This window comes from Bufo bufo, chromosome 1 (genome assembly GCF_905171765.1).
Source record: "Bufo bufo chromosome 1, aBufBuf1.1, whole genome shotgun sequence".
In the NCBI taxonomy this organism is placed as follows: Eukaryota; Metazoa; Chordata; class Amphibia; order Anura; family Bufonidae; genus Bufo; species Bufo bufo.
In genome coordinates, this window is record NC_053389.1 from 315213115 (window position 1) to 315789830 (window position 576716).

General features: G+C 40.9%; 24 protein-coding genes across 39 annotated transcripts; all 24 read right to left on the minus strand.

Annotated features, from left to right (window-relative positions):
• Positions 1-70954: 70954 nt before the first annotated feature.
• LOC121008577 (protocadherin gamma-C5-like) lies at positions 70955-463093 on the minus strand. 16 transcript variants are annotated; one of them, XM_040441320.1, is made up of 5 exons: positions 426045-427183; positions 424720-425861; positions 115979-116037; positions 86002-86090; positions 70955-73613 (listed from the first exon to the last, which is right to left on the minus strand). In XM_040441320.1, the coding sequence occupies exons 1-5, from the start codon at positions 427135-427137 to the stop codon at positions 73399-73401; spliced, it is 2598 nt and encodes an 865-aa protein (XP_040297254.1). In that variant the 5' UTR covers positions 427138-427183; the 3' UTR covers positions 70955-73398. The 16 variants fall into 16 exon arrangements, with proteins under 16 accessions (XP_040297254.1, XP_040297264.1, XP_040297237.1 ...); XM_040441330.1 differs by lacking the exons at positions 424720-425861; positions 426045-427183 and adding exons at positions 131590-131651; positions 131730-133768; XM_040441303.1 differs by lacking the exons at positions 424720-425861; positions 426045-427183 and adding an exon at positions 460667-463093.
• Positions 86027-231037, minus strand: LOC121008669 (protocadherin gamma-C5-like). Its single transcript, XM_040441367.1, is given in 4 exon segments — positions 86027-86090; positions 115979-116034; positions 228449-228632; positions 228635-231037. Coding segments are annotated over 2 exon segments (2373 nt in total). The 5' UTR covers positions 230882-231037; the 3' UTR covers positions 86027-86090; positions 115979-116034; positions 228449-228506.
• Positions 86043-322482, minus strand: LOC121008655 (protocadherin gamma-C5-like). The gene is given in 4 exon segments (XM_040441342.1): positions 86043-86090; positions 115979-116037; positions 319932-320115; positions 320118-322482. Coding segments are annotated over 2 exon segments (2412 nt in total). The 5' UTR covers positions 322368-322482; the 3' UTR covers positions 86043-86090; positions 115979-116037; positions 319932-319953.
• Positions 115979-187805, minus strand: LOC121008678 (protocadherin gamma-C5-like). The gene is given in 3 exon segments (XM_040441379.1): positions 115979-116037; positions 185219-185414; positions 185417-187805. Coding segments are annotated over 2 exon segments (2358 nt in total). The 5' UTR covers positions 187664-187805; the 3' UTR covers positions 115979-116037; positions 185219-185303.
• On the minus strand, positions 115979-214569 carry LOC121008696 (protocadherin gamma-C5-like). The gene is given in 3 exon segments (XM_040441396.1): positions 115979-116034; positions 211987-212167; positions 212170-214569. Coding segments are annotated over 2 exon segments (2334 nt in total). The 5' UTR covers positions 214417-214569; the 3' UTR covers positions 115979-116034; positions 211987-212080.
• Positions 115979-238063, minus strand: LOC121008687 (protocadherin gamma-C5-like). The gene is given in 3 exon segments (XM_040441387.1): positions 115979-116037; positions 235480-235672; positions 235675-238063. Coding segments are annotated over 2 exon segments (2355 nt in total). The 5' UTR covers positions 237919-238063; the 3' UTR covers positions 115979-116037; positions 235480-235561.
• Positions 115988-276831, minus strand: LOC121008664 (protocadherin gamma-C5-like). The gene is given in 3 exon segments (XM_040441353.1): positions 115988-116034; positions 274238-274427; positions 274430-276831. Coding segments are annotated over 2 exon segments (2397 nt in total). The 5' UTR covers positions 276680-276831; the 3' UTR covers positions 115988-116034; positions 274238-274280.
• On the minus strand, positions 146898-149657 carry LOC121008751 (protocadherin gamma-C5-like). Its single transcript, XM_040441449.1, is given in 2 exon segments — positions 146898-147015; positions 147018-149657. Coding segments are annotated over 2 exon segments (2274 nt in total). The 5' UTR covers positions 149265-149657; the 3' UTR covers positions 146898-146988.
• LOC121008708 (protocadherin gamma-C5-like) lies at positions 204437-207049 on the minus strand. Its single transcript, XM_040441406.1, is given in 2 exon segments — positions 204437-204626; positions 204629-207049. Coding segments are annotated over 2 exon segments (2328 nt in total). The 5' UTR covers positions 206870-207049; the 3' UTR covers positions 204437-204539.
• LOC121008717 (protocadherin gamma-C5-like) lies at positions 242045-244715 on the minus strand. The gene is given in 2 exon segments (XM_040441415.1): positions 242045-242232; positions 242235-244715. Coding segments are annotated over 2 exon segments (2325 nt in total). The 5' UTR covers positions 244476-244715; the 3' UTR covers positions 242045-242148.
• On the minus strand, positions 249861-252439 carry LOC121008744 (protocadherin gamma-C5-like). The gene is given in 2 exon segments (XM_040441443.1): positions 249861-250041; positions 250044-252439. Coding segments are annotated over 2 exon segments (2292 nt in total). The 5' UTR covers positions 252294-252439; the 3' UTR covers positions 249861-249999.
• LOC121008727 (protocadherin gamma-C5-like) lies at positions 257439-260060 on the minus strand. The gene is given in 2 exon segments (XM_040441425.1): positions 257439-257635; positions 257638-260060. Coding segments are annotated over 2 exon segments (2319 nt in total). The 5' UTR covers positions 259888-260060; the 3' UTR covers positions 257439-257566.
• LOC120986753 (protocadherin gamma-C5-like) lies at positions 263184-276803 on the minus strand. Its single transcript, XM_040415465.1, is given in 3 exon segments — positions 263184-263282; positions 263285-265555; positions 276701-276803. Coding segments are annotated over 2 exon segments (2349 nt in total). The 5' UTR covers positions 265535-265555; positions 276701-276803.
• On the minus strand, positions 310422-312996 carry LOC121008736 (protocadherin gamma-C5-like). The gene is given in 2 exon segments (XM_040441434.1): positions 310422-310590; positions 310593-312996. Coding segments are annotated over 2 exon segments (2319 nt in total). The 5' UTR covers positions 312843-312996; the 3' UTR covers positions 310422-310521.
• Positions 326180-328642, minus strand: LOC120986754 (protocadherin gamma-C5-like). The gene has a single exon (XM_040415466.1). It carries the CDS (start codon positions 328640-328642, stop codon positions 326180-326182), a length of 2463 nt encoding a protein of 820 aa, XP_040271400.1.
• Positions 337351-339845, minus strand: LOC120986755 (protocadherin gamma-C5-like). Its single transcript, XM_040415467.1, is given in 3 exon segments — positions 337351-337437; positions 337440-337712; positions 337714-339845. Coding segments are annotated over 3 exon segments (2337 nt in total). The 5' UTR covers positions 339691-339845.
• Positions 351233-353741, minus strand: LOC120986756 (protocadherin gamma-C5-like). The gene is given in 2 exon segments (XM_040415468.1): positions 351233-351394; positions 351397-353741. Coding segments are annotated over 2 exon segments (2409 nt in total). The 5' UTR covers positions 353644-353741.
• On the minus strand, positions 358022-360509 carry LOC120986757 (protocadherin gamma-C5-like). Its single transcript, XM_040415469.1, is given in 2 exon segments — positions 358022-358183; positions 358186-360509. Coding segments are annotated over 2 exon segments (2412 nt in total). The 5' UTR covers positions 360436-360509.
• Positions 381218-383680, minus strand: LOC120986758 (protocadherin gamma-C5-like). Its single transcript, XM_040415470.1, has one exon. It carries the CDS (start codon positions 383678-383680, stop codon positions 381218-381220), a length of 2463 nt encoding a protein of 820 aa, XP_040271404.1.
• On the minus strand, positions 442800-445208 carry LOC120986760 (protocadherin gamma-B1-like). Its single transcript, XM_040415471.1, has one exon. It carries the CDS (start codon positions 445206-445208, stop codon positions 442800-442802), a length of 2409 nt encoding a protein of 802 aa, XP_040271405.1.
• An 18050-nt stretch (positions 463094-481143) lies between the features above and the next one.
• Positions 481144-483447, minus strand: LOC121007451 (protocadherin gamma-B5-like). Its single transcript, XM_040439418.1, has one exon. The coding sequence runs from the start codon at positions 483445-483447 to the stop codon at positions 481144-481146; it is 2304 nt and encodes a 767-aa protein (XP_040295352.1).
• Positions 483448-498467: 15020 nt separating this feature from the next.
• On the minus strand, positions 498468-500906 carry LOC121007520 (protocadherin gamma-B1-like). Its single transcript, XM_040439541.1, has one exon. The coding sequence runs from the start codon at positions 500904-500906 to the stop codon at positions 498468-498470; it is 2439 nt and encodes an 812-aa protein (XP_040295475.1).
• An 18472-nt stretch (positions 500907-519378) lies between these two features.
• LOC121007584 (protocadherin gamma-B1-like) lies at positions 519379-521796 on the minus strand. Its single transcript, XM_040439655.1, has one exon. The coding sequence runs from the start codon at positions 521794-521796 to the stop codon at positions 519379-519381; it is 2418 nt and encodes an 805-aa protein (XP_040295589.1).
• A 14172-nt stretch (positions 521797-535968) lies between these two features.
• LOC121007653 (protocadherin gamma-B2-like) lies at positions 535969-538401 on the minus strand. The gene has a single exon (XM_040439781.1). The coding sequence runs from the start codon at positions 538399-538401 to the stop codon at positions 535969-535971; it is 2433 nt and encodes an 810-aa protein (XP_040295715.1).
• Between the last annotated feature and the right edge of the window lie 38315 nt (positions 538402-576716).

The following is a 576716-nucleotide window of genomic DNA, read 5'->3' on the forward strand; positions in this document are numbered from 1 at the left end:
GTCTTCTGTGTTTTGTACCCACTCATGCTTTTGGCTACCAAATCATAAGCCAATTCTGATGCAAAATATGGAGCATGTCATGCAGGCCTTACAGCGGTTACATAGACAGGATCCATTGTGCGTTTCAATTTTCCTTCCTTCTGACAGATCAGAAGAAGGGTCAAATAAATGATGATGTCAGCCAGGCCAACAGGCAAAATAGTGGCCCAGTCTTGAAGTGGAGAGGGTGGGAACAGCATGAAAAGTCTACAGAGTGGCCCTATGACATAGTTGTGAGTTGGAAGCAACATGAGGACAGAGTGGCACAATGACAGAGTCTGGAGGTGGCAGCAGCATCAGGAGGAGGCTAGAGAGTGGCACAATGACAGTGTGGAGGTGGCGGCAGCATCAGGAGGAGGCCACAGGGTAGCACAATGACAGTGTGGAGGTGGCGGCAGCAGCAGCATCAGGAGGAGGCCACAGGGTGGCACAATGACAGTGTGGAGGTGGCAGCAGCAGCATCAGGAGACCTGAGTGGTGAGGTGGCAGCAGCATCAGGAGACTGACCTGTTGACAGAGTGGGGAGGTGGGTGGCAATACCAGTACCAGCTGAAGATGGTGGGTGAAAGAAGGAGCACTTGGCATCAGATGTGTGGCATCAGGCAGGTGGCAGCATCAGAATAGTAGCTGAGGCAGGTAGCCAGAAGAAACTGGTCTCTTTCGTCAAAGTGTTAGTGTGGCACCATGGATGATCTATTCTGATGAATGAGGCATTGGTGGGTGGAAATCCTGGCTGATCCACGCCTGATTCATCTTGACAAAGGTCAGTCTCTCCACATTTTGGGTGGACAGGCGAGTTCTTCTTGGGGTAACTATGGCCCCCACCGCACTAAACACCCGCTCTGATGCCCAGTAGTCCAGCGGATCTTTAATGTGGGGTGGAAGGGTGCTGTCCAAGTATGCCACCACCTGCTGGTTCAGGTACTGCTCCAGGTGTACCTGCTGCTGCTGCTGGTGAATAGTTTCTTCACTAGGCAGGTGAAGAAAGCTGCTCATCAGCGACTCAAGACTCAAGTTGCTGCTTATGGAGCTGGAACCGTTCCTACCCCCAACCCTGCCTCAGCAGCCATAGCAGAGGAACGTGAGTGCAAAGGGCCCCCCCGGTCAGGCCTGCGAGAGGATGGATGATGGTGCAGATAGGCAGCGGACAACTGACTTCATAGGATGTCTCTATAGTAGTTCAGTTTGTTCATCCCGTAGTCCTGGCGACTGACAAATAACATGGCCTCCTCAAAGGGCCTGAGCAAACGGCAGTTGTCACGCATGAGCTGACACTGGCTGACATCTAAGTTACACAGGGGAATACTCCTGTCCACTTGGATCATCAAGAAATCATTTATGGCCTTTCTCTGTTCGTACAGTTGGTCCAACATATGGAGGGTGGAATTCCAACTGGTGTAAACGTTGCATATCAGCCTATGTTGGGGGATGCTGTTTTGCCGATGCAGCTCCAGGAGGGTGTGCTTTGTGGTGTACGAGTGGCTGAAGTGCATGCAAAGTTTCCTGGACATTTTTAGGATGTCTTGCAGATGGGTGGAAGACTTCAGGAACCGCTTGACAACCAGATTGAACACGTGTGCCATGCAGGGTGCATGGCTCAGCCCTCCTTGCCGCAGCACCGACACCATGTGATTCCTGTTGTCGGTTACCATGGTTCCGATTTTGAGTTGTGGCGGAGAAAGCCAGGATTCGATTTCTTGATGAAGGACACAGAGCAGTTCCTCCCCTGTGTGACTCCATTCGCCCAGGCAAACGAGGTGCAGGACAGCATGACACCACCATGCCCTGCATGGAGGGGCACTGTGAATTGTCCCTGCAGTGGAGGCTGAGGACATGGTGGATGATGAGGAGGCAGAAGCGGACATTGTCGCAGGACCAACGGTGCAAGAACGTGGAGGCAAAAGCGGCATCACCTGGCCAAGTTAATGGTGTGGCTGTGCAGGAACCACATTCACCGAGTGGGACGTTAAGGACTTGTATTGTCCCTGACCGTAGTTACAGCTCCACACATTGGCGCTGCTGTGCACTTTGGCAAACACCGACTCAAGGACTGGCCCACCTTCTGTTCTACATACGTGTGCAGAGCTGGTACTGCCTTTATGGCAAAGAAATTAAGGCTTGGGACTCTCCACCTCGGCTCGGCACAAGCTATCAGTTCTCTGAAAGGTGCAGAGACCTCTTGAAAAGGGAGGGACTGCAGCACCAGCAACTTGGCCAGGAGCACAGTCAGCTTCTGCTCCGTTAGATGAGTGCACGCATATTGTTGTCTCTTGGCAATCGCTTCAGTGATCGATTGCTGACGGAATGACTGACGAGGAGCAGCAGCATCAGGACCAGCAGATGATAGGAAGGACAGACAGCTCCCTTCGGCTGAGGTGGTAGAGCCTTGACTGCCTAAATTGGGTGCGTGCCACTGGGTGACGCAGTGGTTACTGTGGCAGGCTGGACCACCACATCGGAGCCACGGTTCTCCCAGGCCACTTTATGGTGATGCTGCATATGTTGACGCAGGGCCATGGTGCCAACATTTGCACTCTGGCCACGCTTCACTTTCTGCCCACAGATTATACAAATGGCCATGTTCCTCTCCTCTGGTGGCTTAACAAAAAACTGCTACACTGCCGAGTAGGTGATTTTACCCCCAACAATGCACACTGACTTACTGCTACCGCCGCTGTTTCCGTGAACTCCTGCACCACTACTTTCTGGGCAGGTAGGCTCCTGTGAAGTGGGTAGTCTACCCCGGGCACATTTGGCTCCCTAACTCCCACTGCTGCCACCCTTCTGACTCCCTGCCACGCTAGCGATTTGCTGGCTCCGCCACTGCCTAACAGGCAAACTGCCACCATCTTCTCCTGATGATGATGAAGCCCCTATTTCACCCGGCTCCCAAGTGCGATCAGCTACATCATCATCATTGAGTACTGTCTGCACGTCACTGATGTCCTCCTCAATGGTCTCTGGGTCAGGAGCCTGACCGCTCGCAACACCAGCTCCTACGGCACTCTCGTCATCACTACTTGCCCGCCTACCGGAGGAAGCGGCGGATGTCTCCTCCACATCTTGGCTGGCCAGTAGCTGCTGACTGTCCTCTAGTAGCTCATCCTCACTGTATAGTGGAGCTGAGCCCACAGCATATAATACTTGTCTGGCTGGGGGAACAGAAAAGGACAGAGGCAGGTTGAGGACAGGTGAGGGCACAGGGCCTGCTCCCAGGCCATGCCAACTAAGGGTTGTGTCTGACGAACCCATCAACTCTTGGCTGGAGGTGTCTGATGTCACTTGGGACAAAGTGGATGACTGAGTCAACTATTCAAGAACCGCTGGGTTGCTGGTCAATACACAACCACTAGATGACACCGGGAGCTCAGGCCTCTCACTGCGACTTCTGCTGCCACGCCCCCTTACTCTGCTGCGACCTGTGCCTGCGCCAGAAACATTTAAGCCTCTGCCTCTCCCCCTTCTCTGTCTGACATACTGTTAGATCAAATAAATGAATAAAAAGGAAACACCCCAAAAAAGTCTGTAATTTTTTCACTTCACCACACAACGGCTAATAAGCCCCTTTTTTCCCACTAATACACACCAAAGAAGGCTTTACAACATATAACTGCACCACTGAACGACAAATAGGCCCTTATTCTTTTCCACTTATACAAGGCCAAAAGGCTTTAGAACATATAACTGCACCGCAGAACGGCAAATAATATATATTTTTGCCACTAATACATGCCAAAAAGGGCTTTAGAACATATAACTGCACTGCTGAACGGCAAATATATATATTTTTGCCATTAATACGCGCAAAAAAAGTGCTTTAGAACATATAACTGCACCGCTGAACTGCAAATATATTTTTGTGCCACTAATACACGCCAAAAAGGGCTTTAGAACATACACTCACCTAAAGAAATATTAGGAACACCTGTTCTATTTCTCATTAATGCAATTATCTAGTCAACCAAACACATGGCAGTTGCTTCAATGCATTTAGGCGTGTGGTCCTGGTCAAGACAATCTCCTGAACTCCAAACTGAATGTCAGAATGGGAAAGAAAGGTGATTTAAGCAATTTTGAGCGTGGCATGGTTGTTGGTGCCAGACGGGCCGGTCTGAGTATTTCACAATCTGCTCAGTTACTGGGATTTTCACGCACAACCATTTCTAGGGTTTACAAAGAATGGTGTGAAAAGGGAAAAACATCCAGTATGCGGCAGTCCTGTGGGCAAAAATGCCTTGTGGATGCTAGAGGTCAGAGGACAATGGGCCGACTGATTCAAGCTGATAGAAGAGCAACGTTGACTGAAATAACCACTCGTTACAACCGAGGTATGCAGCAAAGCATTTGTGAAGCCACGACACGCACAACCTTGAGGCGGATGGGCTACAACAGCAGAAGACCCCACCGGGTACCACTCATCTCCACTACAAATAGGAAAAAGAGGCTACAATTTGCACGAGCTCACCAAAATTGGACTGTTGAAGACTGGAAAAATGTTGCCTGGTCTGATGAGTCTCAATTTCTGTTGAGACATTCAAATGGTAGAGTCCGAATTTGGCGTAAACAGAATGAGAACATGTATCCATCCTCTGATGGCTACTTCCAGCAGGATAATGCACCATGTCACAAAGCTCAAATCATTTCAAATTAGTTTCTTGAACATGACAATGAGTTCACTGTACTAAAATGGCCCCCACAGTCACCAGATCTCAACCCAATAGAACATCTTTGGGATGTGGTGGAACGGGAGCTTTGTGCCCTGGATGTGCATCCCTCAAATCTCCATCAACTGCAAGATGTTATCCTATCAATATGGGCCAACATTTCTAAAGAATGCTATCAGCACCTTGTTGAATCAATGCCACGTAGAATTAAGGCAGTTCTGAAGGCAAAAGGGGGTCCAACACCGTATTAGTATGGTGTTCCTAATAATTCTTTAGGTGAGTGTATAACTGCACTGCTGAGCAGCAAATAATATATATTTTTTTGCCACTAATACACTCCAAAAAGGGCTTTAGAACATTTAATTGCACAGCTGAACGGCAAATATATATTTTTTGCCACTAATATACGCCAAAAAGGGCTGTAATTTTCTCACTTCACCAAACAATGGCAAATACTTTTTTTGTGCCACTAATACATTTCAAAAAGGGTTTTAGAAAATAAAACTGCACCGCTGAACGGCAAATAATATATATTTTTGTGCCACTAATACATTCCAAAAAGGGCTTTAGAACATATAACTGCACCGCTGAACGGCAAATATATATTTTTTTCCCACTAATACACGCCAAAAATGGCTGTAATTTTCTCACTTCACCACACAATGGCAAATACTTTTTTTGTGCCACTTATACATTCCAAAAAGGGCTTTAGAAAAAAAAAATGTGATTCGTTACCGATAAGGTTGAGCGAACCCAAACTGTAAAGTTCGGGTTCGTACCGAACTTTAGGATTTTTGGGCCCCGGACCCGAACATTTCCGTAAAAGTTCAGGTTCGGTGTTCGGCGCTTACTTGGCGCTTTTTGAAAGGCTGCAGAGCAGCCAATCAACAAGCGGTTAACTGTCTGACCTCAGAAGCCATCACAGCCATGCCAACTAATGGCATGGCTGTGATTGGCCAGAGCAGCATGTGACCCAGGCTCTATATAAGCTTGAGTCACGTAGCGCTGCACGTCACTCTGCTGTTACAAGTGTAGGGAGAGGATGCTGTTGGACCTGTGATTTCAGGGAGAGAATAGGAGAGAATCTAACTCAGCGATGAACAGAGAAATAGTTGTGTGGGTGCAGGGCACAATCGTTTTACCCTGCCCTGAGCCCATTGACCAAAAAAAAATAACTTTTATAATTCTGTTAGTTAGGTGGACGGTGGCGGCAGCCATTTTATGCATGCTCAGTGCACCAGCACTGCATCTGAGCTTTTGGGACATTGCAAATCACAATTTTTTTTGGCACACTACAACATCTGGATTAGTCAGTGTGCAATTTAAGGTAGAAATACACCCATCATTTTCTGGGGTTTTAAAAACACACTTTTTTGCCAAAAAACTGTATTTTCCAGATCTGCAAGTGTTAAATTCAAGTTTAATATATACAGCTTTCATATTCTGTTACCAAAAAAAACATTTTTTGGGCAATCTGCAATATCTGGATTAGTCAGTGTGCAATTTAAGCTAGAAATACACCCATCATTTTCTGGGGTTTTAAAAAGCAAAACACTATTTTGACAAAAAACACTATTTTCAGGCCTTGCAGCAGCAGCACGTGCGAAATTACAAGCCTATATACTGCTGTCAAATTCAGTTGTTAAATAAACACTCGATTGGGCACAATTTTTTTTTGTTGGCAGCCTTTTATTCAGATGTCATTGTGAGATACACCATTAATACATTTGGGTTACATTCAGAGATTTTAAATACCGCCATTTGGTGCACCAATATTGAATTCAGGCCTACACTGGTTCAGGCCGTGTGAGATACACCCTCTACATACAGGGGTTTGATTCAGGCATTTGAAATACAGCCATTTTATGCAGAGAAATATTTAATTTAGGCCTACACTGGTTCAGGCCCTGTGAGATACATCCTCTACATACAGGGGTTTGATTCAGACATTTGAAATACAGCCATTTGAAATACAGCCATTTTGGGCAAAGAAATCTTTAATTCAGGCATACACTGGTTCAGACCGTGTGAGATACATCCTCTACATACAGGGGTTTGATTCAGGCATTTGAAATACAGCCATTTTGGGCAAAGAAATCTTTAATTCAGGCATACACTGGTTCAGACCGTGAGAGATACATCCTCTACATACTGTCGTTCTATTCTACTATTAATTAAACACCCATTAAGGGCAAGATCATAAATACGAAAAATATGAGGAGAGCATCAAATAAGGGACGTGGCCCAGGTCGTGGTGCTGCTGGTGGAGCTCTTGTTGCAGGGAGAGGACGTGGTCGATCTGTGCCAGCTACAAGCACAAGTGAAACCCCTTCCTCAGGTGCAAGTAGGCGACAAACCTGCAGCGGTATTTGGTCGGGCCTAATGCTGCTCTACGAATGGTGAGGCCTGAACAAGTACAGGCGATAGTAGATTGGGTTGCTGACAGTGGATCCAGTTCCTTCACATTGTCTCCCACCCAGTCTCCTGCTGAAAGACCACAGTTGGCACCTGCAGCTGATGTCCCTCAGTCTTTCACTTCACCCCCTTGCAAATCAGCCAAGCAGTTTGAGCCCCAAGTCATGCAGCAGTCTCTTATGCTTTTTGATGACTCTGTTAGCAGGGTTTCCCAGGGCCATCCACCTAGCCCTGCCCCAGAAGTGGAAGAGATTGAGTGCACCAATGCCCAACCACTTGTCTTTCAAGATGAGTACATGGGAGGACCATCGCAGCACGTCTCGGATGATGACGAAACACAGGTGCCAACTGCTGGGGCTTTCGAAAGTGTGCAGACCGACAAGGAAGGTAGGGGTGAAGACTGGGTGGAAATGATGTGGTGGACGATGAGATCCTCGACCCCACATGGAATCAAGGTCATTTCGAGTGACCTTTGTAGTTCAGAAGAAGAGGTGGTGGTCGCACAGAGCCACCAGCACAGCAGAAGAGGGAGCAGGGTGCAAAAGAGGAGCGGCCATCCTATAGACAGTACGCCTGCTACTGCAGTGCCCACCGCAGCAAGGGACCGAGCACACCAAAGCCAGCTCCAAGGAGTTCCCTGGCGTGGCAGTTCTTCAGACAATGTGCTGACGACAAGACACGAGTGGTTTGCACGCTGTGCAATCAGAGCCTGAAGTGAGGCATAAACATTCTCAACCTGAGCACAACCTGCATGACCAGGCATTTAAGTGCTAAGCACGAGCTGCAGTGGAGTAGACACCTCAAAAACCAAGAAAGGTCTCTGGCTCCTCCTGCTTCCTCTTCTGCTGCAGTCTCGGCCTCTTCATTCACCTCTGGAGTGACAGTGCCACCTGCCACCCCGCAAACAGAGGATCTGCCAGCAACACCAACACCTGGATCACAAAGCATCTCCACAATGTCCCAAGGAAGCGTTCAGCTCTCCATCTCCCAAACGCTGGAGAGGAAGAGGAAGTACCCCCCTACCCACTGGCAATCCCTAGCCCTTAATGCCAGCATTTCGAAATTACTGGCCTTTGAAATGCTGTCATTCCGTCTGATGGAGACGGATAGTTTTAAAGGCCTCCTACTCTGCTTCGTCATCCTCTACCAGCATCTCATCCGGTCAGCGTAACACCTTCACCACCAACTTCAGCACAGCCAGGGGTAAACGACAGCAGGCAGTTTTAAAACTTATCTGTTTGGGGGACAAACCCCACACCGCACAGGAGCTGTTGGAGGGCCTTGAACAACAGACCAATGAGTGGTTAGTGCCAGTCAGCCTCAAGCCCAGCCTGGTGGTGTGCGATAATGGGCGAAATCTCGTAGCAGCTCTGGGACTAGCCGGTTTGATGCACAGCCCTTGCCTGGCGCATGTGCTGAATTTGGTGGTGCAGAGATTCCTTAAAAATTACCCCGATATGTCAGAGCTGCTGCATAAAGTGCGGGCCGTCTGTGTGCGCTTTCGGCGTTCTCACCCTGCTGCTGCTCGCCTGTCAGCGCTGCAGCGTAACTTCGGCCTTCCCGCTCACCGCCTCATATGCGACATGCCCACAAGGTGAAACTCCACCTTGCACATGCTGGCCAGACTGTGCGAGCAGCAGCAGGCTATAGTGCAGTTTCAGCTGCAGCACGCTCGGGTGAGTCGCTCTGCGGAACAGCCCCACTTCACCACCAATGACTGGGCCTCCATGCGAGACCTGTGTTCCTTGTTGCGCTGTTTTAAGTACTCCACCAACATGGCCAGTGCCGATAACGCCGTTCTCAGCGTTACTATCCCACTTCTATGCCTCCTTGAAAAAACGCTCCTGGTGATGATGGAAGAGGATGTGGCACAGGAGGAGGATGAGGAAGAGGGATCATTTCGAAGGGTTTCCAGCCAGTCATTCCCAAGTGGCTCCGAGGTTGGGTTCCTGCACCCACAAACCCAAGGTACACAATTGTCCAGCCAGGGCACAGTTCTGGAGGATGAGGAGGTAAAGGATAAGGAGGAGGAGATGGAGGAGGAGGAACCATGTTCACAGCAGGGTGGCACACAGACCAGCTCATGGCCATCACTGGTGCGTGGATGGGGGGATACAGAGGACACAGACGATACACCTCCCACAGAGGACAGCTTTTCGTTGCCTCTGAGCAGCCTGGCACACATGAGCGATTACATGCTGCAGTGTCTCCGCAACGACCGCCGAGTTGCCCACATTCTAACTTGTGCTGATTACTGGGTGGCCACGCTGCTGGATACCCGTTACAAGGACAATGTACCATCCTTAATTCCGTCACTGGAGCGTGATCGTAAGATGCTGGTAGACGCGCTGCTGGTGGCATTCCCACCTGACAGCAGGGGCACAGTGGAAGCACAAGGGGAAGGCATAGGTCGAGGAAGAGGTCGCCAACGCAGCTGGGGCACAGCCAGCACCTCAGATGGCAGGGTTAGCATGGCCGAAATGTGGAAAAGCTTTGTCAGCACGCCACAACAACCAGCTGATATGGAACGTCTTAGCAGGAGGCAGCATTTCACCAACATGGTGGAGCAGTATGTGTGCACACGCCTACACGTACTGAATGATGGGTCTGCCCCCTTCAACTTCTGGGTCGACAAATTGGGTACATGGCCTGAGCTTGCCCTTTATGCCTTGGAGGTGCTGGCCTGCCCTGCAGCCATTGTATTATCTGAACGTGTGTTTTGCACGGCAGGGGGCGTCATCACAGACAAGCGCAGCCGCCTGTCCACAGCCAATGTGGACAAGCTCACATTCATTAAAATGAACCAGGCATGGATCCCTCAGGACTTGTCCATACCTTGTCCAGAATAGACATGTATACCGGCACTAACCAGCCATTGTTATACTGCAGCTCAATTGCTCATACTTGTATTTTGGATATTTCACACTCTTTTGGAGTTTACCTTAATTTTTTAAAATTTAATTAAAACCAAAAACCTGTGTTGGCTATCTCGTCCTCCTCCACTGCCGCTTCCACCTACACCGCTACGTCCACTGCCTCCTCAAACTCCTACTCCATATGGAACTCCACCTCATAAATCCAATTATTTTTTTGTACGTGTTTTATTTTATATAATTTCACTACTTTTTCATTTACATTTTCGGCTGAATTTCACAAATTTTTGGTGTATAGTAGAACTGCTATACCCAGTAGGCCGGTAAAATAAATAAATAAAATTATCTGTTACATTTTTTGGTGAAATTCCCCAATTTTTGGGCGTATGGTACCACTTCTATACCTAGTAGGCCGGTTAAAAAAAAAATAATTGTCATTTACATTTTCGGATGAAATTCACCAATTTTTGGGTGTATAGTACCACTGCTATACCTAGTAGGCCGGTTAAACAATAAAAAAATATTGTATGTTACATTTTCTGGTGAAATTAACTAATTTTTGGGTGTGAAGTACCACTGCTATACCTAGTAAATTTCAAGAATTTTTATTTTACATTTTCGGGTGACAAACAATTGTTTTCTGTCATAGACCCCTGCTCTACCAGGTAGACAGGTTAATAAATTTCTGTAATTTTTCTGTTACATTCTTGGGTTGACATTATACAATTTTAGATGTGAATAAACCCATGCTCTGCATAGGTGACAGGGAATACAATTTCTGAAATGCTTCTTTAATTGATGCGCGCCACCTCCTTTGATTCAATGCTTAAACTTAAACAAGTTGTACCACATTTGCACTTCAATAATTTGTCCCACATTTCCACTATACTCTTTTGGCCAACATTTGCGCCTCAATAGCTTTTCCCACATTTCCGCTTGACTCTTTTGGCCCACATTTGGGCTTCTAATATTTGTCCCACATTTGCGCCTCAATAACTTTTCCCACATTTCTGCTCGATCCCAATTAAAAAAAATTTTTTTTAATCTCCCTTAAATTTGGCCTATTTATCTCACGCTCCCTCTCCGGCCTGGAACCCTGATTCCCCGCCGTGATCACCATGGTAGGCGCATAAAAGAACATCGAAAGTTGATAGAGCAGATATCAAATTGGATGGTGAACATCACAGGGACGTGCGACATGGTGGGGCAGTAAGTATGCACACGTCTACACGAACTAACTGACAGGGGTCCCCCCCTGCAACATCTGGGTCTCCAAATTGGGCACATGGTCTGAGCTTGCCCTTTACGCCTTGGAGGTGCTGGCCTGCCCTGCAGCCAGTGTATTGTCTGAACATGTGTTTAGCACGACTGGAGGGTTATATTTCCCAATGTTTTGGGGTGAACCCTAATTTAAAAAAAATATATAAATATTTAAACCAAAAAGCAGTGTAGGCTACCTCCTTCTCCTCCACCGCCACTTCCACCTACACTGCCACATCCACCGCCTCCTCAACCTCCTACTCCATATGGACCTGGTCCTCCTAGATCAAGATTATTATTTTTAATTTTTACGTATTTTATGTTATTTAAAGTCATTTCCCTATCCACAATTGTTTGCAGAGCACTTGTCATGCTCTTAACCACATTTTGACGACATTTGCAGCCCTCTAGCCCTTTCCATTACATTTTTACAACCATTTTAGTGCTCAAAAGTTCGGGTCCCCATTGACTTCAATGGGGTTCGGGGTCAAGTTCGGGTCCCGAACTCAAACTTTTTTCCGAAGTTCGCCCGAACCCGTCGAACCCGAACATCCAGGTGTCCGCTCAACTCTAGTTACCGAGAAGCGTGAGGATATTCGGATTCGGTGCAAATCTAATTTTTTTCTGAAATTCGGATCGTCAACTTCGATTCGCTTATCTCTAGTGTACTTCTTCATTTTCATGTGCTCTGTAGGAAAAAATCTGCCTTTAAATTTACACTTTTTTAACCTGCTTAGCATTAATTTCTACAAAAAACTAGGGGGTCTAAAAGCTCACTCCACCCCTAGATGAATACCTTAGGGGGTCTAGTTTTCAAAATGGGGTCATTTATGGGGGTTTCTATCATTTTGGCAGCTCAACGCCACTACAACTGTGCAATGGGGACTGAACCATTTTCAATTTATTATCTGAAAGCCACTGGGTGTTCCTTTATGTTCGGGCTCTGCCGTATGTCAAGACATAAGATTAGGGCCACAATGGGGATATTTCTAAAGACAGGAGAAATGGGGTGATACATTTTAGGGTGTACTTCTTCATTTTCATGTGCTTTGTAGAAAGATTTGTCTTTGTCTTTATATTGACACTTTTGGGTAAAAAATGAAAAAATAATTTTTTTCACCTGCTTAGCATTAATTTCTACAAAAAACTAGTGGGTCTAAAAGCTCACTACACCCCTAGATAAATACCTTAGGGGGTCTAGTTTTCAAAATGGGGTCACTTTTGAGGGGGTTATATTATTCTGACACTTATAAGCATCTGCAAGCTTATTGTAGGAAAAAATATGTACTTCAAAAATTTGAAAATTTATGTTAAAATGGCAAGTCTCCTAAATAAAAATCAAAAAAGTAAAAGTTTTTTGTAAGTGCAGCCAAAATTAAGTAAAGATGTGGAAATATATTTCTGATAAAAATATTGAATAGTATTTATGTATGTATGGGAAATATTGCAATTTCGAAACTACATGATCATCTCCAAATATCAAATATCATGATCAAACATAATTAATAATAGTAAATTACCAATAATCAATTAAAACCATGATCATAATAGTAATTGAAGTAAATTCATAATAATTAGGTGCATAATCATGAATTCTAAAACTCTCAGAACACAAATACCTAATCATGTAAAAAAAGAGAATTATTTACTTTCTAACTAAGGTGTTGTCATTGTATATAAACTGCTCTCTCTGTGATTGCTTCAATTGTGAAGAAGGCCCAATCGTAGGGCCAGTGTATAAGGATTATCATGTGAAATATAAGTTGTGAAAATTAAAGAAAAAATTATTAAATACAAATAATAAATAATAAATAAATAAAAAATAATAAAAATATATATAAAAGACAAAAAATAAATAAATATATATATATATATATATATATATATATGTAAAAATAGCCAATTCATAATTCATAAGGTGAATGCATGTTAACAGTGCATAATTAATACATGTGTTATATAGATGACACATGTGAGATCTACCATGTGACATCTGACAATGATCCCTAAAGTGCAAAAATAATGAAAGGGCCAAAAGGTCATCTCGGGATGCATTGTTAGTGAATAAAAGAAAAAGAAAGACTGATGATTCTACAGTGAGATTTATTACTCCGTTTAATAAGGAATGGTGTTCCATTCAGAAGGTTTTTCGCAAACACTGGTCAGTATTTCACACACTTTTGGCATCATTACCGCCATATCCACAGATTACATGGAAAAGATTACCAAATTTACGTGATCTGTTAACCAACAGCCACTACACTGTAGATACATCAAAGGGGATGTTTGGCAGTAAAGGCCCTTAATGGGGATCCTTTTCGTGTGATACATGTGCATTTTGCAAATACTTGGTTCGTTCCACCACATTCTGGGACTCCTCCAAGGAGAAAGAATATAAAATTGTATATAACATTACGTGCAATACGGAAACCATTATATATTTGATCACTTGCCCATGTGACCTAATATATATTGGAATGACCACAAGAGCATTAAAAGTACATGTTTTGGAACATGTCAACAAAATTCAAGTTGCTTTGGATACCCTTGAAAGGGATGTGGATGATTTGCAGTCTATCCCTCGTCATTTTCGTAAGTACCATGCTTGCGACCAAAGGGGTTTGAAAGTAAGAGGAATAGACAGGGTTAAATTGGGATTTAGAGGCGGGGATATTAAACATGCTCTATTGCGTAAAGAAACAAAGTGGATTGTATTGTTAGATACCATGACCCCAGGAGGTCTAAACGAATCAAATTGCTTCAAGTCCTTTTTGTAATGTACGTGAATTTCAATTACTGGGGTATATATTTGGTTTTAATTATGTTGTCATGTGTTTAGGTTGTTTCTTGTTCTTTGTATGGTGGCGGATGACCTTTAATGATGTACAAGCGGAAGTCTATGTGATCTAAAGAAGTAAAAGAATATGGAGTAATGGATCCAGAATTCTAAAGATATTGAGTCTCCTTATCATTTAATTATTAATATTATTTGATTACGATGGGGTTCGATCTGTTTCATTACATTTTGCACTTTGAGGTTTTTACAGCTAATGGGGGGATGTACTTACCTATTAGTCCTAGGTTTCCCGACTTCTTATGGGTTGACTCCATCCTCCATAATTTGGGTTATTTTGGGTATGGAGTTGATCATGAATTATGAGGAGATTATTTTTGCACTTGCACTTTAGGGATCATTGTCAGATGTCACATGGTAGATGTACTTTGCCCGTTCGTCCTTGTTCTCTCAATGTCTGATGTGCTGACTTCATCTCACATTTGTCATCTACACTCAGGGCCGTCTTTGCCACAGGGCAAAAGGGGCAGCTGCCCCGGGCCCAGTTGCTCCTGGGGGCCCAAGGGAGCTCTGTTTCCCGACTCCCATTCATTAGTGACTGCGTCGCTAGGTTAAAACATTCAGGGCCTGGGCCCCTGATGTTTTGTCCCAGGCCCCGAATGTCCTGCCTGCCTGCTAGAATCGAATACACTGGGTGTAGAGGTGAAGGACCTGTGGTGACATCACAGGTCATGTGATCAGCAAAACAGGCTGTGATAGGATGACCTGGATGATGTCACCATCATGTGACCAGTGCAGGGTTGGACGGAGTGAAGAGGAGGAGGAGCCTAATGCTGATGTCTGATGAGGACTGGAGAGGTAAGTGAAGGGACAGGGAGAGGCAGAGCAATGCTGGGAGTTGTAGTTATTTAACTGGGATGTATGTTAGGGCTGAAGGGAGGGATGTTATTGACATGGAACTGTGTGCTTGAGGTGGCTGGGGGAGGGAGTGATGTTATTTACATGGGACTGTATGTTGAAAGTGGATGGTGGGGGGGAATGATGTTTATGTACATGGGACTTAATGTTTAGGCTACGTTCACACTTGCGTTTGGGGATCCGCTTGTGAGATCCGTTTCAAGGCTCTCACAAGCAGCCCAAATGCATCAGTTTAACCCCAATGCATTCTGAATGGATGCGGATCCATTCAGAATGCATTCGTTCGGCTCCGTACAGCCCCCCGTTCCGTTTTGGAGGCGGACCCCAAAATGCTGCAAGCAGCGTTTTTGTGTCCGCATGGCCTTGCGGAGCCAAACGGATCCGTCCTGACAATGTAAGTAAATGGGGACGGATCCCTTTGCATTGACTCAAAATGGTGCAATTGTAAACGGATCCGTCCCCCATTGACTTTCAATGTAAGTCAGGACGGTTCCGTATTGGGACTTAGAAATTCAAATCTAATACAAACGAATCGGTCCTGAACGGATGCATTAGTTTGTATTATCGGTGCGGATCCGTCCTGTACAAGTACAGGACAGATCCGCACGAACGCAAGTGTGAAAGTAGCCTTAGGGGGTGATGTTTACATGGGACTGTGTGTTGGAGGCGGCTGGGGAGGAGATGATGTTATTTACATGGGACTGTATGGTGGCGGGAGGATTATAACTGCAGGGGTCACTGCAGATTCAGGGGACATTATAGGCGGTCTTATTACTACTGGGGGCTCTATAGGTGGGTCTTATAGATCCGCCTTATTTCTACTAAGCGCACTATGGGGGCCTTATTACTACTGAGGAGTCTGTAGGGAGCTTTATTACCACTGGGGGAACAATAGGGGGCCTTATTTCTACTGGGGACTCTGTGAGGGTATTATTAATATGAGAGGGCTCTTCTAATAATGGGGGCGTTGTTGAGGAGCATTATCACGGTTGGGGCAGTGTTACTATTGAGGACATTCTAGAAGGGAATTACTATTGGTGGAACTATGAGGAGCACTATTACTATGGGGGGCAGTAATGTTTCTTCAGGATAGTATTTGGGGGGGGGGGGGGGGGGCGTAACTAAAGGCTTATGGGCTCCGGTGCAAGAGTTCAGCTTGGGCCCCCCTTCCCTCAGTGCTTTGTGTGTCTTCTTATGCGGCACAAGTGTCTTTGGGCCCCTTCATGCTCCTGGGCCCGGTAGCGACTGCTACCTCTGCACCCCCTATAGCTACACCCCTGGGGGGGGCACAGCAAGCAGCAGGATAACACTGTGGGGACTCCAGTTGGGGGATAATGATAGAATGTGAGGAAGCTAAGATGTCTGTGTGTCACACTCTGCAGAGACGAGGCGGCTGAGAGAAGTTGTCCAGACCGAGTGGAGAAGATGATGAGAGAGAAGATCTACAGAGAAGATGATGACAGAGAGGAGACGTCACCTGGAGGCTCTGGACGTGACAGGTAAGTGCTGCTGTATAGCAAGTACAGCAAAGTGCGGGGGGGGGGGGGGCGGGATCCAGGGGGCCCAAGTAAATTCTTGCCCAGGGTCCAATCAATATTAAAGACGGCCCTGTCTACACTCACCTAAAGAATTATTAGGAACACCTGTTCTATTTCTCATTAATGCAATTATCTAGTCAACCAATCACATGGCAGTTGCTTCAATGCATTTAGTGGTGTGGTCCTGGTCAAGACAATCTCCTGAACTCCAAACTGAATGTCAGAATGGGAAAGAAAGGTGATTTAAGCAATTTTGAGAGTGGCATGGTTGTTGGTGCCAGACGGGCCGGTCTAAGTATTTCACAATCTGCTCAGTTACTGGGATTTTCACGCACAACCATTTCTAGGGTTTACAAAGAATGGTGTGAAAAGGGAAAAACATCCAGTATGCGGCAGCAGTCCTGTGGGCAATAATGCCTTGTGGATGCTAGAGGTCAGAGGAGAATGGGCCGACTGATTCAAGCTGATAGAAGAGCAACGTTGACTGAAATAACCACTCGTTACAACCGAGGTATGCAGCAAAGCATTTATGAAGCCACAACACGCACAACCTTGAGGCGGATGGGCTACAAAAGCAGAAGACCCTACCGGGTACCAGTCATCTCCACTACAAATAGGAAAAAGAGACTACAATTTGCACGAGCTCACCAAAATTGGACTGTTGAAGACTGGAAAAATGTTGCCTGGTCTGATGAGTCTCGATTTCTGTTGAGATATTCAAATGGTAGAGTCCGAATTTGGCGTAAACAGAATGAGAACATGTATCTATCCTCTGATGGCTACTTCCAGCAGGATAATGCACCATGTGACAAAGCTCGAATCATTTCAAATTGGTTTCTTGAACATGACAATGAGTTCACTGTACTAAAATGGCCCCCACAGTCACCAGATCTCAACCCAATAGAACATCTTTGGGATGTGGTGGAATGGGAGCTTCGTGCCCTGGATGTGCATCCCTCAAATCTCCATCAAGTGCAAGATGCTATCCTATCAATATGGGCCAACATTTCTAAAGAATGCTATCAGCACCTTGTTGAATCAATGCCACGTAGAATTAAGGCAGTTCTGAAGGCAAAAGGGGGTCCAACACCGTATTAGTATGGTGTTCCTAATAATTCTTTAGGTGAGTGTATATAACACATGTATTCATTATGCACTGTTAGCATGCATTCACCTTATATGAATTGGTTATTTTTACATAATATATATATTTTTTTATTTTTTTGTCTTTTATATATATATTTTTATTTTTTTATTTTATTATTATTTTTAATTTGTATTTATTAATTTTTTCTTTCATTTTCACAACTTATATTTCACATGATAATCTTTATACACTGATCCTACGATTGGGCCTTCTTCACAATTGAAGCAATCACAGTGAGAGTAGTTTATATACAATGACAACCCCTTAGTTCAGGGGTGGCCAACCTTACAGGCACAAAAAGCCAAAAAAATTAAAATAAAGTATGACTACGAGGAGCCACAAAAAAAAAAATATATTTTTTTTTCATCAGACCTCAGATCAGACTCCTAAATCAGATCCCCAATCCTCATCTGACCTAAAATAAGATCCCCAAACCTCATCAGACCTCCAAATCAGACCCCCAAAATAAGACCCCCAATGCTCGGATCAGACAACACAAATCAGACTCCCAATTTCAGACCCTCAGTGCTCAGATCTCCCTCACCAAGGTTCATATCTCTCCCCCCCCCCAAGGTTAAGATCTCCCCTCCATGCTCAGATCTCCCCCCCCATGTTCAGATCTCCCCCCATGCTCAGATCTCCCCCTTCTCAGATCTGACCCCCCCATGCCCAGACCTGACCAACCCATGCTTAAACAAGACACCCCATGCTCAGATCTGCCCCCCATGCTCAGATCAGACCCCCATGCTCAGATAAGACCCCCATTGCTCAGATCAGGACCCCGCATGCTCAGATCAGACCCCCATTGCCCAGAACAGGAGACCCCCCCATGCTCAGATCAGAACCTCCCATGCTTAGATCAGACCCCCATGCTCAGTTCTATAATTTAAAAAAATCTCTTCCTTCTCCTGATCAGGCACTGGGCTCTCACTCGGGCACCTGCTACTCTGCAGGTCTGACACGCTCTCCACTGTGAACTGATGAGCACAACGTCAGGTCATAGTGCGTGTCTCCAGGTACTACGTTCTCACACTGCGTGCATCAGGACGTAGTGAAGAGTGAGCTGGAGCTGCAAAGTAGCAACAGTGCCCGATCAAGAAAAGAGATCTGAGCATGGGGTGGAGAGTGAGCAGGCCTGACTGCTTCCCAGTTCCACAGCTAGAGCCGCACTTGAAGAAGCAAAGAGCCACAGGTTGGCCACCTCTACCTTAGTTAGAAAGTAAATAATTCTCTTTTTTTACATGATTGGGTATTTGTGTTCTGAGAGTTTTAGAATTCCTGATTATACACCTAATTATTATGGATTTACTTAAATTACTATTATGATAATGGTTTCAATTGATTGTTGGTAATTTACTATCATTAATTATGTTTGATCATGATATTTGATATTTGGAGATGATCATGTAGTTTAAAAATTGTGATGTCACTTATAGTTAATTATGCTTGGCCGCGCTGCCGCTGGTACGTCTCAGGTGATTATACTTATAGATTAAGTTACTGCCCGCCTCTTTCCTCTATATATACCCCTATTTTATCATATATTATCACCTCCTGATGAAGCCTGGTGAAGCGAAACACGTGTTGAGGTGTTAGTATGTGGGGTCACATTCCAGCTTCTGCGAACCATGTCCCTGGGTATGATTTAGACCTATTTTAGGTTATGTTATATCTATGATGGACATATTAGGGCATGATGTGTATTTATGCTGTGAAATTGGAGTGTCTATTGATATTATATGCTTTTATTACACCAGATATATATCTAGGTGTGATTTAGTGTGTGCTATTTAAAACACACCTGCTTGTTATTGATCACAATTTTAGTAGCTACTGAGATCTATGGTCTTTTGGCACTATTTATAAAAAAAAAATATTGGATTGATAGTGAGGGATAATTCCTTCATAGGGATAGTATATTCTCTTAACAGTGCAATATTAGAGCCATATTTGTATGATTTCTGATTGATGATTATTACGCTGTCTGGTAATGTGCCCCGTGTATGTTTCCAGTGTTAGTGTCTGCCTGCCCAGAAGTCCATGGTGTCAGGGAACACTATATGCACCAGGGGAAAGCCAGAGTCCAGGTAGGACTGAACCTGGGTGTTGGCGATATATCTCTGTTTGCTGATTTGCCTCAGTCTGGTATGGCACATGAAAGATTTGTTTCATCATGTTGACGATACTAAACTTGCTGCTGCTGGGGCTTCTGATGCTTTTGGTAGATGAGATGGTGGGAGGTTGGTGAATGTTCAGGGGATGGAAATGGACCTCAGACACATGGGTGACAGGCGCTTGCTCCCTGCAGCAAATTGCATACACAGTGTTCCCTGGTAATAAAGTAATTTGGTCTCCCTTTTGGACAGACGAAAACATTCTCTCATTTTGCTTTGATAGCAAGGATCTAAAAGCATTACTATCCAGTAATCATTAGACTCCTTCATATGAATGTTACATCTGTCATTACGGTCTGGTGCATGATAAAAACATTCACCACTTCACACTGCTCATACAGATGCTCTGGCATCTGCAAGGTGGAATTCTAGCGAGTTCAAATATTGCAGATTAGGCTTTGAACGGAAGACCATTCTATTGCTGTAAGTCCAGGAGGGAATTCCACGTCAAATAATAATTGCTAAAATGTGAGGACAGTCTCCTGGATATTTCCAACACCTTCTGTCAGCCAGTGTACATTTTAAAAAGTGTGGAAGTTGCACAACTAAGTTTATAATTTGCACCATGCAAGGAGCATGTGTTATTTCTCCCAAATGCCAAGATGTTCCTGCCATTGTTGTTAACCAACTTACCTAGTTGGAGTTGGCAGGGAGACAGCCAGTGGGGTGTTTGCTGCTTGATGTAGTTTAGCAAGTGATCGACTGTGTGGCTACTTTTTCCCAAGGCATGGCAACACTACACTTTACATGTGATATGAGGGTGGGGGAGTGGGTGGGAGCCATGCTGTGCTCTGCTGCTGTTGGAGATGGGAGTATGTCCATGGAGGAGGAGGAGGATAAATGGCTAGTGTGGAAACCAGGCCAACACAAATGAAGTGTCAATAGAACTTGACCTTCTTGCTGCAGTGCTGTCTTGCCATGAAAACCATTGAACCAGCGGGCCGTGAAAGACATGTACTATCCCTGCCCATAACAGCTGCTTCAGGTGTCCACCATTCACACACCTTGTCATACAGCAAGAATTACAAGGAGCAACCCACTTTCTACATCACATGCAAATACAAGGCAGGATGGCTTTATAGGAGAAATATGTGTAATGCCAGCTAGATATCTTCCAGCGAGACTGAGTGTACACTATCAGCTCCCTAAAGACAGCAGAATCCACTAAGTGGTATGGCAAAGACTGCACTGCCAGCAACTAGGCCACGTGGAAAATAAGCTTGTGCACCAACAGATTGCTGGGCACATACAGTTGATTCTTGGCCATGCATCACGTTATCAATGGCTGACGACAGAGCAGAGGAATAGAAGAGTTAGTCTGAGCGGGTGAAGCAGTAAGTGATGATGATGATGACAAGGACACTACTGCATGTGGATGTGGCCTGCCAAAGTAGACTGGGAGAAGGAGGACACTCTTGTTTTGCTAGCTAGGAGCCAGTTCAATTTTCCTACTGGATTAGGCGATAGTGCTGCAACAGACCTATAGTGCCTATGTAGGTGCCAGACTGGAGTAACTAGCACACTCCACTTCAGTCTGGCACATTTTGAACCAGCAACCACAGTATCAGCAGCATCATCAGTTCCTAAACTGATCATAATAGAAGCGGGTCTGTTTGTTAGAAGTTCTTGCCATACATTGCCTCTTCTCTTTATTGCTACTGATGCCACCACCCTCCCCTCATATGTTGCCTCCTCCTCAGCATCCTGATTCTTCTCCCAGATCCTGTCCAACACACAATCATTGTTATAGTCCTAACCCTCCTGTTGGGGCAAAGACCCCAATGCCGGATGAACGGTGGACTCCGAATTAGAAGTTATGGACATCCATAGAGAAAATCCAACACAGGCATAGAGCCGTTAATAAAGCGATTTTCTGGATCATTGCCAACTGAAGACGTAGTTAAACCTTTACGTCATTAACTCATTAAAAACACAATCTGAAATGAGCATCTTCTTGGCTATATGCCTAGAACGTCTCCTTAATCTTAACTGTGGGTGCTAGCCACATACTAGTACTCCTGACACTTGTTAAGATTCCTTTCTAACAAGCGTTGGTGGGGGCTAGGAGTGACCTTGAAGTTACAGTAACTTTCCACAAGAAGCTCAAAGTTCATTACACAAAAAATGGCAGTTTGAAATACAAACATGGAGGCTCTTTTCGATACCTGCTCTTACTTGAAGGTTACCTTGTGAATCTATATAATGACAACAAGCAGATCCTATTTGACACATTCCTCCTTCCTTAGCAGTAAGATAGTCTAATACTAGAGTATGCTGTTTAGTAATTATGATTAACTGAGATTGTACATCATTAGTTTGGTTTACAAGGCCTAACACATGCCATATTTGGTCATCTAGGTAGTCAGTGGAGTTAAACCTAAAACTTTTATTTTCTGGTCTTCACATAGATAAGAAGTCTCTACAATTTATGTCAGCAAGTTCTAACCATGGTACCGGAATCGCTAAATAAGGCATAGTTTTTGAACTCACAGGACTGTAAGTGCAGATCCAACAGTTTTTATAATTGTCTGCATCTGTAATTTTTTTTTTAACATGACCTGATGATGCCTAATAAGGGCATTGTCCCAGTCACTTTTAAGGTTCAGATGTAGAGCTTGAATGCTCAGACCCAGGAGTTGCAGTGCAAAGATCTCCATCCTCAAGGTTGGACTTTCTTTACACCTTTACAGAGGTTGCAGTTTTCAACAGGACTTGGCAGGGACCATCAAACCTGGGCTCAAAGGTTTTCCTCACGTGCCTCTTTATCACCACCCAATCTCCAGGCTCAAGACTGTATGTGCCTTCTACTTAATCAGGGTCTGGAATGGAAGCAAACACTTGTTTATGAGTGTGATCTAACCTTTCAGTAAGGGCCTTCTTGTAACCTACCATACTATCAGTCTGCAACTGCAACTGTTGAGGAAAATACAATCCTATCCTTGGGGCACTGCCAAACAATACCTCAAATGGGGATAACCCTGTCTTCTTGTTTGGAGTGGTTCTTATGGAATATAAGGCTAGAGGCAAACACTCTGTCCAGGGCCTCTGGGTCTCCCGCATGGCCTTCTGTATTTTCAGTTTCAATGTGCCACTCAGGCGCTCAACTCGGCCACTGCTGGGGATGGTAAGCTGTATGAAAGGTTTGGGTCACCCCTAATGCTTGTATAACCTCTCTCATCACTTCACCTGTAAAGTGGGAACCTTTGTCTGACTAAATAACTTCAGGAACACCATACCTGCATATCAGTTCACTAACCAGTTTCTTTGCAGTGTTCTTGGCAGTGTTCTTGGCACTGGCTTTGGCTATTGGGAAGGCTTCCAGCCAAACAGAAAAGAGATCAACACACAGGAAAACAAACTCATACACTCCTACCTTTGGTAGTTGTATGTAGTCTATCAGCAGTCTCTGAAATGGCTAAAGTGGCCTAGGGGTGTGCTTGCTTGGAGTCTTCACCACTTGCCCTGGATTATTCAAAGCACGGACCATACATCCTTGCACAAAATGGCTGCAACTGTAGAGAACCCTGGAGCAATCCAGCCAATATTTACCACACCACTTACCATGGCACCTTATGACAGATGTGTAGGCCCATGGGCCTCCTGAGCCATAACCGGGTACAGAGGGCATGGCAGGCAGATTCTATCTTTGTTTCTCCATAGTCCTTGCTCATCTGGCTCAGCCCTTTGTTTAGTCCATAGTTCTTTTACTTCAGGTGGGGCCTGCTCAGACAATTTGATCAGAGTGTCTTTGGATATATTCACAGGATTTAAGGCTCTTACCGGGGTGGCATCAGCACTCAGTAGCCGGAGCACAGCTAGCTTGGCTGCCTTATCAGCTCTGTCATTGCCTTTTACCTCTGCCGTGGTACACCTTCTGTGAGCCTTTACTTTCACAATAGCAACTTCTTCTGGTAACAGTAAAGAGTTCATTAGTTCAAGCACAGAGTCTTTGTATTTAATGGGCTGACCTGCAGAAGTCAAAAAGTCTCTAGCCTGCCATATGGGTCCATAGTCATGTGCAATCCCAAAAGCATTCCTGGAGTCCGTGTAGATGTTCACCTTCTTCCCTTTGGCCAATTTGCACCCCTCAGTGAGTGCTTTCAACTCTGTATCCTGCTCAGACATGTGCGGAGGAAGTGGTTCAGCAACAGCTACCTCATGCTGTGTGACCACTGCATATCCAGTGTGGAAGCGGCCATCTTCTCTCATAAACCTGCTTCCATCTACAAAATACTCAACATCAAGGTTATCAAGAGGTTTTTCATGCACATGAGAAAATCCAGAAGTTTCTTGTTGCATCAACTGTATACAATCATGAGGATCATTTTCAGCTAAATCAGACAAAAGGCTACCTGTACTACCCTCCCCCATCTTGTGAAATAAATAATGTCTGACATCAGTTGTCTAACCATAAAAATATGTCTTGGTTACACCTGTGTGAGAATGCCCTGTATGTCATGGGGAGTTTTCACAATCACCGGGTAGTTCAACACTACTTCTGAGGCGTTTTCAATCATTGCCTGCACTGCTCTGACTGCCCTGATGCAGGAGGGGGCGCCTCGAGCAACAGTATCTAATCTAGCTGAGAAGTATGCCACTGGGCGTTGACGTTCACCATGAGTCACCGCCAGTTCTGTGAGAAGGTCTGACAGACGTCCTTCTCTACCTCTTGCATGATGTTCTTTGTTTTGGTTTCACTTTCTCATCTCATTTCCTTCTCCCGGGTGTCACCAATTTAGACCTATCCTCTTTCCTTTATATTCCCTCCCATACTGCCTCACTTTGCGGTTTATACTACTTCCTGGATTGAAGTGTTCACTGCTGGAAGCTTCTGTTGCTGCTTGTTCAGATAAGTCCTTTCATGTATTGTGTTTCCTTGCTGGCTTGATTCTAGATGACCCTGACTCCCTCCGTATGAAGTGATGAAGTGCAGGGAGCCAGTGGTCGTGTCCCCTCACTATTATAGGGTTTTCAGGTGTCATACAATCTTAGGTACGTGGGCATACAATTGTTTACCTTTGAGACCCTTGTATGTGCTTAGCAGTCAGGGTGAGCTCTTAGGGTTTTATAGGGGTCCCCTATATGCTCCTTAGTTTGGGATCAAGCCAGTCGGACGTTTATTCATAACTTCCAGCTATCTGCAACATCATCCGTAACATTATAAACCGCCTTTACCATCTTAAGCATGGATCTGGTTTCAGCCTTGATTGACCGCATGCAAGGTCTTTCACTGGAGGTAGCAGATCTCCGTAAAAGTTTCAGGTGACCGGTTCTGCTTGCGTTCATGGAGTTTATTCCGAGCCTAAGATCTCGCTTCCGGATACGTTCTCCGGGGGTAGTGAGAATTTTGTTCGCTTTAGAGAGGCTTGCAAACTCCATTTTTGCCTACTTCCCCATTCCTCTGGTGATGAGGAGCAGAGGGTGGGGATCATCATCTCGCTGCTCAGGGATAATGCTCAGTCTTGGGCCTTTATTGATGCCGGTGGGGGCACGGCCCCTCCGATCGGTGGATGAATTTTTTGTAGCCCTGGGGCAGATATATGATGACCCGGATCGTATTGCTCTGGCTGAATCTAAACTGCGTCTTTTATGCCAGGGTAAACAGTCCGCAGAGATATATTGTTCTGAATTTCGAAGATGGGCAGCTGATACTGGTTGGAACGATGCTGCACTCCGAAGTCAATTTTGCCATGGTCTTTTGGAGGGATTGAAAGATGCATTTGCTTTTCATGAGAGACCAGCGTCGTTGGAGTCTTCCATGTCTCTAGCTGTTCGTATTGACAGGTGTCTTAGAGAGAGAGGAAAGACCACTCCTTCCTGTCATATTCAGCCCAAGGACAGTGGGGCTATCTCATTCAGTACGCTGGGGTCTCAGTCTCTCTCAATCCCCTCTGAGCAGGAGGCCATGCAGCTGGGTTTGCTTGCCTCTGATAGTAGAGGATTCAGCTCTCAGAGGAGGGTTTGTTTCTGTTGTGGGGGTATAAATCATTTGGCTAATGTTTTCCTCTAGGAGATTCATGGAGTTTTCTGAGGGTAATAAAAAAGAAACAAAAATAAAAAAAAACTTTCCATTTGCTACTATTGGCAAGGTTGATGCGGAAATTGAAGGTTTGCCGTTTGCTTGTAGTTCCCGTTTTCTCCTACCTGCCAGGGTGGCGCTAGACAGCAAGAACATTGTTTGTGAGATTTTTTTAGATAGTGGAGCAGCTGTCAACCTCATTGATAATCATTTTTCTCTAACGCATGGTTTCCAGGTATGCACTTTGGAAAAGGATATACCTGTTTTTTTTATCGATTCCGCTCTATTTTCTCAAAGATCGTTAAAGGGCATAGTTCACAATATCCATTTGACTGTGGGTGATGCTCATGTTGAGGATATGTCATGTTTCGTCCTAAGCGGATTACCTACTCCTCTAGCCACCATTGATTGGCAAGCAAGGCAAATAAATGGTTGGAATGACTTTTGCAGAGAGAATTGCCTAACGGCGTCTCGTTCAGAGGTTTCTACCAAGACTGTACTATCTTTTCTCTCTGAATTTTCAGATGTGTTTTCCGAGAGTGGTGTCCAGGAGCTGCCCCCTCACCGGGAGTACGATTGCCCTATTAATCTCATCCCAGGCGCCAAGCTGCCAAAATCACGTTTATACAATCTCTCCCAACCTGAAAGAGTCGCTATGCGTACTTATATCTCTGAGAGCCTGAGAAAGGGACACATCCGACCCTCGAAGTCACCTGTTGCCGCTGTTTGTTTTTTTTGTTAAGAAAAAAGATGGTTCTTTAAGACCTTGTCTGGATTTCAGGGAGCTGAACCGTATCACAATTCGTGACCCATATCCGCTTCCTCTGATCCCGGACCTGTTTAACCAGATTGTTGGGGCTAAAGTTTTTTATAAGTTGGATTTAAGAGGGGCATACAACCTAGTCATGGTCAGGGAAGGGGACGAATGGAAGACGGCCTTCAATACCCCTGAGGGTCATTTCGAGAATTTGGTTATGCCCTTTGGTTTGATGAATGCTCCGGCCGTCTTCCATTTTGTGAACAGCATTTTTTATCATTTAATGGGGAAATTTGTACTGGTGTATCTAGATGACATTTAGATTTTTTCTCCTGATTTCAAAACTCATAGGGACCACCTACGTCAGGTCTTGCTCATTCTGCGGGAGAATAAATTTTACACTAAACATGAAAAATGTGTGTTTGCGGTTCCGGAGATTCAATTTCTTGGTTTTCTTCTCTCCGCTTCTGGTTTTCGCATGTACCCTGAGAAGGTCCGCGCTGTGCTTGATTGGGAGCTTCCTGAGAATCAGAAGGAGCTGATGCGGTTTTTGGGTTTTGCCAATTATTACAGAAAGTTCATTTTGAATTATTCCTCTGTTGTTAAGCCACTCACTGATATGACTAAAAAGGGTAGATTTTTCCTCCTGGTCGGTAGATGCGCTTAAGGCCTTTTCTAGTATCAAAGAGAGTTTTGCTTCCACTCCAATTTTGGTACAACCTGATGTCTCTCTACCTTTTATTGTTGAGGTGGACGCTTCTGAGGTGGGTATGGGTGCGGTCTTATCTCAGGGTCCCTCTCCTGCCAAATGGCGACCGTGTGCTTTTTTCTCAAGGAAACTCTCCTCTGCAGAGAGAAATTACAATGTGGGAGATAGGGAGTTGTTGGCCATCAAATTAGCTTTTGAGGAATGGCGCCATTGGCTAGAGGGAGCCAGACACCCTATTACTGTGTTTACCGACCATAAGAATCTGGCCTACTTGGAATCAGCCAATCGTCTGAACCTGAGACAGGCCATATGGTCTTTGTTCTTTTCTAGGTTTAATTTTGTTTTCACGTTCTGCCCTGGGGTTAAAAATGTGAAGGCGGATGCCCTGTCACGTTGTTTTCCGGGAGGGGGGAACGTTGAAGACCCGGGTCCCATTTTGGCTGAAGGGGTGGTCGTCTCTGCTCTTTATCCTGATTTGGAGGCAGAGGTTCAGGCAGCCCAGGCAGAGGCTCCAGATCTTTGTCCTCCTGGGAGGTTGTTTGTGTCTCTCGCTTTATGACACAAGGTTTTAAAGGAGCACCACCATACTGTCCTTGCTGGGCACCCAGGGAGTAGAGCCACAGTAGATCTCATTGCTCGGAGATTCTGGTGGCCGGCTCTTCGTAAGATGGTTGAGGGTTTTGTGGCAGCCTGCGAGACCTGCACTCGTGCCAAGGTCAATCATTCACGGCCATCGGGTTCTCTCCTCCCGTTACCCATTCCTTCCCGTCCTTGGACGCATCTGTCCATGGACTTCATTACGGACCTGCCTTGTTCCTCGGGGAAGACTGTGATTCTGGTGGTAGTGGACCATTTTAGCAAAATGGCACATTTCATTCCCTTTCCTGGGTTACCCAATGCTAAGACGTTGGCGCAAGCGTTTGTTGATCACATTGTTAATTTGCATGGCATTCCTTCAGACATTGTTTCTGATAGGGGCACGCAATTTGTTTCCAGATTCTGGAAGGCCTTCTGTTCTCGCTTGGGGATTCAGTTGTCATTTTCCTCTGCTTTTCACCCGCAGTCGAATGGTCAGACCGAACGTGTCAATCAGAATCTGGAGACATACCTGTGCTGTTTTGTGGCGGAGAATCAGGAGGATTGTTTTTTTTTTTTTGTTTCTTGCTGAGTTTGCTTTAAATAACCGTCGCCAGGAGTCCTCTGATAAGTCACCATTTTTTGGTGCATATGGGTTTCATCCACAGTTTGGGATATTCTCTGGAGAAGGGTCTTCTGGTTTACATGATGACGAGAGATTTTCCTCATCTTTGTCATTTATTTGGCAAAAGATTCAGGGTATTCTGAAGAGGATGAGTGAGAGATATAAGCGTGTGGTGGATAAGAGACCTGTGCCTGGTCCGGACCTGAATGTGGGTGATCTGGTGTGGTTGTCTACAAAGAATATCAAACTGAAGGTTCTCTCCTGGAAGTTGGGTCCTAAGTTTATTGGGCCTTACAAGATCTTGTCCGTCATCAATCCCGTTGCCTTCCGTCTTGATCTTCCTCAGACTAGGAAGATCCATAATGTTTTTCACAGGTCCCTAATGAAACCTTATGTCCAACCCACTGTACCCTCCTCTTTGCCGCCTCCTCCGATTTTTTTTGATGGTAATCTTGAATTCCAGGTCTCTAGGATTGTGGATTCTCGCATTATCCGCGGTTCTCTCCAATACCTTGTTCATTGGAAGGGTTATGGTCCTGAAGAGAGGATGTGGGTCCCAGTGGCGGACATTAAGGCCACTCGTCTCATCAAGGCTTTCCATAGGTCTCATCCTGAGAAGGTGGGTTCTGAGTGTCCGGAGTCCACCCGTAGAGGGAGGGGTACTGTCACCGCCAGTTCTGTGAGAAGGTCTGACAGACGTCCTTCTCTACCTCTTGCATGATGTTCTTTGTTTTGGTTTCACTTTAACATCTCATTTCCTTCTCCCAGGTGTCACCATTTTAGACTAATCCTCTTTCCTTTATATTCCCTCCCATATTGCCTCACTTTGCGGTTTATACTACTTCCTGGATTGAAGTGTTCACTGCTGGAGACTTCTGCTGTTGCTTGTTCAGATAAGTCCTTTCATGTATTGTGTTTCCTTGCTGGCTTGATTCTAGGTGACCCTGACTCCCTCCATATGAAGTGCAGGGAGCCGGTGGTCGTTTCCCCTCACTATTATAGGGTTTGCAGGTGTCACACAGTCTTAGGTACGTGGGCATACAATCGTCTACCTTTGAGACCCTTGTATGTACTTAGCAGTCAGGGTGAGCTCTTAGGGTTTTATAGGGGTCACCTATATGCTCCTTAGTTTGGGATCAAGCCAGTCGGATGTTTATTCATAACTTCCAGCTATCTGCAACATCATCCGTGACACCGTGCTTCTGAGTAAGCACAGCAATACTGTGACCCTGCATTTCTGAACAGAACAGGTTAAATTCCTCATGATGCTTTGGAATACCCAGGGCTGGAGAAAAGCATTAATTTGATTGGCCACTGCTCTCTCCTGGGCATGACTAAGGTGGGAGGGTTACTGCTTCACTCGAGGAGGCTGACATCCTGACTTAAGATACACAGTAACAGGAGACATAGTGAGTTTCCCTATGTCTGTTCATCTTTTTTTTTTTTATAATATCCAGAATAAAGTAATTTCACTCCATTTTTTTTTTACCTAAAACCAGAGCACACACCTCCCTGTGTTTCTGTGATGATTCCATCAGTAAAGCTGATTTTGCTCACACAGACATAAAGAAACATTTCCCATACATTAACACACACACACAAGTCTTTGAACTTATTAACAAATACAATTTTCTGGAGCTCCATACACTCACACCTCACATACATTGCCTTGTTATTTTCTCTTAAAATTGCAGACAGTGTTCTCGCTATCACACATTCCAATGCCGTGACGTCACTACCCCGCAGCTGCAAGTAGCCCCTGCATTCTCCCCTCTGTCTCACTCTTCATACTCAGCTTTATGTCTCCATATGTTCTCTATCTCAGCTAACAGAGTTCCTACGGGTTCTGTGACATATTCACTGGGCAACAGGTCACACAGATACATGGACAGGCAAGACATAATGCTTCCTCTGTGCAACACTGAGCAAGTTTCCACACTCAGTTCTCCATTTGAATCACATCCTGTAATCATCCGCAGTCCAGCTGCATACGTCTCTACAGTCTATTTTCTACTCTCTCTCTCTCTCTCTCTCTCTCACACTATTTGTCTGGCAGTTTTCCCCTTTTTCTCCCCGAACTTACTTGGTATGGTCCCCATGGTCTGTCTCAGTCCAATCCCAGGATTTGGGTCTGGCTCACAAGGTACTTTAACACCCCAAATCCTAAATTAAGTCTTTCCATGAAGGCAGACGTGAGAAGTTTTTCTCCCATTTGTGCCGCGGCATCTCACCCCATGTCAGTCCAGACAGTTCTTAGTCTTGACTCAAAGGAGACTACATCCTCTTTTACCTCCTGGACTATGTCCTTCAGGCTCCGTGAACTCTCATCCTCCTTTGTCCTGGCCCATATACCAAAAGTCCTGCAGTACTCTGTCCCTGACTGTTCTGTCTTCACCCAATCCCTCCAGGCCACAGTGGGTCATTTTTCACTCTGTCTCCCTCTTAACCGAGCTATCCTGTGCCTCCCCTAACTTTAGGGCTGCCAAATCATTTAAGTCTGCCCATGTTGCTCTGTATCTGTTGTAACATTCGGAATGTAGGCATGGGTTGCTTCAGTGGGTCAGGTATCCTTGACAGTGGTCCCAGTTGGTCCTTAGGGCTCCATGGAACATACTGTATGAGGTGCTGTTGAAAATAATGAGGAGCCTAAGGAGGTAGTGCTGCCTGTTGGCCATCTTAGCCATCTCCACCACCAGCTCTATCAGTGGTGGGTGCCTGTGGTATCATCCCTGTTCTCATAGTACTGGATATAATCCAGTGCTGTATCAGGGGGCACCACACACTCTGCAGGTTTCAGTCCAATCTGGATTCTGATTCCCACAGGTCCTCCATATCCATCCCTCTGGTCCCCGTGCAGGGGCCGTGGGAGAGGCATGCGCCCTTGAAGGATTATAAGGTGGTGGACCTCCAGATAGAACCTTTTCAGTTTCCTCTTCAGGGGGTTTGAAGTACAACTTCCCCTGTAAACTTGTGGCTTCCAACCTTCGGTTTCTATCTCTCTTGCTACCTTAATCCAGATGCTGACTACAACTTCACATGCATGATCCTTAATCCACCCACTGTGGGTGTGCTTGAAACTTTCCTAAAACTCTAAATCTAGGTTTCTATGCTTCATACCTGCTTTTTCCAACACTTTGTCAACTTTCTTTTTAACGTATCTTTGCCAAGTTGTTTAGCTGTCTCATACTCTTCGGGAACGCTGTTCTTATTGCACATTGTCTATTCCTGAATCGGTGCTTACTAGGGGGAACCGTAGATGTCTATTTTCTCCCACAGTGGCTTCCCCACCCTGTCCTTCCAGGTGTACCTACTGTGTTACTTTAAAGCAAAGCCTCTCTGTGATTCTGGCCCCTTCCTCTAGCTTCCTGCCAGATTCTACACACACAATAAAGAATGACAAATACTTAAACAGTTACTCCCAGAACAACCCCAAGCAATTCCCAGCTAAAATCCTGGTTTAAATCCATCCATCACTCATGCGGATATCTGCTAGCCCTTTATCATTGTCACGGATTCTTAAACATAAATTAGGCACGACTGTAAAGTTACCTTATACTATGACGGACCTTCGAACAAGACAAATGTCAGACAGGGAGGTACAGACTACTTGTAAGAAAAAGCTCTTACCTCAGCGCTGATTTTCATCTGTTTGTCCCAGTGTGGCAAGTCCAGGCATCGGGGGTCTCAGCAGGAAGGACTTAGTCGTGCCCCACATGTTGGGCGCCAGTTCCTATTGGGGCAAAGACCCCAATGTCGGATGAGCGGTGGACTCCGAATTAAAAGTTATGGATATCCATAGAGAAAAAGCAACACAGGCATAGAGTCGTATATCAAGAGTTTCTAAACTTTATTAAAGAAAGCAGAGGTTAATAAAGCGATTTTCTGGATCATTCCCAACTGAAGACGTAGTCAAACATTTATGTCATTAACTCATTAAAAACACAATCTGAAATGAGCATCTTCTTGGCTATACGCCTAGAACATCTCCTTAATCTTAACTGTGGGTGCTAGCCATGTACTAGTACTCCCGACGCTTGTTAAGATTCCTTTCTAACAAGCGTTGGTGGGGGCTAGGAGTGACCTTGAAGTTACAGAAACTTTCCAAAAGAAGCTCACAGTTCATTACACAAAAAATGGCAGTATGACATACAAACATGGAGGCTGATGACACAATATGGAGTCTTAACCCTCACACTCCCCACCTCTTTTATTAGACTATGTTTTGCCATTGTGGGCACCTTGGCCCCTTTCTACTACTCCCACCACCACCATAACACAGCTATTAGTTTTGAACGAATTGAGCTTCGGATCAGAGATCCAAAGTCGATTTGTTCAAATGATTTGGTTTTAATACTGTCTCTGCTTACAGCATTAAAATGTATTGCCTTTGTTTAGACAAATTTCCTTTCGGCCGAAGTCGCAGAGACTTTGTTGAAATAATTTGGTAATCACTTTTGCATCTTTAAAAACATTTTAAAATAGCAATTAGAAGTCGGTTTGGTACCGAGGTACCAGCCAGTACTTAACCCAACTTCGGATTGCTATATTAAAATGTTTTTAAAGACGCAGAAGTGATTACCGATTGAATTCACCAAAGTCTTGCGCGACTTCGGCTGAAACAAATTTTGCCTACACGGAGGAAATACATTTTAATGCTATACGCAGAAACAGCAGTCTCTGATCCGAAGCTTGATTCGCTCAACACTAACAGCTATACATGGTTTTCCCTTGACTCCCCTCTTATGGCAATCCAAATGCTGACTAATCTCTCTCACCACTCATCCACATGAAGACTAACTTGATTAAGTTCCGTCGCACATGGTGGGGTTTTGTTGCCTCTTATTAGGAAAAAACTCTGCAGTCCATAAGCGGTGGCTGTGCTTGCACACTATAGGAAGAATTGCACTATGCTCTGCTACCATTTGACTAGTGAAGAGCTCTGCTACCATCTGACTAAGACATTTATTTCAGGTTTCTGTTTAAAAGGGTTTTGCGCTAGGATATGCTCCCATTGTCTGAAAGGTGCGGTTCCCACCTCTGGGACCTACACCTACAACAAGAATGGAGCGGGGAAATGAATAGAGGGTGCACTGCGCATGCGCAGCTGCCGTCCATTCATTTCAATGGGGCCGCCGAAAATAGCAGAGCGCTGGCCCAGCTATTTCCATCTGCCCCATAGAAATAAATGAGAGCAGGGGCTGCGTGTGCACTCCCATTCACTTGTATGGGAGCAGCAGGGAGCAACGCTTGGTGGACAGACCCTGCACCTATCAGACAATGGGGGCATATCCTAGCGATATGCCCCCATTGTATGTAATGGGAATATCCCTTAAAGCTATTATTTTAAGCAGCCATATAGGTAAGTAATGTCACTCACTGGTTATCTCCTGATGTCTCCTCCTCTCGCTGGGATACATAATACACTGTATTGTATTACGTGGCTGATAAAAGACTAATATTCTGTATGAAGTAAACATGGGGAGGATGCTAGCAAGATCTCAGCATATATGCTCTGTTCACATATTGTTTTTTAGATTATTCAGTTTGCCAGGCCTAGGCTCAATGGCTTGTTGTTACCCCCAGCACACAGAGTACATGCTATACTTCTAGTTTATTGTTGTAGTGGTCAGAGGTTCTCTGCTGCTTGCTTTGTGGCATAAAGCTGGAATCTTTCCCTACAGTTTTATTTATTTGTTAGTACTGCTAACTGGAACACAGAAGGGGAAGTGTCTAGGCAAGTGTTGAGTATAGTTTTGGAAATTTTGATTCGGCTGCTTTCACAAAGAAATTCACTTTGTGATGAATTACTTTGTCACAAAACTCATTTCTTTGTAAGTAGCGGGTGCAATGACGAGGAACGGCTATTGTGTGGCCTCCCGTCATTGAACCCCTCTGATGCCGCTATCATCGCTGATCGTGGCATCTGAAAATAATAATAAAGGGTTCATCCATTAAAATAAAATACTCAACTTATCCATTTAAGCATGAAGAGGTTGCCGCAGCCACCTTGATTGACGGCACCTTGCAAAATCTCTTGTGGTGCGTGATGATGTCATTACGCTGGGCGGTGTGGTGATGACATTTGTCTCTTCACCCTCATGTGCCGTATCTTCAATCAAGATGGCAGTGGCGGCCTCTTCGCGCTTAAAAGGATGTGGTGAGGATGTTTTTGTTTGTTTTTACCGCTATTTCATGGAAAATGTATTCGTTACCACGAAGCACAAGGAAATTCTATTTTATTTCCCTGAAATTCATATCAAAGTCCACTTTGGATACTTTGATTTGCTCAACCCTAGTCAAGACATATTATTGTCAAAAATTCTTAGGGGTTATTTGGGGCATTCCTAAGTGAGATGAGAATAGTGCTTAAAGAGGACCTTTCACTAGAATAAAAAATCTAAACTAACTATACAGACATGGAGAGCGGCGTCCAGGGATCTCCCTGCACTTACTATTATCCCTGGGCGCCACTCCGTTCGTCCGGTATAGCCTCCGGTATCTTCATATGTTAGGCTCCACCCAGTGGAACCTGCCGGGGTCTCCTTCTCCCTGGCTGTAGCGCTGGCCAATCGCAGCGCTCAGCTCGTAGCCTGAGAGTTTTCTTTTTCTCTCAGGCTATGAGCTGAGCGTTGCAATTGGCCAGCGCTACAGCATAGGAGAAGGAGACGCCGGCAGGTTCCACTGGGTGGAGCCTAACATATGAAGATACCGGAGCCTATACCGGGCGAACGGAGCGGCGCCCAGGGATAATAGTAAGTGCAGGGGGATCCCTGTGCACCGCTCTCCATGTCTGTATAGTTAGTTTAGATTTTTTATTCTAGTGAAAGGTCCTCTTTAACTCCTTAAGGACCGGGCTCATTTTCACCTTAAGGACCAGGCCATTTTTTGCAAATCTGACCAGTGTCACTTTATGTGGCGATAACTTTAAAACGCTTCGACTTATCCAGGCCATTCTGAGATCGTTTTTTCGGCACATATTTGCCCAAAATTTGGAAAACTTTTCAAATTTCCAAGTTTCAATTTCTCTACTTCTATAATACATAGTAATACCTTCAAAAAAAGTTATTACTTTACATTCCCCATATGTCTACTTCATGTTTGGATCATTTTGGGAATGACATTTTATTTTTTGGGGATGTTACAAGGCTTAGAAGTTTAGAAGCAAATCTTGAAATTTTCAAAAACCCACTTTTCAAGGACCAGTTCAGGTCAGAAGTCACTTTGTGAGGCTTACATAATAGAAACCACACAAAAATGACCCCCTTCTAGAAACTACAACCCTCAAGGTATTCAGAACTGATTTTACAAAATTTGGTAACCCTTTAGGTGTTCCACAAGAATTAATGGAAAATAGAGATACAATTAAAAAATGTCACTTTTTTGGCAGATTTTCCATTTTAATAATTTTTTTCCAGTTACAAAGCAAGAGTTAACAGCCAAACAAAATTCAATATTTATAGCTCTGATTCTGTAGTTTACAGAAACACCCCATATGTGGTCGTAAACCGCTGTACGTGCACACGGCAGAGTGCAGAACGAAAGGAATGCCATACGGTTTTTGGAAGGCAGATTTTGCTGGACTGGTTTTTTGACACCATGTCCCATTTGAAGTCCCCCTGATGCACCCCTAGAGTAGAAACTCCAAAAAAGTGATCCCATTTTAGAAACTACAGGATAGGGTGGCAGTTTTGCTGGTACTATGATTTTTGGTTGCTTTTTATTACACTTTTTGTGAGGCAAGGTAACAAGAAATAGCTTTTTTGGCACAGTTTTTATTTTTTGTTATTTACAACATTCATCTGACAGGTTAGATCATGTGGTATTTTTATAGACCAGGTTGTTACGGATGCGGTGATACCTAATATATCTATTTTTTTTAATTTATGTAAGTTTTACACAATGATTTCTTTTTCGAAACAAAAAAATCATGTTTTAGTGTTTCCATAGTCTGAAAGCCATAATTTTTTCAGTTTTTGGGCGATTATCTTGGGTAGGGTACGATTTTTGCGAGATGAGATGACGGTTTTTTGATTGGCACTATTTTGGGGTGCGTGTGACTTTTTGATCGCTTGTTATTACATTTTTTGTGATGTAAGGTGACAAAAAATGGCTTTTTTTACACCGTTTTTATTTAAATTTTTTTACGGTATTCACCTGAGAGGTTAGGTCATGTGATATTTTTATAGAGCAAGTTATTAAAGACGCTGCGATATCTAATATGTATACTTTTTATTTATTTATGTAAGTTTTACACATTGATTTCATTTTTGAAGCCCAAAAAATCATGTTTTAGTGTTTCCATAGTCTGAGAGCCATAATTTTTTCAGTTTTTGGGCGATTATCTTGGGTAGGGTATAATTTTTGCAGGATGAGATGACGTTTTGATTGGAACTATTTTGGGGTGCGTGTGACTTTTTGATCACTTGCTATTACACTTTTTGTGATGTAAGGTGACAAAAAATGGTTTATTTAGCACAGTTTTTATTTTTTATTTTTACGGTGTTCATCTGAGGGGTTAGGTCATGTGATATTTTTATAGAGCCGGTCAATACGGACACGGCGATACCTAATATGTATACTTTTTATTTATTTATGTAAGTTTTACACAAGCTGGTGCATAGCCACTTCTCCTCCAACATGACGCAATCCACCTGGCTGCGGTCTAACATTGTATGGTGTCACAGATGCGGCAATTGTGTAGCGTGTAAACACATACAGACAACCAAATTTTTGATTAGTGCAGTCACAGGTAAACATTACTCCATTTCACAATTCATCAATTGCAGGTCCAAGGGAGTGATATACTGCATCCAATGTGAATGTGGGATGTACATAGGTAAAACCATACGTGAGTTCAGAAGGAGGGTAGGTGAACACCTGGGAGATATCGCACACAAATGAGATACCCCAGTGTCTAAATATGTACATACAGTTCATAATGGTAGAGCCCAATTGATGTTTATGGGCATTGATTTAGTCAAACCCCCATTTAGGGGAGGGGATTGGGACAGGAGTCTCCTCTAGCGCGAAGCTCGCTGGATATTCTCCCTTAAGACATCTGCCCCTTTGGGCCTCAATGAAAGGCTTGATTATGGCTGTTTTATCTGAAAGAAAAAAAAAATCCTCCCTCTCCCTTCTTCTTTGAGGGGATAGAACATAATCGGATGGTGCGTTACTTCATGTATCTAGATCTCTCTTCTGTGAGCCCCGTTCTTAATTGTCTTGCAAGAAATGTCAATATAATCATGCTGCGATTCTATTTGCAGCATTACTAGGGACGCGTTAGATCCAGCGCGCCCTGTGTGGTTTCCTGTTGGCCTGTCTCTAGGCAACCACCATAGCCGCCTCCCCGCATCTGAGATTGGCCGCCTGTATCATGTGATCGCGGCGCCTGAGTCTGACGTCGCGCGGCGCTTGCGTGTGACGTCAGACGCTGGAGCCGACGATCGAAGGGCGGTCCCTCCAGGAAAGAAGCGCTTAGGTACTATTTAAATCCCACAGATGAATGTATCGTCGCGGCTGGTAGATTGTTATGTTATCTCCCCAAACTAGGGACACTACATAATTGAGGATTATCATACCCTTATAGACCGACGAGTAGTGGAGTATCATCTCCTCTGCAGAATTACATCCCAATATCGTTGGGTGACAGTATACAAGATTTTTTACTTGTACCAGTTATTCCTGCGTTTTTTTACCTGCGGTTATCTGTTTTACTTTTTCCTCTTTGTACCATCTTTTTTTCCCCTGAAGAGTCGTCACGGACAGAAACGTGCCACGTCGGGAGGTCTGAAGGAATTGTAACTGGCATGCTTTGTTATTTTTTAGCACTAGGGATCAGGTCCTGGATAGGGACAGGTATCCAGATGGGGTCGCCCTTTTCGGGGCAAGTGCTCTGTATAAGTAGGCAGAATGGAAACAGCCCCCTTCACCTCATCATAGGGTCAGATAGGGTACAGCTTCACATCGCCTCTGCAGACGCCACACCCCCACAGGACAACCTCCAATTCGATTTATACCTGACTGAAGCGGATAGTCTCTCCGTGTCGATCCCAGTAGCTTGCATGGTCTAGTAAGACTGCTTGCACCTCCACAGGTGGAGCAGATTTTTTCTATTCACTACCAGCATTGGGGTACCAGGCTTGGACCCCTTTTTATGTTTGTTTTGTCGATGCATCTTTGTGGTGTGTTTTAACTGCACATTTGAATTAAAAGTTATATTTTATTAAGCCTATTCCCCCCCCCCCCCTTCTTAGTGGGCCCTTTGGTAAGTTTTACACAATAACAGCTTTTTTAAAACAAAAAAAAAATTATGTTTTAGTGTCTCCATATTCTGAGCCATAGTTTTTTTTATTTCTTGGTCGATTGTCTCAGGTAGGGGCTCATTTTTTGCGGGATGATGTGATGGTTAGATTGGTTCTATTTTGGTGGGCAAACGCCTTTTTGACCGCTTGCTGTTGTACTTTTTGTGATGTAAGGTGACAAAAAATGGTTTATTTAACACAGTTTTCTAGAGCGTAATAATATTACAGGCTATAGCTACTAGAGAGGGGTCGTTGATCCAGGGAGTTATTCTGATTGCATGATTGGAGTCGGGAAGGAATTTTTTATTCCCCTAAAGTGGAGAAAATTGGCTTCTACCTCACAGGGTTTTTTGCCTTCCTCTGGATCAACTTGCAGGATAACAGGCCGAACTGGATGGACAAATGTCTTTTTTCGGCCTTATGTACTATGTTACTATGTTACTATGTTACTATGTTTTAATATTTTTTTTTTGACGGTGTTCATCTCAGGGGTTAGGTCATGTGATATGTTTATAGAGCCGGTCGATATGGACACGACGATACCTAATATGTATACTTTTTCCCCCCCTATTTTTTACCAATTTTTTTTAACTTTATTTGGGGAAAATTACGTTTTTGTTTATTTTTACTTGAAACTTTTAATTTTTTGGGGGGAAAACTTTCTTTTTTCAACTTTTTTGGGGGTCTAATCCTTTACAATGCATTTCAATACTTCTGTATTGGAATGCATTGGCTGTATGCCATCGGGTCCGCCCTACAGCCCCACGAGGACCCGATGGCACCGCCGCCCACAACCGCCGCCGCATGTAAAAGCCGCAAACCGCAGGTCGCGATCGCCGACACGGGGTGGTCACGGGACCCCCCCGCGCATTTAGCCAAAGTGCCTGCTCAATGTTTTGAGCAGTTACCTGCGGCGGGCGGCGGTGATCGGAAATACACATGACATACCGGTACGTCCTGTGTACTTAAGTACCGGGACAACATGCCGTACCGGTACGTCATGTGTCCGGAACAGGTTAATGTGTTCCTCCATTTTGGGTTCAAATGTTGACTGAAAATAACTACAGGTATCAAGTGTAGTACAGGGGTCAACAACTCCTGACACGCCAGCTGTTGTGAAACTACAGCTCCCAGCATGCTCCATTCAGTTCTGTGTTAGCTCGGAGAGCAGTCCAGTAAGTGCGCATCCCCCGTCCATTGTAAACAACTGCATAGTGCCACCTCAGAACACCTTGCTTCTATACATGTAATCTTATTCCTGACAACAGGTCTGTTTTGTGTGAACCTTAGTGTATAACTGGTGAACCATCATGAAGGAATTTTTATGAAGGCATAGAGAAGATGAATTTAAGCAGAATCCTTCACAAAATGTCCTCCTTGACTCCACATCTTCTCACTTGACATCTCTGTTCAGTCATGACTCATGACAGGTATTCTTTTCCCTCCAAATTTAGCATTTCTGTATTCCCCTGATAAAGAACTAAACTTACAGACGACAAATGCCATGAATATAAAAGCTGGCTCATGGTTAAATTGATTTGTGGATTTATTCTGGGGTTTTATATGCCATGACAGTGATGGAATGTAAGAATAGATTAATGAGAACAGATCGTGTGCCAGCGTAGCTCTGCTACATAATGACTGGAGCAGCCATTCCTAATACTGTGCAGCTTCTGCTTCTCCTGTCTCATTGCTTCTGCCTTTGGCAACATAATTCACCGCTCACATTTCCCTCCCTCTCCTCCTCCTATTCAACCCTTTTTGGACCATTTATTTCTTTCCTTGTTTTTTCCACATAATTTGTTTTCCTCGCGTCTGTGACATGGCATAATAGCAGTTGAAGACGGAAGGCTTGGCCAGCAGTTGAGCAATAGGTGTAGGCATTATGAATGGCATAGGATAGTTGCTCAGGGGGATGTTGCTGAGGAAACATAGTCAGAGGTGGAGTCAACTTCCTATTTGTCTGTGGCGTGCAGCCCGCTTACGCTTGTCATACATATAATTCATGCCGAGGAGCATCTATTAATATCAATACAAGCTGTGTGTTGATATAGTAAATGTGCAGTATGCAGCTGTCCTCCATTTCTCTCTGCTATGTTTTGTGTGCATGCCCTAAGCCCTCTGAGTCCACGGCACGCTCCCCCTCCCTTCCCTGGCGCTGTTACCAGCCAGATTTCTAATTTCATAAGCGTGGCTGCAGCTGCTGTTCTTAAGCCAGACAGGCTCTCTGTCTAATAAAATTAAATTAGCTCCACAAGCTTTCGCCTCCGATGGATCAATCGTGATTTCGGAAACAAAGACACACATTTGATGTCAAATATTGAGGCACATGACAAGCCTTGGGATGAGAGGATTTTTGTAGGAAAATCTGTAAACCACCATTAAATGGATCTTTTCATACTGTGATTTCTATATTAAGATATCTTAACCATGAAACATTGCTAATGCCATTTCATACAGTGTGTCAGATGGATCCCTATTGTGCAGATTGGACTTGGAGCGGTACATGATGTGGAAACAAGACCCTCATTCCTTTTTTGTAATGTCCTATTTTCTATTCTTGATTGCATATTTTACTTTGCTTTTTATAACCTTTCATAACCTTTTGTCTGTTCCTGGTTAAAATGTCTTCGGCATGACTATGTCTGTGCATGCCATTATTTTCCCTCCCGTTCTGCGGCTTTTTCTGTTCTCACCTCCCCCCCATTTTGGCAGTGTGTTCTCAGCTCTGAATCACACAGCTCCCTTGATGCTTAACGTGCTTTGCTGCAAAACTGCTGATGGGTTTTCAGAGAACACACATACTGTGCTCTGAATATTATTAACAACGCACTAAGGCCTCATGCACATGACCATATGTATTTTACGGTCTGCAAAAAACGGATCCGCCGTCCGTGTGCATTCCGTATTTTGCGGAACGGAACAGCTGACCTCTAGTAGAACAGTATTATCCTTGTCCGTAATGCGGACAATGATAGGACATGTTCTATTTTTTTGCAGAACGGAAATACGGACATGCGGAAACGCAATGCACACGGAGTAACTTCAGTTTTTTTGTGGACCCATTGAAATGAATGGTTCCGTATACGGTTCGCAAAAAAAATGAAATGGACACGGAAAGAAAACATGTTTGTGTGCATGAGCCCTAAATGTGATGTCAGTTTGAAATAAACATGTCAAAAAATCAAGGTTAGTTATCGGGGTCTTTGCCTATAAGATGGCACTGGGTTTGTATACATTGCCTGCCCATGTACAGTCAGGTCCATAAATATTGGGACATTGACACAATTCTAACATTTTTGGCTCTATACACCAACACAATGGATTTGAAATGAAATGAACAAGATGTGCTTTAACTGCAGACTGTCAGCTTTAATTTGAGGGTATTTACAGTACAGACCAAAAGTTTGGACACACCTTCTCATTCAAAGAGTTTTCTTTTTTTTCATGACTATGAAAATTGTAGATTCACACTGAAGGCATCAAAACTATGAATTAACACATGTGGAATTATATACATAACAAACAAGTGTGAAACAACTGAAAATATGTCATATTCTAGGTTCTTCAAAGTAGCCACCTTTTGCTTTGATTACTGCTTTGCACACTCTTGGCATTCTCTTGATGAGCTTCAAGAGGTAGTCCCCTGAAATGGTTTTCACTTCACAGGTGTGCCCTGTCAGGTTTAATAAGTGGGATTTCTTGCCTTATAAATGGGGTTGGGACCATCAGTTGCGTTGAGGAGAAGTCAGGTGGATACACAGCTGATAGTCCTACTGAATAGACTGTTAGAATTGGTATTATGGCAAGAAAAAAGCAGCTAAGTAAAGAAAAACGAGTGGCCATCATTACTTTAAGAAATGAAGGTCAGTCAGTCAGCCAAAAAATTGGGAAAACTTTGAAAGTAAGGGCTATTTGACCATGAAGGAGAGTGATGTGGTGCTGGCCAGATGACCTGGCCTCCACAGTCACCGGACCTGAACCCAATCGAGATGGTTTGGGGTGAGCTGGACCGCAGAGTGAAGGCAAAAGGGCCAACAAGTGCTAAGCATCTCTGGGAACTCCTTCAAGACTGTTTGAAGACCATTTCAGGGGACTACCTCTTGAAGCTCATCAAGAGAATGCCAAGAGTGTGCAAAGCAGTAATCAAAGCAAAAGGTGGCTACTTTGAAGAACCTAGAATATGACATATTTTCAGTTGTTTCACAGTTGTTTGTTATGTATATAATTCCACATGTGTTAATTCATAGTTTTGATGCCTTCATAGTCATGAAAATAAAGAAAACTCTTTGAATGAGAAGGTGTGTCCAAACTTTTGGTCTGTACTGTACATCCAAATCAGGTGAACGGTGTAGGAATTACAACAGTTTGAATATGTGCCTCCCACTTGTTAAGGGACCAAAAGTAATGGGACAACTGGCTTCTCAGCTGTTCCATGGCCAGGTGTGTGTCATTTTCTCATTATCCCAATTACAATGAGCAGATAAAAGGTCCAGAGTTCATTTCAAGTGTGCTATTTGCATTTGGAATCTGTTGCTGTCAACTCTCAAGATGAGATCCAAAGAGCTGTCACTATCAGTGAAGCAAGCCATCATTAGGCTGAAAAAACTAAACAAACCCATCAGAGATATAGCAAAAACATTAGGCATGGCCAAAACAACTGTTTGGAACATTCTTAAAAAGAAGGAACGCACCAGTGAGCTCAGCAACACCAAAGGACCCGGAAGACCACGGGAAACAACTGTGGTGGATGACCGAATAATTCTTTCTTTGGTGAAGAAAACACCCTTCACAACAGTTGGCCAGATCAAGAACACTCTCCAGGAGGTAGGTGTATGTGTGTCAAAGTCAACAATCAAGAGAAAACTTCACCAGAGTGAATACAGAGGGTTCACCACAAGATGTAAACCATTGGTGGGCCTCAAAAACAGGAAGGCCAGAATAGAGTTTGCCAAACGACATCTAAAAAGCCTTCACAGTTCTAGAACAACATCCTATGGACAGATGAGACCAAGATCAAATTGTACCAGAGTGATTGGAAGAGAAGAGTCTGAAGAAGGAAAGGAACTGCTCATAATCCTAAGCATACCACATCATCAGTAAAGCATAGTGGTGGTAGTGTCATGGCGTGGGCATGCATGGCTGCCAATGGAACTGGTTCTCTTGTATTTATTGATGATGTGACTGCTGACAAAAGCAGCAGGATGAATTCTGAAGTGTTTCGGGCAATATTATCTGCTCATATTCAGCCAAATGCTTCAGAAATCATTGGACGGCGCTTCACAGTGCAGATGGACAATAACCCAAAGCATACTGCAAAAGCAACCAAAGAGTTTTTTTTATGGAAATAAGTGGAATGTTATGCAATGGCCAAGTCAATCACCTGACCTGAATCCGATTGAGCATGCATTTCACTTGCTGAAGACAAAACTGATGGGAAAATGTTACAAGAACAAGCAGGAACAGAATACAGTTGCAGTAGAGGCCTGGCAGAGCATCACCAGGGATGAAACCCAGCGTCTGGGGATGTCTATGCGTTCCAGACTTTAGGCTGTAATTGACCGCAAAGGATTTGCAACCAAATATTAAAAAGTGAAAGTTTGATTTATGATTATTCTGTCCCATTACTTTTGGTCCCTTAACAAGTGGGAGGCACATATGCAAACTGTTGTAATTCCTACACCGTTAACCTGATTTGGATGTAAATACCCTCAAATTAAAGCTGACAGTCTACAGTTAAAGCCCATCTTGTTCGTTTCACTTCAAATCCATTGTGGTGGTATATAGAGCCAAAAAATTTAGAATTGTGTCGATGTCCCAATATTTATGGACCTGGCTGTAGCTGTGAATTGGACTAGCGATTAGCGAATCTAAGTCCACAAAGTGGACTCCTATCTCCGATCCGAATTTCAGGATAAATTTGATTTGCAGCGCAGCCGAATTTCCTTGTGCTTTGGCCTAGTGAATTGAGTTAACCTGAAATAGTGTAAAAAAAACCTAAAAAAATCATACTTACCTGATCCATTTGTTCGTGACGGGCCGACCGCGGCCTTCTTGCTTGAAGATCTAGGACGAAATCCCATGCACGGTGATGACATCATCTCGGCCATGCAAGGTTTTGTGCTAGACCTTCAAGCAAGATGGCGGCCCGTTGTGAGCGAATGGATCAGGTAAGTATTTTTTAGTTTTTTTTCTTATATTTTACACTGTGTTATTCCTATAAGATGCCGCGATCAGCTATAAATGCGGCATCTGAGAGGTACAATGATAGTGAGCGGCGCTCCCTGTCATTGCACGTACTTACAAAGAAATTTGCTTCGTGACTAAGTAATTTGTCACAAAGAGGATTTTGTTGTAAAATTCATTAAAGTAGCGCAAATCGAATTTTACAAAGCTTCGCTCATCTCTGATTGGGACCTTGCATAGTGTACATTGAGCTAAATGTATACTGTATAGTACATTCAAATGGGTTATATATGAATGTGTGTGTGTGAATTATCACAGCATCAATCTGCGTGCCTGATGGGCTGGGTTGCCAACAAGAATTTTTCTTTTTTCTGGATAAATTATCCCAAAATCAAGGATAGCCAACATTTTGTATGGAGAAATTAGAATACCATAATGAATGATACAAATTATAATACATGTCTGTAGCTCAATATACTGATAGGAACTCATTACCAGCATTTACTGAGCTGTAAAATGCTGAGAATTACACCCAAAATAATCTCAAGTACCACCAGCCTCAAAAAAATCATGGACACATCAATTTTTTTTCACAGACACAGGAAAGAAGTCAGCTATTTTTATGGACTGTCTGGAAATTTCTGGATGGTTGGCAACACTGCTGATGGTTGAGATTTTGTGGATCACATTTTGCAACACTCATGGTGCTATTTGAAAGCGCTTTCTATGCTAAATGCAATGAACGGACATATTTAGGAAGGAGATAAACTTGCTCACAGTTAGTTGGGATTTTCTGCATAATTCTTAAATGAACAGTCATGTGGAATCATGGGTATTCTGGTATTAATTTCCTCTTGATAACTTGTATTTTCAGTGGCAGATGGCTGAATGGTCTGGTTCCCAGATGGGTTGGGATTTGTAAGCCTTGTCTTCTATTGCAGGGGAAGGGCTGCTACTGCAGCCAGTTGACTTACAGCCAAAGACAGTTTGATCTGAGGAAGAGTGATCTAATCTCCTTGGATACATAATAATTCTTTAGTGGTTTTCCAAGGGGTAGTTTGGTTACAAAAGAACCCTATGTATATGAATTCTGTGAGAGCATAGAGATTAGTGTTGAGCGCATATATTTGAAAAGCAAATTTTTATCGCGAATGTCGGCAATTCGAGAATTCGCAATTTTTTTTTATATAGTGCTATATATTCGTAATGCCGAATATAATTTATTTGGGATTTTTTTAACACAGTAGGTGATCATCCCTCCCTTCTTCTAGCTTGTGGGCCAATGAGAAGGCTTTGTCACAGCTTAGCAACATCCCTAGCAACCAATAGAAAAGTTGTCTACCCCTTACTATATAAGAACCTCCCTAGCAGTGTCATTGCTGTGCTCTGTGCTTTGTTGTATTACATTAAACAGTTAACTTATATATACAGTTGCAAGAAAAATTATGTGAACCCTTTGGAATGATATGGATTTCTGCACAAATTGGTCATAAAATGTGATCTGATCTTCATCTAAGTCACAACAATAGACAATCACAGTCTGCTTAAACTAATAACACACAAATAATTTAATGTTACCATGTTTTTATTGAACACACCATGTAAACATTCACAGTGCAGGTGGAAAAAGTATGTGAACCCTTGGATTTAATAACTGGTTGAACCTCCTTTGGCAGCAATAACTTCAACCAAACGTTTCCTGTAGTTGCAGATCAGACGTGCACAACGGTCAGGAGTAATTCTTGACCATTCCTCTTTACTAGAGTTGAGCGAACACCTGGATGTTCGGGTTCGACGAGTTCGGCCGAACTTTCGAAAAATGTTCGGGTTCGGGATCCGAACTCGACCCGAACTTCATCCCGAACCCGAACCCCATAGAAGTCAATGGGGACCCGAACTTTTGGGCACTAAAAAGGCTGTAAAACACACCCGGAAAGGGCTAGAGGGCTGCAAAAGGCAGCAAAATGTAGTTAAATCCCCTGCAAACAAATGTAGATAGCGAAATGATCAGTTAACATAAAATAAATAAAAATTAAACAATATTAATTGGAGTGAGGTCCCATAGCACAGAATCAGGCTTCAAGTCACCCACCAATGGAGAAGGTCACTTACTATTATTTTGACCACAGCACCCAGACAAAGGAGAGAGGTCCCACAGCAGAGAACCAGGCATCATATCACCCACCACAGGAGTAGGCCACCATTTAGTTACTTTGACCCCTACACCCAGACGGAGGAGAGAGGTTACACAGCAGAGAATCAGGCATTTAGATCACCCACCACAGGAGTAGGCCACCATTGAATCAGACCCCGGCAACCATGTCAGATGGCACAAGCATAAGCTTTATATCAATCAGCACAGGAGAAGGCGACTTTGACAGACTTTGACCCCTACACCCGGACGGAGGAGAGAGGTTTCAAAGCAGAGAATCAGGCATTTAGATCACCCACCACAGGAGTAGCCCCCAATTTAATGGGACCCCGGCAACCATGTCAGATGGCACAACCATCAGCTTCATATCAATCAGCACAGGAGAAGGCGACTTTGAAAGACTTTGACCCCTACACCCAGACGGAGGAGAGAGGTTTCACAGCAGAGAATCAGGCATTTAGATCACCCACCACAGGAGTAGGCCCCCATTGAATCAGACCCTGGCAACCATGTCAGATGGCACAACCATCAGCTTTATATCAATCAGCACAGGAGAAGGCGACTTTGAAAGACTTTGACCCCTACACCCAGATGGAGGAGAGAGGTTTCACAGCAGAGAATCAGGCATCATATCAACCACCACAGGAGAAGCCACCATTTAGTTACTTTGACCCCTGCACCCAGGAAGAGGAGAGAGGCACCACAGCACATATTCTGGCATCATATCAGCCACCACAGGAGAAGCCACCATTGAGTTACTTTGACCCCCGCACCCAGGAAGAGGAGAGAGGCACCACAGCACATATTCTGGCATCATATCAGCCACCACAGGAGAAGCCACCATTGAGTTACTTTGACCCCGCACCCAGGAAGAGGAGAGAGGCACCACAGCACATATTCTGGCATCATATCAGCCACCACAGGAGAAGCCACCATTTAGTTACTTTGACCCCTTCACCCAAACAGAGGAGAGAGGTTCCACATCAGAGAATCAGGCATCATATCAACCACCACAGGAGTAGGCCACAATTTAGTTTATTTGACCCCTGCACCCAGGAAGAGGAGAGAGGCCCCACAGCACATATTCTGGCATCATATCACACACCACAGGAGAAGGCCTCTTTCAGTGATTTAGGCCTTTGGACCCAGACAGAGGAGAGAGGTCAGAGATTAGCTTCATATCCCCCAGCACAGCAGAAGACCGCTTTATTTGACTTAGGCCTCAGCACCCAGACAGAAGACAGAGGTAGCATGGCAGAGGTTATGGCTTCATGTCACCCGTTAGTTTAACCGGCCACTTTCATCTGGTTAGGCCCCGGCGCCCAGACAGAGAAGAGTTTCATTCAACTGTGGGTTTCATAAAATTTGTATCAAATAAAGAAGTGGCCCGTAGCACAACAAGACATGTTTTAGGCAGTTAATAAGGACTACTCTGCACAAGGGAGGGACAGGTCCTGTGGGATCCATGCCTGGTTCATCTTTATGAAGGTCAGCTTGTCCACGTTGGCTGTGGACAGGCGGCTGCGCTTGTCAGTAATGACGCCCCCTGCCGTGCTGAATACGCGTTCAGATAAAACGCTGGCCGCCGGGCAGGAAAGCACCTCCAAGGCATAACATGCTAACTCTGGCCACGTGGACAATTTCGAAACCCAGTAGTTGAATGGGGCCGAACCATCCGTCAGGATGTGGAGGGGTGTGCAGACATACTGTTCAACCATGTTAGTGAAATGCTGCCTCCTGCTAACACGTTCCGTATCAGGTGTCGGTGCAGATAGCTGTGGCGTGGAGACAAAACTTTTCCAAATTTCTGCCATGCTAACCCTGCCCTCAGATGAGCTGGCCGTGACACAGCTGCGTTGGCGACCTCTTGCCACTCCTCTGCCTTCACCTTCCACCTGTTCCCCTGTGACATGTGGGAATGCTCTCAAGAGCGCCTCTATCAGCGTGCGCTTGTACTCGCGCATCTTACGGTCGCGCTCCAGTTCAGGAATTAAAGTGGGCACATTGTCTTTATACCGGGGATCCAGCAGGGTGGCCACCCAGTAGTCTGCACACGTTAAAACGTGGGCAACTCTGCTGTCGTTGCGCAGGCATTGGAGCATATATTCGCTCATGTGGGCCAGGCTACCCATGGGTAAGGACAAGCTGTCCTCTGTGGGAGGCGTATCGTCATCGTCCACCGTATCCCCCCAGCCACGCACCATAGATGGGCCTGGGCTGCCACCCCGCTGTGAACTTGCGTCATCCTCGTCCCCCTCCACCTCCTCCTCCTCATCCTCCTCGTCCTCCAGTACAGTGCCTTGGCTGGCGACTTGTGAACCTGTCCTCTGCTGCTTAAACAAACCTCCCTCTGAGCCACTTCGAACAGACTGGCCCGAAAGTGTTAGAAACGAGCCCTCATCCTCCTCCTCCTCCTCCACCTGGGCCACCTCCTCTAACATCATTGCCCTAAGTGTTTTCTCAAGGAGACATAGAAGTGGTATTGTAACGCTGATAACAGTGTCATCGCCACTGGCCATGTTGGTGGAGTACTCGAAACAGCGCAGCAGGGCACACAGGTCTCGCATGGAGGCCCAATCATTGGTGGTGAAGTGGTGCTGTTCGGCAGTACGACTGACGCGAGCGTGCTGCAGCTGAAACTCCACTATGGCCTGCTGCTGCTCGCACAGTCTCTCCAGCATGTGCAAGGTGGAGTTCCACCGGGTGGGCACGTCGCATATGAGGCGGTGAGCGGGAAGGCCGAAGTTCCGCTGTAGCGCAGACAGGCGAGCAGCGGCAGGATGTGAACGGCGGAAGCGCGCACAGACGGCCCGCACTTTATGCAGCAGCTCTGACATGTTGGGGTAGTGGTGAATGAACCTCTGCACCACCAAGTTCAGCACATGCGCCAGGCAAGGGATGTGCGTCAAACCGGCTAGTCCCAGAGCTGCCACGAGATTTCGCCCATTATCGCATACCACCAGGCCTGGCTTGAGGCCCACCGGCAGAAACCACTCGTCGGTCTGTTGTTCAATACCCCGCCACAACTCCTGTGCGGTGTGGGGCCTGTCCCCCAAACATATGAGTTTCAGAATGGCCTGCTGACGTTTACCCCGGGCTGTGCTGAAGTTGGTGGTGAAGGTGTGTGGCTGACCGGATGAGCTGGTGGAAGCAGTGGAGGAGGAAGCCGAGTAGGAGGAGGAGGCTACAGGAGGCAGAGAATGATGCCCTGCGATCCTAGGGGGCGGAAGGACGTGCGCAAAGGAACTGTCCGCCGGGGGCCCAGCCGCCACTACATTCATCCAGTGTGCAGTTAGTGAGATATAGCGTCCCTGGCCGTGCTTACTGGTCCACGTATCTGTGGTTAGGTGGACCTTGCCACAAATGGCGTTGCACAGTGCACACTTGATTTTATCGGACACTTGCATGTGCAGGGAAGGCACGGCTGTCTTGGAGAAGTAGTGGCGGCTGGGAACCACATACTGCGGGACAGCCATGGCCATCAGCTGTTTGAAGCTGTCTGTGTCCACCAGCCGGAATGACAGCATTTCAAAGGCCAGCAGTTTAGAAATGCTGGCGTTCAGGCCAAGGGCTCGAGGGTGACTCGGGGGGAATTTGCGCTTCCTCTCTAAGGTTTGAGATATTGAGAGCTGAACGCTGCTGTGTGATATAGTGGAGACGCTAGTTGACGGTGGCGGTGGTGGTGGTGTCGGTGGCACATCCTCTGTTTGCTGCTCGGCAGGTGGCAACATTCCTCTTGAGGCGGAAGCCGAGGCAGCAGCGGTAGAGGGAGCAGGGGGAGCCTCAGCGAGTGCCTGGTTTTTAAGGTGTGTACCCCACTGCAGTTCATGCTTTGCATGTAGATGCCTGGTCATGCAGGTTGTGCTGAGGTTCAGAACGTTAATGCCTCGCCTCAGGCTCTGATGGCAGAGCGTGCAAGTCACTCGGGTCTTGTCGGTAGGACATTGTTTAAAGAAGTGCCATGCCAGGGAACTCTTTGAAGCTGCCTTTGTGGGGCTGGGTCCCTGTTGGCGATGTCCAGTAGCAGGCGAACTCTGGGGGCGGCGGCTCGTCTGCTTTGGCCCCCTGCTCCCTCTTTGGCTTCGCTGTTGTCTCGGTCTCACCACTACCTCTTCCTCTGAACTGTGAAAGTCATCGCCACGACCTTCAGTCCATGTGGGGTCTAAGACCTCATCGTCCTCTGCATCGTCTTCCACCCAGTCTCCCTCCCTGACCTCCTCCTGTTCAGTCTGCACACTGCAAAAAGGCGCGGCAGTGGGCACCTGTGTTTCGTCATCATCAGAGAGTCGGTGACTCTGCTGTGGTGGTATTCCCATGTCCTCTTCATCTGGAGACATAAGTGGTTGTGCGTCAGTGCATGGTATGTCTTCCTCCACTGGGGAAGGGCTAGGTGGACGCCCCTGGGAAACCCTGGAAGCAGAGTCTTCAAACAGAAGAAGAGACTGCTGCATAACTTGTGGCTCAGACCGTTTCCCTGATATGCTTGGGGGTGATGTGACAGACTGATGGGCTTGGTTTTCAGGTGCCACCTGTGCGCTTTCCGCAGAAGACTGGGTGGAAGACCATATGGTGAACGTGCTGGAAGCACTGTCGGCCACCCAATCGATTAATGCCTGTACCTGCTCAGGCCTTACCATCCTAAGAGCGTCATTGGGCCCCACGAGATATTGCGGTACATTCTGCCGGCTAGTTGAGGGAGTTCGTTCCCTACTGTGTGCGCCTGGGGCCGAACGGCCACGTCCTCTACCAGCAACAGAGGCTCCACGGACACCACCACGACCGCGTCCTCGTCCCTTAATAGTATTTTTCTTCATTGTTGCGATTCAACTCGCACCACAATGAAATAAATTATTTTTTATAAGCAAAATCCCCTCACTGGAATACTTTCAGTCTTTTGACTGTATGGATTACAGATGGAATGACTGTTATATGTGAGTACCGCTTTCTTTGACAGATTCTAGTATGGGTACATATATGTTTTCCCAACCCCAGCACATTAGTTTGCTAATTCCAGATGTATGAAACGCAGGCCTAACTGTATCTAGTATATTGAACGCCAGATAAACTAACTTGGCCTTTTTTAAATAAAAAAAATTCCCTCACTGGAATACTTTCAGTCTTTTGACTGTATGGATTACAGATGGAATGACTGTTATATGTGAGTACCGCTTTCTTTGACAGATTCTAGTATGGGTACATATATGTTTTCCCAACCCCAGCACATTAGTTTGCTAATTCCAGATGTATGAAACGCAGGCCTAACTGTATCTAGTATATTGAACGCCAGATAAACTAACTTGGCCTTTTTTAAATAAAAAAAATTCCCTCACTGGAATACTTTCAGTCTTTTGACTGTATGGATTACAGATGGAATGACTGTTATATGTGAGTACCGCTTTCTTTGACAGATTCTAGTATGGGTACATATATGTTTTCCCAACCCCAGCACATTAGTTTGCTAATTCCAGATGTATGAAACGCAGGCCTAACTGTATCTAGTATATTGAACGCCAGATAAACTAACTTGGCCTTTTTTAAATAAAAAAAATTCCCTCACTGGAATACTTTCAGTCTTTTGACTGTATGGATTACAGATGGAATGACTGTTATATGTGAGTACCGCTTTCTTTGACAGATTCTAGTATGGGTACATATATGTTTTCCCAACCCCAGCACATTAGTTTGCTAATTCCAGATGTATGAAACGCAGGCCTAACTGTATCTAGTATATTGAACGCCAGATAAACTAACTTGGCCTTTTTTAAATAAAAAAAAAATCCCTCACTGGAATACTTTCAGTCTTTTGACTGTATGGATTACAGATGGAATGACTGTTATATGTGAGTACCGCTTTCTTTGACAGATTCTAGTATGGGTACATATATGTTTTCCCAACCCCAGCACATTAGTTTGCTAATTCCAGATGTATGAAACGCAGGCCTAACTGTATCTAGTATATTGAACGCCAGATAAACTAACTTGGCCTTTTTTAAATAAAAAAAAAATTCCCTCACTGGAATACTTTATGGCTTTTCACTGTATGGATTACAGGTGGACTGGTATTAGTAGGGGTGACACAAGCACACCCAAGTCCCTGATGTAGGATTTCTATGGCACAGACCACTATTACAAGTGATTAATGGACGTTGGGAGAGATTGTGCTGCAGCACTAGTCCCAAGATGGCCGCCGCCTATCAGCCCAGTAACATGTGCCACAAAATGGTCTGCACAACCTTTAAAAAAAATAGCCTTGGACTGTGCTGCTAAATCGCTATTGGTCTGAATCCCAGGTGTAGATGTCTGACTTGTTTGGAGCTTTGGAATGCACACTGTGGCAGCTTCTGCTGCAGCACTACAAGTCGCAAAATGGCGGCCGGCGGTCAGCCCAGGTACATGTGGATGGAAAAATCACTCTGGCCACTCTAAAAATAGCCAATCCCTATCAAAAAAGCAGCTCAGCTGCAGTTGTTCAGATGAATCACAGGTGGAGGAGAGAAATTTGCTTCCAGTTATTCAATTATCCCTGCCTATTCTCGCCCTAGCATCAGCTGCGTCTATCCCTGTTCTATTCACATCGGGAGTGAGCACGTCCCGACGTGCGCACAAGCTTATAAAGAGGCTGAGTCACATGCTGCACTTGGCCAATCACAGCCTTGCCAATAGTAGGCATGGCTGCGATGGCATCTTAGGGCAAGTAGTATGATGCATGTTGATTGGCTGCTTTGCAGCCTTTCAAAATGCGCCAAAATACATGCCGAACGACGAACCCGAACCCGAACTTTTACGAAAAAGTTCGGGTTCGGGTCCGTGTCACGAACACCCCAAAATTCGGTACGGACCCGAACTATGCTCGAACTGTTCGCTCAACACTACTCTTTACAGAACTGTTTCAGTTCAGCAATATTCTTGGGATGTCTGGTGTGAATCGCTTTCTTGAGGTCATACCACAGCATCTCAATCGGGTTGAGGTCAGGACTCTGACTGGGCCACTCCAGAAGGCGTATTTTCTTCTGTTTAAGCCATTCTGTTGTTGATTTACTTCTATACTTTGAGTCGTTGTCCTTTTGCAACACCCATCTTCTGTTGAGCTTTAGCTGGTGGACAGATGGCCTTAAGTTCTCCTGCAAAATGTCTTGATAAACTTGGGAATTCATTTTTCCTTCGATGATAGAAATCCATCCAGGCTCTGACGCAGCAAAGCAGCCCCAAACCATGATGCCCCCACCACCATACTTCACAATTGGGATAAGGTTTTGATGTTGGTGTGCTGTGCCTCTTATTCTCCACACATAGTGTTGTGCGTTTCTTCCAAACGACTCAACTTTGGTTTCATCTGTCCACAGAATATTTTGCCAGTACTGCTGTGGAACATCCAGGTGCTCTTGTGCAAACTGTAAATGTGCAGCAATGATTTTTTTTACAGCAGTGGCTTCCTCTGTGGTATCCTTCCATGAAATCCATTCTTGTTTAGTGTTTTACGTATCGTAGATTCGCTAACAGGGATGTTAGCATATGCCAGAGACTTTTGTAAGTCTTTAGCTGACACTCTAGGATTCTTCTTCACCTCATTGAGCAGTCTGCGCTGTGCTCTTGCAGTCATCTTTACAGGACGGCCACTCCTAGGGAGAGTAGCAGCAGTGCTGAACTTTCTCCATTTATAGACAATTTGTCTTACCGTGGACTGATGAACAGCAACGCTTTTGGAGATACTTTTATAACCCTTTCCAGCTTTATGCAAGTCAACAATTCTTAATTGTAGGTCATCTGAGACCTCTTTTGTGCGAGGCATCATTCACATCAAGCAATGCTTCTTGTGAAAAGCAAATCCAGAACTGGTGTGTGTATTTTATAGGGCATGGCAGCTGTAACCAACACCTCCAATCTCATCTCATTGATTGGACTCCAGTTGGCTGACACCTAACTCCAATTAGCTCTTGGAGATGTCATTAGTCTAGGGGTTCACATACTTTTTCCACCTGCACTGTGAATGTTTACATGGTGTGTTCAATAAAAACATGGTAACATTAAATTCTTTGTGTGTTATTAGTTTAAGCAGACTGTGATTGTCTATTGTTGTGACTTAGATGAAGATCAGATCACATTTTATGACCAATTTGTGCATAAATCTATATAATTTCAAAGGGTTCACATACTTTTTCTTGCAACTGTATAATTCAGATAGTTAGGGGGAGATAGTCAGTGTAGGTTAGATTGATCTATAGTGTAGCTCATAAGTTCTGCTGTCCATACATAATTGCTACAGACATAGTGTTGTGATGTAACAAGTTGCACGTATTGCGAAAAAATATGCGCATCATTAATTGCCGAAAATTCACAAGCGCAAATATATTGGAGCACTCTATCTGCATATAAAGCTATTCTAATGTTCTGCCATGCCAACCATTTTCTCCAGTCTCAGGAAACTTATACCAGATTGAAAAATGTAGCATGTGACCCACATCGGTATTTTGCGCGCATTACGTGAATAATACATTGCCGATTTTCGCAATTAAGAATATAATCTCGAATTCTCAAATTGGCGACTATATGACAAATATTTGACATATTTGCGAAATATCGCAAATTCTAATATTGCCCCTGCCGCTCATCACTAATAGAGATCAGTGTGCAGTACTATGATGCTGTAGCCAATTCCGGCTGGTGTGGTCCTTGTCATTGGTCAAGGGCCAAGTTTCAATGTATTGCACAAATTAGATCACATTTTTGTTTAAATGAGACAGTCCATAAGTTATCAAAGAGGAAAGAATGAGCTTTGTTTGCATCTGTTGTGTTCAGGTACACAGTATGTCCACATTTTAGTTTATTCTGTGATGATTCACTTTTTATTCTATCTTTACTGACATCAAAAAATATCCTGCATTTAGAAAAGAGCAACTACACTTTTGATATGTCATAGTGACATATCAAAGGTTTAGATCTATGGGGGGGTCTGAATAATAATAATAATAACAACATTTATTTATATACCATATTCCGCAGCGCTTTACAAATTCGTAGGGTTCATGTACGAAACAAAACTAACTGGCTAATATGCAACTGAAACACTAGGAGTCAGGGCCTTGCTCGCAAGAGCTTACAATCTATGAGGAATTGGGGGTGACACATAAGGTAGTTGATTGTGATAAGTAGGATTTGAGCCATTATTGAACTGACAGGAGTGGTGCCGGCCGATCTGCTTCGGGTTTGGGACTACTAGAGGATCGAGTTCAGGCCAGAGGAGTTGGTGGGGGGGGGAGGTTTAGTCAGGGAATAGTCAGTTTAGGTAGCTTGATAAGCCTGCCTGAAAAGATGTGTTTTTAAGGCACGTTTGAAGGTGGAGAAGTTGTGAATTGACCTAGTATTCCGGGGCAGAGTATTCCAGAGAGTAGGTGCAGCTCGAGAAAAATCTTGAAGACGGGAGTGAGAGGTACGAATTATGGAGGTTATTAATCTTAGGTCGCTAACAGAACGGAGAGCACGAGTAGGGTGGTAGATGGAGATGAGGGAGGAGATGTATGAAGGTGCAGCACTGTGGAGAGCTTTGTGGGTGAGGGTGAGAAGTTTCAACTGTATTCTGTGGTGGATGGGCAACCAGTGAAGTGACTGGCACAGACTAGTAGCATCAGTGTAGCGGTTGGATGGATGGATAGATGAGCCTGGCTGCAGCATGTAGGACAGACTGAAGGGGGGAGAGTTTAGTGAGAGGGAGACCGATTAGTAATGCGTTGCAGTAGTCAAGACGAGAATGAATCAAGGCAACAACAAGAGTTTTTGCCAAGACAACAAGTTCAGTTTTTGAGAGGTTCAGTCTTAGATACAGAGAGGACATGTTGTTAGAGACAGCTGCCAGACAATTACTGGTGTTTTGGAGTAAAGCAGGGGTGATATCAGGGAATGAAGTGTATAGTATGAATGCTGAGATCCGCCTATTTCTAAAATCTCAGCCACACTTGGAATCCAAACATAACTTGACATGCAATCTGCAGCATAACTGCACCAGAATCTGCAGCAAAACCACCTCAACAGATCTGATACATGTGGCTGCAGCTGCATCTAAGGTTCTGTTCACAATTATATTGTGGCTTTCGTTTACAGTGGGAAGCACAACACTTTGCTGAATCCATTGCATGATGGACTCCATAAGATAGATCTATACATCACAATAGATCCTAATTACTTATACACTATAATGGGGTCCATCAGGTTTTGTCAAGGTCTGTCATTTAAATATCTGAATCAATGAATAATAGAGCCTCTGAAGTCCCGTTGAACACGTTTCACTCAGAGAATTGTATATAAGCATATACAAACCGGATTCCCAAAAAGTTGGGACACTATACAAATCGTGAATAAAAACTGAATGCAATGATGTGGAGGTGCCAACTTCTAATATTTTATTCAGAATAGAACATAAATCACGGAACAAAAGTTTAAACTGAGAAAATGTACCATTTTAAGGGAAAAATATGTTGAATCAGAATTTCATGGTGTCAACAAATCCCCAAAAAGTTGGGACAAGGCCATTTTCACCACTGTGTGGCATCTCCCCTTCTTCTTACAACACTCAACAGACGTCTGGGGACCGAGGAGACCAGTTTCTCAAGTTTAGAAATAGGAATGCTCTCCCATTCTTGTCTAATACAGGCCTCTAACTGTTCAATCGTCTTGGGCCTTCTTTGTTTTACCTTCCTCTTTATGATGCGCCAAATGTTCTCTATAGGTGAAAGATCTGGACTGCAGACTGGCCATTTCAGTACCCGGATCCTTCTCCTACGCAGCCATGATGTTGTGATTGATGCAGAATGTGGTCTGGCATTATCTTGTTGAAAAATGCAGGGTCTTCCCTGAAAGAGATGACGTCTGGATGGGAGCATATGTTGTTCTAGAACCTGAATATATTTTTCTGCATTGATGGTGCCTTTCCAGACATGCAAGCTGCCCATGCCACACGCACTCATGCAACCCCATACCATCAGAGATGCAGGCTTCTGAACTGAGCGTTGATAGCAACTTGGGTTGTCCTTGTCCTCTTTGGTCCGGGTGACATGGCGTCCCAGATTTCCAAAAAGAACTTCGAATCGTGACTCGTCTGACCACAGAACAGTCTTCCATTTTGCCACACTCTATTTTAAATGATCCCTGGCCCAGTGAAAATTCCTGAGCTTGTGGATCTTGCTTAGAAATGGCTTCTTCTTTGCACTGTAGAGTTTCAGCTGGCAACGGCGGATGGCACGGTGGATTGTGTTCACTGACAATGGTTTCTGGAAGTATTCCTGAGCCCATTCTGTGATTTCCTTTACAGTAGCATTCCTGTTTGTGGTGCAGTGTCGTTTAAGGGCCCGGAGATCACGGGCATCCAGTATGGTTTTACGGCCTTGACCCTTACGCACAGAGATTGTTCCAGATTCTCTGAATCTTCGGATGATGTTATGCACAGTTGATGATGATAGATGCAAAGTCTTTGCAATTTTTCGCTGGGTAACACCTTTCTGATATTGCTCCACTATCTTTCTGCGCAACATTGTGGGAATTAGTGATCCTCTACCCATCTTGGCTTCAGAAAGAGACACTGCCACTCTGAGAAGCTCTTTTTATACCCAATCATGTTGCCAATTGACCTAATTAGTGTTAATTGGTCTTCCAGCTCTTCGTTATGCTCAAATTTACTTTTTCCAGACTCTTACTGCTACTTGTCCCAACTTTTTGGGGATTTGTTGACACCGTGAAAATTGGAATCAACGTATTTTTCCTTTAAAATGATACATTTACTCGGATTAAACGTTTGATCTGTCATCTACGTTCTATTACAAATAAAATATTGACATTTGCCATCTCCACATCATTGCATTCAGTTTTTATTCACAATTTGTTTAGTGTCCCAACTTTTTTGGAATCCGGTTTGTACAAGTGAAACTCAAAAAATTTGAATATCGTGCAAAAGTTCATTTATTTCAGCAATACAACTTACAAGGAGTTGCATTAATGCAACTTAAAATTAAAATATTGTGAAAATGTTCAATATTCTAGGCTCAAAGTGTCACACTCTAGTCAGCTAATTAATCCATACCCCCTGAGCAAAGGGTACCTGAGATTATGACTTTGGGGTTTTCATAAGCGGTAAGCCATAATCATCCAAATTATAACAAATAAAGGCTTGAAATATCTCGCTTTGCATGTAATGAGTCTATCTCATATATTAGTTTCACCTTTTGCATTACTGAAATAAATGAACTTTGCATGATATTCTAATTTTTCGAGTTTCACCTGTAATATAATGGAAACACATTTTCAAAAAAAATTTATCGAGTTGACACCTGTTTTCTGCTAGACTAAATTAAGGCTATGGACACCTTTTGTGCACTAAAAATCAATAAACCTATATCTTACTGTAATGCAGCACATTGCACTTGTTTGTTTACTGGTATCAGCTTTGCTTCACATGCACTCAAATGCTCTTCTGTGAGATTCACTCAATGTTCGGATGTCTCATCAGGCTCTGTGGGCGTTCCTGTTGATTTCACATGCACCAGCACAAGCTCTGCTGCCCCGCCCCCACATCCTGTTACATAGCACAGCTACCAGCCACTTACATACAGACTGCTGGAACTACCAAGTGACTTGGTAGTAAGATTTCATTCCAATCCACAACATGGTGAGTCTTACAATATGCTCCAACCTGTAATCAGCAGATCAATTTCTCACTTTCCATTCTGTAGAAAGTCCATTATTTGTAGACACAATAGATATTTCTGCTGGTAATGTTAGTGCAGCGATCTATAGACAGAACCATGGCATTTTAAGCAGGATATATATCTCATTACTGACAGCTCTCACTACATGCACTCTCTTCTGAATACAGTATTGTGTGTGCAATGTCCGACAGCGGCAAAGGGTCCCTTCAAGAAATATTTGTGACGCCAGTTGCAGTGAAGCAACAACGGGACAGAGTCCCTTTAAGAAATGTTGGTGGTGATGGTACACAGATGTAGGAATGGCTAAGTGGTATAGGGTGGCCTACAATGTCCCCCACTGTTTTGTATCTGCAACGGTGCTCCTACCTGGATATGCTGGACCCCAGGCGTTGTTTTCCGAAGCAGCAAAAATGGGGGTAGTTAACTTGGGGATGAAGATTTGTCTTGGTTCCAGCAAACTTTTGCATTAAAACTCTGGCAGGCAAACTCGTCTCAGCTACATCTGTTGCTCTCTGGCTCTGCTGTACTAACAGGGTAGCTGTGTAACTTAGCTTCCTCTGGATGCTGCAACTTCTCTCTTGGTAGTCTGTCTCTTAAGTAGTACCAGGGAACTCTACTTCCTGGCTTCTGAGGTTTCAGGCTGTGGCCTCCATATCCAGCAGAGATGAAGGTGCTTTAGCTGGCTTGGGCACGTCCAGCAGGGTCGTGGCCCCGCACAACCTCCCTTAGCAGGGAGTAAGCTGGAACTAACTCTAACTAGAACTCCACCCTTCTTGCAGCAAGTGGGATACGCCCACCACACCACAGAGGGGGGGTTGGAATGGAAACGAAGATTCCACTCTATGTAACTATAGCTTTGCCTTGTTTGCTGGCAACTGCTGGTGAACTAGGCACATTACACGTGAACATAACAGTTGCAAAATAGGAAATGCACAGTGTATGGACCTGGAATAAATACACAGGATGACATGAGGTTAAACAGTAAAGACAGTAGCAGGGTGCAGAAGTGGTAACACGGTGAGCGGTCACTTTTCCCACACAGATTAGTACAGTGTGACACACAATTCTATGTACACATAGAAGTAAACAGTGGGGGCAATTTATCAAAACTGGTGTAAAGTAGAACTGCACATAGCAACCAATCAGGTTCCTGAAAAATGAAAGGTGAAATCTGATTGGTTGCAGTGGACAACTAAGCCAGTCCTACTTTTCATCAGTTTGTTAAATGACATATATATATATATATATATATATATATATATATAAATGAATGAATATTCCACAGCACTCCAAAAAAGTTAAATAAATGTGACTTTTATTCACCAACGCCACGTTTCGGTCCACACACTGGAACCTTCCTCATGCAGTGACAGCACTCTCAAACACTTTATTCACTCCTGTCGTCGCAATGTTTTTAGCTCATTTAGTCTCTGTTCAAGCTATGAGCTAAAACGTTGCGACTAGTGTTGAGTGAACTTGTGTTTCAAGTTTGGCATACAAGGTTCAGGTTATCTAAGAATTCCGTTATGTATTCTGCTACCACGGACCATAAGGTCCATTCGCACGTCCACAACTGTTTTGCGGGCCACAAATTGCGCATCCGCAAAACACACATTTTGCAGACCGCACATGGCAGCACTATGATAGAAATGCCTATTCTTGTCTGTGACTGCGGACAAGAATAGGACATGCTCTATTTTTTTTGCGGGGCCACAGAACGGAAGTGCGGATGCCGACAGCACATGGTGCTGTCCGCATCTTGTGCAGCCCCATTGAAAATTAATGGGTCCGCACCCCTTCTGCAAAATTGAGGAATGGATGCGGACTCATTATGCGGACGTTTGAATGGACCCTTAGTTATGGTCCGTGGTAGCAGAATCCATAACGGAATTCTTACATAACCCGAACCTGAACCTTGTACGCCAAACTTGAAACACAAGTTCGCTCATCCCAAGTTGTGACCGCAGGGCTGAATAAAGTGTTTTTCTTTTCACTCATTTTTTTTAAAGTGCTGCCATTTTTTTAAATTCTTATATTGTCCTAGATTTGTTGGCCTGTACCTCCATATTGATATTTGTATATATTTGGCCTGCTGTGCTGCCATTGTTATATTAGGGTTACTCCAGCAGTATATACCGTATATGCCGGCGTATAAGACGACTGGGCGTATAAGACGACCCCCAACTTTTACACTGAAAATATAGAGTTTGGGATATACTCGCCGTATAAGACTACCCCTTTTTCAACACACAGCAGTACATTACTGCATCCCACCACCATCCCTGGGTACCTCTGCCATCCCTGCATCCCACCACCATCCCTAGATACCACTGCCATCCCTGCATCCCACCATCATCCCTAGGTACCACCGCCATCCCATGGTATCACCACCATCCCTGCATCCCACCACCTTCCTTGTCCTCCCTCCCTGCCTCCCAGACCCTAAACATGTGCCACCTATACCCTGAACATGTTTTTGTTATGTTATTCTTCATATTCACATTCACATATGCACATCTGCGCCGCACTTAGATACGCCGCACGGAGATCTCGCACATGCGCAGGAGCGAGATGCGACAGGCCGTGAGGATCCCGTGTATCCACGCTCGCCGCATGAAATCTCGCACATGCGTAGGAGCGAGATGCGAGCGGCCGGGAGGATGGCAGTACAAGGAGCATACAAGGTACAGAGCAGGGGGGAGGCATACAAGGTACAGAGCAGGGGGCGGTATACAAGGTACAGCGCAGGGGGGGCATATGCCGTGGGTTACATCGCAGCTCTCAGCTGCTGGGGATACAAGGCAATAGCCCGGACTCTCTCTGTTGATAATTCGGGCGTCCCGGCACTGCAGCGCCCGCCATACCCGGCGTATAAGACGACCCCCCGACTTTTGAGAAGATTTTCATGTGTTAAAAAGTAGTCTTATACGCAGGAATATACAGTAAATCTTTTGCTAGAGGTAGTTGTGCATTGTGTTTGTGCGTATATATATTATTTGTATTTTTTTGTTTTTTGCAATGTTTACCTGACAGAGTAGATAATGTGATATTTTTTATAGAGCAGGTCTTAACAACGTGGCAATACCTAATATGTCAATTTTTTTCCATTTTCTTTTGGATTTACACAAAAAAAATATATATTTTTAAAAATCATGTTTTTGTGTTTCCATTTTCTGAAAGCCATATTTTTTTTATTTTTTGGGCGATTGTCTTAGGTAGGGTCTCATTTTTTGTTGAAATAGATGATGGTTTGATTGGTACCATTTTGGGGCACATATGAATTTTTGATCACTTGGTATTACACTTTTTGTGATGTAAGGTGCTAAAAATTAGCTTTTTGTGGCAAATTATATATTTTTTTTTATGGCGTTCACCAGACGGGTTGGATCACTTGCTATTTTTTTAGAGCAGGTTGTTACGGACACAGTAATTCCTAATATGTGCTTTTTTTAAATTTTATTTTGCACAATAAAAGCATTTTTGAAAAAAAAAAAAACATATTTTTGTATTTCCATTGTCTAAAAGCCATATTTTTTTATTTTTTGGGCGATTGTCTTAGGCAGGGTTTTATTTTTTGCGGGATGAGATGATGGTTTGATTGCTACCATTTTCTGGCTTATATGAATTTTTGATCGCTTGGTAATACACTTTTTGTGGTGCAAGGTGATAAAAAAATGCTTTTTTTTTACACAATAAAAACATTTTTAAAGGCTACTTTCACATTAGCGTTTTCAATTCCGCTATTGAGATCCGTCATAGGATCTCAATAGCGGAAGAACATTATTCAGTTTTGTCCGCATTCATTGTCAATGGGGACAAAACTGAACTGAACGAAACGGAATGCACCAAAATGCATTCCGTTCCGTTTGGTTGCGTCCCCATCACGGACAGAAAAACGCTGCAAGCACTGACCCGTCCCCATTGACTTACATGGGGACTTTCTCTGATACAATCTGGCACAATAGAAAGCGGATCCATCCCCCATTGACTTTCAATGGTGTTCAAGATGGATCCGTCATTGCTATAGAAGACATAATACAACTGGATCCGTTCATGATGGATGCATGCGGTTGTATGATTGTAACGGAAGCAATTTTTGCAGATCCATGACGGATCCTCAAAAAAATGCTAATGTGAAAGTAGCCAAACAAAAATATCAGTGTCTCTATTTTCTGAAAGCCATATTTTTTTTATTTTTTGGACGATGGTCTTATGTAGGGGCTCATTTTTTGCAGGGTGAGATGATGGTTTGATTGGTACTATTTTGGGGTACATATGACTCTTTTGATCATTTCTTATACCATTTTGTAAGGTGGTAAAAATGACTTTTTTGGGACGTTTTTTATTAAAAAAAAATTATGGCGTTCACCAGACGGGTGATATTTTTAGACGGACGTGGCGATACCTAATATGTCTGTTTATTTTAAATATATTTTGGTTTTACACAATAAGAGCATTTTTGAAACGAAAAAAATCATGTTTTAGTGTCTCCATTTTCTGAAAGCCATATCTTTTTTATTGTTGGGGGCGATTGTTTTAGGTAGGGGCTAATTTTTTGCGGGGTGAGATGACGGTTTGATAGGTACTATTTTGGTGTACATATGACTCTTTTGATCACTTTTTATACCATTTTGTGGGAAGGGCGGTGGGTAAAATTTATCAGGCTTTGCTATACTATGGCAATCCGGATGCCTGTGAAGGTTCCGGTTGCCATGGTAACCATCGGGACGCAGCCACAGCAGCGCAGCAGTCCAATGGGGGAGGGAGCTCCCTCCCTCAGTTTACAGTTCAAGCATTGGGCCACTGCCACAGCAGAGCACTGGCCCGATTTGGTTATCCCCTTCATGCAGCAGTCCTTAAGGACCGCAGCATGGAAGGGGTTAAACTGCCAGCACCGATGTCGGCCATTTCAAGCAGAGAGTCAGCTGTATTTTACAGCTAACACTCTGCCCCGCTGCCAATTGCAAACATTGACTTCGGGGGGGGGGGGGGGGTGACGAGGGGGGCTTGTTGCATTGCCGTCCATCTTGAAGGGAGGGCGGGGGGCTTGTTGCGTTGTCAGCCATCCTGGAGGAAGGTTAGCCCCAATGGTTAGCCCCTTCCATACAGTGGTCCCTAAGGACTGCATGGAAGAGGTTATTTCTGCAGTTTGAAGCAGACTGTCAGCTATATGTTACAGCTGACAGCAGAGGTCGCACTACATTTTGTCCAGAAGAGTAAAAATACTCCTCTTAACAATTTTGAGGAGTATTTTTGTAGCCGAGGAGGAGAACAAATTTTGTGGTAATTCATATATATAATGCATAGGCCCACATAACGTTATGAGGCTGATATTTCTGCAGGGAAACCATTGCTAGTCTCCCATGCAGAAATAAATGTAGACAATTTGACATTTATCCAACATTGTACACTAAACATAAGACCACTGCTGGCATACATGGCGCCCACCTGACACTGCCATACACAGCACCCACCTGACACTGCCATATACAGTGCCCATCTGACAGTGCCATACACAGCGCCCACCTTATGCTGCCATACACAGCGATCACCTGACACTGCCATACACAGCGCCCACCTGAAGCTGCCATAAACAGTGCCCACCTGATGCTGCCATACACCGCACCCACCTGGCACCGCCATACAGAGCGCCCATCTGACCCCCCCATAAACAGTGCCCACCTGACACAGCCATACACAGCGCCCACCTTATTCCGCCATACACAGCGCCCACATGACGCTGCCATACACAGTGCCCACCCAACGCCGCCATAAACTGCGCCCACCTGGCGCTGCCATACACAGCGCCCTTCTGACGCTGCTATACACTGCGCCCACCTGACAGTGCCATACACAGCGCCCACCTGATGATGCAATACACAGCGATCACCTGACACTGCCATACACAGCGCCCACCTGAAGCTGCTATACACAGTGCCCATCTGACGCCGCGATACACAGCGCCCACCTGGCACCGCCATACACAGCGCCCATCTGACGCCCCCATACACAGCGCCCACCTGATGCTGCCATACACAGTGCCCACCAGCCACTGCCATAAACTGCGCCCACCCGACGCTGTCATACACAGCGCCCCCTCCTGACGCTGCTATACACAGCGCCCTCCTGACGCTGCTATACACAGCGCCCACCTGACAGTGCCATACACAGCGCCCACCTGATGATTCAATTCACAGCGCCCACCTGGCACCGCCATACACAGCGCCCACCTGACGCTGTCATACACAGTGCCCACCCGCCACCGCCATAAACTGCGCCCACCTGATGATGCAATACACAGTGCCCACCTGACGCTGCCATACACAGCGCCCACCTGGCACCGCCATACAGAGCGCCCATCTGACCCCCTCATAAACAGTTTCCACCTGACACAGCCATACACAGCGCCCACCTTATTCCACCATACACAGCGCCCACATGACGCTGCCATACACAGTGCTCACCCGACGCCGCTATAAACTGCACCCACCCAGCATACACAGTGCCCTCCTGACAGTGCCATACACAGCGCCCACCTGATGATGCAATACACAGCGATCACCTGACACTGCCATACACAGCGCCCACCAAAAGCTGCCATACACAGTGCCCATCTGATGCCGCCATACACAGCGCCCATCTGATGCCCCATACACAGCGCCCACCTGACGCTGCCATACACAGTGCCCACCCGCCGCCGCCATAAACTGCGCCCACCCGACGCTGTCATACACAGCGCCCACCTGAAGCTGCTATACACAGTGCCCACCTGATGCTGCCATACACAGCGCCCACCTGATGATGCAATACACAGCACCCACCTGACACTGCCATACACTGCTCCCACCTGACACTACTATATACTTATTACATACACAGCTTTACCACATGCCCATTACACAGATAGTTTACTATATACACATTGCACACACAGCTCTGCTACATGTCTATTACACAGATAGAACTGTGCACATTAAACACAGAAAACTGTACAATAGACTGGTTACACTGACATAGCCCTGCTTTATACACACCTTCCATACATAAAGTACCTTAGCATTCTCCACCAGCACAGTCATACACGGAGCCTGTGTTCCCCTAACTCCTCCCACACACATGGCTGATCACATGACTGTGACATCACCACAGGTCCTGTAACCACAATGTAGTCTGGAGCTGCTCCAGGTGAGAGAGATGTCTGTGAGGGTCCGGGCTTCTGATACAGTGCTCCTGACTGAGGGGGGGAATTATAGAAAATCTGTCAGATGACGGATTCTCTGTAAACTCACTAAGAGCAGCCTGCTGTGCATAGGAAGCACAGCAGGTTGTAGAACAAAAACAACAAAAGATAGATAAATAAAGCCAATTGGAGAAACGATTTTCTCCACAAAATAAATTTGTGTAAACATTCTTTTTTTACAAAGGTGTCCATATCCTTTAAATATTTAATCAGCCTTTCTATCAGATTTTTAATGGATAACAGTATCTTTTTCATCCATATTATTGATGGATGGTTTCATGGATGCAGGAAATTGTATCATCTGTTTTATTACTGAGTGCTAAGTAAGTCTACTGTCTAGAACGCTATCACAGGTTGCAGACATACAAAAGACCCAGCAGTGTAAAGTTCTTTTATGTAAAAAAATAAGTCCCCAAACATACCCAAAGGCTTATCAGATATATCTTCTTGGCTGCAAATGTAACCATTGCAAACTCATGGAAATCACCTGTCCCTGCTATCCCCTTTGATCACAATAGAATTAAACTGACATGGAGGATGACATTTGCCACAAGCCCTGGAGGAGTGGAGTGGAGGAGGGGAATGGAAGTGGCTCTAGCTGTAACAGTCAGTGGCAATCCTCACATAAGTGCTCCCTAGTTCCAGGGCAGTGTTAGAAGGGCACACGCTTTCTTCAGTGTTAGGATGCATATTCTAATGTTGGGGCTCCTGCCTGATGGTTTTTGGGGTGTCCTTGATTTGGGTGCAATGGCCGGCATATGGTGCTGGAGTCAGTAACCAGGCCAGATGTAAAAAATAAACATCTCCCTTTACTAAAGTGCAAGATGGGAGTTGTAGTACATCTTATGGTATCAGAACACAGTTCCATATAGAATCTATGGCTGGCAATATTACTCTTGCAACTGAGGGATACAGGGCTTAAGATACAGCTGGCCAGAAGGTGAGAAGGGTATTTTAGTATTGTCCCTCTCATTGCAGTAAAGCCTTTATCATCCTTAAACGCTAAATACCTTACTGAGTGACTCCAAAGCTCGGCCATGCAGATTTGGATCTTCTAAATTTCTTTATTTTATCTCTCTTTAAGGAGTACTTTAAAAATGGTGAGGTCTACCTGTTAGTAGATAATCCTTTGGGTCTGGAGTGATGAGGAGTGAGACAATATAGCAACCTCTCACTTCCTCTGCTAACTCATAACTCACTAGACTTCACTGAGCTAGGGGCAGCATAGTTAGGATAGTTAACCCTGACCAATTCATACAAAAGCCATTTTGGGTGTATGTTATAATACATCAATACATAAAAAACATTAAATTAGAATTAAATAACAAGTAAAAGTTTGCAAATACCTAGTACTGCACATATTATAAAATTTGAAAATCCTGAGTTCCAGGAACATTTTTATAAAGTATGGGCAGCTGGACTTATTATTTGCAAGGTGGCAACAATGGTGGTGGTGGTGGAGGGGGGAAGTGGGGTAAGAAGTATACTATTTGTTTACTTGTATAAGTTATTAATCCAAGATATTACTATGATATACTTGAGTGGGAAAGGAAATGTAGTTGTAAAAACACATTATGTTGACATGTATGTATGTAGACATTATTCCATATCCATTTCATTGGCGATTATTGTATGGATTTTTTTATTCATATTGCATACTGAATAATGTCTGTGTTACAGCTACAACACCCAGGTCTCAGCAGTTCTACTGGACTCAAATTGTCTCAGAACCTAATAGTAATGTAGGGTCTGTTCAATAAAACCTAGGGATTACGGTTTGGGGTTCTAGGGCCTGAATATATACATTAAAGGGAGTTGTAGGCCCAGTATTTTTAAAGGTCCACTTTGTGTTAAAAATAAAAGAAGAAATAGTCACCTCAATGATCCCTTGCTAATTCTATTCTGGTGCTTTCCTGGTTTCCTGTTGGTCTCTCTTTCCTTGCCCCTTTCAACACAGAAATTAAAGGAGTTTTCCCCAAAAATTTCCCTGATTACCTATCCTTTGGCCTTTTGCCGATCAGCTGTTTGAGAAGGCACCAGTGCTCGCAGTAGCTCCATAGCCTTCTCTCTGTCCCCAAGCACAGCGCCGTACATTGTACGGCAGCTATGTTTGGTATCAAAACTCAGACCCATTCAATTCAGTGGGGCTCAGCTGAGCCTAGGCCATGTGAATGATGAACATCATTCTACCACAAGCACTGGTACCTACTCAAACAGCTGATCGGTGGGGGTCTCTGGTGTCGAACCCCTCTAGGATAAGTCATCAATTTAAAAATCTCAGAAATTCCCTTTAACTGATCAGTCAGTCATTTGCTAAGCCTGTTGCAAGTGGAACCAGAAAATAGAGACCATCGGGTTATCACTGTGGTCAGTAGGACTTATTTTATTGTTCTATGTTATGTCATTCTGATCCTTTAAGAAAATGTTACCTGGTGGAAAACACATTATATACAGTAGGGATGCTCAACCTGCGGCCCTCCAGCTGTTGTAAAACTACAACTCCCACAATGCCCTTCTGTAGGATGATAGCTGTAGGCTGTCAGGGAATGATGGGAGTTGTAGTTTTGCAACATCTGGAGGGCCGCAGGTTGAGCATGCCTGATATACAGTATGCCATCATATTACTGCTGTCTGAAATTAATCTAACTCCAGTTTTCCTTTGCTTTTCTTCCTGCAGATGTTTGGCTGTCAACACTAGAGCTCATAGACTGTTTTCCATCCTCTGAATATTCAGAGGGAATATCTTACTACAACCTGGATATTAAATGGAGTGGTGTATTATTTGCAGTATTGCAGACACTGTTAGGGAGATTTATCAAGACTGGCATTTACTATGCCAGTGTTGATCCTCTCTGCACTAGAGTTAAATGCATCTGTGTTAAGAGACAGATGGCTCTCAATAAATCATGTACATCTTGCCCTCTGGACCTCAGAAAGTGAAAATGGAAGGAGGTATGGCCCCATTAGCCTTGCAAATTTACTATCTTTTAAACAGAACTTAATTTGCTTTGCCACACTCCCTTTCGCTAAGCCCCAGCCCTTTCCTGGCCACTTTTTGGGAAAGTGGTGTAAGCAGCATAAAATGGACAAAAGACAATTTTCTGCGCAAATGATGCATGTGTCAAAATTTGAGAATTTTTTACGTCAGTTTTCAGCCAATGATTAATCTCCCCTCATTAGACCCAGAGCCATATATTTTCATAAGATGTGAAGCATAGTAGTAATAATGATATATGAGTAATACTGTACCTTTGGTGCCTCTGCAGGAGGTTGGAGCTGTTATATAAGTCAAAGTATCACTCACTTTTTTGTAAAGTCCTTTGGACACGTCACATTTGTGGAAATTTCCACATGTCTAATTGGTTGGCTTATGATGTAGGCCAACAATATTTCTTTGTGTAGTTCTATGCTTCTTGTAGATCTAGTGTCTAACCATAGTTATTGAATTATGTATATGGGTGGCACCCAAACCAATGGCTCTCTAGAAATGCACATGGAAACTGAATTTTGCCAGAGCAGCCAACAGTTAAATAGTTGTCTCTGGTCCATCCAACAAAGCAATCAACCATTCAATATGTCTCATTATAATGGTTCTATCAGTAGTAGGGAATGTTATTTGTATAGTGTACGTAGAATATTGAAATAAAGAAGAATGCTGCTTTCCCTTCCTGCTTTCTATCAGATTTCATCAAGAAGCAGCTATGGTGTCATCAGCAGAAGGCACTAAAACCTTAAGAAAATATGGGTCAACTCTAACAAGCTTTACCAGACGGCAATCTCTCTAAGAATATAAGACTTCTTATCTGTACTTTGCGTAATACAAAGCAAGCCATAGAGTCAGCCACACAATTAAAACCCCCACACGCCAACAATTTGAAGAAAACATTTTATTTTTTTTATTTTTTTCCCAAAGAAAGAAAGCAATATAAAAACAGAGTATAAAACTTGCATGTGATACAGTGACATGGGTCTATATGGATACAGGGAGGGAAAGAAGCATATATATTTTTATATAATATGTAAGTATTATTCAGTATTAGACACATTGAAAAGGACAGATGCATTTCAACTCATGTACATTGATATCACAAACCACACAGAAAGATAGGAGAATATTAAAATACTGCTGTCCACAAGTTAGCTACTGGGATGAGATAAGCACTTAATTGTTACAAGACAATAGCATCTCTACAATGACATAACCTTCTGTTTCTTCAAGAGAAAGAAAAAATAGCAAAAATGTATCTACTGCTAAAAGACTCACGTGACTGCATTAGTTAATAGTATTACAAGCAGCGGGAATGGTTACTATTACAAGCGATCAGGGGGAGGGTCATGAGTAATTCTATTTGTTCCCAAAAAATCTAGCTTTATATGGATTTACATAGGTAACTGTTGACGTATATAGACTTAGTGATGAAGATCCTGGCTAAAAAAAACTTCATTGCTTCTGAATGATGTATTATTAAATCAGAGGAGAAATGTCATCATCATCAGTGGTCCAAAAAGTAGAACATCATGAGTGCTTTATGACTTGCTAAACTTGCAACTACAACTGATTGCCCATGATGTCTGATGGTGCTAAGTACATATCAAATATATGGGCCACCATATAGAATGATACTGTAAGCCATAATAAATAGTCTAATCTACATTCAACTTCTGAATTGCACTTGAATAGTGCATTTTTGATGGGGTTGTGACTGTCGAACATTTTGGACTGGTTTGATCCAACATTAAAATTTTGGGCAGGATTACATTTAGGCCAAGGGGGTGGTTATAAAGAATGGCCTAATATCTACTATTCCTAACGTATGAAAATACTACATAACAGTTTTATTGGAAAAATATGGTTTCTCCTCCAATAATTCATATTTTTGTAACTGTACAAACTGAAATAAAATTGTTGTCAAACTTGACTGGTTTCTAAACATATCTCACCTTGTATTTTATCTGGATAATATGATACTTTAATGATGCCTAACATTTTATCATGATTGACTCCAGCCTTGATTCATTTTACAGTATATCATTGTGAATAAAATGAAGAAAAATGTAATTTATGTACGGGTTAGAATTTGACTATTCCTGGCAAATATTTATCATAATCTCCTCCCCCTGCTGAATCTACCCTAGCCATTTCGACCTGCACTAGACAGGTTTACTTTTCCCATTCTATATAAAGAATGAATTACCCCATGCTAGTTACATGCAACAATTTCCCTATGTCTGGTGGAGTTGCAGACAATTTGCAAAAATTAGACATGCATTTCTTTGTGCACAAGTGTAAAGAGTCCATCTTGCCACTCTGGAGGAGCAAAACAAAATGGAACTTTCCATTAGTGTTTCATGTACATTAAATTAGGTGAATATTCTAAATCCATAACTGGGGGAAACAAAAATCTCCAACATAGTCTTCTCATAGAAAATAAACAAAAACATCAATAAGTACAGTATTAAAAGAAGTACTGCACAAGACCATTGACACTCTTTATAAGTAGTTGTTGTACGATCACTACATATATATAGCATTTTTTACATACTTCAGGAAAAAAAAGTTGCACAATTTGTTTACGTCTCACTGCCATTTTATGAACCAAAACAATATCCATAAGAATTTGACCCATTAATTAACATCAGTAGTTTTTGCCCCATGCTTTCGTACATTCTTACTCCTTTTAAATCCCTGCCCATATTCCAATGAATAGTGTGTAGAGTCAATAAAATGGCTGCTTCTACTGTGTTTATAATCTTACTATCCAGTTTTTAGACTCAATTAATATTTTGTTGAATTCAGGTCACTTATTTCCAGATACCCACATTTTGATGCCAAACAAATCTCTTTGATTTCTGCCAATAGTTAAACAAAATAGAAATGGGTATAAAGCCAAGAATCACCCTTGAATACCTGAATGTTTCATAAATTAAAATAATCACTTTACTGGAATTATATACAATGGAAGAAGTTCCACAAGGTGTCTATGTGGAAGCAAATCAAATTTAAAAGCTTGTAAAAAGAGTGCATATCATCATGAAATTATCTTGCACTAATACAAAATCTTAGCTGATATTGACAGGGCACTTGTTTCCGAAGTTAGGAATAATGTTTTCATCATCAGAGCTGGAAGCAGAAAAAGCCACCAGTGGAGGGGATGTTCTGCATCCAGCTCTAATAATGACACATTCTAACTATTGATTTTCTTATGTGTCCATAGATGAAATTTAACTTTGCCCTAACATTTTTTTGTTTTTCAAATCAGGAACTGCTCCAATTATTTTGCCCTGTTGATGTAAGCAAACTCTTTAATAAAGATTATTACTTCTTTTCCTTCTTGCCAGATTTCTTCTTGTTGCCTCCTCCTTTTCCATCACGTTTTCCTCCAGCGTTAGTTGGTGTCAAAGTACTTCCTGGTATGTAGACGTTTTGTCGGTAGTCAGGAACATGCTGCAGGGTGAACTGAGGTCCGTAACGAGCACTGAGGCCCATGGTTCCTGTTCCTCCTCCAAGTCCAGAAGTTCCCTCAGCAGCCTCTGTAATGTAAAGTCAAAAGCATAGATGTTAATTTATGATTGCATCATGTTTTTCCAGTTATTTTGTGAAGAATATTTATGTACATTAATAGCAACATATTAGGAAAAATATTACATCAGAATTAATTGGTTTTCATGAAAGCATGTGATATTTGGAGATCTTTATACACCTTCAAAGAGCTATTTCACCCTTCTACCTCTCTGAGTCTGAGTCTCAACCAAACACCCATACAATACAGTCCCAAGTGGGTCTCTGCAATCTCAGGGTAAAAATTTCATATTAAAAGTGCACCTTTTGTTTTGGATGAAATATGCTAATTGAGGTAAATCTGCTAGAGTTTATTAAACATTTATGACTATTATTTAAGCTACAGTTGGCAGATCAGTTGGTCTCTTTCTGTAGTTCATGTAAATCTTAAAAGAACCTCTACTCTGCTTTCTAAACCCTTAGTTAAAGCTGTCTACAGTAGTTATAATGTTGACATGCAAGTGTTAGCAATTGCTACTTCCTTGCGGATTTTGTCACAGGTTTGCCTTGATTTTCCTCCTATGAATCACAGTGAGTGAATGGTACCATGAAAATCTGCAGCAGTCCCACAACATAATGGACATTCCACTGGTTTAAAAAGGCATAGCATTCAGTGATTTATGTGCTGTTTATGTCCACTGCCTATTCATTTTTTTTTCACATATATGCAGGAGCTCAGTATATGTGGTGCATACAAGTTTGGAGTAAAGCGGAGTACATAATATATTACAAAGTTCAAGCGACAAGGTAGAGATTTGTTAGCAGATGTCTACAGAAACCAGTCAATCCTATGTTCACAATATTCACAACAGAAAAGGAACTTTTACCAGTCTGAATGACTGAAAATAGGTTTTATTACTTTAGACATTTCTGATAATTATAGAATACAGTGGGACACATAAAAGGGGTTCTATAGTTATTTTCAAAATTAAACCCCCATTATGAAGCCAAGGCTTTGTGTTTGTGTCCCCCCCATGCTCTTATTTTGACCCTTGGACAGATTCTTCACCCGCTTGGCTGTTTATATTGTATTTCCTCTGGAGAAGATTATTGCTTAGGGATGAAACCGGCTACGACTGGATCACTCTCTCTAAAGGCACTAAAGTCTGGCTCTATGGTACAAACATTGCTAAAATATTAAATACTAGACTAAAAAGCAAAGTAATTTCTAATGTTTGTAGGATAAAATGAAGCATAATGACGAGGCTTGTGGTTTTGATCCTGGTCAATTTTGAGAACCAACATATTTTTGAAAATAATTTTTTGAAAATTTTTATAGTATAATGATGTACACTGCATGCAACATACACAAGCACTTGGCAAAAACTCTGATAAAATTCTTGTCAATGGGAAAACATCTTATCTCAAAGAGCCAACGAACAGATGGCAGTGTTTCCATGCAATGTAAGCAGTAATGTCACACTTTACAGTATTAGTCAAACATGATCCAACACAGAAGTTAAATCATTTGCTTGCTAATTTATAGAGGGGTTGTCAAGATCATATTCTAGAAACTAGATTCCTGGATTTTAATATACAGTAGCTGATTTGTATACTTAAAAAAGAAAATTGGAAACTAAATCAGTTTGTGAGTTGTAAGTCTTTAATTTTCCGCTCATATCTCCTATTTGAACTGTATGCTATATTTTAGGTGGGATGGAAACAATGGCAGTGCATAATAAATATATTGTTATAGAGGTGCCCATATATCTATTATGAGGTGTATAAGACCTTGTCTGGTTCAAACAAACCTTTTAAAGGGGTTGACCAATTTATAAGAATGTATCCTAAATGGCCATACAGTGCATACTATGGCACAATAAATTCATAGCAAGCGATTGGCTCACCTGAGCTGCTGTTAAGAGGACCTCTGGCTGCTCATCTATGTGTGACATTGCAACCTATGGTAATCATTATGGCCGGCATGTGTGGCCGCCCTCCATTCATTTCTATGAGGCCGCCGAAAATACGGCTATTTCTGTCAGCCCCATAGAAGTGAATGGAAGTGGTGGCCGTGCAAGTGCAGTGTGTTCCCATTCCTTTCTATGGGGATTCCAAAAATAGCCGAGCACCAAGCATTCCAATAGGAATGCTTGGTGGTAGCTGGACCCTGGGATCCTAGTTTGAATCCAACCAAGGACAACATCTGCATGGAGTTTGTATGTTCTCCCTGTGACTGTGTGGGTTTCCTCCGGGTGCTCTGGTTTCCTCCCACACTCCAAAGACATACTGATAAGGAACTTAGATTGTGAGCACCACTGGGGACAGCTTGATGCTAATGTCTGTAAGCACAGCAGAATATGTCAGCGCTATATAAGTGCATAAAATAAATAAATGATAAATAAAAAGGGACCCAAGGAGCAGTAAAGGAGCTACAGAGAGCAGGTGAGTTATATTTTTTTCAACAAGTACAATAGGCTGAACTTGAAATAAAATAAAAAGTTCATAAAGCTGAAACTCCTCTTTAAGGTTACTTTTATGTATTTAGAGATGCACTGTGAGTCATTTATTATACTTTCTAGGGTGTTGCAGATGTCACCCAATGTCACAACCAAAGGGCATAGCGTTCAAAGGCTATTGTATAACTGTACAGGTGAAACTCGAAAAATTAGAATATCGTGCAAAGTTCATTTATTTCAGTAATGCAACTTAAAAGGTGAAACTAACATATGAGATAGACTCATTACATGCAAAGCGAGATATTTCAAGCCTTTATTTGTTATAATTTGGATGATTATGGCTTACAGCTTATGAAACCCCAAAATCACAATTTTAAGGTACCCTTTGCTTAGGGGGTATGGATTAATTAGCTGACTAGAGTGTGACACTTTGATCCTAGAATATTGAACCTTTTCACAAAATTTTAATTTTAAGCTGCATTAATGCAATTTCTTTTAATTTGCATTACTGAAATAAATGGACTTTTGCACGATATTCTAATTTTTTCAAGTTTCACCTGTATAATGAACTATAGCTGACTAATGTGATATAGTAAATTTGTTAATTCAGTCTATGAATATCCTTACAACAAGAGATGAGCGAATCGAAGCTGATGAAGTGGAATTCTATCCGAATTTCAGGAATGGTAACGAATCACATTTTTTTCCTAAAATGGCTGCTGCACATGTTAAGACATGGAGCAATGAACTCTGGGAACGAGGGATCACCCACAATGCCATGCATGCAGCCAATCAGCAGCCAACCAGCCCTGTGATGTCACACCCCTATAAATAGCCTCAGCCACCTTGGATTCAGTTATTTTCCAGTGTACTTAGTGCAGGGAGAGAAAATAGGCGCTAGGGATAGTGCTAGGAAAGACTTGAAAACTTATATTTTGCTCAGTAGAAGTTCAGGGAAAGAGCATTAGAAGTGTAGGGAAAGGATAGAGAGAAATTATTCCACAGTATTGAATCAGAACAGGGTTTAATAGGGGAGTTTACAGCCAGGGCAACAGGAACAGTCCTATTACACCTTGCTGCACTGACTGAGAATCCAAATTGCCATTATACTGCTGCTCATTTCAGCATGTGGTGAAGTGAGAAAATTACAGCACTTTTTGGCGTGTATATATTATTTGCCATTCACGGGCTCAGTTATATGTTCTAAAGCCTTTTTTTGGCATGTATTAGTGGGGAAAAAGAAAAAGGGCTTATTAGCAATTGTGTGGTGAAGTGGAAAAATTAAAACCCTTTTTGGCATGTATTAGTGGCAAAAAAACAACTTTATTTGACGTTCACGGCCTCAGTTATATGCTCTAAAGACTTTTTTTTAGCGTGTATTAGTTGGGGGGGGGGAAAGGGGCTTATTAGCTGATGTGTAGTGAAGTGAGAAAATGTAAGCTCTTTTTGGCATGTATTAGTGGGAGGAAAAATGGGCTTATTAGCCGTTGTGTGGTGAAATGGGAAAATTACAGCCCTTTTGGGCATATATTAATTTCCTTTCTATTTACTTATTTGATTTAACAGTATGTCAGACAGAGAAGTGACAGGCCCTTCACAGGGGAAGGGCACAGGCCTAAATGTTTCTGGCGCAGGGACAGGTCACAGCATAGTAAGGGGCGTGGCAGCAGGGGTCACTTCGAGAGGCCTGAGCTCCCAGTGTCAGCTAGCGGTCGTGTCTTGACCAGCAACCCAGCGGTTCTTGAATGATTGACTCGATCTTTGACTTCTTCGCAAAGGACATCAGACACCCCAAGCCAAGAGTCGTGGGTTCATCAGACACAACCCTTAGTTAGCAGGGCCCAGGAGCAGGCCCTGTGCCCTCACCTGTCCTCAACATGCCTCGGTCCTTTTCTGTTCCCTCAGCCAGAGAAGTACTATAAGCTGTGGGCTCAGCTCCACTATACAGCAAGGATGAGCTACTGGAGGACAGTCAGCAGCTATTGCCCATCCAAGATCTGGAGGAGACATCCGCTGCTTCCTGCGGTAGGCGGGCAAGTAGTGATGATAAAAGTGGCGTGGGAGCTGGTGTTGCGAGCGGTCAGGCTCCTGGCTCAGAGACTGTTGAGGAGGAAATCAGTGACGTGCAGACAGTACTCGATGATGATATAGCCTATCGCAATTGGGAGCCGGGTGATGAAGGGGCTTCATCATCATCATGAGAAGAGGGTGGCAGCTCGCCCGGGGTAGACCACCCACTTTGCAGGAGCATACTGGCCCGGAAAGTAGTGGTGCAGAGGTTTCCGGAATCAGCAGCGGTAGCAGTCAGTCAGTGCGGAGTGTTGGGGGTAAAATCACCTAATCGGCGGTGTGGCAGTTTTTTGTTAAGCCGCCAGAGGAGGTGAAAATGGCCATTTGTAGAATCTGTGGGCAGAAGGTGAAGCATATTCAGGGTGCCAATGTTGGCACCATGGCCCTGCGTCAACATATGCAGCGTCACCATAAAGTGGCCTGGGAAAACCGTGGCTCCCGATGTGGTGGTCCAGCCTGCTGCAGCAACCGCTGCAGCAACCAGTGGCAGGCATCCGATTTCAGGCAGTCAAGGATCCACCACCTCAGCTGAAGGGAGCTATCTGTCCTTCCCTGTCCTGATGCTTCTGGTACTCCTCCTACTCCTTGTCAGTCATTCCATCAGCAATCGATCATCGAAGCGATTGCCAAGAGACAACAGTATGTGTGCACTCATCCAACGGCACAGAAGCTGAATGTGCACCTGGCTAAGTTGCTAGTGCTGCAGTCCCTCCCTTTCCAAGTGGTGGACTCTGCACCTTTCAGAGAACTGATGGCTTGTGCCGAGCCAAGGTGGAGAGTCCCAAACCGTTATTTATTTGCCAAAAAGGCAGTACCAGCTCTGCACACGTATGTAGAACAGAAGGTGGGCCATTCCTTGAGCTTGTCGGTGTCTGCCAAAGTGCACGGCAGCGCCGACGTGTGAAGCTGTAACTACGGTCAGGGACAATACATGTCCTTTACGGCCCACTGGGTGAATATGGTTCCTGCACAGCCACACCAGCAACTTGGCCAGGTGACGCCTATTCTGCCTCCAAGTTCTCACGCCATTGGTCCTGCGACAATGTCCGCCTCTGCCTCCTCATCGGTGGAGTGTCTTCAGTCTCCACTGCAGGGACAATTCACAGTGCCCCTCCAGCATACCACATGTGAGTCCACGGCGGTGTCATGCTGTTCTGCCTGGGCAAATGGAGTCACACAGGGGAGGAACTGCTCCACATCCTTCATCAAGAAATCGAATTCTGGCTTTCTCCGTGACAACCTTAAAATCGGAACCATGGTGACCGACAAAGGGAAGAACATGGTGTCAGCGCTGCGTCAAGGAGGGCTGAGCCATGTGCCCTGCATGGCGCACATGTTTAATCTGGTTGTCAAGCGTTTTTCTGAAGTCTTCCACCCATCTGCAAGACATCCTAAAAATGGCCTGGAAACTTTGCATGCACTTCAGCCACTTGTACACCGCCAAGCACACCCTCCTTGAGCTACAGCGGAAGAACGGCGTCCCGCAACATAGGCTGATATGCGACGATTCCACCCGTTGGAATTCCACCCTCCATATGTTGGACCGATTGTATTAACAGAAAAAGGCCATAAAGGATTTCTTGATGATACAGGTGGATAAAGGTACTCCCCTGTGTAACTTCGATGTTAGCCAGTGGCAGCTCATGCGTGACACCTGCTGTTTGCTCGTGCCCTTTTGAGGAGGCCACTTTATTTGTCAGTCGCCAGGACTACGGGATGAACAATGTCATATCCTGGAAAAGATGCTAGTAAATCTGGCTGGTCAGAAGACTGGAGACGTTGCTCCTACATCTCAAGGTCACATGAGCCCTGTAGGGGCTGAACTGGAGGAGGAGGACATTGGAGCACAAGCAATGTGTAGCGAAATGGGTAGTTTTTCTACACAGGTGACAGAAGAGGAGATGCAGGAGCAGCCGGAGGAGCAAGAGGGAGATGAGGAAGACGAGGCAGATGACCCAGACACACCGTGGCAGTATGAGGTGGAGATGGAGACAGGGAGTCCCTCCGAGTCACTTGCGCAAATTCTTGCTTGCGTAGTGACAGCCAAATTGTCACCACTTGGCAGAGGGATGACTATTGGCTCTCCACTATGTTAGACCCTCGCTACCAGTCCAAAATGGGGTCCTTTTTTCCACCCGCTGAGAGGGAGAACAAACTTAACTACTATAGAGACATTCTATGTAGTAAGTTGGCTGCTGCCTATCTGCGCCATCGTCCATCCTCTCACAGGTATGACCAGGGGGCCCTCTGCACTCACATTATACTGCCATGGCTGCTGGGGGGGGGGGGGTGGCAGGAGCAGTACCAGCTCCATCAGCAGCAGCCTGAGTCTAGAGTCGCTGATGACCAGCTTTCTTCACCCGCATAGTGAAGAAACTACTCACCAGTAGCTAGACATAGAGCAGAACCTGAACCAGCAGGTGGTGGCATACTTGGAGTGCACCCTGCCAGCCGTCATTGACGATCCGCTGGATTTGTGGCCACAACTGGCCAACTTTGACCTGGAAAAGCTTTCCTGCCCGGCCAATAGTGTGGCATCAGAGCGGGTGTTTTGTGCGGCGGGGGCCATAGTTACCCCAAGGAGAACTCGCCTGTCCACCAAAAATGTGGAGAGACTGACCTTTGTCAAGATGAATTAGACATGGATCAGCCTGGATTTCCACCCACCAATGCCTGATACATCAGATTAGATCATCCATGCTGCCTCAAATCTTGACAAAAGAGTCCGGTTTCTTCTGGCTACCTGCCTCAGCTACTATTCTGATGCTGCCACCCGCCTGATGCCACACATCTGATGCCAAGTGCTCCTTCCTACATCCACCATCTTCAGCAGGTACTGTTAGTGCCACCCACCTCCCCCCTTTGTCACCAGGTCACTCTGTGGTATCCTGATGCTGCTGCCACCTCCACACTATGTCTACACCTCCATGCCTCCTCATGCTGCTGCTGCCACCTCTACATCTGTCATTGTGCCACTCTGTGGCCTCCTCATGCTTCTGCCACCTCCATACTATGTCACCTTGCCACTCTGTGGTCTCCTGATGTTGCTGCCACCTCGACAGTCTGTCACCTTGCCACTCATGCTGTTCCCACCCTCCCCACTTCATGACTGGGCCACTATTTTTCCCTTTTGGCTTGGTTGACATCAAAATTTATTTGACCCTTCTTCTGATCTGTCAGAAGGAAAGAAAAATGAGACACACAACGGATCCTGTCTGTGTAGCAGCTGTAAGGTCTGTATGATCCCATCAGAATTGGCTTATAATTTGGTAGCCAAATTCAGGAGTGGGTACAAAACACATAAGACATGCAAATATTCCATTCACATGTCATCTGATATACTGGGTAACTACCTGTCTGCTGACATCCTGGGTAACTTCTACCGCTCTGTGATAGAGAGCATCCTGACCAATTGTGTTACAGTTTGGTATGGGAATTGCTCTGTTGCTGACCGTAAGGCACTGCAGCAGGTGGTGAAAACTGCCCAACGCATCACAGGGACTCCACTTTCTGCCATTGAGGATGTTCACAAGAAGAGATGTCTACGCCGGGCACGCATCATTCTTAGGGACTCCACTCATCCTGCCAATAAATTATTTCAGCTCCTTCCCTCTAGAAGGCGCTACAGGACCCTTCAGACTAAAACCAGCAGGTTTAGGAACAGCTTATTTCCCACAGCTGTCACTCTACTGAACTCAGTCCCCCGATGAACCTTTCCATCCACGCTCATTTAACCTTCTACACTCCTTCTCCCATGACCATGATCATGACTGTCATTCATTCTCAATATTCACTGTATGTTCACATTGGTTACTGCTATAGTTTGGGAGACTGTCATAGCATAAGTATCTGTTATATACATATACATTAGCACATCTGCATATCTGTATATACAGGGAGTGCAGAATTATTAGGCAAGTTGTATTTTTGAGGATTAATTTTATTATTGAACAACAACCATGTTCTCAATGAACCCAAAAAACTCATTAATATCAAAGCTGAATATTTTTTGAAGTAGTTTTTAGTTTGTTTTTAGTTTTAGCTATTTTAGGGGGATATCTGTGTGTGCAGGTGACTATTACTGTGCATAATTATTAGGCAACTTAACAAAAAACAAATATATACCCATTTCAATTATTTATTTTTACCAGTGAAACCAATATAACATCTCAACATTCACAAATATACATTTCTGACATTCAAAAACAAAACAAAAACAAATCAGTGACCAATATAGCCACCTTTCTTTGCAAGGACACTGAAAAGCCTGCCATCCATGGATTCTGTCAGTGTTTTGATCTGTTCACCATCAACATTGCGTGCAGCAGCAACCACAGCCTCCCAAACACTGTTCAGAGAGGTGTACTGTTTTCCCTCCTTGTAAATCTCACATTTGATGATGGACCACAGGTTCTCAATGGGGTTCAGATCAGGTGAACAAGGAGGCCATGTCATTAGATTTTCTTCTTTTATACCCTTTCTTGCCAGCCACGCTGTTGAGTACTTGGACGCGTGTGATGGAGCATTGTCCTGCATGAAAATCATGTTTTTCTTGAAGGATGCAGACTTCTTCCTGTACCACTGCTTGAAGAAGGTGTCTTCCAGAAACTGGCAGTAGGACTGGGAGTTGAGCTTGACTCCATCCTCAACCCGAAAAGGCCCCACAAGCTCATTTTTGATGATACCAGCCCAAACCAGTACTCCACCTCCACCTTGCTGGCGTCTGAGTCGGACTGGAGCTCTCTGCCGTTTACCAATCCAGCCACGGGCCCATCCATCTGGCCCATCAAGACTCACTCTCATTTCATCAGTCCATAAAACCTTAGAAAAATCAGTCTTGAGATATTTCTTGGCCCAGTCTTGACGTTTCAGCTTGTGTGTCTTGTTCAGTGGTGGTCGTCTTTCAGCCTTTCTTACCTTAGCCATGTCTCTGAGTATTGCACACCTTGTGCTTTTGGGCACTCCAGTGATGTTGCAGCTCTGAAATATGGCCAAACTGGTGGCAAGTGGCATCTTGGCAGCTGCACGCTTGACTTTTCTCAGTTCATGGGCAGTTATTTTGCGCCTTGGTTTTTCCACACGCTTCTTGCGACCCTGTTGACTATTTTGAATGAAACGCTTGATTGTTCTATGATCACGCTTCAGAAGCTTTGCAATTTTAAGAGTGCTGCATCCCTCTGCAAGATATCTCACTATTTTTGACTTTTCTGAGCCTGTCAAGTCCTTCTTTTGACCCATTTTGCCAAAGGAAAGGAAGTTGCCTAATAATTATGCACACCTAATATAGGGTGTTGATGTCATTAGACCACACCCCTTCTCATTACAGAGATGCACATCACCTAATATGCTTAATTGGTAGTAGGCTTTCGAGCCTATACAGCTTGGAGTAAGACAACATGCATAAAGAGGATGATGTGGTCAAAATACTCATTTGCCTAATAATTCTGCACGCAGTGTATGTATACATCAGTACATCTGTATATTTGCTCTCTGTATAGCAATATAAACACCTGTATACTTAACTTATTTGTACATAATCTGTACATAACTATTCCTACCTTCTACACTAGATTCAGGAGGTGGGTAATCTAAAATGTAACATTTATTGATAATGCAGATAAAATAATTCCTAAATTAAGAGTGCAATAACAGACCTTGGGATATAACAGATGAATGTACACTGGCTGACAGCCTAGGTGTCCATCCCAATTGAAAGATACATATAAACACTAAAAATAGTGCACGGCGGCACCAGAAACCAGTTGTCCTACCGGTACCGTGAGACAGGAAACGGAACGTTCACCCTTGACAATGCTCCAATGGCAGCTTCTCCATAGATGTTGAAAAAATGAAAAAGATGATGTCAGGCAGTGATACACAAGAGTGTAGGGTCCCTGTATAGGCCCTATGGCTAACTAGCAAGCATGACCCTGATTCTAAGATATGGGTAGCAGCCTCACCACAGGGCACTCGTCCTTACAAGGACGACCCCGTCCGGAACCTGTCCCTGAAGATAAGACTAGAAGTCCCTAAAAGGATCTAGAAAAAAAGCTCCCTACACGCATGTTTCACTGCCTGCAAGCAGATGTGTATATACCGCAGGTAGTTCATCAGGGGAGATAGAGAAAAGAACACCAGGGATAAGTATTAGGTAAGTACTAAATCCCTAGAAACCAGCCTGAACAAATTCGTCCCAGTTGTAGCTTTGTGCGCATTATTTAGCTGCATATCCATAGTCTCTCCATCTATAGAGACCGCCCCAGGAGTTGTCCACCATCTGGGCAAACCTCCATCACTGGCTGACGAATTTGTTCAGGCTGGTTTCTAGGGATTTAGTACTTACCTAATACTTATCCCTGGTGTTCTTTTCTCTATCTCCCCTGATGAACTACCTGCGGTATATACACATCTGTTTGCAGGCAGTGAAACATGCGTGTAGGGAGCTTTTTTTCTAGATCCTTTTACGGACTTCTAGTCTTATCTTCAGGGACAGGTTCCGGACGGGGTCGTCCTTGTAAGGACGAGTGCCCTGTGGTGAGGCTGCTACCCATATCTTAGAATCAGGGTCATGCTTGCTAGTTAGCCATAGGGCCTATACTGGGACCCTACACTCTTGTGTATCACTGCCTGACATCATCTTTTTCATTTTTTCAACATCTATGGAGAAGCTGCCATTGGAGCATTGTCAAGGGTGAACGTTCCGTTTCCTGTCTCACGGTACCGGTAGGACAACTGGTTTCTGGTGCCGCCGTGCACTATTTTTAGTGTTTATATGTATCTTTCAATTGGGATGGACACCTAGGCTGTCAGCCAGTGTACATTCATCTGTTCTATCCCAAGGTCTGTTATTGCACTCTTTATTTAGGAATTATTTTATCTGCATTATCAATAAATGTTACATTTTAGATTACCCACCTCTTGAATCTTGCCTTACCTCTGGTAATCTGGAGCGCAGACCTCTACCTCGGTTTGACCTCCCTAATCAGTGATTGTAGTTCTACCTTCTACACTACCCTTATCTGTATATTACCTGTTTTTATTGCACTTGCTACTCTTTGCACTTCTGATTAGATGCAAACTGTATCTCGTTACTCTGTATTTATATATGTGTAATGACAATAAAGTTGAATCAAATCAAATCTCTGTTTTGGATCCACTCCTGTTTTTTTTGGGCATTAGCAATACTTATGGATTACTGACAAAATGCTGACTGAGTGAAGGCGGATGCTCAACAGTCAGGATTCGTTTTTGTGGGTGTTATTGTTCTGACAGATCAGAGGAAGGGCAAAATAATCGGTGACGTCAACGCAAACTTAATGCTGACACCCTCTCCACTCTGTCAGGGGGACTCTACTTGTATACGCGTTTAATAGAACAGGTTCTGTAGACATCTATGTGGAATCAGCTGACGACGGTGTAAAAGAAGTGCACTCTTTCACGCTATAGTAGGATCTTGGGCCTCTGCACGGTTCTTTTTACCTGACGCTAACATCGACCTGTAAGGCTGAGTTCATACTTAAGTTATTTGGTCAGTTTTGGCCCCGTAACTACCCAAATAAGTGAAGTGTGCATTGATTCTAAGAGCTACGCCTGTTATCTGCGTGTCATACTGGCTCACAGTATTGTTTCACTACCACAGCGGACTCATTATGTGTGTTGCTGCAAGGCACAGTGTTCTACACCACTATAGAGACTCTCTGCAAATTACTTCGGATTGAATCAGATCTTTTTGGAAAATTCGGCGAACTGACGGAATCAAATTTTTTTGAAATTCGCTCATCTCTACTTATACATTGGCATTTTCACCTAACAAGTAATCTCCAGTGACATTTCATAAGTCATTAGTATTATGATGAAATACACTCCATTGTTTCCACATATGAAGACTGACCATTAGCAGATGCCAGAATCATCGCCTGAAGTCTCTCAGTTTCAAACTGGTTGTTTGGCCACACTCCAGCCTCCTCTGCGGGTTGTGCTCTAAAGAGATTACAATGACACAACATGGTTACTGTTAAATATCAGACATAATTAAAGCAAGCCACAACAAACAGAACCTGAGATTTATTTGACTGCACCACAATGGGATATTTGTTCTTTATTGTCAAGCAAACGAAAACGGGCTCATTTTGAAAACAACCTAGCATTTGTCAGCAAAACAAGTCCAATATATGAATTAAGATAAAACAATAAAAGCCAATGATATTACAGACTTTATAAAAACTAGTGCAGAAAAAAACCAAAGGGGTTGATAACAAGGTGCTCATTATGCCGGGATCTCTAGTGGTCAGCTGTAATCTAGGGGGAATGTGTCAGCAAGTGTTCACTTTCCCTGCAGCGCCACTATAGGTGAAATGGAGAATTACATGCTTCCACTGTAATCAATGGGCTGTCCATGAAATGCAGATATGCTGATTCCTCCAGCACAAGAGAAGCTGTTTGTAGCTATTCCCTCCTCTGTCTAATAAAACGGGGTCCTCAGTGGTAGACATCCTCCTTCATTTAACATGAAAGGGAATGTGCCATCAGAAAATGACATATTGTTTATTATGTTTAGAATATTTATTTTTATTTTTTGGTGAGGCTATTTTTAATTTTTCATGTCAATATCTATATTTAAAAATGTAGCCATTAAGGCCACTATGCCTAAAAATAGGCGTCACTTCTTGGTCTGTACAGATCTCTTTACTGCAGTTACCTGCTTATCTATACACAGAGGTGATATAATTACAGGCAGGATTAGAGTCACAGATAAGACAGGATCCACCATTTACAATAGGTGATTGTCAAAGCTTAGCTATTTTTCCCTGTAAAATCACCTCTGCACAGCAATACTCCTTTTTACAGTGGTCACTAAACAAGCACAGGGGAATCACCAGGTATCGGCACTCTGATAAGGGAGGGGCGGCAGAGGACACAAGGTAACAAAGACTTTGAGAGGAAAGGGCCTGCACAGTGGACACAATGAGGGTGGGAGACATGAGATGGCAGGGGCTTTGTGTGCTGAGGGGAAACATAATCTGCAACAGGCAGAGGGTAGAGTTTATTGGAGGGTGAGAAAAGCGGCTGTGGGGAAATTTTAAAAACAGCAAAGATCACTTCTGGTGGTCAAACAATAACTCTCCACAAGAAAAGTGATTCTTAGCCCATGAATCCATGTAGGCTTGAGTGAATTGAGCTTCCGATCACAGATCCGAAGTTGATTTGTTCAAAAACGTCATTGTTAATGCGGTTTCCGTACAGCATTAAAATGTATTGGCTCCGTGTAGCCAAACTTCATTTCGACCAAAGTTGAGCAAGAATTCGGTAAATTTCTACGGTATTCTTATATGCGTGGCCTTCTATACAGACTGGCACCTCGGTACCAAAGCAGACTTCGTATTTCTTATTTTAAAATGTTTTTAAATACACAGATATGAATACCGTACTCATTCATCGAAGTATCGCACAACTTTGGTCGATTTGAAGTTTGGCTACACGGAGCCAATACATTTTAATGTTGTATGGAAACAGCATTAACAACAAAGTTTTCGAATGAATTGATATATGATCTGAAGCTCGATTTTCTCAAGCCTAAATAGGTGGTAGGTGAGAGAAGAATATTATCCAAGTTGATCTCCATGCAAATAGACTGTGCTCATTGCCTACCGGGTTCCTGCATATATCACTACATCTAGAGACTTTTTACCTCTACCCTACTCACTGTAATGCCTTTATTTTGCAGTTTGTGTACTCTCTGTGCTGCTGTAACACCGTGAATTTCCCCATGGTGGGATTATTAAAGGATTATCTTATTTTATGAATCACATGAATAAAACTATGGCACCACAATCTACTGTGATGTAAGTGAAAATCAGGTTTACAAAATTGTGCTAACTGACCCATCACATAAAGTGAAATAGCTGAAGTCTGCATGATATATACTCATCGACACTGCACAATATTGTATTGCATTTTAAAATCATTAGAATATGAAGAAGTTGTATTTCCATGTGTGTGAAACCTTTCTTTTCTATTGTTTTACCCCAATTACTGAGTCAGCTTGAAGTTGTCTGGACACCAACCAGGCAAAATAAAGTAGTTCCCCAAAATTGCATAATTTATTAGAAATGTTATTCAGTTTATTAGATTGTACATATTATTAGATTTCTTTCTATTCACTTACAAGTAATTTATCTCAAGAAATCTGTCACAAGTTGGATGCTGCCTGAGACCCTGGTGAAACTGTTCAGTCATTTGACCTAGTCATTTTGCTAAAATTAGTATTGATCTGTTCCAGTGTGAGTCGATAGACGGCTCATGCTCGGAAAGTCCTCATATTCAAAAACACACAGCTCTCCTGACCCCCTGCTGCAGACTACGATAGGAAGAGAGATGTCAATCAGCGGTTGGATGGGCAGATCTGGATGCTCATGAACATGAGGAGTACTGAGCGCATTTAGTCTATTGAGATGACTCCAGCTGCTAGATAATGGAAAAAGATAGGTTCAGGAGCAGCACTGCATGCGGCTTATGCAGAGCAATGGTGTAGACTATGCAACAGTTGGGCAAGAGACCACAGATCCAACGCGGTCCACATAGTGTGTAGGCACGGCCACGGCTGCTGGACTGCAGGGTGGTTGTAACCATGGAAACGAGCAGTGTATAATGTGATAGAAGAATGAATCCAGCAAAGGAGGCAATATGGACAATCACAATATGTCAGTAAGTGTTTTGTATTAATTTTATCTACATGATAAATGTCATTTGACGAAGTGAGCAGGGGCATAGCTACAGGTGGTGCAGAGGTAGCAGTTACTACCGGGCCCAGGAGCCTGAGGGGGCTCAAAGACCCACATAAGAAGACATCCGTATTATAGAAAGTGCAAGATGGTCAAGTTACACCTTTGGCTGGAGGGAAGGGATTAGGTCAAGAATTTTGCATGGGGGTGAGTTGCTGTTTCAATTTTTGCAGCAGGAAGCACGAAAGCTATGTGCTTCCCTGCTCCTGGCCACAAAGCACTGAGGGAAAGGGGGGCCCAAGCTGAACTCTTTCACCAGGGCCCATGAGCCTTTAGCTACGCGCCTGGAAGTGAGACAACCACTTTAACTAACAATAGTTACATATAAATGTAAATCATCTAAATCTAAGTGCAAAATATATTTTTTTTACACAATATAAGTTATCATTGTGTCCATAGTTGAAGGATCTGCAAATAATGGCGAGAGCGTACAAAAGAATTAAGTAAAATGCATAGAGAAATGTGTAAAAATGCTCACATAAAGTGAAATGCACACAATATAACCAAATAAAGGCTATTGATCTCAGTTCATCTGACTGAGAAATTTAGGACCTTAGGCAAAAAAGCAAAGCATGTAGAACCTTATTGTTACTCCACAGCTTGTAGTACAAAGTTAACAAAACCCCTATTCAACATCAGATCAAAAGAAATTCATTCTTAACAAATATTATATTGTTAAAATAAGTGTGGGTCCTTTATAGCTCTAAGGCCCCATGGTAATAGGGCAATAGTGTCAGTCGCCATTGAACCAAATTCATTTGTATAGAAGATTAATTATCTCTATCTTGACAGCTTTATTTGAACAATGAGTAACTATAACAGTATTTATGATTGCTCATTAAATTATACACATTTCAGCCCTTCATTTTAAAGGCTAGGATTAGATTTTATGAAAATTGTGGGTATATGCATGATGTAGATCACGGGTGTCAAACACAAGGCCCGCGGGCCGAATCCGGCCCGCCAGACCTCGTCATGTGGCCCGCGCAGCGAGCGAGCTGGCGGAGGCGGCTGGGCACAGGGAGATGAGCGCTTCCATTGTGGAAGCGCTCATCTCCAGTCATCTGTATCGCCGTCCTCAGGACAGCGATACAGATGCCTGCCTGTGCTGCGGTAGGGGAGGGAGAGGTGTGTCCCTTTCCCTTCCTCTGATAGGCTGCCGGCCTAGTGCCTGCAGCCTATCAGAGGCCGGCGACGTCATCGCGCTGCCTGAGCCATACAGCGTGGGACACAGGCCAGAAGAGGCCTGCATCGCATCACTGACATGGAGGTAAGTATGTGTTTTTTTTTTGTTTTTTTTTATTATGTACAATACTTTTACTGGCGGGGGCTGTTATTACTGGCAAAGGGGGGGCTGTTTGTTATTACTGGCAAAGGGGGGGCTGTTATTACTGGCGGGGGCTGTTATTACTGGCAAAGGGGGGGGCTGTTATTACTGGCAAAGGGGGGGGGGCTGTTATTACTGGCAAAGGGGGGGCTGTTATTACTGGCGGGGGCTGTTATTACTGGCACAGAGGGGCTGTTATTACTGACACAGAGGGGCTGTTATTACTGGGGGCTGTTATTACTGGCACAGAGGGGCTGTTATTACTGGGGGCTGTTATTACTGACACAGAGGGGCTCTTATTACTAGGGGCTGTTATTACTGGCACAGAGGGGCTCTTATTACTGGGGGCTGTTATTACTGACACAGAGGGGCTCTTATTACTGGGGGCTGTTATTACTGGCACAGAGGGGCTCTTATTACTGGGGGCTGTTATTACTGGCACAGAGGGGCTGTTATTACTGGGGGCTGTTATTACTGACACAGAGGGGCTCTTATTACTGGGGGCTGTTATTACTGGCACAGAGGGGCTGTTATTACTGGGGGCTGTTATTACTGACACAGAGGGGCTCTTATTACTGGGGGCTGTTATTACTGGCACAGAGGGGCTGTTATTACTGGGGGCTGTTATTACTGGCACAGAGGGGCTCTTATTACTGGGGGCTGTTATTACTGGCACAGAGGGGCTGTTATTACTGGGGGCTGTTATTACTGGCACAGAGGGGCTCTTATTACTGGGGGCTGTTATTACTAGCACAGAGGGGCTCTTATTACTGGGGGCTGTTATTACTGGCACAGAGGGGCTCTTATTACTGGGGGCTGTTATTACTGGGGGCTGTTATCACTGACACAGAGGGGCTCTTATTACTGGGGGCTGTTATTACTTGCACAGAGGGGCTCTTATTACTGGGGGCTGTTATTACTGGGGGCTGCTATTACTGGCACAGGGGGCTGCTATTACTGGCATAGGGGGCTATTATTACTGGCACAGGGGGGGCTGTTAATACTGGCACATGATTGGGGGCACTATAGGGGCATCTAATGAGGCCACAAAGAAGGGGTATTTTATATGGGCTCTCTGTACAGTACAATTTTATACTGGGACACATGGTGGGTACTATGGGGAAGGGGGGAGAGGAGTACTATGGGGTCATCTACGGGGGACACTAAGAAGGGGTATTTTATACTGGCACATTATGGGGGCACTATGAGGACATTAGCTCAAATGGGGGCATTACAAGGGGGTATTTTTTGTACTGTCACATTATAAGGAGAATTATTACTACTGGGGGGGGCATTATGGTGGGCTTTATTACTCCCCCATGGTATGACCCCCTAGTAGCAGCACCAGCCTCTCCCTGCTCTGCTATCCCTCTGCACCTTCTCCAAATACTTATTATGAAATCTTTCTCATTAGGATAAAACACCTCATCAGCTCCACTGAGCCCCCGGCCAAAGTGTGGAAGTGGCGTCCGAGATCCCCAAGGGCCAAGCCAAGTAATTGTAAGTTTTCCGGCCCTTTGAGGGTGACCAAACTGCTGATGCGGCCCCCGATGAATTTGAGTTTGACACCCCTGATGTAGATGCAGTGGCGTACATAGAGATGTAAGGTCCCCATAGCACAGGACAGAAGGGTTTCTGCCTAAACCCTTTTCAATGACCCTTGGGCAATTTTTCCATTGCTTCATTTGCTAAATGATTTAACTTTAGAGGGTAGAGTCCTGACCAAGTTTTCACCCCCAGTAGAAGAGGGGATAATCCCAACTACGACTGGGCCCCCTCTTGCTCTGAGCCCCATAGCAGTCCCCAGGTCTGCCGCTATAGTAGTTACGCTCCTGTGTAGATGTATCTGGCCACCTAATGTAACTTTTGTTGTAATTTTTTATACCCTTTAACCCCTTCACTACCGAGCCACTTTTCACCTTAAATCCCAGGCCGATTTTTGCAAATCTGACATGTGTCATTTTATGTGGTAATTACTTTAAAACACTTTTACGTATGCAGGCCATTCAGAGATTGTTTTCTTGTCACATATTGTACTTCATGATAGTGGTAAAATTGAGTAAAAAAATGTCATTATTATTTATAAAAGAAAATACCAAATTTACAAAAAAATTTGAAAAATTAGCAAATTTACAAATTTCTATTTCTCTACTCCAAAAATAGTTACTACTTTACATTCCCCATATGTCTACTTCATGTTTGGATAAGTTTGTGAATGGCATTTTTTTTTTTTTTTTTGGGGGGGACATTAGAAGGCTTAGAAGTTTAGAAACAGAAAATTTCCAAAACCCACTTTTTAATGACCATTTCAGGTCTGAAGTCACTTTGTGAGGCTTACATAATAGAAACCACCCTAAAATTACCACATTTTAGAAACTACACCCCTTTAAGGTATTCAAAACTGATTTTACAAATGTTGTTAACCCTTTAGGTGTTCCTCAAGAATTAATGGAAAATGGAGATGACATTTCAGAATTAAACTTTTTTGGCAGATTTCCCATTTTAATAAAATTAATTCCCACTAATAAAGCAAGGGTTAACAGCCAAACAAAACTCAATATTTATTGCCCTGATTCTGTAGTTTCCAGAAACACCCCATATGTGGTTGTAAACTGCTGTACTGGCACATGGCAGGGTGCAGAAGGAAAGGAACGCCATATGGTTTTTGGAAGGCAGATTTCAATAAGAAAATTTTAAGTTGCCATGTCACATTTGAAGACCCCCTGATGCACCCCTAGAGTAGAAACTCCCCAAAAATTACCCCATTTTGGAAGCAACGGGATAAGGTAGCAGTTTTGTTGGTACTATTTTAGGGTACATATGATTTTTGGTTGCTCTAAATGACACTTTTTGTGAGGCAAGGTAACAAAAAATAGCTGTTTTGGCACCGTTTTTATTTTTTGTTATTTATAGTGTTCATCTGACAGGTTAGATCATGTACTATTTTTATAGAGCAGGTTGTTACGGATGCAACAATACCAAATATGGTTGTTTGTTTCAGTTTTACATAATAAAGCATTTTCGAAAAAAAATATTTTTTAGTGTCTCCATATTCTGAAAGCCATAGTTTTCTCTTTTTTAGGTGACTGTCTTAGGCTACTTTCACACTTGCGTTCGGGGTTCAAACGGAACTCACAAGCCTTCAAATGGAACTCACAAGCGGCCCCGAACAGATCCGTACAGCCCCAATGCATTCTGAGTGGATGCGGATCCGCTCAGAATGCGTCAGTTTGGCACCGTTTGGCCTCCGTTACGCTCAGCAGGCGGACACCCGAACGCAGCTTGCAGCGTTTTCGTGTCCGCCAGGCCGTGCGGAGCCAAACGGATCCGTCCAGACTTATAATGCAAGTCAATGGGGACGGATCCTTTTGACGTTGGCACAATATGGTGCAATTGCAAACGGATCCGTCCCCCATTGACTTTCAATGTAAAGTCAGGAGTCCCTATTAATATACCATCAGATCGGAGTTTTCTCCAATCCGATGGTATATTTTAACTTGAAGCGTCCCCATCACCATGGGAACGCCTCTATGTTAGAATATACCATCGGATTTGAGTTAGATCGTGAACCTCAGATCCGACAGTATATTCTAACACAGAGGCGTTCCCATGGTGATGGGGACGCTTCAAATTAGAATATACTGAGAACTGTGTACATGACTGCCCCCTGCTGCCTGGCAGGTGATGCCAGGCAGCAGGGGGCAGACCCCTCCTCCCTCCCCTGTATTTAACTCATTGGTGGCCAGTGCGGTGGCCCCCCTCCCCCCCTGTATTTAACTCATTGGTGGCCAGTGCGGCCGGCCCCCTCTCCCTCCCGCCCCTATATTTAACTCATTGTTGGCCATTGCGGCCGCCCCCCCATTTTTAACTCATTGGTGGCCAGTGCGGCCGGCTCCCCCCTCCCCCCCCTGTTTTTAACTCATTGGTGGCCAGTGCGGCCAGCCCACCTCCCTGTTTTTAACTCATTGGTGGCCAGTGCGGCCTCCCCTCTCCCCCCTCCTAATTAAAATGACCGACCCCCCATCATCGCTGGGACTCCGATCGGTAACCATGGCAACCAGGACACTACTGCAGTCCTGGCTGCTATGGTTACTTAGCAATTTTAGAAGCATTATACTTACCTGCGATGTCTGTGACCGGCCCGGCGCTCCTCCTACTGGTAAGTGAAAGGTCTGTGCGGCGCATTGCTTATAGCACAGACCTTCCACTTACCAGTAGGAGGAGCGCCCGGCCGGTCACAGACATCGCAGGTAAGTATAATGCTTCTATTGCTAAGTAACCATGGCAGCCAGGAATGCAGTAGCGTCCTGGTTGCCATGGTTACTGATCGGAGTCCCAGCGATTAAACTGGGACTCCGATCGGAACTCTCCACTGCCACCAATGATGGAGGGGGGGCCGGCCGCACTGGGCACCAATGAGTTAAAAACAGGGGGGGAGGGGGGGCCGGCCGCACTGGCCACCAATGAGTTAAAAACAGGGGGGGAGGGAGGGGGGGCCGGCCGCACTGGCCACCAATGAGTTAAAAACAGGGGGGGCTGGCCGCACTGGCCACCAATGAGTTAAAAACGGGGGGGGCGGCCGCACTGGCCACCAATGAGTTAAAAACAGGGGGGGCCGGCCGCACTGGCCACCAATGAGTTAAATATAAGGGAGGGAGGGGGGGGCGGCCCGAACTGGCCACCAATGAGTTAAATACAGGGGAGGGAGGGGGGGCCGCACTGGCCACCAATGAGTGGAAGCACCTGCCAGGCAGCAGGGGGCAGTCATGTACACAGTTCTTTTAGTATATTCTAACTTGAAGCGTCCCCATCACCATGGGAACGCCTCTGTGTTATAATATACTGTCGGATCTGAGTTTTCACAAAGTGAAAAATCAGATCTGAAAAAAACTGTTATGCAGACGGATCCGTTCTGAACGGATGCAAGCGTTTGCATTATAGGAGCGGATCCGTCTGTACAGACACCAGACGGATCCGCTCCGAATGCAAGTGTGAAAGTAACCTTATGTAGGGGCTCATTTTTTTCGGGATGAGATGACGGTTTGATTGGTACAATTTTAGAGTGCATATGAATTTTTGATTGCTTGCTATTGCACTTTTTGTGATGTAAGGTGACAAAAAATTGCTTTTTCTACACCATTTTTCCTGTGGTCTTACGGACGCGGCAATGCCTAATATGTATACTTTTTTTTATTTATTTATGTTTTACACAATAACAGCATTTTTTTATTTAAAAAAAATCATGTTTCAGTGTCTCCATGTTCTGAGAGGAATAGTTTTTTTATTTTTTGGGTGATTGTCTTAGGTAGGGTCTCATTTTTTGTGAGATGAGATGACGGTTTGATTGGTACTATTTTGGGGTGCGTATGACTTTTTGATCGCTTGGTATTCAATTTTTTGTGATGTAAGGTGACAAAAAAATTCTTTTTTCACACCGTTTTTATTTCTAAGGGTTAGGTCATATGGTATTTTATAGAGCAGGATGTTATGGACGCGGAAATACCTAATATGTCTACCTTTTTATTTTATTTTTTACATTTAACACAATAAAAGCATTTTTGAAACAAAAAAATCATGTTTTAGTGTCTCCATAGTCTGAGAGCCATATATATATATATTTTTTGGGGTATTGTCTTAGGTAGCGGCTAATTTTTTGTGGGATAAGGTGACGGTTAGATTGGTACTATTTTGGGGGGGCATATGCCTTTTTGATTGCTTGGTGTTGCACTTTTAGTGATGTAAGGTGACAAAAAATTTATTTTTTAGCAGTTTTTTTTTATGGTGTTCACCTGAGGGATTGGGTCATGTGATATTTTTATAGAGCGTATCGATACGGACGCGGCGATACCTAATATGTCCACTTTTCCTTTTTTCCCTATTATTTACAATTTTTTTGTCATGCAAAAAACACATTCGCAGAGTCGGACGCAAACACCGGCGAGGGAAGGAGAATACTTTATTCCTCGAGGAGTCACAAATACACAATGTTCTCAATCTTTCTGCCCAGATATTGAGTGATGATCATATCTCACTCTTGAGCAGGCATCCTCAAACTGCGGCCCTCCAGCTGTTGTAAAACTACAACACCCACAATGCCCTGCTGTAGGCTGATACCTGTAGGCTGTTTGGGCATGCTGGGAGTTGTAGTTTTGCAACAGCTGGAGGGCCGCAGTTTGAGGATGCCTGCTCTTGAGCAAAGGACTGGGCTTTTCACCTAGTTGTCATTTTGATTTGTTTGGGACTATCGTGGATGTCAATCGTTTCTCCCATTTATTAACTGTTAAGAGACATTTTTCTTTAATGGATATGGCAGATGAATCCAAGGAAATAAGCGTGACATAGTTTGTCTCCTGAAAATAAATTGCATACTTCTATGGGACAGCCCTCTTTGTTATATCAGGATGAATTGTCCAGTGCTATTTTGAGGCATTTGGAGTCTGAATCCATGAGGGAATATGTCAGAGAACCAGTAATTGCTATTCCGAATCCTGACTTTTATTCAGTCCAGTCCCGGACTTCAGTGCTGGATAATTTTCAGGATTTGGTGGAGTCTGAATTAGTTTGTCTTCATAAAACCTCTTTGAATAATGAGCATGTTAATAACCTAACAAAAAATGAGAAATCAGCCCTTTATGACATGAAGAATAATGAAAGGATAGTAGTGCGTGCAGCAGATAAGGGGGGTATGGCTGTTGTTCTGGATTCTGCACTTTATAAGAAGCTGAACCTAGAACTTTTATGCAATACTTCCACCTATCGCAAATTACCTTGTGACCCTACCCTTCAATTCAGAGACTCCCTTGCCACATTTTTGGCTGAGTGTAAGTCTCTAGGAGTTTTGAATGAAGAAATGAGAGACCAATTGTTCCGATATTCCACTCACTGCTCAAAGTCCACAAGGAGGTATTTCCCCCTCCCACGAGACCTATAGTTGCATGTATAGGCTCTTTGAATGAAAGAATAGGTCAGTGGGTGGATCAGATCTTGCAGTCTTTACTACTACAGGTCCCAGGTTATCTTCTTGATAGCAAGCATGTTTTGCAGTCTCTTCAGGGCATTCAGTGGAAATCCAGTTATTATTGGGTAACTTGTGATGTTGCCTCTCTGTATTCCAGCATACCGATAGAATTGGCACTACAGGCTCTGTCGCATCACCTGAACAGTTACAGTTCTTACAATAATGAAGTAAAACAGTTTATTTTGTCCTCAGTTGATTTTTTGCTAAAACACAATTATTTAGTTTTTGATAAAAAGTTCTTTTTACAGGTGCAAGGTGCATCTATGGGAGCCAAATCCTCGCCTTCTTTAGCCAACCTTTTTGTGGCGTGGTGGGAGGAGTCTTATATTTTTTCAGAAGATAATCCCTTCTTACCACATCTAATATGGTAAGGCAGATTTATAGATGACCTCCTCCTTATATGTGGGGGTTGCCAAGAAGACATAATTTCTTTTGGAACTTTTATCAATAACAATAATTGTAACTTGAGCTTCACTTTAACCACCTCCCGACCGCCTAACGCACGGATGCGTCCGGAAGGTGGTTGATTCATTCCTCCTGGACACATCCGTGCGTCATCTCGCGAGACGCGAGATCTCCTGTGAACGCGCGCACACAGGCGCGCGCGCTCACAGGAACGGAAGGTAAGAGAGTGGATCTCCAGCCTGCCAGCGGCGATCGTTCGCTGGCAGGCTGGAGATGTGATTTTTTTAACCCCTAACAGGTATATTAGACGCTGTTATGATAACAGCGTCTAATATACCTGCTACCTGGTCCTCTGGTGGTCCCCATTGTTTGGATCGACCACCAGAGGACACAGGTAGCTCAGTAAAGTAGCACCAACCACCACTACACTACACTACACCCCCCCCGTCACTTATTAACCCCTTATTCACCCCTGATCACCCCAGATCACCCCATATAGACTCCCTGATCACCCCCCTGTCATTGATCACCCCCCTGTCATTGATAACCCCCTGTAAGGCTCCATTCAGAGGTCCATATGAATTTTACGGATCCACTGATAGATGGATCGGATCCGCAAAACACATACGGACGTCTGAATGGAGCCTTACAGGGGAGTGATCAATGACTGTGGTGATCACCCCATATAGACTCCCTGATCACCCCCCTGTCATTGATCACCCCCCTGTAAGGCTGCATTCAGACGTCCGTATGAATTTTACGGATCCACTGATAGATGGATCGGATCCGCAAAACACATACGGACATCTGAATGGAGCTTTACAGGGGGGTGATCACCCCATATAGACTCCCTGATCACCCCCCTGTCATTGATCACCCCCCTGTCATTGATCACCCCCCTGTCATTGATCACCCCCCTGTCAGGCTGCATTCAGATGTCCGTATGATTTTTACGGATCCACTGATACATGGATTGGATCCGCAAAACACATACGGACATCTGAATGGAGCCTTATAGGGGGGTGATCAATGACAGGGGGGTGATCACCCCATATAGACTCCCTGATCACCCCCCTGTCATTGATCACCCCCCTGTAAGGCTGCATTCAGATGTCCGTATGATTTTTACGGATCCACTGATACATGGATCGGATCCGCAAAACACGGACATCTGAATGGAGCCTGACAGGGGGGGTGATCAATGACAGGGGGGTGATCACCCCATATAGACTCCCTGATCACCCCCCTGTCATTGATCACCCCCCTGTCATTGATCACCCCCCTGTCATTGATCACCCCCCTGTCAGGCTGCATTCAGATGTCCGTATGATTTTTACAGATCCACTGATACATGGATCGGATCCGCAAAACACATACGGACATCTGAATGGAGCCTTATAGGGGGGTGATCAATGACAGGGGGGTGATCACCCCATATAGACTCCCTGATCACCCCCTGTCATTGATCACCCCCCTGTCATTGATCACCCCCCTGTCAGGCTGCATTCAGATGTCCGTATGATTTTTACGGATCCACTGATACATGGATCGGATCCGCAAAACACGGACATCTGAATGGAGCCTTATGGGGGGTGATCAATGACAGGGGGGTGATCACCCCATATAGACTCCCTGATCACCCCCTGTCATTGATCACCCCCCTGTCATTGATCACCCCCCTGTCAGGCTGCATTCAGATGTCCGTATGATTTTTACGGATCCACTGATACATGGATCGGATCCGCAAAACACATACGGACATCTGAATGGAGCCTTATAGGGGGGTGATCAATGACAGGGGGGTGATCAATGACAGGGGGGTGATCACCCCATATAGACTCCCTGATCACCCCCCTGTCATTGATCACCCCCCTGTCATTGATCACCCCCCTGTAAGGCTCCATTCAGACATTTTTTTGGCCCAAGTTAGCGGAAATTTTTTTTTCTTACAAAGTCTCATATTCCACTAACTTGTGTCAAAAAATAAAATCTCACATGAACTCACCATACCCCTCACGGAATCCAAATGCGTAAAAATTTTTAGACATTTATATTCCAGACTTCTTCTCACGCTTTAGGGCCCCTAGAATGCCAGGGCAGTATAAATACCCCACATGTGACCCCATTTCGGAAAGAAGACACCCCAAGGTATTCCGTGAGGGGCATATTGAGTCCATGAAAGATTGAAATTTTTGTCCCAAGTTAGCGGAAAGGGAGACTTTGTGAGAAAAAAATAAAAAATATCAATTTCCGCTAACTTGTGCCAAAAAAATTTTTCTATGAACTCGCCATGCCCCTCATTGAATACCTTGGGGTGTCTTCTTTCCAAAATGGGGTCACATGTGGGGTATTTATACTGCCCTGGCATTTTAGGGGCCCCAAAGCGTGAGAAGAAGTCTGGTATCCAAATGTCTAAAAATGCCCTCCTAAAAGGAATTTGGGCCCCTTTGTGCATCTAGGCTGCATGGTATCTCCGTATTCACGGGGAATGTGTTTTGGGGTGTCATTTTACATATACCCATGCTGGGTGAGAGAAATATCTTGGTCAAATGCCTACTTTGTATAAAAAAAATGGGAAAAGTTGTCTTTTGCCAAGATATTTCTCTCACCCAGCATGGGTATATGTAAAATGACACCCCAAAACACATTCCCCAACTTCTCCTGAATACGGAGATACCACATGTGTGACACTTTTTTGCAGCCTAGGTGGGCAAAGGGGCCCACATTCCAAAGAGCACCTTTAGGATTTCACAGGTCATTTACCTACTTACCACACATTAGGGCCCCTGGAAAATGCCAGGGCAGTATAACTACCCCACAAGTGACCCCATTTTGGAAAGAAGACACCCCAAGGTATTCCGTGAGGGGCATGGCGAGTTCCTAGAATTTTTATTTTTTGTCACAAGTTAGTGGAAAATGATGATTTTTTTTTTTTTTCTTACAAAGTCTCATATTCCACTAACTTGTGACAAAAAATAAAAACTTCCATGAACTCACTATGCCCATCAGCGAATACCTTGGGGTGTCTTCTTTGCAATATGGGGTCACTTGTGGGGTAGTTATACTTCCCTGGCATTCTAGGGGCCCAAATGTGTGGTAAGGAGTTTGAAATCAAATTCTGTAAAAAATGGCACCTTTCGGTGAAATCCGAAAGGTGCTCTTTGGAATGTGGGCCCCTTTGCCCACCTAGGCTGCAAAAAAGTGCCACACATGTGGTATCTCCGTATTCAGGAGAAGTTGGGGAATGTGTTTTGGGGTGTCATTTTACATATACCCATGCTGGGTGAGAGAAATATCTTGGCAAAAGACAACTTTGTATAAAAAAATGGGAAAAGTTGTCTTTTGCCAAGATATTTCTCTCAACCAGCATGGGTATATGTAAAATGACACCCCAAAACACATTCCCCAACTTCTCCTGAATACGGAGATACCACATGTGTGACACTTTTTTGCAGCCTAGGTGGGCAAAGGGGCCCACATTCCAATGAGCACCTTTCGGATTTCACCAGCCATTTTTTACAGAATTTGATTTCAAACTCCTTACCACACATTTGGGCCCATAGAATGCCAGGGCAGTATAACTACCCCACAAGTGACCCCATTTTGGAAAGAAGACACCCCAAGGTATTCGCTGATGGGCATAGTGAGTTCATAATTATATAGGATAAACCAGGCACTCAAGTATGGAGTAAATTGATAAGGATATTTATTCCCACAATGACAATAGAATATAACAATAAAATTCACCAATAAAATACTATAAAATATTATAAAACACTTTAAACCGTAATAGCAGCAATATTAGACATATACACTAAAAATCAATGCGTTGATTGAATAGCAGCAGCATATATGTTAAAATCAATACATAAATTGATAAGCAGCAGCAATGGACATATGCATTAATTGATAAGTAGCGGCATTGGACATATGCGGCTTAATGATACTGAAGTCATTGGGTTCAGAAGACAAGGAAAACGCAGGAAAAACGCAATTGGTAACAGAGTCTTATAAGCGCTTTTTTGGTTTCGGTAATACTGATTTGCACAGCGGTGGCGTCCCACCGATTTGAGCAACTGTGTTGCTTAGTTTTACCTGGCCAGTAGGTCTTTATCCTACGTCCGGATCTGTGGAAATTTGCTGTGGGCGCGGTGTCACCTGGATATCCTGCTCACGGAAGCAATGTCTGTGGCTATGTTTGGATTCCTCCGGTGTTCGTCGCTCTCAGTCACAGCTAGTCGATTCTTAGAAGTCCAGGGGAGCTATTTTTCCAGCATGCCGGTACAGGGTATTTAACCATACGCGTTTCGGGGTTCTCTGAATGACCCCTTCCTCAGTGACCCCTTCCATAGTGAGTTCATGGAAGTTTTTATTTTTTGTCACAAGTTAGTGTAAGAGAAAAAAAGTTAGACTTTGTAAGAAAAAAAAAAAAAAATCATCATTTTCCGCTAACTTGTGACAAAAAATAAAAAGTTCTATGAACTCACTATGCCCATCAGCGAATACCTTAGGGTGTCTACTTTCCGAAATGGGGTCATTTGTGGGGTGTTTGTACTGTCTGGGCATTGTAGAACCTCAGGAAACATGACAGGTGCTCAGAAAGTCAGAGCTGCTTCAAAAAGCGTAAATTCACATTTTTGTACCATAGTTTGTAAACGCTATAACTTTTACCCAAACCATTTTTTTTGCGACTTTTCAGAGTGAATGCCAAAGAATCTCTAGTCATTTTTTAGCGAGAGAAAATTCCACCTGGTCATTGGATGGAGGCGTTGAATATGCCTCCAGAACTAGGAGGAGGGACTTATTGGCCTCATCTTCTAGGAGTACACGTATGAGCCAGGCCGAAAAGAAAGGTGTTGTTTTTTTTACAGTATGTAGCTTGGAGTACAGACAGGTTGTCAACATCATAAATAAATATATTCCCATACTGTACCAAGATGAGATTTATTCAAGAATTGTACAGGGAGGTATTAAATGTGTTGCTAAAAGGGCCCCTACTGTAGGTTCTATACTATCCCCTAGCATGTTCCTCTCTGAAAAACCATCATGTGGACACAAAATTTGCCGGTGTTGTTATCAGTTATAAGATATCCTCTTATATTAATTGCAACACGAAATACGTTGTGTACCTTATCTGCTGCACCTCTTGTAGACTGCAGTACGTGGGATGCACGACTAATACCTTAAAAACAAAGATTCGGAAACATTTATCCGATGCAAACAATGAAAAGGCATTGAATGCTTCTGCAGTTTCTCGACATTTTCTTGATGTCCACGGGGGTGATTTATCTTTTTTTACCTTCTGTGGAAATGAGAGGGTCTCTAAACCATACAGAGGGGACCATCACAGGAAAAAGTTATATTGGCAAGGAAAACATTTTGGATTTTTATACTTGAGACTAGATTTCCAACAGATTTAAATAGGAGACAGGATGATATTTATTATTATTGATGCTGAAAATTATACATATATTAATTTACCATCTTTTTTTCTAGTATCTTTTTAATAGTGTTGATAATGCATCCTGTGTGTGTCTGAACAAGGTTCTATTCACTTGTGCTGATGAATTGTTGAAGCACATTCCATCCACAGATGCCTGTTACCCTGCAGCTAATTTAAAGAGGACATTTCATGTTTTTTATTAATTGAGATAAATACCTTTACTTGGGGGGTACTTGCTGCCACCCTGCCTGATTTTTTAAATATCGCTTCTACGCCCCACTGTGCCCCCCTGCAGTTTTCCCGCTCAGTATGATAATACTGAGCATCGGTACAGGGAGGAGGAGACGCCAGGGTTTTTCAATGGGCGTCTCCTCCCTGGCTGTGCCGTCATCCGTCACAAGCCAGGGAGAAAAAGAAAGCTCACCTTCTCCCTGGCTGTGACGCTCTCTGCTGTGATTGGATAGTGGCACAGCCAGGGAGAAGGAGAAGCCTGTTGATGACTAGTGTTGATCGCGAAAATTCTAATGGCAAATTTTTATCGCGAATATTGGCACTTCGAGAATTCGCGAATATTTAGAATATAATGCTATATCTTCGTAATCGTGAATATTCTAGATTTTTTTTCATCAGTACCCGTGATCCCTCACTGCTTCTTGCTTGTGGCCCAATGAGAAGGCTGCAATATCTTTGACTTAAGGAGTAGTGTTGATCGCAAATTTTCTTTTCGCAAAATTTTTATGTGAATTTTTATCACGAATTTCCCGATTGCCGATTTTTGCAATCAATAAAATAATGACTGGAAATCACGAATTCTCGAATAATCGGGAAATATTACGAATTCGAATATTGCCCCTGCCGCTCATCACTGTTGATGACGTGTCTTCTCTTGATGGGTAAATCTATTTTCCAACATGTATTTTAACTCCAGTTTTTGATGATCATACCATTCTTTTGGCAAAGGGCCTGGGTGCCCGAAAACTCGTCAAGAAGGTTATGTTTTTTATTGCTTGGGTGTTTTTTTCTTCCAATAAAGTGACCAGTTTGGAATACGGCAATGCTGGGGTTTTTTCTCACTTTGATTCAAGAGTCTCTGCTCACTGTGACACGCCGTCAGCCTTGTGGATATTGTGGTTCTCTGATTGAGCTGGTAAGGGGCAGGTTCCCCGTATCGTGTTTCTTTGTTTAAATCCTATTCATGAATACTGGTTTATCGACCAGAGAAACTGCATTTGGAAGATCAAGTTAGGGTTAATCCAATGATTCAATGGGGCTTAAGACCCCTTAACATGGGCAGACTGACCAGGCAATTATCGAAAATGAACCATTTGTTCCCAATAATTGCCTGATCGTGATCGGAGATGAGAACATTTACATGCAGCAATCATCTCCTCTGTATGGGGAGGATTGATCGCTACTGCAATCACTTATACCTCTACAAATTTGGTGTTAACACAAGAAAATCTGCGGCCCAGAAATGATTATTTTGGTGTCCACTTCAACAATGCTTTCACCCAATGAACGAGTGTTTGCTTATTCATCCAGGTCATCTGTGACACCTTTATACATGGCAATTATTAGGAAAAAGAGTTTGTATGAAAGCCCATTCACAATAATTGGCTTGATAATTGGCCAGTGTAAACAAGCCTTAAAGAGGTTATCCCTTAAAGATATTCTACAGTTTTCAAACCAACACCTGGAGATGAATACTTTTGTAATTGCATGTAATTAAAAATGTATCATAGCTATTGAGTTATTCTATCTGTATAGCGCCACCTCCTGTTTGCTCTTTTTCTCATTTCTTTGTCCCGCTCACTGAGACGGAAGCACATGCTCAGTTCCATCCTTTAACTGTCAGCAGCTGCAGCAAAAAGGAAACACCCTTGAGAATGGACATGCCCCCTAAGCTGAAAGCTTAAAATAAATCTAGCAGGACAATTGGAGAAATGAAAGAGGATATCTCTGGGTCCATTTGAGGTACAAAGCTGGTTCTAGCTAGAGATTGTCATGTACTAGATTATGTATGATTTTCATTTTTTTACATTAATCATGGGATAACCCCTTTCATTTGGGGCCCCCCCGCGAGCCTCCACCCACTATACTATACTCTCTCTCACCGTATATATTTTATTTTGCCCCCTCTGTAAATATATATTTTGCCCCCTCTGTATATATATCCATTTTGCCCCTCTGTATATATTTCATTTTTTGCCCCCACTGTATATATTTCATTGTTTGCCCTTATATATTTCATGATTTTGCACCCGGGGCCGAGCCCCTATGAAGGATTTGCTGCCATTGCCGTGCCCTGCCCTTATATGGCCTGGGGCAGGGCACAACGGTGCTCATGATTATTATTGCCAAAGTTTTGTCAGTGGTTGCCCCCACTCCCTCTCTATATTTCATTTTTTGCCTCTCTTTATATATTTCATAATCATTTTCATTTTTCCCCTTCATTATTTTCTGCCCCTGCCCTCATATGGTCGGCGCGGGCCCCCCCTTTCTGAATTCAGACATTAGTGCCGGGCCGGCCACACCACAGATCACCCCCAATCACCCCAAATCCCCCCCTCGCTATGAAGCCGGTGTGTGCATACAAAAAAAAAAAAAAAGACTTAACTACCTCTAAGTACTTGTTTCACTGATCCTCTCCGTACTTGCAGGCTGCGCGGGCATGAGTTCGATCACTTTGGTGCACAATCCCGTCCTGATCCCACGAGACCCGTGACCTCCTGCGGCGGGTCTCGTGCTGACACGAGTAGAATAGAGCACACTCAGCACAGCGCAGCTGCACTTAAAATATAGGGAGGGCCCGGCCGCCGCACTTAAAAAAAGGCACCTGCGGCCCCCTCTGCGACAGAAATCGTTATGCCCCTGCTTTATACTGTTTTTAAGGATATTATTCAGATATCTTAACAATACCTACAGGTACTGAAGATATAAATGTACCATAACTTAAGCCTCATTCACATGTCATTTTTTTGGTCAGTGATTTCCATCAGTGATTGTGAGGCAAAACCAGGATTGGAGCCTCCACAGACATAAGGTATAAGGGAAAGGTCTGTTACTGTTCTGTGTCTAGAGCCGCTTCTGGTTTTGGCACACAATCACTGATGGAAATCCCTGACCGAACACTGACATCTGAATGAGGCATTAGTGATAGGGACCTACTACTTTGCTCTCTTAATATCCACATGGCAGTGAAATAAAAAATACAGCTGTAAGGTCTCAAGGTCAAGCAGGCTAATTGAGGTTTGCAGCCTCCACATGATTGATATTGGTGATCCATGTAGTGTTTTTAGTTATTTGTATTGCCTATATTGGCTATCAGCTGTCCCTGTCATATTTTTAATGATCATTGTGATTTTGGCTTTTTCTGATTTTTAGCATTTTCAGTGAAAGATTTTAAGGGACATTTTTTCAGTGGATTGCAATACAATTGTCCTATGCCACGTGAGTTGTCCTATGAGTTGTATTGTGTTCTGTTTATGCACTTGTTTTACCTGTTTTAATTCCAAGATGGTGGTGGTTACTTCTGTTATATTTTAGTTATTGAAAGGCATTCACTATTGACTGCAACCTCATTCTGCTTGGTCTGATATATGTAAAATCTTGATTTCCTGTACTCAAGCACCCATGCATAATGAACTCCTTCCCACATATAGGTATAAGTGTACTTTCAGATTGCAGGATAGTTTCCTCAATTTGGCGTACAGTTACACCCAAACACTTACCGGAGCTTCAGTATTTGGTCTAAACTGGCTTCTGCTGGAAGGGGTTAAACAGAACCTACAGGATCAGTACCAAGTAGAGGTATAGATGCAAGACCCTGTGAATACTTACAATGACCTAAATTCATAGCTCAGTAAACAGTACTAAATTAGTTCTGCATACGCATATTGGCAACTTCGCCCAATCTATTGACTATATACAAACTAAGAGAACAGAACATGCAGTATCCATAATTAGCAGCTCAATTATCCTGTTTTCTGTATCTGAACCTCCATCATAGGGTCTATTGCACCTTGTATATTGTATATGTTCAGATATATTCAGAAAGAGGTGAGTGAAAGGTTGGCCATACACATACATGAGATATCTGTAGGTTAAATGCTTGTTTGGCTGTCAGCTATTTTTTCCAATGCTCCCTAACACATGCCTTCTTGTCTGCATGTGTTATGAATTGAGAGAAATTTGCTGCCATACTCCCAAACATCAAAAAGATCAGACAATTTGAGTCCAATTGCCAGATCCTTATCTCCCTTGCATTCTGACCCCCTGACTTCCAAAATTGGCTCAACTACCATTTATTTAATGTATATGGCCTGCTTAAAGAGGTTATCCCATGATTAATGTTAAAAATTAAAATCATACACAATCTAGTACATGACAATCTCTTTCTATTAAAGCTAGAACCAGTCCTGTACCTCACATGGATCTAGAGATCTCCCTATTCATTGATCTAATTGTTCTGCTAGATTTATTTCAAGCTGGCAGCTCATGGGGCATGTCCTTTATCAGAGGATATGTCCTTCTGCTGCAGCTGGTGGCAGTTGAAGGATGGAACTGAGCATGTGCTTCCATGTCAATGTGTCACGAGGGTATCAAGAGCCACGTCTGACTCCGTTATACCCGGGGTCAGGAAGTCGCAGCGGGTGGCTGCGCGCTCTATAGCTAAAGATCATGGTGTTTCTTAGTTATTGTTTTCTGTGTTTGCCTTGCTATCCTTTTTGTCTCTCTCAGGGATCCATAGCTTCTCCTCCTCAGCTGTTTCGTGTCTGCCACTCCCTACCTCCTTATATTCTCCCCTCACACTTCTCTAGTTGCCAGTTATAGAGCTTCCTGCCTGGACATCTATACTGACCCACTGGAGTGGTTAATCCTGGTTGTTGTTCCTGTGTGCTACCCTCCGGATCCCTGTTGGGCTTATTGTTGTCTCCTGTTGTCACCCACCTGGGATTATATGTTGAGTCTGTGTTGTCTGTCCTTCCCTTGGTGTTTTCCCTTAGAGCTAGTGGTGCGGACTAGTGTTCCCATCGCCCTGTTCACTACCTAGGGCTCAGCTCAGGGAAAGCCAGGGCTTTAGGCACGTGATCGGCGTACGGGTGAGGAACCCGTCTAGGGACGTCAGGGCAGCCAGGTGCCAGCCGCCAGGTGAGTCAGGGGTCACCATCTTCCCTCTCACTTGGGCAGGGCCTTCCTTGTTCCCTCCCTCTGTGTCACGTATGTGATAGCCACGCCGACCGTGATATTATAACTGGCCATTACTTTTTGAGAAAAAAAAAAAAATTATATAATTTTTTATTTGTTGTTTTTTTTTCTCTACTTACAGTGAGTGCAGAATTATTAGGCAAATGAGTATTTTGACCACATCATCCTCTTTATGCATGTTGTCTTACTCCAAGCTGTATAGGCTCGAAAGCCTACTACCAATTAAGCATATTAGGTGATGTGCATCTCTGTAATGAGAAGGGGTGTGGTCTAATGACATCAACACCCTATATCAGGTGTGCATAATTATTAGGCAACTTCCTTTCCTTTGGCAAAATGGGTCAAAAGAAGGACTTGACAGGCTCAGAAAAGTCAAAAATAGTGAGATATCTTGCAGAGGGATGCAGCACTCTTAAAATTGCAAAGCTTCTGAAGCGTGATCATCGAACAATCAAGCGTTTCATTCAAAATAGTCAACAGGGTCACAAGAAGCGTGTGGAAAAACCAAGGCGCAAAATAACTGCCCATGAACTGAGAAAAGTCAAGCGTGCAGCTACCAAGATGCCACTTGCCACCAGTTTGGCCATATTTCAGAGCTGCAACATCACTGTAGTGCCCAAAAGCACAAGGTGTGCAATACTCAGAGACATGGCCAAGGTAAGAAAGGCTGAAAGACGACCACCACTGAACAAGACACACAAGCTGAAACGTCAAGACTGGGCCAAGAAATATCTCAAGACTGATTTTTCTAAGGTTTTATGGACTGATGAAATGAGAGTGAGTCTTGATGGGCCAGATGGATGGGCCCGTGGCTGGATTGGTAAAGGGCAGAGAGCTCCAGTCCGACTCAGACGCCAGCAAGGTGGAGGTGGAGTACTGGTTTGGGCTGGTATCATCAAAGATGAGCTTGTGGGGCCTTTTCGGGTTGAGGATGGAGTCAAGCTCAACTCCCAGTCCTACTGCCAGTTTCTGGAAGACACCTTCTTCAAGCAGTGGTACAGGAAGAAGTCTGCATCCTTCAAGAAAAACATGATTTTCATGCAGGACAATGCTCCATCACATGCCTCCAAGTACTCCACAGTGTGGCTGGCAAGAAATGGTATAAAAGAGGAAAATCTAATGACATGGCCTCCTTGTTCACCTGATCTGAACCCCATTGAGAACCTGTGGTCCATCATCAAATGTGAGATTTACAAGGAGGGAAAACAGTACACCTCTCTGAACAGTGTCTGGGAGGCTGTGGTTGCTGCTGCACGCAATGTTGATGGTGAACAGATCAAAACACTGACAGAATCCATGGATGGCAGGCTTTTGAGTGTCCTTGCAAAGAAAGGTGGCTATATTGGTCACTGATTTGTTTTTGTTTTGTTTTTGAATGTCAGAAATGTATATTTGTGAATGTTGAGATGTTATATTGGTTTCACTGGTAAAAATAAATAATTGAAATGGGTATATATTTGTTTTTTGTTAAGTTGCCTAATAATTATGCACAGTAATAGTCACCTGCACACACAGATATCCCCCTAAAATAGCTAAAACTAAAAACAAACTAAAAACTACTTCCAAAAATATTCAGCTTTGATATTAATGAGTTTTTTGGGTTCATTGAGAACATGGTTGTTGTTCAATAATAAAATTAATCCTCAAAAATACAACTTGCCTAATAATTCTGCACTCCCTGTAGAATCCAATATGGATCCTATTGATGCCTTGGCAGAACAGCTTCAAAGCCTGTCTTTGGAGGTGGCAGGATTGAAGGCGTCTGTTCTCCAACAACAGCAGCAAATGCAGCAGACCGCACCCCCAGCGGTTGCTATGGGTAACCAGGTTGTCACTGAACCCAAGGTTGCTCTTCCCGACAGATTTTCTGGGGGAAGGGACAAATTTGCAACGTTCCGTGAGGCCTGCAAATTATATTTTAAGTTGCGCCCTTACTCCTCAGGTCATGAAGAACAGCGGGTTGGGATTGTCATTTCCCTGCTTCAGGGGGATCCGCAATCCTGGGCGTTCTCGTTACCCCCTGGTTCTCAGGCTCTTCGGTCAGTGGAGGGATTTTTTGGGGCTTTGGGTCTCATATATGATGACCCTGACCGAGTCGCCCTGGCTGAGTCAAAGTTACGGAGACTCCTACAGGGAGATCGGTCAGCAGAGGAATATTGCTCAGAGTTCCGTAGGTGGGCTACGGATACTCAGTGGAACGACCCGGCTCTCAGGAGTCAGTTCTGCTCTGGGTTATCTGAAAGGGTTAAGGATGCACTGGCGCTGTATGAGACCCCCCTTTCCCTTGATGCTGTTATGTCCCTCTCTATCAGAATAGATAGACGTCTTAGGGAGAGATCGAAAATTCCGGAGCAATTGGTTACCTCTCCCAAGCAACAGTCAGTCTGTACTGACTTAGATGAGCCTATGCAGCTAGGCGGAACTTCTCGTCAGGTCCGTCCTCCCGAGGTTCGCCGTAGGGGGGGGGGCTTGTTTTTTCTGTGGGGGGAGGGGTCATTTCATTAATGTCTGTCCCTCCTTTCTCAAAAACAAAAGACCGTCGGAAAACTACTAACCCCGGGCTGTGCGGAGGATGTCAGCCGGGGGGTATACGTTTCCTCCATACGAACATCTCAATTTGTGTTACCAGCGGTCATTGTTTTTGGTGTTAAGACGGAGTCTATTTCTGTTTTTCTAGACAGTGGAGCAGGGGTAAACTTGATTGATGCCCATTTTGCCCGCACTATGGGTTTGTCTCTCTGTACGCTGCAGAGACCTATTCCCGTATTCGCTATAGATTCTGCTCCTCTGTCTCAGAGAAACCTCACCCACATTGTTCGTAATTTACACCTTCGGGTAGGGGACCACCATAATGAGTGTCTTTCATGTTACGTTCTGGAGGGCCTTCCCTCTCCGGTGGTATTGGGTCTTCCCTGGTTGGTAGCGCACAATCCAGTGGTGGATTGGCAGGCCAGGGAGATATTGGAGTGGAGTGAGCATTGCAGAGAGAATTGCTTAAATAACAATTGCTTAATCGCCTCCATAGCTTCCCTACCTACATTTATTTCGGACTTTGAGGACGTTTTTTCTGAAAAGGGTTGTCAGAAACTACCACCTCATCGTCCTTATGATTGCCCGGTTAACCTGATTCCCGGGGCAAAATTACCCAAGTCCAGGTTGTATAATCTTTCGGGTCCCGAGAGACAAGCCATGAAAGATTATATCTCCGAGAGTCTGGCTAAGGGACACATCAGACCCTCTTCTTCACCCGTGGCTGCAGGGTTTTTCTTTGTTAAAAAGAAAGATGGGGGCCTGCGTCCTTGCTTAGATTTCCGTGAGTTAAACCAGATAACCATCCGTGACCCATACCCTCTTCCTCTCATTCCTGACCTTTTTAATCAGATTGCGGGTGCTAAGTGGTTCTCCAAACTTGATCTTAGGGGGGCCTACAATCTGATTCGTATCAGGGAAGGGGATGAGTGGAAGACAGCTTTTAACACCCCTGAGGGGCATTATGAAAATCTTGTTATGCCTTTCGGTCTGACCAATGCCCCTGCTGTCTTCCAACATTTCGTTAATGATATTTTTAGTCATCTCATCGGCAGGTTTGTAGTCATATACCTAGATGATATCTTAATTTATTCGGCTGATCTGAAAACACATGAGGTGCATGTCAGGCAAGTACTGCAGGTCCTACGGACGAATAAATTATATGCGAAAATTGAAAAATGTGTCTTCGCTGTTCAGGAATTACAGTTCCTGGGAAATCTATTATCTGCTTCAGGTTTCCGCATGGATCCTGGGAAGGTCCAAGCAATTTTAGATTGGGATCTTCCTGAGAACCTTAAAGCCCTACAACGGTTTTTGGGTTTCGCTAATTTCTATAGAAAGTTCATTAAAAATTATTCAGTGATCGTTAAACCCCTTACCGACATGACTAGGAAGGGGACGGATTTTTCCAAATGGTCTGACGCCGCTAAAGATGCATTTTCCTCTCTAAAGGAGAGGTTTACCTCGGCACCTGTTCTAATTCAACCTGATGTCTCCCAGCCTTTTATTGTCGAGGTAGATGCGTCAGAGGTGGGAGTGGGAGCTGTATTGTCTCAGGGTCCGTCTCCTGGCAAATGGCGTCCTTGCGCTTTCTTTTCCAAAAAATTATCTTCTGCAGAGAAGAATTATGATATTGGAAATAGGGAACTGTTGGCGATTAAACTGGCGCTTGAAGAGTTGCGTCACTTCTTAGAGGGAGCAGTCCACCCCGTCACGGTGATTACGGATCACAAGAACCTTCTGTACCTAGAATCGGCTAAACGTCTCACCCCTAGACAAGCTAGGTGGTCGCTATTCTTTACCAGATTTAACTTTGTAATCACCTATCGTCCTGGGGCAAAAAATACCAAGGCAGACGCATTATCTCGTAGTTTCCCTGGAGGGGGTAATGTTTGTGATCCGGTACCTATTTTACAAAGAGGAGTGGTTGTCTCTGCTGTACACTCTGTTCTAGAGGGAAAGGTGTTAGAGGCTCAGGGGGACGCCCCGGCCTCTTGCCCCTCAGAGAAATTGTTTGTACCGTTAAACCTGCGTCTTGAATTATTAAAAGAACATCATAATTCGGCACTTGCTGGACACCCGGGTAGTAAAGCAACCTTGGAGCTTTTATCTCGTCGTTTTTGGTGGCCAAGGTTGCGTCAGGATGTAATGTATTTCGTGTCTACTTGTTCTACTTGTGCACGCGCGAAAGTCTCTCATACACGTCCAGCAGGGTCTTTATTGCCACTTTTCATTCCCAATAGGCCATGGACACATCTGTCTATGGATTTCATCACTGACTTACCGTTGTCGGCGGGTAAAACAGTTATCTTGGTAGTAGTAGACAGGTTTAGCAAAATGGTACACTTTATTGCGTTACCCGCACTTCCTAATGCTAAAACTCTTGCTCAGGTGTTTATCAGTGAAATCGTGAAGCTTCACGGGGTCCCTTCCGATGTGGTTTCGGATCGGGGAACCCAGTTTATTTCTAAGTTTTGGAAAGCTTTTTGTTCCCGTTTGGGGGTTCACTTGTCGTTTTCCTCAGCTTTCCATCCTCAGTCGAATGGACAGACTGAGCGTACCAACCAAAACCTAGAAACATATTTAAGGTGTTTTGTGTCTGAAAACCAAGAGTTGTGGTCATCATACTTACCGTTAGCTGAGTTTGCCATAAATAATCATTATCAGGAGTCCACCGGCAAGTCACCATTCCTTGGTGCATACGGTTTTCATCCCCAATTTTGTACTTTCAAAGAGGGGGGGTCTTCTGGGGTTCCCGAAGAGGAAAGGTTTTCTTCATCTCTTTCATCGGTATGGCAGAAGGTGCAAGTTAACTTGAAAAAGATGAGTGGTAAATATAAATGCATGGCCGATAAGAAACGGTCGCCAGGTCCGGACCTAGGAGTGAATGACTATGTGTGGTTGTCTACTAGGAATATTAAGTTGAAGGTTCCTTCTTGGAAACTGGGTCCTAGGTTCATTGGTCCCTATAAAATAGTAACCGTCATTAACCCTGTGGCTTTTCGCCTGGAGCTACCTCAGACTTTTAAGATCCATAACGTCTTCCATAAATCGTTACTCAAGAAGTATGTTCCACCTCTAGAACCATCGCCGCTGCCACCTCCTCCTGTTATTGTGGATGGTAATCTGGAGTTTCAAATAGCCAGAATTGTTGATTCTCGTCGGGTCCGCCGCTCTCTTCAGTATCTTGTGCATTGGAGGGGTTACGGTCCCGAGGAAAGAATGTGGGTTCCAGCGTCAGAGGTAAACGCCAACAGGTTAATTCAGACTTTCCATGCCTCTCATCCGGAGAGACCTGGTCCTGAGTGTCCGGAGGCCCCTCGTGAAAGGGGGGGGTACTGTCACGAGGGTATCAAGAGCCACGTCTGACTCCGTTATACCCGGGGTCAGGAAGTCGCAGCGGGTGGCTGCGCGCTCTATAGCTAAAGATTATGGTGTTTCTTAGTTATTGTTTTCTGTGTTTGCCTTGCTATCCTTTTTGTCTCTCTCAGGGATCCGTAGCTTCTCCTCCTCAGCTGTTTCGTGTCTGCCACTCCCTACCTCCTTATATTCTCCCCTCACACTTCTCTAGTTGCCAGTTATAGAGCTTCCTGCCTGGACATCTATACTGACCCACTGGAGTGGTTAATCCTGGTTGTTGTTCCTGTGTGCTACCCTCCGGATCCCTGTTGGGCTTATTGTTGTCTCCTGTTGTCACCCACCTGGGATTATATGTTGAGTCTGTGTTGTCTGTCCTTCCCTTGGTGTTTTCCCTTAGAGCTAGTGGTGCGGACTAGTGTTCCCATCGCCCTGTTCACTACCTAGGGCTCAGCTCAGGGAAAGCCAGGGCTTTAGGCACGTGATCGGCGTACGGGTGAGGAACCCGTCTAGGGACGTCAGGGCAGCCAGGTGCCAGCCGCCAGGTGAGTCAGGGGTCACCATCTTCCCTCTCACTTGGGCAGGGCCTTCCTTGTTCCCTCCCTCTGTGTCACGTATGTGATAGCCACGCCGACCGTGATACAATGAGCAGGACAGAGAAATTAGAAAAAGAGCAAACAGCAGGTGGCGCTATACTGATAGATTTCATTCACCTCAGCAGCTACAATACATTTTTAATTATATGCAATTACAAAAGTATTCAGATCCAGGTGCTGGTTTGAAAGCTGTAGAATATTATTTGTGGGAGAACCCGTTTTAATTGCAAGTAAATACATGCTATTTTTTTACAGATTCTGTTGCAGGTTTTCCACAATTTTGCAGCTGATTTTTCCGTCCTATGTGGAAATACCCTTACAGAGAATATTCTGGTGTGCTGAGTCTCTGACAAAATAATCCCACCTGGAGCTCATTTTGGAGCCAGTCACTTCCCCGAGGGTATATTTTTTACAAGTCATTTCATAGTGAACCCAGTTGACCTTAGTGTCAATATGTCATGCATGTGCAATGATAAAAATACCATGATGCAATTGAGAGTGAATGTGGAGGGAAGCTCTGTTAGATCCAGAGAGCCCAAGCCCAATTGTCGGTGTATTCATAAGCTTCCATGAGGAATAATAATAAAATGGCACAATGAAGAGAACTCATGATCATATTTTCATCTTAATGCCTCTCTGCAGTATTATTCAGTACAAGAAGTCCTATTTTGAGAAGGTTTGGGACATTTTACATGGGCTGACGCTGAGGGCAATGATCAACAACAACCTGAGCATTATCACTGCTATTCCAGCTGCACTCACATGCAGCAATCATCCCTTTTGCATGAGGATGAACGATTGTTACTGTAATCATTCATTCCCATGCAGATTCATAGTTTGTTGGTAGCACATTCCTGCTACATAAGGCAATATGCTACCCACAAATGATTTTAGATGTTTCACAAAAGATGCGATCACCCGAGTGTTAGCTTGGTTGACTGGCAGTAGGTTTTTGGGGACCAGTTATCAGCAATAAGCATTCCTCCCCAATAATTGTCCTGATTGTTGTCACTTGCAATAGAACCCTTATGTAAAATTTGACTTCCTTGGAATTATCAGTAGGCTGTAGAGGTAATAAAGAATAAAATGGCAGCACCTAGACTGTCTACACTGTCTTCATTGATCAATGAAATTCACCCCCTGGAAATTCAGCAATCATAAATCATTTCTATATATTAACACCCACACGTGAAGATCTACTCACCCGCTTGGTCCGGGTCTCTGAGCCTGTGAGAAGCGCCATTCTGCACCAGGTTGTGCCTGCTGGGAAAAAAAAACACGAAAGTGCTTGTAATTGCTACACACTTACAATGTAAGGAAACAACAGTATATAAAACACATTCAATTATTTTATATTCTTTTGTCTTCAGCCTAGGCTAAAAGAAAGGAACAAATTATGGTGTTAGAAAACACAGCACATATCACAGTTTTACCTTGAACTTTAAAGCAAACATTGGAATGCAAACTTAGAATTTATCTTGAAAACAAACAAAAAAACAAGACCGAAAAAAAGCAAAAAAAAAATAAATGAAAAAACAATAGTTATAGTCCATTCTATTTCTTTACTAGGGACATTATAATAATGGATAAATAGTGCAGTACATTACATATAAGAAAATCCATTCATTTCATATACATCCAAATACTTGGACCACTGTGGTCTTAAATGGTGGAGAACATTCCCATCTGTAATTATGGTGGAGGTCACTTAAAGGGCTTCTGTCACCCCCCTAAAGTCATTTTTCATTTTTTGGCTACTTAAAATCCTTATACTGCGATTTATCAATATATAGTGCTCTTACTCTTTTTCGTTCAGTAGTTTCTTCAAAAAACGGACTTTTATCATATGTAAATTACCCCTCAATGCGCCTGCGCCGATGACGTCACATCTACACCCGATGCAGGAGCACTGAGGAAGGAGCGTCCGAGCGAGAGTCCTCCTATCAGTGCGCCTGCGCCGACTGAAGACGCAGGCGCGAGATTTAGAACGCAGACAGGGCCAGCCAGAGGACGAGAGCGCTCGCTGGCCCTGTCAATCAACATGAGGAGGGGGCGTCTTTATGAAAGGAGGATGCGGCTGCTACCAGCAAGTAGCCGCCCTACTTGCTGGTAGAGAGGTAATTTACATATTATAAAAGTCCGTTTTTTTAAGAAATTACTGAACGAAAAAGAGTAAGAGCACTATATATTGATAAATCGCAGTATAAGGATTATAAGTAGCCAAAAAATGAAAAATGACTTTAGGGGGGTGACAGAAGCCCTTTAAGAAGGATGAAACCTTTGCTTTTAGAAATCAAAAGTGTGAATTAATAGTCATTGATACAGAGTTGCCAATTGTCCCAAATTTGCTCGGACTTTCAGAATTTGGCGAAGCTTGTGTAAACCTCACACATAAGTGGGTGCTCCGCCACTGGGTCTGGGCATTCCCAGAGGGGGAGCTTAGATGCCCTGATTTTTCCAGCTGAAACATTGGTAAGTATGCTGCTATAGTCAATTCTGTTGTAGTATGCAACCCAATGTTCCCTAACTGGCTTGGACCCCCTTCATGTAGATCTGTTGTATTTGGTGGTCCTATATACTACTGTGCTTTAGTTGCACTAGCTTATAGCATTACTAGAACTTTGCACTAACACTTGGGTAGGAGTCAAATCACTTTGTCATATCTTTAATAGACTTTTAATATAATTTGACATATGACCTAAAAAAAGATTGGGAGCTTCTGCTGTAACCTATAGAATGCATGGAGAAGAAAATATACATTATACATCGCATTGGTACACTCAAGTGGAACAGACTCAGTTAGTTATATACCGATGAGCAAACCATTAATCAAAAGAACAAATCAATGTACTGTATGGTCCATTTAGTGACATAGTATAAAATATACATGGCCTCAAGATTTCAAAAGCCCCAGATGAAATACAATATCAACAGCATTATTATACAATAATATAAATGAAACTGAATGCTTAGTTTACCAACGGAAAGCTCACATTATAGCAGCTTCCGGGTAGTTGTGCCAACTTTTATACATTCGTTCCACTTAGAAAAGACTTGCTTTTTACAGTAAAGAAGGTCCTTAGAGAATTGTAGTATGACAAGGCGTCTATGAGGAATACCCTCATTAAAAATAAACATGCAATGATGGCATCCTCCCAGCTGGATAGACCCCAGCTGAGAGTCTACGATTCTTAAAATGAAATTGTAAGGGACACATGTACGGCTCACAGTACAGTAAGAAGTTCAGATCTACAGTTTATATAAATTGTAGGGGATGGAAATATTACAGAAGAAGACTATCAGTGGTCTTTTATTGTTGCAGAATACATTGATACAGAATGTTTTTCACATGGTTCCTTCTCCAGAAAGCCTTTAGTCTCTCAGTAGAAGAAACAGATCAAACCCATATGGACCATGCCCAGGTCTGAATTGTTCTTCAGGCTCATGAAATAAACCGGACAACTAACCAATGTCAGTTTACGGGTCTACATGTAATAGCTATTATGGTATAAATGTGTTTTTCCACAACTGGAAATAGTGACTCCTCCATGACCTCCTCCAGGCTCTTAATGGACCTCAGCTGTTATCCTTATGGATCATGATTAATGTCATCGTTAATGGTAAATGGAAGACTATGACTCACTATATACAAAGAACAGCCAACATCATATAATATTGTGTGGAAAATTAAATCTTATTTTATGAATGACCATAACATGTTACAACAACTTTGTGCATAAAAAAGCACTTTATTGAAGACACTCGGTCACATCTGTAAGTAATGAATCACTGCTGAGGCTACTTCCTCTAATGAATGATTTTAGACTTTGATGCTACATTTTATAAGTCTATCTTATGGTCCTCTCACACCTTGAGGTCAACAGGCACTGGTCAGAATGCCACTAGATTTCCTTTTTTAATTACACCCATCTGGCCTGAGTAATTGATGTTTCTTCAAACAAACCCTCATCTATTAATTATCTTATATAAATCACTGCGACCACTATTATCCCTGATGAATGGCAAGAGACAAGTTAAATCAAATGCTCTTTGTGTTCAAAGATTGCATATCCCATAGCTGTGGTAATATGCGACTTCAGAGAGTTCAGATAATTTGCTTAATCAATTTCACATGCATGTGTAAAAACAAATGATATCACATCATCAGTAACTCTGTCATGTTATGCTAGGTCTATAGAAATACCGATTTGATGAATTAAAGCATGACAGATCTCTATGGACTAAAAAAGAAAGAGGCTAGAGAGAGGGTAAAACTAAAAGAACCGCAGAAAGTGATCCAGGTCTTGGTACAGATGATTTATGGCAGACATAAGCCACTTAGTATGTTATTCTTCAGTTATTCCTTCTAGACATATATGAATAAATTGACAACTTAGTTTTGAGTATGTCCCTAAACACTCAGAGACTATCCAATCAGTGCTGACAGTGTTAAATTGTGTAGGGCAGTGTTCCTCAACTCCAGTCCTCAGGGCCAACCTGCTGGTCACATTTTCAGGATTTCCTTAGTATTGAGAAGGTGATATAATTAGTGTCAATGCATCAGGATTTAGAACAGTTATTCATTCTGTAGGATATTCTCGAATCATGACCAACAGGTGGGACCTGAGGCCTGGAGTTAGGCTATCACTAGTTGATCGATAGAACTACACACCACCGTCAACCTTGTAATAGACAGAGCTTAAATGGGAGGAGCGAATTAGTATTGAGCTTTCTCCACTACATGGTTGATGGTGATGAGTACTTCCAGTGCTGACCTCTGGCGACAGAGCTACAGCTAAACAACTGATCAGCCGGGTCCAACACCCCGCACCAATAAGTTAGTGATGGCTCATTGTGAAGACAGGCCATCACTTAGTAAAGGCCGGACAACCCCTTTAATGAGCACTATTAATATATATAGGCCATTTTGTCATTAAGTCACACATGAGACCCCAGCAGTAAGGGATAAGCCAAATACTTTCCCATTTATAACAAACCATGTGTTCTTTTTCTCAGTGTTTGTTTGCACACTGCATTCTGTGGATAATTCACAAATGTGTAGTTTTGGACAAAGAAATTGGCTTCAATTCAATCTCTCCAGTGCTGAAAGTTGAATGTCTAATACCTTTTTCCACATAAAAGTGCAGAGTATAATTATCTGATTGCTGAGTAAGCCTGTGAACCACATAATGGAAACTGTCAGGAATAACACAAAAGTAACATCAATACATAAAAGCTCTGTTAGGTAGAGTCAGTGCACCTGCCTAGAGAAACAGCCGTCTAATTTACACATCAATAAAATTCTGCCAGGTTACTGTAGAAACCTGACGGAGGGCTTTGAGGAAAGGCCTAAGAGACCCTAGCATAATTCTTTTTTCTTGTGCTCATCAAAAATAACCATGCCCTAGATGGTTTTAGCTCATTTAATAGAACTACCTATTAATAATGACAATTATGTTTTGCAAGTCTGTCTGCCGATCTATCCATCTATCTACTGCTCAATCTCACATCTTGCTACAGAATTTAGTAGCAATTTATCTATTATCTGGTATCTACAGGTATCTATCTATCTATCTATCTGTCTATCTATCCTAATAGCAAGCATGTTTCTAATTTGATAGTTTTTTCCATGGTCAACAGATGACCTGCCATCTTCTGCATGTTCCTCAGCTAAATGTCCTGAGCTACATATGAGGAGCAGAGTAGTAGCGATCATTTTACATGATAAATCTTTGTACTGTATGGCTGTGATGTACCTCATGTATATACATTATATTGTAGTAATAAAAAGATAGTGCTCAGGAGTAAGCTGATCCATACATTATTGACCACTAGCTCTTACAGAGCTGATATATTGATTAACTGAATAATTTATCACATTATTCGCATCCCTGACAAATGACTAAACCAATAAATGACTGTTGGTGACCTCAGTCTATGGTTATTAGTGAGTAGAAAAACTGCTAGTCATTTGTTTAAAATGGAATGTATCTATTTAAAGAAAATTAGCACAATGAAACAGATATCATGGGCGTCATAGAAGGAGCCCCTCTGATTGGCACACACTCACGAGAGTGAAGATGAATGACATCGCAACCATAAATTACATAGTGCCTGCTACAGGTTTCTCATGTTCAGAAATATTAACATTTATATTGTGCATGTATAGTGATTTATATCAGCACCTCTAGTTTTTCTTTAGCTTTATGGACATTGTTTTTCAGGTTTGGCAGCCCTTTGTGAAGATACAAATTGAGGTTTTATCTTCTAAAGGTAGCCATACACATGAGATATGGTAACTATTGTCCGAACCCTCATTCAGTTGACATCTGTCTCTTCTGATTCTGTAATATGTCTGCATGCTTGACTGAGCATGCATACAGTGCCTTGCAAAAGTATTCAACCCCTTGACTTTTTTCATGTGTTTGTTACATTACAGCCTTAAGTTCAATGTTTTGTTAATCTGAATTTTATGTGATGGATCAGAACGCAATAGTCTAAGGGTACTTTCACACTAGTGTTGTTCAGATCCGGCAGGCAGCTCTGGCGACGGAACTGGCTGCCGGATCCGGCAATCTGTATACAAACGGAAAGGTTTTTTTTTTCCAAATCCGTTAGACGGATCCGGTGAAATACCGGATCCATCTCATCCAGTATCATCCGGAATAACGGATCCAGTATTAAAATGTTTTCAAAGATCAAAAGAGAAACCCGCTCCTCCTATATCCCAGCGCATGCACAGCCTGGAAAACCGGATTCGGCAATGCGGCAATTTACAGAACACTTGGTACCGGATCTGGCATTAATACATCTCTATGGAAATGTCCGATCCGGCAAGTGCGGTATTGTTCCGGGATTTGGCTGGAAAAAATACTGCAGCATGCTGTGGTATTTTGTCCGGTCAAATACCGTACAAGGGACAGAACAGAAGACATCCTGATGCATACTAAACGGATTGCTTTCCATTCAGAATGCATTAGGACAAACTGATGCGTTTTTTCCCGGTATTGAGACCCTTTACCGGATTTCAATACCGGAAAAGAATAATGCTAGTGTGAAAGTACCCTTAGTTGGTGAAGTGAAATGAGAAAAATATATAAATAAAACTATTGCATAGAAATAGAAAACAGAAAATGCAACCAATTACCTTCAGAAGTCACATAATTAGTGAAATGATGTCCACCTGTGTGAAATCTAAGTGTCACATGATCTGTCATTACATTTACACACACCTTTTTTGAAAGGCCCCAGAGGCTGCAACACCTAAGCAAGAGGCATCACTAACCAAACACTGCCATGAAGACCAAGGAACTCTCCAAGCAAGTAAGGGACAATGTTATTGAGAAGTACAAGTTAGGGTTAGGTTATAAAAAAATATCCAAATATTTTATGATCCCCAGGAGCACCATCAAATCTATCATAACAAAATGGAAAGAACATGGCACAACAGCAAACCTGCCAAAAGACGGCCGCCCAACAAAACTTACAGACCGGGCAAGGATGGTATTAATCAGAGAGGCAGCACAGAAACCTGGAGTTGCTGGAGAGTTCCACAGCAGAGACTGGAGTATCTGTACATAGGACGACAATAAGCCGTACGCTCCATAGAGTTGGGCTTTATGGCAGAGTGGCCAGAAGAAAGCCATTACTTTCAGCAAAAAACAAAAAGGCACATTGTGAGTTTGCAAAAAGGCATGTGGGAGACTCTCAAAATGTATGGAGGAAGGTGCTCTGGTCTGATGAGGCTAAAAGTGAACTTTTCGGCCATCAAAGAAAACGCTATGTCTGGCGCAAACGCAGCACATCACATCAACCTAAGAACACCATCCCCACAGTGAAACATGGTGGTGGCAGAATCATGCTGTGGGGATGTTTTTCAGCAGCCGGGACAGGGAAACTAGTCAGAGTTGAGGGAAAGATAGATGGTGCTAAATACAGGGATATTCTTGAGGAAAAAACTGTACCACTCTGTGCGTGATTTGAGGCTAGGTCGGAGGTTCACCTTCCAGCAGGACAATCACCCCAAACACACAGCTAAAGCAACACTTGAGTGGTTTAAGGGGAAATATTAATGTGTTGGAATGGCCTAGTTAAAGCCCAGATCTCAATCCAATAGAAAATCTGTGGTCAGACTTAAAGATTATTGTTCACAAGCGCAAGCCATCCAACTTGAAGGAGCTGGAGCAGTTTTGCAAGGAGGAATAGGCAAAAATCCCAGTGGTAAGATGTGGCAAGCTCATAGAGACTTATCCAAAGAGACTTGGAGCTGTGATTGCCGCAAAAGGTGGCTCTACAAAGTACTGACTTTAGGGGGGTGAATAGTTATGCACATTGCCTTTTTCTGATATTTTGTCCTATTTGCTGTTTGCTTCACAATAAAAAAAAAACATCTTCAAAGTTGTGGGCATGTTCTGTAAATTAAATTATGCAAATCATCAAACAATCCATGTTAATTCCAGGTTGTGAGGTACCAAAATACGAAAAAAGTCAAGGGGGTGAATACTTTTGCAAGGCACTGTATGTAGTGAAGGGGGAGACAGTTCTTGCAGTTGCTTAGCTCCCCAAGAACAAAAGAAACGGGCGGCTGAGATCTAACATGCTTGAACCTTAACTGGAGGAGTTGAGAGGATGCCATATATATTAGATGTTCAGCCGAACTCACAAAAGTTGGCATGTTTGGCCTGCATTTATGTAATGTATATGGCCAGCTTAAAACCCCAGATGATCAGTCACTATCCTTGGGGAAAGTTTCAGCCAAACATACATTGTATGGAAATGTAGCACTTCATGAGCCAACCCTTCAATATGTAATGGAACAAACTGAGCAAATTAACATCAGTAGACACTAACACATTTCACAGCTAGTCTATCAGTAATGCCTGGAGAGTAGACTTTGCCCTATCTCCCTTCCCCCACCCCTTGCCAGTATATCATCATCATTACTCCCTAAATGACTATACAGCAATATAACAATAGAACAAATGACCCACGGATTTCTGCAATTAGTAGATGGAAATGACGTAGACAGTAAACCATGTTGAAATCCAAAATCCTGAGGATTCTAATTGCAGCACAAATCCACATTTCACAATCATTTCTGGCTTTTTTCTTCACAAGCACTCCAATGCTCTAATCAAATCCATAAAATACACAGTTCTTAATATAACACATTTGACCTTCATAAGCTGAATCCTATGTGCAAAACAGAGGTTCAACAAAGAAAAGCTATGAGCAAATTGATAGATACATCAGACTCCACAATATATTGTTCACAAAATGTTCCCTACAAGACAGCTATGCAAGTCAGCCAAAGTTCAGGGTCACGGCAAGAAGACATTGCCTAATATTCCAGGAATGCAATGAGAACCGGAAAATATACTGTCGCTGAGAGTTGCTTACATATAGATATACTAGAGGTCATAGTATAAAAAAAATTGGATTTATAATGTTCTTGCTTCATTTGTGTATTTGGACAATTCTCGCCAGGGGCGGACTGGAAACTTAAAGTGGCTTTGTTAAAAATACTAAAAGTGGTCCCGTTTTGTAATAGAGTCCAAATGATGGGAGGTAGGGCCAGTAATACCATATTGTGGCCCATTAAACCACCCAACACAGCCAAATACCAAAGTCCATCACAAAATATTGCTAGCAGCACAAAATACAGCCACTGGCTGGCAGGGAGGAGGGCTCAGGTGGCCCTCTGGGCATCGGCCCACCAGGTAATTTCCCTGTAAGGTCTATGGCCAATCCGCCCCTTATTCTCGCTGGGTGAAATTCACTAACAAATCTATGGCAAAATCTACAGGTAGCTCATGTGAATGTTACTGTAGGCTTGTCAACTATTTTACCATGGATCCAGGGTGGATTGTACACTGAAAAATATGGCCCATAAGTACATACCCTTAAGTTCACAGAACTATTGCAATGAGAGTAAAGCATTAGCCACAGGCATTTCTTGCCAGTCATTGCCTTCACAAAATCCACAGGTACTGGAGATACCGTATGACGTTCATCATTCCTGTATGGCCATATCAAGTAATCTCCTTACAATTGTCCTTCACATAATCCTGCATGAACTCACCACATGATTAACAAAGCTTGAATATAATCAAACACATTATTGATTTTTTTTCTTTCCGATGAGTCATCTAAACCAAATATAGCTTTTCTGCAGGCTATCGAATTCAGCTCAGAAAAGGCTTTGATGCTACCAACAATGGCAAATTGCTGAAATTTATAAATACTCTTGATATAAAAAGCAGCACAGAAAACCATGAAACAGAAGTGTTCTTAACATATAAGCCACTGTTTCCTTGCGGTAAACCACTGCAGCCAATCAAAACCTGGTATCTACTATATGGGCAATAATGCAATCATCTGATTGGCTGTAGTTGTTTTTTTTTTTTTTTTAGTAAATAAAAGGTAACTCATCATGGGCAGAGGTGAGAGCTACATTTCCTGGCAGCAATCCTTTGTATGCGGAGGACTGATCACTACTGTTGTCACTTGTCTCCATACAGATTAATTGTTTTTGGGCAGCACATCTATGTTTACACAACATGTTCTATTTTGCCCAGAAACAATGATTTTAGTGTCTCCATCAACAATACGTCCACCTGATGAACAATTGTTTATTGGAACCTTTACACAGGGCAATCATCAGGAACGAATGTCCCTAGGGACACTTCGTCTTGATAGTTGACCTGATCTTTGACCCTTATAATGGAGCCATAATATATAATTCTCGCAGTTGTTGCAGTAGAAAACATTTAATAGTATGACCATTTTCGCCATCAGGGTGGAGAGCACCTGCTTCTGGAGGGCCCAGTACTACCATGTTTATTGATTTTAGTGACCACTTTGTAATACTTCATTCCTCCTTGCTGCCAGGTTCCCACATAGATTACAGTTGATTACTGAGGGTTCTAGTATTGAAAAGCTCTGTTATCAGCTTCTAAAAAACTTGGAACTGAAAAAAGCCAAAAGCCCCTTTAACTGTTTAAATGGCTTATGATGGCTGAAGTTTATATATACTTGCATAAGTGGATCTGTAAAAAAAAATATATAGAGCTGTGAAAACCGGCGAGGCAAAACTAAACACGATCAAGTCTCCACATGCAAAACACAAAACCAGAAATAGACAAACCCTCTGGACGCCTGCCAGTGTGATCTCTATGAGTGCAAGGAAGCAGACTATTAAATAGCACAACCACAATCAAATATAAAATAAGGACATCATTATCATAAAAACGTAGGGGTTCATTTACTAAGGCCTCTTTCACACGGGCGTTGCGGAAAAATGTGCGGGTGCGTTGCGGGAACACCCGCGATTTTTCCGCGCGAGTGCAAAACATTGTAATGCGTTTTGCACTCGCGTGAAAAAAATCGTGCGTGTTTGGTACCCAAACCCGAACTTCTTCACAGAAGTTCGGGCTTGGGATCGGTGTTCTGTAAATAGTATTATTTTCCCTTATAACATGGTTATAAGGGAAAATAATAGCATTCTGAATACAGAATGCATAGTAAAACAGCACTGGAGGGGTTAAAAAAAAAAAAAAATCATTCAACTCACCTTAATCCATTTGCTTGCGTAGCCGGCATCTCCGTTTGTCTCTTTTACTGTATAGGACCTGTGGTGAGCATTAACTATAGTTCAAGGACCTGGGATGACGTCACTCTGGTCATCACATGGTACGTCACATGATCCTTTACCATGGTGAATCACCGCTGTTAGACCGCTATAGCTAGCGGTGGATCTGCTGAAGTTATGAAGAGGCTCCGTCCTCTACATAACTTCGGCTCATCCAGCGCCAGCTTCCTTGCTGTCTTACATTTAGACCATTTTCTATGCCTAATACAGGCGTAGAAAATTATGAATGAGATGGGCCTGCCACCCTGCGACGCAAATACCCTTTGAGCAGCAATCTGCACCAGAAATACATATTTCTGGATAGTAAATGACTCCCTTATTGTAAAAACCATTTTCATTACATATTTTAATGTTTTAAATCTACTTACTGATTTTTTTCATATGATTTATTATTATGCTCCATTCAAAACCAAAGAGTAATGAAAAAAATCTTTAAAAATCTCAAGTTTATCAGCACTCTACAGAAAAGCATGATACCTTACAATGCATTGCTCCTACTGTAATCCCACATGTTCTGAATTATACTAATAGTAAGAAGCAGAATTCTGAATTCAGCTTCACGTGTGAATACAGAAGAAAACACATTTTAACTTTAAAATCAGAACAAGATAAGTAAAACAAACTTTTTTTCCTACAGAGGTCATCTTAGTAGGCATCTCAGGAGCAACTAAGATCTTGTTCCATCTGTCACTGGACAGTGGCCACTATGGTTGTAGAATAAGCACTAGTATCTGATGCACAAAAGCAGCCTACAAATCTCAGGCACAGGGTACAAATAGTTCACGGCACAGTTCCATATAATGCAATCTCCTGGAGTAATGACAGAAGTGCTGCAGCCTAATTTCTAGATGGGCTCAGAATAGATGTTCATTAAGAGCGAGGTCTCTGGGGATATGAGTGACAATACAGAGATCATTGTCACTATATATAGCATGCACCTGTGTTCAGTCTGGCATGTCAATACTGTAAGAAAATACCTACTGAGCTCTGAAACATTCCCCATTTAAAGCAGTACTAATACAGATCACAAGAAAATGATACGCTTGTGTTATATCGAAAACTTTTTGCTCTCATCGTGGCCTTTTGTGCTGTCGCTGAATCATATCTGGCATCATTAATATAATCACATTTAGTGTATGATGCCTGATACTAAAAAGGGCTCTTTACACAGGCCGAGAACCTGCCAGATTATCTGGCGGTGTAAAGGTACCGCTGATTACCAGATGAATGAGTGAAATGCTCGTTCATCGGGTTATTGGATCGTTTGTGTAGACACCTAAATCTCTGTTTGCCGGCAGCAGATCGCTCTGTCTGAACACAGTCTGCTGCTGGCAAACAATGATTCTGTATGGGGACGAGCGAAGGCATTAGTGACGACGCCTCACAATACTGTGGAGGAGATCGCTGCATGTAAACCTCATTCACTGATGAGTAGGCGATTGCCGGGAAGGAACGCAATCGCCTGCTGAATTGGCTTGTGTAAAGGAACCTTAAGATATAGGGGGATATTTATTAAGACCAGCGTTTTAGACTGAATGCACACAACCAAATGAAAGGGGTTTTCCAAGTTTATTAATCTTGGAAAAAACTCTTTCTTATGACCACAGTACAAACCTACATTCCAGTATACTGTTGGAAGTAACTATGCTCCAATTTACCACTGCGGCTCCTTTTGTGTTCCTTTCCATAGAGACTTTTCATCACATGGCCACAGCCATCAACCATAACCCATTGGTGGCCCTAGTCATGTGCCAATTAAATGTTAGGATACAAACTTACTGGGGCTTACTTATAGATGACCTATCCTCAGGATAGACCATCAATATCTGATAGTGAGGGTCCGGCACAACGCACCCCTGTTGATCAGCAATTATGGGGTAGCTCCAAACTTCAATGGGAGGAGCACTGCAGTAACCTGCTCTGTCCACTACACTATGAATGGGGCTGTATAGTTCCAGCACTGGAGATTGTCAGGGGTGAGGGTTTGTCCTATTTTGAGGATAGGCAATCAATAGAAACATTTTGGACAATCCCTTTAACAATTACCAGTTTAGGGCATAGCTACTCTTTGATGTCAAACCTTCAGCTATGATGATTGAGCATAGGACCTTTGGCCCATAGAAAGCCACATCACCATTCCCATGCTGATGTGGTTATATAAATTGTATCACATGACTTCATTTTTTAATGTGGTTTTAACATTGTTCATAAAATGGCGTCTATGGTGTCATTTGTAAAAAGCAAAAAGCAAAACAAAAATGTCATTTTTGGATTACACCATTGACAGCATTCCTGCATCTCATCATTCCGTTTATTTACAGAGTACCAAGATCATGATAATTATCATTGTCTGGAACATTTTACTGTTTACTTAACCATTTAACTAAGAAAGCATTTGTATCTGGAGCAGATCCAAGTAGATTTGCATTAGGATGCTAATAAAGCTGGTTTACCCATAGTGAATGGTAGACGATGCTTCGGCAGATTCCTGCTGTACGCTATCTATGCAATATAAAGCATATAATTGCTTACAGAGCGGCCTCTGTGTGACATCCGGCAGATAATTCTATGTATCTACACATCTGTATGTATACAATGCATTTGCTTGAATCTACCGCACATTAAGATTGTTCATTATCCCCCCCCCCCCCCCCCCCCCACAAGGCAAAGCTCTACATCCAGGAAACGCTCAGGAAGTCATCATGATACATTCCCTGACGCCAAGAAACATAAGCAATTGTATATATTTCCTTTAGATGTGGATTTCATCAAGCAGTTGCTTGACTATGGCAACTATTGTATTCTAAGGCTGCTCTTCTGTATACTATTGAATACCATGAAATGACGTATGGCATAGATGCAAAAATCTTTTCAAATTCAAATCTCCCTCAGCACATGATTTTACATACTTAGAATGATTCAACCACCATAGTATCTGGTTTTATTATCTAAGATATGGTATCAGTGGGGGTCTGTCAGGTCGCAATGAGGGGCCTCTGTGGAGCACTGTGGCCAGTGGCATAACTAGAACAGATTGGGTCCTATGGCAAATTTTTTAATGAACCCCCCCCAGTCCCCTTTATGCAGACCAAAGACCGGACCAAAGACAAAAAACCTCTCTTCTTCTCTTACGGGCACCTCCATTCTTTGTGTAGACTGTGTCTAGGCACCCAATACACTGTGACCTGATGTTGCACAGTGTCAGGTCATAGTGCTCTACTAGGCACACTACATCCCGTCCTGAAGCTGTGCGCTGCCAGGACTTAGTGCAGCATAGGCAACCAGAGAAAAAGAACAGGGAGTAGTGAGCAATAGCAGTGATAGGACTAGGAGAACTATACTCACCACTCCCTGGGCCCTGAAAATAAATCCATTTGTTCTCCTCCGCCTTTCTAAGTTTAGGCCCAGTAGCAGTAGCTTCCCCTGCTTTCAGAGTAGCTATGCCCCTGACTGCGGCCCCTTCTTTACTGCACAGTACCACTTTTATTTAGGCATTGAGCATGAGGTAATTTATTAAAACTGGTCCAAAGGAAATTGGCTTAGTTGTTCATAGCAATCAGTCGCATTCCCCCTTTAATTTTTCAGAGCCCCTTTGGAAATTAAAGGATACTTCCCGTAAAACAGAATACATATTTGGGACAGGAGTAACATTGATCTGTCAGCTTAATATTCTGCCATATGTAAGGCTGCATATTATTGCTACAGGTCAGAACTACTAGTAAACAAAAGGATAAAAAAAATGCTACTAATAGTGAGCGGAGTGCCCCCCACCTCTTGCCAACATTTTCAAGAATCTTCGTATACACATAATTCATAATACACCAAAGCCAGCCAAGGCAAATGTAAGAAACTGGCATGAAAAATATATGACTAATTACTGATGTCAATATCCATGCTCTGGCTATCATTTTCACGCACAGCATACTGAAAATCTACACACATTCGCTCGTTTACTACAGATAAATGGACTTATACAAAGTCCTTAGCTGGTTCTAACAGTGTCACATCAGGGAATAGGGCACTTTATATGAATACTGTAGAATTGTGGCAAAAATATCTAAAATGTGAAATTTATTGAATGCTGCACTGGTGTTTCAACTAACACTAAAAATTCTAATACAGTACCCTATAGTAACTTTTACTATTTTGTTAAATTAATAATTCAATACAAGAAAGAGAGGCACATATAGTATAGGTCTGTCACATGGTAATTTAAGTAACCAAAAGCTACTTAAAGCCATGGAAACCTCATGATGTCATTTATTTGCAGACCAACCACTGTTTTATTGCATATCCTTCCTTTTCAGCTATGGCATGTTCATTTGCCTATCCAATTACAAAATCTAAGACATTATCCCAGCAGGATGAATTACACATGGATGTTAACTGAGGAAATATATAATGTTGACTTGCACATAATTATCCACTCGTTAGGTTTGAGTTACACATAGATTTGTGCAATTCTTTAAAGCACAGTTGTTCATGATTTTTACCCATAAATCGATTGAGCCATCAGAACAACCCATCTCCATAAAGCCAATTAGAACATATGGACTTCACATATGGACTTCACCTATTAGCTAGAGTGAATAACCTCAGCCAAGAGTGACACTTGAGGACTTGGCAAGTCTATGTATTAAAATGCTACATTCATAGAGTCACATTTTATTTCAAACCAGTTTCATGTAACTCATGCTACTCTATTGTAAAAAACAAAAATAAAAAACAAAGTACACACAATTATGTAAAATATCAGAAAATCCTACTTAAAATTGATTCACCGCATACTATTCATGTGGGGTACACCAAATGATACATCCCCCGCAAAGCTATGTTCTACTGCCTTTTACAAATCTGTAAAAACTGATAAAGCTCTATCAAAAATTGCAATGTATTCAAAGCTTACACTCCAACCTTTACCTTCTATGCTAGCTTGCTCATTTTGAATTAACCTAAGAAGTAATTTAATTGACCATACCTTTGACAGACCATTTAGGGAATCATCTGTTGCTCAGTAATTTTTAAGTTTTGCTACATATTGGCAGTCTTCTACGGTTCTAGATTACTTCACTTGCCTCAATACAGGAAATAGGAACAAATGTCTAGATTCAGCTCACTAAATACTGTTAAAAAGAGTTATTGTATAGCAAATAATGATGTCTCACCTGCTGAGGACCATTTAAATGAGGGAATAAAACCTCAGTTTCACCAACCAAGCTTTTCAGTTCTGGAAAATTTAACGGCTTCATGAAGGTGAAATCATTTTTATCAGACACGGTAGAAAAACAGGACTTGTAACACTGACCCTGTGGTTCCATAGGACCCATTCTAACTTCCATGTATTTCAGAGTACCATCTGGATTCAGACGCAAAGTCGGAAACTGCCCTGTATGATGGATTGGAGTGGATGTATCTTTACAGCACCACCCAGAACCTCCATGATCCTTTTTCAGACATTTTATGAGCAATATTGTAAAAGTGATAAATGACACACAGCTTATAGTCACAAGAGAAATAATTAAATACATGGTCATGTCAGACTTGCTAGATGTATTCTGAAATAAATCCTTGGACTTTATGTTTTCTTGGACCATACTATCTTCTAACATGACAATAATTGTGACTGTGGTGGATAAAGGTGGTTCACCATGGTCTTTGACTAAAATTAATAAACTGTGTTCTAGATTTTCATTTTCCTGAAAACTGCGACTTGTTCTGATCTCCCCATTTTGTGAAGATATAGAAAATAAAGATAGGTCAGTGGCTTTAGCAATTTCATAAGATAACCATGCATTGTGGCCAGAATCTAGATCCATAGCAGTAACTTTTGTGACAAAATAACCACCAGGAGACGATTTTGGAATCTTCTGTTGTGCAATGAACTCATTAGTATGTTCTGGATAGAATATTTTTGGAGCATTATCATTTGTATCCAAAATGAAGATAAAAATAGTTGCATTGGAAACTTGTTTTGGAGATCCAGAATCTTCTACTTTTACTGGGACTTCTAAAACTTGGACTTCTTCAAAGTCAAAAGAACGTTGTGCATAAATACTACCAGTTTTTGAATTGATGTATACAAAGGAAGAAATTGAAGAAGATCCTACAACTTGGCTGTCTAGGATTGAGTAAACTAAGTTTGCATTCTCTCCTTCATCTGGATCAGAGGCCGATACCTCTAAAAGTAATTGCCCAGGTGTGTTGTTTTCTTGTATGCCAGCAGTATACATCGCTTGTGAAAATGTAGGTTGGTTATCATTGATGTCTGAAATTTTCAAAGTAATTGTTTGCTGCGTCCTTAGAGGAGGAGAACCCATATCACTGGCAGTCAGATCAATTACATAGTGAGATATTGTTTCTCTGTCAAGAACATCATTAGTAACCAAGGAGTAATGGTCATGTGAAAACATGAGCTTAAATGGTAAATTAGATGGTAACTCCAGAATCACTTTGCCATTTTGCCCAGAATCTTTATCTTTCATTCTGAAAAGGCCAACAACAGTGCCCACTGCAGTATCTTCTGGAACATCTGTCATTATGGAGGTCACAAGGATCTCTGGAGCATTATCATTGACATCATCAATTTCTACTTGGATGATACAATTACCTTCCATTTCAGGTACTCCTCTGTCTTTAGCTCTAACAGGCAACTCAAATGACCTTGATTCCTCATGATCTATAGGTCCAATAATAGAAATAACACCTGTGTTTGGGTTTAAGGCAAACATTTTTTTGATGGAATCTGACAAGTGTTCTTCAAATGAATACTCTATTTCACCATTAACTCCTTCATCCAGATCAGTGGCATTAAGTTGTAACAACACAGTATTAGGAGGGCAATTTTCTTTTACATTAATTTTGTATAATCCTTTATCAAATGTTGGTGCATTGTCATTTAAATCCATAACAATTATATTTATCTGGGAGGTTCCTGATCGAGGGGGGTCCCCGCCATCTACAGCTGTGAGGATCAGATGATGTCTATTTACGTCTTCCCTGTCTAAAACTTTCTCTAACACTAATTCAGGAATGAGTGTTCCATCAGTACGCTTCTTTACAGAAAGGGAAAAGTAAGGGTTTGGGTCGAGTCTATACTGTTTAATTCCATTTGATCCTACATCTAAATCGTGTGCACTTTCCAAGGCAAATCTAGCTCCTGGACTTGCTACAAGTTCTGTAATTTTTATAGTCCTTTCAGAATTAGAAAACATAGGAGAGTTGTCATTGATATCCAGAATTTCTACGATGACTCGGTGTAGCTGTAGAGGACTGTCTATAACTACCTCCACCGGTAGCAAGCAGCTTGTACTAGTTCCACACAGGTTCTCCCTGTCTATTTGTTCATTCACGATCAAAGCTCCATCTTCCCAGTTCACAGTAAAGTATTTTCTGCTTCCCTCCGTTCCCATTCTAAGCCTGCGCTTAGAGAGATCTGTAATTTTCAGCCCCAGATCCTGAGCTACATTTCCCACAACTGTCCCTGGATCAGACTCCTCAACAATAGAGTAGCGAAGCTGTCCGGAGACCCAGCCCCAGCTATAAAGTAAAAAGAAGCACTTTACTTGCCATTTCCAAGTCTCTGCTGAGTTGTGAATGTCCATAACTTAAACCTTTCCTCCAAGCAGTGTAACTTCAGGCACAGAATCCACATGTAAACCCTGGAATTAAGTCACTCCATAGTGTAGAATTTTAGCTCCAAACCATAGAACAGTTGTATCCAACTGATTAAATAATCCACGGGCGGGATTCTTCTCAGAGCCAGAGCTCTCCTAACTGTGCTGGTGGAGGAACATTTCACAAAACCAGAGGGGAGAGAGAGGATGACAGCACAATGTCTGTTATGTGCAGCAGCAGAGGATCAGATGTCAATTCTGCCCTCTACTGGCCAATGCTATTAATTAGGAGATGAGGATAATTTCCCTTAGTGCCAAAATACATAATTGGATTTCTGTGATATACAGTAGATAAACATTTTACACAATATAATATGTATATAAACACCTCCTTCTGCATATTAATTTCTTTATTACAACTGTCTTTGTATTTGAAAGTATTCTAACTGCAATCTCAGTAGAAACCTAATAATTTTAAAATTCTACATTTTTTTTGTATTTTAAATGGTACATGCAGTTTATAGTGTATTTACAGTATGTGGTTCATGATCTGAATGGTGAAATTGATCAACTTGAAAAACTTGAAGTTTACCTTGTGTATCTCCAAAAATCAAACTTTAAAAGCTCATACCAGTAGTCTAAATGTCTTCACATGCACACAATGTCCTCCATAGCTGGACCAATTAGATAGCTTGAAAGCCTATTTTGTGTTCACATGCATACATATTACACTATTTACAGCAATACAGCCACAATATATAAGCACAGCCTGACAGTCAATCACATTTCACAGTCACAATTTTCTGATATTGGCTGCTTGTAGATCACGGACAGAACAAATGACCCTGACTGACCTCTTTTGGTAGTTCAGTCCTTTGTGTTAGCTTTTTAAGTTATATGTACATAAGAGAAAATACTTATGCTATGCAATATTTAATGAAGAGAGATATATAGCTATAGTTAGATAGATAGATCTATAAACATATACATGCATAGATCCATATGTAGATCCACAGATAGATGAATAAATCAATAAATAGGAGATTGATTGATCTAGTAGATAGATAGATAGATAGATAGATAGATAGATAGATAGATAGATAGATAGATAGATAGATAGATAGATAGACAAATAAAGTATATAACATCATGTAGCAGGTTTTTGGAATTTTGCCCTTACTGTGTATATAATACTGTTACTGATATACATAGAATTCTTTCTTTTGCTGATTTTTTTCTCAGCCAGAGCCTCACAAGAACACAAAATACAATGCATAATTAAATGTGCCTTTGACTTTCTTTAAACCTGAAATCCCCACAACATAGAAAGCATTTCAACATCTAATTACAATACAATCTGTGGTAACCTCATCTAATTGCATGTTATATCAGTCAGGGATAAATTGAGAAATGTAAGGTTTTAATATTGCTCTAAGAACCTCCAGATGAGTATAGGGCATGGAAAAAAATAAAATAATAATAATAATAATAATCAGTTATTTCATTCATGTAGCCCTATTTTGTAGTTTTCTAAGAAATACATTCATTAATAACGGTATTAATATCTATTATCTAATTGCCATTGATTTGTTCTGATTTCCATAGTGAACAGCTGTTATCACTGGGCGATTATGCAGCCAAAAATGCTTTTCCCTTGCAGTGCAGTTACTTAAAGGTAAACTAGAATCAGAAAGTGGTATTTGCTACTCTATATAAATAGAAAACTATATATATATATATATATATATATATATATATATAGAAGATGAGAAAACGGACAGCACTCCAGGTAAAAGTAAGTGGTGTTTTATTCACCCATGTGGATGGCAACGTTTCAGCTCATACAAGAGCCTTTGTCAAAGGCTCTTGTATGAGCTGAAACGTTGCCATCCACATGGGTGAATAAAACACCACTTACTTTTACCTGGAGTGCTGTCCGTTTTCTCATCTTCCATTGACGGGGTAAGCTACTACATCCCTGGACATAGCACCCTTCTTGTGTTATTCTTCCGGTGCCGCCATTATTTTCCTTTTTTTATATATATATATATATATATATATATTAATTTTTTTAAAGAATTTTAGTTTTATAAGTTACGCTTTTTAAAATGTAATGTTTAAAAAAAAATAGATTCAGGTACATAAGGAAGCATATAATTTTCATAATTCCCATGCTGCTAAGCATACGGAAGCCATTACTATACCAGATTGAATTTGTTACGCTACTTACAATGCATTTATGATACAAGCTCTGTGAGGGCATAGCTCACAAAGAATATTTCCAAGCTACCATAGAGAAATTACACCAAATGATTTATTTCATCTGTTATAGACTTTTTCCTGATATAAGAGTAACATGTGAAGGGCAGCACAACACCGCTTAAAGCTTTACAAATTAAAAGGGTTTTATGGGACTCAGCGGGACACATTAATCCATATTAATTAATCATGACTTGCAGAAGAAAATTTCCAATATAATTACTATCATGTAGTAGCATGTATCAGCTGATCTGAAAACCCAGTGATTTATTGTGTGTTTCTTCAAAAATCCTACATCCGCTGATGTCATGTCCTTCAGTCTGAATACCAGGTTTCCTGTCTTGTGTATGGATGGGAGCATCTGTTCTGTTCCCAGAAGAGGGTTCAAGAGATATTTGTCTCCCTGGCGCAGGCACAAATGAGCTGGGTTCAGGATTTTGTGCACGTGCCAAGGAAATGAATAGCTCTGGACCTGTCCACAACAACTCCTCAGTTCTTCGCCATGGAAGTGCACATCCACAAACTTCCTGGAAACCTTGTATTGTGACAGATGGACATGACATCGACGGATGAATAATTTCCAAAGAGCACTATGTCACGTGACCGGGATCCAAAGTAGCTGATCCAAGCAACTTTGAGAAAGTAAGTGATTGAAAAGCTTTTTTGGCAGGTAAGTTATGAATAATTAAGGTGGGGTGCTGGGTCCTGGAAAACCCCTTTAATTTAATATTCTTTTTCAATGATGCTTTTCTGACAAAATTGTCCATAATCAGGCACCTATCCCATCTCAAATGGAGTTTTGAAAAATTAACAAAACCCTTAATCATTCAAATACTCCACACATGAAAAAGTCGCAAACTGCACGTTTGCAAGTTTTCCAACACCACTTGCGCAAACTTTTTTGCCTAAGTGGTGTTTATCCACTAGTCTTGCCACTTTCCCCGAAAACAGACATGGCAAGGGTGGGAAGATTGCAGGGCTGGCAGTCCCACCACATTTATCATCTTTATCACCTGTTTTCTGGCATGATGAGGCATACGGCAACCCCTTTAAAAATATGTTAATAGGTTACTGTGGGTTAAAATGCTATGTGTCGGGTTTCATTCTCCTTCTTCAGAGTGGGAGATGTTCTTCCTACTAAGTGTTGCCATTAATTGACTGTCAGGTTACACTGGCATCTTAATGTCTGCTCATGTTTAGCGGAACTTTAAGTAATTCTGACCACACAACATGAATGTCTTCACATACTAAATGTCTTTCCTACTATTGTACTTCTTCTTACTACCAGTAAAAAGTCAAGCTGTTGGTGTTCTTACTGGGGAAGCTGCTGGTGTGTTCACCATATGTGCTATGGCATCTATTAATGTCAATTATATGGGTCCAAAGTTAAGTTGGCCATGCATGTCCATTCACACATCCGTAGTGCATTGCGGATCCGCAATACACCCGGCCGTCACCCCCATAGAACTGCCTATTCTTGTCCGCAATTGGGGACAAGAATAGGACATGTTCTATTTTCTTGCTGAGCTGCGGACCGGAAGATCGGGGCCTGCTCCGGAAATGCGGATGGGGAGAGTACACTGTGTGCTCTGCGCATCCATTCCTGCCCCATTGAGAATGAATGGGTCTGCACCAGTTCCGGATATTGCGGAACGGATGCGGACCCATTCCACGAATGTGTGAATGGAGCCTTAGATAGAAGTTGGTTGATGGTTGAACAGCAGTTGAACAAGCAATCATCTGGTAAATGTTTGTTTCACAGATATTGCCACAGTCCACATTTGCCATTACAGTTTAAACTGCCAATACATGTTCAAGGTAAAACAGTCTTTCTGGGAATGTTCTTTCAAAATTAGTGTTTTGCTTTGCAGTATCTCTCTGGCTAGAAGCAAGTCGGAGACTGCCTTCTATGACTTCCATATTTCCAAAAAGGTCATATGAGGAAACCCCTTTAACTGCTTATGTTCAACTGCAGACAATTTATACGAAAATTGTACAAATGTTAGAACTACATACAAGAAATTACAGTATCTATTTCTGCCTATGACAAATATTGGCATTTGATGCCTAAATATGATTTACTTATTGCAGAGCAGTAGATGTGCTCACAGCTTCCACAGTATGCTATGTTAAAATCCAAACACATGCACTGATCTAGGAGACAGAAGTAGTTTGGTTACTTATCTCTTCTACTTATAGATGGGATGTGTGCATAGCTCCCAATGGACATACAGTATCATTTATGTCACTGGCCAACAATGGCTATAAATAAGCAATTAATCCATCAACCTATGCACACAGAGCTACCATCTACATTTGTATATACACGGTAATAGAAGAAAAAAGTCCAGCGGGAGCACCAACCCAGATGCGGGTGCAAGGTCCAACGTAGGGTAATGGCAGCACCCGATAATATAAAGACGAAAAAGTAGGACTGCACTCCGGAGTAGTAGTGAAGTGAAGGTTTTTATTCACCCATAGTATGGCAAACTTGCGACGTTTCAGCTCTAATTATTGCACCATATAGATTTTCCCAAGGTGACAGCAGACATAAAGGCAGTAGTAGTGTTTTACTTTACATGATACATCAAATTTAATACTGTTTGACAGCAGTTTCATGTAGAATTGAAAACAGCCCTTTATAGCCTGACTGCTTGGTAATGATATAAACAAGTCTACCGTGAAAACTCTTCAAAGACCACCTCTTTGTGAAAACCGTCCCTTAATAATACAGATTACCTGTGACACCAAATATTATATCATATACTATGCATTCCACTATATATTATAATATATATAATGCATTCTACTTTAAATATGACCGCCCCACTAGAATGGTGAAAGATATATGTATAGAAATTCCTTCTTGGCAATACGTTCTTAAATTTGAGAAGAAACTACAATGCATCAAAACTAATATAAATACAATCATATGACCTAAGTGGCTTTGCAATTAAAACACATTTGCCAAGAAAGGTAAAAAAAAGCAAGAATATATCTATTTCCAACTTTACATGTTACAAGTCCAAATGTGGTTAATTTGACAGTATGTGGTTAATTATACAACTGCTTTTTAGGCTAATGATCAGTATAATGTGTATTTAGAAAATATTAAGTAATAAAAATGTTAAGTTGTCTATTTGTTACCTCACCTGATTGGTTCCCTTCAACCCATTAATACCAGAGACTATATCAGTTTCATTGATTGTCATTTTCAGGGTGGGGAAATTAAGAGGTCTTGGAAATGTGAAATTGTCTATATCAGTTGAAAGAAAACAGGCTCAGTAGCATTGCCTTTGGGGGTCTGAGGGCACCATCCTAACCTCCATGTATTTTAAGGTCCCATCCATATTCAAATGAAGTATTGGCTTATACTGTTCTGTGTAATATTTGGGTTGAGGTTGTTTTGCACAGCACAAATAGCCACCAGAATCTTTCCTTAGACATCTAACTATCAATATAATGAATGTAACAAAAGAAACCACACTAATGGCTGCCAAGGCAATGATTAAGTACAGGATCATGTTTTTGTTAGGGGTATTGGAAAGAAATGTTTGAGACTTATGCTCCTGTAGAGCTTTGTCTTCAACTGTAAAGATTATAGTGATCGAGGAGGACAAGCAAGGTTCACCATGATCCTTAACCAAAATAACGAGCCTTTGTTCGACCTGATCAGCATCCTGGAAAGGCCGAAGACTTCTGATTTCCACAGTATGAGCAGATATTTGAAACAAAGATGGATCTGTGGCATTTTGTATATTATAAAGTAGCCATGCATTACAACCTGAATCTGAATCCAAAGCAGACACTTTTGTAATCTATACTCCAGAAGAAGTAAATTTCGATATACTTTTATGGGAGGTATAATCTGCAGAATATTCAGGATACAATATTTTCAGAAAAATATCATTTTTATCTTGAACAAAGATAAAAACATTAGTGGTTGAAGAGCGTTTTGGAGAACCTGAATCTTCCATTTTGACGGTTACCTTAATCACCTGGGTGATCTAATAATCAAAGGAATGTTGTACATAAATATTTCCATGTCTACAAGTGAGTAAACCAAATATGAGTTTAATTCCTCATCTAGATCTACAGCAGACACTCTAGAGAGTAAACTACCAGGGTCATTATTTTCATCTATGAAGGCATTAAAATGCTATTGAGAAAATATAGGAGAGATATTTTTGAAGATAGAAGTCTGGGTGCTTAATGACGGCGATGTCTGATCAGTGTGGGGGGAAAACTCCACACTGAACACAGGATGGAAGGGGAACAGTAACTGGGCCTGGAAACTAGGGAAGGAACAGGTCACCTCCTAAACAACCCTAATCCGGGCCCTAACTACCTATCAATATGAATAGACCTTGAAGGTAGGAATATTCATAAGCTGGATACCTAGGCCCTTATATCCCTATAAGGCCCTGAAATGAGGTTAGGACCAGAGACAACCCATTCCTCCCCAGATGGACGAATGGAAGTCTCTGTCTCAGGCCCAGATACAAACAACAGGGAATATAACAAACACAATACAATAAGAAAAGACAAGACTTAGCTGAAAGTAGAAAACTGTCAACTCCAGAAACACCACATAGTACGACTAAGCAGCTAGTTAAAAGACAGGAAGAAAATCTATAAACCGCACCTCCAAGAGTGAGAAGCGGCTACTTATGGAAAAGGTAATTTACCAACAAGCAACACCTGAAGCAAGGGGTGTGGCATTCACCAAAACACAGACACAATAAGATCCACAGGGAACTTGTCAATTTAACCCATGAGTTGCCAGTCTCTCTGATCTCCTGGTATCTGCCACGGGAACGTCAATGACAGGCGAACCATGATCTTTGGCAATTAGCTTGAGAGTGTAAAGAGATACTTTTTCTCTGTCAAGAAGTCCATCTGTTATTATTGAAAATTGGTTATTAAATTGCTTGATTTTAAATGGCAAGTTAGGTGATAATTCCAACTTCACTTCACCATTTGTTCCAGAATCTTTATCTTTTACACTTAGAAATCCAACAGCTGTTCCAATTGCAGCATTTTCAGGCACTGAATTGACCAGATATGTTAGAAAGATCTCTGGAGAGTTATCGTTAATATATTTTATTTCAATAATTACTAGGCAACCATTGTCCATTTCTGGTATACCTCTGTCCTTTGCTCTAATATTCATAATTAACCACACCCTTGACAGAGATTTCTCCTGTTTGTTGGTTTAAGTAAAATAATTGCTTTACAGAATCCAATGTATTGTAGTCAAAAAATATCCAATTTCTCCATTGAGACCTTCATCTAAGTCTGTGAATGACTAAGGAAGTCCCATATTTTGGAGGTTTTCCATCATCAACAGCAGTGATGAGAAGTTTATGGCTTCTTTGGTCTTCTCTGTCTAAGGTCTTCTCTATAATTAATTCTGAAATCATAGTCCTATCTTTTTTTTTTTCTTACAGACAATTTGAAATAGGGACTTGAACTTAATATGTATTGAGATACTCCATACATGCCTGTATCTAGATCCTGTGCACTTTGCAAGGGAAATCGAGTGCCTGGACTTGCAAGAGCTTCCAAAAATCTAATGGTTTGTACATTTGTTGAGATTTTGGGAGAATTATCATTTATGTCAATGATTTCTATCTCCAAACTAAACAGCTCCAGAGGCTGTTCAATTATTATTTCTAGAGTCACAAAGCATCTTATCCCAGACACACACAAGGTTTCTCTGGCCAATCTCTCTTTAACTATTAAATGTCCATTGTCCTGGCTCACAGAAAAATAGCTTGAGATCTCTTCAGAACCTAATCTCGTCATTCACATAAAAATATCTGCAATATTGAACTTGAGATCCTGAGCTATATTGCCTACACATGTCCCAGGCTCTGACCCTTCAGTAATGGAATAATGAAGCTGCCCAGAGCACCAGCCCCATTTATAAAGAAAGAGGAGAAACAGTATTTGCCATTCCCAAAGCTTGCACACGAACGTTCTGCATCCGTTCCGTGCATTGGGGACCGCAATTTTTGGTCCTCAATGCACGGTCAACTTGAATCGGTCCGTGATCCGTCCACACTAAAAAAAAAATAGAACAAGTTCTATTTTTTTGCGGTGCGGAGGCACGGACAGAAACACCACGGAAGCACTCCGTAGTGCTTCCGTGGGGCTCCGTTCCGTGCTTCCGTTCCGCATCTCTGTGATTGCAGACCCATTCAAGTGAATGCGTCCGCATCCGTGATGCGGAGTGCACAGGGGCCGGTGCCCGTGTATTGGGAACCCGCCTTATGCGGGCCACAATACGGCCATGGGCAGACAACATTCGTGTGCAAGAGGCCTTAAGATGAGGGTGCCCATAATGTAAATCCTTGAAGGGTTTCTGTCACTAGAATTTTCAGTATTAAACTGGCTGACATTAGAGAGGTGCTAATGTCAGCTGCATCTAACTCTGCTATTCTAATAATTACCCGTGCCCCCGTTACTTTAGAATTCTTACTTTTATAATATGTAAGGAGCAGGGGGGGCATTGCTCCTGCACCTAGAGGCTCCCGTCTCCTACCTCAAGTCACACCTTCCAAGTGTTGATTGACAGGGCCAGGCATCGTTTGCATCCTTCTGCCTGCCCTGTGCCCTGGGAAAATCTCGCGACGTTCGGTATTCTGCGCAGACACGGTGAGGATGAGCAGTAACGGGGGCACGGATAATCAATAGAATAGCAGAGTTAGATGCAGCTGGCATTAGCACATCGCTAATGTCAGCCAGTTTAATACTGAAAATGAAATAAATAAATAGATGATCCATATCATCTATTTACCCAGGATTTTGTATCGGCGCAACAGCTGTAAATTATGTGCTACTGAAGAGCTAGGAAGGAGATTCACTGAGACAGGGGGAGGAGATTATATATATAAGATGGGCAGATTCTTTTGCTAGAAATAAGGTGACTGGTTGGTACCAGTGCCCTCTGCTGGCCATGTTTAATTATTGCATTTTACAACTTTAAACAATTAGGCCACAGAAAGCATTTTAAATTTTAAGATCAATATTACATTTTGTACTAGTTAAAGAATTATAGTTATCTGATTATATTTTAAAAGAGTTCTACATCTATATGGAGATGAGGTAAAAGGAAGCATTCTAATATACTTTTCAGTTCCTTTATACATACATTGCCCTTATGACTGTGTGTTAGCAAACTGGGATTAAATTTTTTGCCACTCGAAAGGATATTTTTCATTTCTTAAAAATGTATACAGTAAAAGAGAAGAGGCCATTTTATATCTAGACCATAATAACATTAATTAAGCTCTGCAAGAATCAGTATGTTCTACATTATGCATATACAATAAAAAGAAATCAAAATGATCAAAGTTGGAAAAAAGTCTAAAAATCTATATTTTCCTATATTTCCACTAGAGGACGCCATTAGCGATGAGTGAATTTCCTGAAATTCAATTCAGATTTGATTTAGCCGAATTGGTGGCCTGATTCAATTCAGCGCTGAAGAAATATGAACTAATTCTAAAGTGCTCCAATCGCCCTGAAATGTTATGGATCCTATACAACTCCTTCCAGGCTCTTTAACATATGACATAATTAATAATGTCAGAGTGACAACAACATACTGTATATGGCTATGGGTAAATGGATAGTAGCAGGTGGAAGTAAATAGCCTATTTAAAAGCACACTGCAGCACTGTTAGACTTCTTACTTTTTTGTTTTATAGTCCAAAACTTTTAGTTTTTTTGGTTGCAAATGCCTTTTGGTGTCTATACACAGACACCTCCTGGGGTCATATGATCTTCCTTCATCTTTCCTGTCTTATGATCTAAAAAAAAGGCTGACACCATTTTGCAAATTACGACCAAAATGAATCGCCAAAAATTAGGATTCTGTTTCAATTCAGTATGAACCAAATCGATTAGCTCATCTCTCACTGCCATGTTTGGAGTCCGGGAGCAGTCATTAAATATCCACAGATGTACAAGACCTAAATTGGCATATTACCCACAAATCTGGTTGCACTCTCAATAGAATTCAACCCTAGCTTATGCCTTATTTGATCTTCTTAGACTAAGGTCTGCTGTATAATTAATTCTGGGCTCATAGTCTCTTGTTTTATTTTCTTAACAGACCTGAATTCGGCATGTATTGAGATACTCCATATATGACCATACCTAGATCCTGTGCACTTTCGAGGGGAAATCAGCTGCTTAGACTGGCAATTCAAACATTATAATGGTTTGTGCATCGGTGAAGAACTTTGGAAAAACGAAACTTAACCCTTGTCCTAATGTTTATTAGGACATGTGAATGTGACAAAGCAGATAGATGCTACTTTCCTGCCTGGCAAATGTGAACCTAAACTTAGCAGCTAGACAAGCAACAAGATCAGTGGTGCCAGATTATCACCAAGAAGACTTCATTTTGAGAAGGAGTTCTATACTGTACCTATATATGAGACTTTCGTTTAGGATAAAGAAGGGATTTGGGGATGATTACTTGTTTTTTACTTTTGCTCGCACACAACATACAATTATAATGTCCTCCTAGCAGATACAATGTAAATACACAAGATAATGATGCAACTGTCTGTATGGCTTTCTCAATAAGAACCAGCATGTAAAACTCTGACTAATGAGGCCTGTTGGGTTTATAAGCAGTCAGTGAAACAATTACCATAATAGAAATACTATAGTAATCCCCAGGAAGTGGCAGCAAGTGCTCCTTTTAACAGTACCAATACCACAGGTTACATTAAGTATTATATGATGGCCATTGAAATTTATGAGCATAGATGTGCTGCATTGCCCAACATTTTAACCATCCTTCCCTGGACATTTTTAAGATCTGGCACAATTAGATCACAAATACACAGTTTTGGCACATTTCCATAAGCCTTGTCCACCTATAAGGTCCAAATCAAGGATCTTTGGAAGGGATGTAACATTTTTGCAGCCCCTCTAAACTATTTTGGGAGATCCCAAATGAGGAACATCTCTCAATATCTTAATAAGGTATTTGAAAATGAGTTTTCAAAACCAGATTACCCCCTTAACTGTAATCCCTTTACATTTTGGCAGATTATACAAACAGTATAAAATATAGGGTTAAAATTATTTTACACAAAAGATTTTAGCGGTAAAAAATTCTGTATCTAGCACCATCAGGAAAGGGTAAATAAAATATTTGGTGCAATGTGAATGGAAGCCATGCATTACATATTTTCTGTGTTAAAGAGAGTCTGTCACCAGAAAATTAACTGGTAAACCAGGCACAATGTCATGTAGGGCTAGCTCTTCTGAATTTAATGATACCATTCACTTAGCGATTTGTTTCTTTATTCTCAGGAGAACATACTTATACTCAAAATGAGCAGTTAAGTGCACTGAGGGTGGGCCCCAGCCACTCTGTACACCTTGCTTCTCCTGCTTCCTCTGCCCTCCCCTCCATCTTCCCCTTGTTTGACATGGCCAAGGGAGAAGACTAGATTAGTGTCATCAAGATGTGTATTTTTCTATGACAGCTCTGAAAATCGACTGAAAAACTGAATTCTGTATGCCTGTATGCTATTGGGTCTCAAGCCAACCAGCTGTATCTGACTTCTAGATTGTGGCCATCTTATCTGACAGGCTTCTATAGCATAAACTAAACCCAGGAAAGTTTTGTTAGTATTTCAGCATTTGGTCCCAAACATTATATAGATCCAGCTGTTCATATGTTAAGGGAGTTTTCTCACTTCACCAAATGACATATATCATGTAGACAAAGTTAATACAAGGCACTTACCAATGTATTGTGATTGTCCATATTGCTTCCTTTGATTCATTTTTCCATCACATTATACACTGCTCCTTTCCAGGGGTTATGGTCACTGCTGCAATCTAGCCATAGTGGCCATGCTTCCTCACTGAGGAAAAAGTGCCAGCCTCTCTGGGGGCGAGGACCATGGGAGCCCGCATAGGCACGTATGTGCAGCAGTTCCAGTCCCGGCCACCTTGTATCTGTGCTACAGCGGTGGCTGTAATCCCTGGAAACGTGATGGAAATGTGATGGAAAAATTAAATCAAGCCAGCAAAGGAGGCAATATGGATAATAACAATACATTAGTAAGTGTCTTGTATTAACTTTGTCTTCATGATAAATGTCTCAAGTGAGACAACCCTTCAATAGCAGTAGTGAACGGCAAGCACCTTTGTCAGCAAAAGGCTGACACCTAAATGCAATACTGTCATCTCACTAAAATATGCTAATGTTAGCCTAAAGGATATTTTTGACATGATTTTGACATGTATAAATTAAGCACACTTTTGTTCCTAAAACGTTATATCATTTTTATGTAATTAGTAGAGACCACTTATTAATATAGAATTGCTGTACATAATACTACCAATAACAGAATATGACCATTACAACATATATGACCAACATGTCTGTTTAATCCACCTAATCATTTCTTCATGCTTCTTGTCTTGATTAAGGGAAGCATGTCAAATAAAAAAAAACATAAAAAAGTACATTTGTAATGTGTGTATTGTCTCACCTGATTGCCTACCAAGGTGTTAGAAGATGAAGCATTAGCCTCACTCATCAAATCCTTTAACTGAGGAAAATTTTGATGTTTCATGAATGCAAGGTCATTGTCTGTTGCTGAAGGAAAACATGTAGGATAACATGGTCCCTGAGCTTCTGGTGGAACCATTCTAACCTCCATGTACTTTAATGTTCCATCATTGTTCAAGAAAAGAGTTGGTTGATATTGATCCACATATTGTTTAGAATGTGATTTGTTTGGTAGGCAAACCCCACAACTGCTGCTGCCATTCTCCTGTTTTAAACATTTCCAAATCAAAATGAAAAAAGTCACAAGTGAAACCAAACTAATTGCAACCAAGGAAATTATAAGATACAACGTCATGTCATTAGTTATCTTGTAATTTGTAAGGTCTTGGGATTTAGGACTTTCATTCATCACACTGTCTAATATGTTGACAAGCAAAGTTACTGTAGCTGACAAAGAAGGTTCTCCATGATCACTTACTGAAATCACAAGTTTCTGTTCTAAAATATCCACTTCTTCTAGTCCTTGAACAGTTCTTATTTCTCCGCTAGCTTCAGAAATTCTAAATAATTGAGGATTTGTGGAATCAACAATCTTATAATGTAACCAAGCATTGTGACCTGAATCTACATCCACTGCAGACACCTTTGTGACCAGATAACCAGCTGCTGCTGATTTTGGAAGTTTCTGTTGAGGAATATGCTCTCCTGAATTATCCGGATACAGCACAGTTGGGTGGTTGTCATTTGTATCCAAAACAAAAATAAAAACTGAAGCATTAGAAGATAACCTTGGAGATCCAGAATCTTCAACCTTCACTGTAATTTTTAATACTTGAGTTTGCTCATAATCAAAGGAACGTTGGGCAAAGATCTCACCACTTTCTGAGTTTATGTACACAAAAGATGATATGGAGAAACCATCTACCTGTCTTTCTAGTATAGAATATGTTAATTCTGAATTAACCCCTTCATCTAAATCCGAGGCAAACAGTGTACATAATAAACTGCCAGCCTTATTATTCTCTTTAATGAAAGCATTGTAAGCTGACTGATGAAATACTGGTGGATTATCATTGACATCTGAAATGTTAAGGGTTATTTTAGTTTCTGTGTGCAAAGGAGGAGAACCGAGATCAGATGCCATTACAATGATTTCATATTGAGCATGTTTTTCTCTATCTAGCCAACCATCAGTTACCAGTGAGTAACGATTATTGAGATTGCGAAATTTAAATGGAAGGTTTGGAGATGTCGCTAATTGTATTTCTCCATTCTTACCGGAATCCTTGTCTTGTGCAACCAGAAATCCAATCAGTGTACCCAGGGCAGTATTTTCAGGGACAGCATTTGTGGCAGAAGTGAATATAATCTTGGGTGGGTTATCGTTTACATCTTGTATTTCCACTTGAACAATACAGCGTCCTTCTAGTTCTGGTATTCCTTTGTCTACTGCTCTGATAGATAACTCCCAGAAATGACTGTCTTCATAGTCCACAAGTCCCTGAACAAAAACCTCCCCAGTTTTTGTGTTTATATCAAACAAAGCTTTAGCAGATTCTGATGTATGATCATCAAAGGAATATTCAATTTCTGAGTTTGCTCCTTCATCAAGATCTATAGCATTCATTTTTATGATGACTGTTTTTGGAGGAGCATTTTCTAATAAATTGACCCTATATATAGATTCATCAAACAATGGTGCATTATCATTTATATCTAAAACAATTATAGTTATCTGAGTAGACCCAGACCTCGCTGGTTCTCCACTGTCTATAGCTGTAAGATCAAGCTTATGTTCCTTTTTTTCTTCTCTGTCTAATATTTTTTCCAGTATCAATTCAGGTATTAGAATTCCATCTTTCCGAGTTTTTACAGACAAAGAAAAGAATGGGTTTGCATTTATCCTATACTGGGTAACACTATTCATACCGATATCTGGATCCTGTGCAATTTCTAGTGGGAATCGGACACCAGGAATTGTCACCAATTCTGTTATCCTCAAAATACGATTAATGTTAGAAAAAGCTGGGGCATTATCATTTATATCCAATATTTCTATTTCTACACTAAAGAGCTGCACAGGGTTCTCAGTTATAGCCTCCAAATGCAGGAAGCAGCTATGGCTGGATCCACACAAGCTTTCTCTGTCAATTTTATTTTTCACAGTCAGAACTCCACTCCCTTGATCCACATCAAAATATCTGCTCTTGCTTTCAGGTCTTAGATGCAATCTCTGTTTATTAGTGCCTGAAACACTAATTCCTAGATCCTGTATTATATTCCCTACAAATGTTCCTGGCTCCAACTCCTCATAGATGGAATAATATAGCTGTCCAGAGACCCAGCCCCAGTTACAACATATAAAGAGAAACGCCACTTGCCATTTCCAAGCCTTTGCTGAGCTTCGGATGTTCATTACTTAAATCTCTTTCTTCTTATAACAAGAAATGCAGGTCCTTTTACAATCCCATGAGGTTCTAGACTGTTCTTAAATACATCCAGAAAGAGAAACGTCATCCAGGGCATTTAAAAATATCCAGAGAGTACCCAACAAAGCAGCAGCTCTGCTTTGTGTGTCGGTGAGAAGATGGAGGTTGATTCACTGAGCCAGGAGGAGGGCAGAGCTTGAATGACATGAGCAGATCCCCTTATATTTAGCAGCTCAGATAAAGATTAGAAGACAGGCTTGCCCTCTTCTGGCCAAAGGTATGAACTACATTTATTACTACGATTATCTATTATTTAAAGTGAAAAATAAAAGAAGACAAACGTAACAAAAAAAAAAACACAAAAAAGCAGCTGCTTGTGCTATGATTTTATACTCCTTCTATTCTGTAAGTAGATAATGTGTAGCATATTGAAACACATTAATAAGCATATATTTTCCTAGCAAAACATTAAAATCACTTAATAATGTCTAAAAAGTATTGGCTGCAACCAGTCTTCCTAGTAGTTCTTAGTTTTCACTGTAATCAGAGAAAACAATTTTATAAACAACAGCACAACTTCAATCCCACCAAAATTAAAACCCACCATAGTTTTTTTTACCCTGACCCAAGATAAATCTAAGTATTTTCATGACTGCTTCACTGTAGCCAGACTCATGTTGCTGAGGAAGGTCACCTTAGACCAAAACGCCACTATTAATGGGTGGTTATATTCTGTTATCATATGTAATATTCTGGTAGAAAACCTATTGATTCAAGCTTCCATTGAGTCCCGCAGTATCTTCTATTTTAATTGTTTGACCTTACATCTGGCACCACTTAACACAAGGAGTGCTGGTAACAATACAATAATATTAAAAATTTGAAGCCACATTTCTTACAGAAATCACACTTCATGAAACAGTAAGTTAGTACATAGTTACATAGTTAATATGGTTGTAAAAGACAAACGTCCATCAAGTTCAGCCAAGGGATAGGTGGGGACGCGATTCCCAGAAGTTAGTGAGACTCAGATTTCTACACGTTTTCATAAGCATTTATATTTTTTACTTTTTGAAACTGTCCACTGTTTCTGCTGTAACCACGTCCTGAGGAAGTCTATTCCACAGCTTCTCAGTTCTTGCAGTAAAGAAGCTTTGAAGCTTCCGGAGACTGAACTTTTTCCTCTCCAATCGGAGGCATTGCCCCCTTGTCTTTTGAGCACATTTTACAGCTTTTCGCCATATTTTTTGTACGGCCCATTAATATACTTGTATAGGTTAATCATGTCCCCCCCTTAGACGTCTCTTCTCAAGACTAAATAAATTCAATTCTTTTAATCTTTCTTCATAACTAAGACCCTCCATGCCCCTTATCAGTTTAGTCGCTCTCCTCTGTACTTTTTCCAGCTGCAGTGCATCCTTTCTATGCCCAGAACTGGACTGCGTATTCCAGATGAGGCCGCACCAGCGCTTTGTAAAGTGGTAGTATTACATCCTTTCCCCGTGAGTCCATGCCTCGTTTAATGCATGACAATATCCTGGTGGCCTTAGAAGGAGCTGATTGACATTGTGTGCTGTAATTTAATCTACCATCCACAAGGACACCCAAATCCTTCTCTTTAAGTGACTCTCCCAGTGCTACATCACCTAGGACATATGAAGCACAGCGATTATTACTACCAAGATGCATAACTTTACATTTGTCCACATTGAACCTCATTTGCCAAGTTGATGCCCAATCACTCAGAGTGTTCAAGTCAGCTTGTAGTTTGTGGACATCTTCCATGGACCATACAGTTCTATACAGCTTAGTGTCATCTGCAAAAATAAATATGGTGCTATTAATCCCGTCCTCAATATCATTAATAAATAAATTAAATAATAGAGGACCCAGCACTGAACCTTGGGGTACACCACTTCTAACCTGGGACCATTCTGAAAAGGAATCATTGACCACAACTCTCCGGACACGGTCCTTCAGCCAGTTTTCAATCCAATTACAAACTATACTTTCCAAGCCAATAGACCTTACTTTACTTATTAAGCATCTATGAGGGACAGTATCAAAAGCATTTGCAAAATCCAGAAACACTAAATCCACAGCCGCCCCTCTGTCCAGGCTACTACTCACCTCCTCATAAAAACAAATCAGGTTTGTCTGACAACTTCTGTCCTTGGTAAACCCATGCTGTTTATCACTTATAATATTATTTATAGTCACATACTCCTGTATATAGTCCCTTAAGATTCCTTCAAACATTTTTCCCACAACAGAAGTTAAACTAACTGGTCTATAATTACCTGTGGAGGACCTTGATCCTTTTTTTAATATGGGCACCACATTTGCCTTGTAAAAATATATGATGGCAAGCCACAGCTATGAAGGGGACAAGCTCTGTGAAGGAACTGTGGCCTTTGGCATACATCTTCTATAGGTTAAATGAAATAGCCCAGTGAATCTCTAAAGGCAGATTTACACTGCACAATTTTCAGGCCTATTAACATGAATAAAAATTACTATCAGCACAGATTTTTTTATAGTAGACCCATATAAATGTGCCGCAGATTATCCTTGATGTGTACACAGAAAACAAAGTTTCTAAGCAGCAGATCAAGCTGTGTACAGTGACCTGCTGCCCAGAAACAATGGCCCTAATTTATCATACCTTCACTCCAGAATTCTGGCGTCAAAAAGTAAAAAAAAATAGAGCTTTTGCGACTTTTTGCACTCTCTTGCGCAAACTTTTGCGACTTTTTGCATTTTTACACCACTCACTCCAGTTTTGTATTAAACCGTCAAAAATGGTGTGTGGTTAGCTATGTTAATGAGTTTCACTCTAGATTTATCAATGATATTATTTTTTTAAGTCGCAAAAAAGTCACAATCTCACTTCAGGAGGAGGGTGGAGTAGGAAAACTGGAGTAGCTTCTCTAGACAAAAGTGTCAGGTCTAATTATAAGATAAATTTATTAAGGAACATGAGACATTTGATAAATGTGACATAAAGTACTCCAATGCAGACTTTAGCAAAACTGACTTCAAATTTTCCCCTCATGATAAATTCCCCCCAATGAATCTGTAGGAAGACAAGTGACAACAGTAGCGATAACTTGTTCCCATAAAGGAGAAGAGATTGCCGCATGTAACTGCAGCTCTTTCCTCCACTGACAAGCAGGAAGTTATCAGGAAGGAACAATCCGCATGCGCAGACCGAAAAAAATGTGAAAAAAATAAATGTCGGATCCGTTCTTCCGGATGACACCGAAAAGATGGTTCCAGCATTTAAATGCATTTGAAAGACAGATCAGGATCCTGATCAGTCTTACAAATGCCATCAGTTGGCATACGTTTTGACGAATCCGGCAGGTAGTTCCTGTGGAGGAACTGCTTGCCGGATCACTCTGCCGCAAGTGTGAAAGTACCCTTACCCAAACTATTTTCATCCGACTGGAGGATCGGGGAAATTATCAGGCACTTACCACAATAAATCACCATCGCGGAAATTCCTCAAGAAGCGCAGGTAGGTGTGATTTTATCATGAATTGCTAACATTAGTAACAAGAGGACGGTCATGTGGTAGAATTCCAGTTCCAGTACTACCGATATTAAAGGGATTCTGTCACCAGTTTTTTACCCCCCCATTTAAAAATATGGTTATGTTCATGGAGCACTAGCGATTCCTAATGGGGTCTTATAACCGAAATCTGTAGGCTCATTTTGTCTAAAAAACGTTATAACTAACCTGTCATTCATCTCACAAAGGTGCCCAAGGGGATGCTCATGTCTTCCAGATGCCGCCCGCACCCGCCGCCGTTCGTGCCCAGGTCCTCCTTTGCTGTCATCAGCGCCGCCTCAGAATCCTTTGCTACGCCTCCGGCTCTCGCTCACTCCCCCCTCCTTCTTCTCTAACATCCTGCGTGCGCACAGGCCTCTGACAGGCTGGCGCCAGTGTTCAGGTCATGGGGAGGTTGAGCGAAGTGCCGGCGTATGCGCACTTCGCTCCATGAAGCCGAATGGAGAAGTCTGCACGTGCGCATCAGGCACAGGCCTGTGCGCACGCGCGGGATGTTAGAGAAGAAGGAGGGGGGAGTGAGGGAGAGCCGGAGGCGTAGCAAAGGATTCTGAGGCGGCGCTGATGACAGCAAAGGAGGAGCTGGGCACGAACAGCGGCGGGTGCGGGCGGCATCTGGAAGACATGAGCATCCCCTTGGGCACCTTTGTGAGATGAATGACAGGTTAGTTATAACGTTTTTTAGACAAAATGAGCCTACAGATTTCGGTTATAAGACCACATTAGGAATCGCTAGAGCTCCATGAACATAACCATATTTTTAAATAGGGGGGGAAAAACTGGTGACAGAATCCCTTTAAGGTTTTAGAGTAAGTGCATGAATTCTCATTTTGGTTAAAAAAAAGTCACCTAGCAGTCAATAGTGCCCTTCAGTCCATAGTTATTGCAACAATCAGTAATTGTATCAGAAGCTCATACAGATGTAGCAGTGAAACAAATGTCTTGAGATGCTGCCTAGGTAAAATTTTGTGAAAGAGAGATGTTAATCTGTGTTCCTCAAAAATATATATGCGTTGTCTGGGGGTACTCTTTCTCATTATGGAGACCGCCAACTATGCAAAGTATGTGTGCGTAGTATTGCTGATTATCTTTCCCAGAAACCCAGAGGGGCATTGCCTGGAATATAATACTGAGCACACGTACTCTGCATAATAGGCACTCTCACCTGAGACAACACATATATTTTGACGAGAAATACAGAGTAGCATACTGGTCTCTCACTCCTCTGCTTTGTGTCAAGCCGAACTCTTTGAGAAATTTGGAACAAATCACAAACTGGTATAATCGATTTGCTCATCCTTAATCCTAGCCATTTATCTCCCTTTGTGAACCCCGAATCAAAGAATCTTGACAGAGGGAGATACCTCTCTTTTTCCATCACTGTATTACATTATCAATGGCACAGCTGCTGATTTATTTGCTCCTCTATAAAAAATAAAAATAAAAAGTTAAACTTATCCTGCAAAATGCAAGTCATGATATGGCTATGTCAATGGGAAAATAACTTCTCAAAGCCCAAAAATAGGCCAGTCCTTAAAGAAGACCCATCACTGTTCCTGACATGTCTGTTTTAACAAATAACTATAATACACAAGTTGCCAGTGTCAGGTTGTGTAGTGGCACACCACTTTGACAAAGGAAATTATAAACCTCAATCTATTGAAAAAAATATTCAGGAGAAATCGCTCTATTCAATTTATTACTGCGCTATGTAAGCATATTTGTTTTCTGAGTACTTTTTGTGAGTGACCATTTTAAATCACTTAAATATATAGGGTCCTATGAGAAGGAGCAGAGTATAGGCTGATAATGTAGTAGCAACATAAGACAGGAGCACCCGGTACAGTACTGTGTGTATGACAGCACCATGCAATGTAGCCCAGAAGCGAAACCGCCAAGAAAGTAAAACTTTATATTTCCAGCTTTTTACTGGTCACCCATATGGAACAATTCTGCTGTACAGTACTTCAACTTAAAAAAGGCAGACATACAGACAAGACTTCGCACATGGGGACCAATCAAAGATATTGAAAGTAACGATGCTGTGGACGTCTTTTTAATCGCCCCTTTAATGTACTGTATGTGTTATTAAGTGCCATAAATAAAGAATAAAAATATGGGCAATCCATTTGCTATTCCCTTGATTGATCATTGTATATAATATTTGTACATTAAAATTAGTAGTCAGGGAATTTCTTCAGATTGGATTTGGTCGACTTGGTCAGGAGAATCTATTTGGGTCTGACCTGAATCAGTTGCCCTAAAAAGTTGTGGATGACATCTCCTAGGACTGTATGCAACTCATTTTAGGCTCTTTTATGCCAAGCCAGTATCCCAAAGTGACAGCATGATATATGGCTATGGGTAAATTGGTGACTACTGGTGGTGACAAACAGCGTCTTCAAAAACAAACTACACGGTAGAATTTTAATGTTTTAAAAAAATGCTCAGAAAAATGTTTGCTTTTTGTCTGTACACACATTTCACCTGGGGTCATGTAAATCTCCTTCCTCTTTACTGCCTTCAGATCTGTAAAAATGATGCTATTTTAAAAAATTTTATCATAAAGAATTGCCAAAAATTATTCTTCAGTGCATGCACCAAGACAGTTTACTTCAGCACTCTCCTGGTACTTCAGACCAGGGCACACTGCATGTCCAGATCTGTGGGCGAGGAGAGTATAGCCTCAGTTTGTACTATGTGGTGTAACACTTCCATGTTATTTCATCAGGCAGCTACATAGTATAATTCTTTACTGGTTATAATGGAAAAACACTGTACACATCAGACATTAGAATGTCAAGTAAGAATGATTGTACTGCATCTACAAAGAGCGGCTATCATACATCATAAAGTAGTGGTGATGTCCATGGTATCATTACCTGGAGCTTTCACAAGATAATTATACTATGAAGATTGAAAACACTGAGCAGCAGACTCTTTCTGCATCTGCCAGAGGACAGCTATTATAACTTTACAGTGCCTGCTGGTACATGGAAGCAATCCTGATTTATAATGTTATACCAGCCACATGTGCTCTGCATCTCCAAACCACCGACACATGTCCCAATAGGTTCTACAAGTTATCTCACATTACACACAATATACAGAACGGACTGTTTGCTTCTTTACACCTAAGACTGTGCTTACTAAAAGCTTGAAGGAAAAAAATGTTGCCAAACCCTTCTGCATGCAGAAATTCAATTACCTGATACCTCTGCTAAGTAAATTTAGCATTTAGGCCCAGGAGCATAAAGTAACAATTTTTTTTTATATTATTGTCATTTAAATAAGGATTAGCTTATTCTCCAACCTGCTATACACATCATAATGAACATTGCAAAATTTTTAGCTAGAGCACATTGTACTTTTTATTATTACCATGTTATATAATGGAAGAATTTTCTCTAAATTTAGGGCTTATGTAAAAGTCAGTGAACATACCCATCAAGAGTAAAAAAAAATCATGATGTTTACAGCATTTACTGATATCTCACCTGATTTACCTCACTCATACTGTTCATAGTAGAAGATTCTGCTTCATTAACCTTCTGCTGAGGGGCACCTAATGGTTTCCTAAAGGTAAAGTCATTTTCTGTATAAGGTGGGAAGCACGCTGTGTAACATGGTTCCTGTGCATTTGGAGGAGCCATTCTCACCTCCATGTATTTTAAGGTCCCATCTGTATTCAGATAAAGTGTTGGTTTATACTGGTCTATATAGTGATTAGAATGTGATCTGGATGTAAGGCAAGAACCACAACTGCTTCCATAAGTTTCTTTTCTAAGGCACCTGACAATCAATATAGTAAAAGTTACAAGGGAAACCACACTGATGGCCACAAGAGAAATAATAAGATACAGTGTCATATCTGCTGCAGGCTTTATATTGGTCAAAAAGTCCTGAGGTCTGGGATTGGTATGCACAATATTTTCCATTATATTTACAATCAATGTGACTGTAGTGGTCATAGAAGGTTCTCCATGGTCACTGACTGCAATCATAAGTCGATGCTCCATGTTATCTGTCTCATGTAAACCTCGGAGAGTCCTGACTTCTCCTGAGTATTCAGAGATGTGGAATAAAGCAGGACTAGCAGACTCAACAAGACTATAGAGGAGCCAGGCATTGTGCCCAGAATCTACATCCACTGCAGACACCTTACTGACTAAATAGCCAGCAGTAGCAGATCTTGGAATGGTCTCTTGAGCAGTGGTCTCTCCTGTATACTCTGGGTATAAGATGGTAGGAGAGTTGTCATTTGTATCCAGAATAAATATGAAGACAGAAACATTGGAGGATAATTTTGGAGATCCAGAATCTTCCACGCTTGCTGTGATCTGCAGAACCTGGAATTGCTCATAGTCAAAAGACCTTTGTGCATAAATATTCCCGGTGTCGGAGTTAATGTAGACAAATGAAGAGACAGGAGAACCATGGATATGGCTCTCAGTGATGGAGTAAATGAGGTTTGCATTAGCTCCCTCATCCGGATCCGTAGCAGATACTGTACATAACAGTCTGCCGGCCTCATTGTTTTCTTCTATGAAGGCATTGTAGACATTGTGTAGAAATGCTGGACGATTATCATTAACATCAGAGATATTAAGGCTGATTGTAATCTGGCTGCTGAGAGATGGAGAACCCAGATCAGATGCAGTCAGCTTAATAGTGTATTGTGAGAGCTTCTCCCTGTCCAGATGTCCACTAGTGACCAGAGCATAACGCTGTGACATGGGCTGGCATGTGAAGGGTAAACCTTTGGAGACTTGTAATGTAATCTCTCCATTTTTGCCAGAATCTCTATCTCTAACTGTGATGAAACCAACAACAGTACCTATAGGAGCATTCTCGGGAACCTCATTATTTTTAGATATAAAATTAATTTCTGGGGAGTTATCATTTACATCTTCTATCTCTATCTGAACAACACATCGTCCCTCTAATTTAGGGGAGCCTTTGTCAACTGCTTTAACAGAAAGCTCATAAAATTTAGCTTCCTCAAAATCCACAGTTCCCTTGATGAATATTTCACCCGTTTGTGGATTTAAATCAAATATTTGTTTTTCCGACTCTAAAGTATGATGATTAAATGAATATAATATTTCCCCATTTGATCCCTCATCTAAATCTGTAGCATTAAGTTTTATCACAACTGTTTGCAAAGGAACATTTTCTGATAAATTTACTTTATATCTTGACTGATGAAACACTGGTGCATTGTCATTGATATCTAATACATGGACTGTTATCTGTGTAGATCCTGATCTGGCTGGTTGTCCTCCATCTATAGCAGTGAGAATAAGCTTGTGCTCTGCTATTTCCTCTCTGTCTAGAGATTTTTCTAATACTAATTCAGGAATTAGCGTTCCATCCTTACGATTTGTAACAGACAATGCAAAATATGGATTTGGATTCAAACTATATTGTTTAATATCATTAATGCCAACATCTGCATCCTTTGCCATTTCTAATTGGAACTGCACTCCGGGAGTTGTTACTAGCTCAAAGATCTTTATCATCTGGTTAGTGCTAGTAAAAATGGGTGAATTATCATTAATATCCAAAACCTCTATTTCCAGACTGTGAAGCTCCAGAGGATTCTCAGCCACAACCTCTAAATGCAGCAAACAGCTCAGGCTGGATCCACACAGACTCTCCCTATCAACCCTCTCATGTACAACCAGAGCTCCATTCTTCTGCTCTATAGAGAATAATCTGCTGCTTCCATCTGATCCCAAACTCAGCCTCCTTCTACTAATATCAGCCAGATTCACCCCCAGATCCTGAGCCACATTCCCCACAACAGTTCCTGGATGAGACTCCTCAGCAATAGAATAACGAAGCTGCCCAGAGACCCAGCCCCAGCTACAAAGGAAGAGGGAGAAAGCTACTTGCCATTTCCAAGCCCTTGGAAAACTTTGGTTGTCCATATCTTAAATCCTTCTATTGAAAATGTATAAGATGCATATCCTCTTTATAATCCCAAATAGATTGTTACGTCAATAAAATATTTTCCAGGAAAATGTATTCCTTTTGTTCCCTGGGAAACATCCATGGCGTTCACATAGGAGCAGCAGCTCTTCTTTGTGTGAGAGGAAAGATGGGAGGGTGAATCACTGAGCCAGGGGGAGGAGAGCGCAGGACTGACATGAGCAGACCCACTAATGTTGCCAAATATCAGATCGGAAGACAGGCACTCCCTCTTCTGGACAAAAGCAATTATTGCACTTAAAAAGCAAAGTTACTGTTTAAAGTGTTTTTACTATTTCCGAATAATAATATTTATATAGTACCAACATATTCTGCAACACTTTTACAAATGCATAAAGGGAAAAAAATGAAAAATATGTTTTTCTAGAGATATATGAAACTATGTTATGTATTAGTATTTCTAGAGATATATGAAACTAGATTTAGTGCAGACCACTAAAAAGGATAAAGTATAGTGAAATTTGGCACATTTATAAATTTGCATTAGTGCAAATATATTCCTCATATACTTCAGACTGTTCATATTCATGTATATATATGTAGATTATTGAAACTTTCCAAGTGACAATGAATGTTTACTTTTTTGATAATTAGTATACCTCCAAGTAAGGAAAGAATGGCAAATTATATACCATATATAATTTGCCATTCTTTCACACAAATGTTCACTGAATTGAACTTAGAACTTATATAACCTACATACAGTACAGACCAAAAGTTTGGACACACCTTCTCATTCAAAGAGTTTTCTTTATTTTCATGACTATAAAAATTGTAGATTCACACTGAATGCATCAAAACTATGAATTAACACATGTGGAATTATATACATAACAAACAAGTGTGAAACAACTGAAAATATGTCATATTCTAGGTTCTTCAAAGTAGCCACCTTTTGCTTTGATTACTGCTTTGCACACTCTTGGCATTCTCTTGATGAGCTTCAAGAGGTAGTCCCCTGAAATGGTTTTCACTTCACAGGTGTGCCCTGTCAGGTTTAATAAGTGGGATTTCTTGCCTTATAAATGGGGTTGGGACCGTCAGTTGCGTTGAGGAGAAGTCAGGTGGATACACAGCTGATAGTCCTACTGAATAGACTGTTAGAATTTGTATTATGGCAAGAAAAAAGTAGCTAAGTAAAGAAAAACGAGTGGCCATCATTACTTTAAGAAATTAAGGTCAGTCAGTCAGCCGAAAAATTGGGAAAACTTTGAAAGTAAGGGCTATTTGACCATGAAGGAGAGTGATGGGGTGCTGCACCAGATGACCTGGCCTCCACAGTCACCGGACCTGAACCCAATAGAGATGGTTTGGGGTGAGCTGGACCGCAGAGTGAAGGCAAAAGGGCCAACAAGTGCAAAGCATCTCTGGGAACTCCTTCAAGACTGTTGGAAGACCATTTCAGGGGACTACCTTTTGAAGCTCATCAAGAGAATGCCAAGAGTGTGCAAAGCAGTAATCAAAGCAAAAGGTGGCTACTTTGAAGAACCTAGAATATGACATATTTTCAGTTGTTTCACACTTGTTTGTTATGTATATAATTCAACGTGTTAATTCATAGTTTTGATGCCTTCATAGTCATGAAAATAAAGAAAACTCTTTGAATGAGAAGGTGTGTCCAAACTTTTGGTCTGTACTGTATATAGAGGTTATATTAATTATACTCCTTCCATCAATATTCAACTCTATTTAATTAACTCATTTTAAATTATATTTAATCACTGACCTGTCCTTAGGCTAATATGTAAGCTATATTCTAAGATATATATAATATATTATTAGTTTTGTTTATGGAGCTGTATGAGGGATCTTTTATGCAGGGAGACCTGGAATTTTCACTGATACCATTTTGGAGTGTGTGACTTTTTGATAATGTTTTTGCTAAATTTTTTTTCGGAAGATGAAGTGATGTGGTGAATCGGCCATTTTGATTTTATTTTCCATTATGCCGTTCACCATATGGGATAAATATTTCTATATTTTAATCGTACAGGTATTTTCAAATACGGTGATGCCTATAATGGTTAATTTTTTGTTTAATTTTTTATATTCTTGAAAACTTTAATTTTCTTAAAAAAATGTTAAGCCACCTTAGGTGACGATAGCGTGCAATCATTAGATTGCATCTTGTATTCTGTGATGAATATCTATCTATTACAGAATTCTGAGTTCAGTATATTCCATTGCAGTGCTTTCACGTTTACGCCTGTATTGGTATATACTAGTAATTTACCTAGCAATTACTTTTGTACAGGCTTAGGCCTATTACTGGTATGGGCCGCTTTCTCTAATCTAAGCCTGAGAAAGGCAGTCTGAGGCAGGAAGGGGGCGGCTCCCAATTTTAGTGCTCCCAGATGCTGTGGTAACATTTAACCATGGCATCTGATGGGGTTAAATTTCAGCAAATGGCATTATAGCCGATAGTACACATTAGCCTCAGGCCTCTGCTGTCTAAAACAGTAAAAACCTGGCATCTTTAAAGACCAGACATTTGCCTTACATTTACGGCAGAGGTCCAGCAAGGGTTAAAAATAACATAAATTTGTAAATTTAGTAAGTGGTAATTTAACATATATGGTACCAAATGTGTGACTCTTTATCAAACACCCTATCAAACAACGCAATAATCTTCTGTCTTTCTGAGTTACAAATGTAATAATGAAGAATCAGCTATGAGCAAGAAGACCTTCTGACAAGGATAAATATTACAGCTGATAACAGTGATAATGGTGAAAAATTGTACCGCAATATAGAATGTCAAAGAGTTGATATTCCATGTTGCTAGGACATAATATGCTGGCCATTGACATGCTTTATCTGCCTGTTAAATAGTTGACAACGCGCAATCCCCTAAGAACTGCACCACATGCATATTATCCCAACACAAGAAGGTGATAGACATTTTTGGTGTCCCACACAGCCAACATTTGATTATCTGCCAGTCCATATAGACACAAGAATATTGACAGATCCTGATTATATGTCTTTGCCAAGCTTCCATAAAAATTTGATTATCAGTGGATCCCATTCCTTATAGGAGCATTCAATAACAAAAATAGCATATATATATATATATGGACGCTTTATACTCCATTGAAAGAAGAATTACCCTTTATAGGGGTTGTCCAAGTTATTTTTATTGATGACCTATCCTCAGGGTGGATCATCAATATCAGTTACTATTCAAGTGTATAGGAACGAGCCATCCCATTGAAGTGAATGGGATGGCTTCTTTTAATAACCCATACTCACCGCTGTGGATACAACAGTGAGCAGGTAAACAATGAAGAGAAGGCTGCTCTGGCACGGCGCGCACCTTCTCTTCAGCCAGCTGATTGATGGGGGTGCAGGGTGTCGGACCCCTGCTGATCTTATATTGATGAGCTATCCTCAGGATAGGTCATCAATAAAAATAACTTGGACAACCCCTTTAACTGCCTACTTGATATGGTTTTTAAATTGTATGCTTTGTCCAACTGGCATAGACACAGAGTTCATTTGTACTAGGGCTTTCATACACTTGCCTGGGTGTCAATTGTACATGATCAGGAAAGTTTCATAACCTCTCTAGATGTTTATAAAAACGTTTCTGCTCATAAGCAGTGATTTTGAAAATAATGAAGAAAGTATATTAGAAAGTTTTATAGCATTTCATTATACAGGGTGGCCCACAAAAAAGTAACCCGCCTCCAGTGATAGTATAACAAGATGACAAGCAAATGTACACTAACAATCCAAATACCCTGGATGAACTCAAGGAGAACATCACAAACAGCATCCGCAGCATCACAAGCAGTATCAGCCAACATAATCCGACGTGCCCAAATATGCATAGACGTCAACAAGACCACTTTCAGCTTTTTTGACTTGTGGGTAATAAAAAAAAAATCAATCCACTTACTCGTTCATCTTTTTATACTATCACTAGAGGCAGGCTACTTTTTGTGGGTTCCCCTGTACAAGGCATAAGTATAACTTAAAAGTATTGTCCCATGTGGACATTTATGGCATAGCCATATAGCAGTGGTTGTAGAAAGTTGCACATGTTCAATGTGTTCTCCATTAACAGTGGGGCCCTATTTTTGAGATACGAACAGGTCCTAGAGGATTATATCCCATCTCTATACCATAAATATTCCTATTAAATAAATCCAAGGAAACCCCTTCAATGACGTAGAGTAAATGACGTATAGTAAATGGAGAGAAACTAAAATAATAATCGAATTATATGGAAAGCCCAAAGGGTTCATCTCATAGAGAGTGATTCCCTGTTCTTGACTCAGTTCTTGCTTTGATGGACTTACTCTTTCTATGTATTACTTGGATAGCCATTTATTTGACAGCATGTACTACAAAATGTCCCTGTAAGGGGATGCTTCGAAGGACATAAGCAGTTGATGACAACTTCTCATGGCAAACTTGGCAGATGTGAGTTGAATTATGCAGTGATTGCTGAGGTGATTCTTGTATTCATAGGGTTACATCATGTGAGGAGATAACTTTAATCAAAAGATTCTGGAAACATTTTATAATGTTGCTATGTATGTAGAAAATCTATATAAAAGAGCAAGCATTGTTCTCATTATGATTAGTTGCAGTACCTGGAAGTTCATACCATACATATACTGTTAGTATAGAATACTGGGCTGACAGGCCAACTCCACAGGAATGGAGTGCACTTGGTGGGGAATATTATTACTTTCTTACCATTAAAAATGTATGCACATGGAATAGAATTGGATGCAAAGATTCAGTATTGTCAACTGGCTTGTTTAATGCTGTCTTGACAACATTCTGATGACAGTGTTTCCAGGTTGCATATTCCTGGTCATGCTGGAGACTGATTACTTTTGAATAATCCACTTATGTTGATATTGGTTACAAATAATGAGTTTATTAGGAGCACCAGGAAGACATTTCAGTCATAATACTCAAAATCTTCATGGACAATTTGGTGACTACTCTGATTCCAGCTTATTATAATGGGATATATTATATAAACCCCTTTTTAACAGAATTAATTGTTTTCAGAAAGCACTCTGTAACTTAAGAAGAGAATGTATCACCGAAAATAGTTTCAGCCACTTAAAACCAGACAGCAACGCATATCCTTTTTTCCAATCTGCTTTTTTTTTTCGGATTGTAGATTTTTTTATTCTGTATACTGAACATGATTATGGGGGACTGCTATATTGCCCAAGATGCATTTAGAGAGACATTTAGAAAACAGCTTTACAGCAGCCACATGGGCCATAGAAACAGTGGACAGGAGGAGACCTCATTGACGTCTATGGGAGAGTTTTCTAGGCATGCTCTGTGACCTGTGACAAGTTTAGGAGAGAGTAGATAAGCTTTGACAATCACCTATTGTGAATGGAGGATCCTGTGTTATCTATACACAGAGATGATATCTCATTCCAATCCTGCCTAATGATGCAGGTAACTGTAATAAAGTGATCTTTACTTACTAAGAAGTGACAACTGTTATTAGGCTTAGCATCCAGTGCAAAAACTGAAGGATTTTATGTTTTTTGTTTAAATATAGATATTGATATGGGAAATTTAAAATAACATCATCAAAAATTCTTAAAAAATATGTTTACCATAAAAACATGATTTAAATAATAGGTCATTTGCTGATGACACATTTTCAGACTACTACAAGTCTGAATAACTCCTATCTCTGCTATGGCCCTCAAAAACTAATCAAAAAGAAATCTTTGTAATCAGCTTTTCCCTCACAAAGAACAACCTCAGTTTAGGTTCAGAAAAACCATCTAACCTTTTCGATGCCAGGGGTGTTTGGACATTTTGCACCTCTGGTAGCCAGGAAAATGTTCACAGTTTTGACATGTATGAATTAAAGCTAAATTACAAAATAAAAAATCATACTTCCCCCCTGACTCATGTATTTTATAAAAGTAGACACCCGACGCATTGTCAAAAATTACATAAAAGTTTGTACTAGTGGATAAAAGTGTGACCCATAAAGTTATATGGACCATGCTTCCTAAAAATAAAAGTTCAATATGTGCAGAGCTGATATATACAACTTAGGCCTAAGTTTATATACACATATCTTCATAAAATGACCAAAGCTAGAAAGACAAAAAATAGTTTTTAAGGTAGAAATTTTAAAAAGTAGCAAATTACCAACCTCTAAAATACAGGGAGTACAGTTTTAAAAAGTAAGTGAATCCCCAAAACCTATATATTTCTTGAAAGCAGACAGCCTTATGATTGACAATTATGTCTATCTTTATATAACTTTGTGATAAACACTATTAAAAAAAATGCATGAAAACAAACATTTGCGCCTAAAACACACATGCAAGCAGAAGTTTTCACATTCACACGACCAAGCACAGATACATAAAATACGGGCATTGGGCTTGTGCACCCCGCTTCACGGTGCAGACCCATTGACTTCAATGAGTTAATGATCTACAAAATGTGGCCAAATATAGGATATGTCCTATCCTTTATGGCGTGGAAGCATAGACCCGGAAACACAAGGAAACACACAGCAGCCCTTCCGTAGGCTTCTAAATCCATGCCTCTGCACTGCATAAGATGAGACATGTCCTAGGTTGGCTGCCTCTTGTGGATTCATTGAAGTGAAAGGGTCTACACCGTGATGTAAGGTGCACATGACTGATGCCCGTGTTTTGGTGATCTGCAGATTGCGGTCCCAAAAACTAACACAGCCGTCAGATGGTCGGGTGAATGCGACCTAAATGTAATATATTGATGCGTACAAATCTCATATATGCCACAAGCATATACACCACGAGCTTGTGCTCTTTAAAACACTGAAACCGAGGCCATGCATGGCAGATGTGTTTGTTTAACATATATATTGTATACTATACAACAAGCAGCTTCAATGTTACCAAATTGTCTGATAGGTGCGTGTCCCACCTCTGGGACCTGCATCTACAATGAGAATGGAGCGGGGAAATTAATGGAGGGCGCACTGCGCATGTACAGCTGCCCTCTATTCATTTCAGTGGGGCCGCCGAAAATAGCCGAGTGCTGGCTCAGCTATTTCCGTCTGCCCCATAGAAATTAATGGGAGCAGGGGCCGCACGTGCGCATTGCGCTCCCATTCACTTGTATGGGAGCAGCGGGGAGCAGTGCTTTGTGCTGGACAGACCCCGGGGTCCTTTAGCCCAAGCTTTTCCCGCTCCGTCACCTCTGGGACCCGCACCTATCAGACAATAGGGGCATATCCTAGCGATATGCCACTATTGTATGTGATAGGAATACACCTTTAAAATACACTGCCATCTTCATGCAACTTTGACTATTAGCAAAATGTAGACAAAATGTATAATTTCTTCATAAGGGATCACACACAGAATATAACTGTTGTTAATATTAAATATTTAATGTCTTCACTGCAAATGACAATACCAATAGGCAATCCCTAAAATAAAAGATAAAATAGTAAAATATAATATGTTCACATAAAATAGAAGATTCGAAATTAAGGTCCAGCTATCCTTAAGAAGGAGGTATATATACACAGTGGAATAGTATTTTATTTTATTTGTCTTCCACATATTGGCTGATTTTATAGTGTAAATTGAATTGAAGTGATTTTATTCTATTTTATGTGAACATATTATATTTTACTATTTTATCATTTATTTTAGGGATTGCCTATTGGTATTGTCATTTGCAGCTAAGACATTAAATATTTAATATTAACAACAGTTATATTCTGTGTGTGATCCCTTATGAAGAGAGTGCCCCTCATAATTCTACACAAAACCTTTCTGTTTATATAGGCCTAGGGTGAGGCCTTTAGAGGTGAGCACCTCGTATCCTAAACCGATTGGTGGGTGTAGCCGCTGTTTGTTATTATAAAATGTATAATTTATGACTAAAATGCACACTCTAGCACAGACCTTATGCAAATAAAATAAACTCTGCAAAAACTGTAAGATGTGAAGAGTTTGTGCATACTAAATGTCTATATTCATTGCTGCATGTGTTAAAGAAATGCAAAAAAGTCCAGAAATGTATCAAACAACTTTTGCATGCAAATATAGAATTTCTATCCCCCTATATAAACTGTAATCATAATTAAAAATTATAAATTCCTAAACCTATTATGATGCATTAACTAAAGCCACTTTCAGTCTGGTATAATAGTTAATCAGAAAATGAGTTAGACTGCCATGCCACTGGTTCTGATGATACGGGTGAGCTCTGGGTGTTGTAACCAAAACATGGGCAAAAAAAGCTCTTTATAGAAACATAGAATGTGTCGGCAGATAAGAACCATTTGGCCCATCTAGTCTGCCCAATATACTGAATACTATGGATAGCCCCTGGCCCTATCTTATATGAAGGATGGCCTTATGCCTATCCCATGCATGCTTAAACTCCTTCACTGTATTTGCAGCTACCACTCATGCAGGAAGGCTATTCCATGCATCCACCTTTGCCCCTCTAATTTAAAACTATGTCCTCTTGTAGCAGTTTTTCTTCTTTTAAATATTCTCTCCTCTTTTAACTTGTTGATTCCCTTTATGTATTTAAAAGTTTCTATCATATCCCCTCTGTCTCGTCTTCATTCCAAGCTATACATGTTAAGGTCCTTTAATCTTTCCTGGTAAGTTTTATCCTGCAATCCATGTACCAGTTTAGTAGCTCTTCTCTGAACTCTCTCCAAAGTATCAATATCCTTCTGGAGATATGGTCTCCAGTACTGAGCACAATACTCCAAATGAGGTCTCACTAGTGCTCTGTAGAGCGACATGAGCACCTCCCTCTTTCTACTGGTAATTCCTCTCCCTATACACCTAAGCATTCTGCTAACATTTCCTGCTGCTCTATGACATTGTCTGCCTACCTTTAAGTCTTCTGAAATAATGACCCCTAAATCCCTTTCCTCAGATACTGAGGTTAGGACTGTATCACTGATTTTATATTCTGCTCTTGGGTTTTTACGCCCCAGGTGCATTATCTTGCACTTATCAACATTAAATTTTAGTTGCCAGATTTTTGACCATTCCTCTAGTTTTCCTAAATCCTTTTCCATTTGGTGTATCCCTCCAGGAACATCAACCCTGTTACAAATCTTTGTGTCATCAGCAAAAAGAGACACCTTACCATCGAGGCCTTCTGCAATGTCGCTGATAAAGATATTAAACAATATGGGTTCCAGAACAAATCCCTGAGGTACCCCACTGGTAAAAAGACGTTGGTCTGAATAAAATCCATTGACTACTACCCTCTGTTGCCTGTCCCTCAGCCACTGCCTAATCCATTCAACAATATGGGAGTCCAAGCCCAAAGACTGCAATTTATTGATAAGCCTTCTATGTGGGACAGTATCAAAAGCCTTACTTAAGTCTAGATAAGCGATGTCTACTGCACCTCCTCCATCTATTATTTTAGTCACCCAATCAAAAAAATCAATAAGATTAGTTTGACATGATCTCCCTAAAGTAAACCCATGCTGTTTTTAATCTTTCAATCCATGGGATTTTAGATGTTCCACAATCCTCTCCTTAAGTATGGTTTCCATTAATTTCACCACTATTGATGTCAGGCTTACTGGCCTATAGTTGCCCGATTCCTCCCTACTACCTTTCTTGTGAATGGGCACAACATTTGCTCATTTCCAATCTTCTGGGACGACTCCTGTTGCCAGTGATTGGTTAAATAAATCTGTTAATTTTTTACGCTCATCTGGCAAGCATATAAATACTGTTGTTTAAAAATAAAAAAAACATATGGTAGCTGAGAACAATTGTTTATTGCGACAGTCAATGAGTGAAAATGTATTTTCTGACTGATATAAACTTTATTGATGCTTGTGTGTTTGGGGTGTGTTTGGTATAACTTATTTGGTACTATTATCCAGACTTTCTTAAACAGGTCATGGCATCAATAAATGATCTAATTAGCTAGAGATTCATGCCAGGTTGTGTTTTAAAGCTGAACAAGACCGAAATCAAGGTTAAAATATACATTGCAAGTTAGAGCACTTATAAATCAGATGAGAGCTGGTTTGGAATATCTTATAGTGCACAAGGCTGCCATTGTAAGGTAAGCTGTCTGTTATCTGTCTCATGGATAGATGGATGGCTTGTACATACCTGGCTTTTGGCATATAGCCTTTGTGTGGTTGCCTATTGTATGTCGTACATAATAGGAGTCTAAGACGCATCGAGCTATCCTCTTAATGCTGTTTCCAAACCATTTTGATAGGGTTTCCATCAATTTCTGACCTTTTCTTGTGAACCAGACACCCTCTTTTCTTTAGAGCAGGGGATGCCTGGTTTGATGCTCAGGTCTCCCATTGACTTTCATTGTATTAAATTGTACTCGAACACCTGAAGTATTTGGCCGAGCACTCGGATCTGCGGAGCATAGCGATGCTCCAGCCGAACAGCAGTTTATATGTTAAGTATATATTTAAAATCATTTTTCGTGATATTTTTAATTTACCATGTCAATATCTATATTTTATTAAATCTAAAGTCTTTATAGTTTTTGCACTTCACAGCTTCCTAATCTATACAGATCAATTGTTAGCAGTTATCTAATTATCATCAAAGGCAGGATTACAATAAAAGATAATGCCTCTATATATAGATAACACAGGATCTACCATTCACAATAAGTGACACATCCAGTTTAAATGCTAACCATTTGCTAATTTATATTTGATCAGTAAAGGATCAATCTATGGAATCCTCACAAAAAGGAAAAAATGTTGCCAGAAGCCTGGGTTGTACTTTTCACATAACTCATATCAATTACTTTTATAATCCTTTATTTTACCTGAATTTTTTTATATATATATATATATATATATATATATATATATTTTTTTTTTGCTTCACTGTAAGAACAACTTTTCTGTATATTATTGGTATACAGAAAAATGCATGAATGGTGAAAACAGAAAAAATATATATTTGCTTATTTTATAAAATCTTTTATACCTTTAAAACTCCAATTATGACCATCTGATACTATAAATGGTTTAAACAATCACACACACTAGATACTGCAAACAAAGAAAATATACATAAAGTAGTAATATTATCTCACCTGGTTTAGTTCATTAAACCAGCTTGAATTAGATACCGGTGCTATTTCTTTCTCCATATCAGTTACATTAACAGGTTTTGTTAATGTCAAATTTGGAATGTTTGCTGGAGGGAAGCAAGCTGAATAACAGGGAGCCGCTTGTTCTGGTGGAGCCATCCTCACCTCCATATACTTTAATGTTCCATCTGTATTCAGGTAAAGGGTTGGTTTATACTGATCCAAATAGTTCTCAGAATGGGTTTTATAGGGAAGACAGGAATCACAATTAGTATAATGATCCTTCCTAAGGCACCTAACAAGTAATATAGTAAATGTGACCAGAAAAACTGCACTGATGGCCACAAGGGAGACAATAAGATATAAAGTCAGGTCTGGAGTAGATTTGGCATTTATAAGAAAGTCTTGAGATTTAGGACTCTCCTGAGCAATAGTGTCTAATATATTCACAATGATAGCAGTTGTAGTGGTCATAGAAGGTTCTCCATGGTCTCTGACAGAAATCACAAGTCGATGCTCTGTGTTATCTGTCTCATGTAAACCTCGGAGAGTCCTGACTTCTCCTGAGTATTCAGAGATGTGGAATAAAGCAGGACTGGCTGACTGAACAAGACTATAGAGGAGCCAGGCATTATGCCCAGAATCTGTATCCACTGCAGACACCTTACTGACTAAATAGCCAGCAGCAGCAGATCTTGGAATGGTCTCTTCAGCAATGGTCTCTCCTGTATTCTCTGGGTATAAGATGGTAGGAGAGTTGTCATTTGTATCCAGAATAAATATGAAGACAGAAACATTGGAGGATAATTTTGGAGATCCAGAATCTTCCACGCTTGCTGTGATCTGCAGAACCTGGAATTGCTCATAGTCAAAAGACCTTTGTGCATAAATATTCCCAGTGTCGGAGTTAATGTAGACAAATGATGAGACAGGAGAGCCATGGATATGGCTCTCAGTGATGGAGTAAATGAGGTTTGCATTAGCTCCCTCATCCGGATCCGTAGCAGATACTGTACATAACAGTCTGCCGGCCTCATTGTTTTCTGCTATGAAGGCGTTGTAGACATTGTGTAGAAATGCTGGAGTATTATCATTAACATCGGAGATATTAAGGCTGATTGTAATCTGGCTGCTGAGAGATGGAGAACCTAGATCAGATGCCGTCAGTTTGATAGTGTATTGTGAAAGCTTCTCCCTGTCTAGATGTCCACTAGTGACCAGAGCATAACGCTGTGACATGGGCTGAATTTTAAAAGGTAAATATGGTGAAACATCCAGTCTGATTTCTCCATTTTTGCCAGAATCCTTATCTTTAATTGTGATGAATCCCACCACAGTTCCTATGGGGGCATTCTCAGGAACCTCAGTATATTTAGAGTTAAAGCTAATTTCTGGGGTGTTATCATTGACATCTTCTACTTCCACCTTAATTACACATCTCCCTTCTAGTTTTGGTGATCCTTTGTCTACTGCCTTGACAAATAATTCATAGGATTTTGAAGTTTCATAATCCACCACTTTTTTCAAATATATATCCCCAGTATACAAATTTATTTGAAATATTTCTTTCACAGAATCTGAAGTATGGTGATCAAATAAATATATTATTTCACCATTTAAACCTTCATCCAAGTCTGTGGCATTAACTCTTAAAATAGTTGTGTTTAACTGGATATTTTCGGGAACACTGATCTTATACCTTGACTGATAAAACACTGGTGAGTTGTCATTTATATCTAATACAAGGACACTTATCTGTGTAGATCCTGATCTGGCTGGTTCTCCTCCATCTATGGCACTGAGAATAAGCTTGTGCTCTGCAATCTCTTCCCTGTCTAGAGTCTTTTCAAGGACTAATTCTGCAATGAGAGTTCCATCATTGCGATTAATTACAGATAATGAAAAATATGGATTTGGAGTCAATTTGTACTGATTAACAGTATTTATACCTACATCAATGTCCTGTGCAGCCGGTAAGGGAAAATGATCCCCAGGACTAGATACAAGCTCTATAACCCGGATAATCTGGCTATTAGTTCTAAAAATGGGTGAATTATCATTAATATCCAAAACCTCTATTTCCAGACTGTGAAGCTCCAGAGGATTCTCAGCCACAACCTCTAGATGCAGCAAACAGCTCAGGCTGGATCCACACAGGCTATCCCTATCAATCCTCTCATGTACAACCAGAGCTCCATTCTTCTGCTCTATAGAGAATAATCTGCTGCTTCCATCTGATCCCAAACTCAGCCTCCTTCTACTAATATCAGCCAGATTCACCCCCAGATCCTGAGCCACATTCCCCACAACAGTCCCTGGATGAGACTCCTCAGCAATAGAATAACGAAGCTGCCCAGAGACCCAGCCCCAGCTACAAAGGAAGAGGGAGAAAGCTACTTGCCATTTCCAAGCCTTTACAAAGCTCTGATTGTCCATATCTTAAATCCTTCTTCTAAAATGTGTAGAAAATAATCATTATCCCATCAATCCAAGAGTATGAGGATCAAAAATATAAATCCAATGGAAGGTAAAATCGTGTTTTTCCTGCATTGAAATCATCCACAGGGCTCTCATCGGAGCAGCAGCTCTTCTTTGTGTGAGAAGAAAGATGGGAGGGTGAATCACTGAGCCAGGGGGAGGAGAGCGCAGGGCTTATAGAAGTAGGTCTAGAAAACCAGTCTCAAACTAGACTGGATGACAAGAGTGCCCTCTTCTGGTCAATAATGATTAGTACAGGTTGAACTCTTTTAAGGATTAACAAAAATTGATTATTTTATGATTTTTGGTTTTTAAGATTTTATATATTAATTGATAAAAAATAATTCAGAACATTAATTATAATTCTCCTGGTAAAGCATGGAAATCTGATTATTGTTATTTCAAATCACAGCAAGAGTATACTGACTTTAAAAGAGGAATACATAAGAAATAATAAGGTGTAATAAAGTGTATTGTACTAACTATAAACATTGAGCAGAAAAACATAAACTGAATACTTAGTAATAATTTCACGAGTCCTTTTTAATACCCAACCTATAATTCTTGAAAATGACTGAGCAGCAGAAGTAATACTAATGATAGAGCTATAGTAAAGAAACATGTCATATACAGTACAGACCAAAAGTTTGGACACACCTTCTCATTCAAAGAGTTTTCTTTATTTTCATGATTATGAAAATTGTAGATTCACACTGAAGGCATCAAAACTATGAATTAACACATGTGGAATTATATACATAGCAAACAAGTGTGAAACAACTGAAAATATGTCATATTCTAGGTTCTTCAAAGTAGCCACCTTTTGCTTTGATTACTGCTTTGCACACTCTTGGCATTCTCTTGATGAGCTTCAAGAGGTAGTCCCCTGAAATGTTTTTCACTTCATAGGTGTGCCCTGTCAGGTTTAATAAGTCGGATTTCTTGCCTTATAAATGGGGTTGGGATCATCAGTGGCGTTGATGAGAAGTCAGGTGAATACACAGCTGATAGTCCTACTGAATAGACTGTTAGAATTTGTATTATGGCAAGAAAAAAGCAGCTAAGTAAAGAAAAACGAGTGGCCATCATTACTTTAAGAAATTAAGGTCAGTCAGTCAGCCGAAAAATTGGGAAAACTTTGAAAGTAAGGGCTATTTGACCATGAAGGAGAGTGATGGGGTGCTGCGCCAGATGACCTGGCCTCCACAGTCACCGGACCTGAACCCAATAGAGATGGTTTGGGGTGAGCTGGACCGCAGAGTGAAGGCAAAAGGGCCAACAAGTGCTAAGCATCTCTGGGAACTCCTTCAAGACTGTTGGAAGACCATTTCAGGGGACTACCTCTTGAAGCTCATCAAGAGAATGCCAAGAGTGTGCAAAGCAGTATTCAAAGCAAAAGGTGGCTACTTTGAAGAACCTAGAATATGACATATTTTCAGTTGTTTCACACTTGTTTGTTATGTATATAATTCCACATGTGTTAATTCAAAGTTTTGATGCCTTAATAGTCATGAAAATAAAGAAAACTCTTTGAATGAGAAGGTGTGTCCAAACTTTTGGTCTGTACTGTATGTTATACTTTTGGGATTTCTTACTCAAATAATCTAACACCAAAATGTTGGCTGGCAGATTCATTATATGCATTGGTGAGCACTGGCGGTACCTCCAATAGAGGCAGACCACATAGCTTCAATGGGGCCCCTGGGGAAAAGGGGCACACAGTGAACCAAAGGCCTTGCACCCTAATTACACTTATTACTGTCCAGCACCAGTATAGAATCCCTATCATCTGTGGGGAAAGCTTAAGGAACTGTATTGATGTCATGTAATAAAGGAACTGCATAATGAATGGTGTAGTTACCAGGTTAGATATGAGCATCTGCCAGGATCTGTGATAACATCATCATCATCATCATAGCTCCAGTACATCTAGTAAAGGAACTGCACAGCACATCCTCACAGTTCCTTGAACCCCCAACAGCATGGAGAAGAACTGCAGGATGAGCTCTCTGCTGAGACTAGAATTGAGTGGTAAGAAGAGGTCCTCCTTCTTTCTCTTCATTTGCTCCCATTCACTATTTTTTTTACTCATATCTCCCTATCTTACTCAAATTTTTGATAACTTCGCTCATCTCTGCTATATGTATACATGATGCAGCAGAGCTAAACTTGATGGGTAATGTTTTAAGTAAAAAAATGGCAAGAAAATTCTAACTGACTTTTCAATGGATTACAATGGCTTTTGTCACAAGATAACAAAAATAACACTGTGATGTGTTATCAGAGTATTATATATATATTTATTATAAAGATGCAATGTGTACAAATATACAGTATATATAGCAGTGTACTGATATGTAAGGTACAAGCCATAATTTATACTTCATACCTGACATATTAGTATACTGCTGTATATACTGGCCAGGAATGAGTATCAGGATGTGCTATAAATGGGACATGGGGGCCCAATTTAGATTTTTGCTATGGTGCCCAGTGATTTCTATGTATGCCCCTGTTGGTGAGAAAAGTCAAATGCAGTTAATGTTTTAAATGTTTACCCAGATAGTTGAATTTGAAGATCATCTCCCATAATGATGTTTTCCTATTTATGCACTATACAACACTGAGGGTATACATGTACACAGCTTATTTCTGTAGTGTAGGATATGTGTCTACATCTGTGTATCCAAAAGTGAATGCAAAAGTTTAATCCTTTGGAGGAATCCTAATTAGCTATCAATTGTCTGCTGCGGCTTTTTGCTCCACTGCGACACTTTACTTGGCAAATTATCATTGATATCATTACCATCTATTATTTTTATTTTCTATTTTATTTTTTTTTCTTAAGGTATAGTATCACGATCCCACTACTAAGGGGAGAGCACTGATATCCGCTTGGACCATCTACACAGGGATCCATAGTAGGGTCTCCCTGAAATAGGATACAAGCACTGTATTGAGATCACAGTCTAGTGTTTTATAAGGACCATTTAGTCCTACTTTGTATTATAATAAACAAGGTTTTTTAAATATATCCAAACTCAATTTGACTTCCTGATATTTTGAGTGGCCTCCAATTTTACTTCTATTTGTTTTATACACTTTTTTTACGTGCTTGGGGTGTTGCCCCTGGAGTGAGCACCATCTCACGGTAGTACATGCAGGTGAGCCACTGTCACTTAGTGTATTCCCAAAAGTTTAAATAACATTTTAAAAACATGATCGGTCTGTCAATAATTGCTTTATAATAATAGAAAAAACTCCTTATATGCTAGATATGCGGGTCTTTATAAAGAAGTCAAGGAGGAACTGGAAAAGTAAAGGGAAGTCCATTCATGATTATTCACTGTGTGGGGAGAAAACTGTAATAGATTCTAAGAAAGACCAAGAGTGAACTGGTCTTTCCTACAGACAATATATACCAACACCAAAACTTAGGCTCCAACACTCAGAGAGAAGCAGGCCATCAGGCAGTAAAGGTTATGGGCCCTATATTTGTCAAGGAGGAACTGGAAAAGTAAAGGGAAGTCCATTCATGATTATTCACTGTGTGGGGAGAAAACTGTAATAGATTCTAAGAAAGACCAAGAGTGAACTGGTCTTTCCTACAGACAATATATACCAACACCAAAACTTAGGCTCCAACACTCAGAGAGAAGCAGGCCATCAGGCAGTAAAGGTTATGGGCCCTATATTTTAAGAGACATTAATATCATTCCATGGTTTTTATCTTAGTAGATATGGACAATAGGAACTTCCACAGACAACAATATAAACCAACTTGAAAAGTTAGGCACCAGCAAAAAACTAACAGACATGTCTTCCACTGAACTTTTGGGAATTTGTCTATAAAAATATGGTAAATTAATATATAAACCCTAGCATGTACTGTATATAACAACTATAAAGATTTTATACTTTAGCATCCTGTATACTATATTTTATTATCATAAAAAGTTTGATATCTTACAAAAGTGTTCTGTCACCATACTCTATACAGTTTCTAACTATGCAAAACAATATAGTGGTAAAGATGTGTCCTTCCGTACATAATCTCTTGCCAGAAAATATCCCAAGGTAAGTGGCACAAGATGACCACCTTTAGAAAAAAAAAAACTTTTATGTTGTTAGTTGCACAAAAGGGTTATTTTTGAATCTGGTCATCTCGCCCCACTAATTGCTGAATATCTCGAGCCAGTAAGCAAAATAGCTAGCCATACAGTAGCTGCATAGAAGCCAATGTCAGCTCTGTAGAAACTCTATGACTGCTATGATAAAGACCTTATGAATAAAGGAGTCATCCACATGGTCGCTCCATGCAGTAAGTCAATATATTACAATGGAGATAATTTTTCAAAACATTTTTTTTTTACATTGGTATGATATCCCTCTGTGGTGCCGCAGGATGAGCTTAATTTATGATGAGGGGCATGTCTTACCACAAAGTAAGCGCATTCCCTGGCAGTCCATGTGAATAAACTGAAATCTTACGCTAGCTGGTATAGATTTTAGTCATCAATTACACCAAAAAACTGCCAAAAATTATGATAAATCTGAAAGGGCCAGTGTCCCTGCCCTCAACATGCCATGCACTCTGAAAAATGGTGACAGTTTCTAGCATAGTGGTAATAAAAAATGACCGCCTAGATACAGATTATAATATGGTGCCTTCTATCTATATACATATACCAGGTATTACAAGTATTAACCATTTATATGCAGGGATCTATGGTACTGTACACTCAAACAATAAGTTTCAGCATCTCACCTGATTACTTTCATTTAACAAACTTGAGTCAGAAGAAGGATTTGTATGCTCAACTACATTAGTTATATGTGGACCATTCAGTAATTTAGTCAAAGTAAAATTTGGGATATCTGTAGCTGGGGGGAAACAAGCCGGATAACAAGACCCTGGAGCTTCTGGTGGAGCCATCCGCACCTCCATGTACTTTAAGGTTCCATCTGTGTTCAGGTAAAGGGTTGGTTTGTACTGATCCATATATGTAGTAGAAAGTGATTTGTCAGTAAAGCAGAATCCACACCCAGAATAATAATTCTTTCTAAGGCACCTGACAAGTAAGATAGTAAATGTGACCAGAAAAACTGCACTGATGGCCACAAGGGAGACAATAAGATACAAAGTAAGGTCTGGAGTAGATTTGGCATTTGTAAGAAAGTCTTGAGATTTAGGACTTTCCTGGGCAACAGTGTCCAATATATTCACAATGATAGTAGTTGTAGTGGTCATAGAAGGTTCCCCATGGTCACTGACTGAAATCACAAGTCGTTGCTCTGTATTATCTGTCTCATGTAAACCCCGGAGAGTCCTGATTTCTCCTGAATATTCAGAGATGTGGAATAAAGCAGGGCTTACAGACTGAACAAGACTATAGAGGAGCCAGGCATTGTGCCCAGAATCTGTATCCACTGCAGATACCTTGGTGACTAAATAGCCAGCAGCAGCAGATCTTGGAATGGTCTCTTCAGCAATGGTCTCTCCTGTACTCTCTGGGTATAAGATGGTGGGAGAGTTGTCATTTGTATCCAGAATGAATATGAAGACAGAAACATTGGAGGATAATTTTGGAGATCCAGAATCTTCCACTCTTGCTGTGATCTGCAGAACCTGGAATTGTTCATAGTCAAAAGACCTTTGTGCATAAATATTCCCGGTGTCAGAGTTAATGTAGACAAATGAAGAGACAGGAGAACCATGGATATGGCTCTCAGTGATGGAGTAAATGAGGTTTGCGTTAGCTCCCTCATCCGGATCCGTAGCAGATACTGTACATAACAGTTTGCCTGCCTCATTGTTTTCTTCTATGAAGGCATTGTAGACATTGTGTAGAAATGCTGGACGATTATCATTAACATCAGAGATATTAAGGCTGATTGTAATCTGGCTGCTCAGCGATGGAGAACCCAGATCAGATGCTGTGAGCTTAATAGTGTATTGTGAGAGCTTCTCCCTGTCCAGATGTCCACTAGTGACCAGAGCATAACGCTGTGACATGGGCTGGCATGTAAACGGTAAACCTGGTGGCACACTTAATCTAATATCTCCATTTTTGCCAGAATCTCTGTCTCTCACTGTGATGAAGCCAACAACAGTACCTATGGGAGCATTTTCAGGAACCTCATTACTTTTAGAGTTAAAGCTAATTTCTGGGGTGTTATCATTGACATCTTCTACTTCCACCTTAACTACACATCTCCCTTCTAGTTTTGGTGATCCTTTGTCTGCTGCCTTGACAAATAATTCATAAGATTTTGAGATTTCATAATCTAACTCTTTTATTACATAAATTTCACCAGTTTGTGGATTTATTTGAAATATTGTTTTTGCAGAATCCAACGTTAGTTGATCAAAGGAATATAAAATGGCTCCATTTGCACCTTCATCCAAATCTGTAGCATTTAATTTCAAAATAGTTTCATTTAATGGGCTGTCTTCTGGAATGCTGATTTTATATTTTGTCTTATCAAACACTGGTGCATTGTCATTAATATCTAATACAAGGACTGTTATCTGAGTGGATCCATATCTAGCTGTTTGTCCTCCATCTATAGCACTGAGAATAAGCTTGTGCTCTGCGATCTCTTCCCTGTCTAGAGTCTTTTCCAATACTAATTCAGCAATGAGAGTTCCATCATTTCGATTTGTTATGGATAGTGAAAAAAAAGGATTTGGAGTCAATTTGTACTGATTAACACCATTTATACCTACATCTAAGTCCTGTGCAGTTGGTAAGGAAAAATGAACCCCCGGACTTGACACAAGCTCTGTAATTTTAATAACTTGGTCACTGGTAGTAAAAACTGGTGAATTATCATTAATATCCAGAACCTCTATTTCCAGACTGTGCAGTTCCAAAGGATTCTCAGCCACAACCTCTAAATGCAGCAAACAGCTCAGGCTGGATCCACATAGGCTCTCCCTATCAATCCTCTCATGTACAACCAGAGCTCCATTCTTCTGCTCTATAGAGAATAATCTGCTGCTTCCATCTGATCCCAAACTCAGCCTCCTTCTACTAATATCAGCCAGATTCACCCCCAGATCCTGAGCCACATTCCCCACAACAGTCCCTGGATGAGACTCCTCAGCAAAAGAATAACGCAGCTGCCCAGAGACCCAGCCCCAGTTACAAAGGAAGAGGGAGAAAGCTACTTGCCATTTCCAAGCCTTTACAAAGCTCTGATTGTCCATATCTCAAATCCTTCTTCTAAAATATGTAGAAAATAATCATCATCCCATTAATCCAAGAGTGTGAGGAGCAAAAATATAAATCCAATGAATGGTAAAATCCTGTTTTTCCTGCATTGAAATCATCCACAGGGCTCTCATCGGAGCTACAGCTCTTCTTTGTGTGAGAAGAAAGATGGGAGGGTGAATCACTGAGCCAGGGGGAGGAGAGCGCAGAGCTCATAGAACTAGGTCTAGGAAACCAGTCTCAAAGCTTGACAGGATGACAAGAGTGCCCTCTTCTGGTCCATTCTGGTAAGTACAGTTTGAAATCCTTACAGGCTAAATAAAATTGTTGATTTTGTGATTTTTTTTACTTGAAGATTTTATGTCTAAATTGATAATAACGATTACCTTGTTATATAATTTTCCTGGTAGTTCACATCAATATAAAAAATCTGAGCATTGTTATTAGCGATAACTTCATAAGTGGTGATTTTAATAGAGAGATATATAGAAGCAAAGTTACAATACTTCAAACCAGATAAAAAGTTCTTCCATGTAATAAAGTGTATTATGCATACTAGTTATAAACAACAAATAGATTACCATAACTATTTGGTGATAATTTTACTTATTGTGAATATTCAATGTCTCAGATTAAAATCTCTGAAATGACTGAACAGCAAGATTGAAGACTGATGGCATAACTATATTAAAGAAGCATGCTCTTTAGGGTCCATTCAGATGTCTGTAAGTGTTTTGCGGTCCATACATTGCAGATCCGCAAAACACGGGTACCGGCCATGTGCGTTCAGCATTTTGCGGACCACACTTGACCAGCCCTGTGATAGAAGTGCCTATTCTTGTCCATGATTGCAGGCAAAAATAGGACATGCTCTATCTTTTTTCCGGGGCGCGAAACACCTGTTCTGCAAAATTGTGGAACAGATGCAGACCATAAACTACGGACATCTGAATGGACCCTTATCCAATTATATACTATATTTTAGGGACCCCTTACTTAAATAAATCTTCACCAAAGGTGTCTACTGACAGGTTAATTGTATGCATTAATATAAACATCAATGCAATAAACAATTATAAAGTTAATAGATTTTTATGGATTCACTACCATAACATAACTATTGTTTTTCCCATTTTTGCACTGTATAATGCTCAGAGTATACATGTATAGTTGTACATCACTTATTTCTTTAGCACAAATTAAAAGCACATATGAAATATTCTGCTAATAATTAATTTATAACTGTAGAAGAAAACTGCATTCTTTAGACGTGTGGGGGAACTGTACGAGTAAAGGAAATTCCATGTATTACAAATCACTTTATGGTCAATAAAGTTTACAAAAGACTAAAGGTGGCAATATTCAATAGCTGTCTGCCAAACAATCATTTGTCCAACAGCTATTTCTCCCAACTCTCTCCCAGCTTATCCACACACACATATTTTGTCGAACTCATATGTGCTTTCAGCGGGGAGACGGGAGTAAACTGTTGTCAGACACTTCTGGTGGCATCTTTTCTCCTAGGAGAACAAAAGGATCGGACAAAAATATAAATTTTGCCTGATTCTACATCATTAGTCTTGAGCTCCCCATACACATTGACCTGCCAGTCAAAAATACACTAATGTATATGGGGTCCTTAAGAAATCTGAGCTGGTCAGCACTAAAGGGCTTGGGCTCCATATCTTAGAATACATTAATTCCATTTCTCTGAATAGTTTGGTTTTGTTCTAATAGATAAGATTAGAAACATTAGGAACTTCAGAAAAACATGTAAATCAACAAAAAAAGTTAGCACCAGCAGCCAGGGGCAGACACATGAATCATTGAGCTCCATAGCAAGAATCTGAATTGGGCCCATTTACTGCCCTCCCACTAACTTCCCCTGGCCCCAGCTACTACCTTCCCTTGCTCCTGCCCTATCCTGCCCCCTATTGTTTATTATTTATTTTACTCACTTATTCACCAGCAAAAAAATATGAAAAATAAAAAATACCCCTGGCAGTAGTATACTACATAATAAAAAAAATGGTACAATGAGGGGTATGGCTGTGGCATACTATTTATGGTCAGTGAGGAAGTGGCACACTATATAATAAGTGGCAGCAAACACAGTTCATGGTGGGGGTATGGCATTGGCACACTGTATAATAAGTAGCAGGCATAGTTCATAGAAGTTATGGCAGTGGCACACTATACAATAAGCAGCAGAAGGCATAGGTCATGCCCCACCCACATAAACTGTATCGGCTGCTGTTGCTCTTTTCTATTGTGTCATGTCCCATTTACAGCCTCCTAGGACCCAGACAGGCTCCCATGATCTTTATTTTTTTTAATTCAATGTGCCGTTGCGGTGTAGAGCTTGCTGTCAATGTGGCAGAGTGGCAAGGGTAGATTTTCATAGAGCGGGGGCCTGGAGTCACTCTGGTGATGCTGATCCCCAGTCAGGCTACAGGCAAACCCGAAATGAAGTATCAGCGGAGGCACGGCTCAGGGTACTTTCACACTAGCGTTAGAAGAATCTGGCATGCAGTTCTGTTGCCCGAACTGCCTGCCGGACTCGGAAATTTGCATGCAAATGGATAGCATTTGTTTCCGGATCCAGATGCGGATCTGTCTGATAAATGCATTGCAATACCGGATCCATCTCTCTGGTGTCATCTGGAAAAATGGATCCGGTATTTATCTTTTTTACAGATTTAAAGGTTTGCGCATGCGCAGACCCGGAAACCGGATCCGTTTTTCCGGAACACTTGGACCGGATCCGACATTAATACATTTCAATGGAAATTAATGCCGGATCTGGCAATCCGGCAAGTGTTCCGTCATTTTGGCCAGAGAAAATACCGCAGCATGCTGCGGTATTTTCTCAGACCAAATACCGTAAAAGGACGGAACTGAAGACATCCTGAAGCATACTGAATGGATTGTTTTCCATTCAGAAAGCATCAGGATAAAACTGAAGCGTTTTTTTCGGTATTGAGCCCCTATGACGGAACTAAATACCAGAAAACTTTTACGCTAGTGTGAAAGTACCCTGGGTAAAGTTTCTCTGATGGGCATTAATCAAGCCACTCAGCAACAGGCCCTGCAAACATTGCTAATGCTGATTATCCAGCCCAGAACTCCTGGGATTAGTCCATGTCTACCTTACCATCCTCCATAGTCATTATACATTTTATCTAAGTTTATATACTACATTTTATAAACTACATCTCAGCAATATTTATTTTTTGCATTTTTTCTTTTTCAAGATACTATACTGACGCTTTAAAAGAGCTATTTTGACCTATACTTGACTGAACTCTCTCTGCTCACGTGTCCTTCTGCACTGCTTTCAGTTTTTCCAGAGTAATGTATATATTAATCCTAGCATGTACAGCAGCTACTATACAGAGGAGTCAAATAAAGTTGAAAGATCTTGATTTAGTTTTACATAGACAATACATACTTATGAATAGATACGTTCCATCATCTTTTCTATATCATTGCCACAATATAAATCAATGAATCTCTGCCATTATCATGTTGGTATTGGGTTTAAACTTTTGGTGGCCATGATCTACCAAGAGCTTACATCTAATGGATGACATGAAATAAATATTGCCACAAATGTCTGATAGATGTTGGACCTGCTCATATCTCTAGAATGCTTCTCTAACAAAAGTAATGCATTGCAGAGGGGATCAGACCCCAGAAGTTGAAGTCCCAGAGTGGGAAAAAAAATGTCTTTTTCATAATAATACAAAGTTTCAAGTAGAAAAAATAAAATAAAAACTGTGCTAAAACAATCATTTTTTTTCACCTTATATCACAAAAACTGCAACACCAAGCGATCAAAAAGACATAATCACCCCAAAATAGTACCAATCAAACCGTCATCTCATCCTGCAAAAAATGAGTCCCTACATAAGACAGTCGCCCAAAAAATAAAAAAAACTATGGCTCGCAGAATATGGAGACACTAAAACATTATATTTTTTTTTTAAATGCTTTTATTGTTAAAACCTAAATAAATAAAAAAAAGTATACATATTAGGTATCGGTGGGTCCGTAACAACCTGCTATATAAAAATATCACATGAACTAACTCCTCAGGAGAACACAGTAAACAAAATAAAATTAAAACTGTTTTAAAAAATCCATATTTTGTCACCTTACATCACAAAAAGTGTAATACCAAGCGATCAAAAAGTCATGTGCGCCCTAAAGTAGTACCAATCCAAAAGTACCAAAAATGAGCCCCTACATAGGACAGTCATCCAAAATATATATATATATATATATATATATATAGTTTTCAGAATATAGAGACACTAATTTTTTTTTTTCAAAAATGCCTTATTATTTAAACTGAAACAAACAAGCAGAAAAGGTAGTCATATTTGGTATTGTTGCATCCGTAACAACCTGCTCTATAAAAATTCACATAATCTAACCTGTCAAATGAACATTGTAGATAATAAAAAATTTTAATGGTGCCAAAAGCTATTTTCTGTTACCTTGCCTCAAAAAAAGTGTAATATAGAGAAACGAAAAATCATATGTACCCTAAAATAGTACAAACAAAACTACCACTTTATCCCGTAGTTTCAAAAATGGGGTAACTTTTTTGGAGTTTCTACTCTAGGGGTGCTTCAAACGTAACATGGCAAATTAAAATTATCCCAGTGAAATCTGCCCTCCAAAAACCACATGGCGCTCCTTTCCTTCTGTGCCCTGCCACGTGCCTGTACAGCAGTTTACAATCACAAATCGGGTGTTTCTGAAAACTAAAGAATCAGGGTAATAAATATTGAGTTTTGTTTGGCTGTTAACCCTTGCTTTATTACCGGAAAAATATGGATTAAAATGGAAAATCTGCCAAAAAAGTGAAATTCTGAAATTTTATCTACATTTTCCTTTAATACTTGTGGAACACCTAAAGAGTTACCAAAGTTTTGAAAACCACAAGGGATGTAGTTTCTAAAATGGGGCCATTTATGGGTGGTTTCTATTATGTAATCCCCACAGTGACCTCATAACTGAACTGGTCCTTAAAAAAAGGGTGTTTTGTAAATTTTCGTAAAAATTTTAAGATTTGCTTCTAAACTTCTAAGCCTTCTAGCACCCCCAATAAATAAAATGGCATTCACAAAATGATCCAAACATAAAGTAGACATATAGGAAATGTAAAGTAATAACTATTATATGACGTATCGCTATCAGTTTTAAAAGCAGAGAAATTGAAATTTGGAAAGTGGCAAATGTTTTAATTTTTTTTGTAAATTTGGATTTTTTTTTATAAAAATAAAAAATATTGACTGAAATTTTCCACTATCATGAAGGACAATGTGTCACGAGAAAACAATCTCAGAATGGCTTGGATAAGTAAAAGCGTTCCAAAGTTATTACCACATAAAGTGACAAAAGTCAAATTTCAAAACAATGGCCTGGTCCTTAAGATGAAAAATGGCAGGGTCCTGAAGGGGTTAATGCACATGAAAACAGAAAAAAATGAATTCTCAAAAACATTATCACAGGTTGTGTGTGGGTTTAATGCCTAGTTTATGCACGTCACATTAAAGCATATAGAAAAAAAAAGGAAATGGTATGTTTATAAACTCACCTGGTTAATTTCATTTACCCAACGTGAGTCAGCAGAAGGATTTGCATGTTCAACTATATCACCTATATGTGGCTCATTTATAGATTTACTCAAAGTTAAATTTGGAATATCTGTAGTAGGTGGAAAACAAACAGGATAACAAGACCCTGGAGCTTCTGGTGGAGCCATCCGCACCTCCATATATTTTAATGTTCCATCTGTGTTCAGGTAAAGGGTTGGTTTGTACTGATCCATATAGGTGGAAGAAAGCGATTTGTCAGTAAAGCAGAATTCACAACCAGAATCATAATTCTTTCTAAGGCACCTAACAAGTAATATAGTAAATGTGACCAGAAAAACTGCACTGATGGCCACAAGGGAGACAATAAGATACAGAGTGAGGTCTGGAGTAGATTTGGCATTTGTAAGAAAGTTTTGAGATTTAGGACTTTCTTGGGAAACAGTGTCCAATATATTCACAATGATAGTAGTTGTAGTGGTCATAGAAGGTTCCCCATGATCACTGACTGAAATCACAAGTCGATGCTCTGTGTTATCTGTCTCATGTAAACCTCGGAGAGTCCTGACTTCTCCTGAGTATTCAGAGATTTGAAATAAAGCAGGGCTGGCAGACTGAACAAGACTATAGAGGAGCCAGGCATTGTGCCCAGAATCTACATCCACTGCAGACACCTTACTGACTAAATAGCCAGCAGCAGCAGATCTTGGAATGGACTCTTCAAGAACGGTCTCTCCTATATTCTCTGGGTATAAAATGGTAGGAGAGTTGTCATTTGTATCCAGAACAAATATGAAAACAGAAACATTGGAGGATAATTTTGGAGATCCAGAATCTTCCACTCTTGCTGTGATCTGCAGAACCTGGAATTGTTCATAGTTAAAAGACCTTTGTGCATAAATATTCCCGGTGTTGGAGTTAATGTAGACAAATGAAGAGACAGGAGAACCATGGATATGTCTCTCATTGATGGAGTAAATTAGGTTTGCATTAGATCCCTCATCCGGATCCGTAGCAGATACTGAACATAACAGTCTGCCGGCCTCATTGTTTTCTGCTATGAAGGCATTGTAGACATTGTGTAGAAATGCTGGAGGATTATCATTAACATCAGAGATATTAAGACTGATTGTAATCTGACTGCTGAGAGATGGAGAACCCAGATCAGACGCTGTCAGTTTAATCGTGTATTGTGAGAGCTTCTCCCTGTCCAGATGTCCACTAGTGACCAGAGCGTAACGCTGTGACATGGGCTGAATCTTAAAGTGTGAATTTGGTGACACATTCAGTGTAATTTCTCCATTTTTGCCAGAATCCTTATCCTTAACTGTGATAAATCCCAACACAGTTCCTATGGGGGAATTCTCAGGAACTTCATTAGCTTTGGAGGTGAAAATAATTTCTGGTATGTTGTCATTAATATCCTTTACCTCAACTTGGATTACACAATGACCCTCTAATTTAGGTGACCCCTTATCTGTAGCTTTGATATATAATTCATAAAAACCTGACTCTTCAAAATCCAAAGTATCTATAGTCACTATTTCATTGGTCTTTGAATTTATTTTAAATATTCTTTTTGCAGAATGCAAAGTATGGTGGTCAAAGGAATATAAGATTTCACCATTTGAACCATCATCCAAATCTGTAGCATTTAAATGTATAATAATGGAGTTCAATGGAATATTTTCTAAAACACTGATCTTATAATGGGACAGATCAAACACTGGGGCATTATCATTAATATCTAAAACATTCACTGTTATCTGTGTAGTTCCTGATCTAGGAGGGTCTCCCCCATCCAAAGCTGTAAGAATTAGCTTATGTTCAGCTTTCTCCTCCCTATCCAGGCTCTTTTCTAACACTAGCTCAGCAATCAAGGTTCCATCCATACGATGTTTCGTAAGCAGGGAAAAATATAGATTTGGGTTTAATTTGTATTCATTAATACCATTTTTACCCACATCTAAATCCTTTGCTGTTTCTAATTGAAATCTTACTCCTGGACTAGATAATAGTTCTGTAACATTTATTAATTGATTTAAACTTATAAATAAGGGTAAATTATCATTTATATCCAATATTTCTATTTCCAGACTATGAAGCTCCAGAGGATTCTCAGCCACAACCTCTAAATGCAGAAAACAGCTCAGGCTGGATCCACACAGGCTCTCCCTATCAATCCTCTCACTTACAACCAGAGCTCCATTCTTCTGCTCTATAGAGAATAATCTGCTGCTTCCATCGGATCCCAAACTCAGCCTCCTTCTACTAATATCAGCCAGATTCACCCCCAGATCCTGAGCCACATTCCCCACAACAGTCCCTGGATAAGACTCCTCAGCAATAGAATAACGCAGCTGCCCAGAGACCCAGCCCCAGCTACAAAGGAAGAGGGAGAAAGCTACTTGCCATTTCCAAGCCTTTACAAGGCTCTGATTGTCCATATCTTAAATCCTTCTTCTAAAATGTGTAGAAAATAATCATCATCCCATCAATCCAAGAGTGTGAGGAGCAAAAATATAAATCCAATGGAAGGGTAACTCCTGTTTTTTCTGCATTGAAATCATCCACAGGGCTCTCATCGGAGCTACAGCTCTTCTTTGTGTGAGAAGAAAGATGGGAGGGTGAATCACTGAGCCAGGGGGAGGAGAGCGCAGAGCTCATAGAAGTAGGTCTCCTATCTCCTAACATTTCTAAATATGATTCTGAGATGACTTGTCTGCCCTCTTCTGGCAATTTATGGTAACTACAGCTGTTTTGAAAGTATATTAATGAAGCTATTATCGCAACTATAGCAAAAGTAGTATGGTATTGTGTTAACCAGAAGAGACTAGGGTAACTTGCAGAGTTAATATTAGCCAATAATGTTATCAGTGCTAAAAATAAATTTGTCCTTTTAACACAAAAAGTATTTAACATTATATGTGGCCTTTAGTAATGATTAGATATTCATAAACAAAATCATACAATTTTTTTAAAAGATGCCAAGATTTTGGTGCTTGATCAATGTATAAGAACATCTAGTTTAAAAAATATATATAAATAGCAACAAAGCTTAGTTTCCTATGAAAAAATTAATTTGATTGCCATAAAAGAAGTACATATCCAAAGCTACTTTAGAAAGAAATAGTTACATTACTTTATTCTGTTTATTCTTTATTACTGGAATTTTACTGGAAAGTGATTGTTATTAAGAGCTCCCACCCAATTTAACAAATATTTGTTGGGCTAAAGGAATCTTTTAAATATTCCCTTATGTTCTATTTTTAACATGTTGACCATATCTTACTTAAAAATTAATAAGCAATAAAATGTTTTAAATAGTATTGGCAAGACATTGAATATCTATCTATATTACATATAATTAAAAAAATTTCAGTCTGTTGCAAAATAATACACTATGTAAAAGTGGCCATATCAGTAGTACTATATGACTTCATATTTCTTTTATCCCTTCGGTCTGCTCTTATCCCAAACTAAAAAGGCATATTATTTCACATTGATTTCTTCAAATACCACAAGCTCTGATAAGGCATCATGAAAGGCACAATTCATTGCACTACATTTTATATCAAGACCTCTGAGTATATATCACCATACATAGTATGGTTCTTTATCAACAATAAAAGGCAATCTTAACCCCTTCTGAACCCTGCCATATTTCAGCTTAAGGACGGGGTCATTTTTTTCAAATCTGACATGTGTCACTTTATGTGGTAATAACTTTAAAACGCTTTTACTTATCCAGGCCATTCTGAGACTGTTTTCTCATCACATATTGTACTTTATGACGGTAAAATTGAGTAAAAAAAATTAATAAATCATTTTTATTTATAAAAAAATATAAAATTTACCCAAAATTTAGAAAAATTTGCAAATTTCCAAATTTCAATTTCTCTACTTTTATAATAGATAGTAATATCTCCAAAAATAGTTATTACTTTACATTCCCCATATGTCTACTTCATGTTTGGATCATTCAGTGAATGCCATTTTATTTTTTGGGGACGTTAGAAGGCTTGGAAGTTTAGAAGCAAATATTCTAAGAAAATTTCCAAAACGCACTTTTTAACCGCCTCACGTCCGCCCATAGGATATAAACGTCCTATGGGTGGACGTCTATTTCTGACAGCACGTTTTAAAACGTCCTGTCAGAAATAGCAGCTGCACGCTAATCGTGCAGCTGCTGATCGGGTTGCCCGCTGTCAGTGACAGCAGGGCAACCCTAAGACAAGGCAGGGACAGTGCCCAGGTGTCCCTGCCTTCACGATCGCTGCAGACACAGCGCTCACCGAGCGCTGTGTCTGCAGAGCAGGAAGCGCTGTGCGCTTCCTGTTCCGGCCCGGCGGTCATGTGACCGCCGTGACCGGAGTGTGCAGGAGCTGTGTGAGGTCTCTCAGAGACCTCGATCAGCCCTGCTGTGAGGCTGTACAGCGCTGGATTGCTGCTGTACAGCCTCTATAGGGGTGCATTTGTCCTGTAACTGGGGCTACTATGTCAGCCCCAGTTACAGGAGAAATCAACTGTGAAAAAAAAAAAAAAAAGTGAAGTAAATGTCCCCAAGAGGTCTTGTATGACCTTATGAGGGACGAAAAGTGTAAAATAAAATAAAAATAAAATAAAGGGTTGAAAAAATAAAATAAAAAAAAGTTTCACATGTAAAAAAAAAAAAAATCCCAAGTAAGGAATAAAAAAAAAAATTAAAAATAGAAAAAATAAAATAAAATAGACATATTAAGTATTGCCGCGTCCGTAAAAACCAGCTCTATAAAAATATCACATGACCTAACCCCTCGGGTGAACACCGTAAAAAATAAATTAAAAAAACTGTGTCAAAACAAGCAATTTTTGTCACCTTGCATCACAAAAGGTGCAACACCAAGTGATCAAAAACGTGTATGTCCTACAAAATGGTACCAATAAAACCGTCACCTCATCCCGCAAAAAATGAGCCCCTACATAAGAAAATCTCTCAAAAAATAAAAAAACTATAGCTCTTAGAACATGGAGACACTAAAACATCATTTTTTTGGTTTCAAAAATGCTATTATTGTGTTAAAGTGAAACAAATAAAAAAAAGTATACATATTAGGTATTGCCGCATCCGTAAAAACCAGCTCTATAAAAATATCACATGACCTAACCCCTCGGGTGAACACCGTAAAAAAAAAAAAAAAAAACTGTGTCAAAACAAGCAATTTTTGTCACCTTGCATCACAAAAGGTGCAACACCAAGTGATCAAAAATGCGTATGTCCCACAAAATGGTACCAATAAAGCCGTCACCTCATCCCGCAAAAAATGAGCCCCTACATAAGAAAATCTCTCAAAAAATAAAAAAACTATAGCTCTCAGAACATGGACACATTAAAACAATTTTTTGGTTTCAAAAATGCTATTATTGTGTAAAACTTTAATAAATGAGAAAAAGTATACATATTAGGTATCGCCACGTCCGTAACAATCTGCTCTATAAAAATTTCACTTGACTGAACCCCTCAGGTGAACGCTGTAAAAATAAATAAATAGAAACTGTGCTAAAACAACCAATTTTTTGGTCACCTTGCCCCATAAAGTGTTATAATGAATGATCAAAAAATCATATGTACCCAAAAATAGTACTAATAAAACTGGCACCTTATCCCCTAATTTCCAAAATGGGGTCACTTCTTGGGAGTTTCTACTGTAAGGGTGCATCAGGGGGCTTCAAATGGGACATGGCATCTAAAAACCATGTGGAGTTCCTTTCCTTCTGCGCCCTGCCGTGTGCCCATACAGCAGTTTATGACCACATGTGGGGTGTTTCTGTAAACCGCAGAATCTGGGTAATAAATATTGAGTTTTGTTTGGCTGTTAACCATCGATGTGTTAAAGAAAAAAATTGATTAAAATGGAAAATCTGCCAAAAAAGTGAAATTTAAAAATTTGATCTCCATTTTCCTTTAATTCTTGTGGAACGCCTAAAGGGTTAACAAAGTTTGTAAAATCGGTTTTAAATACCTTGAGGGGTGTAGTTTCTACAATGGGGTCATTTATGGGGGTATCCACTATGTAGGCCCCACAAAGTGACTTCAGACCTGAACTGGTCCTTATAAAGTGGGTTTTGGCAATTTTCTTAAAAATTTGAAGAATTGCTTCTAAACTTCTAAGCCTTCTAACGTCCTAAAAAAATAAAATGACATTTCCAAAATGATGCCAACATAAAGTAGACATATGGGGAATGTTAAATAATAAATATTTTATGAGGTATCACTTTCTGTTTTAAAAGCAGAGAAATTGAAATTTAGAAAATTGCGAATTTTTCAAATTTTTGGGTAAATTTGGGATTTTTTCATAAATAAACGTGAAATATTTTGACTCAAATTTATGACTATCATGAAGTACAATGTGTCACGAGAAAACAATCTCTGAATGACTTGGATAAATAAAGGCGTTCCAAAGTTATTACCACATAAAGTGAGATATGTCAGTTTTGCAAAATTTGGCCTGGTCAGGAAGGGGGCAAAGGGCCCAGATGGGAAGTGGTTAAGGACCAGTTCAGGTCTGAAGTCACTTTGTGAGGCTTACTGTCACGAGGGTATCAAGAGCCACGTCTGACTCCGTTATACCCGAGGTCAGGAAGTCGCAGCGGGTGGCTGCGTGCTCTATATCTAAAGATCACGTTGTTTCTTAGTGATTGTTTTCTGTGTTTGCCTTGCTATCCTTTTTGTCTCACTCAGGGATCCGTAGCTTCTCCTCCTCAGCTGTTTTTTGTCTGCCACTCCCAACCTCCTTATATTCTCCCCTCACACTTCTCTAGTTGCCAGTTATAGAGCTTCCTGCCTGGACATCTATACTGACCCACTGGAGTTGTGAATCCTGGTTGTCGTTCCAGAGTGCTACCCTCCGGATCCCTGTTGGGCTTATTGTTGTCTCCTGTTGTCGCCCACCTGGGATTATATGTTGAGTCTGTGTTGTCTGTCCTCCCCTTGGTGTTTTCCCTTAGAGCTAGTGGTGCGGACTAGTGTTCCCACCGCCCTGTTCACTATCTAGGGCTCAGCTCAGGGAAAGCCAGGGCTTTAGGCACGTGATCGGCGTACGGGTGAGGAACCCGTCTAGGGACGTCAGGGCAGCCAGGTGCCAGCCGCAAGGTGAGTCAGGGGTCACCACCTTCCCTCTCACTTGGGCAGGGCCTTCCTCGTTCCCTCCCTCTGTGTCACGTATGTGATAGTCACGCCGACCGTGATATTATAACTGGCCCTTACTTTTTGAGAAAAAAAAAAAAAGAAATATATATAATTTTTTTTTTGTTGTTTTTTTTTCTCTACTTAGAATCCAATATGGATCCTATTGCTGCCTTGGCAAAACAGCTTCAAGGCCTGTCTTTGGAGGTGGCAGGATTGAAGGCGTCTGTTCTCCAACAACAGCAGCAAATTCAGCAGACCGCACCCCCAGCGGTTGCTATGTGTAACCAGGTTGTTACAGAACCCAAGGTTGTTCTTCCTGACAGATTTTCTGGGGGAAGGGACAAATTTGCGACGTTCCGTGAGGCCTGCAAATTATATTTTAAGTTGCGCCCTTACTCCTCAGGTAATGAAGAACAGCGGGTAGGGATTGTCATTTCCCTGCTTCAGGGGGATCCGCAATCCTGGGCGTTCTCGTTACCCCCTGGTTCTCAGGCTCTTCGGTCAGTGGAGGGATTTTTTGGGGCTTTGGGTCTCATATATGATGACCCTGACCGAGTCGCCCTGGCTGAGTCGAAGTTACGGAGACTCCTACAGGGAGATTGGTCAGCAGAGGAATATTGCTCAGAGTTCCGTAGGTGGGCTACGGATACTCAGTGGAACGACCCGGCTCTCAGGAGTCAGTTCTGCTCTGGGTTATCTGAAAGGGTTAAGGATGCACTGGCGCTGTATGAGACCCCCCTTTCCCTTGATGCTGTTATGTCCCTCTCTATCAGAATAGATAGACGTCTTAGGGAGAGATCGAAAATTCCTGAGCAATTGGTTACCTCTCCCAAGCAACAGTCAGTCTGTACTGACTTAGATGAGCCTATGCAGCTAGGCGGAACTTCTCGTCAGGTCCGTCCTCCCGAGGTTTGCCGTAGGGGGGGGGCTTATTTTTTCTGTGGGGGGAAGGGTCATTTCATTAATGTCTGTCCCTCCTTTCTCAAAAACAAAAGACCGTCGGAAAACTACTAACCCCGGGCTGTGCGGAGGATGTCAGCCGGGGGGTATACGTTTCCTCCATACGAACATCTCAATTTGTGTTACCAGCGGTCATTGTTTTTGGTGTTAAGACGGAGTCTATTTCTTTTTTTCTAGACAGTGGAGCAGGGGTAAACTTGATTGATGCCCATTTTGCCCGCACTATGGGTTTGTCTCTCTGTACGCTGCAGAGACCTATTCCCGTATTCGCTATAGATTCTGCTCCTCTGTCTCAGAGAAACCTCACCCACATTGTTCATAATTTACACCTTCGGGTAGGGGACCACCATAATGAGTGTCTTTCATGTTACGTTCTGGAGGGCCTTCCCTCTCCGGTGGTATTGGGTCTTCCCTGGTTGGTAGCGCACAATCCAGTGGTGGATTGGCAGGCCAGGGAGATATTGGAGTGGAGTGAGCATTGCAGAGAGAATTGCTTAAATAACAATTGCTTAATCGCCTCCATAGCTCCCCTACCTACATTTATTTCGGACTTTGAGGACGTTTTTTCTGAAAAGGGTTGTCAGAAGCTACCACCTCATCGTCCTTATGATTGCCCGGTTAACCTGATTCCCGGTGCAAAATTACCCAAGTCCAGGTTGTATAATCTTTTAGGTCCCGAGAGACAAGCCATGAAAGATTATATCTCCGAGAGTCTGGCTAAGGGACACATCAGACCCTCTTCTTCACCCGTGGCTGCAGGGTTTTTCTTTGTTAAAAAGAAAGATGGGGGCCTGCGTCCTTGCCTAGATTTCCGTGAGTTAAACCAGATAACCATCCGAGACCCATACCCTCTTCCTCTCATTCCTGACCTTTTTAATCAGATTGCGGGTGCTAGGTGGTTCTCCAAACTTGATCTTAGGGGGGCCTACAATCTGATTCGTATCAAGGAAAGGGATGAGTGGAAGACAGCTTTTAACACCCCTGAGGGGCATTATGAAAATCTAGTTATGCCTTTCGGTCTGACCAATGCCCCTGCTGTCTTCCAAAATTTCGTTAATGATATTTTTAGTCATCTCATCGGCAGGTTTGTAGTCATATACCTAGATGATATCTTAATTTATTCGGCTGATCTGAAAACACATGAGGTGCATGTCAGGCAAGTACTGCAGGTCCTACGGACGAATAAATTATATGCAAAAATTGAAAAATGTGTCTTCGCCGTTCAGGAATTACAGTTCCTGGGATATCTATTATCTGCTTCAGGTTTCCGCATGGATCCTGGGAAGGTCCAGGCAATTTTAGATTGGGATCTTCCTGAGAACCTTAAAGCCCTACAACGGTTTTTGGGTTTCGCAAATTTCTATAGAAAGTTCATTAAAAATTATTCAGTGATCGTTAAACCCCTTACCGACATGACTAGGAAGGGGACTGATTTTTCCAAATGGTCTGACGCCGCTAAAAATGCATTTTCCTCTCTAAAGGAGAGGTTTACCTCGGCACCTGTTCTAATTCAACCTGATGTCTCCCAGCCTTTTATTGTCGAGGTAGATGCGTCAGAGGTGGGAGTGGGGGCTGTATTGTCTCAGGGTCCGTCTCCTGGCAAATGGCGTCCTTGCGCTTTCTTTTCCAAAAAATTATCTTCTGCAGAGAAGAATTATGATATTGGAAATAGGGAACTGTTGGCGATTAAACTGGCGCTTGAAGAGTGGCGTCACTTCTTAGAGGGAGCAATCCACCCTGTCACGGTGATTACGGATCACAAAAACCTTCTGTACCTAGAATCGGCTAAGCGTCTCACCCCTAGACAAGCTAGGTGGTCGCTATTCTTTACCAGATTTAACTTTGTAATCACCTATCGTCCTGGGGCAAAAAATACCAAGGCAGACGCATTATCTCGTAGTTTCCCTGGAGGGGGTAATGTTAGTGATCCGGTACCTATTTTACAAAGAGGAGTGGTTGTCTCTGCTGTACACTCTGTTCTAGAGGGAAAGGTGTTAGAGGCCCAGGGGGACGCCCCGGCCTCTTGCCCCTCAGAGAAATTGTTTGTACCGTTAAACCTGCGTCTTGAATTATTAAAAGAACATCATAATTCGGCACTTGCTGGGCACCCGGGTAGTAAAGCAACCTTGGAGCGATTATCTCGTCGTTTTTGGTGGCCAAGGTTGCGTCAGGATGTAATGGATTTCGTGTCTACTTGCTCTACTTGTGCACGCGCGAAAGTCTCTCATACACGTCCAGCAGGGTCTTTATTGCCACTTTTCATCCCCAATAGGCCATGGACACATCTGTCAATGGATTTCATCACTGACTTACCGTTGTCGGCGGGTAAAACAGTTATCTTGGTAGTAGTAGACAGGTTTAGCAAAATGGTACACTTTATTGCGCTACCCGCACTTCCTAATGCTAAAACTCTTGCTCAGGTGTTTATCAGTGAAATCGTGAAGCTTCACGGGGTCCCTTCCGATGTGGTTTCGGATCGGGGAACCCAGTTTATTTCTAAGTTTTGGAAAGCTTTTTGTTCCCGTTTGGGGGTTCACTTGTCCTTTTCCTCAGCTTTCCATCCTCAGTCGAATGGACAGACTGAGCGTACCAACCAAAACCTAGAAACATATTTAAGGTGTTTTGTGTCTGAAAACCAAGAGTTGTGGTCATCATATTTACCGTTAGCTGAGTTTGCCATAAATAATCATTATCAGGAGTCCACTGGCAAGTCACCATTCCTTGGTGCATACGGTTTTCATCCCCAATTTTGTACTTTCAAAGAGGGGGGGGCTTCTGGGGTTCCCGAAGAGGAAAGGTTTTCTTCATCTCTTTCATCGGTATGGCAGAAGGTGCAAGTTAACTTGAAAAAGATGAGTGGTAAATATAAATGCATGGCCGATAAGAAACGGTCGCCAGGTCCGGACCTAGGAGTGAATGACTATGTGTGGTTGTCTACTAGGAATATTAAGTTGAAGGTTCCTTCTTGGAAACTGGGCCCTAGGTTCATTGGTCCCTATAAAATAGTAGCCGTCATTAACCCTGTGGCTTTTCGCCTGGAGCTACCTCAGACTTTTAAGATCCATAACGTCTTCCATAAATCGTTACTCAAGAAGTATGTTCCACCTCTAGAACCATCACCGCTGCCACCTCCTCCTGTTATTGTGGCTGGTAATCTGGAGTTTCAAATAGCCAGAATTGTTGATTCTCGTCGGGTCCGCCGCTCTCTTCAGTATCTGGTGCATTGGAGGGGTTACGGTCCCGAGGAAAGAATGTGGGTTCCAGCGTCAGAGGTAAACGCCAACAGGTTAATTCAGGCTTTCCATGCCTCTCATCCGGAGAGACCTGGTCCTGAGTGTCCGGAGGCCCCTCGTGAAAGGGGGGGTACTGTCACGAGGGTATCAAGAGCCACGTCTGACTCCGTTATACCCGGGGTCAGGAAGTCGCAGCGGTTGGCTGCGCGCTCTATATCTAAAGATCACGTTGTTTCTTAGTGATTGTTTTCTGTGTTTGCCTTGCTATCCTTTTTGTCTCACTCAGGGATCCGTAGCTTCTCCTCCTCAGCTGTTTCTTGTCTGCCACTCCCAACCTCCTTATATTCTCCCCTCACACTTCTCTAGTTGCCAGTTATAGAGCTTCCTGCCTGGACATCTATACTGACCCACTGGAGTTGTGAATCCTGGTTGTCGTTCCAGAGTGCTACCCTCCGGATCCCTGTTGGGCTTATTGTTGTCTCCTGTTGTCGCCCACCTGGGATTATATGTTGAGTCTGTGTTGTCTGTCCTCCCCTTGGTGTTTTCCCTTAGAGCTAGTGGTGCGGACTAGTGTTCCCACCGCCCTGTTCACTATCTAGGGCTCAGCTCAGGGAAAGCCAGGGCTTTAGGCACGTGATCGGCGTACGGGTGAGGAACCCGTCTAGGGACGTCAGGGCAGCCAGGTGCCAGCCGCAAGGTGAGTCAGGGGTCACCACCTTCCCTCTCACTTGGGCAGGGCCTTCCTCGTTCCCTCCCTCTGTGTCACGTATGTGATAGTCACGCCGACCGTGATACTTACATAATAGAAACCACCCAAAAATGACCCCATTTTACAAACTACACCTTTCAAGGTATTCAAAACTAATTTTACAAACTTAATAGAATTAATGAAAAATGTAGATGAAATTTCAGAATTTCACTTTTTTGGCAGATTTTCCACTTTAATCCATTTTTACAAAGCAAGGGTTAATGGCCAACAAAACTCAATATTTATGGCCCTGATTCTGTAGTTTACAGACATACCCCATATGTGGTCGTAAACTTCTGTACAGGCACACGGCATTACGCAGAAGGAAAGTTACGCCATATGGTTTTTGGAAATCAGATTTCATTGGGATAATTTTAAGCTGCCATGTCCTATTTGAAGCCCCCCTGATGCACCCCTAGAGTAGAAACTCCAAAAAAGTGACCCCATTTTAGAAACTACACCTCTCAAGGTATACAACACTGATTTTACAAACTAGTGCAGGTCCTTTACGGGTTAAATAAACCATTATCTATTCATTGAATGAATGTATAAGTCATAATTGGTGCCTTTAAGCCTCATACACATAGCAAAATATTACACAGAGACTGTATGGTAACACATAGTCCCTACAATTTCATAGTACAGATCTGTAGATACTGATTGTGTCTCTATTAAGCAATCTTTTTCTCCACCAGAACCAATGCTTCCAGTGGTTTATACTGTAGCTCACTAGTAAGGTTTGTGCTTTGGCAGCTATACGCATGGGGACTCTGTCCACACTGTTAACAGCAACCAACAAGACTTGTTTTCGGTATTTTTGATATGGTACTGTTACTTTGCTCTAAATTCATTTTGCTTTTGATATTGCATTATAAAGGATTTCCAGACTGTTCTATATTTCTTGGCTATGCAATGAACTTTGTGATTATATATTAATGTCCTGTTTTGGGGTCATTCATTTCATATATTTTCATATCATGTAGGGGTCTTTTGACTTTGTTAAAAGTTTACTATTCTAAATATTTTCTGTGGTTTTAGTTGCTTTTAACCCCTTAAGGATTCAGCCCTATTTCACCTTAAGGACTTGGCCATTTTTTGCAAATCTGACCAGTGTCACTTTAAGTGCTGATAACTTTAAAACGCTTTGACTTATCCAGGCCATTCTGAGATAGTTTTTTCGTCACATATTGTACTTCATGACACTGGTAAAATGAAGTTAAAAAAAAATCATTTTTATTTATAAAAAAAATACCAAATTTACCCAAAATTTGTAAAAAATTGCAAATTTCCAAGTTTCAATTTCTCTACTTCTATAATACATAGTAATACCTCCGAAAATAGTTATTACTTTACATTCCCCATATGTCTACTTCATGTTTGGATCATTTTGGGAATGATATTTTATTTTTTGGGGATGTTACAAGGCTTAAAAGTTTAGAAGCAAATCTTGAAATTTTTCAGAAATTTTCAAAAATCCAATTTTTAGGGACCAGTTCAGGTCTGAAGTCACTTTGCGAGGCTTACATAATAGAAACCACCCAAAAATTGCCCCATTCTATAAACTACACCCCTCAAGGTATTCAAAACTGATTTTACAAACTTTGTTAACCCTTTAGGTGTTCCACAAGAGTTAATGGCAAATGGTGTTAAAATTTCAGAATTTAGATTTTTTGGCAAATTTTCCATTTTAATCCATTTTTTCTAGTAACAAAGCAAGGCTTAACAGCTAAACAAAACTCTATATTTATTGCCCCGATTCTGTAGTTTGGAGAAACACCCCATATGTGGCCGTAAACTTCTGTACGGGCACACAGTAGGCTGTAGAGGGAAAGGTGCACCGTATGGTTTTTAGAAGGCAGATTTTGCTGGACTGTTTTTTTTTTACACCATGTCCCATTTGAAGACCCCCTGATGCACCCCTAGAGTAGAAACTCCATAAAAGTGACCCCATCTAAGAAACTACATCCCTCAAGGTATTCAAAACTGATTTTACAAACTTTGTTAACCCTTTAGGTGTTGCACAAGATTTGATGAAAAATAGAGATACAATTTCAAAATTTAACTTTTTGGGCAGATTTTCCATTTTAATATTTTTTTCCAGTTACAAAGCAAGGGTTAACAGCCAAACAAAACTCATTATTTATGGCGCTGAATCTGTAGTTTACAGAAACACCCCATATGTGGTCGCAAACTGCTGTACGGGCACATGGCAGGGGGCAGAAGGAAAGGAATGCCATACGGTTTTTGAAAGGCAGTTTTGATGGACTGTTTTTTTTTACACCATGTCCCATTTGAAGCCCCCCTGATGCACCCCTAGAGTAGAAACTCCATAAAAGTGACCCCATCTAAGAAACTACACCCCTCAAGGTATTCAAAACTGATTTTACAAACTTTGTTAACCCTTTAGGTGTTGCACAAGATTTAATGGAAAATAGAGATGCAATTTCAAAATTTCACATTTTTGGCAGATATTCCATTTTAATATTTTTTTTCCAGTTACAAAGCATTGGTTAACAGCCAAACAAAACTCATTATTTATGGCCCTGACTCTGTAGTTTACAGTAACACCCCATATGTGGTCGTAAACTGATGTACGGGCACACGGCAGGGCACAGAAGGAAAGGAATGCCATATGGTTTTTGGAAGGCAGATTTTGCTGGACTGGTTTTTTTGACACTATGTCCCATTTGAAGCCCCCCTGATGCACCCCTAGAGTAGAAACTCCAAAAAAGTTACCCCATTTTAGAAACTACGGGATAGGGTGGCAGTTTTGTTGGTACTAGTTTAGGGTACATATGATTTTTGGTTGCTCTATATTACACTTTTTTTGAGGCAAGATAACAAGAAATAGCTTTTTTGGCACCGTTTTTTTTTGTTATTTACAACATTCATCTGACAGGTTAGATCATGTGGTATTTTTATAGAGCAGGTTGTCATGGACGCGGCGATACCTAATATGTATACAAATTTTTTATTTATGTACGTTTTACACAATGATTTCATTTTTGAAACAAAAGAAATCATGTTTTAGTGTTTCCATAGTCTGAGAGCCATAGTTTTTTCAGTTTTTGGGCGATTATCTTAGGTAGGGTCTCATTTTTTGTGGGATGAGATGATGGTTTGATTGGCAGTATTTTGGGGTGCATATGACTTTTTGATCGCTTGCTATTACACTTTTTGTGACGTAAGATGACCAAAAATAGCTTTTTTTACACCGTTTTTATTTTTATTTTTCTACGGTGGTCACCTGAGGGGTTAGTTCATGTGATATTTTTATAGAGCCGGTGGATACGGACGCGGCAATACTTAATATGTATACTTTATTTTTATTTATGTAAGTTTTACATAATGATTTCATTTTTGAAACAAAAAAAATCATGTTTTAGTGTTTCCATAGTCTAAGAGCCATAGTTTTTTCAGTTTTTGGGCGATTATCTTGGGTAGGGTATGATTTTTGAGGGATGAGATGACGGTTTGATTGGTACTATTTTGGCATACATGGAAATTTTTTTATCACTTTTATTACCTTTTTTGGGAAGTAAGGTGGGCAAAATTTCAATTTTGTCATAGTTTTTATTTTTTTATTTTTATGGCGTTCTCCGTGCGGGGAAAGTAACATGATCGTTTTATAGGTTTTATTTTTTTCTTAACTTTTTTCACTTTTTTTTTTGACCCAGACCCACTTGGTTCTTGAAGATCCAGTGGGTATGATGTCTGTATAATACAGTACAGTACACTATATAGTCTACTGTACTGTATTTTACTTACACTTTGTCTGAACAGATCTATGCCTTTAGCACAGATCTGTTCAGCACCATGGACAGCAGTCCTGTTGCCATGGGAACCTTCCCCATCTGCTCAGTTGTGGCCACAACTTCGCAGACGGGGAAGGGTAAGGAGGGGGGCTCCCTACCTCTGTGATCCCATCCTGTCTGGGGGCTGCAAAGGCACAGCAGCCCCCCGATGGGAGAGGGAGGGAGCTCCCTGACCCTGACAGTTAACCTTTTCCATACAGCGGTCCGTACGGACCGCGGTAGGGAAAGGGTTAAACGGCTGACATCTGCACAGATGTCAGCCGTTTATACCAGAGTGTCAGCAATGTGCTGACACTCTGGTATAACCACTGGACGCCAACGAATTTTCAAGAGGAGGCTGGCGGGGGATCGCGATCCCGCCTGCCGCACCGCCTGCCTCCCGCACCGCCCGCACCGTCCACAACCCCCCCCCCTCTCCTGCACCACCCGCCATCAAAAAAATCATGCAGGGTTGGGTGAAAAATCAACATTTTGGGCATTTTAAAGTTTCTGATCCCCGCGGTCAGGGACCGCGGGGATCAGAAACTGCAGAAAGCGCAGCAAACCGCAGGTCTGAATTGACCTGCGGTTTGCGGCGATCGCCGATACGGGGGTCACATGACCCCACCTGGCGTTGTGACAGGATGCCGGCTGAATGATTTCAGCCGGCATCCTGTTCGGATTAACCCCCGCGGCGCCGCAATCGCGATTTAAACTTAGGACGTACCGGTACGCCCTGAGTCCTTAAGGATTCGGGAAATAGGGCGTACCGCTACGCCCTAAGTACTTAAGGGGTTAAATATATACCTACTGTATTTTCTGGCGTATAAGACGACTGGGCCTAAAATATAGGGTTTGGGCTATACTCGCCATATAAGACTACCCCTGAATGCCCAGCCCTACCTGTCTTCAAGACGATCTTCTCCAGTCCAGGGAACTGACTGGGATCTGTGGATGGCACTGTTATGAGGAGGGGGATCTGTGAATGGCACTGTTATGGGGAGGGGGATCTGTGGATGGCATTGTTATGGGGAGGGGGATCAGTGGATGACACTATATAGCATCTTATGCTATATGTGTCATCCACAGATCCACCCCATGACAGTGTCATCCACAGATCCCGCTCCCTATAACAGTGTCATCCACAGATCCCCCTAAACAGTGCCATCCACAGATCCCCCCTCCCCATAACAGTGCCATCCACAGATCCCCCTCTCCATAACAGTGCATCCACAGATCCCCCCATGACAGTGCCATCCACTGATCCCCCTCCCCGACGCTCAGAGGAATATACATTTATTAACTGTAATCCGTAACTTTAACTTTAAATCAGCGCTAATTTCAGTTAATAAATGTATACTGAGATTGTGAAAACTCAGATCCGATGGTATGTATATTCTAACCCCCAGGCAAGCGTCCCCGTCACCATGGGAACACCTGGGAGTTAGAATATACCATCGGATCTGAGTATACCCGGTGTATAAGACGACCCTCGACTTTTGTAAAGAATTTCTAGTGTTAGAAAGTCGTCTTATATGCCGGAAAGTACGGTATTTGCAATAAAGATGGATTGTGTTTAAATCTCAAAGGTGCAATCTGTTATGTGTCTGTATTTTCCTGTTTTCTGTTTGCATTTTCACATATGTTGATGTGCCCTCTATTGGTATTTATGGATGCCGCTTCATTGCCCTGATGTATAACTACTTCAATACAGAATTTTGTTTTAAAAAATTCACTAAATTGGACTTAATTTCGCGACTTTTTGCATTGTTACACCACTCACTCCAGTTTTGAAATGTCTGGAAAGGTGGATATGGTTAGCCATGTAAATGATTTTCACACCATATTTATCAATGAGCCTATAAAAAAAAAGTCGCAAAACAAATTTGTAATCTCACTTTAGCAGGAAAGTGGAGTGAGAAAACTTTTGTAAAGTGTTAGGTTTAATAATGAGACAAATTTATCAAACATACGACATTTGATAAATGTAGCATAAAGTACGCAAACACAGAGTGAACCAAAACTGACTTCAACTCTTCCCCTTATGACAAATCTCCCTCCCCTCAATATTTGTATCTCATGAGGTGCGTGATAGAGCATGGTACATTTTTTGAAGAAGCATATACCAGCTGATGTAGACTTCAAGTATAATTTATGCCACTTTCCTTGTGTACATTAGTATACACCAGACTTTACACCGCCTACTCCGTGCCCCACTTTGCCCACTTTTAAAATAACTGGCAAACAGGGTGCAAAACTACCAGTTTTACTTAAACATGGCATTTGTCAAACTTTGCAACTTTTTGACACCAGATTATTGCTGTACAGGGGTAGATACCTGTCTTCCTATTATTAAGGCCTCATGCACATGACCGTTGTTTGGGTCTGCATCCGAGCCGCCGTTTTGGCGGCTCGGATGCGGACCCATTCATTTCACTGGGGCCGCAAAAGATGCGGCCAGCACTCCGAGTGCTGTCCGAATCCATGGCTCTGTTCCGCGCCCCGCCAAAAAAATATAACATGTCCTATTCTTGTCCGCGCTTTGCAGACAAGAATAGGCATTTATATTGCCGGCGCCCGTTCCGTAAATTGCGGAAGGCAACACCGGAGCACGGTCATGTGCATGAGGCCTTACTTTGATGTCCAACATGTGGCCTACAGATAATAAGCAGCCCTTTATGTGCCTAGTGTGCAGACAGTACGGGAGTTCAAATACATAAACTGCCTTCCCAGGATAATGATCAGGCTTAAACACTCTGCTCAAATACATATTAGATTTATGTATGGGCTTTTTATATGACCGTGGTCAATGTTCTCATATGTATTTCCTATATACAAGAATAAAACTCAGAATGTCTATTTCAAAAAGTCCAGATATGCACCAACTTCAAAAATATGCACTTATTTAAAGCACCATTACATAAAACACCATTCACATACCATTTAGCTTTTAAAAAACACATACGTTATTATTTAGACCAACTTCTTTACCTGGCCCTAGGACAAGAATCATGACAGAGACCTCTACAATTTGTCAGGTTGACAATTACTGGGTAGGATCTCGCTATATATAACAGATGCTCAGTCTACACTATGGAATTTATCTGTTAACTTTAGATAAATTGTAAATACCAGAACACTAGATAAGTGATATATATTTAAAATTATATCAATCATTACTGCTATAGCTAATCCCTATAGGGACAATAAATTTGTCTCCAAAAGTTCAAGAAATGACCAAGATAAAATATTATATACTTTAACTACAGAATAATAGAAGTGGTATAATATATAAAAAATACAATTCTCACCTGATTATAATTATTACACCAATCTGAGTCTGCTGAAGATTTAGGCTCCATAAATGATTCAGTTATTTGAGGGACATTTTGGGTTTTACTTAATGTAAAACCTTGAACATCAGCTACAGGAGGGAAACAAGCTGGATAGCAAGACCCTGAAGTTTCTGGTGGAGCCATCCTCACCTCCATATACTTTAATGTTCCATCTGTGTTCAGGTAAAGGGTTGGTTTGTACTGATCCATATAGGTTGTAGAAATGGATTTGTCAGAAAAGCAGAATCCACACCCAGAATAATAATTCTTTCTAAGGCACCTGACAAGTAAGATAGTAAATGTGACCAGAAAAACTGCACTGATGGCCACAAGGGAGACAATAAGATACAAAGTCAGGTCTGGAGTAGATTTGGCATTTGTAAGAAAGTCTTGAGATTTAAGACTTTCCTTAGCTATAGTGTCTAATATATTCACAATGATAGTAGTTGTAGTGGTCATTGAAGGTTCTCCATGGTCTCTGACTGTAATCACAAGTCGATGCTCCGTATTATCTGTTTCATGTAAACCTCGGAGAGTCCTGACTTCGCCTGTGTATTCAGAGATATGAAATAAGGCAGGACTGGCAGACTGACCAAGACTATAGAGGAGCCAGGCATTGTGCCCAGAATCCATATCCACTGCAGACACCTTACTGACTAAATATCCAGGAGAAGAAGATCTTGGAATGGTCTCTTCAGCAATGGTCTCTCCTGTATTCTCTGGATATAAGATGGTGGGAGAGTTGTCATTTGTGTCCAGAATAAATATGAAGACAGAAACATTAGAGGATAATTTTGGAGATCCAGAATCTTCCACTCTTGCTGTGATCTGCAGAACCTGGAATTGTTCATAGTCAAAAGACCTTTGTGCATAAATATTTCCAGTGTCAGAGTTAATGTAGGCAAATGAAGAGACAGGAGAACCATGGATATGGCTCTCAGTGATGGAGTAAATGAGTTTTGCATTAGCTCCCTCATCCAGATCTACAGCAGATACTGTACATAACAATCTGCCGGCCTCATTGTTTTCTGCTATGAAGGCATTGTAGACATTGTGTAGAAATGCTGGAGTATTATCATTAACATCAGAGATATTAAGGCTGATTGTAATCTGGCTGCTGAGAGATGGAGAACCCAGATCAGATGCCATCAGTTTGATAGTGTATTGTGAGAGCTTCTCCCTGTCCAGATGTCCACTAGTGACCAGAGCGTAACGCTGTGATATGAGCTGAATTTTAAAAGGTAAATTTTGCGACACATCCAGTCTAATTTCACCATTTTTACCAGAATCCTTATCTTTAACTGTGATGAATCCGACCACAGTTCCTAATGGGGCATTCTCATGAACCTCATTGGTTTTATGGGTGAAAATAATTTCTGGAGTGTTATCATTTACATCCTTTATCTCAACCTGGATTACACAATAACCCTCTAATTTAGGTGACCCTTTATCTGTAGCTTTGACATACAATTCATAAAAACCCGAAGCTTCAAAATCTATTGTAGCTTTATTAATTATTTCACCAGTGTTTGCATTCATTTCAAATATTTCCCTTGCAAAATCCAAAGTATGCTGATCAAAGGAATATAAGATTTCACAATTTCCTCCTTCGTCTAAATCTGTAGCATTTAACTTCATCACAACTGTGTTCAATGGAATATTTTCTAAAACACTGATCTTATAAATGGACTCTTGAAACACTGGGGCATTATCATTAATATCTGAAACAATCACATTTATCTGTGTAGTTCCTGATTTAGGAGGGTCTCCCCCATCCAAAGCTGTAAGAATTAGCTTATGTTCAGCTTTTTCCTCCCTATCCAGGCTCTTTTCTAAAACTAGCTCAGCAATCAGGGTTCCATCCATACGATGTTTCGTAAGCAGGGAAAAATACGGATTTGGGTTTAATTTGTATTCATTAATACCATTTTTACCCACATCTAAATCTTTTGCTGTTTCCAACTGAAATTTTACATTAGGAATAGTTTCAGTAATATTTATAATTTTTTTAAATCTTGGAAATATTGGTGAATTATCATTAATATCCAGAACCTCTATTTCCAGACTGTGCAGCTCTAGAGGATTCTCAGCCACAACCTCTAAATGCAGCAAACAGCTCAGGCTGGATCCACACAGGCTCTCCCTATCAATCCTCTCATGTACAACCAGAGCTCCATTCTTCTGCTCTATAGAGAATAATCTGCTGCTTCCATCGGATCCCAAACTCAGTCTCCTTCTACTAATATCAGCCAGATTCACCCCCAGATCCTGAGCCACATTCCCCACAACTGTCCCTGGATGAGACTCCTCAGCAATAGAATAACGCAGCTGCCCAGAGACCCAGCCCCAGCTACAAAGGAAGAGGGAGAAAGCTACTTGCCATTTCCAAGCCTTTACAAAGCTCTGATTGTCCATATCTTAAATCCTTCTTCTAAAATATGCAGAAAATAATCATCATCCCATCAATCCAAGAGTGTGAGGAGCAAAAATATAAATCCAATGGAAGGGAAACTCCTGTTTTTCCTGCATTGAAATCATCCACAGGGCTCTGATCGAAGCTACAGCTCTTCTTTGTGTGAGAAGAAAGATGGGAGGGTGAATCACTGAGCCAGGGGGAGGAGAGCGCAGAGCTGACATGAACAGATTAACTGGTATAGCAGAAAATTTTGACTAGATGACTCTTCTGCCCTCTTCTGGCCAATAGAGCTAATTTCAATTTTCAGTTTTTTTATGTAGTATTGAAATACTTATTACACCTTTAGTAATAGCTCTAAACAAAATGTAATTGAAAATTGTTTTTGCTTCATGATAAAAATGGCAACATATTAATATTATAATACAATATTACAATAATACTATGACTATATTGAAGTTATAGGTAAAAAATTATGCTAATAATGTTTACTATTTAATTGCAAAATGTAATAAACGCATTTAAATAAAAGGAAATCTAATATGCAATATATAGGAAAATCTTTTGACTCAGTATAATATATCAACTAGTTTATGGGACAAACACAGTCCCTGTGGCATCTATCTGCAGAACCATAGGAGTTCTCGGTATTGTCATATGGTACTTTGTAGCATATCTTGACTATCAAGGTACACACATATTCATATCATATTATAAGTATTAGCAGGTACTGGTATTTATGTTGACATATAGTAGTGTAGTGTATTGAGATATAACTTTATATATCGACTAGAAATCTATTGATAAAATGTGTAGCTATGTCTAGAACAATTGCTATTTTTAGTAGAGAGCATGTATATTAGACTATCAATATTCATGGTTTATATGGGAAGCAATTATCTTAGCTGTTAAAAACAGTTTCTATTGTTGCATATCTGATACATGGGGCTGGTACCTACATACTATAGACTTTGTATATCTGAACTATTGAGCCATCTTCATGACAGGAAATTGTATTATAGATTTCCTGCAAACATGTTGCCTCACACCATCTAATATGTCCATATGTAGGTCGCTAAGTATTATAAAAAATCATAAATGCTTTACATTGGTTAGATTACTGTAAACCATACAATAGACAACAGGTTAAATTGTTTGCCTCTTAACTACTTTGTAATGTTGAGAATGGTTGTTTATGTTCTAACGGTTTTTAACAAAAATAGACATTTTGTATGTTCAGTACATACCAAGAGCATATACAACATTGATGTATGGAGCACTATATATCTTGTAATAAAAAATATACATAAACCTTTAGCAATATAAATAACCCACTCTACTAACCCTCCCAGAACTCTAGGTTTGAGTATTATAGAATTAGCTATGGATCTAATTTTGCCTCCTCCATGTTACTTTAAGTACCACTAGAGTTTCCTTTAGATCCTCCGCTATGTGCTAGGTGGTCAGCCTAAATGAGTAACCAATTAGTTTTCTTGGCTGATACCAATTAAAATATATCAGTGCTGACTCAGAGAAATCACAAACTTGTTCCATTTTATACAGGAAGAATCAATAATTTTTTGGATGACAAACATCTTTTTGTTAAAGAGGTTGTCCTATGACCTTTGTCCATATGTTCTATTAGAAAATACTGACATTATAAAGGGCAGTCCTTCTTTAAGCACCCCATCTATGAGCTAGAAAGCAGAATCATTTAAAAGGCCTGATCTCTCTATGAGCTACATAGATGGCTATCCATGAAGATCATTGCAGAGGAAATGTTTGACGAAAAGCAGTTTTACCCTGGGCAAAACAGCTGGTCACTGGGGAGTAGAGAACCCAGACCTGCACTTGTAGATTCTTTTCATTGAAAATGGTCTGTCTTCAATTTTTTTTTCCGGCCAGTTATAACCAGATAGTAACATATATCCCTTTTTTTCTAATCTCTTTTTAATTTCTGATTGCAGATTATTATTTTTTTTATTCTATTTCTTTAAAATGATTATGGGGGCAACCATCTTGCCTAAGCTGAGCATATAGAAAACATTAAGAATATTGCTTTATGGCAGCCACATGGACCATAGATACAATAGACTGAGGGGGACCTCATTGACTTCTATGGGAGAGTTATCTGTGTGATCTGTGCAGAGGTCACTGTAGAAGGAAATAATAGATACAGTAAGCTTTGGCGATCACCTATTGTGTCTAGTGGACCCTGTCTTATCATTCTAATCCTGCCTGTAATGATATCACCTCTGTGTATAGATAGACAGGTACAGTGCCTTGCAAAAGTTTTCACCCCCCTTGAGTTTTTTATTATTTTGGTGCCTCACAACATGGAATTAACATGGATTGTTTGAGGATTTGCATCATTTAATTTACAGAACATGCCCACAACTTTGAAGATGTTTTTTCTTTTTTTTATTGTGAAGAAAACAACAAATAGGACAAAATAACAGAAAAGTCAATGTGCATAACTATTCACCCCCTAAAGTCAATACTTTGTAGAGCCACCTTTTGCGGCAATCACAGCTCTAAGTCACTTTGGATAAGTCTCTTTGAGCTTGCCACATCTTACCACTGGGATTTTTGCCCATTCCTCCTTGCAAAACTGCTCCAGCTCCTTCAAGTTGGATGGTTTGCGCTTGTGAACAGTAATCTTTAAGTCTGAACACAGATTTTCTATTGGATTGAGATCTGGGCTTTGACTAGGCTTTCCAACACATTTACATGTCTCCCCTTAAACCACTCAAATGTTGCTTTAGCAGTGTGTTTGGGTTCATTGTCCTGCTGGAAGGTGAACCTCTGTCCTAGCCTCAAATCACACACAGAGTGGTACAGGTTTTGCTTAAGAATATCTCTGTATTTAGCACCATCCATCTTTCCCTCAACTCTGACCAGTTTCCCAGTCCCGGCTGCTGAAAAACATCCCTACAGCATGATGATGCCACCACCATGTTTCACTGTAGGGATGGTGTTATTTGGGTGATGTGATGTGTTGGGTTTTTGCCAGACATAGCATTTTCTTTGATAGATGAAACGTTCTCATCAGACCAGGGCACCTTTCTCCATACATTTTGGGAGTCTCCCACATGCCTTTTCACAAACTCACAACGTGCCTTTTTGTTCCTAGCTCAAAGTAATGGTTTTCTTCTGGCCACTTTGCCATAATGCCCAACTCTATGGAGCGTACAGCTTATTGTCGTCCTATGTACAGATACTACAGTCTCTGCTGTGGAACTCTGCAGCTCCTCCAGGGTTACCTTAGGTCTCTGTGCTGCCTCTCTGATTAATGCCCTCCTTGCCCGGTCCGGGTGTTTTGTTGGGCGTCCGTCTCTTGGCAGGTTTGCTGTTGTGCCATGTTCTTTCCATTTGGTTATGATAGATTTGATGGTGCTCCTGGGGATCATCAAAGATTTGGATATTTTTTTTATAACCTAACCCTGACTTGTACTTCTCAACAACATTGTCCCTTACTTGTTTGGAGAGTTCCTTGGTCTTCAAAGCAGTGTTTGGTTAGTGATGCCTCTTGCTTAGGTGTTTCAGCCTCTGGGGACTTTCAAACAGATCATGTGACACTTAGATTGCACAAAGGTGGACATCATTTCACTAATTATGTGACTTCTAAAGGTAATTGGTTGCACCAAAGCTTTTTATGGGCTTCCTAACAAAGGGGATAAATACATACGCACATGCCAGTTTTCTGTTTTCTATTTCTAAACAATAGTTTTATTTATATATTTTTCTCATTTCACTTCACCAACTTAGACTATTGTGTTCTGATCCATCACATAAAATTCATATTAACAAAACATTGAACTTAAGGCTGTAACGTATATGAAAAAAGTCAAGGGGGGTGAATACTTTTGTAAGGCACTGTAATTGCAGTAAAGTGATCTGTACAGACCAGGAAGTGATGCCAATAATTAGGCTTTGTGGTCAGTGGGAAAACTGTAGGATTTTTGTTTTTTTTTTGTTCGAATATAGATATTGACATGAAAAATTAAAAAGAACATCATCAAACATATTTAAAAATAGGTTAAACGTAAAAATATGATTTAAACAATAGGTCATTTTCTGAAGACATATTTCCTTTAAGGCTACTTTCACATCTGGGTTTTTGATATCCGGTTTTGAGATCTGGTAGGGGATTTCAAAACCACAGCAAAACACTTCTGTTATAATAATATAACCAGCTTTATCCGTTCAGAAATCCGGTTGTATTTTCTTGAAAATGAAGAAAGCGGATCTGGCACTAAAACCATTGTAAGTCAATAGGTACCAGATCTTTTTTATTTTCGTGTCCGACAAAAATGGATCCAGCTCCATTGACTTACATGTTTTGCTGCCGGATCCAGTTTCTTCAGTTTCCCATGCTACACACAAAAACGCTGCTTGCAGCAGTTTTGTGTCCAGCATGGAAACACAACAACCAGAAAGGAATGCATTCTAATGCACTCTGTTCCCGTTTGTTCTGTTTTTTCCCTATTGACAATGAATGGGAACAAAACTGAAGGGTTATGCTGCTGTCTTAAGACTGTGTGCCAAATCTCAAAACCAGACAGCACAACGCAGATGTGAAAGAAACCTAAGTCTCATGCATATCACAAAGCCTTCTTGTTGGTATGAGTATATATGTTTCTGTATTGCTAAGCCTTGGGCATGTTTTCATCCCTATGATTTCTCTGTGAGCAACCATGTTCTCGCCTAGAGGGAATGCTTGTAGGGAAAAAAATCTGTATGGATAGAGATGTAATAAACATTAAACTTAAAAGAGTTGTTTAATTACTAGAAAGTTATAGCCTATCTCCAGGATAGGCATTCTTTTCATAAAAGGTGGATGACTTCTTTAATCATGATATTATAATTCATAGTTTCCATCGAGAGTAAAGCTTTTCTTAATGCGTGTTTTAATTTACTGGGTTATGATTTTTTCACCCGTACATTAGAATTAACTTTATAAGACTTTGTAACTATTATAATGTCAAACCACTAATCAATTACTGCATCTCTAAACTTTTGAAAACCAGTGTTAGTACACCATAAAACACATTATAAACCCCAACCAAATTAAAAACAGAGGCACAAAATATCAGAAAATGTGTCACTGATACCTTACCTGAGTAGTGCCATTACATAAGGCATTAGGTTCCCGAACAGGTTCAGTTAATTGCGGAACATTTTCCACTTTACTCAGTGTAAACCCTGGAATATCAGCTGGAGGTGGAAAACAAGCCGGATAGCATGACCCTGGAGCTTCCGGTGGAGCCATCCGCACCTCCATGTATTTTAATGTTCCATCTGTGTTCAGGTAAAGGGTTGGTTTGTACTGATCCATATAGGTGGTAGAAAGTGATTTGTCAGAAAAGCAGAATCCACAACCAGAATCATAATTCTTTCTAAGGCACCTGACAAGTAAGATCGTAAATGTGACCAGAAAAACTGCACTGATGGCCACAAGGGAGACAATAAGATACAGAGTGAGGTCTGGAGTAGATTTGGCATTTGTAAGAAAGTCTTGAGATTTAGAACTTTCCTGGGCAACAGTGTCTAATATATTCACAATGATAGTAGCTGTAGTGGTCATAGAAGGTTCTCCATGGTCTCTGACAGAAATCACAATTTGATGCTCTGTGTTATCTGTCTCAAGTACACCTCGGAGAGTCCTGACTTCTCCAGAGTATTCAGAGATATGGAATAAAGCAGGGCTGGCAGACTGAACAAGACTATAGAGGAGCCAGGCATTGTGCCCAGAATCTGTATCCACTGCAGACACCTTACTGACTAAATAGCCAGCAGCAGCAGATCTTGGAATGGACTCTTGAGCAATGGTCTCTTCTGCATTCTCTGGATATAAGATGGTAGGAGAGTTGTCATTTGAATCCAGAATAAATATGAAGACAGTAACATTGGAGGATAATTTTGGAGATCCAGAATCTTCCACTCTTACTGTGATCTGCAGAACCTGGAATTGTTCATAGTCAAAAGACCTTTGTGCATAAATATTCCCGGTGTCAGAGTTAATGTAGACAAATGAAGAGACAGGAGAACCATGGATATGGCTCTCAGTGATAGAGTAAATGAGGTTTGCATTAGCTCCCTCATCCGGATCTACAGCAGATACTGTACATAACAGTCTGCCCGGCTCATTGTTTTCTGCAATGAATGCATTGTAGACATTGTGTAGAAATGCTGGACGATTATCATTAACATCAGAGATATTAAGGCTGATTGTAATCTGGCTGCTTAGAGATGGAGAACCCAGATCAGATGCCGTCAGTTTTATAGTGTATTGTGAGAGCTTCTCCCTGTCTAGATGCCCATTGGTGACCAGAGCATAACGCTGTGACATGGGCTGGCATGTGAAGGGTAAACCTGGGGACACTTGTAATTCAATTTGCCCATTTTTGCCAGAATCCTTATCTCTAACTGTGATGAATCCAATCACAGTTCCTATGGGGGCATTCTCAGGAACTTCATTAGTCTTAGAGGTGAAAATTATTTCTGGTGTGTTGTCATTTACATCTTTTACCTCAACCTGGATTATACAATGACCCTCTAATTTAGGTGACCCTTTATCTGTAGCTTTTACATACAATTCATAAAAACCTGTAGCTTCAAAATCCACATTTGCTTTATTCACTATTTCACCAGTATATAAATTTATTTCAAATATTGTCTTTGCCGAATCCAAAGTATGATGATCAAAAGAATATAAGATTTTACCATTTTCACCTTCATCTAAATCTGTAGCATTTAACTTCATAATGACTGTGTTCAACTGAATATTTTCCAAGATATTGATCTTGTAATTGGGCTGATCAAACACTGGTGCATTATCATTAAAATCTAAAACAATCACAGTTATCTGCGTGGACCCTGATTTAGGAGGGTCTCCCCCATCAAGAGCTGTCAGAAGTAGCTTATGTTCAGCTTTTTCCTCCCTATCCAGATTCCTTTCTAATACTAGCTCAGTAATAAGGGTCCCATCCTTCCGTTTTTTTAAAAGCAAGGAAAAATATGGATTTGGGTTTAATTGGTACTGACTGATACTGTTCCTGCCTATATCTAAATCCTTTGCTGTTTCTAACTGAAATTTGACACCAGAAATTGCTAATAATTCAGTTATATTTATGACTTGATTAGTCTTTAAAAATGATGGTGAATTATCATTAATATCCAGAACCTCTATTTCCAGACTGTGAAGCTCCAGAGGATTCTCAGCCACAACCTCTAAATGCAGCAAACAGCTCAGGCTGGATCCACATAGGCTCTCCCTATCAATCCTCTCATGTACAAATAGAGCTCCATTCTTCTGCTCTATAGAGAATAATCTGCTGCTTCCATCTGATCCCAAACTCAGCCTCCTTCTACTAATATCAGCCAGATTCACCCCCAGATCCTGAGCCACATTCCCCACAACAGTCCCTAGATGAGACTCCTCAGCAATAGAATAACGCAGCTGCCCAGAGACCCAGCCCCAGCTACAAAGGAAGAGGGAGAAAGCTACTTGCCATTTCCAAGCCTTTACAAAGCTCTGATTGTCCATATCTTAAATCCTTCTTCTAAAATGTGTAGAAAATAATCATCATCCCATTAATCCAAGAGTGTGAGGAGCAAAAATATAAATCCAATGGAAGGGAAACTTCTGTTTTTCCTGCATTAAAATCATCCACAGGGCTCTCATCGGAGCTACAGCTCTTCTTTGTGTGAGAAGAAAGATGGGAGGGTGAATCACTGAGCCAGGGGGAGGAGTGCGCAGAGCTGACATGAGCAGATAAACTGGTATAGCTAAAAATCTTGACTGGATGACTCTTCTGCCCTCTTCTGGCCAATTGTCCTAACTGCAATTACTGATTTTTTTATGTAACATCGAAAAGTTGAAGGAATACAATAGTCCTATATAATCTATGATATATTTAGTAGGTAGGTCAAATAAAATGTCATTTAAACAGTGTAATTGTGAGGAAAATCTAGTAGTAGTAATGAATATTATTTAAAATTACCAGATTAAGATATTACCAAATTATTGAATTGTTTTTTTTCTGCTGTTTGTTAGATACAGTAAGCACACACATTTTAATAATTATGACGCCAATCATATTAAAGCTCAAATTAATAGTAGGTAAAACAAAATTCATACTAAAAATTGGAGCAATAATGTATTGCTAATCCCTTTGTTCTCTCATACCTATCCCTTACTTTATTATATGATAGCATTTTTTTTATAATTGCAAAATAAATAAAATAAATGTAATAGAAAATGAAATATATGAGATCAGTTGACTCAGTCTAATAGCCCATCATGTATAAAAGCTTATATACAGATAGTCTCTGTGGTATCATACTGTAGACCAGGCATGCTCAACCTGCGGCCCTCCAGCTGTTGCAAAACTACAACTCCCAGCATGCCCGAACAGCCTACAGCTATCAGCGTACAGCAGGGCATAGTGGGAGTTGTAGTTTTACAACAGCTGGAGGGCCGCAGGTTGAGCATCCCTGCTGTAGAGCCATAGGTACATTACTAGATATTCTCATACAATAATGTACCATATGTGGATGTAGAAAGCTATTGTAAAGTGGTCTGTAATTGTCTAGATAAGTAGCTGTACTACAATGGTGAGAATTAGTGTAATTCTCCTACTTTTTTAAACATTTTATCTTATTTTTAATGATATAAGGCCAGTCCTTACAAATATCATTATACATATTCTTGTATACATAGTAATGAACTTTGCTGTTGAATATCATTAAATTAGTTATGGATCTAGAATGTTTTCTGAGTCTAGTTATTACCAACAGCACTTTCTCCCCTCTCTTCTGTTATTCCTATGACTAGTAATTTTCTTCCTCCAATGTTTCTTTAGAACCCCTGTAGTTCCCTTTAGATCCCCTGAGAGCTCCCTGGTAGTCAACCTAAATGGTTTAATGAACAAATCTCCTTTGTTTTTTTGTGTTTGCATTTTTTTCGTAATTGCAAAATGCAATAAAAACCTTTACCAAACAATACATCTGACAATGAAATATATAATAAGATCAGCTGAGCCTAAGATACTGTGCTGTATATAGGCAAGCATACAGGTAGTTCCTGTGGCCTCATACTGCAGAGCCTAGTTTCATGTAGAACACAAGGTACAGGTAGCATTTGCTGAAAAAGTTTAGTATATTATCATAGAGTAATGTACCATATGCCTTGATATACACATTAGTAAAAGAAAAGATATGCAGCACTCCAAACCCACCTATGTGGAGATTATAATCAGACAGCTAAAGGTTCCAAAGTGATGGTGCACGCAGACAAGGATCCAGGCTTGAGGGTCCCTTGTAGTAGCAATTAGTATAGAGATCCCCAGCACTCTCCATTTAAAACATCTGTTGTTTTATTCAATGGGCAGCAAAATAGTTTTTGTTGCTAATTGAATAAAACAACAGATTATTTAAATAGACGAGTGCTGCAGATCTCTATACCAATTGATATACACATTAGAAATCTATTGGTCATTGATCTGCATTTGTCTAGAAGTATGTTTAGTAGATGTTACATATTTCAAACTATCACAATTCATGGTTTATGTGGGCAGCAATTATCTGAGGAATTTCTATTGTAATATGCCTATGTATACTCTATGCACACAAAAACAATCCCATGTTTTACCACTTCTAGAATATACACTATAATAGGCCATAGATTAAACTATTTGCCCCCTTCTACTTGGTAAGGATTAGAAGTTTTTTTTCCTATTTTTTAAATATCTTTTTATTACATTATTTTTTCCATTATATAGGCCCATTCTATAAAAGTATTATATACAACATTGATGTACAGTGAAAAGCATACAATGGTCTTTAGCTATATACCGTACATAGTCCCCTTTACAATCTTTACATCCTTCCCTCCCAAAACTTTGTCCTTGAATATCAGCAGATCTAATATTTTCTAAGTTACATCTAATTATTACCAACAACACTCTCCCCCTCCCCCTTTTTTAAAATAAAAAAAATAATGTTTTTACCTGTGTTAACTCTAGCAATCCCTATAGTTCCCTTTAGCTCCCCTCTGATGTACCAGGTCGTGAGCCAAAATCTCAGTAGATATACGATAGTATGTTCCTGCTTTTAGCATTCATTTGCCTTGATGCAATGTGAAATGCAAACAAGAGTTAGGCCTCAGGCACATCACAAAGCCTGCTTGGTGTTATATGTTTTTGAATTACTGAGCCACGGGCTCTATGTGGTTTCTCTGTGAGAAATGCCCACACGGTCAGGTTTTCTGATGCAGTTTTGGAAGCCAAAGCCAGCTGTGAATTTAAAAAAGAGGAGCAGCTGTATCTGCCCTTTATACTTTCTCTCCTTTTATGATTCACTCTTAATTTTGGCATTTAAAACTGCATCAGGAAACCTGGCTGTATGGCTCTACCCATATGGGGAAAAATACTTCTATAATACAACATGAGAATGGAACATGTTACAAATATGTCTTGGTGTTCTTCTATATGAAATTAAATGTCAACGGATGTAATGTAGTATGTGTTTACAGATTTCTAATGGGTACTATATTTGTATAGCAAGGATCTATTCTATATTAGGGTCATGGGCATGAGACCGAATAGATTAACTTAAAAAATCCACACAAAAAAACGATGGCAAACACTTTAGATTCCTGCAACTGAAAATACTTAAATTATCCCGGAACAGTAGTGTTTTATGTTGTCTTTCTGAAAGATGTTGGAGGTTATTTAACAACTCTCCATCTATTGCCATGAAATGAGTTTTCTAACAGTAACATATTATATGGTAGATCAAAAGATATAAAAAACACAAAGGGATGGAGATATAATGAATAGTGTTGGGCGTGAATATTCGAATCGCTAATTTTAATCGCGAATATTGCCATTTTGAGAATTTGCAAAGATTTAGAATATAGTGCTATATATTCATATTCGAGAATATTCTAGATTTTATTTCATCAGTAACCTCCCTTCTTGCTTGTGGGCCAATGAGAAGGCTGCAATGTCTTTGTCTGAGCTTAGCAACATCCAGGGGCATAGCTATAGGGGGTTCAGAGGTAGCAGACACTACCGGACCCAGGAGCCTGAGGGGCTCAAAGACCCTTGTGCCACATAAGACACTGGCATTATAGAAAGTGTATGCTGGTCAATTTACACCTCTGGCTGGTGGGAAGGGGTTAGGTCAAGAATTTGGCATGAGGGGGTGCCCTTTCAATGTTTGCCTCAGGCAGCAGGAAGGATATGGGCTCCCCTGCCCCTTTCCAACAAGCACTGAGGGAAGGGGGGCCCTAGCTGAACTCTTGCACTATGGCCCATGAGCTTTTAGCTACGCCCCTGGCAACATCCCTAGCAACCAATAGGAAAGTTGCCTGCAGCCTACCCCTTACTATATAAGAACCTCCCCAGCAGCCATTTTCTGTAGTTGTATGGAGTTCTGAGAGAGAGAGCAGTGTTATTGCTGTGCTCTGTGCTTTACTATTTAATTACATTAGATAGTTAGTTAGCTTATATATATAATACAGATAGTTAGTGGGAGATCGTCAGTGTAGGTTAGATAGTGATATAGTGTAGCTGATAGGTTCCAGTGCAGGGTGTTAGGCAGTGTGATAGGTTCTGCTGTCCATACATACATGCTACAGACATAGTGCTGTGATGTCACAAGTTCACAACAATACTTAGTGCACTAATCAGTAGTATGTAGTCAGACCTGCTAAAATGTGAAGTTGCACGTATTGCACAAAAATATGCGCGTCATTGATTGCCGATTTGTGCAATTGTGAATATATTGGAGCACTCTATCTGCATATAAAGCTATTGTAATGTTCTGCCATGCCAACCATTTTCTCCAGTCTCAAGAAACTTCTATCAGCTTTAGAAATGTAGCAAAAGTGACCCACGCCTGTATTGTGCGCGTATTTTACGTGAATATTACATTGGCGATTTTTGCAATCAAGAAAGTAATGGTAAATTTGTGAATTTATGATGAATATTCGACCAAATATTCGTGAAATATCACAAATTCGAATATTGCCCCCGCCGATCATCACTAATAATGAATATTAAAGGAAATGTGTCACCAAAAATGTTATCTGCCAGTTAAAACCAGATAGTAACACCTATCCTTTTTTTTAAACTGATTTGATTTTCTAATTACATATTTTTAGATTCTGTTTTCTGAACATGATTATGGGGGCAGTCATCTTGCCTGAGCTGTTCTTTAACAGCATTTACAAAATATAAAAAAAAAATTGCTTTACGTCAGCCATGTGGACCATAGACACAATGTTCACGAGGTGACCTCAATGATTCATATGGAAGAGTTGTCTAGGCATGCTGTGTGCCCTGTGCAGAGGACATTGTACAAGGAAAGAATAGATAAGCTCTGACAATCACCTATTAGGATTAGTGGATCATGTCTTATTTATACAGAAAGATGATATCATTACAGGCAGGATTAGAATGGTATATAACTGCAGTAAAGTGATCTGTATAGACAAGAAGTTGTGTCTATTATTAGTAAAAACTGCAGGAATTTATGTTTTTTGTTTAACTATAGACAGTGACATGGAAAATTAAAAATAACATCACCAAAAATTATTTTAAAATATGTAAAAACATAAAAATGTGATTTAAACAATAGGTCATTTTCAGATGACACATTCCCTTTAAACGTTCTATTGATGACCTATCCTCACAATAGGTAATCAATATCAGATCGGCGGGGGCCCAACACCCAGCACCCCTGCCGATCAGCTGTATGAGGAGAGGGCGCACGCAGTGTGCACCTGCTGTATCCCTTCTATCTTCCTGTCCATTGCAGTTGTGCCATATACATATAACAAAGAGCAGAAAGAGAGATTGGAGACGGCACGTGCACAGTGTGCGCGCCATCTCCTCAAACAGCTGATCAGTGGGGGTGTCGGGTGTCGGACCCCCGCCGACCCTAAGCATAGGTCATTAATAGAAAAAGACCGGACAACCTCTTTAAACTTGATTTTATCATGCACATCCATCCAGAAAAAAGAATTTATTATTGTGATTTCATTTATTTGGTTATGACTTGTAAACTGTATATTATAACAGACTTTATATAACGTAAATATTCAGAATTCTTATTAGTTTATTGCCATATTATATATAATATAATAACAGGTTTTATACAACAAACCATTTTCAAACATGCATATGTTATAACCAAAACATGTCGCATATTATTGTATAATGTGCCAATAAACTAAGAAGAATTGCAAGCGATAGTGAGTGGAGGAATTTCCTTCCAACTATTGTATGGGATGCCTTGCCTAGGCACAAGCACCATATGACCTACACCGGTGTACCGACTTACTTTCACACAACTGCACTAATCAATTATGCCAATCTCTCGAAACATTTGAAAACCAATGATAGTACACCCTAAAATACATTATTAAGCCGCATTTGAATGAAAACAAAGGCACAAAAATGTGTCATTGATACCTCACCTGATTAGTATCATTACATAAAGGATTAGGATCCTGAATTGGTTCTGTTAACTGAGGAAAATTTTCCGTTTTACTCAATGTAGAACCTGGAAAATCAGCTGAGGGAGGAAAGCAAGCCGGATAACAAGACAGTGGAGCTTCTGGTGGAGCCATCCGCACCTCCATATATTTTAATGTTCCATCTGTGTTCAGGTAAAGGGTTGGTTTGTACTGATCCATATAGGTGGTAGAAAGTGATTTGTCAGAAAAGCAGAATCCACAACCAGAATCATAATTCTTTCTAAGACACCTGACAAGTAATATAGTAAATGTGACCAGAAAAACTGCACTAATGGCCACAAGGGAGACAATAAGATACAAAGTCAGGTCTGGAGTAGATTTGGCATTTGTAAGAAAGTCTTGAGATTTAGGACTTTCCTGGGCAATACTGTCTAATATATTTACAATGATAGTAGCTGAAGTGGTCATAGAAGGTTCCCCATGGTCACTGACTGCAATCACAAGTCGATGCTCTGTGTTATCTGTCTCATGTAAACCTCGGAGAGTCCTGACTTCTCCTGAGTATTCAGAGATGTGGAATAAGGCAGGACTAGCAGACTGAACAAGACTATAGAGGAGCCAGGCATTGTGCCCAGAATCTATATCCACTGCAGACACCTTACTGACTAAATAGCCAGGAACAGCAGATCTTGGAATTGTCTCTTCAGCAATGGTCTCTCCTGTATACTCTGGGTATAAGATGGCGGGAGAGTTGTCATTTGTATCCAGAATAAATATGAAGACAGTAACATTGGAGGATAATTTTGGAGATCCAGAATCTTCCACTCTTGCTGTGATCTGCAGAACCTGGAATTGTTCATAGTCAAAAGACCTTTGTGCATAAATATTCCCGGTGTCGGAGTTAATGTAGACAAATGAAGAGACAGGAGAACCATGGATATGGCTGTCAGTGATGGAGTAAATGAGGTTTGCATTAGCTCCCTCATCCAGATCCGTAGCAGATACTGTACATAACAGTCTGCCGGCCTCATTGTTTTCTTCTATGAAGGCGCTGTAGACATTGTGTAGAAATGCTGGACGATTATCATTAACATCAGAGATATTAAGGCTGATTGTAATCTGGCTGCTGAGAGATGGAGAACCCAGATCAGATGCCGTCAGTTTGATAGTATATTGGGAGAGCTTCTCCCTGTCCAGATGTCCACTAGTGACCAGAGCATAACGCTGTGACATGGGCTGGGATGTGAACGGTATATCTGGAGACACTACAAGCTTTGTTTCTCCATTCTTGTATGAGTCTTTGTCTCGTATGGTGATGAAACCCACAACCGTTCCTATGGGGGCATTCTCAGGTATTTCATTAATTTTGGATATAAAAATAATTTCAGGAATATTATCATTCACATCTTCTATTTCAATCTGGATACGACACCTACCCTCAAGCTTTGGGGATCCCTTATCTATTGTTTTTATTAAAAGCTCATAAATATTAGATGCTTCAAAATCCACCAGTCCTTTAATAAATACTTCACCTGTGACTGGGTTTATATCAAATATTTCCTTTGCAGACCTTGCTGTACGTTGGTCTATAGAATATGTGAACTCACTATTTACGCCCTCATCTGCATCTGTAGCATTGAGTTTTAGTACTACTGTTTTTAAAGGCACATTTTCCAGTATATTTTTCTTATAACGTGACTGATTGAACACTGGAGCGTTATCATTGATATCTAGCACAATGACTGTTATCTCAGTGGATCCTGACCTGGCTGGTTCTCCTCCGTCTATCGCAGTGAGAGTAAGCTTGTGCTCTGACTTCTCTTCTCTATCTAGAATTTTTTCCAATACTAATTCTGCAATTAGAGTTCCAGAATCTTTAGTTAAAGATAATGAAAAATATGGATTTGGGTTTAGTCTGTATTGACTGACACCATTAATACCTACATCAAGATCCTGAGCATTCTCCAAAGGAAATTGTTCACCTTGTAGTGTTAACAGTTCTGTAATTTTTATAACCTGATTGGTCGTTGAAAAAAATGGTGAATTATCATTTATGTCCAATATTTCAATTTCTAGGCTGTGCAGCTCTTGAGGATTCTCAGCCACAACCTCTAAATGCAGCAAACAGCTCAGGCTGGATCCACACAGACTCTCCCTATCAATCCTCTCATGTACAACCAGAGCTCCATTCTTCTGCTCTATAGAGAATAATCTGCTGCTTCCATCTGATCCCAAACTCAGTCTCCTTCTACTAATATCAGCCAGATTCACCCCCAGATCCTGAGCCACATTCCCCACAACAGTCCCTGGATGAGACTCCTCAGCAATAGAATAACGCAGCTGCCCAGAGACCCAGCCCCAGCTACAAAGGAAGAGGGAGAAAGCTACTTGCCATTTCCAAGCCTTTACAAAGCTCTGATTGTCCATATCTTAAATCCTTCTTTTAAAATGTGTAGAAAATAATCATCATCCCATTAATCCAAGTGTGTAGACAGCACAAATATAAATCCAATGAAAGGGTAATAAAGGTTTTCCTGCATTGAAATCATCCACAGGGCTCTCCTCGGAGCAGCAGCTCTTCTTTGTGTGAGAAGAAAGATGGGAGGGTGAATCACTGAGCCAGGGGGAGGAGAGCGCAGAGCATATTTGAGCAAATTTAGTAGTAGAGCTGAAAAATCTAAGTGGATGACAAGTCTGCCCTCTACTGGACAATACTGTGAATTATTTCTATCAGCACAATAAAAATAAGGTAAAATTAGTATACCGTTGTTTTTAAATATAGGTTACAATATATCACAATTCTGTGTAGAAGACTCAAATCACTGCAATCACAGTGGAAATTCTTATATATAAGTGCATCCAAACTCATACACTGTTTATGTAGACACTTTGGGTTAATACAATATGTAAAATGTGGAGGTTCTTTTTCCCTTTGTACTGACTGACAAATAACAACTGTTTTTTTTTATTCTAGGTACTTATTTGTTTCTGTGCAAAATTGTACCCTTTACCCTAATAAATGTATAGTAGGTAAACAATGTTAGACTCTTATATACAGTAAGATTACCAAACAGATTTTCCAATTTTCTGAAGTGCATGTGCAAACTTCTCACATTCACAAGCTACTGAGTGGAATAGTATTATGCATCTGGAGATATAGGTGGTTTAATGGAGGTTAGTAGAGGTAACATTTCTTTAATGATAATGCACATGCCTGTCACTAGTGTTTCCTATCAGGCAAAAACGTGAATATTGATACTTAAGATAGAAAGGTATCAAGCATTTAGAGCCAACATTGCAATAGTTATTTTTAATGTGGTATGAATTCACTGTATCTACAATAACTAAGGATGTGCTGGTAAACAGCTGATCAATATTAGGTTAGCATTTAAAGCCCCTTTGAATTAACTGGTACCACAAAGCCGTAGGCTGCTATAAGCTGTAAATCAGGGGTGCACAACCTGCGGCCCGGGGGCCACATGCGGCCCTTGATACCATTCTGTGCGGCCCCCAACCATCTGGTAACAGACATGTATGCCTATGTCTTGTGGCTGCTCACATGTATTTTTCATGTATTTCTCCCATTAGATGGGAGTCCTGGAAGTGTAACTAGACATTAATGGTATATAATAATGTGTCTTCAATATGCCATAAGTACAATATTTCAGTTGTTAATACATCTTTAAATTTTAATTTCGGCCCTCGTCATTGGTTCAGTCTGGCAATGTGGCCCCCAACCAAGAAACGTTGTGCACCCCTGGTGTAAATGGTACAATTTAAAAAATTCAGATGAGTCCTCTAGAACAGATGTCATAGTCATTTTTCTCTCTGCCATCTGTATGATATGCCTAATAGGGCATATGAATTTTATTTATCCCAGTGCGACAACCCCTTTAAGTGTTTTTTTTTTTTGGGACAAGTAGCCTGCAGCTACCTTTTATTTAATAATGAAGACCACACTGTATAGCCCTTCTTCATTGTTAATGGCCGCGTAGCAGCATTAAACAGGGGTTGTTTCTGGTATGGGGTTCAGCTGGTTAGGTGGGGGGATAATATGTATATTATTACTATTCTGGCCTGCAATCTCCTGTCGGTTATTTGACAACAGAATATTAATCAGCTCTGGCATACCCACTAGCGCTCTCCAGCCCTTATTCTGCCTTCTGCTTTTCCTTCTTTTCCACATCGTCTAATATCGCTGAGACTATATCATGAGGATAATTCAGCTCCTCCTCTCTCTGCATCTTGCTACTTTTCTAGGACATGGAGACCAAGAAGAAAGATTTAGAAAAAGTAAAAAATTAGGATGGTCATCATTAAGAACTGGTACCCCTAAGTAGTGCAGACTGGATGGTATAGGTTGTTCCGCTGGCAGTGGAATAATAAAGGCATCCATCTTATTGGTATTGAATTACATTTATAGCTGATGTGGGGATAAGTAACTGTAGGAATAAACTAATAAAACTGAAGAAGAATAAGATTCCCTGCAGTCTTCCTGCACTCTCTGGGCAGTCTCCTTCTCCAATATTCGTATACTATTTGTTTTCAGCAGGACTGTCTGTAGCGCATGAACACTTGCCATGTCTGTTCCTATGCTCAGCTCACAGGACAATGGCAGAGAATGCACAGGATGAGAATTTTATAGAGCTGTGATATCACAAGGAATGGTTGGCTATCTGCAGATTGGCTGGCTGCATTGCATTATGGGTGATCTCGTGTTCCCGGCCTTCTTACTTTCACTTTGTAACACGTACATCAGCCATTTTAGGAAAAACTAATTCGCTATCACAAAGCGTGAGGAAATTCGGCTTTGTTTTGAATCAAACTTTTCCTAAACTTGGAATTAATTGCGCTTCAAATTATTCACTCAGCACTACATGTGTGCTTCTTTCTCTATGTGCATACTTTACAACAGTCCCTATTTTTTCCATACTTCTTTTTAATGTCCCTCTTTTTGCCTTGATGAATATAGTTGTATTCTTACATTTACTATATGAATAAAAAAAAAAATTACTGTTAGGTTTGCAACTGTAAACTAGAATATATTTCATGTTTTGTTGCTAATCTAAACTAACCATTTCTTCATTTGGTGTCATAATGTCTAAAATAGAGCTCCTAAAGATTACTGATACGTACACATATCTATCATACAATTAATCATCACTGTTTCTCTGTAACCGTTCAAGTATTTGTGAGGTATGTACCATATGTGTGACATCGGAATGCATTTATGCATCAATATGTGTATCTGCTTAGGGTGCATATGCATATGCATCCAAGTATATGTGGGATTACATTGGTGTACAGTCGTGGCCAAAAGTTTTGAGAATTACATAAATATTGGAAATTGGAAAAGTTGCTGCTTAAGTTTTTATAATAACAATTTGCTTATACTCCAGAATGTTATGAAGAGTGATCAGATGAATTGCATAGTCCTTCTTTGCCATGAAAATTAACTTAATCCCAAAAACACCTTTCCACTGCATTTCATTGCTGTCATTAAAGGACCTGCTGAGATCATTTCAGTAATCATCTTGTTAACTCAGGTGAGAATGTTGACTAGCACAAGGCTGGAGATCATTATGTCAGGCTGATTGGGTTTAAATTGCAGACTTGACATGTTAAAAGGAGGGTGATGCTTGAAATCATTGTTCTTCCATTGTTAACCATAGTGACCTGCCAAGAAACGCGTGCAGCCATCATTGCGTTGCATAAAAATGGCTTCACAGGCAAGGATATTGTGGATACTAAGATTGCACCTCAATCAACAATTTATAGGATCATCAATAACTTCAAGGAAAGAGGTTCAATTCTTGTTAAGAAGGCTTCAGGGCGTCCAAGAAAGTTCAGCAAGCACCAGGATCGTCTCCTAAAGAGGATTCAGCTGCGGGATCGGAGTGCCACCAGTGCAGAGCTTGCTCAGGAATGGCAGCAGGCAGGTGTGAGCGCATCTGCACGCACAGTGAGGCGAAGACTTTTGGAAGATGGCCTGGTGTCAAGAAGGGCAGCAAAGAAGCCACTTCTCTCCAAAAAAAACATCAGGGACAGATTGATCTTCTGCAGAGAGTTTGGTGAATGGACTGCTGAGGACTGGGGCAAAGTCATATTCTCCGATGAAGCCTCTTTCCGATTGTTTGTGGCATCTGGAAAAAGGCTTGTCCGGAGAAGAAAAGATGAGCGCTACCATTAGTCCTGTGTCATGCCAACAGTAAAGCATCCTGAGACCATTCATGTGTGGGGTTGCTTCTCATCCAAGGGAGTGGGCTGACTCACAATTTTGCCCAAAAACACAGCCATGAATAAAGAATGGTACCAAAACACCCTCCAACAGCAACTTCTTCCAACAATCTAACAACAGTTTGGTGAAGAACAATGCATTGTCCAGCACGATGGAGCACCGTGCCATAAGGCAAAAGTGATAACTAAGTGGCTCGAGGACCAAAACGTTGACATTTTGGGTCCATGGCCTGGAAACTCCCCAGATCTTAATCCCATTGAGAGCTTGTGGTCAATCCTCAAGAGACGGGTGGACAAACAAAAACCCACTAATTCTGACAAACTCCAAGAAGTGAATATGAAAGAATGGGTTGCTATCAGTCAGGAATTGGCCCAGAAGTTGATTGAGAGCATGCCCAGTCGAATTGCAGAGGTCCTGAAAAAGAAGGGCCAACACTGCAAATACTGACTCTTTGCATAAATGTCATGTAATTGTCGATAAAAGGTATGAAGTGCGTGTAATTATATTTCACTACATCACAGAAACAACTGAAACAAAGATCTAAAAGCAGTTTAGCAGCAAACTTTGTGAAAATTTATATTTGTGTCATTCTCAAAACTTTTGGCCACGACTGTAAGTGCTCAAAAGTTTATATATAAAATTCTATACTATACTATTTTTAAAAGATACATACATATGTGTGAGCATGTCTATGTAGGTGCATTTAAATATGTGTTTTTATATTAATATGTTGAAAATTACACTTTTTTAAACTGTATATAAACATACATAGCAGAAATATTGAATGTGCATCCTTTGTATACTTTTTATTCTCATGACATAATCCTTCATCATTATGATGTAATAAACTTTTTGGATATGTTTGGGTTCAGACAAATAATCTAATGGCCTGTAGATTATATATGTAAAGGTTATATTGCATGCTGGTATAGAGTCCCACAGTCTCCATGTACTGCCAAAAACATTATTTTGGATAAGATACAGAACAGAGGTATTTTCCACAAAAACAAAGCTTCATAGATAAGGCATCAGATGAAACATGTCATAATTTGTTTTCTGTCATCACTGCATCCCATTCAATGGCCACATGACATGCTGGGTGTAACATGACCAACACCATGTTTAGTTCTGTTTAGTTAGTCTGTGGATGCACTGCAAATGACGAATCTATAGGCTTTACTCAGTGCCATTCCACTGTGCTACCATAGGACAAATGTACTGAAATAATAAAGTTACAGTGTGTGGGTAGAGTTAGATATACAGATATATTCTAAAATTTAATTGTATGATTATTCTATAGACAAAGAAAAACTGGAAAACCCCTTAAGAGTCCTTTAACAAACTATAATAAAGTTGTGTGCATGAGGCCTTGCTTGTATTTATGATGTATGGACTGTACCGATACCTGTGTTTTTTTTTATCACATATGCATTACTAAGTCTACACAATGATCACACAGATCTGCAAGATCTATGCACATCATGTTGGAGATATTCTTTATCCTCTGCCCATTACTGTCGTATAAACTGAAATATCCTGGACAGTAAACACAACATGGACCTGTGAACCTATTCAAACATCCGACATTCTAATATACTGCCAACACTGATAAGTTCATGCAACTACATTTGCAGAAACAATAAATAACATAATAGCAACATCCCATAGAAGCTCCTACTGGATAAATAAGCCAATGAAAACATCCAAACTATTCAAATAAATCAAAGTATGGACTATATATGAGAAAAAAAATTATGAAAATGCAGGAATAATATATAAAAATATCTAAACATTATTATAAAAACTGTACATTACAGTACTCAAATACTTCATGATACAGAAAATAGATCTCACCTGAGGAGGTTCACTAAACCAGCTGGAATCTGAAATATGTTCTGGTTCCCTGACCAAATCAGTTAACTGAGTCTTTGGTAATGTAGAATGAGAAATATCTGTTACAGGAGGAAAACAAGCTGGATAACAAGACCCTGGAGCTTCTGGTGGAGCCATCCGCACCTCCATGTACTTTAATGTTCCATCTGAGTTCAGGTAAAGGGTTGGTTTGTACTGATCCATATAGGTGGTAGAAAGTGATTTGTCAGAAAAGCAGAATCCACACCCAGAATCATAATTCTTTCTAAGGCACCTGACAAGTAAGATAGCAAATGTGACCAGAAAAACTGCACTGATGGCCACAAGGGAGACAATAAGATACAGAGTGAGGTCTGGAGTAGATTTGGCATTTGCAAGAAAGTCATGAGATTTAGGACTTTCCTGAGCAACAGTGTCCAATATATTCACAATGATAGTAGTTGTAGTGGTCATAGAAGGTTCCCCATGGTCACTGACTGTAATCACAAGTCGATGCTCCGTGTTATCTATTTCATGTAAACCTCGGAGAGTCCTGACTTCTCCAGAGTATTCAGAGATGTGGAATAAAGCAGGGCTTACAGACTGAACAAGACTATAGAGGAGCCAGGCATTGTGCCCAGAATCTATATCCACTGCAGACACCTTACTGACTAAATAGCCAGCAGCAGCAGATCTTGGAATGGACTCTTCAGCAATGGTCTCTCCTGCATTCTCTGGGTATAAGATTGTGGGAAAGTTGTCATTTGCATCTACAATAAATATGAAGACAGAAACATTGGAGGATAATTTTGGAGATCCGGAATCTTCCACTCTTGCTATGATCTGCAGAACCTGGAATTGTTCATAGTCAAAAGACCTTTGTGCATAAATATCCCCGGTGTTGGAGTTAATGTAGACAAATGAAGAGACAGGAGAACCATGGATATGGCTCTCAGTGATGGAGTAAATGAGGTTTGCATTAGCTCCCTCATCCGGATCTACAGCAGATACTGTACATAACAGTCTGCCGGCCTCATTGTTTTCTGCTATAAAGGAGTTGTAGACATTGTGTAGAAATGCTGGAGGATTATCATTAACATCAGAGATATTAAGGCTGATTGTAATCTGGCTGCTGAGAGATGGAGAACCCAGATCAGATGCCGTCAGTTTAATCGTGTATTGTGAGAGCTTCTCCCTGTCCAGATGTCCACTAGTGACAAGAGCGTAACGCTGTGACATGGGCTGGCATTTAAATGGTAAACCCAGTGATACATCCAGTCTAACTTCTCCATTTTTACCTGAATCCTTGTCTCTTACTGTGATGAGTCCAACAACAGTTCCTATAGGGACATTTTCTGTAATTGCATTATTTTTAGATATAAAATTAATTTCTGGGCTATTATCATTTACATCTTCTATTTCCACTTGGACAACACAGTGTCCCTCTTGTTTAGGAGAACCCTTATCTACAGCTTTAATAAAAAGCTCAAAAAAGTTGATGCCTTCATAATCTACAATGTCCTTATTATATATTTCCCCTGTTGTAGGATTTAAATCAAATGTTACCTTTGCAGCTTCTAAAGTACGATGATCAAATGAAAAGATGAATTCACTGTTTACGCCTTCATCTAAATCAGTAGCATTGACTTTCAAAATGGTCGTTTTCAGAGGGATATTTTCTAGGACACTAGTTTTATAGAAGGACTGATGAAACACTGGTGCATTGTCATTGATATCTAATACAAGGACTGTTATCTGTGTAGATCCTGATCTGGCTGGTTCTCCTCCATCTATAGCACTGAGAATAAGCCTGTGCTCTGCGATCTCTTCCCTGTCTAGAGTCTTTTCCAGCACTAATTCAGCAATGAGCGTTCCATCGTTATGCTTTTTTGTGGACAATGAAAAATATGGATTTGATTTCATTGTGTAGTGACTGACACTATTAATCCCTACATCTAAATCTTGAGCATTCTCTAACGGAAATTGTTTACCTACACTTGTAAGTAACTCTGTCACCTTTATAATCTGGTTAGCACTTGGAAATACTGGTGAATTATCATTAATATCCAGAACCTCTATTTCCAGACTGTGAAGCTCCAGAGGATTCTCGGCCACAACCTCTAGATGCAGCAAACAGCTCAGGCTGGATCCACACAGACTCTCCCTATCAATCCTCTCATGTACAACCAGAGCTCCATTCTTCTGCTCTATAGAGAATAATCTGCTGCTTCCATCTGATCCCAAACTCAGTCTCCTTCTACTAATATCAGCCAGATTCACCCCCAGATCCTGAGCCACATTCCCCACAACAGTCCCTGGATGAGACTCCTCAGCAATAGAATAACGCAGCTGCCCAGAGACCCAGCCCCAGCTACAAAGGAAGAGGGAGAAAGCTACTTGCCATTTCCAAGCCTTTACAAATCTCTGATTGTCCATATCTTAAATCCTTCTTCTAAAATGTGTAGAAAACAATCATTATCCCCTCAATCCAAGTGTGTGAGGATCAAAAATATAAATCCAATGGAAGGGAAACTCCTGTTTTTCCTGCATTGAAATCATCCACAGGGCTCTCATCGGAGCTACAGCTCTTCTTTGTGTGAGAAGAAAGATGGGAGGGTGAATCACTGAGCCAGGGGGAGGAGAGCGCAGAGCTGGTTTGAGCAGCCTCACTGCTGTAGCTCTGTAATGTGGATGACGTGTCTGCCCTCTGCTGGTCAATAATGTTTATTACATTTATATATTATTCAACTGATACTTTAGTGAAGAACAGTTTTATACTATAGTGAAGAGAAACACTTTCTTCTTGTAATTGTCTCCAGGATTCATATTTATACCCATAATCTTCTGGTATAAAAAAAATCTTGATTTTATTCTACTACGTGTCAAAGAAATGCGACTACAGAAAAATGCAGTGGAAGCTATAATATTATATGCTGCAAGCAATTTTCTTTTGCAAAAATACTACTTGTTAATATAATCAAATAATATTTTGCAACATTTCTAGCCTTCTACGGAAAGTCAGACAATAAATATAGCATATAAATTTTGAACGTTCACTGCCACTTCCCCAAATATGCTGCAAGGTGAACCATTACATTATTGTACAGTGTACAAAATATTGCAGTTACAATGCCTCTACCCCAGTAAAAAGATGATATAAAATAACCTTTCAAATAAAAGGCATCTGTTATCAAATATACCTCAATAAAACCAGCTGACCTAAGAAATGTGCACTTGTCTGCTGAATTTAATGGTGTTGTTCCCATCATTGCTGAGAAATTCACACTTTACGAATATGCTAATGAGCCCCTGGGTGCAACGAGGGCGGTGATGATGCTATTATTGAATTATATAGCAGAAGAGGAGAGGGGAGAAAGCCACTGCCAGACACCTTGACTTATCTCTCCGGAGAACCAAAGGACAGTGTGTCTATCCACTGACATAAACTGTAGGGGGAGAGTCGGGAGTTCCCCATACATATTAGACAGTTGGCTAAACAGACCAGCAATACACTAATGTGTATAGGGCCTTAAATTACACAGTAACTGTAGATCCCATTCCATGCAAGTAATTATAATCCCCTTGATAGAGGCCTGTGTATAGTCAAGACAATAAAGAAATTTAAATGGTTAATGCATAAATTATGCAAGCAAATTTGACCAAAAACATTGAGTAGACTGCATAAGATTTCTAGGAACTTAAATTCTTACTCATTGTAAAAAGCCCATGATGACACCTGTGTGACAGCTTGGTGCTTGCCTATTAATATAAAACATACATAGCCAAATGTATATACTTTGGGGGAAATATATTCCCCTACAACACAGATTTAGCACTGAAAGATCACAAAACCTGGTTTAGTGACTTTTTAAATACAATTGCAAATAGATTTAGTTGCAACTAGCATTTTCATGCTGCCCTCTCCAGTGGGCATGACAAGTGCGGTATATGGGCTACGTGCCCCAGCACTTTCTTCAACATTTACACCAAAAACTGGCATAATTGATTAGTGAAATCTATGCCACCTATGAGCTGGGGTAGATTTTAGTCTGGCACATGAGCTGCTGGAGGAGCAATTTAATTTATGATGAGATATGCTATTTCATAAAAGAAATGCACAGGGCGCATCAAGGCTGGCGTAACACATGCTGGTCTTGATAAATAAGGGCCTATATGTATAAAATAAATATGCAGCAAACAAAACTAGCAATACAGATTGTACATTTCTATTAAGACAATATGATTTATTGGCTTGATATAATAGAAAAAAAAGTTTTCCAATGCAGATCTTTAAGAACTGCAATTTCTCATGAAACTCATTCAACACAATATTATAATATGTTAACAAAACCCTTGACAGACATTAGATGGCTGCACAAAGACAGATATAGCATAGATATCTTGTGATAGCATAGCAGCAGCTGTGGTTTAAGGAAACAAGCAGTGTACAGAAATGGAAAACAACAGCTCCTTACACTATGTAGCGGCTGTTGTCAGATACTAAAGATCAGCTCCCATTCACTTGAATGGACGCTGAATTGCAGTACCCAACAATGGCTCCTGTTCAATGGAATAGGAGCAGAGCTGCATTACCCGAGAAAGGTTCCTATTAAAGTAAATGGGAGCTGAGCTGCAGTACCCCAAACAGCCACTATACATTGTGCAGAGCTGTGGTGTTCTAGTTCCATACACTGTTTACTTCCTGCAGCCAGGACTGTAGATAACTGCTAATCGCTGGGGCTACTGGGTATTAGACTCCCACCATTCTGATATTCTTGAGGATCAATCCTATAGACAGGTCATTCATATGTTAGTTGCTGAAAGCCCCCTTTAATTTGGTCACCCACATGACAAATATTTCATCCCATTCTGTTAATGTTGTTGTAATGTTTTGTTTCCTGATTGTTCCCCAATATTTGTCATGGGAAAAACAAGAAAAGCGCATCTTGGATTTCCACATTACTGATCATTTTCCAAGTAGTCAAGCAGCACCAAAGAATGTGCATGTTTACGGACCAGGAGCCAGCAGCTTATTTGTATGGCCAGCATTAGTATAAGCATTAAAGAAAAAAAAATCTATTTTCTGATAGATTTCAGCATTATTTATCCATAAATATAATACAGTACCTTGTACACAATAATCAAAACCTCAGTTATAATGTTCTTCTATTCTACAGTTACTGAACAGCACTGCTTATATACACTATAAAAGACTATAATAAATATATAATTTCTGTTATTTATAGTATTTGGGAGAGTGTTAATGCTCCTTAAGGTCCCTTTACATTGTTCAATTGAGCAGAGGATTGTTGGGAAGGAAGCATTCCTTCCTGACAATCGCCAGCTCTGCATTTATATGCAGTGATCTCCTCCACAGTATAGGGAGGAACGATAGCTAATGCCATCGCTCATGTCCATACAGAATCATTGTTGATTTAGCTGTCCACACCAAATATCCTATTACCCGATGAGCAAGCTTGGAGGCCTAGAGGTGTAAGGAGTCTTACAGGCCAGGCAGTGCTCTTCTGTGTAAAAGGAATGCAAACAAGCTCTCTTTCCATTTGGGCTCTTTACTGGCTTAACTGGGTGACAGGCCTTCATTAGGATTTGGGCAGTAATATTTCTCATTACATTTACAGTAAAATGTGGCACTTAATCCAGACAATTAATCACTAAAATATAGCACGTATAGCATGGAAATTTCTAGAAAAAAAAAAGTATACTGTAATTACACAGGCAGCGGACACAAGCTAACAATACAAGTGATAGCTAAAAGCAGATATTTGAAAAAAGAGGATAAAGAAGAGTAATCCCACAAGAGACAACAAAGTAAATGATTCAATATTGGTTATGAATTAAAAGGGAGTTAAAGGGAAAGTGGCCTAGCTTTCATTCACAAAAAGCTCTCTAAAACATAAGAGCTGACATCTAATTGGACGATATTAGCAACCTCTTACTTTTTATTTTGTACCATTTTTAATAAATCTCCGCCAAATATGTGGTTGCTGTTATGAAATATAAAGGTATTATAAAGAGTGATATTCCATAAAATTGATCTCAATAAGAGATCTGCAAGCTAGTACAGTATTTAAAGAATATAACCAAAGAAGTAAAATTCAACAGAATTTAGTATCTAAAAGATATTAAAAATAATAAACATCACCTGCTAACAAAGAGTTTTTATAATAAATGTGTCTATTAAATAATATGCTTCTTTTAATATATACACTGCAGTCTAGTAGGGTTTATCAATCCATATCAAGTATAAAATTGTGTTCTGATATGTATTGCAATACAAAGTTTTAACACTTTAATACTAGAGCAGCCGTGCAGAATCTATACCTCGACCTACTATGTAAACAGGTTGTAAACAGACTTGATCTGCAGTGTGCTATTAACATGACATTTCGTTGTTGCATTCTACAGTTCAATTATATCAGATGCTAAAAGTCTTGTTCTGACTACAACCACTACAAGTCTAATAGCCAGTATTTGACTGAGGGGCCTAGGACCCACCAGTAAAATTCATTCTGGGGGCTCACTGCTTAGCTACATATAAGTATTACCTACTCACATAGTGCCAGACTGCAGCAAGATGGTCAAGATGAGTCATTATGGGGTCCCTGCAGTAACTTTGACAAGGAGTTGCCCAGGGAAAAGAATATACTTGGCTAACCTGACTCTGCACCTAGAAGTAATCTCCTCATCCATCTATAATAATAAACTGGGTAGTTTGTTAAATAATGTATCCAGTATTTTATATGAATATAGGCTGGCTAAGATGCTGTACACTGACTATCTGTATGTAGAATGGTCAATCAATAGTGCCATGTGCCACATATGCAGAGAGTAGGGACTGGAGGCTCACTCTGCTCAGGGGCCCACCAGGAGATTTCACTCTTCCCCTGTAAGCCAGTTCAAGCCTGCCTTTAATTAATATTGTATTGTTATCCCTGATTTCAATAAAAATTATAGTAAATAAAATAAAAATCTTTACCAAATGTCATTATGGAAACATAATGAGAGATCCTCACCTGATCAAGATCACCAAACCAACTTGAATCAATTTTATCAGGCTCCCTAGCTACTTGAGTTACCTCAGAATTTTTCTGGGGATTAGATAATGTTGAATGAAGAATATCTGCAGTAGGGGGGAAACAAGCTGGATAACAAGACAGTGGAGCTTCTGGTGGAGCCATCCGCACCTCCATATATTTTAATGTTCCATCTGTGTTCAGGTAAAGGGTTGGTTTGTACTGATCCATATAGGTGGTAGAAAGTGATTTGTCAGTAAAGCAGAATCCACACCCAGAATCATAATTCCTTCTAAGGCACCTGACAAGTAAGATAGCAAATGTGACCAGAAAAACTGCACTGATGGCCACAAGGGAGACAATAAGATATAGAGTGAGGTCTGGAGTAGATTTGGCATTTGAAAAGTCTTGAGATTTAGGACTTTCCTGGGCAACAGTGTCCAATATATTCACAATGACAGTAGTTGTAGTGGTCATAGAAGGTTCCCCATGGTCTCTGATTGCTATCACAAGTCGATGCTCCGTATTATCTGTCTCATGTAAACCCCGGAGAGTCCTGACTTCTCCAGAGTATTCAGAGATTTGGAATAAAGCAGGACTGGCTGACTGAACAAGACTATAGAGGAGCCAGGCATTGTGCCCAGAATCTATATCCACTGCAGACACCTTACTGACTAAATAGCCAGCAGTAGCAGATCTTGGAATGGTCTCTTCAGCAATGGTCTCTCCTGTATTCTCTGGGTATAAGATGGTAGGAGAGTTGTCATTTGTATCCAGAACAAAGATGAAGACAGAAACATTGGAGGATAATTTTGGAGATCCAGAATCTTCCACTCTTGCTGTGATCTGTAGAACCTGATATTGTTCATAGTCAAAGGACCTTTGTGCATAAATATTTCCGGTGTCAGAGTTAATGTAGACAAATGAAGAGACAGGAGAACCATGGATATGACTCTCAGTGATGGAGTAAATGAGGTTTGCATTAGCTCCCTCATCCGGATCTAGAGCAGATACTGTACATAACAGTCTGCCGGCCTCATTGTTTTCTGCTATGAAGGCGTTGTAGACATTATGTAGAAATGCTGGAGTATTATCATTAACATCAGAGATATTAAGGCTGATTGTAATCTGGCTGCTGAGAGATGGAGAACCCAGATCAGATGCTGTCAGTTTTATAGTGTATTGTGAGAGCTTCTCCCTGTCCAGATGTCCACTAGTGACCAGAACATAACGCTGTGACATGGGCTGGCATGTGAAGGGCAAACCTGGAGACACTTGTAAGCTAATTTCTCCATTTTTTCCAGAATCTCTATCTCTGACCATGACAAATCCAACTAAAGTTCCCAAGGGTGCATCCTCAGGGACCTCATTATTTTTGGAGCTGAAAAATATTTCTGGGGTGTTATCATTTACATCTCTCACATCCACCAGAACAACACATCGTCCTTCAAGTTTAGGTGACCCTTTGTCCACTGCCTTGATAAATAATTCATATGATTGTGATACCTCAAAATCCACATATGCTTTTATGAAAATGTCACCAGTTTGTGACTTTATATCAAATATGTTCTTTGCAGATACCAATGTATGGTGATCAAAGGAATAGAAAATGTCACCATTTGCACCGTCATCCAGATCAGTGGCATTTAGTTTTATAATAACTGTGTTTAGAGGTACATTTTCCAGTACTTCTATGTGATAACTTGGCTGCTGGAAAACAGGAGGATTGTCATTAATGTCTAAAACTATAATTGTTATCTGTGTGGATCCAGATCTGGCTGGTTCTCCCCCATCTATAGCAGTGAGAATAAGCTTGTGTTCTGTTTTTTCTTCTCTATCTAGAATTTTTTCCAGCACCAGCTCACAAATAAGAGTTCCATCATTGCGCTTCTTTACTAATAAAGAAAAATATGGATTTTGATTCAATATATACTGACTAACACCATTTTTACCTGTATCCAAATCATTAGCAGCTTCCAGAGGGACCTGAACTCCAGGAATTGTAATCAGTTCTGTTATTTTTATAACTTGATCAGAAATTGAGAAAAGGGGTGAATTATCGTTAATATCCAAAACCTCTATTTCCAGACTGTGCAGCTCCAGAGGATTCTCAGCCACAACCTCTAAATGCAGCAAACAGCTCAGGCTGGATCCACACAGGCTCTCCCTATCAATCCTCTCATGTACAACCAGAGCTCCATTCTTCTGCTCTAGAGAGAATAATCTGCTGCTTCCATCTGATCCAAAACTCAGTCTCCTTCTACTAATATCAGCCAGATTCACCCCCAGATCCTGAGCCACATTCCCCACAACAGTTCCTGGATGAGACTCCTCAGCAATAGAATAACTAAGCTGCCCAGAGACCCAGCCCCAGCTACAAAGGAAGAGGGAGAAAGCTACTTGCCATTTCCAAGCCTTTACAAAGCTCTGATTGTCCATATCTTAAATCCTTCTTTTAAATTGTGTAGAAATAATCATCATCCCATCAATTCAAGAGTGTGAGAGTGTGAGGAGCAAAAATATAAATCCAACTGAAGGGAAACTCCTGTTTTTCCTGCATTGAAATCATCCACAGGGCTCTCGTCGGAGCTACAGCTCTTCTTTGTGTGAGAAGAAAGATGGGAGGGTGAATCACTGAGCCAGGGGGAGGAGTGCGCAGAGCTGACATGAACCAGTTGACTGCTGTTCCTCTGTAATTTGGAAGACATGTCCGCCCTCTGCTGGTCAATAATTACAAGTGCAACATTTTTAGAAAAGAAGAAAAAAATATATATATGTATATATATATTTTATGATTTTTTAAGCACTGATATAAAAGTTATTTTGTTTATGGTCAGATGTTACTTTAACATCTATATTAAAATATAAAATGCAATACATACATTGCATTTTGGTTTGTGGCGTTTTTGTTGCATTTAGGGGGTCAGTGTTTTTTATTTTCACATTACAGCATTATGTGGGAATGGTGTGTTTTTATGGTATTTGTCCTCTTTAAATTCTATATAGGACTTGAAAACACAATGAAAAACACATGCACAAAATGGTGCTAAATAAAAAAATCATCAGAAATGCCACTTACGCATTTTTAATAAAGAAATTCATACTAAGTGGAAGAGCCCTAAAACATGCCATTAGAACCCGATCTATCTGGTACCATTTGGTCCAAAATTCATTTCCATGTGATATAGAAGATATATGGTGTCATTTATCAAACTGGTGTAAAGTTGAACTGGCTTAGTTGCCCATAGCAACCAATCAGAGTCTACCTTTTATTTTCCAAAGGAGCTGCCAAAAAATAAAGGTGGAATCTGATTGGTTTCTATGGGCATCTAAGCCAGTTCTACGTTACACCAGTTTGATAAATAGCCACAATAGTCTCTATTATCATCAGAAGTGATGAGCGAATCGACTTCGGATGAAACATCCGAAGTCGATTCGCTTAAAACTTTGCTAGAATACTGAATAGCGAGCTCTCTGTACAATATTAGAATGTATTGGCTCCGATGAGCCGACGTTATTACTTTGCTAAGTCTCGCAAGACTTTGGGTAATAACTTTAGAAATTAATTTGTACTGTAAAAAAACATTTCCCGAACTCGGGTATCGTTCCAAGGTACCACTATGAAACATCCAAAGTCGATTCACTCATCCCTAATCATCAGTCACAAAATATCTACCAGTCTGTTTATAAAAGCGGATGCAAATCACATTTAAAGGGGTTGTCCCATAGTGAACAATTTTAATCTGGGATAAATGTCTGATCATTGGGACCCCACTGCTGGCTAAAATTGGGTTCTATATCCCCATTCCTCCTCCGTGTGCAACTGTAGTGATGAGGAGTTTGAGTTCAGTGGTAGTTGTGCATGCACACTACTAATTTCTGTGGGGAAGAAGGAAAAGGCCGATCCCTGACTGTTAAATGTTGCAGCAGTGGGACCACCAGCAAGCGAACAGACATATATTACCTGTCCTGTAGATATGTGATAAGTGTCTGTTGTGAGTCATCTTTTTTTGTAAAGTGAAAATATAACAATTGATGCATTTTAAAGACATTAAGGTTCATTACTGTGAAAGTCTGGGCAACTGTCCACTGACTACTTCAATACTGTTTGATTTAGTTTAATAGCCCTATCATGGGTTAACATTTCTCAAAACTGTAATAATAGGAATAGATAACAGATATCAACATGTCTTAAAATCCAGTATTCACAAAAAAGTGTGAAGATGGGCATCTCTAATCAATATAAGAATCATGACTGAGTGAAACGGAAAGCAATGTCTAAATGACAAGATAACATACAAGGAAAAATGGTCCACACCATAAATGATTAATTATCATAAAATCTAACTTCATTGGAAACACATACATAAACTCAATTAAAACCACACAATAAACCAGGGAGGTATCTAACAATCGTTAAACTTCCTCCAAAACATTGCCTTAGTATGGCAAAACTATCAAATAGGTGAAGTAAATGCCCAAAAATAAATAACATAAAACATGTAGTAAATGTAATACATTTATTTATTTTACTCACTTATATAGCACAGCTCTTTACAGACATTAGCATCACACTGTCCTAATGGGGCTCATAATATAAGTTCCCTATCAGTATGTCTTTGGAGTGTGGGAGGAAACCGGAATACCTGGAGAAAATCCATGCAAACATGGGAAAAACATACACACTCCATGCAGATATGGTCCCTGGTCAGATTCAAACCTATGACGCCAGCGTTGCAAGGGACCAGTGCAAACCACTAAGCCATCGTGCAGCCCTGCATTCAATTATCCACATCCAAGTAGCAAAATATATGAAAACAATACATATATATTCACCAAAGTAAGAGCTATCCATAAGCGAACACAACTATATACCACTGTGAAGACAATAGAGAAGAGATATAGATAATATATCTAGGGGCTCAAGTTAAAATGGAGCTACCCTACAAATACCATAACAATATAGCAACACATAAATCATAAAACTACCTAAAAATACTTCAAGCGCAAGGTCCAATATGTATAGATAATTGTTATAATTATAAAGAAAGAAGTGAACATACGACCTAAAAAATTTATTTCAGAAAACAATCTTTAAGCGGTTGTCCTATCTTGGCATTTTAGGCATATGGATAGGATTCTGGGACCAGTCCTTTTTCAAGAATAGGACACCATCATGAATGGAAATCAAGCTATGCATGAGCGCTTTTTCCTGTTCACAGCTATGGGACTTTGGAATATAACCGAGCACTGCCTAATTTTGGAAGTCCCATAGCAACGAATGGAGAGGTGGTGGCCCATGCACTTCTCCATTCACTGCTTAGGAACAGCTCACTCTGCTATTTGTCATAGCCAGGAATGTATAGGACACTGAACATTTGTAGTGTCCTCTCTTCTCGAGATAGGAGTAGGTCCAACAGGTGGGACCTGCATCTATTGGACATTAATAGCATATCTTCTTGATATGTCAATACCAAAATCATAGCATTCTCTTGAGAACAAGGGAAGATATTGCTGTTAGAAATAAAGGTACAGTGAACGTAGCTGAAAGTGAAATTAAAAGCAGGTTTTACTGACATTTATTCCTGACAGTGATATCTCCTGCTTATAATATGCTAATGCCAGCTTTCAAACAAGACCAGGCCCATGTCTCTAGCTACTACCAATCAGGAGGTCCTGGTACACCTTCATATATTTCAGATTTTATATGAAGATATATGAAAGTTTATTTTTTGGCTCGGTCATGTCATATAAGTTAGTATTCTACTATTCTCCTCTATTAAAATTGCTTATATGGGACAATATCTCTGTACTACTATGCAATATGGTACTGTACCAGAGAGGACCTATCTTGAAGACTACCTTCATATGGCTCTTCTATTACTAACTTTTCTATTATTCTAAAGAAAATATTAAGCAACTTAAGCCTTATGCATGCAACCGTATCTGTTTTGTGGTCCGCAAATTGCAGATCTTCAAAATACAGATGCAGTCCATGTGCCTTTTTTGCAGACCCATTGACCTAAATGGGTCTGTGGTCCACATTTTATGGACATATTCAATCTTTTTGCGGAACAGACATACAGATGCAGAAAACACACTGATGATCCATGTGCTTTCTGCATCCATATATCAGTTCTGCAAAACAATAGAATATGTCCTATACTTGGGTAAAAAATGTGAGGACTACAAACCTATTGAAGTCAAATAGTCAGCAAAAAACATGCAATTCGGACAGTATCCATATTTTACGGATCTGTAATTTAAGGAAAGCAAAACTATATCAACAAAATATGGTCGCAGGTAAGTGACCTTAAAATATAAAAATAAAGTTAGGAAAGTGTATAATAGGTAAATTGAGCAAACAGAGTATGAAACTGAGTACCTGCTGCCATAGTCTGTATATAACATTTAGAGGGCTGGAGGGAGACCCATTTAAGAGAATGTGCAGGGCTGGTATCAACATGAATATTTCTTAAAAGGCATATTGGTTTCTATAAAAAATCCACCTAGTATAAATGATATACAAAAAGGAGGGGAATTATATGAAGTCATCATACCTGATTTTGTTCATTAACATTGTCTGATCCTGTGGCTGTCATTGTCTCTCTGCATATGTCAGTAATCTGAGAAAAATTGGACGGTGTTGTAAATGTAAAATCAGCAACTTCAGCTGAAGGAAAACATCCAGGGTAACACTGTGAGGGTGGATCTGGTGGAGCCATCCGCACCTCCATGTACTTTAATGTTCCATCTGTGTTCAGGTAAAGGGTTGGTTTGTACTGATCCATATATGTAGTAGAAAGTGATTTGTCAGAAAAGCAGAATCCACAACCAGAATCATAATTCTTTCTAAGGCACCTGACAAGTAAGATAGTAAATGTGACCAGAAAAACTGCACTGATGGCCACAAGGGAGACAATAAGATACAGAGTGAGGTCTGGAGTAGATTTGGCATTTGTAAGAAAGTCTTGAGATTTAGGACTTTCCTGGGCAATATTGTCTAATATATTGATAATGATAGTAGTTGTAGTGGTCATAGAAGGTTCTCCATGGTCTCTGACTGCTATCACAAGTCTATGCTCTGTATTATCTGTGTCATGTAAACCTCGGAGAGTCCTGACTTCTCCAGAGTATTCAGAGATGTGGAATAAAGCAGGGCTGGCAGACTGAACAAGACTATAGAGGAGCCAGGCATTGTGCCCAGAATCTACATCCACTGCAGATACCTTACTGACTAAATAGCCAGCAGCAGCAGATCTTGGAATGGTCTCTTCAGCAATGGTCTCTCCTGTATACTCTGGGTATAAGATGGTAGGAGAGTTGTCATTTGTATCCAGAATAAATATGAAGACAGAAACATTAGAGAATAATTTTGGAGATCCAGAATCTTCCACGCTTGCTGTGATCTGCAGAACCTGGAATTGTTCATAGTCAAAAGACCTTTGTGCATAAATATTTCCGGTGTCAGAGTTAATGTAGACAAATGAAGAGACAGGAGAACCATGGATATGGCTCTCAGTGATGGAGTAAATGAGGTTTGCGTTAGCTCCCTCATCCAGATCCGTAGCAGATACTGTACATAACAGTCTGCCGGCCTCATTGTTTTCTGCTATGAAGGCATTGTAGACATTGTGTAGAAATGCTGGAGGATTATCATTAACATCAGAGATATTAAGGCTGATTGTAATCTGGCTGCTGAGAGATGGAGAACCCAGATCAGATGCTGTCAGTTTGATAGTATATTGTGAGAGCTTCTCCCTGTCCAGATGTCCACTAGTGACCAGAGCGTAACGCTGTGACATGGGCTGGCATTTAAATGGTAAACCTGGTGATACCTCTAAATGAACCTCTCCATTTTTACCAGAGTCCTTATCCTTCACTGTTATTAAACCAATCACAGTTCCTTCTTGAGCATTTTCAGGAACTGTGTAAGAATTTGATGTATACATAATTTCTGGGATGTTATCGTTCACATCCACTACTTCTACCTGCACAGTACATCGCCCTTCCATTTCTGGAACACCTTTATCGACTGCCCTTATAGATAACTCATAATAATGTGCTTCTTCATAGTCCACATTTCCTTTAATGAATATTTCACCTTCCTTTGCATTTAAGCCAAATATGTTCCTTGCTGCATCTAGAGTATTACGATGAAATGAATATTCAATTTCTCCATTGAGTCCTTCATCTATATCTGTTGCATTTAGTTTTAGAATGACAGTTTTTAAAGGCAGATTTTCTGGGACCTGAAGGCTATAAATGGATTGAGCAAACACTGGTGCATTGTCATTAATGTCATATATTGTAACTGTGATCTGCAAAGTCCCTGAATTAGGCTTTTCTCCACCATCAAAGGCAGTAAGGAGAAGCCTATGCTCTTTCTTTTCTTCCCTGTCTAGAATCTTTTGTAATACCAGTTCTGGAATAATTCCATCATTATGATTAGTGATAGAAAGAGAAAAGTATGGATTTGAATTCAGTTTATACTGGTATACACTGTTTTCCCCCACATCGGGGTCTTGTGCCGTTTCTAATGGAAATCGAGCACCAGGGATAGAAAGTTGCTCTATAATTTTTATTTCTTGTTTATCAATTGGAAATACTGGAAAATTATCATTGATATCTAATATTGTGATCTCCAGATTAAACAGCTCTAGTGGGTCTTCTACCATAATCTCTATATGCATCACACAGGTTACAATAGAGCCACATAGCTCCTCTCTATCAATTCTTTGTCTTACAAGGAGAAGTCTATTTTGGTCAATTATAAAATATCTGCCTCCTGCTTCTGTACCTAAATGAAGCCTACGCTTAATCAAATCCACACGATTAAACCCCAGATCCTGGGCAATATTCCCTACCACAGTCCCTGGATCTGATTCTTCAGCAATAGAATAACGTAGCTGTCCAGAGACCCAGCCCCAGCTACACAGGAGAAAGGAGCAGATTACTTGCCGTGCCCAAGCCTTTGAAGATCTTTGGTAGTCCATATCTTAAGTCCTGATTGTATAGATTCTGAATAAAATCCCTTTTCTCTGGTCCCATCAATGTTTGGTGCTGCTGGTAATCCTTTTTATGAAATAAATCTTTTATCTCTCCGCCATAATGTCCTCTGGTCTGTCATTGTTGCAACAGCTCTCCTTTGTGTGTGAGAGGAAAGATGGGAGGGTGAATCACTGAGCCAGGGGGAGGAGAGTGGTGATGCAGAATGAACAGATATAGTGGTGAAGCTAAAATGATATTAGATGACATGTCTGCCCTCTGCTGGCCAAGTCTTTAAACTACATATTGAGTTTTCTTTCATATTCACAGCATTATTACTTATCAAATAGATAGCCATACAACTGTTAGATTTGCGACTGCGTATTTGTGAAGTTGATGTATTCATATAACGCCAGCTAATTAAGCTATTTAAGAAGTGAATTTTTACTCCATGAATAAACTAGTGTTCATATAGAATAAGAAATAATTAGTTTAGTTTAATAATGTCCACTGGTTAAAAAAGGAAATTAGCTGACTTGCTGATGATTTTATGGAACGTTATTCACAAATTCATAATCATGACTTAGAATATATTAAATAATATTTTATATTATACTATGTTTATTATAATTCAGTTTATGTTAGGACCATGTAGAATATATAGTACAGTATAGCAAACCTGAGAAATAGTATTAACAGAAGTAGAGTTTATCCAAAACCAACTACATATACTGATGAATGTCAGCGCTCAGGATTGTGAACTGTCTGGAAATTTCTGGACAATCTGTAAAAATAGGTGACTTTTTTCCTGTGTCCGTGAAAAAAAATAGAGATGTCTCATGATTTTTTTGAGGCTGGTGGTACTTGACTAAATTATTTTGGTAATAATTATCATCATTTTTCAGCTCACAGTAAATGCACAATAAATCCTGGTAATGAGTTCTTATCAGTATGTTGTGCTATGGACCTGTATTACTTATAGGGGGTTATTTATGAATCAGAAATACACCTAAATTAGGCGTATTTCTGGCGCAGATTGTGGCGCGTAGGTCCTTTGCCTAACAGAACATGAAACCAATAAAGATTCCATGCATATACTGTACATACTGTACATTAGTATCGATATAGGGTATTGTCTTATTTTTAGTTTTCTGGTGATTACTCAGGTTTTTAATAGATATAATAGATACCATATAAACAAATCACTCTGGTTGGTTTACATCCTGTAGGTAGCACTTCCTGTTGCTGCTCCAACCAAACCCACAATGCTCTTCTCCTTTCTCTGCCACAGCACTGCCTCTAACAATGCCTAGCTATTTTATAGCTCCTCCCATGGCTGGAATGACAGGTAGGTGAAGGTAGACGCTCACCTTTAGGTTAGTTTTTTTTTTAAAGTCAAGGAGCTGTGAATGTATCACTTTCACAGCTGTTCCCTGGTCTTCCTCCAGCTGCTGCATACACTTGTACAATCAGGTACACATAGATGTGCCTTCAGACCTGATGCTGTGGAGGTTTAGTGCAGAGATGCAAGAAGAGCCAAGCTGCAGAGTGGATGAGCTGTCTAGAGCTGGAGAGGTGAGTTGTCTTATTTTGTCTGATCTGAGGTATGCAGGGATCTGATAATTTAGGGGGCCACATGAATATGGAGTCTGATCTGAGATCTGATTTAAAGGAATGGTGGTTATAGGTAGCCATATTAATTTGGGGTCTCATTTGAGGTCTACATTTAAGGGAATGAGGATATAGGGGGCCACATCAATTTGGGATCTGGTCCTAGGGTCTGTATACATTTGGGATCTGTATAAACTTGGGGTTTTATCTGGAATTTGTATGAATGTGGGTTTAAGCTGGAGTCTGTATTAATTTTAGGGTCTGTCAGGAGATCTGTATTAATTTGGGGGATTGGTCTAGGGTTTGATGCCTAAAGTTTGCTTTGGGTACCATCATTTTCTAGCTCTGTAGCCATGTTCTTTGGCTCTTTTATTTTGGCAGTACAGTAATTGGGGGGCATTGGGGAGCACTGCCGATACAGTAATGTGGGCACACAGGGCAGCGATGGGCACAGTATTGGTGGTGGTTACAAGATGGCAGTGTTATAGGGGCAGCTGGATAGGGGGGTTCTTTGCTATAGCAGGTGGGGATGGACTGCAGAAGCAATGAGTGAAGGCAGAGGTGTAACCTAATCTTCTGAGCCCTAATGTAAAACATGTAACAGTCCCCCTATCTACAGTGGGCCATTTATTAATTCTGGTATCTTCTTATATAGCAAATGTGGTAGTACACCCCTAGCTAAACACATGTGCACATGAGGGTCTTGACCTAATGGAGAAGAAAAGGAAATTGAACAACTGAAATCTGTGGAGACGTCACCCTTAAGTCACTGGATTTACATTGGGTATGCTTGTGGCTTGTGACTTCTTATAAAATGTGTTTGAATCTGTTTATTAAGAAAGTAGTGTCAGGGTGAATTGATTTGGGTGGGAGAAGGGGGTACACTTTGCCTGCTCTGCCTCTGCGGCCCTGGCTCCACACACTCAGCTATTTATATGAACATTATCACTGCCCCTGTTGCTGCTTTGACATGCCCATGGCAATAACATCCCAGGAAATAAGAAAGAGCTGCATGGACAGCACAAAATGGAAGAAAGAAGTTATAAAAGTAATACATTACCAAGTTACAGCTTCTTTTATAAATGATCATTTTAAAAGATGTTGATGCAAACTAGCACTGTACTACTACTTTAATCCTCTTCATTTCACTAGATCTATTTGGATCTTTTTTTTTTATTGTAGTTACAATAATTCTCATAAAATATGGGTGAATATATATTAATAAGTAAAACACAAATGCTCCTCCTGACCCCCTTCACGCAGTGCGGATTATTCACGGCTTTTCTGCGTGGATTTCGTGCAGAAATACTGCAGTGTAATACAGTAGTAGCAAAGTAAATGAGATTTAAAAAACCTTATGTGCAGATATTGATCTGTTATGTAGATTTAAAAATTTGCAGCATGTCAATGTTAAAATAAACTTAAAAAACACATGACTATCCACACCAAATACCGCACCAAATCCACAAAAAATAGTGACTAGTGAAGCTAAAATATCTGTAAGGGCTTTTTTACATAGACTGAGGATCAGTACAATTTTCAGGAATTAATATTAATACAAATGCTTGTTTACGATGCCAATCACCTCAGGAATGAGCGACCTCTTCTTTGTCCGGTAATATGTTATGCAACACCTTAATTCTTTGTTGGCAGCACAACTTCTTGTGTAAGCAGCAATGTGCCCCTGACTGAACCTGTGTTGGCATGAACGATCACAGTAACGATTGTTCATCCCCATACAGAGAGGATGATTGCTGCATGTAAATGCAGCTGCACTGCAGCTGAATGATCAATTCCTGACCTTTACCCTGTTCAATTATTATGTAGAGAAAGTTAATACAAGCCACTTTGTAATGTATTGTTATTATCGATATTACTTCCTTTGCTGGCTGGATTCTTTTTTCCATCACTATGCACTGCTTCTTTTGATAGTTACGACCATCCTGCAGTCCATCAGTGGTGGTTGTGTTTGTATTCTATTGGAAAAAGCACCAGCCTCTCTGTTGGTCGGGACCATGGGAGCGCACATTGGCTAGCTCTTTTTCCTATAGTGTGCAAGCAGGGTGGTCGTAACCATGGAAACTAACAGTATTGGGAAAAATGATGGGGAAATTAATGCAGCCAGCAAAGGAAGCAATATGGATAATAACAATACATTAGTAACTGACTCGTATTAACTTCCTCTACATCATAAATGTTATTTGCTGACATGAGACAACCACTTTAAAGGAGTTCTCTGGGAATTAAGAAAATGAAAATACTTAAATATTACTTCATCATAAATATATTCCCAAATACCTTTCATTAGTTGTAATGACTAATCTTGTCCGGGGAGCAATCATTAGAAGAAATAAAATGGCCGCCATCCTACTAGTCCACACAAAACCCGTCCTAATTACTCAGGAGGACAAGTTAAAGAGCTCCGCCATCTTCCTTTTTTACTTGTTAGGGATTATGATCCTGAATACAGTTTAATATGATCTTCAGCTGAATCTCTGTAGGAATGGAGTTAATTAGGAGACATCAAATACAGAGAGGATAGTGAGGGTGTAGATAATGAGCAGCAGTTCTTCTATGCAGTCTCCATTACCACAGTCTGTCCTGTCCATCCACTCAGTTCTTCATGTCTCCTCATGAACTCCAATCCTACAGAGATTGAACTGAAGAGCTTATTATCTGTATTCAGGATCATAATCCCTGACAAGCAGAGCAGAAAGGATGATGAGGCAGCTCTTTACCTCAGTGTTATAAAGTAACTTGTCCTGCTGTGTGATTAGGACAGGTTTTGTGTGTACTAATAGGACAGCATCCATTTTATTTCTCCTAATGATTTCTCCCCAGGCAAAATGAACAATTATAGCTAATGAAATGTATTTTGGAATATATTTATACTAAAGTAATATTTAAGTATTTTAATTTTCTTAATTCCCGGAGAACCCCTTTAAGTGCAAGATCTTTTACCATAAAATTAAAGATTATTCATCACGCAGCTGTTTTTTTATAAAAGTTATTAAAAAAAATATAGTTAGTTCTATCAGTAGATAATTGTGAAGTAAAATTTATGATCAAAGATTGATAATTCAGTAGGTTAACAGATTGTATGTTATATGATATTAACACCTCAGCCATACAAGTGTCATAACATTTTTCCTTTTCCATTTAAATAGTCTTATAAGAGCTTGCTTATAAGGGCAGTGTACATGTTAAATTACTTTTCTGATATATTTTGCAGCGTATTCTGATCATCAGTGTCTGATTGGTGGGGGTCTGACACCTGGGAACCCCACTGATCAGATGTTTGAGAAGGCACCGGTGCTTGCAGTAGCACCACAACCTGCTCATAAGTTTGACTAGGCCATGTGTCATCACATTCATCAGTCAGGGGGCCCAGGTGCAGCTCACTTCAATGTTGTGATACCAGGCACAGCTGCTATACTATGTACACTGTTGTGCTTGGTGTGCTGTTAAAATATCTCAGAAAACCCCTTTAAGGGGTTCAATTTTGCAATATAGTTTTCATTAATAAAGGAACTAAGCTAAATAATTACCAGGCAAGACAATTAATCTAAATACTGGAACCTTCTGGAACCTTTAATTTATGCCTGTCATGCTAAGTAAAAAGAAAAGAAAAACTTTAGAAAATAAAATTTTTCATTTACAATGGGGACAAGACAAAAACTGCCAAAATCATCTAAAAAATTGTCATCAATGGTTTCTAGTGATTGCTCAGAGGTTAGATTATCCTGTTGTATGGAGCTCTACAATCTCACCTGGTTTCCATTTAGGCAACCTATGTCAGATGAAGAATCAGTCACCCCATTCATGTCTTTCAACTGAGCAGAATTAAGTGGCTTCATAGAACGAAAGTCCAGTTTGTCATTTCCTTGGGGAAAACAAGCTGTATAACATTGTCCTTGAGGTTCAGGAGGAACCATCCTCACCTCCATATACTTCAATGTTCCATCTGTGTTCAAGTAAAGAGCTGGCTGATACTGGTCTGTAAAGGATTTAGTTCGATATCTCTCTAGAAAGCAGCAACTATTGAAGCTTTCACTGCCCTCCTTTCTTAAACATTTCACAATTAAAATAATGAAAGTGATAAGGGAAACCGCACTAATAGCCACCAGAGAAATAATCAAATATAAGGTGACATCTGACGATGTCTTGGAATTTGAGAGGAAATCATGATACTTTGTATTTTCCACTATAACCTCATCTGCTATAGTGACGAGTACAGTCACAGTGGTGGATAATGGAGGATTCCCCTGATCACTAATAGAAATAACAAGTTGTTGTTCCATGTTCTCGGTTTCCTGTAATCCTCTCACAGTTCTCACCTCTCCTGTGTGTTTAGACACTTGAAACCATGAATAATTGATGGGATCAGTAAGAGTAAAAACCAACCAGGCATTGTGGCCAGAGTCCAGATCCACTGCAGATAGTTTTGTCACCAGATATCCAGCACTTGTAGATTTTGGGATCCTCTCTTGGACAATAAGATCTTCAGAAAGCTCTGGATACAGCAGAATGGGAACATTGTCATTTGTATCCAGAATGAAGATAAAGGCAGGAACAGTGGAAGATAACTGTGGAGATCCTGAGTCTTCTACCTTTATGGTGATCTGTAGAACCTGGATCTGCTCATAGTCAAAGGAACGCTGAGCATATATATTCCCATCATTAGAATGAATGTAGACAAAGGAGGATACAGAGGAACCATCAATCTGACTCTCCACTATGGAGTAAACCAGATCAGAATTAACCCCCTCATCTAGGTCAGTAGCAGATACTGTACATAGAAGAGTCCCAGGGTCGCTGTTCTCATTAATGAAAGCATTATAGGTAGATTGTGTGAAGACTGGAGCATTATCATTAATATCTGACACACTAAGGGTGACACTTGTTTTACTGTATAGAGAAGGAGACCCTAAATCAGAGGCTGTCAGCTCTATAGTGTAGTGGGAGGTTTCCTCTCTATCTAGATTCCCATCTACAACCAGAGAATGTTTACTTTTAGTAGGCCTAATTTTAAATGGGATCTTGGGGGACATATTTAATATTACTTCTCCATTTTTTCCAGAATCCTTGTCTATCACAGTAATAAATCCAACAACAGTTCCCATATGAGAATTTTCTGGAATGTCATTTATGATTGAGATAAAAGAAATTTCTGGTGAATTGTCATTAACATCTTCTATTTCCACCTGAATGAGGCAATTCCCTGTGAGTTTTGGTGATCCTTTGTCGACTGCTTTAATTGTCAGTTCATGAAAATTCAGCTCCTCAAAATCAGCAATTCCTATTACAAAAATTTCTCCACTGTGTTGATTTAAATCAAATATTTCTCTTGAAGATTCAGATATGTGACCACCAAAATAATACAGAATCTCCCCATTTGCTCCATCATCCTGATCTGTTGCATTCAATGTTAATATTACAGATTTCAATGGCAGATTTTCCCTGATACTGACTTTATAAACTGACTGATTAAAGACTGGAGGATTATCATTAATATCTAATACAACTATTGTTATCCTGCAGGTCCCTGATCTGGCTGGTTCTCCTCCATCAATAGCTGTGAGAATCAGGTCATGTTCTTGTTTTTCTTCTCTATCTAAAACCTTTTCTAGTATCAGCTGAGGGATGAGCGTTCCATCCTTACGAGTCTTCACAGACAGTGAAAAATAAGGATTTGTATTCAATGTATACTGACTGACACCATTCACACCAACATCTAAATCCTGTGCAATTTCTAATTCAAACTGAGCACCAAGACTTGTTAAAACCTCAGTTATTTCAATATTATGTTGATTAACTGAAAATATAGGTGAATTATCATTAATATCCAAAATCTCTATTTCCAGACTGAAAAGCTCAACAGGATTCTCAGCCACAACCTCTAACTGCAGTAAACAGCGGGGACTGGATCCACACAGGTTCTCCCTATCAATCCTGTCCTTCACAGCCAACCCTCCATTTGCCTGATTTACACTGAAATATTTTTGGTATTTTTCCGATCTCAGATGTATCCTGCGCTGAGAGATCTCTGCACGTTTTATCCCCAGATCCTGAGCTACATTTCCCACCAATGTCCCTGGATCAGACTCCTCAACAATAGAATAGCGAAGCTGCCCAAAGACCCAGCCCCAGCTACACAGGAGAAAGAAGCAGACTACTTGCCATTTCCAGCACTGACAAAAGCCTCTGATGTCCATATCTTAAATGGTTGTCTTGATATTTGATGTCATGTAGATTCTTTGTAATCCAAGCTGCATGAGGGATATGAATTTATAGTTCTATCCAGGAAAAAAAACATTAAATCCAAGGAAAAATGTCATCCACACAGCTCTCATCGGAGAAGCAGCCCTTCTTTGTGTGAGAATAAAGATGGGAGGGTGAATCACTGAGCCAGGGGGAGGAGAACACAGAGCTGATCCAAGCAAATTTACTAGTATGGCTGAAAAATTTCAGTGGATGACAAGTCTGTCCTCTGCTGGACAATACTGTGAATTACTTCTACCAGTACAATATAATAAGGTAAAATAAGTATAGCTTTCTAACAGTAATAAATAAATGGAAATGATATAAAAATGATCACATATTGCTATGAGAAAGCATATAACCCATTTCAAAATATAAATTTCTTAAGTCTTCTTAAATCTACAAGTCTTAACTAATATACATAAATATATAGTATAACTAAAAGATCAATGTAATATTAGTGGAGTAGCACAGAATGTCACACTGTCAATTTATAGTGACTTGTATACTGTATGTACATTTTGATTTTTGAATTCTATTTTTATATATGGGCTGTTTATTTAGAGTATGCTGTCATGGAAAATAGTTTTACCATGTAATTCTACATATATCTTGGTCATGTAAACAGGCCATATTTTAAGCAAGCAGTGCGGGGATAAGATATGATTGTGAACAATGAGTTAACTTGATTAAATGAAAATATGGTAGCATAATATATTTCATATTGAGCCTTAGTGTCCCCGGTAGTGAATGCGAGGTCCTTCAATAAACAAAAATAAATCTAAATAATAAAGCATTTCTGAAACTAGAAATATCCTTATGTTTTATAGATAGATGCTCTACATTTATAAATAAATTTTATTTATATGCCTTATTTTTTGCCCTGTAAGATGCACCTGCCCATAAGATGAACCTAGGGGAAAAAAAGAGCCCCAGTCAGATCCCCAGTGTTAATCAGACTTCAGCTTAGAGCCCCAATAAAACCACCAATGTTAATCAGACTTCAGCTCAGACCCCCAATGTTAATAAGACCCCCAATCAGACCTCAGATCAGACTCCCAATGTTCATAAGACCCGCAAACAGACCTCAGAACAGACCCCAATTTGAAAAAGACCCCCATTCAGACCTCAGAACCCAGCCCCAATATGAATAAGATCCTTCCATTCAGACCACCAATGTGAATGACCCCTAAGCAGACCTCAGACCCCCAATGTGAAAACCCTCCAAGCAGACCTCAGATCGGATCCGCAATGTGAATGACCCCCTAAGCAGACCTCATATCAGAGACCCATTCTAAATGATCCCTCAGGCAGACCTTAGATCAGACCTCCATGCTCAGAGCAGACTAAAAATCAACTTACCTGCATTCACCGCTTCTTGGTCCTCCTGTACTAATGAGCACTCCGTAATGGAAGTGCTCATTACTATTCACCTCATAAGACCCACTGACATTTCCCCCTCACTTCAATATATTCCATTCAGCAGCACTACATCAAAGGTGAGTAGGGTGCTCATCTTACAGGACCCTTGATCTTAGACCCCAGTCCATACTTAGCAATAGAAGGACTGACTAAAGAAAGTGTTTATCGACCCAAGCAGCAACATTCATCTAATTTAACATTATATTTAGTGATGTTTTCAAAAATTATATTCGGCTGCTTCGCCAAACTTCAACAAGCAATTTCATTTGTTATGAATTATTTAGTAACAAATCGCATTCCATTGTATGGATTAGGCGTAATGACGGGGAACAGAGATCGCGCCGCCATCATTTAACCCCTCAGATGTCACGTTTAAAGCTGATCAGGGCATTTGAGAGTCACATTCAGCCTATCAGGGTTTAAAACAAAAAAATACATACTCACATAATCCATTTGACTGCAGAGAGGCCGTCACAGCCCTCTTGATTGAAGAAAATGCGCCAATTCTCATGCACACTGATGTGATGACATCACCGTGCCCACCCAGTAGCGAGTTTTCTTCAATCAAGATGGCCACGATGGCCTCTCCATGATCAAATGAATGAGGTGAGTATGTTTTCTTTTACCACCATTTCAAGGAAAATTGATTCGTTACCACGAAGCGCCAAGAAAATTGGATTGGTGAATAAAAATTTTCCTGAAATTCTGATTGAATTCCACTTTGTTAACTTCTTTTTGCTAAATACTTGCTATATTATTAAATCACAGCTAATCCCTAGGCACGAGCTGCATATTATTACTTGTATAATCAGGGCAAAACATTCTGCGTGTGCATTTGAAATCAAACAACATTTTAGGCAGACCCACCATTGGTCCACTTGGTAAAACAATTGTGAGAATTTTCCTATCAATCAGTACAGAACATGTAAACAACCTAAATTATGCTGTTATGATTGAATACCATTCTTACAGGTCATACTGTATATATTCTAACAAGTTATTTATTAGTAAAGAAATGTTCCCTTAAATAAGGAATGTACCCAAAAATGATGACCTCCAGGTCAGATTCAAATGTGGTTGTCTGCAGCACTTACTAGTCAAACACAGGTCACACACATCTTGAGATTAACAAATCATACTTATTAATAAATGCAAGCTATGTTGCCAACAACACTTAGGGTCTGTATGAATGGTCCGGATCCGTTCCGCAATTATGTGGAAAGGGTGCGGCCCCATTCATCTTCAACACTTCCGTTCCACAGCCCCGAACTTCCAGTCTGCGGCAACACAAGAAATAGAACATGTCCTATTCTTGTCCGCAATAGCGGACAAAAATAGGCATTTTGTATTATGGTGCCAGCCATGTGCACATGGCCGGTGTCAGTGTTTTGCGGATCCGCAAAACACTTACAGACGTGTGAATGGACCCTTATTGTCTGATTGGGTGCAGCAGTCAAATGGTGAAATAACTTCAGTCAATCAGCAGCAAGTTGAAGCAGACGCAAATACTGTAGTACTAACTGTAACTGCTGAGGCATGACCTCACAGCCTTCCTCTCATCTCCCTGCAAGGAGAATTCTAAAATAAATTCTCTGTTTTACATGTAGACTGTATTTATTGGAGCAGATTTAGCAAAACTGTTTAATAAAAGGAAAACTGGGTTATGATTGGTTGCTATGGCCATGACAACTACTCCCCCTAGATACAAAAAGCAATGTAAGAAGCAATACAAGGAGGGGAAACCCTTGAGTGGGTTATTGTCCTGTAAATGCTTCCACATTTACAGTAAATAAAAATTATGTCCAATAAGAGTCTTCTAGACTCCATCATATTTTTTGCACAAAGGGCATACAGGAGGCAAAGTGGTGACACACAAAGGATTGCGATGGAATATAAAAGACAGGAATGACAAACCCAGGGAATAGAGTGGTGATATCTAGGTGGGAGAGTGATGACATATTAGGGGGCACATGACAATCTACAGTATATTGCCAGTTACAGAATATATTGTTTTGTTTTGTGTAGTATTTAAGTACTTTAGTCTGAAATATATTGCTATTATAAATATGGCATTGATAGTTATATCAACATAGCTTTCCATTATATTCAGGCAGTGTGTATCTACAGCAGAATCAATGCCATATACATATTTCCCCAAACACATTGGGGGTCATTTAACAAATTGCTGTAAAGTAGAACTGGCTTAGTTGCCCATAACAACCAATCCAATTGCTCCTTTCATTTTCCAAAGGAGCTATTCAAAATGAAAGGGGGGATGTAATTGGTTCCTATGGGCAACTAAGCCAGTTCTACTTTACACCAGTTTGAAAAATGACCCCCTTTATCTTGTATTTATCTATACTAATATACATTAGACTTATAACACAAACTATATAGCCATATAACACTATATTTTTGTGCCTTTGCTACTGCTGAAATCTCAGAGATCCTGCAATACTACGCTTTCCAACCTCCATATACAGTATTTAACCGTTAATACATTGATAAATTCAATCAAACAACATAAGAGAAAAATCTGATCCAGTTGCTGGTTTAAAAATTTTTGAATATGCTTCGTGACACAACCTCTTTAAGGGGAGTAATATATGCAGAGACACATATAAATGTTAGGAGGCAGTTGAATATACCTGTATATACCAGAAATCAATACAAATAGTAACTAGCTGTCTGGAAAGGACAACTGAATATTCTAATGTATTCCAACCCCTGTTTTTGAGAGTTGTCTGGATGTTAAAACACTGGTTGTAAAGTATTATTGATAGGAGAAGCTTTTTGTGTAAATGCGGTGTTTCATTTACATGGCCCCTTTCATTTACTGACAGCATTAACTAACCATGAGAAGACCACAGCCTAAAAGAAACATGGTCTTTGCAGTGACTCTCTGTTTTGGCTCTATAACCTCTTATTATATGTACTAATATTACACATGCCTAAGGATTGTCCTCAATGGACAGCCTCTTTACTGACAGAAAAGAAATACAAGAGATAAACACTATAGATTGCCAATTGTAATGGGCACCTACGGAACCTGCAATGTTCAAGAACGTAGATGTTCCCATAAAAAAGGTATAAAAGATTTCACTTAAATGAATGACCATACATCATTAAAAACTAAACTAGACAAACATATGCCCTCTATGCCCTTTGATGGCTTTTCCCTGAGACCGTGCTTCCTCCCATTCCATACAACACCATTGTAAAGATACTATATATACATCTTCAAAATCCCAAACTTTTTTCCATTTGATTTTTTTAAAATCTTTTTTTGTAATATATACTTCTTTATGTTTATGCCATATTTTAAATTTTATTTTCTTGGTTTCATATTTTATTAGCACACATTAAAATACTTGTTTATATTATGCAAGGAAATGTATTTTTCACTTACATTTTAAATATGATTTTTATGAGTCATGTTTTGTTTAGGGGTTTTGATTAGAGCAGAGAACATTACAAAGATAATTGCAATCAGAGGAGGAAATGTCATGTTACATTTTCTTATTTTGACATTGTGAGAGGTAAAGGACATGCTCCTAGGATCGGTGACATTTCATATTCTGGTTATGTACTGCATCCGTAAAACAGTAATTGTATCAGCACAGAAGGTATACAAGAGAGGAACATACCACATTATGTAAAGCCATTTCTCACCTTGTCTAGGTCAGGAATTGCACTCATATTTGAGTTATCAGAAGATAAAGTGATATCTTTAACCATATTATTCATCTGAGGAACATCCAGAGGCCTTATAGCACTGGAATCTTGTTCCAGGGCTGGAGTTAAATTAGTTTGGTAACTCTGCACCTGGGATCCTGGAGGAACCATCCTGACCTCCATGTATTTTAAGGTCCCATCTGTGTTCAGGTACAAGGCTGGCTGATACTGATCTGTGTAGGGCTTGGATTGGCATCCACCAAGAAAACAGCAATTATTGCTGTAATCATAAGTGTCCTTCCTCAGGCATCTCACCAGTAATATCATGAATGTAACAAGTGAAACTAAGCTGATGGCTACTAGGGAAATTATTAAATACAGCGTCATATCTGATGGAGGTTTGGAATTTGTCAGTAAGTCACCAGATTTTGGTCTTTCCACTATAACCTCATCTACTATAGTGACAAGTACAGTCACTGTGGTGGATAATGGAGGATTCCCCTGATCACTGATGGAAATGACAAGTTGTTGCTCCACATTCTCGATATCCTGCAATCCTCTCACAGTTCTCACCTCTCCAGTGTGTTTAGACACTTGAAACCATGAATAATTGGTGGGGTCAATAAGATTAAACACCAACCAGGCATTGTGACCAGAGTCCAGATCCACTGCAGACAGTTTTGTCACCAGATAGCCTGCACTTGTAGACTTTGGCATCCTCTCTTGGACAATGAGGTATTCAGAATGTTCTGGATAGAGCAGAGTGGGGGCATTGTCATTTGTATCCATAATAAAGATAAACACGAAAACAGTGGAAGATAACTGTGGAGATCCTGAGTCTTCTACATTTATGGTGATTTGTAAAACCTGGATCTGCTCATAGTCAAAGGAACGCTGAGCATATATATTCCCATCACTAGAATGAATGTAGACAAAGGAGGATACAGAGGAACCATCAATCTGATTCTCCACTAGGGAGTACACCAGATCAGAATTAACCCCCTCATCTAGGTCAGTAGCAGATACTGTACATAGAAGAGTCCCAGGGTCACTGTTCTCATTAATGAAAGCATTATAGGGGGATTGTGTGAAGACTGGAGCATTATCATTAATATCTGACACACTGAGGGAGATGCTTGTTTTACTGTATAGCGGAGGAGACCCTAAATCAGAGGCTGTCAGCTCTATAGTGTATTGGGAGGTTTCCTCTCGATCCAAATTTGCATCTGTGACTAATGCATAACCGTTCTGGTTGGATCCTATCTTAAAAGGCACATTTGGTGATATGTTCAGTCGAATTTCTCCATTCTTTCCAGAATCATCATCTTTTACATTTATTAACCCAACAACTGTTCCTATTGGAGCATTTTCTGGGATATTATTAGTCACTGTAGAAAACGTAATTTCAGGAGGATTATCATTGACATCTTCTACCTCCACATGAACTATGCAGTTTCCCATTAATTTGGGAGATCCTTTGTCCTCTGCCTTAACAGATAATTCATAAAAATGTACTGTTTCAAAATCAACTGTTCCATTAATGTAAATTTCCCCATTTTGCTTATTCAAAGCAAATGATCTTTTCACAGATTTAAATGTGTGGTCATCAAAAGAGAACTGAATCTTCCCATTTGCTCCATCATCCTGATCTGTGGCATTCAATGTTAATATGACAGTTTTCAATGGCAGATTTTCCCTGATACTGACTTTATAAACTGACTGATTAAAGACTGGAGGATTATCATTAATATCTAATACAACTACTGTTATCCTGCAGGTCCCTGACCTGGCTGGTTCTCCTCCATCAATTGCTGTGAGAACCAGTTTATGTTCTTGTTTTTCTTCTCTATCTAAAACCTTTTCTAGTATCAGCTGAGGGATAAGTGTTCCATCTTTATAAGTCTTTACAGTCAGTGAGAAATAAGGATTTGTATTCAATGTATACTGACTAATACCATTCACACCAACATCTAAATCCTCTGCAATCTCTAATGCAAATTGAACACCAGGACCTGCAAATATTTCTGTGATCTCTATAATGCGATCATTAGATGAAAATATAGGAGAATTATCATTAATATCCAGAATCTCTATTTCCAGACTGTGCAGCTCCACAGGATTCTCAGCCACAACCTCTAACTGCAGTAAACAGCGGGGACTGGATCCACACAGGTTCTCCCTATCAATCCTGTCCTTCACAGCCAACCCTCCATTTGCCTGATTTACACTAAAATATTTTTGGTATTTTTCAGATCTCAGATGTATCTTGCGCTGAGAAATCTCTGCACGTTTTATCCCCAGATCCTGAGCCACATTTCCCACCAATGTCCCTGGATCAGACTCCTCAACAATAGAATAACGAAGCTGCCCAGAGACCCAGCCCCAGCTACACAGGAGAAAGGAGCAAACTACTTGCCATTTCCAGCATTGATAAAAGCCTCTGATGTCCATATCTTAAATGATTGTCTTTATACTTGGTGTCATGTAGATCCTGTGTAATCCAAGCTGCATGAGGGATCTGAATTTATCTCTCCATGTTCCCAAAAATACAATCCATTTCAGGAAAATAATCATCCACAGGTCTTTCCTCAGATCTGCAGCTCTTCTTTGTGTGAGAGCAACGATGGGAGGGTGAATCACTGAGCCAGGGGGAGGAGAGCGCAGAGCTGACAAGAGCAGATTCTCCAGCTAAAAGAACTGACTGATGGACAAGTCTACCCTCTACTGGCCAAAACAAAGAAGTACAACTGCTAAAAGCAACTCTGACAGATATACGGTAGAAATATAATATATTATGATTACTAGCATCTAATATTTTCAGTCTGTTTTCTAGAGTTTATTATCTGTATATATTGTTGGAGTTAGCTTTATAAATGGTAGGCAACTAGCAGGATTGGATGCAGCATAAGGGTTTTATAAAAAAAAAAAAAAGAACAAAAGTGTCCCAACTGGATGGCTTAACGTCAGCTGTTTAAAGTTAAATCACATAAAGTACTTATCTTCAGCCAAAACAATAGTACGTTTTCCTACCGCCATGTGTCTTATAACAGTCCATTTGCAAACAGGCAGAAATGCTAGAGTCACCTTGTGCAGAGTCTTGTCTCTCTCTCTCTCTGGTGCACTGTGGAGAGGAATGCTCCCAAAACCTCTCAATTAGAGTCTTTCTCATTCTGAAATTTATTTCAAAATGTTTAGAGCAGGGATCAACAATCTTTGGCACTCCAGCTGCTATGAAACTACAACTCCCAGCATGTACATTTACTCCGCTTTTTTTGCAACTCCCATACAATTGAAAGAAGGATTCTGGGAGTTGTAGTTTCAGAACAGCTGGAGTAGCAGAGGTTGCTGATCCTTGATTTAGAGTATTGTAAGTAGCCCAGAAGACAGGTGTCACCATTTGGCGATATATATACCAAGTCGAGCAATATATCCACACTAGACTATAGAGACAGGTGCAATTTAAGCCTAGAGCCATCTATAACTTGCTGTTTGATCTGTGTTTTCTATGTATATGAAGAATGAGAGCTTCTAAGAGTAGACATGGGTAGCAGTAAAAGACAAAGCCACCTTCACCTAGCTTTTAAAGAAGCAGCTTGTTCTGGCACAGGAAAATAATGCGCAGTGGTACAATACAGGAAGCACAGGTAGAGAGCAGTACAGTTATAGTAGAGAGCAGTACAGCACATGTAGCAGAGATAAACACAATGCATGTAGTATAAGTAGAGAGCAGTAAAGAACATGTAGTAAAGGTAGAAGGTAATACTGTACATGAAATATAGGTACAGTATAGATAATGTAGTAGAAGTATTGCAGGATGATCACTGTATATCACATACAGTATATAAATATAGTAAGCACCATATGTATGGATTGGGCTCTACTCTGTTAGAGTATTGCACCATGGTATGCTATTCATGCAAAGTGGCATTCTAATACACTTACAGTTAGAAATGCTCCTTACACAAATATTGTAGTGCATTGTAATGCAATGCTCAAATACAATAGTGCATCCCCCAGACAAATGGTGTTTGTTAGATTGCGCCTGTTTCAAAGGTAGACACGGAATATTACACATAGTACATGCGGAGAGCATTAAGCTTCATATAGTGAAGGTAAAGAGGAGAACAGTGCACATAGTAGGTAGAAAGTCTACAGAAGTAAAAGTACTACAGAAAATGACTCTATAATACATATAGTATAGGCAGTTAGCAGGATAGTTATTCAGTAGCTAGGAAGCAGTACAGGACCTATAGCATAGCCAGATGACTGTGGAGTACATATATTATAGGAAGAGACCAATTATATTTGTAGTACAAATATAGGCGAGGTGCTAGGAGACAATCAATCATCTGCTCTTCAAGCCAATCTAACATGACAAGGATTAACACTTTTGGTGGCATTATTAATAAACTATGGTGTTAAGTTATGAAGGCTCAGAAATGGCCAGTAGACGTGTAAAGTATTGTAACCAGAGGTCACTGTAATATGCAGGATCACGGTGTATATACTGTGTATGTACTCAAAGGTACAAATAAAACTTGAAATTATTGGCAATTTGTGGTTTAATATGATGTATCCGATGTTAGGTCATTGAGGATTTTTTCCACTAATCCTATAGTGCAGACCTGTATCTAGACATAGTCATTTAGTCATTTTTAGCATTTGTGTTCTATAAATCAATGATGATTACCATTTAAATACAAAAGACTAAATACGAATGTAATATTTTAGAAAGAAGTGTTGTTAAAAGTTTTCCAATCTAATGGAGTGATAGCATGTCACTAGGATATGTCACCACTTTCTGATTGTTGAAGGTTGATCTGAAGAATTAAGGGAGTCGTAGAGGAAAGTCATACATCAGAGATTATTACCAAGTATAGTTAACTCTAGGACCAAGATGATGATACAACCACGGCAGAAAGAAACGTTACTTTTTACAGTTCTGAAAAATCCTATGCAGAAACACGACAAAAATAGTTGAATCACGTATCACCACAATTTTGATGGCAAACATCTATAAAAATTGCTGTCATAACTATTACATACTAAGAGACTGTGTGCATATCCAGCATACATCTTCCATGATGCTATCTTCACTTTGCTTCTCATTAAAGATACACAGAGATGTCAGTTGCAATACTTAAAAACCTCAGTCAGCAAATTAACAGATCCAAATAGTCTGAAGTCTTACAGCAGCACAGTGCGTCTCATGTCTATAGACCAGCAATGGAAAAAATGGAGTTGGATTTTTTTTTAAATCAATTAACGTATTATGTTTTGTAACCTACAATATAAAATGGAGTCTGGAAACTAACTGGCAGCTGTGAGTAACTACTCCATTTTTTTTAGCTAAAACTACTCATACATAAAACATTATGTGCTTGTTATCAACTGAGATTTTAAAAACATTTATTAGTATTACAAAAGCAGATACATACACTGACTACTAAAACAGTGTCCCCAATAACGCTATAAACACAACCAATATTGAAAAAAAGCATATGGAACATTATTAATCCTATTAGCTTCCTCTTAATCCAGCATATTCTCTGTATATCTTAAAAAATAACTCTGTATTACAAAAAAACACCAAAATAAAAATAACATACATGCTAAAACTTTCCACAAAAAGAGATAACTAGATAAAACTTCCACTTACATTCTTGGGGTCATTTGAGCAACTCCTCTCTGCAGAACCATCATTAACCATATCCTTTAAATTTGGAAAATCCAGAGGGTTCATAAAACTAAAATCTTGATGTCCTGGGGGTGTAGGTAAATGAGTTTGGTAACTCTGCCCCTGGGATCCTGGAACCATCCTGACCTCCATGTATTTTAATGTCCCATCAGTGTTCAGGTACAGAGCTGGCTGATACTGATCTGTGTAGGCCTTGGATTGGGATCCACCAAGAAAACAGCAACTACTGCTATAATCATAAGTGTCATTCCTCAGACATCTCACCAATAATATCATGAAGGTAACCAGTGAGACTAAGCTGATGGCCACTAGGAAAATGATTAAATACAGAGTCATATCTGATGGGGGTTTGGAATTTGTCAGGAGGTCCCCAGATTTTGGTGTTTCCACTATAACCTCATCTGCTATAGTGACAAGTACAGTCACTGTGGTGGATAATGGAGGATTCCCCTGATCACTGATAGAAATGACAAGTTGTTGCTCAATGTTCTCGATATCATGTACTCCTCTTACAGTTCTGACCTCTCCTGTGTGTTTAGACACTTGAAACCATGAATAATGAATGGGGTCAATAAGAGTAAACACCAACCAGGCATTGTGACCAGAATCCAGATCCACTGCAGACAGTTTTGTCACCAGATATCCAGCACTTGTAGACTTTGGGACCCTCTCTTGGACAATGAGTTCTTCAGAGTGCTCTGGATACAACAGAGCTGGAGGATTGTCATTTGTATCCAGAATAAAGATAAAGACAGGAACAGTGGAAGATAACTGTGGAGATCCTGAGTCTTCTACTTTTATGATGATTTGTAAAACCTGGATCTGCTCATAGTCAAAGGAACGCTGAGCATATATATTCCCATCAGTAGAATGAATGTAGACAAAGGAGGATACAGATGAACCATCAATCTGACTCTCCACTAAGGAGTACACCAGATCAGAGTTCACCCCCTCATCTAGGTCAGTAGCAGATACTGTACATAGAAGAGTCCCAGGGTCACTGTTCTCATTAATGAAAGCATTATAGGTGGATTGTGTGAAGACTGGAACATTATCATTAATATCTGACACACTGAGGGAGATGCTTATTTTACTGTATAGCGGAGGAGACCCTAAATCAGAGGCTGTCAGTTCTATAGTGTATTGGGAGGTTTCCTCTCGATCCAGATTTGCATCTGTGACTAATGCATAACGGTTCTGGTTGGATCTTATTTTAAAAGGCACATTTGGTGATAAGTTCAATTTTATTTCTCCATTTTTCCCAGAATCTTTGTCTCCTACATTAATAAATCCCACAATATCCCCAGATGGTGCATTTTCTGGAATATCATTAGCTACTGAAGTAAATATAATTTCAGGGTGATTGTCATTCATATCTTCTATTTCCACATGAACTATGCAGTTTCCCTGCAACTTGGGAAATCCTTTGTCTGTGGCCTTAACAAATAATTCATAAAAATTCTGTTCTTCAAAATCCAGAATTCCTTTAGTATAGATCTCCCCATTTTGAACATTTAGCAGAAATATTTCTCTAGCAGATTTAGATGTGTGGTCATCAAAGAAAAACTGAACTTCACCGTTTGCTCCAGCATCCTGATCTGTTGCATTTAATGTTAATATGACAGTTTTCAATGGCAGATTTTCCCTGATACTGACTTTATAAATCGACTGATTAAAGACTGGAGGATTATCATTAATATCTAATACAACCATTGTTATCCTGCAGGTCCCTGACCTGGCTGGTTCTCCTCCATCAATAGCTGTGAGAATCAGGTCATGTTCTTGTTTTTCTTCTCTATCTAAAACCTTTTCTAGTATCAGCTGAGGGATGAGCGTTCCGTCCTTACGACTCTTCACAGTCAGTGAGAAATAAGGATTTGTATTTAATGTATACTGACTGACACCATTCACACCAACATCTAAATCCTCTGCAATGTCTAAAGCAAATTGAACACCAGGACCTGCAAATATTTCTGTGATCTCTATAATGCGATCATCAGATGAGAATGTGGGAGAGTTATCATTAATATCTAGAATCTCTATTTCTAGACTGAAAAGCTCCACAGGATTCTCAGGCACAACCTCTAACTGCAGTAAACAGCGGGGACTGGATCCACACAGGCTCTCTCTATCAATCCTGTCCTTCACAGCCAACCCTCCATTTGCCTGATTTACACTGAAATATTTTTGGTATTTTTCAGATTTTAGATGTATCCTGCGCTGAGAGATCTCTGAACGTTTTATCCCCAGATCCTGAGCTACATTTCCCACCAATGTCCCTGGATCAGACTCCTCAACAATAGAATAACGAAGCTGCCCAGAGACCCAGCCCCAGCTACACAGGAGAAAGGAGCAGACTACTTGCCATTTCCTGCACTGACAAAAGCCTCTGATGTCCATATCTTAAATGATTGTCTTGATATTTGATGTCATATAGATTATGTGTAATCCAAGCTGCATGAGGCATATGAATATACAGTTTCACCAAGGAAAAAAAAAATCATTAAATCCAAGGAAATATAGCATCCACACAGCTCTGATCAGGGCAGCAGCTCTTCTTTGTGTGAGAGAAACGATGGGAGGGTAAATCACTGAGCCAGGGGGAGGAGAGCGCAAAGCTGATATGAGCCAATTCTCTAGTATTGCGTAAATAAGGTAGTGGATGACAAGTCTACCATCTGCTGGACAATAGTGAGAATGCAGCAAAAAAGGAAAACAGAAAAAAAGAATATAAAGTTTGAAATAACCCTTTCTTACATTGAGTTACAACTGTAGGTTATATTGAATTACTATACAAAATGTAATAAAACAATATATGCTAAGAAAGCATACAAATACATACATACGTACACATAGCACAGTAAAAGTATAATATTTTCTACAACTATTAACATCTTTCCATATTTATGAATTTACAGTTTTTTTTTGTATACCGTAGTTTATTTGATGTACCCTGTATTGGTCTTCAGGACACAAGGTTTTTTCTTTTTATATCCACATGTTGTTAGAACCATAACTTTTGTATCGACTTATGACAAGTGTTGATCGAGCATGCTCGGCACATGGCAAGTCTCCTCCCCGCACGTTTGTAGGCTGCTGCGGCTGCGGTAAGTGATGCCTTTCACTGTAATGCCGTAGCCATGTTGGTTACTGGCATTACAGTGATTGGCTGGCCAGAACGCGTCATCGGTTGCTATATTGCACCCGATGACACATGTTCCGCTCAGTGTTAGTCAGGGAGAGCTGTTCTGAAGAAGGGAAAGATAGTGTAGGGAGCAAATTATTATTTTTTAAGTTGAAAAACTTGTCCGAGACCCAAAAGTCTTTTTAAGGACTATTGTTGTGTGTGGCAGCAGCAATATATATTTTTGGCGCAACCTGTGCTAAATTGCTAAAGACCCAAATGTCCTTTTAAGAACTATTGTGTGTGGCAGCAATATCTATTGTTAGCGCATCCTGCGCTAAATAGCATGGCCGTTGCAGACAGCGGCATTATCTGTGCTACATCTCCTGTGTAACGTGTGCGCATCCCAAAAATATCTGTGCCATCCCGTGTACTTTTTCTGTAGACGGTGTCTGCTGCGGACAGTGACATTAGTTGCACTACATTTCCTGTGTAACGTGTGCACATCCCAAAAATATCAGTGACATCCAGTGTACTTTTTCCGCAGAGAGTGTCCGCTGCGGACAGTGTTATTACCTGGGGTACATCTCCTGTGTAACGTTTACACATCACCAAAGACCTTTGACATTCCCTGTAATTTTTTCTTAGCCGCTGGTGACATCAGCGACATTATCTGCAGTATTTCTCCTGTGTATCGTTTCCATATCCCAAATATCTTTGACATTCCCTGTAATTTTATATTCGCCGCTGCTGACAACAGCGACATTATCTGCGGTATATCTCCTATGTGACGTTTCCACATGCCAAATACCTGTAACATTCCCTATAATTTTTTATTAGCCGCTGTTGACAGCATTGACATTATCTGCGATATATCTCCTGTGTGACATTTCCATATCCCAAATACCTGTGACATTCCCTATAATTTTTTATTAGCCGCTGTTGACAGCATTGACATTATCTGCGATATATCTCCTGTGTGACATTTCCACATCCCAAATACCTGTGACATTCCCTGTAATTTTTTTATTAACCGCTGCTGACATCAGCGACGTTATCTGCGGTATATCTCCTGTGTAACATTTCCATATCCCAAATACCTTTTTAATTTTTTGGGCGCAGACACTTACAAATCCTACGCTACTGTACGAGTGACATACTTTCAAGCATATAAAACAATTAATATGAAGAAGGCGAGCAGTAAGGGACAGGGAAGTGCCCGTGATGCTGATGGTGCACGCAGAGGCTGTGACCCTGGGCGTGGTGAAACTGTGCCTGGTGCCATAGCACAAGAAAAACAATCATCCACGATACCTAGCTTCCCCAGTTTGCAGGGCGGTGCAGGACAATGCTTTTGAAGTCAGACCAGTGCGAGCATATGGTCGGTTGGATTGCAGCAGATAATGCTTCCAGTTGGTTAAGCACCACCCTGTCTTCCACCAAGTCCAGTCTCAGTAGCCAAGAGTCTGGTCAACACAATCCTCACCCTGATCCTCCTTCCTTCCACCATGGTGAGTCTTGCCAAACAAGTGATCCCACACTCGGATATTCAAAGGAGCTCTTTTCAGCACCATTTCTTCATTTGGGCCTCGCGACAAGCCTGCTTGATGAGGAAAATGAGATCTTGTGCCCTGATTCCCAAACTCTTGAGCATCCACAGTCACAATAAGATGACGGTGGGGAATGGCAATTCGTTTTTTACGAGGTGGATGATGATGATGAAACACAGTTGCCAATAAGTCAAAGGCAATTAGTGTCTCAAGAGGTTGATGATGAGGATGAGACACAGTTGTCAATAACTGAGGTTGTTGTTAGGTCAACAAGTCAGGCGGATGAGCAGAGTGAGGAAGTGGAAGAGGAGGTGGTGGACGATAAAGTGGCAAGCCGAGCGAGGACAGCAGTAAAAAGGGGGAGGGATCCGCAGCACTGCAACAGGCTGGAAGAGGCAGTGTGGTGGCAAAAGGAAGAAGGCGGGCCACAGCAAACAGGCCCGCAACTGTTCCCTGGAGCACACCCTTGCAGAAATCTCCCTTGCCAAGGTGTAGGCATTCCGTAGTCTGGCGCTTTTTTGAGGAAAGTGCAGAATTGTAATTTTCAACCTGTGCCATACAAAAATGAGCAGGGGCATGAACACTAGCAACCTCACCACCACCACCATGATCCACCACATGGCATCAAAGCACCGTAATTGGTGAGCCGAACGCCTTGGTCCACAATCTGTGTCTGCGGGTAACACCACTGCCTCCTCTTCCCCTGTGTTACATGCTGGCCAATCCCCTGTCGAAGGCGCAGGCCCGGATGCCTCCCGTCCTGCACCTGGACCTTCGCAAACACCATCAGCGACCACATCCACCTTCGTTTCCCAGCGCAGCATACAAATGTCCTTACCCCAGGAATTTAAACGCAAGCGCAAATACCCAGCCACCCACCCACACGCCATAGCACTAAATGCGCAATTTTCCAAATTACTGGCCCTGGAAATGTTGCCATTTAGGCTTGTGGACACTGAGGCCTTCCGTAGCCTGATGTCTGCGGCCATCCCTCGTTACGCAGTCCCCAGCCGCCACTATTTTTCACGGTGTGCCATGCCCGCCTTACACCAGCATGTGTCCCATAACATCACCCATGCCCTGACCAACACAGTTACTGGGAAGGTCCACTCAACCACTGAAACATGGACAAGTGCTTTCGGCCAGGGACGCTATATTTCCCTGACGGCACTCTAGGTGAACGCTGTGGAGGCCGGGAGCTAGTAGTACCCTGGGATGATGGCACAGGTGCTACCGACACCAAGGATTGTGGGCCCTAAGTCATCGACAGCTTCCACTGGTCTGTCAACGCTGCAGCAGCGCTTACAATTGCCAGCTCAAAGACTGCTGTGCGACGTGAGCACGCGCTGGAATTTGACGTTCCACATTGTTGGCCAGGCTTTGTGAGCAGCAGACGGCAGTAGTGGAGTAGTCAGCTTCCACTCTTCACAAGCGAGGTGTGGGCATTGATGTCTGACCTCTGTGAGGTTTTAGGAAACTTTAAGGAATCAACACAGATGGTAAGCGGCGATAACGCTATTATCAGCATCACCATCCCACTTCTGTGTCTACTCAAACGCTCGCTGCTCACAATTAAGGCCGACGCTTTGCATGTGGAAGAGGTGGAAATGGGGGAAGATATTACACAGGGTGATAGCCAGACCACCCTCAGTTTGTCTTCTCAGCGTAATTTGGATGATGATGAGGAGGAGAAGCAGGAGACGGTTGCCTCCGCTACAGAGGATAGTACCCATGGAAATTTAATTCTATCTGTTCAGCATGGATAGGCTGAAGAGGAGGAAGAGGATGAGGATATTGAGAGTCATCCTCCTGATGACGACAGCGAAGTCTTGCCTGTTAGTACTCTGGCACACATGGCTGACTTCTTGTTAGGCTGCCTTTCCCGTGACCTACGCGTTTTATGTATTTTTGACAACACCGATTACTGAAACAACAGAGAAAAAGCTCCAGTACATTGCCTCAATTGTCAACCTCCGCGAGTCCTATGAGTGAAGTGGGCTCAATTTACAGTATCGATATATATAGATGCAGGTTTTGAAAGTAAGGTAACTTCTTCAAACAGAATACTTCAATTCTTCAAAAGCAGGCAAACCACCAGGTTTAAAATACCTTTCTCCCACCCTTGTTCCTGTGAGACATCAGAAACCACACATAGTGAAGTATTGCAGGTAACTTCAACACGCAGTATTCATTACTATACTCACAAGAGCAGGTGGGATATAGGCATTTCACAGAAATATACAGTCTTGTAATTCCTCCGTATTTCCTCTTTCCTTCTGCTTCCTATAAGGCATTAGGAATAGCTCCCATAATGAAGCACCGTCATCCAAATCAGTATAAAAGTATTTATTATACTCACATGTGGTAATAAAAATCTATGCAGTTTAAAACAGATCACAGCTCAATGCTCCTGCCCGACCTGGGTTTTGCTCCTGATGAAGCTTCCAAATCATCAGTGATGACGTCACTGTGCGTGATCATGTGGTGACGTCATGATGTCACTGCATGCAGCCTGCTCGATCACGTGGTGATATCGTCACTCTCACCACAGGTTCTTTAGCAGGTTTTCTTCAATCAAGATGGGAGCTTCAGAAAGACCAAGGCTTTTACATAGAACCAACAGCTTCTCAATCTCTACTTGGCTGTACAAGCCCAGGGAGGGCAGGGGTCCTGGGAAAAGCCATGTCAGATGCCATAGTCACAAATGACTACGGCATTTGAGTGGTAAATGTCCGCAACTGGCATTATCAGCAATCATAGAAATTAACCCTGGTTCTCTGCTGTTTAAAACAAAAACAAAACTGATGGCTATGGCGCACGCTGCACTCGCAAGCGTGTGCTAGATTTAAAGTTCTGACTTCTGCCTTACATATAAGGCGCCAGTCAGGAAGAGGTTAACAATGAAACATGAAAATATAGATTTAAAAATATTTTAATTGTTAATTATTTGAGCTATGTAAGGGCGCTTTCTATAGGAAAAACTGCAACTTTAATTTGTACCATTTTGGGTAAATATGGCCTTTGATTGCTTTAGTACAGTTCAGTAACTGTTTTTTTTTTTTACTCTTATGGGGTTATCTGTGTGGTAAAAATAACATGTTAATTTTATTCTTTGGATTGATATAATTATGGTGATAACACTTTTTATAGTATATTTTATGGTTAATTACTTATAAAAATAATATTGTATTAATATTGTATTTGTATTTGTGTGCACCATATTCCAAGAACCATAACATTAGTATTTTTCCATGTATTTAACTGTGTGAAGGTTTGCTTTTGAGGGATAGGCTATAGTTTGTCTTAGTACTATTTTGGGGTACATTTATTTATTGCTTTTTATGGCTTTATATTTCATTATTTGTGAGGTGAAATGAACAAAGAACAGCTATTCTGTGAGTGATTCTTTTATTTTTATTTTTTGGGAACGTTCACTGTGCAGTATAAATAATATGCTAAGTGTATTGTTTTTGTTTAAACTATCATTACGAAATTCATATGTGTTTTATTACTTTTCATGATTTTTATATTTATATAGTATTTTTTATGTTTTATTACTTTTACACCATATTATCAAAATCAGTTTTTTTTAATTATTCATATTTTGTGTTGCCATGTTCTAGGAACCATAACTTATTTTAGGTGTATTCCTTAGGTACATATGAGCTTTTGATCACTTTTTATTCTATTTTTGGTAGGTAAGGTGGCCAAACAATAACCATTCTGCCATTTTTTCATGGGTATAATTTTGGGTACATGATACATTTTGATGTGATATTTTACACTATTTTTGGAGGAAGTTAGATAACCAAAAACAGCACTTTTGGAACAGTGCTTTTTTTATTTTATTTTTTTAACAGCATTCACAGTTCAGGATACCTAATAATATAATTTTGTAAACTGGGTTGTGCATTTAATTTAATTATTTTCATTAATTGGATAAGGGAAAACAGGGCAACTTTTTCAGTTTTTTTAATATTTTTTAACTTTACTAAAAAGCTTACTTTAATCTGTTGTTAAAAAAACTAATACTTATGTATTGTTATGCCTTTTACTTGTCAGATCTACACTAACAGTTCTCCAAATTAGACCCTGCTTCTAGCACCACCATCAGGACCCTGCAATTACCATTAAACAACCATGATGGTCCTGAGCCTACACCATTACTGTGTCTTAAATGCATGGCATAGTGTGCACATTACCATTTCTACCTCCCTGTGGTGCGTGCAGCAGAACTCCATACATACCTCTTTTTCTCAATATCTGTGCAATGTATCAAATAGAGGGAGACGATAAAAAGACATAAGCGCTGCTACTCTGTTAAAATGTAGTAATGCTAGAATCATCAGGGGCCCTCTCATTTATATTGTAAAAGACCCCATGCATATGCCGAATTTTATCAGCTACACTGAAAAGTTTTTCTGTCTTATTTAAGTGGCCACGGATTATTTCCAAGTAGATAAAATGGGGCTAAAGCCCAAGGCGCATTCATTTTGCAAAAATATAAGAGGCATTAGATGGTCAAAATTGGAAAAATCGACTATGTGAAAGTACTCTAAAAAAGCTTAATAAAATTGAAAAGGTATATAAACCATCAAACTCCTTTAGGATGTTCAAAAATATAATTATATATAAGATGAATGATATATTAACACCTTCGCTACCAGCGCTGTACTTATAAATCGCTGGAGCAATGGGCAAACATGGAGCCCGCTTATGCGTGCAGTGGGCATCATGGCCAGTGAGTCTCCGCTGTTTCAAACTGCAGAGACCTGTGGCTAAACACCGTAACTGGCAACAATGCCGATCGCATTCATTGCAGCCTTTAGATGCCGTGATCAAATGAGATCACGGCATCTAAAGAGTGAAAAAAACAGAAGCGTGTGCTTCCAGGCTTCTTACCAGCATCCTCTGTGGCCAATGAGGATGCTGGTAATTGGTTTCAATGTGTTGGATCTCGCTGAAGAGACCCAGAGTATTGAAGCTGCAATTCTGAACAATTATTGGATTTTAAAAATCCATGATTGTACAGTTTTAAAAAAATGTTGATTTTGTAGGCTTAAATATGAGCTTCAAAACCATAAAAAAGTTTAAAAAAGTTAAAAAAAAATATAATCACCTCCCTTTCCGTAGAATAAAAAAATAAATACATAAATAATAAAAAATATTAACATTATGGGTACCAACGTGACTGAATTTTTTTTTTTACAATATGGCAAATGGCATAACGGGAAAAAAGGGTCAAAATGGCCAATTTGCCATTTTTTCAGTGCTTCTCTTACCCAAAAAAATGTAAAAGAAGGTAATCAAAAAGTCACACATACTCCAAAAGGGTATCAATAAAAACTACAGATTGTCCCACAAAAATTGAGCCCTCACAAAGGTCAGTAGATATAACTATAAAAAAGTTATGGAGTTCAGAATATAGTGATATAAAAAAATATTTTCTCAAAGTTAAAATTTTCATGAAGCAAATAGATACCTACATAAAAGATGATATTTCATCACTAAATCCCAATCAACCAAATCAATAAAATGTTACTATTATGTCATATTCATATGCAGTTTAACATAAAGATCGAAACTCACAATAAATGCCTTAAACGTGGAACAGTATCATTAAAGTTGCACAGCAGAAATACATTTACAGAAATACATAAACTGAAATGTAATATAATGCCGATTATATTATCAGACTCCATCTCTTATTTTCACAATTCCAACCATAAATAATATAATTTATAGCATGCAAGGGGCATAACTATATGGACTGTAGGATTACAAAGGTAGTAATCCTTATCTGGGCCATAGGTGAGCTACACTAAATCATCCTTCAATATGTGTGTTTTCTGGTCTCATATAAAGTAAATGAGTTTTATGCTGCACAAATAAAATAGGCACACTACGTTAATGGCAAAGAGCACCATGGAGGACAAGATAGGGAATGCTACATATGTAACAGTAGTCTCTGGAAACTGAAGCTTAAAGGCCACTCTACTTAGCAAGAAAACACTGGCAATCTAAATGACAGATGGCACACATAGGCTGGTACTCTGTTACAGATTTAGCATTAGGGCAAGGAGCGTAAAGTTCTGCCAATGCAGGTTATAGATAACAGAATATGACTTCAAATTTTATGTTGCATGCTGTCTAAATGAAAAGGCCATAACCAATTATATACCATTTTTAGTACTGACATGCTCCTATATGGCAGCAAGGGCTGTGACAATGTAAAGTAGTGTGACCTCAGTTGTAACTATTTGCTTTGTGCCACAATAGTTATATGTAAATCAGGGTTAACTAATTTTTTTTTTTTTTTTACCAACTTACTATAACAATATTTCAAAGTTGTTAAAAAAACTTTTAACAATCAGAAAATGCCTTTAAACTAGTCAATATGTATATCATACTATATGTTTTATGACTTACATTGTTTGGATCATTCAGTAAATTTCCTTGAGATGAGTCTTCTTCAGATACATCCTTTAAATGAGGAAAATGTAATGGCTGAACAATATTGAAATCCTTTTGTTCTAGGGCTGGAGGTAGATGAGTTTGGTAACTCTGCACCTGGGATCCTGGAGGAACCATCCTGACCTCCATGTATTTTAAGGTCCCATCTGTGTTCAGGTACAAGGCTGGCTGATACTGATCTTTGTAGGGTTTGGTTTGGAATCCACCGAGAACACAACAACTACTGTTATAATCATAAGTGTCCTTCCTCAGACATCTCACCAATAATATCATGAAGGTAACCAGTGAGACTAAGCTAATGGCCACTAGGGAAATGATTAAATAAAGCGTCATATCTGAAAGGGGTTTGGAATTTGTCAGGAAGTCGCCAGATTTTGGTCTTTCCACTACTACCTCATCTGCTATAGTAACAAGTACAGTCACAGTGGTGGATAATGGAGGGTTTCCCTGATCACTGATAGAAATGACAAGTTGTTGCTCAATGTTCTCAGTTTCCTGTAAACCTCTTACAGTTCTCACCTCTCCTGTGTGTGTAGACACTTGAAACCATAAATAATTGACAGGGTCAATAGGAGCAAATACCAACCAGGCATTGTGACCAGAGTCCAGATCCACTGCAGACAGTTTTGTCACCAAATATCCAGCATTTGCAGACTTTGGAATCCTCTCATGGACAATGAGGTCTTCAGAGTGCTCTGGATACAGTAGAGCTGGAGCATTGTCATTTGTATCCAGAATAAAGATAAAGACGGGAACAGTGGAAGATAACTGTGGAGATCCGGAGTCTTCTACCATTATGGTGATTTGTAAAACCTGGATCTGCTCATAGTCAAAGGAACGCTGAGCATATATGTTCCCATCAGTAGAATGAATGTAGACAAAGGAGGATACAGAGGAACCATCAATCTGACTCTCCACTATAGAGTACACCAAATCAGAATTAACCCCCTCATCTCGGTCAGTAGCAGATACTGTACATAGAAGAATCCCAGGGTCACTGTTCTCATTAATGAAAGCATTATAGGTGGATTGTGTGAAGACTGGAGCATTATCATTAATATCTGACACACTGAGGGTGATGCTTATTTTACTATATAGAGGAGGAGACCCTAAATCAGAGGCTGTCAGCTCTATAGTGTATTGGGAGGTTTCCTCTCTGTCCAGATTCCCATCTGTCACCAATGCATAACGGTTCTGGTTGGATCCTATTTTAAAAGGCACATTTGGTGATATGTTCAGTCGTATTTCTCCATTCTTTCCAGAATCATCATCCTTTACATTTACAAACCCAACAACTGTTCCTATTGGAGCATTTTCTGGGATATTATTAGTCACTGTAGAAAACGTAATTTCAGGAGGATTATCATTAACATCTTCTACCTCCACATGAACTATGCAGTTACCCTCTAATATAGGAGATCCTTTGTCCTCTGCCTTAACAGATAATTCATAAAAATTTAACTCTTCAAAATCCACTAGTCCATTAATGTAAATATCACCATTTTTCTTATTCAAAGCAAATAATCTTTTGGCAGATTCATATGTGTGGTCATCAAAGGAAAACTGAATCTCCCCATTTGCTCCATCATCCTGATCTGTTGCATTCAATGTTAATATGACAGTTTTCAATGGCAAATTTTCCCTGATACTGACTTTATAAACTGACTGATTAAAGACTGGAGGATTATCATTAATATCTAATACAACTACTGTTATCCTGCAGGTCCCTGACCTGGCTGGTTCTCCTCCATCAATAGCTGTGAGAATCAGGTCATGTTCTTGTTTTTCTTCTCTATCTAAAACCTTTTCTAGTATGAGCTGAGGGATGAGTGTTCCATCTTTATGAGTCTTCACAGATAGTGAGAAATAAGGATTTGTATTCAATGTATACTGACTGACACCATTCACACCGACATCTAAATCCTGTGCAATTTCTAAGGCAAATCGAGCACCAGGACTTGCTAATAATTCTGTAATCTTAATAATGCGATCATTAGATGAGAACGTGGGAGAATTATCATTAATATCCAGAATCTCTATATCCAGACTGTGCAGCTCCACAGGATTCTCAGCCACAACCTCTAACTGCAGTAAACATCTGGGACTGGATCCACACAGGCTCTCCCTATCAATCCTGTCCTTCACAGCCAACCCTCCATTTGCCTGATTTACACTGAAATATTTTTTGTATTTTTCAGATTTCAGATGTATCTTACGCTGAGAGATCTCTGCACGTTTTATCCCCAGATTCTGAGCTACATTCCCCACCAATGTCACTGGATCAGACTCCTCAACAATAGAATAACGAAGCTGCCCAGAGACCCAGCCCCAGCTACACAGGAGAAAGGAGCAGACTACTTGCCATTTCCAGCACTGAAAAAAGCCTCTGATGTCCATATCTTAAATAATTGTCTTTATAGTTGATGTCATGTAGATCCTGTGTAATCCAAGCTACATGAGGGATCTGAATTTATCTCTCCATGTTCCAAAAAATACAATCCATTTCAGGAAAATAATCATCCACAGTGCTCTCCTTAGAGCAGCAGCTATCCTTTGTGTGAGAGCAACGATGGGAGGGTGAATCACTGAGCCAGGGGGAGGAGAACGCAGAGCTGACAAGAGTAGATTCTCCAGTATTGCTAAAATAATGGACTGGATGACAAGTCTACCCTCTACTGGCCAATAGTAAGAACTGCACATGCTAAAGGTAATTCAATGCACCAATTTAGTAATGATCTATTTTTTTATTATTATCTAATATTTTCAGTCAGTCTGTTTTCTAAAGTTTTTAGTTTAGAATTTTTATAGAAAAGAAATCTCCATGCAAATTAACTTTTCTAATGATGATATTTTAGGTATGATTCATAATTAAATTGGTGGATAAAATCACCAAATATCAAAAGGAATCATATTAATGTTATGAAAGTAGTCATAATTTATTTTAGAATGTTTGGAGAATTGTGAGTAGCCCAGAAGACAGGTGTCACTATTTGGCGATATACTGCAGACCAGTATCTAGATATAGTCATTTAGTCATTTTTTTTACATTTGTGTTTTATAGCTCATTGCTGATTAAAATTAAAAAGTGCTAGATTATAGAGATATGTCATGCCATCTTAAAGAGTTTTCAAACTAATAAAGGGATAGGATGTCACTAGGATATTTTATCAACTTATGATTGTTATGGGTCTGAACCCTTGAACCCCTAACAATCCTGAGAATGAATGGGCTGTATCGATCAGAAGAAACAAGAGGGTCTTGGAGGAAACATTTATAAAAGACTAGTTATAGTGATAGTTGACTCTATGACTCTAAGATGATGATGAAGCAATGGTAGAAATAAGTTCTATTTTTTTTTTATTATAAAAAATATCCTAAGCAGAAACAAAACAAGAATAGTTGAATCTAACATATCACAATTTTGACAACAAACATCACTTAAAGAGGCTCTCTTGCCAGGATCAACCCTATTACACCAGACATACGGCCTGGTAGGGCTCATCGTGCTGATTAAAACAATACCTTTCTTTTGTCTGTACGATAAATAGCTGCAGAGATATCTGTTTTTATTTAAAAGGAAATCAGCATGTTGGAGCACCAGCAGGCGGGGCTGAATCTTTTGAGCACTGCTTTGTAACACCCCCTGAGCTCTTCACACTCCCCCTACTATTAATTCTTAGGAAGTGGACGAATCTAAATTCCCCTCCAAAGGATGGGGGGAATAGAGAAAGGGAGAAAAGGGGGGGGTGGGAGGGCGCACAATAGGGTAGTATGTTCATACAATTAAACGAATAAAGTGAGGAGTTTGGCGGCTCACCTTATGGGGTTGTGCTAATATAGGCACAACCCTACTGTAAGCTTATATAAAAATGAGACCTTCACGCCGGGTTGTCTTTTGGATAGGATATCTAGTCCCCCAAAGGTTTCTTGCAGTGGAAAGAGAGAGGTTCTGCTTCGGCGCAAAATCACCGGTGGAGACGGTCTTAATGGATGAAATTCTTCTTGTTTAATTGAAACAACGCGTTTCGGGGATTACTACTTCCCCTTCATCAGGTTTCACAATAATACAATAGGTACAATACATAGGTGGGTATTTATAGGTGAAAAACACAAAAAGACACAAAAAAACCACCAAATGATGTACCTGGGAGACTCCCCCTAGGGGAGGGGCCGCCCCCAGGTGTCATCCAAAGGGCAGGATTGGTTCCATAAATCAAAAAGCTACTGCAAATGTAAAATAGATTCTATTGTTTATATACACATAATCGCATATATATTTCTAAAAAAAACTAGCATTATGGGCTTTGAAACAGCTGTGATTACTTTTGTGTATATACACACACCCATCTGTCATGTGACCACAAAGCTAAGCGGCCTTTGAAAGGCCAGTCACTGTAGTTCGTTACCCGCAGGTCAGCGCACACGCGGTTGTCACCCAGACACCAGCGTCGTCAGTAGGTGAGTGCGCCTGCGTGTGACGTGGAGGTTACGTGATTGCAACTGTGCGGTCATGTGATCCGTTGTCTTGGGAGCGAGGATGCCGATAGTCACGAACCACAGCTCTGAAAGATCGAGTTCATAGGTGGCTTTACCGGGTTTATCAGAAGATTCAATAAGCTGATGCAAATGTACAAATATATATATGCATGAGTACACTGCTGACTTAGAGTAGCATAAAAATGGTTTAAATTGTATATTAAATCCTAAGGGACATTAATAAAAATAAAACATTAGTTCAATGAGACTACAATTCCATTGGTACCATAGATAAAAATTAAGTTACAAAATAAAAAGATAAAAAGTATATGAAAATAAAAAATGTTGTTCATAGTGTCTTATTTTGCTCTCCTACTATATACTAGAAAGGAGTATGTAGATGCTAGCACATCTCATTTATATCTGAAGCTCTTTATCATACAGACAAAAGAAAGATATTGTTTCAATCAGCACGATGAGCCCTACTAGGCAGTATGTCTGGTTTAATAGGGTTGATCCTGGTGACAGAGCCACTTTAAAATTGTTATTATAGCTATTACATACAAAAAGACTATATGCACATCTAGCATATATCTTCCATGAAGCTACCTTTACTTCTCTTCTCATTACACAGGGACAATTTAAGTGTTTTGTTAATGCTTTGCTATGCCTTCAATGTTCCCTTTGAGCAGATGACCAAAGACACCTTAGTTTCTATGTCTTTTATCGGTATCTAAAAGAAGTGTGGTTGTTACACACAGAGAATATTCCAACTCCATACTCGAAGTTGGAGGGGAAAGTGCTAAAATATCCAAACATCTAGCTAGATATATTGCCCATTAGTACATTTGGACAAGCAAGCCCAATTCACCCTACTCTCTCTTCTTTGTTTCCAATATCTCTTTCTCTCTCTTTTTTTAATATGTTTTTATTGATGTTTGCATTTAAATTGACCAAAAAAACAACAATCACAAAATAAACACAGTGACAACTAGGGGTGATGGATCAATCTCTATAGCAATAAGTAACAAAAGCAGCAATACAATACACTCTAGAGGTCAAAGAAAAATTTCCTTCGAAGGGCAATGCGACCTAACATATATGTCAAAATAATTAAAGGCTATTTGTAGAAGTAGTCATCTCATCATATGCTTGAGGATAGGGAAAGGGGTTAGGGGATAGGGAGGTTAGGGAAGAGAGTAGGAAAACATTTGCGGCACATGCAGCCAACACTGAGAGGTGTGAATAGTTGTCAGACACCAAATATCATCTACAAAATATACTGTATAATAGGACACTCATACTGATTAACCAGAGGAAAGCGTCTGTTGCAGATACCAGGTAGTGAACTGAAATTAGGCACGTAATTTATGTTTAATACTTGAGGGGAGTGTCTGTATGAAAGATTCCCATAATGTAAAAAAGGCCTTGACTTTACGTTATTTTTAAAATGTGGCAATAATCCAGCCCATGTGGAACACAAACAGCAATTTCTGAAAAAAAGAGTCTAAGAGGAGGTGGGTTAGGGAATTACTATTTTTGTAGAATAGATTTCCTTGCTGCAATATTATAAAAAGCACTATTCTGGCTCTGTTCATACTCGGATATGCAGCATGGTCAACACAATCAAATATTGCCCATTCAGTGGTTAAGGAAAGAAAGTTCAACAAGACACCTGTGCGAAAAAGAACATATAGAAAAACAATCCCCTCTTTCCCTCTTTCTATGCAACCACGTTTCTATATGTGCAATTACAGTTTCCATTGCTATCGTATATTTCAAGCTCTTCCTTGTATTTCTTAAGAGTTGTATGATAGAGCTGGAAAACTGTGGATCACTTTAGCTTTTACATATGTATCTCTGCATTTAAGATTGTTTACTTTAGCTGTATTTCTGAAAACTAATAAAATGTAACAAAGAAAACAGGGATGTCAAAAAACCTCTAAAGCCCAACAAGTAACTTAATACACAGATGTAACCGAGCTAATCCTGATGGGTTAATGCGTTAAGTAAAAAGTGGCACAAAAAGTTTAACTAACTCTTTCAATGTAAATGTTTTTTGTCAAAAGATGGCATAAGATAAAACTGTGACATGTGTCATCAGAGTTATCAGAGTCAATTTTAACTCAGCTACATCTGTATCCAAATACTGCAGTCTGAAAACCTACAACAACAAAGTGAACCTCATGTATAGAGAATAGCAAAGGAAATAGTGCAAACAAAAAGTGGATAGATTGATTTTAAAACAGGTAACATATTGTAAGCGATTATAAAAATCACATCTGGAACCCCATTGGTTTTTGTAACTGCATCATTTTTAGCTGTAGCAACACTTATCAATAAAATCAAATGTGTTTATTTTTTATTTAAAACATTAGAAAGTATAAAAAAGCTGATCCTAAGGGGTCATTTATCAAACTGGTGTAAAGTAGAACTGGCTTAGTTTCCCATAGCAACCAATCAGCTTTCTCCTTTCATTTTTGAAAGGAGCTGTCCAAAATGAAAGGTGGAATCTGATTGGTTGCTATGGGCAACTAAGGCTGTTCGACTTTACACCAGTTTGATAAATGCCCCCCCCAAAAAAAATAAAAATAATTTAATACACTGTCCACAATATCACTATGAATATGGCTAATATAAAAAATATATGGAAAATATTTATTCCTATTAGTTTCATTTTTTGGTAGTTTCTCAAAATGCTGATTTACTATATTCCCCAAGTGATAAAAAAACAAAACCAAGAGGAAACTAGATAAAACTTCCACTTACATTGCTGGGATCATTTGAGCAACTCCCCTCAGATGAGGCTTCTTGATATATATCCTTTAACTGAGGGAAGTTTAAAGGCTGCACAATACTGAATTCTTGTTGTTCAGGGGCTGGAGGTAAATGAGTTTGGTAACTCTGCCCCTCAGATCCTGGAGGAACCATCCTGACCTCCATGTATTTTAAGGTCCCGTCTGTGTTCAGGTAAAGAGCTGGTTGATACTGATCTGTGTAGCCTTTGGATTGAGATCCACCACGAAAACAGCAACTACTGCTGTAATCAGTGTCATTCCTCAGACATCTCACCAATAATATCATGAACGTAACAAGTGAGACTAAGCTGATGGCCACTAGAGAAATTATTAAATACAGAGTCATATCTGATGGGGGTTTGGAATTTGTCAGGAGGTCCCCAGATTTTGGTTTTTCCACTATAACCTCATCTACTATAGTGACAAGTACAGTCACTGTGGTAGATAATGGAGGATTCCCCTGATCACTGATAGAAATGACAAGTTGTTGCTCCATATTCTCAGTTTCCTGTAATCCTCTAAGAGTTCTGACCTCTCCTGTGTGTTTAGACACTTGAAACCATGAATAATGAATGGGGTCAATAAGAGTAAACACCAACCAGGCATTGTGACCAGAGTCCAGATCCACTGCAGACAGTTTTGTCACCAGATATCCAGCACTTGTAGACTTTGGCATCCTCTCTTGGACAATGAGTTCTTCAGAGTGCTCTGGATACAACAGAGCTGGGGGATTGTCATTTGTATCCAGAATAAAGATAAAGACAGGAACAGTGGAAGATAACTGTGGAGATCCTGAGTCTTCTACCTTTATAGTAATATGTAAAACTTGAATCTGCTCATAGTCAAAGGAACGCTGAGCATATATATTCCCATCAGTAGAATGAATGTAGACAAAGGAGGATACAGATGAACCATCAATATGATTCTCCACTATGGAGTAAACCAGATCAGAGTTCACCCCCTCATCTAGGTCAGTAGCATATACTATACATAGAAGAGTCCCAGAGTCACTGTTCTCATTAATGAAAGCATTATAGGTGGATTGTGTGAAGACTGGAGCATTATCATTAATATCTGTCACACTGAGGGTGATGCTTATTTTACTGTATAGCGGAGGAGACCCTAAATCAGAGGCTGTCAGTTCTATAGTGTATTGGGAGGTTTCCTCTCGATCCAAATTTGCATCTGTGACTAATGCATAACGGTTTTGGTTGGATCTTATTTTAAAAGGCACATTTGGTGATAAGTTCAATTTTATTTCTCCATTTTTCCCAGAATCTTTGTCTCCTACATTAATAAATCCCACAATAACCCCAGATGGTGCATTTTCTGGAATACCATTAGCTACTGAAGTGAATATAATTTCAGGATGATTGTCATTCATATCTTCTATTTCCACATGAACTATGCAGTTTCCCTGCAACTTGGGAAATCCTTTGTCTGTGGCCTTAACAAATAATTCATAAAAATTCTGTTCTTCAAAATCCAGAATTCCTTTAGTATAGATCTCCCCATTTTGCTCATTTAGCAAAAATATTTCTCTAGCAGATTTAGATGTGTGGTCATCAAAGGAGAAATGAATCTCCCCATTTGCTCCATCATCCTGATCTGTGGCATTTAATGTTAATATGACAGTTTTCAATGGCAGATTTTCCCTGATACTGACTTTATAAACTGACTGATTAAAGACTGGAGGATTATCATTGATATCTAACACAACTACTGTTATCCTGCAGGTCCCTGACCTGGCTGGTTCTCCTCCATCAATAGCTGTGAGAATCAGGTCATGTTCTTTCTTTTCTTCTCTATCTAAAACCTTTTCTAGTATCAGCTGAGGGATGAGCGTTCCGTCCTTACGACTCTTCACAGACAGTGAAAAATAAGGATTTGTATTTAATGTATACTGACTGACACCATTCACACCAACATCTAAATCCTCTGCAATCTCTAATGAAAATTGAGTACCAGGACTTGCTAATAATTCTGTGATCTCTATAATGCGATAATTTGATGAAAATGTGGGAGAATTATCATTATTATCCCAAATCTCTATTTCCAGACTAAAAAGCTCCACAGGATTCTCAGACACAACCTCTAACTGCAGTAAACAGATGGGACTGGATCCACACAGGCTCTCCCTATCAATCCTGTCCTTCACAGCCAACCCTCCATTTGCCTGATTTACACTGAAATATTTTTGATATTTTTCAGATCTCAGATGTATCCTGCGCTGAGAGATCTCTACACGTTTTATCCCCAGATCCTGAGCTACATTCCCCACCAATGTCCCTGGATCAGACTCCTCAACAATAGAATAACGAAGCTGCCCAGAGACCCAGCCCCAGCTACACAGGAGAAAGGAGCAGACTACTTGCCATTTCCAGCACTGACAAAAGCCTTTGATGTCCATATCTTAAATGATTGTCTTGTTATTTGATGTCATGTAGATCCTGTGTAATCCAAGCTACATGAGAGATATTAATTTATATCTCCATATTCTTAAAAAGATAATCCATTTGAAGAAAATAATCATCCACAGGGCTCTCCTCGGAGCAGCAGCTCTTCTTTGTGTGAGAAGAAAGATGGGAGGGTGAATCACTGAGCCAGGGGGAGGAGAGCGCAGAGCTGGTTTAAGCATGTTTTCTAATATTGCTTAAACAAAGCAATAAAGGACAGGTCTGCCCTCTACTGGCTAGTGGAGAGGATGCAGCAAAAGAAGCAAAACAGGAAACCAAAATGTAAACTTTAGAATAATCCACTGAACATTGAGTTAAAGCTGCAAGTTATTTTAAAGTGCTACAAAGAATGTGCTAAAATAATATACGTATATAAAGCAATTACACACATACAAAAACATGCCATATGCACACAGCACTCTTAGTTGAATGTCTTGGAACAAGGGCTTTATTTTTTGCTAGACAAGTTATGTATGTACTATATACTGTATATATATTGTGACACAGTGAGGGGTTGTGTCTGGCAAGGCAGGTATTTTCCTCCCAGCAGGTTTTGGGAGCACCTGGCTGTCCTTAAATTGGCAGCTGGGCACAGCAGAGATGTCTCTCTTTTTAGGATCTGAGGCTTTGTGCCGTGCGGGAGGGCTGAGAGCCGCACGCTGGGGAAACAGGCCCCCTAAAGCCTGCTGTGGACTACTGGAGGCAGAACTGCCAGCAAGGTGACTTGTGTTATATGTACTTTCCATTGTGCGTGAATTAACACCAAGACTGCAAAGTTACGTTCTGTGTTGTTCAATTGCCTCAAGTGTGAATAAACACTGACGTTAAGAACTTTTATTTTGCCTCTGTACTGCACCCGCTTACCCTATCTACCAGAACGAAACCCCACACTTGGTGGAGGATGCGGGCAAGAGCAGTGAGGCTGGCGTGAACACCAACATTTTTGGTTTCTGCATTTTTCAGGCACGGTTGTATGTCGTACATTAAAACAGCTATATTACAACCAGTGTCCCACAACAAAATGGAGGCTGTTGTCAAGGCCCTCATGGAGGCTAATCTGCAGCAGCAAGAGGAAAACCTGCAGAAACGCAAGGCTAATAAGCAGCAGCATAAGACTAACCAGTTGCTGCTACAACACGTGATGGCTTTGCTGACAGCAGGAGCAACCCCGAGCATCCACGATGCCCGGAAAGCAGTCCGTGCCATGATTGCTAAGATGACCACCATTGACGACATCGAAACTTGCGATGTATGAGAAAGTGGCCATCAGGGAAAAGCTACCCCATGACCAGTGGGCTGAGGTCGTCGCTCCATTCCTGGCATCCGATTCCCAGCGGGTGTATGATCAAGCGGCTGACTACCAAAAAGTAAAGGGTGAGATTTTGGCAAGACTGGGGGTGAATGTGTTGGTCCGGCCCCAGCGGGTACATCAGTGGAGGTTTAAGCCGACGGAGCCTGCAAGGACCCAGTATGACTTACTCCACCTCTTGCAAAAGTGGCTACAGCCAAATGGCTATGCTGGATAGACTATTGCCTGATATGTTCTGGAGGGCTCTGCCACCCCCTCTCCAGCACTGGATCGGCCAGGTGTCTCCTGGCAATGCGCTAGAAATAGTGGACCTGGTGGAGCACTACCAGGCTACTAAGACTGTTACAGGGGGTTCTTTTGGGAGTGGAGCAGTCAAACACCGTAAATCTCCATCCCAGACCCGGCAACTTGTACCAACCAAACCCACCCGGGGTGTACCCTCTACGGACCAGGCTCCGATAGTCTGCTGGCAGTGTCAGGAGCTGGGCCATATAAGAGCTGACTGTCCCCATCAGGTAAAACCCATGGATACTAACTATGGCTTTCGTCAGTCGCTATATGCCAGAAAGCTGTGTGCAGCAGGTACCCCTGGTGGAGGTAGGAGACATTCCAGTGGAGTTTGGTGTCCCTACTAAGGTCTCCCCTGGTATGGTCAGCAGAGTATACTGGCCAGAAAGTGAGGGTCATGTGCATCCATGGAGACCTAAAAGACTATCCCACCACCCTGGTGTCTCTAAGCACAGGGGCTGGCAGATGGACTCACGAAGTGGCAGTTGTCCCAAATTTACACTACGAACTTATAATAGGGAGAGACTTCCCAGAACTGTGGCCTGCTATGAGAGTGACTGATACCCAGGGCCGGTGCTATAATAAGGCAGACCAAATTTATTTATTTTTTAAATACCCTGTATTTTTCGCCCCTGGGTATTATGGGGCGAATACTAATGAAGCGCTTCCATTTTGGAAGCGCTTCATTAGTACCGGAGGATCGGGAAGCAGTGAAGGATCTGTACTCACCGCTTCCTGGTCCTCCGCTCGGTTGCCTGCTGTAAAGGGCTGCGCACCATGTGACAGCTGACAGCCGAGAACCAAGAAGAAGAGAGAGAGAGCGCTGGTGGTAAGAAGCAGCGGCGTCCAGGAGCAGGAGAAGTAAGTTTTTTTTATTTTTTTATTTGCGCTGATGGCTGACATGGGCAGGCCTGATGGCTGACATGGGGGCATGACGGCTGACATGGGGGCATGATGGCTGACATGGGGGGCTGATCTGAGCCATTGGGGGTCTGATCTGAAGTCTGATTAACATTCGGGGTCTGATTGCTGGTCTGACCTTAGGTGCAATGGAAAATATTTTTTTCTTATTATCCTCCTCTAAAACCTAGGTGCGTCTTATAGGCTGGTGCATCTTAGAGGGTGAAAAATACGGTCCTCAAACCAGCGATTGTCTGAAGCAGAGAGAAGATACCAGGACCACACAGAGGAGAAGCCAGCTGCTGCAGACGGGACCAGGGTCAAGTGAGCTGCGAGGAGCGGTGCAAAAATGTAGCTTCGCTTGTGTTGGCAAAAATCCTAGCACCGGCCCTGCTGATACCCATGAGACAGGGGTAACCCTAGCAGAGTGGCCTGGCTCAGGGAGGAGACTATAACCCTGGGAAACTGAGGTTGAAGGGCCGGCGGTAGGGGGGACCGTCACTTTGGTGGAAGAGGTGGATACACACCTGAGGGGCTGTATCAATATCTTACCCTTTGGTCTGCATGGCGCCTCCTCCACTTTTTAGCGACTAATGGACATTGTGCTTTGTCCACATCGTCGGTACGCTTCGGTTTACCTGGTCGATATTGTCATCCACAGTACCGACTGAGAAAGTCACCTACCCAAAGTGCAGGCTGTAGTGGGCTCCCTTCGGAAAGCTGACCTAACCGCTAACCCAAAAAAGTGTGATAGGGTTAGAAGAGACCAAGTACCTGGGGTATGTCATTGGGCGAGGAGTCATCAAACCCCAAGTGAACAAAATAGAGGCGATACAGAATTGTCCCCAACCTGTCACCACTAGGCAAATAAAGTCATTCCTGGGAATGGTGGGATATTACATGAGGTTTGTTCCCCACTTTGCTACTCTAGCCGCGCCCTTCACAGGGCTCTTGAAGGGACGAAAATCAGTGATGGTTCGCTGGGATGATCAGGCGGAAGAGGCTTTTGCTGCTTTGAAGTCGGCCCTGTGTGGGTCACCGATTTTGGGAGTTCGTGATACAAACGGATGCCTCCGAAGTAGGCCTCGGTGCTGTACTGTCTCAGGAAGTCAACGGAGAGGAGCATCCCATTGTCTTACTATGCTGCAAATGACAATGCCCCAGCTCACTGGAGAATCACGGTCTCCTTAAACCACTGATTGACAGTTGTGCCAAGAGTCTGACTACCTCCAATCTTATATTGATGACCTACTGATGACTAGTCGGGCGCTATGGAGGTTACTTTTAAGGGGGGGCGGGATGCTGTGGAAGTCACAGTTGAGGAGGTGGGATGCTGTGGAGATCATAGATAATGGGGGACACTGTGGATATCTTTTCACCACACACAAACATTAAATGAGATGGATGAAATATAACCATATGAAGCAGGGTCATTCTGGTAAGAGATTTTAAAATGCGATTAAAAAATCTCCTTGAAACTATATTTACATTACATACTTTACATTTTGTAGAAAAAGAGTACTGTAACGAGCCCCTGCTCGCTCTATTCTGCTCTCACGGCACTCCCTGATATGACCACAATATCTGCTGGTTCCGCCGTCGATGATCCGGCCTCAAACGACCGCTCGTATCGTTTTAATTCTCACAGAACTAACACCAGCCAGGCTGTATGTGAGTTCAAACTGACAAAATTCTTTATTGAATGCATCACATATATTTATATTGACAGTTGGAACACCTCTTTCAATTGGTAAATTGTAAAACCCCCTCTGATTGGCTATGCAAATGAGGTAAGCAGGGATTAGAGCTTGGCTGGAAGGCAGATGGGTGTGGCCATTGTCACAGAGAGATTCAAACCATGATAAATACATTTCAAATAATTTTACAATTTCACTTCAATTCCAGAATTATTACCTAAAATAGTCAAAATGTTATCACACTATAGTTTTAAGACTTACATTATTTGGATCATTCATTGCATCCCCTTCAGATGAGGCTTCTTGATACATATCCTTTAACTGAGGAAAATGTAAAGGCTGCACAATACTGAAATCCTGTTGCTCTAGGGCTGGAGGAAAATGAGTTTGGTAACTCTGCCCCTGGCATCCTGGAGGGACCATCCTGACCTCCATGTATTTTAATGTCCCGTCAGTGTTCAGGTACAGAGCTGGCTGATACTGATCTGTGAAGGCTTTGGATTGGGATCCACCAAGAAAACAGCAACTACTGCTATAATCATAGCTGTTCTTCCTTAGACACCTCACCATTAATATCATGAAGGTAACAAGTGACACTAAACTTATGGCCACTAGAGAAATTATTAAATACAGAGTCATATCTGATGGGGGTTTGGAATTTTTCAGGAAGTCACCAGATTTTGGTCTTTCCACTATAACCTCATCTGCTGTAGTGACAACAACAGTCACTGTGGTGGATAATGGAGGATTCCCCTGATCACTGATAGAGATGACAAGCTGTTGCTCCATAATCTCAGTTTCCTGTAATCCTCTAAAAATTCTCACCTCTCCAGTGTGTTTAGACACTTGACACCATGAATAATTAATGGATTCAATCAGAGTAAACACCAACCAGGCATTGTGACCAGAGTCCAGATCCACTGCAGACAGTTTTGTCACCAGATATCCAGCACTTGCCGACTTTGGAATCCTCTCTTGGACAATGAGGTCTTCAGAGTGCTCTGGATACAGTAGAGCTGGAGGATTGTCATTTGTATCCAGAATAAAGACAAAGACAGGAACAGTAGAGGATAACTGTGGAGATCCTGAGTCTTCTACCTTTATGGTGATTTGTAGAACCTGGATCTGCTCATAGTCAAAGGAACGCTGAGCATATATATTCCCATCATTAGAATGAATGTAGACAAAGGAGGATACAGAGGAGCCATCAATCTGACTCTCCACTATGGAGTAAACCAGATCAGAATTAACCCCCTCATCTAGGTCAGTAGCAGATACTGCACATAGAAGAGTCCCAGGGTCACTGTTCTCATTAATGAAAGCATTATAGGTGGATTGTGTGAAGACTGGAGCATTATCATTAATATCTGACACAATGAGGGTGACACTTGTTTTACTGTATAGAGGAGGAGACCCTAAATCAGAGGCTGTCAGCTCTATAGTGTATTGGAAGGTTTCCTCTCTATCTAGATTTCCATCTGTCACCAATGCATAACGGTTCTGGTTTGATTTAATCTTAAAAGGCACATTTGGTGTTATGTTTAGTCGTATTTCCCCATTCTTTCCAGAATCATCATCTTTTACATCTATAAACCCCACAACTGTTCCTATTGGGACATTTTCTGGGATATTATTATTTACTGTAGAAAATGTAATATCAGGAGGATTATCATTGACATCTTCCACCTCCACATGCACTATGCAGTTCCCCTCTAATATGGGAGATCCTTTGTCCTCTGCCTTAATAGATAACTCATAAAAATTTAAATCTTCAAAATTCACCATTCCGTTAATATAAATCTCACCATTTTGTTCATTTAAAGCAAATAAACGTTTGGCAGATTCATATGTGTGGTCATCATATGAAAACTGAATCTCCCCATTTGCTCCATCGTCTTGATCGGTTGCATTCAATGTTAATATGACAGTTTTCAATGGCAGATTCTCCTTAATACTAACTTTATAAACTGACTGATTAAAGACTGGAGGATTATCATTAGTATCTAATACAACTATTGTTATCCTGCAGGTCCCTGATCTGGCTGGTTCTCCTCCATCAATAGCTGTGAGAATCAGGTTATGGTCTTGTTTTTCTTCTCTATCTAAAACCTTTTCTAGTATGAGCTGAGGGATCAGCGTTCCATCTTTATGAGTCTTCACAGATAGTGAGAAATAAGGATTTATATTCACTGTATACTGACTAATACCATTCGCACCAACATCTAAATCCTGTGCAATTTCTAAGGCAAATCGAGCACCAGGACCTGCAAATACTTCTGTAACCTTTATAACGCGATTATGAGATGAGAATGTTGGAGAATTATCATTAATATCCCGAATCTCTATTTCCAGACTGAAAAGCTCCACAGGATTCTCAGCCACAACCTCTAAATGCAGTAAACAGCGGGGACTGGATCCACACAGGTTCTCCCTATCAATCCTGTCCTTCACAGCCAACCCTCCATTTGCCTGATTTACACTGAAATATTTTTGATATTTTTCAGATCTCAGATGTATCCTGCGCTGAGAGATCTCTGAACGTTTTATCCCCAGATCCTGAGCTACATTTCCCACCAATGTCCCTGGATCAGACTCCTCAACAATAGAATAATGAAGCTGCCCAGAGACCCAGCCCCAGCTACAGAGGAGAAAGGAGCAGACTACTTGCCATTTCCAGCACTGAAAAAAGCCTCTGATGTCCATATCTTAAAGAATTGTCTTGATATTTGATGTCATGTAGATGCTATGTAATCCAAGCTGCATGGAGTATATGAATTTATCTGCCAATATTCCTCAAAATATAATCCATTTGAAGAAAATTCTCATCCACAGGGCTCTCCTCGGAGCAGCAGCTCTTTTTTGTGTAAGAATAAAGATGGGAGGGTGAATCACTGAGCCAGGGGGAGGAGTGTGCAGAGCTGACAAGAGCAGATTCTGTAGAATTTCTAAAATACGGAGAGGATGACAAGTCTACCCTCTACTGGCTAAGAATGAGAATGCAACAAATAAGTAGAAAAGTAAAAAAGAGAATAGAACTATTGGAAGAATTTTCACTATGCTTCAGTTATATGTTATATATGTTACTGTACTTTACAATATTATTATTATTATTATTATTAGTAGTAGTAGTAGTAGTAGTAGTAGTAGTGATGGTAATAATTGTGTATTATTATTTTTCTTATTATCATCATTATTTTCAGTTTTGCTTAGTAAATAGGATGTGGCCTATATTGTCCTTTAGAGTATGTGTTTCAGTATTTTTTAGGTGACATACTGGTTTTAGGGTATGTGTTTTGTCTGACAAGTTATGTTCTTTAGTGGTACAAATTTGGGGCACATACAGTTGCAAGAAAAAGTATGTGAACCCTTTGGAATGATATGGATTTCTGCACAAATTGGTCCTAAAATGTTATCTGATCTTCATCTAAGTCACAACAATAGACAATCACAGTCTGCTTAAACTAATAAGACACAAAGAATTAAAAGTTACCATGTTTTTATTGAACACACCATGTAAACATTCACAGTGCAGGTGGAAAAAGTATGTGAACCCTTGGATTAAATAACTGGTTGAACCTACTTTGGCAGCAATAACTTCTACCAAACATTTCCTGTAGTTGCAGATCAGACGTGCACAACTGTCAGGAGTAATTCTTGACCATTCCTCTTTACAGAACTATTTCAGTTCAGCAATATTCTTAGGATGTCTGGTGTGAATCACTTTCTTGAGGTCATGCAACAGCATCTCAATCAGGTTGAGGTCAGGACTCTGACTGGGCCAGTTCAGAAGGCGTATTTTCTTCTGTTTAAGCCATTCTGTTGTTGATTTACTTTTATGCTTTGGGTCGTTGTCCTGTTGCAACACCCATCTTCTGTTGAGCTTCAGCTGGTGGACAGATGGCTTTAAGTTCTCCTGCAAAATGTCTTGATAAACTTGGGAATTCATTTTTCCTTCGATGATAGCAATCCGTCCAGGCCCTGATGCAGCCAAGCAGCCCCAAACTATGATGCCTCCACCACCATACTTCACAGTTGGGATGAGGTTTTGATGTTCGTGTGCTGTGTCTCTTTTTCTCCACACATAGTGTTGTGTGTTTCTTCCAAACAAATCAACTTTGGTTTCATCTGTCCACAGAATATTTTGCCAGTACTGCTGTGGAACATCTAGGTGCTCTTGTGCAAACTGTAAACGTTCAGCAATGTTTTATTTGGACAACAGTGGCTTCCTCTGTGGTATCCTCCCGTGAAATCCATTCTTGTTTAGTGTTTTATGTATCGTAGATTCGCTAACAGGGATGTTAGCATATGCCGGAGACTTTTGTAAGTCTGTAGCTGACACTCTAGGATTCTTCTTCACCTCATTGAGCAGTCTGCGCTGTGCTCTTGCAGTCATCTTTCCAGGATGAATAAACTAAAGGGGGCAGTAACTAGTTACTACCCCCTTTAGTTTATTGATATTGTTTATTGAGCAGTAATCAGGGAGACACTCCTGTCTTCTCCTGACTGACCACCTTTAGTCTATCTTTACAGGATGGCCACTCCTAGGGAAAGTAGCAGCAGTGCTGAACTTTCTCCATTTATAGACAATTTGTCTTACTGTGGACATGATGAACAGCAAGGCTTTTGGAGATACTTTTATAACCCTTTCCAGCTTTATGCAAGTCCACAATTTTTAATCGTAGGTCTTTTGAGAGCTCTTTTGTGCGAGGCATCATTCACATCAGGCAATGCTTCTTGTGAAAAGCAAACCCAGAACTGGTGTGTGTTTTTTATAGGGCAGGGCATCTGTAACCAACACCTCCAATCTCATCTCATTGATTGGACTCCAGTTGGCTGACACCTCACTCCAATTAGCTCTTGGAGATGTCATTAGTCTAGGGGTTCACATACTTTTTCTACCTGCACTGTGAATGTTTACATGGTGTGTTCAATAAAAACATGGTAACATTTAATTCTTTGTGTGTTATTATTTTAAGCAGACCCTGATTTTCTATTGTTGTGACTTAGATGAAGATCAGATCACATTTTATGACCAATTTGTGCAGAAATCCATATCATTGCAAAGGGTTCACATACTTTTTCTTGCAACTGTATATAACTTATTGGTTAGCCTTTTTGCACTATATGTGAAATTTTAATTGGAAATGTTTTTTATATACTTTTTATAGTTTATAAAAACGACACTTTTTTTTTACAATACTTCTTTAAAGGGAACCTGTCACCTGGATTTTGGGTATAGAGCTGAGGACATGGGTTGCTAGATGGCCGCTAGCACATCCGCAATACCCAGTCCCCATAGCTCTGTGTGCTTTTATTGTGTAAAAAAAAAACGATTTGATACATATGCAAATTAACCTGAGATGAGTCAGAGCTTGAAAATATGACTCTTCTCTGGTCACACAAGTAAGATATGACTTGTTTATGTTAATTTGCATAAAAGGCGGGAAGTACAAAAATGCATAATACTTATTGAATTTGTCTGCAAATGAAATTTAAAGTGTAATTTATATGTTTAGGGTAACACAATGAAAATTTAGAAACGCTCAGTGAGGGTAGCATAGTAGAGGTGACAGGTTCCCTTTAAGCCTTCTGTTACTGTTCAATCCTTTGATTGCTTCAGTAACACACTGCTTTATATCTTGGTTCTACGATAGCTAAGACACAGGAAAATCCAAAGGGTTTCTACCTCATTATTCCAGAATGCTATGCCATCACATCACGTGTGCACATTCTATAGTCGCCATGTGCCTGCTGTCATACAAACCACGGCTAAAGTTTGATACCAGTGGTAATAACGATTGTGGACTTTTAACACTTTGAATGCTGTGGTCAAACGTGACCATGGCATCTAAATGCTTTAAAACCCGGATGCCACGCTATTCCGGGTATGTTCTGCCTCCCCACGGCAGACATCAGGGGTGCTGGAGGCATTGTGCCACAGCTGCAGTCCTCTGGAATGGACTGAAACTGCCACATATTAGTTCCTCCATAGAAATACATAGTAATTCTCATATACTCCAATGCTAATGCATTGGCATGTATGAGAGAAGCAATCTGATGATTGCTTGTTATAGTTCCCTATGGGAACAATAAAATACTTTTTTTTAAAGTTTTTAAAAATAAAAAATTCAAATCATTTCTCCTTCCCCAAAGCGTAAATAAGAAAATGTAAACAATAAAAAAAATATATCATGAGTATTGTCTTGTGTGAAAATGCTCGTACTATTAAAATATAAAAATATTTTTCTAATATGGAAAACATCAAAATGGAAAGAAAAAATAAAATGGCAAATTTGTCGTTTTTTTAGTTGCTTTACCTCACACAAATTTTTTTTAATTAAAAGTGATCAAAAAGTCTTACACACCGCATTATGATATCAATGAAACTTACAGATCCATCCACAAAAAATGAGCCCTATACAGCTCCTTACACATAACTACAAAAAAGTTATAGGGATCCGAATATGGCGATGAAAATAAAAAAATATTTTTTTTCAAAGATTTCATTTTTTTCAGTATTTAAGCGGAAAAAAAACTATACATAAGTGGCATCGCCGTAATCATGCTGACCTGGAGAAGTAAAGTAACAGGTCAGTTTTACTGTATACGGAACGCCATAAAAACAAAACCCATAAAACTGTTGTGGTATGACTTTTTTTCCAGTTTCACCCCATTTGGAATATTTTTCCAGCTCCCCACTACATTGTATGCAGTGGTGGAATTGGTGGATTTTGAAAGTGCAACTTTTCCTCTAAAAAAACAAGCCCTCATACGGCTATGTAAATGGAAAAAAGACAGTTCCAGAAAGGAAGGGAGTGAAAGACGAAAATGCATAAACCAAAAACCCTCCGGGGTTGAAAGGGTTAAGTAAAGACTCATTTGCATGGAGCAGTGCACAGGGGAATGAATCATTTGCTAGCAAACATTGCCCACTTCTTTAGCTACATTTACTTGCAGCATCCATCACTTTATGATCGTTTGTTTACTTATAGCTTAATTATGGCATATCTCTGTTTACATAGGACAATGTGCCGATGACAAACAAAGGTTGCATATGCCACATAATTGATCAGAAAATCTGACAAGCTAGCATTTTTGCTCATTTGTCTTGAGACCAGTGGCACATTAGGAAAGAATGTATGGAGAAAATTCATTCCTGATAATTCATTCAAATTCAATAATCTCACATAACAGGGTCCTAAAATGTTCACAAATATCATGATATGAGGGATCATACTGTATGTTGATGCACACCCATAATATACTATATACAATAGGTTATGTTTCTTGGTATACGGTTCTATACAATAAAAAATAACAAATCTGAACTAATGAAATAAAATAAATAAGTGCAGTATATCATGTGATCTATTTCTCATGAAGCATCCAAACACTTTTATAAGAAAAATCCATGACATTCTAACACTTAATACCACATCATCAACCAAACATAATAAAGGTTATACTATTATATATTATATAAAGGTCTAATAATCCATAAAAATACCTTACAGGGAGTTGTCCAGAATTTTAATATCGATTGGCTATTCTCAGGAAAGGCCAATATCTGATTGTCTGGCACCCCCACACCTCCATTGATCAGCTGTATAGTGGAGGAATGAATCAGCTCCATCCATTGTGCAGCAGAAAGAGCTGGAGGCTACAGCACTGCTTCCATTAAAGTGAATGGGAGCAGTGCTGCAATTACCAGGTTTATAAGCTACACAGAAGACAAAGCTGTGTAGTATCGGTGCTGAACGATGGGGGTGCTGTCTATTGGAGATCTCTGATTAGATACTGATAGCTTGTCAATAGTAAAATCCTGGAAACATCTGTAAGAGTTTTCAGGACTAAGATATTAATAAGTTATCCATAGGATAGCTCATCAATATCAGATTGGTGGAGATATGACACCTAGCACCACCACCATGAGCTGTTAGTGGCAAAAATTGTTCTGACAGTAAACAGTATAATGTCCATTCTCAGGTACTGCAGCTCAGCAGTGAATGGGAGCAGATTTGGCCACTACACTGTGTACAGAGCTGTCATGTTTTGGCTCCACATCCATTGTTAACTAGTGTTGAGCGTGAATATTCTAATCGCAAATTTTTATCGGTGTTTTTTTTTTGTATCCTTATTATGCTATCTATCTTACATATCTTTTTTATATGTATTATTTTATCTATTATTAATAAATTTTTATTAGAAGCGTTTTTTACCTGTCATTAATAATTTCTTTTTATAAACGTTATATTATTAAATCATTACATACAAGCACACAAAGGCTGTATGTCAAAAGCCAGGTATGTGCAAGCCAACAACCTATCCATGAGACTGGTACAGTCAGCATACCTTAGAATAGCAGCCTTATGCACTATGATACAACTAACAATAATCACACCTCGGCTAAATCTCATGGGCTATGATATTGCCAGGACCAGCTGTCATCTAACTAAGAGCCAGTAAGCCTCAAAGTTGCTTGATTTAAGTTAGATGGCTTGGGGGACCTGTGCACCTAGATCATTATCATTAGGGTGACAAAAATTGTAATTTATTTATTTTTTGGATGCCAGTTAACTCTTCTCTTGCTGCTTAGGAGGGCTGCATAAAAATTTTCAGTTTTCTAATTGTCCTAATATTATATTCAATAACCTTTCTATACTATTTTGTCATGTAAACTCATTTGCATAAACTTGAATATGGGAAAGAATGCAAATAGTGTTTCAGCTGAAAAACAAGGCAGAATCTGCTAATTTGCATTTTTTCCCATATTCAAGTTTATGCAAATATTTTTACATAACAAACAGTATAGAAAGGTTATTGAATATAATATTAGAACAATTAGAAAATGAAAACATTTTATTCAGCCCTCTTAAGCAGTGAGAGAGCAGTTAGCTGGCATAAAAAAAATATATATATAATTTTTGTCACCCTAATGATAATGATCTAGGTGCACAGGTCCCCCCAAGCCATCCAACTTTGAGGCTTACTGGCTCTCAGTCAGATGAGAGCTGGATTGGAATGTCTCATAGTGCACAAGGCTGCCATTATCTTATGGATAGGTTATTGGTATATAGTGTTCGCGTAATTATTTGTTTATTATATGTTATAGGTAATTAAGTAGAGATATAACCTCCTGGCACTCTGGAAGTGATCAATTGGAGTCGGGTTCCCACCCCGTACAATAATAATAGAAAAACTCCAGTTGTTTTGTGAATCAAAAGGTTTTCTGTTTATTTAGACATGCGGCTTCAAAGTGACGTTTCGGCCTAGATGGCCTTTATCAAACTGTGACAATATCAATAGAAAAGTGACAATTACAATTTAGTGGACATATAAACCAACATCTGGTTACATATTTATATATGTTATTAATAAGACAATTACTCATACGCTATTAGCATTATATATACGTATTCATTGCCATACAGTATTGGTGTTCAGCAGAACCAAAGCAAAATAAAAGCAAAATAAAAGGGAGAAGTTAAAGAGGGACATAGGAAAGAAACATAGCATTATACTTAAATCATAGCATTATACTTTAAATCATCATCGCCAGTTAGAGCAGTATATATGGAAACCTCTATGTTAAGGAGAAGCAATAGATGTTGTGGACCAAGATCTAAAGGTGATAGGTCTAAACTCTGGGTAACACTTGGAAGAGAGAAGAGATAAGGTTATATATTAACCTCATAAAAGTAGTTGATATCGTGCCCAGGGGGGTTGGGTAGAATAAGCCTGATGGACCTATAAGTAATCCTATTAGTAGTGTACATATGGAGAGACTTACCCAATGCCGCTGTGGGAGGCTGTGTCAATAGATCCTGCGCTGAGTAGGTGATGGCGTGTGTCCACACGCCTCTCTGGGGATGCGCTCTGTTAGATGCTAAGCGCGCCTCTAAGTAGCGTGGGGAAGCGTGTCGCTGTGTGCCGGGAGCGTGCGGTCCACCATGCGTTCCACTGGTCACATGGTGGGGCGGATGTGGCGTCACGTGTAACCGGAAATGCACTGCGTTCCAGGGGAATCCGGAAGTGGTGCGTTCCACTACTAGTGTCCTGATCTATCAGTCGGAGGCTAAGCTAGATAACTGTTATTTAACAGTATGTGCACACCTAGCGATTTGATCTATCTTAGATAATAGAATATGTCTAGTGTGGATGGAGGTGTATATTATAGAGACAATCCCAGGATCTATTACCACATTAAAGGGAGGCTTTTGATTCAATACCAGAGAAAAGGATATCAGAGAAAAGCATATCAGAGAAAAGGATATCTGGTCATATGTTTTACATGAAATCCTGATCTGTCCCATGGTTATGATATAACAAGAGTTATTATGCATCTCTAATCATTTATAATCAATGTCGGACTGCGACATATGACCAGATATCCTTTTCTCTGATATCCTTTTCTCTGATATCCTTTTCTCTGGTATTGAATCAAAAGCCTCCCTTTAATGTGGTAATAGATCCTGGGATTGTCTCTATAATATACACCTCCATCCACACTAGACATATTCTATTATCTAAGATAGATCAAATCGCTAGGTGTGCACATACTGTTAAATAACAGTTATCTAGCTTAGCCTCCGACTGATAGATCAGGACACTAGTAGTGGAACGCACCACTTCCGGATTCCCCTGGAACGCAGGGCATTTCCGGTTACACGTGACGCCACATCCGCCCCACCATGTGACCAGTGGAACGCATGGTGGACCGCACGCTCCCGGCACACAGCGACACGCTTCCCCACGCTACTTAGAGGCGCGCTTAGCATCTAACAGAGCGCATCCCCAGAGAGGCGTGTGGACACACGCCATCACCTACTCAGCGCAGGATCTATTGACACAGCCTCCCACAGCGGCATTGGGTAAGTCTCTCCATATGTACACTACTAATAGGATTACTTATAGGTCCATCAGGCTTATTCTACCCACCCCCCCTGGGCACGATATCAACTACTTTTATGAGGTTAATATATAACCTTATCTCTTCTCTCTTCCAAGTGTTACCCAGAGTTTAGACCTATCACCTTTAGATCTTGGTCCACAACATCTATTGCTTCTCCTTAACATAGAGGTTTCCATATATACTGCTCTAACTGGCGATGATGATTTAAAGTATAATGCTATGATTTAAGTATAATGTTATGTTTCTTTCCTATGTCCCTCTTTAACTTCTCCCTTTTATTTTGCTTTTATTTTGCTTTGGTTCTGCTGAACACCAATACTGTATGGCAATGAATACGTATATATAATGCTAATAGCGTATGAGTAATTGTCTTATTAATAACATATATAAATATGTAACCAGATGTTGGTTTATATGTCCACTAAATTGTAATTGTCACTTTTCTATTGATATTGTCACAGTTTGATAAAGGCCATCTAGGCCGAAACGTCACTTTGAAGCCGCATGTCTAAATAAACAGAAAACCTTTTGATTCACAAAACAACTGGAGTTTTTCTATTATTATTGTACGGGGTGGGAACCCGACTCCAATTGATCACTTCCAGAGTGCCAGGAGGTTATATCTCTACTTGATTTTCCCTTACTGGACTGAGCACCTGAGACCAACATCATGGCAAGTGAAACTCTTTCCTTTGAACAGGACGAGATTACACATATGCTATCACAAGTCAACATCTCAAGTGATTTTCTACAAACATCACCTTCAGAATTGAAGTCCAGGGACCTCGAGAGGGAATCCCGGAGACTACTGAACTATGAACTTCACTGCGTTACATTAGCGGAATACCTTAAAGTACAGAGAATCCCTCGCGGCCTGAGAATCCGCACGAGACCGACATTCTTTAAGGACGACGCCGAATTTTGTAACAAGTTCGAACGCATTTTAAATAAATGCTCCTTTGACCTTATTGCCTTAACTTTATCATACCTCCAAGAAGCAATCACCAAAACTAAAGGTGAAATCAAGACCATAGAGGATCAATTAACCTTGGTACTACCGGCAGATGAATTCCAGCAGCTACACACTAGGATTGAATCTTCTCTACAGAACCACAAGAAGGAAGTCGAGTCCACGAAACGTAACAAGTTTCTACGCGATACCGAGGATTACAGACTCAACAGGGTATACAAATGGCCCGACCCCACCAATTCCACCAACAGCCGCTACAGATACCGCTCCCAATCAAGGGACCCATCACACTCAGGCTCAGAAGGTGACCCCCACTCTCAACAGGACAACTATACTCAACATTCCTTCAGAGGCCGACGCAGAAACCAGGGAAGAACGGCAACAACAACACGGAGACCACCCAACATGACGACTAGATCTCAGGTACCGTCTTTAGTCGTAAATATCTCATCACACTCACTAGGACCTGCTGAGATATCCCTTCTTGAGATGGGATTATCGTTCTGTCCGTCTAACCAAGTGGACACTTTCCAATTGGATTTAGACCTACACAGACTTTACAGGAACATTCGCCTAAAGGCACATTTCTCTGAATTACAGGAACGCAACAAGACCATCTCTTGTAATCCTAGCCCACAAGTTTCCATCGGTGACTTGGGACTAAGAAACAAGAGTCATTTCATGCCACCTAAGACAAAACCGGCCATAGAGACCTTTATTGCCCTGGTCCAAAAAGACATGACCCAATTTAGGAAAGATCTCCACATGGGCAAATATAAATACCAAAATAACCTTAACAATGTCCAAAAACAGGCCCTCCTCTCCTTAACAAAAAGAAAAGACCTTATCATAAAACCAGCAGATAAAGGGGGTGCACTGGTACTAATGGATAAAGCCCAATACACAACAGAGATTCACCGCCAATTACAAGATACAACCATTTACTGCAAACTCACCTCAGACCCCACCCCACAGATTAGGGACAAAATACGCAAGATTTTACAGCAATATCAGATGCTAAACATCATTGACAACACTACGGCCACCTTCCTATCCAATAGCCATCCGGTCATCCCTGTTCTATATACACTACCCAAAATCCATAAAGACCTACATAAACCACCCGGGAGACCAATCGTGGCCTCGACTAACTCGATATTGTCACCACTTTCCATTCTACTAGAAAAATCACTCACCCCCTTGATCAAACAGACTAAATCATTTATACTCGATACAACAGATTTCTTAAAGATTATCCACAATCTCCCACCACTACCACAAGAAACACTACTGGTCACTTGGGACGTCTCGAGCCTATACACATCAATCCAACACAACAAAGGACTACAGGCCGTCTCTAAATGCCTTACAGTCAACTTCAACAATCCTGACACTATATCATTCTATATGGACATACTGGAACTTGTTCTCACCAATAATTTTTTTCTTTTTGAAGACACCTTCTATTTACAGTGCCAGGGGACCGCGATGGGGTCCAACGTAGCCCCTCCATATGCAAATTGCTACATGGCCGAGTTCGAGGAATCCTTCATCTATCCAGACAGTCGTTTTTCTGAACATGTCCTCGTTTGGAAACGCTATATCGATGACATTTTTTGCATATGGAGGGGTTCGTTGGAGTCCCTGAACGACTTCCACTCATACCTCAACAGTATAGATCAAGAATTACAGTTCACTATTCATTCTGACCCGACATCCATCAGCTTCCTAGATACAACAGTCATCAAAACTCCATCAGACACCCTCTCCACAGACCTGTATCGAAAACCAACAGACCGCAACAACCTACTACACTTTAAAAGTTTCCATGCATTGAATACCAAGAAATCCCTCCCCACCTCCCAGTACACAAGAATCAAACGTATTGTTACATCTAGCAATCAACTACAAACACGCCTCACGGAGATGAAAGATAGATTCATAGAGAGAGGATATCCAGAACAATTCCTTAGAGATGAGACATCCACCGCCATCAGGAAACCAAAAACCAAACTCAGTCGCATACCATTTGTTCATACCTACCATCCCACCAATAAAAAGATGCTGAACAGTATCAGAAATCATTGGTCCATCCTACACAAAGCTTTCCCCACAGTTGAAGAATTTAGGAATCCCATTCTAGCTTGTACACGGAGACCCAAGAACTTAAGAGATCTTCTAGTCAAGGCGGACATTGGCCCCACACAAACCATTCCTAGACAGAGGTTCCTCACAACACAAAAAACAGGGACCTTCCCATGCATTCACTGCCAACAATGTAGCAATGTACAAAAAGGTACCCATTTTCATCACCCCCAATCAGGAAAAAGCTTTCCCGTGAAAGGCTTTTTCACATGCGACTCGGCCTTTGTAGTGTACTTACTCAAATGCCCGTGCGGCAAAATTTACATAGGTGAAACGACCCAAAAAATACGTGACCGCATATGCCAACACAAGTCTTCGGTTAGACGCAAAAATCTGTTACTCCCAGTACCGTCCCATTTTGAAACAGCCGGGCACCATTTATCACAACTTAAATACCAGGTCATAGAACAGATTTTACCCCATAGGAGAGGATATGATCGCATTACGCAACTAAAAAAACGGGAAGCATTTTGGATCCACAAAATGGACTGCTTGGAACCTAAGGGACTCAACAGAGACTACGAAATACAATGTTTTACATGAAATCCTGATCTGTCCCATGGTTATGATATAACAAGAGTTATTATGCATCTCTAATCATTTATCTTCTCCTTTCTCGTAGGCTATATAATCAATGTCGGACTGCGACATATGACCAGATATCCTTTTCTCTGATATCCTTTTCTCTGATATCCTTTTCTCTGGTATTGAATCAAAAGCCTCCCTTTAATGTGGTAATAGATCCTGGGATTGTCTCTATAATATACACCTCCATCCACACTAGACATATTCTATTATCTAAGATAGATCAAATCGCTAGGTGTGCACATACTGTTAAATAACAGTTATCTAGCTTAGCCTCCGACTGATAGATCAGGACACTAGTAGTGGAACGCACCACTTCCGGATTCCCCTGGAACGCAGGGCATTTCCGGTTACACGTGACGCCACATCCGCCCCACCATGTGACCAGTGGAACGCATGGTGGACCGCACGCTCCCGGCACACAGCGACACGCTTCCCCACGCTACTTAGAGGCGCGCTTAGCATCTAACAGAGCGCATCCCCAGAGAGGCGTGTGGACACACGCCATCACCTACTCAGCGCAGGATCTATTGACACAGCCTCCCACAGCGGCATTGGGTAAGTCTCTCCATATGTACACTACTAATAGGATTACTTATAGGTCCATCAGGCTTATTCTACCCACCCCCCCTGGGCACGATATCAACTACTTTTATGAGGTTAATATATAACCTTATCTCTTCTCTCTTCCAAGTGTTACCCAGAGTTTAGACCCATCACCTTTAGATCTTGGTCCACAACATCTATTGCTTCTCCTTAACATAGAGGTTTCCATATATACTGCTCTAACTGGCGATGATGATTTAAAGTATAATGCTATGATTTAAGTATAATGCTATGTTTCTTTCCTATGTCCCTCTTTAACTTCTCCCTTTTATTTTGCTTTTATTTTGCTTTGGTTCTGCTGAACACCAATACTGTATGGCAATGAATACGTATATATAATGCTAATAGCGTATGAGTAATTGTCTTATTAATAACATATATAAATATGTAACCAGATGTTGGTTTATATGTCCACTAAATTGTAATTGTCACTTTTCTATTGATATTCTATTGATTCACAAAACAACTGGAGTTTTTCTATTATTAATGTTATAGGTAATGAAATTGTGTGTGCAATATGTGCATATTACATTACTGATTTTTGCGAATTCTCAAATTTGCAAACTTATGGCAAATATGTGGCCAAAATTTTTTGAAATATCGCAAATTCAAATATTGCCTATGCCGCTCATCACTATTGTTAACTTCCTGGTACTAGAGCTGCAGGCAACAGCTGATTGGTTGGGGTGCTGGGTGTTTGACAATTTGATATTGATAACTTATCCTGAGGATAGTTAATTAGTATCTTAGTTCTAAAAAGTTGGAACCCCTTTTAAACATTCAAGACATTCTTGATCATGAGTTGCATAGCAGCAAAAGAGCAATTAAATATCATTAATTTAAAAATTACGATCATATATTCCTAAGACTTCAACTCCTTTTTTTCCCACATTCATAGGTTACAAATAACTCTTGGTACAGATATACTGCTCAAATGTAAAGGCTCCCTTATAACATAAAAAGACACTGGCCTTGCTACATTGAGGCCAGGAAACTAAACCTTATTGCCAGCGACACCAGCGGGCACTATGAAGCAGAATGACTTAGGTTCCATTTAAAACCTTTGAATCCCAAAAGCTATGTGTAAGCCAGGGGAAATTCATTTTTATCAATGAAAACGTGATATAACAACATTTCAAAGTTATGGTAGAACTGCACCTTTCAATAGTTCTATAATTTCACTTATTTTTTCAGAACTGGCACTGAAAATAGTCAAATTGTTATCATACTACAATATAAACATAATGGGCCTCACAGCGTACAAAAACGCCTGTAATATTAAAATATGAAAATAATTTTCAACTATGGCGAATGGTGTATTGGAAAAAAGGGTCAAAATAGCCTATTCACCATTTTTTTTAATCTCTTCTAACAACTACAGATCATCCCGCAAAAAATGAGCCCACCCACACAGCTCACTTATGGCTCAAGGAAGATAGGAAATAAAAATGACTATGCAGAAACAAAAAAAAACTCTGGTGTCCTAAGGGTTAAATATATATATATATATATAAATGAGTGTGTATGAGCAATAGGTGCACTGCCAATATTCCTGTTAGCGGCCCCTGCACTGTGATAGACAAGGCCAGTAAGAGTAAACTTCTGACCCTGAATTCTCCTGTTCTTGCACCTTTACCATGTGCTTCAAACGCCTGGGCAAGGGCAGTAGGAAAACTGCTGACAAGCCTCTCTTCTGTACTCCATTAAGCTGCCATCCACTACTAAAGAAGAAATTACATTTTATAGCTGAGTCAAAATCCTATATCAAATAGTTAAAAATGTTATATTACTATGTCAGAGAAAACCAATCATCTATAAAAAAAAAAACACCTCACAAATTTCTCTCTTCTAATGGTTACATTTGTAGCATTGAACAAATTATTTTAAAAAAGAATACTTAACTTTAATTATATTTCAATGGTTGGAAAAGTAACCACTGTTATAATATTATGACTTACATTGTTTGGAGCATTCAATGAATCGCTCACAGATGAGGCTTCTTGAGATAGTTCTGTTAATGGAGGGAAATTTATGGGCTGCACAATACTGAAATCCTGTTGCTCTGGGGCTGTGGTAAAATGAGTTTGGTAACTCTGCCCCTGAGATCCTGGAGGGACCATCCTGACCTCCATGTATTTTAATGTCCCGTCAGTGTTCAGGTACAGAGCTGGCTGATACTGATCTGTGAAGGCTTTGGTTTGGGATCCACCAAGAAAACAGCAACTACTGCTATAATCATAGCTGTCCTTCCTTAGACACCTTACCAATAATATCATGAAGGTAACAAGTGACACTAAACTTATGGCCACTAGGGAAATTATTAAATACAGAGTCATATCTGATGGGGGTTTGGAATTTTTCAGGAAGTCACCAGATTTAGGTCTTTCCACTATAACCTCATCTGCTGTAGTGACAACAACAGTCACAGTGGTGGATAATGGAGGATTCCCCTGATCACTGATAGAAATGACAAGTTGTTGCTCCATGTTCTCGGTTTCCTGTAATCCTCTCACAGTTCTCACCTCTCCTGTGTGTTTAGACACTTGAAACCATGAATAATTGATGGGGTCAATGAGAGTAAACACCAACCAGGCATTGTGACCAGAGTCCAGATCCACTGCAGACAGTTTTGTCACCAGATATCCAGCACTTGCAGACTTTGGAATCCTCTCTTGGACAATGAGGTCTTCAGAGTGCTCTGGATACAGCAGAGCTGGGGCATTGTCATTTGTATCCAGAATAAAGACAAAGACAGGAACAGTAGAGGATAACTGTGGAGATCCAGAGTCTTCTACCTTTATGGTGATTTGTAAAACCTGGATCTGCTCATAGTCAAAGGAACGCTGAGCATATATATTCCCATCATTAGAATGAATGTAGACAAAGGAGGATACAGAGGAGCCATCAATGTGACTCTCCACTATGGAGTAAACCAGGTCAGAATTAACCCCCTCATCTAGGTCAGTAGCAGATACTATACATAGAAGAGTCCCAGGGTCACTATTCTCATTAATGAAAGCATTATAGGTGGATTGTGTGAAGACTGGAGCATTATCATTAATATCTGACACACTGAGGGTGACACTTGTTTTACTATATAGAGGAGGAGACCCTAAATCAGAGGCAATCAGCTCTATAGTGTATTGGGAGGTTTCCTCTCTATCTAGATTTCCATCGGTCACTAATGCATAACGGTTCTGATAGGATCTTATTTTGAAAGGCACATTTGGTGAAACAGTCAGGCCTATTTCTCCATTTTTTCCAGAGTCTTTGTCTTTTACACTAATAAAACCAACAACTGTATCTGTTGGGGAATTTTCAGGGATATTATTATTATTTTTTACTGTTGAAAATGACATTTCAGGGGGATTGTCATTGACATCTTCAACTTCTACCTGAATTATGCAGTTCCCCTCTAATTTGGGGAATCCTTTGTCTTCTGCCTTAATGGATAACTCAAAAAAATGAGAATCTTCAAAATCCACAACTCTATTAATGTAAATCTCTCCACTTTGTTTATTTACCGAAAATATTTCTCTAGCAGATTCAGAGGTATGATCATCAAACGAAAACTCAATTAGACCATTTGCTCCATCATCCTGATCTGTGGCATTCAGTGTTAATATGACAGTTTTCAATGACAGATTTTCCTTAATACTGACTTTATAAACTGTCTGATTAAAAACTGGAGGATTATCATTAATATCTAATACAACTATTGTTATCCTGCAGGTCCCTGATCTGGCTGGTTCTCCTCCATCAATAGCTGTGAGAACAAGGTCATGTTCTTGTTTTTCTTCTCTATCTAAAACCTTTTCTAGTATCAGCTGAGGGATGAGCGTTCCGTCCTTACGAGTCTTCACAGACAGTGAGAAATAAGGATTTGTATTCAATGTATACTGACTGACACCATTTACACCAACATCTAAATCTTTTGCAATCTCTAAGGCAAATCGAGCACCAGGACCTGCAAATATTTCTGTGATCTCTATAATGCGATCATCAGATGAGAATGTGGGAGAATTATCATTAATATCCAGAACCACTATTTCCAGACTGAAAAGCTCCACAGGATTCTCAGCCACAACCTCTAACTGCAGTAAACAGCGAGGACTGGATCCACACAGGCTCTCCCTATCAATCCTGTCCTTCGCAGCCAACCCTCCATTTGCCTGATTTACACTGAAATACGTTTGGTATTTTTCAGATCTCAGATCTATCCTGCGCTGAGAGATCTCTGAACGTTTTATCCCCAGATCCTGAGCTACATTTCCCACCAATGTCCCTGGATCAGATTCCTCAACAATAGAATAACGAAGCTGCCCAGAGACCCAGCCCCAGCTACACAGGAGAAAGGAGCAGACTACTTGCCATTTCCAGCACTGACAAAAGCCTCTGATGTCCATATCTTAAATGATTGTCTTTATACTTGATGTCATATAGATCCTGTGTAATCCAAGCTTCATAAGGGATATGAATTTATCTGTTCATGTTCCCAAAAATATCCATTTGAAAGAAATAAAAATCCATAGGACTCTCATCAGGGCAGCAGCTCTTCTTTGTGTGAGAGAAACGATGGGAGGGTGAATCACTGAGCCAGGGGGAGGAGAGCGCAGAGCTGACAAACGCAGATTCTCCTGTATTGCTAAAATAGGACTGGATGACAAGACTACCCTCTACTGGACAATATTAAGAATGCAGCAAATAAGCAGAACATAAAAGTGTTGGATAAATAACGGAAGGATTTCAGAATTATAGAAGTTATGCTATGCTATATTATAAAATAGAAGAAAGAAAGAAAAACATATTTCAAAGTATGAGTCAAATTCATTGAATGATTATCCTTGTATGGAATTTTTATGCTGTAAAGTATTTTAAAGTATGAAGACAAAAATACCTTTTAAGTTTTATAGTTGTGGTAATTTAAAAGTAATAATTAAAAACAATTAAGACGTCCTTAAAGTAATTTCCTTCGCCCTCTAATTGCTCCCTCTTAAATACACAGCACTAAGGTATAATATATAATAAAACATAATTCACTATTTAGATCTCACAACTACAAAATGCATTATGTTTAATAAAAGTAATTGTACACAAATAAAATATCAAATACATACAGTATTTAATAAAATATGATATAAAATAAATGCTATGTTAATGTAAATTGTATGATGAAAGTCACTTAATACATAATCATATATGTGAGTGCTACTCATCTAAAATGTTTAATACTTTGTCTTAAAAAGGGAACACAAATGAGGAATTTTTGTTTATTGGCAACCTTGGATAATATGAAGTAACCACCATTATATGATCATTCCAGATTGGTATATAGTTGGAGATCATACTTAGGCTACTTTCATATCTCTGTTTTCCTTTCCCGTTTTGAGATCTAGTTTTGTCCCAAATTCATTGTCAATGGGGACAAATGCATTCCATTCCATATTGTTGCGTTCCCATGCCGGACACAAATCCGCTGCAAGAAGCGTTTTTGTGTGCGTCATGGCATTCTGATCAAGAAGGATCTGGCTTGAAACACAATGTAAGTTGAAGGTGCCGGATCTGTATTTTTTTTGGACACAATAGTTTTAGTGCCGTATCTGTGTGGTTCATTTTGGAGATGATACAACTGGATCTGTTCTACACAGATACAGACGGTTGTATTATTGACCGGATGCGTAAAGAAGCTGTGAGACAGTGACAGAAAGAGTGATTGATGGCAGGTACTTTTCCCCCAGAATCCTGTCCTATGTAGCTTAAGGGAGTGCTCAGTATGTAGTGGAAAGTCTAAGCTTTCCTGAGGGGGCTTTGTGTAAAAGCCGGTATAGGGCCTGGAGTTTTAGATTGGGGAAGAGTTGGGTGGGCTCCTCAATCCACAGTCCACTTCTGGTAGAGATCTAGCCTGCTGTCTCTGATTAGCTGCGCCTGCAGCATTTGTATAAAAAGAACCCGGGCAGAGAGCCTGGGCCTGAGAACTGGCTGATATCTGTAACTGGCACACTGGTGCTTGTGAGTAATCTTCACAGCTGACAGTATGGTACCTAGTACAGCCAGGGAAATAATGTCTAGTTAGTGCTCAGACGAGCAGGATTTGTTTTGTGTTTTGCCTGAAATGTAAGGCCCCTTGCAGATAAGCATGTGTCACACTGCGGGTCTGTATCGCGGCTCCCGGCGTGATCTCCCAGTACTGACGTGGTCACATAGCATTATATTGATTTATGATGCTATGTAACCCCTACAGTTTTGGAATGTATTGAATAACACTGGCAGCATTATGTCAGTGTTATCCAATACATTTCAGAACTGTAAGGGTTATATAGCATCATAAATCAATATAATTAGGGATGAGTGAATCGACTTCGGATGAAATATCCAAAGTAGATTTGCATAAAATTTAGTTCCAATACTGCACGGAGCTGGAGCTCCGTACAGTATTAGAATGTATTGGCTCCGATGAGCCGAAGTAATGAGCCGAAGTAATTGTAAAAAAAACATTTCCCGAACTTCGGTTCCAAGGTATCACTTTTTTGTAAGAAGCGGGTGCAATGACAGGGAGCTGCGATAGCGCCTCAGATGCCCCGTTCATACATGATCGTTGCATTTGAGTGTAAAAACTGTGTAAAATTAACATAAAAAAAATTAATCAAACTTACAGCCTCCATTTGCTCGTGACGGACTCGCTACTGCCATTTTGTTTGAAGATATTGCGCAAAATCTTGTGCGGTGCAAGATGACGTTAACACGCACAGGATTTCAGCCAATATCTTCAATCAAGATGGCACCTGGTGGCCGTCGTGAGCAAATGGAGGCGGTAAGTTAGATTTTTTTTGTTTTTTTTTTACACTATTTCAGGTTAAATCTTGAATTTATCCTGAAATTTTTCGCTCATCTCTAGTAATAATAAATTAAATATTTTCACTTTATTTTTAACGTTGCCACAAAAAACATGTTATTATACTATAATTTGATAACTTACATTATTTGGATCATTCAGCAATTCCCCCTCAGACGAGGCTTCTTGAGATAAATCATTTAATGGAGAACATTTTAAAGGCTGCACAATAGTAAAATCCTGTTGCTCTGGGGCTGGGGTAAAATTAGTTTGGTACCTCTGCCCCTCGGATCCTGGAGGAACCATCCTGACCTCCATGTATTTTAAGGTCCCATCAGTGTTCAGGTACAGAGCTGGCTGATACTGATCTGTGTATGTTTTGGATTGGGATCCACCAAGAACACAACAGCTACTGTTATAATCATAATTTTCCTTCCTCAGACATCTCACCAATAATATCATGAAGGTAACAAGTGAGACTAAACTGATGGCCACTAGGGAAATGATTAAATACAGTGTCATATCTGAAGAGGGTTTGGAATTTGTCAGGAAGTCGCCAGATTTTGGTCTTTCCACTACAACCGCATCTTCTATAGTGACAAGTACAGTCACTGTGGTGGATAATGGAGGATTCCCCTGATCACTGATAGAAATGACAAGTTGTTGCTCCATGTTCTCGGTTTCTTGTAATCCTCTAAGAGTTCTCACCTCTCCTGTGTGTGTAGACACTTGAAACCATGAATAATTGATGGGGTCAATGAGAGTAAACACCAACCAGGCATTGTGACCAGAGTCCAGATCCACTGCAGACAATTTTGTCACCAGATATCCAGCACTTGTAGACTTTGGGATTCTTCCTTGGACAATGAGGTCTTCAGAGTGTTCTGGATACAGCAAAGCTGGTGCATTGTCATTTGTATCCAGAATGAAGATAAAGACGGGAACAGTGGAAGATAACTGTGGAGATCCTGAGTCTTCTACTTTTATGGTGATTTGTACAACCTGGATCTGCTCATAGTCAAAGGAACGCTGAGCATATATATTCCCATCATTAGAATGAATGTAGACAAAGGAGGATACAGAGGAGCCATCAATCTGACTCTCCACCATGGAGTAAACCAGATCAGAATTAACCCCCTCATCTAGGTCAGTAGCAGATACTGTACATAGAAGAATCCCAGGGTCACTGTTCTCATTAATAAAAGCATTATAGGTGGATTGTGTGAAGACTGGAGCATTATCATTAATATCTGACACACTGAGGGTGATGCTTATTTTACTGTATAGAGGAGGAGACCCTAAATCAGAGGCTGTCAGCTCTATAGTGTATTGGGAGGTTTCCTCTCTATCTAGATTTCCATCTGTCACCAATGCATAACCGTTCTGAGTGGATTTTATTTTAAAAGGCACATTTGGTGATATGTTCAGTCGTATTTCTCCATACTTTCCAGAATCATCATCCTTTACATTTACAAACCCAACAATTGTTCCTACTGGAGCATTTTCGACAATAAATTTTGTCACTGTAGAAAACGTAATTTCAGGAGGATTATCATTAACATCTTCTACTTCCACATGCACTATGCAGTTCCCCTCTAATATGGGAGATCCTTTGTCTTCTGCTTTAATAGATAACTCATAAAAGCTTTTTTCTTCAAAATCCACATAACCATTAATATAAATCTCTCCAGTTTGTTCATTTAGAGAAAATATTTTTCTAGCGGATTCAAATGTGTGTCCATCAAAAGAAAAATGAATCTCCCCATTTGCTCCATCATCCTGATCTGTGGCATTCAATGTTAATATGACAGTTTTCAATGGCAGATTTTCCCTGATACTGACTTTATAAACTGACTGATTAAAGACTGGAGGATTATCATTAATATCTAATACAACTACTGTTATCCTGCAGGTCCCTGACCTGGCTGGTTCTCCTCCATCAATTGCTGTGAGAATCAGGTCGTGTTCTTGTTTTTCTTCTCTATCTAAAACCTTTTCTAGTATCAGCTGAGGGATGAGCGTTCCGTCCTTACGAGTCTTCACAGTCAATGAGAAATAAGGATTTGTATTCAATGTATACTGACTGACACCATTCACACCGACATCTAAATCTTTTGCAATGTCTAAAGCAAATCGAGCACCAGGACTTGCTAATAATTCTGTGATTTTAATAATATAATCATGAGATGAGAATGTGGGAGAATTATCATTAATATCCAAAATCTCTATTTCCAGACTGAAAAGCTCAACAGGATTCTCAGCCACAACCTCTAACTGCAGTAAACAGCGGGGACTGGATCCACACAGGTTCTCCCTATCAATCCTGTCCTTCACAGCCAACCCTCCATTTGCCTGATTTACACTGAAATATTTTTGGTATTTTTCAGATCTCAGATCTATCCTGCGCTGAGAGATCTCTGAACGTTTTATCCTCAGATCCTGAGCTACATTTCCTACCAATGTCCGTGGATCAGATTCCTCAACAATAGAATAACGAAGCTGCCCAGAGACCCAGCCCCAGCTACAAAGGAGAAAGGAGCAGACTACTTGCCATTTGCAGCACTGACAAAAGCCTCTGATGTCCATATCTTAAATGATTGTCTTGTTATTTGATGTCATGTAGATCATGTGTAATCCAAGCTGCATGAGGAATATGAATTTATCTGTCCATGTTCCCAAAAATTCAATCCAATGATGAAAATAATCATCCACAGGGCTCTCCTCGGAGCAGCAGCTCTTCTTTGTGTGAAAGCAACGATGGGCGGGTGAATCACTGAGCCAGGGGGAGGAGAGCGCAGAGCTGATATGAGAATGTTGTCTAGTGTAGCTAAAATAATGGACTGGAGGACAAGTCTACCCTCTACTGACCAACAGTGAGAATGCAGCAAATTGAAGGAGAAAACAGTAAAATAGAAATATTGGAAATATAGACTCACTGAATATTTGGGAATAATATATATATATATATATATATATATATATATTACAGATTAATCTATTATTATTATTATTATTTACTGCCATATATAGTTTTCTGATACTAATCTCATAACTGATATAATATTGTTGCATTTTCAGCATTAAATTGTCTGCTTTATAGGATTTGTATTTCCATTTGAATCTTTTTCTTTGAGATGCAAAAGACATGAATAAGGGAGTTTCGCAGCCTTTCAGAAGTCCTGTAGCATAAGGGTTATGCATAGGGAGTTTTGTTAAAAGGTATCATACCTGCAAGGCTCTTCTTTTGTTACTCTTAGTGAAAGCACTAAACAAGCTTTCTACTGGCTAACATGGTACCAGATGTTTTCCTTTTTTTTTTTTATATTACCATTATCACACACTGTTTCTTTTCCATCAAAGGTATTCTCCAGAAATTTCTTATAATGGCTACCAGCAACCCCTCTTAGAATTTGAATGGAATGGTTTGTTTACTGATATAGTGTAAGGGGTGGGCAGCTGGAACCCCACTGTATCCATCATACATTGCTAAGTCTGATGGCATATTGCAGGCATGGATCACACCACTTCTTTTGAATTGTAGAGCTGAGTTTCTGCTCTACAATCTTATAAAACAAAATAAAAACCGGAAATCAGAAACAAAATATAAAAAGTACACAGTCTGTGTTAGTTAAACATAAAATTGTTCATGAACACCAATTTAATTACTTCAATCATGGTTTTACAACTCGAGGATTAACTAATTATAAGGTTTACTGGGGTACCCTTTTTATATCACTATTAGCAATGTGTAATGCACTTGTATGTTCACATCACATTACATTTAACATATGTTTGGCATGTACACTGGGAAAAGTTCCTTGTAGACATGAACATATAGCCTATGCACCATGTTCAGCTGTACAGATGGCCACTGTGGCAAGCAGGCATACTGCATCTATTGCAAGTAAGAAAATTGCCAACATTCAATAATCTGAGTGTATGTATGAGCACTCTACACACCTCACCACCCTAGACCAAAAGGGATGTTACCACTAATTCCTTTAATGCCCTAAGCCAACAAGGGTGAACAGTTCACAAGATTTACAGGAATATTACCCATTTCTGCAGGTGAAAAAAAGATTGTACATAGTAACTCTCCTCTGAACCCTCTCCAGCTCTGCTATGTCTGCCTTGTTCATAGGAGCCCAGAACTGTACACAATACTCCATGTATGGTCTGACTAGTGATTTGTAAAGTGGTAGGACTATGTTCTTATCACGGGCATCTCTGCCCCTTTTGATGCAACCCATTATCTTATTGGCCTTGGCAGCAGCTGCCTAACACTGGTTTCTACAGCTTGGTTTGCTGTTCACTAAAATTTCTAGGTCCTTTTCCATGTCAGTGTTACCCAGTGTTTTACCATTTAGTATGTACTGGTGACTTGCATTATTCCCTCCCATGTGAATTACCTTACATTTCTCACTGTTAAACTCATCTGCCACTTATCTGCCCAAGCCTCCAATCTATCCAGATCCCTCTGTAGTAGTATACTGTCCTCTTCCGTGTTAATTACTTTACACAGTTTAGTGTCATCTGCAAAAAATTATATTTTACTGTGCAGGCCTTCAACAAGATCATTAATAAATATATTGAAGAGAATATGGCCCAATACTAACCCCGGAGGTACTCCACAAGTGACAGTGACCCAATCTGAGTGTGTAGCATTAATAACCACCCTCTGTTTTCTATCACTGAGCAAGTTACTTACCAACATACAGACATTTTCTATCAGTCCAAGCATTCTCATTTAACATACTAACCTTTCATGCGGTACAGTGTCAAATGCTTTGGAGAAGTCCATATATATGACATCCATTCATTCGCTGCTGTCAAGTCTAGAACTTACCTCCTTATAGAAACTGATTAAATTAGTTTGACATGACCGATACCTCATGAAGCCATGCTGATATGGTGTTATTTGCTTATTTTCATTGAGGTACTCCAAGATAGCATCTCTTTGAAAACCTTCAAACAGTTTACCCACGGCAGATGTTAAACTTACTGGCCTATAGTTTCCGGGCTCTGTTTTTGGACCCTTTTTGAATATTAGCACCACATTTGCTATGCGCCAATCCTGTGGAACACTCCCTGTCAGTATAGAGTCCTTAAATATCAGAAATAAAGGTCTGGCTATGACATAACTTAATTATCTTAGGATATGGGGTGTATGCCATCTGGTCCTGGCGATTTTTCTATTTTAATCTTTTTAAGGCGCCGCTGTACTTATTTCTTGGTCAGACAGGGCACTTTTAGTAGGGAATTTACTTTTTGCATTCTGCCTTTCATCTGACAGTTTATTTTCCTCCTTGAATACAGTGGAGAAAGAAATATTTAATAGCTTTGCTTTCTCCTCATCGCTCTCTGCAACTCCCCCTCATTACTCTGTAGATGGCCGACACCTTCAGATTTATACTTTTTACCATTTATATAATTGAAGAACATTTTAGGGTTAGTTTTGCTCTCTTTGGAAATGAATCTCTCTATCTCGTTTGGCTGTTTTTATTTATTTATTGCATATTCTATTTTTTTCTTTATAGTTTTTCAGTGCTTTCTCGCTACCCTCCTGTTTTAGTGATTTAAATGCTATATTTTTGTCAATTATTGCTTTCTTTACAGTTCTATTCAGCCACATAGTTTTTTTCTTGTTCCTTAACCTTTTATTCCTATAAGATATGTACCTCTCGCAATTAGATTTTAGGATGCTTTTAAAAATATCCCATTTTGTGGCTGTATTTTCATTTTTTGAGGACTTTGTCCCAGTTAGTTAGGCCTATGGCCTCTTTCAGTTGGCTAAAATTTGCTTTTTTGAAGTTTGGTATTTTTGTTCCTCCCTGTAGAAACGCTCTTTTGAATGATAATTGGAAGGTTATTACTTTATGGTCACAAATTCCCAGGTGTCCACCAACCTGCACATCTGTTGTTCTGTCAGGTATATTGGTTAATACTAAGTCCAGTATGGCTGTCCCTCTATTTGGGTCCTGAACCAGTTGGGAAAAGTAATTGTCTTTGGTTATTTCCAATAACCTGTTTCCTTTATTAGATATGCAGGTTTCAGTTTCCCAGACTATATCTGGGTAGTTGAAGTCCGCCATAACGACGACCTTATTATGATCTGCCGCCTCGTCTATCTTGTTTAGTAGCAGATTTTCTGTGGACTCTTGTATATTAGATGGTTTATAATATACTCCTATTAGTATTTTATTATTGTTTTTGCCTGCATTTATTTCTACCCACAGTGTTCATGTCCCTCACTTATATCTTATATATACGATCAATAAGAGTTAATAGCAGTCATCATTAATTCAAATTTGAAAAGATATAAGTTAGAGGTATGCTAATGCGCAGGGCCATCTGTGGTGTGTGTGCACTTTTGGCTCCTTGTTTGTATGCCAAACATACCATCGTACTGTGGCCAGGAGTGTCCTTTTGGTCTCCTTAGGGCTGCTATACAGTATGGCAATGTACTTTTTCTGTGATATGGAGTCTCATAGTACTATACATACACTCACCTAAAGAATTATTAGGAACACCTGTTCTATTTCTCATTAATGCAATTATCTAGTCAACCAATCACATGGCAGTTGCTTCAATGCATTTAGGGGTGTGCTCCTGGTCAAGACAATATCCTGAACTCCAAACTGAATGTCAGAATGGGAAAGAAAGGTGATTTAAGCAATTTTGAGCGTGGCATGGTTGTTGGTGCCAGACGGGCCGATCTGAGTATTTCACAATCTGCTCAGTTACTGGGATTTTCACGCACAACCATTTCTAGGGTTTACAAAGAATGGTGTGAAAAGGGAAAAACATCCAGTATGCGGCAGTCCTGTGGGCAAAAATGCCTTGTGGATGCTAGAGGTCAGAGGAGAATGGGCCGACTGATTCAAGCTGATAGAAGAGCAACGTTGACTGAAATAACCACTTGTTACAACCGAGGTATGCAGCAAAGCATTTGTGAAGCCACAACACGCACAACCTTGAGGCGGATGGGCTACAACAGCAGAAGACCCCATCGGGTACCACTCATCTCCACTACAAATAGGAAAAAGAGGCTACAATTTGTACAAGCTCAGCAAAATTGGACTGTTGAAGACTGTTGCCTGGTCTGATGAGTCTCGATTTCTGTTGAGACATTCAAATGGTAGAGTCCGAATTTGGCGTAAACAGAATGAGAACATGTATCCATCCTCTGATGGCTACTTCCAGCAGGATAATGCACCATGTCACAAAGCTCGAATCATTTCAAATTGGTTTCTTGAACATGACAATGAGTTCACTGTACTAAAATGGCCCCCACAGTCACCAGATCTCAACCCAATAGAGCAACTTTGGGATGTGGTGGAACGGGAGCTTCGTGCCCTGAATGTGCATCCCTCAAATCTCCATCAAGTGCAAGATGCTATCCTATCAATATGGGCCAACATTTCTAAAGAATGCTATCAGCACCTTGTTGAATGCCACGTAGAATTAAGGCAGTTCTGAAGGCAAAAAGGGGTCCAACACCGTATTAGTATGGTGTTCCTAATAATTCTTTAGGTGAGTGTATATTTATATTTGGAGCCTATACAATTAATTTCTTTGAGGCTTTCTATTGGAGGTGTATGTTAGGAGACTTTCCCAGCGTACCGTAGACCTCTGATGAAAGGCTCTTACTGTGAGATTTAAAACTAAACTTTAGTTGGGTCAGAACTTATGTTTAAAATATCACGTCTTCTTGGCATAAGAATTTGGTACGTGTATTACATGGGCCTTTGTATATTTATTATTTGCAGTGTCCTCTTAATTGGGAATGGAAACAACATAGATATGTTACAGATATGACTTGAACTGTATTGCATTTTTGTTTTAGATTGCTGCATGTCATTTCTTGTGCCAAAGTAATAGTATAGAACTCCAGGGCACAGTTTTGGTTTATGATCTCTTCATCTTCTACAGTACCTACTTTACAAATTAATATAAGGCCTAAATTTCTCTATAATAATAATAATCATCATTTTTATTTATATAGCACCACTATATTCCACAAAACTTTACAATTGTAGTCATATAAAACCAGAATGCTCCAGGATTCCAGATTATTATGTCATAAGCCTTCCTTAGGGTCCATTCACACATCCGTGTGTGTTTTGTGGATCCACACATCCGTGGATCCACAAAACACGGACACCGGCAATGTGCGTTTCGCATTTTGTGGACCGCCAGGACTAATAGAATATGCCTATTCTTGTCTGCAATTGCGACAAGAATAGGGCATGTTCTATTTTTTTCGGGAACGGAAATGCGGACCCGGAAGTGCATGTCCGCATTTCCGGATCTGGCCCGCACATCGTGTGGCCCCATAGAAATGAATGGGTCCGCAAGAATTGCGGACGTGTGAATGGACCCTAAACAGCAGCTCTTGCCACATTCATACAATACAAGCATGCTTGACCATTTTGAGCATGCATGTATATTAAGCAGTCAATTTTCTTAAGATTTAAAGAGATTGAAAAAGCAAGTAGCAGCATGGCAAAGTATTAGCAAAAATGTTAAAGTTTCTACATTCCTGCATCATTGCTATTAGTCCATTTTTCATATTTAACATTCAGCTCAAACTCTAATTGTCTCGATAAAGATTATCAATTTATATTGTAGCAAAGATTATAAGGAAATATTAAATGACAATTATATAACAACAAGCAGGTAGGTGCCGAACCAAAGTACAAAAAGGAAGTAGGGTTTTACACAACCATACCTAACAGATGAACCAAAAATAGAGACAGTGGAATGGCAAGCATAGTGAGCACACAAGAATACATAAAAAAAAATCTTTATCAAAAATAGAAGACATTACCGTGTACAAATATACCCATAAAAACATCTAAAAACAGTAATTGAAAACACTGGGGGGGGGGGGGTGCAATGATAAGAACCCTCCCATATATCATCCCACATTAAACAATAAATCAAATGCCATGTGTGCATGGGATGGGCAAACCATCACACTCTCCAGGCTTCAAGCGTCTGGTTTACAGGTTTCACTTTTACTACATCATGTTTTTTGTCATCACTTGCTTGATATTTTGATAATCTCTTGAATGTATGCCTTGATTGTATTACTCTGTTGCTCTGCAGACCTGGGATTTGATTTATTGCTTCATGGAGGATGGTGTATAAGAGGGTTCTTATCATACCACCCCCCAGTATGTTTAACTACTTTTTTTAGATGTTTTTATGGGTTTATTTATACATGGTAACGTCTTCTGTTTTGGATAAATAATTTCTATGTATTTCTCTGGTGTGCTCACTATACTTGCCATACCACTGTCTCTCTTTCTGGCTCAAATATCAGTTACATATAATAAATTATATTAATAATAAGATTTATAAAGTAATTGTGAGACAATTCACACAAAAAAAACAACTATGAAAAAAGCAAAAATGCTAAATCTATAACAAACGCCACCAACAATAATGTCCAGCTGTTATTATCCAATATTGCAATAAAGCCATAGACACCCTATATAAGCAGGAATTTTTTACAAAAAAACTTAATGTGAAATCAGAGGCTAATAACTTAATTCAATGAGAAGTTGACATAGCAATATCTTAAAGTTATAGTAGAAACTCATTTTACTTGAATTTAATTATTAGCACCAAAACAGTCGACATGTTATCATCTTATATTTTAGCACTTACATTATTTGACTCATTCAGCACCTCAGATGAGGTTTCTTGAAATATATCCTTTAACTGAGGAAAATTCAAAGGTTGCACAATACCGAAATCCTGTTGTTGCTGGACTGGAGGTAAGTGAGTTTGGTAACTCTGCCCCTGGGATCCTGGAGGTAGCATCCTGACCTCCATGTATTTTAAAGTCCCATCAGTGTTCAGGTACAGAGCTGGCTGATACTGATCTGTGCAGGATTTGGAATTATATTCACCCAGAAAGCAGCAACTACTACTGTAATCATATCTGTCTTTCCTCAGACATCTCACCAATAATATCACAAAGGTAACAAGAGAGACTAAGCTGATAGCCACTAGGGAAATTATTAAGTATAGAGTCATATCTGATGGGGGTTTGGAATTTGGAAGGAAGTCCCCAGATTTAGGTATTTCCACTATAACCTCATCTACTATAGCGACAAGTACAGTCACTGTGGTAGATAATGGAGGACTCCCCTGATCACTGATAGAAATAGCAAGTTGTTTCTCCATGTTCTCGGTTTCCTGTAATGCTCTCACAGTTCTGACCTCTCCTGTGTGTTTAGACACTTGAAACCATGAATAATTAATGGAGTCAATAAGAGTAAACACCAACCAGGCATTGTGACCAGAATCCAGATCCACTGCAGACAGTTTTGTCACCAGATATCCTGCACTTGTAGACTTTGGGATCCTCTCTTGGACAATGAGGTCTTCAGAGTGCTCTGGATACAGTAGAACTGGGGCATTGTCATTTGTATCCATAATGAAGATAAAGACGGGAACAGTGGAAGATAACTGTGGAGATCCTGAGTCTTCTACTTTTATGGTGATTTGTAAAACCTGGATCTGCTCATAGTCAAAGGAACGCTGAGCATATATATTCCCATCATTAGAATGAATGTAGACAAAGGAGGATACAGAGGAGCCATCAATCTGACTCTCCACTATGGAGTACACCAGATCAGAATTAACCCCCTCATCTAGGTCAGTAGCAGATACTGTACATAAAAGAGCCCCAGGGTCAATATTCTCCTTAATAAAAGCATTATAAGTAGACTGTGTGAAGACTGGAGCATTATCATTAATGTCTGATACACTGAGGGTGACACTTGTTTTACTGTATAGAGGAGGAGACCCTAAATCAGAAGCTGTCAGCTCTATAGTGTATTGGGAGGTTTCCTCTCTATCTAGACTTCCATCTGTCACCAATATATAACGATTTTTCATATGCTTGATTTTAAAAGGCACATTTGGTGATACATTTAGCTTTATTTCACCATTTTTCCCAGAATCCTCATCTTTCACAATAATAAATCCTAGAATATCCCCAGATGGTGCATTTTCCAGAATATTATTTGTCATTGAAGTAAAAGAAAATTCTGGGTAATTGTCATTCATATCTTCTATTTCCACTTGAACTAAACAGTTTCCCTTTAATTTTGGAAATCCTTTGTCTTCAGCCTTTATAGATAATTCATAAAAGGTTTGCTCTTCATAATCCACAAGTCCAGTTATATAAATCTCCCCAGTTTGCTCATTCACACAAAATATTTCTCTGGCAGATTCAAATGTGTGATCATCAAAAGAAAACTGAATCTCCCCATTTGCTCCATCATCCTGATCTGTTGCATTTAATGTTAATATGACAGTTTTCAATGGCAGATTTTCCCTGATACTGACTTTATAAACTGACTGATTGAAGACTGGAGGATTATCATTAATATCTAATACAACTATTGTTATCCTGCAGGTCCCTGACCTGGCTGGTTCTCCTCCATCAATAGCTGTGAGAATCAGGTCATGTTCTTGTTTTTCTTCTCTATCTAAAACCTTTTCTAGTATGAGCTGAGGGATGAGCGTTCCGTCCTTACGACTCTTCACAGTCAGTGAGAAATAAGGATTTGTATTCAATATATACTGATTGACACCATTCACACCGACATCTAAATCTTTTGCAACATCTAAAGCGAATTGTACCCCAGGACTTGCTACCAATTCTGTGATCTCTATAATGCGATCATTAGATGAGAATGTGGGAGAATTATCATTAATATCCAGAATCTCTATTTCCAGACTGAAAAGCTCCACAGGATTCTCAGCCACAACCTCTAACTGCAGTAAACAGCGGGGACTTGATCCACACAGGCTCTCCCTATCAATCCTGTCCTTCACAGCCAACCCTCCATTTGCCTGATTTACACTGAAATATTTTTGGTATTTTTCAGATCTCAGATCTATCCTGCGCTGAGAGATCTCTGAACGTTTTATCCCCAGATCCTGAGCTACATTCCCCACCAATGTCCCTGGATCAGACTCCTCAACAATAGAATAGCGAAGCTGCCCAGAGACCCAGCCCCAGCTACATAGGAGAAAGGAGCAGACTACTTGCCATTTCCAGCACTGACAAAAGCCTCTGATGTCCATATCTTAAATGATTGTCTTGATATTCAATGTCATGTAGATCCTGTGTAATCCAAGCTGCATGAGGCATATGAAGTTATCTGTCCAAATCTCCGAATATATAATCCATTTGAAAATAATCATCCACAGGGCTTTCATCAGCATCTACAGCTCTTCTTTGTGTGAAAGAAACAATGGGAGGGTGAATCACTGAGCCAGGGGGAGGAGAACGCAGAGCTGACAAAAGCCTTTTTCCCTATTAAAGCTTATAAAATGAATTGGATGACAAGTCTACCCTCTACTGGCCAACAGTGAAAATGCAACAAAGGAAGAAGAACAAAGTAATCTTAGGTGCATATTGGCAAAAATTTGTAAGCCCTACACGCTATAATTCTGGCTTTTGTGACTATTTGTTTTAACTTGGCCCAAATTTTTGACTTTTTGTGATATTATACCACTCACTCTAGTTTTTAAAATAAAGCTTGTTGTGGCATCTGTAGACATATTTAACACAGATTCCTGCAAAACTGATTTTAAAAATGTGCCACATGAAAACGTACTCCAATGTTTTTAAAGGTAATAAAATATTTTACTATGTATAAATTGACAGTTTATTATTATGCTAAAGTATATTTAAAGTATATTTAATGTGTCCTATTTTGGCCTTTAGAACACAATTTTCGTTTTTTTTAAATTCATCCTCAAGTTATGAAAGTCTATTGACTTTAAATTTAAGGGAGTTATCCAGAGTAAGCCAGACCTCCTAGAGTGGCTTACCTTGTTCCCGCCACTGGGTTCTTCGGGGCTGGCACTGTCTCTCCTTGTCACACTGAAATGAACATCCATTGACGAGGGACATATGACCTCTGCAGCTAATTACAGGCCACAGCGGAGACCTGCTCCTCTTGCGTCATGTGGTCAGTGGATGTGACGCAATGGGAGCAGGTCATAGTTATTGGCTGCAGAGTTCACGTGTTCCCCATTAACCAATGTTAATTTCAGTGGTGCAGGGAGAGAAAGAGCTGGCCTGGGAGAAAATCTTATTTTTTGTGACTTGTTATTAAACCATTGTTTTTTATGATAGGTAGTATAAATAACTTGATAACTCCCGTGTATGATATGGGGGTCATTGGTGCCTAGCAGTTCAAATCTGACCAATGATAACAAAACTAATCTAACAAAACTGAAATAAATAAGTGCATTATACAATATATACTATGACCCAATTCTCATGAAGCAGACACTGATATAGGAGATGTGATATTTTATCACTGAATTCCAGTTATCAATAGAGATGTCGCAAACATAAAATTTTCCGTTTGCGAGCGGCGAACGCGAATCTACACAAATGTTCTCAAACGGGCGAACCGGGCGAACCACCAAAGACTTCAATAGACAGGCACATTTTAAAACCCACAGGGACTCTTTCTGGCCACAATAGTGATGGAAAAGTTGTTTCAAGGGGACTAACACCTGGACTGTGGCATGCCGGAGGGGGATCCATGGCAAAACTCCCATGGAAAATTACGTAGTTGACGCAGAGTGTGGTAAGCTGAATTCGCAATGCGATTAATATAACCTGCATTAATCGCATTGCGAATTCAACTTAGAGCTAAGTTCCTAATGGTTGTATTGCTAGAATTGACGAATATAACGAATAAAGCACTATATTCTCAATCTTCGTTATATTCTAGCAATACAACCATTAGGAACCCAGCTCTAAGTTGAATTCGCAATGCGATTAATATAACCTGTATTAGGCTGAGTTCACACGAGCGTGTTCGGATAAGATCCGGATGCGTTGCGGCAAACCCGCGCGAGTAGGTACCCAATTGCAGTCAGTTTTGACAGCGATTGCGTTCCGTTGTTCAGTTTTTATCGCGCGGGTGCAATGCGTTTTGCACGCGCGTGATAAAAAACTGACTGTGGTACCCAGACCCGTACTTCTTCACAGAAGTTCAGGTTTGGGTTCGGTGTTGTGTAGATGTTATTATTTTCCCTTATAACATGGTTATAAGGGAAAATAATAGCATTCTTTAATACAGAATGCTTAGAAGGTGGTCAATTGAGGGTTAAAAAAAAAAAATTTACTTAACCACAGTGATGGACCATGTGATTGGACCATGGGATCTGACGTCACCACAGGTCCTTAGCCGGCAGCTCATGATTAAAGAAGTAAGAAGAGACCGGCAGCTACGCGATCAATTGACCACCTACTAAGCATTCTGTATTCAGAATGCTATTATTTTCCCTTATAACCATGTTATAAGAGAAAATAATACAGTGAATAGACTATCATCTTAGCAACCATGCGTGAAAATTGCACCGCACCGAATTGATTGCGGATGCTTGCGATTTTCACTTAGCCCCATTCACTTCTATGGGGCCTGCGTTGCGTGATAAACGCACAATATAGAGCATGCTGCGATTTTCATGCAACTCATAAGTGATTCAGTGCGGGTGCAATGCGTTCAACTCCCGCATTGCACCCGCGCGGAAATCTCGCCCGTGTGAACTCAGCCTAATAAGACTGCAAAAACCAGTTTGAGAGGTGGAGCACAAACGCCACAGCCATAATCAATATAAAGAAATACAAAAAAAACACATATTTACTACTCTCCACAGTAGATAAATGGAGAAGAATGGGAAGCAGAAAAAAATTATACACTATTGTTCATTAAAAACAATAAATAATCACACAGAGATGAGAGCTATTTACCGTAATTCACAGGTTTCAAAATGAGGACTGAATAATTCAGACACATTTCCCCTGAGTACTCCAGATTAATCAGCAAACCACCAAGCAAAGCCTAAGAGCTGAATAATCCAAAGTACTGCATTAGGAGTAAGAACTAAGAACTGTCTGAAATGTTGTCTAAATGACAGAACCAATAGTGTTGAGCGCGAATATTCGAAAAGCAAATTTTTATCGCGAATATCGGCACTTCGAGAATTCGTGAATATTTAGAATATAGTTCTATATATTTGTGATGATGAATATACCTATTTATAAAAAAAAATCACACAGTACATATCAGGTGATCATCCCTCCCTTCTTCTAGCTTGTGGGCCAATGAGAAGGATTTGTCACAGCTTAGCAACATCCCTAGCAACTAATCGAAAAGTTGCCTACCCCACGCCGGTATTTCATGCGCATTATGCGAATAATACATTGCCGATTTTCGCAATCAAGAATATAATATCGAATTCGTAAATATATGATGAATAGTCTACAAAATATTTGCGAAATATCGCAAATTCTAATATTGCCCCTGCCGCTCATCACTAAGAACCAACACTTAAAGCAGCTGGACTGTAAAATCAGTTAGAAAGGTCCATCAATAATCATATATCAATTTGTAATACTGGTATGCTTCAATATTGCAACAAGACTTAAAGGCATTGCTAAGAAACACACCTTGATTTCCAAATCAAACTTCTGAACCCTAAGATTTATATATAAATAAAGGGTAAGTCATTTTCTATGGCAATTTAATATAACAATATTTCAGATGTAGTAAAATATGTTCAATAGAATAAAATAATTTCACTTCCATTACAGGACTGGCCCTTAGACTGGGTTCACATAATGTTTTTCACATTCAATTAATGTATACAAAAAAGTATACGTTAAATGGATGCCTCAGAATGATGCCATACAGTGGCATCCGTTCACCATAGAGTTACATTATAAAAAAAAGGTTTTCCACCAGACTCTGCAGGAAACAAGAACGTGGTGTGCTACGTTACTATATCCATTTTTTTTTTCTAACGTACATGTCAAATGGAGGCATAAAATATCATGTGAACCTACCCTTAAGCTAGACAATACTTTATCAATCTGTATTATTATGACTTACATTGCTTGGACCATTCAATGAATCCCCTTCAGGTGAGGCTTCCTGATATACATCCTTTAACTGAGGAAAATTGAATGGCTGCACAATACTGAAATCTTGTTGCTGGACTGGAGGTAAATGAGTTTGGTAACTCTGTACCTGGGATCCTGGAGGAACCATTCTGACCTCCATGTATTTTAAGGTCCCATCTGTGTTCAGGTACAGAGCTGGCTGATACTCATCTCTGCTGGCTTTGGATTGGGATCCACCAAGAAAACTGCAGCCACTGCTATAATCATAAGTGTCCTTCCTCAGACATCTCACCAATAATATCATGAAGGTAACAAGTGATACTAAGCTGATGGCCACTAGGGAAATGATTAAATATAGTGTCATATCTGATGGGGGTTTGGAATTTGTCAATAACTCCCCAGATTTTGGTCTTTCCACTATAACCTCATCTACTATAGTGACAAGCACAGTCACTATGGTAGATAATGGAGGACTACCCTGATCACTGATAGAAATGACAAGTTGTTGGTCCATATTCTCGATATCCTGTAATCCTCTCACACTTCTCACCTCTCCTGTGTGTTTAGACACTTGAAACCATGAATAATTGATAGGGGCAATGAGAGTAAACACCAACCAGGCATTGTGACCAAAGTCCATATCAACTGCAGACAGTTTTGTCACCAGATATCCAGCACTTGTAGACTTTGGGATTCTTTCTTGTACAATGAGGTCTTCAGAGTGCTCTGGATACAGTAGAGCTGGAGGATTGTCATTTGTATCCAGAATAAAGATAAAGACAGGAACAGTAGAGGATAACTGTGGAGATCCGGAGTCTTCTACCTTTATGGTGATTTGTAAAACCTGGATCTGCTCATAATCAAAGGAACGCTGAGCATATATATTCCCATCACTAGAATGAATGTAGACAAAGGAGGATACAGAGGAACCATCAATCTGATTCTCAACTATGGAGTACACCAGATCAGAGTTCACCCCCTCATCTAGGTCAGTAGCAGATACTGTACATAGAAGAGTCCCAGGGTCACTGTTCTCATTAATGAAAGCATTATAGGTAGACTGTGTGAAAACTGGAGCATTATCATTAATATCTGACACACTGAGGGTGACGCTTGTTTTACTGTATAGAGGAGGAGACCCTAAATCAGAGGCTGTCAGCTCTATAGTGTAGTGGGAGGTTTCCTCTCGATCCAGATTCCCATCTGTCACCAATGCATAACGGTTCTGATACGATCTTATCTTAAAAGGCACATTTGGTGATAAATCTAGTTTTATTTCTCCATTTTTTCCAGAATCCTTGTCTTCTACATTAATAAATCCTACAATATTCCCAGATTGTGCATTTTCAGGAATATCATTAGACACTGAGATAAATGCAATTTCGGGGGAGTTGTCATTCACATCTTCTATTTCCACATGAACAATGCCATTTCCCTGTAATTTGGGAAATCCTTTGTCAATGGCCTTTATAGATAATTCATAAACATTCTGATTTTCAAAATCCACAGGTCCATTAATACAAATCTCCCCATTTTTTTCATTTAGAAAAAATATTTTTCTTGCAGATTCAAATGTGTGATCACCAAAAGAAAACTGAATCTCCCCATTTGCTCCATCATCCTGATCTGTGGCACTCAATGTTAATATGAGAGTTTTCAATGGCAGATTTTCCCTGATACTGACTTTATAAACTGACTGATTAAAGACTGGAGGATTATCATTAATATCTAATACAACTACTGTTATCCTGCAGGTCCCTGACCTGGCTGGTTCTCCTCCATCAATAGCTGTGAGAATCAGGTCGTGTTCTTGTTTTTCTTCTCTATCTAAAACCTTTTCTAGTATCAGCTGAGGGATGAGCGTTCCATCCTTACGACTCTTCACAGATAGTGAGAAATAAGGATTTGTATTCAATGTATACTGACTGACACCATTTACACCAACATCTAAATCCTTTGCAATTTCTAAGGCAAACCAATCTCCAGGAATAGTAAACACTTCTGTAATATCTATTACATGATGACTGGATGAGAATGTGGGAGAATTATCATTAATATCCAGAATCTCTATTTCCAGACTGTGCAGCTCCACAGGATTCTCAGCCACAACCTCTAACTGCAGTAAACAGCGGGCACTGGATCCGCAAAGGCTCTCCCTATCAATCCTGTCCTTCACAGCCAACCCTCCATTTGCCTGATTTACACTGAAATATTTTTTGTATTTTTCAGATCTCAGATCTATCCTGCGCTGAGAGATCTCTGCACGTTTTATCCCCAGATCCTGAGCTACATTTCCCACCAATGTCCCTGGATCAGACTCCTCAACAATAGAATAGCGAAGCTGCCCAGAGACCCAGCCCCAGCTACACAAAAGAAAGGAGCAAACTACTTGCCATTTCCAGCACTGACAAAAGCCTTTGATGTCCATATCTTAAATGATTGTCTTGTTATTTGATGTCATATAGATCTTGTGTAATCCAAGCTGCATAAGGGATATGAATTTATATCTCCATATTCTTAAAAAGATAATCCATTTGAAGAAAATAATCATCCACAGGGCTCTCCTCGGATCAGCAGCTCTTTGTGTGAGAAGAAAGATGGGAGGGTGAATCACTGAGCCAGGGGGAGGAGAGCGCAGGGTTGATATGAGCATGTTCTTTAGCTAAAATAATGGACTGGAGGAGACTACCCTCTTCTGGGCAACAGTAAGAATGCAGCAAGTAAGTAGAAGAGGAGTACAGAAATATTTGTAAAATAGATTTGCCTAATAGCAATGTAATAACCATATACAATGATATACACATAGATTTCTCACTAAAAATTATATTATTTGCCAGTATCTACTTATTAATAGTTTAAGTTTGGTCACTATTCCACAGTATATTATCTTCTGATTATTGTAAATTATTTTTATTAATTAGTATTCATTAATAAATTAATGGTATTTTCTATTGGGAAAAAATAAATAAAAAATAATATATATATATATATATATATATATATAAAAATGCAAATAATGCAGCAGCACAGTCAGATGAGATGTACCGGGTGCAAACTCCCCACAGAGGTCGGCTCTTCCTCCACGAAATATATATAAACGAATAATGAGGCAGCACTTCCAGTATAAGGTGAACGGGTGAGGACCCCAAACTTTATTCAAGCTTCAAGCGACGTTTCGGCCTGCTCAATGAGGCCTCATTGAGCAGGCCGAAACGTCGCTTGAAGCTTGAATAAAGTTTGGGGTCCTCACCCGTTCACCTTATACTGGAAGTGCTGCCTCATTATTCGTTTATATATATATATATATATATATACACTCACCTAAAGAATTATTAGGAACACCTGTTCTATTTCTCATTAATGCAATTATCTAGTCAACCAATCACATGGCAGTTGCTTCAATGCATTTAGGGGGGTGGTCCTGGTCAAGAAAATCTCCTGAACTCCAAACTGAATGTCAGAATGGGAAAGAAAGGTGATTTAAGCAATTTTGAGCGTGGCATGGTTGTTGGTGCCAGACGGGCCGGTCTGAGTATTTCACAATCTGCTCAGTTACTGGGATTTTCACGCACAACCATTTCTAGGGTTTACAAAGAATGGTGTGAAAAGGGATAAACATCCAGTATGCGGCAGTCCTGTGGGCAAAAATGCCTTGTGGATGCTAGAGGTCAGAGGAGAATGGGCCGACTGATTCAAGCTGATAGAAGAGCAACGTTGACTGAAATAACCACTCGTTACAACCGAGGTATGCAGCAAAGCATTTGTGAAGCCATAACACGCACAACCTTGAGGCGGATGGGCTACAACAGCAGAAGACCCCACCGGGTACCACTCATCTCCACTACAAATAGGAAAAAGAGGCTACAATTTGCATGAGCTCACCAAAATTGGACTGTTGAAGACTGGAAAAATGTTGCCTGGTCTGATGAGTCTCGATTTCTGTTGAGACATTCAAATGGTAGAGTCCGAATTTGGCGTAAACAGAATGAGAACATGTATCCATCCTCTGATGGCTACTTCCAGCAGGATAATGCACCATGTCACAAAGCTCGAATCCTTTCAAATTGGTTTCTTGAACATGACAATGAGTTCACTGTACTAAAATGGCCCCCACAGTCACTAGATCTCAACCCAATAGAGCATCTTTGGGATGTGGTGGAACGGGAGCTTCGTGCCCTGGATGTGCATCCCTCAAATCTCCATCAACTGCAAGATGCTATCCTATCAATATGGGCCAACATTTCTAAAGAATGCTATCAGCACCTTGTTGAATCAATGCCACGAAGAGTTAAGGCAGTTCTGAATGCAAAAGGGGGTCCAACACCGTATTAGTATGGTGTTCCTAATAATTCTTTAGGTGAGTGTATATATATTTATATAGTGCAGGCTAGAATGGGACTGAAATTCAGCCCTGGCATTTTAAAACATGACAAGTCCACTTATGTGGTGAATGGGAAAATTCCCTTGCCCCCAGTGCTAATGGTGCCGTATATTTGAATCGACATTACAATTACCACAACTAAATATACAGAACACAGCACTCAGCACTACACATCTACATCCGGTGCCTCTACATCATTCTCTTACATCAAGTCTCCAGTAATGTAGATGTTCTCTTTACTCATCTTCTCCATTGGGAGGAGCTAATCATAATGACAAAAATTTTTAACCACCTCTCATCTCTGCTGAAATTCTCATATAGACATCTCATGTTCCTTACTTTTCCATCATCCTCCCCCTCCTGGTGCACCAACAGTGTTACCCCCAATACTGTGCCTGCTGTGCTCCTCAATGCCCACCTAATAATACACTAATACTACCACTGAAGAAATGACAGTGCCAAACAGATAGTCCTCCACATACTAATAGTGCTCTCAAAAGTTCCACCAATAGTAATCCTCTAAAAGAGTGTCCTCATTACCAATAGTGCCCCCTACAGTGATAATCCTCTCTGAGATTCCACCGTTTAGTAGCAGTCCCCTTATTATTATTGTGCTCAATAATAATAATAATAATAGTGCCCAGTTGCAAACACCTGAGACCAGACGCAGGCAGTCGAGATGATGACATCACTTAGCAACTCCCTGCACTGCTTCACAGGCCTCATGCCTGACTGCCTGTGGCCTATGAAAGGGAACGATGGGGCCGGGAACCATCACACCACCTGCATGGCTGATATGTCCTCTAGTAGGTTTCAGTCCTAGTAGCCTATGGCCTATTAGAGAGAATGTTGGGGAGCCTTTGGATTCTGTGCCACACTGCACGCAGTATTTAACTATATCGCAGTCTTGAGGATGGTGATACAGTTAATCTGCTGAGGCAATGACATTCGTTGTGGCACACCCTGGCAACGGTCCATCTGGCATTTGTCAGAATTGCTAGATGGGCTATCCGGCCTTAACCCCTTAAGGACCTCCGCCATATATGTACGGCAGAAGTCCAGTCCCCAAACATGGTCTGCAGCGAGCGCCAATTCCTACGGGTTTTTGCCATTTTAAATAGGCTGATCGCATGCATTTTCCCCTTCAGATGCCGTGGTGAAATGTGACCACGCTATTTTCGCGGTCCGGAAGCGGAAGTTGCGCACTTCCGCTCCGGTAACAGCATTCCCCGACTGAGATTAGGGAATCTGTTATATCTCTGAAATAGCCCAAAGCCTCAAGCAGACTTCAGAGCTTATTTCAGGACTATACCAATACAGGCCACTAGGTGGCAGCATTGTATTGGTATAGTGCAAATTAAGTCTTCAATGATGGCTATTTAGCCATCAATAAACTCAATCGGCAATCTAATGATTGCCAGTTATTGTCACCCAAGGTGACTTAAAAAAAGTAAAAAAAAAAGTTTTTACTAATATAGAAATAAAAAACACTAAAAGCTCAAATCACACCCCTTTCCTTAAAATAAAAATACTTAAGCAATAAAAAAATAAACATCATGGGCATTGCCGCGTGCAAAATGCCCATACAATTAAAATATAACAATATTAATGGCATACGGCAAATGGCGTAATGGGAAAAAAAATTAAAACAGCCAATTTGCCATTTTTTTTCACTTTAACTACCCAATAATTTTTTTTATAAAAACTGATCAAAAAGTCGCACACATTTCAATTTGGTATCACTAAAAAGAACAGATCATCCTGCAAAAAATAAGCCCTCACACAGCCCCGTACACATCACTACAGAAAAGTTATAGGGGTCAGAATATGGTTATAAATTGTTTTTTTTCCCTCAAAGGTATTAAAACGCAAGAAAAATTATATGTGTGGTATCATTGTAATCGTACTGACCTGGAGAATGAAGATAACAGGTCAATTTTACCGCATAGTGTACAGTGTAAAAAAAAAAAAAAAAACTTTATCAAAATAGTGTTTTTCCCCAATTCTACCCCATTTGGATTTTTTATTCCGCTTCCTACTACATGGTATGCAACCGTAAATGGTGCTATTAAAAATTACAACTTGTCCTGCAAAAAATAAGCCCTCATAAGGCTATGTGAATGGAAAAATAAAAAAGTTTGGAATACGGGAAGGCGGAGAGTGAAAAATGAAAACGCAAATATGGGAAATCTCAGGGTCCTCTAATTGTTAATGTAGTGGGTATATATTAGATAATATACTATAATACAATAATATATACATATGTAATAACATTGTTTACTATAGGATGTTCAAATAATGATAAGGTTTAATATGGAGCCACATCATTGCATTGCTATTACCAGTGTTTCATGCTTTGCGTGTCCCATATCCTCCATAAGACTATGTTCGCTTACAATTTTAAGTCCTATGTAGTATGCACCAAATTAATTCTTAGGACTACTTCATTCATCCTACAGAAACTAAGAGAGTGTATTTTTGAGGTCATGATAAAAATGGCAAAAATTCTAGCACTATTGCCACTGGATAAATATACACTCACCTAAAGAATTATTAGGAACACCATACTAATACGGTGTTGGACCCCCTTTTGCCTTCAGAACTGCCTTAATTCTACGTGGCATTGATTCAACAAGGTGCTGATAACATTCTTTAGAAATGTTGGCCCATATTTATAGGATAGCATCTTGCAGTTGATGGAGATTTGAGGGATGCACATCCAGGGCACGAAGCTCCCGTTCCACCACATCCCAAAGATGCTCTATTGGGTTGAGATCTGGTGACTGTGGGGGCCATTTTAGTACAGTGAACTCATTGTCATGTTCAAGAAACCAATTTGAAATGATTCGAGCTTTGTGACATGGTGCATTATCCTGCTGGAAGTAGCCATCAGAGGATGGGTACATGGTGGTCATGAAGGGATAGACATGGTCAGAAACAATGCTCAGGTAGCCCGTGGCATTTAAACGATGCCCAATTGGCACTAAGGGGCCTAAAGTGTGCCCAGAAAACATCCCCCACACCATTACACCACCACCACCAGCCTGCACAGTGGTAACAAGGCATGATGGATACATGTTCTCATTCTGTTTACGCCAAATTCGGACTCTACCATTTGAATGTCTCAACAGAAATCGAGACTCATCAGACCAGGCAAAATTTTTACAGTCTTCAACAGTCCAATTTTGGTTAGCTCATGCAAATTGTAGCCTCTTTTTCCTATTTGTAGTGGAGATGAGTGGTACCCGGTGGGGTCTTCTGCTGTTGTAGCCCATCCGCCTCAAGGTTGTGCGTGTTATGGCTTCACAAATGCTTTGCTGCATACCTCGGTTGTAACGAGTGGTTATTTCAGTCAACGTTGCTCTTCTATCAGCTTGAATCAGTCGGCCCATTCTCCTCTGACCTCTAGCATCCACAAGGCATTTTTGCCCACAGGACTGCCGCATACTGGATGTTTATCCCTTTTCACACCATTCTTTGTAAACCCTAGAAATGGTTGTGCGTGAAAATCTCAGTAACTGAGCAGATTGTGAAATACTCAGACCGGCCCGTCTGGCACCAACAACCATGCCACGCTCAAAATTGCTTAAATCACCTTTCTTTCCCATTCTGACATTCAGTTTGGAGTTCAGGAGATTGTCTTGACCAGGACCACACCCCTAAATGCATTGAAGCAACTGCCATGTGATTGGTTGACTAGATAATTGCATTAATAAGAAATAGAACAGGTGTTCCTAATAATTCTTTAGGTGAGTGTATCTTCCTTTATTTATCCAAAACCGTAAAAGAAAAGTTCAACAGGGAACATAGGAAGCACAGTTTATGCCTTTCTACATAACATGTCGGTCACATAAGCTGTATCACATGACTACATTACATGACAGTCCTCATCTCCACTCCAAACTGCGTTTATAGATTGCAGCAGAGGCATAGTCATAAAAGGCACGTTACCACTGCAGCCAATCACTGGCATGAGCATTATATGCCACAAGACTTCTAAGGCCAATTGTTGGCTGCAACGGTCACAAACCGTATACAATAACATCACTATTATCCTATTAAAGGGGTTGGCCATTTTCTTGCTACTGTTGACCAATGTGGCAGATGACTGTATGGCATAATCTAATATAGATTTTGTTTGTTCTGTGCTATATTCCATAAGCCATGACCCCAAATTTTCTGAGCTGTTCACATAGAGGTCCTGTCCACAAAATGTCTGCTGATAGAGAATCATCCGACCAGACACATCATTTAGCCTCCTCCATTCTCTACCACTGCACCTGCACTAAAGAACAATACAAGTGCAGATGGCAGTTACAGTGTATTTGAACAGAGGAGACATATTGATGTTTCTAGTCACATGATCCTCCATCAGCAGCCATCTTATGAACAGGGCCTTCAATTGGACAGCACAAAAGATTTGGCGATGGGGCACGCCTTATAAAATATAGAAAAAGGCTTAGAATATCAACAAAAGACTATTTTAGTAAATGCCATATAGTCGGCATACATACACATTCATCAACAGTAGCCAGAAAGTGTCCTCCTGTCTGGGAATACAAAAAGTCACAGATGTTGCAGAATGTTTGTTCCATATTTGATTTTTGTTTTTTCTAAAAATGTTTGAAAAACCACTTTAAATGGCCAGATGAGCAGTATACCTTCTAGTGTGTCAAACTCCACCTGCTACACACATTATTAACAGGCCCAGATTTCTATGTGATGGTATATAGTCATATACATAACACTATAAAACTCCATGATTCTTGCTTCACATATATTTCAGAGCACAGACAAACTAAACACTTCAATTTAAGGAGTCTTCCTGTATCTCAAATATTATCTCAAATCTATACAATATGTAGTGTGGGAAATCCCAAGAGAGGAGTGATCTACTTTTACGGTCTAATTAAGGAGTGTTATATTCTTAAAGGGAGGCTGTCACAGCAAATTCACAAATTAAAGTGTTCCTGAGGCCCTGCAGTTGACATATACAGTATCCCAAATATAACAATATTAACACATTATTATGTATTTTTTGTACTCTAAGCCCCTATGAAATGTCTATTCCCTCTTTAGCCAGTTACTTAAAAACAGTCCAAAGGGTGGTTTCATCGCTAATGTCGTCCAAGAATTCCCAACTGAATGGAGACCGAGCACTGAATCAACCCCCGCTCCTCATTCTGGTTCTGAATCAGCTCATGGCACTGCCTATACGAGAATTTAATGATGAAATCTCATGCAGGCAATAAAATGAGCGGAGCTATGTTGAGCTATGCGCCTGTGTGGAAGTTCGACAATGTTGTAAGTATCCTCAACCCATAATCATTATTATTGGTCTATGTCTTATGCTAAAGAAGAATGTGCAATTATTAAGCTTTTCAAGTTTTATTTCTTAGTATAGTGTTACATAATACACTTAAGACTGTAATAGCTAGATATAATACATAACCCATTTCTCTTGAAACAGGCAATTTCTGCCATATGGTATATTTTTTACTGCATTACAATAATCAACCAGAAATGTACCAAAAGTCAATTTTTGCCATATATTATGTGCATATAAGTCATAATTCTTACTGTAAATACCTCAAAGAACCTGGTACTTTCATTAAAGGGGTAAAAGAGTGAATACCCCCCCCCCCTACAGTACCCGGACTCGCCATATTGACCAGGTAAGTATTGTCAATACTGTGGGTTTTGGCATTGTAGGGGGAGTTATTCATTTTTGGATAACCCCTTTAATGATAAATGCATAAGGATATGATAAGGTTTTGCTATTATAGCTCAATAGAAAATCATCTGGATACTTGTTAATAACTTGCATAGTAGCAAATGTTATAAGAAGACACAAACATCCATTATATATATATTCCACTGTATATTAATACAATTGTCATGAAAATTGTTTTCAATATTGAAACTGTAAATAATGTTACAGGAGAGAGAAAGAAAGAGATATATAAAGAGAAAGACTGATACTCTGGGTTTTTGGTCACTATATACATGTTGTCCTGGGGGGTTCTCTTTCTCAAAGGAGAGAGATTAGTATGTGAAGCATGTGTGCAGAGTATTGTAGACAAAGCAATCTTTCTCTGGGTTTCAGGGAAAGATATTCAAATTAGCTTTCCTAAGACTATCTGATGACAGAAGGAATAAGATATTCTAATCTTCATATATTTTTCCACAAAACCCAGGGGAGCGTTGAATGGCTTAGAGTACTCCTGAGCAAATTTCTGGTGTAATAGGTGGCAGTTTTCTGGCGCAAATTTTTTATTTATTTTTTGTTTGTTTTTAAAAAACAGGCACTTGTGACAAAATTTGTGATTTTCCTATGCTCAAAAACTGGTGTAGAAACATGAAAAATATCCCCCAAAATGTCGAAAAATAACCATCATAATAATGTACTGTTATCATCCAATGTGGCAGTTAGATCATTAAGCACCCTTAAGAAGGGGAGCAACCCAATCTGTGTACCCCAAAAGAATTGCATCTGCCAGAGGATAATAATTTTAATAAATCAAAAGTTAATATAACAATATTTCAAAGCAGTGATAAAATTTGAAAATATAAATTTCATAGATTCTCTTTAATTTTAATTTTGGCACCAAAGCTAGTCAACATGTTATCATACTATAATTTACTGACTTACATTGTTTGGATCATTCAGTGAATCCCCATCACATAAGGCTTCTTGATACATATCCTTTACCTGGGGAAAATGTATAGGCTGTACAATACTGAAATCTTGTTGCTCAGAGGCTGGAGGTAAATGAGTTTGGTAACTCTGCCCCTGGGATCCTGGAGGAACCATCCTGACCTCCATGTATTTTAAGGTCCCATCTGTGTTCAGGTACAGAGCTGGCTGATACTGATCTGTGTAGTTTTTAGATTGGGATCCACCAAGGAAACAGCAACTACTGTTATAATCATAATTTTCCTTCCTCAGACATCTCACCAATAATATCATGAAGGTAACAAGTGACACTAAACTTATGGCCACTAGGGAAATGATTAAATACAGAGTCATATCTGATGGGGGTTTAGAATTTGTCAGGAAGTCCCCAGATTTTGGTGTTTCCACTATAACCTCATCTGCTATAGCGACAAGTACAGTCAACTGTGGTGGATAATGGGGGATTTCCCTGATCACTGATGGAAATGACAAGTTGCTGCTCCATGTTCTCGGTTTCCTGTAATCCTTTGAGAGTTCTCACCTCTCCTGTGTGTTTAGACACTTGGATCCATGAATAATTGATGGGGTAAATAAGATTAAACACCAACCAGGCATTGTGACCAGAGTCCAGATCCACTGCAGACAGTTTTGTCACCAGATATCCAGCACTTGTAGACTTTGGGATCCTCTCTTGGACAATGAGGTCTTCAGAGTGCTCTGGATACAGCAGAGCTGGGGCATTGTCATTTGTATCCAGAATAAAGACAAAGACAGGAACAGTGGAAGATAACTGTGGAGATCCGGAGTCTTCTACCTTTATGGTGATTTGTAAAACCTGGATCTTCTCATAGTCAAAGGAACGCTGAGCATATATATTCCCATCACTAGAATGAATGTAGACAAAGGAGGATACAGAGGAGCCATCAATCTGATTCTCCACTATAGAGTATACTAGATCAGAATTAACCCCCTCATCTAGGTCAGTAGCAGATACTGTACATAGAAGAGTCCCTGGATCACTGTTCTCCTTAATGAAAGCATTATAGGTGGGTTGTGTGAAGACTGGAGCATTATCATTAATATCTGACACACTGAGGGTGACACTTGTTTTACTGTATAGAGGAGGAGACCCTAAATCAGAGGCTGTCAGCTCTATAGTGTATTGGGAGGTTTCCTCTCTGTCCAGATTCCCATCTGTCACCAAAGCATAATAATTCTGATTGGATTTTATTTTAAAAGGCACATTTGGTGATAACTTCAAATGTATTTCTCCATTTTTTCCAGCATCCTTGTCTTTTACATTAACATATCCCACAATATACTCAGTTGGCACATTTTCTGGAATATCAAAAGTTGCTAAAGTAAATGTAATTTTAGGGGGATTATCATTCACATCTTCTATTTCCACGTGAACTATGCAATTCCCCTCTAGTTTGGGAAGTCCTTTGTCTACAACCTTAATAGATAATTCATAAAAGCTTTGATCTTCAAAATCCAAAATTCCATTTATATAAATCTCCCCTGTTTGCTCATTTAGGAAAATTTTTTCTCTAGCAGATTCAGATGTGTGGTCATCAAAAGAAAACTGAATCTCCCCATTTGCTCCATCATCCTGATCTGTTGCATTTAATGTTAATATGAGAGTTTTCAATGGCAGATTTTCCCTGATATTGACTTTATAAACCGACTGATTAAAGACTGGAGGATTATCATTAATATCTAATACAACTATTGTTATCCTGCAGGTCCCTGACCTGGCTGGTTCTCCTCCATCAATAGCTGTGAGAATCAGGTCGTGTTCTTGTTTTTCTTCTCTATCTAAAACCTTTTCTAGTATGAGCTGAGGGATGAGCGTTCCGTCCTTACGACTCTTCACAGACAGTGAGAAATAAGGATTTGTATTCAATGTATACTGACTGACACCATTCACACCAACATCTAAATCTTTTGCAATTTCTAAGGCAAATCGAGCACCAGGACTAGTGAAAACTTCTGTAATATCTATAATGCGATCGTTAGATGAAAATGTGGGAGAATTATCATTAATATCCAGAATCTCTATTTCCAGACTGAAAAGCTCCACAGGATTCTCAGCCACAACCTCTAACTGCAGTAAACATCTGGGACTGGATCCACACAGGCTCTCCCTATCAATCCTGTCCTTCACAGCCAACCCTCCATTTGCCTGATTTACACTAAAATAGTTTTGGTATTTTTCAGATCTCAGATGTATCCTGCGCTGAGAGATCTCTGCACGTTTTATCCCCAGATCCTGAGCTACATTTCCCACCAATGTCCCTGGATCAGACTCCTCAACAATAGAATAACGAAGCTGCCCAGAGACCCAGCCCCAGCTACACAGGAGAAAGGAGCAGACTACTTGCCGTTTCCAGCACTGACAAAAGCCTCTGATGTCCATATCTTAAATGATTGTCTTGTTATTTGATGTCACGTTGATCCTGTGTAATCCAAGCTGCATAAGGGATATGACTTTATAGTTCCATCCAGGAAAAAAATTATTAAATCCAATAAAAAATAACATCCACACAGCTCTCATCGGAGAAGCATCCCTTCTTTGTGTGAGAAGAAATATGGGAGGGTGAATCACTGAGCCAGGGGGAGGAGAACGCAGAGCTGACATGAGCAGATTCTCTAGTGTTGCTAAAATGATCGAATGGATGACAAGACTACCCTCTACTGGCCAACAGTGAGAATGCAGCAAATTAGCAGAACCGAAAAGAACTGAAATATTAAAGGATTCCACTTTACCTATGAGCTTTATGGATTTATGTACTTCTTTCCATAGTATAAAGCTTGTGATACAAATTAGATCTGAATTAAATCTATAAATTTGAACATGTTTTTAGTTTCAATTTATTGTATTTATACTGCTATTTAAACTATAGGAACAAAATATTATACAATATTGGCATATGAATAGGTTTGCTTCTTCAGTCTTAATAAATGTGTCACCGGGACCTTGCATGGCCACAGTATGATTCAGTCTTTGATGACAACTTCCTGTGTGTTAAAAGGTTTAGAATTTTCCACACAGCAAGGGGTAGGGGAGGGGGAAGTTAAAAATCTCCGATCACAGTTACTTTTAACGGTCAGACAGGCTCCAATCACATAACTATGACCACCAATCAGCCTGTATACTTATGGCGTTGGATTATTACCTTGTCCTTACAGCAGGCAGACACCTACGCTATTAACAAGCAGCCATTCTATACATGTACTATTAGGCTGGCATTACATTAATAGTCTAGCAGCACCATGGGGTACCAGTGGTCAGTATAACACTGGCATCAGTTGGAGCTGCTTATACTATGGCATCAGTGGAAAACAGGGAGAAGTCTTAAACTCAATGTGGTGTTTGATCAAAATCAGACAGGAAGCTGACCTGCAGGGGATAAAGCTCAATATTCATAAAAGAAGCGCACTGCTTGTTAGTTAAGAAAAAATGTATTTCCTCTTGAACAAAAAATATAAAATAAAATATAAAAAAATACATGAATTAACATAATAAGCCTTTTTCTTGTGTCACAGTATGCCCAGGGTTTCCATGCCGCATTACTGATGAGTAGTTACTATAAAATATCTGTATAGAAAATATGTGCTACATTTCGTATTATACAAAAAGATTTTAACCTTATGAAATAGTTATATATATGTTTCTCACTACTTAAACATTGTATATGACCTATGCTACCATATACAGTAGCAACCACATGTAACCACATGCTTATAAAAGTATAACAGATCCTACTATAAAATCAAAATACAAGATCCGCACCTAATACAATGCACAAGCAGAAGTTACATCTATTACATTGAAAATTGATAATTTTCCTCAAAGAATATATAAAATCTCAATGTTTTATCATCAAGAGTCATATCTCAAGTGTAGACAAGGTCTACAAGGTGATTGTCTTAAGGGCCCTTTACATAAGCTGAAAATTGAAAAGATCATTGCTAATGATTGTTCATAGTAACACTTATTAGCAATGATCTGGTGGTGTGAATGTATCGCCGATTACGCCATGAACGAGTGAAATGCTTGTTCACCGGGTAATTGGTTCATTAGTGCACCACAAAAATCCTTGCTTTCCGACAGTAGATCGTGCTGTGTAAACAAAATTTACTGCTGGGAAACAACTCTATGTGGGGAAGATCAATGGCACTAGTGATCACTCCTCCCCATACTCTGGAGGAGATTGCTACATGTAAATGCACTGGTCTTCTCCGCTAGCGATCAGAAGATTGTCAGTAATGAATGCTTCCTTCCTTACAATCTGCTTGTACATTATCCTGTGTAAAGGGAACTTTAGGAGAAGAGTCATCCAAAGTTACTCTTAGGGGGTCATTTATTAAGACCAGCATTTTAGATGGCAGTCTAAATAACCCCTTGCCCTTGCGTTGGTGGTGGAACCACTGAAGTTATGAAGAGGTGCCGGCCTATACATAACTTTGGAACATCCGCCATTGGTCTAAATATAAACCAGCTTCCTTTGTGGCCTAAATTTAGACCATTTTCTATACCTAAAACTTCCATGTCCACGTCAAGTACCTTTGTAAGACCTGGCATGAGCGAGGAAAAGTCAAAGACCGCGGCACAATTAACCTTTGCGAAGCAAACTGCGCCAGATATTTGCCAGAAAACTGCCGTATATCTGATAGTAAATGACCTCCTTAATGTTCTGGCAGGTCCTATGTCCAAACATAATGTGATTAGAATACCTTAAATGTATATATATGGTTGTGGATAGCTAATGCTAATAAACACATTTCAGGCTCCTTAACTAGAAATAGCATAATATTCCATACACTGTATCTAACATACATGTAATCTGAGGACAAACTGACAATGAAAAAGTATAGTAAAAATCTAAAACTATCTATATTCATTCTAACTACATTTAGTTTCTAGGATGTATCTTTTTTCATTTAGACTTTTTATTTAGCCCTCCGTTGTAATTTAGGAAATCATATTATGCTTCAAACTTTAGGAATGCAATTAAATAAACATTTAATTTGGAAATATATAAAATATATAGTTCAGTAATTAACTCTGTGAGCAAATGGTTTTGTCTCTATGACAAAAGTTCAAGTATTTATGTTTCTGCTTTCCCTGGCGACTTAACCCCTTAGGGACACAGCCTTATTTCACCTTAAGGACCAGGCCATTTTTTGCAAATCTGACCAGTGTCACTTTAAGTGGTGATAACTTTAAAACGCTTTGACTTATCCAGGCCGTTCTGAGATAGTTTTTTCGTCATATATTGTACTAAAAATGAAGTAAAAAACTAATTTTTTTTTTCATAAAAAATTACCTAATTTACCAAAAATTTTGAAAAATTAGCAAATTTCTAAGTTTCAGTTTCTCTACTTCTGTATCACATAGTAATACCACCAAAAATTGTGATGACTTTACATTCCCCATATGTCTACTTCATGTTTGAATTATTTTGGGAATAATATTTTATTTTTTGGGGATGTTACAAGGCTTAGAAGTTTAGAAGCAAATCTTGAAATTTTTCAGAAATCCAATTTTTAGGGACCACTACAGGTCTGAAGTCACTTTACAAGGCTTACATAATAGAAACCACCCAAAAATGACCCCATTCTATAAACTACACCCCTCAAGGTATTCAAAACTGATTTTACAAACTTCGTTAACCCTTTAGGTGTTGCTCAAGAGTTATTGGCAAATGGGGATGAAATTTGCGAATTTCATTTTTTTGCCTAATTTTCCATTTTAACCCATTTTTTCCACTAACAAAGCAAGGGTTAACAGCCAAACAAGACTGTATCTTTATTGCCCTGACTCTGCCGTTTACAGAAACACCCCATATGTGGCCGTAAACTACTGTACGGCCACACAGCGGGCCGTAGAGTGAAAGGTGCGCCGTTTGGTTTTTGGAAGACAGATTTTGCTGGACTGGTTTATTTACACCATGTCCCATTTGAAGCCCCCCTGATGCACCCCTAGAGTAGAAACTCCATAAAAGTGACCCCATCTAAGAAACTACACCCCTCAAGGTATTCAAAACAGATTTTACAAACTTTGTTAACCCTTTAGGTGTTGCACAAGATTTAATGGAAAATAGAGATACAATTTCAAAATTTCACTTTTTTGGCAGATTTTTCATTTTAATATTTTTTTTTCCAGTTACAAAGCAAGGGTTAACAGCCAAACAAAACTCATTATTTATGGCCCTGATTCTGTAGTTTACAGAAACACCCCATATGTGGTCGTAAACTGCTGTACGGGCACACGGCAGGGCGCAGAAGGAAAGGAATGCCATACGGTTTTTGGAAGGCAGATTTTACTGGACTAGTTTTTTTGACACAATGTCCCATTTGAAGCCCCCCTGATGCAACCCTAGATTATAAACTCCATAAAAGTGACCCCATCTAAGAAACTACACCCCTCAAGGTATTTCAAAACTGATTTTACAAACTTTGTTAACTCTTTAGGTGTTGCACAAGATTTAATGGAAAATAGAGATACAATTTCAAAATTTCACTTTTTTGGCAGATTTTTCATTTTAATATTTTTTTTTTCAGTTACAAAGCAAGGGTTAACAGCCAAACAAAACTCATTATTTATGGCCCTGATTCTGTAGTTTACAGAAACACCCCATATGTGGTCGTAAACTGCTGTACAGGCACACGGTAAGGCGCAGAAGGAAAGGAATGCCATACGGTTTTGGAAGGCAGATTTTGCTGGACTGGTTTTTTTGACACAATGTCCCATTTGAAGCCCCCCTGATGCACCCCTAGAGTAGAAACTCCAAAAAAGTGACCCCATTTTAGAAACTACGGGATAGGGTGGCAGTTTTGTTGGTACTAGTTTAGGGTACATATGATTTTTGGTTGCTGTATATTACACTTTTTGTGAGGCAAGGTACATACTAAATGGTAAAACACTCGGTAACACTGACATGGAAAAGGATCTAGGAATTTTAATAAACAGCAAACTAAGCAGCAAAAACCAGTGTCAGGCAGCTGCTGCCAAGGCCAACAAGATAATGGGTTGCATCAGAAGGGGCATAGATTCCCGTGATATGAACATAGTCCTACCACTTTACAAATCGCTAGTCAGACCACACATGGAGTACTGTGTACAGTTCTGGGCTCCTGTAAACAAGGCAGACATAGCAGAGCTGGAGAGGGTTCAGAGGAGGGCAACTAAAGTAATAACTGGAATGGGGCAACTACAGTACCCTGAAAGATTATTAAAATTAGGGTTATTCACTTTAGAAAAAAGACGACTGAGGGGAGATCTAATTAATATGTATAAATATATCAGGGGTCAGTACAGAGATCTATCCCATCAGCTATTTATCCCCAGGACTGTGACGAGGGGACATCCTCTGCGTCTGGAGGAAAGAAGGTTTGTACACAAACATAGAAGAGGATTCTTTACGGTAAGAGCAGTGAGACTATGGAACTCTCTGCCTGAGGAGGTGGTGATGGTGAGTACAATAAAGGAATTCAAGAGGGGCCTGGACGTATTTCTGGAGCTTAATAATATTACAGGCTATAGCTACTAGAGAGGGGTCGTTGATCCAGGGAGTTATTCTGATTGCATGATTGGAGTCGGGAAGGAATTTTTTTTCCCCCTAAAGTGGAGAAAATTGGCTTCTACCTCACAGGGTTTTTTGCCTTCCTCTGGATCAACTTGCAGGATAACAGGCCGAACTGGATGGACAAATGTCTTTTTTCGGCCTTATGTACTATGTTACTATGTTACTATGTAAGGTAACAAAAAATTGCTTTTTTGGCACCGTTTTTTTTTTTGTTATTTACAACATTCATCTGACAGGTTAGATCATGTGGTAATTTTATAGAGCAGGTTGTCACGGATGCAGCGATACCTAATATGTATGTTTTTTTTTTCTATTTATGTAAGTTTTACACAATGATTTCATTTTGTAAACAAAAAAAATGTTTTAGTGTCTCCATAGTCTAAGAGCCATAGTTTTTTCAGTTTTTAGGCGATTATTTTAAGTAGGGTATAATTTTTTGCGGGATGAGATGACGGTTTGATTGGCACTATTTTGGGGTGCATATGACTTTTTGATCGCTTGCTATTACACTTTTTGTGACGTAAGATGACAAAAAATAGCTTTTTTGACACCGTTTTTTTTTTTTTTTTTTTACGGTGGTCACCTGAGGGGTTAGATCATGTGATATTTTTATAGAGCCGGTCGATACGGACGCGGCGATACCTAATATGTATACTGTTTTTAATTTATGTAAGTTTTACACAATGATTTCATTTTTTAAACAAAAAAAATCATGTTTTAGTGTTTCCACAGTCTAAGAGCCATAGTTTTTTCAGTTTTGGGGCGATTATCTTGGGTAGGGTATGATTTTTGCGGGATGAGATGACGGTTTGATTGTTACAATTTTGGCGTACATGCGACTTTTTTGATCACTTTTATTACCTTTTTTTGGGAAGTAAGGTGGTCAAAATTTCAATTTAATCAGAGTTTTTTATTTTTATGGAGTTCACCGTTCGGGTAAAGTAACATGCCCGTTTTATAGATCAGGTCGTTATGGACGCGGCGATACCAAACATGTGTAGGGAATTTTATTTTTTTCACTTTTAATCTGTGATAAATGTGTTTTTTGATATTTACTTTTTTTTTCACTTTTTTTTCACCCAGACCCACTTGGTTCTTGAAGATCCAGTGGGTCTGATGTCTGTATAATACAGTACAATACACTATATAGGGTATTGTACTGTATTTTACTTACACTTTGTCTGAATAGATCTCTGCCTCCTTCAGCACAGATCTGTTCAGCACCATGGACAGCAGGATGCCTGAGACGGCGTCCTGTTGCCATGGGAACCTTCCCCATCTGCTCAGTTGTCGCCACAACTGCGCAGACGGGGAAGGGTAAGGACAGGGCTGTCGGGGAGCTGTCTGGGAGCTCTCTCCCTCTCCCATCGGGGGGCTGCAAAGGTCCCTGAGCTGTTAACCTTTTTCATACAGTAGTCCGTACAGACCGCGGTATGGAAAGGGTTAAACGGCTTGACCGATGTCAGCCGTTTATACCAGGGTGTCAGCAATGTGCTGACACCCTGGTATACCCACTAGCCACCAACGATTATTCAAGGGGAGGCGGGCGGGGGATCGCTATCCAGCCTGCCGCACCGCCCGCCTCCCGCACCGCCCGCAACCCTCCCCCTGCACCTCCCGCCACCATAAAATGATTCAGGGGTGCAGGGGGGGGTGAAACATATATATTTTGGGCATTAGAAAGTTTCTGATCCCCGAGGTCAGGGACTGCGGGGATCAGAAACTGCAAAAAGCGCATCAAACCGCAGGTCTGAATCGCCGACATGGCGCGCATTTAGCCTAGGTGCCTGCTCAATGATTTGAGCAGGCACCATGTTCCGATCACCGCCGGCCGGGCGGCAGTGATCGGAACAACACATGACGTACCGGTACGTTATGTGTCCTTAAGTACTAGGACATCATGACGTACCGGTACGTCATGTGTCCTTAAGAGGTTAAAGAGGACCTTTCACCACTCCTGATATTCCTGTTTTAATAGCTTCATGCATTCCCCATGTAATAACAATTCTGGAACATCTTTTCTTATGTCTCTATGTTGTACCTTTCCTTTATTATTTCTACTAGAGGTTATGAATGAATTGCTATTAGCCTTCAGTAAGGGTACAGCAGGGAGGTAACCAGTTGGGGGGTGTACCTGCACAGACTCACTCTATCCAATCAGTGCTGCCATTTTCAGACTGTGCAGGTCCCCCCCCCCCCCCAACTGACAATGAAGATATTAAAATAGGCAGGAGTGGTGAAAGGTCCTCTTTAAGCCTATATTACACCAGGCAATTGTCAGGCCAATCATCGCTAACGAGCATTGATAGGAATGCTCGTTAGCAATGATCTGCCACCGATTACCCTATGAACATTCATTGGGAAATCAGGATCTTTCTGCATGTTTAAAACTCTTCATTTGTCGGCGGCAAATCGTGGTGTCTAATAACGATCTGCTGTTTGCAAACAGTATGGGGAGCAATGGTATAAAGATCACTCCTCCTCATGTTGTGGAGGAGAACACTGCATGTAATATCAGCAGTCTTCTCCCAAAAATCACTGGCAGAATCAAGCTGTGCTTAGACTCAGATTAGATTGCATTATGTTTGCTCTTTTCATATAGTCATTTCGTTTTAGTCTCACATTTCAATGACAGTGTAAACAAGGCTCTGGAGAGACAAAATGTCAAAAATTTTACTTTTATTACAGTGTTTAAAGGGAATGTGATTTTTTTTCTGGCAGTTAAATTTAGGTAGCAACACGTATCCTAATTTGTTGATATTTCCTGATTGCAGATTATTTTATTCAATTTCCTGAGAATAATTATAGGGGAAGCCAGTGGTGTAACTAGAGTGCTATGGGCCCCAGTACAAACTTTGGATCGGTCCCCCCCCCCCATTTTTACAAAGAGGCGGCAGATTTTCTACACTAAGCCCAATGCATGGCTATACTCACCCATTCCTAACTAATAAAATCTTGTGCTACCTCATCCAGGGTGTTGCTGGCATTGGCGTGATGTCCACTGGATCGAAAACAGGGTCCCTATGGGGAGAAAAAAAGAATAATCACATAAGGAAGGGATGGTGATTGCCCCTGTGATATTACCAGCAGGGGGCGCTGTGCTAACCTGTAAGACTGAGCCATACCAATGTATAGCAGGGTAATCTAGGACATTTCCCCTAAATGCTACTACACAGTACTAATGCCCACCTTGTGGCCCCTCACAGTAATTAAGCCCACCTTGTGGTCCCTTCAGAAATAGTTATGTCTCCTTGTGGCCCCTTACAGCAGTTATGCCCACCTTTGTTCCTGTCACAGTAGTTATGCCAACTTTTGTGCCCCCTCACTGTAGTTATGCCCATATATGTGCCTCCCTCACAGTAGTTATGCCCAGATATGTGCCTCCCTCACAGTAGTTATGCCAGATTGCGTCCCTCACAGTAGTTATGCCAGATTATGTGCCCCTCACAGTAGATATGCCAAGATATGTGCCTCTTTCACAGTAGTTATGCCAGATTATGTGCCCCTCACAGTAGTTATGCCCAGATATGTGCCTCCCTCACAGTAGTTATGCTAAAGTATGTGCCCCTCACAGTAGTTATGCCCAGATATGTGCCCCCCTCATAGTAGTTATGCCAGATTATGTGCCCCTCACAGTAGATATGCCCAAATATGTGCCCCCTCACAGTGGTTATGCCAAATTATGTGCCCCTTCACAGTAGTTATGCCAGATATGTGCACCTCACAGTAGCTATGCCCAGATATGTGGCCCCTCACAGTGGTTATGCCAGATTATGTGCTACCTCACAGTAGTTATGGCCAGATATGTGACCCCTCACTGTAGTTATGGCCAGATAGATGCCCCCCTTACTGTAGTTATGCTGTAGTCTGCAGCTTTATAAAAAAAAAAAAAAAAAAAAACATACCTACCTTTTTCCCTGATTACGCGCTCCCACACTCATTTCTCACGATGTGCGGCCAGCAGGGGGAGCGCTCAGAAGAACAGTGAAGCAGGGAGCGGAGAGCGATCCCTGCTTCACTCTGGAGACGAGAGCTCAGCAGTGACAACAACTGACTGTGAGTGAGTACGTGCGCCCCCCCATCATCCTTCCTTACCGCTGCGCTCCTCCTGCCTTTGCGCCGGGGCGCATATTACACACATTTTAAGAGCGCTCTGACGGGGCCCGGCATTGTCACTGTACTTCATGCCGGGCCCCTTCAAAGCGCTCCCATTACAAGTTAGTGCAGCGGGCCCCCTCCCTCCACCGGGTCTGGTCGTGGTCGCACCCTCTGCGACAGCCATCTTTATGCCCCTGGGGGAAGCCATCTTGCCTGAGCTGCTGTAAACAGAATTTAAAGATATGATTTACAGTAGCCACCATGAGCTATAGACACAATGGACATGACTGGACTCACTGACTTATGACCTGTGCAGAGGTTATTGTACAAGTAAGGAGAAGATAAACTGTGACATAACGTGGTATGACTGGTGGATCTTGCAATATATAATATATATATATTTATATATACATATATATATATATATATTATTTGTCCTTCTAATCTTGCCTATAATGATAACCATTGGAGGACTGTATGCTTTTTTTAACATACACTACTCACAAAAAGTTTGGGATATTTGGCTTGTGGGTGAAATGCACGCTAACCTTTACAGATAAACTTAATGTGACATTTTCTAAACTTTTGAATGCACATGTCCAACTGTTCAATGTTTCAGTACTTGCTGTTCTCTAACAAGGAGCTTAACGGCAAAATTCACAACAGGTGTTTGATCCATGAATCGCTCAACAAATTTCCTGGTTCAATTAGAATTGGTATTTAAACAGTCCTCCTCATCATGCTTATTATTTTTAAATCATGAGATCAAGACAGTACCTAACAATTGATCAACAGTACCTCGCCATGCTAGACAACCTAACCACACACCAGACATAGGCATTATCATCTTACCTGGGCCAGGAACCGTCTACGTTGGATGAGGGACCAGTGGGCCTCAGTGCGGTTCAATGATAAAAGTCAATTCACTCTGAGCAGAAATGATGGCCGCCAACCATGTTGGAGACGTCAAGGAGAGCGCTATGGCATCAGCCAATTTTGTTACCAGACTACACTTTGGTGGCGGTGTTACAGTTTGGGCAGCTGTGTCTAGTCAATACAGAACTGCCCTATACTTTGTGAATGGCACAGTGATAAGCCAATATTACTTCAATAACATCATTAATCCAGTCATTGTGCCTCTGCATTTACAACACAGGCCTAATTTTATTTTCACTGACGACAATGCGCCAGTTCATTGAAGTCATATCATTAGGGAAAATAACATCACCAAAAATTCCTATTCTAATGAAACATTCCCTCTAACCATTTGCTAAAATAATTCACTATTGAACTATATTTTTATGTATTTAAAAATAAAGGTTGACTTTAACTGCTTTCCTCTGGTTTGAATCATGCTATAATTTGCTATCCTGCAGGGATAAAGCTCTCTGCACCTGCAGCTGTCAGTTCACCATACAAAGTGTGGTCCAAGCCGTTATTCCTTCCAATGACTTCTACTGACCTAAGCACCAGTGTTTATAAGAACTGTAGCAGCGCAAAAAAACCACCCACCTCTGACTAGAGAGAAGGTAGCTTTTCAGACCCTAGCACTGCTGCAGTGTTTATATGCAGAGGTACATAACTTAGCTGGAGGTGTAAGGAGGGAGGGATTGGTATTTCTGAAAATCAATAATTCGAAGCCCTTTCACTCTTAATAAATAATACATAAAAATATAAATCCTGGAAAGCCATTTAAAGTCATAATGTTCAAAACTGATATTATAGAAGGGATGATATATTTTTATGTGCACTTATTACACTCAATAGACTCTCATCATGCAGGCAGCCACATGAAGGAATATATCACTGAATCACGATCACTAACTAGATATATATATAATCCATTATTATATCATAGAAATCGAGTTAGGGTCCATTCACACATCCGTTGTTTCTTTCCTGATCTGTTCCATTTTTTGCGGAACAGATCTGGACCAGTTCTGTACCCATTCATTTTCAATGGGTCCTGGAAAAAAATCAGACATTGAGCTGTCCGATTTTTTTCAGGACCCATTGAAAATGAATGGGTACAGAACTGGTCCAGATCTGTTCCGCAAAAAACGGAACAGATCAGGAAAGAAACAACGGACGTGTGAATGGACCCTTATTCATACAAAATACCTCCAAATGTAAATATATTTTATTAAGGGTTAAATATTCGCACAGTGGCAAAATATTTAATTAAAATATATAACTAGTTGAAAAATAATCTAATGACCATTAAAATACACATGACTTACATTGTTTGGATCATTCATTAAATGCCCATCACATGAGGCTTCTTGAGATAAGTCCTTTAAATGAGGAAAATTTAAAGGCTGCATAATACTGAAATCTTGTTGTTCTGAGGCTGGAGGTAAATGAGTTTGGTAACTCTGCCCCTGGCATCCTGGAGGAACCATCCTGACCTCCATATATTTTAAGGTCCCATCTGTGTTCAGGTACAGAGCTGGCTGATACTGATCTGTGTAGAGTTTAGATTGGGATCCACCAAGGAAACAGCAACTACTGCTATAATCGAATCTATCTTTTCTCAGACATCTCACCAATAATATCATGAAGGTAACAAGTGAGACTAAGCTGATGGCCACTAAGGAAATTATTAAATACAGAGTCATATCTGATGGGGGTTTGGAATTTGTCAGAAAGACCCCAGATTTTGGTCTTTCCACTATCACCTCATCTACTATAGTGACAAGTACAGTCACTGTGGTGGATAATGGAGGATTCCCCTGATCAGTGATAGAAATAACAAGTTGTTGCTCAATGTTCTCGATATCCTGTAATCCTCTCACTGTTCTCACCTCTCCTGTGTGTTTAGACACTTGAAACCATGAATAATTGTTGGGGTCAATGAGAGTAAACACCAACCAGGCATTGTGACCAGAGTCCAGATCCACTGCAGACAGTTTTGTCACCAGATAGCCTGCACTTGTAGACTTTGGCATCCTCTCTTGGACAATGAGGTCTTCAGATACTGGATACAGCAGAGCTGGGGCATTGTCATTTGTATCCATAATGAAGATAAAGACAGGAACAGTGGAAGATAACTGTGGAGATCCTGAGTCTTCTACTTTCATGGTGATTTGTAAAACCTGGATCTGCTCATAGTCAAAGGAACGCTGAGCATATATATTCCCATCAGTAGAATGAATGTAGACAAAAGAGGATACAGAGGAGCCATCAATCTGACTCTCCACTATGGAGTAAACCAGATCAGAATTAACCCCCTCATCTAGGTCAGTAGCAGATACTGTACATAGAAGAGTCCCAGGGTCACTGTTCTCCTTAATGAAAGCGTTATAAGTAGACTGTGTGAAGACTGGAGCATTATCATTAATATCTGACACAATGAGAGTGAGGCTTGTTTTACTGTATAGAGGAGGAGACCCTAAATCAGAGGCTGTCAGCTCTATAGTGTATTGGGAGGTTTCCTCTCGATCCAGATTTCCATCTGTCACCAATATATAACGGTTTTGGTTGGATTTTATTTTAAAAGGCACATTTGGTGATAAGTCCAATTTTATTTCTCCATTTTTCCCAGAATCTTTGTCTCTCACATTAATAAATCCCACAATATCCCCAGATGGTGCATTTTCAGGAATATTGTTAGCTACTGACATAAAGGTAATTTCAGGGGGGTTATCATTCACATCTTCTATTTCCATCTGAACAATACAATTTCCTTCTAACTTGGGAATTCCTTTGTCTATAGCCTTTATAGATAATTCATAAAAGCTTTGTTCTTCAAAATCTACATGTCCATTTATATAAATATCTCCACTTTTTTCATTTAAAGCAAATTTTTTTCTTGCAAATTTTGATGTGTGCTCATTAAATGAATACTCAATTTCACCATTTGTGCCGCCATCCTGATCTGTTGCATTTAATGCTAATATTACGGTTTTCAATGGCAGATTTTCCCTGATACTGACTTTATAAACTGACTGATTAAAGACTGGAGGATTATCATTAATATCTAATACAACTACTGTTATCCTGCAGGTCCCTGATCTGGCTGGTTCTCCTCCATCAATAGCTGTGAGAATCAGGTCATGTTCTTGTTTTTCTTCTCTATCTAAAACCTTTTCTAGTATGAGCTGAGGGATCAGCGTTCCGTCCTTACGAGTCTTCACAGATAGTGAGAAATAAGGATTTGCATTCAATGTATACTGACGAATACCATTCACATCAACATCTAAATCCTCTGCAATCTCTAAAGCAAACCACGCACCAGGACTAGTAAACACTTCTGTAATGTCTATAACATGATCATGAGACGAAAATGTGGGAGAATTATCATTAATATCCAGAATCTCTATTTCCAGACTAAAAAGCTCCACAGGATTCTCAGCCACAACCTCTAACTGCAGTAAACAGCGGGGACTGGATCCACACAGGTTCTCCCTATCAATCCTGTCCTTCACAGCCAACCCTCCATTTGCCTGATTTATACTGAAATATTTTTGATATTTTTCAGATCTCAGATGTATCCTGCGCTGAGAGATCTCTGAACGTTTTATCCCCAGATCCTGAGCTACATTTCCCACCAATGTCCCTTGATCAGACTCCTCAACAATAGAATAACGAAGCTGCCCAGAGACCCAGCCCCAGCTACACAGGAGAAAGGAGCAGACTACTTGCCATTTCCAGCACTGACAAAAGCCTCTGATGTCCATATCTTAAATGGTTGTCTTGATATTCAATGTCATTTAGATCCTGTGTCATCCAAGCTGCATGAGGGATATGAATTTATTTGTCCATGTCCCAAAATTGGTAATCCATTTGAAGAAAATAATCGTCCAAAGGGCTGTTGTCGGAGCTACAGCTCTTCTTTGTGTGAGAGCAACAATGGGAGGGTGAATCACTGAGCCAGGGGGAGGAGAGCGCAGAGCTGACAACGACATGTTCTCTAATATTGTTCAGATAATGGACTGGATGACAAGACTACCCTCTACTGGTTAATAGCGATAATGCAGAAATTAGACAGGAGACAATAAATAAGTATATTGGAAGAAAAAAATATTCTAGATGTGCATTCAAACACTCCACAAGTGATGCAACAAGGAAATAAACATATAGATATAGAGAAAAATGTTCTTTGGTACTCCCATAAATAGAGATTTAATATTAAATATGATATGATTTTTACATTATACACATTTTGATATTGTAAAGAAGTAGTTTTTATACTATTATTTGCTCACTGAGAAATATGTTTAGATATTTTTGTAAATTTTTCCATGATACCACCTCTTAAACTCTTTCCATCTAGAAAGAGTTGAGTATAATATATAATATTGGCATGAAAGTTTAAGCTGTGTATGAGCAGATAGAACCATTAAAATATAATCATGGGAAAGAAATATAAAAATGTTTTTCTCAAGAACATAAGAACATAATGAAATATACAAAAATCAATCTGTGCTAGTTGAACATTAAATCTTTAAAAAATAAAGAAATATATATATATATATATATATATATATTTCATTATTTCAGACATTGTATTACTGCACAAGGTTTTAATAAGTATTAGGTTTCCTATATGGCCCATTGTTTACTTGTTAGATTACTACTACTAGTGTTTGTAAGACACTGTCCACTGGGGCCCCCAGGAATTATCGTGGGGCTCAGCCTGCGGGGACCCTATTGGAGTAGCGGGACAGGTCACGCATGTGCCTGTGGAATTTTCGGTTCCGACTCCTTTGCGGGCGGACGCGGTTCAGGGCCGCTTGAGCGTCCATGTGCATGCTTGAGAGGAGGTTCGCAAAGGGTTAAGCGGCTGAACGTACGCGCATCTTATTCGCTACACCGGCCACTGACGGGGAATATACCTGTACATAGACTCTAGTAGATTAGATGGCAGGCATTGGTTAAGTGATCAATGACCAGCCAAGGCTGCACAAGTGTCAGGGATTAGGATAATCATATGGCCTATGAGGAATAGACACATGGCACTCTGTGATTAGCTAGCAGGTGTTTAGGAGGTGATCTCCCTGGCTGGTCAGTGCCCACTGTTGTTTTGACAACCCGGGTGTATGTTGCTGTTCACATTCTTCCAGACTATCTGTGGATAACCTCTGACTTCCTCAATCCATCTCTAGAGTCTGCCTGTGGGAAACTTCTATGTGGAACAATTTGTCCTCGGATCAAACCCACGAAACGTCTCGTCCTTAGGTACTGCGTTACACTGACTATTTCTGTGCATATGAACTTTGGCCTGGTCTGGCTGTCCCTTGTGAGTTTTCCTGCACAAGTTATTATTTGGATTGATTACCTGCATTTGATTTCTGGTCTAGACTTTACTGTCGTCATTTAATAAATCCACCATTGTTTAAACTCTGTCTGGTTGTTTGGGGTTATGCACCATTACAGTGTTTCATTGTGTTATTTTTCAACCATTTCTTCATATTTACTCTTATGTTTGAAATACTTGCTGGTAATAACTCCTGCCTTATGCTCCAAACATACTGAACGGGCACCATTCATCCTACGAAGGTCAAAGAATTGTCCTTTGAGCTCCATTGGGTCAGAATATTTCAGTATACCTGTAAGGCTACAGGGGGCCACTGTACACTTTTACAGTGATTTGAGGATCAAATAATTCTGTTAGAAGTGTAAATTGTTTCATTGTTATTTATTTTCCTTAGGGTAAATATATGTATATCCCAGGCATGTTTAAATCCACGTTTGGTGGAAGTTGTTTCCAAACATCTACTACTCTTTCAATAAAATAATATTTTCTGACGTTTTTTCTTCTGATCTTCCCCCAACTAATTTCAGATTGTGCCCCCTTGTTCTTGTTAAAAATATGTCCATGCTGAACTCTATGTATACCATATTTAGGCTATATACAACTTCAGGGACATTTATATATGATTGCATTTTACTCATTTTGGACTTAAAATCATTTTTCAATAGGTCTTTATTGAAAATGTTCTGCCATTTTTTATAAACACTTATTTATGCTATATACTTAGTAAAAATCGGTCTAGGAATGTCTGTGCATACTGGTTGCGGTTTGGGTGAGTCTGTACTGGTACCTAATCCTGTTTCTGGCCTTGGGCTAGTCTTGTTCTGTGTCCTAGTCCGTTCCTGGTTTTGATATGTCCCTGGTACAGTTCCACTTTCCCTATCCATCTTCGTGTGTGCTGGTTACCATTGTAGGAATGTCTGTGAGTACTGGCCGTTGTTTGGGTTAATGTGCATTGGTACCCATTTTTTTTTCTTTGTTTGGTATTAGGCCTTTGGTTTAGGGTGTTCTGCCTAATCTCCCAGTGGAAATTTGGGGGGGCTTGAAAGGGGAGGTAGTGTCACAGTGTAGTTCGCGTGTTGCTTGCTTTAGTAGCTCACAGGTGTATTGGCTGCTCAGGCGTATAGGCTGGTTGCTATGACCTATGTGTAGTTGAGGCAGCCTGTGTGTGTACTACTCCTAGTGTATGATTGCTCCCCTCCCTGTTGTCGCGCTTCTGGTAAGTGTCACAGTGTGGTGACTGTGACATGGGTTGTTTGTGCTCTGGCATACTGGCTATGGTGGACGCCATGTATTCTGGTTGCCAGGGGCAACATCCAGTACTGTAGCCTATGCTTTCACATCTATGTTTATGCAGGCCCCCCTCCCTGTTCGGTTTGTATGTGGTTAATTGTCTGGGTCTGGGTGTGGTCACTATGTGCTCTTTATATACCTGTGTGCCTGGGTTTGGGGGTCAGTGTGTCTCCAGCCTTGCTGGGTGCAGGAGCTATGCATCTGACCTTGGTGAGTCCATATGCCCTGTTTGTGTGGCCAGCTATTATGTCATTGAGGTCACCTGGTCTTCCTGCCTTGACTAGTTATAGTTTCTGTGTCTATGTGCTAGGTCTCCGAGCCTAGATCTATGTCTTGTTAGTTTTGTTCTGTTTCTGGTCTGCGACTGCCATGTGTCTTCCTGCATGGAGTCCAGATATTTTCTTCTTTTCCTGTACGGTTTGTCCGAGCCTTGTGTAGAGGTCTGTCTGTACGGCCATGGACTAACTTCGCATGGGGAACAGGCATCTGCTTTTCCTGTCTTGTATGTCCGTGTTTTGTGCACAGCTCTGTCTGTTTGCCCATGGACTAAAAACGCATGGGAAACAGGCATATGATTGTCCTGCCTATGCCTTTGTGAGAGGGCTCCAGGGTTCTATGGAGGGAGGACATCTTGTCTGTATGAAGCTCTTGCCTGTGACCGCCATGTGTCGTTCTAAATGGGGTCCAGGCAGCTGATTGTGTAACGGTTCCTCGTCAGAACATGACACAAACATGATAAGAAAACACAAAACATCAATTATATATAATAATCAGACTATTAATAAAATTACCTTGAAGATGATATGTAAGATTCAAACACTAAATAATAATTAGGGTTTAACACAAAAAAAATAAGATAATCATGAATGCAAAATCTCAAAAGACCCATAACATTAATATTATGCACCATGATGTGCCAATATAAACATTATGCACCCTAAAGAAGAACCTGTATAATAAGTAAGGGGGCATGTTCTCCCAAAACGTCACGTGGAGGGGGAGCAGGTGTGAACGATATCTGTCTCAGCGTCCCTCATGATGAACCATTTTACATTGGAATGAAGTAAAGAAATAAAAGAAACATAAGGTTTTGTACAATATTGGCAAAATGAGGTAAAAAGAACACACAAGTCTACAAGGTTTAAATACCATCAAGAAGAAGGTCACTGGTGCATTTACACAAGTTAAAGTAAAAATATAGGGGAAGAATTATCAAAAACTGGTGTAAAGCAGAACTGGCTTAGTTGCCTATAGCAACCAATCAGATTCCACATTTCATTTTTCATAGCTCCTTTTGAAAATGAAAGGTTGAAATGATTGGTTGCTATGGGCAACTAAGCCAGTTCTAATTTACACCAGTTTGATAAATCTCTCCATGAAGTTCTGAAAAAAGTAGTAAATCAATTCAGTCATATCATTTTACTTTCACTTTTGGCACCCAAAAGTCAATATGTTAGTACAGTATCATTTTACGACTTACATTGTTTGGTTCATTCAAAAAATCCCCCTCACATGAGGCTCCTTGATACATATCCTTCAACTGAGGGACATTTAAAGGCTTCACAATGCTGAAATCTTGTTGCTCTGGGGCTGGAGGTAAATGAGTTTGGTAACTCTGCCCCTGGCATCCTGGAGGAACCATCCTGACCTCCATGTATTTTAAGGTCCCATCTGTGTTCAGGTACAGAGCTGGCTGATACTGATCGGTGTAGAATTTGGATTGGGATCCACCAAGGAAACAACAACTATTGGTATAATCATATCTGTCCTTTCTCAGACATCTCACCAATAATATCATGAAGGTAACAAGTGAGACTAAGCTGATGGCCACTAGAGATATAAATAAATACAATGTCATATCTGATGGGGGTTTGGAATTTGTCAGGAAGTCCCCAGATTTTGGTCTTTCCACTATAACCTCATCTGCTATAGTGACAAGTACAGTCACTGTGGTGGATAATGAAGGAATCCCCTGATCACTAATGGAAATGACAAGTTTTTGCTCAATGTTCTCGATATCCTGTAATCCTCTCACAGTTCTCACCTCTCCTGTGTGTTTAGACACTTGAAACCATGAATAATTGATGGGGTCAATGAGGCTAAACACCAACCAGGCATTGTGACCCGAGTCCAGATCCACTGCAGACAATTTTGACACCAGATATCCAGAACTTAAAGACTTTGAAATCCTCTCTTGGACAATGAGGTCTTCAGAATGTTCTGGATAGAGCAGAGCGGGGGCATTGTCATTTGTATCCATAATGAAGATAAAGACAGGGATAGTGGAAGATAACTGTGGAGATCCTGAGTCTTCTACCTTTATAGTGATATGTAGAACCTGGATCTGCTCATAGTCAAAGGAACGCTGAGCATATATATTCCCATCAATAGAATGAATGTAGACAAAGGAGGATACAGAGGAGCCATCAATCTGACTCTCCACTATGGAGTAAACCAGATCAGAATTAACCCCCTCATCTAGGTCAGTAGCAGATACTGTACATAGAAGAGTCCCTGGGTCACTGTTCTCCTGAATGAAAGCATTATAAGTAGACTGTGTGAAGACTGGAGCATTATCATTAATATCTGACACACTGAGGGTGACGCTTGTTTTACTGTATAGAGGAGGAGATCCTAAATCAGAGGCTGTCAGCTCTATAGTGTATTGGAAGGTTTCCTCTCTATCTAGATATCTATCTGTTACCAATGCATAGCGGTTTTTCATCTGTTTAATTTTAAAAGGCACATTTGGTGATAAGTTAAGTTGTATTTCTCCATTTTTCCCTGAATCCTTGTCTTTTACATTAATAAACCCTATAGTATCCCCAGATGGTGTGTTTTCTGGAATATTATTAGTCACAAAGGTAAATATAATTCCAGGGGGGTTGTCATTCATATCTTCTATTTCCACTTGAATTATAGAATTCCCCTCTAATTTGGGGAGTCCTTTGTCTACAGCCTTTATCGATAATTCATAATAGCTCTTTTCTTCAAAATCCAAAACTCCATTAATACAAATCTCTCCAGTTTGTTCATTTAGAGAAAATATCTCTCTGGCAGATTCAAATGTATGTCCATCAAAATAATACTGAATTTCCCCATTTGCTCCATCATCCTGATCTGTTGCATTCAGTGTTACTATGACAGTTTTCAATGGCAGATTTTCCCTGATATTGACTTTATAAACTGACTGATTAAAGACTGGAGGATTATCATTAATATCTAATACAACTACTGTTATCCTGCAGGTCCCTGACCTGGCTGGTTCTCCTCCATCAATAGCTGTGAGAATCAGGTCATGTTCTTGCTTTTCTTCTCTATCTAAAGCCTTTTCTAGTATGAGCTGAGGGATGAGCGTTCCATCCTTACGAGTCTTCACAGACAGTGAGAAATATGGATTTGTATTCAATGTATACTGATTGACACCATTCACATCAACATCTAAATCTTTAGCAATGTCTAAAGCAAACCGAGAACCAGGACTAGTAAACACTTCTGTGATTTCAATAATATGATTACTAGGTGAGAATATTGGAGAATTATCATTAATATCCAGAATTTCTATTTCCAGACTGAAAAGCTCCACAGGATTCTCAGCCACAACCTCTAACTGCAATAAACAGCGGGCACTGGATCCACATAGGCTCTCTCTATCAATCCTATCCTTCACAGCCAACCCTCCATTTGCCTGATTTACAATGAAATATTTTTGGTATTTTTCAGATGTCAGATGCATTTTTCGCTGAGAAATCTCTGCACGTTTTATCCCCAGATCCTGAGCTACATTTCCCACCAATGTCCCTGGATCAGACTCCTCAACAATAGAATAATGAAGCTGCCCATAGACCCAGCCCCAGCTACATAGGAGAAAGGAGCAGACTACTTGCCATTTCCAGCACTGACAAAAGCCTCTGATGTCCATATCTTAAATGATTGTCTTGATATTTGATGTCATGTAGATCCTGTACCATCCAAGCTGCATGAGGAATATGAATTTATATGTCCATATTCCTAAAATACAATCCAAGTGATGAAAATAAACACCCACAGGGCTCTCATCAGAGCTGCAGCTCTTCTTTGTGCGAGAGCAACGATGGGAGGGTGAATCACTGAGCCAGGGGGAGGAGAGCGCAAAGCTTATATCAGCATGTTCTCTAGTATAAGCTTTGTAATAAACTTGGAATACAAGGCTGCTCTCTTGTGGTAATATCTAAAAATTGCAGCTTTAAGAAGTCCAAATTTTTTGTTTCTCCCAGCAGATATCTTTATAGATTTTAGAAAATGTTTGAAAATATTCTAAATATTTTTTAGAATACATTACCAAATACTTGACATATTTTACCATATATTTGCACTGTCACTAGCATTTGTGTACACATAATCAATATGTTAATTGTTTCCACAAACTCTGATATTTTATTAGAAATGTAAGGATAGGTATGTGTTCCTTGCTAAATGCAAAAAATATATTACTCACTGATAATAGAAACTGTTTTGCTACAATTACACTTTTAGAGAAAGGAAGGTTTGACCTAAAGGCAGTATGAAATAGTCATACAAATTATTCACATATTACCAATGAGACCTGCAAAAATTAGAAGTGCTAACATTAGTTTAATTTATCCAGTTGGGGTTTTATTCAAAAAGTTTAAAAAAAATATGATTGCTACCTATGTATAATAATTAAAAAAATAAAGGCTATGTACACCTTTGGAGGGATTTTTTTTAAATTATTGCATTGTACTCATTTTGAACTAAAAATCATTTTTTCAATTGGTCTTTATTAAAAATATTGAGCTGTTTTCCCTGCGCAGCTTTTAGTTTATCTAGTAGCAAGATCAGAATTTTCTCTCTGCTCTGTCAAGCATGGAACTTGGGGCTCCTTATTTGTGATCTTTGATCTTATAAACATTCATTAAAGATGAGCTATTATCTTACTGATAAAAATGTGGCTTAAATAAGTGTTTATGACCTTTTATTCATTTAGAGATAAGGGTTATTAGATGATCAACACAAAGTGAAAGTGAAAACACTATTCACACAGTTAGACAGTTAACATTTTGTGACAGAACAGCTCAATATTTTTAATAATAAAGACCAATTGAAAAAATAATTTTTAGCCCAAAATGAGTAAAATGCAATCATAATTTTTTTTTTTGCCCCTGAACGTGTACAAAGCCTTTAAAAGAGTTGTTCCATTACCCTATTAAAATGCATAAGTATCATAATCAGGTCCTTTGCCAGACCAACTTTGTGTCTAACAGGCTCAGCATAACCATATTTTACTTGATACTTATTTAGTTGCATGGATTTCATCAGGAGATTTCTACCCATGCGGGAAGATAAGATTTTCACCTCAGGCATCCACCTTCTTTAATTGTAGAGGCACATCATTTCACCAGAATGTAGTGCCTGTTAATAGTTCAATTTAACCCCTTCCAGCAAAAGTCAGTTTGGACCAAATGTCAAAACCCATTTACAAATCTGACATCTGTCACTTTATCTGGTAATAATTCTGGAACGCTTTTACTGATCTAAGCGGTTATAAGATTATTTACTCATGATGCATCATACTAAATAATAGTGGTGATTTTGAGTTTTATGTTATGTTTTACCTTTAAGTATAAAAAAAATCCCAAATTTTGAAAGATTTTAAATTTCTTATATTTTAAGACAAATAGTGATTTTTCACAAATTAGTTATTCATTAACATTCCCCATATGTCTACTTTATGTAGGCATAATGTTGTATATTTCATTTTATTTTTTAGTATGTTAGAAGGCTTAGAATTTTGGAAGCAATTTTAGAAATTTTTTTTTTTTTTTTTTTAAGGACCAGTTCAATTCCAAAGTGACTTTAAGGGGCTTACATAATAGAAACCATCCAAAAATGACCTTATTTTAGAAACTACACCCCTCAATTTATTTAAAACTGTGTTCCATAGGAATTAAAGAAAAATGGAAGTGAAAGTTAAAAATGTCTTTTTTTTTTTTTGCAGATTTTCCATTTTAATAAATTTTACTATAACATAGCAAGGGTTAACAGCAAAACAAACCTCAATATTTATTACCATGATTCTTCAGTTTACAGAAACACCCCATATGTGATTGTAAATCTCTTCATGGGCACATGGCAGGGCACAGAAAGAGTGCAATATTGTTTTTGGAGGGCAGATTTTGCTGGAATGATTTTCAGGTGCCATGTCATTTTCAGGTACCCTTATAAAGAAAACCCCAAAAAGTGAAAAAAAATTTAAACCATACCCATCAAGGAATTGATCAAAAGATAAAGCGAATGCTTTGACCCAACAAGCATTTCATAGAATTTAGAAACACTTGGCTGTGAAAATGAAAATGTACATTTTATTTCCAACAAAATGTTGCTTTACTCCTAAATTTTAAATTTTCACAAGGCACAACAGGAGAAAATGCATCAAAAAATTTGTTGCAAATTTTTCGTGACTATAGCAACAGCCCATATGTAGTCTTAAACTGCTGTTTGGGGGCACAGCAGTGTTCAGAATGGAATGAACAACATCAGGATTTTCTAACATGGAATTTGCTAAAATTGTTTTTAGGGGCCATAACATTACATTTTTTCACCAATGTAGCTGTGTGAAGGCTTTTTTTTTTACAGGATTATTTTGAGGTACATATGTCTTTGTTATAATTTTTTATACCATTTTTGGAAACTGCAATTCTGGTAGTGTTTTTTTTATGGGGTTCCTCATGCAGTATATATGATATGATAATTTAAGTTGGCAGTGGCAGCGGCCCAATGAGGAACAGAGAGAACCCCCTCCCTTTGTTAACCCCATAGATGCCATGGTGGCTACTAACTGCAGCATCTAAGAGGTTAAATGGCTGGAATCGGTGCCAGCACTGATATTGGCAGTATAGCTGCCAATCGCTGCTGATTACATCGGCTCTGCTCCTAAGCTGCATCATGGCATCCAATATGGTTGACTGCACGGGAGCATCAGGGGCACAGGGGGCATTGGGACATGTGGGCACAGGCAGTATTAGGGGCACAGGGGACATCGGGACACAAAGGGACAATGGCTGATTTCAGGCTCTGAAAGTGGACATCAGAGCCTGAAACCAACATTTTACACTGCCTATGCTCCGATTGGTTAGTCTGCATAGAGTGGTCCCTTGCCAGTCCCTTGTCCAATCAGAGTGGTCTCTTGTCGGCTTCTCCAATGTCTCTGTTCTCGGTGCGAGTGGAGACTCAGGCTGTGATAATGTCACAATCTCAGTTAACAGTTTTGGCTTAACTATGCGTGAAATTACATGCAAGCTGGACGTACAGTTATGTCTAAATGGGGCAAGGGGTTAAAGAGAGAGAGAACCACTTAACTTTTATCACTGCTAGATTAGGAGTAATTCTAAGCACTAGAGATGGCCTTGCGGTTCGCCCGGCGGTCGTTTCACGGCGAATTTTGCGTGTTCGCGATTCGCCTAACATGCAAACATATGGAGAAATTCATGCCCGCCATATTCTTGTGAAGAACTTTGACCCATGCCATGACACATCTATCAGGTGGTACAGGACAGCCAATTGAGACATTTCAGCACATGGACATACCCCCTACCTTATAAATAAACCTGATCTGGCCGCCATTTTACATTCAGTGTTTTGCCAGTGTAGGGAGAGGTTGCTGTGTGGAGCAGGGACAGGCTGTTAGGGACACCAAATGCTAGCTAATAGGGCCACAAAAGTCATTTTAAGCAGTAGTATAGGTGTGCTATCGATAGGTGTGATACACAGAGGGGTGCGATATACTTATAATATACTTTTATAATGAGTCAAAAACACATAGATCTATATAGTGATCACCTGGAAGTCAGGGGCCTAGGAGCTAGGGGCTTACTAGGGCCATTTTTATATAGGGTAAGGTTCCGTACGGGGTCGCTCTTATCAGGACGGGTGGTCTGTGGTTAGGCTATCAGGGCCAGAATAGCATTCCCTGTGGCAATATCAGGGACAGTTCTTTGACCACCCTGTCCTTCAATACCACATCATCATCTAGCCCAGGAATGGATGTTTTTTTGCTTTCCCTCCTGGATTCATCGATGTTCACTGGAACCCCCCGGATTGTGATAGGACATATGGTTTCTGATTTGGTGCTGCCGAGCACCTGATTTAGTGCCGCCGAGCACTTGTTATTGCCTACCACATCTATGCTTTTTGCTTAACTTTAATAATTTAATTTATTTTCATTTTGAGGGATATCTTTTCCATTCACACGTCTGCAAAAAAGGTCCGCATCCGTTCCACAATTTTGCGGAATGGGTGCAGACCCATTCATTTTCAATGGGGCCGGAATGTGCTGTCCGCATTCGCATTTGTGGATCCACATCCGCATTTGCGGATCCACATCTGCATTTGCGGATCCGCACTTCCGCATCTGTGCTTCCGTTTCCGAAAAAAAAAAGAACATGTCCTATTCTTGTCCGCAATTGCAGACAAGATTAGGCATTTTCTATTATAGTGCCGGCGATGTGCGGTCCACAAATTGTAGAATGCACATTGCCGGTGTCTGTGTTTTGCGGATTCACAAAACATTTACGGACGTGTGAATGGACCCTCATAGTAACATTATTAAAGGTTACGTTTTATCTTTATGTATATTCTAATGGATTGCCTTCCTTGTACAATGTTATAATATACTTTCTATGTTAGAAAGTATATTATAGTGCATTTGTATTGTGCGGCAGTTATGTGCGGTTCTGCTGCGATACTGCAGGTATATAGAGGGACAAGCGTTATTGGAACAAATAATTTCTACTAGTGTGATATACCAGTTGTCCCCCAAAAAAACAGATTGAAGCGGGGTGTTATATACCAATATACACTGCTCAAAAAAATAAAGGGAACACTTAAACAACACAATGTAACTCCAAGTCAATCACACTTCTGTGAAATCAAACTGTCCACTTAGGAAGCAACACTGAGTGACAATCAATTTCACATGCTGTTGTGCAAATGGGATAGACAACAGGTGGAAATTATAGGCAATTAGCAAGACACCCCCAATAAAGGAGTGGTTCTGCAGGTGGTGACCACAGACCGCTTCTCAGTTCCTATGCTTCCTGGCTGATGTTTTGGTCACTTTTGAATGCTGGCGGTGCTTTCACTCTAGTGGTAGCATGAGACGGAGTCTACAACCCACACAAGTGGCTCAGGTAGTGCAGCTTATCCAGGATGGCACATCAATGCGAGCTGTGGCAAGAAGGTTTACTGTGTCTGTCAGCGTAGTGTCCAGAGCATGGAGGCGCTACCAGGAGACAGGACAGTGCATCAGGAGACGTGGAGGAGGCCGTAGGAGGGCAACAACCCAGCAGCAGGACCGCTACCTCCGCCTTTGTGCAAGGAGGAACAGGAGGAGCACTGCCAGAGCCCTGCAAAATTACCTCCAGCAGGCCACAAATGTGCATGTGTCTGCTCAAACGGTCAGAAACAGACTCCATGAGGTTGAAATGAGGGCCCGACGTCCACAGGTGGGGGTTGTGCTTACAGCCCAACACCGTGCAGGACGCTTGGCATTTGCCAGAGAACACCAATATTGGCAAATTAGCCACTGGCGCCCTGTGCTCTTCACAGATGAAAGCAGGTTCACACTGAGCACATGTGACAGACGTGACAGTCTTGAGACGCCGTGGAGAACGTTCTGCTGCCTGCAACATCCTCCAGCATGACCAGTTTGGCATTGGGTCAGTAATGGTGTGGGGTGGCATTTCTTTGGAGGGCCGCACAGCCCTCCATGTGCTCTCCAGAGGTAGCCTGACTGCCATTAGGGACCGAGATGAGATCCTCAGACCCCTTGTGAGACCATATGCTGGTGCGGTTGGCCCTGGGTTCCTCCTAATGCAAGACAATGCTAGACCTCATGTGGCTGGAGTGTGTCAGCAGTTCCTGCAAGACGAAGGCATTGATGCTATGGACTGGCCCGCCCGTTCCGCAGACCTGAATTCAATTGAGCACATCTGGGACATTATGTCTCGCTCTATCCACCAACGTCACGTTGCACCACAGACTGTCCAGGAGTTGGCAGATGCTTTAGTCCAGGTCTGGGAGGAGATCCCTCAGGAGACCGTCCGCCACCTCATCAGGAGCATGCACAGGCGTTGTAGGGAGGTCATACAGGCACGTGGAGGCCACACACACACTACTGAGCCTCATCTTGACTTGTTTTAAGGACATTACATCAAAGTTGTATCAGCCTGTAGTGTGTTTTTCCACTTTAATTCTGAGGGTGACTCCAAATCCAGACCTCCATGGGTTGAAAAATTAGATTTCCATTTTTTTATTTTTGTGTGATTTTGTTGTCAGCACATTCAACTATGTAAAGAACAAAGTATTTCAGAAGAATATTTAATTAATTCAGATCTAGGATCTGTTATTTTTGTGTTCCCTTTATTTTTTTGAGCAGTGTACTTTCTTTATAGTGCATTTGGGTACTGTATAGATGGAGATCACAAATTTGAATAATACATCTAGTATGTCACTGTCCATGTTGTGGGACTATTTGTGCACTTCTAGTAATTATTTCTTGGCTGCAAATATGAGCTGAAGGTTTTTCAGGTTCGCCTGCCATTAAAATGAATGGGACCCGCCGTGAACTTGCGGTTTGCGAACATTTGATCGCGTCAGCGCAATCGCGTTCGCGAACCGTCCCAGCAGATGTTCGTCCATCACTACTAAGCACTATCTTATACCATACTACACAGTAGCCACACAAAAATGTGTGGCTACTCACAGTTTCAGAAGCCAGAGCTGCTGTGCCTGATCGCCAGATCTGATTTCTAATGAAGAGGGGTTGTATATCTGAGAAAACATTTCTATTTTAACTTCTTTATGCATGATATAGTAGTTTGGATATCACAAACCATATATATCATTGGAACAGGCAAGAAGTGATCAAGTATATAATCATATTCACTCTGTTTGCAAACTGCATTAAAATCTGATCATCTCACAAGAATCTGCCACAGATTACAATGTATATTTAGGGCCCTTTTGGGCCCTAACGTATGCTACAAATAAGGGATGGAATTGCTTAAAATGTGTAAGCAGTGGCAAAGTCTTGCTATATTTATCATTACAGTGCTTAATTTAAGTATAACAAGGAACAGGCTAGCCTTAAAGGGATTTTTACATCTCATATGAAACACTAGGATATGCCCCCAATGTCTGATGGATGTGAGTCTCACCTCTAGGACCCACAGTTGTCTCTAGAACGGAGAATGAATAGGAATAATCATAAAATAATACAAATAAAGCATATCTTACCTGTAGTATAACAGGAATAACAGTAAGCTAGCCAAGAGAATTTCTTGTTCTGAGAGTCCCTAAGAACTAAATATCACATTTCAGATGCACTAAGAGCCAACACAATTTAGCAGTTGTCTCATACATTGGAGGCTCACAAAATGATACAATTCAATAAGGCATCTGTTATTTCTTCATTGCTAGACCTTATGAAACAATGGGTTAGGACTTGTAATGCTTCATGTGTGATTCACACTAGTATTATAACTAGAGATGAGAAAATGTTAAAAAAATTTGAATCGGCCAGTTCGCCAAATTTTCTGAAAATTTTTTGTTTGATCCGTTAAAAAACTGATATTTCCTGGCTTCAGAGAGCCTTTATAGTGGTGTAGAACACTGTGCCTTGCAGTAACAAGCATAGGGAATCTGCTTTGGTAGTGAAATAGTACTGTGAGTCAGTATGACATGCAGATGACAGGCGTCGCTCTTAGAATCACTGCACACAACACTTATATGGGCAGTCACGGGGCCAAAACTGACCAAAAAACTCAAGTATGAACATAAGACTTATAGGTCGATGAAAGCACCAAAAATAAGCACACTTCTTTTACACTGTCGTCAGCATATTACACATAGATGTCTAAAGAACCTGTTCTATTAAACGCTTATACAAGTAGAGCCCCCCTGACAGAGTGGAGAAGGTGTCAGTAGTAAGTTTGTGTTGATGTCACTGATTATTTTGCCCTTCCGCTGATCCGTCAGAACGATAATCCCCAAAAAACTGATTCTGTCTGTTAAGCATCCGCCTTTACTCAGTCAGCATTTGGTCAGTAATCCATCAGTATTGCTAATTTAAAAAAAAACAGGAGTGGATCCAAAACAGAGTTGACACATGAATGGAATATTTGCATGTCTTCTGTGTTTTGTACCCACTCCTGCTTTTGGCTACCAAATCACAAGCCAATTCTGATGGGGCCATACAGGCCTTAAAGCTGCTACACAGACAAGATCCGTTGTGCGTCTCATTTTTCCTTCCTTCTGACAGATCAGAAGAAGGGTCAAATAAATGATGATGTCAGCCAGGCCAACAGGCAAAATAGTGGCCCAGTCATGAAGTGGGAAGGGTGGGAACAGCATGAGAAGTAGTGAGGTGGAAGCAGTATGAGTAGACCACAGAGAGATACAATGACAGTGGGAAGGTGGCAGCAGCATGAGGAGGCCACAAAGTGGCAATTTGACATAATGTGGAGGTGGCAGCAGCATGAGGAGACTACAGAGTGGCAAGGTGATATAGTGTGGAGGTGGTAGCAGAATCTGGAGGCCACAGAGTAGCAAGGTGACATAGTGTGGAGGTGGCAGCAGCATCAGGAGGCCACAGAGTGGCAAGGTGACATAGTGTGGAGGTGGCAGCAGCATCAGGAGGCTACAGAGTGGCAAGGTGACATAGTCTGGAGTTGGCAGCAGTATCATGAGGCCACAGGGTGGCAAGGTGACATAGTGTGGAGGTGTCAGCAGCATCAGGAGGCCACAGAGTTTGAAGATGACATAGTGTGGAGGTGGCAGCAGCATGAGGAGACCATGTGGCAAGGTGATATAGTGTAGAGGTGTCAGCAGCATCAGGAGGCCACAGAGTGGCAAGGTGACATAGTGTGGAGATGGCAGCAACATCTGGAGGCTACAAAGTAGCAAGGTGACATAGTGTGGAGGTGGCAGCAGCATCAGAAGGCAACAGAGTGGCAAGGTGACATAGTGTGTAGGTGGCAGCAGCATGAGGAGACCACAGAGTGGCAAGGTGACATAGTGTGGAGGTGGCAGTAGCATGAGGAGACCACAGAGTGACCAAGTGACAGAGTGGGGAGGTGGGTGGAAATAACAGTACCCGGTGACAATGCTGGGTGTAAGAAAGAGCACTTGGCATCAGATGTGTGGCATTAGGCAGCTTTTCCAAACTCTGCCAGTTGCGGCCACAAATCCAGTTTGGCTGCCCAGTAGTCCAGCGGATCTTCAATGTTGGGTGGCAGGGTGCTGTCCAAGTATGCCACCACCTGCTGGTTCAGGTCCTGCTCCAGGTCTACCTGCTGCTGGTGAGTAGCGTTGATCACGAATATTCGAATTGAAAATTTTTATCTCGAATATAGGCACTTTGAGAATTTGCGAATATTTAGAATATAGTGATATATATTCGTAACTTTAGGAGTAGTGTTGATTGCGAATTTTCGTAACGTGAATTTTTGTAATGAGAATTTTTGTAATGCAAATTTTCATAATGAGAATCAATGAGATTGTAAAAACTCAGATCCGATGGTATATTCTAACCCCCAGGCATTCCTATGGTGACAGGGACTCTTGTCGGGGAGGAGTATGCCAAAGTGGAACAACTGTACAAATAAAATAAAAAACATACGAATATTCTAAAACACAAATAGATTCATTTTATAGAATATTCGTAATATTCAAAAACAAGAATATATAGCAACATAGCGAATATTCGAAAAAACGAATATATAGCAATTTAGCTAATATAGTGCTATAATCTTCTTTGCCTAATAGTTGTAATTTTTTTCTCACCTGAAGTTCAGATTGGAAAAAAATTACAACTATTAAAAAAAAAAAACATTATAGCACTATATTAGCTAAATTGTTCTATATTTGTTTTGTTTTTTCGAATATTCGCTATACTGCTATATATTCTTGTTTTAGAATATTAGTTTTTTAGAATATTAGTTTTTTTTTCCCATGATTCCTCCCTGCTTAAGAAATATAGTGAATTCGAATATGACCCCTGCCGCTCATCACTACTGTTGAGGCGTTTCTTCAATAGGCGGGTGAAGAAAGCTGCTCATCAGTGACTCTAGACTCAAGTTGCTGCTGATGGAGCTCGAACTGCTCCTACCCCCCCCCCACCCTGCCAGAGCAGCCATGGCAGTGGAACGTGAGCGCAGAGGGCCCCCCCGGTCATACCTGTGAGAGGATGGACGATGGCACAGATAGGCATCGGCCAACTGAGTACGTAGGATGTCTCTATAGTAGTTCAGTTTGTCCTCCCTCTCAACGGGTGTAAAAAAGCAGTTCCTCCTCTGTGTGACTCAGTTCGTCCAGGCAAACTAGGTGCAGAACAGCTGTACACCTCCGTGGCCTGCACATGTGGTATGCTGGAGGGGCACTGTGCATTTTCCATGCAGTGGAAGCTGAAGCAGGACCAACGGCGTGAGAACGTGGAGGCGGAAGCAGCATCAACTGGCCAAGTTGCTGGTGTGGCTGTGAAGGAATCACATTGTCACGGTGCGGTTCACAGTGATGTGGTTTGCCATGCAGGCTGGCTGCATGCGTATTGCGTACTGGTTGCGGGTGTTTCCGTGTATGCTGGTTTCTTTTGGCTGCGTGCTGGCTGCAGTATCTAGTGTGAACCTGCTCGTCTGTATACCCACTTTGGCTGTATCGTCTCCCTGTGGGTATGTCAGGTTGGTTGCGCTCTTGCGTACTAGCTGCTGTGCTCCGTGCATGCTGGTTGCTAGGGGCAACGTCCTGTATCTCAGCTTGCTATGCTGTGGTTTCTGGTTACCGCTGACCTGATTTGGTACCTCCCTGTTTGGTTCTGATGTTGTTAACCTCCACTGGTCGGTTCCTGGGTGTGTACTTTCAGGTGAGCTCATTAGGGTGCTATTTCTGCCTTTGAGGCTTTAGTATTGAGGTCAGTCTTGGTTGTTCTGTCTTGTCTTGTCTGCCTATCTACGTTTGCTGTTGACCCAAGGAGTCCTACCATCTACACCTCGGTGTGTTCTGCCTGGTTCTTCTTGCCCTGTACCTTGCCTTGTATCTGTTCTGTATCTGTATAGCCTAGCAGAGCTTATCTGTGTCTGATCTATGTTCCTGTTATTGTCTGTCTGGCAGTCCTTACCGCTTCTGGCGTTCTGTTCATGTCTGTCTATGTCCGCCTTTAGAAGAGGGTTCCTATGTTCCCTGGAGGGGGAATGCCCATTCTCTGTCTCTGAGCAGCTCTTCTTGGGGGTCGCCTTGCTTCTATTGCTTGGGGCATAGGTATCTGCTTCTGCCTCTGTTCTATTCTTCCTGCCTGTCTGTGGTATCATTGTACTGTTGGTACCTTGTCTGGTATCTTCTTGCCGCCTAATCCTGCTGCCACTGACTTGGTTTACGCTCTGGAGTAGCCCCTGGCAACTGCCCTAAAAGCCCAAGCCTATCCTCACAATCTAAGGCTCTAGTGAAGACCAGGTAGCTGCTTAGTTACAGCCCTCCAGAGTATTGCTAGTCAGTGGCACAGTGGATTATCACCCACTGTTCCATTTCAGTAGATTGAGGTCTTCTGTTATAGTAATTGTCACTCACATGTCATTCCTTTCTTTAAGTTATGTGTTCCATGGTCCTTGGCCTGTTTGCCTTGTCCTGCTCGTATGATGTCCCGGAGGTCCCCCTAGGGACCCCCGGCACGTGACACACATTCACCCAGTGGGCCGTAAAGGACATGTATTGTCCCTGACCGTAGTTACAGCTCCACACGTTGGCACTGCCATGCACTTTGGCAGACAGCGAAGGCTCAAGGACAGGCCCATCTTCCTTTATACATGTGTGTGCAGGGCTGGTACTGACTTTTTGGCAAATAAATGATGGCTTAGGACTCTCCACCTCGGCTTGGCACATGCCATCAGTTCTCTGAAAGATGCAGAGTCCACCACTTGGAAAGGGAGGGACTGCAGCACCAGCAACTTGGACAGGAGCACGTTCAGCTTCTGCGCCGTTGGATGAGTGCACGCATAATGTTGTCTCTTGGCAATCACTTCGGTGATCGATTGTTGACGGAATGACTGACGAGGAGTAGGAGGGCGAGGAGCAGGAGCATCAGGTCCAGCAGATGATGGGAAGGACAGACAGCTCCCTACAGCTGAGGTGGTGGAGCCTTGACTGCCTGAAATCGGGTGCGTGCCACTGGGTGATGCAGCCGTTGCTACGGCAGGCTGGACCACCACATCGGAGCCACGGTTCTCGCAGGCCATTTTATGGAGACGCTGCATATGTTGACGCAGGGCCATGGTGCCAACATTGACACCCTGGCCACGCTTCACCTTCTGCCTACAGATCCTACATATGGACATGTTCACCTCCTCCAGTGGCTTAACAAAAAACTGCCACACCGCTGAGTAGGTGATTTTAACCCAACACTATGCACTGACGGACTGCTACTGTTGCTGCCTCCGTGAACCTGTGCATGGCTACTTCCCGGGCAGGTAGGCTCCTGCGAATCAGGTGGTCTACCCTGGGCATGTTTGGCTCCCGTCCTCCCACTCCTGCCACCCTGCTGACTCCCGGCCACGCTAGCCACTTGCTGGCTCCTCAGCTGCCTCACAGGCAAGCTGCCACCCTCTTCTCCCGATGATGATGAAGCCCCTTCGTCACCCGGCTCCAAAGTGCGATCAGCTACATCATCATAATCTAGTACTGTCTGCGCGTCACTGGTGTCCTCCTCAACTGTCTCTGGGTCAGGAGCCTGACCGCTCGCAACACCAGCTTCCACGCCACTCTCCTCATCACTACTTTCCCGTCTAGTGGAGGAAGCGGCGGATGTCTCCTCAACACTTTGGCTTGCCAGTAGCTGCTGACTGTCTTCTAGTAGCTCTTCCTCACTGTATAGTGGAGCTGAGCACACAGGATACAATACTTCTGTGGCTGAGGGAACAGAAAAGGACAGAGGCAGGTTGAGGACAGGTGAGGGTACAGGGCCAGCTCCTGGACCATGCCAACTAAGGGTTGTACCTGATGAACCCACTCTTGGCTGGGGGTGTCTGATGTCACTTAGAAACATAGAAACATAGAATGTGTCGGAAGATAAGAACCATTTGGCTCATCTAGTCTGCCCAATATACTGAATACTATGAATAGCCCTTGTCCCTATCTTGTATGAAGGATGGCCTTATGCCTATTCCATGCATGCTTGAACTCCTTCACTGTATTTGCAGCTGCCACATCTGCAGGAAGGCTATTCCATGCATCCACTACTCTCTAAGTAAAGTAATACTTCCTGATATTACTTTTAAACCTTTGCCCCTCTAATTTAAAACTATGTCCTTTTGTAGCACTTTTTCTTCTTTTAAATATTCTCTCCTCTTTTACCTTGTTGATTCCCTTTATGTATTTAAAAGTTTCTATCATATCCCCTCTGTCTCGTCTTTCTTCCAAGCTATATATGTTAAGGTCCTTTAATCTTTGCTGGTAAGTTTTATCCTGCAATCCATGTACCGCACAAGGGCAAATTAGACATATAAATGATTCCTCCCTATCCATTCCCTACACTTTGAATAATCTTTCCCTGCTCTTGTAAAAATTTTTTTAGCACAATTACGTTTTTCTAGCACTGTCCGTAGTGCCTGCTGACGTCTCTCCCTGCGCTCAGTACACTGGAAAATGGCAGAATCCAAGATGGCTGAGGCTATTTATAGGGCTGTGACATCACAGGGCTGGCTGACTGCTGATTGGCTGCATGCATTGCATTATGAGTGATCCTGCCTTCCCAGAGTTCCTTGTTCCATGTCATCACATATGCAGGAGCCATTTTATGAAAAAATTTGATTCGTTACCACGAAGCGTGAGGAAATTCAGATTCAGAATTTTTCCTGAAATTCGCATCGAATTCCACTTTGTCAACGTTGATTCGCTCATCTCTAATTATAACATTTAGTTATTAACATTTATCTACTAGCCATATTCACCAATATACAGTAGATCACAGTAAATGGCTATAATCCTTCAACATTGTCAGATACTTCTCCATGGAGGGATATCTCTTCTCTTCTACTAGTGGCATGCATTGACTGACTGTTTACTTCAGCCAGTAGCCTATATATGTTGCTGTAAAGGTACATGCTGATTGGCTGGAAAGGGGCACGGATGAAGAGATGTTTTTATTGGAGCTGGGATAAAATATGGCTGCAATAGAGGACCACCCCTGGAAGTCTGCCAGAATGATTGTAAGTTAAATTCACATTCAAGTTATGATGATCAAGGATAGACCATCAGAGGCAATCCAAAGTAAGGGAAGCAAGTGTATAGTTTGGTTCAAGTAAATTTCTGTTAGTATCTTGTTCTTACTTTATTCTTTGCATATGAACTGCAAAAGCTACATAACCATCAAACCCTTTGCATCCAACATATACTAAAATATTGATATATTATTTTTTTTTTTTTGGCATACAATGGGACTATACTCATCGGCATACCTTTCTTGTATTGTATTAGAAAATGTAGTTTAAGCTTTACTATGTAATGACAGTAAAAATAAATGCTGGTTGCAAATCTACACAGGGGTTGTAAATCAGAGGCTATTGTTGGAGGTACAGTATAAGGTACTTAAAAGGATACTTCAATCATTTTATCACACATTGACAGCCTATAAGTGAATTTTTAATGTATTTTTTTTTAACAAAAATGGGTAGATTGTTTTCTTGCTATAATTTTGTGAAGCCACTCGTGTTCTGCTTCCTGTCCTACCTCATTAACATTCTCCGTTTTTTAAACTTTTAGCATAGCAAACAGCCTCTCTTGACTTTTTCAGTAGTAGTAAATTGACAATGGATTACCTGTCTATATAGGAGTTTTATCTCTTTTTGCTCCTTCAATATACATGGTGTTAAAGGGCTTCTGTCACCCCCCTATAGTCATTTTTTATTTTTCGATTTATCAATATATAGTGATCTTACTCTTTTTCGTTCAGTACTTTCTTCAAAAAACAGACTTTTATAATATGTAAATTACCTCTCTACCAGCAAGTAGGGCGGCTACTTGCTGGTAGCAGCTGCATCCTCCTTTCATAAAGACGCCCCCTCCTCATGTTGATTGACAGGGCCAGCGAGCGCTCTCGTCCTCTGGCTGGCCCTGTCTGCGTTTTAAATCTCGCACCTTTGCCGTACCGGTCTTCAGTCGGCGCAGGCGCACTGATAGGAGGACGCTCGCTCGGCCGCTCCTTCCTCAGTGCGACTGCGCCGGGTGTAGATGTGACGTCATCGGCGCAGGCGCATTGAGGAAGGAGCGGCCGAGCGAGCGTCCTCCTATCAGTGCGCCTGCGCCGGCGTGAGATTTAGAACTCAGACAGGGCCAGCCAGAGGACGAGAGCGCTCGCTGGCCCTGTCAATCAACATGAGGAGGGGCGTCTTTATGAAAGGAGGATGCAGCTGCTACCAGCAAGTAGCCGCCCTACTTGCTGGTAGAGAGGTAATTTACATTTTATAAAAGTCAATTTTTTGAAGAAACTACTGAACGAAAAAGAGTAAGAGCACTATATATTGATAAATCGCAGTATAAGGGTTTTAAGTAGCCAAAAAATGAAAAATGACTATAGGGGGGTGACAGAAGCCCTTTAACAATGTCATCCTAACACTCATTAGAAATACATTACAAAATTATAGCTACCTCCACCAATTATTATTTTAACCCTTTTAAGGACCTCCGCCGTACATATACTGTGGAAGTCCGGTCCCCAAACATGGCGCCCGCACGTACGTGCAGATGGCGCCATAGCCACCGGGTTTCTGCTATTTTAAATAGTAGAGACCCACGGCATATGTATACGATCAGCCATAAGGCTGATCGCTTATATTTTCCCTTTCAGATGCCGTGGTCAAATGTGCATTGATCTAATAGGCTGAGGCCTCAAATAGGCTTCAGTGCCTATTAGATGACTATACCAATACAGGCCACTAGGTGGCAGCATTGTATTGGTATAGTGCAAATTAAGTGTTCAATGGTGTCTATATAGACATCAATGAACACAATAGGCAATCTAATGATTGCCAGTTATAGTGACCCAAAGTTAAAAAGTAATTTATATTTGCAAATATAAAAAAATAAAAAAACATTAAAGTTCAAATCACCCCCCTTTCCTTAAAATAAAAATACTTAAACAATAAAAAAATAAACATCATGGGCATCACCGCGTGCTAAAATGCCCATACTATTAAAATATAACAATATTAATGACATACGGCAAATGGCGTAATGGAAAAAATAAAAAATAAATGCCAATTTGCCATTTTTTGTCACTTCAACTACCCAATATTTTTTTTATAAAAAGTGATCAAAAACTGGCACACACTTCAAATTAGTATCACTGAAAAGAACAGATTGTCCCGCAAAAAATTAGTCCTTACACAGCCCCGTACACTTAACTAAAAAAAAGTTATAGGGGTCAGAATATGGTTATAATTTTTTTTTTCAGTATTAAAACGCAAGCAAAATTATACAAGTGTGGTATCGTTGTAACCGTACTGACCTGGAGAATGAAGATAACAGGTCAATTTTACTACATAGTGCACAATGTAAAAAAAAAAAAAAAAAACTTTAGCAGAATTATTTTTTACCAATTCTACCCCATTTGGAATTTTGTTTACCGCTTCCTACTTCATGGTATGCAACTGTAAATTGTTCCATTAGAAAGTACAACTTGTCCCGCAAAAAACAAGCCCTCATAAGGCTATGTGAATGGAAAAATAAAAAAGTTAGGACTATGGGAAGGCAGGAGTGAAAAACAAAAACGCAAAAATGGAAAATCCCAGCGTCCTTAAGGGGTTAAAGGAGGTAGATGCAAACTAGAAAACCCATTTAAAGATTACAAGCTCAGCGCACACTTAGTGGTTCAGTAAGTTATACCATCTTTTCCAAGTATGTCAAGATTTTCTTATTCTTCTGTTTCCCTACACTATCCTCCTTATCGTTTCCATGCCTAGTCTATTATGGTTACTACCTTCTTGGCATTATTACAGACTTAAGGCCCCATTACATTAGTCAATTTTGTAGGTGATTGTCGGGAAGGAAGCTTTGAAGGAGACCACTGCATGTACATGGGGACGAGTGATCGCTAATGCCATCACTCTTCCCCATACAGACTTGTTGTTTGCTGGCAGCAGGTGCCTGTTTACACAGCATTATCTGCTTCCATCAAACAATTATTTTTGTGACCGCATGAATGATGTGATTACCCAATGAACGAGCATTTTGCTTATTGATTGGGTAATTGGCGATGCCATCTGATAATTGCTAATCAGCGTTTCTATAAACCTTAAACAATAGCATGTATCAAAAGTCAAGAGACCCAAAAAAAAGACCCATTGAGGACAAGTTGTTCCTTAGAAAAACTATAACACAAAAGTATTTACAGTTGTGTTCAAAATAATAGCAGTCAGACATCACTAACCTGATCAATCACTGTTTTTGGTAGAAATTATATTTCTAATTGGCAAATTATTTACTAGCAGGTGTAGTAGAGTAATCGAAATCCAGCAGACCCAACAGTCATGACATGCATGCTGCTGATTCTCTGTAATTCAATCACTTATTGAAAGGGGCATGTTCAAAATAATAGCAGTGTGGAGTTCAATTAGTGAGGTCATTCATTCTTTGAAAAACAGGTGGCAATTATTGCCCTTATTTAAGGAAGGAAGGCAGCACATGTTGTACATGCTGGTTACAGTGCATTTCTCTCAAAAATTCTGAGGAAAATGGGTAGTTCCAGATATTGTTCAGAAGAACAGCGTAGCTTGATTAAAAAGTTTATTGAAGAGGGGAAAACATATAAGGAAGTTCAGAAAATGATAGGCTGCTCAGCTAAAATGATCGCAAATGTTTTAAAATGGCAACCAAAACCTGAAAGACATGGAAGAAAGCGAAAAACTACCATTCGAATGGATAGAATAGCCAAAATGGCAAGGACTTAATCAGCTCAATCAGATCAAAGAAGGTCTAAAGTTACCTGTGAGTACTGTTACAATTAGAAGATGCCTATGTGAAGCCAAGCTATCAGCAAGAAGCCCCCACAAAGTCCCACTGTTGATAAAAAGACATGTGCTGAAGAGGTTACAATTTGCCAAAGAGCACATTGACTGGCCTAAAGAAAAATAGCACAACATTTGGTGGACTGATGAAAGTAAGATTGTTCTTTTTGGGTCTAGTGGCCGGAGACAGTTTGTCAGACGACCGCCAAACACTGAATTCAAGCCACAGTACACTGTGAAGACAGTGAAGCATGGTGGCGCAAGCATCATGATATGGGGATGTTTCTCATACTACCTATTTATCGCATACCAGGGATCATGGATCAGTTTGAATACATCAAAATACTTATAGAGGTCATGCTGCCTTATTCTGAAGAGGAAATACCCTTGTAATGGTTGTTCCAACAAGACAACGACCCCAAACACGCTAGTAAACGTGCATCTTGGTTCCAGACCAACAAGATTGGCGTTATGGAGTGATCAGCCCAATCTCCGGATCTTAATCCAATAGAAAACTTGTGGGGTGACATAAAAAATGCAGTTTATGAGGCCAAACCAAGAAATAGAGAAGAACTGTGAAATATAGTCCAATCATCCTGGGCTGGAATACCTGTTCACAAGTGCCAGAATTTTGGTTGCATGGGCAACACAGATGTACAGCAGTTCTTAGAAACAGTGGTTATACAACTAAATATTAGTTCAGTGTTTCAAAGGAAAGCAAAGTCTTCAAACATTTTTCAGTTTATATAGTGAATGTTTGAGTTTGTAAAGAAGAATACAAACAGTGCAATATTTTTGAACAGTCTAATATTCACTTTTCTTCAATTTTTTTAAAGGAACAACACAAATTTGATATATTTTTCTTCATGCTTTGATTTAGAATAGAATGTGTAGTGTTCCTAATGCATTTGTGTGAATTGATATAAAAGCTATTAGAAGGATTTTGAGCTTTATTCACTTTTTTAAACACACGGCTATTATTTTGAACACAACTGTATGTAAATACAGCTGTAATAGAAAATGTATCAAGTGTGTGGGAATTAGATACAGAAATAAAATATTGTCTAAAAAAATTAGAGAAAGCAAAGTAGTAAACCATAGTGTGTGCAAATGAATTAGTAACTAGACAAGTTCCATAGAGTAAAGACTGAACTATTTTTTTTTTACTGAAATGTTGACAATACTGAACAAGCCAACACAATACCGAGGAGCAGATTAGGAATTTAAAGTGGCCCTGAAAAAAAAAAAAAAAATGATCTCATGTAGGTGCATCCAAATTGAAAGAAGGCAGAGCTAAGACAAGTTGGAGGGCCATTACAAATAGGCATGGTCAGCAATGCCATAGTGCAACACAAAATACTGCTGCAGAAGAACATACTGGCCTAGCAACATCAAATAGTGGCACAAAATACCTCCTCAGAAACTGCTCCTGTGCACCTAGTTGCCACCTCCTGTCCTCCTCCTTTGACTCATCCTTGTCCTCCTCCAGTTCTCTCTAATTAAGATATGGAGTAGGGGATGAAGCGGTGAGATGTAGCCACAGCACCAAGCCTGCCCTAACAACAGAATGATGTCTGGTCTTTCAGCACTACCAAACATACAGATAAATACTACATATTTATTATATACAGTATATATCCAGTTGCAGTACAGTTGAATTCAGGAGGGCATTTATATACCCAGCTGGTGGACACAAGTAGCTGATTCTCCCAGTGTTAATTAACATAGGAAGGGGCAGTTACTTATGCATCCAGCTAGTTGCTTCAAGAGGGCTTGGTTGGCCTCTAAGCATTGGCCATTAGCAAGTTTCCAAGTAGGATCTATGTCCAGTCCACCACCTGAAATGATAATTTAGGTGCCTGCACGAACGATAGTTTCAACCAATGAGCTAGTGTTTTGCTCGTTGATCAGGTGATCTGCTGCACCTTCAGACGGACATATTGTCGGGATAGAGCATTCACAGGAACATTTGTTCCTGATAATCAGGCCAATTATATAGCTGTCTAAATCCACCTTTAAAACAGTTAGACAGCCGGTGGCATGGAGTCACAGTGAATATTAATTATGTCTTTAGCGCATTCTAAGCAGTGCCAGTAGCAAGCCTTGTAAAAGCTTTAATGGAGAACATAGTTGACTTTGAAGTGACACATTAATATACATGTTCATGCAAATTATTTTTCCTTAACACAAACATATTCCTATAAAAACAAGTTTTGACTAAAATACATTATTCTATATATAGACAGCAAATATGGTCTATCTTCTGAATGCTATAAATGATCTTAACAGAACTCAAAGAAAGACAATATCAGTCAATGGTAGCCAAGATTCTAGATACATTCTTTATATTTTATCATAGACTTGAAAGGAACCTGTCACATTGCACATAGTGTTTGCACAGATTTTTATACAGTTTATAGGGGAATATTTAGTTCAAATATTAATTTTATTCATTCCTACTTTTCTATACTTATGAGTCCAGTGGGCAGCCATATGCAGTAACTGACACGGCTTCCTGTGTATAATTGTGCATACTGAATCTTTTCCCCCAAAACGGTATTTTAGTCTTCTTGGCTGCTTGTACAATGCGACAGATTTAATAGAATTCAGTTAGTGCAAGACTGAATTAAATTAGGAATTGGACTTCACTAGGAAATATTAAGCAAGCTGGTCAATGTTCCTCACCTGAATCACATCGCTGAACTCACTATTTATGGAGAAGGACTCCTCATCATTCAGTATATCCTTTAGCTGAGGAAAATCCAAAGGCCTTAGGAAGGTGAAATCAGTTCTTTCTAATGCAGGTGAAATGCAGGTACTATAACATTGGTTTGTAGGTCTTGTCAAGGTCTTAACCTCCATGTATTTTAAGGTACCATCTGAAGTCAACTGAAGAGTTGGTTGGTGGTGACATTGGAAGTCATTCCTTTCATTTCCACCAAAGCATTTGCAGATACTTTGGTCATTAGTTGTCCTTAAACACCGTACTGTCAAAACAATGAATGTGATGACTGATACTGTACTGACAGCAACAAGGGCGATTATTAAATATAAGGTCATGTCTGATGGTTCGTTGTGAGCTGTCTGATAGTCTTGTGACTTAGGAGTTTCATCATGTACTACTTCTTCAAAAGAGACGTAGACTGTAGCTGTGCTTGATAAGGCTGGATCCCCATTGTCCCTAACCAGAACCAAAATTGTGTATAAACTTTCATCAGACTCAAGCAGACTTCTCATCATTCTTATTTCTCCTGTATGTGGAGCAACTTTAAACATGGAAGGGTCAGATGATTCTAAGATACTATAAGAAAGCCATGCATTATAACCTGAATCGGCATCTACAGCTGTTACTTTTGTGATCAAATAACCTGCGGACACAGGGCGAGGTATTCTTTGATGCTCAATGGCTTCTCTAGTCAAAACTGGGTACAGAATTTTCGGATGGTTATCATTTTTATCTAATATAAATATATAAAGAGTGGCATTTGACTTCAATTTTGGTGACCCTTGATCTTCTACAAAAACTGTAACTTCTAAGAGTTGTATATGCTCATAATTGAAAGATCGCTGTGCATAAACGTTGCCACTATTTTCATTTATATACATGTAGGAAGATATTGGAGAACCTGCGATATAGGTTTCCGATACAGAAAACTTTAATTGGGAATTTTCACCTTCATCTGCATCAGTTGCAAACAAAGTACAAAGTAAAATACCAGGAACATTATTCTCATATATATAGGCATTAAAATAATGATGTGAAAAAACAGGAGGATTATCATTGATATCTGAGATATTGAGCACAATTGTTCTTTTAGTGGTCATTGGTGGCAAGCCTAAGTCAGTAGCGACTAAGTATATGGTGTATTGAGGTTTAATTTCTCGATCTAAAACACCATCTGTGATCAAAGAATAATGATTTTCAAGTGATTTAAATTTAAAAGGAATCCCCGGTGGTATGTCTATGTGCACTTCTCCATTTCTGCCAGAATCACGATCAATTATATTAAACAGACCAACTACTGTGCCAATGGGTGTATTTTCTGGAATTGAGTTTTCAAGGGAAGTCACATATACTTCAGGGGCATTATCATTAGAGTCTTCAATTTCTACTTGAATGACACAATGTCCTTCCATAACTGGAACACCTTTATCTCTTGCTCTTACATAGATTTCATAAAAACTGGAATCTTCAAAATCAATCCTACCTTGAACATGTATCTCTCCTGTATGAGGATCAAGCTTGAACAATTTCCCTGCTGAATTTCGACTGTGGTCCTCTAGAGAATACTCAATTTCACTGTTTGGACCATCATCCATATCAGTAGCATTAAGTTTAATTAATAATGTACCTGGCATAATATTTTCTAATAAACTAATTTTATAAACAGGCTGATCAAATGTTGGGGGGTTATCATTGTTATCTAAGACACGAACAGTTATTTTTGTTGTCCCTGTTCTAACTGGATGACCCCCATCTAATGCAGTCAATATAAGATGATGTTCTGCTATTTCCTCTCTATCTAAAGCATTTTCTAACACTAATTCTGGAAAAAGCTTGCCGTCTTTTAATTGCTTGACATTCAGTGAAAAGTATTGGCTCGGACTCATCTCATATGAATTCACAGCATTAGTGCCTACATCTTGGTCAATGGCATTTTCTAGAGGGAATCTCAACCCTGGAGCAGCAAGTTCAGCTACTTTTATCATTCTCTCATTATTGATAAAATGAGGTGAATTATCATTTATGTCCAAAACCTCAATGAACAAACGAAATAACTCTAAAGGCTTCTCTATTATTAATTCTACAGACAACAAACAGCTTGAGCTGAGACCACACAGGCTTTCTCTGTCCATCTTTTCATTCAGTAGCAGGTCTCCAGTTTCCAATCGAAATACAAAATATCTCCTGCTTTCTTCAGACCCTAGTCTCAGTCTCCTCTCAAAAATCTGTTCAACATTCAGTCCTAGATCATAAGCCACATTTCCTATAAGTGTTCCAGGCTCAGATTCTTCCACAATGGAATAGTGTAACTGAGCACAGACCCTTCCCAAATATCCAACAGATAAAACATATAATACTTGCCAAATCCAAGCATCCCATTGCTTCTTAAAGTCCATTTTAGTTAAATGCTTCCTTGAGAATGATAGGTACAAGATGTTAGGTTGTTAGATAAAATCCCAAATCATCTTATGGTCTGGGTTAATCCAATAAAGCAAATTAAATCCTCACTAACTGTGCCTTTTATAAAAGCGACTTTGTATAGCTTTGTTATTCTTACTGATCAAAGTGCGAGAGGGAGGGTGACTCACTGACGGGGGTGGAGAGAGGGAAGACAGCAAAAGCAGATATTATGTGTTAGCTCTCAAGATTATTGGTTAAGAGTTACACCCACTCTTCCAATGACTAAAACTGCTCTGGCATTACAATACAAGTTAATCTCATAGCATCTGTAAGTACAGAACAACTCGTATCTTCCAATGTTCATTTATCAATATTAGGTAGCAGTTCTAGTGTAAAATAGATGAAGACAAATCTGGAGAATTCTAAATCTCAAGGAGAAATCCAGCAATATCATACAATTATATATTGTATTTTAAAGGTTCAGTATATATAATAATTCCCTTGCAGCAGATGGATCCTCGAAACAGTTAACAAGTTTGTCCGTACCATAAAAAGAAATTCAAACACTTGACATATTGTAATTATACATTACTAATTCTACCATGGAGATATGCAAATCTTGGAAGAGATATTAGTGCATCAGAGAAAAAAATAACTTAAGGAATATTTTACTGGACTGAAGAAATGATAAAACTGTAACCTTATTTTATGTGACGATGCAGAAATGAATGTATTTATACAGTTTTGTATAAACTAAAATGAATCCAAGACTCTTTTTGATCTTTTTCCAAGAACACGTGGGTACCAAATGCTCTAGTCCTTCTGTTACAATGTTGTTAAAAAAAGTGACTGAGTAGGCAGCTATCTCTTATGATCCTACAGATTAGCATACAAAATATGTCAGCTTCACTGACATGATCTCTTGATATTTTTGGAAGATTGATTCTAAGTAGAGATGAGCGAATTTCTAAAAAATTCTATTTGTCCGGTTCGCCGAATTTTTCTAAAAAATTAGCTTTGATCCGAATTAATTTGCGAGGAATCACATAAAAAATGGCTATTTCCGGGCTGCATAGAGCCTTTATATGGGTGTAGAACACTGTGAGTTGCAGTAACACGCATAGGGAGTGTGCTGGGGTAGTGAAATAATACTGTCAGTCAGTATGACATGCAGATGACAGGCGTCGCGATTAGAATCACTGCACACTTCATTTATTTGGCCAGTCACGGGGCCAAAACCGACCAAATAACTCAAGTATAAATATGGCAATATACACTATTAGCACAAATAACACCAAATGTGAACTGCTTCTATTTTTCTCGTATTGGAGTGAAATATGGCAATAAACGCTTTTAGCAGAATAACAACAAAAGTCACCTGCATATTTATTTCTAGTATTGTACGGAAATAGGTTACTAAATGATATCAGCGCAGATAACAGCAAAAGTGACCTGCATATATATTTATCTTTTTCCACAGATAAAAGCCACTAAAGGCTTTTCAACATAGCACTTGCACCCCAATAACCAATTGCTCGAATGACAGAGCTGTATTATTATCTGGATCCCCAAGTAATGTTTCCCTGCACTTGTAAATCACTTTTTCACAATAAGGATTTTCCTATGACTCTCCCTAGCATCTGCACACGTCTCTCCCTGCTTGTGAAATTATTCCTCTCACCATCCTTTCCCTGCACTAGTAAATCGCTTCTTTATTATTATTTTTTTAGCAATTCGTTTTTCTTTCACTCTCCCTAGCAACTGCATATACATCTGTCCCTGAACAAAGTACGATGGTGAATGGCAGACTCTAAGGTGGCCACCGTATTTATAGGGCTGTGACATCACTGGGCTGGCTGGCTGCTGATTGGCTGCATGCATGGCATTATGGGTCATTCCGCCTTCCCAGAGTTCCTTGCCCCATGTCCTCACACATGTAGCCGCCATTTTAGCCGCCATTGTATCCAGCTAGCCGCCATGTTAGGAAAAATTGCGATTTGTTACCATGAAGCGCGAGGAAATTCGCATTCGTTCAGAATCAAATTTTTCCTGAAATTCAGAACAAATTCGACTTCGTCAGCTTTGATTCGCTCATCTCTAAATATAAGTGATGAATATTAAAACCATAATAAGATTGAGTAAAAAAAAGTGTGCTTTAGACATAGTTTTACTGTCTTTTGTAGTCACTAACTGATTAAAGGCCAACCCTTTCTTCAAAGAAAGTAGTACCACAGACCATCTGATTGCCATGGGTCTGGCAATTTGCCTTATAGCAATCATTGTAGGAGAAATGTATTATCACTTGGTCGGGCCAAGTTTACCAGACTGGTAGCTGGCATTTCTTATTGTCTCTTTTGAGGCGAGGATCTCAGTAGGGCTTATGTACTAGGGTTTATGAATGGGAATAGACCCTGAAGTTGCATATTATTGTAAGGCTGACCATATCTAATACAGTTGCAAGAAAAAGTATGTGAACCCTTTGGAATGATATGGATTTCTGCACAAATTGGTCATAAATTGTGATCTGATCTTCATCTAAGTCACAACAATAGACAATCACAGTCTGCTTAAACTAATAACACACAAAGAATTAAATGTTATCATGTTTTTATTGAACACACCATGTAAACATTCACAGTGTAGGTGGAAAATGTATGTGAACCCTTGGATTTAATAACTGGTTGAACCTCCTTTGGCAGCAATAACTTCAACCAAATGTTTCCTGTAGTTGCAGATCAGACGTGCACAACGATCAGGAGTAAATCTTGACCATTCCTCTTTACAGAACTGTTTCAGTTCAGCTACATTTTTGGGATGTCTGGTGTGAATCGCTTTCTTGAGGTCATGCCACAGCATCTCAATCGGGTTGAGGTCAGGACTCTGACTGGGCCACTCCAGAAGGCGTATTTTCTTCTGTTTAAGCCATTCTGTTGCTTATTTACTTCTATGCTTTGGGTCGTTGTCCTGTTGCATCACCCATCTTCTGTTGAGCTTCAGCTGGTGGACAGATGGCCTTAAGTTCTCCTGCAAAATGTCTTGATAAACTTGGGAATTAATTTTTCCTTCGATGATAGCAATCCGTCCAGGCCCTGACTCAGCAAAGCAGCCCCAAACCATGATGCCCCCACCCCCATACTTTACAGTTGGGATGAGGTTTTGATGTTGGTGTGCTGTGCCTCTTTTTGTCCACACATAGTGTTGTGTGTTTCTTCCAAACAACTCAACTTTGGTTTCATCTGTCCACAGAATATTTTGCCAGTACTGCTGTGGAACATCCAGGTGCTCTTGTGCAAACTGTAAACGTGCAGCAATGTTTTTTTTGGACAGCAGTGGCTTCCTCTGTGTATCCTCACATGAAATCCACTCTTGTTTAGTGTTTTACGTATCCTAGATTCGCTAACAGGGATGTTAGCATATGCCAGAGACTTTTGTAAGTCTTTAGCTGACACTCTAGGATTCTTATTCACCTCATTGAGCAGTCTGCGCTGTGCTCTTGCAGTCATCTTTACAGGACGGCCACTGCTAGGGAGAGTAGCAGCAGTGCTGAACTTTCTCATTTTATAGACAATTTGTCTTACCGTGGACTGATGAACAGCAAGGCTTTTGGAGATACTTTTATAACCCTTTCTAGCTTTATGCAAGTCAACAATTCTTAATCGTAGGTTTTCTGAGAGCTCTTTCGTGCGAGGCATCATTCACATCAGGCAATGCTTCTTGTGAAAAGCAAACCCAGAACTGGTGTGTGTTTTTTTATAGGGCAGGGCAGTTGTAACCAACACCTCCAATCTCATTTCATTGATTGGACTCCAGTTGGCTGACACCTCACTCCAATTAGCTTTTGGAGATGTCATTAGTCTAGGGGTTCACATACTTTTTCCACCTGCACTGTGAATGTTTACATGGTGTGTTCAATAAAAACATGGTAACATTTAATTCTTTGTGTGTTATTAGTTTAAGCAGACTGTGATTGTCTATTGTTGTGACTTAGATGAAGATCAGATCACATTTTATGACCAATTTGTGCAGAAATCCATATCATTCCAAAGGGTTCACATACTATTTCTTGCAACTGTATATAAAGCTGAGTGTATGTGTATGTATGTATGTCCAATAAAGGAAGCTGCACTGTCGCATTTACAATCATGAAAGTTGGCACAGAGGTACATCAGGTGCGGGGAAGGTGTTAGACCAGGTCTCAGCTCTCTAGGACGTACCGTTCCTGAGATATTCCCAAATAATTCCTTAGCCAATAGAAGCTTGGTCACATGTCCCTTATCAGCAAATTGAAGGTCGCAGGCCAGTCGCCACACACACACACAGCTTTACACCAGGTTTCCATAACAACCCAGCCATTTTTCTTCACTGTTATAGGTGAGCTTTAAAGGAAATCTGTCACCAGGATAATTGCTATTGAAGTAAAGCCATGGCCTAATAGCACTTAGTACCTTATTTCCAGATGTGCCTTTGTTCCAGCAATAGATGTTTTTATCCTCTGAAAATCCAGTTTATTTGGTATGCAAATGAGCCAGTAAGGTGCCCAGAGGGACGTCACTCTTGCAAGAAGGAGCCCAGAGAAGCCCTCTGCCACAATGTGTCCACCCTCAAAAGACAAACTTCGAACCCCGCCCCCAGGTCCCGCTAAGCCACGCCGTTAGGCCATGCCCCCTCCTACTCCTGAGCCGACGGGGATTGAAAAAATGAAGGTAAAAATCAACTTCTGTCAGCTGCAGGGGTGGGAGGGAGGGTGACTTTCTCCCTGCAGCTCACACTCAGACTGCCCCCGATCCGGTTAGTCCACGCCCCCTCCCACTCCTCAGCCGACAGGGATTGAAAAAAGAAAGTTCAAAAATAACTAGCTGCAGGGGTGGGAGGGATGGTGACTTTCATATATATATATATATATATATATATATATATATATATATATATATATACACTGCGTGCAGAATTATTAGGCAAATAAGTATTTTGACCACATCATCCTCTTTATGCATGTTGTCTTACTCCAAGCTGTATAGGCTCGAAAGCCTACTACCAATTAAGCATATTTGGTGATGTGCATCTCTGTAATGAGAAGGGGTGTGGTCTAATGACATCAACACCCCTATATTAGGTGTGCATAATTATTAGGCAACTTCCTTTCCTTTGGCAAAATGGGTCAAAAGAAGGACTTGACAGGCTCAGAAAAGTCAAAAATAGTGAGATATCTTGCAGAGGGATGCAGCACTCTTAAAATTGCAAAGCTTCTGAAGCGTGATCATCGAACAATCAAGCGTTTCATTCAAAATAGTCAACAGGGTCGCAAGAAGCGTGTGGAAAAACCAAGGCGCAAAATAACTGCCCATGAACTGAGAAAAGTCAAGAGTGCAGCTGCCAAGATGCCACTTGCCACCAGTTTGGCCATATTTCAGAGCTGCAACATCACTGGAGTGCCCAAAAGCACAAGGTGTGCAATACTCAGAGACATGGCCAAGGTAAGAAAGGCTGAAAGACGACCACCACTGAACAAGACACACAAGCTGAAATGTCAAGACTGGGCCAAGAAATATCTCAAGACTGATTTTTCTAAGGTTTTATGGACTGATGAAATGAGAGTGAGTCTTGATGGGCCAGATGGATGGGCCCGTGGCTGGATTGGTAAAGGGCAGAGAGCTCCAGTCTGACTCAGACGCCAGCAAGGTGGAGGTGGAGTACTGGTTTGGGCTGGTATCATCAAAGATGAGCTTGTGGGGCCTTTTCGGGTTGAGGATGGAGTCAAGCTCAACTCCCAGTCCTACTGCCAGTTTCTGGAAGACACCTTCTTCAAGCAGTGGTACAGGAAGAAGTCTGCATCCTTCAAGAAAAACATGATTTTCATGCAGGACAATGCTCCATCACACGCGTCCAAGTACTCCACAGCGTGGCTGGCAAGAAAGGGTATAAAAGAAGAAAATCTAATGACATGGCCTCCTTGTTCACCTGATCTGAACCCCATTGAGAACCTGTGGTCCATCATCAAATGTGAGATTTACAAGGAGGGAAAAGAGTACACCTCTCTGAACAGTGTCTGGGAGGCTGTGGTTGCTGCTGCACGCAATGTTGTTGGTGAACAGATCAAAACACTGACAGAATCCATGGATGGCAGGCTTTTGAGTGTCCTTGCAAAGAAAGGTGGCTATATTGATCACTGATATGTTTTTGTTTTGTTTTTGAATGTCAGAAATGTATATTTGTGAATGTTGAGATGTTATATTGGTTTCACTGGTAAAAATAAATAATTGAAATGGGTATATATTTGTTTTTTGTTAAGTTGCCTAATAATTATGCACAGTAATAGTCACCTGCACACACAGATATCCCCCTAAAATAGCTAAAACTAAAAACAAACTAAAAACTACTTCCAAAAATATTCAGCTTTGATATTAATGAGTTTTTTGGGTTCATTGAGAACATGGTTGTTGTTCAATAATAAAATTAATCCTCAAAAATACAACTTGCCTAATAATTCTGCACTCCCTGTATATATATATATATATATATATATATATATATATATGATAGATTTCAGTCATAACCTCATAAACATGCCTGCTCGGCTCAGTGAAGCAAGTATGTCTTCTCACTAGAATGAGAGGTAGAAAGCTGCTGTAAGACACCTCTGGCATTGGCTTATCTCTCTGAAATCAAAATGACCTGGCAGATGAAATCCAATTTACAAAGATATCTCTTATGACATTTGTCACTTGGAAAAGTTGGAAAGCCCCTTACAGTTTCCTTGCTGTTCCCAACAAAAATGCCATGTTTGGTTGTCATAAATCTAATACACATGGCAAAGTTAAAAGGATTTTCCATTTTTTATCAACATACTTTAAGATAATTATTTATGACTGTAGCTGCAATTTTGTAATGTATTTCTTTTACCTTTTTCATCCTATTTTCCATTCTGGGCTGTGGTCACATAACCATGTCCATGTAGCTCTGTCTTATTTTGTATGATTTTATGTCCATGGGTGTGTTCAAGCAGCAGAACAGATTCCAATCTTTGTTTAATTTGTTTAATTGCTGTCAGCATGTCACTGCTGCAGCCAATCCATGGCCTTAGTAGTCATGTACCATACTACTGGCATGGCCACTCAGCACAGAGCCATGATGACAATAGGTGTGGCATGTGACAGCTGAGGTTACTGATTTATTTAATTTATTTCTCTTTATATTATTTTTTACTGGATGGCACCATTAATATTGTAATTAATATACACACACGTATAACCCTATGCGTTATCTAAGGCTACTTTCACACTTGCGTTAGGAGCGGATCCGTCTGGTGTCTGTACAGATGGATCCGCTCCTATAATGCAAATGCTTGCATCCGTTCAGAACGGATCCGTCTGCATAACTGTTTTTTTCAGATCTGATTTTTCACTTCGTGAAAACTCAGATCCGACAGTATATTCTAACACAGAGGCGTTCCCATGGTGATGGGGACGCTTCAAGTTAGAATATACTAAAAGAACTGTGTACATGACTGCCCCCTGCTGCCTGGCAGCCCCCCCCCCCCCTCCCTCCCCTGTATTTAACTCATTGGTGGCCAGTGCGGCAGCCCCCCTCCCTCCCCTGTATTTAACTCATTGGTGGCCAGTGCGGCCGGCCCCCCCTCCCCCCTGTTTTTAACTCATTGGTGGCCAGTGCGGCCGGCCCCCCCCTCCCTCCCCCCCATCATTGGTGGCAGCGGAGAGTTCCGAACGGAGTCCCAGTTTAATCACTGGGACTCCGATCGGTAACCATGGCAACCAGGACGCTACTGCATTCCTGGCTGCCATGGTTACTTAGCAATTTTAGAAGCATTATACTTACCTGCGATGTCTGTGACCTGCCGGTTGCTCCTCCTACTGGTAAGTGAAAGGTCTGTGCGGCGCATTGCTTATAGCACTGGCCACCAATGAGTTAAAAACAAGGGGGAGGGAGGGGGGGCCGGCCGCACTGGCCACCAATGAGTTAAAAACAGGGGGGGGGGGGGGGCGGCAGCACTGGCCACCAATGAGTTAAATATAGGGGAGGGAGGGAGCAGGGGCCGGCCGCACTGGCCACCAATGAGTTAAATACAGGGGAGGGAGGGGGGGCCGCCGCACTGGCCACCAATGAGTTAAATGCAGAGGAGGGAGGGGGCGCCGCCGCACTGGCCACCAATGAGTTAAATACAGGGGAGGGAGGGAGGGCCACACTGGCCACCAATGAGTTAAATACAGGGAAGGGGGGAGGGTCTTTCCCCTGCTGCCTGGCAGCACCTGCCAGGCAGCAGGGGGCAGTCATGTACACAGTTCTTTTAGTATATTCTAACGTGAAGCGTCCCCATCACCATGGGAACTCCTCTGTGTTAGAATATACTGTCGGATCTGAGTTTCACGATCTAACTCAAATCCGATGGTATATTCTAACATAGAGGTGTTCCCATGGTGATGGGGACGCTTCAAGTTAAAATATACTATTGGATTGGAGAAAACTCCGATCCGATGGTATATTAATAGGGACTCCTGACTTTACATTGAAAGTCAATGTGGGACGGATCCGTTTGCAATTGCACCATATTGTGTCAACGTCAAACGGATCCATCCCCATTGACTTGCATTGTAAGTCTGGACGGATCCGTTTGGCTCCGCACGGCCAGGCGGACACGAAAACGCTGCAAGCTGCGTTCGGGTGTCCGCCTGCTGAGTGGAACGGAGGCCAAACGGTGCCAAACTGATGCATTCTGAGCGGATCCGCATCCACTCAGAATGCATTGGGGCTGTACGGATCCGTTCGGGGCCGCTTGTGAGAGCCTTCAAACGGAACTCACAAGCGGAACCCCGAACGCAAGTGTGAAAGTAGCCTTAGGATCAGATAAAACTCATTAATATGCATTCATGGGTTTATCCCTCATCTTTGCATGAGATGTTTTTTTATCCAGAAAAATTTGGTTTTCATCAAATATAAGGTTACATTGTAGGTGCCTATAGATAGATACAAGCAAGCCCCTTGGAGAGACAACCCATCACATTAGAGTGGTGGATATACTTTAATAATCATAGGATCCTTTTGTTATTGGTGTGAGCGGGTTTATCAGGCATGTTTATTCACAGTGATGATGTTACCCCCAGACAAAGGCACGCTGAAACGCGGGTTGGGGTAGCGCCTATCCTTGACCCCTTTATATATGGGTGAGTGATGAACATTGATGTTAGATATCTTTTACTACATTACTGGACATAGTTATTTCTAATAATGGTTTGGATCTAGTTACACTACAGGGAGTTTGCCCGGTGGATGTACTTCAGCCATTATTTATATCTTTATATTGCTGTAGTATCCCCATTTATAAAGATGTGGTTCTTGGATGGCATTTTTTCTGTCACCTATCCTTGCATCATGTGATTTTAAGTAATATTATTTTTACTTTTGTATGACAATAAAGCTTTATTATATTTTATGGGTATGTTGTGGGCTTGTTTTCTGTGTAGGTTTTTCATGTACTATAGGAGCAGTAATTCAGAAAGATGGTACTTGAAAACATCTAGAGATGCCAGACAGGATATACTCAATCAGTCAACAGACCAATAGTCCTATAACTACAAGTGTTGTGTGTGTGCGCCAGGTGTGGGCAATAGAAGGGATAGACTTATTAATCAAACAACACTGGTTGTACTACAACACTGGTAGTACTAGTGAGCTAGAGACCATAGGGTAAGTTGAGGCTGCAACAAAAGCAGATACTGTACTTGCCCACCAATGCAGCCACTACATACAGCTAACTCAAAAACCTGTTCTGCTTAATGCCCACAAAGAAAGTACACAAGATAAAAGCAGGAAAAAGTACAGTCCTGACATTATAGGTAACAGTCAGGCTAGCGGTATTCGGCTACATAGAGTAGTAGACAGTGCAGCTACTGTATTTAATGAGTGCTAGCCAGCCACTCCTCTCCACCCAGCCCCCCTGTTAGGTGTATAGGTGTAGGCTGCAAGGAGCATGTGCAGCTCGGCAGCACAAGCTACTCTAGTACCATACAACCACTGCTCTCACAACATCAAGAATTCCCTCTATCTCCTATCACTAAGAGGAACTGAGGTACTATCTATCTCAGGAAGTGAATTTCTTAGTGCCAATTCAACACATTTCTACACCTAAGATTAAGCCAGGCATTTCAACAGGAATTACATTAGAAAGCGAGCATATCATGAGAACAATGGTGTACCACCACAGATGTTGTGTGGTCGCCTGCCAGTGCTAGGACGGCCGTGTGCGGACACATGCCGTGTATGTTAAGGTGACCACCCTTCCCCCAAATGATATCAGAAGATGGTGCACCAATAGGAAGTGTGGGTGTGTGGTAGGCCACACCCGCTAGTGGTGGACACCGCATTAGTCTACTGGATTGAAAGCTGGGGGTGACGCTTTGCGGCTTTGGTAGTGTGGGAATGTGAGGTGGCTATATGTGCTTGTCAGCATCAAAAAAGAGAATCTGTGAGGAGAAGCCAACGGATAGAAAGTACAACAGACCACAATAGGTGTACTGAGGAAAGGGATATGGGTAAATATATAGTCGCAGTATAACCGCCTACAGAGCTAAATTTAATATATGGAGGAGGGAAACATTGTCATATTGCTAAACCACACATGTCCATATTACATCATACTCAACGGGACATTGAGTCTAATGGGCTAGTGATGTATCCATGTCAGCAAAAGCACACATATTGTAGCAGGAAAGGAGAAGCACCCCATGCTATCCCAGGAACAGTGTCCTCGATAGAACAGTGTCCATATGACATGATGCTCAAGGGGACATTGAGTCTAATGGGCTAGTATATATTCATGTCAGAAAAACCACACATAATGTAGCAGAAAAGGGGAAGCACCCCTCACGGTCCCAGGAAAGCAGAATAACTAGGTTCAATCGAATCGGGTTTGGATAGAGCAATACGAACCCGATTCAATCGAACCTAGTTATTCGTTTTGCTAAAATGTATGGTCTCCACTGAGGCATGGAAAATCTTGCTGCAAATAACGCGAAACTTGCTTTGTCTCGCGTCTATGACGTTACACTTCATTTATGCACATAAATTACTGTTCCAAAATCCGAAGCTGAACTCATCTACATTTTAGCACACTACTGAGGAGATATTGTAAACAAAGTTTTCAAACTAATAGGGTTCGTATAGAGCAATCCAAACCCGATTCACTCAAGCCTAAAAGTCACACTTGCGTAATGTCCTCAATGGAACAATGACCACAAAACAGCATGTCCATATTACATCACGCTCAAGGAGACATTGAGTCTAGTAGACTAATGGTGTATCCATGTCTTGTGAAGTAATCTATAAGGACCCCTTCACATGACATATAGGAGATCCATTCTCCCAGATGACATCTTAATTTAAAAAGAGGAAATAAATGGCACAAAATGGAGGAGGGAAACATTTCCTAATATTTTTGTACATTGTTCACCCTTTTCCTTGAGAAGTTTTTCTTATCCTCCTTTTGCTAAAAAAAGATGTGATTTATAATTCAACATATACTATGAATAGGTCGACCCCGTTGTCAGAATGGACTGTTTCCTTGTTTGAAAATCCATCTCACTCACTCCAAAGTCGACCGGAGGTAAGATCACCTGGGCTGAAAACACGTGGGACGCCACGCTAAGCACGGAAATCTGATCACTCCACCGCTTCCAAAAGTGAGTAACTTGTTACAATTAACCACAGTGCAACAGCAAAGCTATAGCTGTGAAGTTAAATTATAGCTGTGAAGGAATATATGCAGCAAACCAAAAAGACATTATAACCACTCAGTAATATAGTGGAACTTTTTATATTGGAAATACCGCAGATCATTACAGAGACTGTATTTATTAACTTATCGGCTGCAAACTCAGAAACTTTCAATCAGGCATTGAATATATGACCGAGACCTGATATTAAGTACACATTTAACCCTTAGTATGGTAACATTTTAACATATGTATTTATGTCTTTTTTACTGTGATAAATTAGGTACCTTATCTGTTATATATTATATATTAAATAAATATTTTAGTAATATATTGGCTAAGTGTCCTGTGTGAATCTAGATGTAGGTGTCCCCCTCTTATATATACGTATATTTGTTTTTCTTCAAAGGCTTGGGGTTACCTTTTTAGAGGGAGCACCCACCCCTTGTAGTTTGGAGGGTGAGCCATCCCAACATATCCAATTTACATACCAGTAAATATTTATAATTCTTGTGTTTTCATATTAATTAATAAATTTATTTAGTATTGCACTATAAGATCATAAATGTTTCTTAGTGTTTGGGCTGATGTCATAATTAATACGATATATGGGTCTTTCTTATTTTATGTTTGGCATTTTATCTATACAGTTGCAAGAAAAAGTATGTGAACCCTTTGGAATGATATGGATTTCTGCACAAATTGGTCATAAAATGTGATCTGATCTTCATCTAAGGGCTCTTTCACACTTGCGTTGTTCTGTTCCGGCATAGAGTTCCGTCGTCGGGGCTCTATGCCGGGAGAATCCTGATCAGGATTATCCCCATGCATTCTGAATGGAGAGAAATCCGTTCAGGATGCATCAGGATGTCTTCAGTTCCGGACCGGAACGTTTTTTGGCCGGAGAAAATACCGCAGCATGCTGCGCTTTTTGCTACGGTTAAAAATCCTGAACACTTGCCGCAAGGCCATTGAAAGGCATTAATCCGGATTCGGCCTTAAGCTAAACATCGTTTCGGCGCATTACCGGATCCGACGTTTAGCTTTTTCTGAATGGTTACCATGGCTGCCAGGACGCTAAAGTCCTGTTTGCCATGGTAAAGTGTAGTGGGGAGCGGGGGAGCAGTATACTTACCGTCCGTGCGGCTCCCGGGGCGCTTCAGAGTGACGTCAGGGCGCTCTGACGTCATTCTGGAACGCGCCGGGAGCCGCACGGACGGTAAGTATACTGCTCCCCCGCTCCCCATTACTACTATGGCAACCAGGACTTTAATAGCGTCCTGGCTGCCATAGTAACACTGAACGCATTTTGAAGACGGATCAGTCTTCAAATGCTTTCAGTTCACTTGCGGTGTTACGGATCCGGCGGGCAATTCCGGCAAATGGAGTACACAACGGATCCGGACAACGCAAGGGTGAAAGAGGCCTAAGTCACAACAATAGACAATCACAGTCTGCTTAAACTAATAACACACAAATAATTTAATGTTACCATATTTTTATTGAACACACCATGTAAACATTTACAGTGCAGGTGGAAAAAGTATGTGAACCCCTAGACTAATGACATCTCCAAAAGCTAATTGGAGTGAGGTGTCAGCCAACTGGAGTCCAATCAATGAAATGAGATTGGAGGTGTTGGTTACAACTGCCCTGCCCTATAAAAAAACACACACCAGTTCTGGGTTTGCTTTTCACAAGAAGCATTGCCTGATGTGAATGATGCCTCGCACAAAAGAACTCTCAGAAAACCTTCAATTAAGAATTGTTGACTTGCATAAAGCTGGAAAGGGTTATAAAAGTATCTCCAAAAGCCTTGCTGTTCATCAGTCCACGGTAAGACAAATTGTCTATAAAATGAGAAAGTTCAGCACTGCTGCTACTCTCCCTAGGAGTGGCCGTCCTGTAAAGATGACTGCAAGAGCACAGCGCAGACTGCTCAATGAGGTGAAGAAGAATCCTAGAGTGTCAGCTAAAGACTTACAAAAGTCTCTGGCATATGCTAACATCCCTGTTAGCAAATCTAGGATACATAAAACACTAAACAAGAGTGGATTTCATGGGAGGATACCAAAGAGGAAGCCACTGCTGTCCAAAAAAAAACATTACACGTTTACAGTTTGCACAAGAGCACCTGGATGTTCCACAGCAGTACTGGCAAAATATTCTGTGGACAGATGAAACCAAAGTTGAGTTGTTTGGAATAAACACACAACACTATGTGTGGAGAAAAAGAGGCACAGCACACCAAATTCAAAACCTCATCCCAAATGTAAAGTATGGTGGTGGGGGCATCATGGTTTGGGGCTGCTTTGCTGAGTCAGGGCCTGGACGGATTGCTATCATCGAAGGAAAAATGAATTCCCAAGTTTATCAAGACATTTTGCAGGAGAACTTAAGGCCATATGTCCACCAGCTGAAGCTCAACAGAAGATGGGTGATGCAACAGGACAACGACCCAAAGCATAGAAGTAAATCAACAACAGAATGGCTTAAACAGAAGAAAATACGCCTTCTGGAGTGGCCCAGTCAGAGTCCTGACCTTAACCCGATTGAGATGCTGTGGCATGACCTCAAGAAAGCGATTCACACCAGACATCCCAAGAATGTAGCTGAACTGACACAGTTCTGTAAAGAGGAATGGTCAAGAATTACTCCTTACCGTTGTGCACGTCTGATCTGCAACTACAGGAAACATTTGGTTGAAGATATTGCTGCCAAAGGAGGTTCAACCAGTTATTAAATCCAAGGGTTCACATACATTTTCCACCTGCACTGTGAATGTTTACATGGTGTGTTCAATAAAAACATAATAACATTTAATTCTTTGTGTGTTATTAGTTTAAGCAGACTGTGATTGTCTATTGTTGTGACTTAGATGAAGATCAGATCACAATTTATGACCAATTTGTGCAGAAATCCATATCATTCCAAAGGGTTCACATACTTTTTCTTGCAACTGTAAGTGTCAATTTGTATTATAATCAGTCCTAATGTTTATCATATATCAATTTAGTACACAATATCAGTATAAAACACATAGATAGATAGATAGATAGATAGATAGATAGATAGATAGATAAGTGTTTTATAAAAATAAAAAAAAAATGTAATCAAGTTACATGAGATGATTGTGTGATGTCTCCTGTTAGTTAACGTGCGAGTTATCACCATCTATCTCAAACTGGGAGGAACAGAATCCCTCTCAGTTTGAAGAGACTTTCGTTTATCACTAATATTACTAGGTGGCTAGGCCAAGATGTCATCACTGTTCAACCTTACATATTCCTGTGTTTGGGAGAACAATGATGAATAATGATGAACTGGAATAAGGTGCACAGAGGTGAACCTCTGCATGGACGAATTGTCTTATTCTGTATTGCAAGTGAAATCAGATCATATCCCAAGCCTAGGGCATCAAACAGTTTCTACACAAACCATGACATTGGGCTATGAGAAAGATGTCCATCTATAGGTGTTGCATTGACCTCATGGCACCACTCTTTAAGGCTATTGTTGTGCATACCAATAAAGCAATGCAAGCTGGAATTAAGGTCTGTTCTTTTCAGTAATAAGTCTCACTTTTGTCTCATAACAATGATAGCCAGAGGTTGGTCTAGAGACCACGTGGGCAACTCTGAAGAGTCCATCACATGTGAATACCACAGTGTCATACTTCTGGGATTATGGTGTAGGGCAGCATAATGTACAGTAGCTGGACCCCGCTAGCTTTCATTTCAGGTACACTAGCAGCTCTGCATGTTAATGATTTGGTCATGCAACTAGTGGTAAAGCCATTTCTCCAAAGTGTCCAAGGAACTGTTTTTCAACAGGACAATGCAAGGCCACATGTTGCTTGTTCTACTGTGAGCAACCTGGTCAGCAATTGCCGGTGCCAGTAATAAATATTGATGATATGCATGCAAAAATGCATTCAGTGTGACAGAATATTCCTCAGACAGCCAATAATAATCTCGCTGATAGCATACATTGATATAGTCAATGCTGAATAAATAGATGATTTTTAATATTTAGTTTCCATTTTTTATCATTTATCTTTTGATCCTGTAATTTCCATAATCCCACAACTTTTCCTTCTTGGTGTTACAATTTGAGTGTTTCAACGTTGAGGAGTGTGTGTGTGTGTGTGTATATATATATATATATATATATTTCCAAATGCCACATCTCTCAAGTGCCACTCTTAAGTGCACAGACTGAATTATACCAGAATGTAATATTATGGATATTGAATCCTCTTTGTCATCACTGCCTACTGACCATCACCCAATTCTCTCATCTCCAGGTATGTCTGCATTGTACCTAACTGCTGCACCCAGCTTTTCCACAGTCTGATATTGTCCACACCCTCTCATCTCTCCTTCTAAATCCTGGTATGTCTTTTCTGAAGCATTAATGTCTCCTTCCCTGCTGGATTTATTGAGTATTTGTTTACATTGACTATTTCACCCCTGTATCTGGTGCCCCTTGATTAGGCCATATGTAGCCCCCTCCCCTCTTGGTCACGCCTGATTGAACACTGAGTGGTATAAATCTAAGGTCCTAGGTCTTTTCAGACCTTGGTCATTCCAAATGCCACATCTCTCAAGTGCCACTCTTAAGTGCACAGACTGAATTATACCAGAATTGGCCCAGAAGGGGACCACAGGTAAATACAGACCTAGTTAATGCAAACAATGTTTACATTTTTCCTCTTACTCTTCACACTTTTCCAACACCTCCTGAAATACCCCCACATCCATTCACCCAGCAAGGAACTATTCATCTCTTCCTACATTTTACCTTCTCATCTGATCGCTTGCACAAACCTGTTTGCCAACATAAAACACTTCCTTCCCAAACACACACACACACGCCTCATGCCCTCTCTTATTCTCATCTATTAACACTTTCTCTGCTTCTCCTTACTGCTGGTGATATCTCTCTAAATCCAGGACCCCCTCAGCAAATCCCCACTATCACCTCCATGTCCCACTACAAATCTCCTTCTACAAATTTCTGCATCCCCTTAAACCTAATAACTATTCCTCTGACCCCTGCTCCTTTGGTTCCTCTTGCAGGAGCATTATGGAACGCGTGCTCTGTCTGTAACAAACTGTCGTACATTCACAAACTTTTCATCTCTCAAAACCTTTCCTTTCTGGGTCTCACAGAAACATGGCTGACACCCTCAGACACCTCCTCCCCTGCTGCACTCTCTTATAGTGGATTTCAATTCACTCACACCCCCCGCCCCGGCTGCAAACATGGTGGAGGAGTTGGTCTTCTCCTATCAGACACCTGCTCCTACAGCCCAATTCCACTGCCACCCTCCATTACGCTCACCTCATTTGAAGTACACTCTGTTCGCATCTACTCTCCCTCCAACCTTCAAGTAGCCATCATTTACCGCCCTCCAGGCCCAGCCACCATCTTTCTTGACCACTTTAACACCTGGCTACTACACTTTCTTTCTGCCGACATCCCCACTATCATCATGGGTGACTTCAACATCCCTATTGACACATGCGACTCGGCCGCCTCTAAACTCCTGTCACTCTCTTCCTCCTTCGGCCTATCACAGTGGTCTTCAGTTCCCACCCACAGAGATGGTCACACTCTGGATCTGATCTTTACCCGCCTCTGCTCCCTATCTAACCTTTCTAATTCGCCTCTCCCCTTATCCGACCACAACCTACTCACCTTCTGTTCACTGGTCTCTTCTGCTGCTCCCCCGGTCCACACACTAACACACACCCGCAGGAACCTTAAACATCTCGACTTTCACTTGCTTTCTGACTCTCTTCTCTCACTCTCTACCATCTGCTCCCTCCAAGACCCAGAAGCTGCTACCACCCTATATAACAACACAATAAGTACAGCTCTGGACACTGTTGCCCCCCTCACACACAACAAAACCTGAAAAATCAACAGACAACCCTGGCACACCAACCTGACCAAAAACTCAGACAAACTTCCAGGGCTGCTGAGCGGCAATGGAAGAAATCCCTTTCTAAAGATCATTTCACTGCATACAAGCAATCCCTCCTCACTCGCTGATGCAAAACAGGTCTACTTCTAATCTCTCATATCTTCCCTTTCACACAGCCCTAAACAACTTTTTAGCACTTTTAACTCCCTTCTCCATCCCCCAGCGCCCCCACCCTCTCCTCTCTTCTCAGCTGAGGACTTTGCCAAATATTTCAAACAAAAGATAGTCAACATCAGGGAAAGCTTCACTACACAGTCCCCACAGACCCTCTACACAACTGCTCGGTCCTCTTCTCCCAAAACCCGCTTCTCCACCATTACAGAAGAAAAACTCTCCACTCTACTCTCCAAATCTCATCTGACCACCTGTGCACTTGACCCAATCCCATCCCACCTCATCCCTAACCTCACCACAGTGTTTATCCCAACCCTAACTCATCTCTTCAACCTATCACTAAACTCTGGTGTCTTCCCCTCTGCTTTTAAACATGCTACCATTACACCCATCCTCAAAAAGCCTTCACTTGACCCATCTTCCTTGTCCAGTTATCGCCCCATATCACTTCTTCCGTATGCCTCAAAGTTACTTGAACAACATGTCCATTCAGAACTGTCCTCCCACCTCTCCTCCTGCTCCCTCTTTGACCACCTACAATCTGGCTTCCGACCCCACCACTCGACCGAGACTGCCCTTACCAAAGTCACCAATGACCTACTGACAGCCAAAACCAGGAAACAATACTCTGTCCTCCTTCTCCTTGACCTGTCCTCTGCCTTTGACACTGTTGACCACTTCCTTCTGTTGCAAACTCTCTCATCTCTTGACATCACCGACCTGGCCCTCTTCTGGATCACATCATACCTCACAGACCGGACGTTTAGCGTCTCCCACTCTCGCACCACCTCCTCGTCTCATTCCCTCTCTGTTGGTGTCCTGCAAGGCTCTGTCCTAGGACCCCTGCTCTTCTCTATGTACACTTTTGGCCTGGGACAGCTCATAGAGTCCCATGGCTTTCAGTATCACTCCTACGCTGACGACACACAAATCTACCTCTCTGGTCCAGACATCACCACCTTACTATCAATAATCCCTCAATGTCTATCTTCTATATCATCCTTCTTCGCCTCTCGCTTTCTAAAACTCAACATGGATAAGACAGAATTTATAATCTTTCCCCCATCTTGTTCAACCCCCTCAACAGACCTATCTATCATGATCAATGGCTGCACACTCTCCCCGGTCAACAAAGTCCGCTGCCTTGGAGTGACCTTGGATTCTGCACTTTCCTTCCGACCGCAAATCCAAGCTCTTTCCACCAGCTGCCGCCTCCAACTCAAAAACATCTCCCGCATCCGTGCTTTCCTTAACTTTGAATCTGTGAAAATTCTTGTACATGCCCTCATTATCTCCCGCCTAGACTACTGCAACATTCTCCTCTGTGGCCTTCTATCTAGCACTCTCGCACCCCTCCAATCTATCCTCAACTCTGCTGCCCGACTAATCCACCTCTCACCCTATTACTCCTCTGCCTCTCCCCTCTGCCAATCCCTTCACTGGCTCCCCATTGCCCAGCGAATTCACTTCAAAGTACTAACAAATACATACAAGGCCGTCCATAACGTGTCCCCTCCCTACATCTCTGAGCTACTTTCCCGATACATCCCCACACGCACTCTCCGATCCTCACAAGACCTCCTTCTCTCCTCTCCTCTTATCGCCTCTTCCCACAATCGACTCCAAGATTTCTCCCGTGCATCCCCCATACTCTGGAACTCGCTACCCCAACATATCAGACTCTCACCTACATTACAACCAGTGACCAGTGACCCTGCTGCCTCTATACTGCCATGACCAATTTAACTCGCACCTACTGTGTCCTTCTCCCATACCATGTAGATTGTAAGCCCTCACGGGCAGGGCTCTCTCTCCTTCTGTACCAGTTTGTAACTTGTCTTGTTTATGATTAGTGCAATTGTCTGTATTATGTATGTGCACCGCTTATCATATGTACAGCGCTATGGAATGAATGGCGCTTTAATAATAAATAATAATAATAATATATATATTTATAAACCAGGTATTTGAAGAGATGCCAAAAACATCTGAGTACAATCATCCATAAGAATGTGTCATAACAAAGGCTTTGTAATAACATTGGTGATATCATTGCTTTTGTGTGCTGCATCATTAGATGATTACATTGTTTTTATTTTACCATATAAAATACAAAAGAAAGTTATACTTGGACTGAATGAATCATCAAAATGTTGCCTTTTATTCCACTGCAGTATGTTAGGCTGGCTTTCAAAACATATAATTAATTATTTTTCTTATGCTATTTTTTTAAGATTTGTACTTTTATCTTACCTGCGGTGAACCAACTGAAAGAAGATTGTTCTTCAAAACATTATTTTCAACCACAGTTTCCTCAGTGTCTATGAGATTGTCTGTGGGGACATTCTGCACTGGCTTCAGATAAGCAATTTCATTCTGCTTTGAGTCCAGAGTCACACACACATCGTATGAGAATGGGAAAGGTAAACTTGTATCACTGATCTCAGAAGGACATCCCAGGGTGAATTGAGGGTACACATTTCTATTATATGCTCCAAAGGTTGTTGGGGAATATGCTTTCCTACACTTCACAATGATTACTACTATTATAGTCAGAAAGAATAAAAGAGAGATCAAAGCAATGGAAACTACTAGATAAAATGTTAATATAGAAGAGTCTGAATTAGTAGGTTGGCGCTTTATCTCTGGTGGAATTTCCTGAAAGCTTTCTGCCACAACCAAAGTTAATGTGATTGTAGATGATAGTGATGGTGCTCCATTATCCTTTACTAGAACCACAGTCTTTTGTCTTGAAGAATCAATATCTAGAAGATCTCTCGCTATTCTTATTTCACCTGTATATTGGCCAATGGTGAGTAAAGATGAATCAGGAACTTGTAGTAAGTGATAGGAGAGCCAGGCATTGTGTCCGGAGTCAGCGTCCACTGCAATCACTTTGGTGACCAGATAACCTTTCTCAGCAGAGTGAGGAATAAACTCAAATAATGCCTCGGTGTCTGGTGATGGGTAGAGAATCTTAGGAGCATTATCATTCTTATCAATGATACATATCCTCACTGTGACATTACTGCTTAGAGGAGGAGATCCACTGTCTGAAGCCATCACCTGGAACTGAAATTCCCGTAACTGCTCATAGTCAAAAGATCGCTGGGCATAGAGAATGCCAGTCATTGAGTTTATAGAAACATATGATGAGACTGGAATATTCTCAATATTGCTGCTAATGATAGAGTACATTATTTGAGCATTCTCCTTATCGTCTAAGTCTGATGCATGTATGTTATATAAGGAGGATCCTGGTTGATTATATTCTGGAACATAAATAACATAAATTGTCTTATCAAATACTGGGGAATTATCATTTACATCTGTAACACTTACATGAATAAGTGTCTTAGCTGACATTGGGGGGTCTCCTCGATCTTCAGCTGTTAAAGTTACATTGTAGTCAGATTTTGCTTCTCTGTCTAGATGACTAGCAGTTACAAGTTTGTAATAGTTATGAGATGATGGTATTAACTTAAATTCTGGCATTTCATCTATTTGACAAGTAACTTCCCCATTTTCTTCATAATCCAGATCCTTGGAATTTATTAACGCAATGAGTGTTTCAGGTGGAGAATCCTCAGGAACGGATGTAATTGGTGAGGCAAGTGAAATTTCAGGTGCATTGTCATTGACATCACTAATTTGTATTAATATAGTGCAGTGTGAAACTAGCCCACCACCATCTTTAGCCTCCACTGTCACTTCATAACTTTTTGTAACTTCATAGTCCAGTTCTCCAACTGTTATAATTTCTCCATTATAAGAGTCCAATTTAAATTTATCTATAGCATTTTCAGGAATGTGACTGAATGAATAAGTGATTTGTGCATTGATGCCTTCATCTTCATCGGTGGCATTGATACAAAGAACTAGAGAATTGATGGATGTATTTTCAAGCAATGTTACTCGGTATGTATCCTGATTGAACTTAGGAAAATTATCGTTACTATCTAGAACTACAATGTTAATCAGTGCTGTGCCACTCTTCTCAGGGCTACCTCCATCAAAAGCTGTTATGGTAAACTCATATAGGTTTTGTTTCTCACGATCCAAAGATTTTTCTAGAACAAGCTCTGGATATTTTATCCCTTCTGCATTTACTCTTTCCCCCAATTTAAAATGCTGGTTAGGGCTTAAAGTATAACCCTGCAGGGAGTTTTTACCTAGATCTGGATCACGTGCATTACCCAAAGCCACATGGGTCCCTACTAAAGCAGCTTCACTAATCACAACCTTAAATTTGTTTTTAGAAAAACTTGGTGAGTTGTCATTAATATCCTGAATTTCAACTGTGATATGAAATACATTCACAGGATTAATCACCAGTACCTCCAGATGAAGAACACAGTTCTTTTCTGCCCCACAAATTGCTTCTCTATCTATTCTGTCAGAGATATATAGATCTCCATTTTCCATGCTTATATTGAAATAATGCCTCTTGGTATGGGAAGCAAACTGCAATTTCCTAGAAGCTAACTCATTAGTACTAAAGCCCAAATCTTTAGCAATATTTCCTATTACAGATCCTTGCCTCATTTCTTCTAAAATTGAGTATTGAACCTGACCAGAAGCAGGTAAATACAGAAGGTGGAGATAGAAAAACATTACTTGCCATTTCATTGTCCTCCATTGAATAATCTCTGCCATTCTTGTCATTCTTGCCTATTTCCTTTTCTATATCCTTTATGATTATTTTAGACTTTGCACTCAGATGAAAATACAGGAGATCAAGATTGCAAAGATGAAAGTGTTGTGAGGTAAGGTGTTGATTTCCCTTCTATTTTTGTTATGTAGGGTCTTCTTCCTATTGAAGCTATTGCACCTAAATAATTTGTTTTTCTCCCTTGCTAGTCAACAGTGACACTCTGAGTTTAATATAGGGAACTGCAAGGGACTTAATAATTATATAGCTGTAGGAGGATTAAGGTTTTAAAGAAATCAAAGATATACCACTATTGAACCAAAGAAGAAACTACTGTAATATATACAAATTAAATATGACATTATAAATAAAGTAATGAATTGTTTTTTCAAATATCCTTTAGACATATTTGTGTGAAGTGTTAGCTATCATGTATATTGTAGTTAAGAATTCAGTTTTTTAAAACAAAATATTAAATAAAATGATTGAGGTTGTCTCAAAAGATACATCACCTTTCAGAATGCAGCCAACATGGCAATAAGCTTATGGCTACAGCTCCTGGCACCTCTGGTAAACATCTGATATTGCTAGGGGAAACCTGTTCCGATAAATAGCTGTCCATATAATACAATGCCTAAGACCAACAGAAGAGGAGTTGTTGCTCATAAAGCAGGGTCCCAACCAGGGGATACTCTAGGGGCATATAAAATTATCATTGGGCGAAATAGAAACACATAAACTTAAAGGGGTTGTCCGGGTTCAGAGCTGAACCTGGACATACCCATATTTTCACCCAGGCAGCCCCACCATTTCATGCTCCGATGATCTCCTTTTCCCTGCGCTAAATCGCGCAGGACAAAGGCATTTTCAGGAGATCCAATGACGTACCGGGCTCTCCTTAGGGATGCCAGGCGGAGGCTTCCGCCCAGCAGTGAGCATGGTGACGTGCCCGTCAATGATTAATGTGCTTTATAAAATGGCTAGGGCAGCGTCAGAGCTGGTGACGTCACTCCGCCTAGCAGTGTGCCTAGATAAACAAACAAGACCTTGCCCTGGACCATCTTAGTGGGTCTGTCTGGGTGAAAATATGGGTATGTCCGGGTTCAGAGACCTAAACTTAAAATATAATGTCCTTTCCTGGAGACATACGATAATTTTAAACAAGTGGAGCAATTTTTAATAAAAAAAATATGTTATGCTTCCTCCATTTTACTCAACTTCCATGACCATAAAGGTGGGGCACATGCTTTAAAAATTTGGCGTTCATTCTGCACTCCTTATATCTCAATGTATTTACACTAAATATCTGGCATAGATACATTTGTAAATCTCTCACAATGTTCTAAATCCTCTCTTCCTCTTACATTATACATAAATATATTATAAAACTGGCTGCCTACAACAACCACTATGGGGAGCTCAGTGTATAAGAATTTATATAGTTAACATTGAAGGCAATGTAAGCTGTTCATTTCTATATGCAAGGAGCTCCCCCTAATGGCGACTGTGAAAACAGTCATGTTTCTTTTCTGGGTACAGAAGGAGTTCATTGTTGGGCTCCATTTCAACCCAACATCAGTAACAATCTCGTAGTCTGCCTCCATTGTGAATATGCCACTGGCCTTATCTATACCTTCTAAATAATCAAATAGACACAACTCATTACTAAAAAGCTACAAAAAAACTGTTAGTAACAGGCATTCATTATGTGTATTACAACTTAATAAAATAATGACAATTAAATTGCTACGGTACCTAAAAAATTAATTAACTTGAGAAAAAAACAACAAATATGTCTCTAGCATCATTTTGCTTAGGAAATCAAGAATGTTTGGACAGAGCATAGCCATGGGTGGGCAACAATGGCATGTGCCCTGGATTGCGTTGAGGGGGTTGCTACACAACTTACTGCAGCTCATGCTTGTACCACTTCCCATCCCCCTTCCCTTGTATTTTTCTGCTTCCCTGCTGCTCTGTCCTGCCACACTGTTCTGTGTTATATCTCCCCTTTATGTCGGGGGAATCTCTTGTTCCTTTGTGATGAATGCATTTTTCATGATGAACAACCCTTCTCAGTGCCATGTGTGCATACTGCCTTGTTTAACAAGCACTGTGACTCTGTTGCACTGGGTCCGGACATGTATGGGGAGAGACAATGGCTCCAGGGCTGGTTTAAACCTCCAAAAATAAATAATAAATCAATGAGTATGCTAATATCAACAAGGACCATTGCTAGTATAAGAATATATATCACTGAGGGCAATGTCCTAAAACATAACTTTTATTTATTTAAACCAAATACGAAACCCGCATCAACCATCCTACATTGTGCGATGAAGCTATGAAAAAAAGTAAATTCTATGCGGTAGGAAACTGAGACAGTGGGATACTGGGTTGGGGAGAAATCTGTCCCTATTCTTACCCTCCACAATCTGCTAAGCCCAGAGGTACAGCTTGATGTTAGATACACTCTGTCCGCGTGCCTAGGACTGATCTGTCCTTAAATAGACCCTATTACATAACGTAGATCCCATATGTCACAGATCCAAATGCGTTTCCCCCTCCAGGTAGAAGGAGGGTTCATCAGGGGACTTTAAATTGTACGGGTCAATATATAAAAAGTGCAATTACATTGATATAGAAGAAAAATAATTACCAGTAAACAGCTAGAGTGTACAAACGTTCAATAACTCAATAAGTCAATAACCAGTGCAAGACAAGATATTACCTGCAGCATAGCAACTAGTGACGTCTCCCAATAGGTAATGTGTAAAACTTTACATACCACTCTGCTCGATGTGAGAAAAATGCAGATACACACTCAGTCTGCCAGTTGTGTGACAAATATAGGGTTCCTGGGGCCAGATGATAGCTCCATTGTGCCTGGGAAAAAAACTAATTTTAAAAGGGAATCCTATGAGCGTAGACTACACAATGAGCCCCCAAATTCGCTAACTACCTTGTCAGTCTGTCCAAAACAAAACCACAACCGGAGAGCCAGATAGCCATAGGTTAGACAGATAATTATATCCACATCGCCTTCTCACATACCTCCCACCTCCAAACAACAAGCGCTCCAAGCCTCCTTCTCAGATGCACGGATACCCACGTTACGGCCATCCCATAGGGGGATAATTAACAAAGGTATGTCAAGGGGGTGTGACCCTCGAAAGGGTTATTACCTCCCTTGGTTTCACCCAACCATGGCCCACTCGGCAGTCTTATGTATCCATAATCACAGGAATGTAGTCTCGATACGGCCCGTGGAGAGCACCCGCCCCTTCCGCCCGTGTGCTCCAGCGCTATGGAGCCCTGGGTTTCGTATTTGTTTTTTAATAATTATTATAATAAAAGTTATGTTTTAGGACTTTGCCCTCACTGGTTTAAACCTCAAGTTAACAATGCAACTGCACCTGGCCCTCCAGTGGCAACTCATATGACTCCTTGATCCCTACTGGATCTAACTGGACAGATGGGAGGATGCAGCATGTCTCTTTTTCAACTGTATGTGTATCCTGAGGACACAAATACAGTTAAATGTCATGGTGAAGCAAGGAACCAACAGCTGCTTTCTTCACCATTCCGCTCCTTACACAGCAGGAGGCATGAAGGGAAGTCTTCATGTTTGCTGCACTAAGTGGTAGAAGCACAAACCTAGAGAGAATGTGCTCCATTCATCTGGGGAACAGGGCTAAGTGAGAGGTGCTTTTTTTATTTTAATAAAACTACAGGGGAATCACTATTGGGGCCCTAAGGGAGGAAAATATTTAAGAGGACACTAAAGAGGCAGCAATATGATGAAGGGAGCACTCCAAGGGCATAACTGATGTGAGGGGGCATAACTAATGTGATGAGGCACTAAGGTTGCATAACTACTGTGAGTGGGAACTAAAGGTGAATTCTACTTTGAGGGGACACTAAAGGGGCATATCTACTGTGAGGGGAACTAAGGGAGCATAACCACTGTAGGGGCACTAACAAGGGCAAGGAGGCATATCTACTGTGTGGGGGCATTAAGGGGCACACCTACAGTGAGGGGGCACTAAGGAGGCATAGCTACTGTGAGGGGGCATAGCTAATATGAGGGTGCGCTGAATGTTTTAAGAAGATTCCAATATACACAGATTCAGGGAGGGGTGACACAAAGGACCATATAGGAAATACATTCTGACCACACAAAGAGCTACAAAACCAACAATGGGGACATTGTGATATGTAAAAAAAAAAGCAGTACTATCCCTTTACAAGCTGCTTTATTAGCCCGGGTTCACATCTGCGCTGTGAGCTCTGGCAGTCTGTTCTAGTGGAAGCCAGATACCACTGTGCACCGCTGGATCCCCATTCACTGTAATGGGATCTAGCAGGGATCTGGACGCTTTCCGGCATATATGCCAGCTTTCGGCTGGACAAAAAAATGCTGCATGTAGCATTTTTTTTCTCGCTGAAAGCCAGCATTTATGCCGGATTCAGTGAATTCCTACAGTCTGTCTCTCCACCAGAACAGTTTGTAGGAGTTCACAGCGTAGATGTGAACCTGGCCTTAGACCAGGGCTGGCCAACCTGCGGCACTCCAGCTGTTGTAAAACTACAATTCCCACCATGCCCTGCTGTAGGCTGATAGCTGTAAGCAGTCTAGGCATGCTGGGAGTTGTAGTTTTGCAACAGCTGGAGAGCCGCAGGTTGGCCAGCCCTGCCTTAGACTAATAAAAGCACTTTGTCACTTAGCCTTTATTGGGACAATATGGTCAAATCATGTTCATTTAAAGACAATATGGGTGATTTAGAAATAGAAATACTACTATATTTGGCATATTTCTTGCACGAATTGCACCACAATCTGCAACTTTTCCCCGCTCACGGCAGGTCTAAAAAAGTGGGCGTAGTGTGGGCGGGGACAGGTTGGAAGGCCTCTCTCATTTAACATTTTCAACTCCGGTTTTAGGAAGTTGTCTTACATTTAGAAGCGGCGGTGGATCAGCCGAAGTTATGTAGACGCCGGAGCCTATATATAACTTTGGGGATCCACTGCCAGCGCAGGGGCTTATTAAGACTGGCGTCTAAAACACCTGTCTTAATAAATCTGCCCCAATGTGTAATCAGAAAGTCACCTATTATTTAAATCAAGTTTTTATGTTGAACATATAGTTTAACATATTTTTTTCTGAATTTTTGGTGCTTTGTGTTTTGATCTTCCATATCACTATTTAAATTAAAAAATACCTAAAATCACACAGTTTTCAGACCGGTCAATAGGCCTAATAATATGTCAATCCTTCTTGTTCTGCACAGGTACCTTTTCAGCAGCCATCATTATAATTACAGGCAGAATTTCAATGGCAGATATCAACTCTGTTTAGATAACGCAGTATCCACAAATCACAATAGGTGATGTCACAGATTATCTATTCCCTCTTGACCATAGAGATCATCCTGAAGTGGATTAATTTAGAGTATGCAGTGTCATTTTTTGGAGTTTTATGGTAAAGGATCCACCAGAAGTAATATCTATATAGAGGACACAATTGTTAAGCAATCACTCAGTAAAGGTACTGATGGCACTAAGAAATGTAGAATCCTCAAACCAGAAAATCTGCATATATTCTGTTTCACTTTATCTAATAGCAACAATGCAAGTCGAAATTTCCAAAATTCTCTTACCTTTGTTGGATTACAGGTAGGTAAAAACATGTCTTTGGGGCAATTATTTTCTTCAGCCGAATGATCAGTGTCTATAAGATTGTCTGTGGGGACGTTCTGTGCTGGCTTCAGATAAGCAATTTCATTCTGCTTTGAGTCCAGAGTCACACACACATCATATGTGAATGGGAAAGGTAAACTTGTATCACTGATCTCAGATGGACATCCCAGGGTGAACTGAGGGTACACATTTCTACTAAGAGCTGCAAAAGATGTTGTTGTCCTTGATTGTCTACACTTATAAAAGGTTATAGCTATTATTGTAACTATAAAAAAAATAGAAATCAGAGCAATGCAAACTAGTAAGTAAAATGTTAAAGGAGATGAAAAATCTGGATTACTTTGTTTATGCTTTATCTCTGGAACAATCTGCTGAAAGTTTTCAGCAACAACTAAGCTCAAAGTAACTGTAGATGACAGAGATGGGACTCCATTATCCTTTACTAGAACCACAAGTTTTTGTCTTAAAGACTCTAAGTCTGGAAGATCTCTTTCAATCCTTATTTCTCCAGTATATTGGCCAATGGTGAATATAGATGGATCAGGAACCTGTAGTAAGTGATAGGAGAGCCAGGCATTGTGTCCAGAGTCATCGTCCACTGCAATCACTTTGGTGACCAGATAACCTTTCTCAGCAGAGTGAGGAATAAACTCGAATAATGCTGATCCCTCAGTGTCTGGTGATGGGTAGAGAATCTTAGGAGCATTATCATTGTTATCAATGATATATATCTTCACTGTGACATTACTGCTTAGAGGAGGAGATCCACTGTCTTTAGCCATCACCTGGAACTGAAATTCCCGCAACTGCTCATAGTCAAAAGATCTCTGGGCATAGAGAACGCCAGTCATTGAGTTTATGGAAACATAAGATGTGACTGGAATTTTCTCAATGTTATTATTAATTACAGAGTATGTAATTGTAGCATTTTCATTAATATCATCATCTGATGCATGAATACAATGTATAGACATTCCATAATTATTATTTTCTTGTACATAGACAATATAAGTGGTTTTCTCAAAAATAGGAGAATTGTCATTTACATCCAAAATAGTCAATTGAACTGATTTGTTGGAGGATAGTTGAGGTGATCCATTATCTATAGCTTTAATTGTTATGTTGAAGTATGGCTTTGTCTCTCTATCAATGTAAGTTGTAGTCAATAATTTATAGTAATTGGTGGATGATGATATTAATTTAAAGGGTAAATCATCATTGATTTCACAAACAACCTCTCCATTATTTTCACTGTCTAAATCATGAACATTAATTAAAGCAATAAATGTATCTGGTGGACAGTTTTCAGGTATTGCGTCCTGTAGTGACGTAATTGTTACTTCTGGGGCATTGTCATTTAAATCAATAATACTGATTAGTATTTTGCAGTGAGTTTCGAGGCCTCCACCATCTTTGGCCTCTACAGTTAACACATATCTTTCCTTAAACTCATAATCTATATCTCCAATTACAGTGATGGTTCCATTTTCTGTATCAATACTAAAAAGTGAATATACAAACGCAGGAATGTCACGAAATGAATATGTTATTTGTGAATTTAAGCCTTCATCTTTATCCACTGCATTTAGCTGGATAACCAGAAAACCAACAGGAACATTTTCATTTAAACTAATTTCTAATGTATCTTTACTAAATTTGGGGAAGTTATCATTCACATCATGCACATTAATCTTTATGACAGCAGTCCCAGTGTTTGGGGGTTGCCCTCCATCCAAAGCAGTTAAAATTAATTCATGAATACTTTGCTTTTCTCTGTCAATATGTTTCTCTAAAATGAGCTCTGGAAATTTGATTCCTTCTTTGGTCATTTTTATTCCCAATGAGAAGTATTCATTTTGATTTATATTATAGTCCTGTACAGAATTTGTACCAATGTCAAGATCATGTGCATGTCCCAAAGCAAGACGTACTCCAGGTAAAGCCGACTCACTAATTACCACATCAAAAGTATTCTTTGAAAAACCTGGTGGATTATCATTTACATCTTGGATTTCAACTCTAATTGTGTATAAATGTAATGGGTTTTCAATCACAGCTTCAAAGCTGATTAAACAGTTTGGTTTTAGATCACAAATTCTTTCTCTGTCTATTCTTTCTGCAACATACAAGTCCCCAGATTCTAAATTGACATTAAAATACTGTAATTTGCCTCTTGAGACAATATGGAATTTTCTGAATGATAATTCATTGGTATTAAGATCTAAATCTTTTGCTATGTTTCCTACAGTAGAACCTTGTTTCAATTCTTCTGGTATGGAATAGTGTAGCTGAGCACAGATAATGTCCAACATAAAGGAAAGAACAAAGAATGATACCTGCCATTTCATTGTCCCTTTGCCTCCATTAGTATTCTTCTCATCCATTTTAGCTGTAGTATCACTGGTTTGCTATTTTCTCTAGAGAATCCAAAACATTAATGAATGCGAATAAATATGTAATTTCCAGATTTCTGCCTTTGGTGAAATAATCCAAGATGCTAGAGAATCAGTAAAATATCTTTACTTGTCCTACAGATTGTTGCTATTGCACTGTAGTGAAAATCAGTAGCGAAACATTTTGAGCTTGAATTTGCAGGTGGAGAGTGGCACTTAGAGTCTATTTGAGGAACTGCAGCAAGCTTTGGCATTATACTTATATCCAACATTATGATGATTTAGAAATGTTTAAGTAAAAATAAAGTACTCTAGTATTTTATTCAAAACATTCACCATGCATTCAATAATCTCAAATGGTGCAATTTAAAATATTATATGTACAGAAAAAATATCTGTTCAATAGTATATGCACCATGACTTTGTTAAAATGCCAGTGATATTCCCTGATTTACATCACATCTCAAAGCACTAGTTCAACATATTAGAAATCATGTGCTTGGGAATCTTTGATGATAGCTAAAAATTCAACTGTTGTCTAGATTTAAGTTGTGATGTACTGTACGTTTTCCTTAATCTTTTGGACATCAGGTGAAGTCTGCACTGGACCATCCCTGTGCTTTTCAGGCATAAGAAGTTTTTTCCTGTGAACACTCAAGAGTAGTGATGAGTGGCAGGGGCAATATTCAAATTCGCAATATTCGAGAATTCGTGATTATTTTCTTGATTGCGAAAATCATCAATGTAATATGCGCGTATTTCACACGCAATACAGGCGTGGGTCACTGTTGCTACATTTTTCAAGCTGCTAGAAGTTTCCTGAGACTGGAAAAAATGGTTGGCACGGCAGAACATTGCAATAGCTTTATATGCAGATAAAGTGCTCCAATATATTCGTGATTGCGCAAATCGGCAATTAATGATGCGCATATTTTTGCAGGTCTGACTGCATATTATTGATTGGTGCACTAAGTATTGTTGTGAACTTTTGACATCACAGCACTATGTCTGTAGCATGTATGTATGGACAGCAGAACCTATCACACTACCTAACACCCTGCAGTGGAACCTATCAGCTACACTATATCACGATCTAACCTACACTGACTATCTCCCACTAACTATCTGTATTACATATATAAGCTAACTAACTGATGACACATTCCCTTTAAGAGACATAACTAGGAAAGGACAGAATTTTAGGTAAGCATACATTGAAAACTAATTTCTGCAAGGATGCTTACTGTATATAACATGATTTCATTATAGCTTTAACCCAAAAACATAAGCCACATTCCCCCTGACCTTATCACAGACACATCTTCGCTAAAGGTTGCCATACATATTCAATAGCTGTTGGAATCATTTGACCGACAGCTATCTATCTATTCCAACTCCCCCTATACACATAAAAGTTTAATTTGGGCAAACACGTATGTGTATTCAAAGAGGAGAGGGAAGAAAATCACTGCCCGAAACCTCTGACAAAAACTTATCTTCCGGGAGAACAAAAAGATAGGGCGAAAGTATTCACTTCATCTGATCCATTTTTCCCCCAACATCATCTGTCGGAGATAGTCAGGAGCACCCCACACACATTAGACTGTTGGACGAAACTGCCATTCAATACATAACTGATACACTAATATGTTTGGTTACCTTACATACACCATATGTACAGTAAAATGCATTTGGATGGGCTTTCAAAAATGTATGGGAAAGTTAGCGTAATGCTAATTTTCAAATCTGCAGCATGTAAATTTTGTTATGGAAACACAGCATTTACTACTTGCAATACATTGGGTTGAAATCAACAAAAAATCCACACCATAATCTGCAGCAAAATCTGAATGTAACACATGTGTTTCAACATCTGTGATGAAACTTTTTAGCTAATGTGAACCAGCAATTTTATCTGGTCCACTGTGCAATATTTTTTACTTTGTCCCTTTTGTGCCTCTCCCCTTTACACTGCTAAACTGAGAAGACGATTGTCGAGAAGGAAGTGTTCCTGCCTGGCAATAGCCTGCATGTCAGTAGAGGAGACTTATACATTTATATGCAGCGATTTCCTCCAAAGTATGGGGAGCAACAATAACTAATGCCTTCGCTCATCCTGATACAGAATCATTTTTTGCCAGCACCAAAGTGGTGTTTAGACAGCATGATTTTCTTCCTCCAAACAATGATTTAGGTCACATTATGATCGATCCTATTATCCGATGAACGAGTGTTTTGTTGTTAAGCCAGGTAATTGGCAACACCTTAACACCAGCAGATTATTGCTAATGAGCTTGTTAGCAATAATATGCCCAATGGTCTTTATCCGCAGGATATGTCATCAAACTCATACCACCGATCAGCTGTTGGAAGAGACTGCAGTGCTCCAGTGAGCACTGCAGCTTCCTCACAGCATACCAAGCACAGTGCTGTATATTGTATAGTGACTGTCATGTTCAGAAGGTCACTAGAACCACAAACATATCACAACCGAGTCATGATCAGGAGAACCCATGAATATCTCCAGTGTTTACAGAACAGACAAAGGAAGCAAAAACAAATGTTTATTAAGCAAAAGTACTAAACACAAACTATCTGAATAAACTGGAATAAACCGCAAGGAACCGCAAGTAAGATGAACAGCGGATTTAATAGCAGAGAAAGCTGTACAGATCGAGAAATCAGTGGTAGAAGTGTAACCATTGTGCCAAGTATCCCGTTTGACCTAGGGCTAAACCCTGAGGAATTCCGGTGCTGCACTGGTTTTCACCCTTTAACCCCTATACAGGGATCTGGTCTTCGCTGAAGACACAAGACCAGGATACCCAGGATCATGGACAGAGCCACATAGCCAGGTACTCATGCAAATCAGGATACATGGAACATGGTGAACATAGATACTGTAAAATCCTAATCAGACAACATTGATACATTGCCTGGAACCTATGTGGAATTGATGCATGGGACACTCAGACAGATCAGGACATACAGACAACGTTGATACATTGCTTGGAACTCGTGTTGAGTGAATCAAAGTATCTGAAGTGGACTTTGATCAGAATTTTATGGAAAGTTTGATTAGCCTAAAAGCCGAATTTCATCGTGCTTCATGGTAATGAGTCAATTTTCAATGAAATGACGGTAAAAAAAAAATCATACTCACCTAATCCATTTGAGCATAATAAGGCCACCTTGATTGAAGACCCCATGCAAAATGTCATGCGCGGTGACCTATGATGCCACCACGCTAGCCAGTTTGATCATGTCTTCTTCAATCAAGATGGCCACAGCGGCTTCTTTGCGCTCAAATTGACTTATTAACCCCTTAAAGACATCATTTTTAATCTCAGATGCCGCAATCAGCGATGAATGCGGAATTTGAGGGGTCCAATGACGGGGGAGGGGGCACAATCGCCGTTTCCAGTCATTGTACCTGCTCAGTCATTCATCCCAAAGTGAATTTCTTTGTGAAATTCGGAGAAGCAGCCCAATCAAATTTTTGTAAACGTCACTCATCTTTACCTGGAACCCATGTGGAACTGATGCATGGCTCACACAGACAGATCAGGAAATACAAACGACATAGATACATTGCCTGGAACCTATGCGGAACTGTTGTATGGCACAAGAGCCAGCTGGCCAGCCAGCCAGCCGACACGGCATCACAGTGTCACAGTGAACAGCATTATGATACAAGGTACAGGGAGTACACAAATTCATAGGACACAGTTCACACCCTATAAAAGGCCACAGACAGCATGCACCACTCAAGCAACCAGCATACATGGGTAACGGCCCGCAGCCAGTATGCAAGAGTGCAGGAAGCCACCTTACATGGCAACCCAGTGAACCGTACTGCAGCCCATATCCATTCACTTAAAACGGACTGAACTACACATACTGTAGGTCATGTAACCAATGAACGTGACTTCATTGACCTAGAAGAAATCCGTAGCATTCTCCTGAGCACTGCAGTCTCTTTAATAGCTGATTAGCAGATAGTAGCAATGTATGATATCTGTGCACAGCATACCTGTGTATATCAATAATTTAACATCAAGACAGTTTGAATATAGAGATATATTGACATATTTGTATATACGCACACACACACAGGGGGACATTTATTAAGACCAGCGTTTTCCATGACTGTCTTAACTTCCGAGTCTGCACTGCCAGCAGAAGTGCCAAAGCTATGTAGAGGTACAGGCAATTCATCCAGCAGGCCATGTGACACACTTAACTTTACGCTAGCCCTCTTGTTGGCATACATTTAAGCCATTTGCCATGTCAAAAATAGCTTGGAGAATAATAAATCGAGTAGGGCCTACCGGCCTGTGTGGTTTTCTTACCCCTTTGGAAAAGAGGCGTAAAAGTGGAAATGTCACAAATTTTGCCACACAAATGGAGTGCGACAAAATTTGCAACCTGTTTATATCACAAAAGTGGTGTATATAGATTAGTTAATGTCCCCACAATAAATTAGATTGACAGAAGAAAGACTGACAGAGTAAACAAAACGTCTTAGTTCTCAAGCCTCAACTTATAGCCCTACATCACATTTTTCTATAAGACAACCTATGTTCACACTCCTGTCACAAGATGTACATTTTAATACCAGATAGGTTACAGTGCCAATGTGTGTCTGCTACTGTATATATGCATACCATAGCTGCTTATGCTAAGAAGGAGCACAGAAGAGTTTTTCTACAGTAGACAGAGAAAGGTAGAGATTCTTGGCGAGGGACATATATGGTAGTTGCTAAAAAATGAATGAATGCTTTGCTTCTCCTTTGATAGAAAAAATGTCAACCACTGTCAGCCAATGTCTTCTCCGAAATGGAAAAAAGACAGGGCATATTATCAAAAGAAGGACTCATTCGTTAGAGGAGGCACAGGATGTATGCTTTAGTTAATGTGAAAGCAGAAACAAAACAAAAGTGTGTACCAATAAAGTGTTTTGGACAATTATTGGACTGTTGGTTCACTGCTGTGATCACCTTTGAGTTCAATACTGTGGACTGAACCTTATTGTTAAACTACTTGTTCAAGACTTGTCAGAGATCAGCCAATAGACATCAACTTAAAGGCTACTTAGGGTTTTAACAGTGGCCATACACATTAGATAAATGTCGACTGAATCTCTTGATTTTGGAAGGACCAGCCGAAAATATAATGTTCTTGGGGGTTGTCCAAAATACAGATGTCAGACAAAAGAAGGATGTTGGATTTGAACAAGTCTTTTGTTCTCACATGAGATAAGCCACTGCTAGAGGCAGAGGCGTAACTACCATAGCCACAGACCACGCGACTGCTATGGGGCCCAGGGCAAGAGGGGGCCCAGTTGGGATCATTTGCTCTTCTACTGCGGGTAAAAACTTAGTCAGGACTCTACCATCTAAAGGAACGACTTTTAGCAAACGAGGCAATGTAAAAAATGGCCCAAAGGTCATTGAAAGGGTTTTAGATAGAAACCCTTCTGTTCTGTGTGGGGGCCTGGTTTGATCCTTGCAATGGGGCCTTTACTTCTCTATGTATACCACTAGAGGTGTCTGGTAGTGACTAGTTTCCCTCTCCCTATAAAGAATATATGTATGTTCCGCATACATGTGTATGAGGGACTGGGGTAAACTGCTGTTGGCTGAACAATATCTAATGTGTATGGTTACCGTAACTGTAGCAAAAATATATGTAAAACGATCACAGTGCATTCTTTTTTTTTTTATTAGATGATCAAATAGGATTATTATATTATTGGCAGAATATATGTGTTCTAAATATTGTTCTGTATATGCCGTACACATATTTATATTTCGTGGTGCCAAGTCGTTTAGAGAGGGAGATGTACTTTTTAGGCTACTTTCACACTAGCGTTCAGAGAGGATCCGTCTGGTGTCTGCACAGACAGATCCTCTCCTATAATGCAGATGTTTGGATCCGTTCAGAATGGATCCATCTGCATTATAGTTTAGAAAAAATTCTAAGGATTCTGAAAGTTGTTCAGACGGATCCGTCCAGACTTTACATTGAAAGTCAATGGGGGACGGATCCGTTTGAAAATTGAGCCATATGGTGTCAACTTCAAACGGATCCGTCCCCATTGACTTACATTGTAAGTCTGGACGGATCCGTTTGCCTCCGCACGGCCAGGCGGACACCCGAACGCTGCAAGCAGCGTTCGGGTGTCCGCCTGCTGAGCGGAGGCTGAACGCTGCCTGACTGATGCATTCTGAGCGGATCCGCGTCCACTCAGAATGCATTGGTAGCTGGACGGATGCGTTTGGTGCCGCTTGTGAGACCCTTCAAACGGAGCTCACAAGCGGAGCCCCGACGCTAGTGTGAAAGTAGCCTTAGCAGCTCCCTGCTTTGGTTAGTGTAGGAGATGCCAATTTATAATATTAACTTTTAAAGTTAAACTTTATTCATCTAAAATTCACCTATGCATTATTTTAGAAAATACTTTTGGTCCCCAGACAGACAATCAAATATGTTAGGATCCAAGAAAAATAAAATACTAACCAGGTGGCAGCTTGTCCCAACAAAACTTCATAAATATAACCCCAACTACAACACCATTTGTTGTACAGTAAATAAATGGAAACAACTTCCATTTAGGGTGGTTCACCACCTTAATCACACACTGCTCTACAATTGTGCAAGATTAATTTTTCTGGAATCTCACCACCCTTGTCTCACAAAACTTGCTGACTACATCTATTTCCTGAAAAAAGACTAAAACCCAAATAAATGCTGATTTGACAACTGGCATCTGGCAGGAATATTCTGATCCCTATACAAAAATTGACCACCTATTCCTGTTGGAAGAATTAACCCAATGGGAAACTAAAACGCATGTGTTCTTTATAACTAGATGGTTGCGTTGGGCATGATTCTGAAACTTTATCCAACGACCTTGTCATGCTCAGTGAATCACTCATATACATGTGGAGTTCTGCCCCACCAGTACTGTTTGATGACCGTTATATTTCTCAGATGTTGCCAAATACTTATAAACACTTATGCCTTGTTAACTGTTATGCATTCTCAATAATTTAATGCTTGATTTGGTTTGGCAATGACCTATAGTAAAAATTCGTGAGTTTTGCATGTATATGTTGTTTGAAAATCATTGAAGCAAATGCTCTTTTCAGGCATAGGAGATCTTAAAAGTGAAATTTCACTCCATAGTTTTGTATATACTGTAATCTTCCAATATATACTTCAATGCATTTTGTTGCTGTTGCCTTTTAACCCCTTCCCGACACATGACATACTATTATGTCATAGAAGCCACTGCATTCCCACAATTTGACGTAATAGTATGTCATGGTGATCGGGCGGGCACCGGAGCGGTGTGCGTGCGATCACTGCAGGGGCCCGGCAGTCCCTGGTAGCCAGGCCCCTGCTGTATCCGCCAGCATCTCTGTTGGCGGATTAACCACTTCTGTGCCGTGGTCCGCGCTGACCACAACATAGAAGGGGTTTGTGTGAGGGAGCGCATTGAGTCCCCGTGCTGCTGTGGCGGGGACTCGATGTGTCAGAAGACAGCCCAATGCTGTGCTGAGGCTGCCAAATGCCTTGCATGGCATCGGGACCTGCCTTCTACGGGTGCCCAGGAGATCCAGCCTCAGGCTGGGTCTCCTAGGCAACCTGTTTGTGTACTACTCACTGTAGTACACAAACAGGCAATGCATTACAATACAGATATATTGTAATGCATTGCAGAGGGGATCAGACCCCCAAAAGTGAAAATCAGAAATAAAGTGTTTTTAAAAAAAATTATAAAGTTTTTAAGTAAAAATAAATAAATAATCATTTCCCCTTATTTTATAATAAAATACAAAAAAATAAAAACTCCACACATATTAGGTATCGCCGCGTCCGTAATGACTGGCTCTATAAATATCTCACATGATCCACCCTGTCCGATAAATACCATAAAAAAATTAAAACGGTGTAAAAAAAAAGCAATTTTTGTCACTTTACATCACAAAAAAGTGCAACACCAAGCGATCAAAAAGGTGTATGCCCCCCAAAATAGTGCCAATAAAACCGTCACCTCATCCTGCAAAAAATGAGCCCCTACCAAAGACAATCACCCAAAAAATAAAAATAAACTATAGCTCTCAGAACATGTAGACACTAAAACATCATTTTTTTTGTTTCAAAACTGCTATTATTGTGCTAAAGTGAAATACATACAAAAATATATACATTTTAGGTATTGCCACGTCCGTAACAAACAGCTCTATAAAAATATCACATGACCTAACCCCTCAGATGAACACCGTAAAAAAATAAATAAAAAAATGTGTAAAAAAAATGCCATTTTTGTCACCTTACATCACAAAAATTGCAACAGCAAGCGATCAAAAAGGTGTATGCCCCCCAAAATAGTTACAATCAAACCATCACTTCATCCCCAAAAAATGATACCTTACCTAAGACAATCGGTCAAAAAATAAAAAAGCTATTACTCTCAGACAATGGAGACACTAAAATATGTTTTTTTTTGCTTCAAAACTGCTATTATTGTGTTAAAGTGAAATAAAAAAAAAGTTGGCATATTAGGTATTTCCACGTCCGTAACAACCTGCTCTATAATAATATCACATGACCTAACTCCTCAGATGAATACCGTAAAAAAATAAAAACGGTAAAAAAAAAGCTATTTTTGTCACCTTACATTACAAAAATTGCAACACCAAGCAATCAAAAAATTCATATACCCCCCAAAATAGCACCAATCAAACCTTCACCTCATCCCACAAAAAACAAGACCTTACCTAAGACAATTGGTCAAAAAATAAAAAAGCTATGGCTACACTAAAATATCATTATTTCGGTTTCAAAAATGCTATTATTGTGTACATAAGAAAAAGTAGATATATTAGGTATTGCCACGTCTGTAATTATCTGCTCTATAAAAAAAAGTCACATGACCTAATCCCTCAGGTAAACACTGTAAAAATAAATAAATAAAAACTGCCCGAAAACAAACAATATTTTGGTCACCTTGCCCCATAAAGTGTAATAATGAATGTTTAAAAAATCATATGTACCCAAAAATGGTACCAATAAAAACGTCAACTCTTCCTGCAAAAAACAAGCCACTGCACAAGACAATCATCAGAAAAAAATAGGGTGTTCAGTAAATGGAGATACAAAAACATAATTTTTGTTCTCAAAAATGCTTTATGTAAAACTGAAACAAACATCATAGAAAGTAGACATATTTGATATTGTTGCGTCCATAGCAACCTGCTCTATAAAAAAAACGCATGATCTAACCTATCAGATGAATGTTGTTAAAATTAAAAAATAAAAACTGTGCCAAAACATGAATTTTTTTGTTACCTTGCCTCACAAAAAATGTAATATAGAGCAATAAAAAATCATATGTACCCCAAAATAGTACCAATAAAACTGGCACCTTATCCCATAGTTTCCAAAATGTGGTAACTTTTTTGAGTTTCTACTGTAGGGGTGCATCAGGGGGGCTTCAAATTGGACATGGCATCTAAAAACCAGTTCAGCTAAATCTGCTTTCCAAAAACCATATGGCGTTCCTTTCCTGCTGCGGCCTACCGTGTGACCAAACAGCAGTTTACAACCACAAACCACATGTGGGGTGTTTCTGTAAACCGCAGAATGAGAGTAATAAATATTGAGTTTTGTTTGGCTGTAAACCCTTGCGTTGCTACTGGAAAAATGGATTAAAATGTAAAATCTGCAAAAAATTTGAAATTCTGAAATTTCATCTCCATTTTCCATTAATTCTTGTGGAACACCTAAAGGGTTAACAGAGTTTGTAAAATCAGTTTTGCATACCTTGAGGGATGTAGTTTCTAAAATGGGGTCATTCTTGGGTGGTTTCTATTATGTAAGCCCCACAAAGTGACTTCAGACCTGAACTGGTCCTTAAAAAGTGGGTTTTGGAAATTTTCTTAGAAGATTTGCTTTTAAACTTCTAAGCCTTCTAGCTTCCCCAAAAAATAAAATGGCATTTTCAAAATGACCCAAACATGAAGTAGACATATGGGAAATGTAAAGTAATAACTATTATATGAGGTATCACTATCTATTATAAAAGTAGAGAAATTGAAATTTGAAAATTTGGGAATTTTTTTAAAATTTTGGTAAATTTGGGATTTTTTCACAAATAAAGGGGAAATATATTGACTCAAATTTCTGACTATCATGAAGTACAATGTGTCACGAGAAAACAATCTCCGAATGGCTTGGATAAGTAAAAGCTGAGAAATATTTTTTTTTCCACAATAATGCCTCTTGTACATCGTCTTATTATCTTTTGGGAGACACCTATGTCATTTCCCGTCGAAAAATTACTTGCTAGTTTAAAAAAAGTAACTTTAAGTCAAAATTTGCCTGGGGTATGAATAATTATGGCAGCACTGTACTATACTGGTGTATATATTCAAGTTACTACTTTATGTCACTTACCTGAGGTACAGTATTTTCTGTCAGCCTGTCTGGTGGATTATTTGCAACAGTTGACTCCTCAGTGTCTATGAGATTCTCTGTGGGAACATTCTGCACTGATTTAAGAAAAGCAATTTCATTTTGCTTGGAATCCAGAGTCACACACACATCATATGAGAATGGGAAAGGTAGACTTGTATCACTGATCTCAGAAGGACATCCCAGGGTGAACTGAGGATACACATTGTGGCTAAAAGCTCCAAATGATGTTGGAGTGTTTGTTTTTCTGAATTTGGAAATCATGATAATCACTACAGTTACAATGAACAAAACTGAGATCAGAGTAATTGAAATTATGAGGTAGAAAGTTGTATTAGAGGATAAATCTGAATTAATCGGTTGATGTCTTATCTCTGGTACAACTTGCTGAAAGTTTTCTGCTACAACTAAGCTCAAAGTTACTGTAGATGATAGAGATGGGGATCCATTATCCTTGACAAGGACTAGAACTTTTTGTCTTAAAGTATCCATATCTGGAAGAACCCTGCTGATTCTGATTTCGCCATTGTGCTGGTCAATTGCAAATAAAGATGGTTCTTGAACTTGCAGTAAGTGATAGGAGAGCCAGGCATTGTGTCCAGAGTCCGCATCCACTGCAATCACTTTGGAGACTAGATAACCTTTCTCAGCAGAATGAGGAATAAACTCAAATAAGGCTGATCCCTCCGTGTCTGGTGATGGGTAGAGAATCTTAGGAGCATTATCATTCTTATCAATGATACATATCCTCACTGTGACATTACTGCTTAGAGGAGGAGATCCACTGTCTTTAGCCATCACCTGGAACTGAAATTCACGCAACTGTTCATAGTCAAATGACCTCTGGGCATAAATTACTCCAGACACAGAGTTTATGGAAACATATGATGAGACTGGAATATCATCTACTTTATTGCCAAGTACAGAGTATATAATTCTAGCATTTTCATTAATATCACAATCAGATGCATGAATGCTATATATTGAAGTCCCTTGTAGATTGTTTTCTTGTACATAGACAGTATAATTTTCCTTCTCAAAGGCAGGTGGATTATCGTTCACATCAGAAATATTCAGTTGAACAGTTTGATTGGTAGATAGCTGAGGAGATCCATTATCCATAGCTGTAATGGTTATATTATAATGAGAAATTTTTTCTCTATCAACTAAAGCTGTAGTTATCAATTTATAATAATTTCCAGAGGTTGATATTAATTCAAATGGTAAATTTTCAGAAAGTTCACAAGTAACCTCCCCATTTTCTTTGCTATCTAAATCATGGATATTGATCAGTGTTATAATGGTACCTGGTGGAGAATCCTCCGGAATTGATGCTAATAGAGATGTGACCGTTATTTCCGGAGCATTGTCATTTATATCAATGACATCAATATAGATCTTGCAGTGAGCAGCCAGGTTACCACCATCTTTTGCTTCCACAGTTAACTCATATCTGTCTGTGACCTCATAGTCTATATTTGAAATCACAGAGATACTTCCATTTACTGGATCTATTCTAAAGGTTGAATAGATACTTTCTGGAATGTCTCGAAATAAATATGTTATTTTTGCATTTGAACCTTCATCTTCATCTATAGCATTTAATTGAAGAACCAAAAAACCAATGGGGACATTTTCATTAATACTTGATTCATATATGTCTTTGTTAAATTTAGGGAAGTTATCATTTACGTCTTGGATTATTATCCTTACGAGGGCAGTACCAGTTTTAGCAGGTGTTCCCCCATCTGATGCAGTTAGAGTTAAGTCATATATACTCTGTTTTTCTCTATCTAGAGGTTTCTCTAAAGTAAGCTCTGGGTGTTTAATTCCATCTTTGGTCACTTTTATTCCCAGTGAGAAGTATTCATTTTCATTTATCCTATAGTCCTGTACAGAATTGACTCCAATATCAGGATCTTGTGCAAGCCCCAAAGCCAAACGTACTCCAGGTAAAGCTGACTCACTAACTGCAGTATCAAAAATATTTTCTGAAAAACTTGGAGGATTGTCATTTATGTCCTCAATTTGTACCTTAATTGTGTATAAATGTAGAGGATTTTCAATTACAGCTTCAAAGCTAATCAGACAATTTTGTTTTGGCCCACAGAGAATCTCCCTGTCTATTCTTTCTGCAACATACAATTCCCCATTTTCTAAGTTAATATTGAAGTATTGATTGTTTCCTCTTGAAAAAATATGGAACTTTCTTAGTTGTAATTCCTTTGTTTTCAATCCTAGATCCTTAGCTATATTTCCTATCATCGATCCTTGCTTTAATTCCTCAGGTATTGAGTAGTGAAGCTGAGCACTGGTATATCCACATATAAGTAAAAGAAGAAAACATGCTACTTGCCATTTCATTGTTCTTTTTCTGGGATGATCACTCATTTCATCCATTAAGTTATCTTTCTGTTTGGTACATCCACGTTGGAAAAATAAAAAATCCAAATTGTGTCAACAAAACAGAGTTGCAGAGGATGAGTAGAAACCCTGTATTGTGTCTTGTTCTGCAGATTTTTTGCATTGAAACTGTAATATGTATTGCAAACCCTAAGAACTAATTTCCAATACACAGTCAAACAGTGGCACTTAGAGTCTAATGTAGGAACTGCAGCAAAACAGTTTCTATTTTATACTTTCAAGTGCAAACAGATAGTGTCCACAATATATATAGAAAAATTGTCTTGTTAAAATATGATTTTTGCAATTCTTAAAATTACAAATAGATAATGATCCTAAATGGCTTTTCCAAATGGTTAATGATCCTATAAAACACCTCGAAATCCACAATAGACTACCTCAAAGGGCACAAGCTGAAGGTTTTTTTAATGACCATCACAGTCCCTTGAATGCATGCAAGACGGCCCAGGAATCTCACAGAACTAGAAGACTTTTGAAAGGAAGAATGGATGAAAATCCCTCAAACAAAAATTGAAACACTCTTGGCTGGCTACAAAAAGCGTTTATAAGCTGTGATACTTGCCAAAGGAGTGCTACTAGGTACTAAACATGCAGGGTAGCAAAATTTTTGCGTCAGGCCCTTTTTTTTTGTTATTTTGAAAATATTAAAGATCGAAAGAAAAAAAAAATCTTTAAAATACAAAGGGAATCTTTAACTTTTTGCCTTTTGGTGATCATTTTATCTTCAATATATATATCTCTTTTATATACAAAAATTAGTTTCTGTCTGTCTGTCTAGACGTTCTTTAAGCGCGACCCAACGACTGGACCAATCTTCACCAAATTTGGCACACAGGTACATCAGGTGTCCTGGAAGGCTTTAGATCGGGTCTCAGCTCTCTAGGACGTACCGTTCCTGAGATATTCCAAAGATATTATCCAATAGAAGCTAGCAAGCCTTTCACTTAAATCCTAACTGCCACGCACACAGTCACATGTCCCTTATTAGCCAATAGAAGCTCGCAGGTCCTACTCCAGGTTGCCATAACAAATGATCACAGGTTTTAGCAGTTCGCAGGTCCTTAAATATTCAGTCATATGACGTATGATGGCACAACTACACTGCTACATGCATAGGGGGCAGGGGCCACTATTAAATGGACGGGCGCTGTGGAGTTCACTGTTAAAGGGGTGGGCACTGTGGAGGTCACTGTTAAAGGGGCAGGCACTGCGGAGGTCACTGTTAAAGGGGCAGGCACTGAAGAAGTCGCTGTAAAAGGGACGGGTACTGTGGAAATCACTGTTAAAGAGGCAGCCACTATGAAGGTCACTGTTAAAGGGGTGGTCAACATTAAAGAAGCAGGCACTGTGGAAGTCACTGTTAAAGGGGCTGGCACTGTGAAGGTCACTGTTAAAAGGGGCAGCCACTATGAAGGTCACTGTTAAAGGGGTGGTCAATGTTAAAGTGTTGGGCACTGTGGAGGTCACTGTTAAAGGGGTAGTCAATGTTAAAGGTGTGGGTACTGTGGAGGTCACTGTTAAAGGGGCAGATACTGTGGTGGTCACTGTTAAAGGGGCAGGCACTGTGGAGGTCACTGTTAAAGGGGCGGACACTGTGAAGGTCACTGTTAAAGGGGCGTGCATTGTGGAGGTCACTGTTAAAGGGGCAGGCACTATTAAAGGGACAGGAAATGTGGAGGTCACTGTTAAAGGGGTGGGCACTGTGGAAGTCACTATTAAAGGGGCAGTCACTGTTAAAGAGGTGGGCATTGTGGAGGTCACTGTTAAAGGGGCAAACACTGTTGAGGTCACTGTTAAAGGGGTAGGCACTGAGGAGGTCACTGTTAAAGGGGCAGGCACTGCGGATGTCACTGTTAAAGTGGCGGGCACTGTGGAAGTCACTGTTAAAAAGGGCGGATACTGTGGAGGTCACTGTTAAACTAGCGGCTACTATATAGGTCACTGTTAAAGGGGTGGATAATGTTAAAGGGGCGGGCACTGTGGAGGTCACTGTTAAAGGGGCGGGCACTGTAAAAGTCACCGTTAAAGGGGCTGGCACTTTGAAGGTCACTGTTAAAAGGGCAGCCACTATGTAGGTCACTGTTAAAGGGGTGGTCAATGTTAAAGTGGTGGGCACAATAGAGGTCACTGTTAAAGGGGCGGTCACTGTTAAATGGGCAGGCACTGTGGAGGTCACTGTTAAAGAAGAGAACACTGTGGAAGTCACTGTTAAAGGGGCGGACACTCTGAAGGTACTGTTAAAGAGGTGGTCACTGTTAAAGGGGTGTGCACTGTGGAGGTCACTGTTAAAGGGGCTGGCACTGTGAAGGTCATTGTTAAAGGGGCGGGCACTGTGGAGATCATTGTTAAAGGGGCGGGCACTGTGGAGGTCATTGTTAAAGGGGCGGATACTGTAGAGGTCACTGTTATGGGGGATACTGTTGATATCTTTTTACGACACATGAAATGAAATATATGAAATATACCCGTGCAAAACCATGTCTTTCTGCTAGTGTATATTATATATATATATATATATATATATATATATATATATTAAAAATACCAAAAGCTTTGAAGTTATTAGACAAGTCTGCCATTTGAATAAATCATTTGATTGTTATCATCACTCATTTTATATGACCATAGTACAACACGCTATGCAGCACCAGTGGACAAATCCTATCAAAAGGAATAAGGAAAGGAAAAAATTGAAGGCTAGGGACTGAAGTAGTAATAAGTAACATTAAACTGGTCACTTTTAGCAACAATTATCCACATAACCACACCAATTTACCAGGGGCAGACTGGGAACTTAAAGTGGCCCTGGAAAAAGATACTAAAAGTGGCCATGTTTTGTAGTCGGGTCCAAAATGATGGAAGGCAGGGGCAGCAATACCATATTGTGGTACATTATATCACCCCAAAAGAGCCAAAAACCACAGTCCATCACAAAATACATCCCAAAAAATTTCTCTGGCCGGCTATGAGGAGGGCCCAGGTGGCCTGCTGGGCTTCGGTCCACCGGGAAATTTCCCTGTAAGGTCTATCACCAATCCGCCCTGCTATTTACAATTATCTAGTGCCAGAAGATAAAACTAAATGCAACATGGTGATCAAATTTCCATCAGTGATTTTGAGCCAAAACCAGGTGCTGTCAAAAACACAGAGTTTATTTGAACTTACAGAACCTTATTTCCCTATAGGCTCTGCTTCTGGTATTGGCTTACAATCACTGATGGAATTCACATCACTGGTCGGATCAAACATTGACGAAACACTGTGTGAAAGCCGCCCTACACTGTAAACTATCCATGCTAGATCAGGGCTATATGGCAATGTACTTTTAGAAAATGAAATATGGAAGTTTTCAAGACAGTTTAAGCCTGGTCTTCATGTATTTTATGTCACCTCAACACATTTTTTGCAGATGAGAAAGCTGACTGCGAATCGTGTGTCAGGGTGGTGAGGTGGTGGTCTGGTTTGTTGCATTATCATTAGTGTTTATCGAAGTATCCTAAGTGGACTTCGATCTGAATTTCAGGGAAATTTTGATTCGTTGCAAAGCTGAATTGCCTCATGTTTTGTAGTAATCAATTTTCCCTGAAATGGTGATAAAAAAATATTCATATCTCATCCATTTGAGCACGAAGAAGCCTCTGCAGCCATCTTGATTTAAGATCCCGTGCAAAATCTCGTGCACGGTGATGTATGACATCACCACGCCAGCCAGCGTGATGACATCATCACATGCCACGTGAGATTTTGCATGGGATCTTCAAGCAAGAAGGCTGCGGAGGCCTCATCGCGCTGAATGTGGCATCTGAGGGTTTCAATGACGAGGGGCTGCGCAATCGTCATTGCCTATCATTGTATCTCCTGTTCACAAAGAAATGCGTTTTCTAAACTTCGCTCATTTCTAGTTATCATGTCACATTTTTGTTGGTATTCAAAGCATTCCTTTCCCCACTTGGGGAGGGTTTTCTTCATATACTGTCATCTTTTACCTCATGCATTGAGGTATTTATTTAATGTATCTAATATGCTTTTTGGGATTGCATTACTTGCTCTGATAACGCTGGCTCATTTGTTAATTTGGTTTCCTGGTATGTTCTATCACTGCCAAAAAGAACGTTTGAAATATAAAAATCTTAATCTTTATTGGATATTTGTTTAAAATAACAGACAGGAAGGATTGATCCTCATTAAATCAGAGAATGAAAAAAATATATTGATGACAACTGAAATGTCGCTGGAGGTGTACACTATTATCCGGGTGTGTGATATTCAACACACTCCCACGGGACACTCACTCCGTGTTGTTGAGACTAGCTTCCGTTTTCATGGGTAACTACCGACATAGATCTCTACCTAGTACAATGTAGCAGACTATCAAGTGTGTAGAGATACCAGTATGCTGTAGCGCTTATTAACTGGTCTCTACTTGGTTGCCACAATGTAACATCTGATCCGCTATGAGTGCTGCTGGAGAATCACTAATGAACATAAGGTGTGGGCTCAAATAGTTAAATGTGATCAGCCAGTGGCCTAATCGTAACTCACTAGCAATACCTCCACACCAGTGTCCATGCCGTATGTCAATGAGCTCCGGCAGCCTCTAATTCAGGGGTGTCCAAACTTTTTTCGAGGAGGGCCAGATTTGATAAAGTGAACATGTGCGAGGGCCGACCATTTTGCCCAACACTCTTTGAACCATTAAAATTACATGCAAATTAACTATTTTATGCAAATTTTATTGCAAACGGCATACCTTTCATTTTGTGACTTGGATGACAAATCTAAACAGGTGTTAAATCACTCTGCCTTCAATATAAAAAACAGGAGGCAGAAATATGTCGGAAACAGTACATTACAAGGTTGTCTGTTAACTTTTAAATTCCAAAAATGTGAACAGGAACATAACACCAAGTATACACATATGTTCAAATATATTTATAACTGATTGACCAACTGACATTGAAGGGAACCTGTTATCAACTTTATTCCGCCCATACTATACTAAAGGCAGAATAAAGTAGAGACAGGTGAGTTGATTTCAGCGGTCGGTCATTTATAAGTTAAAAGTAAGTGGTTGCAGAGAACCAACATCACAATCATTGCAGACTGGGCCTGGAGAAGAGTCCCGGCCTCCTGAGAAGAGTCCTGGTTATTGATGGATCCCTGCTCACCCGCCCATCTGCTGATGACTGACCATCTTCTACCTCGTTTTCTCCCTCTCTGTCTAGGAGAGAACTGCCAATCATCAGCAGATGGACGGGAGAGCAGGAGATTATGAATAACCAGGACTCTTCTCAGGTAGATTTGACTCTTTTCCAGGCTCAGTCTGCAATGATTATGATGCTGATTCTCAGTAACCACTTACTTTTAGCTGATGAGTGACACACCGCTGAAATCTGCATTTATGTCACTAATTTATGCTGCCCTCAGTGAGATTAGCATAAAGTTGATGACAGGTTCCCTTTAACTGAGATTTTACAATGTATTCATCTCAACTGAAAAAAATCTTGCTGCACTAATGTGAAGGGTGAAACTGAGATCTGGACTGCAGCAGATAGGCTAGATCTGGTTCAAAGGCTGTGGTTTTGATGCGCAAAATATCCCGCAAGTGAGAGTCACTTAGTCTTGTCCGCATGCGATTCTTGTTAAGGTTCATAGCAGAGAATGTCTTCTCACACAAATATGTTGAGCCAAACAAGCAAAGCATTTTCTTTGGTCGCTCTGGCCTTGTGGCTGTAAGTGTGGAGGCGCAGGGAGAAGGAAAGGCGACGTTAATTGGTGATGACTTTGATTATTATGTTTGGACCTGGAACTCAGCGCTAGAACGCAGCCAGAAATGTTTTAACCCCTTAAGGACTCAGCCCTATTTCACCTTAAGGACTTGGCCATTTTTTGCAAATCTGACCAGTGTCACTTTAAGTGCTGATAACTTTAAAACGCTTTGACTTATCCAGGCCGTTCTGAGATTGTTTTTTCGTCACATATTGTACTTCATGACACTGCTAAAATTGGGTCAAAAAAGTTAATTTTTTTGCATAAAAAAATACCATATTTACCAAAAATTTTGAAAAATTTGCAAATTTCAAAGTTTCAGTTTCTCTACTTCTGTAATACATAGTAATATCCCCCAAAAATTTTGATGACTTTACATTCCCCATATGTCTACTTCATGTTTGTAGCATTTTGGGATTGATATTTTATTTTTTGGGGATGTTATAAGGCTTAGAAGTTTAGAAGCAAATCTTGAAATTTTTCAGAAATTTACAAAAACCAAATTTTTAGGGACCACAACAGGTCTGAAGTCACTTTGCGAGGCTTACATAATAGAAACCGCCCAAAAATGACCCCATTCTATAAACTACACCCCTCAAGGTATTCAAAACTGATTTTACAAGCTTCGTTAACCCTTTAGGTATTTCACAAGAGTTATTGGCAAATGGGGATGAAATTTGAGAATTTCATTTTTTTGCCTAATTTTCCATTTTAACCCATTTTTTCCACTAACAAAGCAAGGGTTAACAGCTAAACAAGACTGTATCTTTATTGCCCTGACTCTGCCGTTTACAGAAACACCCCATATGTGGCCGTAAACTACTGTACGGGCACACAGTAGGGCGTAGAGTGAAAGGTGCGCCGTTTGATTTTTGGAGGGCTGATTTTGCTGGACTGTTTTTTTTGACACCATGTCCCATTTGAAGCCCCCTGATGCACCCCTAGAGTAGAAACTCCATAAAAGTGACCCCATCTAAGAAACTACACCCCTCAAGGTATTCAAAACTGATTTTACAAACTTTGTTAACCCTTTAGGTGTTGCACAAGAGTTATTGGCAAATGGGGATGAAATTTGAGAATTTCATTTTTTTGCCTAATTTTCCATTTTAACCCATTTTTTCCACTAACAAAGCAAGGGTTAACAGCCAAACAAGACTGTATCTTTATTGCCCTGACTCTGCCGTTTACAGAAACACCCCATATGTGGCCGTAAACTACTGTACGGCCACACAGCGGGGCGTAGAGTGAAAGGTGCGCCGTATGGTTTTTGGAAGCCAGATTTTGCTGGACTGTTTTTTTGACACCATGTCCCATTTGAAGCACCCCTAGAGTAGAAACTCCATAAAAGTGACCCCATCTAAGAAACTACACCCCTCAAGGTATTCAAAACTGATTTTACAAACTTTGTTAACCCTTTAGGTGTTGCACAAGAGTTATTGGCAAATGGGGATGAAATTTGAGAATTTCATTTTTTTGCCTAATTTTCCATTTTAACCCATTTTTTCCACTAACAAAGCAAGGGTTAACAGCCAAACAAGACTGTATCTTTATTGCCCTGACTCTGCCGTTTACAGAAACACCCCATATGTGGCCGTAAACTACTGTACGGCCACACAGCGGGGCGTAGAGTGAAAGGTGCGCCGTATGGTTTTTGGAAGCCAGATTTTGCTGGACTGTTTTTTTGACACCATGTCCCATTTGAAGCCCCCCTGATGCACCCCTAGAGTAGAAACTCCATAAAAGTGACCCCATCTAAGAAACTACACCCCTCAAGGTATTCAAAACTGATTTTACAAACTTTGTTAACCCTTTAGGTGTTGCACAAGATTTAATGGAAAATAGAGATACAATTTCAAAATTTCACTTTTTTGGCAGATTTTCCATTTTAATATTTTTTTTCCAGTAACAAAGCAAGGGTTAACAGCCAAACAAAACTCATTATTTATGGCCCTGGTTCTGTAGTTTACAGAAACACCTAATATGTGTTCGTAAACCGCTGTACGGGCACACGGCAGGGCGCAGAAGGAAAGGAATGCCATACGGTTTTTGGAAGGCAGGTTTTGCTGGACTGGTTTTTTTGACACCATGTCCCATTTGAAGCCCCCCTGATGCACCCCTAGAGTAGAAACTCCAAAAAAGTGACCCCATTTTAGAAAGTACGGAATAAGGTGGCAGCTTTGTTGGTACTAGTTTAGGGTACATATGATTTTTGGTTGCTCTATATTACACTTTTTGTGCGGCAAGGGAACAAGAAATAGCTTTTTTGGCACTTTTTTTTTTTTTTGTTATTTACAACATTCATCTGACAGGTTAGATCATGTGGTAATTTTATAGAGCAGGTTGTCACGGACGCGGCGATACCTAATATGTATACCTTTTTTGTTATTTATGTAAGTTTTATACAATAACTTCATTTTTAAAACCAAAAAAAGTTTTAGTGTCTCCATAGTCTAAGAGCCATAGTTTTTTCAGTTTTTGGGCGATTATCTTGAGTAGGGTCTCATTTTTTGCGGGATGAGATGACGGTTTAATTGGCACTATTTTGGGGTGCATATGACTTTTTGATCGCTTGTTATTACACTTTTTGTGACGTAAGATGACAAAAAATGGCTTTTTTTACACCGTTTTTATTTTTTATTTTTTACGGTGGTCACCTGAGGGGTTAGATCATGTGATATTCTTATAGAGCCGGTCTATACGGACGCGGCGATACCTAATATGTATACTTTATTTTTATTTATGTAAGTTTTACACAATGATTTCATTTTTGAAACAAAAAAAATCATGTTTTAGTGTTTCTTTAGTCTGAGAGCCATAGTTTTTTCAGTTTTTGGGCGATTATCTTGGGTAAGGTATGATTTTTGCGGGATGAGATGACGGTTTGATTGGTACTATTTTGGCGTACATGTGACTTTTTTGATCACTTTTATTACCTTTTTTGGGAAGTAAGGTGGGCAAAATTTCAATTTTCTCATAGTTTTTTTTTATTTTTTTTTATGGTGTTCACCGTGCGGGGAAAGTAACATGACCGTTTTATAGATCAGGTCGTTACGGACGCGGCGATACCTAATATGTGTAGTGTATTTTATTTTTTTAATTTTTATTCAGTGATGAATGTTTTTTTTTTTATCTTAACTTTTTTCACTTTTTTTTACTTTTTTTTTGACCCAGACCCACTTGGTTCTGGAAGATCCAGTGGGTCTGATGTCTGTATAATACAGTACAGAACAATATATATTGTTCTGTACTGTATTTTACTTACACTGAACAGATCTATGCTTTCAGCATAGATCTGTTCAGCACCATGGACAGCAGGACGCCTGAGCAGGCGTCCTGTTGCCATGGGAACCCTCCCCGTCTGCTCAGAACTTCGCAGACGGGGAAGGGTAAGCACAGGGCTGAGGGGGGCTCTCTGGGGGCTCTCTCCCTCTCCATCGGGGGGCTGCAAAGGCACAGCAGCCCCCCGATGGAGAGGGAGGGAGCTCCCTGACCGACGACAGTTAACTTTTTCCATACAGCGGTCCGTACGGACCGCGGTATGGAAAGGGTTAAACGGCTGACATCTGCACAGATGTCAGCCGTTTATACCAGGGTGCCAGCAATGTGCTGGCACCCTGGTATCCCCACTAGAAGCCAACGATCATTCATGGGGAGGCGGGCGGGGGATCGCGATCCCGCCTGCCGCACCGCCCGCCTCCCGCACCGCCCCCACCGCATGCGACACCCCCCCCGCACCACCCGCCGGCATAAAATCGTGCAGGGGTGCAGGGGGGGTGAAAAATATAGATTATGTGCACTCAAAAGTTTCTGATCCCCGCGGTCAGGGACCGCGGGCATCAGAAACTGCAAAAAGCGCAGCAAACCGCAGGTCTGAATTGACCTGCGGTTTGCTGCGATCGCCGACACGGGGGGGTCACATGACCCCCCCTGGCGTTGTCACAGGATGCCGGCTGAAGGATTTCAGCCGAAATCCCGTTCCGTTTAACCCCTCGGGCGCCGGAATACTGATTTCAAGTTAGGACGTACCGGTACGCCCTGAGTCCTTAAGGACTCGGGAAATAGGGCGTACCGATACGCCCTGCGTCCTTAAGGGGTTAATAAATTTTTTCTTCTACATTTGGGACCTTCACACTGTATAAATGTCCTCTGGGGGTAATGTGACCGTGGAGGTAGGAGACCTCAACAAACTGCAACTTAATGGATCACAATTATATGTTATGTGCAGTATGACCGATATTCTGGCCTTACAAGAGAAGAAAAGCCGAGATCTCGCGATGTCCGAGATCTCGCGATGTCCGAGATCTCGTGACGTCAGAGATCTCGTGACATCTGAGATTTGGGCTTTCCTTCTCCCTGAGCCCAAATCCCGCGAGATCTCGGACGTTGTGAGATCTCGGCTTTCCTTCTCTGTGAAGACAAAGACCAAATCTCGCGTGATCTCGGACGTCGCCGCGAGATTTGGCCTTTGCTGATGCAGCCTCTTCCTGTGAAGCTGTGGGCTCCCGGTGAGTAGCTGGCGGTGACTGGTGAGAGGGGCCGGGGGCCAGAATACCCACGATTTAATCAAACCTCTGGGGGGCCGTTTTACTCCGGACCGCGGGCCGCAATTGGCCCGCGGGCCGGACTTTGGACATGCCTGCTCTAATTAATATAGCGCCTTTTATTTAGCAGCCCATAACTACTATTGTATGAGTCTTCCCTAACACGCGCTTACTCTTCGCGTTTTGCCTGCCTGGCTCATTAGGAGCTTTCTGTGTCGGGTACAGAGAAACAAACATATAGCAGGCCGACCACCTCGTGTGGTGAGGTGGCGGCATCAACGCTGGCATACTTCTGTTCTGACCTATACTGATTTTGAATATTGACTTTGCTATGGTTCTTAATGTTTTTAATTGTAATGATCAGCACAAATTAATTATCTCTAATGATCTTAAAGGACACAAGTTTGTAAAAATACTTTGTGTCATTCTGAACCATTTGCCTTTGTTTAAGCTAGTGTATACTAAGACCAATTTTGTGAGATGACAAGTTTTTGTATTTGCGTATTTGTGTCAAGCATTGTGAGCAAAGCAAACATTTTTTTACCCCCCAAACCTAGCTATCGTGAGCCACTTATTATATCTCAAGATATCTCATACAAAGAGTAAAGATAGGAAAGTATTGACACATCTGTAGACAGATACGGGCTTTTCCTAAATAATGGTAAAATGTATTATAATGATTTGTGGTCGGGGCTATGTGTGAAAGAACCTACCCCCTAATGTATGCCCCAACAGAACTAGCGGCTTGAGTTGTGCCATAACCGCTTCCGTCGAGAGTACACCTGAAAGAGGGCATACCCTGTAGGAGAGTGAAAGGAAAAGGGCGGGCTGGGAGGGGAACACTGCTGCAGTCCGTCCTCTCTGGAGAAAGGTGCGTGCCAGATATAGGGCAGGGCGCCCCTCCCACAAATACAGGCCAATTAATCGGCCTTAATACTTGTGGTCGGGGCTATGTGTGAAAGAACCTACCCCCTAATGTACGCCCCAACAGAACTAGCGGCTTGAGTTGTGCCATAACCGCTTCCGTCGAGAGTACACCTGAAAGAGGCCAAAAACCCAGCATGAAAATACAAAGCGTGTTCATTGACGTATTACAACGCCAAATTCTGAAAGGCACAAAAAATCTCGCTAACGGGGTTCGGAACATAACGGCTGTAACAAGACGAGCGCCACCGGCCCAACTTACGGATAATGTGTGCTGGCACCTGATTCCTGAAGCGGCCGAGGCTGCCCCAATCCTGAACGAATGCCCTGACACCGTGAGGGGGTCAAAACCTAGATTGACCGCCAGTATATGCGCATGCGCTATGAACTGGGAGGTGGACAACGCTGCTGTCCCGAAGGGAAACAGTGGGGTGTTAGTGCCGCGACCGGCCAGTGCCCCTGACAATCCCTGCAGGACGTGGACCGGACCCCATTTGTGAGACGTGGGGGAAGAATTTGACCTGGGTAGGGGGACCTGACTGGGAGGTCTTGGTCATTTAGACCACAGTACGGCCTGTCCAATGGTTACCCCAAACATGCGCTGCTGCCACCACGGGATACAGGTCCCTAGCCTCCGTTGACTGGAAATTCCCGTGGCCTCGCAAAACTCCTCCGGCCACGCCCCATTCAGCCAATGGGGGCCAAAAATAGCAGCAAAACCAGTGCTGACCCCGCTGTTGGAGAATATGACGGGGGAGTTGTGGGAGACCGCCGGGACAAACATGGACACGCCATTCCCATGCTCAAATCCGCTTGCGCTTGACTGTCCAGGAACACTGGACTATCCTGACAGGGAATAACTGAGACATGGCTGGATGATAGCTATGACAGTGGGAATAACTGAGACATGGCTGGATGATAGCTATGACAGTGAGAATAACTGAGACACGGCTGGACGATAGCTATGATAGTGGGAATAACTGAAACATGGCTGGATGATAGCTATGACAGTGGGAATAACTGAGACATGGCTGGATGATAGCTATGACAGTGGGAATAACTGAGACATGGCTGGATGATAGCTATGACAGTGAGAATAACTGAGACACGGCTGGATGATAGCTATGACAGTGGGAATAACTGAAACATGGCTGGATGATAGCTATGACAGTGGGAATAACTGAGACATGGCTGGATGATCGCTATGACAGTGGGAATAACTGAGACATGGCTGGATGATAGCTATGACAGTGGGAATAACTGAGACATGGCTGGATGATCGCTATGACAGTGGGAATAACTGAGACATGGCTGGATGATAGCTATGACAGTGGGAATAACTGAGACATGGCTGGATGATAGCTATGACACTGGGAATAACTGAGACATGGCTGGATGAAAGCTATGACAGTGGGAATAACTGAGACACGGCTGGATGACAGCTATGACAGTGGGAATAACTGAGACACGGCTGGATGATAGCTATGACAGTGGGAATAACTGAGACACGGCTGGATGATAGCTATGACAGGGGGAATAACTGAGACATGGCTGGATGATAGCTATGACAGTGGGAATAACTGAGACATGGCTGGATGATAGCTATGACAGTGGGAATAACTGAGACACGGCTGGATGATAGCTATGACAGTGGGAATAACTGAGACACGGCTGGATGATAGCTATGACAGTGGGAATAACTGAGACACGGCTGGATGATAACTATGACAGTGGGAATAACTGAGACACGGCTGGATGATAGCTATGACAGTGGGAATAACTGAGACATGGCTGGATGATCGCTATGACAGTGGGAATAACTGAGACATGACTGGATGATAGCTATGACAGTGGGAATAACTGAGACACGGCTGGATGATCGCTATGACAGTGGGAATAACTGAGACATGGCTGGATGATAGCTATGACAGTGGGAATAACTGAGACATGGCTGGATGATAGCTATGACACTGGGAATAACTGAGACATGGCTGGATGAAAGCTATGACAGTGGGAATAACTGAGACACGGCTGGATGACAGCTATGACAGTGGGAATAACTGAGACACGGCTGGATGATAGCTATGATAGCTATGACAGTGGGAATAACTGAGACACGGCTGGATGATAGCTATGACAGGGGGAATAACTGAGACATGGCTGGATGATAGCTATGACAGTGGGAATAACTGAGACATGGCTGGATGATAGCTATGACAGTGGGAATAACTGAGACACGGCTGGATGATAGCTATGACAGTGGGAATAACTGAGACACGGCTGGATGATAGCTATGACAGTGGGAATAACTGAGACACGGCTGGATGATAACTATGACAGTGGGAATAACTGAGACACGGCTGGATGATAGCTATGACAGTGGGAATAACTGAGACATGGCTGGATGATAGCTATGACAGTGGGAATAACTGAGACATGGCTGGATGATAGCTATGACAGTGGGAATAACTGAGACACGGCTGGATGATAGCTATGACAGTGGGAATAACTGAGACACGGCTGGATGATAGCTATGACAGTGGGAATAACTGAGACATGGCTGGATGATAGCTATGGCAGTAGGAATAACTGAGACATGGCTGGATGATAGCTATGACAGTGGGAATAACTGAGACACGGCTGGATGATAGCTATGACAGTGGGAATAACTGAGACATGGCTGGATGATCGCTATGACAGTGGGAATAACTGAGACATGGCTGGATGATGGCTATGACAGTGGGAATAACTGAGACATGGCTGGATGATGGCTATGACAGTGGGAATAACTGAGACATGGCTGGATGATAGCTATGACAGTGGGAATAACTGAGACATGGCTGGATGATGGCTATGACAGTGGGAATAACTGAGACACGGCTGGATGATGGCTATGACAGTGGGAATAACTGAGACATGGCTGGATGATAGCTATGACAGTGGGAATAACTGAGACATGGCTGGATGATAGCTATGACAGTGGGAGTGGTAACAATCTGGCTACGAAAACCTACCCTGAGGAATGACGCGCATCGCAAAATTTACATGCCTAACAACGACTGCAGTTCCACCTTGGTGGTGACCCTACCAGTGACGAAACTGTGAATGACTGCGCGGACCCTAACCAACTTCCGGCAACCTAGCTGACATGCTCTCTGTGACTGTAAAGCAAGCAAAAAGACGGACCGTCACTACCACTGTTTAGCAACAATTTGACTACCACCCGTGCCTTGACACCACCACCGCCACTGCAGAAACCATCATGCAAAGGTAACCGACCCTGGTGACCACCTGACAGGTACGGAGAAAGAGGAGACGTGTGACAGTGGAAAATAAATTGGAGACAAAGAAGGAGGACCTTACCGGAAACAGGACACGATGCTGATATGAGAAGAACACAAGGAACCAACCGTGGAAATAGACCTGTCCGCATGAATTAAGCAGAATAAGTATTTTATTTTTTTTTTTAACAACGCTTGCGCCTGCGTTCAAGTGACCCGAAGCTGGGTGACGAGACACGATTGTCAGATTGCCGGGGTTCTCACGGAGTTGGCTGAACGGCTGACGTGCATATGCCAAAAATAAAAACACAGCTATCTATGTAGCAAGCAAATTGCGACAAGTGTATGAAGACAGGCAAATGAGAAACCTGCCCATCTGAAACAGAACAATGGAATAAAATGCCATACAATGTGAAGGGTCTGGCATGCCCCTGCTGGCCTACGTCTAGGGGCGCCTGTTACTGGGGGTACTACCCCCAACAACTCATCACCATCACGCTGTATGGCATTAACCCCCTACCTAACTGACAGCACGGCGGCCCGTGCTAGACTTTGCCCCCCATATAACAGTCATGGTGATTATACAAAATTCGTCGACAGAAAAGTTAAAAACAGCTAGGCTGTGATTAATCAGGCAGATTGAAACTCCGCCCTCAAAGACTAGCCTTCTCATTGACATTCCCCCCCCTCCCCCCGTCCTTACTCCCTTACAAGCCTCCCCCAATGCAGAAAGATAGAGCCTAATGCGAGTAGCCCCAGCAAATATACGAACGGAGTCCCGCTGACTCCTGCTACCTGCGTGCAAGTCACGTGGGAGCCGGGCGTGCTGCCAGACTGCCGTTCCGGTGTGGGGATGTCTCTCTCATACCTTAGAGGGACCGACCCCACCGACCGGACTAAGGAGCCGACACTGCGCTGAGGCAGCCGCACGAGGAGGAACAGGACGCCGGACTGCAGGAGGAAGCGCTGACCGGAAGTGACGCTCTGTCGCCTAGGAGATGCTGACGCCGCCGGCTGTAACAGGAACACTGCTGCCGTCCGTCCCCTCTGGAGAAAGGTGCGTCCTAGATATAGGGCAGGGCGCCCCTCCCACAAATACAGGCCAATTAATCGGCCTTAATACTTATACACTTAGATACTTTCCTCTTACCTGTTGTGTGCCAGCATCTGACAACCTGGCTAGTTGATCATTTTCTACTGTTGAATCATCAGTGTCTATGAGATTCTCTGTGGGGACATTCTGCACTGGTTTCAGATAAGCAATTTCATTTTGCTTTGAGTCCAGAGTCACACACACATCGTATGAGAATGGGAAAGGTAGACTTGTATCACTGATCTCAGAAGGATATCCCAGGGTGAACTGAGGATACACATTTCCACTAAGATTTCCAAAAGTTAATGGTACATTTGATTTTCTGCATTTAGAAATTACTATGATCATCACTATAATGATGAATATAAAAGAAATAAAAGCAATGGAAACGACTAGGTAGAAAGTTATGTTAGATGAAGAATCTGAATTACTGGGTTGATGTATTATCTCTGGTACAGCTTGCTGAAAGTTTTCTGCAACTATGAAGTTCAGAGTAACTGTAGATGATAAGGATGGAACTCCATGGTCTTTTGCAAAAACCACCATTTTTTGCCTTAAAGATTCCCTATCTAGAAGATCTCTCGTTATTCTGATTTCACCTGTATATTGGCCAATGGTGAATAAAGATGAATCAGGAACTTGTAGTAAGTGATAGGAAAGCCAGGCATTGTGTCCAGAGTCAGCGTCCACTGCAATCACTTTGGTGACCAGATAACCTTTCTCAGCAGAGTGAGGAATAAACTCAAATAATGCTGATCCCTCCGTGTCTGGTGATGGGTAGAGAATCTTAGGAGCATTATCATTCTTATCAATGATACATATCCTCACTGTGACATTACTGCTTAGAGGAGGAGATCCACTGTCTTTAGCCATCACCTGGAACTGAAATTCCCGCAACTGTTCATAGTCAAAAGATCTCTGAGCATAAATTACTCCAGACACTGAGTTTATGGAAACATATGATGAGACTGGAATACCATCTATGTTGGTACTAATAACAAAGTAAGTTATTTTGGCATTTTCATTTATATCGCGATCTGATGCATGAATACTATGTATTGAAGTCCCTTGTGGATTATTTTCATGTACATAGACTATATACATTTTCTTCTCAAAGGCAGGTGGGTTATCATTTACATCAGAAATATTCAGCTGAATAGTTTTATTGGTGGATAGCTGAGGTGATCCATTATCCATAGCCATAATGGTTAAGTTATAGAAAGATATTCTCTCTCGATCAACATTTCCAATAGATACCAGTTTATAATAATTAGCAGAGGATAATATTAATTGAAATGGTATGTTTTCAGAAATTTCACATACCACCTCTTCATTCTGCCCACTGTCTAAATCATGCACATGTATTAATGCAATGATTGTAGATGGTGGAGAATCCTCTGGAATTGTTGCTGAGAAAGATGTTATGGTGATTTCAGGAGCATTGTCATTTTTATCAGTAATGTCAATGATGATTTTGCAATGATCTGCAAGGCCTCCGTTATCTTTAGCTTCTACGGTTAACTCATATCTGTCTGTAACCTCAAAATCAATGTCTCCTATTATACTAATAGTTCCATTCACTGGATCTAAATGAAATTTTGAATACACAGTGTCAGAAACATCTTGAAAGGAATATGTGATTTGGGCATTTAAATCTTCATCTTCATCCATTGCATTCAGCTGGAGAACTATAAAACCAAGAGGAGCATTTTCACTTAAACTTATTTTATAAGTGTCCTTACTAAATTTGGGAAAATTATCATTGACATCTAGAACAATGATTTTTATGACTGTGGTGCCAGTTTTGGGAGGTTTTCCCCCATCAAGAGCTGTTACAATGAGTTCATAAACATCTTGTCGTTCCCTGTCCAGTGGCTTTTCAAGAATAAGTTCAGGAGATTTAATTCCTTCATTGTTGACTTTTATTCCCAAGGAGAAGCATTCACTTTCATCAATTTTATAATCTTGTACAGAGTTAGTTCCTAGATCAGGATCTTGTGCATTAATTAAGTTTAGACGGACCCTAGGTAAAGCAGATTCGCTGATCACTATGTCAAAATAGTTTTTGGAAAAGCTTGGTTCATTGTCATTTACATCCTGTATTTCCACTTTAATTGTATATAAATGCAATGGATTTTCAATGACAGCCTCAAAGCCCAATAAACAAATTTGCTTAATTCCGCATATTTCTTCTCTGTCTATTCTTTCTACAACATACAAATCTCCATTTTCTAAATTCACATTGAAATATTGCATTTTACCCCTTGAAACAATATGAAATTTCCTCAATGATAGTTCTCTTATATTCAGTCCTAGATCCTTTGCTATATTTCCTATTGCAGTACCTTGCTTTATTTCTTCATCTATTGAGTAATAAAGCTGAGCAGAAACATGATGACATGTGAAAGAAATAAGCAGAAATACTACCTTCCATTCCATGCCTCTCATTTTGTAAATACAAATCTTTATAACCATGGGAGGTTAATGTATCCAAATTATCCAAAAGATAGAAAAAAATCAATTCAGATATTTTGTATCAAAGAATAATCCAAGTTGCAGGAGATAAGAAAAAATCTGTCTGGTGTCTTGTTTTGCAGATATCATGTGATGACTTTAAAGAGGTAATCCTGATCTTTACAGTTAAACCTTCAATACTTAGTCATACAGTGGCACTCAGAGTCTGCTTAGGGTATTGCAGCATCAGTGAAGAATATTATACTTACATTTTATATACCGTATATAATTATATCTATCTATATATTAAAAAAAAAATGAAAAAACAGTGGCAGCACCATCCTTGATGCAAGCTAGTGGGTGCAACTGGCCCAATGAGGATCAAAGCCAATCCAGAAATACAAAAATAGAAAAAATGGGCAGCACTCCAGAAAGTAAAAAAGTACAAAAGTCTTTATTTCCACCAGTGGGACATGCGCGACGTTTCGGCTCTAGACAGGAGCCTTTCTCAAGCGCTTGAGAAATGCTCTTGTCTAGAGCCGAAACGTCGCACATGTCCCACTGGGGTAAATAAAGACTTTTGTACTTTTTTACTTCTGGAGTGCTGCCCATTTTTTCTATTTTTTTAATCTATATATTATATATATACATATATATGTATATATATATATATATATATATATATATATATATATATATATATGTTATATCATTTGTTTCAATAGCAAAAAAGAAGCATTTGTTAATCTATTAATTTATTTTCATAAAGATTTATATCTATTCAAATGAAGTATTTTATCAGATAAAGGGAACATTCTATTAGAGATGTACAGTATAAAGATTGCAGTATAAAGAATCTTAAACATATTATGTTAAAAGTAAGCCAGTATTTGCTTAGATATTCATATAAAAATATTATATGTTTACGAGTAATAGTTTGTCAAATCTGATAAAAAAAAATAATTTAAATAAGATATTTAAAACCATGATTTCTACAATTTCACCAACAATCACAGTGATCCTTCAGTATCGCAGGCAACTGCATGCCTCCATGAAGTCCTAGCCCTATAGCAATTATTGTAAATCCGCTGTCCCATCTGATGTGTCAAAATAGTAGAAGAATATCCCTAAATGATCTGTTTAATTTATATTCAATCATGTACAGTAGGTAACTATACAATAAAGCTTTATTCGCCTTTATTCACTTAATAGATATGATTATATTTTGTAGTTTATATAAATAATATATTTTTTCAAAGATGGTGAAGAAATAAAAGCATTATTCACCTACATAGTTGATCTACCACTTTATTCACTGAATTCAGTGAATTATGCTGTACTTTGACATGTGCACTACAGTGACCTGTTATCACATAGGTTATTTTCATTGATAAACCCTTTAAGGGCAATTTCTAAAAATATACTGAATATGATGTCATATCAATAGCTCCACTCATTTAGTTTCTTAAAGCCATCCAACTATGTAAAAGACAGCAATGTAAAAATGTAGCTTCCTCCCACACTCCAAAAACATACTAATTGGAAACTTAGATTGTGAGCTCCATTGGAGAAAACAAGCAATGTCAGTGTCTATAAAGCCCTGCAAAATATGTCAGCACTATATAAGTGAATAAAATAAATAAATGCTAATCTAACAGCAAGTGGCGTTGAAGACAATAATTATTCTAACAATGGAGAAATATTGATGGACCTATGTCTTTTTTCTCCAACTATGTAACTGTGGCTGGATTCCCTTTCAGTCTACAGAAAAAAAAATAATAATTCTACTAATAAAACCACCTGTTATTATTTATATGTTTTAGATCTCTGACAGATTTGCCGATGCCACCAAATTGCAAGAGATACTATTCATATATTGGGGTTTGCCATGTTTTTGCCTGGAGTGCTGCAAACTACACTGTTCTTGTTATCAAAAAAGTGAAGAAGAAAAAAAACGCAATGCAAGTGTGAATCTACCTTGTCCACACAGCAGTCTTTTTTAGAAAGTTGTATAATGAGCAGTTGTTCATTTTAAGTTGGTGTAAATAGGTTATTTTGAAAGTTCTGTTTTTGAGGAAATTGCTGATAAGGCAAGTAGGGCTGGTCTGTTATTTGCTGTGACTTCACATTGAAGAGGTTGTCCTTTAGTTAAAAAAAAATACATATTTAAGATGTATTCATGTATTCTGAGTTAATAGAGGGAGTCCTCAATAGAGGTCTTCTTAATGGACGGAGCAATGGATGAGAACACATAGAAAGAGCATATCTATTTCTCTGAAAAACCTGACTAGTATGCATATTAATTGGGCAACCCATTGGTGGAGCTTCAGGAGAATTAAACCTTTGTTATTCCCTTGCAGACGATAAATGATCACCTTCGAACACCCCGAGAAATATGCACTATATGAATGATAAAAAGCTATTTCATAGGGGCCCCGTTCTTCTGGTCATAAAAACATAAGCTACTATAACCTAGAGAAGTACTACAGTGATTTTTTTTATTACTGTTATGTTTAGCACCCACCATCAATTTAGCAGTGCTGACTGTAGTTTGTTTCCTCTTTTTCCTCCTAAAGTTTTCCTCCCCATTCTGTTCAGGGAAGTAAGTCATTTGACTGAAGATTGATGTTCAGGGAGGACATTACTACTGTGAGGGGACACAAAGGTGGCATAACTACTGTGAAGGGGAACAAAGCTGGGCATAACTACTATGAAGGGGCACAAATCTGGGCATAACTACTGTGAAGGGGCACAAAGGAGAACATAACTACTGTGAGGGGACACAAAGCTGGGCATAAATACTGTGAAGGAGCACAAAAGTGGGTATAAGTACTGTGAAGGGGCACAAAGGTGGGCATAACTACTGTGAAGGGGCACAAAGAAGAACATAACTACTGTGAGGGGACACAAAGCTGGGCATAAATACTGTGAAGGGGCACAAAAGTGGGTATAAGTACTGTGAAGGGGCACAAAGGTGGGCATAACTACTGTGAAGGGGCACAAAGGTGGATAAAACTACTGTGAGGGGGCACAAAGGAGGACATAACTACTGTGAGGGGGCATAATGTGGGCATTAGTACTGTGAGGGGACACAATTTGGGCATTAGTAGTGTGAGGGGACACAATGTGGACATTAGTAGTGTGAGGGGACACAATGTGGACATTGGCACTGTGTGGTAGCACTAAGGGGAAATGCCCTAGATTACCCTGTTATACACTGGGATGGCTCGGTCTTACAGGGCAAACACAGTGCCCCCTGTTCTGGATTTTCACAGGGGAAGTTACCATCCCTTCCTGATGTGATTATTCTTTTTGCTCTATCATCACAGCGACCTTGTTCTGGATCCAATGGACATCACTCCGACTGTGAAAGATTTTATTAGTTGGGACTGGGTGAGTATAGTTATGTATTGGGCGGAGTAAAAGGAGTTGCTTAGTGTTAAAAATAATTTGTCACAGCGTGCTATGTGTGCCACTAAACTTTCCCTCTTTATGTAAATTTCAGTGACAAGTGGGGGGCGCAATGCTGAATCCTTGCCATGGGTGCAAGAAAGCCTAGCTACACCTCTGTATAATGTAATTTTGTTTTTTAAAAATAGGAGAATTATCATTGACATCAGAGATTATCAGTTTAATTGTCTTGTCAGCAGACAATTGTGGAGTCCTTTTATTGATGGCAATAATTGTTGTTTCTGGAGATGAGCAAAGTTTTGAAATATTCTATAGAATTTAGAAAAATCGGATTGAGGGCTTATTCCCTATATAATGTTTGCATCTATTCTGTGCATTATTTTCAGTTTTTTTCCCCATAAATGTGAATCTGAATATTCATTTATCATATCGTGCAGGATATTTTGTATCTTTTCTGTGATTTTTGATTAGTTTGTAGTATACACTTGAAGGAGTAGCATTTTTGCAGACTTTAGGCCCGCCTATTCCACAAGTAACCTTGATTAGGTGGTACATATAGATGTGCATGCTCCACCTCTCATTGGTGCATGCAGAGGTAACAAGAAGCAGCACACTATATGTGAGGGTCTGTTCTCCTGAATGTAGATGCCAATGGCATAGGTAGGTTTAGAGTAGGACCTGCCTGACTAAGACCACCTTGGCGTGGATAGACGGTCACAGATGTGTTTTGATCAAAACATACAGTATTGGCTGAGAGTCGAAGATTTTATCATATCAGAATGAGGGCTTAAGTCTATATATAATGTTTTTATCTATTGTGTTAGTGAACTATTTTCTAGGATTGCTTTATGTTATTGTTTATTTCATGCAGTCCTGTATTGCCTGACTTAAATTAAGTTACACCCAGGTCTCAAGCTGCTCTTTTCACTTTTTACAAAGATTTTTACAAATAATATTTAATATAGAATCCAATTTCTCTGTTAATGTTAACATATGTTCTTAATCAGTCCTGTTTAGGAAATTAAGGATTTTAAAAGGTTGTAAGTGACTTAAACTGTAGTAATGTGAACTGTAGCTTAACTACATTTACTTATGTATATAGTAACAAAGTAAAAAAAAAATACTATGTAGCATCAACAAATTATATATCTCCAGCAAACTAGTGTACAGAATGTACAACATTTCTTTTGAACAAAGCTGCAAGACCCTTTTTAAATATTTCCAAGACTTAACTATGATTTCCTGTGGCATAGTCTCACTGTGCTTTTAAGATGCCTGTTCTTATGACGATGGTGAAACCTTAATTCCTGTAGACAGCATAATTAAATCCTCTCTTTTACTGTCATGGGTGTGAATAGATCATATACATTTATACACATTTACCATGTCATCCTTAAGCAGTTTAAAAAAATTAACCTCAATTTTTATCATTTATTTAAACACTATTGGAGTTATTTATTACATTGAAATATGCCTATATTAGGCATATTTCAGGCGCACATGGGGGCGCTCTAAAATTGTAGCCATGGTGTGGGCAGGAAAGAGAATGGGATTCGGCCCTTCTCATTCATCATTTTCTACGTCTGTTTTAGGCATAGAAAATGGAAGCTGGCTTACATTTAGACTGGCGCTGGATGTGCCTAAGTTATGGAGAGGCGGGTGCTTCTTCAGAACTTTGTAGGATCATCTGCCAGCTATAGGGCTTTATTAAAACTGGTGTCTAAAACGTCAGTCTTAATACCTGTGCCCCTATATTTCTATGTTTTTTTTTGTGCCCTGAATGGCATACAATACTACACGTAAGGCCTGAAAAGTGATTTGTGTGGTGATGTGGCATTTTTGCTCCTTGATATCACCTGCGATCTTACCTGCCTTTGCAGATGCAACTTCCTGGCGCTAATTGATACAGTTTAGTTTTCTAATATCTTCAAATTCTTTTCCATGTCAATTTTACCTGATATACTCCCTTGAGTCCTAGTGGATTTTTTGTTTTTGCATTTTTGTTTTTCTCTCCCTTTCTTTCCTGAGCCATAACTTTCTTTTATCTTTTCTGTTAATATAGCCATATGATGGCTTTTTATGTTTTTTTGTTAAGACAAGTTGCAATTTCTAATTACACAATTTAATACTGCATACACTCCCCATGCGGTAAAAGTTTTATTCACTGGGTAAATACGATTACGATTCTATATTAATATAGTTTTTCTTATGTTCTAATACTGAAAAAAATTACTTTGAAAAAAATTTTTTCTTTGCGTTGCCATATTCTGACCATATTCTTTTTTTTATAGTTATATCTATGGAGCTATGTGGGGGTTAATTTTTTTGTGGAGTGATCTGTAGATTTTATTGGTATCATTTTGGCATATGTATGACTTATGTTTTTTATTTTTTATTTTGGTAAATGTTTTTCATAGAGAAATGCTTATAATTTTTGATAAATTTAAAAACCTTTTTGTATTTTTTTTAATTTTTTTTACTTTTTTAAGTCACCAATCATAAGATTGCAATTTCTTTTCAGTAATGGATTTTCATCATTACAATAGTAAATTTTGTATATTTGAATGGAGTGCTGCCACCTGAATGCCTGCATTGGATATACCAGGCTCTGAAGACTTATACAACCTTATACAATCCCATACATTACCCCCAAGTCTCTGCTTTTTAAAACCGCAGAAACCCAGAAGATATGGAGCCAGCAGACATCATATTTAAATAGATGACTGCTTCCTTACATGTGGTATAAAGGTGACAAGAGTTTATAAGAAACCTTTCACACAATGCAAGTAGGTTGTTATATGTTTTATGTTATAGAACAGGAGGAACCAAGCAAAATCATATAGTTTTATAAGAAAATACTAAGTATAATTTAATGATCTCTAGCTCCCCCCCTCCTGTATGAATATTTGCATCCACATTAGAGATGAGCGATGAGGTTATGAAATTCGTTCACGCTTCGTTTCTTGGTAAAAGGTGAATTGCATTATGGATTCCGTTACCACGGACCATAACGCAATTCTATGATGGAATACATAACGGAATGCCTTTAGAGGCGTTCCGTTATTCATTCCGTCATAATAGAAGTCTATTGGCTACAAAACTGATCTGTCCCGTTTCCGTTATGCAGGAGAGGACTCCCCTGCATAACGGAAATGGAATTTCATAGAATTGCGTTATGGTCCGTGGTAACAGAATCCATAATGCAATTCACCTTTTACCAGTAAACGAAGCATGAACGTATTTCAAAATATGAAATTCGCTCATCTCTAATCCACATATACTGTATCTGTCAGTGAGTAAAATTTCTAATTCCAGAATGATTAGTGAATAGTGTTGATTGCGAATATTCTAATGGCGAATTTTTATTGTGAATATTGGCACTTTGAGAATTATCAAATATCTAGAATATAGTGCTATAGTGCTATATCTTCGTATATTCTAGATTTTTTTTCCATCAGTACCCATGATCCCTCACTGCTTCTTTCTTGGGGGCCAATGAGAAGGCTGCAATAACTTTGACTTTAAGAGTAGTGTTGATCGCGAATTTTCGTATCGCTAATTTTTTATCGAAAATTTTCAGATTGCCGATTTTCGCAATCAAGAAAATTATGACGAGATCATGAATTCGCGAATTCGCGAATATATGAAGAATATTCGCCCAAATATTCGTAAAATATTGAGAATTCGAATAGTGCCCCTGCCACTCATCACTGTTAGGGAAATAAATCAATGAGATATATTATAATGAATATTCTCCCACATTTAATTATATCAATCTGCTTAGCTCCTCTATAACATACAGCACACTTTTTTTTTTTACTTCTTGAATATGAAAGGATCACCTTGACCCAACATTCATTGTTTTTAAATCTCATTAGCCACTTCTCTGCCCAAACCAATTTATCCATATCTGTAATATAGTATTGTCCTCTTCTAGTACTCAGAATATTGAACTGTAAGTCAAGAGTTTAAGAGATTAAAAATGTCACCCCTATAATTGCGTTCAGGAGATACCACACAATTAAGGACAAGCTAGTCCGTAGCAGGTTTCAAGAAAAGAAACCCCTTACCTGGTTGGAAAACTGGGTTCCTAAGGGTAACCGCAGGTGCGGACACTGCTCTTGCTGCAGGTTGAACCCCCAATGGAATGTACTTAGGTTTAGAGGAATTGAACATAGGGTGAAAACACTCATCACCTGCAAAAGTAAGTTTGTAGTTTATCTTATCAAGTGCGCCTGCGGTAGGTTCTACATAGGCAAGACGATAAGGACCCTCCAGGAAAGAATTAGGGAACATATCCATTCCCTTACCACAGGCAAGGGCTGCATGCGACTGATAGAACATGTGAGGAGTGAACATGCAGGGAACCACCTGACTCTCAGTTTTGCTGGTATAGAGCTGGTGCGTAGTCCACCACAAGGGGGAGACAGACATAGGGACCTTTTGAGGCGAGAAAGCAAATGGATCCTACGGGCATTGTACAGAAGCTATTAGGATATACGGTACTATTAGGAGTGAGGGGGGCATGTTTAATAACTTTTAATTGAATAATACATTTTATATTTGTATACTGGGGGGCGGGGGGCGGGACACGGAATCTGTGGATAACATCCGTGGATGGCACAGTTAATGGGTGGGGGTCTGTGGATGGCACTGTTATGGGCTGGGGGGGTCTGTGGATGGCACTGTTATGGGGTGGGGGGTCTGTGGATGGCACATATATAACAGTGCCATCCACAGATCCCCCTGTAACAGTGCCAGCCACAGATCCCCCTGTAACAGTGTCTGTCATCCACAGATCCCCCCATAACAGTGTCCGTCATCCACAGATCCTCCCATAAGTGTCCGTCATCCACAGATCCCCCCATAACAGTGTCCGTCATCCACAGATCCCCCCATAACAGTGTCCGTCATCCACAGATCCCCCATAACAGTGTCCGTCATCCACAGATCCCCCATAACAGTGTCCGTCATCCACAGATCCCCAGTAATAGTGCCATCCACAGACCACCATTAGTTCCAAACCCACCAAAAGCACACCTTTTGGTTAAAAAATTTTTTTTCTTATTTTCCTCCCCAAAAACCTAGGTGCGTCTTATGGGCCTGTGCGTCTTATAGGGCGAAAAATACGGTATCATTTTTTCATTTACATCTGCAACCCTGTGAATTGCTATGGGTACAGGGAGGAGGAGTTATCAGTGACTGGCAGCTATCCTTGTGCACACTTATCCACATAATGCCATCAATCACTAATAACATCTCCCTCCTGTACCGATGCTGTTCATAAATATATATCCAAATATATATAAATGCCAAATATATATCAATATGTTCTACTTCTCCTTCTCTACAACATGGTGCTGTCAGATTGCATTGCACTTTTTTGTGACAGGTCCTTTTTAGCTCCTAAGTTAAAGGGAGTCTGTCACCAGATTGTGACCTTATAGACCGCTTACATAGCGCTCTAGCATAGCAGTCTATGATTGTAATGGTACCTTTGATGTTTTCTTGTGAAGTTCCCCCAAGGCAAAAACAGACTTTTATTCATATGTAAATTAGGGCTCGCAAGTGCCCAGGGCGGCGTTCACCTCGTTGGTGCCCAGGCTGTTCTGCCTCTTTTCGTCATATCCCCGCCCCAGCCTCTTCCTCTGCCCGCCCCGCTCTTCCTTTGCGTCCTCCTTCTCTGGGCTATCCATTGCTTGGCCGGGGCATGTGCACTGCGATGACCATTGTGGGTGTCTCTGGTCCGCCTCCTCGCCGCTGTTTCTCGCCGTTGGCCAGCGTATGCGCAGTAGCTACTGCGATGCCGTGCCCACAATGGGCATCGCAGTGCGCATGCCCCGGCCAAGCAATGGATAGTGCAGGCGCGGGATCTCGCTGCAGAGAAGGAGGACGCAAAGGAAGAGCGGGGCGGGCAGAGGAAGAGGCTGGGGTGGGGATATGACGAAAAGAGGCAGAACAGCCTGGGCACCAACTAGGTGAACGCCGCCCTGGGCACTTGCGAGCCCTAATTTACATATGAATAAAAGTCCATTTTTGCCTTGGGGGAACTTCACAAGAAAACATCAAAGATACCATTAGAATCATAGACTACTATGCTAGAGTGCTATGTCAGCGGTCTATAAGGTCACAATCTGGTGACAGACTCCCTTTAAGCATATAAGGTTAGTTTGCAAGAACAACGCTTCAAAGAAAAAATGCCTGATATTAACTTCTACATTTAGTTCCATTCCAAGAGGAGGACACAAATTACCAACAAGTAGTTAAACCTATAGGCCTACAATTTCCTTGAATATTCTCAGTTCTTTGTAAGTATATACATTTTTAACAAATTGTACTAATCAAAATAGCTACCTACACCAGATAGAGCTGATGAATTTTCTATTTAGTCTTGTTAAGACCATTCTGAACTTCTTTTTGGGTTAAGCTGGCTATATTCATTAGATGGCTATTTGCCAAACCTGCCAAATTTAGTGGGTTCAACCGACCATTTTACATGTATATTGGTCTTCTGAATCCTCTTAGATGACTGATGTTGGGGAAAAAAGGATCAAGTTGGATTCAATTGCCCAATATTGTTGGCAGTGGGGAGATGCACATTGCTTGAACCCATCAACTTTGGTGAGACAAGCTGACAATCTAATGTGTATGGGGCTGCTGACTCTCCCCACATGTCAGGTGTCAGGGGAGATAAGAATTAGGCATATATATTCATAAATATGTGGAGTTGAGGAGAGATGCAGTAGCTTTCGAAGAAAATGAACACATAAATATATACTGTATATGGCATTAATAGATATCTACCTTCCAAAAATTCAAGTTATTTAACTAGATATGTAATTTTAATACCTTATTTCTCAAACTAGAGATGAACGAACCAGTTTGTAACTAAATGGGTTTGTTACGAACTTTACAAAATTTAATCAAGCATCCAAACCAGAAGCTTTTCAGGTTAGTTTTGGACTAATACATTAAAACAGTGCCCAGCACCATTTTACTGCACTTGGCTTAAGTTTGGGGAAATAGCATACATGTGTCTTACAATATGTTGTTCGTGGTGTAGTCACTGCCGTACCATTGTAGTAGTGCCTTGGCGGAGATTGCAGGCCACTACTTGTGATTCTTGCTGTGCTGCGTTAAGCTGCACTCCACAGTAGACAGCTGTTATGGGCAGGGACTGTAAATGTCATTCACTGCCCTCAACCTCCTCCTCCCTGGACACTCTCTCGTCCCCAACAACAGCAGGCCACAGAGTCATTACCACTCTCCTTCCTTCCTATCATGTGTCAAGTCAAGTGTTGCCATGACGTGTTGCAGCTGATCGGCCTGAGCGAGATTAGCTACACAAGCGAACAGTTGCTATGCTAAAGTACATTAAGCAGCAAACATCCAGCCAACATTCATCCCGTCGACTCCAACTGGGCCAGGCGGTCAGTGACAATGGCCACAACATCCTGGCCACCCTGAACCTGGAAATAACACATGCTTCTTGCATGGTTATTTAAAACACTGCAGTGGCTTGCACAAGGTACTGGTAATGTCCAGGAGACTGACCCTCTTTTTAGCCATTCTCATGTGGTGAGGAACGCTATCCTGGACTTGCAGCGACAGAATGGTCTGCAGCTACACCGCTTAATCCACAATGTTCCAACTTGCTGGAATTCAACATTGAACATGTATGAGCAGCATAAAGCTATGAATGCAAGGAGCATGTGTTGCTTACATGTTAGGAAGCTCATGCCGTTCATATTGCAGTTGTACCTCATTCCCCTCATGTGTATCTTAGAACAAACGCTGATGCTAATGCAATAGGTGGTGATGAAGGAGGAAGAAGAACAGCTAACCAATCTTGTTGTCCACCCTATAGCTGTTGGGGATCCATGGGGAGGAGGAGGATAAGGATGAGGTGCTACCACTGGAGGAAAAGGAGGAGTCAGAATTGGAAGAGCAAGAAGATGATGATGATGATGGTGACACAGGCCAGGAAACCCAATCGTCTCACAAGGGATGGAGTTGAAAAAACTGGTTCCTCATGCATGTTGGCCAGAATGGCAACCTGTACACTCACTTGCTCATGCAGTGACAGGCAGATAACTCACATAAAGCAGTCTAATGATTAATGGATAGTCATGCTTTTAGATTATCCATAGGGGAATGTTTTCCTGTCAAAGAAAGGGAAGCCAAATTACGTTATTACCAGGAAACACTGTGCCAGTTAGCTTTCAGCAAACATACGCCTGCCACCAGCTGCCCGTTTAATCTTCTCAACTTAGAAGACCACACCACAGTACCTAGGTTCAGACTGACCTACACTCTGGCCTGTCTCTGCCGCAAACCATATTTCCTGACCCCATGCGTTTCTGGGCTCAACTCTATGTCAAACCCTTACCAACATAAAGGTTTGCAATTGATTCACTGTACTAAAAGATCATGGCGATATACGCCTATATATTACCTTGTTTTTGTTTTATTTTTGAACCTAATAAAGTATATTCTTTGAACGCCTCTTCTCACCGCAACATAAAGGTTTACTAGATATCTCTCTCTCTCTCTCTATATATATATATATATATTATATATTTATATATTTATATATATATATGATAAACAAAGAGGTTTGGCAGCACTACTGTCCCACATAAGGGAAGGCCATTAGAAAAAATACCTTGAAGGTGATGGTGCACGCAGATGGGGACCCTGGCTGGTGATCCCAACTTCAGAATAAGAATACAAAGAATCCGCAGCACTCGTCAGTGTAATAAATCCAAGGTGGTTTATTCCATATACAGCAAGGTGGTGCGACGTTTCGACCTAACCAGGTCTTTCTCAAGCAACAAAATGAATTTAGTCAGTGTGTGTTTTATACCATACAAGGTGGGTGGAGCCATCACTCCCCCAGGTGAGGTGATTTATCCAAATACACATATATTCGTCATCATAATAATGAGGATCACTCCCGATCCAATCTAGTGAATAATCTTAGTGAGATATAAAAATATATACACTCCTATACGATAATAACATTGTCTCCTACCCTAAGGTGACGTCCCCGGGGTTTTGCTCCATGTCCGCAATGTTCATATAGCGCGCTGAACCCAGCGTCTCAGAAGTTGTACTGCACATGCGGTACAGGTTCGGATCCCTACATATTATACCTGGAGGAACCACGTATGATATGTAGGGATCCGAACCTGTAATCTAACAGGGTAATCTGAAATATACGGCCTAAGGACTGAGGATATTGACCTTTCACCCACCACCGTTTACCCTTATGTCACCTATATAATGAGGGGGTAGTACGTGGGATGACGCGGACGACCGATGATTTTGTTGTGTTGATGGCTGCGTCCCCATGGTAACTACCTACGTCATGACTTTGATCATCTGATCGTCTGATGTAGTGTCGGGAAGCACTTTTGCCTGCGGACGCTGACAACAGTTGACGCGATATCTGAAATTTTTCTATTGGCTGACGGCAGGCGGGGACGCATGTGCAGTACAACTTCTGAGACGCTGGGTTCAGCGCGCTATATGAACATTGCGGACATGGAGCAAAACCTCGGGGACGTCACCTTAGGGTAGGAGACAATGTTATTATCGTATAGGAGTGTATATATTTTTATTAGTGTTGGGCGCGAATATTCGCAATGCGAATATTTCGCGCGAATATCGCATATTCGCGATTTCGCGAATATTTAGAATATCGTTCTATATATTCGCGAAATCGAATATTCGTTTTTTTTCTTTTTTTTTTTATTATATTTTTTTCTTTCCCACTTCCCTAAAGTTGTTCTTACCTGTCCTTTGGATTCCTGGCTTCCTGGCTGCTCCAGTCAGTGGCGTTTTCAACTTACTGCTATATTCCATATTAGCTAAATTACAATCTAATCTATATGTGTATTTTACGAAATTTCGCAATAGTCGCAATTGCGATGCGAGTAATATAACATGAAATATTCGCATGAAGATTTCAACTTAGCACTGCTATACTCCATATTCTAGCCTAATATGGAATATAGCTGTGCTAAGTTAGCACTGCTATATTCCATATTAGGCTAGAATATGGAGTATAGCAGTGCTAAGTTGAAATCTTCATGCGAATATTTCGTGTTATATATTATATAACACGAAATATTCGCATGAAGATTTCAACTTAGCACTGCTATACTCCATATTCTAGCCTAATATGGAATATAGCAGTGCTAACTTAGCACAGCTATATTCCATATTAGGCTAGAATATGGAGTATAGCAGTGCTAAGTTGAAATCTTCATGCGAATATTTCGTGTTATATAAGTCGCATCGCAATTTCGACTTTTTCAAATGTTCTTAATATTGCTCTAACTTCGTCTTTTAGAAATTTCGTAATATTGCTCTAACTTCGTCTCTTAGAATATTACGAATATTCTAAAAGACGAAGTTAGAGCAATATTACGAAATTTCGTAAAATACACATATAGATTGTAATTTAGCTAAAATAGTGCTATAATCCCTTTTTTTTCCTGTAATTTTTTTTGCCTCTTCTGAACTTAAGTTTTGTAAAATATGTACACTATTAAAAATTATTACTATAGCAGTATATTAGCTTAAATACAATCTATGTGTATTTTCCGAAATTTCGTAATATTGCTCTAACTTCGTCTTTTAGAATATTACGAATATTCTAAAAGACGAAGTTAGAGCAATATTAAGAATATTTGCAAAAGTCGAAATTGCGATGCGAGTAATATAACACAAAATAGTCGCATGAAGATTTCAACTTAGCACAGCTATATTCCATATTCTAGCCTAATATGGAATATAGTAGTGCTAACTTAGCACAGCTATATTCCATATTAGGCTAGAATATGGAATATAGCAGTGCTAAGTTTAAATCTTCATGCGACTATTTCGTGTTATATTACTCGCATCGCAATTTCGACTTTTGCAAATGTTCTTAATATTGCTCTAACTTCGTCTTTTAGAATATTCGTAATATTCTAAGAGACGAAGTTAGAGCAATATTACGAAATTTCGTAAAATACACATATTAGCCTAGCCATAGTCATTAGCATAGGAACGTTGCCTTATACTATCAAGATAAATTTTCGCAATATGCGAAAAAATAATTTCGCGATAATTGAAATAATTGCGAATATTCGATTTCGACGAATATAACACGAATATTCATGCGAATATTCGCGAAATATCGCGAAATCGAATATGGCACCTCCCGCTCATCACTAATTTTTATATCTCACTAAGATTATTCACTAGATTGGATCGGGAGTGATCCTCATTATTATGATGACAAATATATGTGTATTTGGATAAATCACCTCACCTGGGGGAGTGATGGCTCCACCCACCTTGTATGGTATAAAACACACACTGACTAAATTCATTTTGTTGCTTGAGAAAGACCTGGTTAGGTCGAAACGTCGCACCACCTTGCTGTATATGGAATAAACCACCTTGGATTTATTACACTGACGAGTGCTGCGGATTCTTTGTATTCTTTATATATATATATATACACATACATTGTAATAATTACTTGAAACAGGCATGTTTAAAAAAAAATCTGAAAATTTTTGTTTAAAATGCATTACTTAGGCATTTAGAGAAAGTCAGTGGAAGAGGTTTTTCTACATATCTTGTGAGCCACAGTAAAATGTGCCTAAGATGCCGATGCCCCCTGTGTGCCAGAAGCAAATTGAGGCTGGCGTATACTTGAGCTACAATTAACATCACTTTCTGGCATAAATTATAGTAATCCTGGTGAGTTGTACAGGCTCTAGCCCTCCTTATAACCCCACTCCCTTTATTTCCCTATATTAAGAATATTTAAAAAAAAGTTTAAAATTATTATGCAAATATGGCATGCCCCATAATTTACTTTTTATTGCCACTTAAGTGGGGTTAACAAAATCTTCCCCATTATGTTTACAAGCAACCCATACTACAATTTAGCTGCAGTACAGCACAGTATAATTTAAAAATATTAAATAAAAATATTATATACCATTAGAAATAATAATGGGTCTAAATACCTGATCAGTATTGTTGGGAAGCAAATTAGTGTCATTTACTGTTGGTGCATCATCTGTGTCTATGAGATTATCAGTGGGAATGTTCTGCACTGGTTTCAGATAAGCAATTTCATTCTGCTTTGAGTCCAGAGTCACACACACATCATATGAGAATGGGAAAGGTAAACTTGTATCACTGATCTCAGAAGGACATCCCAAGGTGAATTGAGGGTACACATTTCGATTATATGCTCCAAAAGTAGTTGGGGTGTTGGCTTTTCTGTATTTGAAAATGACCGTAATGATAACAGTTATAATAAATAGACAAGAAATCAGAGCTATGGATATGACCAGATAGAAAGTGACAGATGTCTTCTCTGAATTTGTTGGTTGTCTTCTTATCTCTGGCATAACTTGCTGAAAATTCTCTGCAACAACTAAATTCAAAGTAACTGTAGATGACAGTGATGGGGATCCATTATCCTTCACCAGAACCACAAGTTTTTGCCTTAAATTATCAACATCTTGGAAATCTTTTAAAATCTTTATTTCACCAGTATGTTGACCAATTCCAAATAAAGATGAATCAGGAACTTGTAGTAAGTGATAGGAGAGCCAGGCATTGTGTCCAGAGTCAGCATCCACTGCAATCACTTTGGTGACCAGATAACCTTTCTCAGCAGAGTGAGGAATAAACTCGAATAATGCTGATCCCTCGGTGTCTGGTGATGGGTAGAGAATCTTAGGAGCATTATCATTCTTATCAATGATATATATCTTCACTGTGACATTACTGCTTAGAGGAGGAGATCCACTGTCTTTAGCCATCACCTGGAACTGAAATTCCCGCAACTGTTCATAGTCAAATGATCTCTGGGCATAGAGAATGCCAGTCATTGAGTTTACGGAAACATATGAAGATACCGGAATATTATCAATGTTGTTGTTCACAATGCTGTATGTAATTTTCCCATTGTCACCTTGATCAAAATCTGAAGCCCAAATATTTTGTATTGAAGTACCAGGTTGATTATTTTCTATAATGTAGACAATGTAGTTCATTCTCTCAAAAACTGGAACATTGTCATTCACATCTGAAATTGTTAACTGAATGGTTTTGTTGGTAGACAATGGAGGAGTTCCTTTATCCATACATTGAATTGTAACATTATATCCAGAATTCTTTTCTCGGTCCATGCTAGTTGCAGTTACAAGTTTATAATAGTTACTAGATGATGGTAACAGCTGAAATTCCTTTATATCCGAGTTCAAACAAACAACTTCTCCGTTCATGCCCGAATCCATGTCATGGATATTAATTATTGCTATGACAGTACCAGGTGGAGAATCTTCTGGAATGGTTGTTGAAAGAGTGGTAACTGTTATATCTGGAGCATTATCATTCACATCAATCACTTGTATTGATACCTTACAATGTGTGACATGACCTCCCCCATCTTTAGCTTCTACAGTCATTTCATAGCTATCTGATGTTTCATAGTCTAGACCACCTTTTATCTTTATGTCACCTGTTATGGAATCTATAGAGAATATTTTATTAGCATTTTTAGGGGTATGGCTAAAGGAATAAGATATGAGGCCATTTGTACCTTCATCTGCATCAGTTGCATTTAAATGGACCACCAGAAAACCAATTGGAACACTCTCAAGTAAACTTATCTGATAATTATCTTTCATAAACGCTGGAAAGTTGTCATTAACATCTTGAACAGTGATCTTAATTATGGCAGTGCCAGTTTTAGGTGGTTCACCCCCATCAAAAGCAGTTAGAATTAACTCATAGAAATTCTGCTTTTCTCTGTCCAAAGATTTTTTTAGTATAATTTCTGAATATTTTATTCCATCCTTCGTAGTTCTTTCTCCAATATGGAAGTATCCATCACCTATAAGAGTATAACTTTGTATAGAATTGGTGCCTAAATCTGGATCTTCTGCATTTCCTAATGGAAAATGTACTCCAGGTAAAGCAGATTCACTGATTCCAATATCAAAGTATTTCTTAGAAAATGTTGGTGCATTATCATTTAAATCCTGGATTTCTATAGTGATTGTGTAAAAAGTCAAAGGGTTTTCAATCACAGCTTCCAAGTTTAGAAAGCAGCTCAGTTTAGTTCCACATAATGTTTCTCTGTCAATTCTCTCTGATACAATTAAATCTCCATTTTCCATATCAATGCTGAAATATTGCTTTGTAACATAAGAAACTATTTGAAATTTTCTAACCACAAGCTCCTTAACATTTAATCCAAGATCTTTTGCCACATTCCCAACTACAGATCCCTTTTTCATTTCTTCAGGTATTGAGTATTGCAATTGACCTGAGATAATCTGGATGCTTAATGAAGAAAACCAGAACAATACTTGCCATATCACAGTCTGTTGTGTCCCAAGGTATCTTGTTATAGGTGTCATTGCTAGAAATATAAGTTCTTCGTTTAACAATTCAGAAGAAAACAGAATTGTAGGAGTCCAAAGGATTCTTGAGAAGCCGATAAGAGTAAAGAAAATTTCTGGTTGCATTAAAGAATAAAAAGCAGGATTTTCTGAGATCTGTGCTGTGAGGTTACATTATTTAGCAACAACAGAAAATACTACAGTCTGATGGCGGCACTCAGAGTTCAAATTGAGGTACTGCAAGTAACTGGTTAAAATCAACTTCTGTTATAATCAATATACTATATTTATAGGTGTATTTCTTATAATATTAAACTAATTGCATTAAATTATCACCCTCATCATTAGCAACTGTTGTCATACATACAGTAGGTTGCATGAAGCATTTATGTTCAAGACCATATCAGAACCATTATGCATAATATTTATTTGTTTTGCTTCATCAGAATTTTAACCCCATAACGCTATATGACTGATAAATATACTCGGCACGACACCAAGCTGTCACTGTGTCCATACACATGATAACAGTGCTGAGATTGCGGCTGTTACACAATGCCAGGGATCTCAGCTTACCAGGCTTGCCATGTATCAAAGCTTGAGAGACCCTGAGGGTGTGATCAGGCTTAGTGTGAAAAACTAGATGACTATTGCAATGCACTGTATAGCCATCAGGCCCAATGGATCTTAAATATCTAAGTGGGACTTTAAAAAAAAAGAAATAAGAAAAAAAGTGTAAAAAAAAAAAAAAGGTAAAAAAAAAAATGAAATAAACTGCCATTTCCCATATTCACTCCTTTATAATTGATTAAAAGTAAAATAAACTACGCATAAATGATATTGCTGCATCAGTAACAACCTGATATATAAAAGCATCATGTTACTAATACAGTGTAGTAAATGCCTTAGAAATAAGATTAAAAAACTATGACCTCACCTCACCTCCCAAAAATTTTTGAAAAAAAATGATCAAAAAGTCATAAATATCCCAACACAATACCAATAAAAACTATAGCCCGTCCAGCAAAAATTAACCCCTCACACAGTTACATTGGTGAAAAAATAAAAATGTTCTGGATGTTAGAACTGCTTTTTTTGGTGTAGCAGAGCTGTATGTGTGTGACAGAACTGTATGAGGGTAGCAGAGGTGTATGGGTATAGAAGAGCTGTGTGTGTTGCAAGGCTGTATCTGTGTCTAGCAGAGCTGTATGTGTATGGCAGTGCTATGTGTCTCGCAAAAAAAACTTAAATAATATCACCAAACGAGAAGCATGGCCGGACATAACAGAACAATGACAGGAGACATATATATTTGGATAGGTACTTTTAATGAGGTGACTACATGCATCACTGCTGGTTGATACAATAGTCAGCAGATGACACACTAAGGGTAATAGTGGTTGACCAAAACTGTTCCCCCCCCTGCTATACCCTAAAGTTATTGACCTCAATTTGACTCCTTCACTTCAGTAAAACATGGGTAAACCACATTGCCTTCAAAGAGGACCTAAAAATGTTTTTTTTTTTTTCATTTTCTAAACCCAGGGTGTGTCTTATAGTATCTTAGAAAAAAAAAAATGTGGTAATTTATTTTTAATATAAAAGCGATTTCAGGCTAAAAAGTAGTCAAATATAAAAACTATATAAATTTGGTATGACCATAACTGTATCAACCTATAGAATAAAATTATCATACCACACATGCCGCATGAACTACTTAAAAAAAAAAAGCACTGACAGAATTTACATTTTTGCCCACCTCACCTCTCAAAAATTTGTATAAAAAGTGTTCAAAAAGACATATGTACCCAAAATTGATATCAATAAAAACTACAGCCGTCGTACAATAAAAAGCCCTGACACAGCTACATTAGTAAAAAAAATACAATTATGGATGTTAGTATATAGCGATGCAAAATAGAAAATATTTTTAACACAATATAGCTTTTATGCTAAAACAAAGTAGTAAAACATAAAAACACCATATAAATTTGGTATCACCATAACCATATCAACCTACAGAATAAAATTATCATATCATATATTAAAGTATATATTTATTAAAGTATGGCAATCCTCTACAGTAGTAGCGCAATCCTCTGCACTTGTACTCACTATGAAACTCCAGTAGCAGGCAGGCCGGGAGTGTAACGTCACTCACTACATCATGCGCCTGCTCCACCTGCTTCATTCATAAAGTGGGAGGAGCAGTCGTGTGACGTAGTGAGTGACAAGTGACGTTACGCTCCCAGCCTGCCTGCTACTGGAGTTTCATAGTGAGTACAAGTGCATAGAATTGGGCTACTACTGTAGAGGATTGCCATACTTTAACAAACCTCTTGGCATTCTATGTCAGGTGTCCCTGCCTTCTGGATCGCTGCATACACAGCGCTCACCGAGCGCTGTGTATGCAGAGCAGGAAGCGCTATGCGCTTCCTTTTCCGGCCAGGCTGTCATGTGACCGCAGTGACCGGAGAGTGCAGGGGCGGTGTGAGGTCTTTCACAGACCTCGATCAGCCTTGCTCTGAGGCTGTACAGCGCAGAATTATGCTGTACAGCCTCTCTGGGGGGTGCATTTCTTCTGTAACTGGGGCTACTATGCCCCAGTTACAGGAGAAATCAACAGTGAAAAAAAAAGAAAAAGTGAAGCAAATGTCCCCCAGAGGTCTTGTATGACCTTATGGGGGACGAAAAGTGTAAAATAAAAAAATAAAAAATAAAGGGTTGAAAAAATAAAATAAAAAAAAGTTTCACATGTAAAAAAAAAAAAGTCCCCAAGTAAGGAATAAAAAATAAATGTTAAAAATAGAAAAATAAAATAAAATAGACATATTTGGTATTGCCGCGTCCGTAAAAACCAGCTCTATAAAAATATCACATGACCTAACCCCTCGGGTGAACACCGTAAAAAAAAAAAAAAAAAACTGTGTCAAAACAAGCAATTTTTGTCACCTTACATCACAAAAGGTGCAACACCAAGTGATCAAAAACGCGTATGTCCCACAAAATGGTACCAATAAAACCGTCACTTCATCCCGCAAAAAATTAGCCCCTACATAAGAAAATCTCTAAAAAAAATTTAAAAAACTATAGCTCTTAGAACATGGAGACACTAAAACATCATTTTTTTGGTTTCAAAAATGCTATTATTGTGTTAAAGTGAAACAAATAAAAAAAAGTATACATATTAGGTATTGCCGCGTCCGTAAAAACCAGCTCTATAAAAATATCACATGAGCTAACCCCTCAGGTGAACATCATAAAAAAAAAAAAAAAAAAAATGTGTCAAAACAAGCAATTTTTGTCACCTTGCATTACAAAAGGTGCAACACCAAGTGATCAAAAACGCGTATGTCCCACAAAATGGTACCAAAGAAACCGTCACCTCATCCCGCAAAAAATTAGCCCCTACATAAGAAAATCTCTCAAAAAATAAAAAAAACTATAGCTCTCAGAACATGGACACATTAAAACATAATTTTTTTGTTTCAAAAATGCTATTATTGTGTAAAACTTTAATAAATGAGAAAAAGTATACATATTAAGTATCGCCACGTCCGTAACGATCTGCTCTATAAAAATGTCACTTGACTGAACCCCTCAGGTGAACGCTGTAAAAATAAATAAATAGAAACTGTGCTAAAACAACCAATTTTTTGGTCACCTTGCCCCATAAAGTGTTATAATGAATGATCAAAAAATCATATGTACCAAAAAATAGTACTAATAAAACTGGCACCTTTTCAAAAATGGGGTCACTTCTAGTTTCAAAAATGGGGTCACTTCTTGGGAGTTTCTACTGTAAGGGTGCATCAAGGGGCTTCAAATGGGACATGGCATCTAAAAACCATGTGGAGTTCCTTTTCTTCTGCGCCCTGCCGTGTGCCCATACAGCAGTTTATGACCACATGTGGGGTGTTTCTGTAAACCGCAGAATCTGGGTAATAAATATTGAGTTTTGTTTGGCTGTTAACCATCGATGTGTTAAAGAAAAAATTGGATTAAAATGGAAAATCTGCCAAAAAAGTGAAATTTAAAAATTTGATCTCCATTTTCCTTTAATTCTTGTGGAACGCCTAAAGGGTTAACAAAGTTTGTAAAATCGGTTTTGAATACCTTGAGGGGTGTAGTTTCTACAATGGGGTCATTTATGGGAGTATCCACTATGTAGGCCCCACAAAGTGACTTCAGACCTGAACTGGTCCTTAACCCTTTCATGACCAAGGGTCATTGATGCCCTAATGTCCAGGTCAAAATTTACAAATCTGACATGCGTCACTTTATGTGGTAATAGCTTTGGAACACTTTTACTTATCCAAACCATTCTGAGATTGTTTTCTCGTGACATATTGTACTTCATGATAGTCATATATTTGAGTCAATATATTTCACCTTTATTTATGAAAAAATCCAAAATTTACCCAAAATTTTGAAAAATTCACAATTTTACAAATTTCAATTTCTCTGCTTTTAAAACAGAAAGTGATACCTCATAAAATATTTATTACTTAACATTTCCCATATGTCTACTTTATGTTGGCATCATTTTGGAAATGTCATTTTATTTTTTTAGGACGTTAGAAGGCTTAGAAGTTTAGAAGCAATTCTTCAAATTTTTAAGAAAATTGCCAAAACCCACTTTTTAACCCTTTCCCGACTGCAATCTGTATATATACGTGATAGCTGCACATGCCCCGTGCAGCTATCACGTCTATAAACGTCAAGACAGTTCTTTAATCCAAGCGCTGCAAAGCGCTTGGATTAAAGCTTCTGCCCCCGCACTGCTGCTGTCACGGACAGCATACAGTTCAGTAATGCCGGCAAGGGACCAATCAGAGTGGCCCCTTGCCGACAATCGATCCGATTGGTTAGTCTGTGCAGACTAACCAATCGGATCGCGGCAGTGGAAAAAATGCCGGTTTCAGGCTCTGATCTGCGCTCTGCAGATCACAGCCTGAAATCAGGTAGTGTCTCTGTGGCCCCCAATCTGTGCCCCCCGATCTGTGCTCCTCCAACACCCCCCTGTGCGCGCCTGCCCCTGATGAAGTAGTTTCCCCGCCCGATCCATATTTATGTAGTCCCTCCCTGATGCGGTCCGCCCCATGCTGTCTCCCCGCCCCTCCTGCCCCAGCCTCCCTCACCCTCAAGGTTAGCCGCCGTACCCCAATACAACCCCCCCCATTCCAGCGCTGCCCCCGATCCTGTGCCCCCGCTGTGTGTGATGGCGGCGGCTCCATTTCTGAGCCGCCGCCATCAGCAGCGAGTGTCAGCTCTATGGCGGTGGGTGGCGGCGGTGGGTGGAGACTAGAGAGTGAGACAGCAACGGCTCCGAGTCCGAGACTCAGTCAGATCAGATCATCAGATGTGAAGAAGATGTCCGGTAGGGCTGCCTAGTGCCTACGCAGTGCGCAGCACAGACCAACTAGTACCAAAATGAATGGGGGACATTTTAGTTGGGGGGGCACTTGGGGCAGCACAGCTTGATGTAGGGGGGGCCGTGGCCCCCTCTGGCCCCCCCCTGGCGACGCCACTGCCACTAATACATTACTAGTGGTAAAGAATATTTTGTTAGGTTTCATGTGCCTGACATGTTTTTAATGCTTTATGTTGTTTTTCAGTTTTACCTCTGCAGAGGAATACTATATTGTAATATTAAGTGTCCATTGGTAAAGCTGAAGCAGGGTCAGAGTGGCCCACCAGAGTATCATAGAATTCTCTGGTGGGTCAGTCAAAGCTCCGATATAATAATGGGCCTCAACGGTCCAGGAGAAAAGACTTATTTGGAGCTGCTTTTGGAGATAATCATTTGCCATGAGGGTCTATTTCTTTGATTCAAAACCCATTCAACATTTTTTATAATATAGAGGTTGAGCCTTAAGAATAATTTCCTCTGGTGGTGAACCCACGGAACCCCCTTCTGACACTGGGTTAAAACAAGTCCAATCGTTTATGTGTCTAGAAGGAGGGTGGTACAAAAGCTGTTATAGGTATCCCTCTCCTTTTTTATCAGAGTGAAGTTAATGTCAGGAGGTCTGTCTGTTCGGTGGCTATTTACAGCTGGGAATGAGTGGAATCAGGGGCATATAATCCCCTCATGCTTAAGAATGCACTAATGCAGTGTTTAGGGTTAAAAAAGTTAATGTAATACTGTCCTGGTATATGGGGTCTGTGAGGGGTGATTACTATTTGTTTACATTTACTTCCTGTAGATTGATTGTCTAGCCCCTGTGGCCCTGGTTCTGGAGTTGCCTGGCTATAGTGAGTTAAGACTTGATGGTTTTTCAGCTATCCCTTTAACGCATATTCATGTACATATACATCATACAGAGTGTTGAGCAAAGCATTTGAAGTGGAATTTGGTCTGAAGTTTAGGAAAACTTCAGTTCTAGTGTTGAGCAAGCATGCTCGGCTGAACTGCTGTTCGGCTGGAGCATCGCTATGATCTGCACATCGTAGTGCTCGGCCGAATACTGCGGGTACTCAAGTACAATTTAATATAATAAAAGTCAATGGGAGACCTGAGCATCAAACCAGGCACCCCTTATTTTGAAGAAGAGAGGGTGTCTGGTTCACAAAAAAAGGTTAGAAATGGATGGAAACCCCATCAAAATGGTTTGGAACCAGCATTAAGAGGATAGCTGGATGTGTCTTGGACTCCTATTATCTATGACATACAATAGACAACTACACAAAGGCTATATGCCAAAAGCCAGGTATATGCAAGCCATCAATCTATCCACCAGACAGATAACAGGCTGAGTCAGCATACCTTACAATGGCAGCCTTGTGCACTATGAGACACTCCAAACCAGCTCTCATCTGACTGAGAGTCAGTAAGCCTCAAAGGTGCTTCACATCTGTTGGATTGCTTGGGTGGACCTACGCACCTAGATCAATATCATTAGGGTGACAAAAAGTTTTCTGATTGTCCTAACATAATATTCAATAACCTTTCTATACAGTTTTTTTTATGTAAAAACGAATTTGCATAAACATGGGCATACAGGAAAGACATGCAAATGAGCAGAATATGCCTTGTTTTTCAGCTGAAAAACCAGTTGCATGGAAAATTTGCCATTTGCACTACTCATGAACAGCGCCATCTATTGGTTTCATAGTCTTATGACAAGACTATTAGTTTTGTCATAAGGCTATGAATCCAATAGATGGCGCTGTTTATGAGTAGTGTTGAGCAGGAATATTCGAATAGTGAATTTTTATCGCGAATATCGCCACTTCGAGAATTTGCGAATATTTGGAATATAGTGCTAAATATTCGTTATATCGAATATTCAGCATTTTTTTGCGGGGCATCCGAACACATGATTTCTCTCTGCTTCTTTCTTGTGGGCCAATGAGAATGAAGCAATGTCAAAATCACAACAATACTTAGTGCACCAATCAGTAATCTGTAGTCAGACCTGCTAAAATATGAAGTTGCACGATAAAATATTCTAATCATTGCCGATTAGCGCAATCGTGATTATATTGGAGCATTTGACTCTATCTGCATATAAAGCTATTCTAATGTTCTGCCGTGCCAACGATTTTCTCCAGTCTCAGGAAACTTATACCAGCTTGAAAAATGTAGCCAAAGTGACCCACGCCTGTATTTCGCGTTACAAATTTGCATTAAGTGATTTTTACATTGCCGATTAATCGCATTCAGTAAAATAATCTCGAATTCTCGAAATTCGCGAATATATGACGAATATTCTAAAAAATATTCGTGAAATATCGCAAATTCGAATATAGCCCCTGTAGCTCATCACTATTCATGAGTAGTGTAGAACGTGAATATCCTAATCTCAAATTTTTATAGCAAATTTTCTATGCAAAAGGCTACACTAATAGTCTTGTCATAAGACTATGAAACCAATAGATGGCGCTGTTCATGACTCATGAACAGCACCATCTATTGGTTTCATAGTCTTATGACAAGACTATTAGTCTTGACATAAGACTATGAAACCAATAGATGGTGCTGTTCATGAGTAGTGTAGATGGCAAATTTTCCATGCAAATGGTTTTTCAGCTTAAAAACAAGGCAGATTCTGCTAATTTGCTCTTTCCCATATGCCCATGAGTTTTTACATGACAAACTGTATAGAAAGGTTATTGAGTATTATGTTAGGACAATCAGAAAACTTTTTGTCACCCTAATGATATTGATCTAGGTGCGCAGGTCCACCTAAGCCATCCAACAGATGTGAAGCAACTTTGAGGCTAACTGGCTTTTAGTTAGATGAGAGCTGGTTTGGAATGTCTCATAGTGCACAAGGCTGCCATTGTAAGGTATACTGACTAAGCCTGTTATTTGTCTCATGGATAGATTGATGGCTTGCACATACCTGGCTTTTGGCATATAGCCTTTGTGTGGTTGTCTATTGTATGTCGTAGATAATAGGAGTCCAAGAGGCATCCAGCTATCCTATTAATTCTGTTTCCAAACCATTTTGATGGGGTTTCCATCAATTTCTAACCTTTTTTTTGTGAACCAGACACCCTCTTCTCTTCCGAGCAGGGGGTGCCTGGGGTTCTCCCATTGACTTCCATTGTGCTTGGGTGCTCGGTAGAGCACAAGAACATACTGATGTGTTCGGCCAGAGCACACAAGCATTTTGGTGCTCAATCAACACTATTCAATTCACAACAAATTTGTGGTAACTAATCAGGTTTTGCTAAAATGGCGGCTGCATGTGTTACAGTCATCTCTAGTAATATGTGCTAAATAGATCTATGAGGTGAGCTGAGCTTACGACATATATGGCGGGTGCCGACTGAATAATACAACAGATCCTGGTCATTTAACCCTTTAGATGCAACTGTCAATAGTGATCACAGGATCTGTGTGTTTAGCCAGAGGGAGGGGGCTCCTTCTGTCTTCCAATTGAAGCCTTAAGTAAAAATCAGAGGTTCCAATTGGTTTTCATGATAGCCTGGGGCTATTTTTGGTCACCTTTTCCCTCCAAAAAATTGAATAAACTGTGACCAAAAAGTCATACTTACTCCAAAATCGTATCAACAGTTCGCTCCAGCAGAAACAATTTCTGTAGACCCATATATAAGAAAGGTCTGGGAGTCACAAAATGATGAAGCAAAGAAATATATGCTTCACAGGTTTATTTTTTTTACTGAAACAAAATAAAAACAATATAAATTTGCTATTGCCATAATCATACTGACCAGTAGAATAAGGAAATAATTTTATTTTTACCGCACATTGAATGCCGAATTATCAAAGCCCAAAAAACCGTTGCGGAATAGTGGAGTTTTGTTTATTTCATGCCACAAAGATTTTCCAGCTAAAAATAAGCCCTCATATGGCTATGTTAACGGAAAAATTTCAAAATTATGGTTCTTGCAATATATTTATTAGTAGGAATAAAATATAGTTGGAAAACTGGGAAATGTGGTAATACTTTGCAATAACATATATAATTGACATGTAGCCATTTTTTCTCACCATACAGTGAGATGCACAGCGATTACAAAACATGGGGTGAATAGGGGACTGTATACATAGTGGTTATCCATTTCAAGCATATTCAGTTTGCTTGCAGTCTGACATATTGGATATGGGGGATCAGTGGCAAATTTGGAACTTTTTTTATGCTGCTGTAACTGAAAGTTAATTGAGCTTAGAGGGAGAGGCCATGGTCATACGCAGCTCTAAATTTGTACAATCATCAATGGAGGGGCAGCAGTAACTATAGGATGAACTCTAAATATTGCATGGAGTGGAATGGACTGCCTATGAGGACAAACATATTAGTTATAGTGCTTATTGCTTTGACTTGGTTTTGTATTCTGCCCCACCCTATCATATTTGTCTGTAACTTGCAATGCTGCTTATGAATATGTACCTTTATGCATTATTCCCATCAGCCCAGGTGAACTCCCATTGTTACTGCACCAAACCGAGGAGTGAGGGAGATTTGGTGGAGAATATCCCAGTCACCACCTACATCCTTTCCATTACAGATCCCATCCTCTCCATACTCCTCTGGGTTGCTACAATAGGTTTTGGTAATAGCAATCCATGTTCAGGTAGACCATGAAATGTTTCAGATATAACTACTGTACCATGACATATTAAAAAAATATATAAATTATGCTTAAACGGAAGCAAATTATACTTAAAATCTGTCACAATGAAATACAGTGCTATATGTACACAGCATGTTATTGAGTAGGAGGAGCTGAACAGTCTGATATATAGTTTTGTGGAAAAAGATTCAACAAAACAGATATTTTATAGAATTAAATCATTTTTTATGATTGCATTTTACTCAATTTGGTCTTTATTAAAAAATACTGAGCTGTTCTGTCACAAAGGCTTAACTGTTTGTCTAGCTGTGTAAAGTACTTTTTACTTTCAATTTGTGCTGGTCATCTAATAAACCTTATCTCTTACACATTGCAATGTACAGCATATTGTCTTGGAAGGAAGCGTTCCTTTCAGACAGTCGGCTGCTTGTTCAGTAAAGGAGACCGCTGCATGTATAATGATGAGGGATTACTATTACTCATCCCCATATAGCTGCACCGTTTCTGGGCAGCAAATCCCTGTTTAGACAGCAGGATCTGCTGCCTAGAAACAATAATTGGTGTGCCTACACAAATGACAGGATCACTCGATGTACAAGCGTTTTACTTGTTCATTGGGTGATTGGTGGCACATTTAGATGGGCGGAATGTCATTAACAAGCGTTCACAGGAATGTTTGTTCCCAATAATCTGCCTGATATTCGGGTTTTGTAAATCCACCTTTAAGCCACATTTTTATCAGTAAGATAAGAACTGAGCTATAATAAGTGTTTATAAGGTCAGAGATCAGAGATAAAGAGCCAGTCAGGTGATAGGGCAAATAGAAAATAGTTATGTCTGATTACAAATACTGCTGGTTGACAGTTGCTGTGTAAAACAGTACCATGTAGTATTTAAAGACCCTACATACACATTATATTTACAATAGATGTTGCTAAGGAGCTGAGCAAAATGGGCTAAATGGTAGATTTGTTTAAAAAGCCACTACAAAGCCAACAATACATTCTCAACATCTCTGAAACAAAATAATTTGTGGTGATAATGTCATCATTTAACTTTATAGTAATAACTATAACTGCTAAGACAGAAGAAGAGTCAAGAAGGCCTATGAAGAGAAGCATACCATAGGTTCTGTGAAGCATGTAAAGAGTCAGGTCAAAATTTTTCAGCACAGGTGTCGTCTGTTAGTAAACAGAAGAAAAGAGGCGCACCATAGGGTGATAACTTTCTATAGAGGTGAGTATTGTGCTCCAAAATAGGAGGCTCATCTTGAGGGGTTGTGCAAACCTTAGGCACAACTCTAGAAGAAGCTTGTCTCAATGGTGTAGGGTGGATCCCAGGAAAGGTGGTATGCAGCCACAGATGTCGTTCTTCTTAACGGAGATGCCTGATTCCCCAAAAAGATTCGGACGTGCTCACAAACAGGAGAACATCCCTCAGCACAAGGAACCAGCCAGAGGATCCAGGTTGATGCAGGTTTTTGATGATTTATTGAGCAGAATAAAACAATGTGTTTCAGGGAGTTATCTCCACTCATCAGGTAAAAGCTGCATATAACCTATTGGTAATTGAAGCAGATATATACCATGTATATACACATAGTAACACATGAACAAAAAACGCCAAAAAAGGGTCAAAGGTCAAGGTGAGGGGGGTCCAGGGGAGTAAAGGACATTCCCCCATGATAAACACAAAATAAAAATCAAACTGATAAGGCTCCTTTCACACTAGAGTTTTGGCTTTCCGTTTCTGAGATCCATCATGGGCACTCACAAGCGGTCCAAAACGAATCAGTTTTGCCCTAATGCATTCTGAATGGAAAAGGATCCACTCAGAATGCATCAGTTTGCCTCCGTTCAGTCACCATTCTGCTCTGGAGGCGGATACCAAACTGCTGCATGCAGTGTTTTTCTGTCCCCGATGTGGTGCAATACAACCGGACCTATTCATGACGGATGCATGCGATTGTATTATTGTAATGGAATTGTTTTTGCTGATCCATGACGGATCCACAAAAAATGCTAATGTGAAAGTAAGACATGCGGGTAGATAAAATCCAAATAGACATTATGGTACAAGTGGTTAACCACAGAATTTATTAAAGCATATTAGAATTATATCAATATAGAAAATGCTGTGGAGAGTCACATGTTCACTGCCGACATAATGTGTTGTCTAGTTGTCTAAGTAACCAGACACTGACTGCACATACTCATCCAGACGGATAAAATGTACCGTCGGATATGAGGACCTAGGAGGAGCCTTGCCCATTATTAAGTTCATGTGTATATGTGGGTATGTGTATGCATCTGTGTTTGTGTATATATGCATATGCATGTGTATATATATTTATATCTATATCTATATTTTTTGTCATATTTCCCATTTATACATCATATATTCCCTTAGTAATACCTTTTATCATATCAAATTATGTAACTATCCAATCACATATTTGTGATCCTTCTTCCCCACCCTTTCATTTAGGCTAAATCATAAGGACCAATCATTGTTTTACCCATTGCCATTCATTCATTTTTATATTTTTATTTATATTTTTACTAATAACGACCATCCATGCTTCTCCGATTTAAGGGAAACATATGTCACAACCAGAACAACAGCGTCATCTGATATTTCTCTATGATCTACCTGAGATATTGCCCCGAGCATCAGCGTCTGAATACCAAGCAACGTGCCCCCCACATGATCCCCTTTGCGGTCATGTGATCGCAGCACTCCGCTCCCTGGCATCTCCTCCTCCTTGGTCCTCATATCTGACGGTACATTTTATTAGTCTGGATGAGTATGTGCACTCAGTAGTGTTGACCGAGCACCAAAGTGCTCGGGTGCTTGGGTCGAACACCTCGGGATAGTTGGGTGCTCAACCGAGCACTTGAGCACAATGGAAGTCAATGGGAGAACCCGAGCATTAAACCAGGCACCCCCTGCTCTAAAGAGGGGAGGGTGTCTGGTTCATAGGAAAAGGTCAGAAATTGATGGAAACACATGCAGGAACAGCATGGGGAGGATGTCTGGATACATCTTGGACTCCCAGGTCGCTGCTGGGAACGATGTTGTCCGAGTAGTAAGCCACTTTTACAGACTGACACTAATACGCACAAAACCGAAGATAAAATCGATTTTAGAGGAAAAATTGTTAGGAAACATTCTTTCTTATATATATTTACTTGTATATAAAGTGCAAGTCCTGCCAAAAATTACAAGGAAGAGGCTCTCAGATACAACCTGTATATCACATAATGGAGGACCTCATTTACATTGTGGTACAAGTGTTCAGGTAGTGGGACTCCTACACTCATAAGGCCTATGCACTAAGTGAAATGGCTTCCAAAAATTACAAGGAACCGACACTCCAATACATCTTTATTACACATAAAAGAGGGCATCATACACCCTTGAAAAATTAGGATTGATGGCCTGCTGGTGACCCCCAAAAACATTAGGAGCAAGGGCCTGCTGGTGACACTCTAAAACATTAGGGGCGAGTGCCTGCTGTTGATCTGAGCATCGAAAAAATTATGGTCGATTGCCTGCTGCTGAGCTGACCATTGGAAAAATTATGGGCGAGTGACTGCTGCTTAGCTAACAATTAAAAAAATGGACGAGGGCCTGCTGGTGAGCTGACCCTCTAAAACATTACATGCGAGGGCATGCAGGTGAGCTGACCCTCTAAAAGATTGTAGGTGTGGGACTGAGGTGAGCTGACCCTCTAAAACATTATATGCGAGGGCCTGCAGGTGAGCTGACCCCCTAAAAGATTGTAGCTGTGGGCCTGCTGGTGAGCTGACCCTCTAAAAATTACATGCGAGGGCCTGCAGATGAGCTGACAAGCTAAAATATTATTTGCGAGGGCCTGCCGGTGAGCTGACCCTCTACAGATTGTAGGTGAGGGCCTGCTGGTGAGCTGACCCTTTAAAACATTACATGGGAAAGCCTGCAGGTGAGCTAACCCTCTAAATGAGTGTAGGTGAGGACCTGCTGGTGATCTGACCCTCTAAAACATTATATGTGAGGGCCTGCAGGTGAGCTGACCCTCTAAAAGATTATCTGCGGAATTTCTCTTGTGTAACGTTTGCGAATCCCAAAAATATCAGTGACATAAAGTGTACTTTTTTCGTAGACGGTGTCTGCTGCGGACAGTGACATTACCTGTGGTACATCTCCTGTGTAATGTTTCCACATCTAAAATACCTGTGACATTCCCTGTAATTTTATATTAGCAGCTGGTGACATCAGTGACATTATTTGCGGTATTTCTCCTGTGTAACGTTTTCACATCAAAAATACCTGTGAAATTCCCTGTAATTTTATATTAGCCGCTGCTGACATAAGCGACATTATCTGTGATATTTCTCCTGTGTAACGTTTCCACATCCAAAATACCTGTGACATTCCCTGTAATTTCGCTGATGTCACCAGCGCCTAATATAAAATTACAGGGAATGTCACAGGTATTTTTGATGTGGAAACGTTACACAGGAGATGTAGCACAGCTAATGTCACTGTCTTTAGCTGACACCGTCTACGGAAAAAGTACACTGGATGTCACTGATATTTTTGGGATGCGCAAATGTTACACAAGAGAAATTCCACAGATAATGTCGCTGATGTGACCAGCGGCTAATATAAAATTACAGGAAATGCCATAGGTATTTTGGATGTGGAAACATTACACAGGAGATGTACCCCAGGTAATTTCACTGTCCGCAGAGGTCACAGTCTACTGAAAAAGTACATTGGATGTCACTGATATTTTTGAGATACGCACACGTTACACAGGATAAATACCGCAGATAATGTTGCTAATGTCACCAGTGGCTAATATTAAATTACAGGGAATGTCATAGCTATTTTGGATGTGGAAGCGTTACACAGGAGAAATACCGCAGATAATGTCGCTGATGGCACCAGCGGCTAATATAAAATTACAGGGAATGTCACAGGTATTTTGGATGTGGAAACGTTACACAGGAGAAATACCGCAGATAATGTCACTGACGTCAGCAGTGGCTAATATAAAATTACAGGAAATGTCACAGGTATTTTGGATGTGGTAACGTTACACAGGAGAAATACCGCAAATAATGTCGCTGACGTCAGCAGCACCTAATATAAAATTACAGGGAATATCACAGGTATTTTGGATGTGGTAATATTACACAGGAGAAATACCGCAGATAATGTTGCTTATGTCAGCAGCGGCAAATATAAAATTACAGGGAATGTCATAGCTATTTTGGATGTGGAAGCGTTACACAGGAGAAATACCGCAGATAATATCGCTGATGGCACCAGCGGCTAATATAAAATTACAGGGAATGTCACAAGTCTTTTGGATGTGGAAACGTTACACAGGAGAAATACCGCAGATAATGTCACTGACGTCAGCAGTGGCTAATATAAAATTACAGGAAATGTCACAGGTATTTTGGATGTGGAAATATTACACAGGAGAAATACCGCAGATAATGTTGCTTATGTCAGCAGCGGCAAATATAAAATTACAGGGAATGTCATAGGTATTTTGGATTTGGAAACATTACACAGGAGAAATACTGCAGATAATGTTGCTGATTTCACCAGCGGCTAATATAAAATTACAGGGAATATCACAGTTATTTTTTATGTGGAAACATTACACAGGAGATGTAGCGCTGCTAATGTCACTGTCCGCAGCGGACACCGTCTATGAAAAAAGTACACTGGATGTCACTGATATTTTTGGGATGTGCAAACGTTACACAGGATAAATACCACAGATAATGTTGCTAATGTCACCAGCGGCTAATATTAGATTACAGGGAATGTGATAGGTATTTTGGATGAGGAAACGTTACCCAGGAGAAATACCGCAGATAATGTCGCTGATGTCACCAGCGGTTAATATTAAATTACAGGGCATGTCACAGGTATTTTGGATGTGCAAATGTTACACAGGCGATGTACCCCAAGTAATGTCACTGTCAGCAGCGGACACCGTCAATGGAAAAAGTTTACTGGATGTCACTGATATTTTTTTAATGTGCACATGTTACACAGAAGATGTAGCAAAGCTAATATCACTGTCCGCAGAGGACACAGTCTACGGAAAAAGTAGACTGGATGTCACTGATATTTTTGGAATGTGCACACGTTACATAGGAGAAATACCACAGATAATGTCGCTGATGTTAGCAGCTGATAATATAAAATTACAGGAAATGTCAAAGGTATTTTGGATGTGGAAACGTTACACAGGAGATGTACCCCAGGTAATGTCACTGTCCGCAGCGGACACCGTCTCCGGAAAAAGTACACTGGATGTCACTGATATTTTTTGGATGTGCCTATGTTACACAGGAGATGTAGCGCAGCTAATGTCACTGTCCGCAGTGGAAACCGTCTACGGAAAAAGTACACTGGATGTCACAGATATTTTTGGGATGCGCACAAGTTACATAGGAGATGTAGCGCAGATAATGTCGCTTTCTGCAACTGCCTAACAATTGCACGCTATCTAAAAATAGATATTGCTGCCACACACAATAGTCCTTAAAAGGACTTTTGGTTCTGTAAAGTTTTAGCAATTTAGCGCAGGTTGCGCTAAAAATAGATATTGCTGCTGCCACACACAACAATAGTCCTTAAAAGGACTTTTGGGTCTCTGACATGTTTCTCTACTGAAAAAATAAAAATTCACTCCCTACACTATCTTTTCCTTCCTCAGAACAGCTCTCCCTGACTAACAATGAGCCTAACGCATGTCATCGGGTGCTATATAGCACCCGATGACGCGTTCCAGACAGCCATTCACTGTAATTCCAGTAACCAACATGGCTACGGCATTACAGTGAAGGGCAGTACTTACCTGCACGTTTTTTGGCTGCGTAGCAGGCAAGAATTGTGCGGGGAGGAGATTCAATCATTGCGCTCGAGCACATGCGGTATTCAGCCAAATACCGCAATGTGACGAGCGTCGAGATGCTTGAGCCGAACTGGTGTTCGGCCGAGCATGCTCGATCAACACTAGCACTCAGTGTCTGCTTACTTAGGCAACCATACATCACATGATCTTCTCTGCAGTCACATGATCTCGGTGACTCTTTACAGCATTTTCTATATTGATATTATTCTAATATGCTCTAATAAATTATGTGGTTAACCACTTGTACCACCAATGTCTATTTGGATTTTATCTACCCGCATGTCTGTTCTATCAGTTTGATTTTGATTTTGTGTTTGTCGAGGAGGAATGTCCTTTACACCCCTGGAGCCCCCACCTCCCCTTGACCTTTGACCCCCCTTTTGTGGCATTTTTTTTAAATGTGTTACTATGTGTATGTACAGTATATATCTGCTTCAATTACCAATAGGTTATATGCAGTTTTTATCTGATGAAGGGGAGATAACTCCCCGAAACATATTGTTTTATTCTGCTCAATAAATCATCAAAAACCTGCATCAACCTGGATCCTCTGGCTGGTTCCTTGTTCCCAGGGATGTTCTCCTGTTTGTGAGCATTGGTCAAAATTTTTGACAGGCTGAAGACATTGTCTTTTCACAAAATACTGGAGGAGAATTTGTATTCAACAGAGATATAACTGCTTTGGAGCTCACTGGGGCTCTCTAACATGACAATGCTCTGAGCAAAAGAGCCAAATCAAGACTTTAGTGGCTGTAGCAAAAAAGAAATTGAAGTTTCAGGAATGGCTGTCATAGCCCCCTGACATCAACAATTCCAGGATCTGGAATGTTTTTACTAAGAGAAATAGGCAGCTTTACCCAAAGAAAAAATATAACAACTATCACAAAAAAATACAATACAATACAATACAATACAAGACTTCATTGATTAAAAAAGAAAAATCTTATAAACTAAAGGTGTGTAACTAATCTATACTGATAAAAATATAGACTTGATAAAATTTGCTTATAATTAACATTTTTAAAGAGCAATTTAGCAAGTTATAAAAAAGTTACTTGTTTTAATTAATTAAAAAATAATCAAATACAAAATAAAATATTAAATATTAAAATACCTGATCAATATTTCTATGTGGCCCCTCAGTGTTTGCTGAACCATTTGCTGCTGTAGAGTCATCGGTGTCTATGAGATTGTCTGTGGGAACATTCTGAACTGGCTTCAGATAATCAATTTCATTCTGCTTTGAGTCTAGAGTCACACACACATCATATGAGAATGGGAAAGGTAAACTTGTATCACTGATCTCAGAAGGACATCCCAGGGTGAACTGAGGGTACACATTTCGATTATATGCTCCAAAAGTAGTTGGGGTGTTGGTGTTTCTGCACTTGAAAATAGCCGTAATGATAACAGTTATAATAAATAGAAAAGAAATGACAGCTATGGATATGACTAGATAGAAAGTTACATTAGATGTTTTGTTTGAATTTGTTGGCTGTTTTCTTATTTCTGGCACAACTTGCTGAAAATTCTCTGCAACAACTAAATTCAAAGTAACTGTAGATGACAGAGATGGGGATCCATTATCCTTTACCAGAACCACAAGTTTCTGCCTCAAATTATCTGTATCTTGTATATCTCTGACAATCTTTACTTCACCAGAGTGTTGACCAATTCCAAATAAAGATGGATCAGGGACTTGTAGTAAGTGATAGTAGAGCCAGGCATTGTGTCCAGAGTCCGCGTCCACTGCAATCACTTTGGTGACTAGATAACCTTTCTCAGCAGAGTGAGGAATAAACTCGAATAATGCTGATCCCTCAGTCTCTGGTGATGGGTAGAGAATCTTAGGAGCATTATCATTCTTATCAATGATACATATCCTCACTGTTACATTACTGCTTAGAGGAGGAGATCCACTGTCTTTAGCCATCACCTGGAACTGAAATTCCCGTAACTGCTCATAGTCAAAAGATCGCTGGGCATAGAGAACACCAGTCATTGAGTTTATGGAAACATATGAAGATACCGGAATATTATCAATGTTACTGCTCACAATGCTGTATGTAATTTTTCCATTGTCATCTTGATCGAGTTCTGAAGCTAAAATATTTTGTACTGAGGTCCCAGGTTGGTTATTTTCTTTAATATACACAATGTAGTTCATTCTCTCAAAAACTGGAACATTATCATTCACATCTGAAATAGTCAACTGAATGGTCTTATTGGTAGACAGAGGAGGAGTTCCTTTATCCATGCATTGAACTGTAACATTATATTCAGAAGTCCTTTCTCGATCCATGCTAGCTGCAGTTACAAGTTTATAGTAGTTGTTGGATGATGGTAACAGCTGAAAATCCTTTATATCAGAGTTCAAGCAAACAACTTCTCCGTTCATCCCCGAATCCATATCATGGACATTAATTATTGCTATGACAGTACCAGGTGGAGAATCCTCTAGAATTGCTATTGCAAGAGTAGTAACTATTATCTCTGGAGCATTATCATTTACATCAATTACTTGTATTGACACTTTACAATGATTAACAAGGCCTCCACCATCTTTAGCTTCTACAGTCATTTCGTAACTATCTGATGCTTCATAGTCTAAACTTCCTATTGTGTTGATATCTCCTTTCAATGAGTCTATAGAGAATATTTGTCCCGTAGTTTGTGTAATATGACTGAAAGAATACGTTATTCGGCCATATAAGCCCTCATCTTCATCAGTTGCATTTAAATGGACGACTAAAAAGCCAATAGGTGCATTCTCTTGTAACCTAATGTGATATGTATCTTGGGCGAATGTTGGAAAGTTGTCATTAACATCTTGAACAGTGATTTTAACTATGGCAGTGCCAGTTTTAGGAGGTTTGCCTCCATCAAACACAGTTATGATTAACTCATATAAATTCTTCTTTTCTCTGTCTATTGGTTTTTCTAGTATAATTTCTGGATATTTAACTCCATCCTTTGTGGTTCTTTCTCCAAGACTAAACCATTCATTACTAGTAAGAGTATAACTTTGAATAGAATTTGTGCCTAGATCTGGATCATCTGCATTTCCTAATGGAAAATGTACTCCAGGGACTGAAGACTCACTGATACCTATATCAAAATATTTCTTAGAAAATGTTGGTGCATTATCATTCACATCCTGGATTTCTATAGTGATTGTGTAAAAGTTCAAAGGGTTTTCAATCACAGCTTTCAGATTTAGAAAACAGCTGAGTTTAGTCCCACATAATGTTTCTCTATCAATTCTCTCTGATACAATTAGGTCTCCATTTTCCATGTGAATGCTGAAATACTGCTTTGTAACATGTGAGACAATTTGGAATTTTCTAATTTCAAGTTCCTTAACATTTAATCCAAGATCTTTTGCCACATTCCCAACTACAGATCCCATTTTCAGCTCTTCAGGTAATGAATATTGTAATTGACCTGACACACTCCTGAAGTAAAATGAAGAGAAACAGAATAATACTTGCCATATCACTGTCCATTGTGTCCTTCGATGTCCCATGTTATGCGTTATGGTTAGAACTGTATGTTCTTCTTTTAAGAATTTAGAAGAAAACAGGATTGTAAGATTTCAAAGAGTTCTTGAGAAGCAGATTTGAGTAAACAACCTGCTTAATGCATTAAAGAATACATGCAGGATTTTCTATAGATCTGTGGTATGAGGCTTCATTAGTTCCCTCATACAGCCAGAAAAAATACTACAGTCTTATGGCGGCACTCAGAGTTCAAATTGAGGTACTGCAAGTACAGTAACTGTCCAAAAGCTTGATCTGTTATAATCAATATACTTTTCATAATACTATTTTTAATATAATTACTATTGCCATAATCAATGACAACTGCTGCATTAACTGCAAGTATCCTTCTTCAATATTCAAGATGCAAAGTATGGTGGTTGTTATTATGTTGCTACCATTTCACTTAATAATAACCGTTTGCCCGTGTAGCAGTTTACAACCACATATGGGGTGTTTCTATAAACTACAAAATCAGGGCAATAAATATTGAGTTTTGTTTGGCTGTTAACCCTTGCTTTGTTAGTGGAAAAAATGGATTAAAATTGAAAATCTGCCAAAAAAGTGAAATTCTGAAATTTCATCTCCATTTCCCTTTAATTCTTGTGGAACACCTAAAGGGTTAACAAAGTTTGTAAAATCAGTTTGGAATACCTTGAGGGATGTAGTTTCTAAAATGGGGTAACTTTTTTGGAGTTTCTACTCTAGGGGTGCATCAGGGGGTCTTCAAATGTGACATGGCAGCTTAAAATTATACCAATGAAATCTGCTTTCCAAAAACCATATGGAGTTACTTTCCTTCTGCGCAATGCCGTGTTCCCATACAGCAGTTTACGACCAAATATGGGGTGTTTCTGTAAACTACATGATCAGGGCAATAAATGTTGAGTTTTGTTTGGCTGTTAAACCTTGCTTTGTTAGTGGAAAAAAAATTAATAAAATGGAAAATCTGCCAAAAAAGTGAAATTCAGAAAAGTTATCTCCATTTTCCATTAATTCTTGAGGAACACCTAAAGGGTTAACAAAGTCTGTAAAATCAGTTTTGAATACCTTGAGGGTTGTAGTTTCTAAAATAGGGTCATTTTTGGGTGGTTTCTATTATGTAAGCCTCACAAAGTGAGTTCAGACCTGAACTGGTCCTTAAAAAGTGGGTTTTGGAAATTTTCTGAAAAATTTCAAGAATTGCTTCTGAACTTCTAAGCCTTCTAAAGTCCCCAAAAAACAAAATGGCATTCACAAAACGATCCAAACATGAAGTAGACATATGGGGAATAGTGTTGATCAAGCACCATAGTGGTCGGGTGCTCGGGGGCTCTAGCTGAACATATCAGGGTGCTTGGGTGCTCTACCGAGCACCCGTGCACAATGGAAGTCAATGGGAGAACCCGAGCATTAAAGCAGGCACCCCCTGCTCTGAAGAGGGGAGGGTGCCTGGTTCATAAGAAAAGGTCAGAAATTGATGGAAGCACCACCAAAATGGTTTGGGAACAGCATGAGGAGGATGTCTAGATGCATCTTGGACATCCAGGTCGCTGCTGGGAACGATGTTGTCCGAATGGTACGCCACTATTACAGACTGACAATAATACGCACAAAATCAAAGAAAAAAATCGATTTTAGCGGACAAATTGTTATTAAACATTCTTTCCTGTATATTTACTTGTATATAAAGTGCAAGTGCTGCCAAAAATTACAAGGAAGGGGCACTCTGATACAACCTGTATATCACATAGAGGAGGGCCTCATTCACATTGTGGTACAATTGTTCAGGTAGTGGGACTCCTACACTTATAAAGCCCATGCACTAAGTGAAAGGGCTGCCAAAAATTACAAGAAACTGGCACTACAATGCACCCTTTGTTACACATACACAGCCTTGAAAAATTATGATTGATGGCCTGCTTGTGAACCGCAAAAACATTTGATGCAAGAGCCTGCTGATCTGACCCTCTAAAACATTATGGGTGAGGGCCTGCTGATGCTTTGGGGACTCTAGATAACCTGGCCCCGATCGCATTTCCCCGTGACAGCGATGATCCATTCGGATGTCTGCCCTATCAACTTTCGATGTTATTTTCAGCGCCAACCACGGTGACCACGGGTAACGGGGAATCAGGGTTTGATTCCGGAGAGGGAGCCTGAGAAACAGCTATGGCTACCACTTCCAAGCAAGGCAGCATGCATGCAAATTACCTATTATGTATAATTAGGCTAGGGCCTTCAGGTGAGATGACCCTCAAAAAGATTGTAGGTGAGGGCCTGCAGGTGAGCTGCCCTGTAAAAGATTGTATGTGAGGGCCTGTAGGTGATCTGAGCCTCTAAAAAATTATATGCGAGGGCATGCTGCTGAGTTGACCCTCTAAAACATTATGGTTGAGGGCCTGCTGCTGAGCTGACCATTAAAATTTTTTGGGGAGAGTGCCTGCTGCTTTGCTGACCATTGCAAAAATTTACAGTGTTCCAAGTAGGCCGGGTCGCCTGAATTCGGCATTTGGCAAAAGATTTTTCCTTAATCAAAAACTAAAGTCGGAGGTTCAAAGACGATCAGATACCGTCGTAGTTTCTACCATAATGCCGTGATCCGGCGGTGTTATACCCATGACCCGCCTAGGAGCTTCCGGGAAACCAAAGTCTTTGGGTTCCAGGGGGAGTATGGTTGCAAAGCTAAAACTTAAAGGAATTGAAGGGAGGAAGGGAGGGCACCACCAGGAGTGGAGCCTGTGGCTTAATTTGACTCAACACGGGAAACTTGACAGATTGATAGCTCTTTCTCGATTCTGTGGGTGGTGCATGGACATTCTTAGTTGGTGGAGCGATTTCTTTGGTTAATACCGATAGCAAACGAGACACCTCTATAATTACTTGTTACGCGACCCCCAACGGTGAGGATTGTGTTGACCAGACTCTTGGATAGTGAGATTGGACTTGTAGATGAGGGCCTACTGGTCAGCTGACCCTCTAAAAAATTATATGCGAGGGCCTGCAGGTGAGCTGACCCTGTAAAAGATTGTAGGTGAGGGCCTGCTGGTGAGCTAACCCTGTAAAAGATTTTAGGTGCAGGCCTTCTGGTGAGCTGACCCTTTAAATCATTATATGCAAGGGCCTGCTGGTGAGCTGACCCTGTAAAACATTATATGCGAGGGCCTGCTGGTGAGCTGACCCTGTAAAAGATTTTAGGTGAGGGACTGCAGGTGAGCTGACCCTCTAAAAGTTTGTAGGTGTAGGCTTGCTGGTGAGCTGACCCTCTAAAACATTATATGCGAGGGCCTGCAGGTGAGCTGACCCTCTAAAAGATTGTAGGTGTGGACCTGCAGGTGAGCTGACCCTCTAAAACATTACATGCGAGGGCCTACAGGTGAGCTGACCCTCTAAAAGATTGTAGGTGAGGGAATGCTGGTGAGCTGACCCTCTAAAACATTATATGCGAGGGCCTGCAGGTGAGCTGACACTCTAAAAGATTGTAGGTGAGGGCCTGCTGGTGATCTGACCCTCTAAAAGATTGTAGATGTGGGCCTGCAGGTGAGCTGACCCTCTAAAACATTATATGCAAGGGCCTGCTGGTGAGCTGACCCTCTAAAAGATTATCTGCAGAATTTCTCTTGTGTAACGTTTGCGAATCCCAAAAATATCTGTGACATCCAGTGTACTTTTTTTGTAGACGGTGTCCGCTGCAGACAGTGACATTACCTGTGGTACATCTCCTGTGTAATGTTTCCACATCTAAAATACCTGTGACATTGCCTGTAATTTTATATTAGCAGCTGGTGACATCAGTGAAATTATTTGCGGTATTTCTCCTGTGTAACGTTTTCACATCCAAAATACCTGTGCGGCACTGCTGGTGAGCTGACCCTTTAAAACATTATATGCGAGTGCCTGCTGGTGAGCTGACACTGTAAAATATTTTAGATGCAGGCCTGCTGGTGAGCTGACCATCTAAAAAATTATATGCGAGGGCTTGCTTGGCAGCTGACCCTTTAAAACAGTATATGTGAGGGCCTGCTGGTGAGCTGACCCTGTAAAACATTGTAGATGAGGGCCTGCCGGTGAGCTAACCCTCTAAAAAAAAATTGGATCCGCACACTTTACACAGGAGATGTGGCGCAGCTAATGTCACTGTCTGCAGCGGACACCGTCTACGGAAAAATTACACTGGATGTCAGATATTTTTTGGATGCGCACACTTTACACTAGAGATGTGGCGCAGCCAATGTGACTGTCCGCAGCGGACACCGTCTATTGAAAAAGTACACTGTACAGGGAGTGCAGAATTATTAGGCAAGTTGTATTTTTGAGGATTAATTTTATTATTGAACAACAACCATGTTCTCAATGAACCCAAAAAACTCATTAATATCAAAGCTGAATATTTTTGGAAGTAGTTTTTAGTTTGTTTTTAGTTTTAGCTATTTTAGGGGGATATCTGTGTGTGCAGGTGACTATTACTGTGCATAATTATTAGGCAACTTAACAAAAAACAAATATATACCCATTTAAATTATTTATTTTTACCAGTGAAACCAATATAACATCTCAACATTCACAAATATACATTTCTGACATTCAAAAACAAAACAAAAACAAATCAGTGACCAATATAGCCACCTTTCTTTGCAAGGACACTCAAAAGCCTGCCATCCATGGATTCTGTCAGTGTTTTGATCTGTTCACCATCAACATTGCGTGCAGCAGCAACCACAGCCTCCCAGACACTGTTCAGAGAGGTGTACTGTTTTCCCTCCTTGTAAATCTCACATTTGATGATGGACCACAGGTTCTCAATGGGGTTCAGATCAGGTGAACAAGGAGGCCATGTCATTAGATTTTCTTCTTTTATACCCTTTCTTGCCAGCCACGCTGTGGCGTACTTGGAAGCGTGTGATGGAGCATTGTCCTGCATGAAAATCATGTTTTTCTTGAAGGATGCAGACTTCTTCCTGTACCACTGCTTGAAGAAGGTGTCTTCCAGAAACTGGCAGTAGGACTGGGAGTTGAGCTTGACTCCATCCTCAACCCGAAAAGGCCCCACAAGCTCATCTTTGATGATACCAGCCCAAACCAGTACTCCACCTCCACCTTGCTGGCGTCTGAGTCGGACTGGAGCTCTCTGCCCTTTACCAATCCAGCCACGGGCCCATCCATCTGGCCCATCAAGACTCACTCTCATTTCATCAGTCCATAAAACCTTAGAAAAATCAGTCTTGAGATATTTCTTGGCCCAGTCTTGACGTTTCAGCTTGTGTGTCTTGTTCAGTGGTGGTCGTCTTTCAGCCTTTCTTACCTTGGCCATGTCTCTGAGTATTGCACACCTTGTGCTTTTGGGCACTCCAGTGATGTTGCAGCTCTGAAATATGGCCAAACTGGTGGCAAGTGGCATCTTGGCAGCTGCACGCTTGACTTTTCTCAGTTCATGGGCAGTTATTTTGCGCCTTGGTTTTTCCACACGCTTCTTGCGACCCTGTTGACTATTTTGAATGAAACGCTTGATTGTTCGATGATCACGCTTCAGAAGCTTTGCAATTTTAAGAGTGCTGCATCCCTCTGCAAGATATCTCACTATTTTTGACTTTTCTGAGCCTGTCAAGTCCTTCTTTTGAACCATTTTGCCAAAGGAAAGGAAGTTGCCTAATAATTATGCACACCTAATATAGGGTGTTGATGTCATTAGACCACACCCCTTCTCATTACAGAGATGCACATCACCTAATATGCTTAATTGGTAGTAGGCTTTCGAGCCTATACAGCTTGGAGTAAGACAACATGCATAAAGAGGATGATGTGGTCAAAATACTCATTTGCCTAATAATTCTGCACGCAGTGTATGTCACAGATATTTTTTGGATGCGCACACCTAACACAGGAGATGTGGCGCAGCTAAAGTCACTGTCCACAGCGGACACCGTCTACGAAAAAGCGGTCTAACTATTGTACGCTATTTAGCACAGGGTGCGCTAAAAATAGATATTGCTGCCACACACAATAGTCCTTAGAAGGACTTTTGGGTTTGTAAAGTTTTAGCTATTTAGCGCAGGTTGCGCTAAAAATATAGATTGCTGCTACCACACACAATAGTCCTTAAAAGGACTTTTGGGTCTCTGAAAAGTTTTGGTGGTAATAATAATCTTAAATCACTCCCTACACTGTCTGTCCCTTCCTTAGCACAGCTCTCCCTGACTAAGAATGAGCCGATGACGCGTTCCAGCCAGCCAATCACTGTAATGTTATCAGCCAACATGGCTACGGCATTACAGTGAGGGCAGTGCTTACCTGCAATTTTTTTGGCTGTGTAGCAGCCAAAAAAATGCGTGGGACGGATCATCACTAATGGGGAATGTAAAGTAATAACTATTTTTGGAGTTATTACTATCTATTATAAAAGTACAGAAACTGAAGTTTGGAAATTTTAGCATTTTTCTAAATTTTTGGCAAATTTGGTATTTTTTTTATAAATAAAAATGATGTTTTTTGACTCAATTTTACCACTGTCATGAAGTACAATATGTGATGAGAAAACAATATCAGAATGGCCTGGATAAGTAACAGCATTTTAAAGTTATTACCACATAAAGTGACACGCCAGATTTGTTAAAAATGGCCTAGTCCTTAAGGTGTTAACATCGTCAACCATGCATTTATCCATAGACAAAGTTTAGGTTGTATTTATTCATACCTGAGTTGAATCTTCCAACTGAGTTGTTAGAATTGGACCCAGAACAAATTTCAAATAACTTGCTCATCTCTAGTAAGAAGATTTCAGAATATTTACAGAGAAGAAGATAACAATTCCCCATGACAGATATATTATTCCCTTGTTTGTACCATTGATTGATGAAAAAATATAAACAATAGTTAAAGGGAACCTGTCATCAACTTTAAGCTGACCGTACTGAGGGCAGTATAAAGTAGTGACAGAAATGCTGAGATATGTGTCTAATCCTGTCATAGAGTATGTGATATTGTCTGTAAGGGCATGTATCTAATCTTATTGATACTGTCTGCTGACCTGCTATATTTAATCCTAACATCTGTCATACTGTACTTTGAGCTTTGTATGTAATCCTGCCACCATACTCCAAATGAATAATAGATAAAATTCAAAAACCCTTACCCACTACCACCACTACAGTCATCCTCTGCCCTGCCTGAAATGACTGATATCAGGAAGTGATAGATTGAATTCACCAGTCGTACAATGGCTGATAACAGAGGACAATAGTTTCCCCTTGCGTACAGTTAGCCTTTTTCAGACAACGGTTTGTAGGGACAGTCATTGAAAGAAAATTTATATCAAAGAATGACTGCTGAGCAGACCCCCATATGTTTTCCAATCAAAAAAACATATAGTTAAATGGGTTACTGAGCTAAATGTGGTACACTCCACACCCGGTGGTTGTGATGTGAATTACAGCTTCTCCAGAGCTTGGATACCATCTCATGAGATACTACTACTGACCTTTCATAATGAATTGTATTCTTTAACAACATTTTAGAACAGTTTAGAGTGGACACCACTGAATTTATTAAATAGTAACACTAGATTTTTTCATTTATTTTTTCATATAATCAACTTATGATATATATATATATATATATATATATCACGGTCGGCATGACTATCACATACGTGACACAGAGGGAGGGAACGAGGAAGGCCCTGCCCAAGTGAGAGGGAAGGTGGTGACCCCTGACTCACCTTGCGGCTGGCACCTGGCTGCCCTGACGTCCCTAGACGGGTCCCTCACCCGTACGCCGATCACGTGCCTAAAGCCCTGGCTTTCCCTGAGCTGAGCCCTAGATAGTGAACAGGGCGGTGGGAACACTAGTCCGCACCACTAGCTCTAAGGGAAAACACCAAGGGGAGGACAGACAACACAGACTCAACATATAATCCCAGGTGGGCGACAACAGGAGACAACAATAAGCCCAACAGGGATCCGGAGGGTAGCACTCTGGAACGACAACCAGGCTTCACCACTCCAGTGGGTCAGTATGGATGTCCAGGCAGGAAGCTCTATAACTGGCAACTAGAGAAGTGTGAGGGGAGAATATAAGGAGGTTGGGAGTGGCAGACAAGAAACAGCTGAGGAGGAGAAGCTACGGATCCCTGAGTGAGACAAAAAGGATAGCAAGGCAAACACAGAAAACAATCACTAAGAAACAACGTGATCTTTAGATATAGAGCGCGCAGCCACCCGCTGCGACTTCCTGACTCCGGGTATAACGGAGTCAGACGTGGCTCTTGATAACCTCGTGACAGTACCCCCCCCTTTCACGAGGGGCCTCCGGACACTCAGGACCAGGTCTCTCCGGATGAGAGGCATGGAAAGCCTGAATTAACCTGTTGGCGTTTACCTCTGACGCTGGAACCCACATTCTTTCCTCGGGACCGTAACCCCTCCAATGTAACAGATACTGAAGAGAGCGGCGGACCCGACGAGAATCAACAATTCTGGCTATTTGAAACTCCAGATTACCAGCCACAATAACAGGAGGAGGTGGCAGCGGTGATGGTTCTAGAGGTGGAACATACTTCTTGAGTAACGATTTATGGAAGACGTTATGGATCTTAAAAGTCTGAGGTAGCTCCAGGCGAAAAGCCACAGGGTTAATGACGGCTACTATTTTATAGGGACCAATGAACCTAGGGCCCAGTTTCCAAGAAGGAACCTTCAACTTAATATTCCTAGTAGACAACCACACATAGTCATTCACTCCTAGGTCCGGACCTGGCGACCGTTTCTTATCGGCCATGCATTTATATTTACCACTCATCTTTTTCAAGTTAACTTGCACCTTCTGCCATACCGATGAAAGAGATGAAGAAAACCTTTCCTCTTCGGGAACCCCAGAAGACCCCCCCTCTTTGAAAGTACAAAATTGGGGATGAAAACCGTATGCACCAAGGAATGGTGACTTGCCAGTGGACTCCTGATAATGATTATTTATGGCAAACTCAGCTAACGGTAAATATGATGACCACAACTCTTGGTTTTCAGACACAAAACACCTTAAATATGTTTCTAGGTTTTGGTTGGTACGCTCAGTCTGTCCATTCGACTGAGGATGGAAAGCTGAGGAAAAGGACAAGTGAACCCCCAAACGGGAACAAAAAGCTTTCCAAAACTTAGAAATAAACTGGGTTCCCCGATCCGAAACCACATCGGAAGGGACCCCGTGAAGCTTCACGATTTCACTGATAAACACCTGAGCAAGAGTTTTAGCATTAGGAAGTGCGGGTAGCGCAATAAAGTGTACCATTTTGCTAAACCCGTCTACTACTACCAAGATAACTGTTTTACCTGCCGACAACGGTAAGTCAGTGATGAAATCCATTACATCCTGACGCAACCTTGGCCACCAAAAACGACGAGATAATAGCTCCAAGGTTGCTTTACTACCCGGGTGCACAGCAAGTGCCGAATTATGATGTTCTTTTAATAATTCAAGACGCAGGTTTAACGGTACAAACAATTTCTCTGAGGGGCAAGAGGCCGGGGCGTCCCCCTGGGCCTCTAACACCTTTCCCTCTAGAACAGAGTGTACAGCAGAGACAACCACTCCTCTTTGTAAAATAGGTACCGGATCACTAACATTACCCCCTCCAGGGAAACTACGAGATAATGCGTCTGCCTTGGTATTTTTTGCCCCAGGACGATAGGTGATTACAAAGTTAAATCTGGTAAAGAATAGCGACCACCTAGCTTGTCTAGGGGTGAGACGCTTAGCCGATTCTAGGTACAAAAGGTTTTTGTGATCCGTAATCACCGTGACGGGGTGGATTGCTCCCTCTAAGAAGTGACGCCACTCTTCAAGCGCCAGTTTAATCGCCAACAGTTCCCTATTTCCAATATCATAATTCTTCTCTGCAGAAGATAATTTTTTGGAAAAGAAAGCGCAAGGACGCCATTTGCCAGGAGACGGACCCTGAGACAATACAGCCCCTACTCCCACCTCTGACGCATCTACCTCGACAATAAAAGGCTGGGAGACATCAGGTTGAATTAGAACAGGTGCCGAGGTAAACCTCTCCTTTAGAGAGGAAAATGCATTTTTAGCGGCGTCAGACCATTTGGAAAAATCAGTCCCCTTCCTAGTCATGTCGGTAAGGGGTTTAACGATCACTGAATAATTTTTAATGAACTTTCTATAGAAATTTGCGAAACCCAAAAACCATTGTAGGGCTTTAAGGTTCTCAGGAAGATCCCAATCTAAAATTGCCTGGACCTTCCCAGGATCCATGCGGAAACCTGAAGCAGATAATAGATATCCCAGGAACTGTAATTCCTGAACGGCGAAGACACATTTTTCAATTTTCGCATATAATTTATTCGTCCGTAGGACCTGCAGTACTTGCCTGACATGCACCTCATGTGTTTTCAGATCAGCCGAATAAATTAAGATATCATCTTTGTATATGACTACAAACCTGCCGATGAGATGACTAAAAATATCATTAACGAAATGTTGGAAGACAGCAGGGGCATTGGTCAGACCGAAAGGCATAACTAGATTTTCATAATGCCCCTCAGGGGTGTTAAAAGCTGTCTTCCACTCATCCCCTTCCTTGATTCGAATCAGATTGTAGGCCCCCCTAAGATCAAGTTTGGAGAACCACCTAGCACCCGCAATCTGATTAAAAAGGTCAGGAATGAGAGGAAGAGGGTATGGGTCTCGGATGGTTATCTGGTTTAACTCACGGAAATCTAGGCAAGGACGCAGGCCCCCATCTTTCTTTTTAACAAAGAAAAACCCTGCAGCCACGGGTGAAGAAGAGGGTCTGATGTGTCCCTTAGCCAGACTCTCGGAGATATAATCTTTCATGGCTTGTCTCTCGGGACCCGAAAGATTATACAACCTGGACTTGGGTAATTTTGCACCGGGAATCAGGTTAACCGGGCAATCATAAGGACGATGAGGTGGTAGCTTCTGACAACCCTTTTCAGAAAAAACGTCCTCAAAGTCCGAAATAAATGTAGGTAGGGAAGCTATGGAGGCGATTAAGCAATTGTTATTTAAGCAATTCTCTCTGCAATGCTCACTCCACTCCAATATCTCCCTGGCCTGCCAATCCACCACTGGATTGTGCGCTACCAACCAGGGAAGACCCAATACCACCGGAGAGGGAAGGCCCTCCAGAATGTAACATGAAAGACACTCATTATGGTGGTCCCCTACCCGAAGGTGTAAATTATGAACAATGTGGGTGAGGTTTCTCTGAGACAGAGGAGCAGAATCTATAGCGAATACGGGAATAGGTATCTGCAGCGTACAGAGAGACAAACCCATAGTGCGGGCAAAATGGGCATCAATCAAGTTTACCCCTGCTCCACTGTCTAGAAAAAAAGAAATAGACTCCGTCTTAACACCAAAAACAATGACCGCTGGTAACACAAATTGAGATGTTCGTATGGAGGAAACGTATACCCCCCGGCTGACATCCTCCGCACAGCCTGGGGTTAGTAGTTTTCCGACAGTCTTTTGTTTTTGAGAAAGGAGGGACAGACATTAATGAAATGACCCTTCCCCCCACAGAAAAAACAAGCCCCCCCCCCTACGGCGAACCTCGGGAGGACGGACCTGACGAGAAGTTCCGCCTAGCTGCATAGGCTCATCTAAGTCAGTACAGACTGACTGTTGCTTGGGCGAGGTAACCAATTGCTCAGGAATTTTCGATCTCTCCCTAAGACGTCTATCTATTCTGATAGAGAGGGACATAACAGCATCAAGGGAAAGGGGGGTCTCATACAGCGCCAGTGCATCCTTAACCCTTTCAGATAACCCAGAGCAGAACTGACTCCTGAGAGCCGGGTCGTTCCACTGAGTATCCGTAGCCCACCTACGGAACTCTGAGCAATATTCCTCTGCTGACCGATCTCCCTGTAGGAGTCTCCGTAACTTCGACTCAGCCAGGGCGACTCGGTCAGGGTCATCATATATGAGACCCAAAGCCCCAAAAAATCCCTCCACTGACCGAAGAGCCTGAGAACCAGGGGGTAACGAGAACGCCCAGGATTGCGGATCCCCCTGAAGCAGGGAAATGACAATCCCTACCCGCTGTTCTTCATTACCTGAGGAGTAAGGGCGCAACTTAAAATATAATTTGCAGGCCTCACGGAACGTCGCAAATTTGTCCCTTCCCCCAGAAAATCTGTCAGGAAGAGCAACCTTGGGTTCTGTAACAACCTGGTTACCCATAGCAACCGCTGGGGGTGCGGTCTGCTGCATTTGCTGCTGTTGTTGGAAAACAGACGCCTTCAATCCTGCCACCTCCAAAGACAGGCCTTGAAGCTGTTTTGCCAAGGCAGCAATAGGATCCATATTGGATTCTAAGTAGAGAAAAAAAACAACAAAAAAAAAATTATATTTTTTTTATTATTAATTTTTTTTCTCAAAAAGTAAAGGCCAGTTATAATATCACGGTCGGCGTGACTATCACATACGTGACACAGAGGGAGGGAACGAGGAAGGCCCTGCCCAAGTGAGAGGGAAGGTGGTGACCCCTGACTCACCTTGCGGCTGGCACCTGGCTGCCCTGACGTCCCTAGACGGGTTCCTCACCCGTACGCCGATCACGTGCCTAAAGCCCTGGCTTTCCCTGAGCTGAGCCCTAGATAGTGAACAGGGCGGTGGGAACACTAGTCCGCACCACTAGCTCTAAGGGAAAACACCAAGGGGAGGACAGACAACACAGACTCAACATATAATCCCAGGTGGGCGACAACAGGAGACAACAATAAGCCCAACAGGGATCCGGAGGGTAGCACTCTGGAACGACAACCAGGCTTCACCACTCCAGTGGGTCAGTATAGATGTCCAGGCAGGAAGCTCTATAACTGGCAACTAGAGAAGTGTGAGGGGAGAATATAAGGAGGTTGGGAGTGGCAGACAAGAAACAGCTGAGGAGGAGAAGCTACGGATCCCTGAGTGAGACAAAAAGGATAGCAAGGCAAACACAGAAAACAATCACTAAGAAACAACGTGATCTTTAGATATAGAGCGCGCAGCCACCCGCTGCGACTTCCTGACTCCGGGTATAACGGAGTCAGACGTGGCTCTTGATACCCTCGTGACAATATATATATATATATATATATATATATATAAGTTTTTTCTTCACTAGTCAATGAATAGTTAGGCATGGTCTGGCTTCTGCCTTACAAGGAGGAAGAGGCTTCTTAACCCCTTAGTGACCACCAATACGCCTTTTTTACTGTGGTCAATAAGGGGCCTTAAGCTGGTCGGTCACTTTTTCATAGCTGGAAGCGGGGACTTGGCTCTCACATTAGAGCCGCACTCCTGCTCTAACAGCCAGGACCAGCAGGAGTGCGGCTACCACAAGTAAACTGGACTCCCTCTTTCTCCCATCAGCACCTTGCAAATGCGATCGCGGGGTGCCGCTGTGTGTAAAGGCTGGCCAGAGTCTGGTATAGGCCCCAAGCCAGCCTTGAGTATTTTCTAGCAGGCTGCACCTCCCTGGCGCAGGCAGCTGGTTAATGTCAGTAAAGCGCTGACATTAAATTGCAATGCTATATAGGCGTAGTGCATTGTATTTTAAAAAACAATCAATTTTTTGGTTATAGTTCCCTTTTGACTAAAAAAAATAAAAATAAAAATATAATTTTTAATGAAAAGAATTGCAAAAATAAAATTCTCCTCCATATGTTTAGTATTACTCCATACATAATGACCTGCACAACATAAATATCATGTAAATGACAGAATTGCTAATTTATTCTTAGTTGCCACTGACAAAACATTATAACAAGTGATCAAAAAGTGTAATTTACTCCAAAATGAAGCAAAAAAACAAAATACAAGTCATCCCGCAAAAATCAACCCTCACACAACTTTATAGAAAATAAAATAAAAAAGTTATGGATCTTGGGAAGCAGCAATGCAAAAAGATTTTCTTCCTTTAAAAAAGGGGTTCTATTGCACAAAAGTAGTAAAATGTTAAAAAAACTAAATGTATTTGATATCGCTGTAATCATACTGACCCAGAGAATAAAGATATTATGTTATTTATTATTTATAATAAATGAATGCTATACAATTTGTAACGTAAAAACTCGATGGCAGTGCTGTTTTTCCCATCTCTCTCCCAGAAAGAGTTAACAAAAGTTAATCAGAAAGTTATGTGTACCCCAAAATTACGCCATTAAAAACTACAACTTATCCTGCAAAAAACAAGCCCTCATACAGCTGCATAGATGGAAAAATAAAAAAGTTATAGCTCTTGGAAGGCAACAATGAAAAAAGGAACAAAAATACTTGGTCAGTAAGGCCCAAAACAGGTTGGTCGTTAGGGGGTTAAAGGTCAATGATCCCGGATTAAAATATGTCTGCAACTAGAATCTCTCTAAAAAAAGTGGTGCAAATTGACCTAATTTGACAAAACTAGAGCTTCAACAACTTTTATGACTTGGTATTAAAGGGGTTGGAAGGGACAGTGATTCACGGGAAATAAGGTGTGGCTTAAGATGCAACATTTTTCTCCTAAATTTCACTACTATTCTGCCTTACAATTCTTTCTCAAAGTAAGTATCAACCTAGACAAAAGTATCTATCACTGCACCACATTTATCATGTAGTCTGAGCAACTATGATAAATAGGAGGTTTAGACAGCCTGTCTAAGTCTGTGTATGTAGAAAAAATACATTTCATAGTGAGGACCCAGTTCCAATATGCTGCTTATTTAAAAGCCAAATATATATATATATATATATATATATATATATATATATATATATATATATATATTCTATGATATAAAGAACAATACATTATAATAAGAAAGCAACTAATTTGATGAATCTTACAAACAATTTACATTAATTTAGTACAATCATATTTCTAACTATAAAATCTGAAAACTATTTAGAATAAATGTCAACATTTAAATACCTGCTCAATACTGTTAGGAGGGAAGTCAAGGCTTACAGGATCTTTCATAGCTGTTGAATTGTCTGTGTCTATGAGATTGTCTGTGGGGACGTTCTGCAGTGGTTTCAGATAAGCAATTTCATTCTGCTTTGAGTCCAGAGTCACACACACATCATATGAGAATGGGAAAGGTAAACTTGTATCACTGATCTCAGAAGGACACCCCAGGGTGAATTGAGGGTACACATTTCGATTATATGCTCCAAAAGTAGTTGGGGTGTTGGTGTTTCTGCATTTGAAAATTACCGTAATAATAACAGTAATAATGAATAAACAAGAAATCAGAGCTATGGATATGACTAGATAGAAAGTTACATTAGATGTCTTGTCTGAATTTGTTGGTTGTCTTCTTATCTCTGGTATAACTTGCTGAAAATTCTCTGCAACAACTAAATTCAAAGTAACTGTAGATGACAGAGATGGGGATCCATTATCCTTCACCAGAACCACAAGTTTTTGCCTTAAATTATCAACATCTTGGAGATCTCTTAAAATCTTTATTTCACCAGTATGTTGGCCAATTGTGAATAAAGATGAATCAGGAACCTGTAGTAAGTGATAGGAGAGCCAGGCATTGTGTCCAGAGTCAGAGTCCACTGCAATCACTTTGGTGACCAGATAACCTTTCTCAGCAAAGTGAGGAATAAACTCAAATAATGCTGATCCCTCGGTGTCTGGTGATGGGTAGAGAATCTTCGGAGCATTATCATTCTTATCAATGATACATATCCTCACTGTGACATTACTGCTTAGAGAAAGAGATCCACTGTCTTTAGCCATCACCTGGAACTGAAATTCCCGCAACTGTTCATAGTCAAAAGATCGCTGGGCATAGAGAACGCCAGTCATTGAGTTTATGGAAACATATGAAGATAACGGAATATTATCAATGTTGTTGTTCACAATGCTGTATGTAATCTTCCCATTATCATCTCGGTCAAGATCTGAAGCAAGAATATTTTGTATTGAAGTACCAGGTTGATTATTTTCTATAATGTAGACAATGTAGTTCATTCTCTCAAAAACTGGAACATTGTCATTCACATCTGAAATAGTTAACTGAATAGTTTTGTTGGTAGACAGAGGAGGAGTTCCTTTATCCATACATTGAATTGTAACATTATATCCAGAATTCCTTTCTCGGTCCATGCTAGTTGCAGTTACAAGTTTATAATAGTTACTAGATGATGGTAACAGCTGAAATTCCTTTATATCTGAGTTCAAACAAACAACTTCTCCATTTATTCCTGAATCCAGGTCATGAACATTAATTATTGCTATGACAGTACCAGGTGGAGAATCTTCTGGAAGTGTTTTTGCAAGAGTGGTAACTGTTATATCTGGAGCATTATCATTCACATCAATCACTTGTATTGATACCTTGCAATGTGTGACAAGACCTCCACCATCTTTAGCTTCTACAGTCATTTCATAGCTATCTGCTGCTTCATAGTCTAAACTACCTATTATCTTCATGTCACCTTTTAAGGAATCTATAGAAAATAGTTCATTTGCTTTTTCGGGAATGTGGCTAAAAGAATAAGTCACTAAGCCATTTGTACCTTCATCTTCATCAGTTGCATTTAATTGAACCACTAAAAGGCCAATAGGTGCATTTTCAGATATTTTATAGTGATTTATGGCTTGGGTAAAAGTTGGAAAGTTGTCATTAACATCTTGAACAGTGATCTTAATTATAGCAGTGCCAGATTTTGGAGGTTTACCCCCATCAAAAGCAGTTAAAATTAAATCATAGAAACTCTGCTTTTCTCTGTCTAATGATTTTTCAAGTATAATTTCTGGATTTTTAATACCATCGTTAGTGGTTTGTTCCCCAAGTGTAAAGTATTCATTACTACTAAGAGTATAACTCTGAATAGAATGCATGTCTAGATCTGGATCTTGTGCATTTCCTAATGGAAAATGTACTCTGGGAACAGACAATTCACTGATTCCTATTTCAAAATACTTTTTAGAAAATGTTGGTGCATTATCATTTACATCCTGGATTTCTATAATGATTGTATAAAAATTTAAAGGGTTTTCAATTACAGCTTCTAGGTTTATAAAGCAGCTGAGTTTAGTCCCACATAATGATTCTCTATCAATTCTCTCTGATACAATTAAATCTCCATTTTCCAATATAATATTGAAATATTGCTTTGTGCCATGAGATACAATTTGAAATTTTCTAAATGCAAGTTCCTTTACACTAACTCCAAGATCTTTTGCTACATTGCCAACGACTGATCCTTTTTTTAGTTCTTCAGGTATTGAATATTGTAATTGGCATGAGATATCCCTGGACCAAAATGATAGAAGACAAAGTAATACTTGCCATATTATTGTCCATTGAGATCCTTGGAGTCTTGTGTTTTGTTGCATTGTTAGCAGGATATTTAATATAGGCTGTTTCAGATGAAACTACAATGGAATTCCAAGACTTAAGGTTCTTGAGCAGCAGAAAAGAGTAAAGCAAATCACAAGATGTATTGAAGAATAAATCTAGGAGTTTCTAGAGATATATGCTATGAGGCTGCATTTTTTCTCTCATTCAGCTAGAATAGAAAATACTACAGTCTTATGGCGGCACTCAGAGTTCAAATTGAGGTACTGCAAGTACCAGTGAAAAGTATTTGCTTTTCAGTTCTTATCTTGATGGATTTGTTTTAGGTATACTTATATTAGTTATCACAGTGATATATTTCACTCAGTTTTAAGATTTATGTTAATACTTAACCAAAGAAACCAGAAAATCAATGAAACTTTAACATCTAAGCTTAGTGCATTGTGCACTAGCGATAGAGGTACAATGCAAAGAATGTTTCGCATGAAGCACAAAGAAACCCAATCTAGAATGTAGTTTGGATTTTACAATTTTTTAATTGTGAAAAATTACCTAATTAATTATTCTGTGTAAACTTTTATCCGTTGTATATTACTTTGTGTTTTTTCCACTGAAGATAGTGGACCATTGTACAAAGCAAGCACTTTTTGTTTCTTCCACATTTCCTCATAGATTGTAATGTAAGTGTAAAGGACCCTCATTCCTGAATTCCTCATTCCTGAATTGTTAATATGATTATTATTTCATAATGTATGATGAATGTAGACTGCTGCCGAATATGTTTATATATGTGTTTTTTTTTATCCTACATGAAACTTTCCATTTACTTCCATTTTCCTTGCATCTCCTTTTTGTTAGTATTGCAATTTATATACTTTTTATTATGCTTCAAATGAAGGCTAAAGATTTGTGCTGTCTTCACACAAACCAGCAACCATGCTTATGCTTCTGGTTAGGGATGATCGAAGTGAGCTTTGGATTCTAGATCCGAAGTCTCTCTAAACTTTGTTTTAATGCTGTATGAAGATTTGTTTCCGTACAATATAAAAATGTATGGGCGCCATCAAGGCAAAGTCATTATCATCAAAGTCTCACAGGTTGCACTACGGTGAATAAGTGAATAACTTCAGTATTTGACTTTTGTACTTGAACGATTTTAAAACATGGTTCCAAAGCCAACTTTGGATACCTGTTTTAAAATGATTTTTAAGTTTAATAATCAAATGCCGAAGTCATTCACTGAAGTTTCGGTGAAAGCTCATTTTGCCACGCCGAAGCCCATACATTTTAATGCTGAACAGAGACGGATCTCCGTACAGCATTAAAATGAAGTTTGGAGCAAAGCAACTTCGGATCTAGGATCCAAAACATGCTTTGCTCATCCCCAGTTGTGGTACCTGTGATCACTGCTACCAATTTGATATATAAGTAGGGGTCTATACTATACATAGTATTGATATAAAATTTATCAGATGCATACTATAACATACTGTAACTGAAAGTTACTGGGACCCAATGCAAAATCTGAAACAGGCCCCTATCTACCATATACCTTTTATAATACTAATTTGGAACAGGGGCATTTGGGTCCTCTCAGACACCAAGACCCAAGTCTCCATACACATTGGTGTATTGTCAGCTTAACCTGCCAAGAACTGCAGATTCGGTTTACAACATAATGTGTAAAGGAAGCTCCCAACTCTCCCAGAAAGATGATGTTGAGAGATAGAAGGATCTGGGAAATTTTTTCACTCAATTAGTGTTGAGCAAACCAGTACTGTCAAGTTCAGGCCGTACCGAACTTTGCGAGTTCGGGTACCCAAACCAGAACTTTGCCAGGAAAGTTGGGGTTAGAGTTCGGTGTTCGGGCATTTAATAAAGCTTTGCACCCCTGACACAGAAATATAAGAATTAATCTGGCTGTTAATTCTGTGGGTGACCTATAGTGATTTTTTAGTGGGTGCAACGCACCAATTTTGTACCCCTGACACAAAAATATAATAGTTAATCCGCCTGTTAGTTCGATGGATGACACATACTCATTTTTGGTGTGAGATACACATGCACTTTATAAGTGACAGGGAAATTAATATAGTTAATCCGTCTGTTAGTTCGGTGGGTGACATATTCCCATTTTTGGTGTGAGGTACACCTGCACTGCATATGTGACTGGGAAATTAATATAGTTAATCTGACTGATAGTTCGGCCGGTGACATATACCCAATTTTGGTGTGAGGTACATATACCAGGTGGTATATGTTTTATGATAAATTTAGTGTAAAGTACACTAACGCAGATTCAAGCAAAACTGACTTCAAATATTACCCTCATGATAAATTTCTTTCATATGTTTTGTAAGATCAGGGACTAAGAATAAGGCCTACAAAGGGTAAAATGCCGAAAAAGTAGGATATATGTTATATTACAGGCAAGTATCCCTCATTTACACAAGACGCAGTCTAATAAGTCGCCAATTACATGTTGGTATGCTTTAAACCTTTCAAGATCCTGGGATTTTCGTTTTTTGTGTTTTCATTTTTTACTACCTTCCTTCCTGCAGCCATTTTTTTTATATTTTTTATATTCATCTAATAGTATAATGCTTTGTTTTTTGAGGGACACGTTGTACTTTCTAAAGGCACCATTTACTAGTTGCATACAATGCAGTAAGAAGCTGTAAAACAATTTCAAATAGGTGGAATTAGAAAAAATTTGGAAAAAGAATTTCTAACACAGTTTTATGGGTTTTGTTATTATAATGCTCCATATGCATGCTCAGCATTGTCTGGGTAAGTACAATTACAACAATATCATATTTATATAGTTTTTCTTTTGTTTTAATGCTGAAAAAAACACCATATTTTGACCCCCATAACTTTTTTATAATTAGATCTACGGAGGGCTTATTTTTTGCAGGATGATCTTTTGTTTTTATGTATGCAATTTTGAAGTGTGTGGGACTTTTTTGGGGGGTATTTTTTTTCCATTACATCGTTCACCCTATGGGATAAATATATTTATAAAATATATATATATTTTAATAGCCAAGGCATTTTGGGAAGTGATTATACCTATAATGTTTATTTTTATGATTTATTTTTCTGGTATATACACACATATATATATATATATATATATATATATATATACAGTGGGATGCGAAAGTTTGGACAACCTTGTTAATCGTCATGATTTTCCTGTATAAATCGTTGGTTGTTACGATAAAAAATGTCAGTTAAATATATCATATAGGAGACACACACAGTGATATTTGAGAAGTGAAATGAAGTTTATTTGATTTACAGAAAGTGTGCTATAATTGTTTAAACAAAATTAGGCAGGTGCATAAATTTGGGCACCACAAAAAAGAAATGAAATCAATATTTAGTAGATCCTACTTTTGCAGAAATTACAGCCTCTAAACGCTTCCTGTAAGGTTCCAATGAGAGTCTGGATTCTGGTTGAAGGTATTTTGGACCATTCCTCTTTAGAAAACATCTTTAGTTCATTCAGGTTTGATGGCTTCCGAGCATGGACAGCTCTCTTTAAGTCACACCACAGATTTTCAATTATATTCAGGTCTGGGGACTGAGATGGCCATTCCAGAACGTTGTACTTGTTCCCCTGCATAAATGCCTTAGTGGATTTTGAGCAGTGTTTAGGGTCGTTGTCTTGTAGAAAGATCCAGCCCCGGCGGGCGCAGCTTCAGCTTTGTCACTGATTCCTGGACATTGGTCTCCAGAATCTGCTGATACTGAGTGGAATCCATGCGTCCCTCAACTTTGACAAGATTCCCAGTCCCTGCACTGGCCACACAGCCCCAGAGCATGATGGAACCACCCCCATATTTTACTGTAGGTAGCAGGTGTTTTTCTTGGAATGATGTGTTCTTTTTCCTCCATGCATAACGCCCCTTGTTATGGCCAAATAACTCAATTTTAGTTTCATCAGTCCACAGCACCTTATTCCAAAATGAAGCTGGCTTGTCCAAATGTGCTTTAGCCCACCTCAAGCGGCACTTTTTGTGCTGTGGGCGGAGAAAAGGCTTCCTCTGCATCACTCTCGCATACAGCATCTCCTTGTGTAAAGTGCGTCAAATGGTTGAACGATGCACAGTGACTCCATCTGCAGCAAGATGATGTTGTAGGTCTTTGGTGCTGGTCTGTGGGTTGACTCTGACTGTTCTCACCATTCGTCGCTTCTGTCTACCTGAGATTTTTCTTGGTCTGCTACTTCGAGCCTTAACTTGAACTGAGCCTGTGGTCTTCCATTTCCTCAATATGTTCCTAACTGTGGAAACAGACAGCTGAAATCTCTGAGACAGCTTTCTGTATCCTTCCCCTAAACCATGATGGTGAACAATCTTTGTCTTCAGGTCATTTGAGAGTTGTTTTGAGACCCCCATGTTGCTACTCTTCAGAGAAAATTAAAAGAGGAGGAAACTTACAATTGACCCCCTTAAATACTCTTTCTCATAATTGAATTCACCTGTGTATGTAGGTCAGGGGTCACTGAGCTTACCAAGCCAATTTGAGTTCCAATAATTAGTTCTAAAGGTTTTGGAATCAATAAAATGACAACAGTGCCCAAATTTATGCCCCTGCCTAATTTGTTTAAACAATTATAGCACACTTTCTGTAAATCCAATAAACTTCATTTCACTTCTCAAATATCACTGTGTGTGTCTCCTATATGATATATTTAACTGACATTTTTTATCGTAACAACCAACGATTTATACAGGAAAATCATGACGATTAACAAGGTTGCCCAAACTTTTGCATCCCACTGTATACATCCTACATAATAAAAGCGCTATGTGAGTGCATTGTGTCCATGTTTGTGTGCCGTTTGTCATACCAAGCATGCGCGGCACGGGGGGCACAGTAGGGTCTGCTGGACGTGGCTGTGATGACTATAGGGCTCCAGGTATGTGACTACACCGCCATATAATGGGCTTTATGTGTACGGCTGCATACAATAGGGTTCTATGCAGAACCGCAGCACAGGGGGAACAATAGGGGTCCATATATTTGCCATGGACGCCTCGGTACAGCAGCTGTGGCCCTCACCGGGCGTCAGAGCACCTACTTCCCAGCCGTGTTCAGCGGTCGGTTCGCCATGCTGAGAGCGATACACACTGGCCCTGCAAAATACACTTCCCTGCTGCGTCTAGCTCCACCCATCTGCCTACACACAGCCAATCACAGAGGGGCACACAATGCACCAATTGTTGACGGCAGCTTATGTGCATTCAGTATGATAGTGCAAGTGCAAGAAAGGAGAGCTGTGATTGGTCGCTGGCAGAACTATAGGGGATATAGAAAACACAAAGCTAATGAGAGAAGGTTACTGTGGAGTAGCCGGGAGGTCAGGAGAGCGGGCACAGGGGACGGGTGAGGGGAAGCTGTATACACACACACACACACAGATGTAATCTATACTAATAAAAGCCCTGTGTGCGTGCTGTGTGTCCGTGTGTGTGTGTCGATAGTTGAAGTGCGTGGTACGCTGACCAATCATCACACGGCGCTCCACATGCCATCCGCACCACCTACACCTGCGAGCCAATCGCCACCTCCTATGGTGTGCTCTCCACATCGGGGCACCACCATTACTTGCATCACAGAGCCGCACAGTCCCAATACTGTCAGCCACAGACAGCAGCTGCTGACAGCAGTATGAGCCACTAGTCAGTGCCAGCAGTCTCAGCACCACCAGTCAGTGCCAGCAGTCAGTGCCAGCCGTCTCAGCTATCAGTCAGTGCCACCAGCCACAGCCACCAATCACAGTGCCAGCAGTCTCAGACACCAGTCAGTGCCAGCCATCTCAGCCATCAGTCAGTGCCACCAGCCACCAGTCATAGTGCCAGCAGTCTCAGACACCAGTCAGTGCCAGCCGTCTCAGTCATCAGTCAGTGCCACCAGCCACAGCCATCCAGTCACAGTGCCATCAGTCTCAGCCACAGCCACCAGCCGCAGCCAGCACTCTCAGCCAGCAGTCAGTGCCAGCAGTCTTAGCCACAGCCACCACTCTCGGCCACCAGCCACAGCCACCAGACAGTTCCAGCAGTCTCAGCCAATCTGGTCAAGATTCCTTGCCATTTAATATAGACTGTTCCTACTAATGTTTATGCACTACTGTTCTAGCGCCCATTATTGTAACGGGCTTAATGCCTAGTATATATATACAGTATAGACCAAAAGTTTGGACACACCTTCTCATTCAAAGAGTTTTCTTTATTTTCATGACTATGAAAATCGTAGATTCACACTGAAGGCATCAAAACTATGATTTAACACATGTGGAATTATATACATAACAAACAAGTGTGAAACAACTGAAAATATGTCATATTCTAGGTTCTTCAAAGTAGCCACCTTTTGCTTTGATTACTGCTTTGCACACTCTTGGCATTCTCTTGATGAGCTTCAAGAGGTAGTCCTCTGAAATGGTTTTCACTTCACAGGTGTGCCCTGTCAGGTTTAATAAGTGGGATTTCTTGCCTTATAAATGGGGTTGGGACCATCAGTTGCGTTGAGGAGAAGTCAGGTGGATACACAGCTGATAGTCCTACTGAATAGACTGTTAGAATTTGTATTATGGCAAGAAAAAAGCAGCTAAGTAAAGAAAAACTAGTGGCCATCATTACTTTAAGAAATGAAGGTCAGTCAGTCAGCCGAAAAATTGGGAAAACTTTGAAAGTAAGGGCTATTTGACCATGAAGGAGAGTGATGGGGTGCTACGCCAGATGACCTGGCCTCCACAGTCACCAAACCTGAACCCAATCGAGATGGTTTGGGGTGAGCTGGACCGCAGAGTGAAGGCAAAAGGGCCAACAAATGCTAAGCATCTCTGGGAACTCCTTCAAGACTGTTGGAAGACCATTTCAGGGGACTACCTCTTGAAGCTCATCAAGAGAATGCCAAGAGTGTGCAAAGCAGTAATCAAAGCAAAAGGTGGCTACTTTGAAGAACCTAGAATATGACATATTTTCAGTTGTTTCACACTTGTTTGTTATGTATATAATTCCACATGTGTTAATTCATAGTTTTGATGCCTTCATAGTCATGAAAATAAAGAAAACTCTTTGAATGAGAAAGTGTGTCCAAACTTTTGGTCTGTACTGTATATAATTCGCTTTGCCAAATTTCCCAAAACATTTAATTCAATTTGAATTAATTTGGCTTACCGGGCCAAAACTGATCAAACAGATCATGTGTAAACTCAGCCTTACAGGTCAATGTTAGCATCAAATATAAAGGACTTAACCGTGCCATGGCCCAAGAGTTTACTATAGAGTGAAAGAGTGCTCTCCCTTTTCACCATGTGCGGACTTCACAGATTGCTACAGAACCTGTTCATCCCAAAATCTGTACTATCAGACCACAATTTCACTCAAATTACAGAATCAAGGATTAATGGACTTATTTATGTATAAAAAAAAAAGGAAATACACACCAAAATCAGTAGTATCAGACTGCAAGGATTAACAGATTTATGTATGAAAGAACAAGAACCCCAAAATCTGTAGTATCATGCACAATTTCACCCCAATTACAGAATCAAAGATGACTGCATTTACTTATGTATAAAAGAATGTGAACACCCCAAAATCAGTAGTATCAGGATGCAATTTCACCCGAGAATCAAGGATTAATCAAGGATTACTTATGTACAAAGGAATGTGAACACCTCAAAATCAGGAGTATCAGATTGCAATTTTACCCCAATTACAGAATCGAGGATTAATTGAATTACATATGTAAAATAACGATGTAAACCCCCCAAAATCAGTAGTAGCAGACCGCAATTTCACCCCAATTACACAATCAAAGATTAATGGAATTACTTACATATGTAAAAAAGAATGTGAACAACCTAAAATCAGTAGTGTTAGAACACTTTTTAACCCCAATTAGTGCAGAATGGTGTGATAGAGTGGCTTCTCTATTAGTCAAGCTTTACACTGTTCTATTGGCCCCTGCACTCTCCCTATAGTGTGGATAAAGTCTCCCTATTATATCCCTACACTATCTCTGTGCTGTTCCTGAACTGTTCAAAAATCAAAAGTAATATTGTTCGAATAAAGTCTTTCGTAATCACTTTCGCTAGCACTCACATCTGTCTCTATGCTCAGTTTCCTGGAAAATGGTGAAGACAGGGCAGGATGAGGCTTTTTTGACAGTTTTGAGCTATGGCTCAATATGTAATATTATATTAACATTATTATAAACTGTGAAGAACCCTGGACTTTTTACAAAATGTATCATCCAGTAGAATAAAATATTATCCAAAATAAAATAGCGCCAACACAATGATCCCTTGATTTCATAAAAAAAATATAAACATATGGTGAAACAATTGGTAGTATGGTGTAAAATGTGTTTGCTTTTTCCCAGAAACAGTGCCACTCTTGTCTATTTACCATGTCAGGTATTCAGTCTTATTCCCTCTTATACAATTACATATACAATTGCTTTAAATTAACACAATATCATGCATTTTGAGTATTTACAATTATGAGTAATGCTTTTGCTGCAGCAGTTTCATTTTTTTAGTTGAAAGTCTACCAATATGGTAACTGCAATAAGTAAGGTAAGATTCATGTAAGTTATATCAAAGGATAAGTATCTACAATATCTATCTTATCTATCTTATGGAAGCTAAAAAAAAAACATGTGTTTCTTGAAGAGGAACTGTCACCCTTCCTGAATGGACTATTTTACTAAATAATATTATTCCCAATGTTATTATTGCTGCTAGAAGATTATTAATGAACCTGTAACTTGGTGTTACCAGTTGGGGTGGTGTCACACTATGCAGTCAGTGCAGTTTTGCAGACTATGCAGAGGCACACTCACAATTGTAGAAGATATATTATTAAGCTACTACAGTAGTAGCAATAATGCTCAAGAATTTGTAAAGTCCAGAGAAATGCAAGTAGTTACTAAAACACATGTTAGGAAAGGAAATGTGACAGGTCCTCTTTAACTTCAGCACTTTAAATATTCCATTGATAAGAACATTTTAAAAATAAAAATGTAAATAGGTAATTAAGTATTAATTGAAAGTAATGATAAAAGTAACAAGAAGATAACCCTGCATCCATTGTAAAAAAGGGATTAACACCCCAAAAAAATTGTGCTAGAAACTTGCCCTGAGTGGCCCAGGTGGTTGTGGGGAGGGTGGGCAATAGCATAGGGGCGCCAAGGTAAAGGTGAGATGGATGGGATAGGTGTACATGTACGCCCCCAAGAAAAAATCACTCACTTCAATTACTCAGGCCAATTACTACACCGAAACAAATCAAAAGGAAGGGAAGAGAAAACAGAGGAGACTAGGATACAGAGGAGGCCAGAAACGCTCGCACCTCTAAAAAAGCAAAACCCTGTCAAGCCCAAACCCTCCATCAACTCCCCCAACACTCTGAAATCTAAGGGTATTTTCAACTTATCTAACCATATTCTCCAAAGAGACGGAATAGAAGTACTTAGCAAGGGCCTCTCCTTTTGCCCCACCAGTGGAACGGACATATTTGAACTATTCGTAGACCTGAACCGTTTCATTCGTAATCTAACCCTACAGCGACACTATACTGTTAAAACCCGTCATTATCAAAAATTCTCCATAAAGCCCCCTAACACACCCACAGAAATCGATACGCGGATAGTGGATAATGGATAATTCAGACTTGGAGTACGAAGACTTCTCGTTGAGGAAATCATTAACCATCCCTTCCTTAATGAGTTGAAGGCCACTTTCTCCCCCACCAATAGGGAGCAATTACCCACCTATACCCATAATCTGTCTAGTGATCAAAGGAAAGCCATCACCGGGCTAGCCAAAAACAATAAGATTGTCATTTGAATAAGACCACTGTGGTACTCAGCAGAAGTGGCCCAAATCATTAAAAATAAAAAGCTAGCATTTTGTAATTATAAAAAAAAAAACAGAGCAATGAAGATAAGGAAATCTACAAGATTAGGCAGAGAGAGGCCAAGCAAGTTATAAGAACTTCTAAAGCGCAGGCAGAAGAAAAACTAGCTCAGTCTATGAAAAAAGAGGATAAGACATTCTTCAGATATATAAATGAAAAAAGGAAATTAAAACAAGGAATAACTCAATTAAAAACAAAGGACGGAAGGTATGTAGAAGAGACTTAATGAATACTTCTGTTCAGTTTTTACAAAAGAAAAAGGAGAAGGACCTCCACTAGAAAGGATGACTAATAAATCATTTGATGCATGTATCTTTACAGAGGAAGATGTTCTAAGTTTGCTGTCTAAGGTGAAGACAAATAAGTCACAGGGGCCTGATGAGATACACCCAAAATTATTAAAAGAGCTTAGTGGTGAGCTGGCAAAACCGCTAACAGATTTATTTAACCAATCATTAGTAACAGGAGTCGTCCCGGAAGATTGGAAATTGGCAAATGTCGTGCCCATTTACAAGAAAGGTAGTAGGGAGGAATCGAGCAACTATAGACCAGTGAGTTTGACATCAATAGTAGGCAAATTAATGGAAACCCTATTAAAGGATAGGATTGTGGAACATCTAAAATTCCATGGATTGCAAGATGAAAAACAACATGGGTTTACTTCAGGGAGATCATGTCAAACAAATCTTATAGATTTTTTTGACTGGGTGACTAAAATAATAGACGGTGGAGGTGCAGTAGACATCGCATATCTAGATTTTAGTAAGGCTTTTGACACTGTTCCACATAGAAGACTTATCAATAAACTGCAGTCATTGAGCATGGACTCCCATATTGTTGAGTGGATTAGGCAGTGGCTGAGTGACAGACAACAGAGGGTTGTAGTCAATGGAGAACATTCAAAACAAGGTCATGTTACCAGTGGGGTTCCACAGGGATCTGTACTGGGACCAATTTTGTTTAATATCTTCATAAGTGATATTGCAAAAGGCCTCGATGGGAAGGTGTGTCTTTTTGCAGATGACACAAAGATATGTAACAGGGTTGATGTTCCTGGAGGGAAACGCCAAATGGAAAAGGATTTAGGAAAACTAGAAGAATGGTCAGAACTCTGGCAACTGAAATTTAATGTGGATAAGTGCAAGATAATTCACCTGGGGAGTAAAAACCCAAGGGCAGAATATAGAATATTTGACACAGTCCTGACCTCAGTATCTGAGGAAAGGGATTTAGGAGTAATTATTTCAGAAGACTTAAAGGTGGGAAGACAATGTAATAGGGCAGCACGAAATGCCAGCAGAATGCTTGGATGTATAGGGAGAGGTATAAGCAGTAGAAAGAGTGAAGTGCTTATGCCGCTGTACAGAACACTGGTGAGACCTCACTTGGAGTATTGTGCGCAGTACTGGAGGCCATATCTCCAGAAGGATATAGATACTCTAGAGAGAGTTCAGAGAAGAGCTACTAAACTAGTACATGGATTGCAGGATAAAACTTACCAGGAAAGGTTAAAGGACCTTAACATGTATAGCTTGGAAGAAAGAAGAGACAGAGGGGATATGATAGAAACTTTTAAATACATAAAGGGAATCAACTCGGTAAAGGAGGAGAGCATATTTAAAAGAAGAAAAACTACCACAAGAGGACACAGTTTTAAATTAGAGGGGCAAGGGTTTAAAAGTAATATAAGGAAGTATTACTTTACTGAGAGAGTAGTGGATGCATGGAATAGCCTTCCTGCAGAAGTGGTAGCTGCAAGTACAGTGAAGGGGTTTAAGCATGCATGGGATAGGCATATGGCTATCCTTCATATAAGATAGGGCCAGGGGCTATCCATAGTATTCAGATATATTGGGCAGACTAGATGGGCCAAATGGTTCTTATCTGCCGACACATTCTATGTTTCTATGTTTCATTAAGAGTGCTGACAAAGGTGGGGGGGTAATAATGGACTCCGAGTATTATCCCAAAGAGGCCTTAAACATCCTCTTGGATACAAATTATTATCAAATGCTGAAAACTGGCCCCACAGATCCTTATAAGAAAAAACTATCTGACTTGATACAGGTGGGGAATACACTAAAAACACTAAACAAGCAAGAAAATAATTTTATTTTAATAGAACACCCATCCATCCCCTATTTTTATTTCCTCCCAAAAACCACAAAACATTGCACAACCCACCAGAAAGGCCAATCATATCCGGCATCGACTCCATAACCTCCAACCTATCAGCTTATGTAGATAATCTTTTGCAGAAATATGTTGTCAAACTCCCAGCTTACCTCAGGGATTCCAGACACCTCATCACATTACTGGATGATATCCCCTGGTCAAACGATATGTTCTGGTCACCCTAGACGTATCAGCACTATATAGCAACATCATCCACGAGCTGGGCATAAATGCAGTTGACAGGTTCCTTTCAGCGGATCCTTTTATGCCCTCGACACAGAAGAATTTCATTTTAGATTCCATCACTTTTATTCTCAATGCTCTAGACCAATACGTCTTGAATCTTAATTCCAATAAGATCTGGAACTAACAATACAGGACAACCGAATCGAAACAAGCACACATTTTAATACGGTCGATACCAATAGTTACCTTGACTACAAAAGTTGTCATTACCACAAATGGAAACGGAACATCCCATATGGTCAGATGCGAAGGATAAGAAGGAATTGTTCGAACAACCAGGTGATGCGGAAACAACTAGAAACCCTACAAATTGGATTTCTAGAGAAAGGCTATCCGAAAGGCTTAATTGAGGATTCACTTAGAAAAATTGAAAAAGAAAAGCAAGCAGACTGTCTGAAAACAACGGAAAAACGATCTAAAAGTAAAGACCCGCCTATAACATCACAAACAGGTGACGAGAATAAATATAAATACAATTTCATAACCCGTTACAACTCAGCACAGCACAAAATTAGGGAAATACTAAACCGCCACTGGTTTATTCTACAGAGGGACCCCATTTTAGTTGGAACAGTGGCCAGCCAACCACACCTAACCTTTCGTAGAGCAAGGTCACTAAAAGAGATGGTGGCTCCATCATGTCCAAAACTCAGCTCATCCACCTATACCACCACCATTACCACCACCAAAAGTAGGGGCTCCTTCAAATGCGGACACAAACGCTGAAAATGTTGCTCAATAATTAGTGACGGGCTTCAGGAAGTTGAGATTACCACCACGGGGGAAAAAAAAAAATCACACTTCGGAGGCACATGGACTGCAGCACATCCAATGTAGTGTATATGCTCCAGTGCCCTTGCGGACTTCAATACATGGGCCGGACCACCCATCTGAGGGACCGGATAAATTCCCACCGTTCCAACATCACAAAGAAATATATAAAACATAGTGTATCCAGACACTTCGCAGAAATCCACTCCGGCGATGCATCCATTCTGAGGTTGACTCCTGTAGAATGGGTCCCCGACTCTTTCCCACAACTATGGGAATGGGCAGATAAGTGGCAGATGAGGTTTAACACTGACAAATGTAAGGTTATGCACATGGGAAGGAATAATGCAAGTCACCCGTACATACTAAATGGTAAAACACTCAGTAACACTGACATGGAAAAGGATCTAGGAATTTTAATAAACAGCAAACTAAGCTGCAAAAAACAGTGTCAGGCAGCTACTGCCAATGCCAATAAGATAATGGGTTGCATCAAAAGGGGCATAGATGCCCGTGATAAGAACATAGTCCTACCACTTTACAAATCGCTAGTCAGACCACACATGGAGTACTGTGTACAGTTCTGGGCTCCTGTAAACAAGGCAGACATAGCAGAGCTGGAGAGGGTCCAGAGGAGGGCAACTAAAAGGAGGGCAACTAAAGTAATAACTGGAATGGGGCAACTACAGTACCCTGAAAGATTATCAAAATTAGGGTTATTCACTCTAGAAAAAAGACGACTGAGGGGAGATCTAATTACTATGTATAAATATATCAGGGGTCAGTACAGAGATCTATCACATCATCTATTTATCCCCAGGACTGTGACTGTGACGAGGGGACATCCTCTGCATCTGGAGGATAGAAGGTTTGTACACAAACATAGAAGAGGATTCTTTACCGTAAGCGCAGTGAGGCTATGGAACTCTCTGCCTGAGGAGGTGGTGATGGTGAGTACAATAAAGGAATTCAAGAGGGGTCTGGATGTATTTCTGGAGCGTAATAATATTACAGGCTATAGCTACTAGAGAGGGGTCGTTGACCCAGGGAGTTATTCTGATTGCCTGATTGAAGTTGGGAAGGAATTTTTTATTCCCCTAAAGTGGGGGAAATTAGCTTCTACCTCCCTTCCCCCCCCCCCCCCTATCCTATGGATCAACTTGCAGGATGACAGGCCGAACTGGATGGACAAATGTCTTTTTTCGGCCTTATGTACTATGTTACTATGTTATGCCGAAAAGAAATGTACTGGATCTTCCGTTTCAATTCTCTTAATCCCCTTGGTTTTAATGAATGTCTACTGTAGAACACAACTATTAATGAACCTTCGATCCCAGTCCCGGCACCATTCATCATAAGTTCCCTCTTTTTATTTCTTACCACACCTTTCTATGCACATATTACATAATCACGCCAGATTAGTAGTACCCAATGATGGAAAAAAGGTGGTCACTTATATGAACTAGTGATAACTTACACTCAGTCCAGTATATACACAAATTAGCGAAAATGATTGGTCTATCTGTTTTTATTCATCTATTTATTTCATCAACCAGTGAGACTGTACCCCATGTATTCATATAATAGCCATTACATAATCAGATTGGTATGACCACCTAGTGGGTGTAGTACCCAATGACGGACAAAAGGTGATCCCTCATATGAATTAGTGATAACTTACACTCGGTCCAGTGCATACACATACTGGCCAAAAGGGATTGGTCTATTTGATTCTATCATGTGTATATATATATATATATATATATATATATATATATATATATAAATAAATATATAATTATTATTTTTCCTTTGTTTATTTATCAATCAGTGATATTGCACTCAACCATATCTGACTCATTTGTTCTTTTAACTGTATACGATCCATGTATCTATTTGTTATTTATTATTTATATCTTTTAACCTATGATACTATGCCTATTGTATTTATATAATCGGCATATTTGTTTGTTTATTTATTTCTCAACCAGTGATACTGTGCCCATTGTATTTATATAATTGCCATTCGTGATATTTGTTTGTTTATTTATTTTTTAACCAGTGATACAGTGCCCATTGTATTTATATAATTGCCATTTGTGATTTAATCCTCCTATCAACCAGTAATATTTTATAATATTTTATATGGTGCTCACTATATCTGCCCCTATATACACTTTGACTTTTATTTAATATATATTCCAATGATCAAATGATCCCATGTACATTTACCCATTATGCCCACAGTGTACATAGACTTTCCTTCTTTCTCCCTAAATTTTGGCTCCCCCATTGGGCTCCACCAGGTGTCCCTGCGTTCCAGCCCGGAATGCACTGGACTCTGCCCCTCTCTGCCCCGCGATGTATCCCGCCCCATGGTGCGTCCCATAGTGAATAACAAAGCGGCCCTGCCTCCGGCTGTCATCAGTTCCTCGGCTCCTCCCGCAAATGCATTCCACTGTTGGAACTCACTGTGCACTTCTGCTCTAGACCCCGCCACCGGAGCCGAATGCATACGTTCCACTATGGAACGCATCGGAAGCTATCTGAGCCAGACGGAGCCACTTAGACTGGCGCCCCATACCACCTTACCTGGGCATACCCCTATACTTCTATACATGTGCAAAAGCACACTATATATATTATATATACTACAGGGTGGGCCATTTATATGGATACACCTTAATAAAATGGGAATGGTTGGTGATATTAACTTCCTGTTTGTGGCACATTAGTATATGTGAGGGGGGGAAACTTTTCAAGATGGGTGGTGACCATGGCGGCCATTTTGAATCCAACTTTTGATTTTTCAATAGGAAGAGGGTCATGTGACACATCAAACTTATTGGGAATTTCACACGAAAAACAATGGTGTGCTTGGTTTTAACGTAACTTTATTCTTTCATGAGTTATTTACAAGTTTCTCTTTGTTTACAACCATTGACATGTCGCCGAGGTTAACACGTGAGGAGCGGATAGAAATTGTGTTGATGTCTGGTGAATGCTGTAACCGGGTCATTGCAGCAGATTTCAATGCAAGACACCCTACGAGACCACCCATCTCCCATGCTACAGTTAGCAAACTATACTTGGCACAAGTACACTTCATGTGATGTGTTTTATTCCACACTGCTCTTGATAAAGGGGAGATACTCCGAAACGCGTTGAGCTTTTAATTAATTTATTTGCTTATCCTATACCTCCCTCCCTGGTGAAGTAAGTACCCCTTCGTTTTAATTTTTTTTAACACCGGTTAACATTTTAAAGTACCCCCACAGTGATACATGCTCCGCCATATATTGACACTGTGAAACAGAATCAATAAATAAAATAGTATATGCGCAGTGATATATGCTCTGCCATATATCGACACTGTAAAATAGAATCAATAACTAAAATAGTATAGGCGCAACTTTCAATTGACTCACTGCACTGCACCTATCCCATCCATCTCACATTTACCTTGGCGCCCCTGTGCTATTGCCCACCCTCCCCACAACCACCTGGTCACTCAGGGCAAGTTTCTAGCACAAATGTTTTCTTGTTTCAATCCCTGAATTTGCCTTGCAGTGTTCCCACGTACACTGCTTTAGGGTGCAGGCTCGGTAACGATCCATCACTACCACCACTTACCCCACCCCAAACACCCCGGCATATACCAATAGTCCTCCTGGCACTCCTTAATCCACTTCTCCATCATTTTTTACTGCCCATAATTATTTTTTCTCCCTCTTCAACAATCCATTGTAAAAAAAAACTGGGATGGGTCTCCTACTACTGTACATACAAAATAGTAGGGGAAGTCTCTCAGCAGTTAAAAATCTGACAAAGACAAGATTGTGAGATCATGAAGGGAAAGGTAGAAGAGTTGATCTATTGGTGGTCTCTTATCTCTAATGGGTGTCTGATTGGGGGTCTTGAGGTCTAATAGGGGTCTTATATGGAGGTCTGGAGGTCTAATAGGGGTCTTATATGGAGGTCTGGCGGTTTAACGGGGGTCTTATCTAAAGTCTTATATTGGAGCGGGGTCTGACAGAGGTCTAAAGGGGGTCTGGTCTGAGATATGAGGGGGGTCTCATCTGGGGTTTGATATGGGGGTCTGATCTGAAAGGTAAGGGGGTATTTTTTGTACTGCCACACTATCTGTGTGGTACCAGTATTTTCAAGGGACTGTTTCTGCAATATAGTATTGGGGGGTGGGGGGGGGTCAGGATGGGGTGTTGAGAAGGTAAGAATGATGGAAAAGTAGGAAAGTAAGATGTCTGTTTGTTAAACTCTGCAGAGACAAGACGTGGCTAAAAGAAATCATCATGGCGGTCTAGTCTGAAAGGAGAAGTTGAGGAAAGAGAATATCTACATCAAAGGAGACATCACTGGATGTAAGAGGTACATATGTGGCTCTGTATTACCCTGTATGTTCTGAAGCGCTGTATGTAATGTTTTCCAAGTATGTCTTTAAAGGGGTTGTCCACATATTTTTCGTAAGAGCGCTGCTTTCTCTGCTCTATTTACCTGCTCACCACTGCAATTGTAGCGGTGAGCAAGTGAACAGAGCAGAGTCCCATATAAGCGCTGCCCTCTCTTAAAACAGCTGATCGGTGGGGGTGCAGGGAGATGCCCGCCGGTCTGATATTGATGACCTATCTTGAGGATAGGTCATCAGTAGTAAAAAGAGGACAACCCCTTTAACAGCACGACTGGAGGGAATGGGTTAGGTTGAGAATTTAGCATGGGGGGAACATTTCAATTTTTGCCTCAGGAAGCAGAAAGGCTAGGTGCACCCCTGTTCCTTGCCATAAAGCACTGAGGGAAGGTGGGAGGGGGCAAGCTGAACTCTTGCACCAGGGCCAATGAGCCTTTAGCTATGCCCCTAATTGCAGTATTTTACAAAATATGACACAATGAGGGGATGAGCTTCAACATTTGAGAAACTCAGCATTTAATTTTCATCAGTCACTATGTGTTCCCTTCTGTCATTCCCCACATTTTATAGTTATGTTTGATTAAATCAAATCTTTGATAATGTGTTGCTTTGAAAGATTGCACTGCATTCTTTCGACAGTATTGGAGTTATGCTGTGTTGCATGTTTTATGTAGGCATGTGTGCATCTTTCTCTATAAAATAATTTATAATAAAATGAGGGGATGATTAATAGAAGATCTTGGTAACATTTTAATCTGTGTATACATAGTAATCCTTTAAACTTTTAAAACTATTGTTTGTTTGCTCTGGCAATTTGTTCGTCTCTTTGGAACAGGAACTAGCAGTAAAAAAAATAGGTAAACAAAAAAGTTTTAAAATTATAAATATATTTGCTGATACAATAATTTAATCACTGAAAAAAATAAGAAATTCTTTCTTATCATAAACATATGTTCATACCTGTCCAACACTGCTGGATGACAACTTAGCGTTTTCAGACTGATTCACCATTGCCAAGTCATCTGTGTCTATTAGATTGTCCGTGGGGACATTCTGCACCGGTTTCAGATAAGCAATTTCATTCTGCTTCGAGTCCAGAGTCACACACACATCGTATGAGAATGGGAAAGGTAAACTTGTATCACTTATTTCAGAAGGACATCCCAGGGTGAATTGAGGGTACACATTTCTATTATATGATCCAAAAGTAGTTGGGGTGTTGGCGTTTCTGCATTTGAAAATTGCCGTAATGATAACAGTTATAATAAATAGACAAGAAATCAGAGCTATGGATATGACTAGATAAAAAGTTACATTAGATGTCTTGTCTGAATTGGTTGGTTGTCTTCTTATTTCTGGCATAACTTGCTGAAAATTCTCTGCAATGACTAAATTCAAAGTAACTGTAGATGACAGAGATGGGGATCCATTATCCTTCACCAGAACCACAAGTTTTTGCCTTAAATTATCAACATCTTGCAGATCTCTTAAAATCTTTATTTCACCAGTATGCTGGCCAATTCCAAATAAAGATGGTTCTTGAACTTGTAGTAAGTGATAGGAGAGCCAGGCATTGTGTCCAGAGTCAGCGTCCACTGCAATCACTTTGGTGACCAGATAACCTTTCTCAGCAGAGTGAGGAATAAACTCAAATAATGCTGATCCCTCAGTCTCTGGTGATGGGTAGAGAATCTTAGGAGCATTATCATTCTTATCAATGATATATATCCTGACTGTGACATTATTGCTTAGAGGAGGAGATCCACTGTCTTTAGCTATCACCTGAAAATTAAATCCTCGCAACTGCTCATAGTCAAAAGATCTCTGGGCATAGAGAACTCCAGTCATTGAGTTTATGGAAACATATGAAGATACTGGAATATTATCAATGTTGCTGCTCACAATACTGTATGTAATTTTTCCATTGTCACCTTGATCAAGATCTGAAGCAAAAATAATTTGCACTGAGATTCCAGGTTGGTTATTTTCTATAATGTAGACAATGTAGTTAATTCTCTCAAAAACTGGAACATTGTCATTCACATCTGAAATAGTTAACTGAATAGTTTTATTAGTAGACAATGGAGGAGTTCCTTTATCCATACATTGAATTGTAACATTGTATCCAGAATTTCGTTCTCTGTCAATGCTAGTTGCAGTTACAAGTTTATAATAGTTACTAGATGATGGCAATAGTTGAAAATCCTTTATATGTGAGACCACACAAAGTATCTCACCATTCATCCCAGAATCCAAATCACGGACATTAATTACAGCCATGACAGTACCAGGTGGAGAATCTTCTGGAATTGTTGTTGCAAGAGTGGTAACTGTTATATCTGGAGCATTATCATTCACATCAATCACTTGTATTGACACCTTGCAATGTGTTACAAGGCCTCCACCATCTATAGCTTCTACAGTCATGTCATAAGTATTTGATATTTCGTAATCTAAACTTCCTATTATCGTAATGTCTCCTTTGCTGGAATCTATCGCAAATATTTGATTAGCATTTTTAGGTATGTGGTTAAAATAATAGGCCAATAAGCCATTTGTACCTTCATCTTCATCAGTTGCATTTAAATGGACCACTAAAGAACCAATCGGCATATTCTCATGCAGTCTTATGTTGTATGTATCCTGGGCAAATGTTGGAAAGTTGTCATTAACATCTTGAACAGTGATTTTAATTTTGGCGGTCCCAGTTTTAGCAGGTTTGCCTCCATCAGAAGCTGTTAAAATTAAATCATAAAAGTCCTGCTTTTCTCTGTCTAATGATTTTTCAAGTATAATTTCTGCATACTTTATTTCACTCCTCATAGTTCTTTCTCCTAGACTAAAGTGCTCAGTGTCACTAAGAGTATAACTTTGTATAGAATTTGTGCCTAGATCTGGATCTTCTGCATTTCCTAATGGAAAATGTACTCCAGGTAAAGCAGACTCACTGATGCTTATTTCAAAATGTTTCTTAGAAAATGTCGGAGCATTATCATTCACATCCTGGATTTCTATAGTGATTGTGTAAAAGTTCAATGGATATTCAATGACAGCTTCAAGGTTTAGAAAGCAGTTCAGTTTTGCCTCGCATAATGTTTCTCTATCAATTCTTTCTGATACAATTAAGTCTCCATTTTCAAGATTTATATTAAAATATTGTTTTATATCATGAGAAACTATTTGGAATTTTCTAAGTGCAAGTTCCTTTACATTAATTCCAAGATCTTTTGCCACATTCCCAACCACAGATCCCAATTTAATTTCTTCAGGTATTGAATATTGCAATTGGCCTAAGACATCACTGAAGCAAAATGAAGAGAATAATACTTGCCATATCACTGTCCATGGTTTGCCTCTAGTGTTACCTTTCATTGTTAGAAAAGTCTTCTTTAAAAAATTTTGAAGGAAACAGAGTTAAAACATTCCAAAGGATTCTTGAGAAACAGATGAAGCAGATCAAGCAAAATGCACTAAAGAATGAAGGATCTTAAAAAAATAATCTGTGTTGTGAGGCTGTATTAGTTCTCTCTTATAGCTGAGCTAGAAAATACTACAGTCTAATGGCGGCACTCAGAGTTCAAATTGAGGTACTGCAAGAAGCTTGCTGTTTCTGTTATCAATACAGATATTTTTTCAAAAATTTTATAATTTAATTTCATAGATTGTTAATACATTTTAGTTTCTACACTTTTAAGCACAATATTTATGAACTTTATCAAAATTGTATAAAAGGGCACGACTAGTACAGATATTGGTCTGGTCACTAATCATAGTAGTAAATATGTATTCTGCAAATAAATGTTTTGCATATTGCAAATTGCCAATTTATTACAGATTAGTACTTTTTTAAATCATTTTAGCTTTCTTTAAACAGACTTGTCAGCTCTCCTTACATATCTGTTACAATTATTATTGAAATATCTATTCTAGAACAACTGTGCTTAGGACTTGTGCTGTTCATCTGTTTTCCCTCCTGAAAATGTAAGAATAAATTGCTAACTGAGCTTTACAATTACGATTTTTAGAGAAGAGTGAATTGATTCCAAAGAGACAGAGATACATTTTCACACAAATAGAACACTTTTGATTCGGGTTGAATTTATTCAGACCTTATTTTAGTGGTACGATCGATTTGGCTAAATTGGCCCCAAATCGAATCTTAAAAAATTTGCTTATCTCTATGTTTCTCAAAAATTTCATATTGCCAGCACAAACTGGATTATTTTGATGGGGACATGCGGACAGATTGTCTTTGAAGCATATCTACAATAGACCAAATTCCAGCAAAATATAACCCTAAAAACTCATATATTTTATTTAAATTAATTAAAAATCTGGGAATCGGTCTCCCAAGAAAATACAGACAGTAATCAATGAAGGTCTAATCGATAAAGACCCATAGTAAGCACCAGAGTAAACAGGGGGAAATGGGGAATCTGTCCCTTGTCTTTCCCTACTCTTTCCCTTAGCCCAGGGATGGCCCCTAATGGGGGGAACTCCCTGTCCTCGAACCTGGGCTGTTATTACCCTCAAAAGACCCTTAAAGGGAACCTGTCACCAGTTTTATGGTGTCCTAACTAAGGGCTACATAAATAAGTGACTGATTCTCTTAGCACAATGCTGGGTCACTTTCTTTAATTGACCCAGTCAATCTGCCAACATCTTGTATTGAAAATCTCCAGCTCATAATGATGAGTCCTGAATATTCATGAGCTCCTGACTCTCCCCGCCCACCTGCTGCTGAATGACAGTTTGTTTCCATATGAACCAGAAGCAGGTGGGCAGGGGAGTGGCTATAGCTCTGAATTAAATATACGCTGGACTCAATGACATCACACCGGATTAAAATCAGCTCGTTAGCATGCGGCATGCGGCATCTTTGTGTGTATATTATGAGATAACCATCTGTCACACCAGTAAGTGAATACATCTAAGGTACTTTTTAGTAGTTAATGATTGTATATAATTAGTTAGATTATAATCAAATATCCACATGACAGGTTCCCTTTAAGGGTATATAGAAGAGGGTGTAAATATCCATGATACCCTAAAAAAAGGAGGTGCTTACCAAAAATAGATATAGAAAACAAACACAAAAAACAACACACAACCCTGTGTAAAAAGGGCCTAATGGTGGATCACATTTATACTTTCAGTCACGATATTGTAGAGGACCTATGAATGAATGTGTAACCACCTCTTAATTTAGATAATGTATGCAAACCCCGATGCATTTCCCCCATTTGCGGGTTCATCAGGGGGTCAATAGGATTAGGGTGATGGATACCAAAATAGATAATATGGCATCTGTAGCTAAAGAAATGATACCAAACAATATAAACCAGGGCTCCAATAATCGATGACAAGAGGAACTTTCATTTACTAGACAAAAAGCATGGCAGTATGACCAAAGGACCAGCACCAGTCAGCAGTAATGCCCGTCCCGGGACCTACCTGAAGTTCACTGCAGATATCTGTAAACAAAAGATACAAAGTAGGAGGAAATGATACCACAAAAACACCTCCAACAATTCCCATAAGAATAGGAAGAGACTTACAGTCTGCATAGGATGCCATAAAACGTCCACGGGTGCGTTCCATGCATTACTTCAGTTCAAACAGATAGCCCATGCTGCAACAGGACAACAATTGCCAGCAGTCAATGTCTACCATGATCTAACAGGCAGATGGGGTATAAATGCTCCAACTTACGATTGTCTGTATAAGGATCCAGTGGTCCCCATGCCTCCTCAGTCACATTCAAGACAAATAAGGAGCCCCCTTATATATACTCACACATTCATAAGTGCCGCCATGAGTTTACAGACACCAAAACGGTCACTTCCGGTCACATGATGTGCAAAGATGTGCAACTTCCGGCCGGTGGAACGCATGTCAGTGCACTCATGTAATCGCTTCCGATCATGTGACATTTCAATATATCGGACCGTGGAACGCATGGGGAAAATGGAGATAGAATCACCCAGTGCGTTCCACAGCGCATAATTAAGACATCATCCATAAGGTAGAAGCGTCAAATTTCAATGCGCAATCATAGGATAAATACTTGCCCAAGTCTGATCGCTATTATCCGTATAAGTGCAAAATAAGCCAATATCAATTAAATAAACTACATATATCTCATGTTGTTATGTGCATAGAAATAAACCACAAGCAAATACAAATAAACCTGGATCAGGACCGGGCATTTAAAAAACACATGGTGGATCGATGAAGAAGTGATACATTAAATAAATGTGATGAATAGCAAAAATAAAATTAAAAATAAAAGACCTTCACCAAAAAGCCATCAGACAGCCTCAGAAGATAAAGGGCTGTCATATTCTAACAGACGAACAGTCAAGTTCGCAGACCCTGATATTAATCAAATCTAGATGCTTCCCGTATCTGGCCAAATTTAGGGCACTCAGATTTCACCGGGCCTGGCAGCACATGACAGTAGACTATCCAGTACAGAAACAAATCTAAAGGTCATCAAGACTATGATCAGACGGATTACAAAAAGCAGGCAAATGTTAATCTCTCATTAATGCCGATGGGGGACTGGAATCGGAAACGATGAATCCATTCACATTCCTTTTGCAGGATCTTCCTATCCCAGTCATCTCCCCGGGGGATGGTGGAACAAGCTCCAAAATAGAAAACCTCAGACAGCTAGCTATCTACAATAGCTATCACTTAAAACATCAGCAGCTCATAGAGATTGGATTTGCAAACAAATTTAACCCTGGGCAGTCGGGTTTATCTCTGTTTGGACATTTTGAAACGTCTTTTCAGAGATCACAGCTGCATGCTAGACTTGCAGTTGCCCCTGCCTTCTAAATCGCTGCATACACAGCTCTCAATGAGCGCTATGTATACAGCTGAGGAAGCGATCTGCCGCTTCCTGTCCCGGCCCAGTGGTCATGTGACAGCTGGGGCTCGGGGAGTGCAGGGGCTGTCAGGTCTTCCATAGACCACTATCAGCCCTGCACTGAGGCTGTACAGCGTAGTATTATACTGTAAAGCCTTTCTGGTGGTGTATTTCTACTGTAACTAGGGCTACTATATCAGCCCAAGTTAAAGGAGGAATCAATAGTAAAAAAAAAAAAAATATGACGTTAAATGTCACCCAGAGGTCTTTTATGACCTTATGGTGGACACAAAGTGTAAAATAAAAAATTAAAAAATTTAATGTTTAAAAAAAAAAAAAGAAATCTGTCATTTAAAAAATGCAAAAAATAGAAGAAAAAAAATTAAATAGACATATTTGATATCACCGCATACACAACGACCGGCTCTATAATAATATCACATGATCTACCCCATCAGGTGAACGCCATAAAAAAATGTAAACATTGCACCAAAGCAGATTTTTTTTAGTTAGCTCACCTCCCAAAAAACATAATTTTAATAAATCACAAAGTATGTACCCCAAAATGGTGGCAATTAAAACGTCACCTCGTCCCACAAAAAAATGAGTCCCCACATAAAATCATAGCCAGAAAAAAAAAATGGCTCTAAGAACATGATTTTTTTTTTAAATGCTTTTTTTGTAGAAAATGTAAAAAATAAAATAAAAAAGATTATAGGTGAGGGTCTACTGGTGAGCTGACCCTGTAAAACATTATGGTTGAGGACTTGCTGCTGAACTTACTCTCAAAAAAATTATATGCGAGGGCCTCCAGGTGAGCTGACCCTTTAAAATATTGTAGGTGAGGGCCTGCTGGTGAGCTGACCCTCTAAAACATTATATGCTAGGGCCTGCAGGCGAGCTGACCCTCTAAAAGATTGTAGGTGACGGCCTGCAGGTGAGTTGACCCTCTAAAAGATTGTAGGTGAGGGCCTGCTGGTGAGATGACCCTGTAAAACATTATGGTTGAGGGCCTGCTGGTAAGCTGACCCTCAAAAACATTATATGCAAGGGCCTGCAGGTGAACTGACCCTCTAAAAGATTATAGGTGAGGGCCTGCTGGTGAGCTAACCCTCTAAAACCTTACATGCGAGGGCCTGCAGGTGAGCTGATCCTCTAAAAGATTGTAGGTGAGGGCCTGGTGGTGAGCTGACCCTCTAAAGCATTACATGAGAGGGTTTTGCAGGTGAGATGACCCTCTAAAAGATTGTAATTGAGGGTCTGCTGGTGAGCTGACCCTCTAAATTTTAGAGTCTAAAAGATTGTAGGTGAGGGCCTGCAGGTGAGCTGGCCCTCTAAAGGATTGTAGGTGAGGGCCTGCAGGTGAGCTGACCCTCTAAAACATTAGGAGCGAGGGCAGACTAATAAGCATGTAGATATGATGGCAGAGGAGGAGGATAAGAAAAGGAAGATTGAACCATATACCCTTTTGTTGTGGTGGAAAGGGTGCATGGGAATACAGTGTATTCAATGCACCATTAAAGCCATATTTAAAGTGCCTTTATGTTCAGCCGCTTTCCTCTGGTGGAGTAGAGAAGTCAGGGGCAATCCAGGCCTTGTTCATTTTGATAAGAGTCAACCTGTCAGCATTTTCCATTGACAGGCGGATGCGCTTATCAGTTATTATGCCCCCAGCATCAGTAAATACCCTCTCTGACAAAACGCTGGCGGCAGGGCCGGCCAGAACCTCCAAGGTATAGAGCACCAGTTTGTGCCATGTGTCCCAGCTTGGACAACCAGTAGTTGTAAGGCACAGAGGGATCACTGAGGACGCTGACACGGTCTGCTACGTACTCCCTTACCATCTTCCAAAACTTTTCCCTCCTTGTGACACTAGGCCACACATCAGGGTGAGGGTGCTGGCGGGGTGTCATGAAACTGTCCCAGGCCATGGAGAGTGTTGCCCTGCCTCTGTTGGAACTGCTGTGTGTTCCCATCGTCTCCCATGCTCGGTTGCCAAGGAACTACGTACTCTGCCGCCAGCGTTGTCAGCTGGAAATTTTTGGAGCAATTTTTCCTCAAGGACCTTCTGGTATTGCAACATTTTGCTAGTCCTCTCCACCACAGGAATGAGAGATGAGAAGTTCTCTTTGTAGCGGGGGTCGAGAAGGGTGAAGAACCAGTAATCAATGTTGGCCAAAATGAGCATAATGCGAGGGTCACGGGAAAGGCATCATAACAAAAAGTCAGCCATGTGTGCCAGAGTCCCAACAGACAAGACTTCGCTGTCCTCATCAGGAGGATGACTCAATCTCCTCATCCTCTTCCTCCCCTTCTGTCCATCCACGCTGAATAGATGGAATTAAACTTCCATGGGTACTACCCTCTGTAGCGGAGGCAACCGTTTCGTGCTCCTCCTCCTTCTCCTTATCATTCCGAAGAGAAGACGAACTGAGAGAGGTCTGGCTATCACCCTGTGTACTGTGGTCCCCCATTTCCACCTCTTCCACATACAAATCGTCCGCCTTCATTGTGAGCAGCGAGCGTTTCAGTAGACACAGAAGTGGGATGTTTACGCTGATAATAGCGGCATCGCCGCTCACCATCTGTGTTGATTCCACAAAGTTGCGTAAAACCTCACAGAAGTCAGACATCTGTGCTTAGTAGTCACTTGTGAAGAGCAGAAGCTGACTGGAAAGGCGACGACCATGTTGCAGCTGGTATTCCTCTACTGCCCTCTGCTGCTCACAAAGCCTGGCCATCATGTGGAACGTGGAGGTCCAGCACATGCTCATGTCACACAACAGTTGGTAAGCTGGCAATTGCAAGCACTGCTGCAGCATTGCCAGACCGGCGGTAGCTGTAGATGACTTTCGGAAATGGGCACACATGCAGCGCACCTTCACCAGTAGCTCAGTAAAATTAGGGTAAGTTTTGAGAAACCGCTGAACCACTAAGTTGAACACATGGGCTAGGCATGGTATGTGTGTGAGCTTGCCAAGCTCCAAAGCCACCGCCAAGTTACGGCCATTATCAGACACAACCATGCCTGGATGTAGGTTGAGTGGCGAGAGCCACAGCTCAGTCTGGTCCCTTATCCCCTCTCACAGATCTGCGGCTTTGTGCTGTTTATTACCTAAGTTAATTAGTTTTAGATTAGTTTTAGAACGGCCTGTTGCCGCTTCCCCACTGCAGTGCTACACTGCTTCCAGCTACTGACTGATGGCTGACTGGTGCTGCAAGATGAGAATTCAGAGGTGAAAGTGTAGGAGGAGGCGGAGGAGAGGGAGGGTTGCAGCCACTAATGTAGGTGGTGGCGGAAATCCTGATGGAAGTAGGGCCCGCAATCCTTGGCGTCGGTAACACCTGTGCCATCCCAGGGTACGACTCGCTCCCAGCCTCCTCAACGTTTACCCAGTGAGCCATCAGGGAAATGTAGCGTCACTGGTGAAAAGCAATTGTTAATGTGTCAGTGGTTAAGTGGAATTTCTGAAAAACTGCATTGGTCAATGCACGTGTGATGTTACGGGACACATGCTGGTGTAAGGCGGGGACGGCACACCTAGAAAAATAGTGGCGGCTGGGGACTGAGTAATGAGGGACGGCCACAGGCCATCAGGCCGCGGAAAGCCTCAGTGTCCACAAACCTAAAAGGCAACTTTTCCAGGGCCAGCAAATTGGAAAGGTGCGCATTTAGTGCTATGGCCTGTGGGTGGGTGGCTGGGAATTTGCACTTTCGTTCAAAGGCCTGGGGTATGGACATCTGTACGCTGCGCTGGGACACAGAAGTGGATGTTCTAGCTGATGGTGCTTGCGAAGGTCCAGGTGCAGGGTGGGAGGCATCCGGGCCTGCATCTTGGACAGTGAATTGGCCAGCACGTAACACAGGGGAAGAGGAGGCAGTGGTGTGACCCACAGACACTGATTGTGGACCCAGGCGTTCGGCCCACCTATTAGGGTGCTTTGATGCCATTTTGCAGATCATGCTGGTGGTGGTGAGGTTGCTAGTGTTCATTCCCCTGCTCATTTTGGTACGGCACAGGTTGCAAATGACAATTCTTTTATCCTCCGAACTTTACAAAAAAAAGCGCCAGACTGCGGAACACTTATCCCTTGGCAAGGGAGATTACCGCAAGGGGGTGCTCCAGGGATCAGTTGCGACCTGTTTGGTGTGGCCCTCCTTCTCCCTTTGCCACCCTTTTCCAATCTGTTGCGGTGCTGCGGATCCCTCCCCCTCTGTACTGCTGTCCTCGCTCTACTTGCCACCTTCCCAGGTTGGGTCAGTGATTTCATTGTCCACAACCTCCTCTTCCACTTCCTCACTCTGGTCATCCTCCTGACTTGTTGACGTAGCAAGAACCTCACTTATTGACAACTGTGTCTCATCCTCATCATTAACCTCTTGAGACACAAATTGCCATTGACTTATTGCCAACTGTATCTCATCATCATCATCCACCTCGTGAAACACTAATTGCCGTTCCCCACCGTCATATTCTTCTGACTGTGGATGCTCAAGAGTTTGTCAACATGAAGACAGGACAGCACCACTTTTTAACCTGTTTTAGTCCAGATATGGCGGTGGTGCTCATAGTGTCAGGCCCCAACCTGAGGGCCCCCTTGGTAACCAGAAAAAATAAGTAAAAACCGCAGCACTCCAAGTCTTGAATCCAATCTTGTGTTTATTGACACCGAAAAAGATAGCAACGTTTTGACCCCAAGATCTTTTTAAAGCTACAGATATCTGTAGCTTTAAAAAGACCTTGGTGTCGAAACGTTACTATCTTTTTTGGTGTCAATAAACACAAGATTGGATTCAAGACTGGGAGTGTTGCGGTTTTTACATATTTTTTCTGGTGCTCAATAGTTTGGAAATCAGGGCACAATATCTCCTCATGTCCCTCTTGAAGCGGGCTTGGCGAGAGGCCCAAATCAAGGAATGGCGATGAAAAGAGCTCCTCGGAATATCCGAGTGTGGGATCATTTGTTTGCCAAGACTCTCTATGGTGGGAGGAAGGAGGATCAGGGTGAGGATTCTGTTGACCAGACTCCTGGCTACTGAGACTGGACTTTGTGGAAGACAGGGTGGTGCTTTGCTTTACTGACTGGAAGCATTATCTGCTGCAACCCACTGACCACCTGGTCGCACTTGTCTGACTTCTAGAGTGGTGTTCTGCGCCCCCCTGCAAACCCCCCTGGGACATGAAGCTAGGTATCGTGAATGAGTGTGCTTCTTGCGCTCTGGCAGCACGCACAGTTTCACCGCGCCCAGGGCCACGGCCTCTGCGTGCACCATTCGCAGCATGGCCACCTCCCCTCCCTTACTTCTCGCCTTGAGCATATTAAATGGTATATATGCCTGCAAGTATGTGACACGTACAAAGCGCAGGTTTTGTAAGTGTATGCGCAAATAAATTACACTGAATGTCACAGATATTTAGGATGCGCAAACGTTATTCAGGAGATGTAGCGCAGGTAATGTTGCTGTTACCAGCGGCTAAGAAAAATTACACTGAATTTCAGATATTTAGGATGCGCAAATGTTATACAGGAGATGTAGTGCAGGTAATGTCGCTGTCACCAGCGGCTAAGAAAAAATGACACTGAATGTCAGATATTTATGATCCGCAAACGTTATACAGTAGATGTCGTGCAGGTAATGTTGCTGTCACCAGCGGCGAAAAAATGACACTGAATTTCACAGATATTTAGTATGCGCAAACGTTATACAGGAGATGTAGCGCAGGTAATGTCGCTGTTACCAGCGGTGAAAAAATTCCACTGAATGTCACAGATATTTAGGATGTGCAAACTTTATACAGGAGCTGTAGCACAAAAAAAAATTACACTGAATGTCACAAATATTTATGATGCGTAAACGTTTTACAGGGGATGTAGTCAGGGCCGGCGTCAGAACCCGGCATACACGGGCAAGTGCCGGGGCCCACTGTAAGTTAGGGGGCCCACTCGTTTCCGCGGCGCGGCCCCTTTAACATTTTTACATACTTCAGTTAGTAGATAGTTCATGCTGCGCAGCGTCCGGCCCCTCTCTCACATGATCTCACTTCAGGCAGAGCGTCTGTGCACCGCACAGCGGGAGTATATTTTCCACAGCGCACAGGCACAGACTGTACAGTGTAAGCCGGCCCTCAGCCAGCAGCAGGACTCGTCTCGGCTCAGCTGCAGAAGATTCAGACAGGACGCATAGCCGAGCCCAGAGAAAGCCTGGCCAAGCCGACTGCCGAGCCCAGAGGAAACCTGGCTGAAGCTCAAGATGAATGCTGCTGGACTCGTTTTTAATTTAGAATTCAGGTACTACAACAGACAGACCAAGACCAGTTCATGTAGTATGTTACATGGGGGCCTGTCTGCCGCCTGGGGCTATGTACAGTGTCAGTGTACACCAAAATAAAGGCTCAAAGGAGCCAATAATTGAATAGAGGACAATTACCATGTGTTGCTTTGCTCAGCAGCACACATGCCAAAACACAATATAAACTCCTATACGAAAATACCAGAACACATGAAATTAATTATACAGTTTATTGGCAAAAATTCATAAGAGGAAATTTTTCTCTTATGAATTTTTGCCAATAAAGTGTATTATTGATTATTATTTTCTTCTAGGAGTTTATGTTTTAGGCCTCATGCACACGGCCGTTGTGTGCCCACTGCCCATGGCTGTATTGAGGCCCGCATACGGGAGGTCCGCAACGCACTACACGGGCATAAGCCCATGTGCACTCCGCATCACAGATGCGGACCCATTCACTTGAATGGGTCCCCAATCACAGAGATGCAGAACAAACGCATGGATCGGAACCCCATGGAAGCACTATGGAGTGCTTCCATGGTGTTTCTGGCCGTGCCTCCTCACCCCAATAAAATAGAACTTATTACATTTTTTCGCAGGTGGCAGACGGTTAACAGACCATTCAAGTTGAATGGGTCCGGATCCTTCCCGGCCGCTGCACGGACGTTGCCCGTGCATTGGGGACCGCAATGGATGCACAACGGCCGTGTGCATGAGGCCTAAGGGGCCGTGCGGGTAATCCGCTGTGTGAAAGAGTGCCAAGCCCCACTCCGGACAGCAGAGACACGGAGCATTAACATGATTGATGATGCTTCGTGCGTCTGTGACATTTTTACTACAAAATCACAGTGAGATACAGTTGTCACCATGATTTTGTAGCAAAAATATCACAGAGAGGCAAAGAGCATTATCAATCATGTTAATGCTCCGTGTCTCTGCTGTCCGAGACGGGGCTTGGCATCTTTCACACAGCGGATTACCCGCACGGCATCCGCTCGTATAAAAGAGCCCTTAGGCCCCGTGCAGACTAGCGTTCCTCCCGCAGCGAGTCCACATCGCAGCACCCGGCCTGACCTCCCAGCGCTGCCGGAGGTCACATAGCATTATATTGATTGATCTAACCCTTAAAGTTCTGGAATGTATTGGATAACACTGGCATAATGCTGTTAGTGTCATCTAATACATTCCAGGACTGTAAGGGTTACATAGCATCATAAATCAATATAATATATATGTGACTCCCGTCAGTGCTGGGAGGTCAGGCCGGTTGCTGCGATGCGGACTCGCTGCGGGAGGAATGCTCATCTGCAAGGGGCCTTAGCACAGGGGGGCCCATTGAGGCTTTATCGCCCAAGGGCCCACATGAACTTGGAGCCAGCCCTGGATGTAGTGCAGGTAATGTCGCTGTCACCAGCGGCGAAAAAATTACACTGAATGTCACAGATATTTATGATGTGCAAACATTATACAGGAGATGTAGCGCAGGTAATGTCACAGTAACCAGTGGCTAAGAAAAAATTATACTGAATGTCACAGATATTTAGGATACGCAAACGTTATACAGGAGATGTAGCGCAGGTAATGTCACTGTCAGAAGCGGCAAAACAATTGCGCTGAATGTCACAGATATTTAGGATGCGCAAATGTAACACAACAGATGTAGCAGAGGTTGTGTCACTGTCAGCAGCGGCCAAACAATTGCACGCAATTTAGCGCAGGTTGCGCTAATAATATATATTGCAGCCAGATAAAACAATAGTCCTTAAAAGGACTTTGGGTCTTTAACACCTTTCAACACTAAACCCTGCATAAAAAATAAAAAAAATTCCTGTCCATACACTATATAGCACCCGATGACACATTCCGGCCAGCCAATCATTGTAATGCCAGTAACCAACATGGCTACTGCATTACAGTGAGTGCCAATACTTAGCAGCCAACAAATGAGTGGGGAGGAGACTCTAGCATCGCACTCGAGCACACGCGGTATTCGGCCAAACACAGCGATGTGCCGAGCATCGATATGCTCAAGTCAAAATAGCGTTCGGCCGAGCATGCTCGCCCCCCAACACAAAGGCCTCACGCGCATATTATGGCTCCATACAACCTCATATTTTAGGTTTCTATAGGCCTTGTTTTCACTTCATATGAATCGGATTCATACAGGGCACAGAGATTTTTTTTTCAAATTCCTTATTATTTTTTATTATATGACCCAATAATTCATTGCCACAGAGACTGTAGAAAAATTACCTGCCTCAGTGTTAATGAGGTGTAAATCTATCTTTAAGGCTATCTTCACACTCTGTGCTACCGCAAGTCCAAACATGCCGAGAGGTGACCGGACAAAAACTGCAGTGTGCTGTATTTTTATTCCGGACTTCTCCCGACATGTTTACCGTACTGCGGCCCGACCTCTGGACCGCCTCATTATAGTGAATGGGGCCGGAGCAGACTTCCGCCAGCACAGTGGACTTGCAGTAGCACAGAAAAGGCTACCACAAGTGGTAAAGTGCCCTAAGTAATCTTGGCTTTTAAAACTACACTATACACTTGATAATAAAACATATAATGAAATATCATATAAATAAGTTATGAATGGTTCTTCTCCTTGAAAGAGTTCAAGAAGTAGTAATGTAACTTGTTTTCATGATGTATAGGTGTGCTAACAAATTACTACAGAGATTGAGTGAATTATCATATTCATTTTCTTCACAGATAATATATACAGTCGTGGCCAAAAGTTTTGAGAATTACATAAATATTGGAAATTGGAAAAGTTACTGCTTAAGTTTTTATAATAGCAATTTGCATATACTCCAGAATGTTATGAAGAGTGATCAGATGAATTGCATAGTCCTTCTTTGCCATGAAAATTAACTTAATCCCAAAAACACCTTTCCACTGCATTTCATTGCTGTCATTAAAGGACCTGCTGAGATCATTTCAGTAATCGTCTTGTTAACTCAGGTGAGAATGTTGACGAGCACAAGGCTGGAGATCATTATGTCAGGCTGATTGGGTTAAAATGGCAGACTTGACATGTTAAAAGGAGGGTGATGCTTGAAATCATTGTTCTTCCATTGTTAACCATGGTGACCTGCAAAGAAACGCGTGCAGCCATCATTACGTTGCATAAAAATGGCTTCACAGGCAAGGATATTGTGGCTACTAAGATTGCACCTCAATCAACAATTTATAGGATCATCAAGAACTTCAAGGAAAGAGGTTCAATTCTTGTTAAGAAGGCTTCAGGGCGTCCAAGAAAGTCCAGCAAGCGCCAGGATCGTCTCCTAAAGAGGATTCAGCTGCGGGATCGGAATGCCACCAGTGCAGAGCATGTTCAGGAATGGCAGCAGGCAGGTGTGAGCACATCTGCACGCACAGTGAGGCAAAGACTTTTGGAAGATGGCTTGGTGTCAAGAAGGCCAGCAAAGAAGCCACTTCTCTCCAAAAAAAACATCAGGGACAGATTGATCTTCTGCAGAAAGTATGGTGAATGGACTGCTGAGGACTGGGGCAAAGTCATATTCTCCGATGAAGCCTCTTTCCGATTGTTTGGGACATCTGGAAAAAGAAAAGGTGAGCGCTACCATCAGTCCTGTGTCATGCCAACAGTAAAGCATCCTGAGACCATTCATGTGTGGGGTTGCTTCTCATCCAAGGGAGTGGGCTCACTCACAATTTTGCCCAAAAACACAGCCATGAATAAAGAATGGTACCAAAACACCCTCCAACAGCAACTTCTTCCAACAATCTAACAACAGTTTGGTGAAGAACAATGCATTTTCCAGCACGATGGAGCACCGTGCCATAAGGCAAAAGTGATAACTAAGTGGCTCGGGGACCAAAACGTTGACATTTTGGGTCCATGGCCTGGAAACTCCGCAGATCTTAATCCCATTGAGAACTTGTGGTCAATCCTCAAGAGGCGGGTGGACAAACAAAAACCCACTAATTCTGACAAACTCCAAGAAGTGATTATGAAAGAATGGGTTGCTATCAGTCAGGAATTGGCCCAGAAGTTGATTGAGAGCATGCCCAGTCGAATTGCAGAGGTCCTGAAAAAGAAGGGCCAACACTGCAAATACTGACTCTTTGCATAAATGTCATGTAATTGTCGATAAAAGCCTTTGAAACGTATGACGTGCGTGTAATTATATTTCACTACATCACAGAAACAACTGAAACAAAGATCTAAAAGCAGTTTAGCAGCAAACTTTGTGAAAACTAATATTTTTGTAATTCTCAAAACTTTTGGCCACGACTGTACATGCCTGATAGATGCTTCAAAAAGTCTAGTTATTAAGAAAATGAGTAAATTATTTCAATAAACAGTATAAGAAAGTAGGTTTTTAGATAGAAAATCAACGTTAAATTAAATTACCTGGTCAATATTGCTGGGGGGCAAATCATTTTTTACAGAATCATTCCGAGCTGCTGAATCCTCAGTGTCTATGAGATTGTCGGTAGGTACATTCTGCATGGGTTTCAGATAAGCAATTTCATTTTGCTTTGAGTCCAAAGTCACACACACATCATATGAGAATGGGAAAGGTAAACTTGTATCACTGATCTCAGAAGGACATCCTAGGGTGAACTGAGGGTACACATTTCTATTATATGCTCCAAAAGTAGTTTGGGTGTTGGCTTTTCTGCATTTAATCATGATTGTAATGATAACAGTAATAATGAATAGACAAGAAATCAGAGCTATGGATATGACTAGATAAAAAGTTACATTGGAGGGCATGTCTGAATTTATTAGTTGTCTTTTTATCTGTGGCACATCTTGCTGAAAATTCTCTGCAACAACCAAAATCAAAGTGACTGTAGATGACAGAGAAGGGACTCCATTGTCCTTAACCAGAACCACAAGTTTTTGCCTTAAATTATCTGTATCCTGAAGATCTCGTCCAATCCTGATTTCCCCAGTATATTGTCCAATATTGAATAAAGATGGTTCTTGAACTTGTAGTAAGTGATAGGAGAGCCAGGCATTGTGTCCAGAGTCAGCGTCCACTGCTATCACTTTGGTGACCAGATAACCTTTCTCAGCAGAGTGAGGAATAAACTCAAATAATGCTGATCCCTCCGTGTCTGGCGATGGGTAGAGAATCTTAGGAGCATTATCATTCTTATCAATGATACATATTCTCACTGTGACATTACTGCTTAGAGGAGGAGATCCACTGTCTTTAGCCATCACCTGGAACTGAAATTCCCGCATCTCTTCAAAATCAAATGATCTCTGGGCATAAATAACTCCAGTCATTGAATTTATGGAAACATATGATGATATTGGAATATTCTCTATGTTGCTATTTAGGATGCTATAGGTAACTTTTCCATTTTCATTAAAGTCAAGATCTGAAGCATGAACATTCTGAATTGAAATCCCGGGTTGATTATGTTCTCCTATGTAGTTAATGTAGCTTGTTCTATCAAACACAGGAAAGTTGTCATTTATATCAGAAACAGTCAGCTCAATGACTTTATTACTAGATAGAGGGGGTGATCCACTGTCCACACACTTTATTGTAGTGTTGTAAATAAATGTCCTCTCTCTGTCCATTCTAACTGAAGATACTAATGTATAGTAATTGCTGGATGATGGTATTAATTGGAAATCTAGTGTATCTGAGATTTCACAATGAACTTCCCCATTTACTCCAGAATCTCTGTCATGAATATTTATTATTGCTATAACAGTTCCTGGCGGGGAATCCTCTTGTATAGTAGTTGAAAGAGTAGTGATTATTATTTCTGGGGCATTATCATTTATATCAGCTACTTGTATAGCCACATTGCAATGTGTGACATGACTACCTCCATCTTTAGCCTCCACAGTCATTTCATAAGCGTCTGATGCTTCATAGTCCAAAGTCCCAATAATCTTGATTTCACCAGTTAAGGAATCTAGAGCAAATACTTCCTGTGCTTGTTCAGGTATATGGCTGAATGAATAACTAATGAAGGCATTAGAGCCTTCATCCTCATCAGTCGCATTTAAGCACACTACCAGAAAACCTATTGGCACATCCTCAGACAACTTTATATTATAAGTGTCCTGAGTAAATATGGGAAAGTTATCATTAAAATCCTGTACAATAATGTTAACAATAGCAGTGCCAGTTTTTGGAGGTTTTCCTCCATCAAAAGCAGTTAAAATTAGTTCATAAAAACTCTGCTTTTCTCTGTCAAGGGCTTTTTCTAGAATAATTTCTGGGTACTTAAGTCCATCTCTAGTGGTTTTTTCTCCAAGAGTAAACTGCTCATTGCCACTTAATGTATACCTTTGTATGGAATTTGCTTCTAAATCAGGGTCTTTTGCATTCCCTAATGCAAAATGTGCACCAGGTAAAGTGACTTCACTAATTTCTACATTAAAGTGTTTCTTAGAAAATATAGGTGGGTTATCATTTACATCCTGGATTTCTATTGTGACTGTGTAAAACGTCAAAGGATTTTCAATAACAGCTTCTAGGTTAATAAAGCAACTGAATTTCACAACACATAATGTTTCTCTATCAATTCTCTCTGATACCAGTAAATCTCCTTTTTCCAAATTAATACTGAAATATTGCTTCATAGCATAAGGAAGAATTTGGAATTTTCTTAATGCTAATTCCTTAACATTTAATCCAAGATCTTCTGCCACATTCCCAACCACAGATCCCTTTTTCAGTTCTTCAGGTACTGAGTATTGTAATTGAGCTGAGATATTTCTTAATCCAAAAGATGCAAAACAGAACCATACTTGCCATATCAGAGTCCACTCCGTCTCTCTGGATCTTGTGTCATGTTTCATTTTTTTGTAGAAAAAGTGAAATGATCCTTATTCCGCAATTCCTTAAGAAAAGTACTTAAAATTGCAAAATCCAAATGAGATCTTGATAAAGTAATTAACCTGAAATGCAAGCTGCAGTGTGACAATCATATAGGATTCTCTGTAGATCAACACTGGGAATCTGCTTTAGTTTCTTACATTGAGCACAAAATAAAATACTGCAGTCTAATGGCGGCACTCAGAGTTCATTTTGAGGTACTGCAGCTTGCCCACTTATAGTTCAGTAAAGCGTTTTATTTTCAGATCTTTATTTTATATTATAATAAAGTATTTTTTCATAATTATCACCACCTTTATCTTTAGCAACCATCATGATAAAAATAGTTATAAGAACCTATATCAACTTGTATGTGATATTCGGTGTAGTGTCCCCCTAATTATTAGAATATTAGAAGACATCAAGCTCTTTTAACATATAAAAGCAAGAGATTACAGGATGAGTGCATTGACTCATAAAACTCATAGCACAATTGTAATTGTTACAAAATTTACAGTATGCGTATGCCATTATTTATAACTAGAGATGAGCGAATTTTTTAAAAATTCGATTCGCTGGTTCGCCAAATCTTTTGGGAAAAATTTGGTTCGATCCGAATAAATTCACGGCGAATTATGTAAAAAAAAAAGCTATTTCCTGGCTGCTGAGAGCCTTTATAGTGGTGTAGAACACTGTGCCTTGTAGTAACACGCATAGGGAGTCTGCTTTAGTAGTGAAATAATACTGTATGACATGCAGATGACAGGCTAAATAAAAAAAATTATGGCTGCACACACACATATAAGCAGTAAAGCTGAGAAATGGGGATCATTCTAAATTCAAGTGGTACTATAACTACTATTGGAATCAATGGAAGCTCTTAGCGCAAGAGCTTCCATTGATTCCAATAGTAGGTATAGTACTACTTGAATTTAGAATGATCCCCATTTCTCAGCTTTACTGCTTATATGTGTGTGCAGCCATTATTTTTTTATTTATTGTGTTTGCCTTATGGATGTGCACCCATGACTATGATTATGAATAAGAATATGCCAGTCTAAACTTTCTTGTAATGCAGATGACAGGCGTTGCTCTTCGAATCACTGCGCACATCTCTTATTTGGGCAGTCACGGGACCAAAACTGACCAAATAACTCAAGTATGAACGCCTTACAGGTCAATGTTAGCGCCAAGAAGAAGCGCACTCCTTTTACACCGTCGCCAGCTGATTCCACATCGATGTCAACAGAACCTGTTCTATTAAATGCGTATACAAGTAGAGCCCTCCTGACATAGTGGAGACGGTGTCAGGAGTATGTTTGTGTTGACGTCACTGATTAATTTGCCCTTCCTCTGATCCGTCAGAACAATAACCCACAAAAAACGGATCCTGTCTGTGAAGCATACGTCTTCACTAGGTCAGCATTTGCTCAATAATCCATCAGTATTGCTAAAGCCCAAAAAAAACTGGAGTGGATGTAAAACAGAGATGACACATGAATGGAATATTTGCATGTCTTCTGTGTTTTGTACCCACTCCTGCTTTAGGCTACCATATCTTAAGCCAATTCTGATGGGACCATACAGACCTTACAGCTGCTACACAGAAAGGATCCATTGTGCGTCTCATTTTTCCTTCCTTATGACAGATCAGAAGAAAGGTCAAATAAATGATGATGTCAGCCAGGTCGAAAGCCAAAATAGTGGAGCAGTCATGGTGCGGGGAGGGTGGGAACAGCATGAGAAGTCCACAGAGTGGACCTATGACATAGTGGTGAGGTGGAAGCAGCATGAGGAGACCACAGAGTGGCAAGGTGACATAGTGTGGAGATGGCAGCAGCATGAGGACACCACAGAGTGGCAAGGTGACATAGTGTGGAGATGGAAGCAGCATGAGGACACCACAAAGTGGAAAGGTGACATAGTTTGAATATGGCAGCAGAAGGAGGAGACCACAGAGTGGCAAGGTGACATAGTTTAGAGGTGGCAGCAGCATCCAGAGACCACAGAGTGGCAAGGTGACATAGTGTGGATATGGCAGCAGAATGAGGACACCACAGAGTGGCAAGGTGACATAATGTGGAGATGTCAGCAGCAGGATACCACAGAGTGGCAAGGTGACATAGTGTGGATTTGGCAGCATCATCAGGAGATGATTAACTGTTGAATGGATAACTATTTGGCGTACTAGGAGAAATGGAGATGGCAGTAGCAGCAGCATCAGGAGGATACCACAGAGTGGCAACGTGACATAGTCTGGAGATGGCAGGAGCAGGTGCATTAGGAGACCACAAAGTGACCCGGAGTGGGGCGGTGGGTGGCAATACCAGTACCCGCTGACGATGGTGGGTGAAATAAGGAGCACTTGGCCTCAGATATGTGGCATCAGGCGGGTTGCAGCATCAAAGTAGTAGCTGAGGCAGGTAATAAGAAGAAACCAATCTCTTGTATCAAAGTGTTGGTGTGGCACCATGGATGATCTAGTCTGATGCATCAGGAATTGGTGGTTGGAAATCATGGCTGATCTACGCCTGATTCATCTTGACAAAGGTCAGTCTCACCACATTTTTTCCAGGGCAAAATCTGCCAGTTGTGGCCACAAATCCAGTTTGGCTACCGAGTAGTCCAGTGGATCTTCAATATGGGGTGGCAGGGTGCTGTCCAAGTATGCCACTACCTGCTGGTTTAGGTGCTGCTCCAGGTATACCTGCTGATGCAGCTGGTGAGTAGTTTCTTCACTATGCAGGTGAAGAAAGCTACTCATCAGCGACTGTAGACTCAGGCTGCTCCTGATGGAGCTGGTACTGCTCCTGTCACCCCACTCCTCCCCATAAACCATGGCAGTGGAACGTGAGCGCAGAGGGCCCCCCCCTGGTCAGACCTGAGAGAGGATGGACAATGGCACAGATAGGCAGCGGACAATCTGACTATATAGGATGTCTCTGTAGTAGTTCAGTTTGTCCACCCTCAGGCTGGGTGTAAAAAAGTCCCTCATTCTGGACCGGTAGCGAGGGTCCAACAAGGTGGAAAGCCAGAATTCATCCCTCTCCCGATTGGTGACAATTCAGCTGTCACTAAGCAAGCAAGTGAGCATGCATCGTGCCATTTGAGCAAGTGACTCGGAGGGACTCCCTGCCTCCATCTCCACTGCATACTGCCACGGTGTGTCTGGGTCCTCTGCCTCATCTTCCTCATTGCCCTGTAGCTGCTCTTGCTGTTCCTGCTCCTCCTGTCAGCAGAGTAGAAAAACCACTCATTTGGCTACACATTGAATGCTTAAATGTCCTCCTCTCCCTCCTCCTTCTCTTCCAGTTCAGCCCTCACAGGGCTCATGTGGCCGTGAGATTGAGGCACCACGTCTCCTGTCCCCTGACCAGCCATTGTTACCAGCATCTGTTACAGGACATGAAGCAGTGGAATGACGTTGTTTATCTTGTAGGCATGGCGACTGACAAATAACGTGGCGTCCTAAAAGGCCCTGAGCAAACGGCAGGTGTCACGCATGAGCTGCCACTGGCTGACATTAAAGTTACACAGTGGAGTACTCCTATCCGCTTGCATCAAGAAATCGTTGATGACATTTCTATGTTCATATAGTCAGTCCAACATATGGAGGAAGGAATTCTAAGAAACGTTGCATATCAGCCTATGTTGGAGGATGCTGTTATGCCGCTGCAGCTCAAGGAGGATGCGCTTTGCGGTATACGAGTGGCGGAAGTACATGCAAAGTTTTCTGCCCATTTTTAGGATGTTTTGCAGATGGGTGGAAGACTTCAAGAATAGAGATGGCCTTGCGGTTTGCCCGGCGGTCGCTTTGCTCATTTGCGGTTCGCCGAACAGGCGAACATATAGCGATGTCCGCCAGCACCATATTCTTTTGCATTGTGCAGAAGTGTGACCCATTACACATCCATCAGGTGGGACAGGACAGCCAATTGAGATGTTTCAGCACATGGACACACCCACTACCCTATAAATAAACCCGATCGGGCCGCTATTTTACATTCAGTCATTTGCCAGTGTAGGGAGAGGTTTCTGTGTGGAGGAGGGACAGATGGTTAGGGACACCAAACGCTAGCTAATAGGGCCACAAAAATCCTTTAAGGACTGGTATAGGTGTGTTGTTGATAGCTAGGACATACTGAGAGGTGTGATATACTTATAATATACTTTCTAACATAGAAAGTATAATATAGTGCATTTATATTGTTCAGCAGTTGTGTGCAGTTCTGCTGCGATACTGCAGCTATACAGAGGGACAAACACTATTGGAACAACTAATTGTAACTGGTGTGATATACCAGTTGCCCCCCCCCCCCCAATAAACTGATTGAGGCAGGGGTGTGATATACCTATAATATACTTTCTATATAGTGCATTTCTATTGTGCAGCAGCTATGTGCGGTTCTAATGAGATAAAGCAGCTATACAGAGGGACAAACGCTATTGGAACAACTAATTGCAACTGGTGTGATATACCAGTTGCCCCCCAAAAAAAACGGATTGAGGCAGGGGTGTGATATACCTATAATATACTTTCAATATAGTGCATTTGTATTGTGCAGCAGTTGTGTGCGGTTCTGCTGAGATACCGCAGCTATACAGAGGGACAAACGCTATTGGAACAACTAATTGCAACTGGTGTGATATACCTGTTGCCCCCCCAAAATTTTTTTTATTGAGGCAGGGGTGTGATATACCTATAATATACTTTCTATATAGTGCACTTGTATTCTGCAGCTGTTGTGTGCAGTTCTGCTGAGATACCGCAGCTATATAGAGGGACAAACGCTATTGGAACAACTAATTGCAACTGGTGTTATATACCTGTTGCCCCATAAAAATCTGATTAAGTGTTTTGATATACGGTACTTGCAACTAGCATAAATTCATTAAGAGGTTCTATATATCTGCTTCCACAAATACTGATCTTCTATAGGGACTTTGTCACAGGGTCATTTTGAAAATGACAGGCAGAGGAAGAGGCAGGCGATTCCGCAGGTGTGGTAGGGGTCGGGCAGGTGCACCAGGGAAGGTGCGTGCGATTACGTCAAAGGATGCACCATAGTTGGTTGAGTGGCTCACTCAGTCTTCCGCTTCTCCACCCTCCTCATCCTCTGTATCTGCACCCTCCTCACTCTTTGCTGTGTGCACCCCCAAAGACACCACCAACACCACCACCACCACCATAGCCCCTCCACTCAGTCAGAGGAATTATTTTCCCATCTATTCCCAGACCTTACCGATGTGCAGCCATTATTGGCATCGGATGAGGAAGAGGAGGTAGCAACGGCCGCCACCCAGCGGTCTGACGACAGTACCCAGATCAGCCCAAGGAGGGTGGTCCCTGCTGTTGCTCCCTACTCCGAGATCTCTAATGTCAGTGGTGGTGAAGGAGAAGATGATGTGTCGATGGATGTCACATGGTTGCCCACAAGAGAGGATGAGGAGGGGAGTTCAGAGGGAGAGACAGAGAAACAGATAGGGAGGAGAAGAAGGCAGAACTCGCAGTGCACAGGAGGCAAAAAGCAGACTGAAAATGTATCTGGAGCGAGCAATCCACCATGCACTGTCATATCTGGCACTACCAGGATGCCATCTTTTTTTAATGTGTCAGCTGCTGACAATAGTCTGCCACCTGCAGCCTGTGCTGTCAATGCATAAGTCGTAGTAAGCCCAACACTCAGCTAGGGACGACTGCCTTAAGAAGGTACCTAGCCTCCCATCACCGAGCCCAGTGGAAGCAACACCATCAGAACCCACAAAGCCACACTCCCGGTGCTCCACGTCCTGCCTCTTCCCCTTCTCCTCTCTCCTTCCATTTGTCCTCCACTCCACCTTCCACTGTGCCTATCTTTGTGTTTATCTGGCAAAAGGCAGGCTTCCGTAGCCCAAATGTTCGAATGTACAAAGTTGATGATGACGCCGGATAACCCTCTTGCCCAATGGCTGACCACCGGCTTGTCAGAACTGCTAGCCCGTCAACTACTGCTATATAAACTGGTGGACTCGGCGGCATTTAGAAAATTTGTGGCCATTGGCACACCGCAATGGAAGGTCCCCAGAAGGAAATATTCCTCCCAGAAGGGCATCCCAGAGATATATGGCCATTTTTCAGCAGCAAGTGAAACTGGGTGAAACTTCTGACGGTTGTCAAGCATGTAACCTGAGGCACCAGTGTGGATTTAATCTTACCGACACGGATTGCATGCAGGCCTGCCTCTTCCTCTCCTCATCCTACTCCATCCTCTGTCTCCTCTTTGGCTGACTCCTCCTTTTCTACTGCTACTGCCTCTTCCGCTGCATGGGGGGTGCAGCAGAAGAGGCGGTAGCAGTGGAAAAGTATGCTCCCCAGAACCTATTCGACGTGCCAGGGAGACGTTGCCATGCTGTGCTGTGGCTGTTGTGCCTGGAAGCCAAGAGTCACACCGGTCCTGCACTCCTTTCAGCTCTTCAGTCACAGGCCGATCAGTGGCTAACTCCGCCCAATTTGACAGTTGGTAAAGTAGTGTGCCACAATGGTGTCAATCTGCTGAGCATGCTGAAACTGGGCAAAATGACACACGTGCCATGCATGGCACACGTCCTGAACTTAGTCGTGCATCGATTCGTTGCCAAATACCCCGGGGTCCAGGACGTCTTGCGGCAGGCCAGGAAAATCTCTAGCCATTTTAGAAGATCTTATACGGCCATGGCTCACCTTGCTGAAGTTCAGTGGCGACACCACTTGCCTGTCAGATGTCTGATTTGTGACTGCCCAATGCGCTGAAACTCCACTTTATATATGCTTGATAGGCTGCTCCAGCAGAAACGTGCCGTTAACGACTACCTGTACGAACTCTGCGGCAGGACAGGTTTTGGGGAGCTTGTTTTTTTTTCAACGCGCCAGTGGCTGCTCATGCGCGATGCATGCAGACTTCTGCAGCCATTTGATGAGATCACCAAACTGGTCAGTCACAGCCAGGGCGCCATCAGTGACATTGTACCTTACGCCTTCTTTCTGGAGTGTGCTTTGCATTGTGTCATTGATCAAGCCGTCGAGGAGGAGGAGCAGGAAGATGAGGAAGTCGCAATGCTGAATGAATTCCCAGGGGGGGCTAATCCATCTGAGACAAGTCAGCAGGAGTCTGAAGAGGAGTCAGATGATTATGGTGCCTGGGGAGGAGGAGGATAAGCAAGAAGAGCAGGATTTAAACTTTTCTGGGATCCCTGGTTTTGTCCGTGGATGGGGGGAAGAGACCGAGGACGACATTCTCATGGGCGATGAGCAGGAGCCAGGCCGCTCCACCGCTTCCAATTTAGTGCAAATGGGGGCCTTCATGCTCCAGTGTTTGAAGAGGACCCCCGTATAAAAAGCATAATGGCAGACATGTTACCAGCATCACAGAGGGCTGTTAGAATGCAGCATTTCCAGGCCTTGCTTCGAGAGACAAATCACTATAAAAGGTGCACCTTTTGCAGTGATTTTTGTATTTGTATATTTTCATCCACACACTATTCCATCTTGTGTAGGATGCCTTTGTGGTGCATGTGGTCCGCAGCCGACATCCTCCATTGTATGCATTTTTGCTGGGGATTGCCGCTAGCAACGGACCACATGCAAAGGAATTGCTATAAACAAGCTACAGTGTTTGGGGTTTTTGAGCATTTCCTCCCATTTAGGCCACTTTATTTTAATGATTTTTCTTGCTCCAAGAGATGCATCATTCTGCTGTTGCGGGCACTGGCAGAGGAATTTCCACCCACAGAGAAACAGTTGCGAGTACCAATCCTACAGCGCATGCAAGAAGAGGGCAGTTTGAAGATGTGTTTGTCACAGGGCGCCGGCGACGTAATCTTCCTGCGCTTCGCTGCCGGCGTCCTTCCTCTCTCCCTGAGCAGCGTCGCATGCTGCATCCACATCTCCCAGGTAGCAGGGGGCGGAGTCGACCCGACTGCACTACTGCTGTCTGTGCGGTCTGCGTCCTCCGTTCCCCTGGCAACAGTATCAGGCTGAGCACCGAGCTGGCCACTCGGTGCTCGGCTTCTGTGTCTGAGCGGGTCATGTGACGCTGGCCACATCACATGACCTTAGCCTTTCACTATTTATACAGGCAGCCTGCTGGCCACAGGTTGCCTGCGATTTTGGTCTTGTGCCTAACTGCTATTACTCTGTGCTTCTGCTACTCTGGATTTTTACCCTTGGCTTTTGTTCCTGACCCGACCTCGTCTGCCCTTGTGTACTGACGTTACCTCCAGGTTTGACCCTCGGCTTGTTCTCTGACCCGTCCTTGCTATTCCTTGTGTACTGACGTTACCTCCAGGTTTGACCCTCGGCTTGTACTCTGACCCGTCATTGCTGTTCCTTGTGTACTGACGTGACATCCTGGTTTGACCCTAGGCGTGTTTGTTTACCGTCCTTGTTACCCCTGCTCGCCTACGTTAGTGTTTATCTCTGGCATTTCAGTATTGCTCCTGACACTTTACGTGACTTCGGATCCATCTGCAGGGTTCCCTCCTACTGCCTCTACCTGGCTATATTCTGTCTCTGTCCGCTCTGCCTCTCTGCACTTATAGAGGTTAGGGACCGTCGCTTAGTTACGCCCCGTCGCCTAGGACGGGTACTGTAAGTAGGCAGGGACAGAGGCGTGGGTGGCAGCTAGTGGGTGCACTTCCTCTTCCCCACTCCCTAGTGCATGACAGAATCGCAGGCCTTATTTCCCTATGGACCCCCTGCAGAGCCTTACTGACCATGTCCAGAACCTGGCCCAGATTGTGCAGAATTTGAGGGAGAGGTTACAACTCCAAGAATCCGCTCAATCTCTCCCTACTTCTGATCTACATGTACTTCAGGCAAAACCCCATGTCAAACTGCCTGATAGATTTTCTGGGGACCGCAAGTGTTTTTTGAACTTCAAGGAGGCTTGTAAATTATACTTCCGCCTGCGGCCCATTTCGTCTGGGTCCGAGCCGCAAAGGGTGGATATTGTTATTTCCCTCTTACAAGGGGACCCTCAAGAGTGGGCGTTTTCTTTGCCTTCCGACTACGATTTTTTCAGGCCCTAGGGGTCCTTTATGATGAACCTGACAGAGCATCCGTAGCTGAGTCCCAGCTTAAGACCCCCGTTTCGTAAATGGTGCATTCCTTCTGGCTGGAATGAACCGGCGTTCAAAAGCCAGTTCAGGTCCGGACTCTCTGAGAAACTTAAGGATATGCTGGTGTGTTATCCCTGTCCCGAGTCCTTAGAGGACACTATGACTCTGGTTATTAGATTGGACAGACGTGTTCGGGAGAGACAGCGGGAACATTTCTTTCTTTCACAGACTGTCCCTAACCCTGATTCCGTTCCAGTGGGACTCAGGGTGGAAGTGCTGACTGAAGAACCTGTGGAATTAGGTATGACCAGAAGGGAACAATGCCGACAACAAGGTATCTGCTTCTACTGTGGTGGCACTGAATATTGGGTCCGTCAATGTCCTAAGATTCCTCCCTCCGAAAGCTCATCCATTCCTGAGGGATCCAAAGGCAAGTTACTTCCTGTGGTGGTAAGAAAAAAGTTGCCGGTTCCCATTACTGTTGTTTTTGGGCCTAATAAGGGTTCAGGTAATGCTTTTATTGATTCCGGTTCTGCCGCTAGCTTTCTAGATCTAGGGTTCGCCCTACAAGTGGTAACCTTGTCCACTCCTATAAGTCTTGTAGCCATTGACTCTACTCCTTTGCGGGGGGGTAGGGGGACGGTCAGATATTGCACCCCAGAGATAACCTTGTCCGTGGGAGTGTGTCATACTGAGAAATGCTCCCTATTCATACTGGAGAATTTGCTCGTTGAAGTGGTCTTAGGAATGCTGTGGCTCCAAGTTCACAACCCGACGATCAACTGGGCAATGGGGGAATTAGAAAGGTGGGGTCCTAACTGTTGCTCTTGTGTATCCTTAGTGGTAGCAGGGGTTGCTTCTAGCCCTATGGCCATTCCTCCATATATTGTAGACTTCCACAATGTTTTTTCTACCTCCGAGGTCGAGGAACTTCCACCCCATAGGTCTTACGATTGTGCTATTGAGTTGGTGCCGGGATCCAGGTTTCCCAAAGGTCGTATTTTTAACTTGTCTGGGCCGGAACGTGGTGCCATGAAAGATTATATTAAAGAGAGCCTAAGTAAGGGGCATATCAGACCATCTACTTCTCTATGGGGGCTGGTTTCTTTTTTGTTAAAAAGGACGGTGGCCTCAGACCCTGTATTGATTACAGACAATTGAACAAGATCACCGTTAAAAATCAATATTCCCTCCCTTTGATTCCTGACTTGTTCAATCAGGTTCTGGGAGCATTGTGGTTTTATAAACTTGATTTAAGAGGGGCATATAACCTGATTTGTATCAAGGAGGGAGATGAGTGGAAAACTGCCTTCAATACTCCGGAGGGACATTTTGAGTACCTGGTAATGCCATTCGGACTCAGTAATGCCCCAGCAGTTTTTCAGAATTTTATGAATGACATCTTCAGGGAATTTATCGGCAGGTTTATGATTATTTATCTGGATGACATCCTTATTTTGTCTGCGGATTGGGATTCCCATATGTCCCATCTTAAACTTGTGCTCTAAGCTATCCGCCAAGTTAGAAAAATGTGTGTTTGGGGTACAAGAGATATTGTATCTGGGTTATGTTCTTACCCCTCACCCATTTAAGATGGATCCGGGGAAGGTGCGGGCTATCCTGGAGTGGGTGAGACCATCTTCCCTAAAGGCATTACAGCGTTTTTTGGGGTTCTCAAACTATTATAGAAAATTTATTAAAAATGTTTCTGTTATTGCCAAGCCGCTAACCGACCTAACCAAGAAAGGGGCAGATCTTGTTAATTGGCTGACTGAGGCCATCGAAGCCTTTGAAACCCTTAAGAAGTGCTTTCAAGACGCCCCAATCTTGATTCAGCCGGATCAGGAGAGATCTTTTGTGGTTGAAGTTGATGCTTCTGAGGATGGAGTGGGGGTGGTTCTTTCTCAGGGATCGCCTAAGCTCACCAATCTAAGACCCAGTGCTTTTTTTCCCCGTAAATTTTCTTCTTCTGAAAGGAATTATGACATTGGGAATCGTGAATTACTGGCCATTAAGTGGGCATTTGAGGAATGGAGACACTATTTGGAGGGGGCCAAACACTGTGTCACGGTTCTCACTGATCATAAAAATCTATTCTTCCTTGAGTCCGCTAAACGTCTCAATCCTAGGCAAGCCAGGTGGGCTTTGTTCTTTACTAGGTTTAACTTCTCTATCACTTTCAGACCAGGAAGTAAGAATATTAAGGCTGATGCCTTATCTCGAAGTTTTTGTGCCTTCCAACCTCCTGAACCCATCTTACCAGCTAACTTCATCATAGCATCATCATAGCATTTCTTCGGAGATTAAATCTGCACAACATCTCGCTCCTGCACGAACACCCACAGATAAGTTATTTGTTCCGGGCCATTTCTGTCTCCGACTTCTTTGTGAGTGCCATGATTCTGTGCTCTGTGGTCATCCTGGTGTTGAAGCCACTAAGAAATTGGTATCTAGAACCTTCTGGTGGCCTACATTATTTAGGGACATCAGTTTGTATGTGTCCGCCTGCGAGATATGTGCAAGGTCCAAAACTCCTAGAACCCGTCCTGCGGGTGAGTTGCTACCACTACCTATTCCGAGTAGACCTTGGTCACACATCTCTATGGATTTCATCACTGACTTGCCACCCTCCGAAGGAAAGTGATCTGGGTAGTGGTAGACAGATTCAGCAAAATGGTACATTTTGTTCCTCTAAGTAAACTCCCTAGTGCCAAGATTTTGGCTTCCTTGTTTATTGATCACATTGTTCGGTATCATGGAATTCCTGAGAATATTGTCTCTGACAGGGGTGTCCAATTTGTTTCCAGATTCTGGAAACCCTTTTGCTAGAGATGCAAAATTTCATTGTCCTTTTCGTCTGCCTTTCATCCTGAGACTAATGGGCAGATGGAACGCTTGAATCAGGCTGTCGAACAATTCCTTAGGTGCTATATCTCTGACAACCAGCGTCTGTGGGTGAAATACCTTCCATTAGCAGAGTTTGCCATTAACAATCGGGTGAACTCATCCACGGGGGTATCTCCGTTTTACTGCAATTTAGGGTTTCATCCTCCTTTTGGTCCTTGTTCTTCCGTGGCTTCGCCTAACCCTGAGGCGGATGTGGTTACTTCAGAACTATGCACAGTCTGCGCCCAGGTTCAGTTGAACCTGGAGAAAGCTTGCTTTTTCTGAACCTCCTGGGATAACAGGAAACGCACTAAGGGAGCTAATTTTGAGGTTGGTGAGAAGGTGTGGCTATCCACCAAAAATCTGTCCTTGAAAGGGGTGTCTAGGAAATTTGCTCCACGCTTTAAAGGACCATATGAAATACTTGACATTGTTAACCCGGTATCTTTTAAGCTGAAACTACCAGACACGTTTCGAATTCACCTGTTCCATAAATCTTTGCTCAAAAAGTACGTTTCGCCTGTTGTTCCTCCACAGGAATCTCCATCTCTGGTGGAGGTTAACGGTCAAGATGAGTTTGTTGTTTCTAGGATCATTGATGTTAGGAAGGTCCGAAACTCACTGCAATACCTGGTTCATTGGAAGGATTTTGGACCTGAAGAAAGGTCCAGGGTACCTGCTCATAGAATACATGCTGATAGGTTGATTAAGAGGTTTCATCTTGAAAACCCAGGGAAGCTGTCTCCACTGTCCTTGGGTCCTGAGGCCCCTCGTGAAGGGTGGGTACAGTCACAGGGCGCCGGCAACGCAATCTTCCTGCGCTTTGCCGCCGGCGTCCTTCCTCTCTCCCTGAGCAGCGACGCATGCTGCGTCCCTGTCTCCCAGGTAACAGGGGGCGGAGCGGACCCGACTGCACTCCTGCTGTCTGTGCGGTCTGCAGCCTCCGTTCCCCTGGCAACAGTATCAGGCTGAGCACCGAGCTGGCCACTTGGTGCTCGGCTTCTGTGTCTGAGCGGGTCATGTGATGCTGGCCACGTCACATGACCTTAGCCTTTCACTATTTATACAGGCAGCCTGCTGGCCACAGGTTGCCTGCGATTTTGGTCTTGTGCCTAACTGCTATTACTCTGTGCTTCTGCTACTCTGGATTTTTACCCTTGGCTTTTGTTCCTGACCCGACCTCGTCTGCCCTTGTGTACTGACGTTACCTCCAGGTTTGACCCTCGGCTTGTTCTCTGACCCGTCCTTGCTATTCCTTGTGTACTGACGTTACCTCCAGGTTTGACCCTCGGCTTGTACTCTGACCCGTCATTGCTGTTCCTTGTGTACTGACGTGACATCCTGGTTTGACCCTAGGCGTGTTTGTTTACCGTCCTTGTTACCCCTGCTCGCCTACGTTAGTGTTTATCTCTGGCATTTCAGTATTGCTCCTGACACTTTACGTGACTTCGGATCCATCTGCAGGGTTCCCTCCTACTGCCTCTACCTGGCTATATTCTGTCTCTGTCCGCTCTGCCTCTCTGCACTTATAGAGGTTAGGGACCGTCGCTTAGTTACGCCCCGTCGCCTAGGACGGGTACTGTAAGTAGGCAGGGACAGAGGCGTGGGTGGCAGCTAGTGGGTGCACTTCCTCTTCCCCACTCCCTAGTGCATGACAGAATCGCAGGCCTTATTTCCCTATGGACCCCCTGCAGAGCCTTACTGACCATGTCCAGAACCTGGCCCAGATTGTGCAGAATTTGAGGGAGAGGTTACAACTCCAAGAATCCGCTCAATCTCTCCCTACTTCTGATCTACATGTACTTCAGGCAAAACCCCATGTCAAACTGCCTGATAGATTTTCTGGGGACCGCAAGTGTTTTTTGAACTTCAAGGAGGCTTGTAAATTATACTTCCGCCTGCGGCCCATTTCGTCTGGGTCCGAGCCGCAAAGGGTGGATATTGTTATTTCCCTCTTACAAGGGGACCCTCAAGAGTGGGCGTTTTCTTTGCCTTCCGACTACGATTTTTTCAGGCCCTAGGGGTCCTTTATGATGAACCTGACACAGCATCCGTAGCTGAGTCCCAGCTTAAGACCCCCGTTTCGTAAATGGTGCATTCCTTCTGGCTGGAATGAACCGGCGTTCAAAAGCCAGTTCAGGTCCGGACTCTCTGAGAAACTTAAGGATATGCTGGTGTGTTATCCCTGTCCCGAGTCCTTAGAGGACACTATGACTCTGGTTATTAGATTGGACAGACGTGTTCGGGAGAGACAGCGGGAACATTTCTTTCTTTCACAGACTGTCCCTAACCCTGATTCCGTTCCAGTGGGACTCAGGGTGGAAGTGCTGACTGAAGAACCTGTGGAATTAGGTATGACCAGAAGGGAACAATGCCGACAACAAGGTATCTGCTTCTACTGTGGTGGCACTGAATATTGGGTCCGTCAATGTCCTAAGATTCCTCCCTCCGAAAGCTCATCCATTCCTGAGGGATCCAAAGGCAAGTTACTTCCTGTGGTGGTAAGAAAAAAGTTGCCGGTTCCCATTACTGTTGTTTTTGGGCCTAATAAGGGTTCAGGTAATGCTTTTATTGATTCCGGTTCTGCCGCTAGCTTTCTAGATCTAGGGTTCGCCCTACAAGTGGTAACCTTGTCCACTCCTATAAGTCTTGTAGCCATTGACTCTACTCCTTTGCGGGGGGGTAGGGGGACGGTCAGATATTGCACCCCAGAGATAACCTTGTCCGTGGGAGTGTGTCATACTGAGAAATGCTCCCTATTCATACTGGAGAATTTGCTCGTTGAAGTGGTCTTAGGAATGCTGTGGCTCCAAGTTCACAACCCGACGATCAACTGGGCAATGGGGGAATTAGAAAGGTGGGGTCCTAACTGTTGCTCTTGTGTATCCTTAGTGGTAGCAGGGGTTGCTTCTAGCCCTATGGCCATTCCTCCATATATTGTAGACTTCCACAATGTTTTTTCTACCTCCGAGGTCGAGGAACTTCCACCCCATAGGTCTTACGATTGTGCTATTGAGTTGGTGCCGGGATCCAGGTTTCCCAAAGGTCGTATTTTTAACTTGTCTGGGCCGGAACGTGGTGCCATGAAAGATTATATTAAAGAGAGCCTAAGTAAGGGGCATATCAGACCATCTACTTCTCTATGGGGGCTGGTTTCTTTTTTGTTAAAAAGGACGGTGGCCTCAGACCCTGTATTGATTACAGACAATTGAACAAGATCACCGTTAAAAATCAATATTCCCTCCCTTTGATTCCTGACTTGTTCAATCAGGTTCTGGGAGCATTGTGGTTTTATAAACTTGATTTAAGAGGGGCATATAACCTGATTTGTATCAAGGAGGGAGATGAGTGGAAAACTGCCTTCAATACTCCGGAGGGACATTTTGAGTACCTGGTAATGCCATTCGGACTCAGTAATGCCCCAGCAGTTTTTCAGAATTTTATGAATGACATCTTCAGGGAATTTATCGGCAGGTTTATGATTATTTATCTGGATGACATCCTTATTTTGTCTGCGGATTGGGATTCCCATATGTCCCATCTTAAACTTGTGCTCTAAGCTATCCGCCAAGTTAGAAAAATGTGTGTTTGGGGTACAAGAGATATTGTATCTGGGTTATGTTCTTACCCCTCACCCATTTAAGATGGATCCGGGGAAGGTGCAGGCTATCCTGGAGTGGGTGAGACCATCTTCCCTAAAGGCATTACAGCGTTTTTTGGGGTTCTCAAACTATTATAGAAAATTTATTAAAAATGTTTCTGTTATTGCCAAGCCGCTAACCGACCTAACCAAGAAAGGGGCAGATCTTGTTAATTGGCTGACTGAGGCCATCGAAGCCTTTGAAACCCTTAAGAAGTGCTTTCAAGACGCCCCAATCTTGATTCAGCCGGATCAGGAGAGATCTTTTGTGGTTGAAGTTGATGCTTCTGAGGATGGAGTGGGGGTGGTTCTTTCTCAGGGATCGCCTAAGCTCACCAATCTAAGACCCAGTGCTTTTTTTCCCCGTAAATTTTCTTCTTCTGAAAGGAATTATGACATTGGGAATCGTGAATTACTGGCCATTAAGTGGGCATTTGAGGAATGGAGACACTATTTGGAGGGGGCCAAACACTGTGTCACGGTTCTCACTGATCATAAAAATCTATTCTTCCTTGAGTCCGCTAAACGTCTCAATCCTAGGCAAGCCAGGTGGGCTTTGTTCTTTACTAGGTTTAACTTCTCTATCACTTTCAGACCAGGAAGTAAGAATGTTAAGGCTGATGCCTTATCTCGAAGTTTTTGTGCCTTCCAACCTCCTGAACCTATCTTACCAGCTAACTTCATCATAGCATCATCATAGCATTTCTTCGGAGATTAAATCTGCACAACATCTCGCTCCTGCACGAACACCCACAGATAAGTTATTTGTTCCGGGCCATTTCTGTCTCCGACTTCTTTGTGTGTGCCATGATTCTGTGCTCTGTGGTCATCCTGGTGTTGAAGCCACTAAGAAATTGGTATCTAGAACCTTCTGGTGGCCTACATTATTTAGGGACATCAGTTTGTATGTGTCCGCCTGCGAGATATGTGCAAGGTCCAAAACTCCTAGAACCCGTCCTGCGGGTGAGTTGCTACCACTACCTATTCCGAGTAGACCTTGGTCACACATCTCTATGGATTTCATCACTGACTTGCCACCCTCCGAAGGAAAGTGATCTGGGTAGTGGTAGACAGATTCAGCAAAATGGTACATTTTGTTCCTCTAAGTAAACTCCCTAGTGCCAAGATTTTGGCTTCCTTGTTTATTGATCACATTGTTCGGTATCATGGAATTCCTGAGAATATTGTCTCTGACAGGGGTGTCCAATTTGTTTCCAGATTCTGGAAACCCTTTTGCTAGAGATGCAAAATTTCATTGTCCTTTTCGTCTGCCTTTCATCCTGAGACTAATGGGCAGATGGAACGCTTGAATCAGGCTGTCGAACAATTCCTTAGGTGCTATATCTCTGACAACCAGCGTCTGTGGGTGAAATACCTTCCATTAGCAGAGTTTGCCATTAACAATCGGGTGAACTCATCCACGGGGGTATCTCCGTTTTACTGCAATTTAGGGTTTCATCCTCCTTTTGGTCCTTGTTCTTCCGTGGCTTCGCCTAACCCTGAGGCGGATGTGGTTACTTCAGAACTATGCACAGTCTGCGCCCAGGTTCAGTTGAACCTGGAGAAAGCTTGCTTTTTCTGAACCTCCTGGGATAACAGGAAACGCACTAAGGGAGCTAATTTTGAGGTTGGTGAGAAGGTGTGGCTATCCACCAAAAATCTGTCCTTGAAAGGGGTGTCTAGGAAATTTGCTCCACGCTTTAAAGGACCATATGAAATACTTGACATTGTTAACCCGGTATCTTTTAAGCTGAAACTACCAGACACGTTTCGAATTCACCTGTTCCATAAATCTTTGCTCAAAAAGTACGTTTCGCCTGTTGTTCCTCCACAGGAATCTCCATCTCTGGTGGAGGTTAACGGTCAAGATGAGTTTGTTGTTTCTAGGATCATTGATGTTAGGAAGGTCCGAAACTCACTGCAATACCTGGTTCATTGGAAGGATTTTGGACCTGAAGAAAGGTCCAGGGTACCTGCTCATAGAATACATGCTGATAGGTTGATTAAGAGGTTTCATCTTGAAAACCCAGGGAAGCTGTCTCCACTGTCCTTGGGTCCTGAGGCCCCTCGTGAAGGGTGGGTACAGTCACAGGGCGCCGGCAACGCAATCTTCCTGCGCTTTGCCGCCGGCGTCCTTCCTCTCTCCCTGAGCAGCGACGCATGCTGCGTCCCTGTCTCCCAGGTAACAGGGGGCGGAGCGGACCCGACTGCACTCCTGCTGTCTGTGCGGTCTGCAGCCTCCGTTCCCCTGGCAACAGTATCAGGCTGAGCACCGAGCTGGCCACTTGGTGCTCGGCTTCTGTGTCTGAGCGGGTCATGTGATGCTAGCCACGTCACATGACCTTAGCCTTTCACTATTTATACAGGCAGCCTGCTGGCCACAGGTTGCCTGCGATTTTGGTCTTGTGCCTAACTGCTATTACTATGTGCTTCTGCTACTCTAGATTTTGACCCTTGGCTTTTGTTCCTGACCCGACCTCGCCTGCCCCTGTGTACTGACGTGACCTCCAGGTTTGACCCTCGGCTTGTACTCTGACCCGTCCTTGCTATTCCTTGTGTACTGACGTTACCTCCAGGTTTGACCCTCGGCTTGTACTCTGACCCGTCATTGCTGTTCCTTGTGTACTGACGTGACATCCTGGTTTGACCCTAGGCGTGTTTGTTTACCGTCCTTGTTACCCCTGCTCGCCTACGTTAGTGTTTATCTCTGGCATTTCAGTATTGCTCCTGACACTTTACGTGACTTCGGATCCATCTGCAGGGTTCCCTCCTACTGCCTCTGCCTGGCTATATTCTGTCTCTGTCCGCTCTGCCTCTCTGCACTTATAGAGGTTAGGGACCATCGCCCAGTTACGCCCCGTCGCCTAGGACGGGTAGTGTAAGTAGGCAGGGACAGAGGCGTGGGTGACAGCTAGTGGGTGCACTTCCAATTCCCCACTCCCTAGTGCATGACAGTGTTGGTCACTTCGGATATGAGAACATTCTTGCATCCATCCCATCGACAACTGCCCTCTGGAACCAGCCTCAGGGAACGCCTAGACCGACAGGTGAATGAATAATTTTATGTAGTCAACTGGCCTGCAGTAAAATTGATATCCAATGACAGTCTAATATACCTCAAGCCACATAATCACTTGATGTTTTCTGTCTGGTGAATGAATAATTTTTGGTGCCTGTAGTCCACTGGCCTGCAGTAAAATTGATATCCAATGACAATCTAATATACCTCTAGCCACATAATCACTTGATCTTTTATGTACGGTGAATGCATAATTTTTGAGGCCTGTAATCTAACTGGCCAACAGTAAAATTGTTATACGGTGACCGCCTAATGAACCTCCAGCCACATTATCAATTGTTCTTTTCTGTAGGGTGAATGAATAATTTTTGGGGCCTGTAGTCCACTGGCCTGCAGTAAAATTGATATCTGTTGACCGTCTAATATACCTCCAGCCACATAATCACTTAATCTTTTCTGTACGGTTTTTGTTGGGGCTTCGGAGGAATTCAACACCTGTGACGACCACGTATTATCGAATTTCACCTATTATGAGTTGGGGTTTATTCAAGAGGGGGGATTTCATTAGCTATGTTTTTAATCCAATTTTATATTTTCAGTTCTTTTAAACATATGTATTTGACATGTATTTGTACTGGCCTGAAGTAAAATTGTTATCCAATGACCGTCTAATATACCTCCAGCCACATAATCACTTGATGTTTTCTGTCCAGTGAATGCCTAATGTTTGGGGCCTGTACTTCCGTGGTCTAAAAAAAAAAATTCTAGGCACCAGCAGGGCACATTTTTTACAGTTTCCCTTTAAGACACATAAAAATGGCCCCTGATTAAAATACATATTTTTTGTGTGAATTTTTTCCATTGGTCCCCCCCCCCCCAACTGTCCATGTTGTGGGTCGATCTATGCACTTCTAGTAAGTATTTGGTGGCTGCAAATATGACCTGAAGGTTTTTGAGGTTTGCCTGCCATTATAGTGAATGGGGCCCACCGCAAACTTGCGGTTCGGCAACATTTGATCGCGTTCACGAATTGTCCCGGCCAATGTTCGTCAATCACTATTCAGGAACCTCTTGACAACCAGATTGAGCACGACTCAGCCTTCTTTGATGCAGCGCCAACACCATGTTCTTCCTGTTGTCAGTCAGCATGGTTCCAATTTTGAGTTGTCGCGGAGAAAGCCAGGATTCGATTTCTTGATGTATCGGTAGCAGTTCCTCCCCTGTGTGACTCCATTCGCCAAGGCAAACCAGGTGCAGAACAATGTGACACCGCCGAGCCTGTACATGTGGTATGCTGGAGGGGCACTGTGATTTGTCCCTGCAGTGGAGGCTGAGGACATGGTGGAGGATGAGGAGGCAGAGGTGGACATTGTCGCAGGACCAACGGCGTGACAACGTGGAGGCGGAAGAGGCATGACCTGTCTAAGTTGCTGCTGTGGCTGTGCAAGAACCACATTCACCCAGTGGGCCGTAAAGGACATATATTGTCCCTGACCATAGTTACAGGTCTCTGCCACTCTTCTATGCATTGCCTGACATACTTGTAGCTGAACTAAACCAATGAAACGTAAATTAAAATACCCCTAAAAGCAACAAATATATTTTTCTTTTTCTATTGAAATAGGCCACTAAACGCACCACAATTAACTGTGGAAATGCACTGAGAATATATATTTCTTGAAGTACTGAAATACGTCCTTATACGCTTTCACCAGAAATCACTGCAGCAGTGCACTGAGAATCTATATTTCTTGATGGACTGAATTAGGCCCCTATACACTTTCATGAGAAAAAATTGTAAGAGTCAAGTGTTTATATATATTTCTTGCAGTACTGAAATAGGCCACTATACCCTTTCACCAGAAATCACTGCAGCAGTGTAGTGCATATATTTTTGTCTTTTTTTACTGAAATACCCCCCTATACGCTTTCAACAGAAATAACTGCAACAGTGCAGTGCATACCGTTTTTTTCGCCCCATAAGATGCACTTTCCCCCCTAAAAGTGGGGGGAAAATGCCCCTGCGTCTTATGGGGCGAATGCTGCCATTTTACATCGCAGTCTGCAATGCTGCAGCATCGCAGACTGCGATGTATCAGCTGGAGGGGGGAGGGGCCGGTGTCATGCAAATGCCCCGGGGCCGGTGCGATCACTGCACTCCGGCCCCGCCACTCACTCACTTCCTTATTGCCTAAACCTTTTATGATAACTTTAATTGAAGTTCCGATCCCCAGCCCCATCTGTACGACTTACTAAATGTCCTGTAGCAGACAGAGCAGGACGGCCTGCCATAACTCACTGACGTCACGTGCCTGCGCCGCCTACTTCATTCATAAAGCTGCCCGCCCTGCTCTACCTGCTACAGGATATTTAGTAAGTAGTACAGATGGGGCTGGAGATCGGAACTTCAATTAAAGTTATTATTATAAAAGGTTTAGGCAATAAGGAAGTGAGTGAGCGGCGGGGCCGGAGTACAGTGACCGCAGCGGCCCCGCCGCATTTGCATTCCACCAGCCCCTCTGTATATTAGGGCATCTGTGGATGCCACTATTATGGGGTGGAGGATATGTGGATGGCAACACATAGTGCAACAGCACTCTACAAACCAAAAGTAGAGTACAAAAGTATATTACATTGTAAATGTTATGGGGGGATCTGTGGGTAGCACTGTTATGGGGGGGAGATCTGTGGATGGCACTGTTATGGGGGTGATCTGTGGATGGCACTGTTATGGAGTAGGGGATATGTGGATGGCACTGTTATGGGGTGGGGGATCTGTGGGTGACACATATATAGCAGTGCCATCCACAGATCCACCCCCCATAACAGTGCCATCCACAGATCCCACTCCATAACAGTGCCATCCACAGATCACCCCCCATAACAGTGCCATCCACAGATCACCCCCCATAACAGTGCCATCCACAGATCACCCCCCATAACAGTGCTATCCACAGATCTCCCCCCTCCATAACAGTGCTATCCACAGATCTCCCCCCTCCATAACAGTGCCATCCACAGATCTCCCCCCTCCATAACAGTGCCATCCACAGATCTCCCCCCCATAACTGTGCCATCCACAGATCACCCCCCATAACAGTGCCATCCACAGATCACCCCCCCATAACAGTGCCATCCACAGATCACCCCCCATAACAGTGCCATCCACAGATCACCCCCCCATAACAGTGCTACCCACAGATCCCCCCATAACATTTACAATGTAATATACTTTTGTACTCTACTTTTGGTTTGTAGAGTGCTGTTGCACTATGTGTTTGTCAGATGTATATTTGCAGCCACACTAGCGACGTGCACCTGCACATTGGGATGTGCTGACCCCTCCCCCCTTTTTGTGTTTGTAGTATTATATATAGGACTAGTGGCTGACTCCTATGGTCGTGCACTCCCTTAGCCTCTTCTGCCTCACAGGCTGATTTTTAATTAGCATGAGTATATAGTCTGCTCAGCATGCATGCTGGTATTTGTAGTCCCTGGATTCCATGAAGGCCATTTTGGCTCCACACAGATATGGATCAACAGGGGCCCAGCATGCATGTGGGACCTGCACTTCCTGGATTTCATGATCGCTGTTATGGCACCCAACAGGTGAGTTTTAGTCTTAGGACCCGTCTTATAGAGATCGCCTTGGCGTGCAGCAGACGGGCTCAAATGATTTTGTACAAAATGTATTTGCTAAGCATCTCTAAGTTATTAGCATAGCATTTACAATGTAATATACTTTTGTACTCTACTTTTGGTTTGTAGAGTGCTGTTGTGTTTGTCAGATGTATATTTGCACCCCCATAACAGTGCAATCCACAGATCACCCCCATAACAGTGCCATCCACAGACCACCATTAGTTCAAAACCCACCAAAAGCACACCTTTTGGTTAAAAATATTTTTTTTCTTATTTTCCTCCTCAAAAACCTAGGTGTGTCTTATGGGCCGGTGCGTCTTATAGGGTTAAAAATACGGTATATATTTATCTTTTTTTAATGAAATACGCCCCTATACGCTTTCACCGGAAATAACTGCAGAAGTGACCTGAGAATATATATTTCTTGTTGGAATGAAATAGACCACTATACGCTTTAACCAGAAAACAATTAAATAGTGCAGTGCGTATATATTTTTCTTATTTTACTGAAATATGCCTCTATACACTTTTACCTGAAATGACTGCAACAGTGCCATGTGTATATAGTTGTCTTTTTAAAATTAAATACGCCCCTATATGCTTTTAACAGAAATAACTGCAACAGTGCAGTGCGTGTATATTTTTCTTATCTTACTGAAATACGCCCCTATACGCTTTCACCAGAATTAACTGCAGAAATGCACTGAGAATATATTTTTCTTTTTTTACTGTAATACGCCCCTATACGCTTTCACCAAAAATAACTGCAACAGTGCAGTGCGTATATATTTTTCTTTTTTTACTGTAATACACCCTATATGCTTTGACCAGAAATAACGCAGTGCAGTGCATATTGTAGGAAGGCGCAAGGGGCCATCATTGATGGAGGTATGTGTCACTGAGATTCCTGGCCTCGGTGAGGTAAGAGTCGGTAGTTTTAAATGTCAGCGGCAGCTAGTGCTGACTGACACTGTTTGTTGTTAGTGTGGCTGTAAAGCCGATCCAGGCCGACTCTTACTGGGAGTAGCCAAAGTGCTGGGTGGGTGGCTTCTCACCACGCTCCAGGCCGGGTCTTTTTTAGCCTATATAAAACCCAGCCAGCAGTCTCAGCTAGGTGTGGTTTATCCTCCATCTGACAGAGAAGCTGGTGTTGCCCACCAGAATGTTCTTGAGGTCATCTGGGAATGCAAAAAATGCAGGACCAGTTTCTACAGCAGTTTTACTAGCCCAGTGTGTTCAGAGAGGTAGAAGAATATTGTAAGTCTTGCCCAACCTGCCAGATAACGAGCCCCCAGACACATTTCCTTAGTCCCCTGGTGTCACGACCATGGTCATGGTCGTGACTCTGGACCCGCATGTGGTTGCCTGCGGTTTGGTAGTTGTCAACTACATGGTGAGAGCTACTTGTTTGTTGCCTCACGTGTGGTTGCCGCTGGCAACAAGTTTGTGTTTGGCGGTATAGCATCCTGAGCGGTTGCTAGTCAGCTTGCTGCCAAGTGCATGCGGTAGCTCCTGGTTTGGTTTGTATGGTGTGTACTGTTACACTTTCCGTCACTTGTGGTTGCCCGTGGCAACGTGTAGTATGGTGTGCGTGTGTGGCAGTGTCTCGGCCTGCTGGCTGATTCCCAGGACATGATTGCCACGCATGCCGTTGCCGGCGGTAACTGGTGCGTTGTGATATTTATGTGTGCACTTTCCCAGTTTGTTGTGTATGAGGTTTAGTTATGTATGCACTTTCCCTTTAAGTGGTTTCACTTCCCTCCTTGGTGTTGGAAGGGTTAATTCCCTTTCCACTGTGTGTCTGTGTGGGTGTGGCCACTTTGGGCTATATAGCCTCAGTTGAGACCTGATGTCTGAGGGGTACTCCAGCCTTGTTTGTAAGCTGGAGGCACCCTCCTGGTCCCTTATACCATCTGCCAGTGAGGGCCACCCTTGTGGTCATAAATGTTTATATGTGATGTTAAGTTGATGTGTTTTCCTTCCATGTTTAATGCAGCTATGGATCTGGGTTCCTGTGTGTGTGTGTATGTGTGTTTGCTGTGTCCGTTTATGTATGGTCTGGACATCAGCTTGTGAGCACGGGATCCAGTCAGCAAGGCTGTGGCAGGTAGGTTTGAACTAGAGTTGTTCTCCTGCCATATCCATAGGTCTGTTTATGTACCCCATCTCCTTGCAGCTTGGCCACTTCAGACTCCTGTTTCTCCGCGTCCAGGAGGAACGGGCTGTCTACCCAGCTCCTAGCTCAGGGATCTGCGGAGGGTTAGTAGGGATCCGAGGTTCCGGAGCATGAGCTGTCCTACCATCAAGGTCGGCTGAGGGAGCTAGGAGTCAGGGTCAGATTAGGGATGTGATAGGAGGTGACCTGCTCCCTAATTCTGTGGTCCTGGCCAAGTAGCGACCTACCATCTCCTGGCATCGCACGGCTGAGGGTTTCCCCCATCCTCAGCCGTGACACCTGGTACCCCTCACGATTATAGAGGTCCCATTCGAGCGAATCGCTATGGATCTCGTAGGCCCGATACCGAAGTCTGCTAGAGGACACCAACTAATCTTGGTTGTCCTCGACTACGCCACTCGGTACCCGGAGGCGGTGCCACTGTGGCATACATCAGCCAAACTCATAGATAAGGAGTTAATAGAGAGGTTTTCTCGCGTGGGTCTGCCTAAGGAGGTTCTGACTGACCAAGGGACCCCGTTTATGTCCAAGGTCATGAGAGAACTCTGTAAATTCCTCCACATAAAACTGCTACGGATGTCAGTGTGTCATCCGCAAACGGATGGCCTGGTAGAGAGGTTTAATCAAACATTAAAAAATATGCTAAAAAGAATGGTCTTTAAGGAGGGGAGGGACTGTGACCTTCTTTTGTCCTATCTCATGTTCGCAGTGTGAGAGGTGACCCAGGCCTCTACTGGGTTCTCTCCCTTTGAACTACTATACGGCAGACACGTCTGTTGGACGTGGGAAAAGAGGCGTGGGAACAGCAACCTACACCGCACAGAAGTATTGTTGAGTACGTCACCCAGATGCAAGGACGGATGGAAACAGTTTTACCTCTGGTTAGGGAGCATATGGAGGCAGTGCAACGAGCCCAGAGTAGGATCTATAATTGGCAGGCTCAGGTCCGGACCTTTAACCCGAGTAATCAGGTATCGGTTCTGGTACCAACCATAAACAATAAGTTCCTAGCTAGGTGGCAGGGGCCCTACGAGGTGCTTGAAAAGATGCGAAAGCCAGAGCAGGTGTACCATGTGAATCTGCTCAAACCCTGGAGAGATAGGGAAACCTGTACGGAAGACGGCCCACGACCAGGGTTCCTAGGAAAAGCGGTTTCAGCCCCTCTGTCTGAAGCAAGGGAAGCGACTGCCACAGTGAAAATTGCTGACAGCCTCTACTCTAAACAGGCTCAGGAAGCCAGGGAGTTCATTAGTTGGAACACGGATGTGTTCTCAGACCTCCCTGGACACACTTCTATAGTCCAACATGTCATTATTACTGAGCCTCAGGCAAAAGTCTGGTTAAAACCATACCGGGTACCCGAGGCTCGGCGACAAGTCATTGCAGAGGAAGTGCAGCTAATGTTTCAGCTAGGTGTCATCGAGGAGTCAAAAAGTGAATGGGCTAGTCCGATATTCTTAATACACAAGCCGGATAGGACATTGCGGTTCTGTATTGAGTTCCGCAAACTTAATTAGGTGTCCAAGTTTGACGCATATCCCATGCCCCGAGTGGATGAGCTTAATGAGAAGTTGGGCCAAGCCCCAGTATTTTTCTGTGTTGTACCTCACCAAAGGGTACTGGCAGGTACCCTTGACGGAGGCTGCCAAGGAAAAAAACTGCTTTCATCATGCCAGAGGGGCTGTGTCCGTACAAGGTATTACCATTTGGTCGACATGGCGCTCCCACCACTTTTTAAAGGCTCATGGACATTATACTCCGTCCACATCGTCGGTACGCTTCAGCGTAGCTGGACTATATCGTTATCCACAGCACCGACTGGGAAAGTCACCTACCTAAAGTACAGGCTGTAGTGGACTCCCTTAGGAAAGCTGGCTTAACTGCTAACCCAAAAAAGTGCGCGATAGAGTTAGAAGAGACCAAGTACCTGGGGTATGTAATTGGGCGCATAATTATCAAACCTCAGGTGAACAAAACTGAGGAAATCAGGCATTGGCCCCGACCTGTTACTACTCGGCTACAGTCGCCGCACCATTGACAGGCCTTTTGAAGGGACGCAAGTCAGTGACGGTTCAGTGGAATTCTGACGGTTCAGGTTAGGCTACTTTCACACTAGTGTCGGGGCTCCGCTTGTGAGCTCCGTTTGAAGGGTCTCACAAGCGGCCCCGAACCCATCCGTCCAGCTACCAATGCATTCTGAGTGGATGCGGATCCGCTCAGAATGCATCAGTCTGGCAGCGTTCAGCCTCCGCTCAGCAGGCGGACACCCGAACGCTGCTTGCAGCATTCGGGTGTCCGCCTGGCCGTGCGGAGGCAAATGGATCCGTCCAGACTTACAATGTAAGTCAATGGGGACGGATCCGTTTGTAGTTGACACAATATGGCTCAATTTTCAAACGGATCCGTCCCCCATTGACTTTCAATGTAAAGTCTGGACGGATCCGTCTGAACAACTTTCAGACTTAGAATTTTTTCAAAACTATAATGCAGACGGATCCGTTCTGAATGGATCCAAACGTCTGCATTATAGGAGAGGATCCGTCTGTGCAGACACCAGACGGATCCTCTCTGAATGCTAGTGTGAAAGTAGCCTTATCAAACATGATTTTGCTGTATTTATAAGGTGGACAGGGGTTATACTTATATGTTTTTAATACACATTAGAAGACCTATGCATGCATATATATAGCTAAATATGCTTATTGGGCCTGTCAGTGTCCCTTTAATATTACCCGAACACCGAACCCGAACTTTTACTGAAATGTATGAATCTTGTAAAAAATTTAAGATAACAAAACGGTGCCAAAACAGCAATTTTTTGGTTACCTTGCCTCACACAAAACGTAATATAGAGCAATTAAAAATCATATGTTCCTCAAAATAGTACCAATAAAACTGTCACCTTATCCCCTAGTTTCCAAAATAGGGTCACTTTTTGGGAGTTTCTACTGTAGGGGTGCATCAGGTGGGCTTTAAATGGGACATGGTGTCTAAAAACCAGTCCAGCAAAATCTGCCTTCCAAAAACCATGTAGAGTTCCTTTCCTTCTGCGCCCTGCCGTGTGCCTGTACATCAGTTTACGACCACATGTGGGGTGTTTCTGTAAACCGCAGAATCAGAGTAATAAATAATGAGTTTTGTTTGGCTGTTAACCCTCAATGTGTTAAAGAAAAAAATGTAATAAAATTGAAAATCTGCTAAAAAAGTGAAATTTAGAAATTTCATCTCCATTTTCCTTTAATTCTTGTGGAACACCTAAAGGGTTAACAAAGTTTGTAAAATCAGTTTTGAGTAACTTAAGGGGCGTAGTTTCTACAATGGGGTCATTTATGGGGGGTTTCCACTATGTAAGCCCCACAAAGTGACTTCAGACCTGAACTGGTTCTTAAAAAGTGGGTTTTGGAAATTTTCTTTTCAATTTTAAGAATTGCTTCTAAACTTCTAAGCCTTGTAACGTCCTAAAAAAATAAAATAACATTTCCAAAATGATGCCAACATAAAGTGTACATATGGGGAATGTTAAGTAATAAATATTTTATGAGGTATCACTTTCTGTTTTAGAAGCAGAGAATTTGAAAATTAGAAATTTGCTAATTTTAAAAATTTTTGGGTAAATTTGGGATTTTTCCATAAATAAAGGTGATATATATTGACTCAAATTTATGACTGTCATGAAGTACAATGTGTCACGAGAAAACAATCTCAGAATGGCTTGGATAAGTAAAAGCATTCCAAAGCTATTACCACATAAAGTGACGCATGTCAGATTTGTAAATTTTGACCTGGACACTGGGGCTTTAATGACCTTTGGTCATGAAAGGGTTAAATGACACCCTTTTTGGGCAAAATACAAAATTTTACAGCCCTTATTGCATCTGTCAGTGTGAAATACAAGCGTTAGATACTGCTGTCATATTCTGTTAAAAAAACACCCATTTACGGCTGCATCTGTCATAGTTAAATACATGCTTGAAATACTTCAATAATTTTCTGGGTTTTAAAAAATACCCATTTTTGGCAATACCCTTCATCTGGGGCCTATGCCGCATTAGTCAGTGTGCAATTTAAGCTTGAAATACAGCAATAATTTTCTGGGTTTAAAAAAGCACAAATTTTTGGCAATACCCTCCATCTGGGGCCTATGCAGCATAAGTCAGTGTGAAGTTTAAGCTTGAAATACTGCAATAATTTTCTGGGTTTTAAAAAACACCCTTTTTGGGCAAAATAAAAAAATTTACAGCCCTTGTTGCACATTTTAGTGTGAAATACAAGCTTTAGATATTGCTGTCATATTCTGTTATTAAAAAAACACCCTTTTTGGGCAAAAGAATACATTTTACAGCCTTTGTTGCATCTTTCAGTAGAAATACACGCGTTAGATATTGTTGTTCTATTCTGTTATTTTTTAAAAAAACACCTATTTTGGGCAAAATACTAAATTTGCTGCCTTTGCTGCATCTGTCAGTGTGAAATACACACGTTAGATACTGTTGTTCTATTCTGTTATTTAAAAAAAATAATGGGCCAAATACTAAATTTGCGGAGAATGAGGAGAGCGTCGAATAAGGGACGTGGCCCCGGTTATGGTGCTGCTGGTGGAGCTCCTGTTGCAGGGAGAAGACATGGTCGATCTGTGCCAGCTACACGCACAAGTGAAACACCTTCCTCAGGTGCGAGTAGGCGACAGAACCTTCAGCGTTATTTCAAAATATAGAGAAGATAACCAGGGGCACTACACCGAACCTATAGTTATGCTGGATACCAATACCGAGGAGTGATACTTCACGGTGGTGCTCAGCCTGTAGCAGCAGTAAAATGCAAAGTATCTTCAAGCGAAGGAGAAAACAAAACGAGCGGCACTCACCGATTGTAGAAGGTACACTTTATTCTAGGGCAGGAGGGGGGTGCATTACGTGCAAACACAGCATTAACAAGCAACAGCCGTTTTGCGCGTGTGTGCGCTTCCTCTTCCAGAAGAAGACAGACGATACACCCCCCCACAGAGGACAGCTTATCGTTGCCTCTGGGCAGCCTGGCACACATGAGCGATTACTAGTGATGAGCGGCAGGGGCAATATTCGAATTCGCGATATTTCGCGAATATTTGGCCGAATATTCGCCATATATTCGAAAATTCGCGAATTCATGATCTCCAGGCATTATTTTCTTGATTAGGAAAATTCGCATAAAATTCGCATAAAATTTTCGCATAAAAATTCGCATGGACTGGTATTAAAAAAAAAAAATGGAATATTCGCGATTACGAATATATTTAGCGATATTCTAAATATTCGCAAATTTTCGAAGTGCCGATATTCGCAATTAAAATTCGCAATTCGAATATTCGTGATCAACACTAGCGATTACATGCTGCAGTGTCTCCGCAACGACCGCCGAGTTGCCCACATTCTAACTTGTGCTGATTACTGGGTGGCCACGCTGCTGGATGCCCGCTACAAGTACAACGTACCATACTTAATTCCGTCACTGGAACGCGATCGTAAGATGCGCGAGTAGACGTGCTGCTTGTGGCATTCCCACCTGACAGCGGGGGCACAGTGGAAGCACAAGGCTAAGGCAGAGGAGGAGGAAGAGGTGGCCAACGCAGATGGGGCACCACCAGCAGCTCAGAAGGCAAGGTTAGCATGGCCAAAATGTGGAAAAGCTTTGTCAGCACTCCACAACAACCAGCACCACCAGCTGATATGGAACGTCTTAGCAGGAGGCAGCATTTCATCAACATGGTGGAGCAGTATGTGTGCTCACGCCTACACGTACTTAATGACGGGTCTGCCCCCTTCAACTTCTTGGTCTCCAAATTGGGCACATTGCCTAAGCTTGGCCTTTACGCCTTGGAGGTGCTGGCCTGCCCTGCAGCCAGTGTATTATCTGAATGTATGTTTAGAACGGCAGGGGGCGTTATCACAGACAAGCGCAGCCGCCTGTCCACAGCCAATGTGGACAAGCTCACATTCATTAAAATTAACCAGGCATGGATCCCACAGGACTTGTCCGTACCTTGTGTAGAACAGACATGTATACCGGCCTCACCCAGCCATTGTTATGCTACAGCGCAATTGCTCATTGTTGTATTTTTGATATTTCCCACTCTATTGGGGTGTACCCTAATAAAAAAATAAAAAGAATAAAATAAAAATAGTGTTGGCTACCTCATCCTCCACCACAGCTTCCACCTACACCGCTACGTCCACCACCTCCTCAACCTCCTACTCCATATGGACCTCCACCTCATACATCAAGATTATTTTTTTTAATTTGTACGTATTTTATTTTATGTGATTTCACTAATTTGTCTGTTACATTTTCGGGTGACATTCACCAATTTTTGGCTGTGATATACCCCTGCTCTACCTAGTAGACAGGTTAATACATTTCACAAATTTTTCTGTTACATTGTCGGGTGACATTCACCAATTTTTGGCTGTGATATACCCCTGCTCTACCTAGTTGACAGGTTAATAAATTTCACTAATTTTTCTGTTACATTGTCGGGTGACATTCACCAATTTTTGGCTGTGATATACCCCTGCTCTACCTAGTAGACAGGCTAATAAATTTCACAAATTTTTCTGTTACATTGTCGGGTGACATTCACCAATTTTTGGCTGTGATATACCCCTGTTCTGCCTAGTTGACAGGTTAATAAATTTCACTAATTTGTCTGTGACATACTGTAGTTGGGTAACATTCACCAATTTTAGGCTGTGATATACCCCTGCTCTACCTAGTAGACAGGTTCATAAATTTCACAAATTTTTCTGTTACATTCTTGGGTGACATTTTACAATTTTTACCATGAATAAATCCCTGCTCTGCATAGGTGACAGGGACCTAAATTTTTTAAAATCATCTGTTCCATTGGTGGGTGACCTTAACCCATTTCTGGCAATGAAAAACCCCTGCTCTGCCAGGTGACAGGGACTTAAATTTCTAAAATTTGTCCTTAATTGGCCCTTTCATTCGATCTTTCTGCTTTTAATAATTTGTCCCATATTTCAGCTTGATCACATTGCAGATATTGACCTCCCTTGGATGTGGTCTCCATTTCTCAAGCTCCCTCTCCGGCGTGGAACCCTGATTCGCCGCTAACCGTGTTTAACATGGTAGGTGCAGAAAAGATCATCAAAAGTTGATAGAGCAGATATCCAATTGGATCGTGGACATCACGGGGACGTGCGACATGGTGGAGCAGTATGTGTGCACACGCCTACACGTACTGACTGATGGGTCTACCCCCTCAACTTCTGGGTCTACAAATTGGGCACATGGCCTGAGCTTGTCCTTTACGCCTTGGAGGCGCTGGCCTGCCCTGCAGCCAGTGTATTGTCTGAACGTTTGTTTAGCATGGCTGGAGGGGGTTATAACAGGTTATATTTCCCAATGTTTTGGGATGTACCCTAATTTAAACAAAACAATATTTAATTTTTACATATTTTATGTTATTTGAAGTCTTTTCCCTATCCACATATGTTTGCAGAGCACTTGCCATGCTATTAACCACATTTTGCTGCCATTTGCAGCCTCTAGCCCTTTCCATGACTTTTTTACAGCCATTTTACTGCTCAAAAGTTCGGGTCCCCATTGAATTCAATGGGGTTCGGGGTCAAGTTCGGGTCAAGTTCGGGTGCCGAACTCGAACTTTTTTGTGAAGTTCGATCGAACCCGAACATCCAGGTGTCCGCTCAACTCTACTAAGGACTATTTGGATCTCCAAATAATCGTTCCCTGCACTTGGCAAATCACTTTCCTATCAATGTCCCTAGCGCATTCTGACATCTCTCCCTGCACTAAGATGCTGTGAAATGATTCCTCCCTATCCTTTCCCTGCACTTATAAATCCTTTTTTCACTTTTTTCTTTAAACATAGAGGTTTTTACAATAGCTGTCCCTAGCGCCTTCACATGTCTGTCCCTGCACTCTGAACGCTGGAAAATGGCAGAATCTAAAATGGCTGCCGCATTTATAGGGCTGTGACATCACAGGGCTGGCTGCTGATTGGCTGCATGCAGGCATGTCAATATGGGTGATCCCACCTTCCCAGAGTTCCATGCCCCATGTCCTCAGTCCTCACACGTGTAGCCGCGATTTTAGGCAAATTGCCATTCGTTGCGAATAGAATTTTTCCTGAAATTCTAAACAAATTCCACTTTGTCAGCTTCGATTTGCTCATCTCTATTTATAACATATACCTTTTTTGAACATACAATTTCTGTGAAAATTCCTCATAATTTTTAAGGATTTTGAGGCATGTACTGTATTTTTCGCCCTATAAGACGCACCTGCCTATAAGACGCACATAGATTTTGGAGGAGTAAAATAAGAAAAAAATATTTTGAACCAAAAGGTGTGCTTTTGGTGGGTTTTGAACTAATAGTGGTCTGTGGATGACACTATTATGGGGGGATCTGTGGATGACACACTGTTATGGGGATCTGTGGATGGCACTGTTATCAGGGATCTGTGGATGGCACTGTTATGGGGGATCTGTGGATGACACTGTTATGGGGGGATCTGTGGATGACACTGTTATGGGGGGATCTGTGGATGACACTGTTATGGGGGGATCTGTGGATGACACTGTTATGGTGGGGATCTTTGGATGACACTGCTTTGGGGGATCTGTGGATGACACATATTTAGCATCTTATGCTATATATGTGTCATTCACAGACCTCCCCCCCCCCATAGCAGTGTCCTTGTGTAGTGATCCCCAATACAGGGGGTGAAGGCCGGCAACTGATGTTGAAATCGCGGCGGGGCCCAGTGCAGTCACTGTACTCTATTACACAGAGCCCTGCACACAGCAGTATTCATATTTAAAGTGTATGCAATCTATATGTAAAGTGTAGGCAATCCATATGTAAAGTGTACAAATCTTCTGCAGTAGGGCAATCCACCTAGTACTCACTATGAATCTCTGGTACTAGCAGGCAGGCTGGCTGGTCACTCACTTCATCACACACATGCTGCTCCCACTTTATTCACGAAGCAGGCGGAGCATGTGCCTGACAGAGTGAGTGATCGGCCAGCCTACCTGCTAGTACCGGAGTTTCATAGTAAGTACTAGGCGGATTGCCCTACTGCAGAGGATTTCTACACTTTACATATGGATTGCCTACACTTTACATATTTATACTGCTGTGTGCAGGGCCCGGTGTAATAGAGTAGAGTGACTGCACCGGGCCCCAAGGTGATACCAGAAGTTGCCGATCTCCATCCCCTCCTCCCTCCCCACTGATACATCGCAGGCTGCGTTGTGTAGCATCGCGGCCCGTGAGGTATTAGTGTTAGGGTACTTTCACACTTGCGTTGCTGTATTCCGGCAGGCAATCTGTATGCAAACAGATCCCATTTGTAGACGGATCTGGATGCAGGTCCGTCTCACAAATGCATTGCAATACCCGATCCATCTCTCAGGTGTCATCCGGGAAAATGGATCCGGTATTTATTATTTTCACATTTTTAAGGTCTGCTCCTCTCTTGTAATGTCTTGTCAAACTTTGGCGAAGATACTAAATTGAATTTTTGAAAACTTAGCTAATTTTTCATTTTAACTACTGAAGCCTCCTGCTTTCACCATGCCTTTTTTTTTATAAAAGATAAAAAATTAATATTATTTATATTTTAAAGGATGGTTAATATTCGTAAAAAAAAAACAAAAAAAAAAAACAGCAGAGACCTGTGGCTAATGACCACGACCAGCAATAATGCCGATCAGTCATTAAAGCATTTAGATGCTGATCACGGCATCTAAAAGCTCAAAAACCCAGAAGCATGCGCAACTGAACTTCTTTCTGGTATCCCCTGCAGCCAACTGGGATGCCAGTAACTGACTTCAATAAATTGGGTCTCTCTGAAGAGACCCAGGGTATTGGAGCTGCAATTTTTATGTTGGCCTGCAGGTGGCAGGCCAATATGAGAAATGAACAATTCAGCCATTACCATGCTTGAAACATGGTAATATTTAATTATAAAAAAAATAGTGCATCTCAAAAACTAGCTAAAAAAACATAAAAAGTTAAAGAAAAAAAGAAAAATATAAATCACCCCCCTTTCTGTAGAATAAAATACAAAAATACATAAATAAAAAAAAAATTAAATTGTGGGAATCATCGCTTCCGGAAATGCCCATATTATTAAAACATAAAAATTATTTTCCAATACAGTGAAAATACAGAAAAAGGTGGATTCGCCATATTTTATCACTTTTTTACTTTTGTGATCAAAAAGTCACACACTCAAATATGGTATCAATAAAAACTACAGATTGTCCCACAAAAAATGAGCCCACAGAGCTCAGTAGCCATAACTATAAAAAAGTTATGGGGGTCAGAATATGGTGATGTAAAAAACTTTTTAAATTTATTTTTACACCATTTAGGCATAAAAAACCTATAAATGTGGTATAGTTGCAATCGTACTAACCCATTGAATGAAGAGCACAGGTCAGTTTTGCCAGAAAGGGAAGGACATAGGGACAAAACCTATAAAACGGTGGAGGAATTCCATTTTTTTTCCAATTCCACCCCATTTGGAATTTTTTGCCCGCTTCCCACTACATTGTATGCAATATTAAATGGAGGCATTAGAAAGTACAACTGGTCCTGAAAAATACAAGCCCTCATATGGATACATGAACAGAAAAATAAAAAAGTTATGGCTCCAGGAAGATAGGGAAGAAAAATGAAAAAACCTCCGGTATCCAAGGAGTTAAAGGCTATGTACATAGAGGCTATTTTTGGTTATGATTGTAGTTTACTCATTTTTTAAAATTGGCCTTTATTAAAAATATTAAGCTGTTCTGTCACAAACAGTTAACAGTTTTTCTAGCTATGTGACTGGTTGTGATGGACGAACATCTGCCGGGACGCGAACGCGCAAACTCGATCAAATGTTCGCGAACGTCCCATTCGCGGCGGGTCCCATTCATTTTAATGGCAAGCAAACCTGAAAAACCTTCAGCTCATATTTGCAGCCAAGAAATAATTACTAGAAATGCACAAATAGTCCCACAACATGGACAGTGACAAACCAGATGTATTATTCAAATTTTCTATCTCCATTCATTATTTTTTTCAATCCGAAATATCGGCAATATAATTTTCGCGTACGCGCATGCGCAAATGCACTGTACAGTACCCAAATGCACTATAAAGAAAGTATATTGGTATATAACACCCCGCTTCAATCAGTTTTTTTTGGGGGGGCAACTGGTATATCACACCAGTAAAAATGATTTGCTCCAATAACGCTTGTCCCTCTATATACCTGCAGTATCGCAGCAGAACCGCACACAACTGCCGCACAATACAAATGCACTATAATATACTTCCTAACATAGAAAGTATATTATAACATTGTACAAGGAAGGCAATCCATTAGAATATACATAAAGATAAAACATAACCTTTAATAATTTTACTATGAGGGTCCATTCACACGTCCGTAAGTGTTTTGCGGATCCGCAAAACACGGACCCCGGCAATTGCATTCCGCAATTTGTGGACCGCAAATCGCCGGCACTATAATAGAAAATGCCTAATCTTGTCTGCAATTGCGGACAAGAATAGGACATGTTCTATTTTTTTGCAGAAACGGAAGCACAGATGCGGAATTGCGGATCCACAAATGCGGATGCGGATCCGCAAATGCGAATGCAGACAGCACATTCCAGCCCCAAAAATTGCGTAACAGATGAGGACCCATTTTGCGGACGTGTGAATGGAAAAGATATCCCTCAAAATGAAAATAAATTAAATTATTAAAGTTAAAGGGGTTCTGCACTTTGTTTTAACTGATGATCTATCCTCTGGATAGATCATCAGCATCTGATCGGCGGGGAGTCCGACACCCGGGACCCCCGCCGATCAACTGTTTGAGAAGGCAGCGGCGCTCCAGCAGCGGCCGCGGCCTTCTCACTGTTTACCGCCGGCCCAGTGACGTCATGACTAGTATCAAATCAGAAACTATATGTCCTACCACAATCCGGGGGGTTCCAGTGCACATCCATGAATCCCGGAGGGAAAGCAAAAAACATCTATCCCTGGGCTAGATGATGATGTGGTATTGAAGGACAGGGTGAGCAAAAAACTGTCCCTGATATTGCCCTACAGGGGGGTGCTATTCTGGCCCTGATAGCCTAACCACAGACCACCCGCCATTGATAAGAGCGACCCCGTCCGGAACCTTACCCTATATAATAATTGCCGCAGTAAGCCCATAGCCCCTAGGCCCCTGACTTCCAGGTGATCACTATATTGATCTATGTGTTCTTGACTCATTATAAAAGTATATTATAAGTATATCACACCCCTCTGTGTATCACACGTATCGATAGCACACCTATACCAGTCCTTAAAATGACTTTTATGGCCTTATTAGCTAGTGTTTGGTGTCCCTAACAGCCTGTCCCTGCTCCACACAGCAACCTCTCCCTACACTGGCAAAACACTGAATGTAAAATGGCTGCCAGATCAGGTTTATTTATAAGGTAGGGGGTATGTCCATGTGCTAAAAATGTCTCAATTGGCTGTACTGTACCACCTGATGGATGTGTCATGGGTCAAAGTTCTTCATAATGTAAAAGAATATGGCAGGTCGAATTTCTCCATAAGTTCGCATGTTCGGTGAATCGCGAACACACAAAGTTCGTCGCGAAACAACCGCCGGGCGAACCGCAAGGCCATCTATAGTAACTGGTACTTTCACTTTTACTTTGTGCCAGTCACCTAATAAACCTTATCTCTAAACTAGTAAGAGGTCATAAACACTTATTTAAGACACATTTTTTATCAGTAAGATAAGAACTGTAATGAGTGTTTATAATCAGAGAGCAGAGATAAGGAGCTTCCTGGCTGACAGTATAGAGAGAAAATCCATAGGCTGCTACTAGAGCATCTCAGCTATCTACAGAATAAAGGACTCCATCATTTTTAATAAAGGCCAATTGAAAAAAAATAATTTTGTTCAAAAAAGGAACAATGTAATAATAAAATTAATTGCCCCCAAAGATGTATATAGCCCTTAAACCCTTAAGGACACGGCCATATTTCACCTTAAGGACCAGGCAATTTTTTGCAAATCTGACCAATGTCATTTTAAGTGGTGATAACTTTAAAACACTTTTACTTATCCAGGCCATTCTTATCCAGGCTTTTACTTATCCAAGCCAACGCTTTTACTTATCCAGGAGATTTTTTTTTTCGTCGCATATTGTACTTCATGACACTGGTAAAATGGAGTCAAAAAATTAACTTTTATTTATAAAAAAATACCATATTTACCAAAATTTTGGAAAAATTACCAAATTTCCAAGTTTCAATTTCTCTACTTCTATAATACATAGTAATCCCTACAAAAATAGTTATTACTTTACATTCCCCATATGTCTACTTCATGTTAGGATCATTTTGGGAATGACATTTTATTTTTGGGGGACGTTACAAGGCTTAGAAGTTTAGAAGTAAATATTGAAATGTCTCAGAAATTTGCAAAAACCAACTTTTTAAGGACCATTTCAGATCTGAAGTCATTTCACTTTTTTGGCAGATTTTCCATTTTAATATTTTTTTTTCAGTTACAATGCAAGTGTTAACAGCCAAACAAAACTCAATATTTATGGCCCTGATTCTGTAGTTTACAGAAACACCCTATATGTGGTCGTAAACTGCTGTACAGGCACACGGCAGGGCGAAGAAGGAAAGGAATGCTATACGGTTTTTGGAAGGCAGATTTTGCTGGACTGGTTTTTTGACACCATGTCCCATTTGAAGCTCCCTGATGCACCCCTAGAGTAGAAACTCCAAAAAAGTTACCCCATTTTAGAAACTACGGGATAGGG

Excerpts from the sequence above, each read along its gene's own strand:
- LOC121008577 (XM_040441208.1), bottom strand. The coding sequence starts at position 307,830 with ATGGACATCAGAGGCTTTTGTCAGTGCTGGAAATGGCAAGTAGTCTGC. Across the intron at positions 86,091-115,978 it reads CAGAGACCCGGACCAAGCGG|AGCACAACCCGCAGAGGAGG; the intron begins GTGAGTAGATCT and ends TAATCTCTTTAG. Across the intron at positions 73,614-86,001 it reads GATTCTGGCATCTGCTAATG|AGGCTGCTGAGGGAACTTCT; the intron begins GTCAGTCTTCAT and ends TTTACATTACAG.
- LOC120986754 (XM_040415466.1), bottom strand. The coding sequence starts at position 328,642 with ATGGACATCAAAGGCTTTTGTCAGTGCTGGAAATGGCAAGTAGTTTGC.
- LOC120986758 (XM_040415470.1), bottom strand. The coding sequence starts at position 383,680 with ATGGACTTTAAGAAGCAATGGGATGCTTGGATTTGGCAAGTATTATAT.
- LOC120986760 (XM_040415471.1), bottom strand. The coding sequence starts at position 445,208 with ATGGAATGGAAGGTAGTATTTCTGCTTATTTCTTTCACATGTCATCAT.
- LOC121007451 (XM_040439418.1), bottom strand. The coding sequence starts at position 483,447 with ATGGGATCTGTAGTTGGGAATGTGGCAAAAGATCTTGGATTAAATGTT.
- LOC121007520 (XM_040439541.1), bottom strand. The coding sequence starts at position 500,906 with ATGCAACAAAACACAAGACTCCAAGGATCTCAATGGACAATAATATGG.
- LOC121007584 (XM_040439655.1), bottom strand. The coding sequence starts at position 521,796 with ATGAAAGGTAACACTAGAGGCAAACCATGGACAGTGATATGGCAAGTA.
- LOC121007653 (XM_040439781.1), bottom strand. The coding sequence starts at position 538,401 with ATGAAACATGACACAAGATCCAGAGAGACGGAGTGGACTCTGATATGG.